Here is a 506,522-nt window from a genome sequence, read left to right on the forward strand (position 1 = left end):
AGCCCCTGTGCGTTTTTCAATGTTTTGTTTACCAGTCCTCGAAAATTATTAACGGTAATAAACTTGAAAGTGAATTAATCGGAAAGAAATGTAATTGCCAGTACCCAAATAAAATGTAACTTATTTCTTAGTAACGGTGTCAGCATACATACTACTACGAGTACTGCCGTGCATATAAAATCACGCGATCTTATTACTAAACCACAAAAACTGATAACGGTCGTAAATGGGTGAGTCGATTCGTTTAATTTCAATTCTAATTTAAAAACGTGTCTATTAAAAAATATAAACTTACAAAGAATTCATAGATACGGTTATAATAATAATAATAATAATAATAATAATAATAATAATAATAAATAAAAATAATAATAAAACTAAAACTACTAGCGAAATAACCATGCAATTCAACCAATCCACGAAAATTGATAACGCCACCAATAATAATAACGAGGACTTTGTACAGCGCCTAATCTTCAGAAACTCTAAGCGCTTTACAACATTAGACAACACCGATAAGATAAGAAACATAATAATATTATTACAAAAACAAACAACATGAAATTAGAAAAGCATTAAAAAATAAATAAAAAAACATGCTGAGAATCTTTCAGGTCGGAAACATTGTTAGGTCTTTAAGTTTGTTCTTGCAGTCGAAATAAGTGAGTTTTGAGAGCCCTCTTGAATGTGATCACTGTGTCTTTGTGTCTAAGTTCAGTGGGCAATTAATTCCACGTTGCTGGGCCCTGGTATGCAAAAGAACGCTGTCCATATGACTTTGTTTTCATAGTGGGAATAATGAGTATACGATTGTCAGAAGAGGAGCGTAAGTATCTTGCTGGTGTGTACATTCGGTGAGGTCAGATAGGTATGTTGGACTAGAGTCCGACAGTGAAACGTAGCACAGAGAACAAATTTTGTGTTTGATTCTGGATCGAATGGATAGCCAGTGTAGGGTACAGCGCAGCGGGGAGGTGTGCTCTGATCGTGGTACTCTAAGTATGATCCGAGCAGCTGTATTTTGAACTTTTTGAAGTTTCTGGAGTAGATATTGAGATGAACCAGACAGAATTGAGTTACAATAGTCCAGTCTTGAAAGTACTAATGAACACACAAGTGTTTCAGTGGCATCAACTGACAGATATTTGCGAATGGAGCTGATGCGTCTCAAGATATGCAGCCTTGCATATGTTCATGACATGTTGGTGCAATGTGAGAGTACTGTCCAGAGTAACACCTAGGTTTCGTACTGATTGTGTGAATTTAATGTTGGCGTTGCTGATATTTATTGTTTGAGGTAAAGGATGTGAATGAGAAAGTCTTTGTGTTGTGATCAGAATGGCCTCAGTTTTATCATCATTCATCTGCAGCTTGTTACAAGTCATCCATGATTTCACATCAGAAATGCACCTCTCTACACCTTGGATGGTAGCATCAACTTCAGTTCGGTGGCTAGATTTGTAAATTTGGGTGTCATCAGCGTACAATCGGTGAGACACTGGATGATGATTTTTGACACTTGAGAGCGAATGAGTGTACAGAATGAAGAGAACAGGTCCAAGAACAGACCCCTGTGGAACACCACAACATAGATCAACTGGGCTGGAGTGTATTCCATTTGCAAATACAAGTTATGTCCTGTTGACCAAGTAGGACTTGAACCACAGTAAGGCTGTATCATGTATGCTAAATACATGCTGGAGACGGTGAAGTAATATATCATGGTATATTGTGTCAAATGCTGCAGACAAGTCAAGGAGGGTGAGGACTGTAATCTTTTCGCTATACAACGCAGAGAGAATGTCATTAACTACTTTTAGAAGAGTAGTTTCAGTTCTGTGGCAAGGGCGATATGCAGATTGTACATTGCTAAAAAGACTATTTGAATTTAGATGAGATACAAGCTGGGATAGAACAACCTTTTCTAAGATTTTTTAAATGAATGTGAGATTAGAAACTGGGCGGTAGTTCTTTAAATCGTTATGGTCTAGTGTTGGTTTCTTCAGCAGAGGCTTTACAATGGCAGTTTTGAAAAATGATGGGAATTCCCCAGATGAGAGAGAGGTATTAATAACATCAGTTAGTGAAGGCAATACTGGATCTAAGCACTCAAGCAGCAGTGATGTTGGAATTGGATTTAGTTCACATGACTTTGGTATACTCTTCATCACGATTGTACGTACGAAATCCATAAAGACCGGTTCAAATGCTGCTAATGGTTGCCGCTCAAATTATGTTTCCCAATTGTATGGTGACGACGAGTCAATTGAAATTGTGGTGTCAAGCTTATCTCTAATGGTTTGTACTTTGTCATGGAAGAAATTTGCAAACATGTCCGGAAGATCGACTGGAGAGAAGGTAGTTGGAAGTGGTGTTGATTTGTTCCTTGACATTAGCTTGTTAGTAATCTCGAAGAGCTCTTTGCAGCTGAAACTTTCCATGATCTTAGTAGTGTAGTGGGCTGATTTCGCTGCATGGACTATATTTGTGACATTCTTCTTAGCGACTTCATAGATTTGCTTATGAATAGTGAGTCTGGTGGAAAGCCAGAGCCTCTCAACTTTACGGCAGTCTCTTTTAGCAGTGGGAAGCTGGTCCCTAACACTGCTATACCATGGAGAACACTTTTGAATTGATACTCTGCACTTGGTAGCTGGGGCATGTTTGTCAAGTAATGAACGCAAACAGTTATCGAGTTGTTCTGCGATAGAGGTAAGCAAGTTGTTAGGTTAGCTTGGATGTCGTGCATTAGTTCGGTTCTATTTATCATACGGAGGTTTCTCTTAGTAGCAGATAAAGGTGGAGGGTTAGGGACTGATACGTCAAGATGGCATATAATGCAGAGGTGATCTGATGCAAGGTCATGGGATACCAGGGAGGACCGTAGAATGTTATCATCAGGTCTATGAAGAATCCAGTCTAAAACGTGACCATGTTTATGGGTGGGTTGGTTATCTTACTGTTTGAGGTTGAAAACATTAATGAGGCCTGGTCAGCATGCCGCCAGAAAGTACGAACGAACAACGACGTTGAAGGTAAGCAAAGCCAAACTAAGAATATCAGTATATAGTACTAATACCCTTAGTATAGTACCCTTACTCCTACGTCGTGGACACAACCACAACAAATCAAGTTGAGGCTTCGCCATCGTAGCTAATCAGTATAAAGTCATTAGTCTATTAATATGCATGACATAATTATCAGTATCATATTAATATTTATACATGTTGATATATGTAAAACATTATTACGTTTACAATTCAATTGTTCGTTATCTGTTATACATTTTCGGGCTGGCACCATCGTCTAAATTCAAGGGCAGTATACATGGGGCTAGGCTTCTATTAGTTAGTGCCACTGCTGCGGAGGGAGACTGATCTCGTGCACCTAGCTGTCCAGTGTAATGACCTAGGACACGAGAAACGAAGCTACAGATTTTAAAATTTATTAAATACACCAGTACATGCAACACAAGATCAAAACCTCTAAGTTTTTGTTAACTCCGTCGGCGAGCTGTATTGTCTCAGAGTGTAAGTATAAACACTTTAGCAACAACAGTACTATATCCCTCTGTCATTCTAGGATTGCATCCTATATTGTAATATTAACGTCAGCAGCCATTGTGTGCAATTTTGTTAAGTTTTTTTTATTATATTGAAACGTGAATATTTATGTATGCATGCTTTTATAGTTCGATGATTATTTGTTGTAGAATTGTTTACTATATTTTGCTGTTAAATTTATTTGACAGCCATTATTAGTAATATTGTTATAGTATTTGATATTAGATTTCAATATTCACATATTAGCAACAATGTTTGTTATTATTAACAAATATATAAATCTGAAATGGCATTAGCGTTTTGTCTTTTTTGTGCTTATACTAGTTAGACATGATATCTTTTCTTCTTTTTCTCTTTCTAACCTATCATACAAATTTATGTTGTTAGTTTTCTTATATATAAATAACCTCTTAATTCTTTTCCAATTGTGAATTGACTTTCATTGCAACCACAACGCAATAACGGTGCCTACAAGGCACAGAATATAACAAATGTCTGTTGAAAGCATACATTATAATCAACGCAAATAAACTATGTATGCACATGTTGTTGTTGGGTTTAACACCTTTTTTCGGCACACATATTTTTCAGGCTATACATGGCGGCCAATGTTATTGGTGGAGGAAGAACACGAGAAAACCCCGGAAAGAACCACTGACCCACGAGAAGCTACTGGCAAGCTCTCTGACATACCCACATTGGCGGAATCCGAGATTCGAACCCACGCAGACAGATGTGAGATGGCAGTGATCCGTAACGGAGAGCGCTTTAGAACACCCACCACTCGGGGCACCCGTAAACACATGCATTAACGATATTGAATGTATGTGAAATAGAAGAGTCAATAGTCTTCGCAAATGATAATATTTATCCATCATTAATGAAATCATTAATACTTGATTAAGGCATTACCATGACAAAGTTGGCATGTACAAACCACATGTGGGTGACACTAACTCGTATTCCGTCTTGATATGTTATAACAAAGATATTAGTGATTCGCTTTACATACACTGTTTTCCTACAGAATTATTATTTGCCTACTTTGTTGATTTCACACAGAACACATGGCAGCGTGTCTCAATTATTTTTATGATCACATGACGTACGAATGTGACATACGGCACAATGATTCTCTACTGCACATTATTTATAGACACTTCACAATAAAACAAGGATTTGATATTACGTATTCGTTTCTTTTATTAGACATGATAGTAGTAATTGGTAATTGATACTTAAATGGGCCTTTTTGGGTCGGGTCTTTTCGGACCTGGACTTTTAAGCACTAATCTGTTTTGGTCGTGGGCCTTTTTGGTACCGTTCCGTTTTGACCCTGATTCCCCCCCCCCCAGAGGCGTAGTTAGAGGGGGGCAGGGGGGGTACATATGTCCCCGGGCGCCAAGGTACAGGGGCGCCAAAATGAGGCTTACAACGTAACATTATAATAAGTAAACAAGGGTAATATTCAAAAATGTGATTAAACGGGGAGGGGGCTGGGGCGCCAATTTTATAGTTCGTCCCCGGGCGCAAAATATCATAGCTACGCCTCTGCCCCCCCCTCCCCCCGTCTAGTTCTCCCCGAGTGGCCGAGTGGTCTAAAGCGCTCTTCGTTACGGATCACTGCCATCTCACCTCTGTCTGCGGCGGTTCGAGTCTAAGATTCAGCCAATGTGGGCATGTGAGAAAGCTTGCCAGTAGCTTCTCGTGGGTCGGTGGTTCTTTCCGGGGTTTTCCGGGTTCTTCCTCCACCATTAATACTGGCCGCCATGTATAGCCTATCGTGTTGAAAAATGGCGTTAAACCCCACAACAACAACAACAACCGTCTAGTTCCAGCAGTCATCTCTCTTTAAATGCAGTGGAGTAACTGGTCTTGTCCTTGTCAAATTGACAATCTAGTATTGTTCTATATGACAGTGTGTGACATGCATGTTGAGGTAGGATAGAAAGTATATTTATTTCACAAAACATTAGCATTGAGGTATATTGAAAAACAATTTGTACCATAATACGTTTACATTAGTTACTCGGTCGTACTTGATTCGATAACTTTTACCTTGTTGTTTCATCTTTATTTACTTTCAAATATATAAGTATATGATATTTCCACAGACATTACATATTTTGGATTCTCACAATTATAATCTCAGTCTAATATTTTAAGTTCTGACTAATAGATTTATCATACCTATCCAAACTTATAAAATTAAGTATGACCGACTGACGTCTATACATGGATTGTGCCTGAAATTGGTAAAAAGTAAATATAATTTGTATCAAAATCGCTTAAATCGAACTTTTCTTTGATTATTATTATTATTATTATTATTATTATTATTATTATTATCAAGACAAATACGAATAATTTCAGTTGTACCAATATATACACCTAGAAGATATAAATAATTGTGCATTTTGGTGTTGTGTTTCGGTACATGTACGAATGTTTGGTTGTACCAAATGTTTGAATGTGTTGTCCAACTGAAAACTGGTTCCAAAAAAATCACAACCGAGAGTGAAAAATAAAACGATTAGTTGAAGGTATGTTGACATTTATGCATGACACGGTGTTATGTGCACACAACAAAAAAACCCCACAAAAAAACAAGATTGTATTATATCCTGTTCAATTTTATGACAGTATCTTGCAAATAAAAATCTTTACCGGTATTTGTCGTTATTTGAAAATACATTCACATAAGTGCAAATTACAATCTTTTCGTTAGCATGGGTTACAAAAATTATTATTAAGCAAGTTATTGCTGTGTATACTAGTTACCCACAGATATCAATGCCCGTTTGTATTAATTATGACTATAGATGCCAAGCAAATAGAAGCCCGGTTGGTGAATAAACACAGCTGGCAGCGAACAGTAAACTCATTGTTTGAACTTGCAGACAGGATATCAAAGACAAAGATTATTTTTTTTATTGCAAAGCAAGCTGATATTGGAAGCCAACTTTGGATACTTTTAAGCCGATTATTTTTTAAAGGGTATAAATATATAAAAAAAAATTCTTCAAAGCAAGCCAACATTGGAAGCTGACTTTTGGATTCTTTTAAGTGTGCTGATTTTTTAAATTATATATATATATATACAATAAAGTCGGTCCACATTGTGAAGTTTCTTTGCTTCCTTTTGATCAGTATTCACAGGAATTTTGGAAATAAATCGAAACAATGAAACAATTTTTAAATTGACACAATATAGTACTTCATGCATAGACATCGATGACTCAGGGTCACCTAGAAGATTTGGAGACAATAAAATCATTTGATGAATTTTTTTGAAGACCAGAAGTATCTTCTGATGATTTTGCAGACAATATGATCATTAACATGGATGAAATTCCAATGTGCTTTGATCTCATTCCTGGTTGGAGTGCATTTTCTGACATGTAATTTTCAAATGATTTAAAACGTGCCCACAGCTTAACACTGGAAAAGAAACTATGTCCCAGAACATACAGTGCACAAAAATTTACATTCAGAATTGATTTGTGGTGTCCCAACATATATAGTAAGTACGGTATATATAACATTTTATGAATAACAAACTGTTGATTGAGTTGCTTAGATAAATGTAAGGGAAACTGCTATAATGCTTCCATGCTCTTACACACAAATATTAATACTATAGTCAGTGTATGAATTGTTTACTTATGATTAAAGAGTGATATAGTTATTTCATGAACATTATATTATTATGGTAATAACCCAAGAGTGGAGAATGCAATTTTGAATGCGCTTTTTACAGCAATATGTTTCTCAGGAGCCCGAAGACTGGTACATGGTTCATGAAATTTGTTTAAGTGGTTTGGGAGAAATTCGGATTCTTGTGCTTTCTCATAAGTGTATCATAGGTTAGGGTTAGGGTTACAGTTATTTGTTAATAGACTACGAACGGATGGGGCGATCTGGATGCAGTTTTCACTACATGTCTCATGGAGCCCGATCGATAGGTAGTTACTTCATGAAAATCAGTCCAGATTTTGCATAGGAAAATGAATTTTGTCATTTAGATTTAGGGTTAGGATTATCTGTGAAGTAAAATCAATATTTCAGAAACTCATGGGAATTTTGTCATGTCATTTGCTTTGCTAGATCAGCCTTGGCGAGGCCTAATTAAAAACGGGTCGTCTATATGTCTGTACAGCGCCCCCTATAATGTGAAATGAGTGTTTGGTACTATATTGAGCGGACAGACGATCGGAGTTCTACGATACATATGTCCCTTTTGTCGAAATAGGTTCCTATGCTGGATAAAGGTAAAAAATAGTTAATCATATGAAACTAACTTTTACCCCTCATACTGGTGACAAGTCAAGTACTAGTCTTGCTTCTACTTGGTGTTCAAGCCAGTTACACGAATGCATAGTTTTTGTTTTATAAAATTTCAGTTAATCTGCAGTTGCTAATTCCAACGGAAATGTAATGGTTAATGCCTATTGAAATAAATGTAATATTCAGGTAATGCCCATTAAATGTTGTCTTCTGCTAATATCTTCAACACTCCCAGGCTCAGCAATACGTTGTTGTCAAGAAAATTCTTGTACCGGTTACTTTTTTATATATATATATATATATATATATATATATATATATATATATATATATATATATATATATATATATATATGTGTGTGTGTGTGTGTGTGTGTGTGTGTGTGTGTGAAGAATTATAAAATTATTGATCGGATGTTTATTGTATCGATATTGTGATAAAATATAATTATTTTATTGAATAAATGTAAATAATTACTTATTGAATTCGTAAATCCTTCGTGTACAAGGGGTTTAGATCTTGAGATTACCCGTCTGTTAGATTAAAAACTGTTCTTTGACACCATGCGGCTAGAAAAGTATGACGGGGTGGGGGGTTGTTGAAGTCGCTATCGAAGGATATGAGTACATGTAACATGATAGTCATTTTCTGAACGTATGTGCTTGCAGTGTTTGTTTGTGCATCCTATCATTTGGAAGGTATGAACTGGTCTTTACCTAGGTGCAACGCAATTAGTGTAGAGTTTGTGTCAATTAATAGGTGTTTTTCTGGGTCATACGGATAAAAAAAAACACCAATGTGCACATACACTAGAACTAACAGGACACAACATACAGTACATAGACTCTCAAGCGTAGTCAACAGAAGAGCAAAGAGAGACAGATTGAGCGAGAGACTCTGTGTGTGTGTGTGTGTGAGAGAGAGAGAGAGAGAGAGAGAGAGAGAGAGAGAGAGAGAGAGCGAATGGATAGTCATTGTGCTTATCATGAAACTAAACAGAATGGTCAAGATCAACTTGAACAAAATAACTAATATGATCTGGTATAGTTTTATCAGTTTCATAAAAGAAACTGTTTTCACTAATCCACCTAAACTGACCAACTGGCATATTAAACGAAGAAAAGTGTTGGAAGTTTTGGAAATCAAGGTTACTTAAATGTAATGATCCGTGGAACTAACAGTGATTACGTTAGATATTCCTCACACTGGCTTGTATTTGAAATTTTTAATGTTTTGATTCCTGATGGATTAGTTGTGGATAATAAAAACGGCATTAAAAAATACTTGACAACCTTAACCCTGTGTCACAACAAGAAAAAGTTCGTCGAGGTAAGGGAGGTAAGATTAATTTTCAACAACCTGCTAAGTCTGTTGTAGCAACTAACTATATTACAAGTGAAGAAACAGCATTTTCATCCATCTCATCATCAGCAAAATATTCAACATTTGTGTAGCATCAATCAGATTTGTTGCAAATGGCATCACTAAATCTGCCACGTTAAAACGAGCAGGATATAAAATTGTCTTTCGATATGAATCATCTGCTATTTTAAATATTTTCTACCTCGCTATTTGTCGAGCAGTAATTGAGATATTTGTTTAAGGTTTCCTTGTCGTATTTGACTAGGATCTTTCCGTATTTCAGCATGTGATCAAGTTCTGTGCATCTTAGACAAAATCAAATTATGTTTCCTACCTGAAATATTCTCAGCATGCTTTTCATTTTTTAATGTTTTTCTAATTTCATGTTGTTTGTTTTTGTAATAATATGTTTATGTTTCTTATCTTATAGGTGTTGTCTAATGTTGCAAAGCGCTTAGAGCTTCTAAACATTAGGCGCTATACAAAGTCCTCATCATTATTATTATTATTATTATTATTCCTACTTTAAAGCGAGCTGAAACGTTAACATCACTGCGAAACATATTTCCTACAGCTCGAGTAACAAATCTATCCATTATTTGATAATTAACACAAAATTGCACTCCATTTACAGATCAGTTTTCAGAATCGATCTTCCCTTGTCAAACAGTAGCTAGCCCATTTCACGTTTGTGTCCCTGTCATATCTAACACATATTTTTAAAGGTTCTGATACCTCGGAATCTGACAGTAACACATAAAACGCCGAAAAAAGATCGTATTCAACGAGAAAATTCCGATACTTTTTTCTGTTGTTTTTTTTTTCTTTTTGATTACTCATAAACAGCTTGACAGTGTCGAATAAAGAAGTTCACATATGAGATTTTAGCTCTGACGAATCTTTCTATTTCGTCCGGCATTTTATTATATTAATTTAGATAAAAGTCTTATGTATAAGATATCTCAAACAAATTTCTTGTTTGCGAAAAGACTTAGAATTTTACACTGATATCGATCGTGATACAATGAATCAGCCAGCGCATAGGGAGTCTTCGAATTCCAGTACTGACAGTCATGTAAAACATCTCAAAATTAATGTAGAGACAAATGTATTCCGTGTCGTTCAGGATAAATTTGCAGATGAGCCAGGTATAGTTCAAGAAGATGAACTTGTTTATGTAGCAGCAAAATTTTGGTACAATGTGAAATATCACCTCGCTAAGAAGATAAGAAAGTTTAATTTGACTGTCTCTGAGAATCAGATATTTTGGGAGATGTTAAAGCCATGTTTGAACCACGGACAGTTAGACGTTTATGACAATCGAAAAAATATAAAATTTGACTTTCTAGTTTTAAGATTTTTAACTTAATGGGAGAGTGCGCAGTAACAACAACATGAAGACGATATTTGATATTATTGTGCCTGCCAGTGAAATGTAAGTGTGTCCTTTTGAAATACAAAAAGATTTACAATGACTGGATCGAATCGCTAGCGATTTAATCAATGATTTTTTTATTTCACTAGTTAGTATCCAGTTATTAAAACTGTCGCCGTTTCCTTCGATTTAACCAAACTTCTAATACCTTTCCTTGTTATCACTTGCTCGATGATAAATATACCCTGCTCTGTCCGCTGAAGCTCCTGTTCATAGAAACTTCCAATAATTTCTTCTCCTGCTGAGTCTTTCAGCTTATACGTCACAGGTATTGTTGTTAAAATTGTATCCACAACGAATACTTCCTCAGACCAATTCGGAGTGAATCCTTTATAGAAGGCTTTTTTGCTAGTGAAATTCTAACTCTATCACCCACGCTAAATTTATGTCGTCGGTACATATTCACATTCGCCAGTATTGGGTTATTTACAGCTTCATTTTGGTGACATTCCAAGTGTTTTATGTTTTGTGTTATTGTAATCTGATATAATCTTTAGCAGATCGTCAACATACCTGTTAGTGTTTTTGGCTGTAAGTTGCTTGCAGATCTTAAATATCCCGACGAAGACTTCTTTCCCTTCATTTCCCGTGATGTATTTGGTAATGTTATTTTCTTCAAGAAGCGGCTCGCATTGCTTATTAAAAACTCTGCTACGTGACCGGTCCATACCATATTCGGTTTTCTTTCTGTGTTGATTATAATACCTCGCATCGCATCAGTTATAGTTTTTCCCATTTTATTTGTAACAGGTACACTAAACGCATGTTTACTAAAAATATCAACTACATTCTTCAGGTACCTTTTATTAGCATTGTGCTTCGCAACGTGTGACATATCATCTAGAGCTATTGTACATATATCATCAATCGAGTTTCGACAACTTTTCGTCGAGGAAATTTTTTAGGTCCATAACGTTCATGTGCGAGACCGCTCTGTGGTCCAGAGCTCTGCGGTCCACTGTCATAAAGTACATTTTTGGCAAGTGGTATCATTCCGATGCTAAGTTTATATTTCGTTCCAATGATACCTTGGACTAGCTTACGATCAATTCGCTTTCTTATTCCCTTCCTTCTCATATCGCTTAGCTCATGAAACATAATACAGTTGCAACCAGATTTATCGTTTTCTTTGTCAACATATGTCATGTCATATGACATATCTCATGTAACATATGTCATGACGCATTGCAATTTCATCGACCTGATTCTCTACGCTCCCTCCTCCGGGATGGGGTATCATTTTCATCAAGTTGTGTTTCGAATGGATTCCATGGCCTGGTATAACGATGCGAGGCAAGGTCCATCCATATTTGGGTTTCGGAGATTTGGCAATTAACTTGTGAATATTTAAGCCGGATCCAATTACAGCTCGTTGATTACAACATGACAATAAGTCACTATTTTATCTTGCTCTATACAGAGATCGTGGTCAGCTTCACATGTACACGCTTTGCCTTGCATTTTTTAAATATATTAATCGTCGACCAAAATAGTATTAGGAATTATTGGTATTCCCTGGTCTCCAGGTAATAGTGACTTACGTTTAAGAAACGTGCTCTATTTCTTGCCAAAGGCAGCACAACTACTTCTTCAGCATTAGTCGGTTATTTTTAGTACTTTCCATAGTTTCGTCTGTATTTTTCGTTCTGCTTCTGTACTTCAAGCAATACATGGTCATTTTTATATGTGCTTGTTTGATAAAGTTGCAATTATATCGTTCTCCAAGCTTGGTTTAGGTGTGAATTTTAATATAAATTTCAGAAAATCACCCGGTCCGCCAGCTGACTGGGTCATATGTTTGGTAACATAACGCAGTCATAACCACAAGCTGCAGTTCCAATTGGCCCTAGTTGATTTGACAAATAAATAAACTTTTTACACTTTTGTGACGATCGCGCGTACTGTTTGATAATATCACTCAGATGCAGACCAAACGAATCAAAAATAGTTGTTTTTATAAAGCGCTACCCAATGCGTACCAGATCCGTCGTTGAAATTTTGGATATTTATTACACAGTTTTGATTTGTCGGTAGAGAGATTCACTCTCCTGGTCGAAGTGATAACTCATCTTTAGAAATAACTCCTTGAAATCCGCTGACATCTTTCAGTTTATCTAAGATCTCAAAGTTGTTTAGTGGACGAACCGCAGAGTGATCTATCTCCTGGTACCAGTTTGCATTAGTCCTCTCCCATGCCCTATTCCCAGCAGATTGGTATTCCTGCTAGCAACGACCCTATGAATCCACTTTGGACTGCTTTCCGGATCGTCGTTAGCACCAGCAACCAGTGCCGTAGCAACTCTCAGTAAACCAGTCACAGAAGCTGTGCCAAGTCCAGTATCTTTAAAACAAAATATATTTCTTGCAACAGGTTGTGAGTAGTCGTCGCTGAAAGAAACTATGTCAAGAATAGTACTTGCAATCGGTAGGTGCATATGAATATGTTCTACAGCCGGATTGATTGAAATGGAAAATTGTCATTCAAATTAGTTCTTATATTTGCTGTTGAGAGACAAGCAGTACCTGATACTAATCCTATTTCGTATTACGTCGGGCACGTTTGCAGCTCGATTGATGGATGATAAATAACAGAGAAGTTTCCAGTCTCCATCATAGTCTGTGATGAATCAATCAGTACTGTAGTTAATAACATTTCTATTTTATCTGATAGATAAAACTGAACTGCAGGCAGTTTGTGCTTTGCGGTTAGCGAATCAGATCGTTGTGAAAAATGTACTATTTGTCAGATGTTAAATAACCGTTTAATCTGAGATTATCTAAAATTCAACAATTTCGATGTCGATTTATGTGCTCGTATTTCCGGCTTCCTTTGATACTATTACTATAATCAGTCGAGCTGAAGATCTTAAGACCATGCACTATTTTATTTTTTACTCTTTCGTCATCAAGTCTTTTAGCTAAGACTTATAATAACCCTGTTTTGTAATTGAAATGTTTTGTTTTTGTTTTATTTTATCAAGTATTATATCATAAAAATCAGCAAAAATACCTTCTCTGTGCATTTAAAATATTTTCGTGCGTCATCGTAATTAGTAGATTCTTTGAGCTTATCAAAAGCCACTTCATTATTTTTCTCACAGTTCTTAGTTGTTCACTGTAATTATCTATTTTATTATACCCATTTTGCATCAACAACTGTCATTTTGTTTTTTGCTCAAAAAATCTCCTCAAAATTTCTTAACTCGGCATTATCTATTTGATATTTAGCTTCCCTTGTTAAATTATTAATCGTTTCATGCATCAAGACCACATATTCTTCATTACCCTTAACCTGCTCTTCAATTTTTTGTGTGTAATACTACAGATTGTCGTGCAACTGTGTCTCCTATTTGCTCAATAAGATGTTCTGCAACATTTTTGTTCCTCTTCAAGAATACCTCGTAGTCCTTTCTCATAACTTTTTAAGATCTTCTTGTGATGCCGCAGAAATATCTGGTTGTTTGCCAACGACAGCTTCGGTCACTGGTTTATAAAGTCTAGCAGTTTCTTTTACAGTTTGCTGTATTCCCTGACGTTCCTGATCATCCTCCCTCTTGAACGCGGCTCTGTTTGCAACAAGTTTCTTTATAACCTCTATTCCTTTTACTTCCATTTTTTCGTTTTATTTCTTTTTGTTAAACTAATTTTAAATTTTGACCGTAAGACCAATTTTTAGATGTTTACCGTTTGATTAATTTTCAAAGTACAAAAACCTATATATTCCACATCTGAACATACGATTTCGATCTCTTACTAGCTTATCAAACAAGAAAAAGTTGTGTCTGCCATTACCAATAGCGTCATGATAAAGTTCGGCAAATTTGTCTTTTAATACTCCCCCGCTCTGTTCTCGGGCTATGTTTTGTACGTCGATATTGCCTAGTCTAACGAATATTATATATTTTAAAAACCGTATTTCGTCTGATAAATTGATACACGTTATAAAATCCTTGAGCTAGGTAAATTGCATTACATTTGCTGTTGCGTGATAATGAAAAATAAGATTTTATCTTATTCATCTCTTCATTACATAGCGGAATGTCATTGAAGACAATAATTCTTTGCTCGTTAGAATCTAGCTCAGCAATAGGAATTAAACCTTTACGTTGTTTTATGATCAATTTATCATCGCCTTCGCCAAATTCATTTGTCAAAATTTCGTTGTATTCGCTAAGCAGCTCATACTTATAGTGCTATGGATTGATCGTGTAGATATAAACTCGATCGTAGTTGAAGAAGTCGTTAAGTGATAAATTCATCAGAAAATTTGTTTTGCCCGATCCAGTTCGTCCTCTTGTCAGATAATTACAATCTGGTAGGTTGTGGTTGTGTTGATGTTTTATTAATAGCTCCGTGTCACAGTTGATTATGCTCATTCAATACCAGGTATTCACAACATTTCAATAATAAGAATGAGGTATTACACAAAATTTGGTACAGAAAAAACCGCTTCAACTATGACCACCACGGTTGGTGTAGATTTAACAAATTATATCAAAATATCTGGAGATAAAATGACAGGTAACTTAAATAGGTCATGTCAGCGAGTGCTAGACCTTGAGACAACATAACCACCTATCGGCGCAGATAACTCGCAGGCAGTTCGTTTTGCACAAATTAATACGGTCAGTAATGGTAACTTATCAATAACGCGTGGAAAGATGACCGATAACTTAAGTATGTCAGGTCAGCGTATGCTAGACCTTGAGACAACATATCCACCTATTGACGCAGATAACTCACAAGCACTAAGTTTTGCCCAACATAACGCGGTCAGTAATGGTAAATTGTCAATAACTGGTGTAAAGATGACTGGAAATATCAATATAAGTAGAAACAAATTGTAAATCTTGAGACTAAATACCCCCTGCTAACATAAATAACTCACAAGTGGTAAGTTACGCACAACTTAGTGCGGGAGATAATAATACGTTATCAATAAATTGTGGGTTGATGGCTGGACGTATAGATATGGGCGGGAAATGGATATTTAAGACTCATCTTGATAACACAACTTTGACCAATAACGATTCTATATTAAATGTAAAGTTTTTCAAGGATAACTTTGCAATAAAATCCGGTGAGGCTATAGTGGGAAATCTAGACATGGGATCGAATAAGATATCAACTACGGCAATTCCATCAGCGGTATCAGATTTAACAAATAAAAATTACGTCGACGATAAGATAACAGGGAATATTGTATCACGATTAGCAAAATCCGGTGATACGATGATACGTATGTTAAGCATGGGCTCGAATAAAATAACAACGGTTTATAATCCAGTAACCCCATTTGATCTTATAAATAAATTTTATGTTAACTCTGAAATAAGTGCAGGATCAGCGTGTGCAGTTGCTTCGACATATACCAATTATCTTAAAACATCTGGAGGCACAGATACATGTGCGATCGACATGGCTGCCAACAACATAACTTATACGTATGTGCCTGTTTCTAGATTTGATTTTGTCAATAAACAGTACGTGGATAGTGTTACACAATCGCTTGCAGTTGATGGTAGTACAAAACGAGTTAAAAATAGAATTGGTTATATTCCGTATCTCGCTGATACCTAAAATCGATTGGATTTTGGTACATATGCGTCAGTTTATTATCAAGGCAATTATCCTCATTATGCATATGCGTTTAACAGTCCCATATCTTACGGGTTAGAGTGGACCACAAACGGAGAATTAAGTAACTTTTGGATTCAAATAAAGTGTCCAGAAGAAGTAGCAATATGGAGATTTCACTTGCGAGGTAAATCAGATATTTCACTTTGAAATAATTATAACTGGAAATTAGAAGGATCTAACAATAATACAACATGGACTACGCTATATGCAAACTGAAATTATCTTATTACTTTTCCTGAGCAATTTACACTTGACCCTGATGTAATCAAAAACAAGTTTTCCAGATTTATGCTCTCAACGCGAGGGTTATTTTCGTTTCAGATATATACACTTGATGATTTAATGTGATTGTAATCTATAAGTATATTAATCCTCCATAGATCAGAGTCGCAAAGAGTTTTATAATTCTATTATAAGCCAGAAAATGGAGATAGAAATAGCTGATGTTGATTCGCTATTCTCATAGAGTGCGGAAGAGGCAAGAGCGATAAATATAATTGCTCGAATGAAAAAAAGTAACTTTAGAATCACCGGGTTTAACTGAGAACAGTGGCTACTTTGCTAGAGTTTCAGGAATGAGAGGCCCTCAACTAAGGTACGCAGTCAGAGACTTTGTAATAATTAGTAAATACTGTCCTGTAATTGAGTGCGAGGAAAGACGATTAAAGGTTAACAAATATTTGATAAATACACTGCTCGAGCTAAATAAAGAAAATGTTTTGACGATCGATAAATCTATCCTTATAAAAAGAAAATTTCATCGTGATAAGAAACCAGAGCAAGAGTAACTGAGAATATTCACGACGAACTTGACAAACTAGCTGAAACAAGGAAACACAAGTTTCGAGGACACATTTGTTAAACGTCTAGTATTTCGTGTGTCAGGTATGGACTATTATAATAAAATGACGCTGTTAGAGATAGTAGATGATTGCGTTGATACTAACCTGCTAACAACAGCATATTTATTTCTAATAGACTCTCTCACTGGCGATAAAGAAAAGTATGACATATATCATATTAATGCGGCACTAAACGCAATATCAGAAACTGAGACCAAGGTTTGGGTTATATGATGGTGCCGAACGAGATATAATGTGTCAAGAGCTCGACGAAATTACAACTGTAAAACGTATTATTGATAAAGATTATGAAATACATAATAGTTCTAAAAAAATTGCGTTGAAACACTATTAAATAAAGAAGGTGGAAAGTTACTGACAGAAGAAAAATACAAAAATATCAAAGAGCTGATTACTGGATATCTAAACCTACTCGCCATTAGTATACAGCAAGCAGATATTCGCGGTCTGTTAAATATTGCAACATCATATGAAATTCTCATGCAGTATCTAGTACTTAAAACTTTTAAGCTGAGACAGTTATCTTTTTAGTTATATCGATGAAACAGAAGATATATATCATGACAGTCAATGATATTAATAAAACACCAACACATTTTGACCCTTCATTTTCATCCTCAGTTTTAACAGATTTCAGATATGATCATATTTCATCTGAAGTATATAAGTACATAGTGTGTCTTGCCGATCCTGTCAATAAAACATTTAGTGTACTGATCGATAAAACATCAGCTGAAAATATTTTCACAACGACAATTGAAATATTTACTGAAACAGTTTCATAATGACGAAAACAGAAATAACCAACTTCAACCAGATATCATCTGGTCTCCAAGACAACGATAGACACGATCTAATCAAATGCTATAAATATTACCATAACAAAACTTCGTTGTGTCAGACAAGCTATACAATTTTATAGTAAAATGATAATCTTGCTGAATTATATTCCTGTGATATTAACAACGAGTGGAGTTATTTCAGTGGGAGGAACATTCAATCCATTATTGTTGATAGTGCCAGGGGTAAGTATTGTGTTATCAGCGGTGAATAAAAAGATCAGGACAAAATACGAGACCAAAAATATGTCTTGTAAAAAAGCACAAGCGACTTATAATAAAACTTTTAATCAACTTCGAGCTTATCTGCGAGGTGAGATGATTATAGTGTTGGATCTGATGCAGGAACTGCGAGTCAGAGACGATTTGCTTGTTGATATGATACCGAATAGAGTTGCAAAATACAAAAAGCGATACCCAGTAAATTTTATGTAATATCGCTGGCTATTTCATTTAAAAAATATAGTAAGAATTTGTCTAAAAATGTAGATAGTAAAATTTGGTGTGAAAATGAAAAATAATGGAAGATATTACAGTAGAGGATACTACATTAAAGATGAAAATAATTCTTTTCCAAGGTAAGCGTATGACGATTATGCTTGACAATGAAAAGCTTCGCACGTTTTTCAAAAACATACATAAGATAAAATTGTCTCTGGTTCGCAAGAAGAATTCAAATTATTTTAGTAAGCTTACTTGGGTTACAGACTCACTTTCTAATGCTATTGATAACATTTGCAATCCAATAACACAGAATAAATACACTAAGATCACAGTCGACGACGAACTGAAGAAATGTTATGTCGATAAATCAATAGTCTCACAAGGAAATTTTATCAAAATGCTAGAACCTGGCCCTCCTACCAGTGATAAGATTAATCTATTCTTGTTTTGTCATGACGATGAGAATTTTATAATAGCAAAAGCTGAGACTATAAATATATATCAGCAAGTGGCTGTGTAAATTATCGATTTTTTATTACCTAAAAAATCTCAGCGAGTTATTAATAGCGCATTAATAGCAGTCAGACATGTGACATGTGGAAAAACCCTGCGAGTTAGGAATAGGAATTTTGTGTTAAATATAAATATAAATCGCTAGCGATTTCAAGTTTAAAAAAACCCGCAGTAGTTAGCTTAAAGGGGGCTTATCTAAGCCAAACCCTATTTTGTATGACGACGATGATATTTCAGTGATGGATCCTTGACAGGTAACCAATAATGAAATCGACGTTGTTGCCTCAACAAAGTTGTTTTCGTATTTTGTTTAGACTAACATGGGGGACCATGGAGGGGGGTAATCATGCTGTTGTCGTAATACAAAATAGGGGTTTGGCTTAGAGACCCTCTTTAAGCTGACTAGTATTGTTTCCACCTCATATGATGCACTAGACATTAAAGGACAGAATGCGTGTGTGTGTGTGTGTGTGTGTGTGTGCTATTCTATGGCATATATTTGTTAAATATTTGTATTTAAAATATATTTTTAATAAGCAAGAAAACCTTTATGTAACATTATATTTAAATTTGATTTATTTTAATTATTCTCTAAGCATTTATTGATTTAATGATTTTTTTATTCAATTACACAGAGTTGTATGTAACCATTAATAGTATTTGCATTGTATTGTAATTGTGTGGTTCCGAGTATATTGTTGGAGCAGACTGAATCAAAACAGTTTGTTAAAGAATTTTGCACAGAATTACTTGTGAAAACGGGTAAGAGCTTATTGATGGCAGTGACATATTTCAGAGTAATATTTTCCTAGCTCTTTAATGATGCCTGTTGGGAATTTTCAGAATTTAATTTTCAGAAAATATTTTGACGGTGTGAATGATCTAAGGGGATTGTTGCTACCAGTATCGTACATTTCAGCCATATTTCACAGTTACGATGATAATTTCTAATTTTTTGCATGCCATTTTTGGTAATTTTGAAGATATATTGTGTCGATCTCTTTCTTTCCTTTTTATTAATTTCTTCAGTTGCCCTATTTTTAATTATCCAGATCTCCAAAGGATATTAAGAAGTTAGGAAAGGTGTACAGTGTACATATATTTTGTTTCATCAGTCTGTAGATTCAAATTTCACATTTATGAAGCCTTGTCCATGATGTTCCATGCATACTATTTTTAGCAATTTTGGCATCAAGAGAATATTTGGAAGATATTCAAGATTCAAAGAGAACATGACTGTTTCTCTCTCTCTCTCTGTCTGTCTGTCTGTCTCTCTCTCTCTCTCTCTCTACTCTTCCCACCCACCCACCCCAAGCCATACATTGCATGATTTGAAATGCATAAGTATATCATAATGGTAGTAAACGGTATGATTACTATTTCTATAAAAGGTTTTAGAAAAATGTTTTAAAAGAAATTTTACACTGGATTAAAAGTAGGTGTTGTCATTTAATGTGATACAAATGATAAAACAAAAACTAGTTGATGATTTTATAATTTATTCATGTTCATATGTACAGTTCAACAAACCAAAAAATATACACAAGGATCTGAATATGTGTATGTACCTGTGCTGAACGATGACTTCAGTCCCAAGGTGGGAGATGCTTCCGAAAATCTGCTAGTATGTATATCATACCTTGAAGTTATTGAAGAAAAACAATTATTTTATAAAACTAGAGAAGGTGATGTAAGGTGTCCATGTGCTTTATTCAGTATCAAACAAAACACAGATTCCCTTATTTATAACACTGGCTACATGCATGGTTCATAAGAAAAAACGTCGTCATTAGATTCCTCGATACAAGACTCTCTTATTTTATAGGGGCCCCTGGTGGCAGAGTGGGGTAAACTTATTCGTCTTTACAGACCACTCACATTTCCCCTCTGTACATGTGAGTGGGAGTCTTGGCTAGGCCTACGTGGGTATTATAAAAAGCTTGCCAGTAGCTTCCTGGGGTCTTGCTCCACCAGATAATATATTGGCTGCCATGTATAGCCTATCATGTGCTGAAAATGGTGTTAAACCCACGAAAAGCAACAAACAAAAAAACAAAAAATCTTATTTATAATACAGTCTATTTGTATGGCTTCCACGAACAACGTTATAAAGAGGAATACTTGATGCCTACTCTCATCTTATACACGTGTAGAGAAATTGGTACAAATTGACCTACTTTCAACTACAGTCACATGGCTTCTACATGTAGTTAGAAAATAAATCTTTGTTATAATGAGTATATCAATGGGAAGTATTTTGAAAGATCGTGTGCAAAATGTTGAATATCAGCTTATGCGGGAGAACAAATTTTTCTGATCAAGGACCCATGTGTTGCTTTATTTGCAAGCATTAGACAAATTTATGATCCACTGAAAGCATAATTGTGCTACCGTTGAGCTGACTTTTGCTTTTTCAAAACATTTTTGTTTATCTTGGATGTATTACTGTACATACAAATGATGCAAGTGAACAATATGGAGCAATTTTACAGCCCTGTAGTGTAACAACAACATGTTTAAAAGTCGACTTATATATATATATATATATATATATATATATATATATATATATATATATATATATATATATATATATATATATATATATATATATATATATATATATATATATATATATATATATATAACGGTTTTTAACAAATCAGGGGAGATTTATATATTTTGATTGAAAAACACTCTTGCTATATTAACTGCAGCAGCAGAGAGGGCGAACAGACCCAAGAATTCCGACAAAAAAATAAAACAAAAAAAAAAATAAAATCATCTCGTAGAAAGGTCCAGATTTTAATTCAATAAAATATCAAAACCAGTAAATCAGTAAAACATTACATATTTTTGAGCTAATTTTACTGATATTTGAGCTAATTTTACTGATATTTGAGCTGATTTTACTGATTTTTTGTAATTTTTACTGGTTTTGGTATTTTATTCAATTAAAATCAATTAGAGAATCAGGCAACTTTACCCGACGATCTAATAGGCAATTCAGAAAATAAAATAAAATATTCAGAATAAATAAATCTGAGTACCAACTAACCCATCAGAGTTATAAATTTGATTGGTTTGTATGATTCTGAGTACCAACTAACCCATCAAATTCAGAAGAAATAAATAATAATTCAGAAAAAATAACAATAATTCAGAAAAAATAAATAATAATTCAGAAAAAATAATAATAATTCAGAATAAATATAATAATTCAGAAAAAATAATAAATCTGAGTACCAATTAATCCATCAAAATTGCAAATTTGATCATTTCACATAATTTTGAGTACCAACTAACCCATCAAAATTGCAAATTGATCATTTTACATAATTCTGAGTACCAACTAACCCATCAGAGTTATAAATTTGATCATTTCACATAATTCTGGTACCAACTAACCCATCAAAATTATGAATTTAATCATTTCACATAATTCTGAGTACCAACTAGCCCATCAATTTCAGAAAAAATAAATAATAATTCAGAATAAATAAATAATAATTCAGAATAAATAAATAAATAATAATTCAGAATAAATAAATAATAATTCAGAAAAAATAAATAATAATGCAGAAAAAATAAATAAATAATAATTCAGAATAAATTAATAATATTTCAGAAAAAATAAATAATACTTCAGAAAAATAAATAAATGATAATTCAAAAAAATTAATAATAATTCAGAAAAAATAAATAATAATTCAGAATAAATAAATAAAATAATTCAGAAAAAATAAATAATAATTCAGAAAAAATAAATAATAATTTAGAATAAATAAATAAAATAATTCAGAATAAATAAATAATAATTCAGAAAAAATAAATAAATAAAATATTTCAGAAAAAATAAAATATTTCAGAATAAATATAATCTCAGAATAAATAAAATATTTCAGAATAAATAAAATATTTCAGAAATATAATAATTCAGACAGGGTTGCTTTGGTCGTTACTTGTTGACATAATTTTTCTTAAGCATCTTATGCGGGTACTGATTGTTTTTTTTTCGTTTCGTACTCGCTGGATAATCCCGATCTGACCTTTTCTACTGCGACAGAAAGAGGAATAAATTCATTTACTTGATCATCGTCCACCATAGCTAGTGACTGAAACATAGCTGCCTGAATCCGCTTTATGAACTTATATTGAGATGATAGAACATACTTATTTTCATTCTTAAGTTCTTCTAACGTTTCAAAATCAGATATTATTTTTTCAGGATTTAGTTCATCAGATATATTAATTCCGTTTTCTTCTAGTTTTTTGATAGCAGAAATATAATCTTTGATATTTTCATGGTTCATTATATAATATATAAATATTTAAAATAAAAAAATTATCCATATAGAACCCCTATCGAGTGGTTAGCGAGTTCGTCGGGATGTTTCAAGGACGGCACAACATATACAATGAATGAAGAGCCCCTATCGAGTGTCTTAGCGAGCTCAGATTATGAATGACGAGCCCCAGTCGAAAGTATTAGTGAGCTCAGATTATGCATGGGACGGCACAACATATATTATGAAATGAATATATACAATGAATGAAGGACATTACAAACATATAATAAATAAAGGACAGTACAAACATATACGCTCAGCAAAACCCCACCCACAATAATCAAACCCGTGAGTGATACGAAAATATGTATCAACCACCGGTTGATATGTGGTTGAGTTTTGCTGAGCGGGGGGGGGGGGGTTGCGATTGCCCCCAATTATTATAAAAATCGCAATTATGCGCACACCACCGACCAGTTGTCAGCCATCGGGATTCGATCCGGGACCGCGAGCGTCACAGTCCAATACGATACCGGTTGAGCTATCGAAACTTGTTACAAACATATGCTTTGGAAGTTAATATATAGCTAATAATCATTGAAAAGGAACTAATTTCAAATATATTTACACTAAAACAACGGTTTCTGAATAATAATAGTTTCTGCATTAAAATAACTGTTTCTGTATTATAACAACGGTTTCTGAATATATAAACAGACTGCGAAATCAATAACGGATTGTGAAATACACCTGTGCACCATAACAGCGGTTTCTAAGCTGATTGTAAATGCAGCATATACAGCTACCTGCGGATCAATAACAGCGGTTGTAAAATTGCCCTGATTTCTCGTAATGGATCCGCTATGTTGTATGATGGGAAAATACGTTTATATATTTAAAAACCATAAATATACTTCTACGAGTAATTAATTACGACGTAATTAGTTAAACTGACTAATTACGAGCATAAAAAATCAGAAATCTACGAAGAAAACTATATATTACAAGTAATCTCCCTTTCGTATAATCAAAAATTCAGTAGTATACGATTATACAGTACTGGGTCTCCTCAGATAATAAATGGTTATTAAATATAATTTAAGGTAGTGATGATAGTTAACAATACTGAAAGGTGATTTTCTGTTTATATTTTTTGAGAAAGTAGTTTTATATATATTTTCTGCTACTTTTTGTACTGAATATGGGTGAATATCAAAATATTTCGCAGCAGAACATATCGAACGAAATATAATTTCTTCGCCAGTTTCTGTGTTTTTAGCCTTGATCACCCTTCTAGAAACTGTCTTACATCTTCCAGTATTACCACGCATACTATTCTCACTCTGTGAGATAGCTTGTAAATTGGATAGGGAGTTATTTTGAGGATCCCCGTCAATATGATCAATAACAAGATCATCTTTGATCACTCCGAAGAAACACTCGTACGTAAATCTATGACAAAGATATCTTTTCTTCACAACAGTAAATCTAAGATAACCAGTATTATCAACATTACCAACCGGTCTTTTTAACATACTATTTTTGATGACACCATTACGATCTGATTCATAGTTTGTTATTGTGGGATGTGGGACAAATTTATTTTGCTCCATTTATGCAATAATATTTTTTGTTTAAATCATTGTTTTTCTGAAATCTTGATATATAATCCTCCACGGATTTTATAGCGTTTTCACTATTATTATTTTTTTGTCATAATAACTTTTAAGTTCTCTGAATCGTTTTTCGGCGCAATTTGCACATAATTTTGTTTTACCTCGCACCCCAACACCACATCGCAGACACGGTATTGGTCCTAGACTTCCTCGTCGTATACTTTGTAAGTGCATCCAGCAAAATTCCTTTCTGCAGGATTTACTGCATCGATTTACTGAACCGATCATGAGCCATCTGCATTGAGACATTGTATATATAATATTTTTTATTTAAATATTTGTTTTAATTATATGAACGAATTCGAGAGATTATCCCAAGCTAGGCCTTCTAAATATAAATTTAATCTCGACAGATTATCTTCTGACTTACCAGTGCGAGATCTGGTTGATCCGAAAAATAAAAGTTTGATCAGTAAAATTCACGATGCCAAGAAAGAATTTTACACAGATGGTGCATCTCATATATGGTCAACGTTCAAGATTATACGCAATACTGTCAATGACGCCACAATGAATGACAAGCGAGCGGCAACTATCATTAACTACATCACTGAATACGAGGGTAATCAAAAATATTTCTTCAGAGTAAAATTTATTGTACTAACAGAAACAGGTAGTTGGATTATCCGTGACAAATATGATTCTGTCCTTGATAATAATAAAATTGCCATATTAAGTAAAAATTCCAGACCGGGTCTATTGACGGGTATTGACAAACCGTATTATGAGCGAGCGTATCCTGTAACAGCAGTTATTTATGGAATCTATGAGATAAATAAAAAAACCAACGTTGATAAACTGACACCCATGAAATTTTCAAGGTTAAACTGTGTAGCCGAAAGAGTAATAGAACACTTTACAAACGCGATGCGTGGAAATGGATTAACTGATTTAAGACGTGAAAAAATAAACTCGTGGGCTGATTCAGTTAAGGATACCGGTGCTACAATAAAAGATGTTGCTGAATTAGGAAAAATATTAAAATTTCCAACAGCAGTATCAACAATAACGGGAGAAGTACTGTACGAATCAAAATATAAATCGAAAGGAGCTCCAATAAATATTATTGATCATAACGCGCACGCATGGACCAGCGCAGTAACAATATTTCCACGTGATCGAACTGTTAGATTTTATCCCTCAGATATGGGGGGAGGCATGTTTGATTTTATTAACGAAATAAGTAAAAATGATCCTGTATCAGTATGGTTATTTAAAAGTAATGAGGAAGGTGGATTTGATCAGTTTGTTAGACCGAATGGTGAAATATATCGAACAGAATCTCTCCATGACGAGATGAAAAATCTTGCGGAGAAGTTTTTAGAGTGCAAGCACGCGGAAAATACTGACAAATTACTAACTAATTGCTTTACCGTTCCATCTGTTGCGGCTCATTTTGCCAGAGAAAAAAAATTCATGGAAACCAATACGATTTGATTTACTCGAGGACGTACGCGCAAGTTGCGTCGAATACGGACACGGCGGATTATGGAATACCAAGTATAATTACAATGATGTTATTTCGGTTGATATGGTTGCATGTTATCCAGGAAGTTTTCTAGGATACGGAGATTGGTCTGTGTACTTTAAAAGATTTGGTCACCCTACAAACGAGATGACGCGAGTGGCAATTAATGGACCATTACCTGATTTTGATCTGACTGGATTCGCTTGTATTGAATCATTCGAGTTTAACGAAAATCTTCATAAGATTTGTTATGTTTGGTTTGGCAGACATTTTTGTGAAAAACGTTGGGTGCCCATAGTTTTAATACGATATATGCTAGATTATGCGATACTGACATCGTTGGTGGTTAGTGAGGCAATTATATCATATCACAAACAGACCGAAGTTTGGTTGCCTATGCCAGATTCTATCAGTCTCGATGAAGTTATTAAGGAATTTAAGGAAAAATGCCCTGGTGTTTCCGAAGATGATGTTATCAAAGAAGCTCCTAAAATTCTCGAGATTAACCTTAAAACCGCAAAAGATCTAGGTAGAAAAATTATAGGTAAATTTACTCATGGTGGTGCATATGATCATAAAAGACATCACGCACGATTAATTCTAGATGATGCCGAATACGATTTTATAATTGCTGATACAACAGCGAGAAATATATTTGTAAATCGAGAAAGTGTTTATTTATCCGACGGAACAAAATTGGGTACGATCGTTAGTTACATAAATGATGTCTCCCCACAGTATACTCATCTAAGATCTTCTATGTTGGCTTATGTTTCTATAAATTTATTATCGATGATTAATAGATTTCCTGAGACCGCAGTCAGAGTCGCAACAGATTCGTTTTATATTTCGAGTAAATATTTAGAATCTGTTATGAAATTTACAAGTAATGATGAACGATGGGGTTCGTGGAGAATAAAAAAGAAATATTACACAATTATACAGAATCAGCAGATGTTCCGATGAGAAATTTTTAACGTCAGTGTAATAAAATATCAGAAATGTCGAAAGCGCCTCCGGTGAGTGATCCAATAACTAGATATAAGACAGTATATCTCAATGGACCTGGTGGATGTGGCAAAACGACTCGAGCAATTAATGTTTTTAGAAATTCAGATATGATCGTGCTGACACCCACAGATAGACCAGCACGCGAGATGAAACAACGGCAAGTACAATCGTGCACGTATCATAGTTTCTTTCGGTGGCGCGGGGATACATGGACTCCTGAACGAATGGGAGAAAATTACATACCTAAGACAATTATTTGGGACGAGATATGTACGGTGTCATTGGTTACATTAAAAACGTTTCTTGATTGGTTGCTGACGAAAAATACCGCTATAATAATGTGTGGCGATCATGGTCAACCGCCGGCTTTTGTTGGACCATCTCCACATGATTGGTTAAAAAATTTCGTTGATTATTACGAAGAAATAGATGATGATCATAGAGCTCTCGATGCAAATTTAAAGGAGTTTAAAAAATTAATCGGATTACAATCAAACAAAATTCAGTGTGAAATAATACGTGGAGTGATCTCAGAGACCTCAATGAGTGATTTTTTAAATTTATGGAGACCCACCGATTTGATAGTAGCAAGCAGAAAAATAATCAGAGACGCTTTACAACAGCAGTTATTTCAACTACATAAAGAAAAATATTCAGAATTACCCGTACCGTTATGTTATAGACCATCAGATACACGAAAACAGAATATTAATGTTGATATTCCAGGACAGACTGAAAAACAGAATCTCGTATTAAATGATATTGTCGCCGTTGATATCAGTGTTGTCGAAGATGCATTACGCGCTGACAAATCTCCATGGGTGTTGGGACGAACCACTCGTCTCAGGGATTAACTATTTCTGATACACGAGTTTGGATTGTAGACGATCGCATCGAGTGGTCAAATTTAGTTTATTTATCGGTATCGAGGGTTAGAAAAATATCTCAATTACGGAGAATTATAATTCCTGAAATCGTTAATAAATTTAACATCATCGATGATGATATAATAAGAAAAAAATTAATCGGATACAAACAATCTGATAAAAAAAATAAACGCGCCTTTGATCTTGATGTTGAATTTATTATTGAGTTAAAACAACAGCAAAACAATCATTGTGCAAGTTGCAATTGTATAATGTTATGGCGGTATTCGAATAATGATTCAAGATAATTTACCGTAGACAGAAAAGATAATAGTCGCGGTCATACACGAGAAAATGTGATGTTGACCTGTCTCGAATGTAATCGACGTCGGGGTGCTGGCACCCTTGGCGCTAGTTAAGTGATCGCGGTGGTAGTTGTGTATCCTCTGGAATTATTTGTAGTTGTTCACGTGTAAATCCACGTTGAGGAGCAGCCGAATCTAGTCTGTAGATTGCAGGTCTACCTGAGGATATTGTCACAGTGGATATTTTGTGTGTGGTAACACTCCAAATAGGATCAGTCGCTCTTTTTTTTTACCACCTTCAAGTTCACCCGGTTCATATAAATATCTAACTGTAACATCACCCAGTATTTTTTTGTTTTTCAATATCTTTTCGTTGTGTTGGTATATTTTTTTTGTAATGGCATTAATGGGTTTCATGTTGGTTGTTCGTGTAATCTCATTATTTAATGCAGCTATCACGCTTGGTAATCTTGCAACCCATTCGCGAGATCTTTTATCTTGAATAAATTCCTTCGCGTATTGATATCCAAATAACCGCTCAGCGAGTGTTCGATTAAATCGCTCAACAATTGCCTGATCACGATGAATTGCAGTATGACCTCGTCGTATTTTGGTATTATGTTGTTTCATCAACGATGATACTGGACCAAGAAATTCCTTACCAGGATCAACCTGTAATAATTGTGGCCATCGCAATGGTCATTGTTGATAAATTCGTTCAAACGCATCGGCTACTTTAGATGCTGTTTTCGTTGATAGCGGTTCTGCCTCTTTATATCTACTTGCAACATCAACTACAGTTAACGCGTACTTGTACGTTTTTCTACGTACAGTATCATATGGTAAAAACAGAATATCAGCTTGATGAACTTCATTAGGAACACTAACATCGAAATACGCGTACTGAATTCGTTTCGGTGGTGGTAGATAAATTTGCCATATTGCTTGTTTGGATAACCAGGTCTTAGCAGTAGAATGTTTAACCGCTGCTGCATCAGCAAGTTTACTAATTGCTGCTCTGCCTCTCCAGTATCCTCTTGGTGAATAATAAATTAATTCCATTATATATTACCAGACCCTAATACGAGTTTACTAACCAATTAGCTATTTTTCTTTGATATTTTTATTTTTTATAGAATCTAGCGCATGAATTAATTTCACATCTGCAATGTGTCTGTCTTGTAGATTTTTACTTTTATAAGCTACATCATGAGCGTGACAAGCTCGATCAATAGCGTTTACTGGTTCCTCGCCTGGTTTTGGTTGATCTTAATTATCAAGTCTGATATCAAGTCTGGTACCAGGACCGCAATAATTATGTCCTGGTATATGTTTTTCTCCTGAGTATTTAGCCATTTTAGCAATATCACCATCACGCTTATTAGGTAAAAACGAAAATTTCTTTCTACCGCACACAGAACATTTTCCACCATACGCTATTATTTTATTTTTTGTTTTAACCGTAGCTAAATCAGTAGTTGGAGTTTTAACTCTACAGCGTAAACAATATAAATTCATGTTATAAAATATATGGATATAATTCATTTCTCAGCAACTCGGCGACGAGAGCCAGTTAAACACCACCCTGCGTTACCAAATTCCATCAGAATGATTATCATAGGACCATCTGGATCGGGTAAGACGCAATTATTACTTAATCCGATAATGAGATGGTTGAAATGGAATAAATTATATTTGGTAGCACCATCCGTTGATGATCAGAGGTGTTATGATGTACTTAAAGATTTCAATGAAAACGCAAGATTACTGGACGAAGATAATGATGTTATAGAGTTTATAACCGATATTGATGAAGCACCATCCGTAGATGTTTTAGACGGATTTATTAATAATTTAGTTGTATACGACGATGTGATGATAGATAAACAATCAAATCCAGCCAGAATATTTTCTCGCTGCAGACATAAAAATACAGGTGTGATCTATGTTACTCAACGGTATACACAAATTCCGAAAGTGATCAGAGACAACTGCAATATTTTAGTTGTGTTTAATGGTGTAGACACACACACACTTAGAAATATTCATCAAACTTGGTGTGGTGGTGACATGGATTATAATAAATTCAGAAATTTCTTCTCACGAGCGCAAGCTACTCAGCATGGATTTATAACAATAAATTTACATGATCCAAGAACAAGATATCGTGTAGGTCTTGATAAAATATTTGGATAAATTAATAAATTTAATTAAACAGATATCATTAATATAATGAACAATTGTACGTGGTTAGTTCAAGGAACAACAAATAAATGCAACAAAAGGTGCCGTGGAGAATATTGCAGAAGACACAATTACATCTTATCAAAAAATCCTCGTGCTGGTTCACGAAGTTGTGTTGGTTGTAACAATGGCGTTAGAGGATTATATCAGATCTGCAGAAATTGCGGTGGAGATCGATAAAGAAGTTTGATGATATATTACAGAAAAAGAAAAAACATAAATCCAAAAATAGAAAAACCACCATCAGAACTTGAATATTACTTGAAGAACAAAACAAATAAAGATGAAACAGATGAGGAGAAACGACAGCGAGAACGTGTTGAGAAATATTCATCAAACTTGGTGTGGCGGTGAGCAGCAGAGAGGGCGCCTACCAACGTTGGTCGTCCGTGGAAATTAAACAAAAAGTAAATAAACACGTAGAGTACTTTATTTTTCAGCTACCTTTTCGAACTAAGGTTTTATTGATGGGGTTGGTTTCAACAAAAATAAAATCATCTCAAGGAAACGTTTATTTGTAAAAATCTGGACCTTTCTACGAGATGATTGTATTTTTTTTTCTGTTTTATTTTTTTGTCGGAATTCTTGGGTCTGTTCGCCCTCTCTGCTGCTAATGCAACTACGATAACTTTGATACTGACTGTTCTGTATATAAAGCCCATTTTGGTTATTAGAGGTTGGTTCTCTACGGGCATATTATAAAAGGTACACAAGAGATGTTAACATATAAATATTATCAATATTAGTATTAGCTATGTTACAATGTAATTTCTTGAGATTGTTAAAATGTAATGATTTCAGGATGACTGTTAGAATTCTTGTATTGTGTGATTCTGCTATGGTGCCTTAATAAAGTCTATGAGTGTTTCAGCTGTATTATTGTAAAACAACAGCTGTATCTTGTAAAACAAATCTTCAGCATTCTTAGACATTGACTAAAACTAGATGGATGTAGTAACTGGGATACACACAATCCTATTATTGTACTCGTTAACCAGACATGTGTGTTTATTTGTGGTACATGTTTGATTGTGCTTATAGCTTTGCATACATTCTTGTTCTATTCCACCATCATTTGTATTCATGTTTTCTTTCTATTCGGAAAAAAAGAACTGAAAAAATATAAACAAAAATCATATTTTCTTCCCTGTATTGTGTCTATCATTTATTTGCGATTAAAGCTTTTCGAGTTATTTCTGTGTATGCTTAATCGGGTATAGTAACTAATTCCAGCTTGTAGTCTTCTTTTTCATTGTTTTATGTAGCGTGTCTACTATTGTTGATAGCCTTGTTTCTCTCACGATCATTTCTGTCTTCTATAAAGCCTAGTTCTTCTTCAACTTGTGTTTGAGCCATTCAGTTAATGTAGAATGCAAAACTCTGTGAATTTGATGATCATGTTTTTGAACTAATAGATTTTGATGACCTCTACAATCATAATATAATACATGAAAATCCTTCTAAAGGAAATTTATCTAACGGGATATTTTACACTCCTCGACACACTCCTTTGTCTGTAGTATAATGGATCAGTACAAAGAGCTCATAAAACATGATTTAGGCATGGATAAAACATACTATAAATTGTGTAGTCCTCAATTAAAAAAGAAACAAGTAATATTGTATTACCAAGATATGTGCAAAGATCCTGTAAAACGTTTCTACAAAGAATAAACCAAATTAGATTATATCAGCTAACTGTGTAGCTATAATAAGTGGGAGTGACTTTCTCGAATGTTTGGTTGGACAAATCAGGTATGTAAAGAGAAACAACCAAATGATAAACTTACATCTATACCTTTACAACAAACTTCTGCGCCTGCTTTACAACAAAGGCAACAAATACAAGTTCCAGAGGAAATAAAAATGCAGTTAATTAACACAAAATGGGTCTATTGGACAGCAACTAAGAGAAATACAGACTTGCAAAAGACGAATATTGTTGTTTTTTGGGGTTTAATACCATTTCTGACCACATGATAGGCTATACATGGTGGTCAGTATAACTGGTGGAGGTAGAACTCGGGAAAGCCTTGATACGAACCACTGACCCATGGGAAACCACTGGCAAGCTTTCTCACATTCATTATTGGTCAAGCCGGAGACTCAGACCCATGCGGACATAGCCGAGAGCAATGATCGGTAAAGGCTGGCGCTTGAGATCACTTGGTCACCTAATAGATAAATATCGTAAAGAACTATTCATGGACTTTCTTCTAGATGATATACTCTGTAAAAAGAAGGATAATACACTCGGCAGCAAATAAAAAAGGGGAAAAAAGTATTAAGTATACCACCTCCTGAAATAATTCTCATAAGCATAAATGTTAAAATGTTTCTTTGTTTCATGAACCATTTTTTTTAAATCTCGTGCATGTTTTGTTGTATGAATTGCCATTTGTATACATTTGCCTATAGAACCCTTCCTGACATGATCTTCTTTTCTATCAGTTAATTTGCGATCTGTCTTTTGACGAAGGTTAATCAGACTTTTTATTAGCTGCCGGTGTTCCATTTTTTTTACTACCACTCCAGTACATGCATTTATAGCAGTGTTTATTCCTGGACTAAATGTATTGGATGATTTTTATAAATTGTTATTGTAACCTACTTTGTTTCCTATTCTCGTCACCATATCACTTGATAAACAGAATCCAGCATCACTACCAATAACATAGTATAACTTTTAAATCTGAAATATATTGCTGAAATTACATTGAAACGTTTTCATTTGAGTCTCAATCTTATTCATCCAAATTAAAATTTCTATAAAATTTTTGCACGTCTTGCACATTTGAAACAGACTGCGTAATAATATTCTGTTTTGTATTTGTACACACACACACACACACACACACACACACACTGATTTAATATAGATATTCTTTCTTTCTGTTAGTCCATTGTTGTCCGGTAGAAAGAAATAAGTCCAGCCTGTTTTTTCCTAGATGTTAACATCAAATTGATGTATTTTTCTCAAGTATTCAACTGCCATAGTTCCTTAATTATATTTAATTTTGTACAGGATCTTGTGTATGTTTTCCAAAGAACCTGGTGTACAGTACTGTGTTATTCAAAACCATTTTCAAAAAAGATATTTATTTTCTCCAATAATATATCAGGAATAACCACAAGAAGAAATATTAAAGTCATTGCAAATTATGGTATGTTTTTGTAATTATATGCCGTTTTTTGTTGAATCAAAAGATTGATCATTAGATAATGTCATTTTGCATTCAGTAGACATTTGTGTGTTGTATTTGAAAGCATATGTGGAACCTATACATTGATTTCACTATTTAAGGCAAGCCAGTATCAGTTGGATCAGCTAAATATGCCACATTCTGAAGGTGCTATCCATACTGTACAGATGAATTGATTTTCTCAACCTTTCATGTCACACATACATGTTCATTGAATTGCCAATGTCAAATTTTAAATGTGTAACTGTCTAACATGTTAATTGTTTTCTGTGTAAAACATTTTTTATCATCTCTTTATATATGCTTGCAATTTCTTCATAAAATGGATTACTAAATTGAACTTCAGGATACGGATAATGTCCTCTGCTTGTTCGTGTTTCGAATCTGAAGTCCAATATTTATATATTTAAAATTGTAAATGTGAAAGTATAGAATGATTGCTAACTGAATATTTTAATTTTTGCCAAATGAGTTTTCACTGGATAAGGATCTAGGATAATGAGCTAAAGGCATTTGCATAAGTCCTTTGCTTATATCAAACGGAAGTGCTATGGCTAATGATTTATGTAGTAAACAGAAGTTACAACCTCAGGGACTTACAAAAGATATTCAATGTTAGTCAGATTTAAAAGAAAACAAACAAAACAACAAATTCTGTAATGGATCCATTGGTACCAGGTGACTTGACATTTGTTTCATTGTCTGTATGGTTTTAAAAATGCATGTGTGATTTTTCCTTCAAGTAGACTTGAATCAGTATTATCAACTTTTGATAAATTAGAACTATTTATGAAACAATTAAGGTCTACGTCCTCGAACATATTATTTCTACTTTCATAAAGTGTCTCATAAAAATAACTTTCTTTCCAAAATTTGCAGTTACTCAGTAACCGTATGACCTAAATCATTATTCTCTCTTGCTACTGTTTTATTAACATAATTTTTCTTTTCGAAACAACACACGTTGTTGGTTTCTCTTCCTCTTCGATCCATCTAACTTTTGATTGTAAAACATACCGTTTCAATTTTCTTTTCCTTGTCCTTTCTAACTCTTTTTTTAAAAAAATCAATTCTTAAAAGTTTAACATATTGACTTAGTGAGTCAGCTGTGAAAGTTCAAGAAGAAATTATATTTTAATCAATGTTCTTTTATTTTTTAACTTTCTTGTTCAGTTAAAGACTAGATACTTACAGCCATGCTTTTCATATCCAAAAAGGATTTATATATATATATATATATAAAAAACAGACAGACAAACAATTCATCAGATACTAAACTAATCATTCAGCTCCATTGTTATATAATGATCTTATAGTTTTTCAATTGCAGGTTAAGAGTTGTATTGTTTTATTTAAGCATAAACGAAACTTCTTTCATTTTTATTCCACATTCAGGATCTTTAAACAATAAATTAATACATTTCGAGAAGTCGTAATCCCTCTAGCAATAAGTAAATTCGAATTCAAGCTAAACAAACGAATGACATATTCAGGAATAATCAGAGACATTAAGAGTAAAGTACTAAAAGGACGGGGGTGGGGCAGGATGGCTGCCACAGACGCCAGAGGTCTTGGGGTGCCCAAAAGAGGTAAAACAATTTTTTTTAAATAGAAAATGACCAACATTATATGTCTTTATATTTGTTGCTCTTCAATTTTAATAACAATACACCAACAAGTAGGTCTCCTCTTTTTTTCTGACATTTCTGCTACCAGTAATGTCAGACAAAAAAAATAGGAGACCTACTTGTAGATCTACTGCCAGCGTGTGCTTCGTGAAAAAACTGATACTCTATCCATCGGCGCCCCAGAACACCATGCTAATCCTCTTTCACATCACGGCAAGTGAGAGGGTTCCAAACAGTCCGTAAATAAATCGATTTTGTTAAAATTTATGGTTTCTGTACATGCCTAACATTAATATGTTTGATGTAAAATTAATGGGCCTGATGTGGAAATGACAGATAAAATGGCGTTTGATTGTCTTGTGTGAATGACAGAATTTAGATACCAGGAAAAGCTACCTAACGGCATTCGGTGTCAGGAAAATCGTTTGCAGCAAGGGCTCCACCCCATGCCCAGCTGGGGGAGCTCATGGTGTTCCCCCAAACCTCTTAGCTTGTGGGACGGGGTTAGTCTTAAGGACCCTAACCTGGATTGTGTGCCTCGTATACTGGCCCTTTGGACCATCAACACCATTTATACCAATGGTCCCCTATTCCATATATATTTGGTACGCCACTGGATATTAACATTTTTCTTGTATAAAAAATAAGTCGAAACTTTCTTTTTCCTGTTTGTTTATTATTTTATATATACAGAATGGGGTATATCTTTTTAAATTGGGATTATAAATTCTCCAGGGATCTTGGGAGTTAGTTTTTAAACACTTTTATAGTACTAGGGTTATTTATAATCTGTTAGTTATTCTATTCCAGCCTTCATCTTGTACCAAATTCCAGTTACCAAATCACCACAAATTTGAAGAATGTAATCATTGCTATCATAAATCAATTTGTTTATTAATGCATACACTTGGGTTTATGATGATCCCGCCCATTTATACTTACTAAAGTTACTGTAAATTGTTTTGCCAGTTTCTATGTCTACTCTTTCTTTCAACATCGTGAATTCAACATGATTATTAAAAAGTACAGCAAATCCTCGGCTTTTCTTTCAAAACGATGAATTCAACATTTTTTAAAAAAATACAGCAACTCCTCAGGATGCTCATTATGCCAGTATTGCCATTCTGCAGGTTTTCGTAACAGATAAACAAACAATATAAGCCTTTGAGCTGCATATTCATCCTTGCTAATCCTTAAAGAAAGGGTGGTTGACCGTTGTAGAGGTGAACAAACAACATACTTGTTCAAACTAAATGCAAAACTGACAGCAAAAGTTTGGATATATGAAGTAAATTGTAAAGTATGCTTTCGTCGGAAGCATATGTATGCCACACACTTTGCAACATAATACGTCCAGAGTTGAAATTTTGTAAAGAACATCTAAATTGCATGAAAGTCATTCTTGTACAAACATGAACACCAAATTTTAAGTATTTTTGCAGAATAATGTTAACGAGGATTGTACACAAATAACTGATATAAAAAAAACAGTTATAAATTTATAAACAACATAAAAAGATTACTTTAATGGCAAGAAAATCTACTTTGTTCAGGTGGATATTCCTACCAAATTTTGCTTGCCTCAAGTAGTTTTTGCACAATTGTGTCCTACCAATTTTTTCTTGCGTATAACATCAAGTAGTTTTTGCACAATTGTGTAAACTAACTTCGAGGAACATATGAACGTACAGGAGCAAATCAAGCTGCCCCCACAGTAGGGGCATAAAATTAAGCCAAAATGTGCCACAGGTAGATTGAGTGATCAATTTAATCTGCAAATCTCTCTTTCCATATATCGAAGAAAACTTAAAGTTTATCTTTCTCAGGACAGTAAGAAAATCTTTGGGAAGAAAAAAAATAAAACATTGAATACAACCCTGTCTTTCTGACTCTCTCTTTCTCTCTTCACCTTTACCTTTTAGATTACACAATCAATTGTCTTCTTTTCTACTGAATATATAAGTCAATCACAAACTTTGAAGAAGGTATATGTAAATGGTTGATAACTGTAAGGTACATGTAAATGGTTGATAACTGTAAGGTACATATAAATGGCTGATAACTGCAAGGTACATGTAAAATGGTTGATAACTGTAAGGTACATGTAAATGGTTGATAACTGAATTTTTTGTACAGAAACCATGACTTGTTCCTGTCAACAACGTTTACCTTTGATCTTTTTACCTCCAAAGTTACAGGCTTCTTCCTTATCCTTTGTGCAGAACGTCTCAGTTTTCTCCTTTCAACTTCCACTCTTGTCTCATATTTTGCAGAGGCAAATTTATAAATATATGGTGAATCCTTAATTTGAACAATGGCATCACACGTTTTAACATGGACTCCAGAAATGCTTTGGTTGGCATGAATTGTTTTGTTTAAGCAATTAATATATGGCAGATGCTGCAGATATCTACTTCATTGTGATTACCAGTGTTGTAATGTGAAACCAAGTATTCATTATGATTATCACAGAGATGTAATGTGAAACCATGTATTCATTGTGATTATCACAAAGATCTAATGTGAAACCATGTATTCATTGTGATTATCACAGAGTTGTAATGTGAAACCATGTATTCATTATGACTATCACACGGTTATATTGTGAAACAATGTGTTCATTATGATTATCACAAGAGTTGTAATGTGAAACCATGTGCTCAATATTGTTACCACAGGGTTATAATATAAAACTGTGTGCTCAGTATGATTAGCATATGAATATAACGTGAAACTATTTGCTCAGTATGATTGTCACATTGTTATAATGTGAAACTATGTGCTCAGTAAAATTACCACATGGTTATAATGTAAAACTGTGCTAATTATGATTATCACAGGGTTATGATGCAAAACTGTGCTCAGAATGATTACCAAAGGGTTATAATGTCAAACTATGTGCTCAATATGACTACCATAGGGTTCTAGTGTGAAATTATGTACTCAGTATGATTACCATGGGTTCTAATGTGAATGTTGCTTTATATTTTTACCCATCAAAAATGGTAGGTTTCTTGTTTATCACAAATCAAGCCATCCAAAAAGTATGACAACTGAAAATCATGGAATACTCAAGTTGTTATGCTGAACCATTTTGTCTTCCTTCAGTGACCTTTACCTTTTTACTTCAAGTGCAAGCCCTCAGTAAACTTTGGTAATTTGATGGTAAACAACTCTATTCTGCAGATGCAAAATAGATAAGACATAACAAGATATGAAAAGATACTATATATATTCACTTATAAGACAAAACCAACTGCAAACTGCACAGATCCATATCTGCCACTGCATAATGCACTGGCAGATCTTGGTCAGTGCAGTAAAGCAAACAAATAGACCCTGATCTGCAGGCACATTATGTGATAGCAAATCAAGATCTTTGTTGTTGGCAGTTTGACACGACTTATAAATGAGTATATATGGTAAGGTAATCTGCCTTATTGCAGGCATATAAAAACTGGAAGATAATCTTTTTCTTTGTCGAATATTTGAAGAATTTATACCATATATAGCGGCTTTTAAGATGAAACCAACTGCAAACTGCACAGACCAGATCTGCCATCACATAATGCATCTGCAGATCTGGGTCTGTGCAGTTTCTTAGGAGTAATCATAACAACAAACCACATTGACCCCAGACCTGCCAACTACAAGGATACTCACTGAGGGAGATTTTGACAATGTTCAGGGAGATTTAATTATTTCAGGGATGATCAAGGCACCACCATTGGCAACACTGAAACTTGAATTGCACATCTTGCAAAATGCTGTATATGAATCACTTCGATAAGTCAGGCATGGAAACTCCAGGCTATATGAAGCTTGGAAACAAGTTTTATATTTTGTTGAATTTCCAATTTGATCCGAATCTCTTTCTTTTAGACACTATAGAATATATCACCAAACAAAAGGATTCAAATTTGCAACAACTTTAATGTGCTTTTAAAAAACTTCTGTGCACTTCTGGTCTTACTAGGGAGTTTCAAATTGTTCTTTCTTTAAATGAAAAATTTATCTCCTGTTTTTCTTGCAGAAACAATTTTTCTTCCCCAGGACAAAAAATAAAGATGCAGAAGTACAGGGGGAACAGTCAGATTTTGGGGTCTCCTGCAAAAAAACTGGATGGATGGCAGGTCTGTAGACTCTGATCTGCATTTGCTACAGCAGATCTGGATCTGTTTTTTTTTTGCAGTCTAACTCAACTTATAAGTGAGAATATGCAGCATATCATAATTTCATGCATCATGAGAATCATAAAGAAATTTAAATGCGCAAGGTTGTGTGAATTATGCTGGTGTTTTCTTTAATAGAATTTACCATATCTGGATGTTGACCAAGAGGTATTTGTCTTGATTAATGGTTTAAAAAAATGTTTTTCAGTGAGTTAATGGTAAAAAAAAAATTCAGGGTGAATTGTTGGTTTTCAAAATTTGTAATGCAATCACCTATAAAGTACAACCCTAGCATGAAAATCTGGTGTAACTTCATTTGTTCTATGAGAGGATATACAGTCTACTGTGTTTGCATTTAAATATTTCAAAGCATCATTTGAAAGATCTTGAATTATACATATCCAAATCACATATTGGTACAAGCAGACTTTGCATAATACTTCCTTGAAAATAAAATGTTTAAAGATATTTAGAGAGAGAGAGAGAGAGAGAGAGGGAGAGAGGGGGCAGGAGAGAATACAAAACATGTTGAACTATAATGGCAACTGTTTATTGTCATGCATGGTAAATGAACTGAAATTCAAAGCTACAACAGAATGTATATCTATCATAATTCAGCAAAAGGAAAAACAAATTAACAAAAATCTACGGGTGAAGATATGGTGATCTTTCTTTGTTAATAACTTAATTTGTACCTGATAATGAATTAATAACTTAACTGGGTATAAACAAATGCAGGCAAGCTAAACAGTTAATAGTAGTCGATACAAATACATTCTGTTATTAATATGCTCAATAAACTTCAGAAGAAGAAGAAAAAAAACCAACAGAATATAACAAAACTCCCATGAGAAAACTAGACTAGAAAAGCATTATTTTAGACATACTCTTTGTTACCTCCCTTACATTTTTACACTAATAATAAAAAGGTTGCTATAATGAACTTAGATTCAATTAAATTCCATTAAAAGTTTTCTGACCTAGAGGTCTAGAAACTCTTTTTGCATAACAATACCTTGATATATCACAACACAATTTTCTTTGATCTATCACAAAAGATAGAGGTTAAATTTGTACCTAAAATGTGCAGTCTAAAATGCTAGCTCGTTTATAAAAATAAAGACGTAAACTGTTGTGCTCTCTTGGTTTCTTTATATGCAGTGATGCAAACATTAATACAGGTGGACACAGTTTCTTTCACTTTGCATGGAGTATATTTTGTCATATTTTAACAAAATTCATAATATTGACTAAAACTTTATCAATCGTTAGAAAACAAAAACATTTATCCATAATACAAATGCATATCTGCTAGTGTCATTAACTATCCCATATATTTTAAATCTCCAAAAGACACAACAATCACGTCATTCAGCAAAATAACAAGCAGTTTGCTTAAAACAGAAATATACAGATGTATCTAAAAAATTCTATTTGCATAGTTAATTTAATTCGTGTGAATAGTTTTATTTAAATCAACAATTTCCTGTCAACTAGATACATCTAATAACTAAAAAAAACATAAATCATTTTTGACACACAAACTGCATAGTGTTTTCTCAAAAGACACGAAAGTAAATCACGTACAGTTTGCAAAACATAAAATTAACTTAAGTCAATAATGAACTTCATTGTAAAAATTGAGAAATACAATATTCTAGGGATGCATAAGACTGATATTTACAGTAAAATAAAATACTGCTTTAATCTGGATTTGTCAAATTCAAGCTGAAGATAAAAATGGAGATGAAGTCTCTGAAACTAACTTTCTTCTTCAAAGAGAAATATCAGAGAGATGGACAGTATTCAGTGTAACCCAAAAATATTTCATATATATCCATCAACCAAGAAATGAAACTTGTTTCAACACAAATTTGTTTTTTCTCCCTCATTTTCTGGTATTTGCGTTGTTCATCCTGTAACAAGGAAGTTAGTAAGGGACATAACTCTAATGTGTAAGGGACATAACTCTCATACAGATTATATGGAATTACCTATCAGGAATATTAATAAAATACAAAAAAGTAGTAATTGTAAAATCCTTCTAAGCTCCAGAGTAAATTGTTTCCGCTGATAAAAATATTAAAAATATAGATACTTTACACTTCCAAATATACTGGGAATAAGAACTATAATATCCTCTATGGAGCATAGTGTTTTACATATAAGAACATAGTCTCTTTGCATATTGTGCCATACATGCAATTACATACAATCAGTAACATATCTTAATTTATATTCTGACTTTCAATAAATAAATACAACATAACTGTTTTTAAAATTCCATCTGGCAGTTCACTTTTACCTGGTAACCTCTTCAAAACTTTAAAAATAATCTACAAATCAGCATAAGGACCTGTACAAGATCGAGCAGAACTGATTTTTTTCAAATAAAAAGTTATTTTATATGAATGCTGTTATTACAACAATTACTATGAAATTATGGGTTCACATTTTTCCCAACAAAGGCCCAATATTTCACATTATTTAATACAACAAATAAAGTAATCTTGATATACATTTTATTTGTCAAGTCTATGTGCCATATGCACTCGCTTACAAGTTTAGTCCAACTGCTAACAGACCATGTCTACTGTCACATAAGCACTGGTAGATCAGGGTCTATGTTGGCTTGTTCTACTGATTGCTTTAAAAAATCTACACAGACCAAAATCTGCCAGCATATTAAGTGATGGCAGGTTTGGGTCTGTGCAGTTTGTATTTTGGAACTGACTTACAAGAGAGCCTATTCAGTAATATTTTTACAATCAGATATATAGACTATTTTGTTTCAAACGTCATACATTAAACCTTCACTGATGTCAGGGAAATATAATCACTACAAAGAAACTAGAAAATATGGGTGTAAATCTTTAGATTTTTGCTGAGTTATAAAATAATTTTTTTTCAGTACATCATGGAACAACTTTTACAAGGACCAGGAAAAAAGTATATTCTGTACCCATATGAGATGCAATTTTACTCCACCAGTGTATTCTTTTGCAGCATGCTTGTTTTCATAAGTACAGTGAATAGTTCTGTCCCCTTGATCTGCCAGTGAATTATGTGAAAGAAAATCATGACCTGTGCTCTTTGCATTTGGATATGCATAACACATGAGCAAATAAACCAATTTTAATAATTAAAATGAATCTTCTACAAACATCAATGTTTAAAAAATGTTTGCATGTGTTGAAAACTTGTATGCGGGTCTAGAAACGATCTCAATGTATCAATTCTAAAAGTTCAAACCAAGACCAAGAAACTCAATATCCTTTATTAGAACCGCTAAAATCAGTCCTTAATGCAAAAAATGTCTTTGGTTTCCTCTGTGATCTTGATCAATTTATCTGAAACATCTACAACCAACTGTATGGAAACATTTTACTACCTGTGGCGAAGTATTTCCCTGTGAACCAAGGGTAGTACTCATCTTGAATTACAAGTTGTCAAAAGGGTTGGGAAAAAGCATCTTTTCGTAAAATTAATATTTTCATACTGCAGAACAAAAAATCTGAGTTTTATGTATGAACACAAATATGCCAATCAAATTTAACTGTCTCCATAATGAGCTATTTGTTTAAATATGCTAAAATGATTTGTTCAATAAAGTTCAAGTAGAAAAATTTTAAAAACATGTAAAAAGTGGAAAAATTGGCATTGTTGCCTGGAAATCTAATGAAGGTATATCTATATATGCACACAAATATACCTGCTAAACTTCATTCAAGTAGCTTTTGTGTTAATTCTGCTAACATGTTTCTTGGGACACATGTACAGAAAAGACCAAATCAAGAACTTCCATCTGTAAGCAGTCAGGAACATAAAACAACACTGTGACTATGAGGTTTCAAACTAATGCCTGCAGTGTATGAACCTTGTTCCTTAGACCTCTTCATTTTAAGCACTCGCTCTTACCTTGAGTATAAAGTTGGATTGTACTAAGTAAATACAGCATTATCTTTTTGGACTGCTAAGTAAACACAGCATTATCCTCTGTTAGGATAGAAGAGAAATATGCTACCCTAAATGGCCTGTTCTATCAATTTTAAACAGGAAGAGCAAATGCTTGTATTGATTTTTAAAATGAGCCCTTCCTATATTAATAAACATTATTTGCATTAAATAGATGACTATCAAATAGGTCTAAATACCTGTCAGGCAAGCATTAAAGGCAAATTAACCACATATCTAGGTGCCACTAGCATCTGTTTACAAACTCACTTGATAAGTTATTCTGTCAAAGAAAACATGAATACACTGCAGATGGCAATCGATCTCCTGGCTGCTTTTGTTGTGCCACTCATTAACAGCCTGTGCAATAGGATTATGTGTATAGTGATATCTAACACAACACTAAGAAACAAAGACCAGTCTGCATTTTAAATCTGATTTCCCTTACAATTATTCTTTATTTACGTTCCTGATACACAAGCCACTAAGACTGGCTGAGAAATCATCCTACTTATGTGCCTTGGGGATCAGAGTACCTTCTTGAATTCTGGGAAAAAAGACAGAACTCTAGCTCATGACCTTTAACCTAATCAAACAAGAGAAGCTGTGAAACAACCTACAATATATGATACTAGCTTAATATATGAAACAACTCAAAAGCTTATACTGTCACAACACATAAGAAAATGATTGTACAAAAAAAGAAAGAAGACACTAAGCCAATACATGACAAAGCTGACAGAGTTGGGACAAATCATTAGCTTGCTTTATTTTTGCAAACATTCTTATTTGTACATTTGCTTTACTGGTTTGTGTACTGCTTGATTGCCTTTTCAAGTTTTGGAGACAATTCCTGATCCTTAAGGTAACTGTAGTCATTCATGTTTAATTAAGTACAACTAAATGCCTTCATCATATTAAAAGCAAGATTAAGAATATTGCCCTGTAGCCATTAATTGTACCATGAACAATCTCAGATACATGAATTCTCCGCACAGCTGTAATATTCGAAGGCTGATAAGATTCTGTTTTTATCTCTCAAATAATAGTCTGCAGACATGAAAACAATACCATTAGATAAGTTATACTCTATGAATCAAGATTAGCAACAATCAATCAAACAAATAATTCCACTTTTAGACTCAGCTTTTCTACATGAATAACATTCTGCAAAATTCAAACCACTAAAAGATTTTAATCAAATCAAATCAATTCAATTCTGAACCTACAAAATTAAACGAACTTAAAAATTAATTGGCTTGAGCCAATCTAAATGTAGAAAATCTATAAATGAAACTATTTTAGCTAAAGAAATATTGGTAAATGAAAAATATGAAGAATAATACATAAAAAAGAACTTCACAGCAAAAATGTACCAAGTTTCAATAGTTATTCGAGGCATACCAGAGATTCTTACTTTGGCTTACATATTAACACCTGAGCTGGTATGCATTAGGTATTTGGGTAAATCTTTGTAGGATATATATTTTTGGAAAGAAATGATGTCGTCTGTGTTTGTTCTAACCATGTGCAACATGCATCTAAGTCTGAACAGCACAGACCCAGACCTAGTCAGATAATGTGCCAGCAAATCTGTGTCTATGTTGTATGTTATAAATGAACAGAATCTACATCACAATAATTAAATTTAACATAACCATATATTCCCACATACAAAATAAGATCAAACTGCAATCTGTGGAGACCCTGACTTGTTGTCACATAATGTGCCATTCAACAGGGGTCTATACAGTTTGTTTGGATTAATCAGTTGAACAAACAACATGGATCCTGATCTGCTGGTTATGTTATGATGTGATGGCAGATCTGAAACAGTGATGTCTGCAAAATGGATTTTACTTGTGCACAATTATACAGGTGATAAAAATGTCTGCCAATAAAAAAGTCGGAGTAAACCCCCTCAGTACATACCTAGTGATAAATTAGATTTTAATGTATTTACTCGCTTATAAGTTGAGTTCAACTGCAAACTGCACAGACCCAGATCTGCTGTCACATAATGCATTGGCAGATCTGAGCATGTGCAGTTTGATGGGAGTAATCAGTAGAACAAAACAACATAGACCCTGATCTGAAGGTGCATTATGCTACAGCAGATGAAGTTCTTTGTTGTTTGCAGTTTGACTCACTTATAAACGAGTATATATGGTAAATCTTTGCCAATTCTCTGTTCTACAATTGTCAATTTAAAGTGATGTTTACCCGTATGTAGTTAGAAGCAAAATTGCAATGAAAATAGTACATTAAAATTTAAAAGCTCTCACTAACAATATATTTTATTTAAAAAATCGTTTCTTTGTAACCCATATGTCTACTTTGAATAGAATACTAAAGTCGTCAAATGTAAGAAAATTAACTGCTCCATAACCGCAGAAAACAGAAAACAACAGTAGGTTTTAATTATCTTTTTCCAACACTCTGGGTGTTTTAAGCAATGATGTGCTTAAAATATAGTACTGGAACTTCACTGACACGAAAACCCACCTTTTTCAAGCCAGTCTTTCATTTAGCTAAATAACAAAAAAAAACCAAACCTTTAACACTGAGGTTAAACAAGTGTGTGGGCAGGTTTTGGACAGACATGCACATAAATGCAATGTCAGGCTTTCACTAAGGTAGGTCCAACAGAAATTATTCAAAAGGCACACAGTGTTGTAGGACTAGATCAAAATTTTGTGAAAATCTGACAAATAGGCATACCTAAAAAATTTACATAATGACATTCACCATTAATGAGTGATACAATAATAATATAGTACTTCAAATATCTGAATCCACTAGAAGGTGCTTACAGCAAACCTACTTAATTTATTTATCATACATGTTTGCTTATAAGTTGGGTCCAATTTCAAACAACACAGACCCTGATCAAACGATGTATAAAGCACTGACAGATTAGGGTCAACACTGTTTGTTCTACTGATTAGTCCTAGAAAACTGCATAGACCCATGTCTGCTAGTGTATAAGGCACAGGTAGATCAGGGTCTATATTGTATGAAGCTGGATCAGACTTATAAGTGTGTATATACGGTATGTGTAAGTCATAATGCTGCACCAAGTTATCTCCACTGATTTTAAAGCCTTATATATAAAAAATTCTATTTTTTAGATAATTCTTTCCCTCTAGGGTTTAATATTTAGGTGTAAACATCATGAAAAGATTTTAAATAAATAATCCTGTATTTAATTGTATTAAGTTTTTTTCTCCTCCAGCATTAACAAATTTGTGTGCACATTCCCTTGGCCAACAAAAATAAAGCAACCAAAGCAGGTTTATTACAAATACTTTTAAGTCTTCTGATATATTATATTTTAAAAAATATAAAGCACTCCCTTAACTTAAGACTCTATGTTATAACACATCTGTTATTAGGCAGGTATTGTAATACATCCAGTTTCATAACTAGCAGCGAAATAATATGCATCATGTACTTCGTTATAACATGGTTTCATTTTAAAGCATTACAATCTATGACTGCCATGGACAGTGATACAGCGAGGAGTACAGGGTAGCCTCACTACAAGACTGTACTCAATAGTTTCGATGGATAATATTATAACGAGAGAGCACTAAAAAGAAAGTGGAAACTAGATTTTTTAATCCCCAGATCTGTACTTCAAATATTAAAAAACGATCCAGTATTAAATGATGAATAAAATTCTTTTCATATCCTAAACTCTGGCTAATACATAATCCTATAATTGTTACATCTAAAACAACACAAGAAATGTTTGTCTGTACGATAAATTTCTGTATAAATCACTGATAAAAAGTTATAACACTGATATCTGAATGACATCTTCAAGGTTTGGAAATGCTAATATGAAAACATTTCTATTAAATGCATGTGTTGTGCCAACTCTGGAAGTGAACACAATTTACTAACAACTCAGTACAATTCACCAAAACATGCCCCAAATAACTGATATCTCCATGTCTGCTTACAGTATACCAGCATACCACAGAAATCAAAGACATTCAACTGTTTAAAATGAAAATAAAATCAAAAAAGTCTTTCATGCAGATGTAAACATTAATTACAATGCTTTTGAAAACAAAGTAGTTAAGACAATAATGATACAGTGTTTAAGTTACATGTTACTAACAACTACCACTGTCCATGAAGATTACCATTCCTTATACTATGGCCTGTCCAATATCTTTACTTTCAGTTGGTAACAGGTTTTCTTTACTCTCTGACTTTTTCTAAACTAAACTTACTATATTCCAGAGAGACTTTCAAAATTGGCAACATGGTCTTCATCTTTTCTTGTTCAGTTCTGTAAATTAGGATGATTGGTTTGTAACTGGCTCTGTGCTTTATTTCAGGCTGTATTTCACTATGCACAATACATAACACACAGCTAATATACATTAATACACTCATGAATGTTCTGTACACTGGGTCTGTACAATAACTGTGCATAATGCTGTACTACTACTCACACCTTGGCAATGCTCTTCTGTATTTCTACCTGGAAATGAATACAACAATACAGTGTGCAGTTGTACATTTGTATGAAGATCTCATTAGCAACAACTGAGTGTACAGTGCAGTTGTTGCTGTATATCACATAATCTGTCTTTTTTGTAGAATGTACAGTAGTCATTGCTTCAAAATGAGGCTAGGCTGTTTAACTTTGAAAATGTGCAGAGTTGATTGATCACTGTACAGAAGAGTATTACCAGGGTTTATAGACTGTAGATTCAATACTCCATGGCGCTCACAGGGAACCTAAGTTCTGAAAATAAGAAAAGAAACATGAAATAGAAGTCAATAGTGACAATGATGCCCCAATGAAAAGTAAACGGACATACTATAATTACTACATATACAATCATAATATCAGACAATTATTTGCAAATCATTACATGACAGAAAGATGATGATCACAGTTAATGACAAATATAAGTTTCTTGAAAATTGTGAATTAATTTCGTTCTGTGGTATCAATTTTAAGTATTCTTTTAAGGATGACATTTCTGCTTGTACCTAAGGGAAAATGATGTGTTTGAGCACAAATGCATAATGAGGAATTACATCCTTGTGATATGTAGCTGAAAAAGAGTTTCTCAACATCAGAACTCTGATACTGTCTACTACCTTGCAGATAAACAATGAAGGAAATGTCAATAAGCGCTGAACAGCCACTGAATATGTGCAGTCTAGTGTAATAACACAATACAATAACCCTGAATACTTCAAACTTTGCCTGAAATCCAAATTAATCATTTTTGTGTCAGTTGTTACTCATTTACAAAACTTTTTAGCTGAGAAAAACATCTGCAAAATAATTATATTCCTAGTGTTCCAAATAATTTTTCCACATCTTCTAGAACCTCTTAATGTTCAGAACTTTGACAGAGAAAAAAAGTATTAATGGAACAACTTTTGCCAAACAAATTCAACCTCATTAGGTGGTGTATACCTTACTAAAATGTTTTTCCTTCTGATGAGTGGCCACTTGCCATTTACTGCCAGATTCTCTCTGCATCAGTAATTTTATGATCCAAATTATCCATCTTGGATGGCTACCCCTCTAACATGGCTAGCATATTAGTGCAAAAGATGTCAAATTACCCCTCATAAGCTGACATATATTACAGTTTACAGATGGTAATTTCAAGAATACCTTTTGATTTCTAAGCTGACAATTAACTGTGTTACCTCATGCTTATAAAGTACTAAACTTCAATATGTACAAAGAGGCAAGGTCTTATTTGGATTGTCCTTACTGCTAAACATTTCTCTGCTGTCAAATCTGTCACGTCGATAATTACTAGGTATTATTACTGACAACAATATATCAAGACGATATAAGCTAACAGTGGAGAAGCCCAGAACTGTTCAACTCAGGTCGGTGTGATGTCAGGTTGCCTCAAAGTAAACTGGTATGATAACCTTGGATTCTACTGCACAAATTATGAAATACTATGGAGAAGGTACCAGACTACAACCAATAAATCACATGGCAAGCTTACGTCATTTGTAAACAGCATTTTCCGGCAACAGATGCAAATCAGTCAACAGTAACATAGCTGCCAATCAAGGAGTAAGTTGTGAAATGTGAAAAATGTTATAGATTAATATAAAAAATTTAAGTATTTTTCCAATTTTCATGAGGAAAAAAACAAAAACATTTGTGAGAAAATTCTGCATGGTAAGAAAGCTGTTTTAAATTCTCTTTTAATGTTAAGTATCTTATGGTCTGTTTGTAACTTTATGCTAAAGGTTGATATTCTTGTCAGTCTGAAAAGTATTGATTAACTTTAACTTCAAGATCATGGAAAGAGGTATTAAGTTTTATTCATGTAAGTATTTACTGTGTCTTTAAATTTCTGTTAAATTCAAGAACAGGGACATGTTTATGGGGTCTTGAAATTGGTGGTTTGCATCAACTATTTGATTCACAAATTCTAGAACGCAATCCATGAGTGAACCTGAAGTAATAAAGTTCAATAACTTCATCAGGAATTGATGAGTAGCTGATATTCATAAACAAAATATAGATAGCAATCATAAAAAATATGATTATAAAAGTTGTGGATGACTGCAACACTTACATGGAATATGCCCGTGTTGTAACTGAAAGATGGTAGTGTTTCTAAATGTAATTTTAACAAATTTAGCGAAATTTGTGTTTCCAAGATGCAGGTGGCTCAAAAGACAGAGAATTCACATATTTTACTTTCTCCTATAAATTACTGTATATCCTCATTTATAAACTGAATCCTTCTGCAAACATCATAGACCCTGATCGGGCCCACATCTTCTACTGATTACTCCTAACAAACTGCATAGACCCAGATCTACTGATGCATTATGATCTGGGTTTGTGCAGTCTGATATTGACATGTCTTAACAATCAGTATAACGGGTACCTGCTCAAGGTGTTGGTCGAGATACTTACAATCAAGGTGTTGGTCGAGATACTTACAATGTCATTGTATTTTTTGCACATAATTTCCTGGGAAAGTGCCGAACATTCCTGTCCTAAGTGAAGTTCCCACATACCAGCCATCATCACACTTTTCCATTACATATACTTCATCATCCTCTAATAACTCTAATTCGTCTTCATTTTGAGGCCTGTAGGCATAAACTGCTCTGTACCTGAAATGGATTGATAGTAACAATACACAATACAGATTGACCAATGATTACGTTATGTGCCTACTTATAAGTTGGTCCAACAAACAACAACACACTGATCTGCCATCCCATAATTCAGGCTCTGTCTTGTATTTTACTGATTAATCCTAACAAGCTGTATAAACCCAGATCCGCCATAACATAATCAGCAGATTAGGGTCTATTTCATTTGTTATACTGCTCATTCCTAACAATCTCCATACACCCAAATCTGTTACTTCATAATCTGCCAGATCAAGTTCTATCTTGTTTGTTCTAACAATTAGTCCTAACAGTGCATAAACCCAGATCTGCAATCAGATCAGGGTCTATGTTGTTTGTTCTCCTGATTAGTCCTAATAAACTCCATAGTGTATTATTTGACAGCAGAACTGGGTTTACACTCCACAGACTTGAAGGTACAAACACATAATGTGCTGGCAGAGCAGAATCTATGTTGTCTGTTTAAGTGATTAGTCAAAACAAACTTCACAGACTCATATCTGCCAGTGTATAATCAGACTCAATGACCTTGACCTTTAACATCTATTTATCCTAGAACTCATTAGTACCTTTCTTGTCTCAAATGCAAGACATCAACTAAGTTTGGTCATGGTTTGCTGCATAGGATTTTAGTATTTTGGAAATGGTTTTCCTTCCTGGAGTCCCTGACCTTGACCTTTAACCATTTAACCCCCAAATCAACAGGGTCTTCTGTGTCACAAATGCATCACTTTGACAAAGTAAAGCTGGTATCATCGGTCATGTTGTATCATACAATTATCTTCAACACAATATGTATCACAACAGTATTGCACACATGGATGGAAAAAGATACAAGTGTGTCCATGTTTGCTAACTAAACATTGCTTGTACCTTTGCAAATATAATTTGTACAATAAGCTGAATTCCATAAATGAATAAAAACAAAGTGTTTTCTCTTCTTTCTATCTAATGCTTACTAAACATTACTGAGATACATTATTTAAAAACACATTATTGTCTTCTGCCAAAATAGGCACACATGGCACTGGACAGGAAGGAAGGATGTTGCCCCTATTTAAGACGCTAAGAACCAAAGTATTATGTTCTTCTGAAGTTCACTTTTAGGTACATTGACTGTACAGTTCTCACTTGTTTGTGTGATTCACTCCAGACAAAACAGAAATATCACTTAGGCTCTAGGAACTAAACATAGTGTTTTATGTTATCATTTTCCAGCCAAAATATACATGTGTATTGAGTTGAATAACAAAAAGGCCAAGTTAAGGTAATGGTGCCTCAAGTTATTTTTTTTTTTAAGTTTTGAATTTGTTGGTCATTTGATATTGTGTGTGAAAGTGGACTTCATTTAAATTTTGTTTTTTGACTAAATTCTTTTAGTGAGATATACCTAAGACAAAAGTAGACACTGGCTTCTATCAATGTGTGTGGTATATATGATACACACTTTTAGGAAGTCACATTAATAATCAATATAATGTATGGGCCAAGCATATAAATGCAATAAAATATTTAGGTGGAATAAACATTTACCATAATGAATCACAACATACACAATATATTATTGTAAAAAATGTCTGGGATTATTAATTGTGATCTGATAATAGACTAAAATTATTGAATTTTAAAACATTGTGTAGCAGTAAATTAGCTAGATACAGTACCAAGAGAATGAATACATGTTGTAAGTGACCTTGACATTTACTTGATTCATATGATACAGATGACAAGAACATCTGCTAATGGGACAGTCTGCATCATTTATTTCTTTTTTCATTTTCTTACTGTTCTGTATCAATTGCTTGACAATGATACACTATTGCCAAAGTAAATATCATTGACACATTGAAGACAAACCCATCTCTGTTATGTTTCATCAGAGCAAAACTTGCATACTAATGTGGCAGTCATTTTTCCTTCTTTCAGTCCTTTGACTTTTGACCCTAACATGAATCTTCCTTGTCTCAAGTGCAAGCCATTTAAAAAGTTTGGTTAAAGTAGATGATAATGATCTAATTAGTTGTGTCAAAACAATTTTTATCCTCAAGTCACTGTGACCCTGAACTGTGACCTTTTAATCCCAAAATCAATAGGTGTCTTTCTTATCCCAAAATGCATGCCATTTACAAAGTTTAGTCAAAATATATGCTACAAAAATCATAACTGTGCAGATTTTGAGCCAGAAGTCAACAGAGTTCTTCCTACTCCAGATGAAAGCTTCTTTACTGTGCAGATTCTGAGTTAGAAGTTGACAGATTTCTTCCCTGCCACAACAGCACGTTACTTGCAAAGTTTGGTAAAATTAGATGGTGCAGACCTCGTTTATGTTGAGAAATAAAATAAGCAGATGTATAGATGGACAGACAGACATCATAACATGTGGCTGGCATGCAACAATAAATGATATGTATATTTTGAAGGTTTGTTTTCCAAACAGAAGGTATTAGACAAGAATGTCGATCAGCTCATTTGCATTCCATTGCTTTAAAGTAATTGTTTTTCCTTCTGAAAAGTGACAGAAACAAGATTTGTAAGCATACTGTAAATTTTCGTAAAAACTGGATGAGAAAATGTCCCAGTTATAGAGTAACATCTATATATAATGCATAGTAAATTCTCTCTATCTACCCTACTTAGACAAGTTTTTACATAGTAAATCCTCTTTATCTGTCCTACTTAGACAAGTTTTTACATAGTAAATCCTCTATCTGTCCTACTTAGACAAGTTTTTTCGATAGTAAATCCTCTCTATCTGTCCTACTTAGACAAGTTTTTACACAGTAAATCCTCTCTATCTGTCCTACTTAGACAAGTTTTTACAAAGTAATTCCTCTCTATCTGTCCTATTTGGACAAGTTTTTACAAGGTAGGTCCTCTCTATCTGTCCTACTTAGACAAGTGTTTACATAGTAAATCCTCTCTTTATGTCCTACATGGTTAGACAAGTTATGACAGTAAATCCTTTCTATCTGTCCTACTTGGTAAGACAAGTTTTTACATAGTAAATGCTATCTGTCCTACTTGGTTAGGCAAGTTTTTACATACCAAATCCTCTCTGTGTTCTACTTGGTTAGACAAGTTTTTCTTTGGCCCCTAATTATGCCATGATTTACACATTGCTTGTAACTGAACTGGTTAGTGGTTCATCAGAACCTATGTTATACTTGCCTTCAAGTCCAAATGCGTAGACTCTGATGCACTGTCACATAATGCATTGGTAGATATGAGTCAATGTTATTTGCTCTACTGATTACTCCTAACAAAATGCATGCACCCAGATCTACCAGCCCATTATACAGTAGCAGATATTGGTCTTCTGTGCAGTATTCATTTGGACTTGACAGCACAGACAGTATTTGATAAATGATTTAAATGTGCCTTTCATGATGGAGGGACCCCAATTTTTCAAAATACTCAGTTCACTGGGACCCCAATTTTTAAATGTTAGAGTGAGTGATCTGGTAGACAGCTACTTATTGTGGGTATTATTAAGTGAAGAATTCAATCAAAAAAAGGAAACTGGTTCTTGCTAGAAAAAGCACAAAAAAAAGCACAATCTTGACTTACCTCGATGTTGCTAAATCATCATCTGGGGCTTTAGGTTTGGTAACTGGATAGTCTGGGTAGCTCCTACTCATGTTAATATTTGGGACTGATGTTGACTTAGCAGTGATACTCAAAGCAGGGGTTGTGTCTTTAAGCACACTGCTAGAGCTTGGCTTGGCTCCAAGTGATGATGTTGATGTATCTACTTTTGCAGGCAGATGATGTGTGCTACCATTCATTAACTTTGACATTGAATCATACTGTCTTTGACTTTGAATTCCATTGAATCTTTGTGGAGAAACATGATCCTGTCGACCACTGGAGTAATATCCATCAGAAGGAGGGGAAAACTGACCATGTGGAGCCCCTCTTCCTGGACTACTACTGTAACGGCCCTGATGGCCATAGGCCATTTCTGGGGCTCTTGATGGGTAGGCACTTGGTGATGGCTGAGGTGGAGGTGTTGGAGCTTCATAATTCACTGGGGACAACATTTCTGGTGTACCTGGAAAAGTTCATTTTGTTTTTAAAAAAGGCTCAAAATCAGTCTCTATTCCAAGTTTTATCAATTCTAATTTTTCAAAAAACAGTTACATTTTCTTAAATCTAATTTCACTTCAAAGATTCAAATCCTATGAATTCTTGTACTTCACAAGGAAAGCTAAAACTATTGTTTTCATTTGTAAAACATGCAAGACCCTATATCAGACCAAAGAGTACAAGTCCAAAATGTGACACAAAAATTTAACTAAAAAAAAAAAGAATAATTTCTATGATGGCAAGAATATTTTCTAAGTTTATCTCTATATGTATACAAACATGCCTACCAATTATTATTTGTCTATAATTAATCAAGTGGTTTCATTTGTTATCCATGCTAATAAGGTTGTTGTAAAATAAATATGTGCTCCAAACAATCAAAACCCTGAACAAAAGGGTCTGACACTCTAAAGATCAAAAAAGAATTTCCAGGAATCCATGACTGTCTCTTTCTTTCCATAGTGCTTTAGCTAACCCTATGTTGATAAGACCATCCATTACAGAGAATTAGCCATTAAAAGAGTTTCAAGATGGCCACCAAAGCAGCCATCATGTTTGATCAGCAACATTTTAATAAAGAAACAATTAGAAATTACATGAAAGACTTCTTATTGGTATGACCATCTGTTCAAAGTAACTAATAACATTGTTTTGCAATGGTCACAGTGGTGGTCATGTTGAGAAGTCAGACTGGCAACATTTTATTTTGGGACCAACTACTTATTGAGAAATGTTTAAGTGAAATTTCCATGTTAAAATGGTCATCTTTTCAAAAGAGTAGTGTTATAAAGTATTTAAGTAAAACTCCCATGTTGATATGCTCATCTGTTCAAGATTTTCAACAGTGGCCATGTTGGAGGTCTGATTGGTACCATTTTCATTTAGAACTAACTAGTAGATATCGTAACATTATTGTTTTTGTGTTTTCAGCTGGTCCACACAAAAAAAATTATGTTCAAAAACATGTTAAACACTTAATTTAGAGCCTGGAAACAAACAGAAGAAAAGAAAATCACCTCATTAACGAAATTAGCACCTGACAGTGTGCTATCCTTGAAGTAAACATGAGTACAGTGAATGGCACACTGTATGCCAAAACCCATGCTTTCATTTCTTCAATGTAGGTAACTGCAAATTTTGTGCAAAAACCATCCTTTTCTTCTGTCTTTGACACTAATCTTTTATCTTCTAACCCCAAAATCAATTGGCTTCCTTTCTACCCCACATTTAAGCCATACACAGAGTCTGATCCATGTCTGTTATTGTGCGGAAACCATTTTCTTTCTTGCAGCCACTGTGACTTTGAATTTTTAAACCCAAAATTTACAGAGTTTTTTCCTTACCCTAAACTATCCATGATCCAGGCATAATATGTAGGATAAATGTTATTGTGCAGAAACAATTATTTGTATTATTTCAGTCAGTAATTGTGACCTTTCACATTTATACCCTGAAATCAATTGGTTTCTTCCTTACCCCAAGTGCAACAAAGTTTGATCACTGTAATGGTAGACAACTTGAATTATTGTACAGAAACCATTTTTCTCCTTTCAGCCAGTGACCTAGACCTTGGACCTTTTGACCCCAAAAATGTATAGGGTTCTTCCTTTCCCCACATGCAAACAGTCCGCAATGTTTTATTACTGTCAATCATGGACAACTAAAGTTCTTGTTTGTGGAAATGAAATTTGCAACTGACAGGTGTACGAAGAATGGATGGACATCATAATACAAGAGTCCCTTGAAAAGACTGATGCTCTACTTGGTGAAAGGAATTTCCAGGAGTTCAAGAAAAAAAAATCTTCCTTTTAACTGTAAAGTGCTGCACTCATCTCTGATATTCTTCAGCTATAATAAGAGTTTCAAATTAGCTCCTGTGGTATGCATGCTGGATGACAGCTTGACACCATTTTCATTTACAACAAAGTGGACATAATTAGCAGTCTTTTGATGAAAATCCCATATCATAATGACCCCCTCCCACCCACTGAAAGGGAATATCAACAAAAAACATTTTAAGACAACTGTCATGGCAGTGGTAACGAATGTAAGACTAGCATCGATTTTCCTTAGGGCCAACCACGTATCATAAAAAGTCTATTGCTGAAAACCCTATTTATAGAGGAGCAGAGATAAACCTTTTTTTAAGATAGGACCATCCATCAATCCAGGTGTAGCAATAACAAGATTTACATGATGTGGCAGCCATACAGTATAACAGTACCAATTGTACAACCCCAGCCGGGCCAAGCTTAAGGTATAGGGAACATTGTATTCAGAAATAAACAACAAAAATAGCTGTGATAGGTACATTATGTAAGAGCTGAAATTTGTTAGGCTTAAAAATAAGTTGAGCCTCTTAGCAACATGTGAAATATGTTAATTCCTATCTAGATCATATTTTTATGATTTTCATTAAAATGTGGTACACATGACTGACAATGTCTCTTGTGACTAGATAACTCTTATCACTGTCTATTTCCAGCAGAGTTATCTCTCTTAAATACAATGGAGTACCTGGTTCTGTCCTTATCAAATTGACAATCTAACATTATTCTCTATGAGTGTGTGACATGCATGCTGAGGTAGGATAGAAAGTATTTTTATTTCACAAAACATTAGCATTGAGATCTATGGGAAAACAATTGGTACTGTGATAACATATTGGACATCAGATCGGCACCATTTTCATTTACGACCAACTGGACATTATAAGAAATCTTCTGGTCAAAACCCCACATCAATATGACTTTGTATTTAAGTCAAGGTGTGAGAACACAAGTTTAAGAAGGCTGCCATAGTAGCCATACTAGATGTTAGATTGGCAAAAGTTTTATTTAGGACCAGTAGACATCAAAAGTAGTCTTTTAGTGAAAACCTGAAGCTGATATGACCATTCACTGAGAAGGACTAGTGACTACAACATTTTCAGTATGTTTGCCATAATGGCCATATCAGATAACACAGATTGAAACTATTTTTTATTTAGGACCAACAAGACATCACAAGAAGTCCTACAGGGAAAACCCAATATTGTTATGACCATCCATGTAGGAGTACTAGCGATAACAAGCTTTTCAAGATGGCTGCTAAGGTGGTCATCAAGTGTTGCCATTATCAATGAACCCCAACGTTAATGACAAAAGCATTAACAAGAAAACAGAGATTTTTAGTTGAGATATGAAACAAACTATCAGGCTGTCATCTGAAAAAATATGTTTGAACTTAACTTTGCATGTGAGAGAAACAGAATATTTGTTTCTTAAAATTACTTCCTATCTAAAGACACCTTATTATATTTTTTTATTTCATTTTCAACTGATTTCATTGTAAACTAATTCCTATGCAAAACAATACGAAAAGTTCAAAATTCATTTCAAGCCAAAACTTTTCATGCATCTGTTAGTATACATACTGTGCAATACAGCTTTAAGTTTTCTTGATGAGTTATCTCCCATCATTCAAAGGTTATGAAAAAAGCCTTTTCCAGCATACAAACTTCCCAATGGCATGTGAAACTTAACCCTTTACCTCATACAACCATCTTTGGACGCCTCTACAAAAGTCGCATCGAAGCGACTTTTGACGCTTCTACAAAAGTCCCATAGAAGCACCTTTTGACGTCTGCTGTAAACATCAGCCATTTTAAGCCGGTTTTCGTAGCGCCACCTTCGGGGAAAACCCCTTATTAGATACTACATTCATTTCTGTGAATGACAATTACGTCAGATCACGTGGTCACTGTTTATGTACTGGTCGATATCTGCTATTTAAAGTAACTGGGTCGTAATCTCCACTCTCCAAAATGGCGGTCGCGGATTTCATTCAGTACTTACGAAGTTTTCATGATTAGAATCACAACTATGAAAGATTCAATAACCTAGGTAAAGGCTCTGATATTGATATAGGCTGCAATTAGTTTTTATAAATTATCAAATTTAGATGACTTAGTGATGTAGACACAGATGAAAAACTTGTAAATTTCGAGTATGAGAAATGGCAGCTCTACGGTTGGTCACACGGCCTCACTGACATGACGGTGAATGAATTCTCTTCAGATTTTAAAGCACATAACAAATTCTTCCATGATAAATAATTACACAGCTATAACAATCGGACTTTACTCTTAAATTGTTCCACATGTAATAGAAGTGTACAAAAAATGTAAAATGGTTAAAATTGCTGTTAAATGTAACATACACTACATTGCTTAATAGTTCACAGGCAAGCTATGCGTATGCGGTCGACTAGGTAACCTGTGTTCTATGTATAGCGAGCTGCACTTTGTCACTATGCTCTATGAGGTAAAGGGTTAAGTAGCATTCTTTCATTCTATGAATAAATGGTACATCAAATACTTACATCAAACTCATCTTGTATTACCTTACTTTATTACCTTTATAATTTTTAAAGGTAAAACTTCAAGTTAATACACTTATTTACAACAAAATCTGGCTTTGGTTTTGTAGGTTTAATGCAATTTTTCAGCACATGATAGGCTATATAAGATGGCCAGTATATCTGGTGGAATGAAGAACCTGTGAAAACCCCATGAAGAACTAATGACCCACACTCACATAGCTATACTGGTCTATCCTGAGACCTGATGGATAGAGGGAAGATGTCACTGTCTGCCTTAGACAACTTGATCCCTTGGGACCCCACCCCAAGTTTTTTTTATAGAACTAATTAAAGTTTTAAAATTATGAAAATTGGCTACCATTTTAATCGCTTATAAGTCTAGTAAAACTGCAAACTGCACAGACCCAGATCTGCCACCATATAATGTGCTGGCAGATCTGGATCTATGCAGTTTGTTAGGAGTAAACAGCAGTGCAAACAAACATAGACTCTATTCTAATGGTGCATTATGCAATGGTAGATCAGAGTCTATGTTCTTTCCTGTTGGGACAGACTTAAAAGCAAGTACATATTGTAATCTCTTTCAAAAACTTTGAATTGTTATTATTACATTTTTATTTCCTTTTTTGTTTTTGGTCAAATTATTAAACAGTGAAGTCGTCATTTTTTGCATACTGACAACTTTACACACAACGCAAAAAGTAGATAGGGACAGTGATACATTACCTCTACCTGTCATGGGAGTTGTAATTACAGAGGGCGCTGGTGTAACAAGTGGGGTGGATGGCTCTTGTATAACTTCTATATATATGATAGGGAAAATTCCTTGCCGGTTTCCTATTCTTCCCTCATACCAGTTTTCATCCACTCTTCTTAAAAGTGTAACAAATTCACCCTGAAAACAGTAACAATTTTCAGTATTTCATGTCCATTAAAAAAAGCCTTAAGAAATTTGAGAATAATCATAATATTCTTGATAATAAATAGTTTATTTTTACCACATAGTTTTAATAATTAAACTTTATCTTCATATTCAAACATGAAATTCAAATGCTGATAGCTGTCAGAGAAGTGTTTTAAAACAGCAAACGTTATTGCTCTGTCAGAAAATATTCTGGCTATTTCGACACAAATATACCTAAAATCCGTATGAGAAAGAACACCTGATTGACCAAAGGGGCATTTTATTTTATACCAATGCAGTTCTAAATTACTATGTCATATTGGTGAAGGTGGATTATGTTGGCATTTGACTGTAACAGTTTCAGTTAGCTAAGGTGTCAGTGGCATACCAGTGCAGAATTAAATTGTTACATAATACGCGGCTTCTAGGTTACAGCCCTATGTTTTAAACAATGTAGCAGAAAGAAAGTGAAGCCAACAATATTAGTAACATTCAACAAACAATTTATTTCTCTAAATTACAAAGTGAAAATTTGAGAGATATTTACAGTATTGTGAATTAAATCCCAAATAATCTTAAATGTCCTAACACGTCTAAAAGAATAGAATGTTCTGAATTAATTTCAATAATCTTGAATGTCTTGATGAACCAAAATTATGTAATCTAGAATGTCTGTAAATGAGTTCTCATTAATCCCAACAAAGTAGTGTTTTAGTCCAAAAAGTCAATAAGCACTTTGTAATTCCAATGAATAATTTAAATAAATAATTCCTCCCAAATTATATCTGAACACAACAAAAGTGATTCCACAAACTGATCATAAAACAGGAATGAAATGTTTACCAAATTAGCTGTATATACAAATATCACTGGATCTGCAACATATGGAAAAACCCATTTACTTTTAAACAAGGTCAGGTCTTGAATTCAAATTCAAGTAAACATTTTGTTTAATTCTTAGAACCATGACAAAAAAATCAGGTAGGCATTAATTCCACAACCCTTCTGTATGGCATGATTCAACAGGAGATCTGGGTCTGTGCAGTTTGCAGTTGGATTGAACTTAAAGCAAATACAGTAGTCTTATAAAAGCAAAATTCCACACAAGCTCAATCAAGTACAAGAATTTTCCAGTATTAATTCAATTATCAGATCTACTTATCCAATTACTTTTTGTTTCTTCTTTTTCAAGCCAACAAGGAATTTGATATAGTAAAGATGTCATGCTTTTTGGAAAGCTAAAATTTTTGCATAATAATTTTATGTAAATAGTATTGTCTAGCAGTAATACTATCTTCTTTTACACAAGAAAAAGATCAGACAAAAGTAATTTCTATTAAGCGTTCAGACAGAAGACAACATGTAAAAATGATTCTTTTTATATAAAAAACAACTAAAATCAGTTTCTGACAACAATAGGATAGTTGGAAACTAAAGTGTACATATAGATTTTGCATACAACAGACTGCAGAAAAATACACGTTTATTACCTTTTTAAGACTAAGCTCCACAGATGTTTGAGCATTAAAATTGTATTTGGCTCTGGCCTGGCCTTCTGCTTGCATGGCTGCCGACTGTGCAGCTTCTATTGAGGTTATCACCTGGAAACACAAGGCAGAAATAAAAGACTGGTTCCAAATCTTTGATTCTGTGAAGACTATCAAAATTAGTTTACCTTATATACTCAATTGGAAGACAAGTCTAACTGCAAACAGCAAAGACCCATAATACATAAAGCACCAGAAGAACATGGTCTGTGCAGTTTCTTACATTATGTTACAGCAGATCAGGATCTTTGTTGTTCGCAGTTTGACATGGCTTATAAGTGAGTATACAATACACTGAACAAATCTTTAAAAAGATGCAAGAGATGTGCTTTAACCAGTCAACGACAACTATCTGTGTAGATGAAACATTTCATCTCAATATCACAGAAAAATGTTACATTACCTCATATCTAATGCCAATCAAATCACATTTCAAGTTCTCTGGTGTCAATAAAAAGATTTTGTGTTATAGCCAGACCCATTGTTTGGTGGAGATCTAATAGAACCAAGCAAGAGTCTAGCTGAACGAGATAAGATGAAACTGAATGCAGATATAGTGAAGCTGTCTCAAGCAGCAACAGACTGGATGACTGACTCAATCATACAGTAAAAATGTAAGTTAAAAGAGAATAATTTTAAAAATTGTTTTCTGGTAAGGCATGTGTAATAAAAAAAATGTGACAGTCATTGCAAAAACTCTGTGATATTGTGATCTAGCTGTGACTAATATTTAGTGCTGCTATGCTAACAAGAAAACCTCCAATGATAGTATGACAGTATTGCCAGGCTTTATTTTGTCAAGAGGTGTAGTACTTCTTATGAAGCATTCTTGCATCAAGTTAAACCACTATGCAGCAATGGTGTCTTAGAAACTGGGCTAAATGTCAAGATCACTTAAGATTAAAATATAAGTTACTGTGACTAAGTTTTTACTTAAGTAAATCTTATGAAGCATTAACATACTAAGTTACATGACTGCAACAATAGTCTAAAGATATGAGCTAAGCACAATGATTAATACAGCTCAGAGTGGTTAGAAAATATAGGTCACAGTGGTTTCATTTTGGCTCAGAGTGGTGGGGAAAATATAGGTCACAGTGACTAAGCTTTGACTGAAGGGTGAAGTACTCGTTCTGATGCATATTTAAAGCATGGCTCTGCAACCAAGTTCCAAAATAAGGGGCTAAATACAAATTTTAACCTAGACACAATAAACTTAATGCAAAGGTGATTAAAAATCATTAAACCATGAATGTAGGTTACATCGTTCTAGTTTCACTGATGGCTGAAGAACTCCTCATGAAACACTTGCATATCATACCATGTGACTCTGCAATTAACAGTGTCTGAGAAAATTACCTGATTGCAACTTCTGACCTTATGGGTGGACAGACATTCAATCCAAAATCTACAATTGTTGTGTTATCCATCCAAAAATTATATTTATTTTCATTGCATAACAATTTATTCATCGAAGTTGATTAAGTTCAGCTTTTGAAACTAAAAATCTCACTAGTTTACCTCAATATAGTTGACTGGGAAGATGCCAAGCCTGCCGTGTCTTTCCCCCTCAAACCAATTTTTGTCAATCTGCCGTGTCAGGTAGATAATATCGCCCTTCTTGAATGACAGCTCTCTGCAATCAAATAAGATCTGATTAACAAGATGCAATTATACACTAGTCCCTTATTATAACAATTCTGTGGACATAAAAACTTTCTTATAATAAATAATTCCTTCTAGTGAAGAATTATCCTGATATGTAAGTGCCCTCTGTGCTTCAATGTGGAAGATAACTAAACAAAATAATTCATCATATTGATATTTGCAATTGTGAGGGTCTCCTGTAACAGTATAAAAATTTAAAGTACATATTTTCAGTAAAAATAAAATGCCCCAAAAAATATTCAGAATTTTTCAAACAACCCTTGTATTCAGTAAGGCTCTTGGACAATACAGTATGTATTGAGTTTCTTTTCTAAAATGCTAGAATTCAATTTATGCCTGTGTAAGCAGATGATGGTCCTGAATCCACGAAAGATGACCTACTTAAAAGTAAAAATTTTCAGCAAAAATAAAATACCCCAACAATTTTCTTCATTATTCATCTCCAACCACCTCATCCCCAGTACCAGCCTATTCTTTTGCCTCCTTGGCCTGAAACCCTCATCTCATTAGGACAAGTTTAACTCAAATATTGTGGGAGGAGTTATGGTAAATGGTACTGCATACAGACAGGCAGTATCCAATATATGTGGAATATATCATCTCCCCTATGAATGGCATTATGGCACTGCCATCATCTGCTGACACAGGCAAAATGGGAATTCTAGCATTTCAGGAAACAAACTCTATACATACTATATTGTCCAAGTCTCGTTGAATACAAAGGTTGTTTGAAAAGTTCTGAATATTTTGTTGCAATTTTTTTGTTTCTTTGAACATGTTAATAAATTTCATGCCAACAAATAAAAATAAAAAAAATGAAAACGGTGACATAAAAATGTCAGAGGAGAAAACAATTCTGTTACTGAGTAAAGACCATAATACAAAATCTGTGCACTCTCTGACCGAAATCAATCCTGACTTTGATGAAGTCTACAAATCTGATGTGGTTTCACTGACTTAAGAGATGGTCCTGAATCGATGGAAGATGACCTACATTCTGGAAGACCACTGTCCATTATTGGTGAGCAGTGTAAGTGGCTGATCTGATGAAAATAACTGATAATGTTCTGTAATCATTGGCATTAATTTGTCAGCTGTTTTTAACATCCTGAAGAATCATTTCATGCTTAAAAAGTTTTGTGCAAAAATGACTCCTGAATTTGTTGACAGACGAATAAAAACAGACTTGGGTTGAAATTGCCAGACAGCTCCTTGTCAAATACAAAAAAAAAGAGTGACTAGAGACGTTTGAACAAGATTGTCACAGGTGATGAAGCATGGATTTGCTTTTCTGAACCTTGTAATGAACAAGATACAATGTAAAAAAGCATGATTGTTAACAGGAAATGGCTCATTGAGTTGAAAATTAAATATACCATAATACAGATTAAATTTACTACAGTGCACATTATTTCTTTAAATTTCCTGTTTTAACTTGAAAATTCCCTTGTAATGAATGTAGCTGTGATGAGAATCCACTGTAACCAAATTTTATTATTTGAAAGTAGAAATATGTTCAAGCAACACAAATGCCCCACTAGTGCCTGAAAAACTGACCAAAATGCAAAACTTTTACCAGCCAGATGACCCAACTACACTCAAAAACTAAACATTTACACAGCCAGATGGACACATATGACCCAACTACATTCAAGAACTAAACAGATTTTTTATTAATAAAACAAAATTTATAAATGGGAAAACAGATGTCAGAATAAAGCTGAAGAAAAATGAAATATGAAAACTACTAAACATGAGAGATTATTATAAGATTTAAGTGAAATGCAATTGGAATTTTTCCGACTTTTATGTTTCATGTTTAAGAAAACAAGAAATGCTGCTGTTGAAAAACAATAAAGGTCACAAAACATATCTAAGTAGACAAGAGGCTCATTCTGTCAACATTCACAGTAATCAATGATCATAATGATATACATGGTAGATATAAAACACTGTGACTTACTTTTGACATTGTGGTGTAATACATATCAGGATGCATGCACATCAAGTTTCATGAATGTAAAAGCAACCATAGAAATGTACATGCTGTACATGATTATCAGAAAGGAGGTCAAAATGATCTTGGGAAATTACTACATGAACATGTATGTCAACTTTCATGACTGTCCCAGAAACAGTGAATAAGACAAAGAGCTATGCATTAAAAAAAATACTCATTTGTTAGTGTCAATGATAGTGATGATGCAGACGAAAGATAACAGCTGTTGTTTTTTTTAAAAATCAAAATGTAGGCCCTTACAACAGCCATTACTATTGTGACTACTGACACAGTGAAATGGATTATCTCCCTTACACAAACCAGCTATAACAATAATGTTGTTGATGCTAACTGAAGAGCTGGGAAGCCATGATGATTTTTAATGATTCATGATTTGCACTGTGGAATGCTGATTAGAAATATTCAGATGGATTCTAACCTTGGATTCTGTGCTGTAAAGTTGTAGAGTGCCTTGGCTTTTCCTTGAATTTGGAAGCCACGCCTTCTCTCGGGTGGAACACCATAGTTACCCAAAGGTTCATCGAAACGATCCTGTGGGATTGGGGATTTCTGGGATGGCCTGTAAGAAGGGTGAAATAAAAAGAAACATTTGAACCAAACTTCTTGAAGCCTTTGCATATACTTTTCTTCAAATATGTAATCCTCCAAGAAATTTATATAAAGTCTACTTTCATTATTCCTATGCAAGTTGTTGCTATTTATGGTAGAAAAATAACTAATACATACCATACAGCCGGTATTTTACACAGATGTCAAATTTGGTGAATTTTTTTAAAAAAAAAAAATTTTTTGAAGCTAGTTAAATATTTGTGACCACAGATCTTGAGTCTGTAATATTAAGATTATAAATGCTGATGGGATTTATTTCAGCAATCATTCTCTAGGATTGCTAAAATGTCTACTCAGCTAAAAATTCCTGCTATACAGTTTACCACCAGTTTACAGAAGGTTTTGACATGAACAAAATGGACAATTTTTTGGTTATCTTCCAGTTATCAACAGAAAATAATTATTAAGAGAAAGAAATCTTTATTAAAGGCATTTTTAGGCTAATGTCATTTTGTGACATTCTATAAATAGTCTATAGTTATGTCATTTTGTGACATTCTACAAATAGTCAATAGTAAATGTCATTTTGTAACATTCAATAGACAAAAATAGTCAATAGTTAATGTCATTTTGTGACATTTGATAAATAGTCAATAGTGTCATTTTGTGACATCCTATAAATAGTCAATAGTTAATGTCATTTTGTGACATTATATATAATAGTCAATAATTACTGTCATTTTGTGACATTTGATAAATAGTCAATAGTGTCATTTTGTGACATTCTATAAATAGTCAATAGGAAATGTCATTTTGTGACATTCTATAAATAGTCTATAGTTAATGTTATTTTGTGACATTCAATAGTCTATAGTTAATGTCAGTTTGTGACAATCTATAAATAGTCAATAGTTAATGTCATTTTGTGACATTATATAAATAGTCAATAGTTAATGTCATTTTGTGACATTATATACAATAGTCAATAGTTAATGTCATTTTGTGATCTTCTATAAATAGTCTATAGCTAATGTCATTTTGTGACAATCTATAAATAGTCAATAGTTAATGTCATTTTGTGACATTATATACAATAGTCTATAGCTAATGTCATTTTGTGACAATCTATAAATAGTCAATAGTTAATGTCATTTTGTGACATTATATACAATAGTCTATAGCTAATGTCATTTTGTGACAATCTATAAATAGTCAATAGTTAGTGTCATATTTGTGACATTATATACAATAGTCAAAAGTTAAACTGATGTTCAGACTAAACACTGTATAAAAATGTTGATAATGATTTGTAAAAGCTAATGTCATTTGAAAGATTTTGCCAGGGCACTTTAAAAATCAGGATGTAATAAATGGATTAAATATTTTAAAAAATTGTTCTCTTCTACAATTTCTATGCACTTTTTCAAACTAACAATAATACTGACTGAATCTTATGCATCAAATATTAGGATTTAAAAAAACAAAGAAAAAATAAACAACTCTTAGATTTTCCAAAGTTTTGACATCATAAAACACTACAATAGGATGAAAATAGTTTGCATTATGGAAACCACTAGAATAACCCAGGTCTAGATAGTGACATGTGAAATCCCTCACCTCTACCTGTTAAGATATTTGAAAAATCACTACCCATAATGCATTGCCAAGGTGCATACAGTACTACTGAGCAACATGCAGATAGAATGAAAATAATTTCTTAAAGCTGCTAACCATTGGAATCTTATAAAACTGCTTACAAGAAAACAATGTAACAAAGGATAGATCCTTTCACAAAGGAATATTTTTGTTCAAGAAACTTTAACTAAGCTGATATGTGAATATGTAATGTGAATTTACATTTTGCTGTGTAAATGCTCTGATGGCTTAGCGGTTAGAATGTCTGCCTTGGCTGTGGGAGGTTATGGGTTCGAACCCTGGTTGAGTCATATGAAAGACTTATAAAAATGGTACTAACAGCTGCCTAACTTGACACTCAGCATTAAGAGGTTAGTGTTAGGAATGGTTGGCCTGGTGTCAGGATAATATGACTGGGTGGGACATGATGCTACATGTCTGCGGCATGATGCCCCAGAGCTAGACAACACTATAAACTGTCACACTGCAGATATCATAGAGTTATGACTGAAAAATTGTTAAAGCTACGTTAAAAATCCAAAACACACATACACACATATTTTGCTGTGTACAAATTTAAAAAAAAAAACTTTTGGGGTGGTGGTGGTGCTATGAACAACAAATTTAAAGACCAAATGAACTTGATCCATTGCACACAAAGATCCATGCCCAAACTGACAAATTTTGGTACCGATGAAAAGGTAATGTCTTGAAAAACTTCAAAAACTGATACTTTTTACTAAATTAAATTAACTGAAAGTTCCATCAATACTTGCTTATAAGTCAAGTCCAACTGCAAACAACACAGACCCTGGTCTGCCATCCCATAATGCACTGGCAGATCAGGGTCTATGCTGCTTGTTCCAATAATTACTTTAAACAAACTGCATAGACCCAGATCTGCCGTCACATTATGTAATGGCATTTGGGTGTGTGCAGTTTGCAGTTGGTCTCAACTTAAAAGCAAGTATATACTCTACGTTGCTCGCTTAACCTTCCCTTGTTACCTTTGAAATGGTCTTCCATTTTAACTGGGTCAATATAACAAATTATGAATTCATCCCAGTAGTATATGGGGGCCCCCATATACAACTCATCCCTAACTATAAATGGTCCAGCAAGAAAATGTGTTCATGTTTGCAATAAAAAGTCCCTGTCAGTAAAAAATACCTGCATATAAGAATCATTACTCCTATCAATTTGAATCCATGTCCTAATAATATGCATTCAACAAAACTTAAGATACAAAAATGAATTCTTTTTAAAGTTCATAATTGATAATATTTGTCTTACGGTTACTAAATTAAACATGCAAATCCTAATAACATACTACATATATACCTGCTTACAAGTCCAACAGCAAACTGCACAGAACAAGATCTGTCCTTGCATAATGTGTTGACAGATCTGGGTCTGTGCAGTTATGTAAGGAGTAATCAGTAGAACAAACAACACAGACCCTGATCTGCATGCTCATTATGCTAGGGGAGATCACGATCTTTGTTTTTTGCAATCTGACTCAACTTGTAAGCGAGTACATATGTTACACTCAAAGGAAGCAAATTGTAAATTTAAGAGTCAGAAATTAATTTTTATAAGAACACTCACACTTTCACCCCAGTTAATTGTGGCAGCTTAAACAAAATTAAGATGATGGAAGGACAAATTCTTGAGTAAATTGTAAATGCAAATTAGTGAATACTGAAAATATCAGTATGATTACATGTTGCTTTTGAGGTATACATCTGTAAAGCCAAGTCAATTTTCTGCCTTTTGTTTCAAATGTTTCCTGAATACAGACCCAAACAGCTTTGCCATCTGGATCATTGGAAACAGAAATGCCTGAAATGGGTCGAACTGTAACCACAATCTATTCCTTCTTAGAATATTTAACTTGTTTACAAAATGATCATTATAAATGCATGGATTCACAAGCACTAGAAGCTGATGCAATTTTTATGATGCCTGGATAATTATATCTTCATGCTAAATATCTCATCTATGGCTCCATTTCTTGTTGGAGCTGAGAAACACCTCTTCAAAAGATGATCAAACTACTTCATTCTACTGAATGCTTACTCCATACACATGCTAATTATATTTATCTATTTTTTCTTCACATTCTCCTATAAAGAATCTATTTCAAGCAACACAAAGCCAGATGAGACCAGACAATGCAAGATTGGTTCCTACATTCTCCAAATGTCAATTTTTCCAAACTACATCGCTACATTTCACATTCTAATGAGGCTTTTCATACTTAACAATTACCAATAACACTTAGTCACACACACACACACACACCACATAGTTTATTCAAACTGCAGTTGACTCTTCCAATAAAGCATCTCTTTTTTTAAATGGGAGTGCAATAAATGGAGATAAATAAAATCACAAGACCAAACCTTACACCAAATACACGTTTTGTACACCTCTTATGAACTGCTATCCTGTACCACCTATACTCGCTTATAAGTGAATCCAACTGCAAACAACACAGACCTTGATCTGCTGTCACGTGTTGGCAGACCAGGGTCTTTGTTATTTGTTGTACTATTTACTCCTGGTAAACTGCAGAGACCCAGATCTGCATAATGTGAAGGCAGATCTGGTTCTCTGCAAATTACATTTGGACTCAACTTATAAGCAAGTTTATATGGAACTGAACTTAAGCCTGGACTTTAAACTTGGGTCTGAAATTCTTTGATCTCATTGGATGTAATTTTAATAAAGTCTTACTTGAATTGGAAGTATAGACTTTGAAATTGGACACAGAGAGGGTGAACTAATCATGTACTTCTAGGTGTAAGATTTAGCTCAGAGTTCACATGTATACGATGATCATCTTTGTTATTTACCATCCCAACATGATAATATCCATATTTAACAAATGAATAGATTGTGACATGACTGCATGGAAGATTTACTACATAACACATTTGGGAAAATGTAGATTCATAAAGTGTTCAACTGATGAATCCCGAAGTTCCACCCACCTATCAATTGTATAGTTCAACATTCCAATGGATTGCTGTCAACTCTCAAGCCAGACTGCTGAATTTGTACATATTGCCAGGAATGCTACGTTAGAGGGACTTTAAAGTAGCCTGGTCATCACCTTGACCAGTCCAACTAATAACATGAATAAATTCAAACTTTTACTGTCACCACTTTTCATGAAATAAAAATAAACTTTGTATTTCAGCGGTTGTATTTTCACAATATTAACGACACTGATCTGTTAATTAGTAAATGTTATCTGTGATTTGGGGATTCATCAATTTCGAGCTGGGATGACCAATAACACAAGAACTAAAACGTGTAACTGCAAAAGTCTTTAGCCAGTGTTGACTGAGAATACACAAATCATACGATGCTTGCTGTTCATAAAGTAAATGTAGCTGTGTATTGACTCTTAAAAATATTTAAGAGAATAGCAATTTTTGGTACTTCCCATGATAAATCGGAGGCTCCAGATGACCAGGTTCTTCAAATATTTTAACATAAATAGTTTGACTAAAATAGAATATATTTTTTTGTTAATGTTTACAAAGTATACAAAACAGTTTAATTGTAAGAATTGTTTAGAATAAGGTTGCCAGCATATTGCCCCGTCATAAGCACTGTTTTATTATGGTCTATTCAATCATGTGACTGATACAAGATCTGTGGAGGTTTCCGGCATGTTTAAAATAATAGTACTTGATCTGTGTGAGAACACATAAAAATAGCCATAAAATAAAGTACACTTGAGTTAGTCATAGCTACTATCACAATTGGTTATGACAAATGTCTTGATTATGACTCAGTCAGACAATGCATGTTGTCACATACAGTGCGCACAAAATATATTACTGAAAGTTCAACAAAAAAATTGTTTCTAATACAAGGAGTGTAATACCCAATTTATTAAAACCTAGTCTATTAATCTGAGTAAATATTCTCAACCAAATTTTATTAATTATACTTGGAAATTTAGGATCACAATATTTCTTAAAACAATTGCCTGATAATTCTAATACGTACATTTTACATCCTAGTTCTTAACTTGACTTAGACACCATTTCCAGTTAAATAATAAAAAAAAATTTTTTATTTTTATTTGTAACAAAATTCCTAATTAAAAGATTAAATTCATGTATATTTATGAGACAGTAATCACAATGTTGTTTTATGTTCAATCTCTCTCAGAGTTTGTAATGCTACAATACACCAAGGTAAAACGTGACATTACATTCATGTCATAATGTAATGATCATGTCTGCACAGGAAGTACTTTTTTCACAAAAGAGGACCACCTCAATAAGTACTGTATGTACGTGCTTACAAGTCAAGTCCAATGGTAAATAACATAGATCCTAATTTATCATCACATAATACACTGGCAGATCAGGATCTATATTGTGTAATCTAATGATAACTCATTACAAACTTCATGACCCAGATCTGCTTTCGTATTACGAGACAGAAGATCTGGCTCGGTGCAGTATGCAGAAGGACTAGAAGGACTTGACTTCTAAGTGAGTGTATACCGTACATGGGAACTGAAATTGTGAAACAATATACATGTATCATGATCAAATGAGGTTTTCCAAGATGTATTCAATACTGAAAGTATAAAATTTGACACTTCACTTAATTTTACACTTCACTGAATGAACAGCAATCATCACATACATTTTTCAGAAACATAATCATAAGGCTCCCAAGTAAATCACCTCAAATAAAACAAGATTCTCATAAACAATAACAAGACATGGGTTAGTGTTACAGCCGGTCTGAAAGAGATTAGTTCTTTATGGTAGTAAGAGTTATTCCCCTTTGCCCAAGTGACAAAGGTGCAAGCACCCTTGGTGAACTACTCACACATCCGAACGACTGCTTGGAGAAGTTGGAGAGCTGGGAAGGGGGAAACGGGTAAATAAGCATAAATTGAAGAAAAAAACATCAAAATTATTCAACTGAATGTGTTCAAATTACAAACATTCTGATTAGACTAGCTGAAATAAAATCTCCAAAAATTTTGAATTATGCCAAGTAACAAGTTACTTTCCAGTTGTATGGCTGACATGGAGTTGTACTATTCCATCCCAGCTTTATTTTAAGATTTGCATAAGTAATGTAAGTAATGTAAAGTAATATTATTTACATTATTTTGAGGCATATATTATTGTTTTCATTATTCATATGAGAGCAAACAAGCATCTCTGGAAAGTTTTACTCAAACAAGCTCAAGGTGGGTTACCCAAGGCACAGGTCAAATACTGTATATACACACTTTTTAAGTCAGGTCTAATTGCAAGTTACAGTGACCCAGATCTGCTATTGTATAATGTGCCAGCAGATCTGGGTCTGTACAGTTTGTCAGGAGTAAAGAGTAGAACAAACACTGAGATGGCAGATCCGAATCTATGTTGTTTGCAGTCAGACATGATTTATAAGTGAGTATATACGGTATATAGATTTCCACAGGAAAAAAAATATCTGCATGGGTTTTTTAATCTAGAATTACTGGTACTGTTTAAGAAATTAACTTGTCACTGTTATTAACTTGTCACAACCTTCGTCTCAACTGTCAATGACACTGAATTCTTAACTCTATTGAAGAATGGAAATGAGACTGAAACAAGCCTACATAAGAAATAACCAAAAATGTAACTTGTTACTGGGGTCATTCACATGTGTTGGACTGGGTTGCAGAAGTTTATATATATATATATATATATATATATATATATATATATATATATATATATATATATTCATAGATTACAAGCCTGTCTTAAGAATTATGGTGACTAACAGCAAAGTACACAGGTTTCTTTTAAATATAAATTTCAGGAATCAGAATTTTCATTGAAATGTTCACCACATTTTATCTTATGTACACAAAATTTATTATTAAAAGGTCAAGTTTATTTTTAAAATAAAGTATTATGCATAGTGTATTCTGCAAATGCATTTATTTTCATAGTTATCAATAGTTATCAATTTTCATGCATTTATTTTTGAATTCATGCTTTCAGGAAGGATTCCTGTTGTCTTGAGACACGGATCATTGATTATGGAACCTTTTTTAAATCTGTGGTTTACTACAACCATACTCCCATAGAAATTGGCATCCCCATGAAAACTGGTACCCCTATGAAAATTGTCATCCCCATGAAAACTGGTACCCTTTAGAAAATTGTCATTTTCATGACAACTGGTATGGTGAAATTTGGCATCCCCATGAAAACTGGTGCCCCCATGAAAATTTGCATCCCTATGAAAACTGATACCATGAAAATTGGTATCCCCATAAAAACTGGTACCCCCCATGAAAATTGGCATCCCCATGAAAACTGGTATCTTGATGAAATTTGGTATCCCCATAAAAACTAGTACCCCAATGAAAACTGGTATACCCCCCCACCCCCATGAAAATTGGCATCCCCATGAAAACTGGTACCCTGTGAAAACTGGTATCATCATGATTGTAGGTGAGTTTTACTTGTATAAAGTAATTTCATTCAAATGTTCAAGGGTTTTTCCCCATAGTGCACAGTATTTTTTTTAAAATGGGGATTTTCAAATTTAAAGCATCTAACAATAAAAATATTAGTAATGACTTGTTTATCTGGTGGAATTTTTTTCCATAAAAATTACAGCAATCCTGTTTAACTACTGCAACCTATTTACAATCAAACATGAATGTTTAAAAAAAATCAGCATAATAGAGAGTGTTTTTCATGTTTTCAACTAGAAACATAATAGAAAAAAAATACAGCAAAAGTTTATTGTATATAATCATTTGATCGAACTGCAAACTTCACAGAACCATATCTGTTATTGCATAATGTGCTGGTAGACCTAGGTCTATGCAGTTTATCAGAAATAAGCAACAGCACAAACTACATAAACTCTGATATGCTGGAACATTATGTGATGGCAGATTAGGGTCTATGTTGTTTTCAGTTGTACATGACAGTGAGGCCTATGGTATATAAGCAACTAGAATGTAAAATCAACAGTACCATATAAAGGTAGTCAACTCCTGGGCATAAAATTAACATTAAATTGTTACTGAATGAAGCTGAGGACACTTTGTATCTAGACTTCTTGACACAAATATGCAAATATATATGGACATGGTAACATTAAATGCCCCCTGAAACTGTCATTGGCAGGGCGTAACAAGTTCATCCATTTGAATGGAGTAATGAGTGCAGATTGTGTACATTCATTCTAACAAGTAATAATAGACTAAATTCCAGATTTTATTCATATTTCTGAACATTGATACTGAATGTCTGAAAGGCAAAGCATGAGCTGCATTTTTATTAAACATTAATTATAACGATCAATTTTCTGCTAAAATTATTCTCTCAAGCAAAGAGCAATTAACAAAAAAATTGCAAAACTTCTGAGATTTATATCATACACATTAAAAAATTTAATTTAAATTGTATATTTTGACATCCAAATTTCAAAGCACAAGCATTTTAAAATCAAACTCCAGGTACAAATTATTTATACAGCTTGTCTCTCTGTTAGCAACATCTGATAGAAGCCAGTATATAAACATTTTTCTGAAATCACCAAGAGCATGGAAAACTGCCAAGATAGTGTGGAATACTGGGTATTATAATAATCTGATTACACTGAAAACAAAGAGATAAGGCAGTTAAAGCTCATATGAAAGAGTCTATTTTATAACAGTAAGTACAGTACATATGCTGATTCTACTGCATTTCTCATTTCCAATTAAGCCTTATCCATCTGCATAAGCAAGTGCTATCAACATAATAAGCTTACTGCAAATTTGTCTATAAAACGGAGCACAGCAAACCTGTCTTACTGGACACCTCCATATTAATGACAGGTACTTGAAAGAAAACATTTATATACCTTTTTTCTTAATTACTTGTTTCACCTGTGCATACTGGTCATATTTCGTAAAGGTAAAACTTATGCAGTTTCTTGAGTGGATCTTACTGACAGGATTCACGGTAATTCTGTGGCTGATTAAGCCATTCTAGTGGAGGTCATTTTAGACCAGAACGCTGATCTTTCACTTCGTGATTTGGGTCTTCGACATTAGCGCTAAGGACCAAAAACTTGAGATACTATGCAGGATTCCAAGAGGGCCTGGAGCTGGCTGTTACTGACAGCACTAATATAACACATACCACCTCGAAATTTCAACATTATGTTTCCCATTCATTTTTCAGCACGTTCAACAAACAAGGAGGCTTGGGAGAAACATTTTTTTTTTATCCTATGAGATTTAAATTTGCATGGTGTGTACAAATACAAAATTTAAAAATGGAGTAAATAATGCTTGAATCACCGATTTAATCAGCTGCTCAGTTGCAAATAATGAAAAAATGATGTCTCTACACCACATTTGTGCTGAGACATGGTTGTAGAGCATACATGAGACGCTTCTTAGTGATACGTTATTTTAGCAAGTCATTATCACAAACCGCCAGATCTGAGCAATTTGAGAATTCTTTCTGATTTATAATGTCATAGACCTTAGCATTAAAATCAAATGTCAAAATAAAAAAGCCTTAGAACTGTAAAGTGCAAAGGCATCGTAAACGTACACAATTTAAAATATCAACCCCCAAATGGATGAACTTAATGTACACCTGAATGAATATGGAAGTCTCATCATTTGACCATCAAACTTGCAATCAATCTATGGTCAGATGGAGAAGGAAAGGTAAGTTGTGTCCTCCTTTGCATAGATGTTTCCAAACATGCAAAATTACATGACTTACAAGAAGAAATCAGAGTGTTTGCGAGCCTGGTAGTCGGCCTCTTGCTGTGACATCTTCCTGTTTCTCTCATCTTCATACAACTGTTCCTAAAAAAATAAACAAATCCAATTAGATTTAATTCAACTTCAGAATTAATACAGACATAATCTAATCACGTTTGTCTTGCATAATTCTTTCCTCTGCACACATGTTGATTCATACTGATGCTGCCACAGCGATGGATTGGTTATGTTGGTATCCTTGAACCTGTTTACACATCAGAAATAGTCCGCACAAAAGATCTGATACACAAAGTTACATTTTGTTCCTGTTGGGTCATCCAAACTGTTCACACTAAAAGAAACCCCCAAAACAGTGGACCATACTACCATAAAAAGAATTTCTATAACTTTACTGCAGAAAGAAGTTTAAAGCAGGGTCCAACAAATTTCAAAATAGTAACCCAGTGGTTTACCAGGAAATGAACCTAGTAGCCCAACTTAATTTCAGAAGCCCATAAATATGAACTTATTGGCTTTAAGACTTCCTTTGTTCTTAGACACATTTTAAATGATGAACTAACAGAGCGGTTTCATTACAAGACTGGTGTCAGTGTCAGTGGAAACAAGCAATCACTGCCAAATGTGTTTATATTTCTAAATAGGTCCGGATCTAAAAGCGAACCAAGATAAGGTCAGGATTTCTTTTTTAAAATGGAGCCAATATCACTATGAACAAACATTTGAATTGGTCTGAAAATACTCAGAATACACAGTTCAAATGTTTGTCTAAAATCAAACAGAGATGATCAAACATTTTAAGTTACCTAATAAAAAGAGCCTCTACAGATGGACACAGATTGAGGCAAATAAAAATGAAACACTTACTAGTCTCTTTCGTCTATATGCTTCCTCTTCCTCTTTCCTCCTTCTCTCTTTTTCTGGACTTAGGGGTGTTCTGGGGACATCTGAGGTTTGGTGGCGGAAAGCTAAAAAGGCACACAAATTCAATATATTTGTCTAAAAGGTTCATAAAATCTTATAACCAATAGATGCTAACAATTGCAATGCAATATTACATTATCGACTCTGTCAATGGCATGTAACATTTTATATATCAGGCCAAAGGAATCCTAAAATCTAAAAATCAATAGCTAACAATTTAACTTGAACAGGTAAATGGAGTGTATGCAACATTGAGGGGGTTTCCACTAGTATATTTTTCAAAGGGTCAGAGAAGGAATGAAGAGGACAAAGAAGCTGCTTCTGAAAGAAATATTTCCTTATCCAATAATATTAGCAAAAAGACAATTGATTAATTATTTTTGTCTGATATATTCAATTATTTCTTCTGGATTTTGCTCTCATGTCATGAATTTACATACTTCATTCATGTAATGAATTTACACACTTCATTCATGTAATGAATTTACACACTTCATTCATGTAATGAATTTACACACTTCATTCATGTAATGAATTTACACACTTCATTTATTTTCTTTTATAATTAACCTCATTGCCATTTTTGCTTTTTTCTTAAAACTCCATGTATATATGTAGTTTGTTTGATTGATGCTAAACTGTGAAATTGCTGACACTACTTTCTACAAAAACTCAGACACCTCTAGCAGCAATACAACCCTGAATATACATTATATTGACTATAGACGCTGGAATGTTAGGCACTGCTGTGAACAGAAAAAGACATGAAATATTCAACTACCAGCTTTGTTGTTTTTAATGAAAATGTCATCTAAAAATTTAATTAGCTTTTGATTATTTTAGCGACTGTTTGCATTTATAGAGCACTGGCCAGTCTCTGAAATTTAGTGCAATTATCATACACATCGCAATAAACATGTAAGTAACCATTTCTTTGACTCTAGATAGGCAAAATTTCAATTTTCATTACATGTATTAGAAATCCATGTAACACCTTTCTTTACTGCTTATTTTACGTTGTTTATTTGAAAAGGATAATGTCTGGCAATGGAAGCAGTGCCTACTTATGGCACTAATGGTGCCAAATTCATTTGTACAACAGCCAATGCAAATGCATTTGAGGTCAACAAGGGAAATGAATCTGCACATAGTCTACTAAAGAATGGAATCTGCTAATTACCGTAAATGAGGATTAATGACAAAATGTGGCACCTATGGGAAGATAAGCCTCATCTGACCCCTGGCCAAAAGGGTCCAGTGCAGCTGTAATTTGATAAAATCAATCTCTGTTGTCCTACATGAAGATCTGACAATGACCGTAAAATGGATGCTGTGACATTTATTTAGAGGGCCAACTTGTCTGAAAGGTGCCATTTATGGCATTACAGTGCATACATGAAAGCTTTGATTAATAATCCTGTAATTTACATTAATTAGAAGAAGAAAAAAAAGTACAATTTTGGTATGAAGTCAGTGCCTAGTCCATCACTGAATCACTGTCAACGAATTTATGAATGATACTGTTGTTACTTTAAAGTAATGGTTCTTAACCAATGGCTTATGTCACAAAACTGCGTAGCCATGCTGTTTCAAGTGGGTTGCCAAGGTCAACGTTAATAATTTTAAATTTCCTACCCAGCAGGTTATCTACCATTTGATGGGTGGTAAGGCGAACACCAGAAATGTAATTTGGGTCGCTGCTCAAACCATAATAAAGAAACACTTATCAAACAATGACAATGACACTGCAAAATTACCAAGGAACAAACAGCAGCCCACCCACCCCAAATTTGCATGTGCTGTAAAATTGATGTAGCCTATATATGAAAATTAACAAGCCGTCAAGTTGTGCCCACTACGCTGAAAAAAACTTGAAATGACATCCCTGCTATTATTATCTCTCTAATCTGTTATTTGCATGAATAAGTTTTGCCCTCCCCCTGCCCCCGAAAAAAGTTGAAATGACATCCCTGCCTGGAGGCAATAAAAGTCATTTAAATCTTTGAAAATTAAAGTGATTAATCATATCCCAACCAATAAACTGTGAATAAATAAGGTGATCAATGAAACCAGAAACTTAAATTGCCATATATATATATATATATATATATATATATATATATATATATATATATATATATACACACACACACACACACACACACACACATACACATACACACTCTTGTTTATAAACAGAGTGCAAAGCTGTACCATCACATAATGCGCTGGCAGATCTGAATCTATACAGTCTCTAATCAATAGAACAAAACACTGATCTGCTGGTACAATGGAGAACAAGTCATAATTATTCCTTAAAAAGGTTTTATTTGGTTATTTCGTAGTCCTACATGTAAGACCTGATGCTGACATTTATGTTTTGGACATCAGCACTGTTTAGCACCTAAACAAAATCAAGATGTGCTATGTCTTACATGTAGGACTAGGTTATTTCCATGATGTATGATGTGATGTTGGGCATGTTTAAGGATATGACAGGGCTCCATTTAAATTTATAGAATCCGTTTTTGGGGGTGATTTTTAAGTAACTAAATTGATAAATTATATGCTCGTTTACGATAGTGTAGTGAAAAACTTTACCTCCATGGTCATGTCTTCCCCACCAAGATTTTGCTGGAATTATGTGATCCATTTCCTTGTGTATATCAACATATTCCATCAATCATGTGTGTTTAAACTATTTCCCCTTCATCAACGAATACTGGATAATGTATAAACTGATGTCTGATTCCACGAACATTTATCCATATTGAAAAAAACTAGTCATTTGTTTCTACAAAGAAATGGGATGACTGATTCAAGAGTTTTCTGACAAGAAAAAATCTCCAGTGAATACAGTGTTATAGCTCTGTAAATATTTCCCTAAAGAAACACTGACATGAAATACATGTACAAACAGCCAGTCATAGTTCATTTCAGAATGTAAATATATATAAATTCACAAAGGACAGACAGCAAACAGACATCAGTTTCACACATCATGTATATTTCATCCAATGCCAGATCAAATGGCTCTGTTTATGTTAATGTGAGAAAATTACACAGCTTTGATTACCACTGAGCCCAATAATGATGCCCTACTCCGAATATCATATTACATTCACATGTTATTTGAAGATGGAAATCAATCGAATGATTTCCACTTTATTTTTTATATACATGTACTTTCTTACATATGTGAAAGTCATGGTCCACATTAGCTGTATTTTAATATTACATTCAAATTTTGTTTTCATCTACTGCATGAAAAAATGTCTGTAAAATATACACTAAAACATAACATTATCTTTTATACATAAATAATGTGGCAATGTTTTGTCATCAACATGTTACCATCTGATGTTTGTCATTCTAATGTCAATAGCTGATAAATAGAACATAATTTTACATTTCAAACCTAATTTGGTCATAAAATCACTTACAAGTTACAAACTATACCTACTATACCTACAAACAATGCTTGCTTGCCTGTATGCCACATCCAACTGCACCCACCCACATATACCATTACATAATGTACTGGCAGATCTGGGTCTATGCAGTTTGTTAGGACTATAGTCTGAATATACCTCCCGTTTGTTTGTACCCCTCCCCACCGATTTAAAAATAGAAAAACACAAATGAGATCAGGGTCTATGAGCTTGATAAAACAGTCCTTGTACTATACCCAATAAATTCACTTGTCAGTTTTGGTCTAGATTTGTTTTTTATATTATAAAAAAAAATCTGGATTGTTACCTTATATCAGCTGTTACAGAACTGTTATCAGCAAGCAAGTCTGTCAGTTTAGGCTGGCCCCCCACCCAACTCCAATGCATCTGAACGGATGGAAATAATGCATACAGTATGTTGTCCCTATGTAAAACTTGGAACATTCTTTAGAAATTTTAAATCTTATCTGCTTGCAAATGCACAGGTTAAAAACTTGAAGCAACCAGAACTCTTAGTGACAAGGGCATCACAATGGGTCCTGCTCGCTACCATTTGCTATACAGCCCTTTGAACAGAGGAACTACTATTAGGTACTATACAGCCCTATGAACAGAGGAACTACTATTAGGTACTATACAGCCCTATGAACAGAGGAACTACTATTAGGTACTATACAGCCCTATGAACAGAGGAACTACTATTAGGTACTATACAGCCCTTTGAACAGAGCAACTACTATTAGGTACTATACAGCCCTATGAACAGAGGAACTACTATTAGGTACTATACAGCCCTATGAACAGAGGAACTACTATTAGGTACTATACAGCCCTATGAACAGAGGAACTACTATTAGGTACTATACAGCCCTTTGAACAGAGCAACTACTATTAGGTACTATACAGCCCTATGAACAGAGGAACTACTATTAGGTACTATACAGCCCTATGAACAGAGGAACTACTATTAGGTGCTATACAGCCCTATGAACAGAGGAACTACTATTAGGTGCTATACAACACCTTTAAACAAAGGAAAGTCTACTGGGAAAGAAACTTAGAAGTGTGCGTGTGTGTGTGTGTGTGTGATTTGGATTTTAACGTAGCTTTAACAATTTTTCAGTCATATCGCTACGATGTCTGCAGTGTGACAGCTTATAGTAATGTCTAGCACTGGGGCATCATGCCGCAGACATGTAGCATGATGTCCCACCCAGTCACATTATCCTGACACCAGGCCGACCAGTCCTAAGGCTGACCTCTTAATGCTGAGCACCAAGCGAAGCAGCTGTTAGTATCATTTTTGTAAGTCTTTGGTATGACTCGACTGTGGATCGAACTCACGACCTCCCGCATCCGAGGAAGACGCTCTAACCACTAGGTCACCGGAGCAGACAACTTTGGAGAAGGAACAATCAGTTGCCACAACTCCATTAAATGATTTTGTGGAATGCTAGAAATATGATGTTTCATGATCTCACCAATATAAAAGTGTTTGATAAATCTTGCTGAAATCCACCATTTTCTTAGTAAATGTACGCTGTAAAAACCTGGGGGCAATCAGGGGTCATAACCCTTCTAAATGATTATGCTGAACACTGGAAATCAAACTTGTCCAAGGTTTCATCCGTATAAAATTTCATGCCAAACTTGGTTGAAATCCAATTCATTCGGAAATAAATATGGCAGGAAATACAGTGAAAAGGATTGACGATCATGCAGGTCATAATTCCTATAAATGACATCATGGAATGCTGGAAGTCAAGCCCAGTTACGAGAAACCTTGAGGAAAAAGTAGTTTCAGCCTCTTTTAAGAGTATGATAATTTGGATGCAGAAAATGACAGCATCATTTTCCTACTTCTGGGATTAGAAGATAAAATTCTGGCCCATTCTTTGTCAGAAAATTTATAGATATGCAATAAAATTTGGACTGGAAACTAAACAACCATGACCTTGGTAAAGTCATAATGTGGAAGCCAAAGCAAGGAGGACAGGAAACCACGAGTATCTGTTATCATGGAAACTTGTTCAACTTCTTGTCAATATAAAAACCCAGACCAAATCTGGTTTAAATCCAGCTAGCCTTGGTTGAGACATACTGCAGAGAACAAAATCAGGATAATCAAGGGGGCATACCTCATGCAAATGACATTGTGAAATGTTTGAAATCAAACAAAATCAGGCTTATAAAGCTGCATAATAAACTGAAAATCTGTCACAATGATCATTCATTCAGGGGAAGTAATAACAACAAGATTTTTAAGACCATCATCATGGCAGCCATATAGGATGTATGACTGGCACCATTTTCATTTAGGACCAACATGGTATCATAAGGGATCTATTGGCAAAAACTCCATGTTGATATTGCCATCCATTTGGAGAGGAGTATAGATAACAATATTTTCAAGATATGACTTTCCATTCAAGAAGAGTAGCAATAACAAGACTTTTTGGATGGCTGCTGTGTTGACCACATTAGAGAGACCAATTGGACAATATAAGAAGTCTTTTTGCATAAAATCCATGTAAATATGGTTTTTCTTCATGTAAAGTTGTGATAAGATTTTGAAGATGGCTGCTATGGTGGCCTTACTGTATTTCAGATCAGTACCACTCTTATTTCAAACCAGCTAGATATCATAAGACTTAAAGTGAAAATCCCATGATGATATGACAACCCTTTCAGAAGGAGTAGCATTAACAAGGTATTCAAGATGGCCACTTTGGTGGCCATATTGGACCATTTTATTTAGCACCAACTAGATGTCATACACAGCCTTTTAGTGAAAACCCCACATTGATATGATCATCTGTTCAGATTGTCAAGACAGCTGCCATGGTGGCCATACTGAATTTTAGATCAGCACCATTTTAATTTTGGACCAACTAGATATCTCAGGAAGTTCCATCCTGACATAACCATCCATTCAGCAGGGATAGCAACAGAAAGATTTTCAAGATGCCTTTTGTGGTGTCCCTATTGGTTGTCAGGTTTTCATTTAACCAACTACATGTAGCAAACATAAGCAGTCTTTTGGTCTTTTAGAAAAAACTTAGTTTTGATGAGGCCATCAATTTATTAGGAGTGGTGATTACAAAATGTATAAGAAGGCTGTCATGGTGACCATACTGAACATTAGACCGGCACCATTTTCATTTAACAATCACGACATCATATGAAGTCTTTTACTGAAAATTCCATGTTGATATGATGATCCAATCAGGAGCAGCCATAAGATTTTCAAGATGGCTGCCATGAGTGGCCATACTGGATGTCAGATCAACACACTTTCCATTATAGATCATCGGGGCATTCTCAGGTTTTCTAAGTAAAAATCCCATGTTACTATGACCATCCATCGATGAGTAGCGATAGAATTTTCATGAGGGCTGTGGTGTCCTTACTGGATGTGTGAGTAGCACGATTTTCATTTAGGACTAACAAGACCATGGGATGAATGTGCGTGTAAAGTTTCGATGTAATGCTCCAACTAGTTTACAAGGAGTAGCAATATCTGGCGCTAATGGAGAGGCTGAGAATAGGAATCCGAGCAGAAAGGGGAAAAATGACATAATATAAAATTAAAGTTAAAATTTAATTTATTACATCTCAAAATGTTCAGCCCTGGCATTTTACAAATACGTTATTACCTTAATAGCTCTCCAGCACTATTAAATTGTGTGTATTTATTGCTGCAGTTTGGAGATTGATTTAGCTCGGTAAATAGGGGTGAAATTTAAATATTGTAATTCAAAACTGAAAATTTTGCCATTATTTTTTTTTTCCTGACAAAATCTGTTCACTTCTTAATAGAAATGAGCTGCAAATCGCTTAATTTACACCTTTTTGTCAGTAGATCTTTGCACCCAACTGACAAACATGATATTTGAGCTCAGACTAACATGTAGGGTCCCCGTAATAAACACACTTGCCAGTCTTACCTGTTGCAAGTGGTACAGTCCTATAGCCGTTTCTAAAGACAAGCTCAACAAGATCAAGCAGAACGTTAATAGGGAATGTAATAAGCCTTCATGTATATTTGCCTCAACCCATGAACTATGTGGCATAACTTAATAGCCATCAGCATGGTTCCATTACTAACAGTATCCATATCAAGGTTACATGCAATACAAGTTTCACTTTTGTAATGGAAGCTGGTGTTAATCGACCTCAACACACTTTGGGCCATGGATATGATCTTATGTAGTGAAGATTACTTATTTCCATGCATACTGCAGGAATAATGATTTTGTATGAAACCTGATGACTTCTGATATGGGTATGGCTGTGTTTTAGATGGGAAAGCAAGGCTGCAACATGCAAAGCTTGTAAGCATGAAAAGTGGTGAGGTAACAAATTGTCAGAAATGGGAAATTTTGGGGCAAATGATATAAATAATTTGTGCACCAAGCATAACATGCAATGTTCCTACATATAAAAGGGCAGAAGCATAATGTGCAGTGTTTCGACGTATAAATGGGCACCAGTATCACATGCGGTGTTCCTATATATAAACTGGCAAAAGCACAATATATTCTCCTGTGTATAAACACACTGAACTGCACATAGAACAGATCCAGATCTGCGATCGTATACAATATTTTCAAATAATAAAAGCATAGGGCTATCCTAATGAATTAGTCAAGAAGTAGGAGGAAGACTGGCAGATCTGGATCTATGTCATTTACAGTTAGATATCTTATATATGAGCATACGATTATTAAATCTTGAAAATGAGTATTGCTAGTTCTAATGTACCAATTAATCTAATGTACCAATTAATCAATCTAATGTACCAATTAATCAATCTAATGTACAATTAATTAATTTAATGTACCAATTAATTAATCTTATGTACAAATTAATTAATCTAATGTACCAATTAATCAAAATGAGTATTGCTAGTTATAATGTACCAATTAATCAAATTGAGTATTGCTAGTTCTAATGTACCAATTAATCAAAATGAGTATTGCTAGTTCTAATGGACCAATTAATCAAAATGAGTATTGCTAGTTCTAATGTACCAATTAATCAAAATGAGTATTGCTAGTTCTAATGTACCAATTAATCAAAATGAGTATTCCTAGTTCTAATGGACCAATTAATCAAAATGAGTATTGCTAGTTCTAATGTACCAATTAATCAAAATGAGTATTGCTAGTTCTAATGTACCAATTAATCAAGATGAGTATTGCTAGTTATAATGGACCAATTAATCAAATTGAGTATTGCTAGTTCTAATGTACCAATTAATCAAAATGAGTATTCCTAGTTCTAATGGACCAATTAATCAAAATGAGTATTGCTAGTTCTAATGTACCAATTAATCAAATTGAGTATTGCTAGTTCTAATGTACCAATTAATCAAATTGAGTATTGCTAGTTCTAATGTACCAATTAATCAAATTGAGTATTGCTAGTTCTAATGGACCAATTAATCAAATTGAGTATTGCTAGTTCTAATGTACCAATTAATCAAAATGAGTATTGCTAGTTCTAATGTACCAATATAATCAATCTTGGCATATAACATTTTATCCCATAACCTAGCTAATAGGGCTATCAGCTGGTGAGAGTATTTACATACACTGTAATATTAATGTACTATAAATGATAGCTTTCTAATAATAGGACTAGAGGTCTGCACCATGGAACTAATTACAGCAGGAGTGATGTACTCTTGATTCTGTATAGCACATTTTGAACTGGCAGACAAAACTTGTAACAAGCAATGAAAGGTACATCTTGAACTGGCAGAAGAAAACAATACCAGAAATTGTAAGGTAAATTTTTGTCTCTGCAAGTATTTGGTAATAAAATTACTGCACAGAATCAAGAATAAGTAATAATGATGAAATAACTGGTTCCATGCAGCAAGTGGTGCAGACGAAACACTTCTCAAGCATCTGTAATGTTTCTTACACTTTTCACATTCATTTTCTGGCAACACATGCATACTGTGTCATTCCAATGCTTGGTAAATGAGAGTTTATTAGGTTATTATTGTTAGATATGGTAGTTTGTTGTAACTATACACTTTAGTGTTGAATCAATCATTCCATTACATCATGTCATCCGTCATTTACATGCTGATTATGAGTAACGGTTACATATATTTTAATAGATGTGTAATTGGCCGTATTATTAGTGCATTTCAGATGTCATATGCTATCCATTATTTACATCAATTCTTTCAGTGCCAAGAACAAGTTCTTTATCAGTGCATTTTACAGTTACTGTCAAACCACACACCAGTCAAATTTCCCCTTGCATTTCCCACCCCATTTTAGCTATTCAGACATTTATGTTAATAAAGGTGGGTAGTCAGAGTGCATTGTCTAAGGAAGAATAAAATTTGATGAAACCATTCACTTTAAACATGGGCTTGCAAAAAGAAACACTATATCAAACCCTAGCCTCCTGAAACCATTAATTAGAATTTTCAGATATATTACCAAATTACCTGTCATTAACACTAAATGCCAAAATATGAGCTGATTATCCAGTATTTATGAACAGGCTGCTCCCATGCAGCATTACTTTGTCACGTGACTGCCAATTCTCATGGCATCAAAATTTGATCATACTCTGCTTTTATCCTACAAAGATTGTTTGTACCAAATGATCCTTTGACCTCTGATGTCAAAGAAAATTTAGAATCTGAGATACTGCAAAGTATGGTGTCCAGTTTCTAAATACTGTCAATTTTATTCATGAGTCAGCTTATTAAAAAAAAATGAATAAAGTTATAATTGTTTTGAAAGTGTGGATACATATTCTATTTATCTACATTTGAAACAATGACGCTTAATTGTAAAGCAACTACCCTATGACAATATCATATAGTCACAGGGGATTCCATTTTTCTATAGAAAATGTACTCTGAACCTCCATTATAAAACAACTGACCAAAAATACAGAATGGAAAGGAAAAGATAGGAGGAAACCCTAACTGGTTTACTTTTCAAACCATTACATAAATTTAATCTAATTTTAATTAAAAAATGTCATCTGTAAACATGGTAATTACAACTTTTATTGGGTACAGTGCTTCACCAAGTACAATGAAAACTATGTCCTCATCAGAGAGTAGCCCTCTTTTGATGTGTAATAATGGAACATTCTACCATATACACTTGCTTATCAGGAGTCCAACTGCAAGAAACATTGACCATGGTCTGCCGATGTGTAATGCACTGGCAGATCAGGGTCTATATTGGTGTTCCACTGGGATAATAAATGTGTTCTTGGCACTCAAAGAGTTAAGCTATATCATGCTTTATATTTCCTAAAGATATCCTAGTAAGTATACTCACCAAAGTCATCATGTTCAACATCATAAACTGTTTAAATGTTTAAGAATGATTTTACAATTTACAACATGAACACATTTCTTAGTCCAAAAATATTCTGTAGTACTCAGTATTATCTTTTAAAGTGTTGGTTCCTTAACATGTTAAGTAATTACATTGTCAATGTTTCAATAAAGCTGAAGAAAATTCGATTCACTTCATGTTTGGGAATGGCCATTTTAACTTTTCATGCAAGACACAAGCAATATATTTGGTGGCTCACACACGTAAACACACACACACGTAAAAAAGACAAGAATACTATAACGCTGATGTATGATGTCTGATCAAAATATAGCTGTAAGTGATGAACGATGAAATTTAGTATGAGAGACTAAATATGCTGCTTAAATTGCTCAAGGTTATTAATAAAACCACATCCATGTTCTGAACTATATAAGTTTCAATTAGAATATCCCATTTCACTGTATATTGAAAGTTAAATGCATTTAATGCAAATATTAGTTCCCAGAAGTTTAAAATCATATTTATTAGGTTAGTATTGTAAATAATGTATATACATTCAATTGGCATGTTGTTAACAAAACATATTTCATTTGTTATACATGCCATATCAGGAGTATTTAGCATAAACAATGATATAATTTAATACCAATTCAGTGTACTACTATCCAAACATTACTAGTAATAGGCATTTTGATTTCAATATCAATACCATTGGCGTCTGAATATTATAATCACAAATGATTATGGTTAGTGAAAACTCCAACCAAAGCAGGTGAAGATTAGTGCCCTGAACCAGTGTGCTACAAATACCTGTGATGGTTACTACATTAGCAGAGTCTCTATATATGCAATTAGAGCAACAAATTTGCAGCACAAAACTGAGTAAATACCTCCATTGGATTTGATTGGTGGAGGGCTTTTTACTCCTAGTTGCTCTGCAGCAGACAGTCTACTACGTGGCCGAAGATATTTCGGAGAGGGTAAAGCAGGCACCTTAGGAAGGTCTCGAGGTTGGGGACTATGAATTGGGATTGGTCCATTTCTATATTCAGGCTGGGAGTTCTGAACATTTGTCTCAAACTTACTGACTGGCTGTTCATTGAACTTATTAAATCTTGTATCAGCTGTTTGGATTGGTTGGTGATTTATCTCAAACATTTTGATTGGTTGATAGGGTGATGTGGTTTGGGGTGATGGTGATGCCTGCTCGTCTTGTTTTTCTACAACATGCAAAGGGAGACAAAAACAACAATAAATAAAACTGAATACAAGAAAACCTGACATGCAGAAAAGAAACACTGCAAATATAATAACATATAGCTGTATACAGTAAAAAAATCTAGAATTTAACATAAATTTTGTGTAGCCAGAAGGACTGGTAGACAGAAATGAACAGCTGCTGAATCTTCACTTGTCTTTCCCACAAATGCAGACTGCACCCACTGAAACTTTAATAGCCCTCGGGCTACGAAAATTGTGAAAACTGCTAATCCAATAGGAAATTTACTAGCCTTTCCACCCTGAAATTCACAATCATTATTTGTATCAAGACAAAATGTCAAATTAACTTTACTGAAATCAAGTCCAAGAATTTTAAAAATTAAAACCATTCTCCATGCCATTCTGTTTCTGTACTCAACAAATGCCTTCATTTCAAGATTAAAGCTTGAACCATACAGCAAGCAGTATACAGTCATATTAGACTGATGTTGGGCTTGCATTAATGTTAATCAAACGTTACCAGGAGTCTAAATTTACTAATAAAATATCTAAATAAAAAGACAGTTAAATGATTTTATCGTTCTCAAGTCAAAATTTCATTTACTACTGGCAACCTACTTGTTCTTATCAGCAACCAGTTTCTAAATATAGTCTTAAAAAAGCACAGATTCTGAAATTTGATGTGTTCTATTTGGCTTAAGTCGCTTTCATAGTAAGTCTGAAGAGAAACAATCAACATCAACTTGTAAACACATTTATTACCAACCCCACCCCCCGAAATATGTGTTTCTGGTCAGCTGACTGCCCCTGTTATTCACTGCCATCCTAGCACTCCTCCTTCCACCCACCCCTGCAATTTTTTAAAATAAAAATGCCTGAAATTGATTTGTGTGCCTAATTCAGCCCAGTACTTCATATTTAAATTAATTATGCAGAACAACATCTACTGATGTATTATGTAAAAACAGGACTCATAGTCTACAAACTTTTCTTGACAGAAACCCATGCTTCACATCTGAAATCTTAAACATTCTGTAACTTTAACAAGAATGAAGATAGATTCATAGAACTTTCAGGAAATTCTCAACTTAATTTCTAACTGTATTTATTTACTTGTTGTACCTCATTTTGGGCTTTTCAGCAGGAGTTTTTTGCTCAGAGTTTCAAGAATATGGGATCAGATCTGGGTCTGTCTGAAGTTGGAGGCATGTGATATATAAAAAGGTAATGTCATGAAGAATTGGCTCTTTTCATACCCTATATACTCAATTTTAAGTCAAAAGCTGCAAACAACAAAGATCCTGATTTGCCACAGCATAATGCACATGCAGATCAGGGTCAATGCTGTCTGTTCTGCTGATTACTCCTAACAAACTGCGCAGACCCAAATGTGCATGGTGCATTATGCGATGACAGATCTTGATATGTGCAGTTTGCATTTAAACTCATAAGTGAGTACATACAGATTATATGTCTTACATTAACGCTGGTTTAAACAAAACATGTCCATGCTTTATAACAGTTACACAAAATAAATGGTAAAGCAGACAGACAGACACACAAGCATGGAAATAAAGATTTCATTCACAAGGTATAATCCGACTGGGTAACATGATCAACCACATATGCTCACGTACAAGCCCAACTGCAAACAACACAGATCATGATCTGCCATCACATAATGAGCCAGCAGATCTGGATCAATACAGTTTGCAATTGGATCTGATTTAAGTGTGAGTAAACTTGGAGACACATTTTCAAGGTCAAATTTAATACCAGATGATAAATTTGAAGGACTAATTTAGGCCATGGTAATGTGAAGGATCTGTATTGTTATGAACCCGACATATAAAAATTATTTTCTGAAGTAGTTACGTTGACTATGCAAGACACTCAAGTGACCACAAAATTGTGTACCCTGATTAACAGGTGTCTTTAACACAGGGTTTAAACATAAACTGGAAAATAAAGAAAGGGGTTCTCAAATGTTGTCATCTTCTCAAGAAATGGTTGCAGTAAATGTTTATGAATGTAAGTCTTTATCCGTCATGAAAACCCTTTCTTCAATTTTTTTCACACTGGTTTTATTCAATTCACATAATTGCTTTCACTTGATCACAAGATTTGGTAGTTCACAATGTTTGACTTTCTTGTCATAAGATCTGAAACACATTTAATTACTGAACAAATTAATTAATTTACAAGTAATTACTGCTATACTTTCTTGTATAACAGTGAGACCTTTATTTGCAAATACATGTTATTATACATGTTATTATATAAAGGAAAATGTTTCAGTTGAAAGAAGTGAGCATGTTTATGCAGACATTGCAATTCTCCACCAGAAATTAGGGTCAATGGTGTTTCTTTGCAGATTTATTTTAGTAGCATGTGCAAGTAGTGTAGAGATACATATTCAAAGGTCCCTCACTGTAAAGTCCTTGAATATACCGCTATACATCATTTAATGCATGTATCGTTATAGATTGCATTATATCGTTGCAGTTTTCCTGTTACTTATGCATTTTATTTAGTTTTATGAGCCACAGTGTCTCATTGGTTAAAGTCACAATGCTGCTGTTTATCATAAATCTCACCATTCTTCCTATCTAACTAAAGTTTTGAAGAAAATAAATGATTTGTTAAAAATGCTATAGGACATGAACCGTTCTTTGAAATAATCAAGATGTTATGTTTGAATGACTTTCAAATATTCATTTTAGAATCAAAAGGTACCACCCCTTAATTTAGAAAATGAAGCTGCTCATAATTACCATTTTTTCCAGAGTGCTTAAAAATTAGTGATGTGATACATTTGACAAATTCTGTAAAAACTAACCTAAATAACATCTGCACGTGGCACACATTCAATTTACAGTAAATAAAGAAAGGCATGTCTGCCTTTTTGTGTGGATCTAAGAAGAAAAAGTGTGCATTAGATAAAAATAACACTTGGGTCAATATTGGTGATAAGCCGGGGCGCTGGAATATACACTAAAGGGCTAACATGGGCTGAAGACAATTCGATATAGTGTGGTGTTATCTTTTTGTGTTACAATGGTGACATCACCACATCTTGTGTTGCAGCTTTGGACTAAAATCAATTCACCTATCAACACTGGATTACTTCAAACACGTGAAAAATGGCTGCGTTTCTGTTCGAGAGAGAAATTACATGGCTCATAATGTGGAGAAATGTTGATATCATCTATTTTTAATGGAACCAAGCAATGTTAATGGCCAATATCTTTCAAGGTTCATTATTATTTAGATGATTTGGCATATACAACAGTCTTCAGTATGGAAAGTGTGTTCACTTGACAATGATAATAAGACAGTTTTCAGTACTGGAAACAATGAAAATAAGACTGTCTTCAGTATGGAAAGTGATGATAATGAGAGTTTTCGGTACAGGAAACGATGATGAAACCATTTTCACAAAAGGAACAATGAAAATGAGACAGTTTTCAGTACAGAAAGTGATGACAATAAAATACATTTCAGTACAGAAAGTGATGACAATAAAATACATTTCAGTACAGAAAGTGATGACAATAAACTACATTTCAGTACAGAAAGTGATGACAATGAAATACATTCAGTACAGAAAGTGATGATAGTATGTTTTCAAACCTGAGTATTCCAAATAGGATGTTTTTATTGGAAATTTATTTTTGAGTTTTTTTCTTTCTTATTTCTATGATGGTTGGGAAGAGAAACCTTGGCCAATCATTTCAGGGAACAAAATTAGAAACAATGAGAGGAAAACTTTCATGGGTTAAAACAGGGAAATCAGAATGACTTCTTTATTTTTTGTTGTTATACAGGTCTCCCTTAGAGCCCCTAAGAAGGGGCCACTAGGACATACTGCAAACAATAACGATCTGTTTGCTTCATTTATGGACTTTTGTGTATACTAAGTTGAAGATGTAATGAGGCCTATCAAAGATTTCTTGAGTTAAAATGTTTCAGCTATATTTTTTCATTCTTAATTTAACTGTATCAGTACTAATTCAATTAAATATCTGGTGTAAGAAATTTGTTGTGAAGAGATAGTTGGCTCGAACTGCAGCGGTTTTCCACTTTCTCTACCACTTTTTGTCAGGCATGTGCATCAACAAATTTGAAATATTCTTTACCAAACTGCTTCTCTGGTGGTGCTCTGGCTTCTCTCAAACTGCCACTGCCACCAAAAATTTACATTAGCCATTTTCTTGTGGAAACAACTGCTCATTCATTTTTCAAGGGATTTGCAAAATGTGCAAGGAAGTGGAGAACTTTTAGGCCTTTGACCAGCATCTCCAGTACTGTTATTCACTTTTAAACTTCTTTTCACTAAAAGTCAACATAATAATAACTGAAATGACAACTCAAAACAAGGACGACCCCATGGTCTAATAGCCTGTACTGGTAGTGGCATTGTTTACCTATGTCACTGGAGAGCAGTTTGTTCTTAACTTTAAATCTTTTAAACAATAGTACTCTGAATGGCAAAAAACATGCTTGTACCAATTTGCTTGGCCTATTTTAAATAGTCCTCAATGCTGGCATCTTAAAGTTTTGTCCAGAAATCACTCTTCTTTCAGTGACCTTGACTTCTGACCCGAAAATAAAAAGGTGTATTTCCTTATCCCAAAGTGTAAGCCATCCACAAAGTTTGAACTAGGTCTATGACAAAGAACAAATTTATATTTTTACAATAAGTGTACGCAATCTACAAAGTTTGATCTAGGTCTATGATAAAGAACAAATGATATCCTTACAATAAGTGTACGCAATCTACAAAGTTTGGTCCAGGTCTGTGACACAACTAATGTTTTTGTGTAAAAACCATTTTTCTTCTTTAGGTCACAGTGACCTTGACTCTTGAAACCAAAATTAACAGGGTTCTTCCTTAAACTTTTGCAAGTCATTCTCAAAGTTTTTCAACTCTACATTGTGAACTACTAGAATCATTGTGCAGAAACAATTTTCATTCTCTCAATGACTTTGAACACTGACCTTTAGAACCCCAAATTGATAGGGTTCTTCCATACCCAAAGCAAACCATCCAAAATTATGTTAATTGTAGATAATGGACAACTAGATTTACTCTGCAAAAAACAAAATTATTGACAGATGGATGACCAGCTGGACAACATGAAAACATAATATGATCTACCTGGCAATCATATAAAAAGTGTATTTTCGGTCATTTGTGTTTTTCCATGCACAAAAATAAATTTAAAAATAATCTGGGGTACACGAGTGTCTGTTTGGTATTCCCTAGGTGGTGGATTGAATTTATCTGGATCACTATTATACAATGTAATATTTGTAATTGTCACACATTTTTTAAATATTGACAAGTGAATTGTAATTTTCAACCATGTACAAAGCATAAAAATCTAAACATTCTGATATTTTATACTGTGCACATGAAGATTTCAGAAGAGATAACTTTAGTACAAGAAATAATGATTTTCATGGATCAATGGTATAAAATGGGTATGAAAAATTATGGTCAATTGGCAAACTAGTGCATATTCGACTGAATCAAATATAACAAAGCGGTCATATTTTGCTATAACCCAATATACCTGAATGAATGCCCCCCTGATATCTGCGTGTTGTACGTGGTGATTTTGGGGGTCGCTGATCAGAAATTTTTGCAGCACTAGTTCGGGACTCTCCCTTTGTGCTTGAAGGCTTCCTGATGATATGTTTTCTTTTGGCCCAAGGCAGCGTCAAGTACTTTTTGAAATAAGAGTTCTCAGGGTACGGTGGTACATCTGGGGGTATGTGGTTCTCTGTTTGGTACTCTCTAGGTGGTGGAATAATCGTTTCACGTGAATCACTATCTTTCCTGTATCTAAACTTTTCATCATTCCTTTGCATGGAATGTGGAATGACTGAATCACTTATCCCATCTTCTGATTTATCCTGTTCACTTCCAACACCACGCATATATTCCAATGACATTTTACCAACAATGGATGAGGATTTTTCCTTCAAACTGGGAATTTCATGTCTATAGGTATCACCAGAACAAGTTCCATCCTTAAAGATATGCTTTTGAGGAATGTAAGCATCAGAACTGTCTGAATCTCCTTCTTTATATTTATAGTACACAGCATCACTCTCCTCCGACACTTCTATTCCAGACCTGTCATCCTCATCATTGTACTCCTCTTTGATGTGTGTTTCATGATCAAGAATTCTCTGACTAAACTGTCTTTCTTCTCCATATTGTCTAAAAATATCATTCAAACTTCCAGAAACAGTTCTGGGAATGGAATGACTTTGAACTTGAAGATCTGGTGATGCTCCAAGTAGATTCATGTGCGACTTGGCAGACCTGGGGCGACTTGGTTCAGAAATGTCTTCTACTAAGTCTGGTGCAGATCTTGATTTCTCAAAGGAGTTGTGGCTTCCTGTCCAATACTTTGGTCTGGATTTCCATCGTCCAGGTGACCCGGGGAAGCTATCCTCATCACTACTTTTTACTATGAAAGTTTCAGTACTGCTGTTACTACTTCTCACTGACACTGAGTCTGAGGGGTTAACATCATCCCTTTTCCACTCTTGCTGAGATCCCTTGGGGCTTGTGGTAACTTCACTATCCTCAGAATCATCAGCCCATGTATCCTTTCTTATTTCTAGTGAAGGTGATGAGAATGACCTCTTTGGAAATAACCAGGGGTCATATACATAGTTTGTCGTTTGCTCCTTCACATCTATAGTATCCTGAACTATTGGCTCTAACTTTCTCCACTGAGTCTTTTGTGCATCATCTACGCTGGTATAAAACCTCCCCTGACTAAATTCATTTCCTTGAGCTAACTCTCTAAGATTTCGAATTTTAAATTTGGGAATCTTTTCATTCTGACAAACAGAACTGTTTTTGGAACTGGTTTTGGCAGCTGACTGCGTCGTGATTACACTATACTGTAATCTGAGTGACTCATCCTTTACTGTTTGTGGTGCACTTGGATTAGTTTTATCACACTCTGAATCAAAAATAAATTTCTTTGAATAATTCTTCTCTCCTGATTTATCTGAGACTTTTATGTGTGATGTGGGCTCAAAATAGCTACCTGCTTCTCTGCTTTCATTCCTGCATCCAGGATGGCTGGGTAATATTTGGCTCTCATTCATAAAATGTAAGTCAGACCTGACACAGCTACTATTTTTATCATTTACATCAATGATCCCTACTGAACTTGACATTTCTGGTTTCTGTTCAACCTCCATTTGCTCAAACATTGATATTGTACTTCTAATGTCTGCTATGTTGGATTGGTCTACCCCATATCTGAACCCATGCCTAACTCTTGGTCCAGACTCATGGACATTTACAGGCCTTCCTTCAGCACTTAGAGCATCTTTACATGATTCTGGGTGCTTAACCTCATTTTCTCTCAATTCTCTATTAGCAAATGGAATGACATTAATATTACCTGACAGTACAGTGCTATCACATGAAAACCCATCATGTGGTTGATCTTCAATATTCCTTCCACTGTTGGCAGTACGAATTAGAGCATTAATGCTTGGCTTCTGAGTAGTCACAGATGAGATTGGATCAGGTGTCTGTAGAAAAATGTTGGTAGTATTTGTTAATGGTGCCATATTTGAATCATTACCATATGACTCCACTGCTGCATCTACTCTACAAGGCTGCTTTTGTTGCAATGACTTCTTCATATAAATACTGGAATGTACAGGTGGCTGCAAGGTTGCAGATGATGCAGATACATACTGTGATTTAGAATTTACTTTAGATAAAGTTGGTGTGAGGGAGGGTGAAGAGGAAACAATTGCGTCTAGGTAGCCAGGGCTTGCAAATCCCTCTGTACCTGTAAATGATTTTATGCTATTTCTAGTCTGTAGACTACTTCCTGTAACAAATCTTGCATCACTTCCTGTCTGTTGTCCAGTTCCTATGTTACAGCTGATGTCATTTTCTGACTGATAACTGGCTCTTTTACTAGTGCTCAAATCAGTTTCTGTCCCTAGTCTGGCTCCTTGGTGAGTGCTTAAGACACTTCCTGCCTGTGGACTTGTTCTTTGAATAGGACTTTCTTCAGCTACAGTGGGCTTTCCATTATCCTGTTTACATGTGGACCAATCTCTGCTAAATTTAGATCCCTTGGAAGAATCACTGCGCTTGTGATTTAAAGAAAGTGACTTCTCAAAAGGTTCCAAATATGGTGCTGATATGGATCGAATATGCAATGCTGGTTCTGAATTCTCTTTGTTCTGCTCTTCAGTTTTACTTTCCACATATATTTCATAGATATTATTTGGCTTTGGAATGTTGGTTACATAAATATCTCTCACTGGTACACTATAATCTTCGATACTATTAGCCATTCTTGGAGTTTCACTTTTGCTTCCGAATACAAGACCATCATGCAATGAAGAATGTCCAATTCCTGAATCTGCCAAATCATCCTCATCGTCTTCATGCTCATATACTTGTCTCAGATCTCCCAGTGATTTCTGTTTATACAGGAGACCGTAATCTCTCTCTGGCTTCCATTGGAAAGCAACCAACTTTTTTAAATCATACAGAAATTCGTCATTCTTTTGGGCCTCATTTAGCTCCTGATACAACCACTGAAGTTCCTCTAAATTCTGAATATCATATTTGGCAAAATATTCTTGTGCTACACCGGTATCCAATGTTGTTTTGGATATTCCAGTCTTTTTTTCGATGTCTGCTATGCGTTCCAGGACTGAAAAGTATTTTTGCAGCCTTAGAAATCTTTCCGACTTTCCACTTGAGTGTAGAATTCCTGCAGTATATGACTGGTATGTCTTTGGATCCAGACGGGACCGCTCGCTGTTTACAGAACTGAGAGATGACATTGGGTTAAGGGGTTTAAAATGGTTGGAAAGTGAATGAAAATCTTCATCAGTTCTGTTATACTTAACTCCAGGTTCACTAGCTTCTGTCTTTCCATTATACCCATCATCACTGCTTACATCGGAATCATTCTGTGGTACTGGGGATGCATTTGGCCACCCAGAATTGGAGATTACCTCCTCAGTAAGCTTGGCTTTCTCCTTAGCAGCAACTCTTTCTTTATACAGTTTCATTTTTTCTACATATGCATCTCTGCCTTGAGTATTAATGTCATTCCCCCCTGCGGACATTCCACCAAGCCATATATTCATGCTCTTTCCAACAGCCATTTCTCCCCTCTCATAAGCTATCTGTCTCTGATGATTCTCCATTTTAGAGTTATTTCCCTTTAAATGCTTCACTCTCAATTTCTCTGCACCAATATCACCATCATTTTTCCTACACCTTTTGTAATATCAACATTACCTGGAGGATTTCATTTATGCGAGAATTTCCCAAAACAAACTGTAACTCCCAAAATACTTTTGATAAAAAGAACCACAAGACTAAGTAAACTCTGCTTTAGCTTGACAAGTATACATATACAGAACACTAATCTACCTTGTACAGCAGTTCTCTACTTCCATCCTGTGACTTCTGTCTCTCATGGGACTTTGGTCAGTGTTGACTTATCCACATTGTTGAATCAATCCCAGTATGATAGATAGCACTCCAATATCTAATCCTTGATGAACTTTCTACCCCTTTTTGCCCTCATAAATCCTCATTGTTAGTATTTATGTATCTAACTCCTTGTTCAGCCTTGGCAAATGCATTACTGAGCAAGATTGCACTGACTCTTCCCAGTTAAATGAAAGCAATGCTTTTCCACTCTTATTTCTTTTTCTGCTCTTCTTTATCAAAGAGCTCCATTCATGTTCTGAATCCACAAACCAGGTCCTTTTTTGAAGATGGTAATGAAGCCTCATTAAAATAATTATCCCTGCTTACTGTCCCTTGTGTAGGTGAGATTTTTGTGGAATCTGACCCAGATTTGGCATATCAGAACTTGATTTGTCATTGTTCCATGCACCTGTAATGACTGGGAGGCTGGGTTCCCATACCACTCCCATCCTAACAAGGACCAGTTTCCCAGCTTCACTTATCAATTTGACTGGCTGTTTAATGTCAAAGGCAGCATATGGGCTACATGGTTCTCTGTTTATAGCTGTTTCAATTTTCAATTAGTGTACATCTGTGAAATATTGATTTTGGGGTATCTTAATGCAGCAGTCAATGGTAACAACTGCTATACAAGTCAGACATCAATGATGGACAGAATAATATTTATAGCTGCAAGGTAATTCAACACTGGCTGGTCAGTTTGTCCATTATTAATTATGTTATCCTTAATTTATCACCAGACAGTTGCTATTCACATGAGATGGTGTATCAGTTGATGAAGTTTAAACAACACCAAATACCTAAAAATTGTTTTTCCATATCTCAACACAATTTCCAGTTTTACATTGAATAAGCTGAATGATGTCAAAGAATTTTATAAAATATGATCTAGTCACAAGCAACAACACACCCCCTCCACACATCTCAGAATATTTTCAGAAAACTTCTCCACATGTCTCCAGCTGTTTGCAACTGTCTCAAATTTTTTAAAATTACTGTTTTCACACTGAAAAACTAATCCTTTTTCCTATTTGTGTACATCCATGCTTATCAATATTATAGTGACAAACAATCCCTGTATAACTGACAAATTTTGCTTCCTGTATTGGCAATAGACAGGAAATTAATTATTGTTCAAACTGATAGTTTCTGTGGTCCAGCAATCCTTCAGTTCTTACTTATGGGTCATGATGAAGGGTCAAACAGGAGTAGAGTGTTATGCACACTATCTTTTATTGCTCTTTCATGTCACAGGAAAATATTAATAGTGCTTCACTGACATGATTGTCAAGAGTTATTGTTGTTATTTTCTGACTGTACATACACACATATTAATCAATGATATTAAACAGCCATGTGGTCAAGGGAACAATAATATATGCATAACAACCTTCTTGGAAGTGCAGAGCTTCTGTTATTCATAAAATGCTACAGATATTAACAGAAGTATTTCAATATTTTTTGTAGTTTTCTCTCCATTCTAAAAATTCTTCAGTTGTATTATTTGTATTTCCTCATTTTCTGAATAGATGACGATACTGAAGTTCTGTTTTTGTTCATTACTTTCCTTCAGTTCTGAACAGTAATCTTCCAGATTATGATGCCTAATTCATGTGTTTCTAGGATTCTGCAACATTCTGCATGGATGTTTTTCAGAAAACTCACTTTATGCTAGCAGACATGGCAAAAGTTCACATCTGCATCTGAACAGAATCATACAACAGGTCCAACCAGTAAACTCTTGCTTGTCTTGTATCATAAACAGATTATGTCTAATATACAGTTTGCCTTGTATCATAAACAGATTATGTCTAATATACAGTTTGCCTTGTATCATAAACAGATTATGTCTAATATACAGCTATCTTTCATCATAAATGCTGCATAGCATACTTAATCAATTTCATTATTAGTCATTCACAGCAGTAATCAATTTCATATTGACATCTTGTAATCCAGGTGGGTTATGGGAGCTGGTAATGTGCTTTACAACAAAGCTTCCCACACATTATGCTTGATTCAATGGCATGCACGGATTTATGAAATCAGATGTTGTCTGCTCAAAACAATCAATCTCTGATAGAAAAAAGCTAAAGGCATATGAACACAAAGGAAAATTTTACAAATGGGGGAAAAAAATGAAATATCTGAGTTTTCCATGGTGGCTTAAACAGGAAGGAAAAAAACATCTCTTAGCAATTTAAAATCTTCTAGAGTGGAGGTGTGGGCAAGCATCACTCTACACTTTTCTCCATTGCCTTAAACCAGGAACTTGTGCGGGTAACCAGTCAGCAAAATATGGGCATTTAAGGACCATGACTACTGTAATAATCTTCATCTTAAAAAGATATGAAGCTGCCTGACAAGGGCCTTAACTCTGTCAAAATTGGAACCAATGAGACAAATCCAATAAGAGTCATCAAGGGCTATGAAATGTTCATATCAAAATGCATTAGAATATGTTGAATGGTTAATGACCTATACTAATAGCCAGCAAAATCTCACATAATGATATAAAGCTGATTGACATGGGCCATAAATCTGTACAAAATAATGTAGATGGGACAAAACTATAAAGGTAAATTTTGGTGTAAGGAACAATGTTCAAGCCAAATACCACTGCAACATGTTCAGTGGTTCTTGAGTAATGTCAACTGCAAGCAACATTACAATTTTCCATGTGAAGAAAAGAATCTGCATGACATGGGGAACAACTGTCCAAAACTGAGTAGAAAGGGCTCAAAAACCGATTAAAATAAATGCATAAATGTCACTGAGACAATGTTCATACCAAATTGTATCTGAAAATGTGTAAACAGCTTTTGAGGTATGATGTTTACAAGCAACAGCCCATGTGAAAATATGAAGTTAATTGTCAAGGCTGATAACTCTATTGAAAAGTTGCAGAGACAAAACCCATAAAAAGCACATCTAGGTCATTGAGATGATGTGCACATCAATTTGCATTAGAATATACTGATACATGTAGTTCCTAAGCCATGCTGGTTACAAGGATCAGCTGCAGCGGCGATTTAAAACTGATGGAAAAGGGGCAAAAATTCTCCCAAAATTAGACTTGAAAAGATCTGACAGCAATAAGCAATTCAACTACCTAATGGCATCAGATTATGTGTAAGGACTGCAGAGCTTCGGTGGTTACAAGAAGTGTGAATGGATTTACAGACAGATGGATGAAAAGACAGGTGGACAGAAATAGTGATTACTGACGTGAAACCCAAACAAACTGAGAAAAAAAATGTTAAAAAGGAGAAGGCCAAGCAGTTGCGAGTTCTATTTAGTTCTATTCTAGAACTGGCAAATAAATAAGCAAAAACAAATTTAAAGGAAAGCTCTAAAACAAGACACAGGTCACTATTTAAGACCTGAAAAAATCATTTCTACTGGTGCCATCTGCTTGGTTTGTACAATATTAATATTTAAAAAAAGGGTTTTAATTTTCACATTTTTAAGATAACCGTTTAGTCTGTAAAAGTAGTTTATACCTGTAATGTAAAACGTATGCAAGGACCAAGTTCCAGACAATTTAAAACTTGCTATAATAAAAATGTGAATGTAATACTGAGTTGGCCATTACATGGACGTTCATTTTGCATGGAAAGCATTGTGTGGGGTCTTGACGAGTTGTCTGTTAAAGCAGGTTTGAATACATGGTAATTTAAGACAACATCCCATAAAGAGTGACAGTAGATAGAGTAATCATGACAGCGGATAGAGTGATCATGACAGTGGATAGAGTAATCATGACAGTAGATAGAGTAATCATGACAGTGGATAGAGTAATCATGACAGTGGATAGAGTAATCATAAGACTTTTACTACATACATTTTTTTCCTGAAGAGCTAAAGTCAAGTAGAAACACTTGTTTCCTGTAAATGGATGGACCCTTCGAACATCATATTGACATTTTCTTCTAAACTCTTTCTATAAATTTTCACAATACTTGGTAGTTCTTTTGTTTGACAATCAGAAATTATCAGATGATTGAAAACATATGGTCATATAATCAACAAAATTAAAGAAAAAGACCCCCCCCACTCAACTTTGTTAAAGCACATCACAAATATTATAAATACATCAGATTACTAATTTGCTCTTATTGTTGTTTATATTTTTGTTTATATTCATATAATGGCATGAGGACTCATAACGTAATCAACTTAGCAATCTCATCTATAAAACAGTTGTATTTCTTGTGAATTGTTATATGCAGATTTTCCTGTGCTAATCATTCCTATGTTGAGTGACAATGTGTCAGTCTTCATGGTTACATTTTATTTTGGTTTGTTGTTTTGACATGGAGCCAAATTATTGCCTTTTCCTTCATGTTTGTTTATTCAAGCAGCAGCTAGCAAAACACAAAAATGTACTTTTAGTGCATGAAACAAAGTATAAAATGGTGTACTAATTGCACGAGACAAGTATAAAATACTGTATAATATTCCATGATGTCAGTATAATATACTGTATAATATTTCGTGAGTATAAAATACTGTATAACATTTTATGAGATGACTATAAAATACACAAATTCTTTACAGTACTAAAGCAAACACTGCTTCAACTTCTGTAATGTTAGGTTTTTATGAGTCTTTGATATGACTCTACTAGGGTTTTAACCTACGACCTCTTGCATCCGAGGTGGATGCTCTAACCACTTAGACCACCAGAGTGGTCGATTAAATGATATAACACACTAAAATAACCAATAGGTGAAATTACACTTGTGACATTTGTATTAATGTTTTCATACAAAAAGTTAAATTTCTGTGGAAAGAGTTATCATCATTGGATTACCAAATATACTTGCTGACAAGTTGAGTCCAACTGCAAATGAAATAGACCCTGATAAGTTGAGTCCAACTGCAAATGAAATAGACCCTGATAAGCAATTGCAGATCTGCTGGAGCATTATGCAACAGCAGGTCTGGCTCAGCACAGTTTGAAGTTTGTCTTGACATATGAGTACAACAGGTAACTTGAGTCTGGTGAAAGAAATATTCCCTAAAGTAACCAAATAAGCATAACTAATTTTCCATCAGATTAAATGTTGAATAGGATTAGGAAAACTTGATAATACATATTTATCCTTCACATTACCATTGGCTTAATACACAATTGTAAACTTGCACATACACGGTATTCAACATGCTACAAACAACTCACTGTATCATTCTCAGTGAGAAATAAAATACAACACACACAGGAACAGTATAACACTGCTAATAAAGTATGCTGTAACTTTTATCTTATCAAGATCTCTCAAAAATGACATTTTCAAAGACAGCATGTACTCTTTCCTGAAATGAAGAAAACTGCTCCATTTTTATTTCCCTATCCCTTTCTGTCTAAATACCTATTCTGTATCTTTCTGAATACCCATGTCTATATCTTTCTGAATACCCATGTATATATCTTTCTGAATACCCATGTCTATATCTTTCTGAATACCTAAGTCTATATCTTTCTGAATACCCATGTCCATATCTTTCTGAATACTCATGTCTATATCTTTCTGAATACCCATGTCTATATCTTTCTGAATACCCATGTCTATATCTTTCTGAATACCCATGTCTATACCTTTCTGAATACCCATGTCTATATCTTTCTGAATACCCATGTCTATACCTTTCCGAATACCCATGTCTATATCTTTCTGAATACCCATGTCTATATCTTTCTAAATAAAACACTGCAAAAAGTGCCCAAATTGAGTATTTTTGCTGCTGAAATTAGCAGCTTAAATTACATCAGCCAATCGATAAAAAAAATCAATTAAAGAATATTTAAATCTCACGATGGTTAAAACTGGCATATTCTATGAGATGATTTTTTTCACATAGAAAAGAATAATTTATAGCAATAAAATGGCATTTGAAACCATGAAACATGGCATATTATAACATTTGGATAAAACAAAATAAAATAACATATTTGATGTTTTTCTGTTTCTCTTGAAGTTTATGTTTTGTATATATTAATGACAGTGTCTGAAAATAAAAGTGTCAAATGAAAACAATAGATGCAAGATGGATGACTATACAAAAGCGGACTGATTTTGCTTTTTTTTTAAACTTGTTGCATGTGAGACTAACAGGAATGAATATATTGAGCATTATTTCTTTGACAAGTGAGACACAAATGTTGATAAGTGAGTCACCAATGTTGAATCATAATGAAAAAAAAGAAATAATCTGTCAAAAAACAAGGCAAAAAAGCATGCTCTACGAAAATAAAATAAAGCATATACATTAAACTGTACAGGTTGTAAATAACTAAAGTAAGTTAAAAATGTTACGTCTGATTTTTGTATGGTTGCTTTGGGACTGATATTTTATCTTTCTGGACTGAGCATTAGCTCATTTTCATTTAGGACCAACTAGACATCATAAGAAATCTTGTAATGAAAAACCGTAACCATCCATTCTGGAGGTTTAGAGATACAAAAATTTTCAAGCTGGCCACTATGGTGGCCATATTAGTCATCAGACTGGCACTATCTACATTTAGGACTAACCAAACATCATAAGAAATATTCTGGTGAAAACCCTGTGTCAATATGACTTTCCATTTAGGAGAAACAGTGATAACAATATTTTCAAGATGACTGTTGTGGTGGCCATATTGGATGTCACATTGGCACTATTCTAATTTAGGACCAACCAGATATTACAATTAGTTTCTCTATGAAAATCCGATGCTGATATGACTATCCATTCAGCTGTAGTAGAGATATAAAAAAAATTCAAAATTGCCACTGTGATGGTCATATAGGATGTACGAGTGGCACTATTTTCATCAAGGGCCAACTAGACCATGGGATGAATGTGTGTGTAAAGTTTCATGGCAACCATCTAAGTAATTTAGGAGGAGAAGTGATAACAAACTTCTGCTAACAGGCAGACAGACGAATGCTGGATATCATCTCAATAGTTCTTCTGGTCTATGACCATTACAGCTAAAAAAATCTGAGTGAGCAAAATGATTTCTTGATATGCACATCTCCAGATGAAGTCCATAACATTCATCAAGTTTGATGACAGTCAATTAAGGTGAGATTTGCTGCTGGCTAAGCCTGCCTTTCATTTAATTCGACTGTAAAATGATAACACTTGAAACAATGACCATAATCTAGCATGTGGATGAACGGACGGGTATACAGATGGACAGACTTACACATCAACGGAAAAGTGATTGCTATTTTCAGCTCCACCAAGGTGGGTTACAAAATATTACCCTGTATGTAATGGGTTTATTTACAGAGTCTCATCTGACAGGCCAATGTTAATGCATGTGATAGTTGCCAAAGAAACCAAACAAACATCAGACAAAACTGATAGACTTAATCTAGATTTTAAAAAAAAACAATATTTCCAATCTGGTTCCTCAGAATGCCAAAGTCCTGTTGAAAATGTCAAAATAGCAGTGTTTAATGATAATGAATGACAGTTAAGTCAGTGGTACTTACTTTGGGGTTTTTCTGGAGCAGGTTTCTGCAGACCCCTTATAGGGATATCTGCTCCTTTTTGAACTTGTTTATAAACTGTGGTACTATCTACCTCATCCTCATCTTTACTTAAATTCAACTGCGAAACTGGCTTCTTGCCTTCGGTGCTAGAAGAAAAAGATACTTTGTTAAAATTTCATACACCATGTGATATTAAATGCATGTGCAGCCAATGACCAGCAATACACATTCATGGGATTTCTGACACATCTGAATCCATAATTTCACAATGACATCACCATTTGGATTCAACCAATCATTAATTGGCCAATCAGAGTTTCAGATTGATGGATTGTCCACAGGCACATGCTTCTGTAAGTGAAATGGGGATAACTTCTAATTTGAAGGAGGAGAGTGGGTGTTTTCCTTGTGTGTTCCCATACAGATACAAGTGCCTGTGGTACCTTATATATTTGCTTATAAGTTGAGTCTAACTGCAAACTGCACAGACCAGTTCTGCCAGTAGATAATGTACCAGCAGATCTGGGTCTCTGCAGTTTGTTAGGAGTAATCAGTAGAACAAACAAAACACCCTGATCTGCAGGTGCAATATGTTATGACAAATAAGGATCCTTGTTGTTTGTAACTTGATTTGACTTATAAGCAAGTATATATGGTATGCCTGTGTCATTGACATATTATGTTCTGCAAGGTGTACATGTTTCTACTAAGGAGCTTCCTGGCACAGCATGGATTTCTTCCTTCTACCCATCAAGTTTCCGAGTCAATCACTATTTTAATAAATAACCAAGACTTCTCACAATTTCACTGATTTCAGACATCTTACTGGTATGGCCAAAAGATTATAAATTTTACACTATTGAAATAGCATATTCCCTAGCCTTGGCTACCTAGACAATTTGTGTCTAACATTTCAAAATGTTTTTAACAAATGTTTTTGTGACCAAGGCTAGGATGTCCCACCACTGAGCTTTTCTTCATATGGTGCATAGAGCAAGATTGTTCAATAATAATAACTAATTGCTAATCTCCATTAATACAAAACTCTGATTCTGAAACTGCAATGCATTATATATGTCAGACTGGTATAACTACAGGTCAGTGGGTCATTTTCTTTTCAGCCCATGCTCATACAAAAAATATGATCTATAATTATAGCATAATTACTATATGGCCCATGAACTTTCCATTATTGGTCCACAGCCCGCAGTGTTGAAGATTTGAAGATGTTAGTACACCCTGGTATATGTCATGGATAATACAGCTACCAAAATAACATTCTGTTACCATTTTTCCATACAAATGTACACAAATTCCAACCTGAAATTACTATCTGGCCCATGATTCTGAAAGTCAGCCGCCAATTTTTCATGTTGATGGGCCATCTTAAGCACTGACCCAAGTGTTTACTGGGATCATTCACCTGGCTGACATCTGCCTAATTATCAAATCTATGAGCAGTTAGAAAAGAATTTGGTTCAGTAGGATGCCTTCTGCAGAAATTTCTTCCAATTCTGTAAATCGCTGAATGTTACCCCCCCCCCCCATATTTTGAGATATTCTATTTTTGCAAAAATCTTCATCCACAGTGATGGCACATTATGTTTTCAATATTGAAAGGACTTCATGCTTGGATGCTGTCACAATTTATCCAATTCCACCGAGAAGCTTTTTAAGTTACCATACGTACTCGCTTACAAGTCCAGAAAAACTGCAAACAACAAAGCTTCTGATCTGCTGTAGCATAATGCACAAGCAGATCAGGGTCTATGTTGTTTGTACTATTCATTATGCATAACAAATTGCACAGACTCAGATCTGCCATCGCATTATGCGCTGGCAGATCTGGGTCTGTGCAGTTTGCAGTTGGACTATTCCTATAAGTGAGTACAGATGGTAAAGCTGTTGACATTCTTAGTATATTCTATGTTATGGCAGCCATATTGGAGATGGCAGATCAGCATCATTTATATAAATTGAATGCCCTTCATACTGTGAAGAATTAAATCAAATTTGGACAAATTCTGAGTGCTTTTAGAAAGGTTATTCTATTGTTGGTAAAGGTGACCATATTCGAAGGAAGATCAACATTCTGTGTAAAAATCTGAAAGCCCCTCATGTAAGGATGCTTTCTGTCAAATAAGCTGATATCAGCTGAGTGATTTTTAGAAAAGCTGTTTAAAGGTGTTTCAATGTATAGTAATGGAGTCATATTTGATTACAGATTTGCATCATTGATATAAAATTTAAGCCAATCATGCCAAGATAACTTCATTTAAATTTGGACCTATATCACTTTTTAAAAAGAACTTGCTTCACTGTTTTTCTGATTTTAGTAACAGAGGCCACAAATGATGATTCATTAATATCATTTGTATAATTTGAAGGCCATTCATGCTGATACAATTCTGCTGAGCAGTTTTAAGCTTTTGTTAATTGGTTTTTCTATTTTTAGTAATGGTTTCCATATGTGATAGTGAATCCACATAATTTTTAGAAATCTTAAGTGCTTCCAATTATGGTTCCCTTCTATTAAATTTGGTCAAAATCCAATGAGTGTTTTCTTAAAACAAGAAGTAATTTAAACATTTATCTATAACAAGTAATGGTGACCCTATGTGATGTCAAATCAGCATCATCTGAATAAAATTCAAAAGCCTTTCATGACAGGATACTTTCTCTCAAATTTGGTCAAAATTCTTCAGGCAGTTTTTGATTAAAAGCTGTTAAATAGATTTTCTGTTTTTAGTAATGGTGGCCATATTTGATGGATTGGTACCATTTGAACAAATATGAAAGGTTTTGATGCCAGAAAGTTCCAAGTACAATCATGTACAAATTGATCATGTACGTTTTAAGATGCAATACAATTGTGTAATTATCAGCACATGATAGAAGAAGGGCCATACTAAGCATTCACTACTATAATTATTATGTGGAAACCATTATTTTCCCCTTCAGATTTAAAGACTCTGAACCATGACCTTTTGACTCAAAACTGATAGGCTTTTTTCTTAGCTTAAGTACAATACATCCACAAACATTGGTTCAGGCAAGTGACCAAGAGCTAAAGTTATTAGACAGAAACCAAATTGTTTTCATTCAGTCACAGTAACCTTTGATCTTTTTGCCCTCCCCCCACCCACTTTTTACTTAAAATCCACAAACTTTGATCCAGTTCTGTGATGTAGAACCAATGTTATTCTTAGGAAACCATTTTTTTTTGTCAAAGACTGCTCAGATGGCCTAGTGGTTAGAGCATCCACATCGGATGCAGGAGGATGTGGGTGCGATCCCTGGCCAAGTCATATGAAAGACTTACAAAAGTGGTGCTAACAGCTGTCTCACTTGGTGCTCAGCATTAAGAGGTTAGTGTTAGGACTGGTCAGCCTGGTGTGGGGATAATGTGACTGGGTGGGACATCATGCTACATGTCTGTGGCATGATGCCCCAGTGCTAGGCATCACTATTGTTACATATATCTGATTTAATTCATATTTATTTTAATTTCATTGTTTGTCAGTTTTAAATTTATTATTCTATTACATGCTATTATAAAATGTAAATATATTCAATGGAGATGATATTTTTCCAGAAAATCAGTTGCCCTGAATCATTCTTTTTGTAAACACCAGATGTTGATCTAAATTCTGACCTTGTTTCAGAATCTGTAGACACCTTGTAAACAAGTTCTATTTGATTTTAAAATGATTGGTTTTCATCAGGGTCATTTTTGGTGTATGTAACATAAACAGTTTTTTCATTACTGCGCATTTGTTAGTTTTAACAGAGATGCGTAGAGAGAGATTTCTCAGTTTTGGGCTTTTTGCACTGATGTCAAGTTATTTTGTTGTAGCCAGATTTTGAGTTATAATTTTCTTCAGATCCATTGGATTTTAAAAGGATTAATTCTTTTTTTTCTGGAAATATTTTGAGGAGTGCTCACACATAAATTTTGGAAAGACATTGCTTACAAATTTAATTTGGATTTCTGACACCAGAGTGTCATTATTTGTATATCTACAAGGAACTGTAGATAAGCACAGTACTGAATACAGCATACGTCATCGTCATCCATCTTGGATTTTCCATCAGGATTTGAACTTGAAATTATTAGAATATTTATTACTAGGACTTTTGCAATTTAATTCATGAATTATTCTTAGATTATGTTTGGATTTGATTCTTGAAACCGTAAGTTCTTCTCCTTTTTCATTTTGACAGAATTTTTCCAGGGAAATAAATGTTAAATTTTAAAAAGCTTGTTGTTTTCACTCTTTCTGTGTTACTGGTTTTTTGAGCCTAAACATGTAACACTATAAACTGTATATGAAACTAGTTCAAAATATTAGTAAGAAGGTTTAAATCTACCATCTGAACTGCTCAGGTTGACCAATATGGTATGTCCTTTTGGGCATTGTGCTATACTCAAATTTTCTTACCACTAAATTGCCTACTTGTATTGCTGTGTGATGTAAAACATTAAACACCAAAATACTGATAACAATTTGTTCCAAACATCAAAGATATTTCTCTGAAATATTTTTTATGCCATAAGTTACACCAGTGTAGATAGATATTCTTTATTATTACAGCTGATACATCTGTATATGTGTATTATCATTACAGCTATGATGCCATCTGATACACCTGTATATATGTATTATCATTACAGCTATGATGCCATCTGATACACCTGTATATGTGTATTATCATTACAGCTATGATGCCATCTGATACACCTGTATATATGTATTATCATTACAGCTATGATGCCATCTGATACACCTGTATATATGTATTATCATTACAGCTATGATGCCATCTGATACACCTGTATATGTGTATTATCATTACAGCTATGATGCCATCTGATACACCTGTATATGTGTATTATCATTACAGCTATGATGCCATCTGATACACCTGTACATGTGTATTATCATTACAGCTATGATGCCATCTGATACACCTGTGTATATGTATTATCATTACAGCTATGATGCCTTCTGATACACCTGTGTATATGTATTATCATTACAGCTATGATGCCATCTGATACACCTGTATATGTGTATTATCATTACAGCTATGATGCCATCTGATACACCTGTGTATATGTGTATTATCATTACAGCTATGATGCCATCTGATACACCTGTATATGTGTATTATCATTACAGCTATGATGCCATCTGATACACCTGTATATGTGTATTATCATTACAGCTATGATGCCATCTGATACACCTGTATATGTGTATTATCATTACAGCTATGATGCCATCTGATACACCTGTATATGTGTATTGTCATTACAGCTATGATGCCATCTGATACACCTGTGTATATGTGTATTATCATAACAGCTATGATGCCATCTGATACACCTGTATATATGTATTATCATTACAGCTATGATGCCATCTGATACACCTGTATATGTGTATTATCATTACAGCTATGATGCCATCTGATACACCTGTGTATGTGTGTTATCATTACAGCTATGATGCCATCTGATACACCTGTGTATATGTATTATCATTACAGCTATGATGCCATCTGATACACTTCATTTCCTGGTTTTTACATGTTGCATGCTTTTACAACTTCGGCTTCATTAATATGGGTTTTAAAAATGCTATTGTGACTATCGATGTCAAAATAAAATGCACTCTCAGGATCAACCTCTACCTGAACACAGAACATTTCTGATCTTGGTGAGAAAATATTCTACTGACCACATCATTTTAATTGCCTTGAATTTATTTCTACTACCAAAGTTTTATTACTGTTTTATTTACAACATATTTCTTTTTTAAAAATTATTATATGACAAAGGAAACAAATAAGAAATTTGTCTTTGGTACGAGACATACAAAAAAGGAAATTAATTAGTTATAACTTGATGCCAGGTGGGAACCAATATTCTGAAATATTGTCATCACCATCCTGTACTATCATTTTCATTGATTAAAACCCAGACCCCCTACAGGCCCACAAGAAAAAATAAACTCAGCTTGTACACAATAGAAACTTTTATAGAGTACTGGGTTAAGGTTATACATTTAAAGCACCCCCCCCCCAATCTATGTATCTATTTGCCATGAAATAAGGTACAAAGGTACATGACACTTGTCACAAGGGTGCATTCATTCAAGGATGGTATTTTTAACCACTGTTCAATACATTTTTCTTGTAAAATCTTGAATGGCTCAAACTAGATAAAACTGAGGGCAGGAATCATGGCAGTTTGAGATTATACTGTGCAGTGGAAATAAAATTTAGGTCTCAAACTGTTACCTTACTTTAATGGATTCTGAAATATTACCTAAAATCAGGCATATAATGCTGGAACCCCAACAGACTTTGTTTGAGCCCCAGTGGCATTATGTACTGCATCCCCAAATAAGGGGGGGGGGGGAGGAGAGAGACATAATAAACTCTCTGTCCTTCTGAACGAAAGATAATGCATCTGAGGGGAGGGAGCACTTTGCCCATTATTCTAGTGGGAAAGAGAGGTTGCTACTCCTTTCTCACTCTCTGCCCTCCTAAAGAGGAAGGTGTTGCTGAACTCACCCACCACCCATTTATCAACTCCCTTGGGAAGGGGGCGAAGTAACCATAAAAGTCTCCAAAGACACTATGGTAGTCTATCCCTGAGACCCATAGAAGGAAAACTCCTCCTTTAAATATGGCTAAGTTTGGCAAGGTCCCGGACTTCACCTGACCAGATGTAGGCAAGCGATGTAGGCATCCCAGAGGGCTTTCCAGTAGTTACACTCACCCACACTGTACTTAGCCACTGCTAAAAGAGAATACTGTTAAAAAGGATTTATTAAAAACTTCTATATAAGTAATATATAAATGAATCTGCTAGGACAAAGTATGCACTAAAATGATGAGAGCAAGAACTTGCCTTTCCTAGGTATTTTCTCTGGGAATTAAAACCACTTTTTAATTACTGATGTTTAAAGTGAAAAGTATGCTTGCCCGAGCACTTGTGTGCAACCTGCCTCTCCAGATATCAATAGCGCACAGCACATTAATAGAGATGTGATGATGATTTGTTACTGTAAAAAACAGAATCAACATGAGTTCAAAGATAGAAGGACATGTATCTGAAGCCAAACTTGTCTGCACAGACTTGTCAACCTTGACAAAAAACAGTTCAATCAAATATTGTTTGGAGTATTCACAATAAATATTACTGTCAAAACTTGCTTATAGGATGAATCCAACTGCAAAATGCACAGACCCAGATCTGCCAAGATGCACTGGCAGAGCTGGGTCTGTGCAGTTTGTTAGGAGTAATCATTAGTTATCTGGAGAACAAACAACATAGATCCTGATCTGCAAGAGCATTATGCTATGGCAGAATGGGATCTTTGTTGTTTTGCAGTTTGACTTGTAAGTGAGTATAGATGGTATTCATTATTTAGTTATTTAAACATGTTGCTAATGCATAAAAATGACAACTTGTGAAACGTTCTGTAACTATTCTGGTAAGTGTGCATATTTATCAACATTCCTAATGATGTTTGTGTGTATTTTGAATATGCAATATAGGTTTATGTATACTGTGTAAGAAGCCTCAAGCAATAACGATACTGGAGTCAAATTTTCTATTTAATTTGATAAAGTCATAAAGTCTAATGCAGATTTCCCCATACAAGCAATCTAAGTCTAGTGCGAGGGCGTAAAATGCATGCTCTTCATCTTCACAGCTTGAAAATTACTTTGTTATTGTACAACTTGAAATTAATCTGTGAGCAATTTTATGCTATATTATTTCCTGTTACATTATCATATATACTTGCTTATAAGTCGAGTCAAACTGCAAATAACAAAGATCCTGATCTGTTGTAGCCAGTGCATTATCAGACCCTGATCCGCCAGTTCCTTAAAAAATGGCACATCTGGGTCTGTGCAGTTTGCAGTTATCCTCTATTAAGATTTGAACCTGGGTCTCCAGGTTATGGCATCCAAAGCCTTGCCTATACATACCAACCCCAATATCCTCTGGACTAAGCACACACTGAGAAATATGGATGGAACATAGTCATGGACATAGGATTTCATGTGTACCTGACACATTTGCAAGACGACCCAGTAACTCTCATCGAATTACATTTTGGATTCCTCTGACAGAAATCAAAGCATGTAGAGGTTAACAAAGTTACCAAATATACACCAAATGGTGGGCATATAAAAAAGATAAAAATTATTGTGCAGAATATATTGTCATTATTATTTCTATTTTCATTCATAAAAAAATATCAAAAGCTTCTTTTTGCCAAAATGTGAGTTTTCTGGCATTTGCAAAAAATTACTGCATTGTCTCTAATTTACAGTCACTCATATTTTGGCCTAATTTTTCATACACTTTAATTTTTCGTACATTTTATTTTATTCCTAATTTTTTTATACACAAAATTTTCTATATATCATCAATCAATCAAAAATACAATTATTTCTTTTGTTCTATAATTTTTAGTACATAAAACTATTATTAAATCCCCACCCCAATCACCAGCACATCTTTTTTTCTAGTTGAGCATGTCTTTTATTTCGTTCAGAAAAACTTGCCATAATCTCGGATATAGATGGATATAAATACAGGACACACATGGGAAAGTGATTGTTACAAGTACACTGACAACTAAAATAAAAATTATATGAAAAATTACAGGCAACACAATCTCTAAAATGACATTCCCTCTCATCTGACACATTTCTGTGGCTAGATGGTTAGGTAAAGAAATTTTTATAACAATTCTGCAAAGTCAGCAATTACAATTGTATTGCAGATTTGCTTATTACACATTCCTGAAGATGGGATCTTGGTGACTCTTAATACATGTTAATACATTAAAAACCAAGAACTGTTTCTCTTCTTGCCCTTCCATCACATGGACACCATGTCTAAAAAAAATAAAACTTTACCAAAATAGGATTAAGGAGGCACCAGTGTCAAGTTGTTTTGTATGGGCATCTTTATCCTTGAAAACATCTATCGTTTTAGGTTTGACCAGTTATGGGTTTAGCAAAAACCTCTTATACTGCTATCACTGTGTAAATATTAGCATTCTTCTATAATCTTGACTCCCTCTTGACCTATCAATTTAATATGTACATATGAGGGACATGAAATCCTCATCAGTGGGTGGGCAGCAAATATTTATCATAGAAAATTACCATGTGTATGTCCTTATCAGATACATGCATATAAAAACTAGAAATTTGCCAGCAAGCAATATCTCCCATACACTTTTCTTGGTTGCTGTTTTCAAACACTTACACTAACCACTCTATTATCTAACTCCACCCTCACACTCTGATGAGAAGTGGGTTTAGTTACTATCAACCTTTTGTGTTGTTCTGCAGACAGAAAAATACCCCAATATACATTAATTGCCATATATTGTCATAATGGAACTATTATTAATTACCATATTAAATGTATTAGTAATCACCATAGTGGAACTATTAGTAACCAACATATTGGAACTATTATTAATTGCCATAGTGGAACTATTAGTAACCAACATATTGGAACTATTAGTAATCACCATATTGGAACTGTTAGTAATCACCATATTGAAACTGGTAGTAATTGCCATGTTGGAACTATTAGTAATCACCATACTGAAACTATTAGTAATCTCCATATTGGGAAAATCAGTAATCACCATATTGGAACTATTGGTAATCAACATAATGGAGCTATTAATAATCACCATATTGAAACTATTAGTAATCACCTTATTGGGAAAATTAGTAATCACCATATTGGAACTATTAGTAATCACCATACTGGAACTAGTAATCAACATTTTGGAAATACTGGTAATTGCCATGTTGGAACTAGTAGTAAACACCATACTGAAACTATTAGTAATCACCATATTGAAACTATTATTAAGTGCCATGTTGGAACTATTAGTAATCAATATAATGGAACTATTAGTAATCACCATATTGGGACTAACAGTAATCACCATATTAAAACTATTATTAATTGCCAGGTTGGAACTATTAATATTCACCATATTGGGACTATTAGTAATCACCATATTGGGACTATTAGTAATCACCATATTGAAACTATTAGTAATTGCCATACTGGGACTATTAGAAATCACCATATTGGAACTATTAGTAATCACCATATTGGAACTAATAGGAATCGCAATATTTAAACTACCTGGTATTAGTAATCACCATACTGGGACTATTAGAAATCACCATACTGGGACTATTTGAAATCACCATACTGAAACTATTAGTAATCACCATGTTGGAACCATTAGAAATCAACATATTGAAATTATTAGTAATTGCCATGTTAGAACTATTAGTAATCACCATATTGAAACTAATAGTAATCACCATATTGGAACTATTAGTAACACCATATTGGGACTATTAGAAATCACCATATTAAAATTATTAGTGATTGCCATGTTAGAACTATTAGTAATCACCCTATTGGGACTATTAGAAATCACCATTTTGGAACCATTAGTTATCACCATATTGCGACTATTAGTAATCACCATATTAGGGCTATCTGAAATCACCATATTGTGACTATCTGAAATCACCATATTGGAACTATTTGAAATCACCATATTTGAACTATCAGTAATCACCATATTGGGACTATTAGTAATCACCATATTGGAACTATTAGTAATCACCATATTGGGACTATCAGAAATCACCATATTGGAACTATTAGTAATCACAATATTGGGACTGTTAGAAATCACCATATTGGAACTATTAGTAATCACCATATTGGGACTATTAGAAATCACCATATTGGAACTATTAGTAGTCGCCATATTAGGACTATTAGTAATCACAATATTGGGACTATTAGTAATCACCATATTGGGACTATTAGAAATCACCATATTGGAACTATTAGTAATCACCATATCAGGACTATTAGTAATCACAATATTGGGACTATTAGTAATCACCATATTGGAACTATTAAAATCATATGATTACAGAAGGGTTACACTCTAAGATGCCATATTATTGATTTGCATTGCTACTGGTGTTCCCAAGATGTTACGATTTTGATTACTTGATTAAATGGCCAGACCTAAGGCAAATATACAAAATTTACCAGATCTATCTGCTGTATTGCATTTGTGTGTATCTGGAGTTTTGTACTTTTGGACAGATCCAAAAGGTTGCCATTTGGGAAGGTAGTGGGAGGAGGGAACATCAATAATTAACTAAAATGCAGTGACAAATGCAGCTTCAATCAATGCACAGATTTGTCTGCTACTTCTGATACAAGTGATATGCAAGGAAATGAGGTTAAAAAACTGGAAAATTCTGTGACAAGCACCAACAATGGTTGTGTAAGCAGTTCCACACTTGCATGTGTACAATATATGCTTTGAACATAGAACTTTCTACCTCAGTCAATCAGGGAATTAGAATCATTGTTTAACTGGCTTGCTTCCTTTTGTGGGTAAAGGGAATTTTGGAAAATGATTGGCTGGCCATGATCTCCCCAGTCCCTCCAGTTCCAAACTGCAGTGGCAAAGCTACAAGCATGCCAGATTTGCAGCAATCGAAGAATGCAGGTTCATGTCCAGAAAAGACTTTGTTTGCAGCCATCTCTAACGATATTTTCAATACGTAACCTCTGGTCACTTATTTTCTTCATTTTCCAAATTTTCTAGATTTTGTTTGTTTTTGAGCATCTACTAATAACAACAAATGTCTTACTATCAAAGTCTCAAGCAAGCATTCACAATCTTTAGGAAGTGATGGATCACGGGTCTTGGTAATGAGCATAATTTTACTGCCATCTTCATACAACGAAGAAGAAAAACAGAACTAGAAAAGATATTTTGTCGCAGTCAATTTACATTGACCATTTAGATCTCAACAAATATTACCTACAGCTAACCTCTCAACAGTAATGTACGAATTAAAACATTATGACTGTCAATAGTCGTTATCTCTTGTACCAATCCACTGTTGATGCATTTCTTACTGGATTATTTACCAAAGATCTGATTTTTATCTTGCTGTACAATGTTTACAAGTGGAACAATGACAATAGATTACTTGTAATGGATGCCATGCCACATCAATGGACAATGCTCAGCTATGTTTGAGTGGCTAGTTACCTCAGGTCAGCCATTCATGACAACGTGCTATGTCAATCTGGAGTGGGAATTAGCATCATAGTTGTACAGGAACAAGATTTATGGATACAATACTTACTGCAATATCAAGATAGCTTTGTCAAGGTGAAAGGTTACCTTTGTTGTACCCTCCTCAACTTACAAATGTGTTCTGAATCTTGCAATCACTGGTCACAAAGTCTTAAATATCGTAGTCAACCTTAATCACTAACCACAAAGCCGGCTGTATTACCGGTATAGCCAACATTAATCACTGACCACAAAGTCTGTTGTATTACTGGTAATGCCAACAATAACTCATTAACCCATGGAGGTTTTTGTTGTTTTCACCTGAAATGCAAGTAGGAAACACATTTTGGGGGCTATTTCTGAATACATCCTAATACACTGACTTCCAAGAGATTTTCCATTAGCCTAATGCCTAGTTGTATTAGAAACATCATTTTCCATTGGTTATTTTGCTCACACATGAGCAGAAGGGTAAAAGTTACGAGTTCTTTTTTTTGTTTGCTAAACAAAACCATTCTTTATTCCAAATGCCCACCTTATCCTACTTTTTGCAAAGGTTCACCTGTCTGTATGCAGTTCAGACTGGTCTGCCTTGAACACAAAATTAGATTCCGACCATGGGCGAATTTTGGGTGAAAAAAATATGGGACCAAAACATTAGGTTTTTCTCTCTGTATTTTGTAGTGCAACAATAATGTCCAGATTATTTGGTATCATTGTAGAGCTACATCTGTCTACCTTTCTATAATACCACCCACTTTAGTGTATCATACATGACCTTGATGCTACAGAGATCGGCAGTAGGCTACTACTTCCTGCCATGTAAAATTGGCCCAAGGGTTAATGAGTTAACAAGGATTTTGGAGAAAAAAATTACAAATTGTCAAGGAATGGCTACATTTGTAATTTATGTGCAATGTCGATGCACAAGTGATTAAATACACAAGGATTATTCAAATTTGGTGATGTCATCAAAATGCACCCATTAATCACTGACCACAAAGTCTTGTATCTCTAGCCAACCTTACTCTCTGACCATAAAGTCTGTTGTATCTCTAGCCAACCTTAATCACTGACCACAAAGCCTGTTGTATCATAGCCAACCTTGATCACAACTACAAAGTCTGTTGTATCTCCAGCCAACTGTACTCTGACCATAAAATCTGTTGTATCATAGCCAACTTTTAATCACTGAGCACAAAAGCTTTTGTATCTCTAGCTGACCTTAATGTGACTGACCTTACAGTTTTAGAGTTGCATATATTAATAATATACCAAACAATCTGATGAAATATAACAAACTTCAAGACATCTTATCAATGATCATCAGTCTGTATACAAAGATCAGAGTATGTACATCTAGCCACTCTAAAATGCAAACTCGTGGCCAAATAAAACCTGGGAATAAGTTAAATTTACCATAAAACGTGAATATATATACTTTTTCTTTTCCTGTAAGGTTGGAAATATCTCAGTTTGGGATATGTAGAAAATTTCTTGATTTTGTTTTCCATCTTTGCTATTAAAACTGACCTTATCTTCAGTTCCTTTGGTTACATAAATAACAAACTTTTGTCCCTTTCTGAATGCATGTCGAACAAACTTTAATTGAATTCCAAGAAAAAATGGTTTCTTTAATAAAACAATTAGTGGCTTAAGTTTTACAGATAAGGCAGTTTAGAACTGAATAAAGCTGTAGTTACTCCATGGTTATTTTAAGCTGTAGTTACTGCATGGTTAAATTAAAGCTGTAGTTACTCCATGGTTAAATTAAAGATTGTAAACTTGTGCTAGAAGGTAAAACATCTTATGGTATATTGCATATGGGGTAAATAATCCATTTCTAGGTAGAGAGTTTAAGAAAAATAATTGGTCCCAGTGCCTGTTCTGTCAACTGTTTGAGGACAAGAGGGACTTCACATATACTTAATAATCACAAATCTGATAACAATTATCCTTTTCATTACATACAGCTCCGAATAATAAGTACCATATCAGTTGAATTCAAACAACACACACCCTGATCTGCAGTTGCATAATGTGACAGCAGATCCAAGTTTATGTTTACTGTTTTATTGCTTTTGCCTAACAAACTGCATAGATCCAAATCTGCCCATGTAGCATGCATCAGGGTCAGTTCAGTTTGCAGATGGAATCAACTTATAAGCTGGTATATACAGTGGGGCATTTAATTTTAGACCTGTCACCAGCTGTCATTCAGCCAAAATATAGTCTGTTTCAGCACAGGTGGTTTTTTGAATTTCCCTTTATGATAGTCACCCCTGCACAACTGAATGGTCATCAAAATTCTATAGAGAGCAATAATGTTCTGTTCCCCCTTACTGGCTATATTTTCTTTCAAATAGTATCCTGGCATCCAAGTCATACAATTATATGAACACATGTTTGTGCATACTGTCATGTAAGGGACTGACCATTTATTTTCTGAGGAGGAAGAGGTGTGCCCGGTAATTTTTAAAAAATATTTCTGATCCCCTAATAACTGGACAAAAAATTGTTCCCAATTTATTTCAGAAAAACTAACTTAATATATCAATTGTATGTGTTGAAATAATAAAAATATCAGGAAACTGAAGGGGGTAAAAAATTACTTTTTTGAATGACAATCCCAGCCCCCCCCCCCCCCCCCAAATAAAACCCACAGAGGTCAAAAGAGCCCTCTAAGTCAGGTTTCTAATTTTGAGGATATTGATTGGAATTCAATTTCTGTACTCAACCAGTCACAGTTTACATTTGGGTCAGATTGCGATTAAATTATTTAATAAAATCTCGCCAGTTCTATATCATCTGTATATAAAATAAATCGAACTAGTAATTTTGATATAAAAAAGAATTACGGTTTATTCACAGACTGGTGTTCATGTACACATATCAGTTTGGTTGGGTAAAAAGGGGGAATATTATGACTAGCTTCTATCCCCAAGTTTATCACATTGCTGAATAATTAAAAGAGAGAACAGGTCTATATACAAATCATCTGTACACAAGTTAACATCAGAAATTTAGTTGAAATGGATGATATGGTTTTCTCCAGAAGTTAAAGACAGAAATAACAAGAACAGGGTTCATACAGAATTCTGAATGAAAAATTCAAAGACTTTTCCCAAACTTTCAAAGACCACAAACACAGATTTCCAAGGCTTATTTTTGCTAACATTTTGTATACAGGTTACATGAGAAAACAACGAATGCAAAATACTACAATATTGTTTAATGATGAAATTCAAACTATAATTAATTTCCTAAAATTGCTTTATAATGATCTGGAAGATAGGTTAACATTCATCGTTATTTCAGAAATATTTAACTTATGCATCAGATTTAATACAAAATATATTGTTCACTTAACAGACATCAGCAATGCTTTAAATGCATTGTTATAGTTGCTGTTTTTCTCTTCAATCTTTTGGAAAGAGAAGCCACTGCTGTGATTATGGAAAGAAATTAAAATGTTTGGGTTCATTTTGATTTTTAGACTTTTAAGGACCTCAGGGTAATCTGCTCAATTTTCCCAAACTTTCAAGGCCTTGAAAATGCTACCTCATTTTTCCCAAACTGTCAAAGACCTTCAAAGACCGTTAAGAACCCTGAAGAAACTTTCCAAATGTTTTACCAATAGTAAACAGCAATTAGGATGTGTGGACGGTTGCAACTTAATCTGGGCAATTCATTGCTCAAAGAAGTTTATGGTTATGAAATAAAATAATTAAATTAATAAGTTACAAATGGATGACTGAAAGGATGTTGAGGCACACCCTCCCATCTGCTGGGTGGGGGGGGGGTCTAGTCAGCCTTGGACCCTGACTGGTTTCATTACTACTGTAACTCATCAGAAGGAATTGATGTGGTTGATACATTTGTTCAACTAATCCAACTTTGCACTAGCAGACATTTCTGTCTCCAACTAAGCTGTAAGCAAAACTAATATTTTGAGGACAAAGTCCTTGCTGAATCAACAGTAAAACTGAGGACATATTCCTTGCTGAATCACCAATAAAACTGAGGACATAGGCCTTGCTGAATCACCAATAAAACTGAAGGAAAAAATTGTTCAACTCATAAAAATGGAGGAGGAGTAAAACTGTTGGTAACTGTTGTCTATCATATAAATCTATGAATTAGGGTACATGTATAACATAATGACAGGAAACTTTTAGTTTTGGAAGAAAAGATAAATTTCACAGACGATGATGAAGAATTCATATTTTTTTGTTGTTGGAAAGATGGGACATTCCAAAGACTATTAATACTGTTATTGTCCTGGTATAACTATTTTTTTTTACCTCTGTTAGATATCCAGATGGAAGAAAACGACATCACAACATCTTTTCCTAATTTGTCTAATGGACAAGGTGAAGGCTGAGCTATCCTTGTTTAAAAAAAATATAACCCTATTGCTTCACACTGTAAAGACAGTTTTGGAGGGGGGCTCCCTTGATGACATCATGATCACCAATGCACATTTGATTGCAAGAGACAAGTTCATGTGTAATGAAAGCATGTATATTATCTTGATTAGCTAGTCATCATTTCATGCAATTGAACCCATGACCTCCTGCATCTGAGGTGGTCACTCTAACCACTAGGCCACCAGAGTGGCATGATTAAGTGCTTGCAGTGCATCCTGGGCCTTCAGGTGCTCAGCTTTAATCCTCAGTTTTTGTACGTGCGTCCTATGGCCTTCAAAAACTAACCCTGAATGTCCAATTTTCTCGCACTGCATGTTGTGGACTCTCAATAACTTGACAATCACCCAAAGTTAATGCACATTTCTCCAATAGGTTTTGGTTAAAAGGAAAAAAAGCCCAAGTTGACAAGATCTGTAATTTACTGCACACAGAACAGAAATAAAGAACTGTTGTATTTAAAACTGATGTAGTTCTACAAAGTAAAAATTTACTGATTTGCTTGAAAATAATGATTTAACTCCCACTGATGAACTCACTTTAATCTTACCAGGACCCCCAGTTTTCCTCCCACTGATGGACTCACTTTAATCTTACCAGGACCCACAGTTTTCCTATTAGGACTGTCAATATCTCTAGACTAAGGGTTCAGGACTCCCGAAGTAAAAAGCCCATAGAGATATAAAGATCCTGCTCAGTGAGCCAATGACGTCAAACTAACTTACTTTATACATTAATAAGATTTGCGGTATTGTTGATTGTTTAATGTAAAATAGTACATATCAAAATTAAATATACATAACTTACATAAAGTAATTTTATATCAGGGTTCAATCCAGCTTAAATGCATGCATTTAAAAATAAATACAAAACATCCTAAATGTATTGTCTTTTTTCAAGTAACTGTTGCTGTAGGGGTTTGTTATAAATCTAACGGAAAGAAAATGCTGAAATAAGTGCCAAAATCCATTAAATAATATTTTTGTATGAAGGCTCTTGTCACTTGAAAAATTTGTCAGCTTCAAGTACCAGATGTACTCGCTTAGCAGCATGTTCCAACTGCATGGACCCAGAACTGCCACTGTATGTGCTGGCAGATCTGGGTCTATGTAGTTTATTTGGAGCCATCAGTGGAACAAACAATACAGACTCTATCTGCCTGCACATTATGTAGCCGCATATCAGGGTCTAAGATGGCTGCAGTTCTTATAAATTAACAAACATGGTATTGTCAAGTACTAATGTATGTTTTCTCCTTTATGATGACCTCATCCAATACATGTACTGTGTAAGGCCGTCTTGCACCATGAATGAGACAGAAAATTTAGTCATTACACCTAATTAAATTCTCAAGCTTGTTTTGAAATTTTTTGATAAAAAAAACAACCTTAAATAATACATTGATAAACTGAATGACATGTACAATATAATGCAAAAAAAGTCAGGACTGTATGAAAGATATAAACCAAGTTTCCACCTCTGCTGAACTGAGGGATAACTTCAGATTACCCAGTTGTATAAACTCCTCCATTTTATGTTTAATAAAATATAAAAAAGTCTGTAAAATGAAATATAGTGAACAAGTTTTTATTGTATAGAAACACTTACCGATAAAGCCTGTCAATTAACTGCATCATTGTGGAATGACTTTTGCTATTCCATTATTTTATTTCCATGAATTTATATCATCACATCCAGAATAAACAAATTTCACATCACATAAAGGTGTATGAAGTCCTAAAACTGTTACATCCAACAACTGCAAGCCACAAATCACTCATGTAGAACTGATGTCATTAAGTAAGGTAAGAACTGCTGTAACTTAACTCTATTGATCCTTCTCACCTCTGTGACAGTTGAAATAACTGGTAATCTGGTCAATGCCTGTCAATCAGAGATCACAAATCTCCCCAATACCACACAACACACTATTTAATTACAGTCTTAAAATCCATTAATATAGGACTCCCTGAACAGTGGATCTAGTCCCAAGGTACGAGATAAAATAAGCAAGGAATGACCATTATCGCCCTGACTTTGTGACCTTTGGAAAAGGTAAAATTTGGAAGACTGAAATATCCTGAAAATACCACACGACATATAACATGGATTTTGATCGTAATTCAGCCAAAAAGGTGGTCAGAATACTGGATTTTTCCCCAATAAAAACACTATTTACGCTGTATTCAAAAGTAATGTTGGACAAAAATGATACATTTTTTTTCCCAAACAAAAAAAGCCAGGCAAGTCCACATTTATGCAGAAAGTGTGTTAAGCATTGCCAGGCAAACAGGTAAATACACAATTACTTGGTTGCCCAACCAACCACTTGCTACTGTTAGGTCTGGTCTTTAAACAGAGCTATAACTTGCACATGTTGCAATATCAAGAGCATAACTCAATACAAAAAGATTCTTTATGTGCACTTCAGTATCTTGCTATTTCCAACTTCCAATATGCGTACAAGAATTAGTGTTACACAGCATTAAGTAACTCTCCTAAGATGGTTTGAGACTCAACTATGGATTATGAATATATTTCGTTGTATATACAGAGGTCACTTTATACAAGGCCAAGCTGCAAGCAGACAGGGTTTTCCCCCTTTTTTTCCTGCAGAGATTACTGATTAATTCTATTAATTCCACTGATTGCTTATGTATGGCTTTTCTTTCTCAGAAGTAACAGCTCACAAGATGAGAACTAGCTCCAGTGCTGTCAGCTGATAATTAAGCAAATGCATTCTATCAGGCATGGTTGGCTCACCAACTGCCACCCAATTATGCAGGTAATATTACACTAGATTAATGCTCCCTGAACTAAACATGTACGCCTGTCACAAATTTGATATGCTACCACCCTTTAATCTGAATATTTATCATTATCTTATAATTCCACCATAATTGTACATTATTAGGTCAAAATGTATGATGTGCTACATATACAGGGACACTAATATCACAGGTATATGTAAAAGTCCTTCTGATATGTTAGTATTTATTTGCCCAATACTCTCACATATAATATATGTTAAAAATCAGTGTAAATAACAACAATTTAACCTACAATCCCTGAATAATTGTTACATACCACCTTCAATGTACAATACAAAAATTAATCAGCCAAGAAATCAAGACACAATCATTCAAAATTTCCCAAAGTCATCCTTTGAACAGTAAAAGTTGTATTCTTGTGCGTCTATTAATATTCATCTTGCTTACTAAGCTGTCAAGACAAAAATAAGCACACAGTACATCAGCCAGTTAAGATGTTATATTACTAGAAGTCATAAGAGATATACAATTTCCAGCCTTTAATGTGCTACTCTGTAACTAGAGTTTATGTGTTCTTCTATCAGTAGACTTCTGAAATAAATATGCACCTGACTCGCCAATATGGCCCCTGAAATTAACAATCGACCAAATGTCAATCACATCCACAAACAAGGAATCCAGCTCACTATTCCCTTGATATGAAATGTTGCTACATAAAGTAGTTCCTATCCATCAAGGTAAATCATTAAACATTTTCACCTGTCCAATTGTCCCAGGTGTTCCTTTTTATCATTACCCTCACAAAACGAACAGAAAAAAAACTCTAGATACCTTGCTGAGGATCCATGAATGATGAAAATGATGAGTGAATTAAAATAATACAATGCCTGTGTGTCAAGGTTGTTCAAGGACAGTCCACTACTGTTTGGAATGAATGGTCACAAGAAGATGCAAAATGAAATATACCATATATGCTCCCATGTAAGTAGAAATCAACTGCAAACAACACTGACCATGATCTGCCATCATATAATGTGCCGGTGTATCAATGTCTTTGTTGTTTGTTCTACTGATTACTCTTAACAAACTGCTACTGAATAACGCAGCAGATCTGGGTCTCTGCAGTTTGCAGCTGGACTCAACTTAAGAGCAAATATATACAGTGGTAATAATACAACCACCTCTTCAACTGCTGTTTGTTCTGCTTAAAGGGCCAGTGCATGGTATAAAATTGCTTCAGAAGTGTTGTATACATCAAACTAATAGTCCTCCTGTGTGCTATATGTTGAAAGGGTGTTTATGTACCATATATACTTGCTCACAAGTTGGATCAACTGTAAACTTCACAGACCAAGACCTACCGCCACATTTTGTAATGGAAGATCTAGGTTTATGCATTTCTTGTTAAGATTAATCAGTAGAATAAACAATATAGGAACTGATCTGCCAGTGCAGAATGCCATGGTAGATCAAGGTCTGTGTTGTATGCAGCTGGACCTGACTTGTAAGCAAGTACATATGGTATGTAAAATTTAAAAAAAAAAGAGAATAAATTGGTACTGTGGCCAAAGTGGGGGGGGCTGCATGTTTAAACCCCAGCCAAGTCATACCACAGATGTATAAAAATGGTTTGGGCAGCTGTCTCACTAGGTGCTCAGCATTAAGAGGTTAGCTTTAGGACTGGTTGGACTAGTGTTAGGATAATGTGACTGGGTGGGACATGATGCTACATGTCTGCAGCATGATGTCCCAGTGCTAGACATCATTATAAACTGCCACACTGCAGAAATCGTTGTTGTTGTTGTTCTAGGATTTAACACCATTTTTCAGCACACGATAGGCTATACATGGCAGCCAGTATAACTGGTGGAAGAAGAACCCTTGAAAAACCAGGGAAGAACCACCAACCCACGAGAAGCTACTGGCAGGCTTTTCCACATACCCACACTAGCCGAGCCTTGGACTCGAACCCATGCAGACAGAGGTGAGATGGCAGTGATCCAAAACAGTGAGCGCTTTAGACCACTCAGCCACTCAGGGTCCCCCAGAAATCGTAGCAATGTGACTAAAATTATTAAGAGCTACATTAAAAATCTAAATCACGCAGACAAACACACTAAGTTATTTTTCAAATAAAAATTTGTATTTTTTTTTAATGAATGTGGATTAAATGACCATGATAATCTTTTGACAAAGGACAATGAGGATTAAATGTTACATTCAAGGAGCATATACTTTGTGGTCCTAAGTTACCATCAGTTAGAACAGGGTGAACTCTATCCTCTAGGTAAGAGAGGTTAGAACATAGAACTTTTGTGCAAACAGAAATTACCAAGTTGCCAAGTGATGAATCTCCCAACCTCCATCTAGCTACTGTCAGCTGCCTGTCAAAGGTTATTTTACATTCCAATGGCCCCTGACCAATTCAAGTTCCAGAGCCCCCTCTGTTATACTCAAGCTTCAGGCCCCCCCCACCTCATACTCATGCTTCAGGGTCCCTCTGCCATATTCAAGCTTCAGGACTCCCCCTGCCCAAACTCAAGCTTCAGACCCCCCACTCCATACTCATGCTTCATAACCCCCTGCCCATAATGAAGCTTCAGGGCCCCCACTACCCATACTGAGGTTTCAAGGCCCCCTGCCCATACTCAAGCTTAAGTGCCCCCTGTCCATATTCAAGCTTAAGGGCTCCCCTGTCCATACTCAAGCTTCAGGGTCCCCCCTGCCCATCCTCAAGCTTCAGGGCTGTGTTTAATTTATTACATAACATCCGACTATAAAGGGCCTTGTTAACTGATGGTCTGCCACCTTGACCTCTTTTAATAATCAAAATTCCATACAATAAAACAGTTTATCAAATTTGTTTGAAACAAGAAATATTTGAAAAGCTTATATTGGTTAATTATGTCCAATTATGTCCCACTCGCTAAATACTGAGTTAGTTTTCAACCTAAATCTTAGGATATGAAAATATCCCATTTCAACATAATACCTGGACATGCCTTAATAAGCCCATATCCCTGTTTTCATCAAATCTCGCTGAAGAGTTCCATACTAAGTTCATATTTCTTGATCCTGGCATGCTTTGTAGGAGGGAAGCAGCTACTCAAAACATGCCTGGAATATCATGATTCTTTTTGGAATTGATGACTGCATGCCTGATGTCTCCTTAAGGCTTAGCATAATGGGTATAAGGACTATCAAATACAAATCACATATCCTTTATTCCGTGCAACCATTTTGGGAGACTCAATGCACCTCCAATATGGAGAGCTCCCAAGCATAGGCAAAGGGAGATAACTCTTTAAGTATGTACATACATGTGCCCAAATAATAATTTCTGATGTTCTGAGTATTCAGTGAATATGGTGGTCTAACATCAACCTACCAACTGAAGTATGTACATGGTAAGAAATGCCAGTTCTAATGAGAGAAGAATATAGCATCATAACAATGGCCTACCCTTGAGGATCATCATATGATCACTTAGAATCCCTTCTTCAAACCATATATACTTGCTTGTAAGTCAAATCCAACTGAAAACTGCACAGGCCCTAATCTGCCATCACACACTGTGCCAGCAGATCTGGACTGTGCAGCTTGTTAGGAGTAATCAGCAGACCAAAAAATACAGACCCTGTTCTGCTTGCACATTATGCTATGGCAGATCAGGATCTTTGGTTTTTGCAGTTTGACTTATAAGCAAGTACAGATGGTATGTATTCTGTACATTGTATGTATAACCTCATCTTAAAATGAACAACATAAACACTTATCTATTAGTAGATAATGTGCTGGCAGAACAAGTCCAATGCTACTGGCTTGGAATAAAAAGGAGAATGAACAACAGTGACCCAGATCTGTCAGCACACTATGTGACAGCAGATATAGGACTAAGCTATTCAACTGGACTTTTAACACATTAACCCCTGGAGGTTTTTGTCATTTTCGTCTGAAATTTGAGGGAGAAACAAATTTTGAAAGCTATTTCTGAATACATCTGAAAACACCAACTTCCAGGTGATCTTCCAATAACATACTACTTAGTTGTGTTAGAAACATCGTTTTTCATTGGCTATTTGGCTCACGCATGAGCAGAAGGGTAAAAGTTGGAGTTCCCCCTTTTTTTTTTGCTTAACTGACTCATTATTTTTGTATTGAGACCACTCTTTATTCCAAATGCCCATCTTATCCTACTTTTTGAAAAGGTTCATCTGTCTGTTTGCAGTTCATACTTGTTTGCCTTAGATCCAAGACCAAAAAGTCTAAAATCCGGACACAAAATTGGATTCGGACCACGGGCCAATTTTGGGTAGAAGAAAGTCGGGTCCAAAAAATGAGGTTTTTCCCTCTGTATTTTGTAGTGCAACTAGAAATTCTAGATTATTTGGTATCATTGTAGAGCTATATTTGTCTACCTTTCTATAATACCACCCACTTTAGTGTATCATACATAACCTTGACGCTACAGAGCTCAGCAGTAGGCTACTACCTCCTGCCACTTAAACTCATCACCAGGGGTTAATGTGTTAGGTCGTGTTATATCCAACTGCTTAGACCTTGGATCTGCTGGCATGCTATATTCTGCAGTTGACAAGTACAATAGGGCAGTGTCAAAAGTAATACACAATCCCTTTTTATCTCTTAAGAACCTTTGTCCTTTTCAAATATGTCCCTCTTCAATGGCCAAGGAAACTTTCAAGTTGGACAAAGTATCAAAACAGGACATGCCTAATTACACCATCAGTCTGTGTAATAATGAAAACTATTTTGCCAACAAGAGTTCCCTTATAGCAGAAACTATTGTACTGCTGATATCTAATTTGTTCAAATTAACCTGAAATGTATATGTACAGATGGGAACATCAAAGAATGTTGAAATCTTTTATGTACTCCTGTTGAAAAGTCTAATAGGTGATAAGCCTGAGGCTAAGTATTTGATCAATAACTATCTTGCTTGGCGCCAGGATTGAGATGGAAACATGAAAACAAAGTCCACAATTCTAAATAAAGGTGGAAGATATGAAAATGTTCGCCACTATCTGAGTGGCTGCCATCAAATTTTACAAGGCACAGCCACTGTCATCAATTCTCTGACCTTTCTCAGTTTAAATGTTCTATTCTAAATTTCATCTATTTTAAAAAATTAATCCATACTAAATATTACAATATCTAATTCATTTCAGTGCCTATATACTGAATTTAGTACAGACTAGCGATTGTAATAGCAGTGCCTACTGTACGTACTGAATTTAGTACAGACTAGTGATTGTAACAGCAGTGCCAACATACTGAATTTAGTACAGACTAGTGATTGTAACAGCAGTGCCAACATAATGAATTTAGTACAGACTAGTGATTGTAACAGCAGTGCCAACATAATGAATTTAGTACAGACTAGTGATTGTAACAGCAGTGCCAACATACTGAATTTAGTGCAGACTAGCAATTGTAATAGCAGTGCCTACTGTACATACTGAATTTAGTACAGACTAGTGATTGTAACAGCAGTGCCAACATAGTGAATTTAGTACAGACTAGTGAATGTAATAGCAGTGTCACCATACTGAATTTAGTACAAACTAGTGATTGTAATAGCAATGTCTACATACTGTATTTAGTACAGACGAGTGATTGTAACAGCAGTGTCAACATAGTAAATTTAGTACAGACGTGATTGTAACAGCAGTGTCAACATACTGAATTTAGTACAGACCAGTGATTGTAACAGCAGTGCCAACATACTGAATTTAGTAGACTAGTGATTGTAACAGCAGTGCCAACATAATGAATTTAGTACAGACTAGTGATTATAACAGCAGTGCCAACATACTGAATTTAGTACAGACTAGTGATTGTAACAGCAGTGCCAACATACTGAATTTAGTACAGATAAGTGATTGTAACAGCAGTGCCAACATACTGAATTTAGTACAGACGAGTCATTGTAACAGCAGTGCCAACATAATGAATTTAGTACAGACTAGTGATTATAACAGCAGTGCCAACATACTGAATTTAGTACAGACTAGTGAATGTAATAGCAGTGTCACCATACTGAATTAGTACAAACTAGTGATTGTAATAGCAGTGTCTACATACTGTATTTAGTACAGACGAGTGATTGTAACAGCAGTGTCAACATAGTGAATTTAGTACAGACTAGTGATTGTAACAGCAGTGTCAACATACTGAATTTAGTACAGACTAGTGATTGTAACAGCAGTGCCAACATACTGAATTTAGTACAGACTAGTGATTGTAACAGCAGTGCCAACATAATGAATTTAGTACAGACTAGTGATTATAACAGCAGTGCCAACATACTGAATTTAGTACAGACTAGTGATTATAACAGCAGTGCCAACATACTGTATTTAGTACAGACGAGTGATTGTAACAGCAGTGTCAACATAGTGAATTTAGTACAGACTAGTGATTGTAACTGCAGTGTCAACATAGTGAATTTAGTACAGACTAGTGATTGTAACAGCAGTGCCAACATACTGAATTTAGTACAGACTAGTGATTATAACAGCAGTGCCAACATACTGAATTTAGTACAGACTAGTGATTGTAACAGCAGTGCCAACATACTGAATTTAGTACAGATTAGTGATTGTAACAGCAGTGTCAACATACTGAATTTGGTACAGGCTAGTGAATGTAATAGCAGTGAGTGTTTCAACACCTAGTCTATCAGGGCAAATTATGATGTTTAAACAAAAATCTACCCATGCTAAAATATCCCTTACTTCTCTCCTCAAACAAGAAATTATGAATAAGTAACACTGGACAACAAATTTTTACAAAAGTCATGTTACTGAAATAAAATTAGTCAATTCTTATCAATTTTTATGTGCTGAACACGAATATGACAGTCAAATTGCAAAATTGGCTCTAGTTTTTTTGTAATCTGCAAGAAATTAATGTTTACATAACGAAATGCATTCCAATAGTAAAAGGTCAACTGTAATAGCCTACCTATAAAAAATCAAGTCATTGACTACATCTTAGATTTCTTCGCCTGTCTCTTGTACAGCTGTTCGGGAGCATCTCTGAGGAGTGTCCAGCAGTAGTCAGCCAGCATTGTAGTGGACCATTTTCCCTGATATCTTTGTTCCATTGTTGCGATATCTTGATGAAAACGTTCGCCGTGTTCATCACTAACAATACCACAGTTGCTAGGAAAGAAATCCAAATGGGAATGAAGGAAGTGAATCTTTAGAGACATATTGCAGTCAAGTTTCTTATACTTCATCAACATGTCTTCTACTAGTTCCTTATAGTTTTCTGCCCTAACATTTCCGAGGAAGTTTGTAGAAACTAGGCGAAAAGCATTCCATGCTTGTTTCGCGTCACCTTCCAGCAAGTTGTTGAACCGGTCATCTTTGAAAAGCTCTCGAATCTGAGGACCCACAAAAACTCCCTCTTTAATCTTTGCTTCGCTGAGTCGAGGGAATTTTTCATGCAGGTATCGGAATGCTGGCAAAGTCCGGTCAATGGCTTTCACGAAGTTCTTCATCAAACCTAGTTTGATGTGAAGGGGTGGTAGCAAGATTTTCTGAGCCTCAACCAGAGCTGGGTGTTGGATATTCTTCTCTCCAATGGCTACATTCTGCCTGTGAGTCCATTCCTTCCTCATGTAGTGCATTTCCCTTGCTCGGCTATCCCACTCGCATAAGAAACACATGTATTTTGTATATCCTTGCTGCAGTCCCATTAAAAGGGCAACTACCTTCAAATCACCACAGAGGTGCCAGCTGTACTTGTTATACTCAATGGAATTCAGTAGCTGCCTTAAGTTATCGTATGTCTCTTTCATGTGGACAGCATACGCTACTGGAATAGATGGAAGAATGTTTCCATTGTGCAAAAGCACAGCCTTGAGACTCAGTTTCGAAGAGTCCACAAATAGTCTCCATTCTTGTGGGTCATGAGTGATTTTTAAAGCATTCATGAGGCCCTCAATATCGGAACAGAATATCAGATTACTTTCCTTTCTGAAGAAAGGCTCCAATTGCTGGTGGCGCTTTCGATATGCAGTAATTGTGACATCTTCTTCTAGAAGATTCCATTGTTGGAGTCTTGATCCTAGCGATTCTGCCTTGTTCTTTGATAAGTCCAAATCACGAATCAGGTCATTTAGTTCTTCCTGTGTTATTCTGTGTGGGGTTGATGATGCACCACAGTGAAAATCTGGATCACTGCATGCTGATGGACCAGGAGAAGAACAGGTCGACTCACCTTTGTCTTCGTCAGATGAATCAAGAGAATATTCTGCTGGAGGTTCTGGAATAGGAAGTCCCTCACCATGTGGAACTGGTCTCAATGCAGACGGAATGTTTGGGTAGACTATTCTCGACTTCTTTCGTTTCGTTATTCCGCCGGAAAGAGGAGGAACCAAGCAGAAGTAACAGTCATTTAGGTGGTTGCTTGGCTCTCTCCACACCATTGGGACTGCAAACGGCATTGATGACCTTTTGCAATTCAACCACTGTGAAAGCTGTGTTGTACATGTAGCACAGCATATATGCGGAGCCCAAGGCTTGTCTTGGTCACCAACCTTGCATCCGAAGTAAAGATGATATGCCTTCTTCACTTGAGAATTGATACTTTTCTTCTGGTTGGCAAATGTCACTTCCCCACAAATATAGCAAAAATTGTCCGCGGTATTAACACACTTTCGAGGCATTACTGTTCTTTATTGTACGTAAATGGATAAAATAATAAGTTTTATGTAACAGTAGCTTGAACTGTCTCGCACAACGTCTAAAATATTTTAAATGCTGAACCTATCTGATTGGGCTTTATATAGTACACTGCTTACGTCAGCTTCAGCAGCCGCCTGGCATTAGTATAATAGGCCTACACATGTATAGTACACTGCTGACGTCAACTTACTTCAGCAGCCGCATGGCATTAGTATTGCATTGCATCAGAAAATGATGCAATCAACTGTGGATGATGTGAGCATGATGGTATTATGCAATGTTACATCATTATTCCGGATGTTGCTGCAGTCCTACTGGAGAAATTTACACAGTGAAACATAGAAAATGAGGTATATGAATATCTTCAAAACGAGAGCCAATACAAATTTTTCACGGTTATATTCGTGTTCGGCACACCAAAATACTACAGATTAGGGCCTTTTCAAGTCAGTAATGATTTCACTGTTGACCAGTGTAATTATACTAGAGTACTCAAAATGATAGTGCTGATTATTATTTTAAAAAAATAAAAAAAATAAAATATGGTAACACAATCCCAATAAAATATTGCAAACAAAAAGGAACCAAACTCTTACCTTAGGAATAAGACGCATAATTGATAAATAATACAGAACAACTCAACACATGTTTCATATTTTGTTAAGTTATACAAAACTAAAAGACACAACACTGACATGAGGCAATGAATAAATTGACCAAATCACACAAATGATTAATTTCAAACTAACCAAAAGAATGAGAGAATCATGAAATTAAGTCAGCCAAGTTTAACAGTTTTTTTGCATTGTATTATACCTTTACCCTGCACAACTTGAATCATACAAGACCCAAAGACTGAAATAAAATCAGGACTAAATCAAGCCAGTCTCAAGAAAATAACAATAACATTTCCCTTAAATCCTTGGGCAGTATTCCAGTAGTACTTAGAAATCCAATTATCCATAAACTTTTTATGATACAATCACAGCAGATCTTTTACACCAACAATAAAGAGTTCCCTTGAACATTTGCTTCAAAGAAGCAACCCTACATGTGTTAGTAAGAATGTTTCTGAAAAACAGAATGCACCAGAAACCATAAAGAATGCTTTAGAAGCAAAATTTCATATAACCGAAGCATTCTAAATCCAAAGAATAGTTTAATTTTTTCTCTCTCTCTCCTCTCTCTCTCAGATCAAAATCTTTCAAGGTCACAAAAAGGTCAAAGCAGATTAATTCCTTAGGCTCAAACTCTTTCAAGGTTACAAAAGGTCAAAGCAAATTATTACATTCAGATCAGCCTCTTCCAAGGTCATAAAAAGGTCAAATCAGAAGAGGACAGCCATGGTAGCTCAGTTAGCAAAGCAGAAAACATGCAATCCCCTGGTTATCGGGTTGATACCTGCCCAGAAATGACTGGATGGCTGCCTGTGTGTGTCCTTCAAAATGGCACTTTGCTACCATTTGCCATGCATGATATAGTCAAAAAAACCGTTATGGCAGGACCAATTTTTAAGTTTTGATTTGGCTACATGTATCAAATCGTTCATATAAGCTATGTTTATCTTCTATATTTTGGCAGTCTTGAAAAAAGAAATTGTTTATTTGTGACTTGCAAATGGTCCGTCACAATTTTATATAAATACAATGTAAAAGAATTCTGGAGTACCATATGATTCTGCTACAAGCCTCTGTTTGATGCATGTATGAAATTCAACAAGAGTACCACACACACATCATACCCTGCCAACATAAGGTCAGTTGCTTAAATGTATTTTTGTAGTATAATTTGAATACACATGAAAGGACATGTATAAGCATGATTCCCACTGTAGACTAATATACATGCATCAATCTTTACCAAGTTTGGAATTTGTTCCTGGCAAAAGAATTGCAATGTTTTCTATCCAGTATGCAGCCATATCTGTATGACAAATGATGAGAAGCAAAGACATGTGACCTACTTATTTGTGAAAAAAGGATTTGAAGATTCACATGAGAATACTAAGATTTTCTGAAAACAGAACTCAAGAGTGAACTTGACCTTTAACATGCACCTTCACACCACACCATAAATGAAATGGAATGGCCAAATGCATTTTCAGTGACAACAACTCTGACCCTGGAACTGCTGATCTGCCAAGTCAGTTCTTCCTTGGGCTAAGGGGAACACATGTACAAAGTTACAGGCTCAGCCAGTGTGGTACGTGAGAAAGCTTGCCAGTAGCTTTTCAATGGTCGGTGGTTCTTTCTGGGGTTTTCTCGGGTTCTTCCTCTACCATTTATACTGGCTGCCATGTATAGCATATCTTGTGCTGAAAAATGGCTTTGAACCCTACAACAACAACAAAACATAATGACCGTAAACTAAACATGGAAATCAGAGTTTACTGTCAACACTCATAACTTAACACATTAACCCTAGAGACAACTTAACGGGGCAGGAGGTAGTAGCCTACTGCTGAGCTCTGTAGGGTCATGGTCATGCATGATACACTTAAGTGGGTGGTATTATAGAAAGGTAGACAGATGTAGCTCTACAATGATACCAAATAATCTGGAATATCTAGTTGCACTACAAAATACAGATATAAAAAACTCATTTTCTGGATCTGACTTTTTTCACCCAAATTGGCCCGTGGTCGGAATCCGATTTTGTGTCCAGATTTGAGACTTTTTGGTCTCAGATCTAAGACAAACCGATATGAACTGCAAACAGACAGATGAGCGTTTGCAAAAAGTAGGATAAGACGGGCATTTGGAATAAAGAGTGGTCTCTATACAAAAATAATGGCTCCGTTTAGCAAAAAATAAAAAATAAAACTAAAAAAAAAATCCAACTTTTATCCTTCTGCTCATGCGTGAGTCAAATAGCCAATGAGAAACAATGTTTCTAGTACAACTAGGCAGTATGTTATTGAAAGATGACCGGGGATTTGGTGTTTTCGAGTCTATTCAGAAATAGCTTTCAAAATGTGTTTCCTACTTGATTTTCAGGCCAAAATGACAAAAATGTGTGTGTGTGTGTGTGTGTGTGTATGTGTGTGTGTGTGTGTGCTTGTTACTTCTGTATTTATTTTACTTGTATCATAATAGAGTGCAACCACCTAGATGGAAGGTTTCATAGTGGAGAAAACTGGTATACTGATCACAAAATTATGACATGCCACAGATAATTAGTATATTTGTATTAGATCATGTGTTTCTATATTATTTGCAAATTTTCCAAGTCTAGTAATTTCCACAAGTCTCCAGCTATTTGAATCACACTTCGATGAGCAAATTACCAATTGACATTATGCAAAAGTGAAAAAATGCAAACAAGTTGAGATACAGCACAAATGTTAACAATAAAACAAATATTTCTGAACTTCTGAGTTTATGGTTGGAGGGGAGTAAACCATAGCTTCTGTCACTGGACATGAAAGGAACCAAAATTTAAGACAGAATTTGGCACAAAGTTAAATGCTTACAACAAATCTAATTCTGTAAAAAGTGTATAAAGTATACTCAATGCACCAAAAATTTCTGTCCTTTGTTCAACTACTAAAGGGAACTTATAGGTTTATAAATGGTGCCCATATGAGGAAGTACCTTTATAATAAAATGTCTGTTACGGCAAGTTTCACTTTATAAAAAGGGTGAGATTGGCTAAATTTTGCAGCTGCAATTGAAAGGACTTAGAAAAGCTCAATTTGACAGGTTATTCTCTATATTCCCAAGAGTCATTACTTTCTTAAATACAAGCATGTTCAAAACAATTTTTGGAAAAATATACAAAGTTAAATAACTGGTTGGTTGAATGAAGTTCAATTATACAAAAGCACATGAAAAACTATCAAGTGCAAAGGCACTGGGAGTGTAGTCTGAGCAGGATGTGAACCTGCAACCCAATGAATGTACACCTTTTATGTTAAACTACAACCCACTGAATGTACACCTTGTATGTTAACCTGCAACCCAATGAATATAAACCTTGTATGTTAACCTGCAACCCAATGAATATAAACCTTGTATGTTAACCTGCAACCCATTGAATGTAAACCATGTATGTTAAACTGCTACCCACTAAAGGTAAACAACCTAATATGTTAACCTGCAACCCACTGAATGTAAACTTTCTATGTTAAACTGCTACCCACTAAAGGTAAACAACCTAATATGTTAACCTGCAACCCACTGAATGTAAACAATCTGATATGTTAACCTGCAACCCACTGAATATAAACCTTCTATGTTAACCTGCAAACCAATGAATGTAAACGTGGAATGTTTACCTGCAACCCACTGAATGTAAACCTTCTATGTTACACTGCAACCCATTGAATGTAAACCTTAAACTGCAACCCCATTGAATGTAAACCTTCTATGTCAAACTGCAACCCAGTGAATGTATGCAACCTAATATGTTAACCTGCAACCCACTGAATGTAAACCTTCTATGTTAAACTGCAACCCACTGAATGTTAACAACTTGGTATGTTAACCTGCAACTCACTGAATATTTACCTAGCATGTTAGCCTGCAACCCACTGAATGTAAACTTTCTATGTTAAACTGCAACCCACTGAATGTAAACAATCTGATATGTTAACCTGCAACCCACTGAATATAAACCTTCTATGTTAACCTGCAACCCAATGAATGTAAACCTTAAACTGCAACCCCATTGAATGTAAACCTTCTATGTCAAACTGCAACCCAGTGAATGTATGCAACCTAATATGTTAACCTGCAACCCACTGAATGTAAACTTTCTATGTCAAACTGCAACCCACTGAATGTAAACAATCTGATATGTTAACCTGCAACCCACTGAATATAAACCTTCTATGTTAACCTGCAACCCAATGAATGTAAACCTGGTATATTAAACAGTAACCAACTGAAAATAAATCTGGTTCTGTTGACCTGCAACCTACTGAATGTAAACCTGCAACTCTATGAATACAAACCTGCAAAACCTGTAACTCTATGAATGTAAACCTATTATGGTAATTGGAACATTTGCCTGTGTTCAATTCACTGATCATATAGAACATCAATTTAGAAAAATGAGATATATTAAGACTTTCTCAGAAGATCTATTCTTACTATATACACTGGCATGTAAGTCAGGTCCAACTGGAAACAAGATATAACTTGATCGGCAGGCACATTATGCATTGGAAGATCAAGGTCTATGTTGTTTGTTCTACTGATTAGTCCTAACAAAATGCACAGACCCAGATCTGCCAGTGCATTATATGATGGCAGGTCTGGGTCTATGCAGTTGGCAGTTAATCATACCATTATACAATGGTATATACAGTAATGGTTTCAAAAACACAGGTGTACTACCAATTTCTGGGGTAGTGACTTCAGTATCCAACAGGAATTGACTAAAAGAATTGCCAGTTAGCAATATTTGCTTTTATTAAGTATGGGGCATTTTGAATACAAAGCTAAAAGAGGCGAATACAAGTAAACTGCATCCTCAAAGAATTCTCTACACATTTAAGCTGATTGTTATATCATACAATTGTGCAGCAAACATTCTGAAACTTTTACAACAATAACTATTTTTCATTGTGCATTGCAGTTTATGCCACTATTAGTGATACATTTAAATTCAACAACAAAATATTTCCAACAATAAACAAATATTATGTAATTATCTGTTACTGTGGAAACAGGTGTCATTACTTCTTATAATGAGAAATTTTAAAACTTTCATTTGTTTCAAAATCATTAAAGTAATAAGTAATTCTCATTGCTTTTCATGTAGGTTTTAGGCCATGAATGGTCGAATAGTCTAAAGCACTCACCATTTTGGATCACTGCCATCTCACCTTTGAGTGGATTCGAGTCTCAGGCTGATGTGGGTATGTGAGAAAGCCTGCCAGCAGCTTCTTGTTGGTTGATGGTTCTTCCTGGGGTTTGCCAGGGTACTTCCTCCACCAGTTATACTGGCTGCCATGTATAGCCTATCTTGTGCTGAAAAATGGCGTTAAACCCCACAACAACAACAACATCTACAACATGTAGGTTTTACTGTATTGGTTTTTAACAGCACCATTATCACATTATTGGCTCTGCCCAGGCAGCTGATCAAGCCTGGCCTGAGTGGGTATCAAGCCCACAACCCTTGCATTACAAGTCTTATGCTCTGCCAAATTAGCTATAAGCTTTTTCATGTAGGAACATGAATATATGGTCATTGATTTCCATTATTACTATGAAACCAGACTACAGCATAAAAGGATTAGTGGTTTTCTGAGTGAAATACAGGGCAAACCATGATGTAACTGTCTGGGACTCTGAGAGCTTTAATTTAACCTTTTATGCTATATACAGTTACGAACTGCAAACAATATAGACCCTGATCTGCCATCACATTATCTTGGTCTATGTGCACTGAAGTTGGATCCGACTTATAAGTAAGTACATACAGCGTATCAATCTGATCATCATAAGAACATCATTTCTAATGTATATACATGAGCCAAAATTAGGCATTCAATAAAAACAGTAAAACTTCATAAATATAACTATCAACATTTCTTATCCATTCCCAAGAACCATTAGGTCTTTGCTGTTCTGCTCAAGTTAACTGAACCAAGCATACTGCAGCTAGTTCTATTATTCTAACACATCAATAAAATCAATGATTATCAATCCAAAGACTGGTGATACGTACTATCTATACTTGCTTACAAGTCCAGTTATAAACTATACAGATCCGGAGTTGATACTGCATAATGCACTGGCAGATCTTGGTCTATGTTGTTTATCAGGAGTGATCAGTAAAATGTACGGTAGTTGTGGTGGCTCAGTGGTAAAGGCACCGAACTGATGACCACATGGGTTCAGGTTGGATCAACCTGGATTGGAGCTACTGAGTTTCTCAGAACCTTTTAGGGTAAGACAATTGGTTTCTTTGCAGAAATTAAATTTGGATGTGTTTCTGGAGAAAGGAATATTAAGTTAATTTTTAATCCTCTTATTGAAGCTAAAAATACAAAATATAAATTTAAAATCATTTGTGTCTAAGGCATTAAATACATGTATGTGCAATAACATATAACAATGCAAATATATTTACATTTAATAATATTTAAAAATATACCAGACACTTTAATATGCAATACCATTTTCAGGTGTCTAGTTGCTTGATCTAGTCTTTGTTGGATAAATAAAGTAATGATCGGTTGCATCAGTGTGCATCAGAAATGCCTGGCATCATTTTGATGTAGTTGGGCTTAGGCATGTATGGCATCATTTTGGTGTGGTTGGGCTCAGGCATGAATGGCATCATTTTGGTGTGGTTGGGCTTAGGCATGTATGGCATCATTTTGGTGTGGTTGGGCTTAGGCATGTATGGCATCATTTTGGTATGGTTGGGCTTAGGCATGTATGGCATCATTTTGGTGTGGCTGGGCTTAGGCAAGTATGGCATCATTTTGGTGTGGTTGGGCTTAGGCATGTATGGCATCATTTTGGTGTGGTTGGGCTTAGGCATGTATGGCATCATTTTGGTGTGGCTGGGCTTAGGCAAGTATGGCATCATTTTATTGTGGTTGGGCTTAGGCATGTATGGCATCATTTTTGTGTGGTTGGGATAAGACATTTTAAGAAGCTTTTCAACAAGAGGCTTTCAATTAGTTTTGTTTGGCAATAATAGCAAAGTGTATTGCCTATGAAAATGGCACAGCATCTAAACTGGTCTGGCCTGGGAATCAGCCCAGGTAATAGCAGTAAAGCCAGGATTATGCAGTACAGAAAATGTTTTGCAGCACTGCACATACTACATTGTTTTTCCAAACTCAACTTACCCACAAGTTATTTCTACCAACTTAAAGTATTACTTGTTATATTTTATTTTATATTTTTGTTCATATTTAAATAAGAGATTGTTCAATTTAATCATTAAGATGTATTATTATGCTAATTTAATTTAAACTGAGTTAGTGAAATTTAAGCATTTTGTATCCTAATTTTTTTAAAAACTGAATTTTTTTTACAATGGGGAAATTGCTGCATAACCCAAAAGCTGTGTTTTTCAATAACCTTTGTCATAGGTTCATTCCCCTGGCCACTGACATGTACAGGATACTATCTACTGAGCTAGCAAAACTATATTAAATCATTTATATAAATGCAAAAGGTCTTCATGCTAGGATGCTTTCTGTTAAATGGTCAAATGATGCTTAGCACTTATTGATAAGATATAATTGAATGATTTTTCTTTTATTAGCAACAGTGGCCATAATTCATGGTGGAACATCATCACCTGAACAAAGTTGAAAGATCTTCATGCCATGATGATTTCTGTCACATTTTGTCAAATCCTGTTTATTTTTAAGTCATCTTAAGTATTTTGCTAATTTTAGTAATGGTACCTATTTTTGGTGGTTTTTGAGAAGAAGTTAAAAAGATTTTGCTTTGGCCATTAATGATGGCAATATTCTATTGCAAATCAAGACCATTATAAGAAATTTCAAAAAGCTTCATGCCAGGATGACTATATAAAATTGGAAAAAATTCTGTTGAGCAGCTTTCAAGAATAAGTTATTAATAACAATGTTAAATTGATAAACGACACAAGAAGGACCACACCATAAGCTATCAATTCTCTAAAATGTTATTTCACTAATATGCTATGATTAGAGAGTTACTCCAATTTAACAACCTTAAAATATTGTTTTTTATAGTCACCTAGAGCTTAATAATCTAATATATGCTTTATGGAACCGATATCTAAAGATAATGACCAACTAGCCGCCAGATCCTCGTCATGTACATGTACACATACACATTAAGACCTGTTCACTTAACCCCTTAGCTACCATCATTGTACATTTTTTGAACTTAGTCATTATTTCTGGCCATTACAGGGTAATGTCTGGTCACCACTAGTTAACTAATTGATGAGAGGATCCATAATAAATCTGTATAGGTGCAAATGTTCAGACTTACACTATCATTAACATTGTTTGACCAGTGTCTGTGCTGCCATACTCTCATTACCTGGGTATATTACAACATAAATGGTTCTCCAAACTTAACATTTACCATATATTATATTTATAAGCCAAGTTCAACTACAAACTGCACTAATCAAAATCTGCCATCACATGATGTGCCAGCAGATCTGGGTTCATGCAGTTTATTAGAAACAACACAGACCCTGATTTGTAGGCGTATCATACTATGGCAGATCAGGATCTAGTTGTTTGGAGTTTGCCTTGATTTATAAGTGAGTAAATAACATACCTTCTTCTGTTAATTGTACATTAAACATCCAATGCCTGGATTCATAGCCACCAAGATATCTGACATCATTATATCTTGAAGAAAATGTGGGTCTATACTTTGCAACACCATCTTTCCGTGCATATGTGTTAATAATAGTAAGTACATAGAAGTCAAGTCCAACTGCAAAAAAAAGTAGACCCTGATCTGCTGTCATATATAGTGCTTGCAGACAAGGGATACATTGTTTGTTTTAATGATTATTCCTAACAAACTGCATTACGTGATTCCAGATCTGGGTCTATGCAGTCTGCAATTGGACCTGACTTATAAATGAGTGAATATGGTAACCTGCACAAGACCTAATAACACCCAGTAATTTTAACATCATGCACTTCAAACATACATCAGCATTTTTTAAAACCAAAAGTGCATATTTTTTTAGATGTTCATTTATCTGTACATATGGATCTTTTATCTGTAATAGGGCAGACATTTCCAAAAAACCTGTCCTGCCAACATTTTGTGTAGTTCCCATCATAGCCGCTGGGAAGACCTAGGTTAAACTAAAACATATCCCAGATTGCCTCCTTTTCATGTAACTTAACAGATTACATGCAAGTTTTTCTTTTCTGTACTGGGAACCAAAAAAGTATCTAAAGCACATTCACACGAACTCCTCTTAACATAACACTAGCAATTTCCACACAATCCTAGCAATTTTATCACATTATTTTCATTTCACACTACTAATATTCACTATAAATTTGAATTACTTACACCATCATTTCAATGATTTTTTTAAGATACCTTACAGCCAGCATATGACTACAGTGAATCACTTGTTACTGATAATTTGGGGCAAAAACCAACAACCATGGTGTAGAGATTTAATGCTGTAGAAAGTAAACAGGTATCAGGAAAGAGTGCTTAAATTTTTTAAATGACTAATGGTTGAGAGTTATTGTGCTTGTGGGTAAAATCTGTGACAAAATGACCTCTAAAGACTGGTATTTGCTTAAGAGATGTTCACTTTTACAGCAAGTTGGTTCATGGGGTTTTGAAACATTGGACTGCTCAAGTCAGCTTATTTCTTAACACAGGTTGGCTTTTGAATACAGATCTGACTGCAAATCATGAACCATTTCTCTCATCACCGATCTTGTATCAAAACAACAGACAAGATATATGGAAGTTAGAAACTGAGCTATACTCTATATAAATTTATACTAGAAATGAATGTATACTGGAAATGAATGTATAAAGGATAGGACTGTATACCAGATTTGAATATATACAAGAGATGAATGTATACTGGAAATGAATGTACATGTATACAAATGTCAATTCCTGGACTGCTGATGCAGAGCAAGACTTTACTTTGAACAACACAAGCATGGCAATACCACAGTGCAACTGAGTCAGAGGAAGGTCAAAAGGTCATAACCCCATCAGCATTTACTAAAGAACTGTGAAAACATTGGATGGGATCAGCTACATTCTGAAATAAATTTAGTAAAAATCAACCTCAACATTTATTAATTGGGGCCTAATCTTTCTAGTGACTCTTTCCTATGTGCATCATTTGCTGTAGTGGTTTGGAAATGAACAGTCAAATAGCTGCAAAGCTCTGTGAATTAATTAATATACAGTATAATTGTAAATTAACCATCACATTGTCTGCATAAAATTTATCAAATTTTTTTCTGGAATTGTACTTCAGACAAAAGGTAATACTGATTCCATAACATTTAAGAATGTCAAGTATTGAAGGGCTTCACAACTTGTATAGGGTTTTGAATTAAATGAGAGATTCAGCTCACAAGTGACTTGTACCAATCTGTCTCTTACTGAACATCCTCCCCAACAGAGTCAATTATTCCTTTCAATGATCAATCCATGCACATAAAAAATCACTACTTACTATTGGCTGAGAAGTCCTGGCCGATCTATTGGAGGGTTATAGAGCCCAGACTGAAATACAGACAACAGGCAAAAATTAGTGACATCTGAATACATTAATCCACATTTCTGTATGTCCAATAATAATAATAATAATAACTCTCCTTCATTTCAACATCTCCTCACTGGTAGTATTTTCACACAGTAGCAGATTCATTTTTAGGTACTAAATAAATGTGAACCCATGCAAAAGTCATCAAATATTAACATATCTGATAAGAAATTATATTACTAGAAATAAAAACACCAATATATGTTGCATGAAGAGTTTCTGTTTTCATTTGTTTTGGTAGAATAGTTGACATGCAGTCTGTTGGTAACCACTTGACAAGAATGGCAAACATGCTTAATAAACAATGTTAATTCAAAATGGCCAGATCATGAAGGTGAAAGAAGTACAAACGGTTATCATTTCATTAGGAACAGTATTTTGTTGTTGATAAGTCAAGTCAAACAGCAAACAACAAAGATCCTGATTCGCTATATCATAATGCACCTGCAGATTAAAGTCTGTTTGTTCTACTGATTATTCCTAACAAACTGCACAGACTTAGATCTGCCAGCACATCATGTGATGGCATGTCTGGGTCTGTGCAGTTTGCAGTTTGACTAGTCTTATAAGTGAGTACATATGGTATCTCATTACACTGTCTTCTTTGCATGCTGAATGTAAGCTAAAGAATGCATTCTGATTTATCTATGACTTTGGGCTGCACTATGCTGTTTTCAGTTGGATTCAACTAGAAAAATGAGTATGTACAGTGCATGTACTTGGATTCCTATTATTCTAATGTACAGAGAAGAACTTCATTTTACAAATATACAGGAGTAAGTGTTTCTCGAAATAAATTACTTCAGTGCCACCATACTGGCAGCCCCCCCTCCCACTGAGCTGTTTATAGTACTGATAAATAATGCTAAAAAATGTAATTATTGTAAATACCACCTGTACTCACTTATAAGTCAAGGTAAACTGCAAAGAACAAAGATCAGGGTCTATGCTATTTGTTCTACTGATTACTCCTAACAAACTGCACAGACCCAGATCTGCTGGTGCATGTTGTGATGGCAGATCTCAGTCTGTGCAGTTTGCAGTTGGACTGGACTTATAAGCAAGTACATACAACATTCACTCAAGTCCAACTGCAAACAACATAGACCCTGAACTGCCACTGCATAACACACTAGCAGATCTGGGTATATGTTGTTTTTCTTCATGTAGAAATATTCAGTATAATAATAATAAATCAATCGTCATAGCATCTGTTCAATACTATATGTGTATTTCATAATAATGTAATATAATTCAGCCATTGGTGCAACAGCATAAAATGGAGTAAAAACTTTTGGCAAAAAGACTTAACGAGTAAAATGTGCAAAAACTGAATGCAAAACCAAACAATACAAATCAAATAGAATGGCGGCTGTTTGGGTGAATATTACTAAATTTAGAGACATGATGTTTTAAGAAAAGGTGAGATCAGACCTCAAACTACACAACATGCCATTAAAGGTTTTATTATACAATCCAAAGAAATGGATAGCTTAGTAGTTTATCATGACTTCCTTGGAACTCCAAGGTACCAAGTTCAATTTTCACATGCTCTGTCTTTTAACAGCTGTTATTGTTTTCCATGTGTGTGGTCTTCCTCCCCCTTCACCATGCAACAAGTTGATGAGTTAACCTGACTCATACATATGCCCAAAAATGTCAAAATAGGAGATTTACAAAATATGATAAGATTCAACCTAAAATCAGGCAAATTATCATTCATCCTTAAATTTTAGGGTTGTAAAAGATGCAAAAACTGAAACAAATTTCAACATATTTGTATTTACAAGAATGAACATAACTCAAGAGTCCTGTAAAACCATCACAGCTGTCTATGCACAGAATAGTTTGCAAACACCATTTTATATATATATATATATATATATATATATATATATATATATATATATATATATATATATATATATATTAGATGTGCATGGTATTACCAGTATAGTGGTTTACAGTGGTATTTTTCCGGTGGTATGTATCACAGTACTTCTTCACTGTTCTGGCAATTCAGTTCTTTCCATCAGTAAGGAATGTACAAAATTTTTAGTAATCTTGTTAGGAATTTAATATTAAGAGCACATTTTCATTTCTCATAACAAATTATTTTAAAAAAATATCTATAGTGTTGTTTCTTTTACAAAACAGTTTGCATTTGTCACAAATTTGTGTAGCCTGCAATAAATCTTTTATGTCAGGAATGAAAGAAACATCCTATCTTGATAACCAAGACAGTGGAAATCTGAGATAAAAATGAAAGCAATCTGGGATTTTTTTTAAATAAGATGGTGTTTGATATTTTAAAATTTAATCAAATTAAGTCAGAATTTCATGACATGCCAGGGAGAACCCAGACCGTAAAACTAGGTTTGCCAAATGGAATAAAAGTATTGTCGACATTGTATTAAATGACTACCTTATGATTAATGATTTCTGTATGATCTAGTATGACATATTTGACACCTGTGATTATAAAACAACAGGTCTGAATGAAATTGGCCTCTGATCAAGGTATGTGGTCTCGAACTAAACTTAATTCATGGAAACCATGATTTTCTTTATCTGACTCAACAAAACCTTGATAGGTGACCTTAAGGTCATACAATCTTAATTAAATGGAGCCAATGGAAAAAGTAATAATGTCTTAATTAAGCAGGCCAACATTTTACAGATAAGTACATTTTTCTGATAACGTTTGAAATTAAGGATAAATTTAAGTTAAATAATCTAACCTACTTTTGAAGATAGATCCATTTAATTAATAAGTCATTTAATTGTGAGTTAATCTAACCTACTTTTGAAGATAGATCCATTTAATTAATAAGTCATTTAATTGTGAGTGGTTCCCATGTAATGGAGTTCAGTGAATTGTAGGCAGCACATCAAATTAATGTTTTTTTAAGAGACTGTAGTTAAATTAGTCTCAAACATCGGCAGAACATTTTTCTGCAATAAAGGCCTGACAATTGTAAGTTCTGTTTCCAACACGACATCATGCAATAAACTGAACAAGAATCCCTCAATGGGACAGATGATCTATGGAGTGAAAAGAATTTCAAGGAATTGAAGGTAATACCATTTCTTCCTTTCAACTGTCGAGTGCCAAAACCGTCTCCTATACTGTTCGGTGATAACAAGGTTTTCAGAAATTAGCTGCAGTGGTACACATATTGGACGTCAGCTTGGCACCATTTTCAGTTAGGACAAAGTAGACATCATTAGCAGTCTTTTTGGTGAGAAATCTGTGTCATAATGATATCCATTTAATGGAAGCAGTGACAAGATTTTTAAGACAGTCATCATGGCAGCCATACTGGATGTATGACTGGCACCATTTTCATTTAGGACCAACTAGGTATCATAAGACATCTATTGGCAAAAACTCCATGTTGATATACCATCCATTTGGGAGGTATAGAGATTAAAATATTTGCAAGATATAACTTGCCATTCGGGAGGAGTAGCAATAACAGTAATTTCAAGATACCTGCTGTGGCATCCATATTGGATGTCAGATCTGCACCATTTTCATTCAGTAACAACTAGACTTCATAAGAAGACTTTTTTCAATCTTCCTATCTACCCTAACTTTTAAAACAAAGGTAATAGGAAACATACATATTTTTGGGCCTACTGGCAAAATCGGGCATTTTCATATGACACTTGTTCAGACTTAATTTTTTTTCTCATCTCCAGTTATCTTAGTGAATGTATAAAAATGTTGTTTTTTTTTAAAAAATCCAGTGAATATTAGAATCTTATGCTTCCATTCAGAAACTGTGACTGACACAAGCAAGAAGGGCCCTACTAAAGTATAAACCCAAGCTTGTAGTTTACAAGGGTCATAACTCTGTAAAAGAATGATGCAATCAAATCAAGGGAAATAACGAAATGCACGGTACAGCTATCAAATAGGTTTTATGGGAAAATATATGACTATGGATGGTTTTACTAGAATAATCAAAGGTAAAAAGTGTATCTATATTTAAAAATTTCAAGATGATGGGCCACGTATCTCCATAGGTTAAGAAAAGTGACAAATTTTTAAAGGCAAAGTTACATTTCTTTGGAGTTTACAAACCATATTGCATCATATTACAAACAGTACTGCATCATATTACAAACTATACAGAGTCAAAAATACCTTCAGTGGTACTGAGCAAAGCTAACTGAAGAAATCAAGGATATATGAAAAATAAAATATTTGACAGTTAGGAATGGAACAACTCCCAAGAAACTTCACAAACAGAAGTAGTCTCCAAAAATGGCACCTCATTCTTCTTCCACAAGTTTGTTTACACATTGGGAATACACCCATATGTTTCATGACAACTACATAATGTTGTTTATATACAAATGTCAGTCTGAAAATCACAAAATGCCAAAAAATGGCCATCAATCTCTCAGTAAAGAATTTTTTAAAATGTACATCTTTATGTAATAAACAGCTTAACATACTGTGTGGCCTTAAAACTTGGCTATGGTTGGTAGGCTATACATGTTACAAGTGTCAAAATAAAAAGGGCCTTGATCTACCTTAGAAGCCCTCATAAAGGATAAATGCACTGTTTGAGGTAAATCAATACTTTTAGCTGAGTTTTGTGCAAAAATTCATGGCATTTCATGGTTTGAAGAGGATGACTATAAGCAAAAATCTTCTGATTGGATGGCATAATGACATACACGGCATAATGACATAAACACGGAATTAACCTGGATAGCCATGTAGTCAGATGCTTGCTTGGAACCATTGTGGTCCTAGGTTCTAACCTATGTGATCAAATGAAAGCAAGCATGTAAAGATAAACACGCAATAATTTACAAGCTTTCTTCAAGTGTTTCTTTCTAAAACTAAGTGTCACTAATGTATATACTCACTTATAAGTTGAGTCAAACTGCTCCCCAAAAAACCCAAGATCCTGATCTGCCATAGCATAATGCACCTGCAGACTAGGGTCTATGTTGTTTGTTCTACTGATTACTCCTACCAAACTACTGCAAAGACCCAAATCTGCTAGTGCATACTGCACTGGAAGATCTGGGTGTAACCAGTTTGCAGTTGGACTTGTCTTATAAGTGAGTATATATGGTACTACTGCTACTCTGAAAATACTGAAAACAAGACAAAGACCAAAGACCATAAAAAAGCTGAAAATGAAGAATATGGTATATGATGCAAGTGAAAAAGACATAGTCAAATTAAGACTGCCAAGCATTACCATACATTATATTGATACTGAGAATGATCATATATACACAGCACACTTCCTAATCAATAGTATATATACAAATTCAGAGCCATTTAAAAAAAAAAACTGTGCTAACAAACCAGATAAGACATACTCAAGTGGAACTTACAACCATGTATCTTTGTAATGTTTTTCAAAATTAAACATAAATATATGTCCCTTACTTCCCCAAAAAACCAGAATGAATATGGTTTACATAATTTCATTATTTGAGGTCTCTGATATTGTTCAGTGATAACAAGATTTTCATGTTAGCTGTTGTGATACACATATTGATAGATTTCTTTTCCAATATGAAAGTCAAATATATAGATCCAGTAAAGAAATCCAGTACATAGGTCCAATATACAAGGCCAATACAAAGGTCCAAGGGGGCCCCAAGTGGCTGAGTGGTCTAAAGCACTCACCGTTACGGATCACTGCCATCTCACCTCTATCTGTGTGGGTTTGAATCTCAGATTTGGCTAATGTGATTATGTGAGAAAGCTTGTGAGTAGCTTTTCATGGGTCAGTGGTTCTTTCCAGGGTTTTCCTGGGTTCTTCCTCCACCATTTACACTGACTGCCATGTATAGCCTATCTTGTACTGAAAAATGGCGTTAAACTCTACAACAACAAAAACAACAACAACAAAGGTCCAATATGGAATGTAAAGAGATAAATGAAAGCCACTGGTGTACATGTACCAAAGCATTGACATTGTCTGATATGAAATCTTCTGATTCTTTCTCAGAACTTTTCGTTCTTCTTTCTTGTCTTCCTTATCTACTTTTTGTCTGACTGAACAATAATAGTTTGCAGTGGGGACTTTGCAAAGCAGGATTTCTGCATTTGTTGAAATTAGAATCCCAAATGCCAAGTCTAAATTATGGGACTGAACTCCTTAACAATTTTATCTACATTGTGCAACTTACCAAGGTCATGACCTCTGACCATTAAACTCAAGAATAAATACCTTTCTTTAATACCCTAATTGCGAATCACCCTAAAAGTATGGTCAATGGTCTAACTCAATTTAAAATATTACTTTACAAAATCAAAATTTTCTTTGAGCACACCGACCTTGACCTTGACCTTTAACCCCGAAACCAATGGTCCTCTTCCATACTGTCAGTGCAAGCTCTTTACAAATGTTGGTGATGATGATCCACAATATTAAAGTTATCAAGCAAAAATCAGTTTCCAACTTTTAGTCAAACTGGCCTTGACATTTTTAATCTAAAATGGACAGATTTCTTTCTTGGCCAACATATAAGTTATCCACAAACTCTGGCATGGGTTGAGAACCAAATTTTTTGTGCAGAAACCATTTTTTCTTTTCTCAGTCACAGTGATTTTGCCCTTTTGATCCCAAAAACTGACAGACTCCTTTCTTGTCCGAAGTGCAAGCCATCAAATAATTTTGGTCCAGATCTCTGATTTTTGTGCAGAAACCATTTTTCTTTTTTCAGACACAGATGCCTGGACCTTTGTCATTTTGAATCCAAAATTGATGAGCGTCTTCTTTACTCCAAGTGCAAGCCATGCACATAGTTTTGGTGAATGCAGTTGTTGAAGAATTTAAGTTTGTGCAGAAATGAAATCAGTAACAGACATATAGATAGAGGGATGGATGGATATCATCATTATGTAACATGCACCACCTTTTTAAAAAAAGCATGGTCACAAAGTCTGTAAAAAAGGGTGATTTAATCCACATCCCTAATTTTATCATGAAAACAATAAGAACAAGTTTTAAAAAAGATACTCTTTCCCAAAGTTTATCCTGATCTTAAAAAAAAGTTGATATGGTTCAAGATAAGATGAGACAAGTTTCCTAATGACTACATGGGGATTCATTGTAAAATTGGCAAGAAAGGAACAGTTAAATTGTACAATGATTTGTTAAAGAGAGAAAGCTATTTTGTTTTTACAATGTCAATATCAATCCAGAGAGTAAACAATAAAAATGCCAAAGATTTTAAAGCCACCAACATATTAATCAAAGTATTAAGACTAATGTAAATTTGAAAGTTCAAGGAATACTGACATATACTCAGAAAAAGGAAAACAACTCCTAATGGCCCTTTTCACTATGATAAACATTGTCTAAATAATCTGCAAAATATATATTTAAATTTCATTTTCTGTATATGTAACTGGAGAATTTATATCAATATCTAAAACATTAATTTAAAAATTATAGTAATTTCTTTTGAAAAGCATATTCTGCTATTGTTTCAAGTATTAGCTTCAGTAAAACAATATGCAAGGGATATAACTACTACCAGGTATAAGAAATGACTAAATTTGTTTTAGTCCCTTGACATATAAAATTGATGTGAAAGAGTAATGGAATAATACTTTGTTACTAATTTTAGCAAGACCATGATGTTGCTTCTATTATTAGTAATGCAAACTACATTTTTGGTAAAAGAGAATGAACACTATGCCATATGGCATGGAGGGATTGAAATCACTCTGAACCAATAAAACTAATTAAAAAGTCAATAAATTTTAGCTTAAATGTTTGCATGTATACATTATTAATTTTTTTTGTACAAATGAAGAAGAATAATTTAGTAATTTGCAAACATTTGCTTATACTTGTACATGACTTTATAATTAAAGCAGATTCTTGGAAGATAATGTCCAAAAATTTGGAGAGTTTGTACCTATCATTAAAAATAATTATTGTGTCCCATTATAAACACAAAAATAAAATCAATTATTTTAAACAAAAGGCCATTAAGCTTTTATACAGCAGTAATATGAATTATTCCATTCCTCCAAGGTAGCATCAAGAAAACCTTGTACAACAAAACTAGTGTTTGGTGAATGTTGATAGGGTTTAATCTCTCCACCACCAACAATTAGTGCTTGATTTAAATTAATGTTATCAAATAGCAAAAGAAATGAATGTAATAACCAGCTTAAAAAGAGATTTCCATATTTGCAGGTGTATCAAATTAGGACTGGGCTGTCAAATTAAAATGGAAAGTACCAAGATGTCTGTATCAATAAGCATGTTAGCTAACATAAATAAGGTACGATTTGAATTCACCTTAAATACCGGGGATATTTATGTTGTGGTTGTTCCAAATCACATGAAGGACCCAATGAACAAAGATCTTTCTGTGGAGAAAACAAAACCTGTCTCCCCCTTCATGTCTAATAAATGAATTAAGTGCGAAACATTTTGCTGGATTGGAAAACTAAAAATTTATGTAAATGAATTCAATGTATTTTACAAAATGTTTCTCATACTTGTTTAGGTATATTTTATTATACTGTTAAATAAATAAGTGTTATTCAATATACAACAATTAGTGTATAGGTAAAAGAAACCACATAGCAAAAAAATAATAAGTCTTGAATAGCTTAGAAGGTTTTTATACATAGAAGTAACATGTATCTAAATTTTAATAAACTTATCAATAAATGAGTGGTGTGCCCTTTGCTTTCAGAATAGAGAATCTAAACATTTTGCAGCAACACACTAATCTACACATAAGCAAGGTTGTAAGGAGCCAATAAAAAAATTACAAAATTCACTCAGGCTTGCAAAATATGCTAAAATGACTCACCAGTATAATTTTGTCGATTTAAGTGTTTTATCACATCTGAACCCAGTCTTACAAGCATAGTGTAAAATATGGTTGCTATATAGTGAGTAAGAAAATTTAGCTTGCAGATGAAGCCAGTAGCATTAAAACTCCTTCATCACTGCAGTGCAATACAAACATGGCTACCTTGCTGTTGATCTTTTTCTTTTGTTTCTCCGACATGGATATGTCTGTGAAAGACTTGGCCCTTGCCCTCATATGCTGACACAGAGACAAAAACATGCAATGACAATTGTCAACATAAAAAGTCACCACAATATCACAAACATTAATCAGGTTGGTCATATATATTGACATAGGAGGCCATCAGACTGGTGTGCTAGGTAAATATGCCATATATACTCACTTATAAGACAAGTCCAACTGCAAACTGTACAGACCTAGATCTGCTGGCATATATATGCTGGCAGATATGGTTCTGTACAGTTTGTTAGGAATAATCATTACAACAAACAATACAGGCCCTGATCTGCAGATGCATTATGATACGGCAGATCGGGATCATTGTTGTTTGCAGTTTGACTCAACTTGTAAGTGCGTATATACAGTACTTCAAGGACTCTATTTGTAAATCTAGTAACATTAGTAAAATAAAATATTTCCTATAATACTGTTGTTAAAGAACATATGCACAGGGTGGGTAAAGATTCTTTTTGATTGATACTGAATCAGACTAGTCTCCAAATGTAAGGAGTACATTGCTGTCCAATGGATTGGTTTATTTTATTATGGTGGGTTTTTAAATAACCAAAGTGAAACCAATAACATCATTTAATGGACACCTCCTTATTGGGCATCATTATATCCAGAGTTTTATATATATATATATATATATATATATATATATATATATATATATATATATATATATATATATATATATATATATAAGGTTTTTCAGTATGATGTTATAGTCATGTTTATAAGGTAACCATGGTCATGGATTTCTGTATTTTTGGATTATATTCGTACACTATTTGTTAGCAGATACCAAAAGTTTTTGGGCCAAAATAACATTTTTGTGCCTTGTAAGTTTTGGGCATAATTTTAAAACAATTTTATTTATGGACTGATGCCTTTGGACACAAACGTAGATCTACAGTGATAAGACAAGACTGACAGACAGACAAATATGACTTTCAGAAAGTTGTGAATAGCTGACATGTTATTGGAAATAGCTTTGACGGGTGTTAAAGATAAGGAGACAATGGTTACCTGACAATGATAAAAAGAATACTACAACTATTTAAATTTTTTAAACTCGGCTTTAGATACATAAATCATAATCACCATAAAGGTATTAGAAGACGATAACATCTTTATTAAAAAAACAAAACCATTATAATTAAAGTTTTCATCTAAAAAAAAAACTGCTTACACGTTTTACTGCACATCAGTTTGGAAGCTGAACTGTCCAATTTACACAGGATTTATCTGTTATGTCATCTTTTTAAAAAATGGCTACATATTCTTCTTTGGTTTTTACCCGAGATGTTCTACCCACAAGGAAGTAATATAGCTTAAAACAAATGTTATTAGTCACATAAGTGACAGTGAGCTAAATAATAGTTGAACATGGTAATCCCATCTTTGGACAATATGCAAATTTGTCATCCGTTTGTTTACAGCAAAGATTGAAAATATTTTGGAATATTTACTGGAAGAGAAAAAAATTATTTTTTTGCCAGCTAAAAACATCTATAAAACATAGAAGTTGCATTTTTCTGTAAGTAAAAAAAAATTCCATTTTACAAAACTGTGTACTAGCAATATATAGCTCATTCATCCAATCTCCACATTATCCCAAAAGTTTTGTGTACACAAGACATTTAGACAAACAAGGTTCCACTGTAATAAATTTGCAGGGAATAAATTAAATAAATGCACTACCGTAACAATGTACATGTTTTAACTTTGTCAGATTATCAGAATCTTTACCTTTTTATGCAAGCAAGTTTCCATGATATACTTTAATTCTGATAAAATCAATATTGTCCAATAAATGACTAATTCTTGACATTAATTGATGCTGCTGTTGATAACTCAAGTAGCAGACTGAAACTGATGTTCATCGACAGGTGTGCTACCTAATTTACAGGTAGACAACCCAAGAGGTTGGTGGAATGATAATGTATGTATGTAGTAGGGTTTTACATCACCTCAGTACAAATGTGAATATATATTACCATTTAAAAGGTTATATTCCAAAAATGTAAAAATGAGTTGCACAAAAATTAGGAAGGTAAAGCATTCCAAATAAATGTATAGATAAGCACAACAGGATACAATATGAAACATAAAGAAATACAAATTCTGTATAATGTATATAAAGTAACAGATAAAGGTAATGCATTATAAGGCATTAAAATGTGATACAAATCCCATAGCCTGACATCCAGGACAAGCAAAAATATCAGGTCAGACAAGTGATGATGCTCTCAATCTGATTCAATCTGAATTCAACAACATGTTGGAAATCTGACACACACCAATGAAAATTTATGTTCAGGTGACATTTCAAATTCCTGGTCAACTTGTTTTTAGTACCCTAGTTTGCTTGTTTTTTAATTGTCTCATCTACTTGATTGTAGTAGCCCGGTCTACTTGTTTTTAGCAGCCTGTTCTACTTGATTTATTAGCCTGATCTACTTGTTTTTTGTGGCCCGGCCTACTTGTTTTTAGTAGCCTGGTCTATTTGTTTGTAGTAGCCTGGTCTACTTGTTTTTAGTAGCCTGGTCTATTTGTTTTTAGCGGCCTGTTCTACTTGATTTATTAGCCTGATCTACTTGTTTTTTGTGGCCCGGCCTACTTGTTTTTAGTAGCCTGGTCTACTTGTTTTTAGTAGCCTGGTCTATTTGTTTGTAGTAGCCTGGTCTACTTGTTTTTAGTAGCCTGGTCTATTTGTTTGTAGTAGCCTGGTTAATTTGTTTACAGGAACCTGGTCTAATTATTTTTAGTAGCCTGTTCTGCTTGTTTATTGTAACCTGGTCTACTTGATTTAGTAGCCTGATCTGCTTGTTTTTTGTGGCCCAGCCTACTTATTTGTTGTGGCCCAGCCTATTTATTTTCAGTAGCCTGGTCTACTTATTTTAAGTAGCCTGACCTACTTATTTTTAGTAGCCTATCTGACAAAGCATTGCATTTCATGTTAGGGAGAGTTAAAGTTAAATAGTTAGAACATGTTCCAGATGTCCCTTTTCATTTTCAGTAGTTTTACAGCTGTCATTTATCTGTCAATCAAAAGGTCAATAGAACTTGACCTTGTATTGGTGCCCATGATCTAGTTATCACAATAAGATCTCAATTTTAATCAGACTGATAATATTCTATGGTACTTGTCCAGGACAAGTCAATTTTCCTCATTATGAAAATGTCAAATAGCTGCAGATTTCACACTGATTTAAAACAGAATGTAAAAAAATTTCCCTCTCAAATAAATTGTTTTCACAACTAAATTACTTAAGCAAATTTATTTCACTTGAAGTTAACAGCAGGCCTATTTAGTGCCACTAGCACTTAAAATAATCCATGATTGTGCAACTTATATTTTATTTTTGAATTTATTAAAAATACATTCTAATAAAAGTCTATATTTATACAAACTGCACAGACCTGAATCTGCCAGCACATGACAACAGATCTGGGTCTGTGCAGTTTGCAGTAGGACTCGACTTATAAGCAAATACATAGAGTACCTGTTTTGGAAGTAACTGTGGCTTTTTTTTAACATTGTAATAGGGTTTTTGAGAACACCATGTACAACTCAGACTGACCCTTGTTGAGTTTGAATTATCATGACATTTATCACAGCTATGAAAATGCATAAAATGGCTTTCACTGGCTTGCAAGAACATTGTATGTACATTTGGAAAAAATGTTGACGTATGTCTGAATTGCTTTTACATAAAATATTCAAACAAGAGATGTCTGCTGAAAAGAGACAAGTATTAACTGATGCAACTAAGAGAATAAAGTAATTAAAGGTCCAGTTGTGATTGACAAATGGACAAAATCTTGTTTCATTTCCCTGAAAAACAGCATAGAAAAAATATATAATTTTTGTGAGCTATCATTCTGCTTACCGATTTTGTTTCTCTAAATGCCAGTGATGAGAATCCAGGTTCATAATCCACTATACTTCTTGGCTGGTTTCTATAGATCTCGACCTTTGACCTTACTGATGGTGGTTCCCATTCACTGGAAAAAGAAAAGGTTGACACTGACAACAGGGAAATTAAGTCCATCTAGATTAAACTTCAAAATTTTAGTACTCAACTTTTAATTCTGGGTGTAAAAGTTGTAAAACTTTCAAATACATATTCCAGAAATTAGAATTTTTAATCACTGGAAAATGACAAAACAAAGTTAACTGCAATATTTGTGTTGAACACAGAACTTACATCTAAAACACCAAAATAATCTACAAGGTGTGTCAATACATTTGAACTAGTGTAAAAAGTCAGTTGAGAAAAATATTCATTAACATAACTCCTTCAAAGAGAACGATGCTCCAATGGCAAAAACAGATTTCCAGGAATTCAAGATAAGACCATTTTTTAACTGCTGAGTGTTGAAATAATACCTTAATTTTTAGCAATATCAAGATTTAAAATTACCCACCATGGCAGCCATATTGGATGTAAGACTGGCACCAATTTCATTTATGACCATAAGAAATCTTCTAGGGAAAAATCACGTCAAGATAACTTTGTTTCATCTTTTAAGATGGTCACAATGGCAGCCATATCAAACATCAGATCAGCACCACTTTCAAGTAAAATGAATCATAGGAAGTCTTTTAGTGATACTGAAATGAACACTCATTCTGGCGAACTAGCTGTAACAAGATTTTCAAGATGGTCACTGTGGGGCCAGATGGGAAGTCTAAGCAGCAGCATCAATTTCATTTAAGGCCAACCTTGGGATGAATGTGTGGGTAAAGTTTCTTCGTAATCCACCCAGTAGTTAAGGACGAGCAGCAATAACAAACTTGCACAGATGGAGGGATGATGGCCAAAAGAGAGACAACAAATCATCCCATAAACTCTTCCACTCTACGACTAGCAGAGCTAAAATTGAGCCTACTACCAATAGGCCTAACAAGCATGTCATGGAGCAGGGAACATTTTGCCACATATTTTGAAATTTTTTACATTCTATTTTTATTTATTCACCCATTTAAACATTTCTATTACACTGTATTGTATAAATTCAGCCTGGTTGACATTCATTTCAGGATATGTAGACACAGAACAGCCAAATTAGGCACATGAATGACCAGCATGTGATAAATCTGTTGGTCAGCAATCAGTGAGCAAAGGTCAACACAGTTGACCAGATTAGGTCAGATAAATCTGCATACAGGTTGAAATACCTGCATTAGTCAATTTATAGAACACTGGTTGATGTATGTATTTTGTGTCTATAAACCCTGCAATGCATCTGTTGGTTGTCTACCATATAATATAGGTAATGAAATTGTTTAAAACTGATGACTGCATAAAAAACAGGAAAATAAGTCACAAAGTGGCAACAAGTTGCAGGTTTAGTAGTGCTTGTTAGTCACACTGGTTGATGAATGATTTTAATTAATATTTTTCTTCTATCTCAACTTTTTTGCAACAGTGGTCATATTTGATGGCAGAATGGCATTATATGCATGAACTTAAAAGCCCTTCAAGCCATAATGCTGTCTGTAAAACTGAGTACAATTCTGCTAAATAGTTTTGAGAAGTTTCAAGGATTTTCCATTTTTAGTAACAGCAACCATATCTGAAGAGTAACTGACAATACTGGTGCAAATCTGAGAGCTTTCTGTCAAATTTATTAAAAAAATCAGTTGTGCAGTTTCAAAAACATATTTGAAGTTGTTCCTATTTTCGCAACAGTGGTCATATTTAATGGCAGATTGATTTCATTTGATAAAAATTCAAAGGTTTTGTGCCAGGATGCTTTCATTCAAGTTTGGTCAAATTCAATTCAGCAGTTGTGTAGAAATTTAAAAGTTTATATTTTTGGCTACATTAGTTAAGTTTGATGCTGGACTGATATCATTTGCAGAAATCTTAAAGGTCTTCTGGACATTCTGTCAAATGTGATCAAATTCTGTTCAGCAATTTTGGTCAAAAAGTTGTTGGGGTCCCAAGTGGCCAAATGGTCTAAAGCGCTCTCTGTTATGGATCACTACCATCTCACCTCTGTCTGCGTGGGTTCGAATCTTGGATTTGGCCAATGTGAGAAAGCTTGCTAGTAGCTTCTCGTGGGTTGGTGGTTCTTTCTAGGGTTTTCCTGGGTTCTTCCTCCACTATTAATATTGGCCACCATCTATAGCCTATCGTGTGCTAAAAAATGGCATTAAAACCCACAACAACAACAACAACAACAGAAAGTTTTTATGGCTATTATTACATATTCTTAGTAATGGCAGCCATATTGTTGTTATGGAAGATCAATATCATTTACATAACCATGATATGCCTTCATGCCAGGATGCTCCATATGTTTGGCTGAAACAGTTCTTGTTGATTGATGTCAGATAAACTAAATATAAGCCTTGCTTCAAATTCTGCTCTGCAGTAAGGGCACCATTTCATTGCAATATCACAAAGAAAGAACTACCGTATATACTCACATAAAAGTTCAGTCAAACTGCAAACAACAAAGATCCTGATCTGCAGGGTCTATGGTGTTTGTTCTACTGATTACCCATAATAACCTGCACAGAACCAGATCTATCAGCACATGTGATGGCTGATCTGGGTCTGTGCAGTTTGCAGTTGGACTCAACTTATAAGCAAGTATATAAAAGTAACATTTACAGGTTGCACAACACAGATCATGCATTTCAAATACAATAATCCATCAAGAAAACATGAACGTTTCAATGCAATATATGTAAAATAGAAACAGTACGAGAACAAGTGACAATATAAGATAAAGTGTACACAGTGTATAAATGTATTGAAATTGAAAAGAAAAACAAAGTATCCACACATAAACATGAATTCCCTTGCCAGTAGAAGCATTTAGAGTATCTCGCAGTATACAGACTGAAGAACCGATGCCAGTGCAATCAGAGTTAAGAGCTTTGCAAAATGAGGTGCCAAGGTAGCCAATTCAGGCTGGCCTTGGCAGGATTCAAACCTATTAACCACTTGTTGCAAGTCAAAACAACTGACTAAACCACTCTGTTCAAGAGAAAATATTACTGTAATAATATATTTTGATGCTCTGGGATATCAAGTTCCATCAATGTTGGGTTGAAACAAAGTCTGATTGGTCGAAATGAAATTAAGGTTCAAGATATAGAGGATGTAACAAAACTAATGGCTAAATTTAAAAAGAACTCAAGTGTGGAAATTATGTCACCTAAATTGGTATAGCCAAGTTACTCTCCTTGATATGCATCAACCTATCAATTTTCATGTTTAGGTAAAATAGGGTTCAATATATTAAGGGTGTAATGAATGAATAGCATAAAATATAGGTTACAATGATCTAGTTTTGGAATAGCTGAACAACACAGGGATGCATCCACATGTCTAGGTGAAACTGGGTCCAAGATTATCGAGGACATAAGAATTAAATAATCATGAAAATGAGGTCAGAAACAAAGAAAGAAAGAAAGAAAGAAAGAAAGAAAGAAAGAAAGAAAGAAAGAAAGAAAGAAGGAAAGAACGAAAGATTTTCCATGTTAACCTTCTGAGACAAACATTATATACATATTATTAAGTCTTTCCTTATAATTTCTTTCATTTATAACTTACAAATGCCGGACAACAAGTTTGTATTGTAGAAAGAAAAAAACTTTTTAAAAATCCAAGAAAAAATGAAATCTAAATTTCCAACATCATGTTTGATGAGTCATCCCCAGAATCATCATTACCAATGCATACAGTTAATCAATGAAATGAGACGCTAAAGCGCAAAGGGAGTTTGTAAATGAAGTACCTGCAAATCTCCATATCCAGAATTATATTTTAAAGCTCAACAGGTAGTCAGCAAAAGTTAAAAGTCACACATTACTCCAAACACCGCATATTAAAAAAATGTAATTTGAACCTTGCCTGGAAACTATCCATAACTGAATTTAACACCCTAACTTCACATTTGACTGCATGAATAACACAGATCACCTGAACGGTGATGTGCATACATGCTACGTTTTGATACCTGCTGATGCAAAATAATTGTCAATCTTAATTTACATAAAAATAATTAACTTTCATCATAAATAAATGTTGACACTGCAGCTGTTTTAAAACCTTCTGAGACTGAATTGATTTCATTGAATTAGTAGCTGAACACCAAAACAAAGGCTGACAGAATCTGTAGTATGCAATGTATTGCCCATCATTAAAAAATAGCCAATCAGATCACTGACTTGTACATACGTAACTTCTCATATGATATAATAAATAATACTGGGCAGAATTGAAATTATATATAACCTGCTGAGCAAAGATAGAACATCTGAAGTATGAACCCCTGGACAATTTAAAATGCCTGATTTGGGGAACAAAGAGGGGTTTATACAAACTATCTTCATGCCTACCATCAATGCAAGTATTAAACTTGAAAACACAAGTGGTGAATGATATTTTGTGCAAAAAGGTTGTGGTGCTGGGTTAATGCAGAAATAAACTGTTCAAACATTTTGATATCAGCCAAATTTCATATTTGTTGACATTGATGCAATTTTCATTTGTTTCAGTAAACTGCTAAATCTAGAAGAAATCTGAGTTTCATAACGAATTCAGCAAATGAAAAAATGTGCAGATTTTATGTTTGTCTATGTTTTGCTGATATTTAGGTAAGAAAGCAGAGTAAAACCCAGGCCTGCCATTACTGTAATCTGTTCAGCCTTCTATTGTCAAGGAAGACATGCTTAATTGTTTAGTTGTTGCAGTGTCAAATAAAAACAGACTGTGTAACAATATCCATTGGAATCAATTAATTAACTTCATCATTAGCAGAATAAACACAAAAGTAACACAAAGTGTACTGGCTATGTTCACCAATGGCTGGAATAACTTGCTTGGTGACTTTCAGGTTTTTTTTAGTGGCCGAGTGTAGTGGGTGACACATTGCTTGTTTTATGAAATATGGGTAAATCCCATTGTCTCCAGTATATCTTTTTTTCTGTATAATGTTAATGCAACTCTTTACATAATCTGAAAGCTTTCTGTTTCTGAAATTAAATAAAGAAATTTAAAGTCTATTGAAGGTACTGCTTTACATAATATTACTTTTGTTGGCATTACTACAAGACAGCTATGGACTGTTGTACAGGCTAATTACAAGACATGAAAACTCCATGAGTTGCAACAATATGTCTGTTCCCTTTGAACATACAAAAGAATATCCCTGTATTGATTTGCCAAATTGGGAACAACGTTACTTGTATTCAGTAATATTAAAGCCAAAACAGAAAATAAAATGTTTACTGAGTTTAACTAATTTGCTTTGAACAAGATATCCATCCTGGTCAGGTCAGAGGCACTAAAATTCAAATGAAACTGTTATTAGAAAATTAAAAAACTGGGGTACAAATATTGATATTTTTATATGTTGTGTCAAAATTAATGCTTGATATAAGTGTGTGTTGTATGAAAGTTAGTGCCTGATATAAGTATATGCTGTGTCCAAGTTTGAGCCCTACATAAGTAATGTAGTCTTAGAGCATTTGGACTCGAACTAATGCACTGGATTTCATAAAAAATGTAGTAAAAAAATGAAAGGAACATAATGAGTGTAATGATGACCATACTGGTGACAATTTTTTAAATTAAAGTCATGTGCAGCCATTCAACCATATCATGTGGGTGTCCACGGCAAGTTGGTGCTTTTCTTCATACTTCACACAGTGCATCAATTACCTTTACAACTCCGATAATGCCACTACCATTGTACACTGAAATCTGCTAAAAACTTGCAGAGTGGCGTTTTCTCAATTTAAAAATGTTTTCAAAAGAATTTCCCAATACTAATGCATACATGCCAACCTTGAGTGAAGTATAAGCATAATTTTTGCTAATATAAGTGGCAAACATGCGTAATCTGAGCATAAAAAGTTTAATCTATATATTACATGCTATAATTACAGTACACTATATGAAAACTGTTCATTTATATTTACTACTAACCTGGATCTGCAGGTCAAAATTCTTGACACAAATGGGCAAAATCCACAAAGATTAGAACCAGAATACAAACACAAAACACACTGAGAAATTGTTTATATTCAACACTCACTTTTTTAAGTAGTCTACATATGTAACTTTAGCCGAATGATCGTGAAGTCCATAAATTCTGCAGTGAGCATGACAATGTCCTCAATCTCATAATCTTTATTTCAAATTCGTAAAGCAGTTTTGATGTCTTTTTTCTGACTGGACATGTTTTGAAGTTTAAAAAGACCCATCTGCTAATCTACAAGTCAAACCGTAAAAGCCTGTTTCACTTCCCATCTGGCGCAATTTTCTTTGAAAGTACAAAGTGTTCCACTAACTAACTTGATTAGCAATATCATGAATCTGCAAGATGAACTTTCAAAAAAAAGAAATCTATCTCTTTTCTTGTCAATGAGTCATATTCAGTTGCTATAAATAGAAAATCAGGAAAGTACATGTAGATCTAGAATGGACAAATTAACTTTTATGCTATTCTTATGCATTAGTCTTTCTTTTTAAAGATTATTTTCAAATTTTTATGCTGAGTTGAATTAAAGAAAAAAAGACAAACACTACTTTTTATTCAGCTATTTTTATTTTATACTATAATGAACCAGAAAAGCATAATCTACACACAGGCAAGTGTAAGACATAATTAAGTGAAGAAAAAAAAAGCGTAATGATTACTCCAAAAGTGTAATGGTTGGCATGTATGGTAATAAATGAAGGAAAAATTTAAACCTTAAGTTAGCAGATCTAGTTATACAGATCTTACTGTCAAAAATTCACCACTAATGGAACATAAATGATGTTTCCAAATGAGGCTGACTCTGTGGTCAAATGGTTTGTACAGGCAGTGGCATTGTTTATGATGTCATATGGGGATCACTTTGGGTTTCCTTTAGTTCTCCAGTTTCCTTCATCATTAGAACAATCTCACATCAGCCTATCCACTATAAAAAGTACTATAACAAAATATCATAAAGTGTTGTGCAACTGATGCACAGTAAATAATGGCAAACATTTTGTTGAAGTAATGTCAAACAAATACAATAAAACATGACAAAACTAGCACACACTGATGAACACAAACATGAGAAAGAATTTATATATAAAAATACACATACCACTTAATCAGGTTTCTGTCCCAAGGCAAGGTTGCAAGAATAAGTCAATGGTGTAATGAATCATGTCTGGCATGTGAGAAATCTTGGAAATTGTAGGTACAGAATAAAGAAAAAGGATACCATGAAAGAGCATGAGGCTTTCAAAAGAAGGTCCACATGTGAAATAAAACAACTTTTTATCAGCCAATACAAGAGCTCAGGGTAATGGATCTGTGTTTTTCCATTTCTGATGAAAAATGGGGGAAAAAAAACAGTTAAAGACCCAAAATGACCCTTCAGCAAATAGGAGGCAATCATGCCCACATTATTTCACATAAACATTTTCTGGCAACTATACACCCCACCCCCCAAGGCAATTATGGCCCCAACTTGCTGTAGACATAGGGAAAAGTTTAACTTGCACTATATTTTTGTGTTTTATTCAGAATCTTGTATACCTGTTGTATACAGCCAATAACTGGACTTAGTGTATATCATTCATACATGAATTTGGTGCATGTAGCTTATTCATGGATTAAGTGTATGCCAGGTATAATCAATTTAGTGTATCTAACCCAAACATGGATTTTGTGTAAAAACCCATTCATGAATCTAGTGTACATAACCCATAGATAGATCTAGTGTATACAACCCATACATGGATCTAGTGTAAATAACCCATAGATAGATCTAGTGTATACAACCCATACATTGATTTAATGTATACATAACCCATACACAGATCTAGTGTATACAACCCATACATGGATCTAGTGTAAATAACCCATAGATAGATCTAGTGTATACAACCCATACATGGATTTAATGTATACATAACCCATACACAGATCTAGTGTATACAACCCATACATGGATCTAGTGTATACAACCCATACATGGATCTAGTGTATACAACCCATACATGGATCTAGTGTATACAACCCATACATGGATTTAATATACATATAATCAATACATGGATCTAGTGTTATGTAACCCATAAATGAATCTCGTGTATACAACCCATACATGGATTTAATGTATATATAACCTAAACACAGATCTTGTGTTATGTAGCCCATACATGAATCCAATGTATACAACAAATACATGGATTTAGTGTATATAACTCGTACAGATTTATTATATGTAACATGGATCTTGTGCATATAACCAAAACATGGATTTAGTGTATATAACATGGATTTAGTGTACATAACCCACTGATGGATTTAGTGTACCAGTATATAACCCACAGATGGATTTAGTGTATGAATTTAGTGTACATAACCCAGCCATGGATCTAGTTCAATAAATGCTGTTGTTAAGCAACTCTGGACAAAACAATCTGATTTGCTGGTTCCATCCTAAAGCCAGTTTTCTGCATTCTCTATCTGTGTCAATTACCAGCTTGCTGAAGGGTCAGCTCCCATAAAGTAAAACATCCACAATTGGTTTCACATGTAAATTCATGGGATAATAACCTTTCCTCACACCAATACAATGATGGAAACAATGACATAAAGAATAATGATGAGAGACATAAAAAAGAAGATCCCACTGAAGGGACTGACACTCTGGAGTGTTGAAACCATCTGTGATATTCTTCAGCAATAACATGATTTTTCAAATCAGCTGTTTTGGTGGACATGCTGGATGTCAACTTAGCACTATTTCTAGGACCAACAAGACATCGAAATAAATCTTCTGGGGGAAATCCCGTTCTGACTTTCCATTCTGGAGGAGATGTGATAACCAGATTTTCAAGATGGATGCCATGCTGGCCATATTTGATATCAGACTGGCACCATTCCATTTTTATGACCAACTAGACATCATAATAAGTCTTTCAGTGAAAATCCCATGCTAATAATAGCATAGATTCAGGATAAATACTGGTTTACAAGATTTACAAGATGGCCACTGTGGCAGTCATACTGAATGAACGGCACCAGTAGGACCAACTAGACACTATAAGAAATTGTTTAGTAATCCATGTTAATATAACTATCCATTAAGGTAGAGTAGTGACAACAATATTTTCAAGCTGGCCACTGTGGTAGCCATATTGGATATCTGATTGACACAATTTGCATTTAGGACCAACTAGATATAAGAGGTCTCCTGGTGATAACCCCATGGCAATATCACTTTCCATTCAGGAAGATTGTCAATAACAAGATTTATAAGATGGCCACTGTTATCCGATAAGAGACTAGCACCATTTTGATTCAGGAACCATTAGATATCTAAGAAGTCTTTTGGTGAAAACCAATATTACACAATTTGTCCAGGAGACGAAGCGATAACATTTTCAAGATGGCCACTTAGGTGGCCATGTTGTAAATCAAGTTGGCACCGTTTTATACCAACTAGACATCATCAAAACTCTTTCAGTGCAAACCCCATGTTGATATAACTTTCTTTTCAGAAGTAGTTATAAGATTTTCAAGATAGTCATTGTGGTGACCATATTGGACTCAAACAGGCACCATTGTCATTTATGACCAAATAGACATAACAAGTCTTCTGGTGAAAATCCCATGCCCATATGACCATCCCTTCAGGAGGAGTAGTGATTAGATTTTCAAGATGGCCACTCTGGTTGCCATACTGGATGTCTGAGCCAGATCATTTTCTTTAGGTCCAAATAGACCATGGGATGGATGTGTGTGTGTGTGTGTGTGTGTGTGTGTGTGTGTGTGTGTATGTGTGTGTGTGTGTGTGTGTGTGTGCGTGTGTAAAGTTTCATGGCAATCCTCCAAGTAGTTTAGAAACAGTAGCAATAACAAACTAATGCTAATGGACAGATAGACGACAGATGATGAATGCACAATGAACAACTGACCACCCCATAAGCTATGACCAGTTGAGCTAATACAAACAAAAATCGCTAAACTTTGGTATATTTCTGACCATGTATTTGTCAATATTTTGTACACAGTTGTCAGCACTAAACCCTTTTATCTTATTCTTTCATATTTCCAAATATGGACCTAGATAATGCAGTGATAATATGTTTTCTCTGCACCACTGCAGTCAAGGGTTCAAGTCCAAGTTTAGGCAAATGTACCGGTAAGTGAATACCCATTCAGGGCTAACTGTAACCTCAGTGATCTTTTCTCAACTTTAAATACTGTGTGCCAATATTTGAGCCATTAAAAACATGTACATGTAAAAATATGTATGTTGCAAATGACCTAAATAAGGAAGTTTAAACACAGAATTATAAAGAAAGGAGAACTCATTTGGCAGGAAAACTACCAGACTTGATGCATTTGGTATAGACACTATCAGACTGGTATACAAACTGGTAGAGAATCTATCAGACGGCTATAGAATCTATTAGACTTAATTCATTTGCCAAGGATACTATCAGACTGGTACCTCACTGGTACAGAATTGATCAAACAGGTATAGAAACAGTCAGACTGGATTCAAGACAAATGTGATATGTATGAAGTAAAACCTACTCAAGATACTTGATGAACTCTTCAAGGTCAGTGGGCAGAGGGTCAACATTTCTGCAAGTGCAAGAACATGGCAGTCAAACATCAATAAATCTCAATAAACATAAATTCCCTTGTAATATTGCATGCACCAACTTTAATTTATGCACTTTTCATAATGCTTTACACTGAACAAGAACCATTTGATGTACATTTACATAACCCGATTATTTTGATTTTTTAAAAAAAAGTGAAATGTCCTTACGTTTCAAAGAATTATGTTAAAATATAAGTTACTTAAACAAGAAATTTGACTAATAAGGTATAATTCAATTAATAAGGTACAATCTGATTGACTAGGAAAGTGAATTTTAAAGATTTACTCTAAATAGAGTTCCCATTTTTGAGGGCTGACAAGTAAAATATTGTGAAATGAACTTTTTGTAAAACTTTTAATTAACTAGAAATAATAAATCATATTTCTAAATAATAAACACAATTAATTAATCAATTGATATCTATGCAGTTTGTTATAACTGCTTAGTAGAAGAAACAACAGGGACCCTAATCCCTAATACGTTATGTTACAGTAGATTTGGGTCTAAAATTGTGCTGCTGGATCCAATTTATGCAAGTATATATTTATTAAAATTATTCCTGTTGTTGTTCTCATATAATATGAATATCAAATATAATTAAATATCAATTAATTAATGAAAGGTCAGCAGAATTTTTAGTTATGAAAATCATTCCAATATAAATGTAATAGTATCAAAACATGCTAGGAAAATACACTGCCATGCAAAGTGAAATTCCCGGAAATGAAAATAGGGATAAGGGACAAAGAAAAGAGATGACCATGTACTGAAAGAAATTGAAAACATGTAGATGTTTGTAAGGAAAGGATAATAAAAGATATAGATATGTGAAAATGACAAAACCAGGCATGATCAATGATTATGTACAAAAAGTGGAAACATACAGATGAGTGGAAGATAAATAAATACACAGAAATGAAACAATTGATAAACAGTGAACAAAAATACAAATGCTGACTTGCACATAAACATGTAAAAAAACATGTGTAGCAAAACATACTTCATTGAAAACAGCGTTTTTCCTACTTCACTACTACTGTCATTATTTTACAGCATTATGTTTCAAACTGATTTGAAGACATTTTCTCCCTGTGTACACTCTACTATATGACTTATTAATTTAAGATTTACATTAAAATTGGATTCATTCCATTGGTCTAGATAAAAATGGACCCTGAGAACAAATAGGACTCAAGAAAGCCTTTAAAAGTTAGTTTGGGTTTTATCTCCTTAATTTGCTTAAGAGATGATATCCATTATAATTGGGAACCTTTTTAGCCCTTAAACCTGCCACAATATTTCTCTTATTCCAAAAAGGGCACCACACTTTTACAGCTTTAACAATTTGATAGTATACAACTTCATGTAATGCATTTAACTTACTGGACTGATATTTAAGAAATAATTATTGATTTGAATTGCTATTCACTTCTTCTTGGCCATTAGTCTCTCAAAGTTTCTGTTATATCGCAAGGGATGTAACACTCGTACTTGGGTCAAAAGGCCAAAACTATATTTCTTGCTATTGATCTTTCCTGAAAATTCTTCATTTCCGATGTCTACATTACACATGTTAAGTGAAAGGTGCTACCTAATTTCAGTAGTTATAATGACTGCTGTACATAAACTTTTCTGCTATAATTACAAAAATTTTAAACATTCTGTGCAGCTGATGTATAATACTGGAAACAGTTTAGGCTAAATGGCTTTATCTCTCCTGGTTTACACTGTATAAATCATAATACCACTGGAAATTGCATAGACCCTGATCTGCTAGCACATAATGTAATGGCAGACCAGAGCCTATTGTGTCTGCAGTTTGACCTGACTTATAAAGGAGCAAATATGGTGTACATAACAGGTATCATGCAATACATTGTCATACAGCTCAACAAACTAAGAGCTGATAAAATCATGAAATATGCATGGAATATATTGGACCAATGATCATTAAATATAAGTATAAATGTCAGCAATGCATCAGTCATGCTTGGTGTCCGGACACTTAAAATACAGGCACTGCCTACAACAATAATGGAACATGCTATCCTACCTTGAAGGAATATTAGGGTCAGACCTTCATGATGCACAAGAGATCAAGAGTTATTTCCCATGATGCACAATAGTGCTTACACAGTAATGTCCCCTTGGCAGTCTTAAATCAAGCAGGACAAATAAAACTTATACTTACCTATAGATTTCTTAATGCAATGGACTAAACAGAATTGTACAAGATCCTACAAACTTTAATACTGAATCCCTGGCATGGATCCTGACATCCATTTGTTCATTTATTGTGTTCAATTTTTTTGCAATTTGGGATAACCTTGTTCAAAATCTTGAATATTCAAATAAGATGCCCCATTAATGTATTTATCAAATCTTAAGTGGCAAATCAGGAAAGAATAACCTTCAGTCCCAATTTGAGTTGTTGAAAATCTGTGTCATGGTGTGATATTTTACAAAGTCATGTTATAAGTATTACATCTAAATATGTCCACACTTCACATGAAATTTATTAAATTTATTAATCTCCTGAAAGAATTTAACTGATATGCGTACCATGGATCACAAAATGCAGAAATTACACATTTTTTAATGTAAATATTTAGAATGACATCAATGCAATATCCTATGTTTATATGCACAGCTGAAATGAAATTCCTCAAATAATTTATTATGTTTAAAGATTTCAGTATGATCAGGTGTTAAGTTGTATTCCATTTATATGCAATGACACTCATGCAATGTTTGGTTATTCTGGTTAACAGGTCAATGATCTTTCATCTCACACTTGTCATAGTGTATTAATCTACTTACATAATGATCAGTGACAAGGCCATTATTATAGTGTATTACATCTATTTACATAATTATCACTGGCAAGAAGGCCATTATTATAGTGTATTACATCAATATTATATAATGATCACTGAAAAGACCATTATTATACTGTTTAAACATCTAGTTACATAACGATTGACTGCTTTGGCGGCCTAAGTGGTAAGAGTGTCTGCCTCGGATGCAGGGGGTCACGGGTTCAAACCCCTGCCAAGTCATACCAAAAATGGTACTAGTACCTGCTTCGCTTGGTGCTCAGCATAAGGAAGCTAGTGTTAGGACTGGTCGGTCTGGTGTCAGGATAATGTGAATGGGTGCTAAATGTCTGCAGCATGATGCCCCAGTGCTAGACATTACTAGAAACTGCCACACTGCAAACATTGTAGCAATGACTGGAAAATTGGTAAAGCTATGTTAAAAATCCAAATTATACACACACAAAAAATGATCACTGACACAAAGACCATTATTATAGTGTATTACATGTATTTACATTATGATCACTGACAAGGCCATTATTATAGTGTATTACGTGTATTTATAGTACGATCAATGACAAGGCCATTATTATAGTGTATTACATGTATTAATATTATGATCACTGACAAGGCCATTATTATAGTGTATTACATGTATTTATAGTATGATCAATGACAAGGCCATTATCACAGGCCTTTGAAATTTATCAACAATGAATAAATACATGTTATATCACTGGCCTATGAAATTTATCAACAATGAATAAATACATATTATATCACTGGCCTATGAAATTTTATCAACAATGAATAAATACATATTATATCACTGGCCTATGAAATTTTATCAACAATGAATAAATACATATTATATCACTGGCCTATGAAATTTTATCAACAATGAATAAATACATATTATATCACTGGCCTATGAAATTTTATCAACAGGTAATAGGCATATATTATATCACATGCTGTTGAAATTTTATCAGTGAAGTTGAACATGTATAGTATTTCAGAAGAATGAACAGCAAAATGAAAAACCCTGCAAAGGATACAAATCATCATAGTCTGTTGATAAAATTTGACTGGCCTATACAAGTAGATACATTTAATAAACATTCATGGTACCATATATACTCGCTTATAAGAGGAGTCCAACTGCAAACTGCACAGACCCTGACCTGCCATCATATAATGCGCTGGAAGATCTAGGTCTATGTAGTTTGTTAGAAGTTGTTGTTGTTTTAGGGTTTAACGCCATTTTTCAGCATAAGATAGGCTATACATGGCAGCCAGTATAATTGGTAGAGGAAGAACCCTGGAAAACCCTGGGAAGAATCACCGACCCACGAGAAGCTACTGGCAGGCTTTCTCATACCAACGTTAGCTGAGTCTCAGAGACTTGAACTCACACAGACTGAGGTGAGATGGCAGTGATCCGTAACGGAGAGCGCTTTAGACCACTCGGCCACTCAGGGCCCCTTGTTAGATGTAATTAGTAGAACAAACAACACTGACCCTGATCTGCAGGTGCATTATGCTATGGCAGATCAGGCTCTTTGCTGCTTGCAGTTTGACTTGACTTATAAGTGAATATATACGGTACTAATGCAAAGGTCACATAATTGGTCATATAAAGTACTGACACTTATGCCCTTGATTATTTACCTAACTTAAAATATACAGTACAGTTTCTTGTATAGACAGTGTCAAAAATGTCACTCTTTAGTGTTGGTATATTCTCTCATTTGTAAACTGCCATCTTTTTAAGGTGAGATGAAAGATAAAATACACATGAATTAGACTTCATGCAAGGTGGGGTAATATTACTCACAAACTCTTTGTTACATTGCTAAAGTGTTGTATTTAATAAATTGAAATCTGTCAAACTCGTAAGAGAAGCCTTATATATAATGTAGTGCTTTGACTTAAACACTAATTTCCCCATGTTTCATGAAAGCTGCATACAACATTTAGCTTCTGACATTTAATTTTCACATACTAACATTAATCTTGCCAAAAATATATTCTCTTAACAGCATGAATCTAGAAGCCACAACTAATGATGCTAATTATAGAATATTTATGAAATCAGACATGTGATATCTATGATATTCGATACAAATTTTAAAAAGCAGTACATCCATAAGGCTTCTTAAACAAGTTCAAAAGAACGAAACTGATATAAATTATATGCCGTTTGTTAACACACATTTGGGGGGGGGGGATGAGTTAGTTTAAAGTATGAATGCATGTGAATAACTCAAAATTTCCAAGAAATCATCATTCACACAATCAGTAGAATTTGAAACAAAAAAACTTACAGGGTGGGATGTGGGGTTCCAGTTGAAAATTAAAAAGCTCCTTAAAGATTACTTTATCATAAAAATTATTTTAAAGCTATAAAAGAAACCCTGTTGATTTTTTGTTTTGTTTACTTCTTGGTCAGGAAAAATATCTAAATGTACCATTAGATGAAGTGATGATGGTGAATGATGATGACAGATTATTGATTCGTTCCTTAATTTTCTTCAGTCATACTACATCAACTTGTGATGAAGTCATCTGTATGTATACAGTCATTCACTCTTCCTCATCATCATTTCCTGAACGGATGGGAATTATGGGATCACTGACAAGAACATTAGGTTAAAAATGACAGTAAATATACTTACAACGCTTTTCCTGCCCTGTTAACTGAAGACGATGAGGCACTTTTACTTCGCTGTTTCGATCTATAACGGTACTCTGGTTCAGATCTGTACCCTGCATCTATGTCAGCTGAAGAAAAAAAAGAATAAAGGAAAAAAATACAAAAGTAAAAAAAATTGTCTACAAGGTAAAAAATGTACAAAGTCTGCCTAGTAAGAAACAAACAATGACAAGGTCTGGATTAAAACTACAGGTCTGAATCTTGGTCCAGACTCTTGTAATCTGATTGCCTGAAATTTAAGGCCAAGTTTAAATGGATGAATCAATGTGTATAGTCTAAGTGTATATTTAAGACTTTCCCCAGCCAATTGTGTCAGTATCCTCAAGGCGGAGACAGATCCACATGTAATAGAATTAAGTAAATATCTGAGAAAATTTGAGGAAAAACAGCAAATGAATTGCCAAGTTACAGATGTGAGATATCAAATTTAACAGATAGCAATCATGTTACCTCTTAAGCGATCAGACGATTTCTTGGTAGATGAACCCAGATTGTCAAATTAGGGAAAATACAATACATTTCAGACAGATTTTAGTTTAAAATCTGTACTTATTTTTCTCTAACATTTATTTATTGCCTTTATTATTTTCATCAAAGTTCTACTTTGCATTGTTACTCATAAATTTATATACCCAAATTATGATACCTTTTGGGTGAAAAGCCTTATTATTAGCACTTCTAATCAAATATGCAGTATAAAATATACCACCACACAAAGGTAGATTATGTAATGCATACAATAATTTCTTGTCTGTGACTTAAAAGTTTGATTCAATTCAATTGGTATAGTTTTGTTTTATTATCGTTGCTTCTTGTACTTCACTAAACAAGGAAAAATCATGATACCATTTCACATCCCAGAATACCCTGTTTGTAATCACAGGTGACTATAATAGCTCCCATGAACTGTGTCATAAAGTGCCAGAAATATTTTGCACTAATTTTTGCAAATACTGCCTTGCATAATCCAGCCTAGGACAACTGAGGTGCAAGGCAAGTGTATAATTACTAAACTATCCAGGATGAAGCATGACCCAGTTTCTACACTCCTTATTTAACAGACCTGTCTGACATGCAAGATGACATACTTATCTGATCACAAAGGAGAGGGCTATCATCTTATGCCCGCTGAATCAAGTTACTTAATGTGGGAAATATACAGCAACCTGAGTTTTGCTCAAAAACTACCGCTGTGATTTTGCTTCAAATTTAAATATTGTCTTTCATTTCATTCAGTTGATGTGTCTGAAAATTTTATATTTTTTATCCATTCAAAAGAATGTTCTTATATAAACGTGTATATGCAGATCTGTGGGCAAAGGTTAGTGTCAATTTGGGAACGTTCCAATGGCTTAATTAACATAAACTTTCAAGCATTCCTAAGGATATGTGCAAATGCAATTTGCCATATGTACCTCTTTATAAGCTGATAAAGCGGAGTCCAACTGCAAACTGCACAGACCCAAATCTGTCATCGCTTAATGCACCAGCAGATCTGGATCTGTGTAGTTTGTGAAGAGTAATCAGTAGGACAATGACATAGATCCCGATCTATTGGTGCATTATGCAACAGCAGATCAGAATTTGTGCAGTCTGGCTTGACTTATAAGCAAATACATACAGTAAGAACAGGTCAAAGACCTAGAACAATCCCTGGTAAACTGTGAAACAACTACCTTATCTTTTTACTTTTAAGCTAAAGGAGAATTAAACTGTCTAACAATCATCTGAGAAAACTAGATGGAAGAATTAAATTGTCTAACATACCTTTGGCAGAACTAGATGGAAGAATGAAATTTTCTAACATACCTTTGACAGAACTAGATGGAAGAATGAAATTTTCTAACATACCTTTGACAGATATAGATGGAAGAATTTAATATTTTAACATACCTTTGACAGAACTAGATGGAAGAATTAAATTTTCTAACATAACTTTCACAGAACTAGATGAAAGAATTAAATTGTCTAACATACCTTTCACAGAACTAGATGGAAGAATTGAATTGTCTAACATACCTTTCACAGAACTAGAAGGAAGCTCCCAGCTAGGTTTGTATGGTTTAATATCTGAAACAACACAAGAATACATTCTGATGTTCCAATGCATTCATGACTGATAAAGCCTAACACAATGCAGTTGAAATGTAGAGGGATACATGTATACATGCACATAAATTTTATCTTTCTATCTTGAATAGTTCACAGACTGGAATACATGTACATAAATCTTATCTTTCTATCTTGAGTTGTTTCCAAAAGGTTTCAAAATGGGCAATACAAAAAATCATTACAAAGTTTAACATACATTTCAACAAAGAATAATTTAGTAAACATGTGTACAGACAACCTGAAAAGAAAGATTCTGTCATACTCGTTGTGGAGCTGTCCCTGTTTTAAATACCATATATATTTGTGTACAAGATGAATTCAACTTCAAACAGCACAGACCAGGTCTGCTGTCCCACAATGTAGTATGCAGTGTCAGGACTAAACAGTAGAACAGTACAGACCAGATGCACCATCACATAATGTACTATGCAGTGTGCCATGACTAATCTGCAGATCAGCATAGTCCAGATCCACCATTACATAATATACTATGCAGTGTGCCATGACTAATCTGCAGATCAGCATAGTCCAGATCCACCATTACATAATATACTATGCAGTGTACCATGACTAATCTGCATATCAGCATAGTCCAGATCCACCATTACATAATATACTATGCAGTGTGCCGTGACTAATTTGCAGATCAGCATGGTCCAGATCCACCATTACATAATATACTATGCAGTGTACCATGACTAATCTGCATATCAGCATAGTCCAGATCCACCATTACATAATATACTATGCAGTGTACCATGACTAATCACTAGAACAAACAGCAAGATCTGGTTCTGCAGGTGCATGATGGCAAATCAGTCCATCTTTGCAGTTGGATTCAACTTGTGTTTGATTCTCTGAATAATGCAGCAGACAAGTGCTCCATGTAAAGATGTGGACAAGCTGTCAATTCCCATAGTCGGTTGAGCAGAGCAGATAGCCAGAGAAGGCTGAGCAGTAGGTTCTCACAGTATGTTGAGCAGAGCAGATAGCCAGAGAAGGCTGAGCAGTAGGTTCTCACAGTATGTTGAGCAGAGCAGATAGCCAGAGAAGGCTGAGTAGTAGGTTCTCACAGTATGTTGAGCAGAGCAGATAGCCAGAGAAGGCTGAGCAGTAGGTTCTCACAGTATGTTGAGCAGAGCAGATAGCCAGAGAAGGCTGAGCAGTAGGTTCTCACAGTATGTTGAGCAGAGCAGATAGCCAGAGAAGGCTGAGTAGTAGGTTCTCACAGTATGACGAATAGAGAAGATTGCCAGAGAAGGCTGAGTAGTAGGTTGTCATAGTATGTTGAGCAGAGTAGATTGCCAGAGAAGGCTGAGCAGTAGCTTCTCATAATATGTTGAATACAGTAGATAACCAGAAGGCTGAGCAGTAGCTTCTCATAGTATGTTTAGCACAGTAGATTGCCAGAAAAGGCTGAGCAGTAGGTTCTCGTAGTATGTTGAGCACAGTAGATTGCCAGAAAAGGCTGAGCAGTAGGTTCTCATAGTATGTTAAGCACAGTAGATTGCCAGAAAAGGCTGACCAGTAGGTTCTCATAGTATGTTGAGCACAGTAGATTGCCAGAAAAGGCTGAGCAGTAGGTTCTCATAGTATGTTGAGCACAGTAGATTGCCAGAAAAGGCTGAGCAGTAGGTTCTCATAGTATGTTAAATACAGCAGATAACCAGAGAAGGCTGAGCAGTAGGTTCTAATAGTATGTTGAGCAGAGAAGATTGCCAGGAGCTTGAACAGTTTATCTCATAGTAGGCTGAGCAGAGAGGATAGCCAGAAAAGGCTAAACAGTAAGTTCTAGCAGTTGGCTGCATAAATTTATCTTATGATTTTAATTTATCTTCATTATTTACTATACAGTAAAACTCTCCAGTTTCTATTCATTCAAGGCGCATACGAGTTCATTCAGAAAAATCAGCTTTACAGGAAGGGCAGAATACATATTCATTTTCCTTTGACCTGCTTTTGGTATGATTGACCTACTTTTCAGAGATATATCCACACACTAATTTAGAGTTGCTGAAATGGGGTCCAAAACACTGACCACATAATGAATGATAAAAAGCAAATAACCAGCCAAAACACAAACCAACTTCATTGGCATGAGGATAAATCAGTCGGCTGAGCTACATATGGCAAGTACTTCACCGTGAACTACATTTACAAGGTTTATATGAGTTGTTTAAATGAGCATATTTATCATGTTTGATGACCCATATCTGCAAAAGAGAAATAAGCAAGTCTTGAATTTTAAATTAAATGAAAGATATTTTACTGTGACCCACTTCTGTTTATAGGGAGCAGTACTCCTAAAAACACAATTATTCAATGCATTTCATAAACATGAAACAGTTTTTGAAACAGGGAAGCAAATGGAAAAAAGTGTCAGGGTCAATGTGTATGGAAAATGTGATGACAAGAACAATGCATTTGGAAAAGCAGTACTGGTCTATGTTTTGAAGGCAAGACACACAAAAAAAGCATTCCTATAACATAACTATAAATTACTACAACAGTTAGGAAGCAGGTATTTCATAACTTACTTTTTTTATCAGGGGATTTGCTGGTGGTGGTCACTACAAATAAATACAGGACATAAATACACAACTAGCTCTAAACAAAGGTTACATGCATTACAATGACAGAGTTCTGGCCCCTGTCTCACGAAATAAATTCATGCCCAATATTTTAGGATTGTGAATAAAAATATACCTTCAGTGACATATCAATTCTTTTTCCTTCCCCAAATATGTACAATCAATTTTTGTTTAAATGGTGGTACAATTAAAGATAGGGCCTGAACTCTGACCTTTTACACAAATATAATCAGGACATTAAATCTTTTACTATAATTAACAAGGACAAAAAGAAATATGTGTTTCCTATTGCACTTTTAGGTAGGTATTATTTTTTGTTTTGCTTTTTTATATAAACATTATATATATTAAAATGTTATGATTAGTATATATATATATATATATATATATATATATATATATATATATATATATATATATATAATGTACTAAGCACTTCAGGTACTTTTCTAAACCAGCTCAATTAGATGCACAAATCAATTTCAGGAATTTTTTATACCCTAGGGGAAAAACTGTGCTAGGGTCAGCAACAAAAACTGGGCTGGCTGGCTGACCATAAACACACATATTTCTTTTTTTTTGCCTAAACAGATTTTTTTTTACATCCACCTACCTGCATACTTACACTTGACACACCCCCACCCCCAAATTCTTTAGAATAGCCTATATTTAATCCACGCAGAAACGATCCAGGATTAATAATATTAACATGTTTAATAAAACAGATAGACTACCAACGTCGAATGTCTGGCTGCATCAAAGAAATAAGCTGCATAACTTTAAAAAGTTTGTCTAGTGTCTGCTAAAATTTAAACACTGACTGAACCCAGTCAAACGTGTTACATTAGACAAATTATTATTGAGGTTTCACCCCTCCTCCCATTTCCCATGTGTATGTGCATTATCAGTAGACCCACCCATACACAAGCATATGCATTTGGTTTTTTTAAAAACTCCCCCTCCATGCGTATGTTCTGAATGGATGGCCCCTAACTCCCAACTTCAAGAAACATTAGGTGTTAAGCCCACTTCACACAAAAATAATTTGTTTGGCATCCTGGCCTTAGAATAAATATTGCACACTGTATCAACAAAGGCTTTCTAATTTCATGCTATATTATTTTCATGCTTAAATTGTCAGATATGTGTTATAATGTCTGCACATCAAAATCAACTATCTGATATGTACAACATGCATGGTTATATACTTGAGACATTCAAACAAATATCTTATCTGAGTTGTTTTGTTGGGGGGGGGGGAGAGAGAGAGAGAGAGAGAGAGCATACCATCTACGGACTTTGTTTCAGTTTGATCATCTTCTGGGAATTGATAAGTAGGTTTATAGGTGTTTGCTTCTGAAAGAAAGTAAATTAAATAAGGATCACTATTTTTACATATCTTTTATACAGGTGCTTCTTATAGACTTTATTTGCATACCTTCTAAATATTCTGTACACAAAAAAATCATAAAAATGCTAATTTTTTATTCCTTACTTTTCCATGCTGGGAATACTGTCTTTTATTTTTGTGCTAGCTTGTGAAATAGTGTATTTTTCAATAGAAGTAATTTGATAATTTACTGGAGTGAGTTATGAAAAATACTGTTTTTTTTTTTTACTGCACTTAACAGATATTGTGACCAAATCCCATGTTTATTTTGTTTTTGTTTTCTGGGAGGGTTGTTATTTGAATTAGGAAACAGAATTATGTTACTACCGACATTTTACATGGGTATACTTGTATATGCAAAACACAGCAGAACATAACACCTAAACAGCTGGCAATATCCCATGGGATACAGTACCAAATCTGCTACTACAATTTGTTAAACATATTTCTAGCTGATATGTATAAGCATAAAATACAATGAAACTTCCTTGTTATGAGTGAATTGAAGATTTATTTCATCTTGTGGGTGAAATAAAGCGTTTTCACTTATGGCTTCACCACTTACTCCATGACATATATCCATTATTCACTTGATACAGGCAAATATCCTCTATTTAGTGCATACTGATTTGTAAATATTTGTACATCAAAATTTGTTGAAATTTGAAAATTGTATTATTTACCTATAATTGTATGTTATCTGCACCAAAATAAGAATGAGTTCATAAATTATGTGATATAAATGGTACATTATGAACAAAATTATACTTAAAATATATCTACATAGATACTCAAATTATTAAGAAATTTTTTTTAAAAAATCACATATTTTATTAATAAGAAAAAGGTGAACCTGTATTGTGGTTTAATTATTCCTAAAATTTGTCAATTCATGATGCTTCCCTAGAAAGGATTTCAACAGCACAGTTAACAGTTTTAAGGAAAGATAATGATCGATTCCAAAGATGACTTGAGAAAGCAACAGTATGAGTATTCTCCCTTTTGAACAATTGCCTACAGCAACTACAAGATTGAACACAGCTTCCAGCATCTACGATAATGTCTGCCATTTTCATATAATCTACATTTCAGATCACCATCAATCTAAATCAAACTCTTTCAAGAACTTGATGATAAAAGCAAATAACTGAGGTCAGATAAAAAGTATTTTTTAAAATATGATTTCCTGAGTGGAGACAAAAAGCAGCCATTCAGATGAAAGAGTATATCATCACACTCATCCAAAATCTTCAAGATCTCAGCCCATATTCCAAGTATGATCGAAATCAGATCAGAAATATAGCTTATAGTGTGGTAACAAGCTCAGCCAATCAGATGCAAGATCACATCATCACCATTACAAGTTTCATCAATTCATATCAGAAATATGGCCACCAAGGTAGTAACATAATCAGCCAATGAGAATCAGGATCACTCATTAATATGCATGAATCTTGCTCATTATTAAATTCATCCAAGCTCTTAATGATACTTGCTCACATTTCAAGTTTGATCATAATAAGATCAGAAATATAGCCTCCATGTTGGTAACAAGATCAGCCAATTAGAAGCATGGCCACCTCAATAATAAGGATGGATCTCACTCATCATCGAACTTGAATAAAATTTTGATGCTACAAACCAATATTGCTAGCTTGACTGAAACTGGATCTGAAATATGGGCTCCAAAGGGGTATCAAGCAATTGTCAATGGATGGATGACACTACAACCAACACAAACTGATGATGCACAAATAACAAAGGGGGGAGTAACATATTTTTAAAGTCTGGTAACATAATTTTGTGGCAAAATATTGACTTAATACAATAGTTCCTCAAAGGAAGCGATGCTCTACTAATTGAAATGAATTTCTAGGAAGTCAAGACAAGATAATTCCTTCCTTTACTGTCAAGTGTTAAAACAATTCCTGATATTGTTAAGCAATAATAAGATTTTCAAATTAGTTTACTGTGGCACATATAGTGGCTGTCAGTTTGGCACCATTTTCATTTTGGACAAAGTAGACATCAGTAGAAGTCTTTTGGTGAAAACCCCATACAGGGTTAGCAGTGACAACAAGATTTATACAAAATACTTTGTGACAGCCATACTGGATGTACCACTAGCAGCATTTTCATTTAGAACTCTATGAAAACTCTGTCATGATAACATCCATTCACTGAGAGTACTGATAACAAGATTTTAAAAACAGTTTCTCTGACAGCCATATTGGTTGTACATCTGGCATAATTTTCATTTAGGACCAGCTAAGTATCATAAGAAGTCTATTGGTGAAAACTCAATGTTGATAGAGCCATCCATTTGGAGAGTAGAGATAGCAAGAGCAGCAATAACAAAATTATAAAGATGACTGCTGTGGTGGCCATATATGAAGTCATATCTGCACGATTTTCCTTTAGCACCAACAAGATATCAAAAGAAGTCTTTTAGTGAAATCCCATTCATTCTTGAGTAGTAATAACAATATTTTCAAGATGGCTGCCATCATGGCCAAACTGGACATCAGATTGGAACCATTTTCAATTCCGTCCAACTAGACATCAAAAGTCTTCAAATGAAAACCCCATGTTGATATACTATCCATTCCTGACGAGTAACGATAACAACATTTTCAACACAGTCTCTGCGGTGGCCATATTTTGGATGTCTGAGAAGCAGCATTTTGGTTGAGGACCAACTAGACCATGGGATGAAGGTGTTTGTGTCAAGTTTCTAGAGAATCCTCCTTATAGTTAAGGGGTGTAACAAAAACAAAATTGTGCTAATGTACGGGCGGACAATAGACAGACAACAGACAATGAACAACAGACCATCCCATAAACTTTTCTGGTCCATGAAAATTTGAGATACAATCTAGCAGAAATAATACGAGAGAAAAATCATTAACATGGTTTTGACTCAAAACTCTGTTTAGATATACTGTTTTCTGCTTTTGAGAATATTATTATGGATTATTCATTGTCCTAAAAAATATATATTTTTATACAAGACCATTATAGATTCTTTTATACAATTCTCCCTATCTTTAAACCTGGTATTTCATACACAGCACGCATAGTGGATCACTTCTCCAAAATGGCTGATTTTATGCTGTCCAAGATTGTCTAATTCAATTCACAGTCAAGGTGGATAATAAACAATAAGTAATATTTCATATATCTATATAAAATGCATGAATTACAATACTGTCACTGGAGGATGTTGCTGCAACATATGTAACAAGATTATAATTCTTTTTTATTTGTTTCAAATCATGCACTGTACTAATTAGCAGCAGTGGGGGATAGATTATAAATTGTACCAATTAGTGGCAGTGGGGGATAGATTATACACTACCAACTGGCGGCAGTGGGAGATTATACACTGTACTAATTAGTGGCAGTAGGGGTGGATTATACACTGTATCAATTAGTGACAGTGAGGTATAGATTATACTCTGTACCAATTAGTGGCAGTGGGGGGGGAGAGATTATACACTGTACCAATTAGTGGCAGTGAGGGATAGATTATACATTTAGTCAACAGGATTGCAGAGCATTTCACATAAAGACAATTAATTATAAGTATGTACTACTTGAAAAAAATTGATGTACCAGCAATTGTTTTAAGAAAGTTTGCCAAACAATGTCATGGCAACTTTTTTAAATCAATAAATCAGTAATCAGTAAAGAGATCAGTCAATGAACCTAAATGGATAGGAGACAGCATTCATGTTTTTTTATTGAAGGTACATGGTGTTAACATGCCATTTTGGTCAAGCTACATAACACAAAATATTTTATGGGAAAGGCATTGAGAATTTAACCATATCTAAAGCATGCAACACAATGCAGAAATAACCACCTGCTTCTCTGTATATCTTATCCATTAGCTGTGTTATGCCAAGTATATCTGCAACAGGAAAAGTAATCACAACAAAAATATTCACACAAACACAAGGACAAACAAGATTATACATGATTTAATACAAGATGAAATCAAGCTGAAGAAAAATCTAGTTAAATTTCAATCTCTAGTATCCCCGTGTAAGAGATATAAACCATCCACACTACCAATTTTAAAAAAAAATAGAAGTGGAGGTGGGGTTCCCAAATTTATTAGAAACCACCAAAATGCTGTAACAAAAACAGAAATAGCATTTTGTGGCTAAAACTTTTGGTAATCACTAGCCTTCCCTTTACCCATTGGGCAAATTGTATAATGTCTTTGATAAAAATCCATTATCAATTATGTTATATTTTAATTCCATACTGGATAATGTCTATTGTACCCCTTTAAGGGACAGCAATGGTTCGACTCTATAGTCATGTGCATTGTACCCTTTTAAGGGACAGCAATGGTTCAACTCTATAGTCATATGCATTGTGCCCCTTTAAGGGACAGCAATGGTTCAACTCTATAGTCATGTGTATTGTGCCCCTTTAAGGGACAGCAATGGTTCAACTCTATAGTCATGTGCATTGTGCCCCTTTAAGGGACAGCAATGGTTCAACTCTATAGTCATGTGCATTGTGCCCCTTTAAGGGACAGCAATGGTTCAACTCTATAGTCATGTGCATTGTGCCCCTTTAAGGGACAGCAATGGTTCAACTCTATAGTCATGTGCATTGTGCCCCTTTAAGGGACAGCAATGGTTCAACTCTATAGTCATGTGCATTGTGCCCCTTTAAGGGACAGCAATGGTTCAACTCTATAGTCATGTGCATTGTGCCCCTTTAAGGGACAGCAATGGTTCAACTCTATAGTCATGTGCATTGTGCCCCTTTAAGGGACAGCAATGGTTCAACTCTATAGTCATGTGCATTGTGCCCCTTTAAGGGACAGCAATGGTTCAACTCTATAGTCATGTGCATTGTGCCCCTTCAAGGGACAGCAATGGTTCAACTCTATAGTCATGTGCATTGTGCCCCTTTAAGGGACAGCAATGGTTCAACTCTATAGTCATGTGGATTGTGCCCCTTTAAGGGACAGCAATGGTTCAACTCTATAGTCATGTGCATTGTGCCCCTTTAAGGGACAGCAATGGTTCAACTCTATAGTCATATGCATTGTGCCCCTTTAAGGGACAGCAATGGTTCAACTCTATAGTCATGTGTATTGTGCCCCTTTAAGGGACAGCAATGGTTCAACTCTATAGTCATGTGTATTGTACCCCAGATGGACAGCGTGGTTAAGTTTTATAATCATATCACTTGCACTCCATAGGGACACAGAAGTTAACTATAATTCTACTGCACCTAACTGGGACAGCATTGGTTAAGCCCTATATTCATGTCAAATGTACCACGTAGGATCAGCAGCACTTAGGATATACAATGGTTACTGCACCCATAGAGATAACAGTGGTTAAGTGTTATAATCTTGTCTATTGCTCTCCACAGGAATAGCAACCATTAAGCTTTATGTCTATTGCACCCCACTGGGACAGCAGTGGTTAAGATCTATAACTGTGTCTATTGCACCCCACTGGGACAGCAGTAATTAAACTCTATAGCCATGTGTCTATTGTACCCCACTGGGATAGCAGTAGTTAAACTCTATAGCCATGTGTCTATTGCACCCCACTGGGATAGCAGTAGTTAAACTCTATAGTCACATGTCTATTGCACCCCACTGGGACAGCAGTAGTTAAACTCTATAGTCACATGTACTGCACCCTATTCAGCAGCATTACGATCTGTAATTATGTCTATTTCACCCTATTGGGACAGCAGTGGTTAGGCTATATAGTCATATTTACTGCACCCCATACAGCAGTGTATTACGTCTATTGCACCCCAGTGGGGCAGCAGTAGTTAAACTCTACAGTCATCTCTACTGCAAATATGGAGGTTGCATCATCCTAAACATTTGCATGTACATCTGTCCATCCCTGCATCCATCACTTAATATTGCTGTGCATCTCCTACAAGATATCTACTCGAAACTTTGGTATATGATTGGGGTGGTCTTTATATGAACACAATTGTTTTAGAATCTTTTATGATCTCTGAGTGGGACTGGGTGGTGGTGGTGGAAATGGTATAAAATCTCAATTTATTTCTTAAGAATTGAAGTTGGAAATCTCAAAGTTGACACATATTATTGTCATGTCTAGGGATGTAACATACCATATATAATGGCTTATAAGTCAATTCAAACTGCAAACAGCAAAGATCCTGATCTGCCATAGTATAAAGTGCCTGCAGATCAGGGTCCAAGCTATTTGTTCAGCTGATTACTCCAAACAAACTGCACAGACCCAGATCTGCTGGTGCATAATGCACCGGCAGATCTGGATCTGCACAGTTTGCAGTTGGACTCACTTATAAGCGAGTACATATGGTACATAATGGGGTTTTGGATTACACTATCGCCAAGTCACAGCATGGAAACTGTCAAGATCCCCACCCTTAAGTTGCAATTATAGAGAAAAATTTCAAAACAAGAAGAAGAAAAAACAAAACACATCAGTTTTAAAGAAGCAGGTATAACTAATAATATGGTGAAGCATTAAATGCTTTTCTGCCTGAAGTTTGTCACCTCTGAAACTAACCAGACAAGTTTTACCCATCTGGATTTCATGGAACAGATGAAGTAAGTTTAAATATTTTATTTTCATATAGAATGCACACACAACACAAACAGTGAACACAAATAAAGCAGATGGCATGCCTGCCTCTTGTGTGTGACCAATAAAAGCTATATTGATGCTGGTGTCAAGACAAGGAAACCCAAGGTGACTGGTTACATTACTGTCTTTTGTTTGATATATTGTGCAAAAGACAAATAAAATGTAAGTTTGAAACTGGGATATGTTTTTCTTTATGCAGACAACTACATTATTTTTCTCACCTGACTGATTTTCAAATATACAAAAATAATTATCCATTTTTAGTCTATTAAATCAATGACCTGATTTACTTGCAGACAATGAAGTCATGTTTAGCACTATCGTGCTATTGAAATATATCACACTATATTATGACATCATGAAACTATCATGTGGCAACACAATGCAACCAACATGAGACAACATGACAAGAAATGTAAGGCTCACAAATCTGAGATTTCTCTGCCATAAAAGTGAGGATAAACAATCTACAAGGAAAACCAAAACGTGTACCAGTAAATTGTGTCACAACGGAATCTGGGTTTATATATACACCTTTACCTGTGTACCAGTAAATTGTGTCACAAAGGAATTTGGGTTTATATATACACCTTTACCTGTGTACCAGTAAATTGTGTCACAACGGAATTTGGGTTTATATATACACCTTTACCTGTGTACCAGTAAATTGTGTCACAATGGAATTTGGGTTATATATATATATATATATATATATATATATATATATATATATATATATATATATATATATATACACATACATACATATACACCTGTACATGTGTACCAGTAAACTGTGTCACAACGGAATTTGGGTTTATATATATACACCTGTACATGTGTACTTTATTTTTACCAACTGTAATTTAATTTAAAACTTTATGTAATGTGGTTTTGAAAATAAAAATTATATTATCTGTAAGGACCTAATTAGTACTTAATTAAATTTCTCAAATTTTTCAAGCATATTATGAGAAAACATTTCAATTGTTTTAACAAACAGCAGCTGAGGGGTCAAGCCACTTGATCACTCAAAACTTAACTTTGAATCTTATAATAAAGATACGAAATGATATTCTGATTTCAGTTTAAGATAGTGATCCATGGTAAATCAGTAGGTAGATCACTGGACTCCAAATTGAAGGGTTGTTGGTTTGATACCCATCCAGGCCAGCCAGGATCAGCTGCCATGATGTGTCCTTGGAAAATCAACTGGCCCCTATTTCCACTGCATGATATCATGATATAGCCAATAAAAATACTGAAATTGCCATAAAGAACCAACCAACCAATCGACCAACCAACTAGCCAACAAAAAGTTTATGAGAAGCATTGTTACTCCATCAATATATTTATTAATACACAGCACACCCTTAACAACAAACAAGTACTTTCTGATCTGCACTGCACAATACACCAGCCAAAGTCTAAATGGTTTGTACAGCCCCAAAAAACAAGAACATTTTCAAGCAGTTTTCAATGAATTCCAAAAATTGTTGAAGCATTTTTCTTACCAAATTCAAACTTTCCCCACATGTGACTTTGCTTATCACTGCATAAATAGGTACAACAGTAGACCACATAGCTATTTAGCAAGTAATTACAATAAAGGGATGTTACTCTTTCTGGAAATAACCTGTCATGTGGCATCTGATCCAAACAGTTGTATCCCATCTCATTTATTTAGTTTTGAAAATTCAGTCAAACCATTCCAAACAGGCACCTTTATATTGCAGTCACCTAATCCCACTCAACATCCACTCTAATATCCATTCCACCCCACCCATCCCAGGCAAACTCTCAAAATGAAAGTTATCTATATAACAGTGACCTGCTTTCCAGCATCCAGAGCCGGGTGTTTCCTAACCAAATAATGGTTTTTCACTGTGTTCAACATTTATTGAAGCATAGTCTATGTGACTGCTCACTGAATATAAAATTAAAATTCTGCTTGATGAGGAAGGCATTGTTTAGATCAAGGCATATCATGTGACTCAATCTGTAAACATTTCTGATCTTTCACTTTGGAACAACTGGACATCTCCTGGCTAAACCACCAGGTTAACATGACATTCTGTTTAAGATGAATTGTGATAAGATTTTCAAGATGGCTTGCACAGCAACCATATTAGATTGCATTTATAATGAACCAGACACCATAATAAGTCTTGCAGTGAGAACCTCATGTTGATATGACCATCCAATCAGAAGGACTAGCAATAACCTGATTGTCAAAGTGGCCCATGTGGCAGCCATACTGGACGAATGAGCAGCCCCACTTTCATTTTGGAACAAATAGACAATAGGATAGATATCTGTGTTAAAGTTTCAAGGCAATCCTCCAACTCCTTTAGAAAGAGTGATAAGAGACAGACAGACAGATGGACAACAGTCCATCCCATAAGCTCTTCTGGTACATAACCAGGAGAGCTCAAATTTGTTAATAAAGGCAGGCAATGTTTTGGCTGATGTTTTACTAAAAATAGCCACATAGGGCTTCTTTTGGTTCCTTATTTATCATAAACTTCTCACATAAGCGAATTGTTCTTTCATCCTAGTGAGTCAAACAGCTCAATTGTGTCTGCATTCCTAACATTGTCTGGAGTATAAAGGCCATTTCTAACCCTATGCATACAATCTGGCTGAACAAAGAGTCAGTCCCCATTATTTATACAGATACACATAAGCTGTCTCTTTATAGTGAAATTGTTTATTGTCAAGGTGCACAAAACAAAACAAGATCAGTGATTTTTAATAGTGATTTTTTTTAAAGAATCAGTGGTGATTTAATTCATAAGATTGGCTAAAGTGAGCAGGATACAGTGATTTTAAAACATACTTTTTTGAGGGAACAACATATTTTACAGTTTTGCTGAATAGTATACTAAATTAAATCTGTTAATATTAATAATAATGATAATAATAATAATAATAATAATAATAATAATAATAATAATAATAATAATAATAACAATGGTATTCAGTGCAAGGTATCTGTTAACCAACCAAGTCTAAAAGGTGAAACCTGCATCTGATATCAACTGTGTACAAAGGCCATTTTTTTTCTCCCTCATTCAGTCTCTGCTACTGACAGCATGTAAATTTAAAAATTTCTGAATTTAACAAGTGATTTATTTTATTCATTCCCTGTGATAAATTCAAGGAGTTTTTAGGACAACTCAAGTTTGTCAACAACTTCTAGGATATTTCAAGGTAAAAAAAAAAGGTTTTCAAATTCAAAGAATTTTCATGGCAACCCCTCAATTCCAAAGATTTTCTCAGGTTGTACAAAACCAGGGTACACTGGTTTTTTTTTTTATATGTTTCATCTCGGATTTCAAGTGAACAAACAGAATCTGGCCCATTAGTGCAGCTGGGTCTACTGTGCTTACAGGTGGGTGAGTATTACATATGCAAAGATATGGTACAGCTCACTTGCACCTCACCCCCATCCATCCCGAATAATAAGCAGTTCTGAAGGATGATTTTCTTTTTGGAAAATTCTTTCTCTCCCTCCCTCCCTCCCTCTCTCTCTCTCTCTCTCTCTCTCTCTCTATATATATATATATATATATATATATATATATATATATATATATATATATATATATATATATATATATATATATATATATATATATATATATATATATATATATAGACAAAACAGTTCCGTAAGAGACAATTACCACACACTACTCCTTAAAAGCTCTTATTCCATTTTTTTAAACTATTTTTTTCTTGTTGTCAGTAACAAATGTAGATACTGGCATGTAAAGAATGTCTGACTTCTGGCAAAATGGCCAAGAGCAAACTGATAATGATTGAAGAAGTGTTAAAGAAATCAATGTCTACAGGACTGAGACTTGCATGAAATGAACCATGGAACTTGACACTTCCAAGGGCAGCAAAATGAGAAAACAATGGAATTATTATCTGTCTGTAATAAGTGTGTTGTGACTGGGGAAGGAAATAACTGCAACCCATGGAACTCTGTACTTAAGCTCAATATTCACAAGTCAAAAAGACCTCAAAGAATCATTTATTTGCCATTCAAGCAGATTAGCCCAAGTACAAGTGAACTACCATCTATATGTCTTATAAATTCAGTCCATCTGTAAGCTGCATAGTCCCAGTTCTGCTGGTGCATTATGCACTGGCAGATCTGGGTCTGTGCAATTATCTAGGACTAATCAGTAGAACAAACAACACAGACTCTGATCTACCAGCACATTATGCAATGGTAGATCAGGGTATACGCTGCTTGCATTGGACCCAACTTATAAGCAGCTATATAATGTACTATACCAATTGATGAGAGGGTGCAGGAAGACCTTGAACCTAAGTATTTTGATCCTAACCTTCAGTGGAGAAGTTTAAGTTTGTTGATGAAATACAGTGCACGTTTAATGCTGTGTTGCTTAAAGATGAAATGGTTTGAACGGATTTGGATTTTCAATGTAGCTTTAACAATTTTTCAGTCATATCGCTACGATGTCTGCAGTGTGATAGTTTATAGTGATGTCTAGCACTGGGGCATCATGCTGCAAACATGTAGCAGGATGTCCCACCCAGTCACATTATCCTGACACCAGGCCAACCAGTCCTAACACTAACCTCTTAATGCTGAGCACCAAGCGAGGCAGTTGTTAGTACCATTTTTGTAAGTCTTTGGTATGACTCGACCGGGAATTGAACCCATGACCTCCCGCATTCGAGGTGGATGCTCTAACCACTAGGCCACTGGAGCGGACAAGATGATATGGAAATAAGTGAATGGAATATGGTCATTTGTTTCTTCTTCATTTGTATTGGAAGATTTATATATCTAAAATGGAATTAAGCTAATAAAATAAACTAATACAGACAAGAAATTTCTTCTACTGCAAATAAAATGAAAGAATGGCAAGGTTAAGCCAATGAAAATTGCCATGAATTACTGCAAGGAAATCAGGTCTCATTTGGACTCCTATTTTATGGGGGGGGGCTGGGACTCCGGTTAAGCCAAAGAAAATTGCTATTGCTGTAACATCATGATCTCATTTAACACCATTCTCAAATGCCTGATATTTTTATTCTCTTTTAATAATACTAAATATCACACAATGAGTATTAACAATCTAATGACAGTTATACTGGTAACACAGCAATGCACAGTGCCCTGAATTACTGCAAGGAAATCAGGTCTCATTTGGACTCCTATTTTTTGTGCTAGGACTCCATCTTTTAGAGGAAGGATTTTCCAAGTTAAACTTTTGAAATGCTTTGCAGAACCATAGATTGTTACTGCAACTATTTTAAGTTACAAGAATTGTCCATGTTTATTATTTATAGATATTTTACATCCAATACCTCTCTGAGTTCTAAGCACTATAAAAAAAACACCCTTAGATGATGTCATATCGATGACATCATAATGAAATGACCACCTGATTTATACCTGTGCTATAATCATTGATTTTACAAAATCTGTCATCTCTAAGTAATAAGAGTGGGACAAAAATACTTATTCTTCTCTGAAAAATATTCCATTATAATATACCATAAAGATAAGGTGAGACAAATTGTCAATCAATTACTTGGGATTATGGCCTCACTGAAGCTTACCTGGATATTAACCACCAGACTGTACCTGTCAATAATCTAGCTTCCCATAATATACCGTACATACCTGCTTATAAGTTGAGCCAAACTACAAACAACAAAGATCCTAATCTGCCATATCATAATGAGCTGGCAGATTAGGGTCTATGTTGTTCATTCATTTGACTGCTTCTATCAAACTGCACAGACCCAGATTGGCTGGCACATTATGCAACAGCATATCTGGGTCTGTGCAATATGTAGCTGGACTTGAATTATAAGTGAGCATATACGGTATCAATTATAAGACCACAAAGAGACTAAAGCACTGCTATATTCTGAATAAGCCATGAGTCCCAAAATTAGAGGACTTTGATTATAGATCAATCAAATAAAATCTAATACAGCTGGTAATCAAAAAGGGCCTTACTAACGACATATTAAACAAATCTATTGATCTGATATCAGATAAGGTATATGCCTTTCAGTTTCATAATCACTGTAGAAAACATGATGTACTACTTCACTAGGAGTATCACACACACACACACACAGCTAAATACAAAGGTTAATGCAAATCAATCAAGCATAAAATTCAGGCCATATTGACCTAGATTTTACTGAAGGGTGTAGCATTCTGCATGATGCTATGCCTAATCTAGATCATTTTTGATCACTGTGCCATAGACACATTAAAAAACATAGTGTTCTTCATGATGCATCTAAATGCCAAATTATATGACTGTAGGCAGTAGTGTTTAAGAAACAGTGCAAAATACAAAAGCTGACACCCAGGTAATTGTGGTGGGAATCATGTCACAATGACCTGGGTTTTAACTAAAAGGTGTGGGCAGTAATCCTCATGATGCATTTTTATACCTTGCTAAATTACTTTGCAAGCAACAGTATCAAAAACTTAGTTAAATTTAAACCCTAACCAAGGGTTCATGCCATCTTCACTAGCCAAGGTTCCAATATGATAACACTATCTACACCTTGGTGGATAGAACAGATGTTTTAGTGCTTTGTCCAAGCGACATCTATTGGATTTCATGAGTTGCCTCCCTTAGAATATACTGCCAACTAACCAGACAAATACATCAGTGACATACGGATGGATGGACAGTCAGACACAGAGACATCAACAATGAGATACAGATGGATGGACAGTCTGACACATATATATCAATGAAATACAGATGGATGGACAGTCTGATGCATAGATATCAATGAGATACAGATGGATGGACAGTCTGACACATAGATATCAATGAGATACAGATGGATGGACAGTCTGACACATAGATATCAATGAGATACAGATGGATGGACAGTCTGACACATAGATATCAATGAGATACAGATGGATGGACATTCTGACACATAGATATCAATGAGATACAGATGGATGGACAGTCTGACACATAGATATCAATGAGATACAGATGGATGGACAGTCTGACACATAGATATCAATGAGATACAGGTAGATGGACTGTCTCAAATCAATTCTCTGTCCCTCTGCCTTTCTTAACTCAAATTCTACCCTTGTCATGTAAATATATGCCCAATTAAACCTTCCTTGTACATCATGTTCTAAGTCAATTCATTAGTGCTGTACACCCTAAGGATATAACAAAATAAACAAGAATTTATATACCATATATTCTTGCCTATAAGATCAGTGCAACTACAAAATGCACAGACCAAGATCTGATGTCGCATAATGTGCTTGCAGATCTCCTTATGTGCAGTGTGTTAGGAGCAATCAGTAGAACAAGCAACAACGACCCTTATCTTCAGGCATATTATGATACAGCAGGTCAGGATCTTTATTGTTTGCAATTTGAATCAACTTATAAGTGAGTATATATGGTAAATTGATAATGAGGAATTCAATCCAAGTCAATACCTGTAACTTGACTGACAAAAGAGTTCAGGTCTCTTTTTGATGTCTCAATTAAAGGTAGGGCATTAGTTTTCACATCAAATTCCAGCCAAATGAAATTATTGCCATTATACAATTTGGCAGTGTTAATTACACTGATGCACTGTTATTACATGACACCTATAAGAAATGTTTTAAATTGATATGACCATTATTCTAAACCTTCTAAAGTCATTACCTTATGAAATTACAGAACTGTCAAAACAAATTAAAACTGGTTGAACATGCTGAAATAGTGTTGTGAACGGATAGATTATGTGTGCTTATTAGTGCACAAAACATTGAAAAATGCAAAAGCATCAAATTTCTTTTGTATCAGTTACCAGGTAGTCGAATTAGGACTGCTTTCCTCTTACTTTTGATTCAATGACCCTGATGGCAATGTTTTCCTATTTTTGTATTATGATACTATGAAATGTTTTTCTTGCAGTTCTGTTTACAATGTGTATGTGTTAGGAGGGGGGTAGATTTTCAAAATATAATATTGTTTGACACTGTATGCATGCAAACTTTAAGTTAATTTATTTTCTAATTAGGACCTTCAAATTATGTGAAAGATTTTATTTCGTACATCACGTGATATACATCTCTATAAATTAAAGCCGATCAATAAAACGGTTCATTTTCCATGTCAGCTGAATAAACTCACCCTCTTTCTTCTTGGTTTTATGTAAACTTTTGTACATCTGTTTATACCATTCCCGTTGATTCTGCTCATCAACGTTCTGAAATAGAAACATGTCAACCATTTATTCACTGGTTATGATGGTGAAAGATAGATGTGTTAAAGAACTTGTGGTGCAAGACAGTCAGTCCAATTACCCAGACAGTCCAATCCAATTACCCAGACCTTATGGGTTCATCTAGCTGATAAAATGGCAAGACATTTTTAAACAAAGAGTCTTTAAGTTTACCTATTCTTTTGAAAAGGGTCCTTGAAGAAATATTGTTGTCATGGTTGGCAGTTTTATTCTTAAAAGGAAAACCTTTGTAAACATGGGAAATTATTTTAACAGTTGAAAGGATGGAAGTTAAACCAAATTCTGTGAATTTTTGTCCCCTTCCAACAGTGGTGAGGTCATCAAAAATAAATAGTAATGATACTGGGTTATCTTTTTATTTGTGGAATTTTTTACTTTAATTTGCATTATGTAGCCATGACCATGCTGATGTGCCACTGAACTCTAATACATTAACACTGGCTGTGACCCTATTGACAGAGCTGATGTGCCACTGAACTCTAATACATAAATACTGGATGTGACCCTATTGACAGAGCTGATGTGCCACTAAACTCTAATACATTTAACACTGGCTGTGACCCTATTGACAGAGCTGATGTGCCACTAAACTCTAATACATTTAACACTGGCTGTGACCCTATTGACAGAGCTGATGTGCCACTAAACTCTAATACATTTAACACTGGCTGTGACCCTATTGACAGAGCTGATGTGCCACTGAACTCTAATACATAAATACTGGATGTGACCCTATTGACAGAGCTGATGTGCCACTAAACTCTAATACATTTAACACTAGCTGTGACCCTATTGACAGAGCTGATGTGCCACTAAACTCTAATACATAAACACTGGCTGTGACCCTATTGACAGAGCTGATGTGCCACTGAACTCTAATACATAAACACTGGCTGTGACCCTATTGACAGAGCTGATGTGCCACTGAACTCTAATACATAAACACTGGCTGTGACCCTACTGAATGAGGTGATGTGCCACTGAACTCTTAATACATAAACACTGGCTGTGACCCTATTGACAGAGCTAATGTGCCACTGAACTCTAATACATTAACATTGGCTGTGACCCTATTGACAGAGCTGATGTGCCACTTAACTCTAATACATAAACACTGGCTGTGACCCCAGTGAATGAGGTGATGTGCCACTGAACTCTTAATACATAAACACTGGCTGTGACCCTATTGACAGAGCTAATGTGCCACTGAACTCTAATACATTAACACTGGCTGTGACCCTATTGACAGAGCTGATGTGCCACTGAACTCTAATACATTAACACTGGCTGTGACCCTATTGACAGAGTTAATGTGCCAAGGAACTGACCAGTTATCCTAACCTAAAGACGAAACCTTGATCGTGACACATAATATACCATTAGGTATAGAGTGTGGAGGTGGGTTCAAGGGGTTATTTTTAATGTAGCTTTAACAATTTTAGTTATATTGCTATGATGTCTGCAGTGTGGTATTTTATAGTGATGTCTAGCACTAGGGCTCCATGCCACAGACATGTAGCATCATGTACCAGCAAGTCACATTATCCTGATACCAGACTTACCAGTCCTAACACTAACCTCTTAATGCTGAGCACCAAGTGAGGAAGCTGCTGGTACCATTTTTGTAAGTCTTTGGTATGACTCAGCTGGGGCTCAAACCTGTGACCTTGTGCATCCGAGGTGGATGCTCCCATTAAATATAGAAAATGTTTGTGCTAAGGTTCATCCCTGAACCTCAAACAGCTTTTAAGATCTATTACAAAAAGAAAATCAACCGTATAGCCTATTGTGTGCTGAAAAATGGCGTTAAACCATACAACAACAATAAGAAAAACCAGAATACCCTATTATACATAACGCTAAAAAAAAATAACCTGCGAATTTCAGGTGAAAGTAAAATAGAATTTAAAGCAATAAAACTTTGAAAGATTGATCTGCAATAAAATTCACTGCAAAAATCATTATAGTTCAGCAACATTACATTTTTGCCAATCCAGTCAAAAGGGCATACAGGTGCAAGAAATTATTCTTAGTTACCGATGCTTTTATGTTTTTCTGATCATTTCGCAGAAAAAATATTTTCCTTGCCTCATTCAAATTTTGTGATGATAAAAGTGTGATTTAAAGAATGTCAGCCAATTAATTTGGCTTAAATATTTTAATTACTGTTACCATATATATATATATATATATATATATATATATATATATATATATATATATATATATATATATATATATATATATATATATATATCACTTATGAGTCCAGCTGCAAACTGCACAGATCCAGATCTGCTGTTGCATGTGCCAGCAGATCTGGGTCTGTGCACTTTGTTATGAGTAATCAGTAACAAACAACATAGACCCTGATCTGCAGGTGCATATGCTATGTCGCATCAGGATCTTTGTTTGCAGTTTGACTTCACTTATAAGCGAATACATATGGTAATCAAATGTACCTTTCTAAATGAAAGTGGCATTCCAGAGTCATCATCAACTGGACCTATTCCATCATATTTTTTCTGCCCCTGTTCAATGACTTTTGTTGTTGTAGTTTTCTCTTCTGTGGGTACAGCATAGTAAGTATCTGTGTGTTTAACATCTCCCTCAACCATCGTGGATTTCCCCAGGTATATTGCACCTTTTGGGATTCTCCCTTCTAAAAACAGAAATAATGAGGGTATGATCATACATTAAAGATAAAGACACAACAAAAAATTTCATCAATTCAATAATATGTAAGCTGAGGACATTAAATATTAAAAAAAAATTTACCCTCTTGCAGGTATTGTCTCTTATTTATTCCATTTTTTATGCCCATAAATTAAAATACTATCCTAACATGGGTTATCTAACATAGCTAAGTTATTTTAACATCCAAATAATTTGGGGCAAATATAATGGGCACTGTAATAAATTCAATAAAGTTTAGAATTACTATATTTACTTATTTACAAGTAGGATCCATGTGTAAACAACATAGATCCTGATCTACCATCACATACTGTACACTCATACCAGCATCTATGTTCAGTGTTCTATTGATTTGTCCTGAATAGACCCAGATATCCTGGTGTAGTATGTGATAGCAGATTTAGGTCTATGCAGATCCAGGGTATGTGCTGTTTGTTCCTCTCTAGGTCATACAAAAACAGTTATTGTGATTATCTAACGGCAAATCTAGGTCTGTGTTAACAATATTTTAGTTGCTTGTTAAATATTTATATCATATATACTCGCTTATAAGTCCAACTGCAAATAACAAAGATACTGATCTACCATAACATAATGTGCCTGAAGACCTGTTTGTATGTTGTTTGTTTACTGATTAATCCTAACAAAGTGCACAGACCCAGATCTGCCATCACATAAGCAACCACAGATCTGGGTCTGTGCAGTCTGCACTTTGACTTGACTTCTAAGCATGTATATATGGCAGGTGTATTCAACTGGTAATTTATTAAGAATTAAATGTCAGTTTATTGGCCAATACAGTGCAGGAACTGCTTGTTCAGTCTGTTTCCACTCTAATGAAGATTTATTGATCCATCATCAAAAAACTTGGCATAAGTATTGTGTTAGAAAAAAAAAGCTTGCAGTTTCCAAAATTCTGGGAGAGAAAAAAATGGAGTAAAACAAACAAACAAACAAACAAACAAAACAAACAAATAAAATAAATAAATGTTTCTTGTTTTTGCCAAAAGGAAAGGCCTATACTGAAAGGTGGAAAACCTGCAAAAAGTATTTTGTAATTTCAGAAGTATGTAAATAATACTCAGGCATGTTAATAACATGTCATATACCATTAAGTTACAATCTGAGCATACATGCATGACTTCCTTGGCATAAAAGTAAGCTGCATATTTACAGGAGTATTGGTATGCAAAATTTCCAGACTGGAAAATGAACTTATTGCAGTAAGCGCAAGACAAATGACTGACATTACCCAAATATAGGTAAACTGCCTTTTCTTGGCAAAAAACAAACATGTGTTTGGTATCAAAGCAAAAGTTAGACATGAAAAACACAAATTTAAACAAAAAGCATCATTAAATGCACTGATACTGGCATCTATGGTGCATAAATCTATGTTACTTCATCTTAAAGAATTTAATTTGTAGATTAAATTCTCCATATTTGACATAATTACTAATTTATGGGTAATCTGAAAATTTATGACTTACAAAATATTTACATTAATCTAGCACTCCAAGTTATGTACAACAAACTGAATGAGGCACAGTGTAATATTGACATTTTGTATATTTACTCTGTATTCACATACCATTCTTAAGTCGGGTACAATGTGTACCCGTTTGCACAAAAAAATGCAGACCCTATTTTGCCTTTGCACAATACATCGGCAGTTCAGGGTCCATGGCTTGCGTGAAATTATTAATAGATCCACATTGCCCATGGTAATATGTGATGGCACAACCGAGTCTCAAGTTGTTATTCTCAATTAGAAAAGTGTTATACATGAAAAATTACAGTCCTTTAAGGTTGTCCAATGTAAAGCAGCATGTAAAATTTCAAAATGCCAAAGTCTTATCTGTGGCAACCACTTCAAGTTGTGATTTGTCAGCACATTTCAGGTTAATGAGGACATTGTTAAGGGGTTGTACATTGCATTTACAAGATCTTGGATCAGACCCATCTGTGACCTCTAATTATTCATTAAGTAAAAGACAAATATATTATGTCATTCATGTCTGTATGTTATCCACTGAAATTGCTACACATGGTACACCGTATATACTCATTTATAACTTGGGTACAACTGCAAACAACAGAGATCCTGATTTGCTGATCAGGTTCTATTTTTGTTCTGATTAATCTTAACCAACTCCATAGATCCAGATCTGCCAGCACATTATGCAACAGACGATCTGGTTCTATACAGTTTGCAGATGGATTTGATTTATATCCAGGAATATACAGTAACTGTAACTAATGCAAGTAAAAGTTTCACAGCTGAGCTGTTCTTGAGCATTTTTGTGTAACCCTAATGTAAATTTTTGGCATCAGCCTATAATCTCAAGGCAATCAAACCTATTGCGGCAGATTAAATATCCATTACATCACCCTCAGGGTCCATGTGGGTTTGAGTCTCAGGCTGGTCCAAAGTGAGAAAGCTTGCTAGGGGTCAGTTGTTCTTAATGGGGTTTTCCAGATGGGGTTCTTCCTCCTCCATTATACTGGCTGTCTCATATTGCCCATCTTGGGCTGAGAAATCCAGTTAAACCCTAAATCAACAACAACAATAATCACTCAGGGAGTGACAATTCTGATTCTGACCTAGGCCAGCATGATTAATGTAGAGAAAATGATGTCAAAGTTCAATTGTATTATTTTTCTTTATATACAAATTTGGTCTGGTTATATGAAATTTGATTTTAACTGTCCTGCCTAGCTTGGTTAAAAATTGTTGTCTTCTGACTGATAGAGTGTGTCCAGGTTTGTTTTTGTGCTATGCTTTTTGTTTTGTTGAGAAAGTGTTTTTATTACTTATTTCCATTTTTAATAAACTGTTTAATATTTAGTCTATTTTAGTATCTACATCAAACAGACCTAATGACTATCTGATCTCAACAATCTGTGTGCCTACTATTCCATGAATAGTCAGACCCATGGAAAATATTTGATACCATATATTTCCTCATCTAAGCCCCCCCCCCTTAATTAATGCCTCATCTTCTTTTTTAAGAACAGAAAATTTAAAAGATGGAGTGCAAGTCCTGTGCTTTTCAATACCTGCCTCTTTCAGATCCATGATGACAACAAAATACTGCAGCAGTTTCAGTTGATCACACTGTTACAATGTGTATATCAATGTATAAATTACTGAAGTTACAGGTTGCAATGTATATATCGACATATAAATTACTAAAGTCACAGGTACACATGTAGTGTTTAATGATGCAATAGCTGGCTGGCAAATTCAAAGGCTTACAATTCCTACTTCTACATGCGGCTGAGTGCAAAATGTGCTCGTATTTACAGTGACTGAATTCAGTGGCAGAAAGACCACAGGTGTACATGAAATAATTATAAGAGTACATCAAATGAACAACTTTCATTATTGTGCTCTAATCAACACACCCATCTGGAAAATGTAACCTTACCCACCCACCCCAAAGTGTTAATTAGGGAATATACCTTAACTATACAGAAAGTTTCTACTCAATGGGAGACATGGAATCTCAGCTGGTAGAGTGCTGGATTTGTAATCCAAGGATCGTAGGTTCAATATCCCCTGCCTCCAGGCTAGCCTGTGTTAGTTGCCTCTGTGTGTAGTTGAGAAAGGCTCTTAACTCATTTGGCTCCAATCCTGCCTTTAGGTGTGATGAGGCTGTACCCTATTTCTGAGCTCTGCAGCATCAAGGTCATTTAAGATACACCAAAGTGGGTGGTATTACAAAAAAGCAGACAGATACAGCTCTACAATGATACCAAAAAATCTGGAAGTTCTTGTTGCACTACAAAATACAGAGGGAAAAACCTCCATTTTGGACCCGTTTTTTTTTTTCTCACCCAAAATTTACTCTTGGTCGGGATGTGATTTTGTGTCTGGATCTTAGACCTTTTGGCCTCAGATCTAAGGCAGACCGGTCTGAACTGCACACAGACAGGTGAACCTTTGCAAAAACTAGGATATGATGGACATTTGGAATAAAGAGTGGTCTCCATATCAAAATGATGGGAACATTAAGCAAAAACAGCCCCCCCCCAACAAAAAAAACCCAACAATTTTTACCTTCTGCTCATTCGCAAGCAAAATAACCAATGAAAAACGATGTTTCTAATACAACTAGCACTAGTCTCATGGAAAATCTGTTGAAAGCTGATGTGTTACGATGTATTCAGAAATAGCCCCCAAAATGTCTTTCCTACTCGCATTTCAGGCAAAAACCTCTGGGGCCAAATGAATTAGCTCCTATTTTCACATGATACAGCCAATATTGTGTTAAAAGCATTGTTAAAACCAACATACAATCTATTTTTACCAAATTCAGAACACTTAATATTTTCCACTTTTAATTTATGTAAGAAAATTATTAACAGAATATTAATTACAATAATTTTAATAATTAAATTTAGAAGTGTCTATCCATGTACTGCCAGACCTACAAGTCATCCCACCCAACACACCTCACTATCCACCCCTATAGTAGCACATCTCCCACATCATCCACTATCCACCCCTTACTGTACCACACTATTTCCCCCAACACCACCCCTATCCAACCCCACACAGACAGCTCCGGTGGTCTTGTGGTTAGAGCATCCGCCGTGCATGCGGGAGGTCTTGGGTTCGAACCCTGTCCAATTCATACCAAAGACTTTTTAAAATGAAACTATCAGCTGCCTCACTTGGCGCTCAGCATTAAGAGGTTAGTGTTAGGACTGGTTGGCCTGGTGTCCGGATAATGTGACTGGGTGGGACATCATGCTACATGTCTGTGGCATGATGCCCCAGTGCTAGACATCACTTTAAACTGCCACACTGTGGACATTGTAGCAATATGACTGGAAATGTGTTAAAGCTACATAAAAAATCTAAATCACACACACACACCCAATCCCACAAAGCTACACTCATTACCCCACTGTAGCTATACTCGCAGAGTGCCAGACTCATAATCAAAGGTTTGCAAGTTCGATACCATCCCAAGCCAGCCAATGTCATCTGCCCGAAGTATATCCATGGGAAAAGTAATTAGTTCCAATTTCTTTGGCATGATAAAGTTAATAATAATACTGACAGTACCCTTAAAACCAAGTAGTACAATATAAATCTTTCCTTGCAAAAATATTGGATCTTTGAAAATTAAGCTATACAGACCATAACTTCCTCCCAAAGTCTGATGATAGCCTTAATTATAGAATCCTTCTTTAGCAGTTTCCAAGAAGCTTTCACAAAAATGCACACATCAATACATTGTAATTCTCCCGTGGTGGAGTATTCCCATGGTGGAGTATTATGACTTTTCTATTTATACCCATGGTGGAGTATTATGGCTTACTCTATTTATACCCATGGTGGAGTATTATGATGCATTCTATTTATACCACTGGTGGAGTATTATGGCTTACTCTATGTATTTTCATACATTTAATTTATACCCATGGTAAAGTATTATGATGCATTCCATTTCTATCCATTGTGATGTATTATGATGCATTCTATTTATACCCATGGTGATGTATTATGATGCATTCTATTTCTATCCAAGGTGGAGTATTAAGATGCATTCATTTATACCCATGGTCATACATTATGGTGCATTCTATTTATACCCATGGCTATGTATTATATTGTATTCTGTTTATACCTTTGGTAAAGTATTTGCATGATGTATTCTATTTATACCCATGGCTATGTATTACAATTGTTACTGCAAACTATGCAAGTTATTTACTCGATGGTCTTGCTCCAGTTAAATACATTTTACAATCAGTAATCATTCATACAAGTACAGATAAAGGGGAAAATGAAAGAGCAAATAATGCATGCACAACATGCTATGCTTACAAATACAAACATGCCCTATACTACTTTACGATGCACATGTGTGTAGTATATATGGTGGTTTAGACAGTTTGATTGTATCATGGTTGTTGTTGTTGTTGTTGTTGTTGTTGGAGGGTTTAATGCCATTTTCAGCACAAGATAGGCTTTACATGGCGGCCAGTACAAATGGTGGAGGAAGAACCCGGGAAACCCCCGGAAAGAACCACCAACACACAAGAAGCTACTGGCAAGCTTTCTCACATAACCACATTAGTCGAATCCGAAACTCGAACTCATGCAGACAGAGGTGAGATGGCAGTGATCCGTAACGGTGAGTGCTTTAGACCACTTGGCCACTCAAGGCCCCAATTGTATCATGGACAGTTCTCTAACTTTTTACTGGATGACTAGGCAATGAGTATTTGCAAAGAAAAAAGTATCTATACATTTTGTTTTATTTTATCTGCCCCTAGTGCATCCATACTTAGCATAAAAATATATTGCATGAATAAGATGCTTTGAATACTTTCCAAGTATAAAACTCGAAATATAGCTATAAAAAAACTAATGGTATACACTGTGTTTACCAAACTTTTAAAATATGTATGAAACTGAAATGATGCCATTTAATCAGAACAATTAGAAGCTATCCACCCATCAGGTTTGATGCACAGCTGACAGCTGAAGCTGTGTATGCTGTACCTTGCTGAAGTTGCAATTGTTTCATTTGTCGTATTTCTGTTACCCATTATTTTGACAGGATTTAATTTCTTTGTTTGGTTTGGCTTGGTACTTCATGGCACAGCAGCACATGTAGGTCATTTAGTGGCAAGGCAATTGGCGTGAAGTGCCTTGCCCAAGGACATGCCACAGTATCTAACCCAGGCTGGTCCCAATAGTAGGATTCCAACTCGCACCCTTTCAATCATGGGCCTGGCATGCTAACCACTAAGCCAAAGCAGCTTCCCTGATTTGGTTTGTAAGACACATAATCTTTAAGAAAAATATAAAACAAACAAAATCTGACCTACCAGCTGTCTTAAGAATAATTTTGTTGAAATACATAGTTCCTGTGACACTGATAATCATGTACACATTTGTTTACATCTTTACCGAAAGAGAATCCATGATGACCTGACCTGCACCCATCAGGAATAACTGATAATGTGTAAATAAACCAGGGTTATTTCTGGTATGTTGCTCTACACCAATATGAAAAAACAACAAATAAAAATGCTAACCTGATATATGAAACTGACATAGCCCACCTGCTGAAAACTCAAAGGCTGTTAAATCCAAGTTTACAGCATGTGCTCTCACTGACCCGTTATCACTACCAAACAATTTATGCTCAATTTAAAACTTTTTTATATCAAAAAGTATATTTAGCACAATAAAAATAAAAATAATCATCACAACCAGTATATTAGAACCTGCAAAAAGAAGTCAAGTTTTTAATTCTTCATATTACAGATTATGCCAACACTGACACGACCATTCATTCAGGAGGAGTATCAATCACAACATTATGCCAACACTGACATGACCATTCATTCAGGAGGAGTATTAATAACAACATTATGCCAACACTGACATGACCATTCGTTCAGGAGGAGTATCAATCACAACATTATGCCAACACTGACATGACCATTCATTCAGAAGAAGTATCAATAACAACATTATGCCAACACTGACATGACCATTCATTCAGGAGGAGTATCAATAACAACATTTTCAAGATTGCCACTGCAGTGGCCAAACTGGTCATCAGAGAAACACCGTTTTCATAAGGAGCAACAAGACATTGTAAGAAGTCTTACTGTGTAAACCCCATGTTGATATGACAATGCATACAAAAGGAGTAGCAAGACCGAGATTTTCAAAATGTGGTGGCTGTAGTGGATCTCCAAACATCATTTTATAAAGGACCAACTAGAGCATGAGATCTAACCACTAGGCCATAAAGGACCAACTCGACCATGAGACCTAACCACTAGGCCATAAAGAACCAACTAGACCATGAGATCAAACAACTAGACCATAAAGGACCAACTAGACCATGAGATCTAACCACTAGGCCATAAAGGACCAACAAGACCATGAGATCCAACCACTAGGTCATAAAGGACCAACTAGACCATGAGATCTAACTACTAGGCCATAAAGGACCAACTAGACCATGAGATCTAACCACTAGACCATAAAGGACCAACTAGACCATGAGATCTAACCACTAGGCCATAAAGGACCAACTAGACCATGAGATCTAACTACTAGGCCATAAAGGACCAACTAGACCATGAGATCTAACCACTAGACCATAAAGGACCAACTAGACCATGAGATCTAACCATTAGGCCATAAAGGACCAACTAGACCATGAGATGAATGTGTTTGCAAAGTTTCAAGACGATTCTGCAAATAATTCAGCTGGTTTAACAATAACAGACAGAATTGAATGACACACAACAGACCATCTCAAAAGTCCTTCTGGTCTATGATCAAAAGTGCAAAATAATAATAATAATAACAATAATAATAATAATACTAATAATAACAACAACAAAAACAATAAATTACCCTACCTACAACCGTAACCACCAAAAGAAGGCTGCTAGCATTCATAAAGTAATGTGTGTGCATGTGTGATTTGGATTATTAATGTAGTCTGAACAATTTTTCAGTCATAATGTAATGAATACATGTAATTAGTCAAGCAAAGGAGACTACTGGTAATTACTATCATTGTTCCAAACTCTGACCTGTTTGGTCTCTTGATATTTCCAATGGAGCTTATGATATCTTCATACAATCTTGCACCAAGGAAACACAGAATGTACATGTACCAAAATAATGAATGAGATGACATTGTTAAATATTGATTACGCAATGGTAAGAAAACACAAGTTATAAATTACGCAATTATTGTTCTCACAACTTTAATAACATGTATACTTGTGGATCATAGGTAATAAAGTTTGATATTCTAATTCAGTGCCCCCCAAAACTGTACATTTACAATTATTCCATCTAGTCACTGATCCATCTACAATGAAACCCATCTAATAAGGACAATTGAGGGACCAGAAAACATTTTTATGTACCAGTGTCCTCAATACTGAAATTAAATATGCCAGTGAAATCAAGAAATGGAGTCCACAAATGTCCTTTAGTACCTGAGGTGTCCAGTATGTAGAAATGTCCATTAAGATTTGCTGTACTTCAAACTTACAATTAAGGCAGTCTGCTTTTGTAAACTCAATACTTACTATACAATTCAGAATGATGTCATAATTATCTTATGTTGTCATTCATATGACACGACATTTTACCTAAGGTGTATTATAGCCCGATAAACTCTGGGGGATACTGAACAAATATTAACGTCATATATGGCTAATTAAAAAAAATTAAAAACAATTTTTTAATCATTTTTATTAATCATATCAACAGTCATGTAAAAGTAAATGATAAAGTCAATCAAAAGTATATGATCTGTTCTGAAATATTTTGTGATTTACCAATATGATGTACCATAAATTGGCTGTGCAGGCTTTCTTACACGGAAAACTGATCTGATCTTAATAATCGTGTCATATTGAAAAAATTCACTCACTAACAAACATTTTCTTTGTTTCTATGATGAGATATGATTTTTAAACCTGTGAGAAATTGATAAATTTTGAAATACTAATTGACCTACGGGGTCAATTAGTATCATAGTACTTTTCTATGTGATATCCCTACTTGGGATAGATATTCAACTAAATGTATATCAACCTAAAGTGTTTTTAGCAATTTTGGACTGTCTGGACCGTTACATATGTAAAAATATCAACTTGTTTAAAATGTTAAATATCTGAACACTGTATAAATAATTTGTTTTCAAGCTGAACTTGGGACCCATTAACCTTCATGATCTGCAAACAAGTTTCCTCAAATTCATATGCAGCATATAAATAATGAAGAAGAATCAAAGAAATATCAAACCATGATTACTGAGGTGCCCGCATAATTATTGGGGGGGGGACCATGTAGTGGTCAGCTATCGAGTTTTACATATGTAAACGTGAAATGAGTGGGGGTCTTTGCCCCTATAAGTTGTTTTAAAAAAAATCATGCAACAAGAATAATCTTCAGAGTCACCGTATAATGTTACTCTTGCAAATTCATGTACTCTATTTACGTTATATGTACAAGTATTATCATTTAATGAAATGTCAGCATAGTAATGTACCATTTAATGGCATGTAAGCAATGGTAACAGCATGTAAGCATAGTAATGCCTTGTCAGCATAGTAATGCACCATTTAATGGCATGTCAGCAATAGTAATAGCATGTAAGCATAGTAATGCCTTGTCAGCATAGTAATGTACCATTTAATGGCATGTTAGCATTGTAATGTATTATTTACTGACATGTCAGCAATAGTAATCATATGTCAGCATAGTAATGTTTCATTTAATGCCATGTCAGCATAGTAAGGTACCATCTAATGACATTTCAGCAATGGTAACATGTCAGCACAGTAATGTACCATTTAATGCTATGTCAGCATAGTAATGGCATGTCAGCATAGTAATGTACCATTTAATGTCATGTCAGCACAGTAATGTCATGTCAGCACAGTAATATACCATTTAATGGCATGTAAGCATATAGTAATGTACCATTTAACAGCATGTCAGCGTAGTAATGACTATAAAGATCCAATTAAAGAAAGTACTGCACTAAAAATGTACATATAAAGAACTGGACAAAAAAAAAACTGGAGGAAGATACATCTTTCAAAAAAAAACTTAACATAAACATGAAGTACAACTAGATCAAAGATCAAAGGTAAAACTATAAATAAAAAGAAGTTCAAAAAGCTTCAGGAAGATAAACCCTTCCATACAAATTTATACATGAAACACTACAACAACCAACAACAGATAACAGGAAAAAAATAAGTTTAAAATGTCTTCCTTTTAAAAATAAAAAAATCAAGGTAAAACTAGTTTTAAAAAAATCATTAAAACAGAGGGTCAAAATTTGTTATCTAAACCAAACACATCAAAAAAGTCAAAGATTTTCACTGATGTAACACTGTATTAAAGTTTGTCAGTTGAAATCACATTAAAAATATGTCTGTCTCAAAGGGTGGAAAAGTCCATAAACTATACTGGTTGTACTATTAAAAATAACCTCAAGTTGACCTGAAACACTGTTTACATTTTTAAAAGCTAGCCAAAAAATATGACCACTGATCCTGTATCAGACATATGGTATCATTACTGTCTGTTCCACTGATATCCAAGTTTTGTCAGGAGAGATGAATTAGATTTATTAAGAAAATAGCCAGAAGCCAGTCTATAAGCTTGTCTGACATCCTGGAATTGAGTCTTAACACATTAACCCTTGGAGGTGTTAGTCATTTTCATCTGAAATTCGAGGAGGAAACACATTTTGAAAGATATTTCTGAATACATCCAAAAACACCAACTTAATAATATACTGCCTAGTTGTGTTAGAAACATCATTTTTCATTGGCTATTTTGCTCGCGCATTAGCAGAAGGGTAAAAGTTTGATTTTTTAATATTGAAACCACTCTTTATTCCAAATGCCCGTCTTATCCTACTTTTTACAAAGGTTCATCTGTCTGTTTGCAGTTCATATTGGTCTGCCTTAGATCAGAGACCAAAAAGTCTAAAATCCCGACACAAAATCGGATTCCGACCAAGGCCGAATTTTGGGAAGAAAAAAATCGGGTCCAATTTTTTTTTTCCATCTGTATTTTGCAGTGCAACTAGAAATTCCAGATCTTTTGGTATCATTGTAGAGCTACATATGTCTACCTTTCTATAATACCACCCACTTTAGTGTATCATACATAACCTTGACGCTATAGAGCTGGGCAGTAGGCTACTACTTCCTGCCACTTAAACTCATCACCAGGGGTTAATGTGTTAAAAGCATGGTGTGCAAACAATGGTGTTGAGGGTAGTTTTATAAACCAGTAGTTTAATATGGAGTTTGTTAGACAGTACCCTTTTCTAAACTGATTTTTTATTTTACAAGATAATTACCCTGCAACCTTTTAAGGAAGCAATGTATTAATTTTGTGTACAAATTGTCTTCCATTAATGAATGTACATGTGTATTGTGTCCTCAATTAATGAATGTACATGTGTATTGTCCTCAATTAATGAATGTACATGTGTATTGTCCTCAATTAATGAATGTAAATGTTTACTGTAGTGGGATGAGAATAACTCACAAAAAACAAAGACTTGTCGGAACAAGTCAAACAACCAAGAATCTGATTATGATTCTCAATGTTTCATTTTAAACTAATGAAGTTTGTATTTTCTGAAAATTTAACTTTTACACCTTTAATTTTAACATATTTAGTGTACTGCAACCCCAAAGACCATTTCAGACACATTCTGAATGTATTCGCTTATAAATGAGTCGACTTCAAAATGCATAGAATCTGATCACCCGTAGCATAATGCACCTACAGATCAAGGTCTATGTTGTTTCTTCTACTGACTGCTGCTAACAAATATGTACACACTCAGATCTGCCAGTGAATTATCTGGGTCTGTGCAGTTTGTCTTTTAAATGAGTATATATAATAGTCTTTGTGCTTGTTAATTTACCTTCATCAGCCATTCATGAGTTTTAGTAATATATCCTGGTAAAAGGGACAGTAGACAACAATCCAAGATTCTAAAACTACATGTACTTTTGCTATCACTGATGCAACAATGAATTACAATATTTTCTCTGGTGAAGGTAAGTCTGATTAAAATCAGATCTCCACTGTCCTAGGTGAAAATCTGACAGCAACCAACCTTTAGGGGTCACATTCTGGTGACTTATGTTGTTACCACTGATTTTATCAATCAATTTGATGAAGTCTTAAACCTTGGCAGCCTAAGTAGTATGACAGAAGAGGATCAGTGTGTGACAAATGATTTGGTTCACTCTGAAATGTTTGAAAGCTGCATTTCCATTGGCTAATTTAAAGGTCACCAGAACATGACCCCTAAGTGGTCACAGTCAGATCTTCATGTAGGACAGTGGAGATCTGATTTTAATTAGATTGTGGTGATAGTGTATCTTAACAGAATACAGACACAAACTGCTGTACAGGATGAAAGCTGACTAAAACTAAATGAAATGCAATTAAAACTAAATCAAATGCAAAAAATGGCATTTTCAAATAATACCAACTGTATATTTTGATCTGTTTCATTAAACATTTTTTTTCATATGCATACACCAGATTTATCACTAATCTAATCTGCTAAAAGTGCATAATTAAACGTTATCGCAAATCATGAACAAAAATTTAAAGAATGGGGGGAAAAAATTATTTTGATTTCTTCCAGAAATTCAGTCAATCCTACCATATATTAATACAATGATAAAATATGATGTTTGTTTTGCAAACATGGATTCACCTGTATATTGTACAGCATACTGATGTATTCAAAAGTGTCAAAATACAAACAGTATCAAAGATAATCAATCATTCAATACACGTTTTGTGATAAAACATAACTGGCAGTATCCAGCTCAAGTAAAAAATTATACCTTTCTTAAAAAATCAACAACATATATTAAATGGTCAATACAGTATGCAAACAAAACTGCGGGCTAGTGACACCAATTATTCACAATAAAAGGATACATTATATTCAAGCAAAATATATTTGAAAATGAGATGCATTAGACCTAATTACCTCAGCCCAAACGACAATTCATCATTATATTATGACCACCTACATAATAAGAACAATTAGACCATTCCCAAACTACAATAATATTTGGGTTTTCCTGTTTACTATGTAATAAAAAAAATTGTCCTTTGAAATGAGAACACTTACCAATTAAGACCACTTTTCCCTGTCTCATAACTGCTTACAGGAGTGAGGTTGTGATGTACTTTTAAGTTGGTATTATGTTATATAGGTACAGAGTGTTCAAGAACATTTAAGCTCAACCTTCTTGAAGGGTATGTCATGTTTCCAACCTTTTTACCTAAGTTTTTGGTATGCACTGGCTTACACGCTTACAAACTTATTACCAAAGGTTTTTTGGTTTGCAATGTTTTTGGTGTTTTACAGCAGAGCAACAAATGTACATAATTTAGTGCCAGACACAATTCAAGTCAAGTGCCTATTGCCCAAGAGCACAGCACATTAACTCTCCTAAGCAGGATTCAAACCTGCACCCTGGTATCAGGTCAAGAGTCCAGTTTATTGACCACTGACCCAGCATGGCCACACAAAAAAAATGTTGCTCCACATTACAAATATAATGTTATGATCAATACAGGAATCTATAAACTTGTACATGAGTTAGACAAGAAAATGCAACAGAAACGAAACTTTGGTGTCCATTACATAATTGTAGGTATATGGAATATATGACACTTGAAAAAATGTAACAAGTATGCTATAAACAGAACATTATGTTCCCACCCTCAGATTAATATCACTTTATGTAGATAACTGACATTTCTCAGCAGAAACCACTTTTCTTTTTGCAGCGATAGTGACCTTCACTTTTAACCCCGAAATACATAGTGTTCTTCCTTATCCAAATGCATGCCAGAACTGTATATGGTAGACAACTTGAGTTACAATGTCGAAATAAAATGTGTAACAGATGTAAAGATGGATGGATGGATGGAAAGATGGAGGACATCATAACACATAATACATTCTGCCTTATGGTGGGTATATAAAAAAGAACAACTCTGAAGGCTAATAAAGAAAAAATACAAAGAAAATATCATGCAAGACGAATTATTCAAAACTAATAAAAACCATATACAATACCATGTGAGATGAAGTTTTCAAAAGTACTGAAAACCACACAAAGCTGTGAAAAATGCAGAAAATGCAGGTTAAAAAAGGCAGACAAAAAGACATAAAATAGCTAATTAAGAAAGTGAAATCCATAAGTGCATGCAAATACAAGACTAGTTCATATGATAACATATGCCCAATTTCAAACATGGAATACCCAACCTGTTTTAGTGTGATATTCTGGCACATCAGGGTCTATGATGTCCACAGTAAATTATATGTTAAACCAACTACATAGATCCTGATTTGCTGGACCATTTTCGTGTTAACAGGTAGGTACCATATATACTCACTTATAAGTCAAGCTGCAAAACAACAAAGATCCTGATCTGCCATAGCATAATGCACATGCGTTGCAGATCAGGGTCTATCTTGTTTGGTCTACTGATTACTCCTAATGAACTGCACAGACCCAGATCTGCCTGTGCTTTATGCAATGGCAGATCTGGGTATGTGCAGTTTGCTGTTGGACTCGTCTTATAAGCAAGTACATATGGTACACACTATATATGGATAAGTATTGAAACTGCAGTTTAAATAAAGCAAAGCCGCCAAAAGTAGACCCAGTGCAAACCAGGAAAATAACTTCTCATGCTTACCCTCTGTCACCATGACTGGGTTTCCAATAAATTCAATATCCTTGGGAAATCCATTCTCTGAAAACACATGCATTAAACTGAATATACACGCACAGAGAAGTCACCAAAATAAGATTGAAAATGGAATTAAATCCACAGTGCTGAGAATCTGGGCAAAACAAAATGGAGAGATGACATACACACAGTAAAATGACAGTCTAATACTATCCTGGTACAATTCATGCAGGACTGTTAATATTTGTTATGCATCACATACGCTGCCAAATGTCAACATATTCAGTCCAGGTGAAAGCCAAGTCTATACAACCTTGAGTGGCTGTACCACAAAGATACATATCAATATAAAATTTACCAGTGCTTGGGCAATAAGAGGCCTGGGTTTACCTGCAGATTTTCCTGTAGTTTACCTGTTTGTTTTAGCCCCAAGTTCAATTTATAAATCACCTGAGCAATATATAACGAATTTCAAGGTAGAGTAATTATTCTTTAGGCGATTAGTGGGAACTACCTGCCTTTCTTTCTTATCTTGCCTCCTGCCTTGAATAAGTACAATACTATCAAGTAAACTCTTTATATTTTGATTGTGATGTATGCTATGGACTCCAGCTGGTCATTCAAACACAGTAAACTAAGCTAAGTAAACAATACCCATGTATTTGCAAGGCTATGTGTATGTGCCTTGGCGTTTGCATGCGTGAACAGAAGCAACAACAACAACAAAAATTGTACCCCGCATTCATATTGCTAAATCTGATAAAGCTAGAATTATATCATATAGAAAGAACAATGGTAACTACTGCATGTATGAAAATAATAACAGACCCACAAAAATAAGAATGAGAATTCTCTTTGAACTGGCTGGGTATGTAGATATACATCATCACCTTAATGAATGCAGTTAAGTTTTCCCAACTGAATGTACTACTGAATGTCAGGTGCATTTTGAATCGTATCTCTTATTCAACAGATATCATCTATGTAATCATCCTCAACCTACGTAACCATCCTCAACCTATGTAACCATCCTCAACCTACGTAGCCATCCTCAACCTACATAACATCCTCAACCTATGTAACCATCCTCAACCTATGTAGCCATCCTCAACCTACGTAACCATCCTCAACCTATGTAACCATCCTCAACCTACGTAGCCATCCTCAACCTACGTAGCCATCCTCAACCTACGTAACCATCCTCAACCTATGTAACCATCCTCAACCTATGTAACCATCCTCAACCTACGTAATCATCCTCAACCTATGTAACCATCCTCAACCATCGTAACCATCCTCAACCTACGTAAACATCCTCAACCTATGTAATCATCCTCAACTTATGTAACCATCCTCAACCTACGTAATCATCCTCAACCTACATAACCATCCTCAACTTATGTAACCATCCTCAACCTATGCAATCATCCTCAACCTACATAACCATTCTCAACCTATGTAACCATCCTCAACCTATGTAACCATCCTCAACCTACGCAATCATCCTCAACCTGCATAACCATCCTCAACCTATGTAACCATCCTCAACCTACGCAATCATCCTCAACCTGCATAACCATTCTCAACCTATGTAACCATCCTCAACCTATGTAGCCATCCTCAACCTACATAACCATCCTCAACCTATGTAACCATCCTCAACCTATGTAACCATCCTCAACCTACGTAGCCATCCTCAACCTACGTAGCCATCCTCAACCTACGTAACCATCCTCAACCTATGTAACCATCCTCAACCTATGTAACCATCCTCAACCTACGTAATCATCCTCAACCTATGTAACCATCCTCAACCATCGTAACCATCCTCAACCTACGTAAACATCCTCAACCTATGTAATCATCCTCAACTTATGTAACCATCCTCAACCTACGTAATCATCCTCAACCTACATAACCATCCTCAACTTATGTAACCATCCTCAACCTATGCAATCATCCTCAACCTACATAACCATTCTCAACCTATGTAACCATCCTCAACCTATGTAACCATCCTCAACCTACGCAATCATCCTCAACCTGCATAACCATTCTCAACCTATGTAACCATCCTCAACCTGCATAACCATCCTCAACCTATGTAACCATCCTCAACCTACGCAATCATCCTCAACCTACATAACCATTCTCAACCTATGTAATCATCCTCAACCTACGTAATCATCCTCAACCTACATAACCATCCTCAACGTACATAACCATCCTCAACCTACATAACCATCCTCAACCTATCTGATTTTTATGTTTCATCACCTTATAATAATGACCAAAACTAACTATTATCTGACAATAAAGAGAATATACCAACGCTATCAATTTTTATACAAAGCAAAATAATGCATTCTACACTAAAGTGATTTCATTCATATTTATCATATTTGTTCATCTTAACAAGATAAATGTACATTCATCTGGTTTATTGTTATATTGAAACTGACAAGTCTCTTGGAGATTTCCAGCTATATTTCTCTGAATCAAATACTAAATAAATACTGATCTAGAACAACAAATTAACTTTATTTTTAAAAAAACTGGATTATTTCTCTTAGAAAGTGATAAAATTACAACCTGCATGGTAAATTCAACATCCGCTCTTGGTTTTATAGTGTAGAAAAATCAGGTAGTGTCATCAGAATGGTTGCCAGACAAAACTCGACCTGGAGTTGTTAATAAGTGAGAGGTGGCTTATTTTTACCTGTTGATGAACAGCTTAACAGAAGAAGTACATGTCCCATAAAAAGTCAATGACACCCATTAAATGCCCTTACAAAATCAATATATCAACCTAACTGTATTAGCTTCTTTCAACAAACAGAATTGTATTTGTACAAATGGCCACAGTCAATTGTCCAAAACAGTTCAATGTTCTGTACTTAACTTTTAGTGAAGAAAATTTTCAACATAAAAAGAGAAAACTGTATGTATGTATGTATGTATGTATGTATGTGTGCATGCATGCATGTACATTTGTATGTATGTATGTACGTACGTACATATACATACGTACGTACGTACGTACGTACGTACGTACGTATGTATGTATGTATGTATGTATGTATGTATGTATGTATGTATGTATGTATGTATGTATGTAGTGTTCAATGTGTACCTCACCACAACTGTGACTATATGATGCCAACTAGAAGTGAAACTTGAAAAATGTAACAATGTGGAACCACACAAAAACCTTGGGATTTAGTTCTATATACATTATTTACATGCATTACCTACACTATTACACTTATTTTTATTATATTATTATTACAAATATTTTAAGACATGAACCATATTAAACTGAGTATAACATGTTCAACAATGAACAGTAGTGGTAGATCAAGATGAAAACCATTAACTTGGGACAAAATGTTGAAAGGAGAACACAGTTCATCAATCTAGGGTTCAATCCAGGGTTCAATCCTGGGTTCAATCCAGGGTCATGGGACATAGTGCCAGTGGCCCTTTTATATTTTCTAAAAGAAATCAGATCAGACTGTGATGGATGATTATTTTATGTTGCTTTTATAAAAAAAATATGCCTTTGTTTTCTGGTAATTTTTTTCCCTATGTAAATTACAATATTGAATGTTGTTGTTGTTGTTGTTGTTCTAGGGTTTAACACCATTTTTTAACACATGATAGGCTATACATGGTGGCCAGTATAACTGGTGGAGGAAGAACCTTGGAAAACCCAGGGAAGAACCACCAACCCACGAGAAGCTACTGTCAGGCTTTCCCACATATCCACGCTAGCCGAGCCTTGGACTCGAACCCATGCAGACAGAGGTGAGATGGCAGTGATCCGGAACGGTAAGCACTTTAGACCACTCGGCCACTCGGGGCCCCAATACTGAATGTAAATAGAGTGACATCAAAACCTTGTTTTCTTCAACTATGTCATGTCATTGTATTGTAACAACTGCACTTTTCCCACATGCAACAGAAAGAACTATCCAACATTTAATCCCCAACATACTTAGATTTTTATGAATGACTGACTGCATGTTAAAGATGGTCAGGCCCAATGTAGTGAAGATAATCAGGCCTAATGTAGTTAATAGACCTAATGTAGTTAAGATAATCAGGCCTAATGTAGTTAATAGACCTAATGTAGTGAAGATAATCAGGCCTAATGTAGTTAATAGACCTAATGTAGTTAAGATAATCAGGCCTAATGTAGTTAATAGACCTAATGTAGTTAAGATAATCAGGCCTAATGTAGTTAATAGACCTAATATGTGATTAAGATAGTCAGGCCTAATGCAGTCAAGGTAATCAGGTCTAATGTTGTCAAGATAATCAGACCTAATGTAAAGGTAATCAGGCCTAATGTGGTTGAGACAGTCAGGCCTAATGTACTCAAGACAATCAGGCCTAATGTGGTTAAGATTGTCAGGTCCAATGTAGTCAAGTCAAAGGTTCCTTAAATTTTGTACAATAAATTAGATTTACTAAAGGCACTTTACCCATGTGCCAGCCAGTAATTAGTGTGTATGGTCATTATCGCTGTTCTTTTCACTACTAAAAAATCTTCTTGACAGCAACCTGAATCCATTTTAAAAAGCAAAGACCTAACAACATATCAACAATAATCACTGTACATGTATCTATCTATAATGTGATCATTTAAAAATGACCAGTACTATGTTGTACTATCTTTGTCCTATACAAAAATTAGAGATACATTTTTTACTTTGACAACATTCTTTCCATGGTTACTTCAAGACAGGATAACCTTATCACTACTGCTGACTTTAAACCACTCTTAACACCACATCACTGTGCATACGGTGTGACTGGTTATTGTTATCTGTTCTGTTAAATATAAATTTATGGCATAAGGCAATGTAGCCAGTCTACCTAAACCCACAGTCTCAGACAGTTAAATGGTCATCTACATACTGCATATCACAGGTACAAAGCTGAATGCACAACCTGGAGCAAGACAAGTGTATAAACTAATACTGGTACTTATTAAATGAAGTCTGGACTGAAACCTATGTTGAGTTTTGCGGTCTGCTGGAGCATTATGTAATTACAGATCTTACCTGCATGAAATCTACAGCTTGGTGAATGCTACAGTACACCCTGATTATAACATTATCTATAAAAGTACAATTAACAATATGCAGTCATACATGTATATAGGTCAATTTCAATCATACGTAGTACACAACAACCTATTTTACCCAATGCAAGCTGATCAAATCAATGTAAGAACAAGACAATTGAACACCAACTACTGCAGACTAGTGAGCATGATTTTAATGCTGTTTTGATGGGACATAATTTCATGTATACCTGAGTCTTTGAGCTATTAAAATAACCAATATGACATGCCAGTAGATTGAAGTAATTCAAAAGACTGGGTCACCTGTACTAATTCGATTTCCATCACTATGCAATGGAAGGTCAAACCAGGGTCAAGATTAAAGAACATGGAAGTGGACATGAATGCAAACTGCTAACCGACTTTCTCAATGACACACTGAAGTAGCAGACCAGTCTGGCTGGTGGTGGGGGTGTATCGAACACACAACCTCCTTAAGGCTTATCCAACTAAGCTAATACGGCTCCCCAGCATCATTTAAAAATTGATAGACCCTAATGTCATTTCTTTCTGTCATATTTTGGCCAATCCTGTTAAGCAGTTTTCATGAAAAAGTGAAAAAACAATTCTGCACAGTACTGAATATCGCCAAAACATGAAGTTTTCCAGGAGCAGATATTGGAAGCGACCATAATTTATTAATGACAATGTTTCGCCTCCACCTGAAAATGATCAAAAAGCCTAACCAACCAAGAAGGAGATTTGACCTTGAAAAAAATGAAAGATCCAAAAGTCACAAAAGCCTTCCAAGCAATGATAGGTGGTGAATTTGCACCTTTGATAACCCTGGACAGCTAAGAGCCCAACCTAGAGTCCTTAATAACCACGTTCAACACAGCTGTGACTAGCACAGCTAGTGAGATCATTGGCAGATATTGTCAAAAAAAGAAAGCTTGGGTCACAACAGATGTCCTTGAACTATGTGACAAAAGAAGAGAACTGAAAAAGGGAAAAAGAGATGATGAAGAAGCTAGAAAATACAGAGAGATAAACAACATGATCAGGAAAAGCATGAAAAAGACAAAGGAATCCTGGATAGAAAGACAATGCTTAAAATCAAAGACTAAATCCTCAAGCAGAATTATTGCTGAAGAGCAGGAAGGCTTCCAGACAGAGAGGAGCACCACAGAACAAATCTTCAATCTCAGACTCCTTTGTGAGAAATACCTTCAGCATCAGCAGAATCTATACCATGTCTTTATAGATTTCAAAAAGGCCTTTGATAGGGTATGCCATATGGCCTTATGGGCAACTATGAGAAAGTACACCAACATTTAAAACCTGGTGCAGGTTGTTGAGCACCTCAATGACAAAGCCACCAGTGCTGTCCTCATCAATGGCAGTAGAAGAGATTGGTTTTGAACAAAAGTTAGAGTCAGACAAGGATGTATACTGTCACCTACACTATTCAACATTTTCCTGGAAAGGATCATGGAGGATGCCTTGCATGACCAAAAGGGCACTGTCAGCACTGGAGGAAGAACAATCACCAACCTTCGCTTTGCCGATGATATTGATGGTTTAGTAGATAAAAAAGAACTGGCTGACTTGGTTGAGCACCTTGACACAACCTCCACAGCATATGGTATGGAGATTAGTGCAAACAAAAACTTCTATAGACAAACAACACCAGTGACATCAGTGCAGAAATAAAGGTCAGTGAACAGAAGCTGGAAAGTGTCACAAGCTTCAAGTACTTGGGATTAATCATTACAGATGAGGACTCCAAACCAGAACTACTTTGCAGGATTGCCGAGACACCAGCAGCAATAACAAGGTTCAGACCAATATGGAAAGATACCAACAGTGCTTTTGGTTCCAAAATAAGGCTGATGCACTCAATTGTCAGATCCATCTTTCTGTATGCTTGTGAAACATAGGCGCTCACATCAGATCAAGAAAGAATGATTCAAACATTCGAATTGAGATACTACCGTAAGATCTTGGGCATCTCATACATTGACCATGTAACCAATGAAGAAGTCCACAACAGGATCTAACAAGCCATCGAATCCTATGAAGACCTCTTGATCACTGTAAAAAAGTGCAAACTGAAGTGGTACAGTCATGTCTCAAGATCATCTGGACTGGCAAAAACAATCTTGCAAGGCACAGTGCGATGGTGCAGAAGAAGAGGCAGACAGAAAAAGAGGTGGGAAGACAACAATAAAGAGTGGACAGGCATGGGATTTTGGAGATTTTCAAAGGGCAGAAGAGAACAGGGAAATATGGCAAGAATTGTTGTGAAGTCAACTGTGGTGCCCCAGCGACCTTAAGGGTTAAGGGATTGACGATGACGATGACAATGAACTTAAATCTTTTTCTATTTTTAGTAACAGCAGCATATTTCATGGTAGATTGGCTGCATTTGAAAGACATTCATGCCAGGATGTTTTTTGTCACAATTGGTCCAATTCTGTAAAGCAGTTTTTGAGCCAAAGTAACTTAAAGATTTGTATAATTTTAGTAACTTTTACCATACTGGATGTCAAATCAGCATTGTTTGAACAGATTCAAAAAGCATCAAGCCAGGATCCTTTCTTTTATAATTGGCAAAATTCTGTCAAGTGACTTTTGAGAAAAGTTGTAAATAACAATTATAAATGAATGACCATTGACACACAAAGGACAAAGGACTATATCATAAGTTCACATTGCTTGAGAGTCAGTTAACAAATGTCATTTCCGACATCATGTAAAAAGTCAAGTCATAATCTCAGTAATGTGAACAATTCAAGGAATGGAATCAAACTTATCTGTTTCATTGTAAATAATCCAAAAGGGGGCATGGTGTTTATTGTAACTCCCACCCCAAGGCTGATATCTGCAAAATCACGTCAATATATTCAGTAATGTGTACTAAAGCCGTTTGTAAGCCAGGTAATTTCATTTTACATAATGTGTACTCATATCCAATATATTGCAGTATATTAAAATTCATGAACTGGTGAGGAGGAGGAGGAGGAGAAGAAGAAGGAGGAGGATAATAATAGTTTAGATTGAGATAATCCTAACACAAGAAACAACTGCAATGAAATTGGCAATAACAGTAATGAAAATTGGATATCTATTATCATGTTACATTTCAAAAATCCAGTTTGGACAGAAGATTTAGCAACAATGAAATTAAAAATCATGAAAGTCCTTACACAATATTTATCAAACACAAAACCAGAATAGATTCTTAACACCAAAATGTCAATCACCAAGATAAAAAAGATAATACTTGTACATGAAACTGTTAGTACAATTACCATTATAACTTTAAAACCTAAATATGACTTAGTTTTACATCATTAGTAACAGCTTTTTGTTAAATACAAGGCATGCTTAGATGAGTCAGCAATTACAGTTAAGATAGTTTCAATTACTTAACAGTTTTGAAAATGGCACAGGTAGCGATTTTTTTATGTGCAAGATACCTACAGCTTTAAAAGCTTCACAGCCAATGCATCAAAAGCAAGATTCCAAAGAAAGATTCTCAATACATAATTCAGGCAGCATTTTCTAATAAAATCAAAAATTGATGTGGAGCTACAGCATTTCCAGGAAAGAACTATGATAAAAAGCTGTATATTAGTAAGTTATTTCTATTAAGAAAGATTCACTATGTTTTGATCTATGTCTACCAGACTGGTGCTGTAAATTATAGTATGTAAATGCTTACCTCTTTTGATATATCCTACATCATTTTCATCATCTACAGTCAGAAAGGTATCTTATTATTCCCTAATTATAACTACATGTGTGTGTGTGTGTGTGTGTGTGTGTGCACGCGTGCGCGTGCATGGGTGCATGCAGTTGCATGTGTATGTGTCATGAGAATATACTATTGCTCTCCCTCAGTATACACATTGGGTCCTAATATTAGTGCTGACCAGGCTTTTACACAACTGCCCCACAACACATGAGCTTAAAAACAGGATATATTGGATTTGTGTCTATATAAGTGTTGGAGAGTGGGTGAAGGGAGATAGAAGAGTGGGGGAGAGACACCTGTAAGGAAAAATCTAATCCAACATTGATGCTTTTAACAAAAAATTCTTATTGTAAGCGTGGGCTTAAACTTGACAAGAAATTACATTTTTAAAGAATGAAGAAATCCTACTAAAAATGGTGTATATTGCATCATGATGATTATCGCATCTAGTATGCTTAAATGTTCATTCATCATCTAATTCTCACAGCTAAATGCATTTTTGGAGTCAATATTCTTTTCTAAAACATCCTTTCCATGCATCAACAATTGTGTTTAAACCCTGAAGGACTCGATTACCATATATTCCCTACATGTATTGTGCCAAATGTAGGGGTAAATGCAAAAACTATAAGGATTTTATTTCCTGGAGTTAAAGGTAGATATTGTTTGTTCTAAAGTGAAATAGATTAACATTAAACACTTACAACCAATCAAAACTGAATATAGCATTTCACTGTGTGACATACAGAAGCGGATGCCTGTTTTCTATGTGACATAATAAAGTGGATGCCTGTTTTCTGTGTGACATGATAAAGTGGATGCCTGTTTTCTGTGTGACATAATAAAGCGGATGCCTGTTTTCTGTGGCCAAGCAGAAAATACATGTACCTAATAAACTGGACAAACCTTTAATAACAGAAGTAATTAACGATCATTAAGGTACATAAATCATAAATGAAGAAATAGTGGAGAGTGTAGCTTTTCCATCCATATAGGTTTTGTTCCACTGAAAGCACTATTGCTATTAGAAAATACCCCAGGAGTTCCAAATTAGTGTGAAGTCAAAATTCATTGGGGAGGGAGAGTGGAAGACAACTGCTTTCAATTTTAGATATCATTATGGACTGAGAAATGCACTTGTACTGAGTAGTGGCTGAGTAAAAAATAATGGCTAATTAAAACAAACTGAAGTGTTGGCAATCTTCAACTTGAAGACAGTGATTATGTAGATGGATATTGGAAATAATGTATATGTATGTTAATTTAAATGTTTTAATGGAATCCATAGTTTGGCAGAATTATATACAGAAATGTGCTATAATGAAGAGTGCTTTAACAAAGGACATTCTATGTGCATATATAGATATAGATACATACATGTCTCTCTGTCTCTCTCTCTCTCTCTATATATATATATATGCACACACATTATTTTAACTTATTCTCTGTCTTGAAAGATATTTTATTTACAATATTGGAAGTTCACATAATTCTTTTTGATAATTGCTTGACAGGTTAAGACAAGTTAAAAACATTTCTCAACTTTATAAAACACGATCTCCTGCATTTCTTTTGGAAGTGTATTTACATATACCGCTGTGAAACTTGAACTCAATAAACCAAGAATGCAAATACAAAAACTATACTTCAAAACCACAGCAATTAAAAAAAATGGAGGCACACACTTATAATTCAAAGAAGGTTCTGTTTCACTCATTCATATTTATAAAAATGATAAAAAGTCATGATGCTAAAATCATGACAAGTTACAAAAGGTAAACAGCAATGGATTCCAAATGACATACGCAACTCACTCCAAACAACAAATTAGGCAAATGCATAATATACACTCTCAGAAAGAAGCCGTCATCAAGATACATTTACCGTAGAGGCCATAAAGTGACCATTGATACAAGTAAAGTCCAACTGCAAACAACACAGACCCTGATATGCCATTGTATAATGCACTGGCAGATCGAGGTCTATGTTTGTTATGCTGATTACTAATTTTAAAAGGCTAAGATATGCTGGCACAATATGCAATAGCAGATCTGGGTCTGTGCAGTCTGCAGTTGGAATCCACTTATAAGTGAGTATATATGGTAGGTTCAATTCTCATAACCTGGATTTATTTAAAGAGTTAAATTAAAATAAAGAACAAAAATAATTTTTTCCTCACAGGTACATTCATTACTGCCATCAAATGCTTTTGCATCTGACCAATTTGTTTAATATTTGATGACTCTTCAACACATGAAAGGTTATATCATAACATGGCAATTCAAGTGAAATATCTTGCCAAAGATGGCAGCCTACCTAGCCTTGTCTGGAGGGGATTCAAATCCACACCCTATTTTTCCCAACATAAGTGCAATTTAAACATGTTTACCATATATACTCGCCTTTAAGAAAAGTCAAACTGCAAACAAGATCTTGATCTGCAATAGCATAATGTGCCTGCATATCAGGGTCTATGTTGTTTGTTCTAATGATTGCTCCCAACAAACTGCACGGACCCAGATCTGCCTGCACATTATGCAATGGCAGATCTGAATCTGTGCAGTTTGCAGTTGCATTCAACTTATAAGCGATTATATATGGTATGCATTTATTTTTCAAATATTTCCTAAAAGGTTTCATGCCTGGAGACTTGCAGGATATGACAGTTTAGACAAGATAGCAATCTCTAATGAATGAAGAACACAAAACATCATTTCTGAGAGCATCTGAAAATATATAGGTGTTGGATTGTCTGGTAGGGGAGAGAAAGGGGTGCTCCTTTATCTGAAACAAGTACATGCATAAGTAATGGTATTCTGTTAGGGATTTCTCACATATATATATATGTATGTATATATATATATATGTATGTATGTGTGTATATATATATATATATATATATATATATATATATATATATATATATATATATATATACACACACACACACACACACACACACGAAAACATACCTCTACTCTTCTGCAGAAGAGTTATAAAGGGACTCTGGGTCGGAGGCAGTCTGCTTGGCTCATCTTTGAAACTATACTTGAATGAAGGTCCAAGAGATGAGTCCTCACCACTCACACCATTCACCAGTGGTTGACCAGTCACACCAGTTGGTTGTGAAACAGAAGAAGTGGGTTCCATAATCCTGCCGTCCCCAGCTTTTAATGGGATATATTTGAATGAGCTGGTCGGATGTTCACTGGGCTTGTCTGATGCCCCATCTGGGGCATCACGATCTTGTTTCCACAAGTAACTGTCATCTGCTTTTGTCTCAAATGGTGACAGTTTCTGAAAATATTATGTGAAGCAACAATCCTTACTGACAGACCAAAATCATCGTTATGAATTTTCAGTTAATGAACAGTTTCCAAATCAAAGTAAATAGACTATTACAAAACTTCAAGTTTCTAGCAAAATTATTATCATAATCATATGCATTATCGAAGTTCAGAGTTCAAATATACATGTTAAATGTTATGAAGTTTTGTGTTTGAAGAATTTAAATCTGTTACTCTGATATCATTTATCTAAAGCATAGTTATCTCCCTTGACTTAAAGATAAAATACAGCAAAGCTTTCCTAAACCAGCTATTTAACCCGACTTTATCTGGTTGTCCTGAAACCTATGTATAATGGCCACCAGTATAAAATGATCAAAACAGCATCCAATTTAGGGATTTTTACTAAAAATGACAGGTGAGTTATTTTAATAATCAGCATTCCCTCTTTATAACACTGTTCATTTAAGCTCAATCAAATTTCCTCTCTATAACATTGTCCATTTGGAGCTAAACCAATGTTTCCTCTTTATAATGTTGTAAATGGCAGCTAAAATGTTCCCTCTTTACAATAATGTTCACAGGAACTAAAAGTATACTGTTCTAACACTGTCCATAGGAGCTAAAAATGTTCCCTCTCTACAATACTGTCAGTAGGAGCTAAAATTATTCCCTCTATAAAACACTGTTCACAAAAGTCGAGTGTTCCCTCTTTATAACACTATCAATGGGATCTAAAACAGTTTTACTTCTTTATAATGCTGTCGATGGAGGCCAAAAACATTTGTGAGGGAGCCTGACAGTGAGGGATGTTTCAATGAGGCTGTGTCCTAATACTGCATTACAACTCGAAAATGTATGATATGAAATCATAATATGAATTGTTCAAGAACTAGAGAACATAAAAGCAAAAATCCAGGTAGTACAGTGGTCCCCTTCTGAGAAGGCCACTTATGCAGCAGGAAAGTGGCCTCATTTCATTTCTAATGGGGGCTTGGTCATAGAGATTTTAGCAATAAATACATTATAAACCAAAAATGTCTAAATTTGTTTAGTTTATATTTTCATTTGAAAATCACAACTTACTGAATCAATGAGATGAAACTTATATTACTATAATTTAAGACAATAATGAATATTCACGAACCACATAAAAAATTATTTGAAAACCTAGTCAATAAAATCAGGTTATGAACGTTTGGTTGGTTGTAACTGCCATTCTCTGTCCATTCTATTTTCCAACGACTACAATATGTACAACTGACAATGTCTGGCTTAATCATTCTGACATCCGATTTCTCAGCAGTTATCAAAAGATTCTACCTCTTTTTATTTAGTCAAATTTGCTTTTACCTTTCCTTTGCACTGGCATCAACCACTTGTAAGACAATGGAATTTCAGTTTTCTATCTTCACTGCCCAAGATTTCTGGTACACAATGTAAGCAAGTAAATGTAGGACTTGTGTATTTACCTTCTTTGGTTTTTCTTTCAACTTTGCCTCTGGAGTTACGGGTTTGACTGGCCTATACTCTTTCTTGGAGATAACAGATCCTCCCCCTGGGATCCAGACTGGGGCCAAATCTTTTAAATTTGGAGATTCTCTTCCTGAGCGAATTGATGAAGGTGTTGGTGGTGAATGTTGCATCCCAGGGCTCCAGATCCCTGAAATGTATGAAGTGTACAAGTCTCATCCCTGTAAAATATTCCCCATCCTGTGGTTAACTAGGTACAACCTGACTGGTCATGTAATATTATGTAGTACTCACACCCCACCCCTTGTCAATCCCCAGCTAGCGCTACTGATCTTACTATTATGGACACTGATTATTATTTATTTTAATGTGGCTTGCAAGTGTCAATGAAATGTTATGAAACTATTTCAGTAAAATATAAAAATTCTGAAAGCCTTGGCCAAAAAATAAGAAAACCATGTTTAACAAGAGTTCTGAAATTCCACTGAAATAAGCTAAAAAGATACAAAACCATAATGGCATATCTCCTCACAAATGAATCCACTTACCAACAGGATCATATCTGGAGTGGCCAATAATACTCAAGTCTGCAAATTAGGTTACAGTTACATGGACCTAGTTTTGGTGTGGCTTTAGTCACACTTTATCTACATGCCTATATTCAAGAGCTTAGATGAAACTGGGTCCACATTATTGAGGGTATATTGAATTAATAGCTGAAAATAGAAAATAAGTCGCTCATGCCACAGTGACCTAGTTTTACTATAGGTGAGTTACTAACGTCCAGAGGTATCTACATGCCAATTTTCATGAGTACAAGAGAAATAGTCCAAGATACTGAGGGTGTAATGAACAAAGTCACTCAAGTCCTCAAATCCAGTCCTGTGACCAAGTCTTTATATGGCTGACTTACTCTTCCTGGAATGTAGCCAAATGCTAACTGTAATAAAATTGGGTGAAATAGGGTTTGAGATATTGACATTGTACTGAAATGTTGAGGTGGTAAAAAAAAAATGAACACACAATTGATAGGCACCATACACCACCTTTAACTTCACTGTCAGAGAAATAATAATACTACACAAAAAAATTAACAATGTTTTCAATACACTAAAAAAAGTGTACTTGACTGACTTAACACACTGTAGTGGGTACATGTATTATTGTTGTTGCAACAACTGTGTAATCTCAGCCATGTAATCTCAATTGTGTAATCTCTTTTAATCCTTCAGAAGTTTGAAGAATACTCTTAAGTGACAAAGGTCACATTATACAATAGTTCAAACAGATGAAATTCTCTTTCAACTGTAAGAGATATCTGACCCTGCAAGGTTAAAAGTAAATGTCTGTTTAATATTATACAATGTCAACCTGGAATACAAATAGCTATCAAAGGTAAGCACTGACTTGTGCCAGCCAGCACTCACCTGTAACTTACAAATGATTAAGGAATGAGTAGATTTATTTACCTTTACTATTATTTATTATAAAAATGGTCATGCTATTCTCATTCAATACTATAGACCATCTTGAGGTATATCGTTAAGTTCTCTAAGCCAATGTGTGAATTCTTCAAGAAATCTTGAAGCTCAAATGCACAATGACAATATAATCAGCAACAAGACTGACTATAAAACATGCCTATACAATATAATATATAATATATAATATAATATAATATAATATAATATAATATAATATAATATAATATAATATAATATAATATAATATAATATAATTTAAGCAAAAGGAGCTGTAATCTTGCAGCATTCAAAAGAAAATAAAATCACGGTTCAGCATTAAATTACAGAAAGATGAGCCAGCTTAACTATTTCGGCATACCAAAGTGGTATGACCTAAAATTGATAAAGAAATCAAAACTCCACAGTATACCTACCTATCTCAAATACTTAAAGGGCCTAAAACCAGTTTCATTCAATTATAATTATTTGCAGACAAAATGGTCAGGGCTTGCACATCAAGCCTATGATCAAAGAATTGCTGTAAAAGACACGACTTTTAACTCCCATGTCAAAAGTGTTGGCAAGCATCAGATAATGAGTTGTCTTACAACAAATGCATCAGTATGAACGAAATCTATTAAGGGGTTAAAGATACATAAGCAAATGGAAACTTCTTTCATCAAAACCTGATCACAAATTTTCTATGACTGTCACCTTGTCCCCAAAGACCCCAAGGTCAAAGAAGTAGGCAAATGTGCTAAGTTACTGTACAGAAACTAAATCAGTATAGATGGACAGATGCTTTAACAATGTCATGTCATATCCCACCTTGTGGCAAGCATATATAAAGTATAAAAATGAACAAGTAAAAACAATCAACATTTTCATTTCAAAGAAAAATAATCTTTGTCTAACCTTCATTATGGAAGTAGAAAAGAATATTTACCAAGGAGTTGGTCTGATCTCTCTTTTGTGAAGGAAGAATTTCCAGGCAATTACTGGAATTAGTACATGTTTCCTCAAATGACTCTAATTACCACTTGAACAAACACAAACTACCGGTACCCTCCTTTATGAGAATCCATGTAAATTACACTCCACATGCCAATAACAGAATCACATTGTATTCCTCTCTTTTGTCCCATTTTTATGTAACTGTATTTTATCTAAAGTGTTTTATTTTTAAAAAATGGCAATAAGAATCATATAAACAGAAATACATAAACATATCCTTTGTGTATCACTGGTCTTTATCTGTATACTTCAAAATCCAAATTTTCATTGAATATACGCAGATAATGAAATTGATGACCTTCAGTCCTGTTAAGCAATCATACCTGCTCCTAATAGTTATGAAATTTATATTTTTGAATAAATCCTAGTTTTCTGAATATGCATCCTTTTTTGTGACAGAACTCCTACAATAGATTTGTTGTAAGATTTCTTTTAAACAGCTGACACATCATTTATTTTTTAAATAGCTGACACTTCATATTTTTAAATAGCTGACACATCATTTTTTTAAATAGCTGATACATCATTGACATTCCTTCAGAGGACATGAAAGCATCTATTAACATTTACTACCATGAATTCCATCTGGACATTTCTGCCATTTCAACCATAATTTCATCAATAATGAATATCCCTGAATTCACAATTTCATTACAAAATCCCCTTGCTGAGCTAAAGGCATTAGAATGGAACATAATGACAACTGTACCTCTCTGATCCAAACACAGTGAAATATCATGAAAAAAGTACCTCTCTAATTAAAAACACAGTGAAATATCATGACAAAAGTACCTCTCTGATCCAAACACAGTGAAATATCATGACAAAAGTACCTCTCTGATCTGGACACGGTGAAACATCATGACAAAAGTACCTCTCTCATCCAGACACTGTGAAACATAATGACAATAGTACTTGTCTGATCCAGAACACAGTTAAAACTATCGGGGAAAATATTCCCATGCATACCTATGACTTTTCTAATGGCTCCAGAAAATGACAAAAAATCCAAATATAGATTCTGAACTAAAACAGATATATCCAGTGATAAAATCTGAATCTCAGTCAAACAATTTTACACTTGTATAGCACATAAACTTGTCAAATTTTTTATGTACTGTGTTTGTAATCTTAGCAGCCTACGAGGGGAATAAGTTTTATTCCTTTTCCTTATTAGTACAGTACAAGATACCCAGCCTTTGTTTTCCCAAGGAAATATTCAGTTTTGGTTGAGTAAGAAACACCCAGTTTTGAAACTGCATATTTATCACATGGTATACACGTCAAGGTTTATCCTTCCCCAAAACTTGGTGATACATTTTGTAAGATCATACACTCTGGTCAATGTAATATGAGACCATTCTATAAGAATATACACTCTTGTCAATGTAATATGAGGACATTATGTAAGATCATACACCTGGTCAATGTAATATGAGGACATTATGTAAGATCATACACTCTGGTCAATGTAATATGAGACCATTCTATAAGAATATACACTCTTGTCAATGTAATATGAGGACATTTTGTAAGATCATACACTCTGGTCAATGTAATATGAGGACATTCTATAAGAATATACACTCTTGTCAATGTAATATGAGGACATTATGTAAGATCATACACCTGGTCAATGTAATATGAGACCATTCTGTCGGATCATACACCTGGTCAATGTAATATGAGACCATTCTGTCGGATCATACACTATGGTCAATGTAAAATGAGACCATCTATAAGATAATACACTCTGGTCAATGTAATATGAGGCCATTTTATAAGAATATACACTCTGGTCAATGTAATATGAGGCCGTTATGTAAGATCATATACTCATGTCAATGTAATATGAGGTCATTCTGTAAGAACATACACAGGTCACTGTAATACAAGGTCATTCTGAAAGAACACACACTCTGGACAATGTAATATGAGACCGTTCTGTAAGAACAGTGACTCTGGTCAATGTACTACGAGGCCATTCTGTAAGAACAGTGACTCTGGTCAATGTAATACAAGGCCATTCTGTAAGAATATGCACTCTAGTCAATGTAATATGAGGACATTCTGTAAGAACAGTGACTCTGGTCAATGTAATATGAGGCCATTCTGTAAGAATATACACTAGTCATGTAATATGAGGCCATTCTGTAAGACCAGTGACCCTGGTCAATGTAATAATGAGGCCATTCTGTAAGAATATACACTCTAGTCAATGTAATATGAGACCATTCTGTAAGAATATGCACTCTAGTCAATGTAATATGAGTACGTTCTGTAAGAACAGTGACTCTGGTCAATGTAATACGAGGCCATTCTGTAAGAATATGCACTCTAGTCAATGTAATATGAGGACATTCTGTAAGACCAGTGACTCTGGTCAATGTAATATGAGGCCATTCTGTAAGAATATACACTATACTCAATGTAATACGAGGCCATTCTGTAAGAATATAAACTCTAGCCAATGTAATATGAGGACATTCTGTAAGAATATACACTCTAATCAATGTAATATGAGGCCATTCTGTAAGAATATGCACTCTAGTCAATGTAATATGAGGACGTTCTGTAAGAACAGTGACTCTGGTCAATGTAATATGAGGCCATTTTATAAGAATATACACTCTGGTCAATGTAATATGAGGCCATTATGTAAGATCATATACTCATGTCAATGTAATATGAGGTCATTCTGTAAGAACATACACAGGTCAATGTAATACAAGGTCATTCTGAAAGAACACACAGTCTGGACAATGTAATAAGAGACCGTTCTGTAAGAACAGTGACTCTGATCAATGTACTACGAGGCCATTCTGTAAGAACAGTGACTCTGGTCAATGTAATACGATGCCATTCTGTAAGAATATGCACTCTAGTCAATGTAATATGAGGACGTTCTGTAAGAACAGTGACTCTGGTCAATGTAATATGAGGCCATTCTGTAAGAATATGCACTCTAGTCAATGTACTATGAGGCCATTCTGTAAGAACAGTGACTCTGGTCAATGTAATACGATGCCATTCTGTAAGAATATACACTCTAGTCAATGTAATATGAGGACATTCTGTAAGAACAGTGACTCTGATCAATGTACTACGAGGCCATTCTGTAAGAACAGTGACTCTGGTCAATGTAATACAAGGCCATTCTGTAAGAATATGCACTCTAGTCAATGTACTACGAGGCCATTCTGTAAGAACAGTGACTCTGGTCAATGTAATACGATGCCATTCTGTAAGAATATGCACTCTAGTCAATGTAATATGAGGACGTTCTGTAAGAACAGTGACTCTGATCAATGTACTACGAGGCCATTCTGTAAGAACAGTGACTCTGGTCAATGTAATACGATGCCATTCTGTAAGAATATGCACTCTAGTCAATGTAATATGAGGACATTCTGTAAGAACAGTGACTCTGGTCAATGTAATACAAGGCTATTCTGTAAGAATATACACTCAAGTCAATGCAATATGAGGACATTCTGTAAGACCAGTGACTCTGGTCAATGTAATATGAGGACATTCTGTAAGAACAGTGACTCTGGTCAATGTAATACAAGGCTATTCTGTAAGAATATACACTCCAGTCAATGTAATACGATGCCATTCTGTAAGAATATGCACTCTAGTCAATGTAATATGAGGACGTTCTGTAAGAACAGTGACTCTGATCAATGTACTACGAGGCCATTCTGTAAGAACAGTGACTCTGGTCAATGTAATACGATGCCATTCTGTAAGAATATGCACTCTAGTCAATGTAATATGAGGACGTTCTGTAAGCACAGTGACTCTGGTCAATGTAATACAAGGCTATTCTGTAAGAATATACATTCTAGTCAATGTAATATGAGGCCATTCTGTAAGACCAGTGACTCTGGTCAATGTAATATGAGGCCATTCTGTAAGAATATACACTCTACTCAATGTAATATGAGGCCATTCTGTAAGACCAGTGACTCTGGTCAATGTAATATGATACCATTCTGTAAGAATATACACTCTAGTCAATGTAGTATGAGGCCATTCTGTAAGAATATCACTCTAGTCAATGTAATATGAGGCCATTCTGTAAGAATATCACTCTAGTCAATGTAATATGAGGCCATTCTGTAAGACCAGTGACCCTGGTCAATGTAATATGAGACCATTCTGTCAGATCATACACTCTGGTCAATGTAATACAATGCCATTCTGTAAGAATATGCACCCCAGTCAATGTAATATGAGGACTTTCTGTAAGACCAGTGACTCTGGTCAATGTAATGAGGCCATTCTGTAAGAATATTCACTCTCTCAATGTAATATGAGGCCATTCTGTAAGACCAGTGACTCTGGTCAATGTAATACGAGACCGTTCTAGTTGTGCTATATAACTTGCTAATTATTTTTATGTTGACTCATTGCAACAACCTTAACATTTGATCTAGAATGAACAGATTTTGGTATTTTTGTAGATTCTATGAAATGTCGTGATTATGGACTGGATTTATCTTTGCCAATTCTACATGAAATACATCAGATTGAAGCAACAAGGGAGAAGCATCTTAACATCTGCAAGTGTGTTTTTGTTATGTCATTGGTTGTTTGAAATCATAATGTGGGAAAAATATGAAGTCTTTCAATTGCAATTATCAAAAAGATGCTATGGAATTTAATGTTTATTTCATTTTGAGTGCAGTAAAGAGAATGTAACTGCACTTGGAATATAGTAAAAATTACAGTACAATTTTGAAATGTGTTATCAAGCTTGAGAACCCATGACATGGCTCATGTAATTTGTATTTGCAGAACTTTGTGTGTGTGTGTGTGTGTGTGTGATTTGGACTTTTAATGTAGCTTTTTTTTAAAAATTCAGTCATATCGCTACGATGTCTGCAGTGTGACGGTTTATAGTGATGTTTAGCACTGGGGCATCATGCTGCAGACATGTAGCATCATGCCTCACCCAGTCAGGTTATCCTGACATCAGGCCGATTAGTCCTAACACTAATCTCTTGATGCTGAGCGCCAAGCGAGACAGCAGTTAGTACCATTTTTGTAAGTCTTTGGTATGACTCATCCAGGGATCAAACCCATGACCTCCTGCGTCTGAGGCAGACGCTCTAACCACTAGGCCACTGGAACGGTGTAATTTGCAGAACTAAGAAAATACATTTTGAGAAAATTCAGGATGTAAAACTGTAAGTATATTTTTTGCCATTCTTATTACCAGCTAAAGAAGACAATTTATGCCTTGTCACTTGCATGTTATTTGTAAGGACCCTGTCTAGCATCTATAGCTAGCCAAAATCCGAAACACTGTATCAAAAAAGTTAACATGGAATGTGCCAAAGCAGCTGATACATGGCAGTCCATGAAACATCTTGTTTAGTTCATTCAGAAACAAATTTAATCAACCAAAACGTAAAGCAACTACTACAAGTGTACATGATTTGTTTACAAAGTAGTTCCTAATACACTATTGAGCACACAGTTCAATATGAAGTTATGAGCAAATGCAATATCGTAAAATAATGAATGATTCTGACAAAGTAATGTTAACAGAGAAAAAAATGAGCATATAATAATCAATCATGATATAACTGCGTGTATTAACATCACAGTCATGTTATAACAATTGTAAATGACAAATTACTAAATTAGTGATGTCACTTATCATATACACTCACATACAAGTCAGGTTCAACTGCAAGCAAAACTGACTCTGATCTGCCATCAAACAATGTACTGGCAGATCAGGGTCTACACTATTTGTGCAAATGATTGATCCTGACAAACAGCATAAACCCAGATCTTCCAGTGCATTATGCAACTGTAGATCTGGGTCTGTGCAGTTTGCAGTTGGATCAGACTTACACACAATTATATACGGTAGTCAGCTTCATTAGTAGAAATAGTTTCCAGATTTCAGGGTAATCCTAAAATCAATCAAACTCATTGAATGATAAAGTTCACATTTGCCACAAGTGGTCTGTAACATATATGATACATTTGTTTTGTCGATTTCAAACTTGCAGAACTCTCAAGTAAAGTTCTCTAAATATGCCAGTTACTCAGGGTCTATTGTTGAACATACAATAACATGCCACATACCCAGGGTATATTGTTGAACATACAATAGCATGTCATATACCCAGGGTATATTCTTGAACATACAATAGCATGCCACATACCCAGAGTCTATTCTTGAACATACAATAGCATGCCACATACCCAGGGTATATTGTTGAACATACAATAGCACAATTCATGTTATGTCAAACAGTCAACTGAATGCACTAAAATAGCACATCATTTCTGCAAGCCCTGCCTCATTCCCCTATTTGTAAAAAAATTCTCTTTCGTTATTTGTTCTACTGATTATTCTTAACAAACTACACAATGATCTGCTGACACATAATGTTCCAGCAGATCTGGATCTGTACAATCTGAAGTTGGTATTGACTTAATGGTGAGTAAACACAGTACCATTTAAATTGGCTTGAGATTTAATGGATTAATTCCAGCAGTGTAGATGGTGTCTGAAATCAACTTTCAGATTCTTTCTGACTTTAAGACAGCAAATATATCAAAATAACAAACACTCCTTATAAAGTTAACGTTCATTATGAAAATATCAGGTTTTGGCCAATGAACAAGCAAAAATTTGGAATACTGAATGTAATGCAGTAAAATCTGTGTGCTGACAGCATGTTGCTTAAATTACTATGAAAGTCTTTAGAAAAACTTTCCAGTAATTTTAATTCAAAATAATGAAATTCATCTCGTCAGGCCCAAGTTGCTGCTTTAGTTGTTGTTGTTGTAGGGTTTAACAATATTTTTCAGCACAAGATAGGCTATATATGGTGGCCAGTATAAATGGTGCACGAAAAACCCAGGAAAACCCTGGAAAGAAACACTTACCCATAAGAAGCTACTGGCAGGCTTTCTCACATACCCATATTGGCTGAGCCCAAGACTTGAACCCAGGTAGACAGGTAAGATGGCAGTGATCTGTAACAGTGAGCGTTTTAGACCACTCGCCCACTCGGGGCACCTGCTGCTTTAGTAAAGATCTTACCAACTCCTTACAGTACCACAAAACAATAACTCCTAACAGAACCACATAGTATTAACTCCGTACAGTACAACACAGCATTAACTCCTTACAGTACCACATAGCATTCACTCCTTACAGTACCACACAGCATTAACTCCTCACAGTACCACGTAGCATTAGCTAGCTCCTCACAGTACCACACAGCATTAGCTCCTTACAGTAAAACACAGCATTAACTCCTCACAGTACCACATACATTTAACTCCTTACAGTGTCACACAGCATTAACTCCTAACAGTACAATATGGCATTAACTCCTCACAGTACCACATACATTTAACTCCTTACAATACCACACATGGCATTAATTCCCACAGTACAACATGGCATTAACTCCTACAGTACAACATGGCATTAACTCCCACAGTACAACACATTAACTCCCACAGTACAACATGATATAACTCCTACAATACAACATGGCATTAATTTCCACAGTACAACATGGCATTAACTCCTACAGTACAACATGGCATTAACTCTTACAGTACAACATGGCATTAATTCCCACAGTACAACATGGCATTAACTCCTACAGTACAACATGGCATTAACTCCCACAGTACAACACGACATTAACTCCCACAGTACAACATGATATTAACTCCTACAATACAACATGGCATTAACTCCCACCGTACAACACATTAACTCCCACAGTACAACATGATATTAACTCCTACAGTACAACATGGCATTAACTCCCACAGTACAACACATTAACTCCCACAGTACAACATGACATTAACTCCTACAATACAACATGGCATTAATTTCCACAGTACAACATGGCATTAACTCCTACAGTACAACATGGCATTAACTCTTACAGTACAACATGGCATTAATTCCCACAGTACAACATGGCATTAACTCCTACAGTACAACATGGCATTAACTCCCACAGTACAACACGACATTAACTCCCACAGTACAACATGATATTAACTCCTACAATACAACATGGCATTAATTTCCACAGTACAACATGGCATTAACTCCTACAGTACAACATGGCATTAACTCTTACAGTACAACATGGCATTAACTCCTACAGTACAACATGACATTAACTCTCACAGTACAACATGGCATTAACTCCTACAATATACAACATGGCATTAACTCCCCCAGTACAGCACGACATTAACTCCCACAGTACAACATGGCATTAACTCCTACAATACAACATGGCATTAATTTCCACAGTACAACTTGGCATTAACTCCTACAGTACAACGTGACATTAACTCCCACAGTACAACATGACATTAACTCCTACAATACAACATGGCATTAGTTCCCACAGTACAACATGGTATTAACTCCTACAGTACAATACAGCATTAACTCCTTACAGTACCACAGAGCTTTCAACTATTGATCAGAGCACTTCTGCCAGCCTCTCTAGGGAATCTTATTATATACATTAGACTTATTGATGTGACTTCATTTTATCCAATTTCATTTTTCTCCTGATGTATTATGAAATCTGTAATGCTTTCATGGTGTGAATCATGTATTACTGGTACACTGATTCAGATCTAAACTCCGATTCATGAATAACTTGTGGAGAAGTAATTATATGCAACCAACAAAAACAAGTCAATGATTCCAAATAAGAACTGTGATAATATATCTCTTGATAGCTATTTCTAAAAGCCTGTTGTTTGCAGTTGGACTTGACTTGTAACAGCCTATCTTGATTGTCCCCAGCACAGACTTGTAACAGCCTATCTTGATTGTCCCCAGCACAGACTTGTAACAGCCTATCTTGATTGTCCCCAGCACAGACATGTAATAGTCTATCTTGATTGTCCCCAGCACAGACTTGTAACAGCCTATCATGATTGTCCCCAGCACAGACTTGTAACAGCCTATCTTCACTGTCCCCAGCACAGACTTGTAAAAGCCTATCTTGATTGTCCCCAGCACAGACTAGGGATCTCAACTGGGAATGGAGAAGCAGATGGAAGCTGTTTTTTGCTGAAATACATGCTTGGCAAATTAGAAAAACCACCCATAATTCCCACTGAACCTGATCCAGCCCTGCTTTATGGAGAGGGCATAATGCTCACTAAAAGAGGAATGTTTTGAGGGTAAAGTTCTTGACGGAAACTTCATCTAAAGGCTCATATAAGTTTTTATTAAAAGACAGCAGGACACAAAAAATTTCATTTGGTCATTAGAGAGTGAGACACTGGTCTTTGGTGCTCAAAATACCTGATCATGTCTGATAAGTGGAAATCTGTCCAATGGAAGGGCCATTCAAAATTTGATTGCTGTAATAGGCTGCAAGATAGCCCTTAACAGTAGAAACCAAGCACTGTTTCTGTTCTAAATGAGACAGCTATGGACTGACATGTTTTTCTACTACACCAATCACAAAAGATTCACCATCTGGCATCATACACCTCACGCACAGATTTTCTCATGGATTGAATGATGTACATGTACTTGGCAACACTGAACAAAAACTTTTCTTGGTGATGAGATCAATTGAGATGAACCAAGCATGGTGATGGAGAATCTGTGGGCTGATGTTAAAGGTCAGCCCCTGTGTTATCCTAAGAGGTCCATTCTCTGAGACAGGGTCATGGGATGCTTCACCAGCAGATAGTTTGGGGGTGGGGTGGGGGTGAGACTCCACCCAGTTACCTATCCCTGCACAGTAGAGCTCCAATGACCAATACCTAGAATCCACAACTGGGCACCTGGTCATTGGGCACAGATTTGTTATGTGACTCATATCTGTAGGAAGACCCTTTCCCAGATTTGATAAACTTAGATCTGAGCACTCTAATTCTAGGGTGTCTTGATACCATTGCCAACAAGGGTCCATGACACTTGAAAGGTGTCTGATGTTTTGATTAGAACCATTTTCATCAAAACCAGTTAAACAGTCATCATTTGGTGTCCTTTAGTGAAGCCCCATGTTGATATGATCATCCATTCAGGAGAACTAGTGATACCAATATTTTCCAAGATGGCCACTGTGGTTTTTGTATTGGATGTCCAAGCAAAACCCTATTTTTTTATGCTTAGGACGAACCAGACATCACAAGCATTCTTGTGAAAATCCCATGCTAATATGACCTTCCATTCATGAGGCATAGTGACAACATGATTTTCAAGATGGCTGCCAAAGTGGCCATATTGGACACCATATCAGCACCATTTCATTTAGGACCAAATAGAGATCATAAGAAATCTTTTTAATAAATACCCCATGTTGATACGACCAAGAGAAGTAGCAACAAGAAGCCTTTCAAGATGGCTGTTATGGTGGCTGTATTGAATGTCTGAGCAACACCATTTTCATAAAGGACCAGCTAGATAATGGGATGAATGTGTGTGTAATGTATCACAGGAATCCTTAAAGTAGTTTTAAAAAAAGCATGATGACAAACATTATGCAAACAGATGGACAGACAGCAGAAATAGGACAACAGATGACTAATGACAGACGACAAACCAATCCATAAGCCCTTCTAAACTGTGACCAGTAGAGCTAAAAAGTAGTGTATTTATGTTGTTGTTGTTGTTGTTGTTCCAGGGTTTAACGCCATTTTTCAGCTCAGTATGGGCTATACATGGCAGACAGTATAGCTGGTTGAGGAAGAACCCTGGAAAATCCAGTGAAGAACCACCTACCCACGAGAAGCTACTGGCAGGCTTTCCCACATACCTATGCTAGCCCGAGCCTGAGACTTGAACCAACGCAGAGAGAGGTGAGATGGCAGTGATTTGGAACAGTGAGCACTTTAGACCACTCGGCCACTTGGGGCCCCAGTATATTCATGAATAATAAAACTATAGAAACAGGCATCATAATTTATATTTGTAAGCAAATTTATCAATTGATCAGAACATGTAACAGAATTTAGGTCTTTAAACATAAAAAATAAATGTGCAGAAATGAATCCTGCGACAGCTTCAAGAGCAAGATATCCCAAAGTTGCTATATCAAAAGACACGCTGACGAAACAGACTGCATTTTCCTGATCTTAAAATAACCCGGAGATATTCTTCACACAGTATTAAGATATCAGTACTCAAGATTTGTAAAATTTCATCAGTAAACTCTAAGGATGACATTTTGATGGCCATTAAATCAATGAGTCTCCTGTTCTCTACAGATGTGGCCTACAGTTTGCTCATATCAATCATGCTATCTTCTCTGCCCATGCTGACAGGAATATACTCTCTGTACTTGCTAACAAGTCAGGTCAAACTGCAAACACAAAGATCCCGATCTGCCATAGCATAAGGCACCTACAGATCCAGGTCTATGTTGTTCTACTGATTACGCCTACCAAACTGCACAGATCCAGATCTACGTCACATTATGTGATGGCATATTTGGGTCTGTGCAGTTTGTAGTTGGACTTGACTTATAACCTGGTACTCAGCTATGTTTGTAAACAAAGACATTAAAATAGCTCTTAACCATTACATGGAGTCCTGAGCTTTGTAAATACTGCCCAACCTGATGTAGTGGATTTTAAAGATAAATTTTTGGATGAAATCTCTGCATCTGTCCTTAAAGGATACCAGAAATAAAGCTTTTCCTTTTATGAATGTAATTCTCAACAAATTTTATTAGGCTAATGTTTATAAATTAAATATTGTTGGCAGATAGTGATTATATTGCACAGAAGATACCACAATTCTGTAAATTGCAGAGTTTATCAGAGTTTTGATGAGACGACTGATCAAGTGGTCCCATGACGCAATACTAGACAGTCCACAAATACAAGACAGTCCACAAATACAAACAGAAACATGGCGAGCAAGACAGACAAGAAGAGACCAGATTTGGGTTGCACATTCAAAAGCTGAATCTGCTTCCAAGATATGCTCATAACTATATCTGTTGAATTGTGTGTTAACAATTTGTGTAAGACATGACAGAAGAAAAGTACAACAGTAAGAAGGTGCTCATATTTCATATTTTGGAATTTTAAAAAAAGCAATGTAATTTTTTTAAAAATATGTATACATGTGCAAAAATGTGATAAGGATTAAGTGATGGTGCCCAATGTAAAAATAAAAAATTTAGAACAGTGCAATAAATTCACTTAAGAAGGATGAGGTTCAATTGTATTATATGTAAATGACATATTTTTTACCTACCCCCAACACACACACACACATACACAGCACCTAAGGACTGATATCTTGAAAATATACATCCAACGCTGGAATGCTGAGAGATAAAACTGAATTCTGGGCGAAGAGACTAGAACAGGGACCGACTTGTGTATGAAACAATATCCATTACTGGGGAGGTGTAAAAGGCATTGAGAACGTTTTTCATCAGTCGTAACTTAAGCATTAGTTTTTCACACACACAAAAAAAAATCAAAAAAATCTGCAAAGCAGAAATCATAAGTAATTAATTTAAACTTTAAGAAGCTTCCTTCTTATGATTCAATCACAGTGTATTTAATATGCAGGCTACAGATAGTGTATTGACAAATCTGATAGTATATACATGTCTGGTATAAATAGTTCATGTACTGTACTGGTCAGTGCTTAAATGAAATTTTTTTAGGCACAGTCTCCTTCCGGTGACTTAAATAAACTCATAGGCCCTGACTGAAATTCCACAAGCCCAGACAATTCATACCTGTCAACTCTCAAGCCAGGAGAAAAACCTCCCGATTTTGGGGTTATTTCCTCACCTACCTCCAGATCTCGTACTATCTCCTGAGTTTTCGCAGAGAACTCCCTATTATTACATTATGTATGTCAATTTTCATTTCTCAGAAGAAGAAAAACAAGCCATACATACATAGATATAATGTATGCAATCCACAGATGCCATATTCTATTTTATCACTTGTGAATATTGTAGTGACCAAATAATATTACGCGGCAATTTTTTTCTTCAGCAAATAGAATGTTAAAATTAAACATTATTCATGTAAATTTCAGATTTTTTTTAACCAGTACAACAGTACAGTAGTAAAAAATAAAATGAATAAAATTGTCACCAATTAGCTTAAATCCCATGAATGATCACTGTAAATGCTGCTTATATTTCTCTGCAAATAAAATCACAACTCCATTTCCGCCAAAGAAACTCGGCCAGTTAACACCGGACATTCTTCTACCGTATATGTAAAGTTTAATTACCATGATTAAATTAAAAGAAGGAATTAAAAAATATACACGCAGCATATGTACCCCCAAAGAACTAATTTCAGAATAAATATTTTATTCAGTAAACAGTGTTACATGCCTTAAGACTTAAACCTAATGAAATAAAGTGGGACATAAAATGTGGGAAAAACAGTTGCCACATGTACGGTAACTTGCAACTGCAGATTTGAACTGTTAAAATGAAGTCCTAGGCATCGTAAGTTTACAACAAAATAGAACATTGTTTTCTTGCCAATCAACAGCCCATTTCATGCAGACTTCGGTGAACTTCGTAATTTGCTCGGAATTTTGATCACGTGGTGGGTGGTCAGCTGACCGTAATAGTGACTCGATAGGTGGTGGGCAAAATATGGCTAACGCTTCAGCATCACCATAAACTTCTGTAACTACTTCAACATCGTTTATCGAGTTGAAAAATGCATATTCAACAGCGATGCTGCTGCAGATATTGACGAAATTTAATATTGGAACCATCCTGTCTTATTTTCTGGAAAGCAGGGCAGATTTCAAACCCATACAAGAGAGTAGCTTTGAGCTGTTTACATCTGGACATGTACATGTAAGGTAAGGAAACGGTGTTGAAGTAAATTTAATCCTGACACTCAAAGAGCAAGTTGTTCAAACTATTTCTGTGCATCCGAAACGTCACTATAATAAAATGTGTTTCATATGAGTTCATCAGATTTGTTTTTGAAAGTCTGTGGATAATTTACATATAAATTTCAATCATTTAATTAATTTTATTTCTGAAATATTTCTAAACAACAATGGACGCCATTTTGTTATGTACATGTACCCACCAGTGTTTGATTGGCTGGAGTATAAAGTAACTTGGGAGGTTATTCGGATAATTACGGAGCAACCTGGTTAAATTCTGTATGAAATGGGCTATTGCTGTAGAACATGGTTTCTTTGAAGTATGTCCGAAGGGCAGTCCTTTTCACAAGATAAATGCATTGATAAGGATTAACTGTTAATTAGTCACACTGGCCTTTTGCTTGTGTACTCAAGTCTAACCTTTAGCTATTATGCAGCTGACCAGAATATGAAAAAAGTGTCTTGTCCTGGGGGATAATAAGGCGTATCACAGGGAGAAATGGTGCATCCCATGGATGCTTGCACATTGGGGCAAGGGAGTGGGATCAATAGTTGCCTCCCTAAAAGATTTATTGTCAGCCAGTTAATGTGAAACTTTGATCTTATACCAAACCTCTTTTCTTTTAGTCCCTGCTATTTAAACATCCCAAGGGATAGTTTTATATCAGTTCCAACATTACAGATTACTGTTTATATAATCTACGTGTAACAGGCATAGACTGAAAAGGAATTGTTGTTAATTTTTAATTTATTTAAGATTACTGAAAATTGTGTTTTCTAGAAACATGACCATGTCAGGAGTTTAGAATCTTATTTTTAGCAAAGCTTCCATTTGATTAAAATCAGATCTCAATTTCACCTAGGACAGAGGTGATTCGATTTAGATTGTGCCATGTTAAGGCATGTAAGTCAACATCTTGAAAGTACGTTTACTCATTTCATCAGCGCGATCAAAGTTTCCTTAGGCAAACAATTATTTTTCAACAGTCCCGATGGGCACCTCACTTTGAATACAGGATGGGCCTGAACTAAAATTAGAGGGGCCCCGGGTGTCGGGCTGTCAGATTTTTGTAGCACTGCTGGTGAAGATAAAAGCTCTGAATTGATTGTTGCATTTTCTGGTCACTTACTGGCTTTCTGCCTATTTTCTTAACTCACGTTTAATACTACTTTTCCCATGATTGAAAATATCCAATGGTACGTCTGTAACAGCGCCAACTTTTAGTCTAGGCCTAGCATTTGCGTATCCTAGAGCTGCCATTTTTTCAGGTTCTCTCTAATAACATTCAATTGTGAAATGTAATGAGCACTGAGTGCTTTATTGTGTTGCTTTGAAATCGACTCGCTTGTAATAATGTATCCATACTTTCTTCATGCCTTTATCTTTTGGAAAAGAATACAAAATGTTGTCCACAGCCTTTTCTTAATGAGCTATTACACTCGTAAGCAATGCAAAACGACATTGTCTTTTACTCTGGCAATTGCCAGGCGGGATGCTGGAGTCGCTGCTATGACATCACATCACAAAAGTAAACGAACAGGCGCGGAAATTTTGTACATGAGGTCATGGAAATTCAGCTCCTAGAAGAGATGCCAATATTTAAATATTGGCATTACGGTCACAGATGATACATCATAATATGGATTTCTTCTATAGTGCTTTTATTATTATTCAATATTTCCATTGGTTTCTGGTCTCCTTTAAGCCCTGATCAGAATCTATGGAATAAACTACACAGACCTCCATCTACGATTGTATGTACAAACACCAGCATGGCTACACAAGTAACTTTCATAATGTATATTTTAATGATTTAACAAAAGACTATGAAAAGCTCTATGGCTCAAAACTTCATGACAACTTAATTCATAAATTAAGTCAAAAGAATGGAGCATTATTCATATTTAAATTAATTAATTAGACAAACTGAGTGAGTCATGTCTTACATACCTTGTTTTGGACTAGTCTTTAAAGAACTTGGCTGAGGGCTTGTGTCCCCATTTACTTGAGAGGGTTTATCTACAAAGAATAAAATTATACAGCTGTACAGGTAAAGGTGTAAAACCCTTCCGCACTACATTCTGCCTGGAGAAAAACACATTGTAATGAATGGCTCAATGCAACATCATGTATCTAAAGTTATCTAGTGAACCTGTATAAACAGGGTATATTAGCTTGCTAACCCCTTGAGTTCCAAAGAAATGTATTTCAACATAAAATGAAATACACCTGAAGCTTTTGAATTGTCTTCATTCCTTAATTAAAGCATATTTGATTGACAACATGTCAAAGAAGTGTTAATTGCTATACTTGAATTGAGTTGTTTACTATCTGGCTTTGTCTTTCACCTACAAACCGCAAGGTTCATGGTAAAGCGTAGTAGACTTTTGATTTGTTTGTCAATAAATGATTATAAAAAATGAAGAGGCCAGAGTGTCTCGGAAGACTGTCAATATAAGTGTCACAACACAGGTATTGGTTACAATACCAAAGTACCTGAAGAAATCTATGCCGCAACATTAACAAAGAAAATGAGCAACTGCAACGACTCACCATCACAAATCCCCATGCATTTTAATGCATATACCAAGCCCATTACACTTTTCTCCCACCCCAAAGTGACCCAGAGGTCACAATGCAAACCCCTTTCATTCATCTCCATCTCCAGACAGTGATCCCCTGCCACTCATCTCCAACCTCATTCAGTAACCCTGGGATTATATTCCAAGACCCTTCCAATCATTTCCAACCCTAGACAGTGATCCACAGGTTATAATGTTAGTCCCTGCCACTTATCTCCAACCTCATTCAGTAACACTGGCATTATATTTCAAGTCCCTTCCAATCACCTCCAAGCACTGACAGTGACCCTGGAGTCAAAATACAAGCCCAATACCCCAACCATTCATCTCCAGCCAGTGACAATGACCCTGAGGTCATAATGCACAAGCCTTCCACTTATCTCCAATCCCAAGCAACGACCCAGAGGTCATATTCCAAGCTCATTCCACTCATCTCCAACCCTAAACAGTGACCCAGGGGTTATATTCCATGCCCCTTCCACTCATCTCCAACCCTAAACAGTGACCCAGGAGTTATATTCCAAGCCCCTTCCACTTATCTCCAATCCCATACAATGACTGCAATCATGATACAAAATCCATGACTTGTATGATGCATTTCCTAGCTAGGACCCTAGATAAGAAGCATGGTCAGAAAATAACTGGACAATGTCAATGTAATTGCAATTTCTGTATGTTTGACCTCTGACCCTCTCCCAGAAACCCAAGGGGCAGAGGCCAATGATGATATTCCTTTCACATATGTTGATTATACCAACAATATAACTACAAAGTGTCACAAAATTCAACCCTGCAGTTTAAAAGATGTGGTAAAAGACAAACAGATGGATGGATCATATCACACTATCCCCGTTTTAATAAAATAGGGACAAAAGGTGAAAATTATTTGTAGTATGTTTCACTGAATAAAAAAGTTTCACAGAACAGTGCTTTGAATCTATTCAAAATTTTCTATTAAAAGGTAGGAGGCCATTAAATAAAGCCAAGCATATTTTAATGATTGCATAGAAATGAAATTAATTTGCATATTTCCTTCATTTAAATCTTAACCTGCTGGCTACACCCTCTGATGCCAACAATACCACGACCATAGCATACCATATATACCCAATTATAAGTTGAGTCAAACTGCAAGCAACAAAGATCCTGATCTGCCTAGCTTAATGCACTTTCACATCAGGGTCTATGATTTTTGTTCTGCTGACTACTATGAACAAACTGCACAGATCCAAATCTGCCAGTGCATTATGGGATGTCAGTTCTGGGTCTGTGCAGTTTGCAGTATGTAGGGTAAGCGAGTATATACGACAAGCTCTCTTGTACTTTGTACGCAAGCTAAAAATGAAGACTTCTCTGACTAAACTGACAAATTGCAATGCAATGTGCAACTGCATCCATAATGATTTAGTTCTCTAGTTCAAATGTACCTGGTATTCAAATTTCGCGTTACAACAGCTGTGTTTGATACAATATTGCCCGATTAATCTGTTTCTCTACCGCATACACATGTTCAAGTAACTGTATACCCATTATTCACACACAACCATACTATCAATATTAACATTGCTGGTTTTACTTTTAAGACATTGCTGAATATATAATAACCCATTTGTTCAAAATCCCAGTATCGGCATGGATGGTGCAGCTGTCATGCGGATTAATCTCTGGTATGAATCATCAATGCATGAATTTAACAATGACCATAAATCAGAAAGTTTGAGAGCTTCTGGACTGTTGTTTTGTTTGATTTAATCCAGTTCCGTAAATATGGAAACCAGTCATCATCAACACAAACATACATGGAGCACCCACTTATAATGGACTCCATCATGAACCCCTTTACTTAATTTTGTTTGCGTATCTCTCTTACAAACATGTATAACGACAGCTGTCCTTATATAGCAATAATTTTTTAAGTCCTGCAATTGTTCAACATGTTTACTACATCTATATTAACATTTAAAATCTTCCAGGAAACTTTATTGGTATACCATATATACTTGCTTATAAGTCGAGGAAAACAGCAAGCAGCACAGATCCAGATCTGCCATCGCATTATTCACTTGCAGATCTGGGTCTATGCAGTTTGTCTGGAGTAATCTATTGATCAAACAACACAGACCCTAAACTGCTGACATTGTTTGCAGTTGGGCTGAACTTATAAGCAAGTGCATATGGTAGGTCAGATCGAATGGGATCAAAAAAGTATTGCCAAGAGCATGGTCTCTCTCTCTCTCTCTCTCTCTCTCTATATATATATATATATATATATATATATATATATATATATATATCCATATATTTTTTGTTCAAGTCTTTATATATGTGGTTACATTTTTATAATCTCACTTTTAATTGGTACCATATAGTACACATTTTACTGACTTGCTGTTCAATCTAATCATTCATACAAACGTACTCTATCACACACCTATGCATACAACTGATCGATGGTCTTAATTTTACTGTAACAGTCGAAACTGAATAAATACTTACCAAGGAAGACGGAGCTTGAAACAGAGTCTTTACTCTCATCTAAACTGTCTCCAACTGTAAAGATTTTATGAAAAAAGAACTTAAATAAGTTTAAATGTAAATAATGAAAAATCTGAAAATTATTTTATTTCAGCAAAAATGAACAAGGAGCTTAATTAACCTTAAGTGAGTAAGAAGCTTCATTTAGTGTAATTTTCTAAATCCTGTATAAATGGCATGGTCTGAACCACTAGCTTTACAACTCAGTAGTTCAGTGTCTGATCACTGGAGATGCTTCTGTAATTTTCTAAATCCTGTATAAATGGCACGGTCTGAACAGTGAACCACTAGCTTTACAACTCAGTAGTCCAGTGTCTGATCACTGGAGATGCTTCTGTAATTTTCAGCATTCTGTATATTTTAGAATACAATAATTTTTTCCAATGCAAAACTATTTAAATTTAACGTAGCATTCATTTACAGCATTCATTTATTCATTTCCTAAATAACTAAGCAAACAAGGTCTATTTTGCAGTTAATAAACTTTGGTTTTTAATTATATTCATGTAGGACTTGAAAAAGTAACAAAATTAGTGGTAAACAGGTTCTAAGAAACATTTTTGCAGCTTACAATGCATGCATTTATTAGTTATTGTATTTCTATGACTGAAATAATGTTTAAGGGACCGACCATTTAGTTTTCTGAGTGGGGTGCCTTTTATGTTTGAAAATAAATATCTGGACCCTAAATTGCCCCCCAAATTATTCTTGTACTTTATTTATTTTTAGAAAAATAATTTGTTTATACTCATTATATTAACAGAAAAAAAATATTTTGTTGAGGTAAACCAAAAAAAAAACTCCCAGCTAGGAACAAATATCCCAGGACCCCTCCCTCTGAAGATTAAATTGGTGGTCCATAAAATATGCTTGATTCAGGTCACACTACGCTGAGAAAAAATCAGTAGAATTAAAAAGCATTATATACCACAATTTACAATGTCTATTCTTCATGTTTCACTAGGTATAATGTATTCAGGGGTTTAAAAAAATCAGATTATCATAGTACACGTGCAAATCTGAATATTTTCATTATCAGCTACTCCACATGAAAATTGATAAAATTTGTCTACAATTTTAAAAAAGTAATCTAAACCACTCAGAGAATAGTCACATTACAACTCAGTTTCATTGTGTATTGTTATAGCTCTATTGCAAAAGAATAAAATACAAATGTCAATAAACTGACTGAAAACTTGTCTTATCCCAAAAATTCCAACAGTTGAATAGTGCAGGATGTCGAAGATCTAAGTAGGCCAACACTGTAATAAATCCAGCGATACATATTTCATAAAAGGCTGCCTAATTTCAACTCAAGATGAGGTAAGGCAGAAAGATAAGATAAATACTGCCAAAATTTCATGACTTATAGGCTTTCATTGACATCAACTTCCTGATGGAAGGAAACGGAACAAGAATCTGAATGATTCATGGGCATTTGGTTGGTTGGAGAGAACTCAACCAGCATGCCAAATTAAATTAAAACATCATATCCTTGAAGCACCTTCTGATGAAGTGTTTGACCGAACTATGGCATTTTGTCTGCATCCACTTGTTTGAAACAAATTATAAATCCAAAATATCAAAAAGAACTGTATTCCATCCACTCCAAAACTATATACATGCAGAACATGTGTTCTTTTTAAAGAAACCTAAAAACAAATATCCATGAAGATTGAAATATACAATTATTGTCCAAATTTAGTGTGTTGTTGTTGTTGTTGCTGTTGATGTTGTTGTCCATATCCAAAGCTATGATTGAAAGACTCAAAATTTAGGAACAAAAATCATGTCAAACTCATTAAAAAATGTAAAGCTACAAAGCTAGCTATCAACAAGGAAAAATTCTGAAGACTTACTGTCTACACTGATTTATTAGTTAGATCCAATAGCAAACAAAACAGACCCTGCCCTACCATCATATAATGCGACAGTAGATCAGGGTCAATGTCGCTTGTTCTCTTTACAAACTGCATTGACCCAAATCTGACAGTGCATTATGTGATGTCAGATATGGGTCTATGCAGTGTGCAGTTAGCCTCAATGTATAAGCAAGTGGACATGCTACCCAATCTGATTAAAACTGATGCCCTACATGAAGATCTGACAGTGACCGCTTAGGGGTCATCTTCTGGTGACATGTTATTACCATAATTGCTTATTTTATCAATCAGTTAAAGTCTTATACCTTCATGTCTGGGAGTCTGGCTGAAGAGCATCAATGTGTGCCGAGCAATTTACTTCACATTCAAATATCTGAAAGCTACATTTCCATTGGCTAATTCAAAGGTCACCAGAACATGACCCTAAGCCATGGCTATCAGATCTTCATGTAGGACAGTGGGGATCTTATTTTAATCAGATTGACATGGTACCCTGCTGATATTTAAAGCATGAAGTTCTAGGCGCTATATGGCAATCCCTTGTTTTGAAAGGTTGTTCATTTGCTCTGATGCATAGACCATTCAAGCAAACAAAACAACAGCAATTGAAGTGTGATTATAACTGCTCCCAGAAAGCCACATCTCTTAGATGCATACACATAAATATCCTAAAGAATATGGTGAATGGTTCCTGAGCTGTGGTATGCCAGGGTTCTGCTGCATGAGATCATTAAACTTGACCTAAAAAAGGGCAATAACTCTATCAAACTTTGACCTAAAATGATGCTTTTAAAACACAGATACAGATGCAATAAATTCATCCACCAAATGACAGCCAGTTATGCAGAAGGATTGGAGAACTATGGTGGTTACAAAAAGTGTGAATGGACAGACATACAAACAGCCACTGGTTGGGCTCTAGAACTTCTTACCATTTATATCTGCAATTTTCTGTCTAAGAAATTCAGGAAAATCTACTTTCATGTTTAATCTTTCCAAAAAATTCACAGAGACTACCAAGAGACTTAAATTCAGACACACAAACACTGTATTTCCTCCACTCAGGCATATAAATTCTGTCTGTATTTCCTCATGGTATATTACAGCATGTTGATTTTATATACTTATTTGCATAATCATCAGACTGACCAGTGGGCAGAATTGGTCATGTTACATATCAGACTGATTAGGGTCAGCTGACTAAGGGTAACTGACCACTCAATAGTTGAAACATTTCAATTCTTATCCAAAACAGTTTACTTCAATATATACTTGCTTACAACTCAAGTCCAACATAAAACTGCCTTAGATCTGCCATCACATAATGCACCATACAATTTGGATCTATGCAGTTTGTTTTGTTTGTTGTGTGTACATACAGTACATGAAACCCAATGCATGTATAGGGTAGAGATAAAAATGACCAGTCCTGAGAATAAATTGGCTGCTACTGTCAAACTGTTGAGTGTAATATATTCCAGACTCTCCAAATATCTGTACAAGTTGAATTCTCAAGGCCTCATTTTGTGAAATTCCATTGTGTAAGTTGAATTCTCAAGGCCTCATTTTGTGAAATTCCATTGTGTAAGTTGAATTCTCAAGGCCTCATTTTGTGAAATTCCATTGTGTAAGTTGAATTCTCAAGGCCTCATTTTGTGAAATTCCATTGTATAAGTTGAATTCTCAAGGCCTCATTTTGTGAAATTCCATTGTGTACGTTGAATTCTCAAGGCCTCATTTTGTGAAATTCCATTTGTGTAAGTTGAATTCTCAAGGCCTCTTTTTGCAAAGTTCCAGTGCCTGCAATGGTAATCATCAAGGCCTCATTGTGTGAAGTTCAGTGTGTGACAGAAATTCTCAAGGCCTCATTGTGTTAAGTTCTGGTGTGTATGATTGCAAATTCTCAAGGCCCCACTGTGTAAAGTTCCAGTGTGTGTACTGTGAACCATAGTCCCCATTTTTAAGTTATACATGGTCTGGGATATGGTGGAAGCATTAATGCAAGCAGTATGTATATTAAAATTGGATGGACACCTGATTGTTAAGCTGTGTGATGACTTTCTCTTTATTAGAAAGACTGATTTGTACTATGCTTTTGGTTTTGTTGGTTTTAAGGCACTTTTATTGGCTATATAATAGCCATGGAAATGGGAATTAAAGGACTCCCCCTCCCCACCAGAGGACATGCTGAGGTAGCTGACCTGGATTGACGTGGGTGAGTATGGAACCCACAACCCTTGGATTACATGTCTGATGCTCTATCAGATGGGTTATTATGGCTGCCTTAATTTGCATGAAATGGGTTATTATGGCTACCTTAATTTGCATGAAATGGGTTATTATCACTACCTTAATTTCATGAAATGGGTTACTATGGCTACCTTAATTTGCATGAAATGGGTTATTATGGCTACCTTAATTTGCATGAAATTGGTTATTATGGCTACCTTAATTTGCATGAAATGGGTTATTATGGCTACCTTAATTTGCATGAAATGGGTTATTATGGCTACCTTAATGTGCATGAAGATAACCCTTGTGAGACTGAATTCCTCCTCTGATGCTATAGCATGAAACTACCACTACCTGACAGGATGACACAGACAGCAAGAATTTAAATCAAAATACAGACATAAATAGATTATTAATGTTGGATTTTATTCATTCTGTCTCTTTGTTCCTTGACTTTTACATTATATGGACTAGTATTTTATGATGATGTTGGTTACATATTATTTTATCTTAAATGTATGTACATACACCTTTATTTTATTTTAGGGCCTCAAGGTAAACTATGTTTTAGCATACTGTGTAACTCTCTTTAAAGAATTATTATTATTATTATTATTATTAGTAGTAGTAGTAGTAGTAGTAGTAGTAGTAGTAGTAGTAGTAGTAGTAGTGAAATCAAGAATAATTTTTTTTTTAAAGTTCCATTCACAGATTAAACTAAAGACACTATTTAATTTTCATTTGATATCATCCCAATAATAATAATAATAATAATAATAATAATAATAATAATAATAATAATATTATTATTATTATTATTTCTGTATGAAATAATTATGTTAAGTGCCAGTTAAAACATGACTGGATTATAAATCAATTTAATTTGGTAATAATTGGTTTTCTTACACTTTCTTAAAATTAACAATTTCTTACCTAACTAATAATATCTACCATTATGCATGACCACAAATATGGATTTTTGTGCTCAATGTACTGATTACTAAAAGGCAAAGGAAAACTTAAATTCACATTAAGAGATTAACAACCAATTTACTGCCACCTGAACTTTGGCCAAATATACATGTTTGTTGGCAATAACTTTTGTAAGCCTGTAAGAGTGCAATTGACAGAGAGTATTCATCCCCATTTTTTAATGTAGGACCGACTAGACAACACAAGCAGGCTATTTGTGAAAACCTCATGTTGATATAACCATCCATTCCAGAGGCTCAGATGTGAGAGGTCACAGTTTTGATCCCCACTGAGTCATACCAAGGACTTATAAAAATGGACCTAACAGCTACCTGGCATGGAACTCATCATTATGATGTTAGTGTTAGGAATGGTCGGCCTGGTGTCAGGATAATGTGACTGGGTGGGACATGATGCTACATGTCTATGGCATGATGCCCTATTGCTACATGTCACTATAAACTGCCATACTGCAGACATTATAGCAACAGAACCAAAATTGTTAAAGCTACATTAAAAATAAATTTAAAAAAGAAACAGCACACAATCTGGAGTGTGCGTATGTGTGTGTGATTTGGATTTTTAACATAGCTTTAACAATTTTTCAGTCATATCACTATGATATCTGCAGTGTGACAGTTTATAGTGATGTCTCGCACTGGGGCATCATGCCGTATCCATTATCCTGACACCAGGCTCACCAGTTCTAACACTAACCTCTTAATGCTGAGTGCCAAGCAGGGCAGCTGTTAGTACCATTATTGTAAGTCTTCGGAATGACTTGGCCAGAGATCGAACCCACGACCTCCCACATCCAATGTTGATGCTCTAACCACTAGGCCACCAGAGCCGCCCATCTGGAGGAGTAGCAAAAACAGCATGGTCACTGCGATGACCATACTGGATACCCTAGTGACCCCATTTTCATTCAATACGAACTAGAACTTGCAATGAGTGTGGGTGTAATGTTTCATGGCAATCCTCCAGGTAGTTTAGAAGTAGTGATAACAAACTTGTGCTAATGAACAGACATACAACAGATGATAAACAACAGGTTATCCTCTTCTTATCAGTCACCAGTAGAATTAATTAAAACAGAACTCTCAGAATGCAGTTCAGACATGCCTTATTTTTTCCCTACACTGGACTCAATATCTAATAATGATATCAAAACATTGCAAACTTGAAAGAGATACCTCAAGGGGCTAAGAAGATATTAAATAAAGAAAAGTGTGATGGTCAGACATGCTGCCTCAAATATACTCCCCCCACCACCAAAAAAACTTTGCAGTAAGTATAATCAGTTTTTGTATGGAATGAAGATGGGTGGGGTCTGACAGCCAAGGACTATAACTCTGCTAAGTGATGATGCAGATTGCTGATAATACAATTAACCCAAGGGTTCAGCAATATCAAATGTGTGCCATTTTATATTATACCATATGTACTTGCTTACAGGTCGAGAACAAACTGAAAAACAACAGAGATTCTGATTTGATGTAGCATAAAACGCTGGCACATCAAGGTCTATGCTGTTTATTCTACTGATTACTCCTAACAAACTGCACAGACCCAGATCTGCCAATGCATTATGCAACAGCAGATCTGGGTCTTTGCAGTTTGCAGTTGGACCCATCTTATAAGCAAAGATAGTATACAATAATAATTTTTAATAACTATTGTGCAGAAATTAAAAGTGGGACAGAATTTTGTACACAAATTGGGAGAAAAATTAACGAGAGTTATTTGCGATGCGTACACGATGATGGAGCAACATCCTAAACAGGGCAACAAATCCAACCAATGTTCAGGACCTGATAAGATGAAGTCCTAATAGCACATCTACGTGAACCTGTAATAGGGCAATACATCTAACAAAATGGCATCCAATTATGGGTAAGGGTTGCGAGCCAAAGTTGTTACAAGAAGAAGGAATGGACACAAGGATGAGTTGATCAGAAAAGGCAATTACTGAGTGTACTTGCTTATAAGTCGAGTCCAAATGCACACTGCGGACCAAAATCTGCCATTGCATAATGCACTAGTAGATCTGGATCTGTGCAGTTTGTTAATGGTAATCAGTAGAACAAACAATATAGACCCTGATCTGCAGGTGCATTATGTTAAGGCAAATTAAGATCCTTGTTCTTTGCAGTATGATTTGACTTATAAGGGAGTATATATGGTACTCACATCTGCATCTGAATGTAGGGCCCCAAATATGCAAATTACTGATCTACAACATACTGGTATTTCCTGCTGATTATACTGAACCAGTACTTCTGGGTGACCAAAAAAAAAGGGATTTTTATTTTTATCTGTCAAATAAACTGCCCGACTTTCCATAAAAGGTGATGTAAATGCAAGTGACAATGTCTGGTCATGTTCAATACTGAACAATAGAAAGAATGAAGAAGGAGCTCCCATAAGTGGAAGGGCAGCGACAATCAAAAAGTACCATCAGTTCACTTCGCAAACACTTAAAAGGTCAACACCAGATGGAAAAAAATAACTTCAAAGGTGAACACCAGATGGAAAATGAAACTTCCTCCTGAAATGACAACAAGCTGTCTGTCATGTGTCAAATATCATTTAGCATATGGAATCAAACACACATCAGGTTTTCTTTATCTGTTTCCCACAATATCTTTCAAAAATACACTCTCCAGTGAGGTACAAAAATATTTCGGGTGTTCAGATGCAAAGCCATCATAAATAACTATGCCTCTCACTCATTATCAAACTTTTCAAATATCTTGTAGACAAGGTGATAACAAGTCCAGCCAATCATAAGCAAGATCGCCTCATTAATATGCATGGATCTTGCTCATTTGTAAGCTCATGCAAAATCCTAATGAAACCAGCATATTTATTCTTAGTTCGATGAAACTCCAAAGAGGTTAACAAGCCCAGCCAATCATATGCAAGTTCATCTCATCCATAAGCCTGTATTTTGTTCATTGGTAAATGTGAAATCTTGACAGTCTGAGCTTTTCAAGTAAATGCTCAACCAATAAGATTTAAGATCACCTCATTAACATGCATGGATATCACTCATTATCAACGTTGTCTGCGGTTTAGATAACATATGTCCATAATCTAAAATAGGAACTCCAGAATGGCTACACCGCAGATGCAAGGCCACACCACAACCTCACTTGGCCTTGTGACTAGATGAGCTAATTGGGTAAGTTGTTGTTGTTGTTGTTGTTGTAGGATTTAACGCCATTTTTCAGCACAAGATAGGCTATGCATGGCAGCCAATATTAATGGTGGAGGAAGAATCCGGGAAAACCCCGGAAAGAACCACTGACCCACGAGAAGCTACTGGCAAGCTTTCTCACATACCCACATTAGCCGAATCCGAGATCTGAAACCATGTAGACATTTGTGAGATGGCAGTGATCCGTAACGGAGAGCGCTTTAGACCACTCAGCTACTCGGGGCCCCCTAATTGGGTAAGTGTTTTAAGAAATTGGACTTGCTCACACAGCAAAATTAGCTTCAGTGTCTCTGATGTGTGACCATTTTTTTAAATACTAAATACAGTAAACCTACATGCAGAAACTGCCACCTTGAAAAACATGCTTTTCTTCATGGTACATTTTTGCTTCTAATTTTGCTATCAGCAATTTTTTTGCAAAAAGCAAGTAGTGCAACAAAGTAGCAGCTAATTACTTCAACTGGTTTTCTTGTCTGATCAGCTCTGATTTTTTCCAACACTTTGGCCAAGTTTTTCTCTCTGCATCAAGGAGGTGAAATTTAAAGCTAATGAAGGAAAGTCCTAAGTGATCAACAACAAAAAAACCAGTTACTTCAAATCTTGAAATAGTAAACATTTACCAGTACAGTCAGTTCTTCAAACTTAAAGCTTGTTGATGGAAAACGTTCACTGTAGATCTGTACAGATTGCAAAAGATATACTGGTAGTAATTACCCATGACCATGCTGGATCTGTAGCATTTTGCCCAAGAACATCAATTTCAAATACATTATGGATGACTATATGCCCTGCTGAGTACTTTATACTGCATTTCAACTGAACATAGTCTTGATTTCTAAACATTCTTTTTGTATAAATTTGCTGGACATTCTACAACAAGCGAATAAATGACAATCTCTGAAATTCAATAAAAATCTAACAATGAGGTCAATTCTTACTGGCTGCAACAGAATTAAGAACACTCGATAAACAAGTGCCATTTTGTAGAAATGTAATTTTGGTGAAACATCTGTAATCTTTGTTGTATGATCTGATACATGTACAAATAATTATCTATAAAACTTGCACCTCAATCTGACTTGAATGCAAAATACTCATTTACTGAAAATGATGACAGCCAAGCAGTGCCAGATGACCAAATAGGCAGAATAGGCACCTGCCTATGGGCCGGCCCCACGCCTTTTAGTGGCCCCACAACAATAATTATTTAATAATTTTTGTTTAATAACATAAAATTTTAATTTGTTAAATAACATTAATAATTGTTAATACTTGTTTTGTTTAATAAAATTGGTTTATTAAAATTGTTGGCTGGTAAAATTAAAAACATATTAGGAGATGATTTGCAAGGGGGGGGGGGCCAAGATTTTGTCTGCCTAAGGGACTCCACAGGGTTTAATCTGGCACTGCAGCCAACAACATGAGAAAAACTTCATTATTAGAGCAGAATAAATATACAGAAACTGCTAAATCATTCTCTCATCATAATGCTGTGCATACCATCTAAAAATGAGACTACTATATAACGAATATAATTTCATGACCACTTAACGAAATGGGATCCAAGACCATACAAAACATATAACAATTATGGTATTATAATGAAAGGCCTTAGAGTTAGGGAGTGCTGAATGTTGAAAACACAGAAAAGATATACTGTTATTGCACATTTAATTGTTACTTATTATCTATCAGTATTTTTATTTTTACACAGTCAAAAAAAGACCTCTTAACACATGTGCAATCAAATATACAATTTATAAAGCAAACAGAATAAAATATACAAGGATTGCAAACCATCCTTAACTTTTGCACTTTATAAATTGTTCATGTCAAAGCACTTGAAAGCATACCCCAGTTTGAATCAGTCCTCATACAAGTGAACCAATTTCATAAAACTTAAAAGGCCAACAATTTCTCATGCATATAATAAACATTCTTTTATAAATAAAACTCCTGCAGCCAATATCAATACAACCCCCCCCCCACTGGTATTTTGATGAAAATTGATTTTTTTTGTGTTAATTTTTGGATTCAACCCAAACAGATGCCACAAGGCTGAATCATCTGAAAACTCATCTATCCTAATAACCACCATCAAAATCAGACCATCGTACTTCAAAGAAATGGAGAAGATATTTACTGTTCTGTAAAATAAATTCAATTAAAGATACATTAGTCAAATTAACCTGACCTAGTTTTAAACAACTGATAGTACAAAGCAACTTCAAAATGACATTTTTCCATTGCTAAAACATCATAATAACTTTAGTACTAATATTTTCACCACTACCATGTATCATAATAAATTTAGCATAGTAAACGTTTATGCCACTACCATCTATCATAAAGAATATGGCATACTAAAAATCTGCATGTGTAATATGAATCAGGCATACTGGAAATATCTTTTAAAAAAGGAGAACTCCATATATGTATTAATACATCAATGTTTTCAAAGGAAACAGAGGCAAATGAAAGCTGAAGACTGATGAAATCATATCTTTATGAATCTGTTAAGTTTAGTCAATTAACCAGACATGTATTCATGGAACATAAACTTTCCTCCAGTGACCTAACAACAAAGCTTATTGGACAGATGACCTTAACACAAATCTTAGCTGGACAGATGGCCTCAAAACAAAGCTTAATTGGACAGATGACCTTAACAGAAAGCTTACTTCGAAAGATGACCCCAACACAAAGATTAATTAGACAGATGAAGGGCAACAGTAAGGCCCCATGGACAATCATGAGGAGGCATATAAACCTTACATAATCATGAGGAGGCATATAAACCTTACATAATCATAAGGAGGCATATAAACCTTACATAATCATGAGGAGGCATATAAACCTTACACAATCATGAGGAGGCATATAAACCTTACATAATCATGAGGAGGCATATAAACCTTACATAATCATGAGGAGGCATATAAACCTTACATAATCATGAGGAGGCATATAAACCTTACATAATCATGAGGAGGCATATAAACCTTACATAATTCACACATACTGGCATCACCCGTTTTGAGATGCAAAATAGTAAAAAACAATGTCCAAAAACTTGGGGGGAAAAGGACAGTAATTTCCAACAAAACTGTGGAAAAACTTAGGCTTAGATTGGGAGTGAGGCAAGATTTTCATTTTGGACTAAGATGAGTAATGACTGAATTGACAATGGAAATAATATTGAAATCAAAATTATCTTAGTCTTTATATTTTGTTTTTGACAATCTTTATGTAAATGCCATTATTTCCAAAGAAGAAAATGACTACACTGAAACTGCAGTCTGTCAATGTCAATTAAGTTCAAGTCATGAAAAATCATTTCCCCAGATTTATGATGCAACTATTTTAGTGGAAGTGGTTGATTGAACACAGCTGTCAAAAACTACCTTCATTCCAAGAATCTGAGAAAAATGTACTATTTTCTTTCAAAATCTCCCCATTACAATGCCATGTATGGCCCACAATGTTGTGTACCACCAGGTTTATACTACTGAAACAATTAACAAATCAGGATTTGTACAGTCACAGACTATTGATAATGTATTAAAAAAATTCAATGTTGAGATGGACTGCTCCAGTGGCCTAGTGGTTAGTGCATCCACCTCAGATGTGGGAGGTCATGGGTTCGATCCCCGGCCGAGTCATACCAAAGAGTTATAAAAAAATGGCGCTCAGCATTAAGAGGTTAATGTTAGGACTGGTCAGCCTGGTGGCAGGATAATGTGACTGGGTGGGACATCATGATACATGTCTGTGACATGATGCTCCAGTGCTAGACATCACTATAAATTGCCACACTGTAGATGTCGTAGCAATATGACTGAAAAATTGTCAAAGCTACATTAAAAATCCAAATCACACACACAATGTTGAGATGCAAGTATCGTTGCCTGCATTACTGTTACTATTCAAACTTCATGCTGACTTCTAAATGAGTTGGTCTGTATTCAGCAGGCTGAACATTAATATTGCTGACATCTGTACAAGTTGGTCTATATTTTTAACTGGGTGAACAATAATTGTGTTTGAGCATCATGCTAAATATTTTTCGCTCGCTCCTTGCTTGAATTTTAAAGAAAAGAAAGCTTTCAATAAATATTTTTAAAATATTTACTATAGGATTGTCATTATTTACCTAAGTGGCATGGTAATGTATTCATTTGATCAAGTAAAATCCAATTTAAAAATTCTAGATATTAGGCTAATCTAAGGGTAAACATTATCAGAATAAGTAAGCCACTAAACAAAGATTTTATTTCTTCTACTGACTCACATTATGCCTCTTTGATCTTTGGTTTGCTTTGGTTTGCTTTGGTTTGGTTTAGGTTTTTTATGGCACATAAACACAAGTAGATAATATAGGGCCAAAGAAATTGCAATAAAGTGTCTTGCATCGAGACATACCATGGTGGTCTACCAAGGATGATATTAAAATAGGATTCAAATCTGCACCCATTCAGCAACAAGTTATGCAAGCTAACCTGTGGAGCTAGATAAAGCAGTAAATATATTCAGTATATTCTTTTTTTAAGAAATTTTATGATTGGGTAGGTTTCAAAATAATCTTGTAAGAGATAAATGTATGAAACAGTGACAATACAGCTAACAGATGATACATTCCCATTATTTTCAACATTTAATTTGGTATTCGGAATACAAGTTTATGCATGCCGATTTTATTAATTTTATCTTTCTTTTTAGGTGAGTTTGTTTTTTATATCTCCAGAAACATAATTTCAAAACTAAAAACTCTTCCCAATAGAAATTTCTCTTTAACCATTCCTACTGATCAATGCTAACTTACAACTATACAACAAAAAACTTCAGAAATATTGATTCTCAGACAATTTTACACAAATTATTAATGTACAATATGGCTGAAAATCAAAAAATGGTAATTGCTTAATCTTTTAATCGACAGCATATGCAAAAATTGGCAATTCTTGACTGTCTTTTATTGGCAGCATACATCAACATTAATTCTTCTCATTTCTGAAATAACGACAATGTAGTAAGTTAAATTACCTTCTGTAACTTAATAAAAACTGACTGTCTTATTTAGTATTTAATAAATTAGGGTTAAAAATTTATTGTACCAATCAAGACTATCCGGGTGCATTTTTAAAAAAATTGGAAAAAGAAATTTATGGGTTTTCCAAAGCCTTAGGGAAAAGACACCGGCAATACAGTATTTCTTCTATGATAAGACCTGGGGACTAGCCTAATAAATGTCAAAATGTAGGTGGTGGACTTAGTAGCAGAAAAAGATACCTTGTATATATATTTATTACTATGCAAAAATAAGTTGTGGTCTTTATCCCTAAGCATGGGCTTATCACCGGATAAATATGGTATATAAATGACATCAATGGAACAAAAGAAGGACTCAACAGAATAATGAACTATCATAGTTTTATCATAATTTTCTTTGCATTTATGTCTTTTTTACAATTAGAAAATCATTCTTACAGAACCAAATAATATTCTAAACATCTACGGTGTCAATGACAAAGATGCAAAATAGTTAAAGTACTTAATGTATCTATCTTTTTAAAGGTTAATTCCAACAAATTTCAGTCATCTAAATATTCCCACAACAGCATACAAACAACCAAATTAAAAATTTCACACATGCTATTGGTCTGAAGCTCAAGGAAACACATCCTGACTCTACATGTTACCATCCCCCACCCATTCACCTTAAGCATGTTAAATCCATTGCCATGGATTTCACACACAATGTCAAAGAGATGGGTTCAGCTCAAATCATACCCTTCTATTTACCTTATTAGTGTATATAATTAATGACCTACATTAATGAATTTCCCTTAGAAAGCTACTGACAGTAGTAATTTGGGACATTTATCTCATCCCTAGTGCTACCTTTAAGTCCCTCTTCCACTTCCCCTCTACTTGCCTGACCTTGGTGCAAATTTCACTATGTCAAGGAAGAGCAGAAACAGACATACTCCTATCAGAATCCAACACTCCAATAGATGCTTGTTATGTGCAAGTGTTCTATAAAACTGGTTATATCACTACAGAACTATTGATTCTTTGGCCTATTCCAGGAATATACAAACAGCAGTGGGAGTTGACATCAGCAGCCAGACTGCCAGCTATCCAAACCACACTACCCTCTACTCTCTTGAACTGTTGTATATTAAAAATTACAAAATACAGCCACTTTGAGCATCTCTGATCATTGTCTTTCTATCATTTAAATTATTACTTATCTTTTTTGGGTGGGGTATAGACAACAAGTTCAAGTTAACTTCAATTTTTACTTCAAACTTGCAGTAATAATGTGGTTCATGTCAGACATATAATATCTCAGTGTGTAGAGAAAAATTTTGAACCGTCTAAAAGTCACAATACCCAAGTTTAATTTCTCACAGATTCTTTCTTGCAAGTGTTTCCATAACAAGCTATAGTTTTACTAACCCTGTAGATGGAATGTAACAACCATGATTTCTGTCATGACTGTATAGTACACACAATCTACTACTGTCTGTACACAGTTATAAGTTGAGTCAAACTGCAAACAACAAAGACCATGATCTGACATAGCATAATGCGCCTGCAGATCAGGGTCTATGTTGTTGATTCCACTGATCACCCCTATCAAACTGCACAGACCCAGATCTGCTAGTGAATTATGTGATGGCAGGTCTGGGTCTGTGCAGTTTTCATTTGAACTTGTCTTATAAGCGAGTACATACAGTTGTTACTAATGTACAGCTAAATCAAGATCCCAAGGATAGTTTGTCTGTATTGCAAATCAGAGCATGGAGATGACACTGGAAACATGGCAGTCTGCATGAATGACTTGCAAGCTGTAGCTTCATCGTATACTGGATAACTAATACCCCACCCCTTCTTTTCTCCCTCCAAAATGGAGTTATATTATCCTAATCCTATTGCAGATATCGATATAATGTTATTGTAAATGTGTTATGTGTATTATGTTATATTAAAAGTAAAAGTGTGGGACAAAGATAGGCTTCGATAATGATCAAAAACAATAAATTATTACTTGTAACTGAGATAAAGTGTTTATTTATATTATTATGAAAAGAAACACTAAGTGTAGTTGAAAATAAAGCAAATTTTTAAAATAAATTGTTATAAAGTTGTAAATGGTAGGACATTCTTAAAGAAATCACAAATGTATTAATGTCAGGTTCAGATGCAAATTGCATTTTGTGAATCAGACTTCTGTGATTCTATTGTCTGGTCCTCAAAAATAAAGAATACTGCCAAATGTTGAATTTTGGGCAAGGTTTATGTTCAAAACTTACTGGTCCTCAAATATAGAGACTAAATGTTGAATTTGGGCAAAGTTTATGTTCAAAACTTACTGGTCCTCAAATATAGAGAATAAATGTTGAATTTGGGCAAGGTTTATGTTCAAAACTGACAACATTTCATCATGATATCTTGATCTTTAAATACCCTGATGCTGGAATACAGAGAAATGAGAATTCCATGGTGACCAATACCGCTTGATCTCCTGATTTAGGATTTGAACTACAGCCTTCATAATAAACTAAAGATTAAACTGGTCAATGCTAAATTATGCTACCAAGTTACTCAATTCCAAAAATTTTATGCTATTTTTGCATTTCTTTTATTTAAAAACTTTTAAGTTTGAATTAAATTTGTATCATCAATGTTTTTGAAATTAATTTATTTACTTATTCATTATTTATTTTCTTGTCTGAATGCCCTCCTTCTCATTCTTGGATCTACCCCTGTATCAACCTAATCTGACATGAGTGTGGCTGGGACAGGGTCAGGAAGATCCATTGTTGGTCCATTCCCACCTATGACAAATTTACTGCAGATAAATCATCCTGTGATTTTGTCAACAATAACATTTTCCCTTCTTCAGACATGCACCCAACACTGGCACTTCTTTGATTTTACTTTTGGGTGGGGGTTGTTGTTGTTGGTTTTGGAAATGGAATCCAAAATACACCCATATTCACAATCTAAATATTGACTACTGCTTTTGCAATGGCCAAAGCAACAATGTCTTGTAGCACCACCATTTTTTTGTTTGTTTTTCAAGTGCCGATCCAATCTCCTCAACATGTTCTGCAATACTTATGTTGTAACAAAGCTGATCAGTATTTGTCCTACATCTTTCGACTACCAAGTCTGCAAGCTATAAACAGGATTGCTATTTGTAGCACTTGTCATTATAGATCGATCTCTGTTATTTAAAATTTCAGTTTTATTTTTTATTTCTACTATTTTTCCTGGTAATGGTGGTGCTTGTATCAAGCTTCTGAAATAGGCTGAAGACCCCTCCTAGTTGCTCTTTGGCATATTTAGTAGTTCAATATAAATTCAATCAATTTTACAGAATAATTGTTAAGTTTGGTCAAGTAATGATCCATTTGTATCAATATGATTATCAACTGACCCCTTGGACAAGGATAACATTTGTCAATCATCCATCAAATAACAGATGCCCATGGACAGCTAACCAGTTTGACTTCCAGCTAGGCATGAATAGCTACAAAATCAGATGGCTGGACCAAAGCTTGCCCAACCGAGGGGGGAGGGGGGCAGGAAAACTAGCACAACTGAGCAGGAGAATTTATTTTTAAAAAAGCCTGCCCAGCTGAGTAAGGCAAATAAACAAGAGGTCCTGGTGTGCCTGATATCACTCATCTATCTTACATAACTGAAAAGTAACCATTAAGTAACCATTTCTCTAAGCAGGCTCAAACTTTATAATAAGATCATTTTACCTATTTTACTATATCATGATATAAAATTCTTTCTAAAGATCATGGCATAATTAATATGCACTGTCTTTTGATCAAAGTTATCCAGGATCTTGATGATAAAAAACCAAAATGTAAAAAATATTACTGAGTTGTAACAGGGTTAGCCAATCACATGCAAGATCATCTTATTAATATGCATGAATCCTGCTTACTTTCAAAATTGCACATGATCATGATGATATAAGCTGTTTCCAGAGTGGCACTGAATTCAGCCAATCACAGCAGACCAGAGTCTGTACAGTTGCAGCTGGACTCATAAGCAAGTATAGACTGTATCATGAAGACAATCTATTTACCCAGTTTATGAGGTTTGGTCATGGACAGATATATGGATGGAGAATATCCCCTATGTAATACAGGAAATCCTTTTCAATGATCTACAAGCTCAACAGGGTCATATCATTGACATGATTTAATTTCACTCATAATCATGCTCATCGAAGGTCTTGATAAGGCCTATTTACCGAGTTGGATCAAAATCCTATCAAAAACAAAAATCCCAAGATTGCTCACCAAAATGACATCTGCCTGATTGCCAAATGCAAGAGCAGTTTGCCAAGAAAATGCTTTCAATTGAAATGTCTCAATTACCGCTGATTCCATATTTTATGTAAGCAATTATTATAAAGTTTCTCTATTTTTAATCTTCATCAAATTTTGATGCATATCATTTGTCCAATATTTAAATGTCCCTATACAGCTGTACCAGGATATTTTGCATCACAGTTGGTCCAACTGATCAGTATTCTGATCTTATAAGTCATGTAATGCTTTTCTTCATTCAGTAATGGCAGCCATGCCTGATGGCAGAGCAGCATCTTTTGTATCAATGTGAGAATTGTTTAAAGTAAACACTTTCTATTATTTGATCAAATTCTCTTCAACAGTTATTTAGAAGTACAAGATTTTCTGTATTTTGTAACAACAGCCACATCTGATAGCCTATTGGCATTATTTATACAAATATGAAGAGTCTTTATGCCAAAATGTGTTTTTGTAAAGTTTTGTCAAATTCTATTCAGTAGTTTTGGAGATGAAGTTGTTTCAAGGTTTTCCTATTTTTGTAACAATGGCAGTAAAATATGCATCATATTATTAAAAAAATCTCAAAGGTTTTCCTGCCAAGATGCTCTGTCAGTTTGGTCAAATTCTATGATTAATGGGGTTTTCTTATATTTTTAGTAACAGCAGCCATTTTCAATGGCTGATTGGAATCATTTGGCATAAGTTTGAACGTTTTTCATGCAAAGATTCTTTCTGTTTAGTTTAGTCAGCATCATTTGCATAAACTTCAATAACTTGGCTTACATCCAGGTGAACTGAAAATGAATGCACAATATATGCAGTCTTTAAAAAATCTAAATGACCAACAATGTGAAGCAAGTTAATTTGGAACTTGATGGGTCAGTGGATAATACTGTCTAGTGTATAAAGCAGAAAAATGTAGAAACTGAAATCCAGGTCCACGTAATTCTCACAGATATTTGGCAGGGAATATAATCAAGTTACCTCCCAGAAAACCAGATCCAATGACCCACTAGCATGGTAAATCTGCCAATTTGTACTGAATTTATTTGAGAATATTAATATTTTAATCAATGAGTACAAAAAAATTAACTATATATTAATGCGTCCATTTCACACACACACAAAACACAAACACACACATACACAGACCACTGGATTGCTTTTAAATTCCAGAATTCAAGCATATATGTCCAGTAGTAATCTGGGACTAATTTTCAACTCTCTTTGATCATAGGTGAATATGAAATGATGGTTAACATCTTTGTTCATTTTTTCCTTCAAAATTGGGGTGAAAAACTAGTATTAATTGAACATCAAGTGCAAGATCATTTCTTTGAAAGTGATTATGCCAAAAAGTGCATAAGGCAATTGGCTGTTTTTATTTGCATATATCGTTCTAAACTTGCATATATTTTTCAAAAGTCATACAGTTAGCAATATGAAATGAGCCAGTCAAAAAAGTCCTTGAATCTATTTAGAAGAAGTACAAAACAGCTGTCATATATACTTGCATATATGTCGAGTCCAACTGCAAACAACATAAACCTTGATCTACCATCACATAATGCACCAACATATCAGGATCGATGTCATTTGTTCAACTGATTATTCCTAACACAATGCATAGACCCAGATCTGCCAGCACATTATCTGACAACATATATGGGTCTGTCCAGTTAGACTTGACTTATAAGCGAGTAAAGATGGTAACAAAAATTGGATCCTGTTCAAGATTATAAAGTAATGTCCAGAAGACATTGACAGCTGCATAATATATACACAAAAAATTTGGCAGTGATTATCTGCCAGCTATATGGCAAAACTTATTGATGTGAAATACTGCACCAACCTGACTAATAACAGCAATTTCCGCAATGTCAACATTGTGATCTGACCACCTCCATCGCTGAAACATTAACCCATATTGGCAACAATACTAATGTAAGTGACAACGCCATTTGTCCAAATATCAGCACTACATCTCAACTGGACATTATTGATTTTTTTTCTGCCTCTCAGGTTTACTCTAGTGAACAATAGGATGGTCTAGCTAAAGGGAAGGATTTCATAAACCCATTAAATGAAAGTCCAAACAATAATTTCCACTGAAATTGTACAAGGTTATGTAGTAATCAACTTTTGACAGCTGACAGAGCTTAGTCAAGGACACAATTAAATAGAATGACAGAAAAATAACATATGGAATAACCATAAACTTTTAAGTTGAAAGAATTTTTTTCTTCAAATTACTGCAATTTTATTTAAGGCTGCAGAGTAGAAAAAAAATCCTGAATTAGCAAAAATAATTTTGAAGGTTAATCATTCCATGAGATACTAATAACTTTTGTTATCAACCAATATGAAATCAATTAGTCTAATTAATTAGCACTGAAATTTAGTTTTCCACTTCAGTAAATTCTAATCTGAATGGAGCCAATTTATTAACATTGGCAAATAAAATGGCAAAGTTGACTTGAATCAGAATTAAAACAGTATCTTTCATCGAATTATATTCACAGATCTGTTTTATTTGTTCATTTAATAATTTGTTTATTTAATATTTAACTACTGCTGAACGTATCTTAGTTTAGTGGACCCTCACTATAAAAAACCTTCATTACACTGCTGCCCTATTTATAATGCTGGTATGGTAATGTATCCAATTAAATTGGTCAAATTTTGTTTATCAATGCAAGTTATTTCACTTTAGCCTTTGATCTGGGATCATAAGAACCAATTACAATGTAATTTCATAAAAGGAAATATTCTATTTTTGTGTTCTAATACACTATCCGGACACAGCCGAATTTGAACATCCTTTGAAATATAAGTGATATTTACTCAGCTAATACCTTTATCTCAATCATATCAAACTAGCCTTAGAAATGGGTGCCACAAAATTATGGAAGAAAACATTCCTTGTGTATGAGCTCACAGTGAATAAGTCAACCATGGATTAAAAGTGGGGCAAGAAGAAAAACCCAGCTGTAGCACAGATGGTTCAAATGTGTCAAGGCTTCAAATTTGTCAAATGTTTGAATGAAATACAAGGCCATTAAAATAAAAGACCAGAAAATGTGTCAGAAGGCTTAGGGCACCTACATCTATGACATGCAAACAAGATTTTGAGCAAACCCAAACAAGTTCATCAGGGACAGAAGGCGGGATAAGACAAATGTTTATTCCTTGAAAAAAGACACTTTATTGAGACAGTATGAACAATGCAGATATCCTCAACAAACAATCTGCATCAGTCTTTACCAAGGAAGACACCTGGTTTTTTGAAGAGCAAGAAGCCATCAATGTCAAAAATTACTGTCACTAAACAAATTGTCAACAAGCTTTTTTATAATATAAAATAAAGCAAGCAGCCATAACCAAATTCCTGATAAATTGCTGACATTGCAGATACTCCGGCTCTTTTAATCTTCTGGATAACAGAAAAATCCCAGACAATTGGAAAACAGCCCTAGTTGCACAGTCTTCAAAATGGGAAACAGTTCAACAACTGCAAACTCCCAGCCATTATCTCTCTAAGATGTTGTGTGTAAAATGCAACAACTCCATCAATTCACACTTAGAATATTACAAGATACTACTTATACTAACCATTCAAAATCTTGCATAAAGCTTACACAACAAAACAGCAAAAATTGGTGCAGTCCTTTAAAAAAAAAGCTCTCATAAAGCCACCATCAAAGTCTCATCACTACATTATACAAAAGAACACATGTTGGATTTTAGACTTTCTCCTGAGTGATGCAGAGTCTTCATCTATCCTGGTAACATCTGGTATCCTTCAAGGTACAGTCCAATGGGTCTATACTGTACACTCCATTCACAATGTATAAATGATCAACCTGAAAAATGCCTCGGCCTGAATTAGACTTGTCTTGATGACCATCCATAATACAGATTCAACCATTCTACCAATGAATATACCATCCAACCAAAATATCTGGACAATCTTCATCACTAGAACAAGTGACAGACAGCTTTAGTCGAGACATATGTACAAAGTAATAAGTACCCCAAAAGAAGCACAAAACCACTTATAACCAATGACACCATCCATGGCCAAACACTACCAACCACAAACTGTACAAAATATATATTGGTGGCACCAACATGTGATTTGTCCTGGAGTAAATATGTTGACAACATCAAAAAAAAAGTGCCAATTCCACCGTGACTTACCTGTGGCATAATATTAGATCCATTCCAGTCATCAGCATGCTAATATTCCTAAATGTGATTATGACCATGCTTTCTCAAGGAGTATTAATAACAACACTGCCAAGATGTCCACAGTGGTGGGCATACTGGATGTAACATTGGCACCATTTCATTTAAGACCAATCAGATATGGAAAGAAGTCTTCCAGTGTAAACCCAGTGTTGAAATACCATTCAAGAGTGGTAGCAATAACAAGATTTTCAAGATGGCTGCTGTGGTGGCCATACTGGATGTCAAATTGGTATTATTTTCATTAAAACAAAAAGACACAATAAGAAACATTTCAGTGGAAATCTCATGTTGATATGACTTTCCATTCTGGAGGAGGAGCAATAACAAGATGGCTGATCTGCAGTCATACTGGATGTCATTTAAGACCAACTAGACATCATACAAAGTCTTGTGATGAAACCCCACGCTGATGTGACTATGCATTCATGAAAAGTAGCAAGTAGCAAGTACGGGGCCTCGAGTGGCCGAGTGGTCTAAAGCGCTCTCAGTTATGGATCACTGCCATCTCACCTCTGTCTGCATGGGTTTGAGTCTAGGATTCGGCTAATGTGGGTATGTGAGAAAGCTTGCCAGTAGTTTCTCATGGGTCAACCTGTGGGTATGTGAGAAAGCTTGCCAGTAGCTTCTCATGGGTCGGTGGTGGTTCTTCCCAGGGTTTTCCTGGGTTCTTCCTCCACCATTAATACTGGCCGCCATGCATAGCCTATCGTGTGCTGAAAAATGGCGTTAAACCCCACAACAACAGCAAGTAGCAAGTACAAGATTTTCAAGACGGTTGCCATTGTGGTCATATTGGATGTCAGATGACCACCATTTTCATTAAGAATCCACATTACCATCCATTCAGGAAGGTATAACAACAAGAAAAGTTTTAAGATAACCACTGTTATCTCCATATTGATGCCCAAGTGACACCATTTTCACTTAGGACAACTTAAGAAGTCTTCTGGTGAAAACCGATTGTTCACATGACTTTCCTTTCTGCAGAAGTAGCAACAAGGTATTCAAGATGGCCACTATGGATGCTGGATGCATGTGCGAAACCATTTTCATTTAGGATAAACTAGACCATGGAATGAATGTGCATGTAAAGTGTCATGGTAATTCTCCAAGTATTTTAATAGGAGTAGTGATAACAAACTTGTGCTAACAGACAGATGGATAATGGATGATAAACAACAGGCCATCCCATAAGCTCTTGTGGTCTATGACCAGCTGAGCTAAAAATTATACATTCTGTATAGTGAGGTGGGTACAAACTGAAAAGCAAGTCATAATGATTTCTGTTGATGTACAATTTCTTTCTGATTCTAGTGATAGTCAATCTATGTAGTGGGAAACCATACTCATACTATGCATAATTGGGGTGAGGGATACAGCACTTGAATTGGTAACTACTGGTATATACCATATATACTCACTTATAAGACCAGTCCAACATCAAACTGCACACAGCCAGATCTGCCATCACATAATGTGCCAGCAGATCTGGGTCTGTGCAGTTTGTTAGGAATAAGCAGTAGAACAAACAAACATGACCCTGATCTGCAGGCGCTTTATGCTACAGAAGATCAGGATCTATGTTGTTGAGTTATAAGTGAGTATATACAGTTTTCAAGCAATAAGGATAAGCAAAATTCAATGCATGTATGACTATCTGTGTTATCTAACGATAGGGTGTCTTAAGTCTACATATTAATTCATTCAAATGGAACTTACTTTCTACAGCTACACATCCTAAGGTTATATAACAGCAACTACGTCTACCGAATTAGCTACTGATGCTGTAATTCGTAGGACTTCATGATAGTATTATGTTATTAATGGACAATGCCATCATAGAAAATTTAAAATAAGCTACACATGCTTATCATCATGGTACATCCATGGTTTCTAATAAAAAGTTTGATGGGGAAAAATAACAGTCAAGTGCATGCCACTGTTGGGAATGAACCACTGCTGCTTCCATGCTGGCATTCAATAATAATATAGTCATTAAAGGGTTAAACTCCATGCTTTTTACAGCTATCTGTGATTGGTGAAATGTATTCATAAACATTTTTATAAAAAAGGCATTCCAGAAAATCTTTGATCATGTACATGCTGTCGTTGTGCTCCATGCTACAGGTATCAAGCATGATGCATCAAGTTATGTTACCTGACTGTGACTCCCCCGTTTCCTCATGGAACACCTTGACAGGGATAAAACCAAACTGCTGAAGTTCTGGCTTGGTATCATTTAGTTCTGATTCCTTCTGCTGAGGATGGACTTTTAGTCCAGGCTTTTGTGTTGGAGAGAAAGGTTGGTGATGGATTGGGAAAGAAGGCTGCTGTGTTGGAGAGAAAGGCTGTTGTGTAGGAGACAATGACTGTTGTTTTGGGAAGAAATCCTTTGAACCAAATTTTCTCTCAGTTGCAGGTGAACTGGAAGGCGTCCAACATTTTGGCTGTAGTTTAGGTGACAAGACGGGCTTCCAAGCTTGAAAAATCGGCTGCTCTGTATGTGTGCTTGGCTGCCATGTGGCTTTTTGACCTTCTGTTTGACCTTCTGTATATGTGCTTGGCTGCCATGTAGCTTTTTGACCTTCTGTATATGTGCTTGGCTGCCATGTGGCTTTTTTACCTTCTGTTTGACCTTCTGTATATGTGCTTGGCTGCCATGTGGCTTTTTGACCTTCTGTATATGTGCTTGGCTGCCATGTGGCTTTTTGACCTTCTGTTTGGTCTTCTGATAATTCTCGCAACAAATCACTCTGACTCTGACTCCAATTTGGCTGTCTTTGACTTGGATCTGTCTTTGACGGTATTCTAGAAGATTTAGGTAGAGTTGAATATGAGTTTGGTGTATAATCATTTATCACAGACCCAACCATATGTCTCTCAGGTAAGCCATCAGCTGATTTTTTTGCTGGTAAAGTTGCAAAAGAGCCAGGTGCAAAACTACCTGATGCCTGTATTTCTCTCTTCCATGGTGGTATTTCCTGTGTGGTGATTGTTTGCTTTGGTGCCTCTGAGGCAGTTTTACCACCAAATTCAACAGGTATCTGCCTAACTGGTTTACTGCTCCAGCCTTTGTAGGGAATTTCTTCTGAAGGTTGCTCCAATTCATTTTGATCCTTACTCTTTTCCCCCTCAACAGGAACTTGCTTGGCTGAAGAACTTTTCCAGTCTATAAAATGACCGTCATCAGCTGCCTTATCGGTTGGTTTCTTATCTATGTAACTTTTTGCAAATTCGATGGGAATTTCCTTTACTGGTTCACTCTTCCAACCTTCGAAACTCTGAGCAGATGTCTGTTGTGGTGAGCCAATATTGGTTGGCAACATTTCCCTCTGAACTGGAATTTGCCTCACAGACGAGGGCTCACCTTTCAACTGCCCATGCTCCCGATGAATGGGTATTTGATGGGAGTGACTGTCATCCACGCTAATGGACCGTGTGACTGGGATCTCAGTACTGTGAGCTTTGGACTCTACTCTAATCGGTAATGACCAGCCTAATTGATCAATGCTCATGCTACGCTGTGGAGGAGGATCATATCCAGTTTGTGGGGGACTCTGGAACGTTTGCCAAATATTTCTCTGTAGATTTGAGTCATCTGCTCTGCCAGCTGGTAAAAGCAACAAAGAAACAAAATTACCAGATCAATTCTGAAGACAACAATGTTGGAACAAATATCAAGTGACACTGACAAATCCAAGTCTGGATCATCTCTGAATTCATGCTTGGAAATTCGGATATGCAACAAATCAAGTCATCAATTCCACATCATCATATTTTCTATGCGTTTAAACAAAACAAAGCACTTGTGATGGTCTTGTAGCTATGCCTATACCATTCAGATTGAAACAAAAAATAGAACTTAGGAAAAACAATCATTAATCCATAAAATCATCAAAACAGCAAACAAGTAAATCATGAATAAGAAAAGAGAGAATGCCAAAAGTTCAGGGCTTATAAATGGAAACAACAATACATGAAACTGAAGCACTAAAACAAACAAAATCATTAACTCTCTGCAACTAAAAACAAGCAAACTGCAAATTGGAGTTTCAAACATGCAGATGACATCAAGCATGCAGGTGACCAAAAAATATCTAACTACCTGGGACACCAAGCTCAGCAAGCTTAGCCTGTTGCTGCCTGTACAGGTCTACACCTTTTAATCTGTGGCGGCGTGCTTGAACATCTGCATAAAATATCTCTGGACAGCTAGCAGGGGATGAATCACGGGAAGTTGGTTGGCTGGTAGAATATGACCGTGATTGGAATTTTCTGACCATGGGTGGAGTTCTAAAAGCACGAGGCAACAATGGCAGCCGGGGGCGACTTGGTGGAGATGAGGGGCAGGAAGAGGGGGGAGATGACCATAGGCTTGTGGTAGGTTCATCAGTTGTAACACTTGTGTTTGAGTTTTTCCGAAATTTGGAGACTAAGGAGAGTAAAACATGATTACAGCATACAGCGGTACTATAATACAATAGAAAGAAGCAGGAAAAGCTTTACAAATACAACAAGTGGTATATCGCATGCTAAACTCTAGCATTTAAAACTAGCTATTATATCCTTTATAAATATAAACTGAATGGTGCCTCAATGTGATGCTGAAACAAAACATTAAATTACAAATTGAAACAGAACAGCAACAAGAATAACTCAAACGACTGACAGGCAAAGCAAAGAGTCAACTAATTTATGTAAACATTCAGGTATAACAACAATAACAGGAACAAAATTTCACTGAAATAAAGGAAAGCTAAAGAAAGGAAAGTAACATAGGTTTAAATGAAAGAGCTAAAATTAAAAGCTATCTAAAATATGATAACCCAATTTTTAAAAAAAGGTCAGCGGACAGGCTTCCATAAACTGACACATGGCTCAGCATACAAGAATACAATCTCATGATAATTCTGTGCTTATTTCTATTCAACAAATTTGTTGAAAAAGAATTAATTTCCCTTTTCAGTTGAAATTTGTCTTTATCATAATTAATAATAAAACTAACAATCTGCAGTAAAACATCATAATTCCCACACTTTTCTTAGTTACAATTACTCCTGAAATCACACATCTACACAAGTGAACCCACCCCACCCCATTCTCCCCAACCAATCAAATCAGATCTAAATTTCTAAAGCCTCCATGCACATGTGTGCACCACAACCTCAAATTTTCAAATCTAAAGTCTTTATTGCTGGTTTAAAAAATTCCCACCTTTTTGTTTAAAAATATGATGATAAATTGATATAAAAAAACAGCAATTTATGATCATATGTCTCGTGAATACAACATTAAACTGGAGTTGCAGTACTGGAATTGTTCATCACTGCAAATCCCCATGCTTTTCTTGGCATATTCCAGTATCTAATGTTTCAAGCGTTACCTCCAGGGTCCCCAGAGATGGGAACCAAGGATGATCCCCCTCTTAGAGATGACTAACCCAAGGGCAACAAATACAAATAGCAACTTTTGTGAATTCCCACCCATCGTTTTAGATGTGATAATAGACAGACAGATGGACATACAGGAGAATGGTGTCACAAAACCACGTTCCAAAAAGTAAGTACAAGATTTTAACTATTAAATTATCTTTTAAATAGAAACAAGGAGATAAGACTGCTGATGGGTATCCATAAATGCCATGAAAATATATCAAAAGGAAATGATGGATATTTAAAAGGTCCTAAATATGATGGATATTTAAAAAGTCCTTAATATGATGGATGATTAGAAAGTCCTTAATATGATGGATATTTAAAACATCCTCTATATGATGGATATTTAGAAAGTCCTTAATATGATGGATATTTAGAAAGTCCTTAATATGATGGATATTTAAAATGTCCTTAATATGATGGATATTTAAGAAGTCCTTAATATGAGGGATATTTAAAAAGTCCTTAATATGATGGATATTTAAAAAGTCCTTAATATGATGGATATTTAAAACGTCCTTAATATGATGGATATTTAAAAAGTCCTTAATATGAGTGTGCTGTGCAAGAGAGTTCATTCTTAGTGAACAAATACATCAGTACATCCCTTTCAAGTTTTCCCCAGGCACCTCTACACAGTTTTTCTGATTATCCAATTATTAAATGCCATTTCATATTCATATTTTGCTGTTTTCTTCATACACTGGAATAGTGCACTTTCCAGCTCAAGTGGCTTTCAAATCATCTGTCCATCAGCAAAAATTTGATGATGAGATCTAGATAAAAGTTACCTGCAGCTAAATCAGAGATGTATGGAGGATGTGGTAAAGTCTGGATGTTTTGCTCCTTTAAAAAGTCTGTCATGATAGCAGATTTATGTCCCAGTGCTCTGTCAGGCAGTTGGTGGATACCTCCACAATGAAAGTGACCTCAACATTTTAGCTCTTACATTGATAGGGTTCTTCCAAAACCCCAAGTGCAAGCTATCCACAAAGTCTGGTAACAGTTGATGGTGGACAACCTGAGTTACTGTGCAGAAACTTCCTACCAGACACAAGACAGATGGAGAACACCTTAATATAATATGGCGGACCTATACAAATGTAACGAGGCCAGACCCTTAAAATTTTCATCATGCTTATAAATAACTGCCATAGTGTAAATCTATACACAACACACACTGAAATCCGTAAGCCAATATTTCATAATTAACATGCAAATGAATGAAAAGGATGCAAGAAGGACTTTGAAATAAGGTAACCATTGTAATTTGAAGTAAGAGACGGAACTGTTTATTGAACGATGATCTAATATCTGAAGTAGCTGGGGTTTGTCAACTTCATTTCAGACAATCCAGACACAATAAGGTCTAATGTTTAAAAACTCCATCAAAAAGACTTTCCATTTGTGAGTAATGATAGGAAGATTTCAAAGACTGAAGACATGGTAGCCATACTGGATGTCAGATCAGTACCATTTTCATTAAAGACCAACAAGACGTAATAAGAAGTATTCTGATGAAAACTTCATGTTGATATAACTTGCCCTTGTTTCAGATGAGTAATAATAGATTTTCCAAATCGGTGTCATAGTGGCCATACTGGACATCAGGTTGGCACCATTTCCATTTAGGACCAAATAAACATCATAAGACATCTTGTGATGGCCATATTGGAGGTAATATCACCATCATTTTCATTTGGGACCAAATATACATCATAAAACATCGTTCTATGAAAACCCCATGTTAATATGAATATTCAGGAGAAGTGCTGGCAAGATTTTAGAAATGGCCTTTGTAGTGGCAGTAATAAATATCTGAGCAGCACCATTTTCATTTAGGACCTAACAGACTTCATAAAACGTTTTTTAGTATAAACTTTACATTCATATGACCATAAATTAAGAAACAGTAGTGATATTAAGATCTTAAAAATGATGTGGTCATACTGGATGTGAGAGAACCATTTTCATATAGGACTAACTAGACACCATACATCTGTTAGTGAAAACCCAATAATGATATGTCCAACCTGTCAGACAGCATGAATAAGATTTTCAGGATGGCCACTGTGGTAACCATAGTAAGCATCGTTTTTATGCTGGTCCAACCTGACATCATAAGAGGTCTCCTGGTGAAAACCCCATGTCAATGAATTTGCCTTCAGGTTTAGAAGCAATAGCAAGATTCTCAAGATGGGGGCCATATTGGATTTCTAATTGGCAATGTTTTCATTTAGGGCTAACTTGACATCAAAGGAAGTCTTTAGTGAAAACTCCATGTTGATATGACCATTAATTCAGGATGAGTAGCAACAGCAAGATTTTCAAGATGGCTGCATTGGTAGCCATAATGGATGTTCAACTAGCATCATGTTCTTTTAGGACCAACTAGACCATAGATGAATATGAGTGTAAAGTTTCATGGCATTCCTCTGAGTAGTGATAACAAACTTGTTCAAACAGATGGACGGATGGACAACAGAGTCAATTTTAAAAAAGTCAAACTGATGATGACAAAGTTTGAAAATAAGCAAACTGTTTTTTTTTCCGGCTCTACAAATTCATGATTATTAACATATATCTTGCCTATATTATTATTCCATTCTATTTCTCAAGCTTCCTTACAATCTCGATACATGCAACATTATCCAATAGTAATTTCAATCCAGGTCAGAGGCATGCAAGTGAAAAAATGTTCCAGCATATCTGAAGACAAACAGGAAATAAGTATAATTTCCTCTTTGGCAAAAGCACAAAAGCTGGATAAAATGAGTGTTAACATTCATAAGCTTAAAAACAAAATCTATGAAAATTTGTCAAAAAACTATACATTGTTTTCTTAAATGATTTAAATAAGATATACTGATATGGTGGGTGCAAAAAGATATCAAACTTAGTTCCCACAAACTTGAGCAAGGAAGGTCAATGGCAAATTTCTTATTTTGGATTTTACAAACTCAATATTTGAAAAGCTCTTGACAAGGTATATATCTGTGTATTTTACACAAACAAATCAACTAACAACACAAACTTTTTAATGCATTCAAATCATGAAAAAAATTATTTTAAGATGTTTATTTATTGCCGTAAGCAAAGTCCCTGCTGTACAATGGTACATACTATTCACTTAATGTTATTGGTGCACATTCCAGATGTATTTGAACAGATAGTACATGATTCCTATGAAAACACTCTCTCAAAACAGCCACACAAAAAAATAGACCCTGAACCAGTCTTGGTCACTGAGCCATTTGACACACTCTAAGAAGCATGATTAGTGTCATGATGATTTAGACTCAGACTGGTGGTGCAAGTATACACAAAATACTTGATCAAAGTTTTAAAAAAAGGCAATTAGTCCCACACCAGAGAGTAAATTACTCAGTTTATTCAATTCTTATCTAGAGCTCTGTAATAATGTGTTAAGAAAAAACATGTAGATAATGTATGGATTTGTGCCTGCAACTTTTACAGTATTGGAACCTGTGTACTTGGGTTTTTTATTTGACTGCTTTCAAAGTGTTAAGACAATCTGTCACAAAGTCAGATAAAATTAACAAAAACAGGACAAATCTGTCACATGATGTACCAAAACAAGACAAATCTGTCATATGATGTACCAAAACAAGACAAATCTGTCATACGTTGTACCAAAACAAGACAAATCTGTCACATGATGTACCAAGACAAGACAAATCTGTCACATGATGTACCAAAACAAGACAAAATCTGTTGCAAAGATTAACAGTGCTATCAGTGAACAGATTACTGTGGTCCCACTCTTATAAATATAAACTTCCCAGCCAAGAGGGTTCTCCTCCTGAGATAAAGGCATATCTCCTGTCACTGCCATCACTCCCTGAAATCTCTAAAGTATGCAAAATTATTACTGAAAATATCTTTTTTCCCCAATTTTTCACACCTTGCATCTAGAGTAGTAAATTTACGGTAATACTGCCTGTGATGAAATAGTTTAAGAAGAGCAAGACAGTTTAGTTGCAAATTTCAAGTAGCATAAAGCAATTAACATCTCTTTGATTCTGTCAGCAGGGTCAGTTGGCTGCAATGTTTGAAGTTTGTCATAGATTGATTATACTATGTGTGATCAGAAGAAATTCTGAAAGGACCAAAGATACAAATTCACTGTAGCTGGATTACTGAAGAACTCAATCAACATAAAACAATTAACATTACTTGGATTCTCTCTGTAGGGTAGTTCTACTTCAGAACTTAAAGTTGTCGAGATGGATTACAGTTTATACTACGTGTAATCCAAGGTAATTCAAACAAATTTAAGACATTAATTAAAATATGTGTATTATTTTATTTTTAAATAGTTTTAACAAAATCTGACTCATATCGCTATGATACCTGCAGTATGGCAGTTTATAGTGTGTGTGTGTGTGTGTGTGTGTGATTAGGATTTTTAACGTAGCTTTTACAAAAATTCGGTCATATCACTACGATGTCTGCAGTGTGGCAGTTTGGTGATGTCTAGCACTGGGACATCATGCTGCAGACTTGAAGCATGATGTCCCACCTAGTCACATTATCCTGATACCAGACCGACCAGTCCTTACACTAACCTCTTAATGCTGAGTGCCTAGTGAGGCAGCTGTAGGTACCATTTTTCTAAGTCTTTGGTATGTCTCGGCCAGGGTTTGAACCCACGACCTCCCACTTCTGAGACAGACGCTCTAATCACTAGGCCACCAAAGTGGTTTATAGTGACATCTAACACTGTGGCATCATGACATAGACATGTGGCATCATATCCCACCCAAACACATTATCCTAACACCAGGCTGACCAGTACGAAATCTAACCTCTTATGCTAAGCATCAAGTGAGGCCACTACAAGTACCATTTCTGTAAGCCTTTGGTGTGACTTGGTCAAGATTTAAACCGGTGACCCCCCACCCCACATTCAAAGCAGACGCTTTAACCACTTAGGCCACTGGAGTGGTCAATTAGATATAGTTGGAATACCAAGAGTTCAAGTGGCAGAAAACAGGGTTGGTTTGGCTTCAGTGTTCAAAGTTTGTTGAGATGTCTAATCATGTTATTTCCCAATGCTAAAATACCAAAATCAAAGCAACCAGAATTTTACACAAAATTCAGAGCTGCCAACCCTAACAAGATCTTCTCAGTGAGACTATCAATTTATTTCCATAATCTGAACCAGTTTTCAGCATGGTGTAACAAAATATCTTCTATTGCTATTGTCCACATGGAAAATGCATTCAAAAGTTCTAAAGTGTGATTCATGACTGATACAGTGATGATAAGAATTGTATTCCACACCAAAGTTTGTAAAGCTTACCTGAGCCATTAATACCTCCAATACAGTTTCACAAAATGCAATTCCAAACAACATGGAGCCTAATGACTTCTTGATTCCTCAATACTTAACGTAATCCTATTTTAAAAAATTCACATGGGTCTGATGACAACCATCTTTCCCACCATGTGACATACTCAAATCAACATAATAGTTGCCCTTCATGACTTTTTTCAAGAATCTGAATATTCCCATTTATTCTTCTGTACTATGAAATGTTTTAAGAGATTCATTGTCTCTTTCATTCTGACATATGTCAATTGTTGGATGCCATTTTTTAACAATAAGCAACAGCTTGATCATGCAGATGTTTTGCATCACAAAATATGCACTGTTTAAAGCATCTTAGCTATTTCAGTAAAGTGAATCTCATTCCCTGACCAATTCTGCTGAATCTAACATGAAATCTGGATCTGTATCAAACAAGGACAAGCCATTATCTGGATTTTAAAATCATATTTCTGTAATTGTTATTGTATTCCTTAAATCTGTTATTTCAAGGTCATTTCTATAAGACTTGTGGCAAGTCATAAGGGTTGGCATGTCTGAAAATTCACTGATGGATAGAAACTGGAATTTCAGTGGCTGGCATCAAATTCAAAGAATATGAATATACATTCTGCCCTTCTCGTAAAGCTGATTTTAAAATCTGCAATTGTGGAAAGAATGACATTACACATCATGCAGAAATCCAATCTAATGAAAGCATATTAAACAAGACAACAAATATGTCATCACTGAAATCATGTCTGCCAAATCTGTATCAAATGTGGATCAAGGTGCAAGTGCCATGATACTGTTTTCCATCTTTATAGCCTATCATGATCTCTTGTTTATGGCAGCAGACAATTATTCAGATCCAGTCAAAACAATGTTACCTGACTCAGAAATCACACAAAAGTTCTCACAAAAATGTTGTGACCCAAGTTCTGGATCTCCAAAGGGATAAGAAAATTGAAGCCGTGCTACCTCGAAAAATTCAACATTCTTATTGAAAATCCTCTCTCTTGTGAAGTAAAAGTTTCTTGACCAAATTCTGCTACCAGTTTGTCCCAAGCTGACTTCTCTGTTCTGTCACATGTATGCATTCTTGAATGCACTTTTTATGCCCAGAATCCTCAGCACCTATGAGTCTATGTCCATAAGTACCCCTCCGAGATTGGCAATCCTCTAACGTGTCCAGTTGATGGAATATTAGTACAAAAACAGTCAAATTTACCCCTCACAAGCAGTCATACAATTGGTTTCACATATCAAAATCCACAAATATTTGTTGATTTCTAAACTCATCACAGTTACATTTTTTTTCCCCAACATGCTGATAAAGTGCCTAATTTTCAACCATACAAAGAGGTAATTAATCCAATTATCCTTACTTTTGTGTGTTCCATAGACACAACATTTTGTCACTTTGATAATTACTGGCTATTATTATCACCAATAATAATCAAGATGACAAAAGATAACTGTTGAGAACCACAATATTGTTCAGCTCATGTCAGCACCACATCTGTTCACCATGAAGTTAGTAGCCATGGCTTCTCCTACATGACTATGAAATGTATCTTTAAGTGTACCAAACTGAAACCAGTCAATCCTGTGACAATCTCACTTCCTTTGTAAACACAGCATTTTATATAATAACTGCAAGTTGTGAAAGAACCAGTAAGTTGTTTCAAAAATGTTATCACACATTCTTGGTTTAGATTGTTATCACACATTCTTGGTTTATAAAGAAAAGTGAAAACAATTTGATTAAACAAACATCATGAAGTGTCAGCTTAAGGTTAGTTTTCCAAACAGAGAGATGTCTGTGCCATGATTTCATTGAAATGATAGTTTTGCGCCATGATTGTTCATTATTCACGATTATTTTAAATAATATTAATTGCAGTGTTATCACACTGATTGCATAACATGCCCATGATTTTTCAATACAAATATTAATATTTAAAAATTAGTTATGTCTTTCAAGCAATATATGTAATTATTACTCACACAGGTGTGATCCCCCTCAAGAAAGGTAACCCCTCTCAAAAGGCCACTTTTCTTCTGCAGAATGGGTTTCCTTATAAGAGGGGATCATTGTACCCAAAAAAAATGACACAGGCACCCAGGTTCCAATACTGTGACTTCGTGTTTTATGGGTGAGTTATTTAGACCAATAAGCTTGGAGTTCACAGAATTTAAACATAAATTTAAAAAATAACAATAAAAAAACTAATGGCTGCAGGTGCTACATAATGTACGTGAATTGATATGGCGAAGTCACATCCTAGAATGAGAATCTAGTAGTATACAGTATCAAAATCTAATAGTATAACACCGAATATAATTGCTTACAAGTTGAGTCCAACTGCAAACTGCACAGACCAAGATATGCCATTGCATACTGTGCCAGCAAATCTGGATCTGTTCAGTTTATTAGCCATAATCAGTAGAATAAAAAATCTGCAGGCACATTATGCTATGGCAGATCATAATCTTTTTTGCTTGCATTTTGACTCGACTTATAAGCCAGTATATATGGTAGGTTGACGATAGTACATTAAATAAAAAAAGCGAAATGCAGCATGTTAATAATACACTGACACATGCATTATATGCATCCAACATGTACAAGTCATTAATAAGCACACAAAAAATGATTATTAGGGCAAGTCATCTTAAAATAATGAATAAAGAAAAACCATGTTTTAAGACATAAGATTCCCACTAGTCAGCAAACAGCATGTCCCAAAGAAGATGGAAAACATAACATGGAAACACAAAATGTCATGGCATAGTTATTTTTGTTAATTCAAAGTTTGTGAACCATCACAAAGTCACAGTCATTCACAATATCATAACTAGCACATTCGGAAACCATTTACCCAGAGTCCTACACAAAGACTTAGGTGAGAGGGGTGGGATTTTCAACCTGGACTGAAAAGTGGGACTGTAAGGGACTTGCTCCATCCGAGCATCTGAAGTTCAAAATTCAAATTATGCAAAAGAAATATATAAACACTTGTGAAACACAGCATGTACACAATTACAAGACAATGAAGCATTATTTTCTGCACAATTACTTATTTCTTACAAGACGTAACACAACATAATCTTCTTTCAAAGATTCAAAATACTGTAATAATGCTGAAGGATTTATTTCATGTGAAAATCAAAGAAATATACAATCAACCAAAAGATATACACTAGGATTAAAAGCTTTAACAAATCAAATCAAAAGATTAAAGACTGAAGGAAATCTAATGTAAGCATGCCTGACTTGTGGGTTTCCTTCACAGGAACCACAAACTATATACATTTAAATTCATTTTACAAAAATGCCATGGAACACATCTGGTTTGCACATTAAATATTTCATCTCTTTTTTAAGCAAATATCCCACAAAATTTACTTGGTTTTGATTTTCTAAAATGTTTGCTGGTTGAATCTAAAATGGAACGACTGGCATGTCATAAAAATATGCTTTATGCACTAGAGACCATACCTTTCTGTGGGCTAATAGTGACTGGCATTGGTTGAGATTCAGAAGATGTCACACTACTAGGACTGGTGGCTCCACCTGGCAGTTTGCTTGATGGCTGACTAGTCCAGCTAGAATCCAATGAAACAGGCTTGTATGGCTGACTAGATTTAAGCCCTGAAATATAAAAAACCGAACATAGTATGTGTATTTTACAGACACGCTGATACCAATAGTCAGACTCAGAACCTCCAAGATGCAAAGCAAATACTTTAAAATGGTGCCATTCATAAGTCCATGGAACTGGTAATAATAACAGAGACATAATAATAATTTACCAAAGCATATCTTAAGATTTCAAATCTTTTAAACAATGTGCAGAACTGCTCAGTTGGTACAGTGTCAGATTCATAAAGGGATGGACCACTTTGGTAGCCCAAATGGTTAGCTCATCTGCCTCGGATGATAGAGGTTGCTGGATTGAACACCGGCTGAGTCATACCAAAGATTTATAAAAATGGTACAAGCAGCTGCCTCACTTGTCACTCAGCATTAAGAGGTTGGTGTTAGGACTGGTCATCCTGGTGTGCGAAAATAATGTGACTGGGTGGGACATGATGCCACATGTCCGTGGCATGATGCTCCAGTGCTAGACATCACTATAAACTGCCACACAGCAAACGTCATTGCAGTATAACTAAAATTGTTAAAGCTACATTAAAAATCCAAAAGTACACACATACAATCACACACATATAAAGGGATGCAAGTTCAATACCCACCCAGGCCACCTCAGCTGTCTCAGCGTTAGGACAGAGACTTAACTCCCATTTCCCTACAGGTAACGTTTGTAACATAGATGAATGGATGTATGACCATATTGACAGAGAGACTTGAAGACTTGTATCTTGCTTTTGCTGTTGTTGTTGTTGTTGTTATGGGCCTTAACACAATTTTTCAGCACATGATAGGCTATGCATGGCGGCCAGTATGGTGGAGGAAGAACCCAGGAAAACCCCGGGTAGAATCACCGACCCACAAGAAGCTACTGGCAAGCTTTCTCACGTACCCACATTGGCAGAATCCTAGACTCGAACCCATGCAGACAGAGGTGAGATGGCAGTGATCCATAACATACAGCACTTTAGACCACTCGGCCACTCAGGGCCCCTCTTACTTTTGCAACATTAATTACAGGTGAAAGTATTGGATACCTAATTTCAGTAGACATCAAAGAGAAAAACTGATGACAAGTCCACGTACAGTTTCACATGGTACACTTTGAAAATAGAGATTTTAATTTTTCAGCTCTAATTCCACTTCAATAGACAATTGAATTTAAAAATCAGTTTGACTGCTTCATTGTTGTTATATCTCTAACCAATGCAGCTGATCGGCATTAATTTGGACAAATAAGGATGACAGTCTGCTGATAAGCATCTATGACGATAAACTGCAGTGTGTGTGTGCATGGGAGGGATAACATGTCTGGTGGATGATGGTAAATGAACCTACAGTACCATGTAGGTAACTCAACAAAACTTCCTTTGTTTTCCATATCAGACTAACATTGAAGAAAGCAGAAGCAACACTGGCTATGAGTCATAAAATACGCAATTAAAGGTCTTACAGCCCCTGATAATTTATGAGTCATCAAAAACTCTCTAAGACAAAAATAGTACACTTAACACCCATTACTTGAAAACCTATAATCTCCTTATCTACCTAAATTATACTGCTTCTTGTTCTTTGCCTGTATCTCATGTACTGTACTTTATTTGTAAATGACTCTCACTAAGCAATGTTCTATTCTGGCATGAACACAAAATAGTATTCTGGTAAACTGTTACAATTTGGACTATAGCACATTATTAGGATCCACTGGTCATGGTTGTTGTTGTTGTATGTTTTAACGCCAATTGTCAGCACAAGATAGGCTATACATGGCGGCCAGTATTAATGGTGGAGGAAGAACCCAGGAAATCCCCGGCAAGAACCACCGACCCTCGAGAAGCTACTGGCAAGCTTTCTCACATACTCACATTGGCCGAATCCGAGACTCGAACCTACGCAGACAGAGGCGAGATGGCAGTGATCCGTAACGGAGAGCGCTTTAGACCACTTGGCCACTCGGGGCCCCCACTGGTCATGGTGATGTTACATTGTGACTAGAGTTGCCTGGTTATGTTACAATCTGCCTAAAGTTGTATGGTGGTGTTACATTGTGCCTGAAGTTGCATGGTGATAGCGCCACTTCATTATGACATCACTGCAATAAAAACACCATGTCTGCACTACTTCAAGTCAATAAAATTGGTAACAAGTCACTCTTCACAAGGGCACTAAAGATACCTTATATACTTGCTTATAAGTCGAGTCCAACTGCACACAACATAGATCCTGATCTGCTGTAGGATAATGTGCCTGCAGGTCTAAGTTGTTTGTTTTACTGATTACCCTCTACAAACTGCACAGATCCAGATCTGCTGGTGCATTATGTGATGGCAGATCTGGATCTGTCCAGTTTCTAGTTGGACTCGTACACGTGTATATTAAGTGTCTAGCTAAAGGTAAATGTCAAAGTTACAGCTCACAGAAAATAACAATTTTCCAGTAGTTTTTGCTTATAAAATGTTGGTATTTTTATCTGACAAACACTTAGACTGAATGGTACAAACACCAAGGCCAAGGCTGATTAAGGCAAACATGACACTCTATCAATGATCCATAAGACATGGAAACAAATTTAAATATCCATGGAAATTTGGCATATCTCAAATATATGACATCACTGATCTATATTATTTGCAAATATCATCATGGTACCTAATTTCACATCAACACATCACAATGGTGCTACATAATAACATCAGTAGTTCTGACAAAATATTATTTATTCTGGAAAAATAGTCATCTAACAATGCTTTTATCAATTAGGGACTCCAAATTTTGGGGGACATGTTGGGGGTCCATGTGTCTGAAAAACCTGGATGATCAGTTTGCTACTGAGAAAAGTAAAGTTACCATACACACTTGATATTAAGACAAGAAAAACTGCAAACAACTAAGATCCCCATATGACATAACACAATGCACCTGCGGATCAGGGTCTACACTGTCTGATCTACTGAGTACTACTAACAAACTGTACAGATCCTAATCTGATGGTGCATAATGCGCTGGCAGATCTAGGTCTGTGCAGTTTGCTGTTGGACTTGTCTTATAAGCAAGTATATGTGGTAAGTGCTGAAATTTACCTGTATCATTAACATTTGACTGAATTTTATCCTATTCAAAACAAAAAGAAAAAATATCACCCTTTACATGACCATCATAGTCAACCCGTATCTGAAGAATTACAGGCAGCCATGGAAACTCAGTTAGTACAGCAACAAACTCATAATCCAAGGGTTCTGGGCTTGATACCTGCCCATGCCAGTCTGGTCCAGTTGCCTCTGTGTTTCCTTGGGAAAGACACTTATCTCCAATCTCTTCAGCATGATATACTTAATAATATGTTCAAAATGTCATTAAAACCAACAACAAAAAAAGAAATAAAAGTGATGAATTATAATGTACCTTTACATATATCTACACAGTTTTTACAGACAGCACATTCATCATCTCCCAGCAATTAAACAGAACTGCATTCCATGCAATAGAATACAACTTCCTTGAATTTTATCATATCAAGTTTGTTTTAAGGCTGATTATATTCTTACAGGTATTCAATCAAGTTGCAGCATTCCAGAGAGATGGCATAGTTACATGTATCCTTTCTCTTCCCAGTGTATCACTTGCCTCTAAGTCCACAATCATAGCAGTGAATAATATAGACAAGTAAAGTACCTGTGACAGGTAGATAAACACAAATAAATTCTTTCCCATTCAACAACTCAATACCACTTCAAATAAACCAAGTGGCCCACTAATGGCTTCATGAAGCTAACCATACCAAAGTTTGCACTGACAGTTGGTAGTCATATTTAAATATTTATGAGGTCTCTTCATGTACTGAGGTAAATAATTCTAAAATTCTAAAATTAACAAACATATTCATAGATACCTATACTGTACTCATTTAGAACCCAAACAGTTAATATACAGAGTAAATTTACAACATTTTTGTGTGAGAAACATCACAATCTAATCAATGGCTTAGTAAAGTGATGAGGGCAGAGTGAGTGCACATCCCTATCAAAATATGTGCAAATATCAGTCCTCAGCCCCCAATGGGACTGTCCATGGACTTCAAATGGGGCCCAGGCAGCAAGTAATTCATAACCTCCTGAAAAATCAAATTACATTATCCCTCCTTTTTCCTCACCTACTCCCCCTCCTCCCCTTTACCAGCCTTGATCTGCCTAATGGGGAACAATTCATATGGCTTTTAAACAAAAACTGTTTATTAGGGCTAAGGATTACATAATCATTTACCATATACACTCATGCTCAAGTCCAACTGCAAACAACACAGACCCTGATCTGTCGTTGCATAATGAGATGATAGATCAGGGCCTATATTGTTTGTTTTACTGAATACTCCAAACAAACTGTGTAGACCCAGACCTGCCACTGCATTATGTGATCACATATCTGAGACAAAGCAGTTTGTAATTGGACCTGACCTCTTCTGGGTTTATATGTACCATTTAGCTGGCTCACTTAAGATACTTTTTCAACACAATCATTGCTATAATTATAGTACATTCAATTTTGTGTCAACAGGCAAAAAGACTTATAACAGAAAATCCAATCTCTTCCATTAGCTGAATTTCTGGTTAATCCAAATCAACACCATGCTTCCCAGTATCAGAGTTCTAGATACATAACAAAAAAATATGGTTTATGCACACCTTCTACATGTACACACAAACTGACAAACAAGAGTCCCTCGAAGGGACTGATGCTCTTGTGGCTTAAAAGAATTTCCAGGACTCCAAGACAAGATGGAGTCACAGTTTCCCAAATCCATAATGAATCATGGTTTTCAATATCATAGATTCTGTGAATGATTTTTAACTACCCTGAAGCATTCCTTTCATTCCTCACCTCCCTTTCTAGCATATCACTTAACAGAATGTCAAAGACCCTAATGCAGCAAATAATGCAGACAGGCAGACAAGCACAGCAAATTCTCTCATCATACAACTCAAAAACTACCTCAAGTAAAAGAAACTAGTCCAGAGCAAAAGAGTCTAAGATTGCATCCATAAAGAATGATGAAAATCTGTTAAATCACAATATTGATACTATAAATTTAAGTTGCTGTATACCCTGTGTCCACAGTCACTGTAACACAACACAGTTCAAAATACTATACTTTGAACCACTGATGTGACTCAACCTGTGTATGGAGAATCCAGAAAAATGTAGGATAATGTTTTAACAAAGCTGGTGGGTTAAAGGACAGTATCTAACACCATCAGCCTTCATTCCAGCTGTCTAAAGCCATTTTCTGCTCAATTAAGTCTTCTGTTAGGACCTCTCCCCACCTTATTACTAGCTTATACTGCCCTAGATAACAATGAAAGGAAAGCACTAAACATTTGCAGCCATAGGATTGGAAGCGAGACAAAAAAAATGACATCTATACCAGAATTGCTAATAAAAATAGAGAAAATAAACTACCCTATCCACAATTATAACTATTTGTTCCTGGAATTGTCTTGTTTCATCTTTGTCAAACTCTGCACAGACAATTTAGAACATGAACAAAGGAGTACCATACTCAGTTGCTTGAAGGTGCTTCCACAAGATAACCCTAGACTGGCCTTTCATTCCGATAATGAAGTCGATAGTTGTTTTTGTTGGCACTGGTTATGGTGGTGTTCGTGTGGCATAGTAGGTACATTTAGTTCCAAATAAAAGTAAGAAAATGTTTTGATCAAATTCAGCAAGAGAAGCATTTTCCAATTATAAAGTTTTTTTACAATATTTTAAAATCATGCATATGCATAAACATATTACTTGAATGTCTGAGAAAACTTTGGCAAATTAAAACTATGAATGAAACATGCATCCAAAGTGAAATGCAATAAGCATTGGTTGAATTATTGCTCAATCAAAAGCCAAAATAAACCAATGACCTCTACAGCGAGTCTGGTATATCCTAGTGGTAACATATTTTGCATCTTTGTGGTCACTAGTGCAATCCCAGAAGCACAGCCAAGTCATAAGGCCATAAATTACTCCCGATTTCCTGGTTTCTTCCACCATGTTGGAGCACATCTCAATGTAACTTCTTGTGCAATCGACATAACTGAGCAATAATACAAGTTGTTCAAACTAATGTGCAATCAAATGTGTGGATTTTACACCACCAGTCAAATGTATGGCAATAATTTTATTACCAATCAATTTGCATAACAATCACTATCGTGTTTTAATATGTTTGTCAGGCTCCCTGTAAGGTGGATGAATGGTCTTGTGGTCAGCCGGTTCCCTGATTCAGCCTTCATCTTTATGATGGAAGGCAAAATCTCATCACAACTTAAATGGTGAATGGTCTTGTGGTCAGCCGGTTCCCTGATTTAGCCTTCATCTTTATGATGGAAGGCAAAATCTCATCACAACTTAAAATTTGTCTCTGAAACGTGTAGTTTAAGTCGTTGTGGGGGGATTAATGATGTAATATTTGCCTGTTGCTACTGCTGGTATTATTCCTTGAGAAGAAAAAACAACTGTCTAATGAAAATGTTGTACCCCCCCCTTAAGGTGAACAAGATTCCAGAACACTGGAAAGCCACTGTCGGACACCCTGCACATATTGGCTATACATACTGCCACTCTCCATTCTTTTGGAAGGAGCAGTCAAACTAAGAGGGACACCAGTGCAGGAGGAGGCAATCTGGCAATAGCAACAGGTAAGAATTACATCAATAAAATTAGTTTCGCTGTCCTAATAATATCGTTAATACCATATCTGTTACTGCTGCACATCTGAATTTATCAGTTTGGTGGCATGTTGATGATCCCACAAATGGCAAATAAAAAACAAACACAGGAACACCCACCCACATTATAGAACAGGAGACAACTGTGGGATAGAATCAACATGGGAAACTTTCCAAGTGAGAATGGTTGGGCCAAGTGAAAAAATCCTTTCAATTTTGCAGGTTAACAAACAATGGTACAAGGAGGACAAAGTTATGCTCAAACTGCATGGACTTTTTATTTTCATGATAGGCATGTCCTTATTGGTATGGGACTCACAGGCTCCCCTGACAGTTCATGACAGGCATGTCCTTATTGGTATCGGACTCACAGGCTCCCTTGATAGTTCATGACAAGCATGTCCTTATTGGTAAGGGACTCACAGGCTCCCTTGATAGTTCATGCAGGCATGTCCTTATTGGTATCGGACTCACAGGCTCCCTTGATAGTTCATGACAGGCATGTCCTTATTGGTATAGGACTCACAGGCTCCCTTGATAGTTCATGACAGGCATGTCCTTATTGGTATAGGACTCACAGGCTCCCTTGATAGTTCATGACAGACACGTCCTTATTGATATGGGACTCACAGGCTCCCTTGATAGTTCATGACAAGCATGTCCTTATTGGTATAGGACTCACAGACTCCCTTGATAGTTCATGACAGGCATGTCCTTATTGGTATAGGACTCACAGGCTCCCTTGATAGTTCATGACAGACACGTCCTTATTGATATGGGACTCACAGGCTCCCTTGATAATTCATGACAAGCATGTCCTTATTGGTATAGGACTCACAGACTCCCTTGATAGTTCATGACAGGCATGTCCTTATTGGTATAGGACTCACAGGCTCCCTTGATAGTTCATGACAGGCATGTCCTTATTGATATGGGCTCACAGGCTCCCTTGATAGTTCATGCAATCAACCCAGAAAAGAAGTATTCTAAACCCATAGAAACTACTGCAAGGAAGAGTAATACTCCTATAGCACCTCCCAAAACTTCAGTAACCCAAAGAGTCAACATAAGTAGGAATTTTGAAAATTCAAATAAGAACCAAAAGGATGAACTGCGAAAAAACTTGACTCCCCAGGGCACAACAAAGAAGACATACGCAGAAGCCGTAAAACGGGGGGAATCAGAAACAGTGACCATGAGAAAGACACTGACAAACCTGGTAAAGATTTTGCAAGGTTTTATAGAGTCAACATCACAAGACAAAATAATAGGAGGTTCCACAGATTCAAAAGTAGAAGAGAGTGGAAAAAAGAAACAAAGCGAAGAAAACAAATTAAGAGAGGTAAAGAAACAGTCTTAAACCTCTCACGTAGAATATTAACTGATAATGGCTATATTCTGTTAGGCAAAGGGCTAAAATTTTGTCCCATACCAAAATGTCACAATAAAATTAAATTAACTGAAGAAATTTTTAATTTCTCTAGACGCTTAAAATTAAAAGAATTTTTTTATGATAAAGCATACAAGAATTCAGAGAGTAAATTAATTTCTTTACATTCTAAAAAAATGGGTTATTTTAACACAATTAAATCATCTTTTACACCAGCTAGTGGACGTGATTCATATTTAGATTTTTATATTGACGCGATCACAAAAGAAATATTAACTGATAATCATAAAAAGCAATTTCATAGTAATATTTCTAAGGACGAAATTAAGTCTTTATATAATCTAATGAATGATGACAGTATAGTTATTAAAAAGGCTGATAAATCAAACACTATTATTATTATGAATCAAGATAATTAAAGAAGTTGAACATCAATTAAATGATGAAAAATACTACAAACATATTGACAAAAACCCGTCAATAGAAATTAAATCAAATATTTCAACATGCGTTAATGAGATTGCTAAAAATAATAATTCCATAATTGAGGAATTTGATACTTTCCCTCTTAACATACGTACACCTCAATTTTACATATTACCCAAAACTCATAAAAATCCTGACCATAATTTACCTTTAAATTATCCAGGATGACCAATTATATCAGGTTAGAATTCATATACTGAAAACCTATCCAAATTTATTGATAGGGTTTTACAACCTTTAATGAAATCACTTCTTTCATACATTAAAGATACCACTGATTTCATTAAAAAGTTGAAGTCTATTCCACAGCTATCTGATAACCCAATCCTTGTATCATTAGACGTAACATCACTATATACCAACATTCCAAATGCAGATGGTATTGAAGCATGTAAATATTTTATTGATAACAATCTTAATAATAGCACACTACCTAGTGAAGATATATGTAAAATAATAAAACTTATCTTGGAAAACAATTATTTTCAATTCAATAATATGAATTACATACAAATAATGGGTACAGCAATGGGTAGTCCCATGGCTCCTTCATACGCTTCCCTTTTCATGGGTAAATTAGAAAAAGATTTTCTTCAAAACGAAAAGTTTAATCCATCTGTTTGGTTTAGATTTTTAGATGATGTGATTTTGATCTGGAACCATTCAAATAAAGAACTGAAAAAATTTATTGATCGCCTGAATCATTTTCATCCAACTATTAAATTTACTTATACTGCATCAAGTACACATGTTTCATTTTTAGATGTAAATGTAATAAAAAATATTGATAACACTATCTCTACAAATATTCATATCAAAGAAACTAATATCCACCAATATGTAGAATATTCTTCATGTCATCCCATGTCATGTAAAAACGGTATACCATATAGCCAGGCCAAAAGATACCGACGCATTATTTCAGATGATTGTCAATTACAAAATCCTTTGAATAAATTACGAACTTATTTCCAAAATAGAAATTATCCTACATACATAATTGATTCTGCACTGAACAAAGCCTTTAATCTTACTCAACATGAGGCTTTAAACACAGCAGAATGTAAAATAGAGAGAGATGTAATTCCTTTCACAATACAATATAATCCTTCATTACCTAATATAGGTCGTGAAATTAATAAATATTATAGTCTCATAAATTTATCCATTAAAACTAGAGTCAAATCACTTTCAAAATTAAACCAGTTCTCGCTTATAGAAGACCCAAGAATTTGCAAGATTTTTTAATCAGAACTAAACAGACAGAAAATAAAAAAAAAACACTTTTCGTCATCTAAATGTAACAGACACTGGTGTTCTCAATGTGCAAACATAAGAGAAAGTACTTCTTTCAGTAGTGCTAATACAAAAGAGGTATTTTCTCTACGCGATAACACTAACTGCATATCAACTGTTGTGATTTATTTAATAACCTGTAAAAAATGTAGCATGCAATATGTTGGACAAACACTACAACAAGTTTCTAAGAGAATGAATAATCATCGCTTTCATAAAAAAAATTATAGAGATCCTCAGTTTTCCTCTAATGTTTCAACACACTTTAACACCAATAATCACTCTCTACTTGATTTTTCTTTCATGCCAATAGATATTGTGCATGGTGACATGAATAGACTCAAAAAAGAAACTTATTGGATTCATAAGTTAGATACTCTGTATCCTAATGGACTTAATGCTAATGCACTATATAAAATTGTATAATTTAAATTGATATATTGTATATCCTTTATAACAATATAATTATATGTATGACTGTTTGTCTCTAGTTTATTTTAATATTTTATGCAATCAACCCAGAAATTGTGGAAGCTGAAAAATCAGCTGAACCTTCAATGGGGAGAAAAAGATGTTTTCTACACTTCTGTCTCTCTTTAGGGGTTGTCAAGTAATAATTGAGTGCCCTAACTGGACACAAAGGTATATCCTGATCATCCCCACACACAGATGCACTGAGACTGGGGATCTCAGTCAGGAATAATGTAATCGATGGAAGCTGGCTTGTTTTTTTTGTTAGCTTGAAAAAACCTGGTTGCCAAAGAAGAGAAACTTACTTCCATTTCCACTGAACCTGATACAGCCCTGCTTTAATGATAGGGAGTGAAGCTCACTCCTTCATCTAGCAGATGCTGAGACAAGGAAGAAAACCATCCTGAGGGTAAGATTATCAAAGGATACTACACCCAAAGGTTCATATAGGGGTTTATTAAAAGCCAACATGATACAAGAAAGATAACATTTAGGCATTCAAGTGAGACACTGGTTTTTGCAGCTTGATATACCTCACCGTGTATGCTAAGTGTGAATCTGTCCTGATGGCCGTGCCTTTTGAAAAAATTGAAGTTGTTAGAATGGGCTGCATGATAATCTTTAATAGTTAAAACAGAACATTGATTCTCTTCAAAAAATAAGAGAAGAAAATAAGCCACAGCACTCACAGAGGGACAACTAGACTTGACATGTTTTCTACTGTGCCAATTACAAAAGATTCTCAGTTTTTGTATCATACACCTTTAGATGTCAGTGAAACATCCCATGGCAATTTTACTTTTCATTTAAGAGAATTAGTGATCAAAAGATTTTCAATATGACCACTGTGGGAGATATAATGGACATCAGATCAGCACCAATTTCCTTTTGGACCAACTAGACATCGTAAAAAGTACTAGCAGCTGCCTTGCTTGGCGCTCAGCATTAAGAGGTTAGTGTTAGGACTGGTCAGCCTGGTGTCAGGATAATATGACTGGGTGGGACATCATGCTACATGTCTGTGGAATGATGCCCCAGTGCTAGACATCACTATAAACTGCCACACTGCAGACATCGTAATGATATGACTGATTTTTTTTTAAAAACTATGTTAAAAATCCAAATCATACACACACATACTCACACTTTCTTTTCAGAGGGAGTAGCATATAATATCAAGATTTTTCTAGACAGCTACTGTGGTGGCCATACAGAATATGTGAGTGGAAACAGTTTCATTTTCGACCAGCTAGACCATGGGATGAATGTTTGTGTAGTGGTATAAATTTACATGATAATCCTCCAAGTAGTTTATGAGGAGCATCAATAACAAACAGATGCCAGCAACAGATGGATAACAGAACAACCTATAAGCTCTTCTGGTCTATGACCAGTATAGTTAATAAAAATGACAAGAATTTTATCTTTGCTGTATAGATGCAATGGCTTATGAATCCTTATGAAAGTACAATCAATCTAAACTTCTTTCCTACATCTGCTGTCTATTTCAATGCATATTAAGAATGGGGAAAAATGGAGTTATTTTCAAGGGGCAATAAAACTCTTTCTTTTCATTCTAGAGTGGAAAAGTATCACTGTTCTGTGTTAATTTTCACATACTAATTTTACTTTTCACTTGAAAGTTTAAATTCCCTTGGATGAGTCTCCCTGACTTGATCACATGTTAATGTACTGATACATGTAGATGGATTTTTCTATTTTAGGAATGTAACATCTTTTTGCTAAAAGGTATACAAGCATTGTATTTACCTAATTGTTGTTGTTCTTTTTGCTGGAATAAATATGGCAGTCTACCAGTCTAATGGTTGCTGGCTTTTGTTTTATCTTACCATCTTCCAGAAACCAGCATCTTTAGTTTTGTCAAAAACTAACCCCTTACGACTGTGAGCCACCTCCACATAGTATGTAACTGACAAGTAACCACTGCCCCCTTATGACTGTCCAGGTAAGTACCACTGCTTATAAGCCGAGTCCAACTGCAAACTGCACAGACCAACCAAGAAGTGAGACTGTGGCGCTAGTCCTTGTGTACCCCTGGCTTTCCCTGTGCCATCACATAATGTGTCTGCAGATCTGAGTCTGTGTAGATTGTTAGGAGTAATCAGCAGAACAAACAACATAGACCCTGATCTGCAGGTGCCTTATACAGATCAAGACCTTTCTTGCTTGCAGTTTGGTTCAACTTATAAGTGAGCAAATATGGTAACTGACAAGTAACCAGTACAAGATACTTCTAATAGTTGATAATTAGTCTGATCTGGGACTAACCTGCCAGGTGTATGTCATTTAAGGCCAAAGAATTTTAAGTAAGGTACTTAAAATATTTTTCTTTCTATCCATGACTGATTTGACTAAATTTAAGATCATGAAATTACATGTTAAGCAATTAAGCCAATGAATTTTATCTTAAACCCTACTTGCGTGTGCAATCAGGATCAACCAGAGGTGTTCAAGAAGCTGTCAATTTTCTGCACAAATGATTAGCAATTTCACTGCCATCCCTACTCCTCTTAAAAACTGACTGCTTATAACATAAGAAATTTATTTTATTGTCAAATAAATTACTTTAATAGTTTACTCAATATTTCATAATGAACCATAATACGACTCAGTACAAGTACTGAAAAAATACATTTATGTTATACTTCAATTAATTTCTTCAGCAATAATAATACATTATGTTCCTTTAACTACATCTTTGGTTCATTTATGTTCAGTTTTGGATGCAATTTGTTTATTTTTGGTTCTTTTAAATTCATTTAAATTTTTTTTTACTCCTTCCCACAATTCATTTTTTTTATTATATTAAATTAATTCATGATTATTTTTGTATTTTTCACTTGCTGTTTGCTCATTTTTGTTCATACTGGGCATGTACCATCTAGCAATTCCTTTAAGAAGCTCCCACACCATGTCCTAACAGTCTTGCAAGAAACTTAGTACAATAACAGAAATAAACTGGTATGCCTTTATTTTAATGTGCCTCAAAAAAAAGTCATAACAAGTGTTCAAACTTAGTAGTACTGACACTGCCAACTGTGACAAGAACTGAAAGAGTAAATTCACCCACAATTTCTAAACCTGACTGCAACAGTTGTGTGCTGGCACTCTGCCTCCTCTCCTCCCCACTTAATAATACTGATGTGTATGTATGAATCTGTTAATTCTCATAAGTGGTCAATGACCTGGGACTTGGGGGCCAAACCCACATGCCAGTATTGTTACCTTGTCTAAGTACCAAAATAAGGCTTATTAAGCCATTCCCTAAATTAATCAGTGTAGAAAGATCCATCCTGATAATCAGTGTTCTATCAGAGATCTGACATTCCAAATTACTCCTCCCTCTCTCAATTAAGTACCTAACAATTCATAACAAAAAGCCTTGAACATAGCTAATGTGTATGAAGCCACACTATCCCAAAGACCGACAGTCTCTTCCTAGATAAATCTCCCTTAATTTCCCATAGGAAGCCAATCTCCCTTAATTTCCCATACTAAGTCAATCTCCTTTAATTTCCCATACAAAGCCAATCTTGCTTAATTTCCCATACCAAGTCAAGCTGGACTTAATTTCCCATACCAAGTCAATCTCCTTAATTTCCCATACTATGTCAATCACCCTTGATTTCCCATACTTAGTCAATCTCCATTAATTTCCCATATGAAGTCAATCACTCTTAATTTCCCATACCAAGTTAATATCCCTTAATTTTCCATACCAAGTTAATATTCCTTAATTTTCCATACTAAGCCAATCTCCCTTAATTTCCCATACTAAACCACCACACCCATTTTTCCACACAAAAACTTTATAGAGTTTAAACGAATTCAGTAGCTGAATTTGTTTACTTAAACCTCAAATATCCCATCCACCCAAACATGTCCTCTGAGTTCATCTGCATGTCCACTGTTTATCTGCATTTCATTTTGAGTTTATCCGCATGTCCCCTGAGTTTAACATACCTACTGGTAGGTTGACAACATCTGCATATTTAAATGCCCACATATCAGAATTAAGTAAGTGTCCTCTGGGCAGTTTAATAAACAGACTACATGAATTTTACCTTAAAATCTTGTGGAAAAACCTGGTAGTAATTTGAACATTCCTCTATGAATTCTGAACCTTGTGCTCACAGTACTGATTTACTCTCAACACAACCGATGTATATAACTATACAACTCCTTCTCTTAACAGCTAGTACCAATTATCTATACTGTGTGTACATGAGGCAGTTGTTAATTATACAGGTAATTACAGCATGGTAATGAAAAAAACTGGCCTTAAAGTCATTACATACCTGGAGTCACCTGTGTACATTCAAATACCTATAATTAGACCAAACATTACAAAATGATCCTGATGAAAAACTGAAGTCTGACCTCGGGTTAAATATAATTTCTTTTTCTTGTATGAATAATTTTGCCCACAAAAATGACTGTTGTATATAAAAGGTAAATACAGTTCAAAATACAAATACATGTGCTATTTATACAGGAATCTGAAATGAATCCAATCCTAACAAGGTGAATAAGTTGACTGAATATCTTCAGCACCCTTAACACAGGTGGCAAATTTATGTTTATAATCCCATACAGGGGACAAAAGTTTAACATCTCTAGAATAACTGTTTTGTTTATAATTCAACCAAGGGACAACAGTTTAATATCTCTAGGACACATGACAGCCACCACACAATGGACACGGCTTAAAATCCCTAGGAGACATTAAGGCCCTCACACACTGGACACAGCTTAAAATCCCAAGGAGACAACTTGACAGCCCTCACACAATGGACACAGCTTAATATCCCTAGGAGACATGACAGTCCTCACACAGTGGATGCAGCTTAATATCCCTAGGAGACATGACAGTCCTCACACAGTGGATGCAGCTTAATATCCCTAGGAGACATGATAGCAACAACACAATGGACACACACAGCTTAAAATCCCTAGGAGACATGACAGCCCTCACACAGTGGATGCAGCTTAATATCCCTAGGAGGCATGACAGTCCTCACACAGTGGATACAGCTTAATATCCCTAGGAGACATGATAGCAACAACACAATGGACACACACAGCTTAAAACCCCTAGGAGACATGACAGCCCTCACACAATGGACATGGCTTAAAATCCATAGAAGACATGACAGCCCTCATACAATTGATGCAGCTTAAAATCCCCAGAAGACATGGAGTTTGTCCAGATCAATGCTCTTTTATTGTTTGGTTTTTAATGGCACTTTCTACATATTTTTGGCTATATCATGTAGAGGGAAGTGCCTTTCTCCATGATATATAGATATCCTGTAGAGGGGAGTGCTTTTCTTCATGATATATAGATGAAGCCAACCTAGACTGGCTATATCATGTAGAGGGAAGTGCCTTTCTCCATGATATATAGATGAAGCCAACCTAGGCTGGCTATATCATGTAGAGGGAAGTGCCTTTCTCCATGATATATAGATGAAGCCAACCTAGACTGGCTATATCATGTAGAGGGAAGTGCCTTTCTCCATGATATATAGATATCATGTAGAGGGAAATTCCTTTCTCCATGATATGCAGATATCATGTAGAGGGAAGTGTCTTTCTCCACGATATATAGATATCATGTAGAAGAAAGTGCCTTTCTCCATGAAATATAGATATCATGTAGAGGGAAGTGCCTTTCTCCATGATATATAGATATAATGTAGAGGGAAATGCCTTTCTCCATGATATGCAGATATCATGTAAAGGGAAGTGCCTTTTTCCATGATATATAGATATCATGTAGAGGGAAATTCCTTTCTCCATGACATGCAGATATCATGTAGAGGGAAGTGTCTTTCTCCACGATATATAGATATCATGTAGAAGAAAGTGCCTTTCTCCATGAAATATAGATATCATGTAGAGGGAAGTGCCTTTCTCCATGATATATAGATATCATGTAGAGGGAAATGCCTTTCTCCATGATATGCAGATATCATGTAGAGGGAAGTGCCTTTTTCCATGATATATAGATATCATGTACAGGGGAGTGCCTTTCTCCATGATATATAGATATCATGTAGAGGGGAGTGCCTTTCTCCATGATATATAGATAAAGCCAACCTAGACTGGCTATATCATGTAGAGGGAAGTGCCTTTCTCCATGATATATAGATATCATGTAGAGGGAAGTGCTTTTCTCCATGATATATAGATGAAGCCAATCTAGACTGGCTATATCATGTAGAGGGAAGTGCCTTTCTCGATGAAATATAGATATCATGTACAGGGGAGTGCCTTTCTCCATGATATATAGATATCATGTAGAGGGGAGTGCCTTTCTCCATGATATATAGATGAAGCCAACCTAGACTGGCTATATCATGTAGACGGAAGTGCCTTTCTCCATGATATATAGATATCATGTAGAGGGCAGTGCCTTTCTCCATGATATATAGATATCATGTTGAGGTAAGTGCTTTACTCCATGATATATAGATGAAGCCAATCTAGACTGGCTATATCATGTAGAGGGAAGTGCCTTTCTCCATGAAATATAGATATCATGTAAAGGAAAATGACTTTCTCCACGATATATAGATGAAGCCAACCTAGACTGGCTATATAATGTAAAGGAAAGTGCCTTTCTCCATCATATATAGATGAAACCAACCTAGACAGGCTCGGATATGTATCCAATCTGTGAAAGTTGAATTATGAGTCCAAAATATGACCATCTTAACACATTAACCCCTGGTGACGAGTTAAGTGGCAGGAGGCAGTAGCCTACTGCCGAGCTCTCTAGCGTCAAGGTCATGTATGATACACTAAAGTGGGTGGTATTATAGAAAGGTAGACAGATGCAGCTCTACAATGATATCAAATAATCTGGAATTTCAAGTTGTACTACAAAATACAGAGGAAAAAACCTCATTTTTGGACCCTATTTTTTTCCACTCAAAATTCGCCCGTGGTTGGAATCTGATTTTGTGTCTGGATTTTTTACTTTTTGGTCTCAGATCTAAGCAAACTAGTATGAACTGCAAACAGACAGATGAACCTTTGCAAAAAGTAGGATAAGATGGGCATTTGGAATAAAGAGTGGTCTCGATACGAAAATAATGGGTCCGTTAAGCCAAAAAAAAAAAAATCTTACCTTCTACTCATGCACGAGCCAAATAGCCAATAAAAAACGATGTTTCTAACACAACTAGGCAGTATGTTATTGGAAGATCACCTGGAAGTTGGTATTTTCAGATGTATTCAGAAATAGCTTTCAAAATGTGTTTCCTCTCGAATTTCAGACAAAAACGACAAAGACCTTCAGGGGTTAATGTGCTAACGCTTATGACTGAGATAAATGATAATGATTCTAAATACAGAACAGATGAAGAATCCAGATGACATTTCCACTGGTCCAGTAGAGGAAAGGTTTTGGATAACTGCTGTGTATATAATCAATGAATAATTGATACAGGATTATTATATAATCAATGTTACAAATCATATATATGCTTTCAACTGAAAGTGAAACCTAAATTCAGAAACATTTACCTGAATTATTTCATTTTCATGTGTGTGTGTGTGTGTGTGTGTGTGTGTGTGTGTGTGTGCGTGCGTGCGTGCGTGCATGTGTGTATGTATGGTTTAGTTTACATTGCATGTTTTTTCCACTACAACTGCTACAATATATTTGCCTGACTGTCTTCAAATCAAATTTACACCCCAATATCTTTGTTTCTTATTTTACTATAAAAAAAACCCTCTCTCTCTCTCTCCCCCCCCACCGATATTTTGCTGATATAGCATCTAAAATCCTTATTATGTAAATCATGATATCATATTACAATACATTAATGACCTGGTTCAATCTGAATCAAACTCTCTTCCACCTCTTGTAATTGCTGGATAATAAAGCATACATTCAAATTAAGGTATTCTAATTATGTTCAATTTTTGCTTACAAAAGACATATCTGTAGCACAGTATGTATTATAACTATTCAAAGAACAACAGCAATTACCAAAACTTTCCCAATACCGAGGATGGTAGCACCCATCTACAAACACCAACGTTGCTGAATGCCAATGAAAACAGAAATATCCAGGTCTCTGTATAGCTCTATCAATTCTTCCAATAAGATGTAGTATTAGATTGAAGTTTCAATTGTTGTACCTGTATCGATAGAAAGAGGGGGAGAGGGGAGGAGAGAGAAAGGAAGAGAGAATGGGAAGAAAGGGAGCGGGAGGGAAAGAGAAAGGGAGAGAGAGAGCAACAGAACTCAACAAAAGATGGCAATAAGGAAAGAATGAGACAGAACTTAACTGAACCAACTGACAAGGCACAAGATAGAGACATGGAGATATGGATGTATTTTACATTGCAAATTTGAAAACAATTTCTGTAAGTGCAAAATCCTCCAAAAGACCCCAGAATGTGTATGTACAAAATGAAATGAACAAAACTGTGTGCCACAAAAAACTGTAATAATGATATAAGCATGTCCTTTAAAATGCAATTACATGTATGAAAAAATGTGCAGAAAGTTGCCTACAAAATGTAAAATATACATTCAAAGGTAAAGAAATGTACAAAAAGGTGCCATAATTACCTAAAATACCTGCCAGTACATCCAAAATAATCTTTCCCAAATAATTTACACAGCTGTTCTATGGAAGGAGCAGCTTCTGAAGCAGGCAAAGCACTGGTTGACCTTAACAAAAGTCATTCCCCTAATATCTGTAATAAGCCCTAGCTGTCAGTTTCTGCAGCTATGAAACATTACTAATTATAGATTTTTGGGTGGAAGTAGGAACCATCAACTGTACATGAATTCCAGTTCAGAGAAACTTTCAGATAACTTAATGTAACATGAACCTTTTTTAAGAATTTAATTCTGTTGGTTGGTTGGCTGGATCTGAGTGCCACTTTCAGCACTTTTTACTGGCTTCTTTCGGCCAAGCCAAGGAAATCGATCAAAGTGCATTTCCCAAGGTCATGACAATGCAGCCAATCCAGGCTGGTCTTGGTGAGCATTAAATCTGCAACCTATGAATTATGAATCCAGTACTTTACAAACCTGGCTACCATGGCTTTCTCTTGCAGGGTCCACACTAATATGTGGGCAAAGTGATTTTTCTCTGCAGACAAAATTGGGCAAAATTCCAAATTTAGAACATTTAAAATAGTCACTTTGAATATGTTTTTGCATTGTTATGTATATTTGATTTAATTTATATTTTATTTAATTTAACTGTTTGTTTGTTTGTTAGTTTTTAATTTTCTTTTTATTCCATTACATGCTATTGTAATGTAACTTTATTTACTGGATTTGACATTGTCTAGAAATTCATTCCAGTACCATTTGACCTGTTATTTGTAAACAACTAATAATAGTAACTTTGTCTCTAATGATGACCTACTTCCTGACCTTTATTTAAAACCAGTAAGAGTTGAAGTAAATAACTTTTTTAAAATTCTTTCTCAGAGTAGTTGTTGTTGTTGTTGTTGTTGTAGTAGGGTTTAACGCCATTTTTCACCACATGATACATGGTGGCAAGTATTAATGGTGGAGGAACAACCCGGGAAAATCCCGGAAAGAACCACCGCCCCACAAGAAGCTACTGGCAAGCTTTCTCACATACCTACAATGGCCGAATCGGGGACTCAAACCAACGCATACAGAGGTGAGAAGGCAGTGATCTGTAACAGAGAGCACTTTAGACCACTCGGCCACTCAGGGCCCATGTTGAAAATGTTTAAATCCCGAGTATTATTTTACATTTTAGAAATCGGGGTCCCAAGTTATTTGAGCAGTTTTTTGATAGATGGTGCCAAGAAAGTTAATCAAGATTATGAAAGTCTTAGCATACAATACTTGAAGAGTTCAAGGACTGTGTCCATACTGACATAAATCCTTATCTTCATGAGAATAAGGTCGAAACCTTGGAAGATGCTGCTTGTGCTGTTGACGAGCATTCCTTAGCTCAGAAAGTTTCTTTTGTAAATAAGACTTCCACTCAGCAGTCTTCTGGCAGAAAAGTATTTCAGCCTAATACAAGCCCTTCTAAATCTCAATATGGCATAACTTTTAAAAATCAAGCTGGATCAAAAATCCTTGTCTCTTCCTGCATGTACCTATTCCAAGAAGAAAGAATACGTTATTTCTGATTGTTACAAATTGAAATATAAGCATCATAATCACGACAGACCTATTCAAAATGCTCTGATTTCTAAGAGGTCATGGTTATGGTCATGTATTGAAAGCAATACATTTGTTGGGTCTAATAAACCCCAGTCTGATTTTATTATGGAGGATTATGAACCATTCATGTCGAAGGGTTCTATATCACTCTTGGATCATTCAGCCAATCCTATCCATATTAAAATTTTAAGGGACACAGGAGCTTCTCAGAGTCTTTTATTATCAGGTACTTTGCCTTTCTCTGAGAAGTCTTCTTCTATTGGGACTGCTCCAGTGGCCTAGTGGTTAGTGTCTGCCTTGGATGCGGGAGGTAGTGGGTTCGATCTCCAGCTGAGTCACATCAAAGACTAGCAAAAATGGTACTAACAGCTGCCTCACTTGGCACTCAGCAAGAGGTTAGTGTTAGGACTGGTCGGCCTGGTGTCAGGATAATGTAACTGGGTGGGACATCATGCTACATGCAGCATGATGCCCCAGTGGTAGACATCACTATAAACTGTCAGACTGCAAACATCATAGTGACTTGACTGAAAAATTGTTAAAGCTATGTTATAAATCCACATCACACACACACACACACACACACACTTTTTCTTCTGAGAGTGTTCTTATTCAGGGAGTAGAGTGAGGCTTTGTTAATGTTCCTCTCCACTGTGTAAATTTGTTATCAGACTTAGTCTTAGGACCTCTGACAGTCAAAACAGTGTCTGCTTTGCCCATTGAGGGCATTCATTTATTACTAGGCAACGACCTAGCTGGAGACAAGGTTGTGGTTAATCCACTTGTAACTGACAAGCCTTGCTTGGATCAGAAAGTCAATCCAATTGAAAAAGAATTCCCTGATTTATTCCAAGCTGTGCAGTTACTAGAGCTATGGCAAAGAAAGCTCTTGAGAATGATGTTGATCAGGAAAGTATTCCTTTACATGACACATGTATTGGTCAGGCTTTTGATGAGGTCACTTTCACTCCTTATTTGGATCAATCAGATGGTACTGATCACAGTGATCCTCTTTTAACTACTCATTCTCTTTATTCTAATCAGGGTGACAAATGACAATCACGTGTCGTTGAACAGGAAAAAGATCCTGAGAGATCCTGTTTGTTTCAAAAGGCCATTAGTGAAACTGAAGCCACTGAAGTACCTGTCTGTTATTTCATTAAAAATGGAATTCTTATGAGAAAATGGTTACCTCCCAAAGTACCTGCTAGTGACGAGTGGTCAGTAAACTATCAAATTGTAGTTGCAAAATCATACTGACAGGAAATTCTTAGTCTGGCCCATGAAACTCCTTTGGCTGGTCATTTAGGGATAAATAAGACTTATCACAAGATCTTACTCACTTTTATTGGCCAAAAATCAAAAGTGATGTTTGTAAATACTGCAGATCTTGTCATACTTGTCAAATGGTAGGAAAACCCACTCAGAGGATACTTAGCTAAGGCTTGTCTGCAACCTATTCCTGCATTTGACAAACCATTTAGCAGAATAATAGAAGATTATGTTGGTCCCTTACCAAAGGCCAAGTCAGGTAACCATTACTTGTTGACCATAATTTGTGCATCTACAAGAATTTTATAGGCAATTTCTTTGAGGAATATTAAATCTAAAACAATAGGAAAAGCTTTAATAAAGTTTTTTGGCTCAATTTGGCCTTCCCAAATCTGTTCAATCAAGGGTCATATTTCATGTCTGGAATTTTCTTTTTCTCATTTTTACCTTGTTTTTCTAGGGAAATAAATTATTTGTTAAATTTTACAAAGCTTGTTGTCTTGAATCTTTTCGTGTTACTGTTTGAAAAAGCCTAAACACGTAACAGCATGTATTCAATTCTGATTAAATACTTTTGTATCTGTATAAAAATGTGAAAATTTTTCTCATTCTGTTTCACCACATTTGTTCTGTAACAGCTACTGAATAAAATAGCAACCACAAAATTAGGTTACAGTCAAAAATTGGCGACTGTTTCCATTGTGAAAGTCTTTTCTTCACAACATTATAAGAAGAAATATTGGATAAAATTATTGATTTTTATTATTACTGAACTTTGATACATCCTGTGAGTTATAATTTGCTTCTAACTGGGCTGAACAATTTAATTTTACTCATGTTTGCATGCACGTTAGTGTGAATTTTTCCTGAGAATTCTAGAGGGAAATGTTAGTGACTTTCTTGGGAACTACAACTAAATGCAAAAAGTAGTCATCTTAACAATGTTATCAACAAATACATACACAAATATTGTCCAATAAAGATACACATGGGAATGTAGACATTCCTGAAACTTGTGTGCAACTTCTGCCCTCCCTCCCCTCAATTTAATCAGATTAATGTGTATTTCTTTACCTGTCCCAGCTATCAGTTTCGAATTAATCCTGTAATTTTGCCTTTAATTTATTTTTTAATTACTTTATTTACATATTTGCTCTTAATTTACATATTTGCTCTTAATTTCTACCAGATCAATAAAGGCCTCCAATTAGAAGATTTTCCCAGTTTGTCAGTATCATAATTTCATTACAAAAAGGGGATTCCACAAGTTCAAAGGACCTCTGGCTGGATCCTTGGCTGCAGTTAGACTTTGAGGACCTTTGGTTGAATCCATGGCTGCAGTTACACTTTTGAGGACCATAATGGTTGGATCTGTGGCTGCAGTTACACTCTGAGGACCTTTGGTTGGATCCGTGGCTGCAGTTACACTCTGAGGACCTTTGGTTGGATCCGTGGCTGCAGTTACACTCTGAGGACCTTTGGTTGAATCCTTGGCTGCAGGTATACTTTGTTTCCATTACTCTTACAATGATCTTCCTAAATGTTGTATTTAAGACAGGTATGACTGTCACACATGCATGCCAAAACATACACCCAACACAAAATAACCTTTGAAATAAATGAACACTATAATAGGTCTATGACTCATGGCCAGCCTGTACAACTCTGAAATAAATGAACACTAGTTTAAGGTCTGCAACTCATGGCCAGTCTGTACAACTCTGATATAAATGAACACAGTTTAAGGTTTACAACTCACGGCCAGTCTGTACAACTCTGATATAAATGAACACAGTTTAAGGTTTACAACTCACGTCCAGCCATTATAGCTTTGAAATAAATGAAAATTAGTTGAGGTCTGTGACTTATGGCCAGCTTTTACAATTTTAAAATAAATGAACACTAGTTTAGTTCTATGACTCATGGCCAGCCTGTACAACTTTGAAATAAATGAACACTAATTTAATATCTGTGACTGGTGTACAGTCAGTACAACTTTCAGCAAAAGATTTACAAGCTATTGTCTGTGTATGAACCAAACCAGATATATTTGCTAAAAGTTACAAAAATCTTCTAAGCACACATGACACACAGTAACATGGCAATGGATCATGCAACCCTCACCAACTGCAGGGAGGGAACCAAATTCCCATCAATTTTTCTTTTCAATCTGAAGTGGGAACCAGAATTAAGTTTGAGGGGGGTGGCAGAATTTATTGGTATGAGACTGATGGCACATAAACAAAACTGAGCAATCAAAGTTTTATCAGATCTGCATCCTTTCTAAAGAAGCAGATACTCTGAGTAAAATGCAGTTTGACGGTCCTTGACTTCCTAGAAAAAGAAAGGATTATCACAAAGTCCTTATATTTTCTGTATAAAAACCCCACAGAGTTAACTAAGACATCTCACATATTCCTCCAGGATCCCTTTTGCTCTGTCTGACAGCATAATGTAAATAACTCACCTGCATTCATATCGTCCAATTCATGTTCAATGTGGTTGTGTATATCTCCATTTATTCCACCATTTACTGTACTTCCAGACCTGTAATGGATGGAATGTATTGCTTACATATTAGCTATCACACACAGAAACACTGTGGTTTATAACTGCTATCTCAACTCTATGCATGTGGGTTCAAGTCCTGGCCTCAGCCAATGTCGGTATGTGAGAAAGTTTGCAAGTAGCTTCATCATGGGTCAGTGGATTTTACCTGGGTTTTCACCAGTTCTTCCTCGACCTTATATATTGGCCACCATGACATAGTAAGTAGATCATGTGCTAAAAAATGGCATTAAAACCCCAAACTACTACAGCAACATCAATCATGATTTACTTACATCACTTTTTGAATATTATGATTGTGGGGAAGGGGGGTTCAGAATAGGACCTAGATCTATCATTTTGAGGACAGGATTTCAGCAAAATGTTATGTTTCACCTGCTCCACCCTGGCATGATCAAACAAACAACCCAAATAGATTTTATATTGCTCACATGACATATACTGGTCAAAAAAAGAAATGCTGTTGTTATGGGTTTAACACTGTTTTTCAGCACATGATAGGCTACATGATACATGGCAGCCAGTATATCCAGTGAAGGAAGATCCTGGTAAAACCCTGGGAAGAAACACCAACCCATGAAAAGCTACTGGCAAGCTTTCTCACATATTCATGTTCGGTGAGTCAGAGACTTGAACCCAATCAGAGGTGAGATGTCAGTGACTTGAACCCACTCTGACTGAAGTGAGATGTCAGTGACTTGAACCCACTAAGACAGAGGTGAGATGTTAGTGATCTGTAAAAGATACAGCAGACCATTCTTGGTCCCTTAAAAAAAAAAACCAATGTAATACAGAAAATGCATCTCAGAAGACCACACCTTTTTCCAAAAGATCATGGTTTCCAAAGACAGGTGGTCTCTCAAGACAAGTCATAGCAATTCACGAACTGAAAATCTGGTCTCTCAAGACAGGTGGTCTCTGGTATCAGAAGTGTTTGAAACCAGGTATTGCTTCTGTAACAATGGCAGGTAACATGGTTTGAAAGACACTTATGTAAAGACAATAGCTAGCTATTTGATAGAAATAGGTGGTAATGACATATTGTTTATCAGTGTTTCTATCCTGTAACTTCAGCTAGAGTAAATGGCCTATTTGCAATTTCGGTTGTATGAATGTATGTTTGTGCATGTGTGCATGATTGTGCATGTGTGCAGTAACAACGGCACCATGTAAATATCATTTGTATGTTTTCTACCTAGTTGCTATGGAAAAACACAATTCTGTTACAGCATATCGTCTGTAAACATTTCTGTCACATTTAATCACAACTGACTGATCCATGCTGAAGCACAAGTCAAAATTACCTTTCTACTTACCACATATACTCCCTTAAAACATTAGCCCAACTGTAAACGGCACAGACTCAGACCTGCTGGTTCATAATGCACCATCATATCTGGGTCTGTGCAGTTTGTTAGAAGTAATAGTATAACAAATAAAATATACCCTGATCGGCAGGTACATTATATTACAGCAGATTGTGATCTTTATTGTTTGCAGTTTGACTCAACTTATAAGAGAGCATATATGGTACTTGCTACGGAAGCCACACCATTACTACTGGTTCTAAACCAAAATATCCTGGGAATCATTCCAACCAGGTCTGATCAAACTGACTCAATCATTATGGAGAAGAAACTGAAAATAGATATTTTAACTATTTGTAGTTCAAGGAACCACACAAAACATAATGCTGGTAGAACATATCATTTGGAAAAGTCAAAAAATGTTTACAGAAAATTGGCTCTGGCATTCTGGAGAAGAAACTGAAGATATGATCTTCACCTACTTGCTGTGGAAGTAACACTTTTGCAAGGAACCACCTTAGAAGCAATTTTGGTAGGATATGATAGAAAAACCATTCCTGCAAAGTCAAATTAAAAATGTCCAAGCACATTCTTGAAAAGTTGAAAAAAGATTTTCCACATGGCTGTTATGACAGTTACCACCTTACCAAAGAGTCGGTAGATAGAATAAAACAGGTTTACCATTCCTAGGCAAGCTGCCCCAATAACAGTTTTGATAAAGCATGTCCTAAGAAACGTTCGTTAAAATTGGATTAAGCTGGTGCAGCCATTCATTAGAAGCATTTGGTTGCTATGGAAGCACCAACACTGCTATGTTGCTAAGGGAGCCACCATGGACACAGTTTTGACACAACATGTCCTATAAACAATTTCTACCAAATTTTATTGAAATTAGTTATGTCATTCTAGAAAAAAAGTCAAAGATATACTACAATCACATTCATTCTATGACTATGAGCAAATATCACATCTCTTGAAGCTTTTAATACGAATTTCAAATACTGGTGTCCTTTCTTCTTTTACCTTTAACAATTAATAACATTTTTTATATAAAATAACTTTTATGGGTATTTTTCATTGAAATGATTTTACACAGAAGCTGTAAAAAAGCAATGTCAAGGGAGTTAACCACTGAGTATAATAATTTCCACATAGGATTAATATTATGTCCCCCTTACATACCTATCCTCCTTTTTTCCAGAGAGGACAATAGTCTAGAGCTAGCTATAAAAAAAGGGCCAATTATTAGAAATACAAACTAAATTAATAACTGGAAGAAAACACCATGCTATAGGTTTGTTATGCATAAATTCCTCCAAGCAAAAAAAAACAATCCACAGAGTTTCAAAGTGAAATATCTTTGACAAACAAATAAAATATAAATGCTTCAAATCTATACTTGATTTCTTAAAAATTTCAAAATTTCTAAACCAAACACATAACTATTTCAGAACGGCTTAATGCTTTGGAACTGCATTCTTAAGGGAATAAAATAAACTCGTCCATCTCCATATTTCAAACAAATGTTATTATATAGATGAAATGGTAATTCATAAATGTAGCTAAATCTGCCATCATCCCTAATGTATTTTAGTGATGTCTATGACCCTTTTTGTATTAATTACTTGTTTTTAAAATTTCTAGTAAATATTATTATTATTATTATTATTATTATTATTATTGTTATTCAGTGAGAGAGTGAGGACAATCAGAATACATTACTTTTCTATGGGCAATATTACCTTGTAAATTTTGTAAACAGTAGACAGCCTTAAGGGTGATCAGTTGTACTCAACCTAGTCACCCCATGTAAGGACAGTCAGCTGTACTCAACCTACTTACCCCATGTAAGGGCAATCAGTTGTATTCATTCTAGTTACCCCTTTTAAGGACAATCAATTGTACTCAACCTAGTTACCCCCTGTAAGGGCAATCAGTTGTACTCAACCTAGTTACCCCCTGTAAGGGCAATCAGTTGTACTCAACCTAGTTATCCCCTGTAAGGGCAATCAGTTGTACTCAACCTAGTTACCCCCTGTAAGGGCAATCAGCTGTACTCTAGCTACCATGTGAAAAAACATACATCATTTTTATTAAAATTATACAAGTTAGCATGCGCAAATGTTGAAAAAAATGTACTACTATCTCACCCAGATATGACTTGTTCATATTTCACAAATGTACTAATGACTTTTGGTTCTTTGTTTCAAATATTTGCAAGGTTTATGAATTATGATAATGATTAATAACTGCTATATCAAGTAAAACAATCTCAAAATACTGCCTGACCACTCACCTACTGAGCTCCAGAATAAGCTGGTCAGTTGCAGCTTTGATTAGTCTCTGAGCATCCTGGTGTTGTAGTCCTTCTGTTTTCTGACCATTTATTTTATGGACATAGTCCCCTACCTGGATCCCTTCATTGTAGGCTTTACTATTTGGGTTGATCTAAAAAGAAAACAAAAACATAAATGACAGTGATAATATCAACACAACACCTGGAAGCCATCAATCAAAAATAATAATACCAACACAACACCTGTAAGCCATCTTATTTTGAAACTCTACATTTGTCAGTTTATATGTACATGTATCTTGTTTGGGCACAAATAAATAATTATATACGAATATTACTTTCCCAAATATCCATAAATAAACCTACTGGATGATACAGTGTTGTACCCCTATCCTTGGAATAAGAAGGACACACAAAACTTCAAAGACAATTACTAGATAGTAAATAATGTACTAGTTTTTGAACAAAATAGAGATAATCTTATTTGTTTTTAAAGTTTTCCCACCATAATATTGTCATTTGCACTGCACTGTCATATTTTCCTTCGACTTTTATATTACTTTTACAAAAAAAATTATCAAGTGTTCAAATAACCCATACAAAGATTTACATGTACATGTTTGAATTTCAGGTTCACCAGAAATAAGCTGCACTACGGAATATTCCATTCCAGATATAATAATGCACCTTTTTTTTTCTTAATGCCAAACTTTGTATTTCTACAAGCTCATCACCCTCCAAAATTAGTGTCTGTGGTCATTAATTCAGTGTCTTCGGTCTTAGTTCATTAATTCAGTGTCTTCGGTCTTAGTGTCTTTGGTCATTAATTCAGTGTCTTCAGTCTTAGTGTCTTCGGTTTTAGTGTCTTTGGTCATTAATTCAGTGTCTTCAGTCTTAGTGTCTTCGGTCATTAATTCACTGTCTTCAGTCTAGTGTCTTCGGTCATTAATTCACTGTCTTCAGTCTTAGTGTCTTCAGTCTTAGTGTCTTCGGTCATTAATTCACTGTCTTCAGTCTTAGTGTCTTCGGTCATTAATTCACTGTCTTCAGTCTTAGTGTCTTCGGTCATTAATTCACTGTCTTCAGTCTTAGTGTCTTCGGTCATTAATTCAGTGTCTTCAGTCTTAGTGTCTTCAGTCTTAGTGTCTTCGGTCATTAATTCAGTGTCTTCAGTCTTAGCGTCTTCGGTCTTAGTGTCTTTGGTCATTAATTCAGTGTCTTCAGTCTTAGTGTCTTCGGTCATTAATTCAGTGTCTTCAGTCTTAGTGTCTTCGGTCTTAGTGTCTTTGGTTATTAATTCACTGTCTTCAGTCTTAGTGTCTTTGGTCATTAATTCAGTGTCTTCAGTCTTAGTGTCTTCGGTCATTAATTCAGTGTCTTCAGTCTAAGTGTCTTCGGTCTTAGTGTCTTCGGTCATTAATTCAGTGTCTTCAGTCTTAGTGTCTTCGGTCTTAGTGTCTTCGGTCATTAATTCAGTGTCTTCGGTCTTAGTTTCTTCGGTCATTAATTCAGCATCAAAAATATGCTACAGATATGGCTCTCAGTGACTGCCATTCAACAGACTATTAGAAACCTTCAATGTTGTGATTGCCAAAAAGTATCATTTTCAAATGGAAATTAACTGCCATTTGAAAGTTTTGATTGGTTTTAGCAACTTTTGGCCATTGCTAGAGCCAACAAAGCCATGAACAGACATGCACTTGAAAAAAAATATTAGATTGCAATGATTTTACTCCTGATGAAAAAGCTTGCCCAAAGGGTGCAAACACAGAGTACAAATTGCAGAAAAACCATGATCACATGCTGAAAGTGCAGCAGAGATGATGGTCACTCTAATACAAGTACGAGCAAGAAGTGTATTTCACACAATTTCAAACAAGGCAATGGATAATAATGAAACCATTACATATTGTCTTTTGGCAATAATTGTTGCACATACTATAAGAATCAAGACCATGAGTTTGGGATCAGTTAAATTTTAAAACTAAAATCAAAACCATTAAATATGTACAGTGAATCAATTATTCATCTTAAAAGCATGTTCTTCAGGTATCGCTAAATCAAGAGGCACAAAATGACCAAATATCACTCACAAGCTCAGATCTGCCTAACTGCCAAATGCAAGAGCAGTTGGGCATGAAATGAGTGTCAAAATAATGTTTCCTCTAGTCCATTTTTAAGGCTTACAACTGAGGATAACAATCAATGCTCAAAATACTAATGAATTTCTTATAAAAGATTTATTTTCCATTTGAATTCATGAAGGTAATTGGGATATACAGTGAGGATTTCTTGAAAAGAAAACAGTTAACAAGAGTACTGTAAGCATTACATTATATACCCATGCTATGTTTAAAGAGTACTATACACAGTACATTATATACCCACCCTGTGTCTACAAAGTAATGTGCACAGTACATTATATACCCACCTTGTGTTTAAAGAGGACCGTACACAGTACATTATACACCCACCCTGTGTCTATGAAGTACTGTACACAATACATTATATACCACACTCTATTTAAAGAATTCTGTACACAGTACATTATATACCCACCCTGTCTCTACAAAGTACTGTAAACAGTACCTTATATACCCACCCTGTGTTTAAAGAGTACTATACACAGTACATTAGATACCACCTTGTTTGTAACAGTCCATCATTCATATATACTAGCCTTAAGAACTACATAGGGACTGATGTTCTGATACCATAAAACCTGTCTACTAGAGTACTCCTTCTGCAAAAGAAAGTGGTCTCAAGATGGTTGGTGTCTCACAGCAGGTCTGTGCAGAAAGACCAGTTTTCAAAATTGAAATTCAACTAAGTTTAACAATAAAAAATTGCCCACAATGACTGCACATTTATTTTATTTTTATTCAGAGTTCTTGCAAACTTTTTACATGCATTCATCTAAAACTAATTTTCTATTGCTTTATACACCTATAATAAAACAATCACGTTTTATTTATGTGAAGACATTATCATCTCCATCAACAGTTATATATATATATATATACACACACACACACACACACACACACACATATATATATATACACACACACACACAAACATACACATTATATTAAAATACATAATTCAATCTTTCTGAAACCAAACATGTTTTTGAGAGACAAAAGCACAAGACTTATTTCACCTAAAACATAAAATAGTACATGTGTGCATTGCTGCTGATATACCATTGTATTAGTTTGGATTGTACGTATCAAGGTAATTTTTCAATGTACTGGTACTTCACTAGTTTCTGTTGGCAAGGAATATACAAAAATTCCAGAGTAATCTTATTATGAATTGAGTTATATTGCCACTACATTGTAATTTTTCATGATAAAATAATATAAAAAATAATATTTTTGCAAACATCTGCATTTGTCACAAATTAATTTTAAATGTCATAAATATAATTATGTTTATTATCCTTTAATCACGTGTTTGACACATGACCTGTATGCAAACATTGTGGCCAAATGGGATATTGTGAAGTAGTCAGGCCATTTCCCAATGTATGGACCAATTACAGAGTTTGTAAAGATTTCATTATTTTAGTTATTACTAGTATATGTACATATTCCATTGATTTTCTGGAGTGCAGGTGTTTTCTGTTTGAATTTTACACAATTTCTTAAGTCAAGTAAATATTTTCTCCTTTGGTGAGTAAGTGTGTTTTTATGTTTACTGACCCTCTGATAAATATCTTGCCAGGTGTTCCCCCCCCCCCACATACACTCTAATATTAGTGTCTTTCACAGTATGAGCCATAGCGTAAGCTCTACAATTTTTAGATTACAGCTTATTCAACAATTATTATGTAAATTCATCTGCTATGTAATACTTGATGGGGTGGGGCCTGCAATGTTCTTTTCAGCCAAGATATTTTATTTTATTTTATCTCAAGGTAATTCATTTCTTTCCACCAATAATATAATGGATATAATATGGGTTTTGTAACTATAAATCAGTGTGAGTTATTTTTCCACTTATTGACATTTGGAAATTTAAAAGTGTCAGGTCCTCATAATGAACTAAAAAACCCAACCAACATATAAACATTTGAACTACTGATACGTATTTCAATGACAGCATCTTTTTTAAAGGAATGGTTAATGATAATGGAAATTTACACAACTTTCACAACTTTGGCACTACAATGGCAGTTAGTGATATGTCCTTTAATCACGTCTGCCATCTGTAATGCACAGTGCTGTAAGCAAATATAAGGAAACCAGTAGCAATACTAAACTACATTTTTTTAATTTTTTTCTTCTTTCTTCTTTCTTGGTTCACTACAATCTGTCTCCAGTTGCAAACATTCCTCAATGATCATAGTCATTCATTGTACATATTATGTCTAAAAGTTCATGGTCACTGGTTACATTCGGCAGATGGCCGATCAGAACAGTGCATTTATGCCATGAATTGATCCATACATCTGCGTTTGACTGTAAATGAACTGCTCATACCAGTGGCTGCTTGAATCAAGCTTTACTCTCTTTGTATTTCTGATCCAAGTGAAAGGAGCTTGGTTGGAACTTCTAGTTCCAAATGAAATGGGACTGAAAAGGGACATTAGTAGCAGTGAATCCTTTGGGTCACAGTAGGCAATGGTAAGGCATAGGTGACTTTGGAGACCATTGAACGAAAGGTCTCAACCATCTCAATGACCTTTGCTCAAGTCATGCAGTCTGGAACAAAACTTGCTGTAGAGAATTCATTATGGTCATCCTATTACAGCTCTGACCCCAAATTCTAGGTTTCTGTCTCATTCAGAAGTGCAAGTAATTATGAGTGTCTGGTCAGAGAACGTGTTTAAGAACATATATAACCGTGCAAATTTATTTTTCTTTGAATCATTATGACGTTTGTCCTTCAGACCTCCTTAATCAATAGGTGTCTACCTTAAGTGCAAGCCCTCCACAAACTTAGATCACGTTATGTGGTCTAGATGTGTGTGTGCAAGTGTGTGACTTGGCTTTTTAATGTAGCATCATGTCGAAACCTGTCACATTATCCAGACACCAGGTCAACCAGTCCTTACAATAACCTCTTAATGCTGAGCACCAAGCAAGGCAGTTGCAAGTACCATTTTTAGAAGTCTTTGGTATGACTCAAACCCACAACCTTTTGCAAATGAGGCAGATGCTCTAACCACTTAGTCTACCAGTGCAGTCAATATGTAAAGTTATGATAAAACTATTGTTCTTCTTCTAGTGGCAATGACCTTTTGACCCCAAATTCAACAGGTTTTTATCCCAAAGTTTACGGGTAATCCATCCACAAATGGTTCAAGTACTAGACAGAGAATTCTGCTTTTGTACCAAAACCATTCTTCAATTTTTAGTCACTATTACCTAGACTGTCGACGTTTTCAGTTATTCCAAATAAGCGCCATCCACAAAGTTCAGTCCATGTCTGAGATGAAGAATTGAAGTGCAGAAGCCATTTTTCTTTTTTTCATCACAATGACAATTTGCTCCAGAGCAGGGAGTCAAATACACATTCAATTAAAATCTCATCTAAAACTGAGTTATACAAATTATTTTAAAACTTATATGTGTATATTTGTACAAGAAAGAAGCAAAATACCCGCAAATAATTTGATTAAATTACTAAAATTTGTATTCATTTTCTTTAAAGCATAGATGGAGTAAATTTCTCTCACTAGTAATTAAAAATAAGAAAATTATTTAGCTCCAGAAACATGTCAAAAATACAAAAACTTGTTCTATCCACATGAATAATACAAGACCAAAAAAACTATGAGTGTTTCCTAGTGCACTTGTTTTCAAACTAGGGTAGGTAGGAGGGATTTCAACAGTATATATATATATATATATATATATATATATATATATATATATATATATATATATATATATATATTATAATGATTAGTATATATAATGTACTAAGCACTTCAAGTACTGGGCAAAACCAGTTATGTTAGATGCACAAATCAATTTTTTAAATTTTTTTTATCTTTTTACTTTTTTAAGCAGGGGGTAATGTGTTAGGATCAGCATGAAAAACAGCTGACTGGAATCACGTGTGTGTGTGGCTAAGAGCATTTTTTAATATATGGCTTCAAGTTAAGGAACAAAGTTAAAAACCCCTTTCATGAGAAGTCCTTTAAGGGTCCATGGTACTAATGATGCCTCTCTAAAAATGGACGTACATTAAAAAAAAATGGATATTGGAATTGGGGAGGATCAGAATGACTGATAATGAGAAGTTAAAATAAAATATTCTTTTCAATGTTGATCCTATCATGAAATGAAACGAGATGGAGAAAATGTTCTATTCCTATGATGTCAATTTATTTACCAGCATAGCATAGCAACCCAAATAATGAAACTAGAGGTTTAATCTTGAGGTAAGGAATAGATGACTCAAGCTTCAAGGTGACAAAGGCTTCAAGATGACACAAACTTCAAGATGAAACGAGCTTCAAGGTGACACAAACTTCAAGGTGACACAAGCTTCAAGGTGATACAAACTTCAAGATGACTCAGACTTCACGGGGACACAAGTTTCAAGGTGACTCAAGCTTCAAAGTGAGCAAGTCTTCAAGTTACACAAACTTGTATGTGATTCATGCTTCAAAGTGACATGCTTCAGGTAACTCAAGCTTTATGGTAACTCAAGCTTTAAGGTGACTCAAGCTTAATGTACATGTAGTTTTAAAATAGCATTGCCATTCATACAGTTGTCTCAGTACAGAAATGTACATCTACAATAGTTCTATCCTTTTAGATATAGGTTTGAACTTGAGCATTTAGTGTCAAAATTGAAGTATCTGGAATTTTCAATATTATAATGTTTCCACAGGTTTATCTTGAACCTATAGAAATGGTTCACAGTGTACAGAAATTAACAAGGAAGGATATGGAAAGAATTTAACAGTTTCATCCCTACTGACAATGACAAGACCTTAAGAGGTCACATTTGTATTGACCATAGGTGACAAAAGCACTTTGCAGGTTAGTTGGTGACTACGGAAAATGTGCCAGGTCATAGCTACTGGGGGAAAAAAGATTTGTAAATTAAAAGCACAAGCTCAAAGGTGAATAGCAAATTAACTTTTTGTGAGAGCAGCAAGGGAAAGTTATCAATGAATTAATGGCATGGACAGGAGAAATGCATTAGACAGTTCCTAACCACAGGAATTTGTCAGTAAAACTCCAGAATTTGTTTCCTTAAGTCCCTCATTTTGATTGAAATCTTCACCTAATTATCCAGCAATCTGAAACTTATCTCCTTGGAGCTTTTTCCTTTATGCACCAATAAGAGTGTCTGCTAAGTTTCTTTTTTTGGCCAATTTTGACTTCTTGTGGTAGCAATAAAATATGGAACCAGACAGCAGATTTAATCTCCACACCAGCTATTCCTTGAACCAAAGAATCTGAAAGTGATTCCAAGCCAAATAAAGCTGTAGGCTTCTGCATGTGATAAAAGCTGATGTACAATCCAAGTACAATGGAGAGCTGTTGAATCTTCAAGTAGATTTAATTGAGCAGGTTCATGTTTATGTATGTAACAGTAGATTTAATTGAGCAGGTTCATGTCTATGTATGTTACAGTAGATTTAATTGTACAGGTTCATGTTGATGTATGTAACAGTAAATTTAATTGAGCAGGTTCATGTCTATGTATGTAACAGTAGATTTAATTGAGCAGGTCATATTTATGTATGTAACAATAGATTTAACTGAGCAGGTCATATTTATGTATTTATGTATGTAACAGTAGATTTAATTGAGCAGGTTCATGTCTATGTATGTAACAGCAGATTTAATTAAGCAGGTTCATGTCTATGTACGTAACAGTAGATTTAATTGTGCAGGTTCATGTCGATGTATGTAACAGTCGATTTAATTGAGCAGGTTTATGTCTATGTATGTAACAGTAGATTTAATTGAGCAGGTCAGATTTATGTATGTAACAGAAGATTTAACTGAGCAGGTCATATTTATGTATGTAACAGTAGATTTAAGTGAGCAGGTTCATGTCTATGTATGTAACAGTAGATTTAATTGTGCAGGTTCATGTCTATGTATGTAACAGTAGATTTAATTGAGCAGGTTCATGTCTATGTATGTAACAGCAGATTTAATTGAGCAGATTCATGTCTATGTATGTAACAGTAGATTTAATTGAGCAGGTTCATGTCTATGTATGTAACAGCAGATTGGGCAGGTTCATGTCAATGTATGTAACAGTAGATTTAATTGAGCAGGTACATGTCTATGTATGTAACAGCAGATTTAACTGAGCAGGTCATATTTATGTATGTAACAGCAGATTTAACTGAGCAGGTCATATTTATGTATGTAACAGCAGATTTAACTAAGCAGGTCATATTTATGCATGTAACAGTAGATTTAACTGAGCAGGTCATATTTATGTATGTAACAGTAGATTTAATTGAGCAGGTTCATGTATATGTATGTAACAGTAGATTTAATTGTGCAGGTTCATGTCTATGTATGCAACAGTAGATTTCATTGAGCAGGTTCATGTCTATGTATATATGTAACAGTAGATTTAATTGAGCAGGTTCATGTCTATGTATGTAACAGCAGATTGAGCAGGTTCATGTCTATGTATGTAAAAGCAGATTTCATTGAGCAGATCCATGTCTATGTAAATAAAGCAGATTTAATTTAACAAGTTCATGTCTATGTATGTAAAAGTAGATTTAATTGAGCAGGTTCGTGTCTATGTATGTAACAGTAGATTAGGCAGGTTCATGTCTATGTATGTAAAAGCAGATTTAATTGAGCAGATCCATGTCTATGTAAATAAAGTAGATTTAATTTAATAAGTTCATGTCTATGTATGTAAAAGTAAATTTAATTGAGCAGGTTCATGTATAGAATGTAAAAGCTTTTGTTGTTACTTTGAAATGGGCTTGCATGAATGGTTCATGGGACAGGCAAAACCATGCTTGCAAGCAAATGACATCACACAGCCATTACACTGCTGGGTAAAAACACAATTTGATCACAGCAATTATAAATAATGACTAAGAAATGGTACAATTATTTTTGTACACAATTTGGATCATAATCCTTCAATTTTAAAATAAGAAACTTTAATTATAAAGTTTCATTAGTTATTGTGCAGAATTAATTTATAAATATATTCAACATTATTTAAATGTTTCTCTGCCCACCTGTTATACCGACCTATTACAAACTCACATAAATGCTTCAGATATGGCCTATGACTATTCTAGCAGGCCTAAAAGCCTTTGTATAAAATTATGCTAACTTATAATCAGACTTTTTTCAGTGCATGATCATTGCATTACCGTAAATGCCCTAAAATTAAAATGACATTAGCGACATAGGTTGGCTCTGGCAGTGCACTAACTACTTGCTCTTTAGAAGGATGGGCAAGGGGAGCAACTCTTGCAACTTTTCTTTAACCAGAGAGGAACTACTTGAACCAAGGGACATTTATGAAAACTAAGGACTTATTCCTTGTAAGAAATTTTGAAACTGATCTATTTCGGAAACAAAAACAGACAAAAGCACCTTCATATATTTATCCTGTAACAAACATGTGCAATATATACAAAATAGAACTATTTTAAATTGAGAAGTGTGGTATATACTCGCTTATAAGTCAAGTCCAACTGCAACTACACAGACCCAGATCTGCCATCGCATAATGAACCAACAGATCTGGCTCTGTGCATTTTGTTATGAGTAATCAGTAGAACAAACAACATAGATTCTGATCTGCACATGCATCTTTGCAGTTTGTTTGCAGTTGACTCAACTTATATGCAAGTATATATGATATTTTATCAAGCTAAAGGAACAATCCTAGAAGGGTACTGGGGAAAGCATTTGGAGGCTGGGGATCACCTCTATTTATATCTAGCTCTGGTACACTCTTCTACAGTTTATACAGCATTTATATCTTGAAAAATGAAAAAAGAATAGAAACTTAAGTGGATTCAGACACCAGAGAAGGAAATGCATGAATATATTCAGAAGACTCCCTAACCAGCCGACAAGCAACACATCCTCTCCCTGATTCTCCAGCTGTGATACCGGATTTAGACCATGAAGTGAGATACAAGTACTGTGATACCGGATTTAGACCATGAAGTGAGATACAAGTACTGTGATACCGGATTTAGACCATGAAGTGAGATACAAGTACTGTGATACCGGATTTAGACCATGAAGTGAGATACAAGTACTGTGATACCGGATTTAGACCATGAAGTGAGATACAAGTACTGCAGGTTATAACTAAGGAGATATAAATTATTTGTAAAATGTTCAATCCTTAACGGCGTGACTCAAGACCCAATATTTCTGTCAGACTGGATTTACAGAAGTATCAGCTGATGAAGAAAGAACTAAGAACCCAAAATTCAGTTTGCTCAAAAACTGTTTTTTTTTTGTGATGGAGGTCTGGGATACTGATCCTAATCAGACTTTTCCACTATTACATTTTCATCAATCCGACACATTCATCCCATCATGAAACATTTTCACCGTTCAGTTATAAAACTGAATGCATAATCTGTAAATCCTTTTGGGCTTTATTATGAATTTCTTCCTCAATTTTAAAATAAAATTCTGTACTTCTGTACATTTTTCCATCCCAGCCTGCTAGTGTCGCCTATAAATTTAAGAAATTCCAATAAGCTGATCATTATAGGGAGAGAGAGGTACGTAAAATGTCCCTTTGACAAATCAACCAAAGTGCAACACTGTTTCCATAAAGCAATCCATCAAACCATAACATACAAGATATTTATTACAGAAATATTCTGATAGTTGCCTACTAAAAAATATCCAAAGTAGCTGAAAGTACTGTATGTACTCACTTATAAGTCAAGTCAAGCTGCAAAGAACTAAGATCCTGATCGGCTGTTATACAAAATGCACGATCAGGGTCCATGTTGTTTTTTCTACGGATTACTCCTAACAAACTGCACAGACCCAGATCTGCAGGCGCATAATGTGCCATCAGATCTGGGTTTGTGCAGTTTGCAGTTGGACTAGACTTAAAAGTGAGTATATACGAAAGTGTATTTCATACACTGAAGCTAATTTGAAAGTTGAGCATTTGCATACCTAGGTCTGGTAGTACTGCTGAGTAGTAAACAGATATACATGATCTTGTTTCTTTACTTTCAAAACATACATACCAAATTATTTATTAACACATTAACCCCTGGAAGTTTTTCTCGTTTTGGTCTGAAATTCGAGCAGGAAACACATTTTGAAAGCTATTTCTGAATAAATCCTAAAATACCAACTTCCAGGTGATCTTTCAATAACATACTGCCTAGATGTGTTAGAAACATCATTTTTCATTGGCTATTTGGCTCACACATGAGCAAAAGGGTAAAAGTTTGAGTTCTTCTTTTTTTTTGCTTAATGGACCCATTATTTTCATATCAAGACCAATCTTTATTCCAAATGCCCATCTTATCCTACTTTTTGCAAAGGTTCATCTGTCTATTTGCAGTTCATACCAGTCTGCCTTAGATCTGAGACCAAAAAGTCTAAAATCCAGACACAAAATCGGATTCTGACCATGGGGCAAATTTTGGGTAGAAAAAAATCGGGTCCAAATAAGGAGGTTTTTCCCTCTGTATTTTTTTGTGCAACTAGAAATTCCAGATTTTTTGGTAACGTTGTAGAGCTACATCTGTCTACCTTTCTATAATACCACCCACCTTAGTATATCACACATAACCTTGACGCTACAGAGCTCGGCAGTAGCCTACTACCTCAAGCCATGTAAACTCGTCACCAGGGGTTAATGTTAAAGCAATCATTTCTCAAATCTCCCCAAACATCCTGCAAGTGAGATAACTGATAAACTGAACTGAAACGACTGGCAAATTTGAATCCTACATGACCCAAGATAAAAATGGCTTTCAAATTCTGAGAAGGTTTACATTAAGGTATATTAATATACTATATGCAATCGCTTACAAGTCGAGTCAGACAGCAAACAATAAAGATCCTTATTCGTAATAGCATAATGGACCTGCAGATCAGGGTCTATGTTGTTTGTTCTACTGATTACTTTTAACAAACTGCACAGACCCAGATCTATTTGTGTATTACGTGATGGAAGATTTGGGACTATGCAGTTTGCAGTTGGACTCATCTTACAAAAGACAGAGTAATTACCATATTAATCTAGCATTAATGAGTATATTCACATATTAATCTAGCTTTAATGAGTAATATTCCCATATTAATTAAGTATTAATGAGTAATATTCCATTATTGATCTAGCGTTAATGAGTAATATTCCCATATTAATCTAGCATTAGTGAGTAATATTCCCATATTAATCTAGCATTAATGACTACTATTCCGTAGATCATCCACCTCAAATGCGGGTGGTCATGGGTTTGATGCAAGGCTGAGTCATACCAAAGACTTACAAAATTGGTATTAACATCTGCCTCGCTTGGCGCTCAGCATTAAGAGGTTAATGTTAGGACTGGTCGGCCTTGTGTCAGGATAATGTGACTGGGTGGGACATCAAACTACATGTCTGTGGCATGATGCCCCAGTGCAAAACATCACTATAAACTGTCACATTGCAGACATCGTAGCGATATAACTAAAAAATTGTTAAAGCTACGTTAAAAATCCAAATCACTTACACACAGTACTATTCCTATATTAATCAAAAAGTTACTTCCTTTTAATAAAGCAACACAGGTTGCTAGTAACTATATATTCTGGTTTACTAAGTAGGTGCTGGAATGTACATTTCAACATAAATGGAATGGGTATGCAGTTATGTCAAGCATGAGAGAAGCAATACTACAACCTTATGAATGGTACAAAATATTTCCATTATATTTTATGAGGATTTGTTCCAGGATTCAATCCAGGATTATATGATATGGGGTCAAATACTTCTAGATTTGTTCCAGGATTCAGTCCAGGATTATTTGATATGGGGTCAATACTTCTAGATTTGTTCCTGGATTCAGTCCAGGATTATATGATATGGGGTCAGTACTTCTAGATTTGTTCCTGGATTCAGTCCAGGGTTATTTGATATGGGGTCAATACTTCTAGATTTGTTCCAGGATTCAGTCCAGGATTATATGATATGGGGTCAATACTTCTAGATTTGTTCCTGAATTCAGTCCAGGATTATATGATATGGGGTCAATATTTCTAGATTTGTTCCATGATTCAGTCCAGGATTATATGATATGGGGTCAATACTTCTAGATTTGTTCCAGGATTCAGTCCAGGATTATATGACATGGGGTCAATACTTCTAGATTTGTTCCTGGATTCAGTCCAGGATTATATGATATGGGGTCAATACTTCTAGATTTGTTCCTGGATTCAGTCCAGGATTATATGATATGGGGTCAATACTTCTAGATTTGTTCCAGGATTCAGTCCAGGATTATATGATATAGGGTCAATAATTCTAGATTTGTTCCTGAATTCAGTCCAGGATTATATGATATAGGGTCAATACTTCTAGATTTGTTCCAGGATTCAGTCCAGGATTATATGATATGGGGTCAATACTTCTAGATTTGTTCCTCAGTTTAATCTAGGATTATATGATATAGGGTCAATACTTCTAGATTTGTTCCATGATTCAGTCCAGGATTATATGATATAGGGTCAATACTTCTAGATTTGTTCCAGGATTCAGTCCAGGATTATATGATATGGGGTCAATACTTCTAGATTTGTTCCTGAATTCAGTCCAGGATTATATGATATGGGGTCAATATTTCTAGATTTGTTCCATGATTCAGTCCAGGATTATATGATATGGGGTCAATACTTCTAGATTTGTTCCAGGATTCAGTCCAGGATTATATGACATGGGGTCAATACTTCTAGATTTGTTCCTGGATTCAGTCCAGGATTATTTGATATGGGGTCAATACTTCTAGATTTGTTCCTGGATTCAGTCCAGGATTATATGATATGGGGTCAATACTTCTAGATTTGTTCCAGGATTCAGTCCAGGATTATATGATATAGGGTCAATAATTCTAGATTTGTTCCATGATTCAGTCCAGGATTATATGATATAGGGTCAATACTTCTAGATTTGTTCCTGGATTCAGTCCAGGATTATTTGATATGGGGTCAATACTTCTAGATTTGTTCCTGGATTCAGTCCAGGATTATATGATATGGGGTCAGTACTTCTAGATTTGTTCCTGGATTCAGTCCAGGGTTATTTGATATGGGGTCAATACTTCTAGATTTGTTCCAGGATTCAGTCCAGGATTATATGATATGGGGTCAATACTTCTAGATTTGTTCCTGAATTCAGTCCAGGATTATATGATATGGGGTCAATATTTCTAGATTTGTTCCATGATTCAGTCCAGGATTATATGATATGGGGTCAATACTTCTAGATTTGTTCCAGGATTCAGTCCAGGATTATATGACATGGGGTCAATACTTCTAGATTTGTTCCTGGATTCAGTCCAGGATTATTTGATATGGGGTCAATACTTCTAGATTTGTTCCTGGATTCAGTCCAGGATTATATGATATGGGGTCAATACTTCTAGATTTGTTCCAGGATTCAGTCCAGGATTATATGATATAGGGTCAATAATTCTAGATTTGTTCCATGATTCAGTCCAGGATTATATGATATAGGGTCAATACTTCTAGATTTGTTCCAGGATTCAGTCCAGGATTATATGATATGGGGTCAATACTTCTAGATTTGTTCCTCAGTTTAATCTAGGATTATATGATATAGGGTCAATACTTCTAGATTTGTTCCATGATTCAGTCCAGGATTATATGATATAGGGTCAATACTTCTAGATTTGTTCCAGGATTCAGTCCAGGATTATATGATATGGGGTCAATACTTCTAGATTTGTTCCTGAATTCAGTCCAGGATTATATGATATGGGGTCAATATTTCTAGATTTGTTCCATGATTCAGTCCAGGATTATATGATATGGGGTCAATACTTCTAGATTTGTTCCAGGATTCAGTCCAGGATTATATGACATGGGGTCAATACTTCTAGATTTGTTCCTGGATTCAGTCCAGGATTATTTGATATGGGGTCAATACTTCTAGATTTGTTCCTGGATTCAGTCCAGGATTATTTGATATGGGGTCAATACTTCTAGATTTGTTCCAGGATTCAGTCCAGGATTATATGATATAGGGTCAATAATTCTAGATTTGTTCCATGATTCAGTCCAGGATTATATGATATAGGGTCAATACTTCTAGATTTGTTCCAGGATTCAGTCCAGGATTATATGATATGGGGTCAATACTTCTAGATTTGTTCCTCAGTTTAATCTAGGATTATATGATATAGGGTCAATACTTCTAGATTTGTTCCATGATTCAGTCCAGGATTATATGATATAGGGTCAATACTTCTAGATTTGTTCCAGGATTCAGTCCAGGATTATATGATATGGGGTCAATACTTCTAGATTTGTTCCTCAGTTTAATCTAGGATTATATGATATGGGGTCAATACTTCTAGATTTGTTCCTGTATTCAGTCCAGGATTATATGATATGGGGTCAATACTTCTAGATTTGTTCCTCAGTTTAATCTAGGATTATGGGTTATGTGGCCAATGGTTCTTTGATACTATTTATTCAAGTGGCAAAATCCGAGTTTTATGGGCCAATACCTCATGCAGTATCTACTGTATATACTAGCTTACAAATCGAGTCAAACTGCAAAAAACAAAGATCCTGATCTGCCATAGCATAATGAGCCTGCAGATCAGGGTCAATGTTGCTTGCTCTACTGATTACTCCTAACAAAATGCACAGACCCAGCTCTGCCAGGGCATTGTTAGATGGCAGATCTGGGTCAGTGCATTTTGCAGATGGAATCATCTTATAAGCAAACACATATGGTACTTTTTTAATGGACAAATATTCTTTTCATTCTCAACACCATCATCTTTATAATACTGAATGTAAATAAATTAACAATAAAGTCTTTCTTCATTACATCTGATAAAGGGCGTTAGTTATTTACCATTTACCAATTTACCAAATATACTCACTTATAAGTCAAGTCAAACTGCAAACAATAAAGATACTGATTGGCCACAGCATAATGAGCCTGCCAATCAGGGTCTATGTTGTCTGCCCTACTGAGTACACCTAACAAACTTACAGATCCAGATCTGCTGGCACATTATACAATGGCAGATCGGGGTCTATGCAGTCTGCAGTTGGACTCGACTTATAAGTGGGTAATGGTATATGCATCATAGCCCACACTTGATGATAAGCCCACCCATCACAGTTACAAAACTGGCAAATATTTAGTAAGGTTATCTTTTGTTTGACAATAAACCCATGCCCTATTTTTTGACAAATTTATTAATTTGAACCATGGTCTTATTATGAGAGAAATACTGTAATTCACTGCAAAGTTATATCTTTATGAATGGTTTTCTGTCAGGCCAAATGTGGAGAAGTCAAAAGTTTGGTTCTACTTAGACAAAGTGTTTGAAATAGTAACCTGAACTGAGTACTGGTTGTCGATCCATAGGTCTAAAATCAGAAAATCAAAAATTGAGTGACATATGGCATTACATTAATTTTTTGTCCCAATTGCAAAAAAATGCATTATACAAAAACCACTTTTATCTTCCTTTTTTGTTTCTGTTTACAGCCCTCCCTCTTTGCATCTTCCCATAGTGATCAATTTTCTTCTTTCTGTAATACATGTAGTAATCTTAGTGTTTGACCATTTGACCATTTGACCGCAAAATAGACAAGCTTTTTCCTTAACCCAAAAGGAAGCTTTTTCCTTGACCCAAAATCAAGCTATTTACAAAGTCTGGTAATGATAGATGGCTAGGAATGTTTTAGTTATTATACAGAAAAAAAAACAAATCAGGAACAGATCTCGGGCAGACCGACATCATATCATGGCATGTTCTGCCTTATTGCAGGCACATAAAAATGTAACATCTTTAAGAGGTCTCTTTGACATTAAACTGAAATAAAATGATGCAAAAAGGTAATTCAAAAACTACATGTAATTATTTTTTTTATTAATCTTTTAAGTTTTTCTAGCACCCATGTTTCTTTGTGTGTCATGTCAATACAAGTCATAAGAGACCCAAATGGGTTGTATTAGAAACAAAAATGCAATAGAAAAAAGTGAAATTTTTCAGAAGGGGGGGGGGGGCAAAAAAATTTGCCAGTTCTGGAACCAGTCCTTCAGTCTCTTATACCTCCTCTCACTAGATCTACAACAAACTGATCCAAACACCACATGGATATATAGATTATTTTACAGAAATTAGCATAAATTTGAAATTTCGGAAAGAGGACCTGGGGGCAAAAATCATGGATCCTGTAAGAAAATAAGACTGTATCATTTTTAATCCTCTGCTCATGCATAGGTGAAATAGCTGATTCAAAACATCTAGCTATGTAACCATATGGTGGTAAGTAAATCTCTCTGAATTGAGACTTGCTTGAATTCAGTCAGAAGTAACAGGGAAACTTTGTCCTGTACATTCATCTGTGGTGAAAATGAAACTCTTCCACCCTTCAAAAGTCAATATAAACTTGTGGATGTGGTTTTAGCATCAACTGCCCAAGAGTTTCACATTATGTAAGATGGCCTTGAATTTTCCCAACTTTTCGTTGAATCATGTTACATGCAAAAATATGCCAATGTTGTATAGTGTCAACTTTCAACAACCTTTTATGATTCCTTTACGTCTCATAAGACTTTTAGCCATGAAAATTACTTGATCTTTCTTGTGTTCAAAAATCCTATGGGACCTAACGGAATTTTGGGATCAATGATGCAAGTCTGATTTTGTATGTAAGTACAGGACATAGTGGCACATCACCACAATCGAGCCTTAAGCGCTGGTAGCAAAAACAGTAAAGTCAAAAACATTTTTGAAAATCCGCCTGAAGACAAACCCTCATACCAATGGCAAAGTTTCCACCATGAGAGACAAAAGACAATAGGCAGATGTTGGAAAAAAACCTCCCCAAAAAAAAAGACAAAGAAAAGATGAAAGTAAAATAAATCCACTCTTTTAAAAAGTGCAATACCTTTTCAACTGGAACATTATCCAAAAATTCATCCAATGGCAAACAGAACGCCTCTTATAACACACAGGACATCACATCGGGAATATTTTAGATCCCCAAGATCACACACACAGATGAATAATAACTGCTCTTACCTTAACCATCTTCCTTTGATGTCTGTATCTATTCTACATGTATTTCCTTTACGACTCCAAGTACAAATCTAAATGAATTCTAACACTCAATATGATCCAACCAAAAGATGACTCAACTTTCAAGTTAAAAATGTTATGGATAAAAAAGCCTCCCAATGAGATAGATCTTCTCAAGTTTTATGAGATCTGTACATACATCATGAAGCTGCATACTCCAACAGTTCTGGGATCCATCCCTTCTTTTGGAGGCACATTCATTATCTTGGCTTTTTATTAAGATTCAAGGCAAACACACTCCACTTATCTGATTCCTTCACAAGGAGCCAATCAGGAAGTTTAATATAACTAAAACCCTACAAACTTTATGAATGAATCGAATTCTTGTTCCTGAGAGTCTAGAAACAGTATGGACTCAGATCCATTACTGCATAACGTGCCAGCAGATCAGGATAGACTACTCTGTTTATCAATGATTTCAGGTGAACAGTGAGTGTACACCTTGATCTGACAGTACATTAGGGATGGCAGATCTTGATCCCAAGTGCTATGTTCACTGCACAGCAATAAATAGGGTACCATATATGCTCCCTTATAAGTTTAGTCAAACAGTAAAGAGCAAAGATCCTGATCTGCCATACCATAATGTACCTGCAGATCAGGGTCTATGCTGTTTGTTCTAATGATTAGTCCTAGCAAACTGCACATATCTAGGTCTGCTGGCACATTATCATATGGCAGATCTGCAGTTTGCAATTGGACCCTACATACCTTACTATAGTCCTACGAACAGTAGGACTAGGGGACTAGTGTTTATATCCCCATTCACCCTACAGCCCTTTCATCTGTAAAAAACAATCTCAAGGGTACTTCAACAGATAGTCCAGTTAAGAACCAACCATTTAATTGGGATTTTCTTTGAAGCCAGGATATTTTGTGTTCTGTTACCTCAAGATATATTTTTTGAATATAATTGATATAAAAGGTCCGTTTTTTCTATCTATATGAGCAAGAAAAGTTTTTCAATCCACTTGAAGGCCAAACATTTTTTTTAAATCCCAGGCACCCCACCCCTTACTCCATCATTTATCTAATCCTGCTAACAAAATTCCCAATTTCACAAGATAGGGTTAGGCAATCATTTTTTTGTGCATGTGGGGAAGGACTCTCCATGAGTTTGGCTAAATGGTCATGAGCCACACATTTCAACTGAATTAATGGAAATTACAGCACAATCTATTGTCTAAAGATCCCAATTATGCCTTTTCCACAGCAATGTAATACACCTAATAACACTGGTCAACAGTGAAATCATTACTGACTTGAAAAGGCCCTAATCTGTAGTATTTTGGTGTGCCGAACACGAATATAACCGTGAAAAATTTGTATTGGCTCTCGTTTTGAAGATATTCATATACCTCATTTTCTATGTTTCACTGTGTAAATTTCTCCAGTAGGACTGCAGCAACATCCGGAATAATGATGTAACATTGCATAATACCATCATGCTCACATCATCCACAGTTGATTGCATCATTTTCTGATGCAATGCAATACTAATGCCATGCGGCTGCTGAAGTAAGTTGACGTCAGCAGTGTACTATACATGTGTAGGCCTATTATACTAATGCCAGGCGGCTGCTGAAGCTGACGTAAGCAGTGTACTATATAAAGCCCAATCAGATAGGTTCAGCATTTAAAATATTTTAGACGTTGTGCGAGACAGTTCAAGCTACTGTTACATAAAACTTATTATTTTATCCATTTACGTACAATAAAGAACAGTAATGCCTCGAAAGTGTGTTAATACCGCGGACAATTTTTGCTATATTTGTGGGGAAGTGACATTTGCCAACCAGAAGAAAAGTATCAATTCTCAAGTGAAGAAGGCATATCATCTTTACTTCGGATGCAAGGTTGGTGACCAAGACAAGCCTTGGGCTCCGCATATATGCTGTGCTACATGTACAACACAGCTTTCACAGTGGTTGAATTGCAAAAGGTCATCAATGCCATTTGCAGTCCCAATGGTGTGGAGAGAGCCAAGCAACCACCTAAATGACTGTTACTTCTGCTTGGTTTCTCCTCTTTCCGGCGGAATAACGAAGCGAAAGAAGTCGAGAATAGTCTACCCAAACATTCCGTCTGCATTGAGACCAGTTCCACATGGTGAGGGACTTCCTATTCCAGAACCTCCAGCAGAATATTCTCTTGATTCATCTGACGAAGACAAAGGTGAGTCGACCTGTTCTTCTCCTGGTCCATCAGCATGCAGTGATCCAGATTTTCACTGTGGTGCATCATCAACCCCACACAGAATAACACAGGAAGAACTAAATGACCTGATTCGTGATTTGGACTTATCAAAGAACAAGGCAGAATTGCTAGGATCAAGACTCCAACAATGGAATCTTCTAGAAGAAGATGTCACAATTACTGCATATCGAAAGCGCCACCAGCAATTGGAGCCTTTCTTCAGAAAGGAAAGTAATCTGATATTCTGTTCCGATATTGAGGGCCTCATGAATGCTTTAAAAATCACTCATGACCCACAAGAATGGAGACTATTTGTGGACTCTTCGAAACTGAGTCTCAAGGCTGTGCTTTTGCACAATGGAAACATTCTTCCATCTATTCCAGTAGCGTATGCTGTCCACATGAAAGAGACATACGATAACTTAAGGCAGCTACTGAATTCCATTGAGTATAACAAGTACAGCTGGCACCTCTGTGGTGATTTGAAGGTAGTTGCCCTTTTAATGGGACTGCAGCAAGGATATACAAAATACATGTGTTTCTTATGCGAGTGGGATAGCCGAGCAAGGGAAATGCACTACATGAGGAAGGAATGGACTCACAGGCAGAATGTAGCTATTGGAGAGAAGAATATCCAACACCCAGCTCTGGTTGAGGCTCAGAAAATCTTGCTACCACCCCTTCACATCAAACTAGGTTTGATGAAGAACTTCGTGAAAGCCATTGACCGGACTTTGCCAGCATTCCGATACCTGCATGAAAAATTCCCTCGACTCAGCGAAGCAAAGATTAAAGAGGGAGTTTTTGTGGGTCCTCAGATTCGAGAGCTTTTCAAAGATGACCGGTTCAACAACTTGCTGGAAGGTGACGCGAAACAAGCATGGAATGCTTTTCGCCTAGTTTCTACAAACTTCCTCGGAAATGTTAGGGCAGAAAACTATAAGGAACTAGTAGAAGACAAGTTGATGAAGTATAAGAAACTTGGCTGCAATATGTCTCTAAAGATTCACCTCCTTCATTCCCATTTGGATTTCTTTCCTAGCAACTGTGGTATTGTTAGTGATGAACACGGCGAACGTTTTCATCAAGATATCGCAACAATGGAACAAAGATACCAGGGAAAATGGTCCACTACAATGCTGGCTGACTACTGCTGGACACTCCTCAGAGATGCTCCCGAACAGCTGTACAAGAGACAGGCGAAGAAATCTAAGATGTAGTCAATGACTTGATTTTTTATAGGTAGGCTATTACAGTTGACCTTTTACTATTGGAATGCATTTCGTTATGTAAACATTAATTTCTTGCAGATTACAAAAAAACTAGAGCCAATTTTGCAATTTGACTGTCATATTCGTGTTCAGCACATAAAAATTGATAAGAATTGACTAATTTTATTTCAGTAACATGACTTTTGTAAAAATTTGTTGTCCAGTGTAACAATCAGCTGAATACACATTTATCCAAAGCTTATGTTAGTTTTATTAGATGAAGATTCTAGTAGTTTCTTCAAATGCAAGGAGTCAGTGGGCTGGATACAACGTTACATGTACCAGATGCTACCTGCTTGCCATATTTTCCTCACCTGTGTGCTACAATGTTGGTCTTGAGGTGGGTTTGGGGGGAGAGTTGGTTTACTTTTTTTTTTTACCGTAACCTCAATTCCATAAGCAACACCAAATTTTTATCTGCAACAGGACTGTTATTATCACCTAGTAATTATAATCATCGTACCTGAATATGCATTAAAAACATTCCCTAAAAAGGTCATATTGCAATCACAGTTGATAGGAATGTTGATGTCAATTACAGGTACACACACAAGCCATTACCCCATCAAGATTTACACTTAGTGGCAACCAACTGTGTCACATTACTGCAGTGGTGACCCAGATCATAATGACCATGCTCAGATGGTTTACATGATAATATGAGCCTGCCCAGGCCCAGGCCCAGCCCTAGGGCAAGGTGAATGAGGCAACCGCCTTGGGCTCTGTGATTTCAGGAAATCAACTCCGCAATGCAATTGTTTTGCTTGGGGCCCCACACTCATCGCTTGCTGCCTTGAGCCCTGCATGATACCTTGGGCCCTGAACATCCTAGGGTCAGGCCTGTGCCTGCCAAATAGTGTCAGGAAGATATTTTACAGCAAAAGTGAATGACAATGCTGCTATTGATGTGACTTAATCCTGTGTTAATTCATCAAGCTTTATCTAAACATCTAATTATCTATAGCAAAATACAAACACTGAGAGGGGAGAAAACAAAGGTGTATGAAAACAAATTGCCAACATTACAAAGAGATGAACTATATGTGACAAATTACACTGCTATTACCTACAACATGACAATTTTAAACAGCTACTACATACAACATGACATTTTTCTTCTTGGGGTCAAGATCTGCCTGATTGTCTACCAACAAGATAACCTGAGATCACTGATAGCTTGTAACAATAATGGGTCCTCCACTCTCAGTCATCAGTTTGACAACGGTGAAAATTACTGGTAAATAATGGGAGAACAGTTTAACCTTCCCTGTCTCAAACACACCTGGGACTCTTTGCAATCTTGTTGTGCAGTTAAATAGCTCACCTGTGAATTATCAAAGGCTTTGAAACCTGGATAGTCATCAAGTAAAACTGATAATGCCATAATGCCCGCACACACTCACATATACATCCCTGTGTATGCATTCAAAATTGAAATAAACTAGCAGTATAAATCCAACTATATAATAAATACAGATATATTCCAAGTGGTACATAATGTAGACATAAAGTACATTTCAATTTATAAATAGTAAATAGAGACAGATAATATAGTATACTCTGATACATAATAGACATATAATATGTTGTTTATTTTATAATTTAATCTTCTGGCACCAACCATTTTCTGCGCTGAGGTGAGGTGGGGGGAGTCAAGACCTCAGTCACCAACCAGTTAATTGTTTGGGGTGGAGGGAGTCCCAGACCTCAAGCACCAATAATTTACTATGTCAGGTGGGAGGAGTCCCAGAACTCTGACACCAACCATTTAATTTGTTGGGGTGGGTGAAATCATTCCTCCCCAGAAGATACAATGAATGGTGCCTTACCTAGAAGAAAACAAAAAAAAACAAAGGGATTGATGGACACCTCAATCACCTCAGTTTTTTCCTTTAACAGAAGTCTTTTGAAGGGACTGACACTACTGTCAATAAAGAATTTTCATGAATGCAAAATAAGACAGTTCCTTCTTTTTAATTTTTAATTTTTGAGGGTTGAAATCTGAATTTCTAGTGATACGATTTACAGATTAACCAATGTGGCAGCCATAATTAATGTAAAATCAGCAAGATTTTCATTTTGGGCAAACTAGCCACCATTCAAAGACAATTGGTGAAAATCCCATGTTGACAATGCCATGTGTTCAATATGTTAATTGTGGTGGCCATAAGTGCAGTCAGATCAGCTTTAATTCAGAACAACCGGATATCATAATAATTCTTCCAGGGGAAAAACCCCATGTCAATATGACATTTCATTCAGGACATGTGGCAATAACAAGATTTTAAGATGGCTGCCATGATAATCCAACTGGATGTCATTTTCATTTTCTACCAATTATGGCATCACAAGCCTTCTGGTAAGACTCCCATACTGATATGATCTTCCATCTAGGAGGAGTAGCAATAAGTTTTTTAAGATGGCTCTTGTGGTGGACTTAATGGATATCAGATTGGCATAATTTTTATGTAAGATTAACTAGATATGATGTGAAATCTTCCATTGAAAACCCCATGCTAATATGACTTCCCTTTCAGGGCTTACAATAACAAAATTTTCTACATGCTTGCTGTGGTGGACATAGTGGATGACAGATTGGCACCATTTTCATTTAGGACCAACTAGACAGTACAAAAAGTCTTTTACTGAAAACCCCATGCTGTTATGACCAACTATTCAGAAGGAAGAACAATAACAAGATTTTTAACATGGCCACTGTGGTAGCCATATTGGAGTTTCAAGTGGAAACAGTTTCATTCAGGACCAGGATATCACAATTCTGGTGAAAACCCAAATGATGATATGATTTTCCTTTCAGAAGGAGAAGCCATAACAAGATTTTCAGGCTGGCTTCCATGACAGCCATATCTGATGAGCATCAATTTCATTTAAGACCTGGCAGACAACATAAGAAGTCGATATGATCCATCAGGAGAACAAATGACAACAATATTTTCAAGATGGCAAATACAGTAGCCATAACAAATATCCAAGCTGAACCATTTATGACAAACTAGACATGTTCAGTAGTTTACTGGTGAAAACTCCATGTCAATGTGACTTTTTCACCAGGAGGAGTTGCAAGAAGATTTACCAGATGGCGGCCATATTCAACACCAGATCGGCACCATTTTTGTTTCGGATCAATGGGATATCATAAGTTTGTTAGCGAAAATCTCACATTGATGTGACCATCCATTCAGGAGGAGTACCAAAAACAAAACTTTCAAGATGGCCACTACAGTAGTTGTAATGCATGTCCATGTAAAACCATTTTCATTCCAGATCCAACTAGACATGATCAGATGTATTCTGGTAAAAAGCCAAGGTTCAATGACTTTCCATTCAGGAGGAGTAGCAACATGAAGATTTCAATGTGACTGCCATGGTGGCCATGATGGTTGTCAAATAGGCACCAGTTTCAATTAGGATCAAGTCAACATCTAGAGAAAATGTTTGGTGAAAAGCCATGGCCGCTGTGTGGCCATATTGGATATGTGTGCAGTACCATTTTCAATTAAGACTAACTAGACCTGGGGGATCAGTGTGCCTGTATAGTTTCATGGCAATCCTCCAAGTAGTTTTGGGCAAGAGATAACAAACTTTTCCTAATTGGACAGGTCATTGTCTGGTGTCAGAAAATCAAGGATAGACAAAGCCATCCCAAAAGCTCTCCTGGCCTATCATCAGTAGAGTTTTTTTAAAAACCTTTTAAAAAAAGGGTCTGATGTCCATTTCTGTCATTGTATCTGCTGAGTGTTGAAACCATCTCTGACATATTTTAGCAATAACAAGATTTAAAATTAGCCACTGTGTAAGCCACACTGGATGTAAGATTGGTACCATTTTCATTTAGCAAAATCCTCTAAATAAATATGTTGTTTTTGTTGTAGTAGAGTTTAACACCATTTTTCAGCACACAATAGGCTATAAATGGCGGCCAGTATTAATGGTGGAGAAAGAACCCAGAAAATCCCTGGAAAGAACCACCGACCCTCGAGAAGCTACTGGCAAGCTTTCTCACATACCCACATTGGCCGAATCTGAGACTCGAACCCATGCAGACATAGGTAAGATGGCAGTGATCCATAACGGAGAGCGCTTTAGACCACTCGGCCACTCGGGGCCCACTAAATAAATATGAACATATTTTGAAAAAGAAGCAGCGATAAAAAGATACTGAAGATGTCAGATCAGCATCACTTTCAACTAGACACTAAAATAGGTCTTCTGGTGAAAAGACTTTTAATTTAGGATGAGTAGTGATAAACAGGTTTTAAAGATGGCTGCCATGGTGTCATACTGAATGTCAGATCAGCGGTATTTTGGTTTAGGTCATAATGGACTTAAATTGGAACCATTTTCATTTAAGACCAACCAGACAACATAAACGTGTTTTTTAATAGTAAATATGTTAATATAAACATCCATTCAAGAGGAGTAGTGACAAGATTTTCAAGATGGCCATGCTGGATGCCATATCAACACCATCTTTATTTCGGACAAAGCAGACAAGTCTAAACAAAAAAATCTTTTTGTAAAACCTACCATCAGTTCTGGAGAAGCAGGATTTTCCTGATGACTACTGTAGTGGCTATATTGTATGTTCTTCCCACACCATTTTCATTGAGGACTTGCTAGACAGTAATAACAATTTTGTGCTGACGGACAGATGATCAACAAAACATTCCACAAGCTCTACTGTTCTATGACCAGAAGAGCTCAAAATAATCACATCCAAGGGTTGGGTGATTTCAGAAATTGGAAAATCTATAAAAAATTGTAATTCTAACTGCATCCTTGTAGTTAACATAAATAAAATTAAATCACTGAAAATGTCTACAGCTATCAGTATTTTATGATACACCATTGATAACCTTTAAGAACAGGACATATTTATTGCATATTAATGTGCCTGTTGTACTTATTCATTAATCGTATTGATTTATAAAAGCCGATTGTTTGCTCAATTTGTCTATTTAAAGTTAACCACAACCACAATAAATCTCACAACATAAAATATGTCAGGCTGCTACAAAAAAAGAAGTACCAAAGGGGAATGTGATCTGGATAATCCGGTAATCCATTTCCTTCAACTGGTGAAATAGATCCTTTTTTATCCCTGAAATTTATATCACTTGGTGAAGATTTATCCATTATTTCAATTGGGACTGGTTATTTCCTAACATTGTTATCTCTTAGAGGTATTTTTGGAATTCAGAGATTTTAACTTTTCATTTAGGCGATTAAGTCTCTCCCCCCGCCCCCCCCCATATATATGTATGTGTGTGTGTATGTGTTTGTATGTATATATGTGTGTGTGTATGTATGTGTTTGTGTGTGTGTGTATGTATATATATATATATATATATATATATATATATATATATATGAGATTCTGAACTTCTAATGAATCTTGCTCAACATTTTTGCACAACTATTAATGTCACTGACGTTTATCTGTCAAATTTCTTATATTAACATGGTGCCCATATATTTCTGAAATTTACTATATAAGCATTCAAAGAAGATGCAAGTTGTCACAAAAAGAAAGTACAGTATCATCTGTTCCTTCTTTAAGTATAAGTACTATCTTTCCAGGAGTAACTGGTTTCCTCTCAAATTAATTATTTATATTTAAAGAAATCATTTTTTTCTTTCTGAAAACTATACAAGAGAATTTCCCATAATAATAGTATTTTATTCCACTCTATTGTTTTTTTAAAACTTATTTATTATTTGACAAGAAAATTAATTACTACCTCGAAAATAAATAATACATAATTAATGGGCATTTGTCGGAAAATCTGATGGTGATGTTTTATTTGATCAGGTTCCCAAGTAAGTCTTATGGGATGATAATAAGCACCAGCTGTTATTGCTACTATCTTAAATTTCCTTATTAAGACTTAGTTCCATATATTTTGTTCTAAAGATTCATGTGTGCTGACACCACACCAGAAACCACATGGTTTCAGGGACTCGTGTAAAGTCTATAGTACTGACTCTGAGGTGAGTGTTCATTTATAGCAGGTGTCTCAATCTAAACTCATCACAAGGTCCACATGAGGACTAGTACATTGGCCAGAGGGCCACATCACTGAAACCTTACCAAACAGCAAAAGCGACGCAAAAGCGACTCAAATAAAAGGTAGCCAGTTGAAATGTTGTTACAAGAAGTAAACCAAGTAACAAAATTTTTTTTTATCAAAACTTGCCAGCTGTAAAGAAAAACTAAGCATTATTAATTATTTTAAAAATTCTGGATGTCGTTGTGGGTCACAGGCCACATGTTTGAGACCCAAGAATGATAAGGTTTTTCATAACACCTGACAATAAGCTTTGCATCTCTTTTGTCATTTGTTATGTGGCTGTACAGTATTTAACTGATTGAGAAAATGTAATAACAAACTTAGTAGGCAACACATCTACTAATTGTCTGCCACATCTTTATTAGACCTAGTGACCATTTAATTTTATTCCATTAAGGTGTTTATTTGGCAGTTTAAGGATAAGCAAATCAAAGTTTATCTAATGTTATTTGTGAACTCCTATCAGGTTGCTCAAAGTGTGTGCCAGTCAAAACATTTGAGCTGTCAAACATGTCTGACAAATATAGGGATTTCAGGATCTATGATATTCAGTATGTGTAACTAACTGAATCTTGCAATCCAGTTTTATCTCTTGCATTTGATGAAATCTCAACCATCAAATTGTTTTGTCATTTGTGAAGATGACAATAAAATTATTAGCATTGTATCAAGAGGAATTAAAGGAAATTTTCACTGGAAATAAAGAAATTTTTGTTTACTTGTTATGTCCAGAAACAAAATGAACTTAGTTTCAGAGACAACCCACCACCACTACCATTAGCATAGTCCCAGATTTTTATTTTAAAAAGCAGCAAAAACTCAGTTAAAGCAGGTGCCCTTCCTATGGGATCTACAAGTATCTGCTGTACATATATTTGGAATGATATATAGCTGACATGTAAGTAGTGAGCAGTTACAAACCAAAGACTTTCAGGACAGTGATTTTAATTTCAAAACCTACTTTTGCCCTTCCTCCAGAAATTATAAATTTATTATCTTCCATTCTGATTCCAATATAACATGTACAGTGTAAATTTACAAACAAGCATGTTCTTCCAATATGGTACACTACTTAGAAGACAAACATTTCTTGTGTACATGATTGTACAGTACATGTTCATAGGGGCAACCACCATCAAGTCAGGAGTTGCCAATTTACCATGTGCCCACTATGCTTATCTTGCTTCTATCATTCCCTATTTACTCCAGTGGAATTCTCTGGGCCAATTAACCAATCCAACACAGCAGCAGAACATATGCTGTTTTTTATATGCCCATCATAAAACTCATTGCCAATTCACCAGAATTCTAATGCTAATTGGCAAAACCATCTACAGGTACTTGACACTGATATAAGCACACAGAGAACAGAAAGTTCAAACACATTTATTTCATTGTCAGGAAATTGATTCTTCACTGAAGATGATTTTTATACTCATTCTTCATATAAAATATTTGTTAATCTGAACAGACAGAACATTCCCGTTTCATTTAAGTTGTACATAAACAGACTAGAATTATTAGTGACAGATGATGAGTTCTATTTTCCTTCCTGGAATGAAGTTTCTAAAGGTAAAATAAAATCTGCTTCCTAATGGTATGCATTACTTGAAGTTGAGGGTAGGAAGACATAATCTATGTTTGACATATGTATTGATTATCATGCTTGCCAAGATTTTTTATTTGGTTTTCATTTGGAAGCTTGAACATAACAATGGTATGGAACACTGCCTGGAACATAACAATGGTATGGAACACTGCCTGGAACATAACAATGGTATGGAACACTGCCTGGAACATAACAATGGTATGGAACACTGCCTGGAACATATCAATGGTATGGAACACTGCCTGGAACATAACAATGGTATGGAACACTGCCTGGAACATATCAATGGTATGGAACACTGCCTAGAACATATCAATGGTATGGAACACTGCCTGGAACATATCAATGGTATGGAATACTGCCTGGAACATAACAATGGTATGGAATACTGCCTGGAACATAACAATGGTATGGAACACTGCCTGGAACATAACAATGGTATGGAACACTGCCTGGAAAGTTTCCTCACTCGTCATTTCACTATACATGCTTACAATACAAGTCCAACTGCAAACTGCACAGACCCAGATTTGGTATAGGCAGATCTAGGTCTGTGCAGTTTGTTAGAAGTAATCAGAGCAAATAAAGACCCCAATCTGAAGGTGCATTATGCTATGGCAGATCAGGTTGCTTGTTGTTTGCAGTTTGATGTGACTTATTATAAATGAATACATACAATAACAAACAGAACCACATTTCTGTCCACTTTACTATTTAGAACTCCCAATATGGTCCTAATCCTTGACAAAAAATTTCATAAATAAAACTATCAGGGTGAAAAATCAAATGAAAAATGCATATGAGCAATAAAATATTACAGCTACACAGTGACACTTTTAACTACAGAAAAAATAATATACATACCAACCACCTATATCCATATATAAACTAAAGGTTAACAACAGTAGATCCTTCCTATAAATGAGATTCATTGATCTCTATATCAAGACCGGGGCCCAGAGTGGCCGAGTGGTATAAAGCGCTCTCCGTTATGGATCACTGCCAACTCACCTCTGTCTGCGTGGGTTCGAGTCTTGGAATCGGCCAATGTGGGTATGTGAGAAAGCTTGCTAGTAGCTTCTCGAGGGACGGTGGTTCCTTCCAGGGATGTTCTGGGTTCTTCCTCCACCATCAATACTGGCCACTATGTATAGCCTAACGTGTGCTGAAAAATGGCGTTAAACCCTACAACAACAACAACATATCAAGACCCAACTTGTAAAGACTAAAGGTGCATGGTATTTCTGATACATGGTTTGCAATGGTATTTTTGTGACGTGGTACAGACCACAGTACTTTTTTCACAGCACCAATACTCAGTAGTTTCTATCAATAACGTATCTATGGAAATAGCCAAGGATTCTTATTTGGACTTTAATGATCATAATTCATGACACAATAGTTCAAGGAAATTAACTTTTGTTTACTAAATGGTAGTATCTGTCACAAATTAATGGTGAATATTTTAAATATAATGCAATGTATGATCCTTTCATTGCATGATGGACACGTCATGTATGCCAATACAGTGGCAAAATGGAATGCTGTAAAAATTTTGGAAAAATTTCAGATTAAAACAAAGTAAAAGACACACATGTCATGTTTTAGTTACTTATATTTTTTTGTTTGCTATGTGTGTTGAATGTTTACTGGTCCTCTATGATAAGTAACTTTTTTTCTTCATTTTCTTCTTCATTTTTATCTTTTTAATTATCTCTTCAATAAGTTGCCCAGTCAGTCAGGAAACAAGCATGTATTATTCAATCTGGTGCACAAATTAGATTGACAAATACAAATATACAGCATCTAGGTGACAAAGACTTTGTGATAGTATATTATTTTGTTCCTGTTTGCCATCAAATCAGACACAAATAAATACTGAATTTGTTGTACCTGTTAACTTACATTACAAACACATACAGTATGACATGATGTTTTTTAAGTTATGACACAGCTTTCTTAGTTACTGGAGGAATAATTGTTACCACCATTCCCAAAATCAACATAAATGTTTCTTTTTTTTGCAGATTTGATTGCAATATATTTTTTCAAATTATTGTGGTCCATAAGATAAACTTTCAACCTATCTAGGGAAATCCATTTCATTCAACATATAACAGTGTAGTATTTGGCTACAAGAAAACAAAACAAAAAAACGAGTATTCCAACTTGGCTTGTATCTTCCAATAAAGCCGTTTTTGCAATTCGCACAGTATCAGTTTTAGGCGTGCATATTACCAGTATATTTGTTACTACAGTATTTTGTCTTGTGGTATGTACCACAGTATTTTTCCACTATACCAGTATGCTGGTAGTTTTTGTCGGTAATGAAGGTACAGAAATTTCTGAGGACTCTCATAATTTTATTGATATTAAAAGTGTTGTTTTCATTATTCATGACAAAAATAGTTTTAAAAATTATCTTTTTTCACAAAACAATTGTGCCTGTCACAAACTAATGACAAATATTATAAATATAATTATATTTATGATCCTTTAATCACATGTTTGAAATGTGTCACATATGCCAACATTGCAGCCAAATGGAATGTTCAGAAACATATTTAGTCCAAATCAAACATTCATAAGAATTTCTGTTAAAAAGAAATTTATATATAAAAATCAAACAAAACGTAAAGTTTTAGCTATATACCAGCAAATATGAACATGTCAAATAAATATATATATATATATATATATATCTTTTTCTGTCTAACTTTACCTAAGTTGTGATAGCCACTAATTATTTTCTTGTTTGGTGAATAAGAGTGTTTCATGTTTACTGTCCCTCTCTGATGAATATATTTTCTGGGTATTGGCACCCCACTCAAAGTTTCCTAGCCTATTATATCAATAGTGTAGCTAGAATATTGAAGGCTTTCAGTATCAAACCTTCCTATTTTATCAACTAAAAGCTCTCTAAGACCAGCATGTCTTTCACTATATTAGATATAGTGTATATTTAATCTTTAGATCGCAAAATGTACAACAAATAACAAAAGTGACTGGTAATAGTTTTTACATCCTTTATTGTTATAAAATACAATTTCTACATGGAATGATATGAGTGGTCTGAATGGTGTCAGTACATCCAACTGCAACTTTTTACATAAAAACTTTACACACCAAATTATACCATGAAAGGCACTGAGATTCATATTGAGACCATATCAAAATCAGTAATAGTTTATTGATCTGTAAGCACATCACTAATACAGATTACATTATGTTCAAATAATTCCCTAACTGACACCTTATTCAATCATTAACTTGTTTTAGATCTTCTCCTATCCAGGGTACATGTTTTTCTATTATTTCCATGCTAATAAAACATACCAAAAAGTATATTTTTTGTCTTTCTCTGAATAGTGCAATGTTAATCATCCCACTTCAGCTACAGCTTTTAGAGCACAGCTTATACAACAATTAACACACACATAGCAAATTCATCTACTGCAGGGTACATGCCATATAATAGGGGTAGGCAGTGATTTTCTTTTGAGCTGAAATATTTTCTGTCATCTCAATATAACTAACATTTTCTATCAAATAATATCATGGATATAATATGGTGTTATTTTGCTAATCATGGAAAGATATTTTTCCAGCTACTGACAGATGCAAAATAAACCAAAAATGTACCATGAACTTACACCAGAACACTGAATTGTTGGTCAATAATATACCTGCAGTGTAACATGTACATTCAGAAATACTGCTGTATAAAGTTTTCTATGGTAGCCAACTCTAATAAAGACCAACTGTAAGGTCAAGTTTGGTCATGCAGACAGAACATACAGTAACTAACTCTTTTAAACACATCCTGATCTGACACACTTTACTAACAAAATGTATGCCTATGATATTTTTTTTTGGGGGGGGGACCATAACAATAATTTAAACAGACTGCAACAACTATTAAAAGCAATTTTTTCTTCTACACAAATGCATGTCACAAGTCCCCAATATTAGGTATTCTGTATGTAAACACTACAGTATGATCTTCTACACAACTGCATGTCAAAAGTCCCCAATATTAGGCATTTTGTATGTAAACACTACAGGATGATCTTCTACACAACTGCATGTCACATGTCCCCAATATTAGGCATTTTGTATGTAAACACTACATGATGATCTTCTACACAACTGCATGTCACATGTCCCCAATATTAGGCATTTTGTATGTAAACACTACAGGATAATCTTCTACACAACTGCATGTCACAAGTCCCCAATATTAGGCATTTTGTATGTAAACACTACAGGATGATCTTCTACACAACTGCATGTCTCAAGTCCCCAATATTTGGTATTTTGTATGTAAACACTACATGATGATCTTCTACACAACTGCATGTCACATGTCCCCAATATTAGGCATTTTGTATGTAAACACTACAGGATGATCTTCTACACAAATGCATGTCACAAGTCCCCAATATTTGGCATTTTGTATGTAAACACTACAGGATGATCCTCTACACAACTGCATGTCACAAGTCCCCAATATTAGGCATTTTGTATGTAAACACTACAGGATGATCTGATCATTTAATTAATACTCTTTTAAAAAATTAAAGCAAAAATTAGCATGCTGGTAAATCTTGCTTTATACACAGTATGTTCCATCTGCAAATAAATAGCTTCAAGTACAAAAGGTTGTTGTTGTTGTTGTTGTTGTGGGGTTTAACGCCATTTTTCAGCACGATAGGCTATACATGGCGGCCAGTATTAATGGTGGAGGAAGAACCCGGAAAACCCCGGAAAGAACCACCGACCCACGAGAAGCTACTGGCAGGCTTTCTCACATGCCCACATTGGCTGAATCTTAGACTCGAACCGCCGCAGACAGAGGTGAGATGGCAGTGATCCGTAACGAAGAGCGCTTTAGACCACTCGGCCACTCGGGGCCCCCAGTACAAAAGGTACTAAAGGCGTTTCAATCAATCCATGAGTATAACATTGAAAATGGGGTATGTTATGATACAAAATGTACAAAGCACACAACTGCTTTTAAAAGAAATATGTTTATGTAAGGTAAATCTATACTGACACATGAGTGCTTCTGTTGGACAAATAAAGCAAAATAATCTTTTTTAATACAACTTGATCCACAAGACAATGACAAATTCTTTACTACACTCAGGTTACAATACACAGCATATGAGGCAAAATCTTAGTATCTCACTTTGCATGTGTAAACATCAGCTGCTGATATATATAAAAATTCATTAATTGAAAAGTAAAAACTTATCACAGAATACACATGAAATACACGTTTGCACATTCATATACATCTGTTAATAATCACCTTCATTCATCAAAACCAGTCTAGGCCAATGTCATATCTCAAACATACCATGAATGAACCAGATGATAGGCAGTCTGTGAATGCTAGTTATTTGACCTCTGACCCTAAACCAGTCTTGAGGTAAAAGCAGCAATGACTGTATCACGGACTACCTTACTGTTTAACTGTTGTAAAACAATAATGATGATTGCAAGATATTTTTGTATAATAAATTAGTAAACAAAATGAATGATAGAAAGAAAGTCCAAATGACTAACAAATATATCAGCAAACAATCTCAGTGATACATATAGAAAGAAATCATACAGAGTAATAAATACATTAATAAACAAACTCAATGACAGAAAGAAAAATAATAAAATGTCTATTAAAAAATATATTAGTTTTTAGGATTTTTGTTTCTATTATTTTCTTTTGCTTTTACAACTGTAAAACATTATGGTGGTCTATGAAAATTGCAGGTACCATATGTACTCACTTATAAGTTGGATCCAACAGCAAACTGCATAGACACAGATCTGTTATTGCATAATACACCAGCTGATCTGGGTCTGTGCAGTTTGTTAGGAGTAATCAATAGAACAAACAACACAGATCCTGATCTGCCAGCACATTATGCTTACAGGAGATTAGGGTCAATGTTGTTTCCTGTTAAACCTGATTTATAACAAATATATACAGTACTCTAAGGTTCCCCATATGAACATGGCTATTCACACATAATGTCCAGGTTGTCTTGTAAGTCAGTTGTTGTCATGGAGATTTTAACAAAATCAAGCTTACCCTTACTGCTACAGGTTTAGCTCTCTCAACCCATGCTCCATGTGTAAACATTCTCTTCTCTCTGCATGTTCCTACCACCTTAAACTGTGAAGTACTGGCTAAGATGTCTTCAGTAGCTTCTGAATGCATTACCTTGAACAAGCGTCTGCCTTTCCCAATCAGGATGACAATAAATACATTTGTTGAAAATACTATCAAACTCATTTAAACAATGTCTAATAATATTTCTGCTTCCAATCTATTTCTAATTTTTTTAAATGACCTCTCAAAATCTGAGATCATATCAATCTGTCTCATAAAACTTTCTTATCTTTTTAATAACAAGGTCCACCATGCTCATTCTCCACTGCCTCAAATGTCAGATCCATTTCACAGTAGGGCAGTTCTTGGACTTAACTGACCAACTGGCTAAGGGGAAGGGGGATGGTATCAGCTATCAATCAGCTGTTGCATAACAGAGATTCCAATGGATCCCAAATCCATTTGGTATTCAGAGAGGTGTGAATACACTGGATGCCCTTACCCCAACCCCCCCAACCAAACAAGCTGACACATTCAACTATCACATTGCAGAGATTCCAATGGACCCATAACTAATTCCAACTCCTGGCTAATTGCATTGTTGCATAACTGCATTATCCCATAGCCAGAGAGAACTTTCAAATGAGTAGGGCAAAGGGTTAATTCTTTTGGTTTTAACCACATTTTTAACAAATAAATCACAATATCATGCTGAGGAAAAGGAAGCCAAGTGGTTTTCCCCCAAGGACACACTAAGGCAGTGGATGCCAGCTGGCCTGAGTGGCATCTTCACAAGCCAAGGTTAGGATATGTTAACCATATCTACACCTTAGAATCAAGTAGATATTTTACTGCTTTGTCCTAGCAACATCTATTCGATTTCAAGAGCTGCCTCCCTTAGTATTCAATGCCAACTCACCAATAGTGTGTAACTGTGGTGCATTGCACATCAGCTGAAAATGCTGGAGGCTATTGACTTCAAAGGGATACTTTGTAAGTTTAACATCGAAAGTATGACTACGTACCAGACAGAAGCCTTTATAGGTGTATTTTCGTGAAAGGTATTTGTATTAACACATATTGGCAGTGGAAAATTGCTTATTTATGAAACCATTCAAGTCGTATGCTTCCCTTGTCTCAAATGTGAAGGAACAGTGTTCTGAACAACTAATTTTTAGTGAATACGTTGGCCTGCCAACACATCCAATGAAATTCACATATCCAAAGCACAGAAATATCTGCTCAATCCGCCAAGGTGTAGACAGGGTTAACGTATCGGAACCTTGGCTAGCGAAGATGGCCCAAGTGGGTACTGAACCTGTGACCCTTGACTTGCAAGTCCAACATTCTATTAACTGCCCTACTGAATCTCCATTGCAATGGAGAAAATTTAATGCATAACAAATTAACTCTTCATAACTGAAACATGTTTCATTTCTTGAATTCTTCACAGTATACTTTTGAATCTAACTTTAATTATACTCAGATTTTTTCCAAAAAAAATGCCTGTTAACCAAATGAGTAGAAGCCTTAATGTTGTTTTCTCAAATGTCAATTAGTGAAATGAGTAAGAAGGCCATCAACATGTACATTCATAATTTCCCAACACCGACTCAGATACGGATGCCTCAGTCACCTTGGGTTCAACACCCGGACTTTCTTGAACAAAAGTCACTTGAGGGAACTGACATTCTACAGTTTATAAATAATTATCAGAAATTTAAGATAAGACCATTTCTGTTTTTGTAATTGCTGAGTGTTAAAACCATCAGTGATATTCCAGAGTGACAAATTTTCAAATCAGCCATTGTGGCAGCCATACAGCCATAAGATCAGCACCATTTTCATTTAGGAGAAAGAAAACAATATTATTATACTTTTGGTAAAAAAATCCCTGTTGATATTGCCATCAATTCAAGAAAGTAACAAGATTTTCAATATGTTGATCATGGCAGCCACATCTGAGGACAGATCAGAACCATTTCCATGCAGGGCCAATTAGAGATCATAGTTTGTCTTCTGCCATTTAGGAGTAGCAATAAGATTTTCAAGATGGCTGTAATAGTGGCCATTTTGGATGTCAAATCATCACCATTTTTATTTAGGAGCAACTAAACATCATAAGGAGTCTTTCAGTGAAAACAGCAAGTTGATATATCTATTCATTCAGAAGAATTAGCATTGAGAAGATTTTCAAGATGGCTGCTATGCTGGCCATTTAAGATGTCACAATTTTTGAGAAGTCACCTGGGTAATCATCGATCCTAATGATCTGTTATCCAGGTACCCAATAAAATGGAAATTATATGTGAACCTGAACTGCTTTGTTGTAAGTTCATATATGTCGACCCCCAAGAAATATAAGCATGATTATAACTAATACGAGTGGCAAGAAAGTGCAATCTGAGCATAAAAAGAGTAATTTATATATTAGATCCTATAATTACAGAAAACCATATAAAAAAACATACATTTATTTTTGCTATTTACCTGAATCTTCAGTTAGTTATATCGGCTAAATCGATATGATTAGTACGAGAATACAGGCACAAAACAAAATAAATTATTTATAAAAACATTCACTTTAACTAGGGTATATCACATGTTTACTTTCGCTGAAAGGTCATCAAGTCAAGTCCACAAATTCTGAATGCTGTATTACATCACCGTCATATTCCTCTTTCGAAATTTGTAAAGCACCTGATTTGTCATTTTCCTGATTCCGGATTCCACATATTCTTCAGTTTAACAAAATCCCTCTCCTTCAACATTTTTAGTCATATAGCATCAACGAGTCACATTGATAAAGCTCTTTCAGTTAATATTTAGCGCCATGTTTTTTTCAATGTAGACTAGTCTGCTATGTAATTGTGTATCAAACAATAACGAATCTGTGAAACATGGTTTAAAATTCTAAAAAACCCTTTGGTTTCTTGGAAACATATCATGTACAGTTACTATAAACAGAAAATAAGGAATGTGTTCAACATACATAGCTAAACAGTCGCATGCGTCGAAAATATAAGATCAGTAGATGGAGGTCTAAAATGGATCAATGTCACATGACACAAGCCTCAAACTATACTAATTATTGTGTCTTGCTTGATCCTGACATCACCAGATATAATCTTTGACCTGAACTTGGAAACTCTTTTTCTAAACATGGACTAAACGGGTACCCTATAGCTAACTTTTTTTATTCGGGTAATTATGAATGGGTGGGAACCCGAGTACCTGTTGACACCTTTAGTGGCCATACTGGATGTCAGAGCAGCACCATTTTCATTTAGGGCCAGCTAAGCCTTCAGATGAATGTGTGTGTAAAGGTTCGTGGCAATCTCCTAGGAGTACAGGAGGAGTGGTAGTAACAATATTGTGGTATTGAATGAGAGACGACAGATGATTGACAATAAGCTATCCCACAAGCTCTTCTCATCTATGACCAGTAGAGCTAATGAATAATGCATCTGTTGGGACTGAATGACCAACCTTTCTGATGATAGCATAAAGCTTGTAACAAGTGCCAACAAATGTACACGTCAGTTTAAAAATGCTGGCTATTCTATAGTGAAAAATAGAAACTTACTTTAGCCAGTCCAAGTAGCATTTGCAGACCTATTAATCATGTGGTATCTGAACCTGGTTTGATTCCAGGTAGTAATAGCTCTGCTTTGTATCCCTTTTTGTTACATTTGGGGTCTCATTCAAGTGTAAGTAACCTGATCTCTATTTCATTAGCCTTTCTTTTACATTTGGGGGATAATTCAAGTAGCCTAATCTCTAATTCATTGGCAGTTTTGTTACATTTGGAGGTCCATTCAAGTTCAAGTAGCCTGATCTCTATTTCATTAGCCTTTTTGTTATATTTGGGGGCCCATTCAAGTTCAAGTAGCCTGATCTCTATTTCATTAGCCTTTTTGTTATATTTGGGGGCTCATTCAAGTTCAAGTAGTCTGATCTCTATTTCATTAGCCTTTTTGTTATATTTGGGGGCTCATTCAAGTTCAAGTAGTCTGATCTCTATTTCATTAGCCTTTTTTGTTATATTTGGGGGGCTCATTCAAGTTCAAGTAGTCTGATCTCTATCTAATTACCTGATAACACTGATTTCTTTAATAAAAATAACTGATCAATGTGCTAATATAAAACAACTCAAAGAAATAAATATTGCCCATTTACTTCCTGACATAAATAATTCCCATTGAGACAAAGTAATACACATTACCTACAGAAATGCATGGGGACTGACTTAAGTGCATGTATTCAGCAAGTGCTATAAAATGACACTGTTGTCAAAATAAAAAGATTAGTGGCATTCAGAATTTCTAATTATCGGTAGGTTGGTATAAAACAAATGCAAAAAATAAAAAGGAGGTTCTTGACCAAATACAGCAAAGACACATTATAAATAATGACTCCTCTGATCATTTACTAAACACCAGTCTTCCTGTTTAAGTGGATACCTTCATATAAGGCCCCTCCAAAAGAAGTGACCACCTGGCTTAAAAATGTCAAGGTGGTGCAATTTTACCATTTCGTCCCAACCAAGAGAGACCACCCTCTTATCAGGCCATCTTTTCTTCACATAAGACAGAAACAAGCTAGTCTCGCACAAAGAAAACAACCGTCCTAAGCAGGCCCCCTTAACCTCAGCATTCTTATACCTTTGGTCTGTTGAACGGTTCCAAGTGTAACTTATATTTTGTTGAGTGAAGTCAGATGTTTGAACAGTCATGGAGATCTCAGGTGTAATGCCAATCTGCTTGCATACAAAATAATTAATACATTTTGGGTACACCAGAACAAATACATCTTGCTTCCCCACATCTTTCCTGAGCAAGGAAATGCCAAATGATATATAGTACACCTGCTGGCTGTCTTATTTAATTGGTTATAGTGACTAGGACCTTGTTACTTTAATCTTTACCATATCAACTCTCTTGTAAGTCAAGTCAAACTGCAAATAAAAAAGTTCCAGATCTGCCATTGCATAATGCACCTGCAGATCAGGGTTTATGCAGTTTTTCTACTGATTACTCCTAACAAACTGCATAGACCCAGATCTGATGGCACATGATATGCCAGCAGATCTGGGTCTATGCAGTTTTCAGTTGGACTCATCTTATAAGTGAGTACATATGGTAAATCATCAAGCTTCTTTGTCTCATCAAGGGCAACCTACCAGAAGTTTAGTGAAGATACATTCGGTAGAAATCAAGTTATTATGCAAAATGTTATTTTCCTTTGTCAGATCATACTGACCATCACCTTTGACCTTCGGGGCCTCAAGTGACCGAGTGGTCTAAAGCACTCTCCGTAATGGATCACTGCCATCTCACCTCTGTCTGCATGGGTTTGAGTCTCCAATTCGGCCAATGTGGGTATTTGAGAAAGCTTGCCAGTAGCTACTCATGGGTCAGTGGTTCTTTCCGGGGTTTTCCCGGGTTCTTCCTCCACCATTAATACTGGCCGCCATATATAGCCTATCATGTGCTGAAAAATGGCATCAAACCCTACAACAACAACAACAACATCCTTTAACCTTCAACAGATTTCTTGGTATCATGAAAGGCAACTTATCTATACATTTTAGTGATGGCACAAGTACTGTGCATCGAAACAATACTACTTTCTTAGATTAATGTGACCTTGAAATTCAACCATCTGGCCAACCAATCAACAGGCTTCTTATTTTGTAACACTTTAACCCCTGAAGGTTTTTGTCATTTTTGCCTGAAATTCGAGTAGGAAACACATTTTGAAAGCTATTTCTGAATAAATCAAAATAAATCAACTTCCCAGTGATTTTCCAATAACATAATGCCTAGTTGTGTTAGAAACATCGTTTTTCATTGGCTATTTGGCTCATGCATGAGCAGAAGGGTAAAAAGTTGGAGTTGTTGTGTTTTTTGGGGGTTTTTTTGCTTAACGGACCCTTTATTTTCATATCAAGACCACTCTTTATTCCAAATGCCCATCTTATCCTACTTTTTCCAAAGGTTCATCTGTCTGTTTGCAGTTCATATGAGTCTGCCTTAGATCTGAGACCAAAAATTCTAAAATCCAGACACAAAATCGGATTCTGACCACGGGCAAATTTTGGGTGGAAAACACTCATGTCCAGGTTTTTCCCTCTGTATTTTGTAGTGCAATTAGAACTTCCAGATTATTTGGTATCATTGTAGAGCTACATCTGTCTACCTTTCTATAATACCACCCACTTTAGTGTATCATACATGACCTTGACACTATAAAGCTAGGCTGTAGGCTACTACCTCCTGCCACGTAAACTCGTCACCAGGGGTTAATGTGTAAAGTGGAAAAAATCCCAAAATGCTTCTTTCTATATTACAGAGCAACTGTAAAGTGTTGTGATTAGAACTTGAGTTACTGTAAGGAAACCATAACATAATATAACCACCTATATACATGCATAAATGATTACATTAACAATCCCTTCAAACTCTGACCACCAATTCAACAGGATTATTGTCCACCATAGGAAAACCCATCTGCAAAGTTTGGTGAAGGCACGATGAAGCAGAATTCATGTTACTGCATAAAAACCATGTGGATATGGATGGATAACAAGGACTCCTCTACACAAATCTGGAGGTGTGTCAATTTATCAATCTCTGATTGGTCAAATTGCAGTAGTACATTAAAGTCATAAACTGATCATGTGACCATGAACCGAGAAAAACTTCAAGTACCATGACTGTATTTTAACCAGTGATTGCATAAGCAATGTATGTTTTTCTACTCACCAAAGAAGTGTTATTAATTAAATAAACACACTGGGATCAAAATGTCCACACTTCTGACACAAGATATGGTTAATAAACTGAGAGTGCCATTAAGTCTCTTTGTTGTTTACAAGCTGTATGTAACAATCAGTTTGTTGATGGCTGTACAAATAAAGTTGATTGATTAAGTTTGGACAGTGAAGGGTTTCATTTGAGAATAAAAAGCCATGTCAATTGTCTGCTCATGAGTATCTGTAACTGTTGCAAAACAATACTTATAAAATTACTACATTTTATTAGTTTACCATAACACATTCAACTGCAAGATATCAGTTTGCATTCATTATACTTTTTACATTATTATGCCGCAACAAAAAGCTAACAGACAGGTAGAAATGCCAGCTAGCATAAAACAATTTGCCTGCACAAAGACTATCACTCAAAAGCTATAATTCAAGATATCTGCTGCCATATTATATCCATATTTCAGCCATTATTGAATAATACAGTACATGTACAGTTAGTAAATACATGTACATGTACAGTACATGTATACAGTATGATGTAATAAAATAAAATGTGCATGATTCAGTTATATGGAAAGCTCATGAATCCAGACATATTCACTGGAAACGAAGTAGTCCTGATTTACGAGGTTCCACTGTACTGCTGTTGTTGTTGTTGTTGTAGGGTTTAACGCCATTTTTCAGCACAAAATAGGCTATACATATACAGTATTAATGGTGGAGGAAGAACCCAGGAAAACCCCAGAAAAAACCACTGACCCACAAGAAGTTACTAGCAAGCTTTCTCACATACCTACACTGGCTGAGCTGAGACTCAAACACATGCTGACTGAGATGAGATGGCAGTGATCCGTAACAGTGAGTGCTTTAGACCACTCTGGGCTCCTCCACTGTACTGTAGATAACACAAACCCTATACTGATATCAGTAATCACAAATTAGCCAGAAAAAGATAAAAAAAGTGATTGATCTTTTTATGTCACAAAATGGGTACACTATAAAAAATACCCACATAGCATGTGAGGTGGCAATAGTTCAAAAGAATACTGACAAAATACCTGAAACACCACATGTCAGTAATATCAATGAGACACACTACCAAGAGTCCCTTGAAAGGACTGACACTCTACTAGGTTAAATTAATTTCCAAGAATTCTAGATGACCATTACTTCCTTTTAACTGCTGAGTGTTGAAATCATATCAGATATTCCTCAACAACAACATTTTAATTCATATTAGAAGTCAGATTTTTCATTTAGGAAAAAGCAGACATCATTAAAAGTATTTTGGTGGTGCCCCAACCCCACATGTAAAAATGATCATCTCATTCAGGGGAAGTTGGGGACAAGATTTTCAAGACCGCTGTCATGGCAGCCATACTGGATGTACAAATGGCTCCATTTTTATATAGGAAAAACCAGGTATCATACGAAGTCTACTGGTGAAAACCCCATACTGATATAGCCATCAAGTTGGATGAAGTAGAAACAACATTATCAAGATGGCCACCATACTGAGGGTCAATTTGTATCTTTTTCATTCAGGACCAACTGGACACCACTGGCCCTCTTCTGATGTAAACCTAAAATTTAAGAGCAGCAATAACAAGATTTTCATATGGAACATCAGATCAGCACCATTTTACTTTAGGATCAAAAAAGACATAAGATGTCTTCTTGTAAAGCACATGATTTCCATTTAGGACCAGCCAGGCATCTTAAGAAGTCTTCAAGTGAAGCACACCATTTCCATTTAAGAGTGTGCGTGTGATTTGGATTTTGAACGTAACTTTAAAATTTTAAAAAATTTCAGATGTATCGCCATGATGTCTGCAGTGTGGCAGTTTATAGTGATGTCTAGCACTGAGGCATCATGCTGCAGACATGTAGCATGATGTCCCACCCAGTCATATTATCCTGACACCAGGCCGACCTGTCCTAACACTGACCTCATAATGCTGAGTGCCTAGCACGGCAGCTGCCAGTACCATTTTTATAAATCTTTGGTATGACTCGGTTAGGTAAATCCATGACCTCCTGCATTTGAGGCAGATGACCATCTAGGCATCAATAGAAGTCTTCAAGCAAAAGAACACCATTTCCATTTAGGACCAACTAGGCATCATAAGAAGTCTTAAAAGTGAAAGCACAATGTTGATATGAACAGCCATCTAGAAATAATTTTACTTTCCAGATAGCCATTGTGGCAGCCATAATGGAGGTCAAACTGACACCATTATCATGTATGAAGAGCAAGAAATTTTTCAGGGAAAACCCCATACTAAAACATGTATAATCATTTATTCCAGAAAGGTACCAGTAATGAAAAAAGAATTTCATGATGGCCATTGTGGTGGTCAATATCTTAGAACAGCATTTTCATCGAGGACCAACAAGACAATCATAAAAAGTCTGCTAGTAAAAAGCCCATGTTGATACAAGCATCCATTAAGAAGCAGTAGCTATACAAAGTTTCTCAACAAGGCAGTAATGGCAGCCTGAATTGGATGTGCAAGCAGGACTATTTTCATTTAGGACCAACCTGACATCATAAGAACTCTTCTGGTGGAAACCCCATGTCAATAAGACTTTTAATTTTATTCAGAAGGAGTAACAATATCATGACTTTCAAGATGGCTGCTCTGGTAGCCATATTGGATATCAAATCAGCACTATATTCATTTAAGGCCAACTAGATAACATAAGAAGTCTTTCAGTGAAAACCCCATGCCAATATATATCAACCATCCATTCACAAGTAAAGTTTATTAAGATTTTCAAGTACCACCATTTTAATTTAGGACTAACAAGACCATGGGATGAAGATGACTGCAACGTTTCATGTTAATACTCCATGTAGTTTAGGAAGAGTAACAATAACATTTCTAATCAATGGATTGACAAAAGATGACAGACAATGGACAGTGGACAGATGAAAGATTGTCCCACAAGGTTTTCTGACCTATGACCAGCAGAGCTAAAGACTGGTATGCTACATTATGGAAGACAATAAACTTGACAAGAATGTTCCACTGTCAGGGTACGCACTCGGACTGAGGCTCGCTGGAGTCAAATATCATACAGTGTTTCCGATATTTGATAACACAATACCACCTCCTCTCTGAGATTTGTGATACATGATAACACAATACCACCTCCTGAGATTTGTGATGCTTGATAATACCACCTCCTCTATGAGATTTGTGATACTTGATACCGGTAACACAATACCACCTCCTCTCTGAGATTTGTGATACTTGATAACACAATACCACCTCCTCTCTGAGATTTGTGATACTTGATAACACAATACCACCTCCTCTGAGATTTGTGATACTTGATAACACAATACCACCTCCTCTCTGAGATTTGTGATACTTGATAACACAATACCACCTCCTCTCTGAGATTTGTGATACCTGATAACACAATACTACCTCTTCTCTGAGATTTGTGATACTTGATAACACAATACCACCTCCTCTCTGAGATCTGTGATACTTGATAACACAATACTACCTCTTCTCTGAGATTTGTGATACTTGATAACACAATACCACCTCCTCTCTGAGATTTGTGATACTTGATAACACAATACCACCTCCTCTCTGAGATTTGTGATACTTGATAACACAATACCACCTCCTCTGAGATTTGTGATACTTGATAACACAATACCACCTCCTCTCTGAGATTTGTGATACTTGATAACACAATACCACCTCCTCTCTGAGATTTGTAATACCTGATAACACAATACTACCTCTTCTCTGAGATTTGTGATACTTGATAACACAATACCACCTCCTCTCTGAGATCTGTGATACTTGATAACACAATACTACCTCTTCTCTGAGATTTGTGATACTTGATAACACAATACCACCTCCTCTCTGAGATCTGTGATACTTGATAACACAATACTACCTCTTCTCTGAGATTTGTGATACCTGATAACACAATACTACCTCTTCTCTGAGATTTGTGATACTTGATAACACAATACCACCTCCTCTCAAAGATTTGTGATACCTGATAACACAATACCACCTCCTCTCTGAGATTTGTGATACTTGATAACACAATACCACCTCTTCTCTGAGATTTGTGATACTTGATAACACAATACCACCTCCTCTCTGAGATTTGTGATACTTGATAACACAATACCACCTCCTCTGAGATTTGTGATACTTGATAACACAATACCACCTCCTCTCTGAGATTTGTGATACTTGATAACACAATACCACCTCCTCTCTGAGATTTGTGATACTTGATAACACAATACCACCTCCTCTCTGAGATTTGTGATACTTGATAACACAATACCACCTCCTCTCTGAGACTTGTGATACCTGATAACACAATACTACCTCTTCTCTGAGATTTGTGATACTTGATAACACAATACCACCTCCTCTCTGAGATCTGTGATACTTGATAACACAATACTACCTCTTCTCTGAGATTTGTGATACTTGATAACACAATACCACCTCCTCTCTGAGATCTGTGATACTTGATAACACAATACTACCTCTTCTCTGAGATTTGTGATACTTGATAACACAATACCACCTCCTCTCAAAGATTTGTGATACTTGATAACACAACACCACCTCTTCTCTGAGATTTGTGATACCTGATAACACAATACTACCTCTTCTCTGAGATTTGTTCACTACATGAGATGCTATTCTCCTATGATGTGTTTAATGTTCCAAAGCTTGTCTGTGGAGTTTTCAATGGCACACATTTAGCCAGGTATATGGAAAATGGTGATTTACGGTATATGGAGGCTCATTCTACTTCATTCATGCAAGTTCAATATAATATACACCAGAGTAGGGTGCTGCTACTGAGACTGATAACCACTGTAAAACATAGATCATATTATGCCTTTCATGCCATGATAAGAATATCAAGCCAACTTACCTCTTATCTCAGCCAACAGCAGTCAAGCCCCTCTGGCCCCAGTCTCCAAATTCCCCTCAGAATAGAACACACTCACCACAACTGTATGATTTCACAATCACTATAAAACAACAACCAGACAAGGGGAAGATTTCAGGTATGGGTCACATGACCCCATGCAACTCATCTTCAGTTCATTACCATGACACCAGCTGCAGAATTTGGAACACCTCTAGCCAGATGCTGATTACAGCAAGAGCTTTGAAATATATGACAGCCTGCATCCAATGAAGATAAGAAATATATCTCAATTTTCAAATAGCTAATATGGGTCTAAACAGCATAAAATACTCAACTCCACATTTGCTTTCTGTTCTGTTTTATCTCAGTAATAGTAGGGCAGTACCAGTAGGTAGTGCCAAATCATAACTCAACCTTACAGATTACAACTGCAAGGCAGATGGCCTAAGAGGTATTCCACTCAATTTGAGGTTCTTTATATGAATGAGTTGGAAGATAAAAAGGCACTACTGAATTGTAAGAGAATGGCTGTTCTATAAAGCTACCTCTGGGTCTCCATTAACACAGCATTTCTTCAGAAAATACCTAACTGAATTCATAGTCATGTTGTCATTAGTGTTTACTTGCTTTTTATAGTCATATTGCTTCTGAAATTCCATCAGGACTTTCCTACATGGTCACTTCTTAGTGACCAGATAGCCTATTTATTGTCTGCAAATATGAGAACTATGTACGTTACAGTGAATTGTTTTTTGTGGGGTTTTTTAAGGTGGTGTAGTGTTACTCAAGCCCTAAGTAGAACTTCTCAAGTCAATTCTATTAAAAAAAATTGACACTCTGTCAAGAAAAGATAGTTTTAGTGACCTAGTTTTGATGTGGTAGCACTGTCATTCTTGGCATAAAAAAATAATCTGAAAAGGATGCTGACAAACTATCAATACAAACTAAGGGAAGATAACTATTCAGGGGCCATAACACATCTATGTGATGATGCTTGAAATATAACTCCTTCCTGGACTCATCAATACATCACATACGAAGATATGAACTAAACAAGAAGAAAAATAATGAAAAGGAATGTAATTCTGTCCAAAATGGAGCAGACAAGACAAAACCCGCAAAATACATTGCATCAAAAAATGTTGAATGATTCTTGGGCTATGATGATTACGAGCAAATTTCCAAATTTTGATGCAAAGACAAGAATTTACCAGACAAGTAGCATAGATCTGTCCAAAAATGGAACAGATGAGTCAAAACCCATTAAAAGGCATATGTATGCATACAAGACAATGTTCACACCAGAACATGCTGAATGGTTCTTGAGCTGTTACAAGCAATATCACATGCTAAGATACAAAATGGTTCTAACTGCATATAAGTTTTAAATCATGTCAAGAGTTACCTCAAGAGTGTCACATTTATGTAATGAAGCCAATGTATCTTGATAATCTTCATGTTTTGCCTACCCTTAATCATTGTGGACTGTCACACTGATTAAACGTTATCATAAGACATAAATATAAACAAATACCTGATGAACAAGCAAATGGTTGTTGTTCTTGTTGTTCTTGTTGTTGTTGTTGTTATGGAGTTAAATGCCATTTTTCAGCGCAAGATAGGCTATACGTGGCAGCCAGTATAACCGGTGGAGGAAGAACAAGGGAAACCCTGAGAAGAACCACTGACCCATGAAAAGCTATTGGCAAGCTTCTTCATGTACCCACACTGGCCAAGCCTGAGACTCAAACAAACAGGTGAAATGGCAGTGATCTCTAACGGTGTTTGCTTTAGACCACTCTGCTGCTCAGGGCCCTATGAGCAATGGTCAATAAATAGAAACGTCTTGTAACAAAAATTGCTACAAAAAAGAAAGTTACATTCAAAATCAAACATACAATTGTCTATGTATTTTTTTGCCTAAAAATGTTAATGCCTATATTAATGCCTCATTCCTATCATTTTCAGCAAATATTTATGGCTTTTGCAACTTGCAAATCTGGTTTGGTTTTGTGGTATTAAATGACGTTTTTCCACACATTATAGGCTATACATGACAGCCAGTATATTTTTTAGAGAAGAACCTGAGAAAACCCTGGAAAGAACCACCAATCCACAGGAAGTTACCAAAAAGCTTTAGCACACACCCATGTTTGTTGAGCCAAAACTTTAATTGACATGGACAGAGGTGAGACCTGAGGGATGTTACAGTGAATGCCTTAAACCACTCAGCCACTTGCAAATTTGGCAAGTGATAGTGAAAACACGTTGGGCTATTCACCTCAAGATGCATCCATATCCGCTATAGTGACTGTAGGTTAAATTGCATCCAGGATATTGAAGGTGCAATGAAAAGTTAGCTGAAAATACAAGTCACTCAAGTATGAAAATCATACCATAGAGCCCTTCTTCCAGAATGGCAAAGTTGCTCACTTTGAGATGCATCAACAAACTAATTTTCAACATGCTGAGAGCATAGATTGAGGCATTTTACATTTAATTACAAGAAGACACATTGCATTTAAAAGGAACTAATGGATAGAACCAGAACACAAATTTCAATTGATAAAAAAAAATATTTAATTTGTATTTATTTATTAAAGTACTGCCTCCACTCAGCGTAAGTGACATTTTGATTGATCGAAATTTCCATACATATCGTTAATTGAGGTGTACTAGGAATGTTGTTTGGAAAGAAATTGTAAAAAAAATGTATGACTTATTTTTAAATTTGATATTTCATAATGTTGATTAAAATTTCCAGGTCCTATCTACCTTTTTCGACAATAAAATGAGTGACAAAGTTTCTGTTACCAATTTTGACCACAATTTTCTTCAAGTTCAACAAATAGGGATCAATTTTTGGGGTATTTTCTGGTTTAAAAAATGGGATCCACGCCTGACCCCACGTTATAAGCAGGTTCGCGAGTTATCAGGGTGCGAGTTATTAAAGGAGTGGTGTATGCAGTTGTTTCCAGCATACAATTGAAAGGTCATTAATCAAATGTCTGGGGTCCCTTTTTACACCGAATAACAGTAATTTTCTTCCTTAAAATATTTTTTTTACATGTAACCCATATATTCTACTTCATTTTTACTGATCACCAAATGCTGGCACTAACATGGATACTGTCCTCCAACCCAACCCCCACTAAACAGCTGAAGGACTGAGATAGGTGGAAACCATTTCTATGTCCCCTCACCTGAGAAGTGAAGGACAAGAAATGCACTGAATATTTGTGTGTGTGTCATTGGGTGTGGATTTTAATGAAGCTTTAACAATTTGAGTCATATTGCTACGATGTCTGCAGAACTTCCTGGTGCTCTGTTACTTCCATAAAACTGCTAGTGTACATTATTATTCAACTTAAGTTAATAATTGTTTGGTTTTCTTTTACAAAATTAAATTTAAAGTCATTATATTAATGTTTAGCCCCCATGTAGGGTACTGACCAATTAATTTTCTGGGAAGAGGAAAGGCTTGAGAATTGCCCTGATTTATAGAAAAAAGATGTAATTATTTTCACTATAGTAGTTGAAAATAATAAATTATCTTTAGGTAAAAAAAAATCTCAGGACAAAAGAAAATCCCCCTCCCCCCCGCATATTAAATGATCCACCCCTAACCAGTTTGTTTCCAAATGAAGGTTCAATGCAATTACCCAATTGTTGTTTACAAAAATAATGTGTTCATATGTAGTTACGTTTGACTTGCATCTCAGCACATTAATGGCTATATGGTAGTGTGCAAAAACAAACTTAACAGTCACTTGCATAAAGTAATCACCTGTATTAAACAGCCACTTTTTGAAGGTCAAATAAACTAATTTTTACCACAGAATTGAGCCTCTGTTATGCATGCACTTATCTTCAAAGGCCACTTTTCTCAGGTCCCAAACATGGCTGCTAAAGACAGGCTTGAATGTAACAAACATGCAAAATATGAGTGGCGTTTTTGCATATATTTAATGCAAGTGGGACCTGGTCTTGGTTTTAACATCATACAGTTGAAGCAAGGTGAAATAACCCATAATATTCTGCATGAATAGGAATTACAAGGCAGGAAAAGCCTGAATCAGCAAGCACCTGATGCTGAAAATAGACCCCCAGATGTATGCCTCTAAAAATAGCAAATAGTTTTGGCAATGGAGTATTGAGCTCCAGTCTGGAATGCTACTGAACTTCAAGGATTTATTCCCATTTCCTAACTAGCATTGAAAATCAAAACGTGGAACACTCCCACCTGACTCATTCCTGTCTGGAACAGTATAGCAGACCTTGGAGTAAGAGTGCTTCAGTCGGCTACCTATGTTACAAGATTCTGCACTCATTCCAAGTTGCATACAAAAGTACCAGTAATTTACAAATACACAAATTTACACTGAAAATCTTGATGTTTGCCTCATTAAAATATCATGCATTCAGTAAACATCCACAACATTTTATGTAATTTGCTGATCTGCGAATGTGTGTATTGTGGAAAACATTGCTACAAAATTAGCTTTCAACTTCTGATGAATTTTAAAATATTTTTCTGCATACGAAAATTGTGTGGTTATTATGCTCCTCAAAATGACCATACTTAATACATGTGTATTCTCCCATGAAAATGCACTCTGATTTTAAAATCTGTAAATGATGTCTGAAATTTCACCAAGATCTTATATTTGATATCTCGGCATGATATCCTTGAAGATCCATCTACACAAGAAGTGTTATGACCATACTGTACAGAATTTAGGTTAACTTTCAGCTTTCCTTTCAGTCATAGGGTAACCATTTGTAGTTGTGTGCTGACCAGGTAAACACTGACTGAGATGAGTAAAACTTGACTTTTTCCTTTGTACACATGAAAATCAGATGCCAATTTAAACCAAGAGAATATATCCAAGTGCATTTTCTACTCTTAGCATAAATCTGAGTGCATTTTCTACTCTTATCATAAATCTGAGTGCATTTTCTACTCTTAACAAGTGCTCAAGTTCAACATTATTCAAAATTCAACGTGTGTCAGTTATGGATTACTTCCTACCTGCTGTCAGTCTAGAATATGTCAAACAGGAAGCCTGTTTCATATGTTTATGCAGGTACAGTATATGGTACAAACCTGCCACTAAAATAGATAAAAATAATGAAAATATCACGCTGGAGTTTTCGACATTGTTCATATTTACAGGGACTCTTTTAGTATTCTAGGCATTAATTTTATGTCAAGAATTTTCCCTTTCAATAAGCTTACATGTATCATTCGGAGTGGGACCTCTGAGAAGTTTGGTGGTGAGTGTCATAATTTTGATTTTTTTTATCTTGTCAGACAGTAGTAGACCTTCCACTGGTCACCAATCTTTTAAAGACTAAAATGCTATGCAATGCATTGCGTCAAGCTGAAGTGAAGATGCCAGCAAATATTTAGATGTGTATGTAATTACCTTTTACAAGGAAAATGTCAGTAACTTACAAATGAAAAAAGTACTTGAATACAACTGAATCCCAACATTTACATAATCCACGGCATCCATTGCAACCTATTTATAGACCACACAATGCATGGCATCCATTGCAACCTATTTATAGACCACACAATGAATGGCATCCATTGCAATCTATAGAACATGCAATGCATGGCATCCATTGCAACCTATATATAGACCACACAATGTATGGCATCCATTGCAATCTATTTATAGAACATGCAATGCATGGCATCCATTGCAATCTATTTACAGAGCACACAATGCATGGCATCCATTGCAATCTATTTACAGAGTACACAATGCATGACATCCATTGCAATCTATTTACAAAGCACACAATGCATGGCATCCACTGCAATCTATTTACAGAGCACACAATGCATGGCATCCATTGCAATCTATTTACAGAGTACACAATGCATGACATCCATTGCAATCTATTTACAAAGCACACAATGCATGGCATCCACTGCAATCTATTTACAGAGCACACAATGCATGGCATCCATTGCAATCTATTTACAGAGCACACAATGCATGGCATCCACTGCAATCTATTTACAGAGCACACAATGCATGGCATCCATTGCAATCTATTTAAAGAGCATGCAATGCATGGCATCCACTACAATCTATTTACAGAGCACACAATGCATGGCATCCATTGCTTTCTATTTACAGACCACACAATGCATGACATCCAATGCAATCTATTTAAAAAGCATGCAATGCATTGCATCCATTGCAATCTATTTACAGAGCACACAATGCATGGTATCCATTGCAATCTATTTAAAAAGCATACAATGCTTGGCATCTACTGCAATCTATTTAAAGAGCACACAATGCATGGCATCCATTGCAATCTATTTACAGAGTACTCAATGCATGTAGTTCACTGCAATCTATTTACAGAGTACACAAAGCATGGCATCCATTGCAATCTATTTACAGAGTACACAATGCATGGCATCCATTGCAATCTATTTAAAGAGCACACAATGCATGACATCCACTGCAATCTATTTACAGAGCACACAATGCAAGGCATCCATTGCAATCTGTTTAAAGAGCAAACAATGCATTGTATCCAATGCAATCTATTTACAGAGCACATAATGGCATGGCATTCACTGCAATCTATTTACAGACTACACAATGCATGGCATCCATTGCAACTATTTAAAGAGTACACAATGTATGGCATCCATTGCAATCTATTTACAGAGTACACAATGCATTGCATCCATTGCAGTCTATTTACAGAGCACACAACGCATGGTATCCATTGCAGTCTATTTACAGAGCACATAATCCATGGCATCCATTGCAATCTATTTACAGAGCACACAATGCATGACATCCAATGCAATCTATTTACAGAGCACATAATGGCATGGCATTCACTGCAATCTATTTACAGACTACACAATGCATGGCATCCATTGCAACTATTTAAAGAGTACACAATCCATGGCATCCATTGCAATCTATTTACAGAGTACACAATGCATTGCATCCATTGCAATCTATTTACAGAGCACACAATGCATGGCATCCATTGCAATCTATTTACAAAATACACAATGCATGGCATCCATTGCAATCTATTTATAGAGCACAGAATAAATGGCATCCATTGCAATCTATTCATAGAGGCACATTATATGACATTCACCGCAATCTATTTATAAAGCACACAATGCATGGCATCCACTGCAATTTATTTACAGAGTACACAATGCATTGCATCCATTGCAGTCTATTTACAGCGCACACAATGCATGGTATCCATTGCAGTCTATTTACAGAGCACATAATCCATGGCATCCATTGCAATCTATTTATACACCACACAATGCATGGCATCCATTGCAATCTATTTACAAAATACACAATGCATGGCATCCATTGCAATCTATTTACAAAATACACAATGCATGGCATCCATTGAAATCTACTTACAAAATACACAACGCACGGCATCCATTGCAATCTATTTTACAGACCACACAATGCATGACATCCATCGCAATCTAATTACAGAGCACAGAATAAATGGCATCCATTGAAATCTATTTACAAAATACACAATGCATGGCATCCATTGAAATCAATTTACAAAATACACAATGCATGGCATCCATTGCAATCTATTAACAAAATACACAATGCATGACATCCATTGCAATCTATTTACCGAGGCACAATATATGACATTCACTGCAATCTATTTATAACTCGCACACTGCATGACAAGCATTGCAATCTTTTCAGAGAGCACACAATGTAAAGACAACAGCTAACTAGTAGAAATGTAAATGGAGTCATTATGCAGAAACATTCTAGTTCTTCTGGTTAATCAGCAATGTTTTCCTTTATGACACCCTTAAGTTGCTCTCTAAAAACTGACATTTGACTCAAATGGACTATTTAGCATCAAAATACTGTAACAACATAAACAAAATCTGTGAATTCTTCTCAAGAATTCTTTCAAAAATAGAAGTCAATAACATTTACCTTGCATCAAAGTACATGTCTGGACTTGTAGATACCATCAATAATAACACAAGAAATGACATTATTAATTACAAAAAGATACAATGTCACAAGACCAGATATTTTACAAATAGAATGTTGTTTTTTTTCTTTTTTTTTTCTTTCTCTTTTACTTTCATTTTTATTTTATCTTTTTGCCAAAAAATCTATTGTTGTGAAATTAGACATTCATATCAATCACTGTCTTAAACTGTGAAACCAGACTTAAATATCAATCACTGTCTGAAACTGTGAAACCAGACTTAAATATCAATCACTGTCTGAAACTGTGAAACCAGACTTAAATATCAATCACTGTCTGAAAACTATGAAATCAGACTTGCTTCTCAAGCAGTCTGAAAACAGTGAAGCCAGACTTGTTTATCAAGCACAATTCAACTACTTTCAGGTTTACAAAAGTTGTTGCCCTTGTATTGGACATAGTCCTTAAGTAGTTGCCTCCCTTGCACCAATGGAAGCCCTCTTAGTGGAATCGGGGTCACAATTAATACTTCCAGTTCAGTACCCACGAATGTAGTTCTAGTCTATTTTTAGAACATTTTTTCCTCTCTCATTTTGGTGGTGATAGAAGAGTTTTATTTATGCATTTTTGGAAGGAATTTAAAGGTAACTGTTTATTCTTGATAATATGAGCTCAGGGTGTTGTTGTCTGTGTATTTTGGCGACAGTGCACTGAGTAAAAAGGCCTTGGTGATGATCCGGACGTGAAATCTGTGTTCTGTTTACATGCTGCTATGTTGACAGTCCAGCATCTCAAAAACGAGCAGGTCAACCTTTGACAAGACCTTCACCATGAAGTCATCTTTGAAGGTATTTTAGATTAACATATGATTTGCATTGATTGTCACATGGTGGAAAGGTCAGTACTGAGAAACAAATGTAGAGAACATATAGTAAAATTAATTGTGTTTTATGTCCTAGTGTAAAAGATTACACTGATCATGTTAAGCAAGCCTCCAAAGAAGTTAAGCAAGCTTCCAAAGGATTTAATCAAACTTAATTCCTATTTAATTTCTGAGCCCACAAACAAATAGACCATGCTGTACTAAAAGCTTCAAGGAAACATTAAGAAATATTATTGATTTTGTCAATATTTTACTAAATGTATTTTGCACAGGGGCATCTTTAAATCCTTTAAGCCCAACATTTTGACCTAAATGGTCACTGACTAAACTCGCTTATAAGTCAAGTCCAAATGGCAATTACCTGATGAATCAGCAAACAAAATGATTCAAGTTATTGAAGAAATACGCATCACACAGACAATAAACAACACAAGGAAAGTCGTTATTACTTCAATGTCTTCAGTGCACTGCTTCCTTCTAATGCAAGACTGTTTAAAATAAAAGTACCTCGAACAATTTTCTTTGAATTGGATGCCATCATCTTGAAAAATAGTGGTGCAATGATATACCGCTTTACCAGTATATTGCATTTTTCCTGTTCTGGCAATAGATATGGCAATATGATTATCAGTACATTTACAATGAGACATTTAAAACAATGCTCCTGTAAAGTTTAAATTAAAACACAGATTAAAAATGTAACTGAGATTTTTATTTGCTGATAATTTGAGTGCTTTCAGGTGTTTGTAGACTTGATTCATTTTTAGGTGAATTTTATATGTTCAGTTGACTACCATCTTACAAAGTCTTATAAATGACATCATTTGGAATGTATTTTTCAACTGGTAAATGTTATAGTGATTATTTTTTTCATAAAATGTTACAACAGTAATGGGGTTTTTATATTGCAATATAAAGCAATATGGTTCTGGGCATACCATTACACCCCTATCACCACTCTGGTGGCCTAGTGGTTAGAGCGTCCGCCTCGGATGCAGGAGGTCATGGGTTCGATCCCTGCTGAGTCATACCAAAGACTTATAAAAATGGTACTAACAGCTGCCTTGCTTGGTGCTCAGCATTAAGAGGTTAGTGTTCGGACTGGTCGGCCTGCTGTCAGAATAATGTGACTGGGTGGGACATCATGCTAAATGTCTGCAGCATGATGCCCCAGTGCTAGACATCACTATAAACTGTCACACTGCAGACATCATAGTGATATGACTGAAAATTTTTTAAAGCTATGTTAAAAATCCAAATCACACACACCTATCAAACAATATGTTTGATTCAAGGCAAGGTCTGTCTATAATTTTTCTAAAACAAAGTTTTGTGGAAACAACATAGCATGTCAAGGACAATGTAAAAACCAATGATAATAAAGTAGCAACAACTTATTAATGCCAAATTTCATATCTGAGTAGCTAGTTTCAAACCTTCAGCCTACTGTATCAATCAGCTGAGATCTAAAGCTAATACAGAAAAGTCCAAAGTGATCCAAATGTCTATGATGCAGGATGGTGAGACTGTTCAGTGTTGGCACCATATCTAGATCTCCTGCATGTAGAGTACACTCATGATAATCATTGCAGAAGTTTTGTTTAGATTTCAGATCTAAACTATTACTGAGTACTGCTGGGCATGTTCTGGTCTTATAATGAAAAACTGCAGACAGAACACACATAGAACAGACTTACTTGTAAGTCAAGACCAACTCTGTGTGTGTGTGTGTGTGTGTATATATATATATATATATATGGTAAATGGTGAGAACATTCACAGCAGCCTTACTTTGATATCACTGTGATGAACAACAGATGTATTTTTTAAAAATATTTATCATAATTCATATTGTGAAAGCATTAAACAGAGCCCCCTCTTTACAATACTGTGCATGGAAACCATCAAAATTACTCATGTTATAAGCAAGGGGGGCGTTTCATAATGATGGAATTTTCTGCAAGTGTGTCAGAACAGTGCACATGAATACCAGCATAAGGTATTCAGTGATAGGAAATCATTTAATTATTTCTAACTAGCCAAGAACTAGAATTTCATTACCCAGTACATAATTCAAGCAGCAGTGATAAACTAAATTAAAACAATAAGATGGGGTCCATGACCACTACTGTATATACTCACTTATGAATCAAGTCTAAATGCAAACTGCATAGACCCAGATCTGCCATTGCATAATGTGCAGACAGATCTGGATCTGTGCAGTTTGTTAGGATTAATCAGTAAAACAAACAACACAGACCCTGATATGCAGGTGCATTATGTGACAACAGAATAGGATCTTTCTTGCTTGCAGTTTGACTCAACTTATAAACGAATACATACGGTATGTTACAAGAGGGAAGCAATATAATGAAGTTTTTTTTTTATAGTGAGGGACCACTATTCTTAAGGTAAAATGTTTCAATAGCTGCCATATGCTTTCCTTTTTCTTGCAAACACGAAATAACCTTTTGCAGTACACGATATAATGGGTGCATCTAACTCATTCAAGCACCAGGTATGCACACAAAATCAACCTATATTGTAAAATTCAAAATGTAAACAGACTTTACTGGCACATACACATGCAGCTGTTATCTAATCACACTGTAGTACATGTAGGGGTGCTTAAGCACCTATGATACTTAATAACAAGTCATAGAAGTAAAATGAGTGGATATACATGACAAATTTGGAACACCCTAACTATATCCAGGTATAAATGTCTTTGTGTGTTGCGATATTTTTTCAGTATGGCTTTGATTTATCTGCAAAGTCCTCATTGTAAACAGCCTTGTACCAGAATTTATTACACTCAAAAACCATTTGATGACTTTTACTGCAGGTGAAGCAAAGTGCATGCCTGTGTTTGCCACCATTAACAAAAATAGCACAGAAATTATGCCTCAATTTTCGAGATAATCACCACAATGCATTATATGAATCGAGCACTTGTGTAACATTTTTTTTTGCAACAATAAATAAAAGATTTTTTGGGGCAATAAAAAGTAGTAGGCATTAAATAATAAAACCATAATAAATCTCTGCCTGATAAAGAAAACCTGAAGTATACATTAAACAGATGGAGACAAGATCAAATTTCTCATGAAGTGTTTTTACTAGGAATTGCTAACTATATATCCCTGCCTTGCTTTCATCACAAGTGATCCTTCGTTAATCAAAATAATAATTAATTTATCAATCTTTAAACTAATCAATCAAGCAATAATAAATCAATCTGGTATAAATTCAATTGCTAAATTTACATAATTCCTTGAAAAATGAAAAATGAAAAAAGAAAAAAAGAACAACATAGCAATCACTTTTCATAATAATATACTGCTCTGGAGCAATTACCATTAATCCTCACTTATAGGTCATCCAACTGCAAACTGCACAGACCTAGATATACCATCAGGATCTTTATTGTTTGCAGTTTGACTTGACTTATAAGCAAGTATATATGGTAATGGTTATGTAATTTATAGTTTGTGCAGACCTTTTAGACTCTTTCTATGTGCCAAACTGTGATGTGAGAGGACCAGGTTTAATCACCACCACCACCACCACTGCTTTATACCAACTAAGATCCTGTGGACCCATATGGCTGAGTCAACAAAGGCACTTGCCTATAGAGATTACTCACACATCTGACCTCTGTCACACAAGTTTGAGTCTCAGCTGGACCAATGTGGATATGTGAGAAAGTTTGTGAGTAGCTATCTATCTATGGGTCCTTGTTTCTACCAGGGGTTTCCCCAGGTTTTTCCTCTGCCAAATATACTGGCTGCAATGTATCAATGTATAGCCTTTAATGTGCTAAAAAGATTCAGCTCAAGCAACAATTTATATATAAATAACCTAACTTCTGAATTCTATAAAAAAAGGTATATATATATATTAATATATATATATATATATATATATATATATATATATATATATATATATATATATATATATATATATATACACACACACACCACATTCATAAAATATAACATGGCATTTAAAGTGTTGGTATAAAGCAATTCAATATACCAATACTATTGGTATATCAAATTGTGATCTGCCCATGGCTCATAACACGCATACATAAACATTCTAGCGAACATCTGCAGCTGATTCTAAATCAATTATGAGTTTTCACACATTTATCATTAGCGACATATGAAAAAAACGATAAAAAGTATTAATAATCCTTATTTTCTGAATGAATTTAATATGGTACACATTTTCGTCACAATCCTTTCTGATTTCTGTTCCCCTCTCCCCTCTAATGCATAATGGACAAACTACGCAGAAATGTGGAGTGAGAGAGAAAATAAATATAGGCTGGACTTAAACCTTGAAACAGAATTTACACCAAGTAACCTACAAGAATATGGTTCTTCGTAACGATATGTGTGCACTTTCCTTGGGATTTGGCTACAGTGTTTAACAAAGATACAAAGCTGCAAACCACATCAACATTATACAGTAAATTCATCAGTTACTCTGTATAGACTGTGATGTATTTAATGCCTTGTTTTTGTTTTTGTTTCTATCTCTTAAACATACTACATGTATAATGTTCTAAAAATCGATTATTATTACTTAAATATAAAAATGTCCAAAGGCCTTTCTCCATCTCTCTCTCTCAATCAATCAACTATCGTAGCAAGATACAGGCTAAAATCTATGAAATGATGAATGTAGGGGATTTAGTTTGTGTCATCCCATGATATCTCTGGACTTATGAATGACAGTAAAAGTTAAGTCAAACTGACCAAAGGATGAGAGAGAGAGAGAGAGAGAGAAAGAAAGAGCAAGAGAGAGAGAGAGAGAGTTTTAAAGTCAAACCTACCACAGAGAGAGAAAGAGTTTTATAAGTCTGAAGTCAAACTAAACAGAGAGAGATAGAGAGAGTGAGAGAGATTTTATGGTCAGTCTGGTGATGTTACTAAAGCAGAATAATGACTTAGAACAACTGTAAATATATTAAAATATTTTAATTACCTCTTGTTGGTTCCTCATTTCGATTAGTTTCTATTCCACATTAATTTCCATGAGCAGGTAGGTGAATGGCTTAGCCTTCATGTGAATGATGTAGCTAACCAAGTGCCTGTAGTACTATACTTTAATTATTAAAACCATGTTTCATGTTTAAATCATAAGTGTGTATTATACTGACTTAATCAATGTGAAGAACAATAGAAACTAAAAAAAGAAAACAATCAACTTATTAATATGCAAAGGTGATTGTGAACAGCCACAAAAGGCACAGAACTACATTTTGTAGCAGACACTCGGGTATGTGAGGAGTTCATTCACTATGTCCATACACAGCTGCCTGTAGTAAATCTTAACTCCATTCAAAGGGCAAATATATGTATTTGTATGTGATATAAATCAAATATACGTACAGTATGTACACTGTATCAATGATATACCACTCACTGTATAAATTTTTCATTAAAAGGAAACTCGGCAAGCCTTGTTTCCTTTTAATGAAAAATGTATACATCTCGTGGTATCTCATTGATACAGCTACATACTATATACACAAATCATATACACAAGTATCTGTACAAGTAATTGTAGAAAGCCTCACCGAAGATTGCTTCTGTAACCAAACTAAGCCTCTTTAAATTGTCGTCATCAACATTATTATTATTATTATTATTATTATTATTATTATTATTATTTGTCCTTTCATATCAGGCTTGAAGAGTGCAAGATGAAACCACAAGAATTTTCTACCAGGTGTCGGCTGTGCCTTTATACGAACTGTCAAAATACAAAATGAGAAAGTCATAATGATTTAAATTAATGTAGTTGGAATACTGGACAATATGTAAGCTAAACACCCTGACAAGAGGAAGTTACTTGACCCATATATTGTAATATAGCAGATCACAGTGACCTCCATTTGGCATATTGTTAGAAACAGACCACTGCTATCTCATAATGTCACACCTAATAAATAACGCAGTTGAGCCATATCTTTTTTGAATCCTTAACTACCAAAAGTACACCCAAGTGTTAATCTTGGATAATTAACTCAATTCAAGCAGTAGGACTTCATCCACCCTGTAAAATTATATACAAAATCAAATTATCCCTTTCTAAACCTCACAACCCTAAATAAAAAAAACTCCAGAATGTCCTCACAACAATGATTTGAGTCGTGACCGGGGGGTTGGGAACAACTGAGATGGGGAAAATACTGTATAACACCCATGATCTACACACATGGGAAACATGGATATGTATGGCTAATTGATTTTCTGGATGATTAGTTTACTTTATCTGCCAGGACCCAAGCTAGCCACAGTTTTTTTTCTGTATGACCTTGTTTAAATTGCTCTAAATTTCATAAATACCTTGTCTATTTAATTTATCTGAATTCTGGTGATGTAAGCCACATGTATATTCACAAAGTGATTACAATGTATTTCAATGTACTGAGACTTGCTTTGACAAATGTGCAAACCCAGCTTTTCCCTAGCACACATTTTGTCTCAATTAATTAAAACTGTTGTGTAATCTCCTTAACTGCGATAATAACAAGTGAATAATCAGCCAACAGCTTAATTAAAACTTTATCACTTTAGGAGCACAAAACAAGAAATATGCTCACAGAATAAAGATAGCCTGCCAATCCTCTTAATGTACAACTCTCAAGCCAAACAAGCACAAGAGGCAGACCTATAGATAAACATAACTAAAGGCACCAAAGTATGGAATGCCAGAGCTGTCTTAAGATAATAATTTTTATTATATGATGTGCTTTTGTACTTATATGATGTGGAAACCTCTTTATATGCGGTGCTTTTGCACTTACATGATGTGGAAACCTCTTTATATGATGTGCTTTTGTAATTACATGGTGTGGAAACCTTTATATGACGTGCTTTTGTAATTATATGATGTGCAAATACACCAGTGTGATCTTTTTTTCATAATATAAAATTGTACAAGGTTGGTCAGACCCCCCAAAATTTGAAGAAATGTTAGGTACGTAGGTTGGTATAAAAACTCTTCGGGAGGGGGGGATTTAGGTAGAGATATGTCCAGATGGATTTAAATCAAGTATAAACTAGGAAATGAGTCAAAACTTATTTTTATGTGTACATATGTGTTGGATGAAGAGAAGGGTATAACTATTTATATGTAAATATTATTGGCATATTCAGAGAGGAACTTGAGGTAGATTAGTTTTGACACACTCTAAATAAAGACAATTTTATTACTATTATTATTATCATTATTATTATTATTATCAAAAACTGACCTAAATGCAAAACTTAACCCAATTTATTGGTCCATGAAGTAAGGGTCAAAGTGACCTAATTATGGAAGGGTGAGACTGTACACTTGAAGACAAATCCATGTGCAAAGATGAATGCCTCTGTACTTAAGAAATTCATGTAACTGCAAAACTTTATTGAAGTCACTTTATGGTAAAGTAACCTACTTTTAGTTGCGTCGTGCTTGAATCATCAAGATGCATTCATTTTAAAAATTACATTATACCAAGCCAAAGAAGGAATTGTTTAAAAAAAGTTTTCAAAATACTGATCCACTGGTATTGAACAACATTCCTTGTGACATAAGGTAGGCTCCTAGCATTTCTTCTTTTCATAATGGATGTCTCAAATAGATGAAGCCTTAAGACATATATACAGTTCTAGTAATATAAATACCACCTGATTTTTTTGTACTATTGCATCATTTTGACATTTGAATTTTTCACTACAGCATGATATTTTATATATTTTTTTGTGTTCACAGATGCCTATGCGTATGTTCCAGGCTTGACACTTTGAATTTTAGTGTAAATAATTTTTTAGTGTTAACCCAAATTGATCAAAGTCTGTTGTATATATTGTACAGAACACCTAGAAGGCATAGAAGGTAGATTAGTTCTTTAACTGATTTATATTCTCTAAATAAAGTCTTTATTATTATTGTTATTATTATTATTATTATTATTACAAAGCAGCATGATTCCATCAATCTCAGTGCTAAATAAACTGACCCAGATACAAAACTTAAAGTCTATGAAACAATGATATGCTGCTATTATCATCAATTTATAATGTCTAACCAGCTGTAGCCAGAGTCCCTAATGCTGGCAACTTGACAGCATTTCAAACCAAATGGAAGCTCTTGACTTAAAGAAGCAGACAGATTGCTTGCTGTCCTTTTCTAGTTTCAAGAACAGTCCATTTCTGCGAGTGTGTCATCTGCATCTAATATTTGCAATGTCTAATTTTAAAATTTCAAATAAAAAAGTGAACAAATAAAAAGGATGAACATTTATTTATATACACATGTTTGAAGAGATGTAACTCCTATATTTACGGAATTATTGTGATTATCAAAAATGGTGAACCACACCACGTTTCTTGAAAATGTAGACTTGCCAATGCAAATATGACAGCCATGCTACTAAAGAAACTCCCAACTGATTCAAAATGCCAACAAGATGACAACGTTAGGGACCCCCATGTGACAAATCATGTTAGAAATTACAAACAACTGAATGAAAGTTATTTTTGTGCATTTTTTATATACTTGATGCTTTCTTTTTCTAAAATGGGGGGGGTGTAATACAACTGGGAGGGTGTGCAAATACTATACCACAAACATTTTACACGGACACACCCCACATATTGGGACAAACTCTCGTAACAATTTCGATCATAAAATCACTTCTTAATCCTGGCATGTGACAAGGTGTGTTCGGGAAGCAGATGTTACAACCTGCCTAGAACACTGCCATCACACACATTTAATGTATCACATGAACAAATATATAACAACCGATACAAGAAATAATGAAACTTTATCATTTTTTATATATATAATTAAACAGCAAAGAAAATAAATATCTAGTGATAGGACTAGAGACTGCTAGGAGACACCTTGGAGACCTGAAGCATGAACTGAAAAGGAAAACTTGAACTTGTGAACAACGCAGCATGCAGACGCTTCATCATAAGGTGGTCTATTTTATACGGTGCATATGGTTATGAATCCCATTTTATCCCAAATCGGAGAACCAGTCACTCGGTACAGTATCGAATTCAAGGGTCACAGACTCAAAAGTGCTATTAACCAACCAAACCACAAGCTATCCCATATGCACAAAGTGTAAATGAACTTTAAGAAGGAAACTGTATTAAGGTAAGTATTTCACAGAACCCAGCAGCTTGCTTATTATCTGCATGCTGATGTACCTGACTTGCAGGGGCCCTGAGTGGCCAAGTGGTCTAAAGCGCTCTCCGTTATGGATCACTGCCATCTCACCTCTGTCTGCGCCGCTTCAAGTCTTGGATTCAGCCAATGTGGGTATGTGAGAAAGCTTGCCAGTAGCTTCTCGTGGGTCGGTGGTTCTTTCCGGGGTTTTCCCGGGTTCTTCCTCCACCATTAATACTGGCCGCCATGTATAGCCTATCGTGTGCTGAAAAATGGCGTTAAACCCCACAACAACAACAACAAAAACAACCTGACTTGCAAAAACACTAATGTAAAGTTTTAATGTTGACATCAATACTGCCATTACTGGAACAAAAGTTACACCTGTGTCTTGCCATGTTATGCAGAAGAGAGGAGAAAATCATACTCATGGAAAAAACAGTGATGCAACATACAGATAATAATACAATCAATAATTCACAAAAAAAAATTACATTTCAAACACAATGAATGCATTAGATTATAATACTTGCCATGTTTAACATGCACCAAACTGCATTGAAGCCTACAGCCAGATCTGCAGTCGCACGACAGCAAACCAGTTATGTGAACTTTCCTTTAACCTTCAGCAGAATACATGCTGTAGAAACTTTTATGCTAATAATTTCATTTTATTATGCATTCAGGTACCATATATATTCTTTTATAAGTAAAGCTGCAAAGAACAAAGACCCTGATCTGCCATAGCATAACGCACCTGCAGATCAGGGTCTATGTTTTTTGTTTTGTTTTACTGATTACTCCTCACCAACTGCAGAGACCAAGATCTACCACTGCATAATGCACCCACAGATTTGTGTCTGTGCAGTGGACTCGTCTTATACGTGAGTACAGATGGTATACATGTACTTAACCAAGTCTCTGTGGTGAAGAAGCTCGTCTCACGATTTCTGTTCAATTAAACACCAATGTATCTGCCTAGCTTGGCTAACCTTGTGTCTTTGGGAAAGACATATTTCTTTCCCATGCAAAAAAGATCCATCAAACTGTTTCCGCATCCTAACATGGCAAAAGAAAAACAAATCAAGCAATACATGTACTTGATAACCACCTGATTCTTGAGGGAGTCAGGCATTACATGCAGACAGGAAGTTGCAACATGTATTTGCCAATTTTCACCTAAGCTAAAGAAATCATCAGACAAAAGGTGCTCCAGAAAAAAGCAACAGTCAGCCGTAACTAAGCTAGAAATCAATTCTGCCAACAGATCAAATATATGCAACAAACTATTTGCTCAACATTCAAACCTAATGTCCGATTTCTTTAGAAAACAAAGATGTGTTGGTAAGGAGTACATTGGCATATTGTTTAGCAGACAAAGTAGTGTTGGTAAGGAGTACCTTGGAATGTTGTTTAGCAGACAGGTGTTGGTAAGGAGTACTTTGGAATGTTGTTTAGCAGACAAAGCAGTGTTGGTAAGGAGTACCTTGGAATGTTGTTTAGCAGACAGGTCTTGGTAAGGAGTACTTTGGAATGTTGTTTAGCAGACAAAGTAGTGTTGGTAAGGAGTACCTTGGAATGTTGTTTAGCAGACAGGTCTTGGTAAGGAGTGCTTTGGAATGTTGTTTAGCAGACAAAGTAGTGTTGGTAAGGAGTACCTTGGAATGTTGTTTAGCAGACAGGTCTTGGTAAGGAGTACTTTGGAATGTTGTTTAGCAGACAAAGTAGTGTTGGTAAGGAGTTCCTTGGCATGTTCTTTAGCAGAAAAAGTAGTATTGGTAATGAGTACCTTAGAATGTTGTTTAGCAGACAGAGGTGTTGGAAAGGAATACCATGGCATGTTGTTTAGCAGACAAAGCAGTGTTGGTAAGGAGTACCTTGGCATGTTCTTTAGCAGACGGAGGTGTTGGTAACAAGTACCTTGGCATATCATTATACAAGCATGTTAACGCTGAATCTTCACATGAAGAACAAGAATATATTCACCCATGTATAACCTACTGCATACAACACAGACCCAGATATAACCTACTGCTTACAACATAGACCCAGATATAACCTACTGCATACAACATAGACCCAGATATCACCTACTGCACACAACAAAGACCCAGATATAATCTAATGCACACAACACATACCCTGATATAACCTACTGCACACAGCATAGACCCAGATATAACCTGGGCACACAACATAGACCCGGATCTACTGTCACATAATTCAAGACGATAAATGAATACCAAACATGGGGGGGGGGGGGCCATTCTTCACTCACACTATAAAAACAGAACAAAAAAAACACTTCTTACTCAGTAATACAATAATCCTACAGAATTAGGATTTAGTTAAGTTTCACAAAGTTATTGTTTAGCAGTAAATTTATTTGAAAAGTTAAAATTAAGAATCATTACTGATTTATAAAAGAAATTTTCATATAGAAAATTCAGTACTGCACAAAATAGTTTACATACATGTAAACTAAGCAAGACACAAAAGATACAATCTACACTGTAAGCAAGACACCAAAGATACTATATATACTGTCAGCAAGACACTAAAGATACTATCTACACTGTAAGCAAGACACTAAAGATACTATCTACACTGTAAGCAAGACTCTAAAGATACTGTCTACACTGTAAGCAAGACACTAAAGATACTATCTACACTGTAAGCAAGACTCTAAAGACACTGTCTACACTGTTAAGCAAGACACTAAAGATACTGTCTACACTGTAAGCAAGACACTAAAGATACTATTTACACTGTAAGCAAGATTCTAAAGATACTGTCTACACTGTTAAGCAAGACACTGAAGATAATGTCTACACTGTAAGCAAGACACTAAAGATACTATCTACACTGTAAGCAAGACACTAAAGATACTATCTACACTGTAAGTAAGACACTAAAAATACTATTTACACTGTAAGCAAGACTCTACAGATACTGTCTACACTGTTAAGCAAGACACTAAAGATATTGTCTACACTGTAAGTAAGACACTAAAGATACTGTCTACACTGTTAAGCAAGACACTAAAAATACTGTCTACACTGTAAGCAAGACACTAAAGATACTGTCTACACTGTTAACACATTATCCTCTGGAGGTTTTTGTCGTTTTTGTCTGAAACTCGAGTAGGAAACACATTTTGAAAGCTATTTCTGAATACATCCAAATACGTCAACTTCCAGGTGATCTTCCAATTACATAATGCTTAGTTGTGTTAGAAACATCATTTTTCATTGGCTATTTGGCTTGCACATGAGCAGAAGGGTAAAAGTTGGGAGTTCTTTTTTTTTTCTTTTTTTGCTTAACAATCCATTATTTTCGTATCAAGACCACTCTTTATTCCAAATGCCCATCTTATCCTACTTTTTGCAATGGTTCATCTGTCTGTTTGCAGTTCATACCGGTCTGCCTTAGATCTGAGACCAAAAAGTCTAAAATCCGTACACAAATCAGATTCCGACCATGGGCGAATTTTGGGTAGAAAAAAAATCGGGTCCAAAAATTGAGGTTTTTCCCTCTGTATTTTGTAGTGCAACTAGAAATTCCAGATTATTTGGTTTCATTGTAGAGCTACATGTGTCTACCTTTCTATAATACCACCCATTTTAGTGTACCATACATGACCTTGACACTACAGAGCTCGGCAGTAGGTTACTACCTCCTGCCACATAAACTCGTCACCAGGGGTTAATGTGTTAAGCAAGACTCTAATGATACACTGTCTATGCTATTTCAGCAAGATATGTGTTGTTCCTAAATATTTAAAACAAAAACAATATTTTGAACCAAGTCTTTCAAAGAATGAGAACAGGTGGAGGTCATTGGACAGTTGTCATGTTTGAAAAGTAAAGTAGAATTAAAAAAAACAAAGGTACTGTATACAATTTACTTTTAAGGAGTCTGAATGTGTACAAAGGCAGAGAAATGGCAATCAGTAAAATTTTATTAGCTCCATGTGTGTGTGTGTGTGTGTGTGTGTGTGTGTGTGTGTGTGATTTGAATTTTTAACATAGCTTTTACAATTTTCCAGTGATATCGCTACAATGTCTGCAGTGTGGCAGTTTATAGTGGTCTAGCACTGGGGCATCAAGCCGCAAACATATTGCATTATGTCCCACCCAGTCACATTATCCTGATACGAGTCCTAACACTAACCTCTTAATGCTGAGCACCAAGCAGTAGCTGCAAGTACCATTTTATAAGCTTCTGGTATGACTGCCGGGGGTCAAACCCACAACCTCCTGCATCCGAGAAGCTCCTTGTGCATTTTTGTAAATATTTCTTTATTTGAAACAGTAACACCAAAACACCAACAACTATATATTCTGCCATTCTACAAGATCAACTTAGGAACAAATTATCAGACTAAAAGGCATCATTTAATCTCGTTAACACTGAAGCATATGATTCATGTTATACATGCATTTACATTTGTATCTGTATCTAATGTTTATCCCTGATGTCTGACTGCCTGCTATGAAAAATAAATAAATAAATAAATAAATAAATAAATAAATTCTTTATCACATCTGACCACCTCTTCTGAGGTTTCTGCATTTTTTCAAGATTATGCATAAATCTGCATAACCAATCACTGTTCATGCAGTTAATATTTCTCACCGGTGTGACCCAGAATGACCTTTCATGCTGTTTGAATGAGCCAATCATTGTTTTTCTTCCAAGCATAGTGACTGACTGATTGATAAAACAGGCACTTTCATTGATGTTTATGTAGTTCATTGTTACATTACAACGTTGATGACATAGTTTTTATTTATGCATAATCATGAAAAACAAGGACATCTCAGCACAGGTAGCCATGGTTGTTTTTATTATGCATACTCACGAAAAACAAGGAAATCTCAGCACAGGTAGCTATGGCTGATAAATGAGCACAAAAGATTGCTGATCATCAATTTGCAAGGATGTAAAGCAATAAATAAGTATAAAAAATGTCCTCTTGCCAGAAAACAAGTGCTTTTGGGTGGAATCAGGGATTCACTGATATATCTTCCATGCTGAGAACTTGTAATATAGGAGATCCAGGCCAGTTATTTTTTTACAGTGCAAAATAAAACATAGTGGCTTCTGTTGTCATAATGGGTAATCACTGAAATGTCCAATTATGACAACATATGGCATTGATTACATTATTGCAACTTACATAATGATAACAATCTAGATGCAACTTTCACCTTTTAACTTCCAGGGTGTTATGTATTGTTACTGTTTTTGATCAGCATATGTTATTAAAAATGAAGTGTCAAAATGCAGAGAGGATATTTGGAGATGGAATGATGCAATTTAGAATGTTTATGCAATGCTAAATATATGCATAAAGAATCACTCACACAGAATTTGAAGATATGAAACTGCAGTATTCTGTTATAAACGTCCAATTTGGAAGGAAATATTATGAGTAATCAAGATGCAACCCAGATTATACTGTACATCCTGCACATACAGAAAATGCATATATTGAATAATAGATATATAATAAAATCACATACAAACAGAATTATGGCTGTGACTCCCCTCAATATAAAACCACCCCTAAGCGAGTCCACTCACCAATTGTGACCACTTTTTCACAGTTATAGGGATACAATACATGGAGTCATAAAAGTGTACTGTGTTATAGTCATGATATCCTTATATTAGGGTACATTACATGGAGTCATAAAAGTGTACTGTGTTTTAGTCATGATATCCTTACATTAGGGTACATTACATGGAGTCATAAAAGTGTACTGTATTATATACAAGATATCCTTACATTAGGGTAAATTACATGGAGTATCAAAAGTGTACTATGTTGTAGTCATCATATCCTTATATTAAAGTACATTACATGGAGTCATAAAAGTATACTGTGTTATAGTCATGGTATCTTATATTAAAGTACATTACATGGAGTCATAAAATGGTACTATGTTACAGTCATGATATCCTTATATTAAAGTATATTACATAGAGTCAAAAAAGTGTACTGTGTTATAGTCATGATATCCTTATATTAAGGTACATTACATGGAGTCATAAAAGTCTACTGTGTTATAGCCATGATATCCTTATATTAAAGTATATTACATGGAGTCATAAAAGTGTACTGTGTTATAGGCATATCCTTATATTAAAGTACATTACATGGAGTCATAAAAGGGTACTGTGTTATAGGTATGATATCCTTATAGTAAAAAGTACATTACATGGAGTCATAAAAGGGTACTGTGTTATATGTAAGATATCCTTATATTAAGGTACATTGCATGGAGTCATAAAAGTATACTCTGATATAGTCATGATTGCCTCATATTAAGGTAAATTACATGGAGAAATTGAATTCAACAAGGAGAAATGGATCTATGACAATACACAGGTTATATCAGGGACAGTGTTATAGTGAAGTACTTTATAGTGAGGGGCTAATGTAATTTGAATAGATGGAGATGAGTCAAGATATGAGTGCTTGATGATCTAAACAATATGTACACTTTAAAATGGTTATTAGAGTCCATATGTTGACCACCTCAAGCCAGAAGTATTAAAGGAATTATTACCTTACTAAAAGCCAAAGTTCAAACCAGATGGTCTCTTGTAGGGGGTAGGGATCATGTGCTACCTTGTAATTATGATTGACTGACATGGTAGGACTTTGTTATCTAACCACAGATATCCAAGGTGTTAAAAAGAAAACACCTGTTGGTCCATCGCAAGGTGTAGTTAATATGGTCAGTAAGTGTTCAGTTTCACCTTTCAATCACTTCAGCTGGTTTCCCAATATTTTACAGCCAGTTTGATGGTTTGGAAAAGTTTTTCTCAATTAAAGCCAAATTTCGACTGAAGGAAATGTGCAAACCACTTTTTTTTATAGCAGTGCCCTGACCTCTATGAATCTGACACAAAACATTCTATGCAAAACATTTTCACTATGAATAGATCTGATAAAGAACTTTATGTTAACTATACAGGTGTTAAGTAAACCATGGCAAAGATACTGCACTGAGAAAATGAAAAATGTACTTCTGATTTCTAAAATTAACCAAAACCAGTCTCTAATGTAAATTATGATGCATGCATATTAGCTGTGGAGCTCTCTGTATGAAATTAACTGGACCATGCTGCATGTGCAGCCTTGAGATTCAAGCATTTACTTGTAAGGCTGTAATGTTTGCATGTGTAAACAGTCTACTTTACTATACAGTACTCGGTCATTTAAAAATACTCCAACCAATAACAAACCTGCACGTGGTACATCTGGCAAATGACCATGTCCAGGTCATATGTCCAGGTCCATGATTAATGTTTCCTTGGGAACATGTATGTAGCAGTAGGAAACAATATCATCACGATACTAAAGATGTTTTACTAAACCATCAGAAACTGTATGGTCAACAGATATCTAAACGGCAAAAGATGTACCAAAAACGCAATGCTAACAAGCTGAGGAAGGTGCATTATGCACATTATCAATGGCTTACATATAAACAACTATCAGCATGAGGTTTAGGTGTTATTGTTGTTGTTGTTGTTGTAGGGTTTAATGTCATTTATCAACACAAAATAGGCTATACATAGTAGTCAGTATAATGGTGGAGGAACAACCCTGGAAAACCCCGGGAAGAACCACCGACCCACAAGAAGCTACTGGCAAGCTTTCTCATGTACCCATGATTGCCAAGCCTGAGACTAAAACCCACACAGACTGAGGTGAGATGGCAGTGATCTGGAACAGTGAGCGCTTTAGACCACTCGGCCACTCTGGGCCCTGAGGTTGAGGTGTGAATCAGACTGAATGGCATTGTCTTGGCTATTGTATGCCATGTACACATTTACACAGTTTGGTAAATGTTGCAGCCTTATTTATCTGTATTTTATTTGTACCTCTAATGGTAAAATACCCAACCAAATTAATCTTTTCCAGGTAATAATATCAGTCAACATGATTCCAATTTACTGTCATCATAAATACACATGTTGGTTTCTTGATTTTTCTCTAACTGGACCCAGGGCATCCATGTAAACACAATCATTTACATCCAGTATATGTCAGAATAGTAATACAATGTAAGATGTTCACCAAGACAGGCATGATGCATATCAGAATTGATGCATATCTGGGTTGATGTTTTACATTACAGAACTAAGTCCAATGAGGCATATCAGGGTTGACATTTAACATTAAAGAACTAAGTCCAATGATGCACATCAGGGTTGACATTTAACATTAAAGAACTAAGTCCAATCCAATGATGCATATCTAGGTTGATGTTTTACATTACAGAACTAAGTCCAATGAGGCATATCAGGGTTGACATTTAACGTTAAAGAACTTAGTCCAATGAGGCATATCAGGGTTGATATCTTACATTATAGAACAAAGTCCAGGCATAAGCATGTTAACTTTGTTCTTTTTTCAGCACTAGAAATTTGTTAGTGTTCCTTACAAGTGTAAAATTAACATAAAGTCCATAACTTTTATATGATGTATGGAAAGATAGGTAGTTTCGGTCATTTTCTATCCTAAAATTAAGTAAAATATGTAAATAGCCCCTTCAATATTTTTAGGCTAAAGTAAAGATGAAATGAAGTGGTGAAATGTATAAAAGAGAGAAAGACTGAGCGGAGGACATCAACTGTTTATTGTTTAATTTTGTGGTGATGGCTTGGTTTGGTGTCTTATGGCACAGCAAGTCAGCAACACAAGCAGGCTATTTAGTGGTGATGGCTTGGTTTGGTGTCTAATGGCACAGCAAGTCAGCAACACAAGCAGGCTATTTAGTGGTGATGGCTTGGTTTGGTGACTAATGGCACAGCAAGTCAGCAACACAAGCAGGCTGTCTAGTGGTGATGGATTCAATTGCAAGAAAGTTTAGTTCTAGTTTGAGTGCTTTTATTGAACTTTTCTGTAAACAGAGTATACAAAATAAAATGTTATCATTTGAATCCATTTCTTTATCTATTTGTTTCCAATAGTCCATCTGTCTGTCTGTCTATAATGTTTTCTATATTCATATTCTCAATGTTGCTATATTTCCTATACATTTTTTTATTCATATTGTTCTCTTCTTCTTTCTTTCTCTCTTTCTATGTTTCAACACAATCTCCTTTGTACATCTGTGACTGAGTCTAAGCAATGAAAGACAAAACATTGATTTTCAATGGTACATGTATTTCATTCCACATGACCAAACATGGAGGTTTTACTGTAATTAAACAAATTTTATTGGAAAACATGGACAACTTGCTATTAAAAGTGACAAATTCAAACACCATACCAAAACACTACCTTAATGGTATCTACACAAAGCTTCTTATTTTCATGTACATCCCCCTCAGACTCATGTTTTACAAAAACAGATATTAAATGCCATTTTAGCCAGAACCACTTCATATCTACAATGTGACAATTTTAAAATTACCAATACCGTGTTGCACTGTCTTTCTTATGGCATAATGGTACCAACTGCACAAGTCCAGGTGGGTGGAGTTTAAGGTATATTGAGAAATAAAGAACAACACTAGCTGTGTGTGTGCGTGTATGTGTGTGTGATTTAGATTTTTAATGTAGCTTTAAAAAAAATTCAGTCATATTGCTATGATGCCTGCAGTGTGGCAGTTTATAGTGATGTCTAGCACTGGGGCATCATGCCGCAGACACATAGCATGATGTCCCACCCGGTCACATTATCCTGACACCAGGCTGACCAGTCCTAACACTAACCTCTTAATGCTGAGCGCCAAGCAAGGTAGCTGTTAGTACCATTTTTGTATGTCTTTGGTATGACTCGACCGGGGATCGAACCCACTACCTCCCGCTGTGTTTGGTACATTATGCAGTGTTTCCCTGTATGCACAATTGTGCATCAGGGACGCACACTGGAGAAAATTGACACACACACATTTTGTTGCTGTGCGGTTTTTTTTTACGCAAAGGATTTGCATAATGCGATCAGGATTTATTTAATATCCAATGCATTGGACGAGGGATGGCATCGTGTATATTTCGAGCATAGACATTGACTGGTTCCCTGATTTGTTTGCCCCCATGCGTTGCGCTCGTCTATACATATAGCAGAGTGCAATGCAGGGAAGATACGAAACAAGGAACCAGACTGGCATAGGCAATGTTATGACGGAGTAGCTTCCCCATATCCATCGAGCTGAGCAAGATGTCATCTAGATGTTTAACCTCAATGAATGCTGCGCTAGAAAGTGATCTTCAGATTAAATCATTGTGCACTAAGAATCATTAGCAAAGAAAGTGAAAGAAGCAGAACACAAAAGAGTAAATATGGATCTAACTTTAATGGAAAATGGAGAAAATAATTTCCTTGGCTGGAATACGGCAAATCCATTAGGATTACCGGTGTGACTTCTGATTGCGTGATTGCGAGGGCTGCAAAAGTGAATAATCCTTTCGTGACAGGGGTTTATAAATTTTTTTTTAAATCTGCCCTTGTTCGCCACAAGATATCTAGAGAACACATTATAACTCAAGACATTCTTTCACAACAAAGAAATTAGTAAACTTGCCGAGACAAATGCATTACATGGATTACAAAGTCAGCGGGTCATTGCAGATTTTGTTGGTTTTTAACTTTGCTGCAATAAAAGAAAGATCTTAAAGTTCAAGTGTAACTTGTTAGAAAGAAGATCAATCATTAGCCTCCTTGATTTTAGGAAAAATGTGTTCTAGGACGAATTACAATAAAACCGATGATAGTACACATTTTATAACGGGCAGTAAATTAACTGCCATTTGGTTGAAAAGATTTATTAGGTTTTTTGTATTGGATTGTATGTAATGTGTTAGTCTATAATACTGCATCAAAAAGATTATAAGTAGACTGTTAAAAGTACGACTTTAAAAGAAAAATGAACTAATAAAATTATTCTTTCAATGGACAATGCATTTGTTTGTTAATTGTGGATGTTGGTTTATTTGTATGCTGAGAGAGAGAGAGAGAAAGAGAGAGCGAGAGAGTATGTTGTGCAAGTTGCAATATCCTATTTCAAGCTGAAAAAGTACGAGTCAGATGACAATCTGTCAGTACATTTTGACCCCCACATTTTTTATCTGACCCCCAGTTTTGACACCTAGGGTGTTTTTTAACCCTCAATTTTACACCCCTGGGGGATACACTGATTATGTAAGAGTTGTACTTTCTGTTAGGCTTTAAAAAAAGTTGTGCCTCTTGGCAACATGTTAGATTATGTTAATTCATATCTAGATCATATTTTCTATTTTTTATGATTTTTTAAAAATCTGGTACACATGGCTGAAACTGTGTCTGTTGTGGCTAGATAACTCTTACCCCTGTCTAGTTCCAGCAGAGTTATCTCTCTTAAATGCAATGGAGTACCTGGTTTTGTCCTTGTCAAATTGACAATCTAGCATTGTTCTCTATGACAGTGTGTAACATGCATGCTGAGGTAGGATAGAAAGTATATTTATTTCACAAAACATTAGCATTGAGGTATATGGAAAAACAATTGGTACGGTGATATCTTATGTGCAAATCAGTGATACAGATTCTAACTTTGATAAAGTTCTTGCCATATGAACTTGTAACAACTCCAGATGTCTATAGTTCTGACTAATCTATTTATAAAAGTGTTTTAATTGGTTCCAATGGTTGACTGGGTGAAAAGACAGAAGCCTCTTTAGGCAATTTCAGTTAAACAGTGCCATTCTGATTCATTCATTTGGGTGATTTTTCACACAAATTAAGTTAACATAATTGTGAATCAGGGATTCACCTGAATCAATTGTGAATCTGTGAATCACCTCTTCTGAACGGTAGGTCTGCATGTGGTTCAGCCATTTATCATTTACCACTGGTTATGGTAAATATGACCTCTACTCTACAATGTAGTGAAACCAGTCTCTGTCCGTAAAATGCTCTTATGATCTGCATAATGCACATCACATTTAACGGGCCAATGCACAGCCAGAACATGACAAGTGAGAGGTACAAAATTTGCACCAATTATTTTAACACCCTACCATACGGACATGTCTTTCATATTTTTGTGAGCCATGAATTTTTTGTGTGCAAAACTGCAACCTAGATTGAATCCTGTAACAGAATCATCTCCTTACAAAAAATACTTAAAATGTTAACACTGGAGGAAAAAATACAGCTGTAGCTCGAGTTACTTCAGCTACAGTTATATACATTTTCTACTTGTCAGTTCATTTTAAGATGGATGCCACTAGCGAGTCTGTCAAATGATAACATGTATCATACAATAAAGGTATTAATATGGATTTGTGTATACAAAAGTAAAAGAATACAGATTTGGCACACAAAGCATTGTGTACATGATGCAAGATTGCAAACACACATATACACACTTGCACATCCACATCCACACACACACACACACAGAGATATACATACAAAGAGGTAAGCAGCTAGAGACACTTTTATATACCAAAAAAACAACAAAGTTTGCCATAATGTGTTTCTTATATAATTTGGATTGCATCCATTACAAACATCTCAGATGAAAAGGAAGGTGCTGATGATGCTTCTTTAACATCTTTAGGTAGACAGTTCCAAATGATTGGACCAGAAAAAGCCAAACTATTTTTAGACAATTCACTCTCTGTTTTGGCTTACGAACAAGAATGTTATTAGATGACATAGAGCATAGACAAGAATCTGCATTAATTTTGTTCAAACATGCCATTTATATAGTTGGGCACAAAACCCAAAAAGTTTAACATAAATTTAGCTTTTCCTAAACATATTCTGTCATGATCTTGAAGCCAATTGTACAATGAAACCTTACCAACACTGTAACGAAACATAATTCTGACAGCTCAATTTTAAAGTCTTTATACTTTTAACGTTTGTTTAGACGCATTACTCTATGTGATAATGCAGAAACCCAGATGAGGCTGAATATAACATTTGTAAAATATTATCCTGTAGTCAAAGATTTGAAAGTTTTAATTTTATGATAGGTACCATAATTACTCACCTATAAGTCAAGTCAAACTGAAAATATCCTGATCTGCCATAGCATGTGATGGCATATCTGGGTCTGCACAGTTTGCAGTTGGATTAATACAAGGGTGGGCAAACTACGGCCCACCAAGGGCTTTCATGCGGCCCACCAAAGGTTTTCATGTGGCCTAGGAACAAGTCATCATTCTCACTGACTCTGTTTATGTTACTCTGTTTATCAAATAAATGTGCTTCTTTTGAAGTTTAAGTTTTCAAATATTAACAACATATTAACAACTGAAAATTAATTATGATGTTATTTAGAAAAACCTTTTGTTTTTGCTATTTCAAATATTAATTATTTTACTTAATGAACTATGCGGCCCACGACAAGGTGTAAATTTGTGTATGCGGCACTTGCACTGGAAAGTTTGCCCACCTCTGGATTAGTATAAGCAATAAATATAGTAACATGATTGATATGCTCCAACCATACCAGGCTGCTAATTAACTCCTCAAAGTTTATCTTGCATAACAATTTTCAGTTCAACATCATGAACAGAATATCATCTTTAACTCCACAAAGTCCCTCATATGATGTTGTCAGCATTAGTATGTGCCACACTCCCATGAGTTAACCAGAATGCTAAATCTGGGCTTTCACATTGTGAATTCAGGTTGCCCAGTGACATAATGTATGATATGATGCCTGGTTCTAAATCATTTTAAAACAGTTCTTTCAAACAAAATATAAACTAATGATGTTTACGAGAAGAAAGGATAATCTTAAAGCTAAATGTAAAAGCTTTATGTTCATGTGCATTCTTTTGATCGACAGCCATGCTAGCTCAGTTGGTAAAGCACTGGACTCATAATCCAAGGATTGCGTGTTCAATACCCACCCATGCCAACCTGCACCCATTGCCTGTGTCCTTGGTAAAAGCACTTAGCTCCCATTCCTTAGTGTGATAAAGCCAGTAATGTTAAAAGTGCAGTTAAAACCATAAAACAAAATAGCCTTCTGTTGGGTACTTCATCAACACAAGGCTAATTTAGTTTCCTAGTAGCCTACTAGGTCACATGTACTATCAAATTTGTGAAAATCTGTCAGACCTAGCCACAAGCTGAACAATAAGTAGCAATGTTAACTGATCACATCTGACTTCATTTGATAGACCTCACACTGGCTTAAAGGAAACAAGAGAGGAAACTAGGTTGGCTGGTATTTTGTAAACATCTATAGAAATAAACTTTACTGTAAAATCAAAGTCCATTATTTTACCCCTTTGGACCATTTGAAAATCTGATATAGCAACTAACCTACTGACAAATGTCAATCAATTATTGCTTATCAGTGACCCTTGTGGACAATCTGATTAAAATCAGATCTCTACTATCCTATGTGAATATCTGACGAGACCACTTAGGGGTCATGATCTGGTGACCTATGTTATTACAATCAGTGCTAATTTTATCAGCCAATCAGACGACAACCTATATCTTTGCATTTCAGACTCTGTGCAGTATGGCTGAAGAGCATCAATATGTGCCAAACAATTTTATTCATTTTCTAATTTTGAAAGCTGCATTTCCACTGGCTAATTCAAAGGATACCAAAACAAGACCCCTAAGTTGTCACTGTCAGATCTTCATGTTGGACAGTAGAGATCTAATTTTAATCAGAATGTCCTTCTGGATCATTGACCAATCAAATTGTGTGCCACATGCAAATCACTGTACATTCACCCAAACATAATAATTCATCAGACTCCTCTGGAAAAATAACTCACACTTACTAGTGTGTTTTCAATAAATACTATGTACATATAACTTACCCATTTTCATCTCGTGTTGAAATTTTCAACTTGTAATCAACACTTTTAAAGAGGCATGCAAATTTTACAAGAAAATCTTGAAGTTTATAATTAGATTTGCTAATTTAATTTTAATCCTTAAGCATTTTAATTCCCAAGCTTAATCCCAATCCTATAATTTGAATGTTTTAAAAAGAATCTATCTTGCCTTCTACAAGAAGGGCCATTATATGATAATAATAACATGGGGTTCTGGGCAGCAGAGTAGTTGAGGGTGCTTGCCCTTCTAGATCACTCAAACATCTCACCTATGCCTGTCATAGTTCAAGTCTTGGCTCAGCCACTGTGGGTATGTGAAAAAAACTTGCCAGTAACTTCAATGGGTTGGTGGTTCTTCCCACGGTTATCTCACCAAAAATATCTCGACTGTCATTTACAGTCCTATCATGTACTGAAAAATGCCATTAAACCACAAAAAAATTATAAAAATATAAACTATAATAAATAAATGGCTGATTCAAATTACTCCATTTCTTTAGGTACCAGGGTTTGTGTACTAGTCTCATGACTGAAAGTCTGTCTTTCAGATCAGCCTGTGTTGCCTACCATGATGTGTCCTTAGGCAAGGCTTATTACTCCAATTGCCTCAGAATTAAATATAAAACACCTGTCGTTGTGCCATAAAACACCAAACCAAACTTAACATTTTAACCCCAATTCAAAAGATTTCAATATCTTTTGGATGCTGTATCTATCTGAAGCCCTTGACCAGATACATACTAATTAATATGTACTGTATATATTCATTTATAAGTCCAACTGCAAAACAACATACCAGATATGCTTGCTTATAAGTTGAGTCAAATTGTAAACAACTGAGATCCTGATCTGCTGTAGCACAATGCTCCTGCATATCAGGATCTTTTTTGTTTGTCCTACTTATTACTCCAAGCAAACTGCAGAAACCCAGATCTGCCAGCACATTATGCGATGACATGTCTGGGTCTGTGTGCAGTTTGCAGTTGAATTCATCTTATATGCAAGATGATAAGGCAAATCTTAATCTGCCATTGCACAATGTGCAGTCTGCAGTTGGCCTCAACTTGTAAGCAAGTATATACAGTAACCACAGTTAACATAGAGATCTAACAACCTGATAGATTTGATACTCAATGTGTTTAATCAAATGGTATAACTGGATTGAAATATCAACATGAATTAACAGTAAATGTAATTGTCAAGCAGAGCTGGTGTTTTATGGTCCTCAACTACCGCGTATACTCGCTTATGTGTCAGTCCAACTGCAAACTTCATACCCATGTTCTTCCATCAGATGATGCATCAGCAGATCTGGGTCTATCCAGTCTGCTTGGTGTAATCAGTAAAACAAACAACACAGACCCTCATTGCTGGCACATTATGTGACTGCAGACAGGGATCAATACTGTTTGCAACTGGACTTGACTGACAAGCAAGTAACGACAGTATACATCCGGCAATTGATATACCACAGCAAACTGACATTAATACAACAGATAAACAAGTTAAAATACTATCTTCAATTAAAATACTGTATGTAAATTCAATACTACTACTACTGTAGGACTGTAGGATTACCTTTCAGTAGTGTTTTTATAACATATTAACCCCTTTACTGATGTAGTGTAAATATGATCTACTCATGGAATGTTCTGATAATTGCCAGAGAAAGACATGAAAACAAACTGAATTTGTTGAGAGAGAAAGTAGATGGAACAACTTGAGACTACACATATTTCTATGTTAAAACAGAGGATTTATAATTATGCACACATGTCTATGACTTGGAAGATTAATTATTACAGGTAGACAGCCTCATTAGTTTTAGCAAATGCCATCAATCATGTAGTTTTCTCCAACAGAAATCTTCATATTGTTATTAAAATTATAGCTTACCATATGTACATGCTTATAAGTCAAGTCAAACTGCAATAACAAAGATTCCGATCTGTGTTGGCATAATGTACCTGCAGATCAGGGTCTATGCCGTTTATTCTACTGGTTATTCCTAACAAACTATGCAGACCCACCTCTGTTGGCCCATTATGCGATGACAGATCTGGGTCTATGCAGTCTGCAGCTGGAGTTGTACAGAATAGACTTAAAGTGTTTCAAATGAATGCCATGCTGCTGGCTCAGGGATGTAAAATAGGCCAGAAGCATTTTAAATAGGTGCCCACTGCTGGCTCAGGGACTTAGAATAGGAACCTCCTATTAGCTTCAGAACGTAGAAAGGGCCACATGCCCCCTGCATGTCATAAGTTACAACTAATGCAAATTTCATAATTAAGGTTTAATTAGTTTGCTTACTTATATTATTACAAAACTATTTACCTTAGTACCTAAAAGTACACATTATGTTTTTGCAAAAATAAATTTTATTCGTGGTTAATAAATAAAAAGAATGAAAAGTGTGGTGTCACCATTTTCATTTAGTCCTTGGGTGAATTACATATATTATTAGAACCATAATGGTGAATGCATACAGTGACATGTAGTGGCTTGTGACAGGTATATATGAAAAATACTTTTCAATGAAAAGTCTACAGGAGACCCAAAAATTGCCTGGTCAGTGTTTCCTATTGGTCTGACTCTAAAGAAGAAACAAAACTTATTTAAAAAATTGTACAAAAATTACTTCTCTCTCACATTAATATGGAAATTTATTCCTCTGTTCATTTATTTTAAATGAAGGATTTCTACCAAAATTTACCTTGATATACTTTTTAATTTAAACCCCCTACCTTGATTCCTCCTGGTGATCAATCCTGGATCTGAAACTTTCACAGTTCATCAAGTCATCTTCATGACATGTCAAGATAATGATACACAATTACTGATCACTGTGGTAGTGAAAAACAAATCAAAGATCATCACTGTGGGTTGCCAGTTCATAAATCTGTAATGTCACGCCTGTTTTATTACATGATTTTACACAAAATGAACACTGAACATGTTTTAGAGTAGTTTAAATGCCATTTCAGGCATACTACACCTCAAAAAGGTCATTATGTCGCATTAAAGTCAACGATGTCATGACACTGAAATGTGACCAATTAATGCTATCATGTGATATCATCATCCAATGAAAAACATCGCTCACAGGACTCGTGTAATCCATAATTTTACTTTGATTTCATTTCCAGCATTCGGCTGACAAAAATAACACCATCTGCCTCAAATGAGGACATGATTAAATTTTGTTATCTGTTAAGTCCTTTGATTCTGACCGTAAATTTTTTTTTTTCTGGCATGTCGTTTTGTTTTTAATCAAGTATATATTTAATCCCAAGATTCTCCAAGATTATTTTGTGGAAATTCTACCTTAGAAGGGGTCTAGCCCAGCATAGCATGTATATCTATTAAAAAAATTATGAATAACAAAATTATTAACCTCTCTGCAAGATACTGTGTAGGGTTACAAAGAGAACCATCTGATTGATTGATAGATTGATGTACTGTGAAAAAGATGGATGGAAGTATGAACATTTACCAACTACAGCATAGCAATTTCACAAATTACCAGGTAATGACTGCTGTTGTTTTCAACCCTGTATATCTGTGACCTACCAAAACAGAGTATTTTGCTAAAGTACTGGGGTCAGTCCATAAGGTCAACTTGTTGTGCCATTTGTCAACTTGTCAAGCAGATCAGACATGGCAGCAAGCTCAAATATTTGACACTGCTTGTACCTAACTGATGGCTGTTCATCAATCGAAATTCCTGGCAGTTTTGACAGAATTAATTTACCTGCATCTTTCTACTTGACAAACTTATACTAGGTTTAAATATGGGTGGACTGACCTGTAAATGGATGGACACAGGCTGACCACATGTACAGATTTTTCAACCTAATACAGATTTTTGTCATGGCTGGGGATATGCAGCAAAAGTAGCCCCAAATTCCAGATTTTTTTTTCCCACCAAAGTCCAAACTAAATTGTTAACATTATAACTAGATAAAGTAAAATATGGTTGAATTTCATCAAAATACCAAATAAATTTTAAGTATCATATATACTCCCTTATAAGTCCAACTTCAAACAACATAAACCATGTTATGTCACCATATAGTGCACAGTGTTTCATACTGAACAGATTTGTAAAAAAAAAATGCACAGATCCATAACTGCTATTACATTATGCGATGGCAGATCTATGTCTATGTGGTTTGCATTGGACCCAACTTACAAGCAAGTACAACCAGTACTCTGACTTTGTGTTCTGTGTCTACCAATTTCTTAATTTATTTCATGCCATTACTGATTTTCTTTCACAACTAAAGACAACAGTAAGGGATTTTCTTTTGCAAATTCTTTGGACAAGTGAAAGGATGCATTAAATGTTAGGATGGCTGGATAAATAGGTTAAAATTTTAGTAGAAAGATGAGTGGATTGATGTAGATACAGATAGGATAGAATATTAGTCATTGTTTGATTGATGGAGGAAGAAAGATAAGATTTTTAAAAGTGAATGAACAGCATGCAATTTAAGTGCTCAACACTGCATTCAAATTGACAGATCTGTTCTTAATACTTGATTTTGGTCATGGTACCATACATACTCCCTTACAAGTCAAATCAAACTGTAAACAACAAAGATCCAAATCTGACGTAACATAATGCACCTACACATCAAGGGATATCTTGTTTGTTCTAATGATTACTCCTACAAACTGCATAAACCCAGATCTGCCAACACATTATGTGACAGCAAACCTCAATATGTGCAGTTTCCAGTTAGAACTGCCTTATAAGCCAGTACATAAGGTAGTCCATAGTCTGGCAGGATTACCATCACAGACTGCAGTTATCAGAAGCATTATGCTGTACAGCAATGGTATTTGCAAAACCATAACTGATAGGGTACAGTATCTGCACACTTCATCAAGAGTTGGAGTTACCAGGGGGCTTAAAGTTGACAGCTGGAGGTAGTTCTACTCCGCCTCTAGCATCGTTATGATACGTGTAATTAAGATCCTCATTAATATTCTACTACACAAATGTAATGTATCTATGAGTATTACATTACACGTTTATAATTGAAACTTCCTTATAAAACTAAGTTTACTTGATATTGGAATTATGGTGATCAGACAATCTAACAAACAATATATGGTGTGACTGTGAAGGTTCATAACACCGTATATACTCGCTACAGATGAATCCAATTGCAAACTGCACTGACCCAGTTCTGCAATCACATAATGTGCTGGCAGATCTGGTTCTGTGCAGTTTAATCAGTAGAACAAACAACACAGACATTGATCTGCATGAACATTATGATATGGCAGATTAGGATTATTGTAGTTTGCAGTTTTACTCAACTTAAAAGCATGTATATATGGTATATATATTTGAACATAGGCCAAAATACAACCTCATATGCCCCAATTCTTGGCAAATTGGGTCACAATCATTATTTATTTTGAACAAATTATGCAGAATCCCCAAATTTTGCAAGTTTACAAAATTTACTCCTAATGGTGCTTGTACTTCTTACCTCTGAAACGTCACACACAGTGATATCAGTTCTAAAAATAGCCATTTGGACAAGGTAAACCGGCGTAATGGCATTCAGAGATCTTTTTCATGTTATTATTCTTACTGAAAACCATGTACCAGGTGCTAAATTTGTTCATCTGAATATAGATGTGTGTGTGTGTGTGATTTAGATTTAGCTTTAACAATTTTCCAGTCATATCGCTAAGATATCTGCAGTGTGGCAGTTTAAAGTGATGTCTAGCACTGGGGCATCAAGCCGCAGACATTTAGCATGATGTCCCACCTAGTCACATTATCCTGACACCAGGCCAACCAGTCCTAACACCAACCTCTTAATGCTGAGCACCTATCGAGGCAGCTGTTAGCACCATTTTTGTCAGTCTTTGGTATGACTCAGCTGCGTTTTGAACCAATGACCTCCCGCATCCAGGGCGGATGCAAATATAGATGTGCATTCCAATATCTAGTTACAGGTGTAGTTAAGCCTGCACACTGTATAAATCATATATCAAATTTGATGAATCTTTTTAAAACAGTATAATAAACAAATTGCTTGAATTTCATCACCGATATTGAAAGATATAAACAATTACCTTTTGTCAGGAAGTGTAACTGTATACATGTATTGATGGAAACAGCAAACAAAAACTGCTGTCCCTAACAACAAAAGCCACCCATAAAATTATACACATTTTACGCACAAAAACTAATTGAAAAGGAACTAAAATAAATATAAATGAATACTATTGGTTTCAACACATTTATTTGGGACACACACACACACATTATAGTTGAGTATATCAAAATATTACATAGTGAGGGACGCGTAAATAAAAACAACTATTTTTGCAACTATGTCGTTAATTACTAGGTGTTATTAAGCGCCTCTCGGTACTTTGTCCAAAAATGATATGGCAGCAGCCAGGCACACTGACATTATGTCTATTTTTTTAGCACAAAACAGAATTCAGTACAGGGGCCATTTAACAATTCCTGATTAGGTCCAACATTTTGGGAACTAAAAATATGCAGTAGCATACAGTCTCTTCAGAATTCTTCTCAATATAAATCAAGAAATTAGGCAAATATTTCCTCAGCTTCAGTTTCTATTGAGATCTGTGCCCATTTCTAAAATATCACGCAGGAAAAATCAACTGGATGTATAAAACCATCTCTGACATTTTTCTGCAAAAACAGTACACATAATGGATATCATCTTGTCAAAAAAAATTTTGGGACAAAGTGGACATCATTAGAAGTCTTTTGGTTTTAATCTCAAGTAATAAAGATAATCTATTCCAGGGAAATAATGACAAACAGATGTTTAAGAAAGTACTCATGGCAGCCATATTGGATGTATGTCCGGCAGCATTTTTGTTTAAGACCAGCTAGGTATCATAAGTATTTTGTTCATGAAAACCATCCTTTTGGAGAAGAATAGATAACAGTATTTTCAAGGTATGACTTTCCATTTAAGGGTAACATTCAAAATATTTTTTTTAATGGCTGCTGTGGCAGCTGTACTGGAAATCAGATCAGCACCATTTTCATTTAAGACCAAGTGGACATCACATTAAGTCTTCTGGCAAAAAACCCACATCAGTGTGACTTCCTGCTCAAATAGAGTTGTGATAATGATTATTAAGATGGCTGCCATGGTGGCCATATTTTATATCAGACTGGCACCGTTTTCATTTATGACCAACCAGACAGCACAAGAAGTCAAAACCACACGTTCATGTAACCATTCTGGAAGAGCAGTAATAACAAGATGTTCAAGATGGTCACTATGGCTGCCATACTGTATGGCAGAGTAGTATATTTTACTTTTAGACTAACAAAAGCCTATGCTGATATGACCATCTATTTAGGAGGAGTAGCAATAACACAATTTTTAAGAATGCCACTGTGGTGGCCATATTTGATGTCAGATTGGCACCATTTTTACTGATTATCAACTCGACATATATATAATTATTGTAGCAAAAACCCAATGTTTATATAAACATCAATTCATGAGGAGTAGCAATAACAATTTTCAAGATTGCTACATCAGATATATTGGACATTGGATTGGCAGCCCTTTCAATTACAAACAACAAGACATCATGGTAAGCCTTTCAGCAAAAACAAAATGTTAAAATGGCCATCCAGTTAGGAGTCATAGTCATAACAAGATTTTCAAGATGGACACTGCATTGGCCATACTGGATGTCTGAGCAGCACCATTATAATTTAGGACCAAACAGAACATGGGATGAATGTGTATAGCAATCCATCAAGTAATTTAGGAGAAATAGCAAGAACAAATCTGGGCTAATGTAAGGAATCACCATCACATGACAGATTATCCCATAAGCTCTTCTGGTCTGGTACATGACCAGTAAAGCTAACAACTTCTTAACAAAAATCAATCACTTCTCAACCAGGCAAAGACAAAGCTGGAATGTTCTAACGTCAACATGGTGCAAAATTTGTTAATATATTTTCAATACTGAATTTCACATTGAAGCCATAAACAAAGAACACAAATATTGGCAACTGTATATATCAACCCCTTGTTTAATCTTCCACTACTTAGGCACTATAAGCGCATGGTAATTCTGGAGATTACTGACTATCGTGTCACACTGACCTTGAAAATTTGATACGGTATGCAGTCTTAATTAACTTACCGTGAAGCAACCATGCTATTCCTAGACTTACCATAAACCTGACCTCTGACCTTTTGATCCCCAAATCTCTATGTTTTTATCTTATCCTAAGTGCAAGCCATTCACAATGTTTGGCTCTTATTACCAATTTGTCTTAAGAGTCACAATAACCTTGACCTTTGATTTCAAAATTAATAGGCATATTCCTTATCGGAAGAGCAAGTTCTCCACAAACTCCAAACAAAGTACATTGTCTCACAGTAAGGTTATCATGCAAAGATCGTATTTCTTGTTTCTGTCATAATAACCTTGACCTCTGATCTTTTGGGCACATAATCAGTTTGTTTCTTTCCTACCTAATGTATAAGCCATCCACAAAATTTGATGAATGGACATAATCAAAATTTTAAATTTACATGCAGAAAACATTTTTCATTTTTCAATCACACTGATCTTGACCTTAGACCCAGTGACCCCATCCCCAGTTTTCTTGTCTCAAATACAAGCCATCCACAATATGCATGCCATTTAAAAAGTTTTTCTTCTGGTATGTGTTACAAAAATAAATCAGTTTTACAGAAATCCATTCTCCTTCTTGAAGTCTATGTCTCCTTGATCACTGAACTATTTAACTCAAAATGAAAGGTGCCTTCCTTGCCAAAAATCAAACATTCCTTAAGCATGATCAAAGAATACTCAAGAAAACATGCAGAAATCTTTGTTTTCCACATGACCATGTATCTTGACCTTTTGAATCCAGAATCAATATATACTGTTGTCACATCCATTGCAAAATAGTACTTGGTTTGGTCAAGACATCTGGTATACAAATCAAGTTATTATGTGGAAGCAATTTTCTTCTTTCAGTCCCTGCTTCCTTGACCTTTGACCTTTCGAGATACAAAAAAAGGGGGATACAGTTCAATCATCATACTATTTTGGCCCAAGTGTGCCAAATAAAAAATAAAATGCCTTGCAACCAATTCAGCCTTCCCCATCCTATCCCCAAAACAATTTAGAGAAGCCGGTACAGCTGAAGCATGGGACTAACTACCACACAATGCTAACTTCTTGACTCTGTATTGTATATATCAAACATGTGGAGTAAAAAGTCAGCATTTAATATCAGGGTCATTAAGTATATGTAGCTACAAAGAATCAAGAATAAATAATGACCATGCAGTAACTGGTTTCATGCAGCAACTGGTATATAATCCATTCAATTTAGGTTTACTAATAAAAAGCTGAAACCAACTCCAGTGTAACTCCATATATATATGAGTGTATAATCACCCCCAAAAATGCAATTAGCTAAGCTGGTGGATAAAAAATAATTCCCCTAAATCCAGCCTGAAGCATGACTCAGCCCACATGGAAGCCATACATATCATTTCAGCTGTTTTACTGAGCAGACTCCAGTAGCAAAGAATCTGAAAAAGATCTCCTGGATACCAGGAAACTATGATAAGCGAATGATTCACTGACGATAGCTTTTAGTGCATGCATCTATTTAAACCCTTAGCATTTATGCACACAAATGCTCTATGAAAAAGTCAAGACACAAGAGAACTACAAAAGTCATGTTGCAAAATATTATTTTAAAATTAATTTGTTACAAATGCAAATCAAATTACTGTGCAAAGTGATTCTATGCCTTGTTATCTTCTTTGCATTCCCGTTTTAAATTATCATTTTTATGTTTGTATAGGACACAAATATATATAGCTTTATATCCCCATGTGTCTACACGCAACCCACCAACAGCACGCACCCCACCCAAGCTCTGACCCCAAGAATGAATAAAAATTCTTAAACCACAGTGCATACCTACAGACCAAATACCCCCAACCACAGTATGTGGAGTCATTTAGGGTAAGAAAGGTTCAATGAAATTTGAAAACCATACCAGCAGACCAAATACCATCTCACAAGGTTTAAAGTCTCTGTACTGAATGGTATAAGAGCTTTGCAACATTGCCCATGCATGCACATCTGTCTCTATTCTTAAAATGAATACTTTGTGGGGGGGAAGGGAAATTTCCCACTCCAGTTGATTAATTAAAACAAATAATCACAGGGATTCAACAAATATGTTGCATTGTTTTTTGGTTGATTTTTCTGGACAAGATTCAAAAAATCAACATGAATCATGCAATAACATGTCCTAAAAATAGATCCTGTACACATGCATGTGATCTTGTGACTTAAAATAGGCCCTGAACAAAAGCATGTAATCACATGTCCTAAAAAAAGACCCTGCACACATGCATGTAATCACATGTCCTATTATAGACCCAGCACACATGCACTTAATCACATTTCCTAAAATAGACCTTGCACACATACATGTAATCACGTCTTTAAAAAGACCCTGCATTAACATGCATGCAATCACATATCATAAAAATAGACCCTGTACACATACATGTAATCACATATAAAAAAGACTATGTACACATGCATGTAATCACATGTTCTAAAATAGACCCTGCACACATGCATGCAAACACATCCCAAAAACAGACCCTGCATGCATGCATGTAATCACGTCCTAAAAACAGAGCCTTCACATATGCATATTCAGACAGACAGAATGACATAATTTCCAGTTTCATCAAAAATGTTGCAGAAAGGAACAAATACATGTACTGGTATTTCAAACATTAAACCTACAAGATTTAACCAATCACAAAAGTCTAGTATATTAGCATGTGTTCCCGTAATAAACTTCAATAGCTGCATTACTGACTAAAGCATTGTTCCATTTCTCACAAAGAAAGCTTTTTGCAAAGATCCTTCTTCTTCAATGGTCTTTCTTTTTTCCTCTTAATCTGACATTTTAAGTCTAAATTTTTCTTAGTAATTGAAATGTGCACCAAATTTAAAACACAAGTAAACTGCATGCATGTTTGGAATGATCCATCTAAATTATGTCAAAATTATGCATCTAAAAATGAAAATGGCTGAATGTAAAAGTTTTGACTCCAAGTGGTTAATATATCACTGTTAGTAAAATATGTTGATAGATTAATTACATGCAGTCAAAAATGTGCTGATATGCATCGATAACTGACACTGCTGATGCCAAAGGGATGAGGCAACACATGATTCAAACAACTACTCAAAGCTTGTCAGACGTTCAGACCTAATGTCTGTCACCTTGTCAGCTGTGACTATATATCATATAAAAATTAAAATTATCATAACTTGAACATTTTTCATTATATTTTCAACATAAAAAATTAACACTAATTCACATCGGACGGATGTCAAGATTAAATGCGTCGATTTCATATGGTATGCTACGATAAATAAAAAGTGTTATCTTTACTCTGAAGATAGGTCAATATTGACACACTTCTGCTACAGAGGTGTTTTTTTTTGTTTCCTTTAACTGGTTCACTTTATAAATATACAGCCAACTAGTCTTACACCCCCTATATTTACCAATATTAATGGCATCGAATGGTAATTTGTAGGTCAAGGTACTTTCCCCAATCCAGGTGTGTTAAGCAGGGAAACACTTCAGTTATAACTAAGATACTGGTATTTATGTGGCATGCAAAAGCTCCATTCCCATCATCAATCTGTCATCATCATACAACAGCCATTCAGTCAATATTAGAAAATGTTGCCTGGGGTAGGGACACTGTATACATCTCAATGAAGTCAGCCAGTGCTCTTAAGAGCTGTTTCCATTTTAATTGGAGCCTCTGACTATTTGCCATCAATTGTTTTCCATTTTATACACCTGGCATAGATAAACCTACTGCTTACTGGAATATTTCTTTACCAGGACCAGCTAACAATGTCTGTAACATCTGCCCTATGTCTATGTTTGTCTGTGTAGTTCATGTGTGAATTTTTTTGTGTTAACCCTGAATGATGTTAACAGTTCTTTTAGCTTTGTGCAGTCACATCCAAATTTTTCTTTGCATTGTAGATCCAGCATATTTCACTATTTTGACCATGTCTCTGGTCAAAACAAGTCTGGTCATGACATGTCTGGTCATAAATAACATATCTGGTCATAACATGTCTGATCATAACATGTCTGATCATAACATGTCTGGTTCTACTGCTGCATATGCATCTCATCATGTGCATTCCATGTTCAACCCAGTTGTTATCTACCTCAGTACATGCATATACATATATGCACATGTATGAATATAAATCTTAATGACAGCTTGCCTCCACCTTCACAGGCACATCAGACAGTATAGACATACATCCACATTTTGCCACTATCAATGCTTTTCTGGCAGATTCACATAAAGTGTTAAGTTTTTGTTCTTGTCAGTTTTAACTGCACTTTTAATGCATTGTTGGCAATAGTACATGGTATTACTGGTATACTGGTCAAGTGTGATATATTTCCCTGGTGGTACTTGTCACAGTACTTTTTCAGTGTTCCAGTATTTCGGTAGCTCCATCCGTATGGAATGTACATAAATTCCCAAGTAACCTGGTTATGAATACACTGATATTAAGAGCATGCTTTCCTTTTCCATGAAAAAATAATTAAAAATTTATTAGTAATTTTTATGCAAAGCAAATGTATTTGTCACATAATAATTTTTAATATTATAATGTATTTATGATCTTTTAATCACACGTTTGACGTATGTCACATATGCCAGCATGGTGGCCAGATGGATCTTGTGAAAGAAATTCAGGCAAATCCAACTATTGGAAAATATCCAATTTTAAAAGACAAAATGTATATATTCCTTTGTAAGACTGAAAACATCCTAAGGTTTTTAGGAGCGCATTTGTTTTCTGTTTGAATTTTAAGCAATTTCTCAAGAACACTAATCATTCTCTCATTTGCTGAGTATCTGTGTTTTATGTTTACTAACCCTCTCTGATAAATATCTTGCCCTGGTATTGGCATTTCACTCAAAGTACAGTGTATACCTGCCCACTGTATCACTAGTGTATCCAATGAATTGTAGGCTTCAGTGAAAATGCTTCCTTTTTTTATCAACAACCTCTCTGATGTCTGTCACAGGGTGTCACCTATATTTTAGATTTAATCATCCTCCAGTTTATGATTACAACTTATACAACAATGAAAATTAACATTGTACATTTATCTACTATAAGATACTGGCCATTCATGGGGGGGATTGATTTTCTTTTGCACTTAGATATTTTATGTTCTTTAAGCTCAATATCATTTTTTTTTTTATTCAAATAATATTTGGATATAATATGATGTTATTCTGCTGTAAGTCAGAGCAAGATAGTATTTGACAGACAAAATGTTTTTAATAAAGCATGTGACAGGCCCTTGCCCCAGAACATAAATTGTTTGTGCCTTAAATATAATTGTGGTATACCAAGGTACATCACATAGTATCTTCAGAAATATCATGGTATATCACATTATAAAACATTTTGTGGTACCCCAATCTAGTGGGCTAAATCATGCACAGGAAATGGGAGCTAAGCACAGTTCCCTAGGAGAGACCACATCAGCTTATGCAAACTGGCTTGCTCTGGACATGACTAACAAACTGATTCAATTGTCCACTTGGAGCTAATTGTTTTATTGTCTTCCTATTTCAATGGAATACTGTGAAGCTTAATAAGATGACCGTCATAATAATACAGATATCTATCATGCTTTTAAGGATGTGTCAATCTTGTGCCTATGTGTATTTATCAAGCTCATGCCTCTGAGGATGTGTCAATCTTGTGCCTCTAGATTTGTCGAGCTCATGCCTCTGAGGATGTGTCAATCTTGTGCCTCTGGATTTGTCAAGCTCATGCCTCTGAGGATGTGTCGATCTTGTGCCTCTGGATTTGTTAAGCTCATGCACCTGAGGATGTGTCAATCTTTTTCTTGTTGTTGTTCTAGGGTTTAACGCCATTTTTCAGCACATGATAGGCTATACATGGCGGCCAGCATACATGGTGGAGGAAGAACCCTGGAAAACTCAGGGAAGAACCACCGACCCACAAGAAGCTACTGGCAGGCTTTCCCACGTACTCACGCTAGCCAAGCCTTGGACTCGTACCCACGCAGGCAGAGGTGAGATGGCAGTGATCCGGAATGGTGAGCGCTTTAGACCACTCAGCCACTCGAGGCCCCATGTCAATCTTGTGCCTCTGTGGATTTGACAAGCTCATGCCTCTGATGATGAGTCAATCTTGTGCCTCTGTGAATTTGTCAAGCTCATGCGTCCGAGGATGTGTCAAATGGTTTAATAATGAAGACTGGATAAGTATGTACTAATAATTTGGGGCTCCATCTGCTGAAAACTTTCACAGTGATTGAGTACTACCATTTTAAACACAGACAGAACACCCAGAACTTTTCCCACTCACATAATTTATGCTGACAGAACTGGCAGGAAAAATATGCTCGTAACTTTGGACAAAATGCTTGAGTTTAAACTGATCTGAATAAAATATGTGACTACCATGCTAATCTAGAATTCTGTTTTGGCATTGTGAACCTTATTTTTGCTTCAATGGCAGACATTTTCCTATGGTTATTTCAAATTAAACCCATCAATCTGAGAGAAAAAATACATAGCCTGAGATAAGCTTTTAGGAAGACATTGTTAAAAATAATGATTCTGGGATTCCATTTTGAAATTTTTCTACTGAGACAGGGTCCCATTGACTGAAAATGTGGATTCCCCCAGGCCAATTCCCTAAGTGCTGTCAGCACATTCTGATTTTGGTTAGTCTCTCAAACAGAAACTTTTGAGGTTAAAAAGAGATTTGAGTCATCATTATCAAAGATTTCTGATACACCAATCTTGCAGATGTTTTCCTTTCAACAAATGCTCTCATTTTAACACAGACAAGATAAAACAAAGTGCTGTGAAAAAGAACCCACTACCCTGCACTAAATTTAGGTTTCCAATACCCCACACAAAAAGTTAACATGCATATTTATAACAGATCACATCAATGGTTGGTATTTATCAAATCAAAGGCTAAAATTGTGCTTTCACAAATCCAGGCAGGAACATGAGTACTGACAACAGTGTGTTTAAAAATCCTCTAAGTATATAACTGAAATCCTTGTGCAAAAAACCATTTCACTTCTTTCAGTTATAGTGACCCTGAACTTAATAATAATAATAATAATAATAATAAAGTCTTTATTCAGGGTGACACAATTAGTACAAAAAATAATCTCCCTTGTGGAAGTTAATAATTATCTATGTATGCATGATTGAAAACTATTTCACACACACACACATGAACACCCTGAAATCAACAGGCCTCAACCTGACCCTACATGCAAGCCATCCACAAAGTTTAACAATTACAACTTAAGCTGCAGAATTTTATGGATGAGCAACATACCATGTTTTCTGCCTTATGACTAACACAAAATATGTGCAAGTATCAAAATACATGCAATTTTTTTACTAATATCTGAACAGATGATGAAAGTTTTACTAAACCTGAAGGCCAAAATTGGGTCACTCAAGTGTAACATGACAAAACATCCACCCTCAACAACAGCATGGTGAAACACTATCATCGCAAATGGGATAAACCTATATGTCACTTCATAACTGTTTAACATGTTGGTAGATCTCTCTGGGTCTTTGAAAATAATCATCCAACCAAATGTGCCAAGAATAGACCATCAGTTTATAGTGAGGTCTAGCACTGAGGCATCATGCCGCAGACATGTAGCATCATGTCCCACATAGTTACATTATCCTGACACCAGACCAATCAGTCCTAACACTAACCTCTTAATGCTGAGCACCTGGCGAGGCAGCTGTTAGTGCCATTTTTTTTAAGTCACTGGTATGACTCGGACAGGGTTCGAACCCATGACCTCCTGCATCCAAAGTGGACACTCTAGCCACCAGGCCACCAGAGCAGTCCACTAATAAGATACACAAATACCATCTCTCAATTGCTAATGTTGAACAAGTATCACATGACATGGGGCTTTATGTATTTCCCATATTTAAGGATTTTCATACCTTTGTTTGAAAAAGAGCACACAAAAAATGGTACAAGTTGGTCCATTTTCTTTATCAGGAATATATTATGTCCAGCATGGGGGCAATGCAATACAACTTTCCATGATGTTATAACATATCTCTCATGACATGGATCAAACCCTGCCAAATATGTTTGACAGTCCATGGGACTTGAGTCAATTTAATAAATTACAAGTCCATGTGCGATCTAAGCAGTTCTCAAGGACTGGTATCTTGAAGTCTGAGGTAAGCTTCATCACACCAAGGAACCTGTCATTATATCTTTAAATTGACCCTGAATTTAAAATTACCCAAATAAATGCCATGGGGTTTGGGAATTAAAGAGGATAAATTGTAATTCTTCACCGAGTTTAATGACAGAACATCAGATTCCTTGATCACATATGCAAATGCAAAACTAATGGCATCTTGTGGAGGTTGTTGATGTTGTAGGTTCAACACCATTTTTCAGCACATAATAGGCTATACATAACTGGTGAAGGAAGAACCCAGAAAACCCCAGTAAGAACCCCTGATTCAACGGAAACTATTGCAAGCATTCTCATGTGCCAAAATTGGATGATCCTGAGACTTGAAACTACATGTATGTGGACAGAGGTGAACTGGCAGTGATTGGTAAAAGGCAAGCACTTTAGAACACTGCCACCCAATGCCCACCTTGTTAAGGAAGCCATTTCAATACTCAATAGCCAATGGAATCTTGTGTTATTTAGCTATCCTATTAAGATAGTTAACCATCACATTTGTGTGCAATAAGAAACATCTTTCTGACCAGGAATATAGTTGTTGTATCATTGAGTTTAAATTTCATAATTTTAAGTTTCCTAAAATGCATGTTGGAATTTCATTATGTTCAGTTTCCTGTCACATAATGTATTCTATTCTTTCCTTTTGTTTTTTTTATATAAAAATATTTTCTTTCTTTTCTTCCCATGTCCAACTGATTAGCAACAAGCAAACTTCATTAGGACTCCAGCACTGCATGATATAACCAGCCTAAAGAATTTGTCCAAGAATAGCATGGCCCTTTTTATTACACACAGATAGTACAAATCCAAACTTTTGCACATAAAAAAAAGGGGCAGGGGTCACATGGTCTTGCCATCAGTTAAATATGGTAGCTTAAAAATGAAGGAAAATAGAAACTCAGCTTCTGTTCATAGACTATTGATGCTGGGTCATGCATAGTGAAATGGAAACCATCCACAGTGGTAACAACACATACCAGGCAAACTAAACCAGGTCACATTACCTGGTGGGGGTTGCTATTGCATGTAGATGGTTTTCATTTCACCAGATATTTCAACAGGCACACTTACAAATTAGTGGCAAGTGAAGTGGAAAATGTACTCCATTTTGTGACAAACTTAGTACATGATAGTACCACTTTATCAGATCATGATAACAATGATTTCAATGCTGATATATATATATATATATATATATATATATATATATATATATATATATATATATATATATATATATATATATATATATATATATATATGTATATAGACACCCATATACTGTATACACTCGTTTAGGTCATGTCCTACTGCAAAGACCCAGATCTGCCACTGAATAATGTATGTACTGACAGACCTGGGTCTGTGCAGTTTGTTGGGTGTAATCAGTAGAACAAAAAACATACACCCTGATCTGCATGTGCATTATGCTAAGGCCAATCAGGATCTCTGTTGTTTACAATATGACTGGACTTATAAGCAAGAATATATGGTACAAAGTAAAACTGATTGTCATAGATCTCTTGAACTGTATATAGTGATAAGAAAAAAACAGTTGTGTTGCTATAAATTTTAGATGATTCCTTATGTGGAATTTGAATTCTGAGACGATCTTAGCAGTTAGCGCCTCTTCTTAACCCAAGCAAATATTATAAATAACTTTCAAAGAACAGCTGTGATATTATGGTACAGTGCATCTACACAACTCAAGGTTACAGAAAGTGTAAAAATAGATATCATATATTGTATTATTTTTCAGATATCTGTACAAAAACTTGAGAAGTCTGACATAACAGCATTTCTATATATTTTTTGTAATCAAGATGAATTTAATTAAGTAGTTTACTATGTAGAGTAATAAGCTCCTTGCATGATTTTTAAAACAAAAGTCTAGGACCACATTTCTCCAAAGATTGGGAAACCAACTGTAGTACAAAGATAATTTATGTACATCAAGTGTTAGTGCACAGATTGATTCTGTACACCCAATACTAGTGTAAAGATGATTTTTTATGCCCAATACTAGTGTACAGATAATAAATGTACATCCAGCACTAGTGTAAACATAATTACTGTATCCCCAATACCAGTACATGAATACCAATGTACATAATTACTGTAAACCCATAATTTATGTACATCCAATAATAGTGTATAGATGATTATGTACAACCAATACTGGTGTACAGATAATTACTGTACATCCAATACATGTGTACAGATGATTACTTTACACCCAGTATTTATGATGGAAGTCCACAATCAGACAACTGAAGGTCATAGAAGCAGGGTCACTAATTACTAGACCTGTGTGGTGCCTTCCAACTAACCAACCATCTAAGGAAAATAGAACAGAACTAACTTATCACTGTACACATGACCTAGACAAACTGTTGACCATTAAGAACTCTCTATATACTAAAATGTAATGAAATGAAAATAATAACTTTATAATATGCATTTAAACTGACAAATCTTGAGCTCAAAAGCCAGGGACAACCAAACTGCAAGTTCTAGTCTATGGAGTGCTACCATAAAATGTATGTTTTCATTAGCCCTTTAGCAAACAAAAGGTATGTCAGGTATAATGAAATGTGAAGTACTTGTTTAACATCAATGTCGCACAATGAAGACTATTTAAAACTAACAAGAAATGAGGAGAGAAAGTAATAAAGTTTACAGTTCTGCATAAAGTGCACAGCAACACACGTTAGTTATTTTGTACCTAGACATTGGAATTAATGTGCCATACCCAAGGACAGATAATGGTAGTCAACCTGGAATGATCCAATGGTAGGATTCAAACCTGCACAATTCTGCTTCTGAGTTCATCACATTAGCCAGAATCACTGTGATTCTTGACTCTGTTAGTCACCTCTTTTTCCAACATCCAAGACAGTGCATCCAAACTATTCCTGCATTCATAAGTCTAGATATCTACTTTATAGAACCAACTTATTCTTTTTCTAGCGGTCCATCATTTTATATATACATTGTATATCAGTTTCAAAATCTGTCAAAACTTCTACTATTGTGATTTTTTCACTTTCTGTATAAATATTAAATGTATCAATCTGATCGATCTGTTACTGTATCTTTCTGCACAAATACTAATGTATTAATCTGTCAGATCTGTTATATCAATTATCAAGTCTTTTCTTGCTTATTTCATACTGGAAGTATAGTTAATTGTGTTCCTGCACTTTCAGGTCTGACAGGTATTTTCAACACATCACACAGTTTGGATTGGTACACACCATCTTTATCTTCCACCACCACACCTATGCATTACTGTTAAACCCTGATTTACCGCCAGACAGGTTTTCTTTGATTTTTATAGCAAAGTGAACTGATAAGAATTTTTAAAGAAAGTTCCCTTACTGTGAGATTCCATGATTGACCAGAAGATTTTGAAAATTAATCAATAAGTGAGATCAGAAATATCCTGCATACATGGACACTGCTAAGAAATTAGGCCTTTAATGAACATGGTAGGTCACTAATAATGACAAATCTGATAAGTAAAAGCGAGCGAGGATATGAAGGATACATTCAGACTACTTTGTTTATTTTGACATCCAGGTAAAATAAATGTGGCTATGAATAAAACAGTGGAAGGGACAACATTTAGGGTGTTTCAGTTACAAGCTCCCAGGCCTCCATGGGTTCTAAAACAAATGATCAAGTCTTGATGATAAATATATGCGTCCTGCATGCAAAACTAAATCAAAATATATTTTAAAAATTACTCCTTTGGAATCAAAAGAATTCTAAATTGAGGTACTCCATGGGGGCAACTGCATAAGAAATGTAAATCTGAGCATTTGTATAACTTGCAAAATACACCTTTTGTACTGCATTGATTGCTCAGAGAAAAGTAATCAAAAGATTTTGAAAGTAAATACAATCCATGTTTATATTTCCGCCAATACCTTTTATGATTAAAATGAATATTATGGCTTTTGTATCATTTCATTTACTGTTTCATGGCAGAGCAACATGTGAAGTGTATTACGTACAGTGGCAAATGGAGTCCAGAAAATGCCTTGCCCTAGAACTCACCAAAATAGCCAACCTGGCATAATCTGATGACCACATGCTTTAGGTCAGGAGTCCAGCATTGTAAACACTCAGCCACAATGGCTTCTCACTGATAATAATGGATTAAGTAATGGTCTAAGGCTGCAATGTTTACATATGTGTATGGCAGCATAATTTAGCTTGCTGCCTATAAACATTTACAAAATTAATAACTGTAAACAAACATGCATCAGGTACATTTTGTATTAGCAGATGCACATGTCCACGTATTGTTTTGCTGCATTATTAGTTTTGTGTCTGTTGCGGGGTTGGGTAGATTTTTAATGTAGCTTTAGTGTGGCAGTTTATAGTGATGTCCTGCACTGGGGCATCATGCCCCAGACATGTAGAATTATGTCCCCCACCATCACATTATTCTGACACCAGGCTGACCAGTCCTAACGCTCACCTCCTAATGCTGAGTGCCAAGTGAGGCAGCTGCAAGTACCATTTTTATAACTCTTAGGTACAACTCAGCCAGTGTTCAAACCCACAAACTCCCGCATACAATCAAGTGGTGGATCAAGTGGTGGGGTGCATGCCACATGCACATATGTGTTTGTATGTGTAGCAATACAAGCAATACAAAACATTATCCTATGTGCAAGCTATCCATAATGTTTGAGCCAGGTCTGACATGTAAAACTAATGTTATTATGCAGAAAAGACTTTTCCCCCTTCATTCTGTGACATTCACCTTTGACCTTTTAACCTCCAAATCAACAGACTATTTAGACTCACAAGCTCAAGCTATCCACACAGTTCAGTTAGATACATCATGCAGAACTAATGTTACTGTTTGGAAACCAATTTTCTCCTTTCTGTCATAGTGACCTTAACTTTTGATCTTTTGACTTACAAATTGAAAGGTTTCTTCCCTGAACAAATGCAAGCTATCAACAAAAGTTGGTAACAAAAGTTCATGAAGAACTAAAGTTATTATGCAGAAATAGTTGTTCTCTCATTTGCTGTGACCTTGTCATTGGACCTTTTAGGACCCAGGTGCAAGCAATCCATACATTTTAGTAACTTAAGATGTTGGAAAACTTGAGTTGTGTTGAAACCATTTTGTTTCTATCATTCGCTATGACTTTGATGTTTAAACCTTTGGAGCCTGAAATTGATAGGATTCTTCCCACCAGCCCCCCATGCAAGCCATCCATAAAGTGTACTAACTGTAGATACTGGAGAAGTTACTGTTTTAAAACCATTTTTCTTCTTGCTGCTTGTAACCTTACCCTTTCACCCTGAAATCAGCATGGTTCTTCCTTAACCCATGCACAAGTTAGGCCAAAGTTGGGCAACTGCAGATATTGAAAAATTCAAGCTATTGTGTGAAGACCATTTTCCTTCTTTCAATAAGTGACCTTGACCTTTTGAGCTTTAGAGTATAAGAAACACAGGTGTCCTGCTAAGGCCAAGTTCAAGCCATCCACAAAGTTTGGTACCTGTAACATGTTGACAACTAAAATTATTGTGCAGAAACCAAATTGGACAGACAGACAGATGGACAGACATCATAACATGATATAAGCTCCAACTTATGGATGGCATATAAAAATGCAAGATAAATCTTCAATAAATATGTCCATATATTTTTTTACATGAACTTGATACACTGGTCCACTTCATGAAATTGTATTAAAGGAATACTGAAAAGTTTTAGATATACCATTTCTGATTAAAAAGATGGGATTGTATAAAAGTCAAGCAGTAATATTCCAAAGTCTGAAGGCAAAAACAACTGCTGGGGGCAAGTTGCCCAAACATGAGGCTACAAATTGAGCTGGACAAGTTGTTGTTGTTGTTGTTGTTGTGGGGTTTAACGCCATTTTTCAGCACACGATAGGCTATACATGGCAGCCAGTATTAATGGTGGAGGAAGAACCCGGGAAAACCCCGGAAAGAACCACCGACCCACGAGAAGCTACTGGCAAGCTTTCTCACATACCCACATTGGCTGAATCTTAGACTCGAACTGCCGCAGACAGAGGTGAGATGGCAGTGATCCGTAACGAAGAGCGCTTTAGACCACTCGGCCACTCGGGGCCCCGAGCTGGACAAGTAAAATTATATATAAATTGAGCTGGGCAAGTAAAATTATATATAAATTGAGCTGGGCAAATAATCTTGTATGTTACTTGCCAAGTACATGAATATACCTTATATGAAATAAAAACGACAAATTTTGATTTTCATCAGTTTCTTTACACCTCGATTCCAGGTAAGCAAATAATTTTGAGATTTGCCCAACCATAGTTCCTGCAAGCAGACAGGTCTATGCTCTAAGTTAATATATGACCACAAATATACTGTCCTTCCAAATACATGTACATGATATATCTCCCTGATTCTGTGCTAACATTTGCCTAATTTTTATGAAACAAGCTACCATATATACTCACTTATAATATCAATCCAATTGCACACTGCAGGGACCCAGATCTACCATCGCTATGTCAGCAGATCTGGGTCTATGCAGTTAATTAGGAGTAATCAGTAAAACAAACAACATAGACCCTGATATACATGTGCATTTTATAATGCTATGGCAGATCTGGCTCTTTGTTGTTTGCAGTGTGACATGACTTATAAGCAGTTACATAAGGTACAAGACTTAAGGCAGGTCCTTATTATGGTATTTTTGCAAAATCTCCCTACTGTATCACAGGCATGATTTCACAAAAACAATAATAAACAGAAAAAAGATATCATCAATCAGGAACTAAATACATAGTATCTCAGCATGTCAGAACAATAACAAGACAATGCAGATGATCGTATCAACATTAATATTTCTATTTGTATTACAAAGTGGCTGCATTGCACTATAAATTGAAGCTCATTGTCGAGGTTACATTTCAGACTTTATGATCAGGACAAATAAGAAAATATGTGCGATTCTGGTTACACTGGGGACAAAAAAATTGGGTAGGTAGGTCAGTAAAATGTTTTCATTTTGTTTTTTTATTTGGTCTGGTGGGATTTAAGTGAAGCTTAAAATAGGAAATAAGCATCATTCACATCCTAAAATGAACTTTGATCTTAGTCATAAAATCATTTTTTTACAAAATTTTTTACCCCCTCCCCTAAAGAAGGGTTGGCAGGTAAAAATAGGGTCAGTCAGGTAACCAGAACCACATATACTTTTTTATTTGGCCTCATACTAAATGATCAGAAAATGATATTCTGGATAAGCTTTTAAACCTAATAATTATGCAACAATGGATCAATTCAAAAACATAATTAATTATGGAACACTGGATTTAAGCTCGAAAACCTAATTAATTATGCAACAGGATAAAAACAAACTTTCTCTTGACGTACATGTGCACATTATTTGTACAGCCATTTTACATACTGCCAAAATTAGTTGTCATCAATTATTTGGGCCATCTGGTATAATTTTTAAGTCATCATTGGCTATGCTACCAATTATAGAAACAAAACTTATTTACAGTAATCCAACTTGCAAAATTAAATAATGGGTGAAATTACAGCAAAGATATAGTCATTTGTCTAGAACATTTTCTTTATAATAATAAAAATATACATCATGTACCAACTTTTTGGGCCATTGGTTTTTAAATGCATATTGTGAAGGAAACTATCTAGAGCTCAAAGACCTGCTGTCAATACTTTCTTATAAGTCCAACTGCAAACAACATAGATCCTGATCTGTTCTTGCATAACATAGTGTCAGATCTGGGTCTCTTGTTTACTGATTACTCCTAACGAACAGCATAGACCCAAATGTGGCAGCTGAACTGGGTCTATGCAACTTGTAGATGGACTTGACTTATAAGTGATTATATATGGTATCAATCTTCAGTAGTCACTGGGAAACTTGTCATTGTTTTCTCCAGGACACGCAATTGCATGAATCCCCCTTATGAAATTTAATGCCCCCACCCTTAAAAAAAATGAGGGAATGACAATTTTGCACAGTTGTTTTGCCATACATAACAAACCATGTAATGTTCACAATGATCATATCTACAGTTGATTTCTACATTAACCACTACAATTAAGCACTTACTAAATGTAACTGACGTTTGCTATTTCGCAGAAAGTTGCTCTAATTGATTATCTAGTTACAAGAAGGATTTTATCAGCTGTATCTTGTAAGCTTATACAAAGGAGGACATCATGATCATTGCTGCTGTGCCGATTATTAAGATAAAGAAAAACTTGTATCTGTATGCATTTAAAGTTATTTATCAAACATATCTGCTGAAGTATTAAAAAAATGAGTGCTCTATTCACAGATCCTGTTTTCATAAACAAAATTTCCATCTTAAAACTAAAACATATTCTTATGAAAATGCCTTAAGGGAATGTGTGAAAATCCAACAGAAATCACTGCCTTCTTTAAAATAAAGTGGCCATTACAAAATTTAGGCCAGGAAGCACTACAAAATTGGTTGCCTAAGCCATTGAGAACAAAAATCTGTTTAGTAGGGATTTAATGGAACATGACAAAATGTGAAGGTTTTATGTTAAGGCAAATTAAAAACAATAATTATTAAAAAGCACAATCAAATGTTAATTGTGGTACATACCATATATATTCACTTATAAGTCAACTCAAACTGTAAACAACAAAGATCCTGATCTGCCATAGCATAATGTGCCTGCAGATCAGAATCTAAGTTGTTTGTTCAACTGGTTACTCCGAACAAACTGCACAGACCTACATCTGTCGGCACATTATGCGAATGGAGATCTGGTCTGTGCAGTTTGCAGATGGACTCAACTTATGAATGAGTAAAGACGGTAGCATTAACGACTAATATTTCCATATTAATCTAGCATTAATGAGTAATATTCCCATATTCATCTAGCATTAATGAGTAATATTCCATTATTAATCTAGCATTAATGAGTAATATTCCATTATTAACCTAGCATTAATGAGTAATATTCCATTATTAATCTAGCATTAATGAGTAATATTCCATTATTAATCTAGCATTAATAAGTAATATTCCCACATTAATCTAGCATTAATGAGTAATATATAATCCCATATTAATCTAGCATTAATGAGTAATATTTCCACATTAATCTAGCATTAGTGAGTAATATTCCCATATTAATCTAGCATTAATGAATAATATTCCCATATTAATCTAGCATTAATGAGTAATATATATTTCCATATTAATCTAGCATTAATGAATAATATTCTCATATTAATCTAGCATTAATGAGTAATATTCCCACATTAGTCTAGCATTAATGAGTAATATATATTCCCATATTAATCTAGCATTAATGAGTAATATTTCCATATTAATCTAGCATTAATGAGTAATATTCCATTATTAATCTAGCATTAATGAGTAATATTTCCATATTAATCTAGCATTAATGAGTAATATTCCCATATTAATCTAGCATTAATGAGTAATATTCCCATATTAATCTAGCATTAATGAGTAATATTCCCACATTAATCTAGCATTAATGAGTATTATATATTCCCATATTAATCTAGCATTAATGAGTAATATTTCCATACTAATCTAGCATTAATGAGTAATATTCCCATATTAATCTAGCATTATTAAATAATATTCCCATATTAATCTAGCATTAATGAATACTATTTCCATATTAATCTAGCATTAATGAGTAATATTCCCACATTAATGAGTAATATTCCCATATTAATCTAGCATTAATGTGTAATATTCCCATATTAATCTAGCAATAATGAGTAATATTCCCATATTAATCTAGCATTAATGAGTAATATTCCCATATTAACCTAGCATTAATGAGTAATATTCCCATATTAATCTAGCATTAATGAGTAATATTCCCATATTAATGTAGCATTAATGAGTAATATTCCCATATTAACCTAGTATTAATCAGAAAGTGACTTCCTTTTAATAAAGCAAGTATATGTGGTACATGAAATTACAAAATGTTTATATGTCATATCTGGGGTAAAATGTGATATGGTATGTGCTTGCAATTAAACAAAATGATGTTTTTGTTCAGTTGCTGCATCATAATTCTAAAGGTCACCAAATTACACTGACTTTTCTCAATCTGATGTCACAAATTCAATCACTTTAATGGCATCTTGGAGCTTCACTTTCAAGTCTGAACAAAAAATAAAGTGTTTTACTTTAAGTTCATTTCTAAATAATATCCATTTCTGACATGAATTTTTTTGTTGTATTACAATAGATATGTATAGCTGGTACACACAGGCACAAGAAAATCATGACTTCTTCTTGATATTAAATCAAGAGTTTCTTAAATATGGCTTAGCAAGAATATAAATCATCGCATAACAAGGCTTCCAACTTAGTGTAGTCCAACATGTTCAACACTATGGGCCACATGTAAAGTTTGTGGGCCATACATGATAGGCCATACATGATATGTTACAGTGATTATACTATGATTATAGAACTGACCTTTTGAACAGGTTTTAAAAAAATGACCCCCGAACTGTTCCAACTTACTCTCCCATGTAGCTAAAATCATGCCAAATGAAATGGTTACCATGTGCTGCATATACCCCTGTGTATTTTAAACTCATTTAAATCTCAACATAAGATGAAAGCCGATGAATTTATATGAAACAAAGCCCTAATTTTAAAACTAGAATCTGGCATATTTGATCAAGTTCAAATACATTATCTGTGTATACGTAAAGTTGGAAACGTGTAGCTATTTATCAATATGGATCTATATGGTGTTCAGCAAGGAACTAGTCTAAGAGTAACTCAGGCTGACACTGATGAGCCAATGATATCAAAAAATTGGAAAGGAATGTGGAGCACACTAGATAGTGCCAAATCATGTATAGGCAGGTGTGCACCAATGCATGTGCTTTTACATAAAGACATAACAATATTATCAATGATTAGAAGTGCACAGTTTTACCAGTATAGTGGTGTAGCACAATTTCTACTGTACTGGTACATTGGTATTTTCCATCAATAAGAGATGTACAGGAATTCCCAAGGAATCTTGTTACAACTTTAATGATATTTTAACATCATGTTTTCATTATTCATGACAAAACAGTAAACTAATTAACTTTCTATTTACAAAATGGTTGTCCACAATTAATGGCAAATGTTACAAACATAAGTTTATTACATATTCCATTTAATCTTATATGGCTGGTCTGATGTTCAATCTGTGATTCTGTATCTCTCACGAAAAAGTTCTGTATCGCACACAGCCAGGAACTACTTTTACAACTTGAAATATTAAATAAATGTCCACTTAAAAACATCTGGAATGATTTATGGCTATACATTTTAAATGCCAAAACACGTTTGTAACTTTAAGAAATGCAGTCATATTTGGTGAAAATGGCTGCTTTTGTCACTGGGGATAATGGGAGATTACCGTAAGTAGCGACAAGCAGGTTACGTGCATTTCATGGTATCAAGAAATTAGGGCTAGCTGAGATGGACAACAATATCATCGACATAATGTTTAACAATGAGTTTCAAATGAAGCTGGTGAGCAAAGTGACATCACACATGAGAGAGAGAGAGACAGCCAGAGAGATCATGTACTTTGCTGCTGAAATCTTGTATTGGAATTTTTAAAAATCCAGAAAAAGTGAGAAAGACTCAAGTACCTCTGCGATCAGAGAAAATTTTACCCCTGTTTAATTAGACAGTTAATTTGGTGTACATCTGATTACATTAATTAAACAAGGTGGTTGTACTTACGACCAGATACATGTACATTAAAATAGTTCCAACAAAGCAATATATAGATAATTAAGGGGCAGTAACTACAGCTACAGCATCTGATGTTTAGACAATTATGATAACTGCCACAATGTGTTGAATTCTGGATGCAATGACCATGCCACAATGTGTTGAATTCTGGATGCAATGACCATGCCACAATGTGTTGAATTCTGGATGCAATGACCACAAAAAGGTTCAAGAAATTTGGGTAAAAAATTTAACCATGCACCGTGCACCAGTTTTATGTCATTCCCAGCACTGATGACACAGAGATGAAACTTTCCCCAACGTAAATCATCTAAAAATCAAAACACCACCTAAAAATCATTTCATATATATAAGGAACAAGTTTAAGCTGAGGAGCTTTCAGTTTGTCTATTAATATTACCGTGAATCAAATTTGTTTAGCAAGTCTGAAGATAAAACTGACAAACATTAGCAACATAAAGTTAGACGTATCACAGAGAGCAGCGGCCGTTTTGAATATGACACAAACTTTGAAGCATTACATCATGTTACAATATTGTTCTTGAGATTTTTTCATTACTGGGACACATGCTGGGAACTGTATGTTTATTTACATTTTACATTCTTGCTACGGTTCAAATATAAAATAAAAAGAATAAAACAGAACAATATTATTTAGAATTTTATTGTTAAAAATATCCAGCTGATTCCTGAAATCAAGTCCACATGTTAGAAAGCGATCGAATGTCTGCTTAAATTATCACCTTTAAGTTTAATGCATCATTAACGTCTTGTAATGAAAATGTAAAAATAGAAAGCTTGAAAGTACTGTAAAATAATGAGCTTTCTGTATAAAATTTAATTTTTTAAATACCGTTATTTTGTGAAATTTGTCCTGACATTTGCTTGGAAGTAAAGTGTGTGTATTCTGTATGTATTGTGCATGAAGATAGAGTCCTAAACCTTTGGTCCCATAGAGAAGTAAGGAAACATCCACTTGCCTGTGATTCTGTTTAAATCAATTCATATATCCAATACAACATTTTTTCAACGTTCAAAGCTAATGAGTAAATCGGGGCCCCGAGTGGTCTAAAGCGCTCACCATTACCGATCACTACCATCTCACCTCTGTCTGCGTGGGCTCGAGTCTCGGGTTCAGCCAATGTGGGTATGCGAGAAAGCTTGCCAGTAGCTTCTCGAGGGTCGGTGGTTCTTTCCCAGGTTCTTCCTCTACCATTAATACTGGCAGCTATGTAAAGCCTATCTTGTGCTGAAAAATGGTGTTAAACCCCAGAACAACAACAACAACTAATGAGTAAATCACCATTGCCATAATGCAGACTGATTGATGACACAATATCTAGACCTAGCCCCGGTTACCGACATCACATGGGATATATTCTCCGCTGTTGAGTAAGTGTGTTTTAAGTTTACTGGATTCTCCCTATTATACCAAAGTGTTTTAAGGTTACTGGATTCTCCCTATTATACCAAAGTGTTTTAAGGTTACTGGATTCTCCCTATTTTACCAAAGTGTTTTAAGGTTACTGGATTCTCCCTATTATACCAAAGTGTTTTAAGGTTACTGGATTCTCCCTATTATACCAAAGTGTAAGTACATGTAGTAGAGAGTTGGTTTCAGTATCAACACTTTTGATTTTTATATATAGGCTCCAAAATGTCAGTACGATGTCTCTAACAGTTTAAGCAGCGAGTACAGTGTAAGTTAAATCCCCCTACTTAAGTTACAACTTTTAGATTGCAACTTATACAACAGTTAACATACATATAGCAAATTCATCTATGATACGGTGTTGTCCATTTAATTTTCAGGGTTGGAGGAGGGACCATGATTTTCTTTTGAGCTGAAATATTGTCTTTTCTCTCAAGATAATTAATAGTTTCCAAATAATATGGTGTTACTTTGCAATAAATCAGGGCAAAATATTTTCCCACCTACTGTCAGACAGGGATAAAACAAAAAAGTGTCAGGTCTTAATATAATTGCAGTATGAATTGCTGTATGTTCAGAAATACCACGGTATACCATTTTTCACAGTACCCAGTTCTATCAATGATTACATACTTTACCAAGCTTTTAAAAGTCTCCAATAGTTTCTGTAAACATTAATTATCATGCAAAAAATAATTTCAGACTAAAGTGATGCTGACCCATGAAATGAAGGGTTCCACATTTAACTGCTCTAGTTACGCCAGGATGTGAAAAATCTTGGCAGAAATAATTATGTTTGTAAAGCTTCAAATGTTAGTCACAATGACCTTCTTTGCTTGTAAGGGTGTGGTACTAAAAGAGATGCAACCAATAATTAAGGTTCTCAATTCAAACATGAAATGCACCAAAGAATTAAAAAAAAGATGGTTATAAAAAAGATGCAGTCATCAAATCTGATGATTGAGCAGAAAAAGTTTATTGGGAAATAAACTTAAAGCACAAAATGTAACTGTATAGGGTGAAGTACTCATCAAAATGGATCACTCACCAGGTATCATAACTCAGGTATCAAACATCCGTATAACAAAAATTTGTCTACCTATAGACATGACCTAATTACAAAAGCTTCGCATAAGCCAGCAAAGGCCACACACAAAAAATGTATGTGTGTTTCCTATTGCACAGGTTTTAAAATTAGGATAGGTAAGTATTTTTGTTTTTTAAACATTGTAAATATTATAATGATAAGTATATAAAATGTACTAAGCACTTCAAGTACTGGGTAAAACCGGCTTATTTAGATGTACAAATCAACTTCAGGTGTTTTTGACAATTTTTTTTAATTTTGTTTACATTTGTAAACATAAGTAATATATATATATATATATATATATATATATATATATATATATATATATATATATATATATATATATTACTAAGTGTTTCAAGTACTGGCATAAACCAGCTCAGATGTACAAATCAATTTTTGGAAAAAACTTTTAACTTTTCTTTTATACCCAGGGAGAAAAAAAGAATAGAGTAAGCAACAGAAAACAGGGATAGTTGGCCAACTGTAAACACACAACGTTTGGGGTGGGTGGGGTGGGGGCCTAATAGAGCTGCATATTACCATTCAGTTTGGTAATACTAACATGAACAGTACTTGAAGAATAAACTTAACGCACAACAGTTTAACTAAAGTCAGCAAAGCATAAAGGATAGCAGGGCAATCTGTTTTCAAGATGAGGATGTTACAGTCATTAAAATGCATCCCCTGATCGAGTTTTACGATTTCAGGTACAACAGCATGTATACAGGGTTAAAATAAAACTTGTGTAATAATAATAATAATAATAATAATAACAACTTTATTTAAAGAGGGTAATTGTGATCAAAAGTTAAATGCAAAAACATTGATCAAAAAAGTAAAAATAATGCACATGTGTAACAAAAATTAATCCCTTTAAACCCCTCCCTTGGGGGTAGGTGCTATAAAATCCACTCCAAACTTGTGCCTAGAATCAAATAAGAGTAAAAACAGCTGAGATGCAGCAAGTCAGTACATACTTGTATCCTTTGAGATATGCAGACACAGATGTGATGTAAGGGGTATAAAAATGGCTCTCTTCTGCTTCATAAAGGCAAGACAAATTTATTTTATGCAAAAGCCATCAATGTCATGAAGAAATGAACAAGGATTTAAAAACTAAAAAATGTCTGGACAATTTTGCCAGTTGATGTCTTTGTCTTTTCTGACCCACACAACCTTCTAAAGTACAGGAAAATTAGTCCATGAAATGTATAGAAAATATCCTCAACCAACTGCCACACTGACTCGCTTATAAGAAGAGTCCAACTGCAAACTGCACAGACCAATATCTGTCATCACATAACATGCTGACAGATCTGGGTCTGTGCAGTTTGTTAGGGGTAATCAGTAGAACAAGCAATACAGACCCTGACTGACAGGCGCATTATGATGGCAGATCAAGATTTTTGTTGCTTGCAGTTGCACTTGACTTACAAACAAGTATATACAATAACATGAATAAATGATTGGTTCTTACCAGCAAATCCTCTTTCTTTAAATATCACAAAGCATGAAAGGCTCAGTGGTTGGTGTGCTGGACTTGAGATCAGATTAGTCAGGGTACAAATCTTACAATCAGGTGAGCCAGTGTCCCTGAGTTAGGCTGTTTACTTGCCTTGACACAATATAACCTTCACAGGTGGATGTGTCAACACCAAAAACTAAATCTTTCAATGTCAACCAATTCCCAATTCATCAGTATACAGCACTGACTTCAATGTGTTGTTGCAAAGTGCATTGACAGATAAAAGTCCATGCCTTTTCTTCTACTTGCAATTTACACAAACTGCATCAACAACAATGACATTTCATAGTGTACTGGCAATCTGATTAAAATCACATCTCCACTGTCCTACAGTAAGATTTGACAGCGACTGCTTAGGGGTCATTTTCTGATGCCCTTTGAAAAGGCAGCTTTCAGAAATATGAAAGTGAATCAAATTGATCATACAATGATGCTCTTCAGCAATACTACTCTGTCTCCCAAACGTGAAGGTATAAGACTTCATCTGATTGGCTGATAAAATTAGTGATTATGGTAATAACATAGGTCACCAGAACATGACCCCTATGCGGTCGCTGTCAGATTTTAATCAGATTGAGTGCAAAGGCAGATAAAGGTCTAGCCTTTCTTTCTGCTTTTTAGTGTATGCTAATGCAAACAGCATCAACTCCAATCACATTGCATAGTGTACTGGCAGATACGGATCTAGTCCTTTTCTAATACTTGCGATTGTACTCAAATTGCATAAACCGTGGTATGCCACTGCAACATTTACCAACTTTTTCCAAACATGTAGATGGTTTACAATAACCACAATAATGATGATTAGAAGCGATTAAAACCTGAACCTTTCTCCTTAGCACCCGTTACTGAGTGGCGGAGTTATTGTAATGGGAATATACTCTGTACCTTGCTATTTTTTTCTGTACTCGTAAGTCAAGATACAACTGCAAACTGTATAGACCCAGATCTGCCACCACACAATGTGCTGGCAGATATGGGACTATGTTATTTGTATGGATCTATCAACAGAACAAACAACAACAACCCTGATCTGCCAATGCATTATGCAACAACAGATCAGGAACTATCTTGTCTGCAGTTGGACCCAACTTGTACATAGCTATATTGGTCTTTCACTGCTTATTCTGACAGGATTTAGTCTAAACAACATGTCTTTGTTGAATATATCCAACAATTTCACTAGAAAATCTCAAACATGACCCTAATATTGTTTCTAACTGCAATGTTTATGTACCGGTGCATGATGAAAAATTTGATAATGCAACAAGACGTACTGTCTGGACACAAGCAAATGATGTTTTTATGGAATCTTCAATGGATAAGTTTGCATGCAGTGGCTTTCAAACCAGAAACATTGTTTCTCTACAACAAATGTTACTAATCAAAGGTTATGCTAACAAGCATGTGTTTGAAAGGTTAATAACGTAGATTTAAGGAATTTGCTATTAGAATTATTAGTACACTAACCTGATGTATAATGTGTAATGTTATGTAATTTGCTCTACAACCTCTTCATGTCAGCTAGTGCTTTTCCTAACCATGCCATATTCAATGTGAAAGTCATATACAGCATAAGAAAGAAGTAACAAAAACATTAAAGTCTTCAAAGGAAGAGATGTAGAAATGTATTGTTGAATTGGGACATGTAGTTTCTGTATCAATAATAACTATATCCATGTTCATTGTCACTTTTACCAATTTTGCAAATGTTTAAAACGCAGCTTTATCGCAGAGTGTGCTGGCAGAAAATGGTCCCGGTCTTTTATTCCATTCCATGTGGTTTTATGACAACAGCAATGACTCTAACCTGTCACTGCAATGTGCACTGGCATATAAGGGTCAAAGTTTTTTGTTTTATGTGTCCTTTTATACAAACTGCAAGGACTGAAAATCTGTCATTGTGGAATGTGCTAATCTTTCTGCTCTATTTGTGATGTATGCAACATCCCTCTGTTCTGTTTGAAAATAAAAATATGAGTCTCTACTGTCCACATTTCAAGGTTTGTTATATTTAGACGTATGCAGGAATAGGATGAGAAAGTGAGTTTCAAAGGCAGATAAACAGATAGGCAGACACTGGGATCAGTATATTTGTATGTGTGACCTACATACAGTAAAACCTCTCCTTGCAACAACCCTGACATGAGACCACTTCAATTACAGCCACACCCTGCCAGTCCCATTTCTATTGTGGAACAATACATTTACTCTCTGAAATCATAGAACAATCTTAGACTACTTTTCCTCAGCCCAATTGTTGGTCTTTATTGGAATGTTTCAATATACATATGTACATCGTAAATGAGGTATACTATAATTATGTTGGCCAGCTACCACGTCTACTATGTAAATCAGAGCAAAGCTCTAAACATATGAGACAGATAATGAGGAGTTCCATGCTGCTAGGGTCCTATCTGAATCAGGAAGCTAAATAACAATGAAGGGCAAAGAAAAGGGACAGGGCTATTTTTATCCAAGGTCTCTGTTTTACAACTACAGTCTAATAAGGAATATACCAGTATGTCTCTTCGAAATAATTTTTTTTAAGTCCTAAAATGTATTGTCACCTTATTGAAAATAACAAAAAGTGACCTTTTCAAACAGTGGTGTAAAGACTCCAAGAATAACTGAAACCAAATGCACTAAATCAGGGGTGCACAACCCTCAGCCCGTGAGTGTGTTTTGTCCAGCCTTCAGGGCAAATTAAAACAACACATAAATCTGGCCCATGAATAGTAATTATATTAAAAAGGTTGTGCAGCCCGGCACTAAATGAAAGAGTATTTTTCTTAGAAGCAATAAAGTGACACTATTTCACCACAAACTCGGCTTAATACCAAAATGTTTTTATTAAAAACAAGGTTTAAAATTAGAACAGTGTATCTATGCAGAAATGTTTGTTAAAAAAATAAGTAAACATGCACATTGCTGTATTTCATATTCCATGTAAGAAATGTTACAAATTTATATTACATTAGATAAATGATATATTTTGATCTTTTTAATTAAAGGAAAATTTTCTCCGTTCAAATAGAGAGTTGGTAAAGACAAACACGTTAATATTACGCTACAATAAAATATTGCGCCGCAAAATAAAATACATATACATTTTTAATTACGCTTGTATCTTTCTAAAGTAAAACTGAGAAAGAGAGAGAAACGCCCGAACGATGAATCTGCTTTACGTCAAAAAGTTCAGCATGGGAACTTTTATAACGCAGCCTACAAGTATTATTTTATTCTGAAACACAATTTTCCGCCTTTTGTATATTTTATGACAGCAAATGGGTTTTGGTGCGTTTGATTATTTGTTTTTCACACATTTCCCCTCGTGGAGCCTCATAACATGCTCAGCAACATTTACAACTTCAGAAACTTTCCTTGATAATAAAATCTGTGTAAAAAGAATATTAAAAAAATAATAAGTGGACTCTATCCATGAACATATCCAAACCAAAAAGGGGTTCCTTTAAAGCATTCGCGGAATTACCGACCAAATATCGGGTATGAACTTAACATTACAGGTAGACTATTAGGAGCAAATGTACATTGGGGCAACATGGCTTTAATCGTTCCGCCAACGCGATTTTTGCCGACTTAATGACAAGTTGTAAAAATATGTAAAAAAAAGTGACCTACCTTTGCTATTCTAACTGGTTCATTAAAATCGCACCCACCCTGAAGTCTAAATCCCCAAGGTGTGCCACCCTTTAACACCACCGTTAAAGCCATCCTTTTTGATAGAAACCGCCATGAAGTTATGGTTCTCTTCAAAGGGATACGCAGAATCTGTACCAGATTCTGCTATTGCCACGTGAGAACATTTATATTATTTAGTGGACGCGTCTTAAATAAAACTAAATAAATTGATTAATTCTTAAAATATCATTCAAGGAAAAACTTTATTTATAAAATGCGGATGTTATTAACACTGCTGATATTGAATCGGAATTGAATCTTTATCCCTTTCCATTTAAACAAAATAGTACCAGTAGCGAAAACATGTAACACCACTGTATAGGAAACTGTACGCAAATATCAATTTCTTGAAGAAAACGTCAAGTCATATGCTAACATAGAAAACGCATTCGATTTCTGCAAAATTGCAAACATAACTAATGCCGCATTTAGATGAAAAAACTCTTTAGATTTGGACTGAAGACTTTCTTCCCTGCATAGATAAGCAAGCGGAATATTAGTCGACAACTCCGAATTGTTTAACAAATTATGGCACGAATACTTGAGATTCATTTTTTGTGTCTAAAACTGTCCAAAAGAACAGGATTTTTTTTGTCATACGATATAATTCTCTATCAATTTTTTAAAGTAAGACTTCTTCTGCGCGCGTTAAACCAAGCTTGTGAACTTGAAAACTTAGCAAAAAAAATTGTTTAAATTCGGTTTTGTAATGGTGCAAAATGTTTGTGGCCGTTTTGTCGCAGCACATTTTGTCGTGGTCAGTGTGAAACGTAACAATTAATTTTTACATATGGTCTAGGTTCGCAGTAAATTGTTGCCTGCGAAGGATGATATATGCTCTGTTTGTGGACGTGATTTGATTTTAATTAGGACAAGTTAGGATAACGATCTGACAGAGATGGTAACTTAGGGCCAAGTTGAGGAGCACGACAAACAGAGACAAGTGGGAACTTTTTTGTTGCGTTTTGGAAATAAGTGTCATCAAATTAGATTTTCTATAAATAATTATCAATATTACCGGAACAGAGAAAATTCTTTTAGATTCGACGGGCGTGTTAAATTTTTGGCAGTCAGAGAAAGGTAATCCTGATTGGCTAAGCTAAACAAGGTCGTGTGTTTCCCAGACGAAATTAAATGTTTGAAGTAATTTCTCTGGCGAAATTCGTCAGACCAAGTTTGTTTTTTTTTTTCTGCTGAAAAAGGAAGTCTGAGGGACTTCTAGGAAATTAACAAGAATTTCTCTCGTTAAGTAATTCACCCATGGGCGAGGGGTCTGGAATAATTTGAGCGACCTGGAGAGAGAGAGAGAGAGAGAGAGAGAGAGATTCAGCTACACAGAAAGAACGAGCCTCCAAAAGGCACAGAAGTATGGTATCAATCACATACAATATGTTAATTTATATAAACTTGTAATTATTTGTTGACTTGTTCGTTTTAAATTCATACATCCATTTTGCGTGAGTTCGGAAGCAAGGAGCATGCATGCATTTGTCTCGAATGTTGTACGACTCATGTATTATATGAGATTGTTCGAAATGGGATGAATTTGTTCCAATTACCTCGTTCAGATGTAATAGGAATCGTGTATCCTAAGAATTTCATGTATTACTTCTGGTACAAACTGCGGGTATATATTAATGTATCTGTCTGAAATTATATGTATTGCGTATGCTAAGAATTTAATTTTCTGTGTCCGGAAATGTATTTCAAGGAATCCCAAGTTAACAAAGTAATGTAGTTAATACAGGAGATGAAATCCATTTGTTCATTTGTGTAATTAAGTTGCGTATTCTCTTAACTGAGAAATCGACCGGTGTCGACCGATATAATTCATCTTAAGACCAATGGGATGGAATAGTTTATCTAAGAGATCAAGATATGTTGTGATTCCAGTTAGGAATGAGAGTAGCCGCTAAAGAGACATTTAAAAAAAAAATAATAGTGATGTGCGTATCCGGCTTTGCGAACTGACCACATTAGCTTAGTTATGTTGAATTACGATAAGACGATATTTGACGAAAAAAGAAATACAGCAACACTGACCTGTCACCAAAGTTATTTGGTGATGTGATGTGATGTGATTTTGATTTTTAACGTAGCTTTAACAATTTTTCAGTCATATCGCTACGATGTCTGCAATGTGGCAGTTTATAGTGATGTCTAGCACTGGGGCATCATGCCGCAGACATGTAGCATGATGTCCCACCCAGCCACATTATCCTGACACCGGGCCGACCAGTCCTAACACTAACCTCTTAATGCTGAGCGCCAAGCGAAGCAGCTGTTAGTACCATTTTTGTAAGTCTTTGGTATGACTCGGCCGGGGATCGAACCCACGACCTCCCGCATCCGAGGCGGACGCTCTAACCACTAGGCCACAGGAGCGGTCAAAATTATTTGGAAAGAACCGGAAGCAACCAGGTTATGCTGACATGCCGGCAACTTAAGCTCTATCATTCACTCATTCCTATGATGAAAATAGTTTTATTGGTATAACAAAACGACACCTTGTATTTCGCACAATTTTTAAACTTCTGCTTCTAAGAGAAAGCGTGTCATTCAAACGTCTTGTTCAATTTCATTTTGTTTATGTCATTGATTCAATTGTTATATTTTACATATTGGGGCTAGTGTTGTTTTGTTCTATATCTTTGCTCAGATCTCTGTTATTCTATCAATTAACTTCATATTTTATATTATTAATTATTTGATCCAGGCAATAACACCGTGGTCGATCACCTCCTAGATAATGATAACCAAAGCACCATAACAAGTAGGCAATCGTGCAACTCTCACTCGGGTTTAATTGCAATGTCCCTGTTCTGAGGAACACTCAGATGGAAATTGAGGTATCTTAAGTTTACTTTTTCAGACCCGGACTTACAGTTTGCGAAGCCCAAGTCGCCAGTTACGGTAGTATGACTATTTTTGAGTCAATTGGAGCGCAGGGATAAATGCAACCGCCCTGCTCGCCTTGCCCTGATGCTGGTCTTGTGCCTTTTCAGTGCAAAATTTTAAGAAAATCTGACAAGAAAAACTGTTTTGATCTCAACAGAATTTGATATCTTTTTCGCTCTCCAAACTAAGTGTATAGTCTTTCATTCGAACCATATCGTTGTCACACCAAGCTAGATACCCGCAGTATTTGGTAATAAGGAATGCTAAGATCAAAATGATTCATGACAACATAAGCATTCTTTAAGTATTTATTATATGACATATGATCTCAAATGGTGAAAAGTTCTTCAAACATTTTACATTATACTTAATACGACGCCGGAGCAGAACATGTAGGATAATTTTACATCAGAAGGTTTAGACAGAATACATGATTCAGCTGAGGTGAAAATTCTGTCTTTATTTGCACTGACATCGTCATCAGATTTAGAAATGTGTTATGCAGTATTAATTCCGTAGCATCATAACATCCCACTTACGCTGATCTTTCGAAGTCTTGGTGTCCAACAGAAAACACGAACAGAGTCATTTAAAACTTGAAATTAACACCATCGGTGATGTTTAGAACCAACTGTCAAAATTATACATTTTTAACATTAGGATATACAATATGCAGCATAATTTGGGTCCAAAGTGAAACGCAGTTGTGTTTGTATCTTTTATTCAACACCATTTCGTCTGAGTGACCATCTTTAAATTTGTTATCTTATTTTGTTTGAAAATACTTGTACGATCCACCTGCGTATTTCAGACGATTGTTTTCACTGGATTTTAATTTATGTAACAAACATTTTATAGCTGGAACTGAATTTTTTTTTATATATATAAAATTAGGGTTTAACAAATTATCTTTAGATGTTTTAGATTTGTTATGGTGCGAGGTCAGAGCACATCCCCACTGAAAAGCTGGAATTCTTCCAAACCGCCCTGTACAAAACAGGGTTTCCTTGTGTTTCCTACTGAGCAAAGATAAGCGAACTGACATGGTCTCAACCTATATGAAACTGTAGAAGGACGCCGACACCCTGGCGAAAAATAAAGTATTTACAACCTGGACCTCGCACTTAGTCATATTTCACACTGCTTGCTCACATAATCCCAAATCTCACGGACCACGTTTTCTGTTAACCCAGACCCTTCAAAACAACGTTGTCTCTTCCACTTACGAATCGAATAATTTCGACTCTGAGAGAGAATCTAGCGTAATGTAAATTATTCTTTCCAGATTGTCAAGGTTTTGGCCAATGCACATGCAGTTATATGTACAAAAAACTGCGTATGTACTCGCTTATAAAACGAGTGCACCATATATATATATATATATATATATATATATATATATATATATATATATATATATGTGTGTGTGTGTGTGTGTATATACACATACATACATACATACGGTTTATGATATATCACAAGACGGAATTGTCATTTTATAAATAGTCCTAAACTAATTCATATATATAAAAAAAACTTTCAATTATAAATCGATTATTTTTCACGAATCTGCTCAACACATGCCTTGTAAAATGTCATGAAAGTGTATAAATTTAGTTATACAATGTAATAAAGTCGTCCCTTGGAATTTTTGAAAAGACTTAATGACTTTATATTTTGCGTGATGAAACTGTAGTTGTTCTTCGGTACAAAGTATGAAGTATACATATAAATTATGCAAATTACAACAGTGTATAAGTAATTAAAATTATTGGGTTGGTGTTAGTTCAGTGATTTGAGTACATATTTATCTCTGAAGATTTTTTTTTTATAGTTGAAACTTCACATAAACGAAACCCGTTTCTAATGTATATCTTACGTACTTCTGTAAATTTGACAAAAGTCTCTACGCACTGTTTTTCCCCCTATAATGGCACAGCTATATGATTCCGACTAGTTATTTTCCAGTAAAGTCTACATACGCATTTTCACTATCTGATACATGTTTTAATTTCCATGATAAATAGTTCAAACTATTCATGTCTGACAGTAGAGAGTGAATGAAATAAAGTTTCTTTTCTTGTCTTAAATATATGTTAATGAAACTTTTTTCTTTCTTTCCTAACACAATTCATTCACATAGACGAAGTATAAGTCGGATTATCATATTCGTACCATGACGTAACCCCGAGGCCTGCGTTCGGTGAAATCTTGATTGATGAGCAACGATTCTAACGATCGGTGTATGCGTTGTAAGATTCGTTTTGAGCGACATCTTCGCTAGCCAAGGTTCCGATAACCCTATCTACACCTTGGCGTAACGATCAGACATTTATAATCTTCGGGTTTGTGAAGCCACCGCATCCAATCAAAATTAAGATATTCAAAAATGTAACACTTTCTTTATGACTGAGACAACGGGTGTACACAACCTGAATGGACTGATAAATAAGCAATTTTCCAGTGCCGGTCCGTGTTTGCACAAATACCTTTCACTCAAATACATATAATAATAATAATAATAATAATAATAATAATGAGGACTTTGTATAGCGCCTAATCTTTAAAAGCTCCAAGCGCTTTACAACATTAGACATCACCTATAAGATAAGAAACATAATAATATTATTACAAAAACAAACACCATGAAATTAGAAAAACATTAAAAAAAAAATAAAAAGACATGCTGAGAATATTTAAGGTAGGAAGCATTATTAGGTCTTTAAATTTGTTCTTGCAGTCGAAATAAGTGAGTTTTGAGAGCCTTCTTGAATGTGATCACTGTGTCTTTGTGTCTAAGTTCAGTGGGCAATTCATTCCACGTTGCTGGGCCCTGGTATGTAAAAGAACGCTGTCCATATGACTTTGTTTTCATAGTGGGAATAATGAGTATACGATTGTCAGAAGAGGAGCGTAAGTATCTTGCTGGTGTGTACACATGGGTGAGGTCAAATAGGTATGTTAGACTAGAGTCTGACAGTGAAATGTAGCACAGAGAACAAATTTTGTGTTTGATTCTGGATCAAATGGATAGACAGCGTAGGGTACAGAGCAGCGGGGAGGTGTGCTCTGATCGTGGTACTCTTAGTATGATCCGAGCAGCTGTGTTTTGAACTTTTTGAAGTTTCTGGAGTACATGTAGATATTGAGATGAACCAGACAGAATTGAGTTACAATAGTCCAGTCTTGAAAGTACAAATGAACACACAAGTGTTTTAGTGACATCAACTGAAAGATATTTGCGAATTGAGCTGATGCGTCTCAGATCAAGATATGCAGCCTTGCATATGCTCATGACATGTTGGTGCAATGTGAGAGTACTGTCCAGAGCAACACCCAGGCCTTGCACCGACTTTGTGAATTTAATGTTGGCGTTGCTAACACCTATTGTCTGAGGCAAAGGATGCGAACGAGAAAGTCTTTGTGTTCTGATCAGAATGGACTCAGCTTTATCATCATTTATCTGCAGCTTGTCACAAGTCATCCATGATTTCACATCAGAAATGCACCTCTCTACACCCTGGATGGCAGTATCAACTTCAGTTGGGTGGCTAGATTTGCATACTTGGGTGTCATATGTCATATGGGTGTCATATGTAATGGCTTCCCTCTGGTACATAGTCATAGCTAAGATGTTAAACTTACAAAGTATCCCTTTTAGGTCAATTGCCCATACCGTTTTCGACCGATGTACAATGCATCACGCCATTGGTTAGTTGGCATTACATCCTAAGGGAGGGAACTAATTAAATCCAATAGATGTCGCTAAGACAAAGCACCAATATAAATGTTCGATCCACCTAGGTGTAGATAAGGTTATCGGAACCTTGGCTAGCGAAGATGTTTGAGCGAGGCAATGAGTGTAATGTCGATAGTACTGTCGATGCTCGACGGAAACATCTGAATAATCATCGAATAAAACAAATATTTTGTTGTTCATGTCTTAAATGATGAAGCCTGCGGCTGCGTTCACAAAGGAATTTATTGTAATTTAGTTATAAAGTGCTTGTTAACTGTACCCATACACTAAGGGCTCCTTTCAAGATAATAGATCGCTCCGCCAATCAAATTATGTCATATGACGACCTGATAACTTCCGACAAATATTCAGTACTGGGCAAAGAAATAGTTTTCGGCTTCACTGACAGGTTTATTAAAAGTTATTTTGTACAATTTATTCTTACAAATGTAAAATTACAAATTTACGTAATTATATTGCAGCAGACAATGTTTATATTTGTATTTAAAGTTCGTAATAAATGAGAAAATATATTAAAACGGCTTCAGAACACATTCATGTAAAAAGAATTTCACTCCAAAAGATATTAATGTATTTAATATACAATCTGATCTTTATTAATTTTGACTGACTTTATTTATCCTGCCTACGAGGTAAGTGATTTAAATATATTTTTAAAAAATCGTAAATAGTTACTGTTTTAAAATATACTTTTGTATTTAATAATTTAAAACCTCTACTCTGTTTGTAAGATGAAATTTTAACGAATCACTGATGTTGACGAAAACATGTAAATAGAAGCTTGTTATATCGGAAGATATACAAAAAATAACCGAAACAGTTAATTTTGTTTTTCTTTATTATTAATACAAATTTCATCCCATGCATCTTTCAGCTCGATTGCAGAAAGTAAAGAGTCACTCAGATGTTGAAAAATATAGACAAAGACTATTATTTTTTGGGATAAACAGACCTTAAAGAGTAAATTATCAAATTTTTTAACAAAAATGCAATCTTGCATTCAGTGCTTCGTACAGAAGAAACAAAGAAATACACACAACAAATCCCGAAGTTAGGGGATTCTCCACCCATATTATTGACAAGTTTATTGTTACATAATTTTTCAATTTCTATTTTCTTATCGTTTTTCTTCAAATTATCGACGGGACATCCTTTTCTACATACGTTTGTGCAAACGAATACGTGGTATTCGCCTTAAATTGTGTCCATATCCAGCGACGGTAGTCTTTATCCATCCAAGTTTCGTCTAGGTTTCGGGAAAGGAATAAGTATATTCTCCTGCCTTTAGACGAACTATATATTTGACTGTTAGAATTAAAAATGGTGGATTATTTCCTTGTTATGGTGTCCAGGGAATGATCGACCACAAAGCTGTAGTCTGGATCGAACAAATATTAAAATATTAAATCAATTAATAGAATAAATCGACATATGAGCAGAGATATAGATTAGAACAAAACGAGATCCCTGTATATAGCACGTAACACTTTAATTAAAATAAAGTTGTACAAGGCCAATTGGAGCATGCACCTCTTCCAGAAAATATAATAGAACTAAAAGTTTTAACATGCAATTAACAGTTCCGTTTACATAGATACGGTAAGTGTCATCACGATATAAAATGTTTCGAACTTAAATTGACCGGTATGTCTTTAAAACCGGATAACTGACTGCTGGCTAGATTCCACAATTAACATATTCTGTCAGTTAAACTCGACATGCACAGAAATACTCTTGTTCCCTCTGGTCTTCACTTGCGTCGCCGCCTTTAGTGACCTCTCTTAGCGTTCAGTCTATTATCCTGTTCGTTCGCTCTTATGTTCCGTCGTTCAGTCGTGGAAGCTATTTTCCTTTTAAAGATAAAATAAATGCGACCTAAATCTCTGTTCGTTGTTTTAGTTTCTGAACATAACATACGTTCTGCTCTCTGACACTCAGAATGCCAATATCTCATTTCACAATAGACCGTTATTGCTAGTTGGTTTCAGGTCTTAAATTTGCATTCAACACAGCTGTGCCATATTTGTTTGCACACACTTGATTTCTCTCTTTCCGTGGACAATTAACTTAAACTCTCAAAACACCAGTTTTCTCAGTTCTTTCGATTTCGGTTCGTGAGGAATGCCAGAAGAATTAAAACTACTGGGCATCATGAAACCGGATGTATGAAGCGGACTGATTGCCGCCTTTTGGGGTTTAAAGAAAAAAATTAAGCCGCACAAAAGGCTTGCTCAACAAAGTAGCACAGGCTATGTTCTGCTTTCTAAACACAAATGGACTCGATAACAGGTCAACAGTATAGATAAAATGAGGACACATTGTGACTTTCATTTTGGATTTGTTTGAACAATAAAGGTTTGAAAAACATCGGCAAACTGATTTGAATGTCCTTTAAGTCTAGAATTTCCCCAACTAACACCTATGTAAGGTCTACTCGCTTTTGCCGTGGTTGTATAGCACCCCTGTAATGTAAGTAAATTTCAGTTGTCATAGTTTCGTAATTGTCATTGTCCAAGACATTACTGGTAATGAGTTTATAATGGAAAAGAATGATGAATAATTCTATCATAAAACTATATATATATATATATATATATATATATATATATATATATATATATATATATATATATATATATACATACATACATACATACATACATACATACATATATATATATATATATATATATATATATATATATATATATATATATATATATATATATATATACATACATACATATATATATACATATATATATATATATATATATATATATATATATATATATATATATATATATATATATATATATATATATATATATATATATATCAGAAACTGACTTCAATGAACATCGGTATAAATGGATTCAGAAGTCAAACAAGGGTGATCAAACGGTGGCAAACAGGAAAGTGCAATCATATTTATTTGATTTAGGTTTTGTCTAGATAAAATTTGTTGGTGTCTTTCATGTTTATTAGTCAAAATCGGTACAAAACCAAATGACATTCAACCAATGCGAACTGATGCTGATATTATATTACTAACCTCTGTCGCTCAAATTACTTCCATCATAATAAGGACAGGCACGAGAAAACAAGTCATGCTAGAAATTTATTTATGTTATGATTCGATCATTTTTCAACTAAGCAAAGGGAGAGGGATACAAAATGTCAATTATATAAAAACGAATCACGCCAGGGTGGTGTAGTTATTTTGTAATAATGCTTTGTTTGAATTTGAAATTACTTGAAATATCACAATTTGATTTCTTTGCCCTTGCCCCTCCCCCATGAAATGTTAATAGTTTCTATCATAGGGAGTCATGCATGCGGGGTTTATTTCAAGTTGGTCTTGAACTGCGAGATAAGTTTGCATGACAATCGAACAGGCGGGGACGATTATACAAAGTCTTTTGTGTATTTCTGTTTTGTTTTATTCTTTTCTTTTACGTGTTGAGATGACTGTGCAAAGTCAGCTTTAACTGGCAACAAGGTCTTTATTTAAGTGTTAAATATTAACGGAACTATAACAACAACCGACGTGCTCAAATTGTCCAATAAAGTGTGAATAGGACTTTTTTTTATATCTTAACAAGGCAGTTCCTAACAAACAGACTTATGGTTTAACTTAGTAATCGATTTTAAGAAAATGTACAGTATGACTGAATGCGTAAAAGGTGCACATAAACATGTATCTGACAGGTACATTGCTACGGTTATATAATAACGAGCGACAGACAATACGGGTCTATTAGCTATGGAAACCTAACTGTTTATTCTGCGACGCACATTTTATAATGTTCAATATGTATTAGACATAAACAAAAGACACATACTATTTGTTATTCATTAAAAGTATGTTGTATCCATATTACAAATAAGAAACATTAGCAACTGTGTGTGTAAGTGTGAGAGAGAGAGAGTGCGTGTGTGTTTTGTTTTAACAACTGCAAAAATTGCATTACGATTAACTGTAACATCACTCCATGATATCATTAAAACATATTTTTTAAAATGGCACTAATTTAGCAATTAGTAGCTGGACTAAAACTACTATAAAACAATCTGATTTCAATTCCAAAGTACGTAAAGAATATATATATATATATATATATATATATATATATATATATATATATATATATATATATATATATATATATATATATATGGCACACTTATACATTTCACACGAGAGGTAAATATTTCTAACAAATCGAGATCTATGTACGATGAAAATATGTTGCAAGAAACATAATTAATATTTTTATCAGAAGGGAGTTAATTATATCCCCGGGAAGACAATCGAAACTGTAACTGTACGTCCAAGATCACTACTCTTCATTGAACTAAATACTCGCTACGACCTAAACTAAACAAGTCAGTATAACGTATGTGTATTTAAAAAAGAAGAAGGGAAAAAATAATAAAAACCTTCGATTTTATGTTGCACATAGCAGAACCGCGAAAAGTGTCTTATTAAACAGACAAAAACGACATACGAGTAATTATAAGAAGAGGATAATGGAAGATAAATATTAAAAGAAAACACGACATATTCTTCTAATTCAATACCAGTATTTATCAGACTCGATTTTCATGAACAGTACGGTAATCTTGATTTCTAATCTGGATTGCGAAATGATCATATTAAGTTAATGTATGGCAGAGAGAGAGAGAGAGAGAGAAAACACAAGTCCGACCCCATTCAAGGCTTTCATTAATAATTTCTTGCGTAAAAGTAGTAATATAATAAAAGCTTGAACTAATAAAATGTCCCATTAAATATGGCTTTATTCGTCATTGAAAAGTTTTACTGGGGGTGAGGAATTGCAAAAGAATATAATGCACATGTAGTATAAATACAAATTTTAAAAAGGGAGTCCTTTTGGAAGTATAAAACACGAGCAAAGAAACAAAACTGGCAGATTCATTTTCAATAAATCTGATCTGGGAAGGTAATGACACTTGCAATGACAACCACGCCCCTTAACAGTGCCTTAATAGTAGTGAATAGGGGCGATTCAGCGACAATGGGAAGTAGCATTAAAAACCACCCTGGGCCTGTTTAGCGACAATGGGAAATTTAACATTACGAAAATCCTTGGGCCTGTTTAGCGACAAGGGAAATTAACATGGGAAAAATCGTGGGCCTGTTTAGCGACAAGGGAAATTGAACATGGAAATAAATCGTGGGCCTGTTTGGCGACAAGGGGAATCGAACATGGGAATAAATCGTGGGCCTGTTTAGCGTCAAGGGGAAATGGAACAGGGTCGGGACCATATTTAAATACGGTCCCGACCTTATGGGTCTATGGAAATGGAACATGGGAAATTTAAACAGGGAGGGGTCTCTATTTTTAACCAAAAAAAATGGGGTAGGCAATGAAAGTCAAGATCTTTTCGAGACCTATGAGTGGCCCTGAAAAGGGCCTTTGGTTTTCTTCTTCTTCTGCTTCTATTTCCTCCATTTTTTCCACCATCCCCTTATCTTTCGCAAAATTCCTTTCTTCTTCCTCTTTTCAGTCTCTGTCATCCAGTCAGGATGACCCATCTCTCTGAATTTCTGTTGGATCTTCATCCAGTTATTATTCAATCTTTCAAATTCTAATTTCTTCTTCTTATTCTCTTCTTCCTTTCTCTCTTTACTCCATTTTTCTTTTATCTTTATCACTTCTACTTTCATTACCTCTCTAATTAGTTCTTCTGCTTTTATCAACTGGTTAAAACCCCACTTTACGTACCACCAGTCAGTCCAATAAAAGCTATTTTCTAGGAAGCTCCTGACTTCTATGGCATGATCCAAGGCTTCCTTTAAACTACCTACTCTCACGTAAGGTGGGTCAATGAATCCTCTGATTCTTTCTACTTCTTCCTCAATCATTCCCCCTATTAGGTCTTTTGCTACTCCAAGACTCTTCACATTGTTCAGTCTACCTTCAAATCTTCCTTCCTTATTCAGTCTTTCTACTACATAAGTCCCATCCATATCCAAAAATAGCTATGTCTCAAATCGTTAAATAAACTTGTCACTGTTGCCATGTTCTTCTTTCCGTTATTCCGTGGAATGGTGCGAACCACGAACACTATGAGTTCTTATAGGAAAAGCGCGGACGTGAAGGAAAACATCCCCCTAAGACCCAAAACGTATATTACCTAGATCATCACTTAAAACGCGCGGACGTGAAGGAAAACATTCCCTACTTTTCTCATCTTATATTATCTACTATCCACATACGCTAAGCAGCAATAAACAAACCCAAAATATACCATCCACACACGCCAATGAGCAAAAAAATCAAACCCAATAATCTACTATCCACACAAACGTACGTGAGTGATTACAAAACCCAATAATCTACTATTCGCAATAACCTACGTGAACGCTTACAAACACAATCATGTACATACACACATACAATCTTAACAGGAAAGGAGTGAGTGTTTATAAATACACTACTTCACATACACACATTGGCAAATCGATTACTATTTCTTTTCTAGAGGTTGGGGTAGCCCTGAAAACGGCTGTTTTTTTTTCCAACTCCACAGACACCTGTTAGTGGTTGCACCTCCCCGGCCTGGCACCGCAAACGCATCTTCTACTCCAGTTTCCTTTCACTCTTTTCGCTGGGAGTGCAGAGGCGGGATGAGTGGCTTCAGAATCCCAATCTTCTGTCTCTGGGATTCTGAAATTTCCTTGTTGTGATTGTGGTACAGCCATTCCTCTCTCCTTTTCCTCCTCTTCTTTTTTTCTTCTCTCCTCCTCTTTCATCCTTCCTTCTTCCACTATAGCTTCTGCGGCCAGTTCATTCAGTATGAGCCTGGCATATTCCAGGTGCACATGAAGTTCAAACAGTTTAGCTAGTCTGGTGTACATTCTCTAGTGTTGATCAATCAACAAGGGTAGTTAGACTGCCTAGCGATTTTCAATTTATACGAAAAGCGCGGACGCGAAGGAAAACATCCCCATAAACCCAAAACTTATATTACCTAGATCATGACCAAACAACGGGCGGACCTAAAAGAAACACTCACTCACTTTTTTTACTACCCATTACTAATTTAAAAAATTTCATTAGATAAATAATATACTATCCATATACGTAAAGCAGTCAAATCAAACCCAGATCTACTATTCCCACACTTATTATAGGCAATCGATTGTTATTTCTTTTCTAGAGGTTGGGGTTGCCCTGAAAAGGGCTGTTTTTTTGTTTGCTATGGCAATCTTTTTTAGGTTCTAAGATTGCGGCCTCCTTTGACGACAGGCTTTCTCCCAGGATAAGGCCTGCTTCTTCGGAAAGAGAAGAAGAACTCTTTGGCGTCGATACGACAGTCGACAAAGCCTCTGTCAGGTTCAGGTTGCTGTTGCTGCTGCTGCTGTTCCTGCTCTCTCTGCTGTTTTTGAAGTCTGTACTTCTCTGTCCATTCTTCTTTCTCCCTGTTAATTTCTTCTCTGAAGAGCTTTTCTATCAGGTCTTCAGTGACTTTTAACATTCTCACATTCTCTGTCTCTTCTGGCTTCGGTATCAGACTGTGTCTGACCCTATGCAAATTCACGTAGGCTTCGTTTAGCTTAGCTAGTCTGGAGCACATCTTCGTAGAAGGATAAGTCGACAATGGATTGTTAGACTGGATACTGCCCCCGGTTTTATGGTCAAAGCGCGGACGTGAAGGAAAACATCCTACACGGTTTTCGAGTCGGAACGTTCATTGAGTGTCATGAGTGGGATAGTAAGAAGTCAAAGAGCATGAATCAGGATTCCTATAGCAAAACAAACCACAAAGACATTTTTTTTCAAAACACATTTTTTTATTCAAAATCACTTACACTAACAAACAACTATAACATTTTTAACAATAACCATTCAATATAACATCAAACATTTTTTCAAATCACAAACATTTTTTTTTCAACTAACACATTATTTTGGACAGGGCTGGCAACGTTGTGAATGAAATTGTGATTTCCACTGTTGGAAGTCATTAGGCCATTGATGGACACTACGTTTCCTAGCTTGAGACAAAAGATAAGCATAATGGTCACAAAACCATCGATCTACTTTCACATCGTTTCTAGAAGAAGAACGAGGATCAAAATGAGTCACTAAATGTTCTAAGGAATAGCCCAGGCTACGATGATGCAGAAAATACACACAATATTGTCCACACACCATGGAATCTGTGCCTTGTAATTTCACATTATTGAATCGTGTGGTCTGAGCATTTCTTCTCATAAAGTCAATGATATCGTCTTCCAAAGGGTGCAATCCATACGAATCGAAATATTCCACACATCCTTCTTGAGGAAAGTAGACGGCTACCCAGTGGGTTCCTGGGAGATGACTGTCGTCCGTGTTGATCACATAAGCTTGATTGGCTTGAGGTTTGCGATGAGGGAGTTCATCTTTAGCACAGACGACAGGATTCCAAGAAGCCGTGTACGAACTGTGGTTCAAAGGTAATAAAGTTCACAGGTGTGGTTTTTTTCTTCTTCTTCACAGGTAATGATAAGTGATCAATTCGATCCTGACTTTTTGCTTGAAAATGTCTGACAAGTAAAAGGCGTTTAGCTCCGACTTCCTATTCTGGTCAAAGAGAGATTCCATGCGACGGATCTCCAGAGGCGTTAATGGAGGACAAGAATGTTCACGCAAGCCTTTATACCACTGATGCAACACGACTTCTTTCGAGATGAGACCCCAAGCTTCGTCCAGATACTCGTCCAATTTTTCTTCTTGACTCAGCATCAGACATTTATCGTGTTGAATTTGACTGGGATGATCGTTTTGACATCCATAACACTCTTCCTTGATTAATTCCTTCATTTGTTCTGCCAGGACTGTACAGGAGACTAAATGCGCTTCTTGTTCTGGCCATCTCGATTTCATCATAACTTCGTCGTCTTTGTCTTGGGATTCTCCTTCCACGGTCTCCTCACATTCCATGTCCAAAGTTTCTCCACTAGGTAAAGAGGGATAACAGTCTTCCATGGTTTCTAATAGTCCAGAATGACTACTCTCTCAAACTGTTGATTTCTATCGTATTATCAAATTCTGCATACAGGATGACGGTCACCGTCTCTGTTAGATTTGAAGCAAACTGAAGTTCCACACGACTCTGGTCTGATTTTATAGGGTGGAAATGTCCCTCGTTGCTGCCTTGGTCTGGAGTGAAATCAAAAGCCCACAAAGCATAGCCTCCTGCATAATCTTCGTATGTAATGCCATGACTGGTGTTGGTTCCTAATTGACCGGTGGCTTCGTACAGGGACAAGTACGACCTCAAGTAATTCTTCTGGGTAAAGTCAGGTTCGAAAGGTCGGGTACACAAGGACTTGTCATCGCGACTGACTTCAATCTTGGACACGTTGTAATGTTTGAACTCAAAAGGATTTTGATCATGGACTCCGTTGAAGGCTCTATTCTCGACCATACCAAGGATTAAACGTTTGGGTAACTGCCCTTGGAACAGATGATCTTCGATCATGGATCGCTGTCCAGCAGGAATGGTGAAGGTTTTCACTTCCACGCGTCGTATTGGATACTTGGCGGTCGTTCTGCTCAACGTCTGACTGATTTCGTTTCCCACTTTAGGTAACACTTCCACATGTCGTACGTAGAGTTTGGCTTCTTCGATTTTGGTTTTGTAATCGGCACTATCAGCCACTAAATGGAAAGCGGTACTGCTGCGATTCAGTCTCAGGCGGACATTTACCCCGTTCAGCAAATACTTCTCTTGTAACCACATGTCCAAATGCAAGCGATCCATCAGTTCTAAACTCTGTCCATTTTTAATTTTGTCTCTTCGTTCTACAAATCCCTCATTGTGTGCTTTGGTTGTATCCGTTTCGGTTATGTCAAACTGGCCCGCATCGTCAGCTTCCCATACCACACAAGCATTGAGATGAGTGTTCTTGGCGTCTATTCCGTACGTCAAGAGATTTTCCAGGTAGGCACGATAAGGGTAAGTATCCATGCTGCTACTGACTAGTTTGTTATTCAAGTACAAGTCCACTCCACTAAACAAGGAATGCATGAAATTGTTGACGGGAGCTACTGCTTCAGTGTCTATAAGACCTCTAGTCTTATCTAGAACTTTGACTTTCAGGTACAAGTAGCTGCTATTCAGATCGATGTAATCTTCGGGCTGTTCTTTGATTTCAAACTCGATGACAGCGGAATCCGTCAAGGAGGTGACAGGGTGAAATTCCACGCACTGAGATTCTTGCATGGTCATCATGGTGGGTGGCATGGCAAACAGATCCAGTTCCGACTTGGAACAGGCGCAAGACTCTTCGTGCATCATTTTTCTGTTTCTCAATATTTTAATAATCAAAAACGTCTAAGTCTCGAACGGTTCTTCATTTCTTTGTCTTTCTAGCTTTAGAAGTGTGAAGTCTGGTAAAAGGCTGTTTTCTTCGTCGTCTCTTTCTGCCTTGTCCTTGCTGTCTCGTCAGGGAAGTTGGAATGCCTGACTCAGTAGGGTTCAGGGCATTTATAGGAGTTTCTCGTCGACCCAAAATATTTTTGCCCGTTTGCAACAAGACATTTTTTGCCTGCCCTCAAGGAGGCTTCTTTAGGGTTTTGTTTGTCGATGATGACATTTTGGAGAAATTCTTTACCGTGTGTCAATGCCGCATCTTTCAAAGCGTGCAACCCGCGTGTCACCATCGGTTTCAACACCGGGGCCACCGAACGAAAGGCTGATTTTAACATATCTCCTAAACCGTGTCCTCGCTGTCGAGCAACCCCTCGGTACACTGGATACATGACTTACGAGTCGTTAGAGAACCGTTTTCGAAAATGGAGTTTCACCGTGACTTTCCCTTTGGTGAATGCAATATTTTGTCCCAGATCTCCTTTTATAGCAATGTTGACCGTCTCCAAATAAGACTAGCTGACAGGTAAATAATGAGGATGTACAAATTCACGGTGAACGTGATAAGTGTTTCCACCTTCCTCGTCAGCGGCAGTGGCAGAAACCACTTTGAAAGGAATGAGACGCAGTAACGGAACGGAGGTGTGTCCCACTACGTTATACTCCACCACATCAGAGTACACAAAGATCAAATACAGTCCTTGGTTCAATTCTACCGGGGCACGAAAAAACTTGGCAAAAGAATCGTTGTCGGAAATGACTGGTAATTCGTCTTTCTTTTGTTCTACCATCTTCCTCAGCTCCATGTCCCAGCCCAACATGGCAAACAATTCAGGACAAAATAAAATAGACAACAATTTACAACCCTCAGGAAATTTCATCAGGAAGCGACGAGGTACTTTATGGTACTCCAGGGTGACACTTTTTCTGACACTCTCCAAAGCTTTAAGAAACACAACATTAAACCTGGAGGCTATGGTGCTGACCAAATGTTGACCACTAAAATAATAGCCTGGGGGAACGAACAAGTGATAGGTGGTCCACTTTTGATTTTTTGTGCCAAGGGTTTTCTTATCATATTTGACGTGGGTATCCAAGTAATGTTGCATTTGCTCGTCATGAACTTCCACCTCAAAAAAATTTTGATTGGTAAGGACACTGAGGAATTGGGTCGGGTGAATAATTTCTACCAAAGCCACTTCCCAATGAGCTTCGTGATCTAATTGGATGGCCTGAGGTAATTTGGCCGTGTAACAGCACAAATTGTTATGGGGAAACACCTCCATAGAACTGTCACTGGGTAAGGTTAAGTAAAATTGGTTTTGGTGACTCATAATTCCAGAGTTCTGTGGCTGTCCGAGGGGTTACTGGAAGTCAGAGGAGTGTCTCCGCCCAAAATGGGGTTATTGTTGTTGTTGGAGTGGTGACTGACACTGGCACTGGACACAAGGTTCCCGCTGTTCCCATTCGAAGAGAATTTCAGGGAGGGATTGGGAATCAGGTAACCGATGCAACTGCTCAATAAAATGGTCGACAATTGTTTGTCTCCTTGTTGCAAACTCAAATTGGCGATGGCTGCCCCGATGACACAATACACCACGATTTGGCAAAAAAAGACGATTTGCGTTTTAAGCACACGTTCTCCACACCACACCCACAAGGGTTGTTTCTGTAAATCTTGCAGAGAAGAACTGGGTGAAGGAGTGGTCGCAGTAGCTGCGTCTGTGTGAAAGGGCATGATGGTCACTTCTTTTTATAGTCGATGACTTGCGAAGCGTCGATCCAAGAATCAAAACTGGGTGGATATCCTTTCCAACGTACTTTGACTTCTTTGACACGTCGTTTGCCCACTTTACGGGTTCTGCGTTCGAGAATGCTTTCGATGTCGTACACGTCGTCTTCTTTTTTGGTGACACGTTGTAACTCGGGCAAATAAAACGTTCCTTTGAGCACTTCTCCGTTCATGTCTTCCAATTTATAGACGGTAGGATGACGGCCATGCACTCGTCCAGTGACACGAAACAATTCGGTCGTCCAGTTAGGTAAGTAACCTTTGTCGAAAGTGCGTTCGGTTTTGCCAATGCGTACCCAACGTCCAACACTCCACTTTTCTTAGGGACAGCCCTCGTCGGGGACGTACCAAACAGGCGATCAGACACCAGCACTTCGTTCTCGCGAGTCACTTCTTGCGGGGCACGTCCAATGCTTCGATGGTAAGATTGGTTGTACGCTTGCACCAGGTGCGGTAAGATGTCGATGTACTTCAGAGTGTGGTGATGCGTAAAATATTTCCACATGCGTTCTTTCAAAGTGCGTTGAAAACGTTCCACGATGCTGGCTTTGGTTTCGGGATTCTCGGTGGTAAAAAAATGAATGTCACGTTTCTTTAATTCTTTTTGGAAAGCTTGGTTCAGAAATTCGGTACCTTTGTCCGTTTGCCATCGAAGAGGGTGACGACCGCTTTGTTTCAACACCCGTTGCAGGGCTCGCACTAACTCGTAGCTCGATTTGGAAATCATGGGCACAACCCAGGCAAATCTGGAAAAGACGTCGATGACACAAAACAAATATTTGTTGCCGCGATTGTAGCTGGACATCGGCTAAATCGGCTTGCCATTGATGATCGATGCCTTCCACTCGGGTGCGACTTCTGGAAAACTTGCGTCGAATGGGTTTGTGTAAAGTGTAAGTAGCTTGTTCTTGTAACCATCGTTGCACTTGAGGTAAACGGAGACTTTTTGGTTGTGTTTTGGCAGCACGATACAATTTTTGAACTCCTGCGTAACCTACAGGATGGGAGGGATCGTAGTAAATGCTGGCTAACACTTTTCCATCTTTTTTTTTGTTTGTTTGTTAATAAGACACCCACTTTTGGAGGATGCTACTTTTTTTCTCATTTGGGTATTTTCTTGGATTGCAATGCTTTGCGTGTGCGACTAGCAATAGGTGTCGCAGAGGAGGATGTCTGAACAGGGGATATCTTTTCTTGTTTCACTTCTGTCTTCACCTTCTTTTTCTCTTCTGATGAAGAAGGGGTGGTCATCATCTTTTTAATCCATCCAATTTTAGAGGTAGGTGGTGTTGTTAACTTGCGTACTTTTTCTGGTGGAGTTTGAAACCCTTCTTCTTCTTCTTTTTCTGTCCTGGTCACTGGTAGTGGTGGTGGTAGTAGTGATGGTTCTGGACTTTTCATCGAGGTCTTAAAATCTTTCAGAGTGGGAAGAGCTGTTTCGTCTGAGGCTTTCTGGTGAAAGAGTTTCAGTCGTTGCAAGAGTTGACCGTACTTTTGCGATTTTTCTGTTTCGGACAAATCTTGGCGATCCATTAAGGACTGCAATTCGTGTTGTAACGGGGACATCTCGCTCAAATTGGGATTGGGAGGTAAATGCGGGGTGCGTTGTTCTTGCCAACCATGGTATTCCATCCATCGTTTGTAAGGCACTAAAGCTAGTTTTCGTCCTTCCATGGGATGTCAGGGGTCGATTCTGAGATCTTGGGACTCCAGAGGGCCTTTTTATCTTGCTCCCATCAGTCCTCCCAACACGGTTCCCAAGACTCCTTTCAGTAATGGGCCTAGCAAGAGGGGTAAAATTCTTCCACGTTGGACCAACATCATTTTTTGACGAATGGGAATTTTCTTTTGAACCATTTGGCGAAGAACGTGACGATGTTTGCCTAAGCATTGTTTCTGGTGTTTAGACAAAGGGATCGTGCCTTTCAAGACGTTCAAACAACATTCGCACACGGTATCGATGACCTCTTTGGAGGCCGTTTAAATGAGTTTTTTTTCGCAGGGGTGGAGAAGCTTTGGACAGGACAGATAACATGTCCCCATGTTTGACTAAACGTGGAGGCAGTCCTTTCCGTTTCTTTCCTTGGAGTTTAGAAGAGGAATGTTTTCTGGAGGGTGACATCTTTGCTTATGGGTTCCGGGCCATTCACCAAACATACACTAACGTCGATGACTTAACACACGCCCTTTTATCTTTTTTTTTTGGGACTACCGCTTTGTCATAAAGGTGACAATGTTTTTTCCAAAATCGCCAAGGAATCCTCCCCTTCGTTGACGCCTCTTTTTCTTTGAACGACTGTATCTTTTCTTAGGGTAACGTCGATGCTTGGCTAAGCGCTTTGTCGGATGACGAGTCTGCCTTTGTCTCTTTCTTTTTTGACGATAGTGACGGTGTGCACTTCTTTGAGGTGACATCTTTTGGAAGTTCACTGATACCCCTACTTTGTCGCAGGCCTTTTTTATACTGGAACGCGTCGCCACTGATTGTCTTTACGGCGTATCAACTTGAGGACAGGCATGACACGTCGTGCAGGGGTAAGCAACGGACTAAATTAAGCCAGTTCTTGCTTGGAAAAATCCAGTAAACTTTGTAACATGCCCGATCTTTCTTGAACTTTGATTTTGGGAGCAGGTACTTTGTGAGCAGCGGGCACTTCCGCTAAATTGGAGGGTGCTGAGACTGGGGAAGTTCTTGGGGTCATTAACGGAGAAGTTCTTGGTGTGATCAACGTCTCCAAGTACTTTTCAGTTCTTGGTGTCATCAACGGAGAAGTGAATGAACCTGAGGCTACCGGAGACGCGGTCTTCGTCGTTACAGGTCGTGGTTTGCGAGTGTAAGGTTGCGTCCTGGCCGAAGTGCCTCTCTTGCGACTAGTTTTCTGTGGGCTTTTCTTTTTCTGTGGACTTTTTCTCTGCTTCTTTTTATGGGGACTTTTCTTTTTCCGGGGTGGTGGCTGTTAAGAGGAGGGTCCCGCCAGTGGAGACGTTCTTGGAGACACTGGTCTCCTTGGGGACCTGGTCTTGACACCGTGGCTCTCTTTCTTCTCCTTGGAGCTTCGTATGGCTTCTTTTTTCTTGGGGAGAACTTTGGGAGCATTAGATCCCATCTTAAGAGAGAGCGAATGATGACACCTCCTAGAGTACCGCTCCCTCCAGGTTTCAAAATGATTTGTTTTTTGGTTTGAGTGTCGATGCGGAGATCGGCCAGTTGGGTCAAAGCGACTTTGTTTCGATCAAAAAAGCGTTTGGTTTGATGAGGAATCTGAATGATCCCTTGCAGTAATTGACGTGCAGTCACCGTGAACCATCGTAAGACTTCTTTGAGACTAGCTTCTAAGACACGAGCCCGTATTTGTGGATTTTTTTCTCGACTGATGCCATACAAAGCACGAATCAATTTGACTGGAAGATGCGACTGAAGGGACGTCATGTTTAAACTGTGTGAGACAGATGAAAAGTGTCTGAGGTTTTTATAGATTTCTTTTGTAGGGGTTAAGTCGAGGACGGAGACGTATACAGGACACCAGTGGTGAAACAATTGGGTACGAAATCTCAAGTTATTGGGGGTAGTAGGTTTCAAATCGACGAGTAAATAGGCGTGTGGAGTTTGAGTGGCATCGTCGTACACCTGAGTCAGCCAAGGCGTTCCTAATTGTTTGGCTAAGACTTGCACTTGCGATTTATCTCGAGGGCTTTTAAATAAGACCACGTAATGCGCATTGAGACTGATGGTGCGATGGGCTTTACTTTGTTGAAACAAATTTTGAGTGATGTAAACGACACTGGCATTACGATGATGCCCTTTGCGCGTAAACCAGAGTTTAATTTCTTCTTCGTCTTCTCCTAACATGTTGTCGAAAATGACCAAATAGATTTGACGGGAGTCAGACACGATTCAGTCGTCTTCTTTAGGAATGCCTTCCACAAACACGATTAAATCGCCTTGACTTTCTCGCAAGAGGCTGTACGCCGATTGCCACTCTTTGTAACACCACACGATGAGCTAAGGTGGTCGATCGATCAAATGATGTTTATGTTCGATCAAACGTTTGACGAATTCGGTTTTGACTGAACCACTAGGGCCGACAATGAGCATGTTAAAGGGATGGCGAAGATACAAAGCCTCCCAACTGGTACGATCTAAGTGTTCGTCAATGACTTTGACAGTGGAGGAAGAGGAAGCAGAGACAGCAGAGGTAGCCATAGTGTTAGGAATGTCACTTGTGACACGAAAACAGAAAAGACAAGAGTTTTTATACTTTTTTCAGAACACGTTTATTGAATGCTTTAAACAGGAACACGAAAGACAAAAATACATAAAAGATAAAGGCTTAAGTACAACGATAAAAGGCACATGAAAACCATCAACGTGGAATAGAAACAAGTGTCTGTACAACATGTTTTGGGCAATGTTCTGACCAGTTCTATAGGGGGTAAGGTCACACAAGTGTCCTCCCGAAAGGGTCTTTCAGGCATGTCCACGACAGTCCTGTCCTGAGTGACGAGTTCTTGTTCTTCTGGTACCGTCACTAACACAGGTTGAAAAGTGACTTTTTTCGTTGGACGTTGAAAGGAAGGATCACAACTCTCGAGCATACTGGGCCACTTCTTGGGTCCAAGCCTCAAAATCCAATTTTTTCCAGGCACGGACATCTGTCCAATGGGGGTGTAAGTCACAAGCTACACACACATCGTCATACACGTCTTGGGTAGCTAAAAGTTGACGAATCTTTTTTTCCCGTAGAGGTCGAGAAGTATCCGCGAAAACGTAAGGCTTTGAGCAAAAGGAGTCTCTCGTGAACATTTAAAGGCACCACTTTCATGTTGAATGGGGTGGTAAATACTGTTCGTAAAGAGTCCACAAGGAATCGGCTGGTAAACGAAATCCCAGAAAATAAGTCACTAAGACACACACTATGCGTCGTCCTAAATTGATTGGATACAGTTCTTGTAATAATTGATGGTAATGATCCACGGTTTGAATATGGTCATTGAGTTCCTTCCACGGAATCTGTTCAATCACTTGTGACATAAGCCGTGGAATGGAATCCTGTTTTTATACCCTCTTTATTTCGGAAGCAATAAAGGTACTTTCTAACTAGATATCTTCGTTCTCCAGTTGGGAATCTAAATCTTGCATACTGTAACCTACACTTCACATTTCGTTTTAAAGTTTCCTCTTTCGCTAAGCAGATTCCACGTAAAATATGTTGGTAATCCTTTAACTCGTCTTCCTCAGTGCGTTGCTCTAGGTGAATCTCGAAGTAACCAAAATGATGAACATTTCGTTCATTCACTAACTCAAAGTGTTGAACAAGGTCTGCCCACTGAAACAATTTCTGACGAATCAGTTCTCTTATACCATTCAGATACCAGTGGTTAAACATCTGGTGACGTAACGGATGCAACTGTTCTTTACGTTTCACTTGTATTTTGACCAGTTCTCAGTAAATGCGTTCTCTCAACTCCACAGGCAAAGCACGAATGTTCTTTTGTAAAGTATCCATGAATAGGTCAGTCCGTACAATTCACAATCTTCTCCTAGACCAAAAGTAATCCACACAGTGAGCAATTTCTGACCACTGCCATTCAGGGTAACGTCCAAGAATCTCATTGAACTCTTTTGATGTAAACGGTCTAGAGTGATATAATAGGATGAATGCACACTTGACCCAGAGAAATCTAACACACTGGTTCACTTTTTTCACTTTCCTCTTGTGAATTTCTCGGCACAAAAGTTATACAGTTACCCATTGAGATTTCACTCTGGCAAGTCCCTGCCAAACTTCCTTGTAAATCTTCTCTTGCAGTTCCTTATGTAATGATTCAATATCGTTTTTGAAATGAAGTTTAAATACTGGTCTCGGTGATGTCCAACATTTGACTCCTAGCCAATCTGGTTTCTTCTTCTTCAACGACATGGTAAGTTACTTCAATGTCTCGGTCCCACTAAGGGTAAGTAATGACAATTCGGTGACCATCGAGCATGTTCTAGGTAGGCCGAATCTTGCGGTTCCCAGTGGTGAAGTGACACACCGCAACTGAAGCACTTGACTTTATCCCCTTCGCCCAAGTAGAAAAATCCGGCTCTGGCTAATTCTTCGGGGGTCGGTCCTCCCAGACACTTAGGCCATTTTCCTTTGAACGATTGAAGACGATTTTCAAAGTCGCAGTATTCAGACAAACGCACAGGGAACGAATATTCGTCTTTCACAGGTTCGTTTCGATGAGGGAAGGGTGACATGGACAGGAGTTTACTCAGGGCTGGATGACATCCGTAGGGGGTAGACTTGAAGGTTGACATCCACCTTTAAAATAAAACCCAATAAAGTGTCCACTATGACCAGGGACATCGCTTTCGCATCCCTCAGGTTTGACACGCACAGCATCACTTTCCATGATAGGGGTAGTGAGAACAAAGTTCCCATGATGCTTTACGGCATCGCTAAGGTCACAACGTACAGCATCGTTCCCATCGCAAGGCTCACAATCGCACTCGTCTGCAAACTCCGTTACGCAATTACAATGGTAACCGCATGGACACTTGCAGTTTCCTTCCGGACATTTTCCGTCGCAATGCATGGGTCTTATCCATCCAATATTAGTCACACTAGGGGAAGGTAAAACTTTTGTACAATCCCCAAACTGAAATGTTGTCTCTTTCAAAGGATTCATCTTTTTCGCTTAGTCTTGGTAGTCACAATGAACTATCGATCTTGGACATTGTCCCTTTTTATACTAGTCGCAATGAAGTCTCAAGCTTGTACATCGTTCCTTTTTTATGTCTTGTTTTGGAAGGTACCGTCTCTAAGGTGCCGTTATAATTGTACCGTAGTGTAATGAGTGGAAAGGCCATAGAAAGGTAAGGGCAGTGCGGAGACCATCGAGTATGTTCCAGAATAGCTGAATCTTTATAGATACATAGATCCATTCGTAACTTCAGGCCACAACTGAAACACTGTACTTCGTATCCCAATCCAGCCTCAGGTCCCAAGTAGACAAATCCTGTTCTAGCTAAAACATGCGAAGTAGGTAATGCTTCCCTATCCGTAGGACAGTTTTGAAACGTGTCCAATCGACGGGCACAATCACAATAGTCAGGTAAGATGACAGGAAAATGATGGGGTTTGAACTTGGAGTTCTCATTGGGTTTCTCACTCGATTCTTGTTGTGGCGAAGTCATCCTTCTGGTGAATGGCTATCCACTTACAACCAATGTTTTATACCAACATGTCCATACGGTAAAGTGAAGTGATTGGGAAGTCGCACTCGCTTCTGGTACACGATTTGATAGACTTTTTCCAAGGGTCGACTGACGATGTGGTGAGTGGGTAAACGTACAATCTTGTTGGGTTGATAGGTGGTCAGTTTAAAGTGGTCATCTTTTCCAGAGTGTAAGGCTTCTTTCAATACCCCAAAGTTCACCACTCGACTGGTACGATAATTCAGAGTCAATCCTTTCACTTTACACTTCGTGTGCACTTCTCCTTGTTTGTCCCGGTATTCGTAACCGTAATTTTTAGGACCGCCACTGGCGAAACTTAGAATCTTGTCGTCGGGGTGCTCGTTTGTACAGGCTCCTAAACGGTTTCCTTGGATGTCAGGTGCTGTTGACTCGGGTGATGGATGTAAATGCAACTGTCCGTGTCAAAGTACAGGACACGTTCCCCTAACAGTTCTAAAGCTTCGTACAATTTTAAGCGAGTATGAGCTGTCACATAAGCCGCAATGATGACATTTCCAAAGGGATCGGCTTCTACAAAGTCCAGATCTTCTTCGTAATTGACTAAGATCAAATCCTCACGAACGACGTCCACGTGTTTCATGAATTTGGTTTTGTCGTGAATCATCTGAAAGTAGCGGGAAGGTTCTGTCAAATATTCGGTCTTGGGTAAACACGGTCGTTGTGCCATTTTACCCCACAAGCAATTTAACATCACTTTGGCAAATGATCGCCTGCCTTCGTTTTTCTCGATGTGATCTAAAGTAATGCCTTATTGTGCCCAGTATTTCTCTTTGAATGTCTTTTGGTCTTCGGGAGTGTGACACCAGGAAGGATAGCCACTGGCTTCTTGCTTAAGTTTCAAAAAGGCATCCACGTAGTCGGCGAAAATGCCTTTCTGCGTGGGATCACCCTTGTTGTATTGTTGTGTCTTGGGAAAGTGACAAATTTCGTACACTTCTAACAGTTGGTATCCCATGTCCAGAGCTTTGAACAATTCTACGCTGACCCACGTCCCCGTCAAGGCGCGTTCTTCCTGGGTGTGCTGACAAGGCTGGTCTTGGTTGCACGTTTCGGCACAAGTACGGCACAAAGGAAACATCAGTTTGTCTTGACAGTGGTGAGGTAGCACGGGATGGTACAAGTTGGTGGGAGGCAAAACTTTGCACTTGATCAAGCCTTCGTAGTGTCGAATGTTTTTTAGGTCGATGTGTTCCGTTAACAATTATGGGTGCCCTGCAGGAAAGCGACAATATTTGCACACGTAGGGATACAGCGAACACATGTCCAAGTATTTGATTTCTTCTCCTTTATCTTCGTCGGCTTGGTACAGCAAAAAGGTGGCATTGGTCCTTCCTCCATACAAACTATCCCTCGGGTTCAGGGGGTCCATGAACTGGCAGCTTTCCACGGTGCGTTTAAATTTGGGATCGGTTTTCAAACGGTGATCGTATTCGTGTTCCCACACCTCCACCGCTTGGTATCCTTGCTGTTCTAACTTTAGGCGTCGCTGACAAGTGGCCTGGTACAAGTCTTCCATGGTTCGATGTAAAAACTGATTTTTAGTGCCACGGTCAGGGTAACAGACGGGACATCCGTGAAATAAGCAACCGTTAAACTCGTACACGATCTTGGGGTTTTCCAAGTCCCAACCATCGACCGAATGCGTTCCGATGGTCTTTTCGCCCCCTCCGTTGCGGGCATGCTGAATCCATTTATCTTCTTTGTCGCACAAGTAATGTAACCAGCGTAGGGCTTTGACCGAGTATTGACGTTTGACAAAGTTGGTTGATTGAGGACTGATGACAGCCACGGTGTTTTCAGGCATGAATCGTTGTCAGTACACTAAGGAACACACTTTGGCAACGGTGCAAGCCTCTTTCAAAGGATCGACCCCTCCGTGTTCCATGAACAGTTCTCGAAATTTTCCACAGCAACGCCGTAAAATATCCACATCGGAACGACAATACTTTAGCATTTCTTCCTGAAAGTCGAAAGGGTTTGAGGCATGAGCCTGGTACCAAGCGTAGAAAGCTTCTCGTTGTTCGGAACGCATGTTGTTGGGGTCGTAAGAGCCTCAGGCAAATGGGGTAGAACGGTATGTTGATTGGCTTCGGGATTGAAAAAGTGTGGAAAATACCCTTTAGCCATTTCTGTCATTCCAAACGTTTTAGGCATTCGACTCAAAGGCATGGCCAAGTAACTCATCGAATCTTTAAACTGCACTTGTCCCATTTGCTCCGTGACTTTAGGACGCTCGGTGCCATGTTGCGTATAGTATCTGAGAAGAAACTGTCCATCGTATCCGGAGAATTTGTGAGCCATCACTGTGACATGACGATGACAATCTCCGTAACGTTCGATGTCCTCTTGGCTCCACGTCTTGTCAATGGGGTCTAAGACCCATCGAACGAAATCGTCTAGCGTCTTGGGTCCCCGAAAGATTTTTTCACGTCCTCCAGGAATCTTACTGCAGTGACGGCAATGACTCACGATAGGTTCTTGAATGCACTTTTCCCACGCTCGATGAGCCACGCAGAAATTAGGAATGTGAATGCCGGTCTCTTGCATGCATTCAAAATCGATAAAGATGAAATTGCCTTTCTTCTTGTGACCATCCTCTTTTTCTGGTTGGGGTTGGTATTTTTGCATGTAGCATTCGTGTTCCAAGTCCACGATGTGGTGACAAATGTGACATTCTTTCTTTCCTCGACATACGTGTGCCTTGGCAGTATTGGTACATATGCCTTGTCCACACGTAGGGCACAATCTCAAGAGTTGACAAGCACATTTCTGCTGTGAACCTTGCGTCTTCAAATGTTGTTGGTAACAGGTAGGGCGGACAAACGTGCGCAGACAAGCAGAACAATGCACTCGTTCTTGCCCTTCGTTCAGACAGGGTTGAGAGGACAAACATCCTGAGCATTTCGATCCGCAATGCTTGTGTTGCTCTCGATTGTTATAGCTATAGTCACATTTCTCACAGTAATAACTGTATCCCAGGAATGCGGTAATACTGGTAATGGCATCGAAATGTTCATCGTGATGATAGAGGTGAATGTATTTTCCGTCCTTAAAGTCTTTCCCTCGAAACAACAGAGACCCGCGCACTTCTTGAGGGTGCACTTTCAAGGTGTAGCGTGGAGCTAGGATATCTTGCAATTTTTGCATCTCAGGAATGCCACAGGGTGTGTCTCTGGACAGACCAGCTTGTTGCAACAGGAGTTCTGCTTCACTTCGTTGTTTGGCTCGGTTCGATTTTTGAATAGTTTTCCAGGCTCTTTTCCATTCTGCCGTGTCGTTCTTGTTGGCATAGGTTCGTCACACCACGATGGCTCGGGCTAAGTACATCTGGTCTTGAGGGTTGTTAATTTGGACGAGACTCTTTTTTGGTGTTACGAAGACCGTTCACCAATAAGACCTTTTTGCGCTGTCCGGTCCCTTGAGGAGAAGAAACGTGGGTCATGTCCAGTGTGGCTTTTCCATCGGTGATGTCAAACTGGTCATTGGATTGTTGTACGTGTTGAATCTTGTCCATGACTTTGGAAGCGGTCAATTCTGCAGGGCTGCTAAACTCGATCCAAACAGGGGATTTCAAGCCGTCGTGTTGTATGGAAAGTCTCAAGCGATCGTCTTCTTTGGGTTGACATTGTCGCTTGAGTGTAGTGAGCAAAGAATCCCACATCTCGGTGATGAACCCTTCTGCTTTCTCTAACGGTACTTCGGACTTGAAATCTTTAAACTTCACTGTGTATTTGTAAGCCGTGGTTCTAAATTTTCTAGAGGGACGCTTTTCGGTCTCTTGAATGGAATAGTACTTTTCAGGGTTGACTAAGGATGGTGAACTTTGTTTAGAGGAAAACCCTCTGGGTTTGGATTCTGGTTCACTCATGTCCTCTTCAAAATCACTGGCATGAATTTGTGCCAAGACTTCAGCCCTGGTACGAGGCGATATATCACGTTTCTGCCTCTTAATCTCTTCTTCTTCTTTCTTCTCGAATGAATTGGATTGTTTCATCTTGACTGAAAAAAGTCAAATGACTAAAATTTAAACACCATGAGTTATTTTATAGTCTAAATAGACCAGCGTATATAAAGGGTGTGTGTCTTGTCCTTCCACTATTCATTTCACTCTCAAACCGAGTACAACGATGGACGAGACTATACAGATCGAACGTTTCATAAGAGCTTTGCGAGGGATCATCCGAAAATTTTCTTCAGACCAGCCGAGGGACTACTCACCCTCCTATCAAGATAAAAGTCAAATACTTGCTATATCTGTCAGAAGAAAGGGCATTGGTCTTCAGAGTGTCCAGACCGTAAAAAAGCAAAACAGGGGTAAAAGAGACAAAAGTCAAGATACCTGTTATCATTGTCAAGAAAAAGGACACTGGTCTCCAGATTGCCCTAAGAAACAACAGGAGCAGCAGAAGAGGGGAGTGATGGAGAGGAAGAAGAGGAAGAAAGCAGACAGGTGAAGAAACAGAAACAGGAGAAAAAAAGGAGGGAAGAAAGTGAGGATGAAGAGGAGGAAAAGACTGTGACGGTGAAGAAATTCAAAAAACAGAGAGAGTGAACAAAAAGACATAAAAAGTCTATGAACTTTTGAAAGTGTTATGTTGTGAATTGTGATTTGGATTGTAAATATTTATAAAAGAATAAATTAGGTATAAAAGGTAAGTGTCTTTGGGTTTTGATTTTAAAATAAGAACCTACACTCACGCACTCATACACAGGCACGTACTATAGGGGTAAAATGGGTTTGGGTTTTTTTTAGTTTGAATGGATGTTGGCAATTGAAAAACTATCTCTTTTCGAGAGATATGGATGGCCCTGAAAAGGGCCTTTTTTGGTGTATGGGTGAGTTTAAACAATCAACTTTAACTGCCTTAAGCCTTTGCCACGGCCGAGGCCTACTTCTGGACTGCGTACTGTTGATGATGATGATGATTGGGTTGAAATCACTAAGGGTGGTACGGTAGGCTTAGTCACAGAGTTTGAGTATTTAGCTCGGGAAGGTCGTATTCTCTTCGGTCGTAATAAAGAAGTCTGATACATTTGTTTCAGACTTCTTAACTCTGCTAAAATGTCTAACAGCACCGTGACCGTTTGACTTTCACACCCTTGTTTCTTTGCTGCTGCTGCTTCTTCTTGTTGTTGTTTTTTTCTTACCTCTTCTTCTTGCTGCTGTTGCTGTAGGAGAAAAGCTTGTTCTGCTTCCTTTTGCTGTTGTATACATTTCTCCAATTCTTCTTTCTGTCTCTGTCTAAAATTCTCCACGTGCGGTAATGAAGGAGAAGGTGACGAAGAAAATCCACAAAATCCCAATTCACCTCTTCTGAAAGTAAGTCCGGGTTCCCTTGGGTAGTCTCCACGCATGGTGCACCCCAATTTATCGTTTTCTGTGTTTCCGTCATATTGAAAACCTGTCTCATGAATTGACTGCGCACAGGCGCTAGCGAATCTGTATAGGACATGTGACGTCACAGACTGCTCTCTTTGGATTGGACGTGGGCTGACTGAATTTTGTAACGCGTGTTTGGATTGGTCAATGAACTCAATCCGTTTCAATCCTTCCTCTCCCTATAAATAAGCGCAGTTCACTGCATTCCTTCACCTGTTCTCGGCACCCCCAACATGTGGACCCACGTGCAATCATCAACTCTTGTATCTTCCATTATGTTCCGGACGGACATACCGATGTATGTCCGATCCAAGTGGACAGTTGGCCACAGGACAGACTCCAGCCTGTGGATACGAAGGATATATGTGGAGAGGCAAGGATGCCTAAAGAGAGTATTACTATATGGCCCTGCAGTCAGGCGCAGCTTGAGAGGAAGAAGATCTCACAGATGCCCTTTATGTTAATATTAAGGGTATATTAACATAAAACCAACGGCCCTTTTCAGGGCCCCTTCATAGGTCTCGAAAAGACCTTGACTTTCATTGCCTACCCCTTTTTAAAAAAATGTCTGTTGTCTATATTGTGTGTGTGTGTGTGTGAGTGTGTGTGTGTGTGTGTGTGTGTGTATTCTATCCCTCTCCCTGTTTAAATTTCCCATGTTCCATTTCCATAGACCCATAAGGTTGGGACCATATTAAAATAGGGTCCCGACCCTGTTCCATTTCCCCTTGACGCTAAACAGGCCCACGATTTATTCCCATGTTCAATTCCCTTTGTCGCTAAACAGGCCCACGATTTATTCCCATGTTCAATTTCCCTTGTCGCTAAACAGGCCCACGATTTTTTCCCATGTTAATTTCCCTTGTCGCTAAACAGGCACAGGGGTTTTCGTAATGTTAAATTTCCCATTGTCGCTAAACAGGCCCAGGGTGGTTTTTAATGCTAATTCCCACTGTCGCTGAATCGCCCCTATTCACTACTCTTAATGGTAATGACACTTGCAATGACAACCACGCCCCTTAACAGCGCTTTAATAGTAACTCCTTTTTCAGATGAAGTGGGCTCAATAATCACAAAAGACTAGCAAATATAGCAACAAATTAACAAAATACAATAACTTAAAAGTATCCACGATTTCTGGCAGGGATGAAGCTGAGGAAGGTGTGACTGATAAGATGTCCCAGGCTCGTGTTTCATGCTGACAAATTGGTTAACTAGAGATGCTTCCAACGATAGTCGGTTGCATGTGTCGAATTTTTCCTGTTCAGTCAAGCACACTGGCTTGTAGCGTGCATCCACGCAGAAACTCCTGTTCTTCCTATACGTAACAAAATATATCTCGATATAAATGCTTAACTAAATTAATTCTTGTCGCATTCAACATGAAAATATAAAACAAATTATTAGAATACCTTGCAGACACTATCAACTTGCTAAGCCGCCTGTGTCAAGGTAATAGTTATGGATTTGTAAACTTGTAAGCAAAAACTTAACATTCTGTGACAATAAACGGACGGAATAGCAACATTGTTGAGTCGTGACTATTTCTTGCTTGACAAAAATACAGCGCAAATAATTTGAATCACTTTATATAAAATTGTGCATGTATTACTATCTTTATACTTTTATTCCGTTTATGACTTCAGCTTTATATGTAGTAGAATATTTAGATCAATTAAAATGTCAAAGTGATTATAGTTATTTTTGTACACTTAACCGATAGACAAATTAGAAAAAAATAGCCTTTATCATTTATCTGACATTATCAAAGTCATCTTCCTGGGCAGCTTATGTAACGGACGAGAGCTTTTTTTCTGGAATGGAAGTAAGTGTGATACCGTAGGTGTCTTTTTCTAGGCCATAGTTTTCATAATTTCTCGAAGTAGAATCATCAATTCACAATGTCCTCTGCAAGAGGAACGTATTCCTCCGAGATTGAACCTATGGCACTAGCGTTGCTTCTCGCTTCCTTCGTAACTAAAGCAGCATAAATAGCTGGGCTGCAATTCCAACAACCTAACAATCATGTTTACAGCGGAGTTCCACCTGATGCACCTGATGAACACGTCTTGAATAGGTTTTATGTTTTTAGGTAAGAGAAATTTAGTGTTGCCTTTGATTACAGCAGCAACTGTATTGCTCCTTTGAAACAATGATACAATTTTTCTGATACGGCCAAGAATTCTTGACACGTTGATATTTAACGCTTTGCGCACTGCTAGGTTTTCACTTGTCACCATGATCGAAGCCACTGGATGACTCAGTTGCTGATTGTGTCATCCCTGTCATCTTGTGGTATCGAGTTAGACGGAAACAATTTGACACCCAGCAAGAATTAAAAGGAAGATTAATACACATACATGTAAACAACATACACATCATGAACGTTTACATGCCATCTAAATATGAAAAAAGAAAGCTTTTTGCCACAAACTTACACGATACTTACAAACACATAATAAAGATAACACACTTGTAATAGGAGATTTTAACTCAGTAACTGAGGACATATATAGAACAAAAGGACTTAGCGTCGGTGATAAGAAAATTATAAGTCATATAAAAGGCCTGATCCAGAGTAATAACTTAATTGACACTTATAGAATAAAAATCCCGGGGAAAAAAGAATATACTTCCACCTACGGGAATGAAAAATCTAGACTTGATAAGTCATATATCAACACTCGGTTCAAGGATAATATAATTAGCAGCAAAATACAATAAGAAAAAATATCTGATCATAAACCAATAGAAATAGTACATAAATTCCACAAACAGGATAGATGTGGAAAAGGGAACTGGAAAATTAATAGCTTGATTCTAAACATACCCGAGTACCAAAATGAAATTATAGACTTACAAACAAAATGTCGAACCCGAATATGCTTACTACTAGTGGGAAGAAATCAAAAAAAAAAAAAAAAAAAGAAATAGCAGAAATAACTAAAAATATTCTAGAATGGCAGCAAAAATAATCACAAATTAATTGCAGATGAATGTAAAAAATAATCAATAACTCGGATATACAAGAAGAACAAAGGAATACTGCGAAAAACATATTAAATAATATAAATGATTTAAAACTCGACGGAGCCAAGCTAAGAGCAGGGAAATTTGATGACATTTACAAAATAGGGAAAAATATTTATAACAAAGAGGAAATAAGAAAAGGAGCTGAAAGAAGTATTACTAAATTATATATGAATGGAAAAATGAATGAAGGAAAAAAAGAAATTCAAGGATATATTGAAGAATATTTTACACATTTATATACATCACAAAATATAAATGAGGACATAATACAAAACTATGTAAATAAATTAAAGCTCCTAAACATAACGGAAGAACAAAGAGAGGAATGTGACGGAATAATAACAGAATTTGAAATAATAGAGGCAATAGACCAAATAACAAAACAGAAAGCGCCGGGATCGGACGGCTTGATACCGGAGCTGTATAAAAAAATTCAAACACATCTTAACTCCAATACTGAAAAACGTGTATAACACTGCCCATCAAAACAAAGAAATGACAGAAAGCATGAAAATGGGAACAATTACACTAATATTTAAAAAATAAAGGAGAGGCAACGGACATTAAGAAATGGAGGCCGATCTCATTATTACACGATGATTACAAAATACTCAGTAAAATATTAGCGAATACGGTTAAAAGAAACAATGGAGGGAATACTAAACAAAAACCAAACGTGTGAGGGGCGAGAGAAAAGAAACATACAAAATAACACGCTGTCAATAAAGACAATCATAGAGTAAATGGAAGAGGCTAAAACTGACAGAGCACTGATACTTTTCGATCAAGAAAAGGCATCTGACACGACTGAAATCAACTATATCCTAAATATTTTAAGAAAATTTGGCTTCGGAAATGGTTTCATTGACTGGATTAAGACACTATATAAAGACATCAAATCAAGGGTCCAAACAAATGGGGCAAAAACAAAACCCTTTACGATAAATAGATCAGTTAAGTAAGGATGTCAAATCTCAATGCTGCTATATGTATTAGGAATCGAGGCACTTCAAAACGCTAATCAACATGACCCAAAAATAAAAGGGATTAAAACACCCAATATAAACGAAGAATGTGAAACTTTCCAACACGCAGACGACTGCTCTAACTTCGTAACAACAAAAGAATCATATTACACTTATTAGAACAATACAAACGTTTTGATGAAGCGTCAGGCTCAAAAATAAACTCAGCCAAAAGGGAAATACTACCAATAGGAAAATGGAGAGAAAACAATGCAGGTTTACCGAATGAACTAATCCGATCACAAGTCAAGGCACTCGAGATCAATTTAGGTAAAGACAGCAAACTTTTGAACATTTTACAAATAAAAAGAAACTCGACAAACACATAGGCATATGCCTATCAGACATAGGCAAATGAATCTTGCACAAAAAATTCAAATTGCAAAAACATGCTTATACAACTCGTTCTGGTATGAATTCGATATATCGGACTTTGAAAACATATACATCGACAAAATCGAATCAATCATTATGAAATTCTTCTGGATTAAAGTATATACATTATCTAAGCAAACATTCCAAAAAGACAAAAAAGAAGGACAAGGTTCACCCGACCTGAGAATAAAACAACAAACAAATATAATGTTTAGGCTAAATAATATTACAGACGAACTGGAATACCAATGGCAAGGGATATATCTATATTGGTTTGGGTATCTGCTATCCAATAAAAAAGATACATAAAAAACAACAAAATAACCAAACTGTCAACGCCACCAAAGAAATGTATAGAATCACACAAACAAACAAAAAAAAAAAAATACAAAACAACCATGGAATTATGGCAAATTTTAAATAAAGAAAAACTAGAACAAAAATAAAAACCTACATACACCACCAAAAACACCAACTAGAGTCAACAAGGCTGGCAACAACTGCCAACAAATAAGACCCAACAAACAGAATAGCGAAAATGTAACTAAACCAAACATGGATAAAGAGGCTAACAAAAAGGAAAACAATACAAATCAACCAAATAAAAAAACTAATAAACACCCCGCTGAGTTGACCCTCTTCGTCAAGGGAGTGAACTCCAAAAGTGATGAAATTATCATACAGGACCATAGTAAGGGAACTGAACGAACATCACCAAGGACATTTCTGTCTGAAAAGTACCAGAGACAACATTCTTATAATTAAATGTTCCACATAACGGCAAATGGCAAAATTCATGGAAATTGAAAGACTAGGCCCAATAAAAGTTCAGATTACCAGGCACTACAAAGCAAAACAACACGTGACCTCAAATTTAAAAAAACCCACACAACAAAGGAGTCATATACACCCCAACTAAAAACAAAATTAATGAAATGATAGATAATATAAGAAGCAAAGGCCAGGAAATAGAAAAAGCGGTCCGCCTAAAAACAAAAACGGGGGAAGGATAGTACCGTGGTGGTACTGTTCTTCAATGTTGAAACCCCAAAATCTATCCAGATAGCTGAAAGACTCGAAACAAATAAAATCTATCCTTTCAAAATTAAACCCCGTGTCTGTGGAAATTGTAAAAACTGGGGTCACTATTCCAACAGTTGCGGAAATCTATTCCGGTGCAACCAATGTGGCATTCACCACCCAGACCGGAAATCATGCAGCACCACACAGCAGCACTGTGCAAACTGCAATGTCAAACAAAAACCAAACAACCCAGAATGCTCCAGGTCTCTTAGAGAAGCCCTAATAATCGAACATATGGTCTCCCTTGAGATAAATTACAGACAGGCTAAATAAAAAACCAGGATAACAAAAATAAAATAAATAAATCAACACCCCCCACTGGGAGTAACTATAAATGATAGGAAATAACAGTAAATAACATAAATATAAATAAAATCATACTAGAAATGGAAACTAGAGCAGAAATTAAAATATGGCAATGGAACGCGCGAGGCCTAAGGGCCCACGCCGACCAGTAAATATCAAGATAAGTGAATTAGTAAGAAAACCAGATGTAATATGCATTCAGGAAGCCCACCTAAATGACACCACACGTATCGCAAACATCGTAGGATACGACACAAAATACCTGAAACACCGATCACCTACAGCAAGAGGAAGGGGAGGGGGTTTAGCAATTTTTGTTAGAGATGGAATTACATCAGAACTACATAGCTTACCAGATATTAGACCGCCCAATGATCTAGAAATCCAGGCAGTTAAAATACACGCCCAAAATAAATAGGTAATGATCATCAACCTTTATGAAACAAATGAACAGCGCAATTTAGACACAGGAAACAACTGATTAAGGGCTGTGGTGAATGGGTAATAATATGCGGGGACTTCAATGCTCACAACGAACGATGGGGGAGTCAAAAGACGGACATTAAAGGCAAACTCGTAGAAAAATGGCCACAAAAATGTAACTTATTCTTCCTCAATAACGGGTCCCACACCCGGATAGATGACAGAACAGGCCACACACTAGCAATAGATTTATCTCTATGTCCCCCAAGATTAGCAGGCATTTCTGATTGGCAAGTCGACGAAAGTGACTTTATGGGGAGCGACCACTGCCCTATAAACACAGAATTACAAATTAGAATTCCTCAAATTAATACGTCATTTCCACCAAGGTGGAAATACGAACAAGCCAACTGGATCAGATTTAAACAGTTAGGTGAATCAATCGACCCAGCAACCATATATCACCATAACATTGATACCCTTAATGACAACTTAATAGAAACTATTAACACAATTGCACAAACAATAATTCCTAAAACTATAGGTGGAATAATGAGTGTAAGATGGCTGTCAAGGAAAAGAAAATAGCTATAAACAAATTCAAAAGAACTAAAAAAAAAATAGGGATTTTATACATTACGATGAAAAGGACAACGCAGCCAAACAAATTATTATGACAGCTAAACAAAACTCTTAGAGAGAGTTCTGCTCAAAACTAGATATTAACACACAATCGAAGGAAGTGTGGCAAAGAATTAAGAAAATGAGAGGCAAAAACAAATCAATAACCCCAATGTACCTGGACAAAATCAACAAAATTAAAGCAGAACTATTTTAAAATTATTTCGACAGCATTAGCAGCAATACCAACTTTAATAATAATTTTAAAGATCATAAAGGAAAACAATTTGAAGAAAGCAACTCTGACAACATAAAAGAAGCTGGGAACAACAACGGCCCACTAAACGTTCCATTTATAGAAGCCGAATGGACCAAGACCCTCGTCGGCAAAAAAAAACCAAAACAACAAAAAACAAAAAAAAACAACACATCCCCCGGAGAAGATACGTTGGGGTATGCAATTTACAAGAATCTACCCAAAAAACTTGTCACAATTATAGTTACCCTCATTCATAAAATATGGGAAATGGGTACAATAGTAGTGAAAAGCGTCAATGGGAATTACCATTAAAAACACCCCTTGGTCACTCTAGCGTCAAGGGAAATTTAACATGGGGAAAAATCGTGGGTCACTCTAGCGTCAATGGAAATTTAACATGGGAAAAGGTCTTGGGTCACTCTAGTGTCGAGGGAAATTGAACATGGGGAATAGAGTTTGGGTCTGTCTAGGGACAAGGGGAATTTAACATGTTTTTTTTTTGTTTTTTTAAAAAATAAAAAAAAATAAAAAATGGGGTAGGCAATTGAAAGTCTATCTCTTTTCGAGAGATTGGAGTGGCCCTGAAAAGGGCCTTTGGATTTATGTTAATATGCCCTTAACATAAAGGGCATCTGTGGCATCTTCTTGTCCTCAAGCTGCGTCTTACTGCAGGGCCATAAATCAGAGTCCTCTTGAGGCAACCTTGTCTTTCCACATACACTCTTCGTATCCACAGACTGGTGTCTGACCTGTGGACAACTGTCCACTTGGATCGGACATACATTAGTATGTCCGTCCTGAACATCACTGAAGAAACATGGGTTGATGATTCGACTGTGGTCCACATCTTGAGGCAACGAGAACAGGTGAATCAATGCAGTGAACTGCGCTTATTTATAGGTAGAGGAAGGACTGAAACGGATTGAGTTCATTGACCAATCCAAACACGCATTACAAAATTCAGTCAGTCCGCATCCAATCCGAAGAGAACAGTCTGTGACGTCACGTGGTCTATATAGATTCGCTAGCGCCTGTGCGCTGTCAATCCATGCGACAGTTATTCAACATGACGGAAACTCAGGAAACGATCCATTGGGGTGCACCAGCAGTGGAGACCGCCCAAGGTAACCCGGACTTACTTTCAGAAGAGGTAAATTGGGATTGTGTGGATTTTCTTACCTCGCAAGAATTTGTTCCGGAACCTTCGTCACCTTCTTCATTACCACACGTGGAGAATTTTAGACAGAGACAGAAAGAAGAATTGGAGAAATTTATACAGCGGCACAAGGAAGCAGAACAAGCTTTTCTCCTACAGCAACAGCAACAAGAAGAAGAGGTAAGAAAAAAACAAGAAGAAGAATCAGCAAAGAAACAAGAGGGTGAAAGTCAAATCGTCACGGTACTGTTGTACATTTTAGCGGAGTTAAGAAGTCTGAAACAAATGTATCAGACTTCTTTATCACGACCGAAGAGAATACGACCTTCCCGAGCTAAACACGCCAATCCTGTGACTAAGCCTACCGTACCACCCTTAGTGATTTCAACCAAATCATCATCAACAGTACGCAGTCCAGAAGTAGGCCTTGGCCGTGGCAAAGGCTTAAGACAGTTAAAGTTGACTGCTTAAACTCACCTCTACACCAAGAAAAAAAGGCCCTTTTGAGGGCCACCCACGTCTCTCGAAAAGAGATAGACTTTCAATTGCCAATAACTAAAAAAAAACATTTTACCCCTATATACATGTGTATGAATGTGTGAGCGTACGTTCTTGTTTTAAAATCAAAACTCAAAGACACTTACCTTATATAATTAATGTATTCTTTTATCAATATTTACAATCCAATTCAGAATTAACAACCTAAAACTCTAAAAAGTTCATAGACTTCTTCTGTTTCTTTGTTTACTCTCTCTGTTTTTTGAATTTCTTCACCGTCATAGTCTTTTCCTCTTCTTCCTCCTCACTTTCTTCCCTACTTCTTTTCTTCTCCTGTTTCTTTTTCTTCACCTGTCTGCTTTCTTCCTACTCTTCTTCCTCTTCTTCTTTCTCTGAAGAATCCCTCTCTTCTTCTGACTCCTCTTGTTTCTTTTTTGGGCAATCTGGAGACCAATGTCCTTTTTCTTGACAATAATAACAGGTATCATGACTTTTGTCTCTTTTAACCCCTGTTTTTCTTTTTTGACGGTCTGGACACTCTGAAGACCAATGCCCTTTCTTCTGACAGATATAGCAAGTATCTTGACTTTTATCTCGAAAGGAAGGAGAATAGTCCGTAGGCTGGTCTGAAGAGAATTTTCGGATGACCCCTCGCAAAGCTCTGATGAAACGTTCGATCTCTCTAGTCTCTTCCATCGTTGTGCTCGGTTTGAGAGTGAAATGAATAGTGAAAGGACAAGACACACACCCTTTTATATACGCTGGTCTGCCATGACTATAAATTAGTCCATGGTGTTTAAACTTTAGTCATTTGACGTTTTTCACTCAAGATGAAACGATCCAATTCATTTGAGAAGAAAGAAGAAGAAAGTAAGAGGCAGAAACGTGATCTATCGCCTCGTACCAGGGCTGAAGTCTTGGCACAAATTCATGCCAGTGATTTTGAAGAGGACATGAGTGAACCAGAATCCAAACCCTCTAAACAAAGTTCACCACCCTTAGTCAACCCTGAAAAGTACTATGACATTCGAGAGACGGAAAAGCGTCCCTCTAAAAAATTTAGAACCACGGCTTACAAATACACGGTGAAGTTTAAAGATTTCAAGTCCGACGTACCGTTGGAGAAAGCAGAAGGGTTCATCACCGAGGTGTGGGACTCTTTGCTCACCACACTAAAGAGACAATGTCAACCCAAAGAATACGATCGTTTGAGACTTTCCATAGAACACGACGGTTTGAACTCCCCTGTTTGGATCGAGTTTAGCAGCCCTGCAGAATTGACCCCTTCCAAAGTCATGGACAAGATTCAACACGTGCAACAATCCAATGACCAGTTTGACATCACCGATGGAAAAGCAACACTGTCCATGACCCACGTCTCTCCTCCTCAAGGGACTGGACGCAAAAAGGTCTTATTGGTGGACGACCTTCGCAACACCAAAACAAGTCTCGTCCGAATTAACAACCCTGAAGACCAGATGTGTTTAGTCCGTGCCATCGTGGTGGGACGAACCTATGCCAACAAGAACGACACGGTGGAATGGAAAAGAACCTGGAAAACTGTTCAACAAACCGACCGAGCCAAACAACGAAACGAAGCAGAACTCCTGTAACAACAAGCCGCACTGTCCAAAGACACACCCTGTGGCATTCCTGAGATGCAAAAATTGCAAGATATCCTAGCTCCACGCTACACCTTGAAAGTGCACCCTCAAGAAGTACGCGGGCCTCTGTTGTTTCGAGGCCAAGATTTTAAGGATGGAAAATACATTCATGTCTATTATCACGATGAACATTTCGATACCATTACCAGTATCACCGGATTCCTGGGATATGTTTATTATTGTGAGAAATGTGACCATGGTTATAATAATCGAGAGCAACACAAAAATTGCGGATTGAAATGCTCAGGATGTTTGGCCTCTCAACCCTGTCTGAGCGAAGGGCAAGAACCAGTGCATTGTTCAACTTGTCTGCGCACGTTTGTCAGCCCTGCCTGTTACCAACATCTGAAGACGCAAGGTTTACAGCAGAAATGTGCTTGTCAACTCCTGAGATTGTGCCCTACGTGTGGACAAGGCATATGTACCAACAGTGCCAAGGCACACGTATGTTCAGGAAAGAAAGAATGTCACATTTGTCACCACATCGTGGACTTGGAACACCAATGCTACGTGCAAAAATACCAATCCCAACCAGAGAAAGAGGATGGACACAAGAAGAAAGGCAATTTCATCTTTTTCGATTTCGAATGCATGCAAGAGACCGGCATTCACATTCCTAATTTCTGCGTGGCTCATCGAGCGTGCGAAAAGTGCATTCAAGAACCTATTTTCAGTCATTGCCCTCACTGCAGTAAGATTCCTGGAGGGCGTGAAAAAATCTTTCGAGGACCGAACACGTTAGCCGATTTCGCCCGATGGGTCTTAGACCCCATAGACAAGACGTGGAGCCAAGAGGACATCGAACGTTACGGAGATTGTCATCGTCATGCCACGGTGATGGCTCACAATTTCTCCGGATACGATGGACAGTTTCTTCTCAGATACTATACGGAACATGGCACCGAGCGTCCTAAAGTCACTTTGAACGGAGCCAAAATCATTTTCATGCAAGTGGGACAAGTACAGTTTAAAGATTCGATGAGCTATTTGGCCATGCCTTTGAGTCAAATGCCTAAAACGTTTGGAATGACAGAAATGGCTAAAGGGTACTTTCCACACTTTTTCAATACGGAAGCCAATCAACACGCCGTTCTACCCCATTTGCCTGAGGCTCACTATTACGACCCCGACAACATGCGTACCGAACAACGAGAAGCTTTCTACGCTTGGTACCAGGCTCACGCCTCTGACCCTTTCGACTTTCAGGAAGAAATGCTAAAGTATTGTCGTTCCGACGTGGACATTTTACAGAGATGCTGTGGAAAATTTCGAGAACTGTTCATGAACACGGGGGGGGGGGGGTCGATCCTTTGAAGGAAGCTTGCACCATTGCCAAAGCGTGTTCCTTAGTGTACCGGCAACGGTTCATGCCTGAAAACACCGTGGCTGTCATCAGTCCTCAAACGACCAACTATGTCAAACGTCAATACTCGGTCAAAGCCCTACGCTGGTTACATTACTTGTGTGACAAGGAAGACAAATGGATTCAGCATGACCGCAACGGAGGAGGCGAAAAGACCATCGGAACGCATTTGGTCGATGGCTGGGACATAGAAAACCCCAAGATCGTGTACGAGTTTAACGGTTGCTTATTTCACGGATGTCCCGTCTGTTACCCTGACCTTGGCACTAAAAATCAGTTTTTACAACGAACCATGGAAGACTTGTACCAGGCCACTTGTCAGCGACGCCTAAAGTTAGAACAGGAAGGATACCAAGTGGTGGAAATGTGGGAACACGAATACGATCACCGTTTGAAAACCGATCCCGAATTTAAACGCCTCGTGGAAAGTTACCAGTTCATGGACCCGCTGAACCCGAGGGATAGTTTGTACGGAGGAAGGACCAATGCCACCTGTTTGCTGTACCAAGCCGACGAAGAGAACGGAGAAGAAATCAAATACTTGGACGCGTGTTCGCTGTATCCCTACGTATGCAGATATTGTCGCTTTCCTGCAGGGCACCTACAATTGCTGACGGAACACATCGACCTGAAAAACATTCGACAATACGAAGGCTTGATCAAGTGCAAAGTTTTGCCTCCCAAGGACTTGTACCATCCCGTCTTATCTCACCATTGCCAAGGCAAACTGATGTTTCCTTTGTGCCGTACTTGCGCCGAAACGTGCAACCAAGATCAACCTTGCCAGCACACCCAGGAAGAACGCGCCTTGACGGAAACCTGGGTCAGCGTAGAATTGTTCAAAGCTCTGGACATGGGATACCAACTGTTAGAAGTGTACGAAATTTGTCACTTTCCCAAGACAGAACAATAACACAAGGGTGATCCCACTCAGAAAGGCATTTTCGCAGACTACGTGGATGCCTTTTTGAAACTGAAACAAGAAGGCAGTGGCTATCCTTCCTAGTGTCACACTCTCGAAGACCAAAAGACATTCAAAGAGAAATACTGGGCACAAGAAGGCATTACTTTAGATCACATCGAGAAAAACGAAGGTAGGCGATCATTTGCCAAAGTGATGTTAAATTGTTTGTGGGGTAAAATGGCACAACGTCCGTGTTTACCCAAGACGGAGTATTTGACAGAACCTTCCCGCTACTTTCAGATGATTCACGACAAAACCAAATTCATAAAACACGTGGACGTAGTTCGCGAGGATTTGATCTTGGTCAATTACGAAGAAGATCTGGACTTTGCACAAGACGACCCTTTAGGAAATGTCATCATTGCGGCTTACGTGACAGCTCATGCTCGCTTAAAATTGAACGAAGCTTTAGAACTGTTAGGGGAACGTGTCCTGTACTTTGATACGGACAGCTGCATTTACATCGATCACCCGAGTCAACAGCACCCTGACATCGAAGGAGACCGTTTAGGAGCCTGGACAGACGAGCACCCCGACGACAAGATTCTAAGTTTCGCCAGTGGTGGTCCTAAAAATTACGGTTACGAATACCGGGACAAACAAGGAGAAGTGCACACGACGTGTAAAGTGAAAGGATTGACTCTGAATTATCGTACCAGTCGTGTGGTCAACTTTGGCGTTTTGAAAGAAGCTTTGCAGTCTGGAGAGGATGAACACTTTAAAGTGACCACCTATCAACCCAACAAGATTGTACGTTTACCCACTCACCACATCGTCAGTCGACCCTTAGAAAAAGTCTATCAAATTGTGTACCAGAAGCGAGTGCGACTTCCCAGTCATTTTACCTTACCGTATTGACACGTTGGTATTGGTCTGTATATAAAGAGGAACCGTAGGCAAGATCGATAGTTCATTGTGACTACGAAGACCAAGCGAACAAGATGAATACTTTCAGAGAAACACAAAACAAGTTTAGAAAGGCACAATTCAAGTTTGAGGCTTCTGAAGTGGAATGCGATTGTGAGCCTTGCGATGGGAACGATGCTGTACGCTGTGACCTTAGCGATGCCGTAAAGCATCATGGGAACTTTGTTCCCACTACCCGTCATGGAAAGTGATGCTGTGCGTGTCAAACCTGAGGGATGCGTAATCGATGCTGCTCGTCCTCTTGGATATTTTACTGGGTTTCGTTTTAAAGGTGAATGTCCACCTTCACGTCTACCTCCCTATGGATGTCATCCAGCCCTGAGCAAACTCCTGTCCATGTCACCCAACCCTCATCGAAACGAACCTGTGAAAGACGAATATTCGTTCCCTGTGCGTTTGTCGGAATACTGCGACTTTGAAAATCGTCTTCAATCGTTCAAAGGAAAATGGCCTAAGTATCTGGGAGGACCAACCCCCGAAGAATTAGCCAGAGCCGGATTTTACTACTTGGGTGAAGGGGATAAAGTCAAGTGCTTCAGTTGCGGTGTGTCACTTCACCACTGGGAACCGCAAGATTCGGCCTACCTAGAACATGCTCGTTGGTCACCGAATTGTCATTACTTACCCTTAGTGGGACCGAGACATTGAAGTAACTTACCATGTCGTTGAAGAAGAAACCAGATTGGCTAGGAGTCAAATGTTGGACATCACCGAGACCAGTATTTAAACTTCATTTCAAAAACGATATTGAATCATTACCTAAAGAACTGCAAGAGAAGATTTACAAGGAAGTTTGGCAGGGACTTGCCAGAGTGAAATCTCAATGGGTAACTGTATAACTTTTGTGCCGAGAAATTCACAAGAGGAAAGTGAAAAAAGTGAACCAGTGTGTTAGATTTCTCTGGGTCAAGTGTGCATTCGTCCTATTATATCACTCAAGGCCGTTTACATCAAAAGAGTTCAGTGAGATTCTTGGACGTTACCCTGAATGGCAGTGGTAAGAAATTACCCACTATGTGGATTACTTTTGCTCTAGGAGAAGATTGTGAATTGTACGGACTGACCTATTCATGGATACTTTACAAGAGAACATTCGTGCTTTGCCTGTGGAGTTGAGAGAACGCATTTACCGAGAGCCGGTCAAAATACAAGTGAAACGTAAAGAACAGTTGCATCCGTTACGTCACCAGATCTTTAACCACTGGTACCTGAATGGCATAAGAGAACTGATTCGTCAGAAATTGTTTCAGTGGTCAGACCTTGTTCAATACTTCCAGGGCCCCGATGATCCACGTGTTGATCATTTTGGTTACTTCGAGATTCACCTAGTGCAACGCATTGACGAAGACAAGTTAAAGGATTACCAACATATTTTACGTGGAATCTACTTAGTGGAAGAGGAAACTTCTAAACAAACTCTGACATTTAGGTTACAGTATGCAAGATTTAGATTCCCTACTGCAGAACGAAGATCTCTGGCTAGAAAGTACGTGTATTGTTTCCGACACAAAGAGACTATAAAAACAGGCTACCATGCCACGACTTATGTCACATGTAATTGAACAGATTCCGTGGAAAGAACTCAATGGCCATATTCAAACCGTGGATCATTACCATCGATTATTACAAGAACTGTATCCATTCAATTTGGGTCGACAAGTGGTGTGTGTCTTAGTGACTTGTTTTCTGGGATTTCGTTTACCAGCCGATTCTTTGTGGACTCTTTACGATCAGTACTTACCACCCCAATGGCCTTAAATGGTCACGAAAGACTCCTTTTGCTCAAAGCTTTGCGTTTTCATCTGGATACTTCTCGACCTCTACGGGAAAAAAAGATTCGTCAACTTTTAGCTACCCAAGACGTGTATGACGAAGTGTGTGTAGCTTGTGACTTACACCCCCAGTGGACAGATGTCCGTGCCTGGAAAGAATGGGATTTTGAGGCTTGGACCCAAGAAGTGGCCCAGTATGCACGAGAGTTGTTCCAGGAAAAATGTCACTTTTCAACCTGTGTTAGTGACGGTGCCAGAAGAAGCCGTCACCCAGGACAGGAAGGTCGTGGACATGCCTGAAAAGTCATTCCGGAAGGACACTTGTGTGACCTTACCCCCATAGAACTGGTCAGAACTTTACCCAAAACATGTTGTAGAGACACTTGTTTTTATTCCACGTTAATGATTTTCATGTGCCTTTTATCTTTGTACTTAAGCCTTTGGCTTCTATGTATTTTTGTCTTTCGTATTCATGTTTAAAACATTCAATAAACGTGTTCTGAAAAAAATATATAAACTCTTGTCTTTTCTGTTTTCGTGTCACAAGTGACATTCCTGACACTATGGCTACTTCTGCTGTCTCTGCTCCCTCTTCCTCCACTGTCAAAGTAATCGACGAACACTTAGATCGTGCCAGTTGGGAGGCCTTGTTTCTTCGCCATTCCTTTAACATGCTCATTGCTGGACCTAGCGGTTCAGGCAAAACCGAATTCGTCAAACGTTTGTTCGAACATAAACATCATTTGATCGATCGTCCACCTCAACGCATCGTGTGGTGTTACAAAGAGTGGCAATCGGCGTACAGCCTCTTGCGAGAAAGTCAAGGCGATTCCGTCGTGTTTGTGGAAGGCATTCCTAAAGAAGACGACGGCATCGTCTCTGACTCCCGTCAAACCCATTTGGTCATTTTTGACATGTTAGGAGAAGACGAAGAAGAAATTAAACTGTGGTTCACGCGCAAAGGGCATCACCGTAATGCCAGTGTCGTTTACATCACTCAAAATTTGTTTCAACAAAGTAAAGCCCATCGCACCATCAGTCTCAATGCGCATTATGTGGTCTTGTTTAAAAGCCCTCGAGATAAATCGCAAGTGCAAGTCTTAGCCAAACAGTTAGGGACGCCTTGGCTGACTCAGGCGTACGACGATGCCACTCAAACTCCACACGCCTATTTATTCGTCGATTTGAAACCTACGACCCCCGATGATTTGCGATTTCGTACCCACTTGTTTCACCACTGGTGCCAAGACGGAGGGCCTGTCCTGTACACGTCTCCGTCCTCGACTTAACTTCACTCCACAAAACAATCTATAAAAACCTCAGACACTTTTCATCTGTCTCACACACAGTTTGAACATGACGTCCCTTCAGTCGCATCTTCCCGTCAAATTGATTCGTGCCTTGTATGGCATCAGTCGAGAAAAAAAATCCACAAATACGGGCTCGTGTCTTAGAAGCTAGTCTCAAAGAAGTCTTACGATGGCTCACGGTGACGGCACGTCAATTACTGCAAGGAATCATTCAGTTTCCTCATCAAATCAAACGCTTTTTTGACCGAAACAAAGTCGCTTTGACCCAACTGGCCGATCCCTGCATCGACACTCAAACCAAAAAACAAATCATTTTGAAACCTGGAGGGAGCGGTACTCTAGGAGGGGTCATCATTCGCTCTCTCTTAAGATGGGATCCTAATGCCCCCAAAGTTCTCCACAAGAAAAAAGTCAAACGAAGATCCAAGAAGAAAAAGAGCCACGGTGTCAAGACCAGATCCCCAAGGAGACCCGTGTCTCCAAGAACTTCTCCAGTGGCGGGACCCTCCTCTTACCAGACACCACCCCGGAAAAAGAAAAGAAACCCCCAGAAAAAGGAACAGATAAAAAGTCCCCAGAAAAAGAAAACTAGTCGCAAGAGAGGCACTTCGGTCAGGACGCAACCGTACACTCGCAAACCACGACCTGCAAAGGCAGTGACCGCGTCTCCGGTAGCCTCAGGTTCATTCACTTCTCCGTTGATGTCACCAAGAACTGAAGAGTACTTGGAGACGTTGATCACACCAAGAACATCTCCGTTGATGACCCCAAGAAGAACTTCCCCAGTGGCAGGACCCTCCAATTTAGTGGCAGTGGCTGCTGCTCACAAAAGTACCTTCTCCCAAAATCAAAGTTCAAGAAAGATCGGGCATGTTACAAAGTTTACTGGATTTTTCCAAGCAAGAACTGGCTCGATTTAGTCCGTTGCGTACCCCTGCACGACGTGTCATGCCTGTCCTCAAGTTGATACGCCGTAAAGACAATCAGTGGCGACGCGTTCCAGTATAAAAAAGGCCTGTGACTAAGTAGGGGTATCAGTGTTTTTGGTGCTCCTGAAGACTCAAAGATGTCACCCTCCAGAAAACACCCCTCTTCTAAACAACCCCAAGGAAAGAAAAGGAAAGGACTGCCACCACGTTTCGTCAAACATGGGGACATGTTATCTGTCCTGTCCAAAGCTTCTCCACCCCTACGAAAAAAACTCATTCAATCAGCCTCCAAAGAGGTCATCGATACCGTGTGCGAATGTTGTTTGAACGTCTTGAAAGGTACGATCCCATTGTCCAAACACCAGAAACAATGCTTAGGCAAACATCGTCACGTTCTTCGCCAAATGGTTCAAAAGAAAATTCCCATTCGTCAAAAGAAGAAGATGTTGGTCCAACGTGGAGGAATTTTACCCCTCTTGTTAGGTCCATTGCTGAAAGGAGTCTAGGGAACCATGTTGGGAGGACTGGTGGGAGCAAGATAAAAAGGCCCTCTAAAGTCCCAAGATCTCAGAATCGACCCCTGACAACCCCATGGAAGGACCAAAACTAGCTTTAGTACCTTACAAACGATGGATGGAATACCATCGTTGGCAAGAACAACACACCCCACATTTACCTCCCAATCCCAATTTGAGCGAGATGTCCCATTTACAACACGAATTGCAGTCCTTGACTGATCGCCAAGATTTGTCCGAAACAGAAAAATCGCAAAAGTACGGTCAACTCTTGCAACGACTGCAACTCTTTCACCAGAAAGCTTTAGACGAAACAGCTCTACCCACTCTGAAAGATTTTAAGACCTTGATGAAAAGTCCAGCACCATCATCACTACCACCACCACCACTACTACCATCCTCAGGGGTCACCAGAGATGCTACCCCACGAAAACCTGAGGACGAAGAAATGCGAGAAGTGTTTCAAACACCGTCAGCAGCTCCCATTTCAAGTAAGATTGAAGCATCCTTATTGACCCCGTCCCCCACACCCCAACGAGAAGAAATGAAAGCTTGGGTTAGAAAGATGATGTCCACTCCTCCTTCGACAGAAGTGAAAAAGAAAGAGGTGAATCCAGAAGTGAAAAAAGAAAAGAAGACCAAAGCCATTCGATTGCCACCTCCACCACCACTACCTTCGACTTCTACTCCCGTAGCCCATCGGACACGTAAATCCGTTTCTAAACCACCCTTTCGTCCCGCCCAATGTAGCATCACCGAAGAGTGGGTGACTTATTAACACACCATTTACTACGATCCCTCCCATCCTGCAGGTTACGCAGGAGTTCAAAAATTGTATCGTGCTGCCAAAACTCGACTAAAAAGTCTCCGTTTACCTCAAGTGCAACGATGGTTACAAGAACAAGCTACCTACACATTACACAAACCCATTCGACGCAAGTTTTCAAGAAGTCGCACCCGAGTGGAAGGCATCGATCATCAATGGCAAGCCGATTTAGCCGATGTCTCTCATTTGGCCAGCTACAATCGTGGCTACAAATATTTGTTTTGTGCCATCGACGTCTTTTCCAAATTTGCCTGGGTCGTGCCCTTGACTTCCAAATCGAGCAGCGAGGTAGTGCGAGCCCTGCAACGGGTGTTGAAACAAAGCGGTCGTCACCCTCTTCGATGGCAAACGGACAAAGGTACCGAATTTCTGAACCAAGCTTTCCAAAAAGAATTAAAGAAACGTGACATTCATTTTTTTACCACCGAGAATCCCGAAACCAAAGCCAGCATCGTGGAACGTTTTCAATGCACTCTGAAAGAACGCATGTGGAAATATTTTGCGCATCACCACACTCTGAAGTACATCGACATCTTACCGCACCTGGTGCAAGCGTACAACCAATCTTACCATCGAAGCATTGGACGTGCCCCGCAAGAAGTGACTCCCGACAACGAAGAGCTGGTGTTTGAGCGCCTGTTTGGTACGTCCCCGACGAGGGCTGTCCCCAAGAAAAGTGGAGAGTTGGCCGTAGGAGATTGGGTGCGCATTGGCAAAACCAAACGCACTTTCGACAAAGGTTACTTACCTAACTGGACGACCGAATTGTTTCGTGTCACTGGACGAGTGCATGGCCGTCATCCTACCGTCTATAAATTGGAAGACATGAACGGAGAAGTGCTCAAAGGAACGTTTTATTTGCCCGAGTTACAACGTGTCACCAAAAAAGAAGACGACGTGTTCGACATCGAAAGCATTCTCGAACGCAGAACCCGTAAAGTGGGCAAACGACGTGTCAAAGAAGTCAAAGTACGTTGGAAAGGATATCCACCCAGTTTTGATTCTTGGATCAACGCTTCGCAAGTCATCGACTATAAAAAGAAGTGACCATCATGCCCTTTCACACAGACGCAGCTACGTTGACCACTCCTTCACCCAGTTCTTCTCTGCAAGATTTACAAAAACAACCCTTGTGGGTGTGGTGTGGAGAACGTGTGCCTAAAACGCAAATCGTCTTTTTCTGCCAAATCTTCGTGATGTATTGTGTCATCGGGGCAGCCATAGCCAATTTGAGTTTGCAACAAGGAGACAAACAATTGTGGACCATTTTATTGAGCAGTTGCATCGGTTACCTGCTTCCCAATCCCTCCCTGAAATTCTCCTCGAACGGGAACAACGGGAACCTTGTGTCCAGTGCCAGTGCCAGTCACCACTCCAACAACAACCACAACCAGAACCCCATTTTGGACGGAGACACGCCTCTGACGTCCAGTAACCCCTCGGACAGCCACAGAACTCTGGAATTATGAGTCACCAAAACCAATTTTACTTAACCTTACCCAGTGACAGTTCCATGGAGGTGTTTCCCCACAACACGTTGTGCTGTTACACGGCCAAATTACCTCAGGCCATCCCATTAGATGACGAAGCCCATTGGGAAGTGGCTTTGGTAGAAATGATGTATCCAACACAAATCAAAAACATCACTGAAACTCAAAACACTTTTGACGTCGAAATTCTGGACCAAACAGTGCAGCAAACCATGATGACCACTAATCAACATAAATCATTTCTTGCGAAGGACCCATTACTCCGCAGGGGCAGTGACACTTCTCCTCCTTTTTACGTTTATCACTTTAAAATTAACTCAGGCCATTATTTTAGTGGTCAACATCTGGTGGAGCCAATCGCTGACAAATTCTATGCAACATTTGACAAAGTTCTGACCGGACTAAAAAAACGTGTCACCATTGAGTACCACAAACTGTCTCATCGTCTACTCATTATATTTGAAAGTGAGGAAAAAAGTATACTTATTAAATTTTGCCCTCAATTGTATGACATTTTGGGTGGAGACCTCAATATGGTCACGGAAAAGCAGACCAAAAGGATTCACATCGCAGACATTGACAACAACGGGCATTTTGCGAGGTATTTTCGTTTCCCGGTAGAACTGAACCGATGTGGTGGAGTACAACGTGGTGGGACACACCTCCGTGCCGTTACTGCGTGTCATTCCTTTCAAAGTGAATTCTGCCACGAACACTGACGAGGAAGGTGGAAACACTTATTACGTTCACCGCGAATTTGTACATCCTCATTATTTACCTGTCAGCAAGTCTTATTTGGAGACGGTCAACATTGCTAGAAAAGGAGATCTGGGACAAAATATTTCATTCACCAAAGGAAAAGTCACGGTGAAACCCCATTTTCGAAAACGGTTCTCTCACGACTCGTAAGTAAGTCATGTATCCACTGTACCGAGGGGTTGGTCGACAGCGAGGACACGGTTTAGGAGATATGTTGAAATCAGCCTTTCGTTCGGTGGCTCCGGTGTTGAAACCGATGGTGACACGCGGATTGCATGCCTTGAAAGATGCCGCACTGACGCAAGGCAAAGAATTTCTCCAAAATGTCATCATCGACAAACAAAACCCGAAAGAAGCCTTCTTGAGGGCAGGTAAAAATGTCTTGCTGCAAACGGGTAAAGACCTTTTGGGCCGACGAGAAACACGTAAAAATGCCCTGCACGCTACCGAGTCAAGCATTCAGCAAGGACAAGGCAGAAAGAGACGACGAAGAAAACACCCTTTCACCAGACTTCACACGTCTAAAGCTAGAAAGACAAAGAAAAGAAGAACTGTTCGAGACTTAGACGTTTTCGATTATTGAGAAACAGCAAGCAAAAATTATGCACCGAGAGTCATGCGCTTGTTCCAAGTCGGAACTGGATCTGTTTGCCATGCCACCCACCATGATGACGATGCAAGAGTCCCAATGGGTGGAATTTCACCCTGTCTCCTCATTGACAGATTCCGCTCCCATCGAGTTTGAAATCAAGGGACAGCCCGAAGATTACATCGATCTGAATAGCAGTTACTTGTACTTGAAAGTCAAAGTTTTTGATAAGAATGATAGTGGAGTAGAAGACACTGAGAATATAGCTCCCGTCAACAATTTCATGCATTCCTTGTTCAGCTCAGTGGACTTGTACTTGAATAACAAACTGGTCAGCAGCAGCATGGATACTTACCCTTACCGTGCCTACCTGGAAAATCTCTTGACGTACGGAATAGACGCCAAAAATACTCATCTCAATGCCTGTGTGTTATGGGAACCTGACGAAGCGACCAAGTTTGACACATTAGATAAAAGCAATGACGGCTTTGAGGAAAGACGAAGCAAAATCTTAAATAAGAAGAGTTTAGAACTGATGGATCGTTTGCATTTGGACATGTGGTTGCAAGAGAAATATTTGCTGAACGGAGTAAATGTCCGCTTGAGACTGAATCGCAGCAGTACCGCTTTCCATTTGTTGGCTGATGCTGATGCTAATAAGACTGGCAATCCTAAAAGCAAAATCGAGGAGGCCAAACTCTACGTACGACGCGTGGAAGTGTTACCTAAAGTGGGGAATGACATCAGTCAAACGTTGAGCAGAAATACCGCCAAGTATGCCATCATACGCGTGGAAGTGGAAACATTCACTATTACCCGTAACCATCAATCCATAATCGAAGATCATCTGTTCCAAGGACAGTTACCCAAGCGTTTAATCCTTGGTATGGTCCTGAATTCAGCCTTCAACGGAGACTTCAATGAAAATCCTTTTAGGTTTCAACACTTCAACGTGAAGAAAATCGAAGTCAGTCGCGATGGCAAAACCTTGTGTACCCGACCCTTTGAGCCTAACTTTACCCAGAACAATTACTTGAGATCGTACTTGTCCCTGTACGAAGCCACCGGTCAGTTAGGAACCAACACCAGTCACGGTATGACGTACGAAGATTACGCAGGAGGCTACGCTTTGTGGGCTTTTGATTTCACCCCTGACCAGGGCAGTGACGAGGGACATTTCCACCCTATAAAATCCGGCCAGATTCGTGTGGAACTTCAGTTTGCAGACCCAGCCCCTGATGTAACGGTGAAGGTCATCCTGTATGCAGAATTCGATAATACCATAGAAATAAACAGTTTGAGAGAAGTCATTCTAGATTATTAGAAGCCATGGAAGACTGTTATCCCTCTTTACCTAGTGGAGAAACTTTGGATATGGAATGTGAGGAAACCGTGGAAGAAGAATCCCAAGACAAAGACGAAGAAGTTGTCATGATGAAGTCGAGATGGCCAGAACAAGAAGCCCATTTAGTCTCCTGTTTTGCCAAACACTCGGTCGAAAAAATGACGGAACTGATCAAGAAAGATTGCTATGGATGTCAAAACGATCATCCCAGTCAAATTCAACACGATAAATGCCTGATGCTGAGTCAAGAAGAAAAATTGGACGAGTATCTGGACGAAGCTTGCAGTCCCATCTCGGACGAAGTCGTGTTGCACCAGTGGTATAAAGACTTGCGTGAACATTCTTGTCCACCATTAACCACTCAAGAGATCCATCGTATCGAAGCTCTCCTGAATCAGAGTGGGGAGACGAAGCGAAGAAACGGTTTTTTGTCAGACATTTTCAAGCAAAAAGTCAGGATCGAATTGATGACTTATTATTACCTGTGAAGAAAAAAAAAACACACAAAGCATGGATACCTGGGAACTTTATTACCTTTTGAACCACAGTTCGTACACGGCTTCTTGGAATCCTGTCGTCTGTGCTAAAGATGAACTCCCTCATCGCAAACCTCAAGACCATCAAGCTTATGTGATCAACACGGACGACAGTCATCTCCCAGGAACCCACTGGGTAGCCGTTTACTTTCCTCAAGAAGGATGTGTGGGATATTTCGATTCGTACGGATTGCCCCCTTTGGAAGACGATATCATTGACTTTATGAGAAGAAATGCACAGACCACCCGATTCAATAATGTGAAATTACAAGGCACAGATTCCTTGGTGTGTGGACAATATTGTATGTATTTTCTGCATCATCGCAGCCTGGGCTATTCCTTAGAACATTTGGTGACTCATTTTGATCCTCGTTCTTCTTCTAGAAACGATGTGAAAGTAGATCAATGGTTTTGTGACCATTATGCTTATCTTTTGTCTCAAGCTAGGAAACGTAGTGTCCATCAATGGTCTAATGACTTCCAACAGTGGAAATCACAATTTCATTCACAACGTTGTCAGCCCTGTTTAAAGTAAAGTTTTAATTGAAAAAAAATGTTTGTGATTTGAAAAAAATGTTCGATGTTATATTGTTAAAAATGTTGTAGTTGTTTGTTAGTGTTAAGTGATTTTGAATAAAAAATGTTGTGTTTTGAAAAAAAAAATGCCTTTGTCTTTTGTTTGGCTATAAGAATTTTGATTCATGCTCTTTGACTTCTTACTATCCCTCTCATGACACTCATTGAACGTTGCGGCTCGAAAACCGTGGAGAGATGTTTTCCTTCACGTCCGCGCTTTGACTTTAAAGCCGGGGCAGCCTCCAGTCAAACCATCCATTGTCGACTGATCCTCCTACGAAGATGTGCTCCAAACTAGCTAAGCTAAACGAAGCCTACGTGAATTTGCATAGGGTCAGACACAGTCTGATACCGAAGCCAGAAGAGATAGAGAATGTGAGAATGTTAAAAGTCACTGAAGACCTGATAGAAGAGCTCTTCAGAGAAGAAATGAACAGGGAGAAAGAAGAATGGACAGAGAAGTACAGACTTCAGAAACAACAGAGAGCAGCAACAGCAGCAGCAGGAACATGAACCTGACAGAGGCTTTGTTGATTGTCGTATCGACACCAAAGAGTTCTTCTTCTCTTTCCGAAGAAGCAGACCTATCGTCAGAAAGTCTATCATCAGAGGACGTCGCATTCTTAGAAACTAAAAGATCGCCCTAGCTTCAACTTCACACAAGCAAAAAAAAAACAGCCCTTTTCAGGGCTACCCAATACTCTAGAAAAGAAATAGTAATCGATTTGCCAATGCGTGTATGTAGAGTAGTGTGAATATAAACACTAACTCTTTTCTGGTGTGATTGTATGTGTTTGTGTGGATAGTAGATAATGATCATATTTTTTTGATGTTTGACGTGGGTGGAGAGTAGATTTGGGGTTTGATTTTATTGCTTTGGGTATGTGAATAGTATATTGAAGTGATTAATGAAAATTTATAGAATAGTGATGGGTAGTATAAAAAGTGAGTGAGTGTTTCTTTTAGGTCCGCGCGTTGCTTGGTCATAATCTAGGTAATATAAATTTTGTTTTAGGGGGATGTTTTCCTTCACGTCCGCGCTTTCATTATAAATTGAAAATCGCTCGGCAGTCTAGCTACCTTTGTTGATTGATCAAGAGAATTAACACCAGACTAGCAAAACTGCTTGAACTTCATATACACCTGGAATATGCCAGGCGTATAGTGAATGAGCTGGCTGCAGAGGCCATAGTAGAAGAGGGAAGAATGAAAGAGGAGGAGAGAAGAAACAAAGAAGAGGAGGAGAGAAGAAACAATGAAGAGGAAGAAAAGGAAAGAGGAAATTTCAGAATCCCAGAGACAGAAGATTGGGATTCTGAAGCCACTTATCCCGCCTCTGCTCTCCCCCTAAAAAGAGTGAAAGGAGACTGGGGAAGAAGATGTGTGTGTGGTGCCAGGCCTGGAAGGTACCATCATTAACCAGGTGTCATGGAGTTCAAAAAACAAACAGCCCTTTTCAGGGCTACCCAATACTCTAGAAACGAAATAGTATTCGATTTGCCAATGTGTGTATGTAGAGTAGTGTGAATATAAACACTGACTCTTATGTGGTGTGAGTGTATGTGTTTGTAAGAGCTGACGTACGTTTGTGTGGATAGTAGATTATTGGGCTTTGTAAGTGATCACGTATGTTTGTGTGAATAGTAAATTTGGGGTTTGATTTTAATGCTTTACGTGTGTGGATAGTAGATTTTGGGTTTGTTTTTTGTTGCTTCAGGTATGTGGATAGTAGATCATATGAAATTAGAAAAGTAGGGGATGTTTTCCTTCACGTCCGCACGTTTTAAGTGATGATCTAGGTAATATAACTTTTGGGCTTTAGGGGGATGTTTTCCATCTCGTCCGCGCTTTTCGTATAAGACCCCACAGTATTCGTCGTTCAAATCATTCTACAGAGAATAAAAAAAGAAGATGGCTTCAAACCAACTTGATAAAATGAAAACATTGCAAGACGTCCTGGACAATTTGGGTATGATGGAGCAAATGTTAGTGAGGCTAAACGAGGATCACTATTCTTATAGTCCCCATCGAGTGAAGATGGAGATCAACAATTTAAGAAAAGTAAAGAACATGATCAGTGCTCTGACGAAAGAAATACAGGAGAAGGAGGATGAAGAGGAAAGGATAAGGATGAGAGAATGGAATGAAAAAATTGAAAAAGAAGAAGAAAATGAGAAGAGGAAGAAAGAAGAGGATGAGAAGCAGAAAGAAGAGAAAAAGCAGAAAAAGGAGGAAGAAAAGAAGAGAAAAAGTGTTGGACAGAAAATAAGAAGCTGGTGGAGAAATAGAAGAAATTAGAAGAAGAAAACAAAAAGGCCCTTTTCAGGGCCACTCCAATCTCTCGAAAAGAGATAGAATTTCAATTGCCTACCCCATTTTTTATTTTTTTTATTTTTTAAAATAACAAAAAAAAACCATGTTAAATTCCCCTTGTCCCTAGACAGACCCAAACTCTATTCCCCATGTTCAATTTAACTTGACGCTAGAGTGACCCAAGACCTTTACCCCATGTTAAATTTCCATTGACGCTAGAGTGACCCATGTTTTTTCCCCATGTTAAATTTCCCTTGACGCTAGAGTGACCAAGGGGTGTTTTTAATGGTAATTCCCATTGACGCTAGGGTGACCCTATTCACTACTTACAATACCTAAAAGATGGATAAAAGCAGTAGTGATCCTGATTCCTAAAGTCGCAAAACCCACAAACGATGAAAAATCATACAGGCCCATATCACTAACGTGCAATATATGTAAAGTAATGCAAACGATGGTCAATAAGAGACTGAAATACCACTTAGAAAGCAAAGGACTACTAGCCGATACACAGAGCGGTTTCCGCAACAACCGAATCACCTTTGATCAACTAATCAGATTAGAAACCGCTGTTAAACTAGCCTCTAGAGAAAAATATACGAAAATCAAGATATGTTACAGACATTTTTTTCAGACATGGAAAAAGAGTACGATCTGATGTGGACTAACGGTCTGATATATAAACTAAAAAACTACGGAATAACTGGCAATATATACAAATTTATTGCTAACTTCCTAACCGATAGGAAGATACAAGTCAGAATAGGATAAGACTACTCCGAACAATACATGCTGGAAAATGGCACGCCACAGGGAAGCGTAATCAGTCCAACATTATTTAATATAATGATAAACGACCTGGAAACACCTGTCAACCCCACCACCTTGACCTATCTCAATTCGCTGATGATAGCGCCATATGGAAAACTGGCAACCCATCAAGCAGAGAAACGACCATGCAACTGCAAAAATGGTTAAATGATTTAGGAAACTGGGCAGATAAATGGGGATTTAAGTTGTCACCTCTAACAACAGTAATCATAATCTTCAATCCGGGAGGTGGCCAAATCCCACCACCTCCCAAATTATCTCTAAAGGGGGTACCCATAAAATTCGAAAAACAAGCAACTTTCCTGGGCATGGTATTCGATCACGAACTCACATTGGCAGCCCATATTCAAGAACTCAACAAAGTGAAACCTAGACATCAACCTCGTCCGAAACGTCAGAGGTGTGAACTGGGGGGCTGACCAAAAACACTAACTCTTTACAGAGCGCTCATAAGGGCTAAACTGGATTACAACTGCCAGGTCTACAGATCGGCGAGTGCCACATTACTCCGGAAACTGGACACAGTCCAGTCAAAAGCTCTAAGGTCTCACTGGACAGTTTATATGGTGAATTTTCATCCGAGAATGACCTATTGCAGAAAAACGAGAATAATTTTACACTAAAGACACAAATAAAAATAAACTAATGATTTTTGTTGAAAGCATACATGTGAGATTTTGACTGCGGCAATCAGGTTAATTCCTAATGCAACTGGTGACTTTATACTGAACTAACACTGCCACCAACCCCTCTTTTTTACATTAATTTTTGACAGGAAAGAGCTATTTTGAATACTTTCCTGTGACAAGGCAGCTAAAAGAATCAGTATGTGCCTTATGCATGAATCAAGTTCACTAGTATTATAACAAATAAGCATACTTTTCATCACCCCTCAACCATCTAGATTTTTAGATATTTACCTCTGTAGCAGACACATGTAAATACGTAAGCCAAGTCGGCTGCTCATTTGCAGCCCAAGTTACGCATTTGATCTCCAATGCTCGTCTAACTGTGACAGGCAATCACCAACAAGTCAACCCATTTCCAAGCCTTACTCAAATTAAATCTCAACCACATTACAGATTTAGCTTATGTCTGAATTTATAAATGCTAGGCTTGTGATAATTAGGTTCATGCCTTCTACCTTAAAAATTAGGGGGGTGGGGTGTCAAAATACGCAACTATCCAGTGAGACCTAAGGGCATGCACCGGAGTCCTAAATAATACACTCCCCCACAAGATATCTTTATAATAACAGAAGAACCCCCGCTAGAACTGAGGTGGAAGGAATTCATGCTGAGATACTCGACCCGAATATCAATACACCAATCCAACCATCTTACGGTCGAAGCCCTCGCAGCATGTGACAAACCATTAGACACAAAAGGGAAAAAAAAAAAAAAATACCTAGTGGAAAAATAATTATAGCCCTAAAAAGAAAAGTTCAAATCTCGAATATCAACCCAGAAAAAATACTGTACTACCCAGATCCCCCGTGGACCTGCCCCACACCACAAATCGACCATATCCTATTTAAATTAGGAAACAAACAAAACGACCCGATAGGAATAAGGGCATCAATACTAACGTACATAGACAACAAATACGAGACATACACGCAAATTTTCACAGATGAATCAAAAACCAAAAATCCAAATCAAACGGCAGCAGAGATAGTGATTCCAAAATTAGATATCACATTTGGAAAAAGACTACCAGACCAGTGGGCAATTTACACTGTAGAATTCATGGCAATACTAATGGCACTAACCTACGTAAAAACATATCCAACTACTAAAACGGTCATTCTAAGCGACTCGTACAGTGTACTACAATCTTTGGCAACGGACCAATCCAAGAGTAGACCTAACAGCATTAACCATGCAAGATCTCTTCTCAAAGAAATTGGAAAAAAAACAACAAACATGTTGAATTCGTATGGATCCCCTCCCACATCCAAATTCCGGGCAATGACAAAGCAGACGCAGAAGCAAAAAAACTCCACAAATGAACCCATGGCCAAAAACAAAGCCTACAGCGTCAATAAAATCAATAGTATTATCCTAAACAAGATCAATGCCATGTGGCAAGAACAATGGGACAAATTGGACATTAGTAGCCAAATACACAAAATAGAGAAAAAATTAAGTAGAAAAGTCAAGTATCCGACCTTCAAAAACACATACGACATAACAATAATAAATCGAATAAGAGCAGGTAAAACCCCATTGGCAGGATGCGCAGGGAAACACATCAAAATGGGATTAACCTCAAACCGCCCCTACTGCCCAACTCCAGAAACAATCGATCATCTGCTAAATATATACCCCAACTACAACCAGGAAATGGCCGAACTAAAAACCCAACAGGAACTAATAGAAGAACGGTGCACGTACCCGGAGTTACTAGTGGCAAAAAACAATAACATAGGAAAGACCTATAACAACATCATGGCATTCATTAACAAAATAAGCAAAAGGGGACACATTTAGCTTAAGGTAGTGCTAAAAAGTAAAGATATGTCTTGTACAAAGTTGAAACCAATATAAATAAAAATTGAACTAAAAAACATAATCAACTTTATACATGAATCTGACCCGCTAAATAAATACCATTCAATTATTTATAACTAGGACACAGGCTAACAAACTAAATGCAAGGAACAATAAGATCAGATGTTTTTGACATGTCTTATCGACTCGAGTATTCGGCAAAGATTTCTATCTTATCAAAATAGATTTAGCCTGAAAATAACATCACATAAATAACTCTATTCACAAGCTAGGAAAGAATCAAAACAAAATATGCCCAAATGTACCATAAATAGCAGACAGGCTAACAAACTTAAAATTAGGGAATATATAAGATCAGATGTCTTTGACATGTCTTAGCGACCCGAGTAATTGGCAAAGATATATGTCTTAACAAAACAGACTTAGCCTGTGAAAAAAATAACAAAACAAAAAACAATAGAAACAAAATTAAACAAAATAACATTTAACTAGCCATGTGGTCAAGAGGTAAAAGCAAACAACCCCCGTCCTAGAAGCTGACATCTCATAGCAAGCGTAACAGTATTTAAGAAGATCAGGAGACAAGAAGAAGACCAAAAACGTCAACGGGCACGGAAAAAGAATAAAAGAGCTGAAATAAAGAAGAGCAGGAAAAGGCACAGCAAGAAGTAAAAAGGAAGACCTAAAGGAAGAGAAGAAAGAACAGACCATCTGACAAAAACCTCCTGAAGAGTTGAGGGGAAGGAAAGAATAATCGAAAATATTTTGCCACAAAATAATAAAAAATATATACCCGCCTAGTCTGAAAAGAATTGCCATCCCAAAAGAAAAACAAGACCAATAAAACACCCTCCCCCCCCCCCCTCAACACAACCCACACATGTATGCGAGAAAGTGTGCGTGAATGTGTGTTGTCGGAATATATGTAAAAACTAACAGAAACACGAACAGAAATATATATAGCCTCCACACAAAATAACACACACAGACCTACCCATTCATCACAGTATTACTTGGGCATTTGGGGGCCCCGAGTGGCCGAGTGGTCTAAATCGCTCTCCGTTACGGATCACTGCCATCTCACCTCTGTCTGCGTGGGTTCGAGCCTATGATTCGGCCAATGTGGTTATGTGAGAAAGCTTGCCAGTAGCTTCTCGTGGATCGGTGGTTCTTCCCGGGGTTTTCCCAGGTTCTTCCTCCACCATTAATACTGGCCGCCATGCATAACCTATCTTGTGCTGAAAAATGGCGTTAAAACATACAACATCAACATCACCCCCCAATTTTTTTTTAAATTTGTGTTTTATAGCACACACGCAAGTTTACCACATAGGGCTTTCGTTTCGACCCAAGAAAGATCTCTTTCGACCAACAACCTGCTGGTCCTGAAAACACTGACTGGTTTAAATTCCCACTTGAGAAATATTTACCGCACAGTACACGAAATTAAAAGAACTAACATAAGATAGGAAAATTCACAACTCAGAAATATCTGAATCGAATGTGACAATCACATGTTTGGCAAAATAGTATAGGAACAGCCCAATAAAAATAAGGAACTGGGCATTGATTTGAAACATGCATTTTAAAAAACCACTGCTGCTAGTAGTATACTTGGTGACAGCCTGGAATGAGTGAGGACGGGGATGCAGACCACCACCGGAAGACAACGATGGAGGATGTCGCTGTGACGGGGGCCTTGGCGGGGCCTTTGGGGCTGCTCTGCTTCCGGTTGCTTGCTTGGGAGGCATTGTACTAATAGCGGTGAATCGCAGAAATCAAATAGTACACAAACGTGTACAAATTAACCAGTCGCACATATCAAATGGTGCACGCGACTTTAATCCAAAAGTAGTAGTAGTAGGCGCATTCAATTAAAACTTAAATAAAATTTACACTGAGTTGGTGAGAAATAGAGATCTAAAATCGTGTAACGCTAAGACGTAATAAGGATACAAACCATATTAAATCTTAAGATGCTAAAGCATATAGTTTAACTACAACACAAGGAATACATGCACGTCATGTACTCAACAACATAAACACAAGCATGTAGACACTATTCTTTTCAACACTAAATATTTCCTCTTTAGGCTTAAATGGGGTATTTAAAAAAAAAAAATTGAACATGATATGCTTTAGACAGGAGACAACTACCAAACAAATTTGATCTAGATAGAGCTGTCCTCACATAAAAATGGGTACACAGACAACACTACAATCACAATCGCGCAACAAGAGGGACACATTGACTCTGGCAGAGTCATAGTACTAATATTAGTACCCTTACTCGTACCTCGTGGACAGGGTACTAACATGAGCATATACGTGTTAATGGAGCAAGCCGGGTGTGATTCACACCCGGCGCTCTCTTAGCCTAATAATAACACTTTAAACATATTCCTTGCATATAATCCAATAAATTGAGTAGTCCTCTTATTTAATACCGGAAATATCGAAAATCATTGAAGAAATAGTTGAAAGATCTCGTTTACCTTTTCTAGCCGATATTTTCGTTTAGATCGTCCGCCATATTATTTCAAATAATGATTACTTCCGTTCTCAGCCTCGTTTGTTTGTGTGCCATATAAGGACATTGACGCCTTATTTGGAAATGTAAACAAATCGTAGTAAAAATTTGGCGCCGTTTGGGTCAGAAATTTTGCGCAATAAAAGTAAATACGGTTTATCGGCAACTTTGAAATTCACCAAGAAGCGATTATTCGTACTTGATTGATAATAATATAGCGTAGAATATCCAAAATATGGTCTGGCAAGCCTTACGTAGAAAAGGGGTCACGGCGAGAGTCTCGCGTTATCTGTCATGGCGGACAGTATAAGGTTAGAGTAACCATGCCAATTTATTTTATCGTATAAGGGCTTAATAAATTCAAAATAAGCCAAACTTCTTTCACAGCATGATTATACTTATGTAGTTGATTTCTACACTTTGTTTTTCTGACTTTAGTGATGATATTTTTTGCTCCATTACATGATATGGGATCAGTTCGTAGCCTCAACCACAACAAAATCAAGTTGAGGCTACGACATCGTAGCTAGCAGAGTCACTACCTAAAAGGAAAATAACATTGGGGTAAAGGAATGGAACCCAGCCCAGAGACTTCTTAGACTCATGGGGTGGTAGTACAATCTGAAGTTCCAAGCAAGGATGATGGAAATCAGGCCCACTGCCAGCCGAGGCAAAGGGAAGACAGTACATCAACTGAGCTTCATTTTGGGATAAATCAATATCAAAGACTTGATGAACAAAACATAGAGCGACCCTGATTAAATAAAATTTTATTGACATTATTGTTTTTTGAACAAGAAAATTACAACACTGATGGGATGGTCAGGGGAAACCCTCACCAAAAACACACTTTTAGAAAACCAGGGTGTCACTTCTAAGTTCTGACCAGCAAGATATGCTGGGATGGAGCTAATGAGTGTCAACAAGAGTTAGACGGGTACTTAAATTGCACGTTCCACCGCTATAACGTACCTCAGTACTGCGCTTCCTGCATACGTTAATACCTTCTTCAAAATCCTCACTACTCGTCCTTTTCTTTGAGCCGAAAAGTTCCTACACTTCACCTTTTTGGGGGGTGGGTGGGTGGTGGGTGGGAATAATTTCAAAATACAATTTTTGATTAAAAAAATTCTCTACAAGCTTGTTAATTAACTTGAAAAATGAGACGACGTTAATATATATTTGGAGACAAGAAAAGGAAGCAGGCACTTTGATCTGACCGACCATGTATTGCACACGAAAAAATGACGCGGTTGCTGTTTGTTTAAATGTTTTGTTGTCTGGTGTTCATTAAAGCTAAAATATCAATTAAAATAGCAGATGCTGCGTGTTTTGTTGTATGTTCCGGGCATTGGAGAGAAAAATTAATTTTTGTAGAGAAATTTTTATATTTACTATCAAAAACTCTCGAGTATTGTTCATGTAATGTCAGTACGAACAAGACATAAATAGCTGAATCAAAGTGAAGTTTATAAATTATTATTTATAATGACTAGAAAAATATTCCCTGGCATTGGCTTGCCACACCTACCCTTAAATAAACTTTGCCGAATAATGGAACTGTACATCTTGTTTTACATGCTCTCGCAACCTCGTGCTAAGTGTGCATCTAGGAAAAGAAGAACATGCGGTTCTTGAATTAAATTGGAAAAATTATGCGGTATATAAAGATTTTTTTTTGTAATGAAAGCAAGACCGTGAAAAAAATAGAGGTACAGGAAACCGTATCGCTGTAATGTATTGCCAGGACAGCAAACCACAATATAGCGGTATACCCGTATATCGTTCCACCCATACTTCTATAGCGCATGCAAAAGCAGACTTATCCAGCACATGTACAAGCAAGGACTTTCTTTGACACATTTAGAAGCATAGACTCTTGCAGTAAAATTATAATCACAGTCCTTTATAGCACACGTATAAGCAAAACTCTATAGCACGTGTATAAGCAAAGACTTCTGTGGCAGGAGTATAAGCAAAGACTCTTTCCTTTGCAAGCAATTCTTCATAGGAGCAGTGTAGTCGACATAGATTAAACGTAAAACTTGTAATTGTATTTTTTTTCTACCCTAGGAGTATTCTGCTTGTTACAAAATTCTGTATTAGTAAGCATTAGTTAAAGCTGCAAAGAATAGATGAGAGCAAGTTCAAGTGATTTATCATTTAGATGTACTATATATAACACAATCATCTGATTCAAGTTTTTCCATATATTTTCACTTATGTGATCACCCAGTTTCGTCAGGAAATGTGTGAACAACTCCAAGCATATGGACAGTGTCGTCGTCACAGTCGATCGGATCCCCCCCTCCCCCGCCGGACAAAGACGAGCAACTACCATGCATCTTGTGCAAAATGCAGCTATCCTGACATTTGACTGGGTTGGCAATCATTTCATTCCGGGCAAAACTAGTTGGCCATGGATTCACTCCCTTGCTGCAGCACATTCTTAGTACGTGATTTCTGCCTGTATACGAGATAGGGTCTGCAGTCTTGGCTGTTTGACAAAATTAAATATATCATTTAGGAAGATATTAAATAGTAAAGGCTTAATAATAGATCCTTAGGAACTCTCTTCCTTATGTCTAATGAGTCGCTTTGAAAGGTACGGAGTTTTTTTTTTTTATATAACTGTTTTTGTTTTGACAGGTAGTTTCAAATTAGATTACAGGCTTGATTACCTACCCCATAAACAGACATGTTTTCGAATTAGAAGCTCTCTGGGCAGACATTCAAATGCCTTAGATAAATCACTAGGATTGACGCATCGCACTCGTTTCCATCAAAGTTGAAGGCTACATGAAAAGGAACCCTATTTATATCATCAACGAAACAGAATCTAAACTTTTCTGACTTAGAAAAAGAGTATTGCAGTAATTTGAAGTAATGTAATGGAAATGGTTAGGAATGATGGTGATGTAATAACCATGAATTCATATTACATACAATGAACCGTCAAGAAAGACAAAAACAAAACACAAAAAAAAATACAGACAAGAGCATATTGTGACTAGATGTTATGGACATTGCGATCACACAGCTATGACTCACTCATCATTTTGTTTGGTATCGGCACTTAGCTACAGCGGGGGGTGGGGTGGACTTGAAGTGGTCAGCTATTAAGTTTTACGGGTGTAGACCATAAACATCTTTTGAGGTGAAATCCCTTTGCCCTTATGTGCGGGCGCCCATGGTTACACATAACGAATGCTCGATAGTGAACAACAGAACATGACTAGATAATGTGCACACTGCAAGTCCTACAGTCATAACTCAAATGTCTGTTGGTATATCACTGCTCGACTGGTCTGTCTTTTGTTATATCACCGCTCGAACTACACCACGAAACCGTCAGGTACTTTACTCGGACTCTCGTTTTACGGGCTCTCGTGTCACCAAAAAGCCAACGATCATATATATATATATATATATATATATATATATATATATATATATATATATATATATATATATATATCACGTTAGGAAGTAACTGAGGGTAACCTGATATTTAATCTCCGGAATTAGTTTTATGTTTTAACAATATTTGAGTTACATGTAACTTTCAAAGGTCGGGAAGGGAACACATTATTTAAATATGCACACTTAACTACTGCTGACCACCAGAAGAAATCGTCTATATTACTGATCACGTTGTTGGAAACTATCTATCATAAGCCAATATTGACCAGGAGATTTCTCTACCTGATTCTAGTTCTAAGATACTTTTTAAAGAAAAGGGTTTATATAGAGTAAATCTCAATATCTGGCACGTACACACAAAACTAGATGAACTGTGACATAATGTGTTAAATAACCCTTAGACTGACATTCTGGGACTATGAGATAAATTTCTTGATGATAATACTAATGATCTCTCAGTGTCCATCGACGGTTTTTAACTGGAACGGAAGAAAAGAGCAAAAGAAGGAGGCGGTCTGTTTATATATATATATATATATAATCGTTGGATATAAAAGAAGAATAGATATGGAGCTGGAAATAACACTTGGATTGAACTGAAATAACAATCGTCGAAGACCACCTTTCTATCGTCCTCTAAATTTGTCATCGTCTTTATTTGAGGCATTTTGAACACGACTATTCTACAGCTTCTAATTCTATCTCGTGGCTTTTCTTAAGTTAAAGTGTGATCTCAAAACTGATTTAATGAATAACCGGCAAAGGAATTCGAATGATATTCTACAAACATATTATGTCACTCAAATAATACGATCCCCTACATATTATGTCACTCAAATAATACGATCCCCTACTAAAGTTACTGACAAGTCGATAACGTTGAACAATCTTGTTTTTTGATGCATCCTGAATTGATGGTAACGCATTAGTCTCTATAAACCAGCCAGAAAGGTCCATAACTCAAGTACCGGTCTTATAGGACTCACGGTACTAATTCAGTTCCCATAGTTAACCTATGCAAACACCATGATATTAAAAATTCAATAACTTTAAATTCTTGAGTGCTCACGATCAAACCTATAATTGTCAGTATAGATGAAACCTGGATGTCAGCTTCTGTGTAGAGGAAAGGATATGAACCGCGGCATTTTCTGGACCTGCATGTGTTTGAAACATATTCTTTCCATTCCGTACCAAAGAGTCAGGTGCTAATTTTAGTAACGAGTGTTCCAAACTCAAGACTGTTAAAAGACTGAAATTCCATCAATAAAACAATGTCTCTAAAAAAATATCACTTACAACTAGGATAAGCTCTCAAAAAATGCGTTTTCCTACAACATAACTTACATTATTAACAAAAACTGTCAGCCAAAGCCATATATACTCTATTTTAGGTTCACCCATTTCCAGGCTGTTTCCCATTTTTACATACCATTAGTACCGTGTGTCCTATAACCGTTTCCACAAGAATAACTTTTTGACCGACTTGAAATATACTCTAAGTAACTGGCAATCTAATTTTATAAATACAGACTCTGATGCTCAAAGCAGGACTGCACGACATCTTATAGTCTTAAATCGACATACTCCATTTTAAATGCAAAATGGTCAAGAGAGTTACGCAACATGACTGGTTTAATTATAATATAAGGGAAGCCATGAAACTGCTCGATATTTGTCCCAAACAGCATGTGAAATGAAGTTTAAAAAATACAAAAATAAAAATTAGCAAAACTTTTAACCGTTAAGGCGTAAAAGGATAATTTTCAAGATTAGAATTAATTTAGAATTTAAGTGACTGCAGAAAAAGATACAAACGTTTTTGTAATTTTCATTCAAGCGCAAAAGTTTCATTAAAAAAACAACACAAAAAACGGTGTTCATCCTAGTACAAAGCCATTCAATGTTGCTACTTACACACCCTCTTATCATTAACTTCAATACTTAGAAAAAATTCTTTCACATCACAAAAGTTTTCACGCCTTAAAGAGATTTTCGGTCGAAAGTCCCAACTAATACATCATTCCAGACGTGTTACATTTTTACATGTGTGTTCAGCATGTTATAGATAATTTAGAAAGACTTGGTGGCAACAAAGCAATTGGACTTGATGAAATCTCACCAAATATACTCACACTATCAGCTAAGCTTGTTACCCCTTCAATTGCTAGCCTGAGAAATGAGAATATTGATACGGGAATCTCTCCAACTAGTGTACAATTTGACAACGTCTCCAACAAGTGTACAATTTGACAACGTCTCCAACTAGTGTACAATTTGACAACGTATTCACATTGTTTAGGAAGAGTGATAGATCTCAACAAACAAGTATCGAACTTTAGTATGTATTTCATATGAAATATCGAAATATATAAAGGGTGGGGGGTTAAATGGCCCCAGTGGTGATTCCACTTTTAGTGGCGATATCACTTCTGGAGCTTCTTTCTTTTTCCGTCTGCTCTTAAGTGTGTTATTCAGACCCGTATTTCCATATTTATGTCTATTTTATTTGTCTTCTTCTGCTCCTTTCTCCCTCATATCTCTCCCTCCCCTCTCTCTTTCCACATTAGGATGTACAGATCTTAAATGTGTCAACTGTAGACGCTTTCAGTGTACATTCATACAGTCAGTGAGGTGCCATCAATAAATGCCTAACACAGACTCCAAACAGCGAAAATCGAAACTTCAAGCATGAACTTTTTGTATAATTAATTTCCTACATGAATCATGGAAACTGTCAGCGACTGAACTTAAACCTGTTGTCATGTGTAATCCATACAGCTTCTGGTACCGAGCTAGACTGCAAACTGGCCAAGGTAACAACAAAAGTAGTAAAAGAGGGCTGTATAGCGACAATGGAAAACCCAGTCGAAAAAGGTCATGGGCACATATGGCGACAAGGTTTTTATAGACCCCCTGGACACGTATAGCGACAAGGGGAATTTAACATGGGGAGTATTGGGCCTGTATAGCGACAAGCAAAAGTGGAGTTGTTGTATTGGGATAATAGGAATGGAACAGGTGATGTGAAGTCACGGTACTGAAGATTGGTAACAATGTAGCAAGAGCTGACCTCAATCGGACCAAACAGAGAAAAAAAAAAGAACGCTTGGCGGGACATAGACATATATAATACATACAACATACATACATAGATTGATCAACATCAAGCACAAATATGCCAAAGAGAATAAATATCTTTTAGAGGCATATGAGTGGCCCTGAAAAGGGCATTTGGGTTTCTTCTTCTTGTTCTTCTAGTTTCTTCATTTCCTTCACCATCTTCTGAGTTGTGTTATCGGTGTTGTCGTCTTCTTTTCATTTTTTCCTCCTGTTTCTCCTTCTCCTCTTCCTTCATCTTCTCATTCTCCTCTTACTTTTATTTTTTTCATTCCATTCTCTCGTTTGTTTTATGCTATCTTCATCCTCCTTCTCCTCATTTTCTTCTTCAAGGAGATCTCTTATCATTTCCTTTGACTTTCTTAAGTTGCTTATTTCCATCTTCACTCGATGGGGCTTATACGAATGAAAGTCGTGATCCAGTTTAACCAACATCTCCTCTGTCATCCCCAAATTGTCGAGGTCTTCTTGTAACTTCTTCATCTTGCCAAGGCGGTTTGGAGCCATCATGGTTTATTCAATGTTGAATGGCGCGAATGATGAACGTTTCACTTTATATACTTCAAGCACGGATGTGAAGGAAAACATCCCTTACAATAATTTCACATATTATTTACTATCCACACAGAAGGGAAAGGTAAAATTCCACAATATCTAGTATTAAAAAAAATAATATATACTATCCACACAACGTACGCGCACTCATACAAACACAATATCTACTATCCACACAAACGTCCGTAAACGTATACAAACCCCAATAATACTATCAGCACAGAAGAGAGAGAAAACAAACCCAAAATATGTTATCCACACACGTGAATGAGAATAAACAAACGCCAATTATACGATCAACACAGAACGGATGGAAAACAAACCCCAATATCTGCTATCCAAACAAACGTACTCGTACTTATACAGACACAGTATCTACTATCCACACAAACGTATGACAACTCATACACACACACACACACACACACACACACACACACACACACACACACACAATCGCATCAGGAAATAGTGAGTGTTTATAGTCACACTACTCCACATTCACACAAATTGGCATCTTAAATAGTCTCTTTTCAAGAGTATTGAGGTAACCCTGAGAAGGGCTGTTGTTTTGAACTCCAGATGCACCTAGTAAATGGTGACACTTTCCAGTCCTGGTACCGCAGATACATCAACGGCTCAAATCGTTGTTCCAGTTGATTTTAGTGGTTGGAAGCTCAGAAGGGGGAGTAGTATCCTCATCATTACAGTTTTCACTTTGAGGGATAGTGAAGATTCCCTCCTTCTTCTATTCTGCATCCGTGGATGAGGTTGTGGTGATGGTAGTGGATGCGGTGATGGTACTAGTTGTAGTGGTTGTTGTGCCTGTTGTGGCTGTTATGGCTCTGGCTGTAGCCGACGTCGTACTGGTTGTGGAGGTGTCGTCACTTCAGGCTTGACCGCACAGAGAGGCCATAGCATGTGGTGGGGCAGGATTCTTTCTTCCTTCTCTTTCTTCTTTTTCCTCTCCTCCTCCTCCTTCTCTTCAATTTTCCCACTTTCCTGGATTGCTCCATGGCCAGCTCCTGCAGGAGACGCCTGTCATATTCCAGGTGCACTTGGAGTTCAAGAAGCTTGGTGAGTCTGCTAATCTTCTTTCATTTGATGAATCAACGACGGGTAGCCAGACTGACGAACGCTTTCGTTTGTATTTGTCAAGCGCGGACCTGAAGGAAAACATCCTATGTTACCAAAACGTACAAGACCCATATTATAAAAAAAAACAAAACATGAAACACAAAAACATACAATTTTTAGACAAGCCACGGAAACGAAACGCTTATAGACACACTTCTTTTTTTTGAAACTTAAAACAAATAAAGGAAATGCCTATAGACACACAGAATAATATGATTGGCAACTGAATTAGTATGTCTTTTCTAGTGTATTGTGGTGGCCCTGAAAAGGGTTGTTTATTTGTGGACGGGAGTTAGGGCAATCTTTTATCGTTGAAGATTGCGTCCCCATCTGGAGGAAGGATTTTCCAAGGATAGGGCTTGCTTCTTCGGAAAGAGAAGGAGAACTTTTCGTGTCTACACTGCAGTCGACAAATCATGTCTGGTTCCTGCTGTTGCTGCTGCTGTTCTCTCTGTTCTCTCTGCTTCTTAAGTCTGTGCTTCTCCGTCCGCTCTTCGTGCTCCTTCTTGATTTCCGCTCTGAAGAGCTCTTATATCAGGTCTTCGGTTACTTTCAACATCATGACATTCCCTATCTCTTCAGGCTTGGGTATATGGCTTTGCCTGACACGATGTAAATTCACGTAAGCTTCATTCAGCTTGGCTAGTCTAGAACACATCTTCATAGGATGATGAGTTAACAAAGGATGGTCAGACTGGTGACTGCCTCGCTTTATATGGTTCAAGCGCGGGCACGATAGAAAACATCCCTACGATTTTTTGTTGGGACGGAACACTATGATAATTTAATTTGAGGGTGAGGGAGAGAGAGAAATCAAAGAGCATATATAATGATAAAATCGAAAACAAACAACAGGCACAATTTCTTTTCAGAACATAACATTATTATTAAAATAACATGGGCTGTATAGTGACTGCGAAGATGCATCTGACACTTCATAGCATTGGGTGGGGGTTTGTGCTGATGGTGGTTGAACTTTAAAACCGATTTGTGGACATTTTCATTTCGACTGTTAGCAAAGGTTAGGGGCGACTTGTGAGCATTTCTGAGTTTTCAAACACAATGTAGTTAGATTATTAAGCAATAATAATTGCTTTGGCAGAGTATGCAAGAAACGCATAGGTACGCCAATACGCAAGAAATTGCACTGTATTCCACGTGAGAAATAGTAAATGACTAATCAACCCTATCGAGTTATTGCTAAATAATGCGTTCTCCTTTAAGGGTACCGCTATCGATACAAGTAGGTTACAATGACCTACAATTCAAGGAAAGTGAGCACAGTCACTTTTATGTATACTTTAAACAAATTTGTTGGGTGTGTTTAACTTTAAAATTTCCACAGCCAGAAACATTTTCTCTGGCAAGTAGCTGTGGAACGAAGTGAATCAACGAGGCTTGGCTAGCGAAGACGAGGCAGAAGGTACATGCAGGTAGGAGTGACATACATGTACTTTTCACGCCCAATTGAATATTATAATTTATCCATTTAAATGTAGCTCAATTTCTTTATTCTAAGACATTGTTGCATGGTTGTGAAATCTAATGTATGGACTCACCTTTATCACATGTTAGCACCATTAAAAGTCAATTGCATTTGCATTGACATACTTTTCCTGATAACCTGGCTCTGCTAAGTTTCTGGATTATGTGCTGTACCAGCGAAGCAGGCGAGACAGTACTATATAGAATTTCCTGTTGGTTCATTCTGAGCCCAGACCTTGTAAGGTAAATATGGTGGTATTCGATAAGGCTAGCGTAGAAAGAACAGTGTACACGACCAGTAACTACTTTTATCATGTCCTTTTTCAGTTTTCTGTAGATACATAGTCAGTGAGAGGGGAGGGTGGGGTTAGGGAGGGATGAACGGCCTAATGGCCCAGAACAGAAGTTTTAAATAAAATGTGTTATCTTAAAAGAATATTGGTGTAATCTGCTTCAAATCATTTATATGGTCTGCTCCTTGGACATCCTTCTTTAAGTCAGATAACATGAGTTATCTAGTGACTGAACATACCTCTTAAGTCAGGTAACACGGGTTGTATAGTGGCTGGACATACTTCTTAAGTCAGGTAACACGGGTTGTATATTGACTGGACATACTTAAGTTACATAACACGGGTTGTATAGCGAATGTACATACTTCTTAAGTTAGATAACACGGGTTGTATAGTGACTGGACATACTTCTTAAATTAGATAACACGGGTTGTATTGTGACTTGACACACTTCTTAAGTTAGATAACACGGGCTGTATAATGACTGGACATACTTCTTAAGGTAGATAACACGGGTTATATAGTGAATGGACATAGTCTTAAGTTAGATAACACGGGTTGTATAGTGATCGCGCAGATGCACCGGGCGCTTTATGTTTGACTTAACGGTTGCTGGTGGTGGTATTTTCAACTGAAATACCGATCTGTGGAAATTTTCGTTATGACTGTTGCAGCTAAAATTAGTTATGTTGGCACCCCATGACTCCCTTCCAGCAGATGCTGGTAAAGAGTTGGAGGTGTCACCCTGTTTTTCGTTTATAAAGGTCATGGTTTGTGACTTTTGTATACCCAGTCCTCCCAATCGTGGATTTCATGTGTGATTTTGTTTTATTTGTATTCATTTTTTTAGGGGCGATACACGAGCAAATAGCGTTGTCAAACTGTACTCCAGCGATCTTAGCTGCACTGGCCAAGTAGGTATAACGGTACCAATTGCGCAAGTCCAGGTGGGCGGAGCTTAAGGTGTATGGAACATTGTATTCAGAATTAAAGAACAACTCTAGCTGTGATTGGTGCATTATGTAAGAGTTGTACTTTCTGTTTGGCTTAAAAAAAAATGTTGAGCCTCTTGGCAACATGTGAGTTTGTGTTAATTTCTATCTAGATCATATTTTGTATTTTTTATGATTTTTTTAAATATGGTACACATGGCTGAAAATGTGCTTGTTGTGACTAGATAACTCTAACCACTGTCTAGTTCCAGTAGAGTTATCTCTCTTAAATGCAATGGAGTACCTGGTTATGTCATTGTCAAATTAACAATCTAGCATTGTTCTATATGGCAGTGTGTGACATGCATGCCCAAGTAGGACAGAAAGTATACTTATTTCACAGAACATTAGCATTGAGGTATATGGAGAAACAATTGGTACCGTGATACCAGTACGTTCTTAGGCACAGGCATTTTGTACATCCAGTAATGAAATTTGATGGATGTGTTAAACTGTTGAAATTACCGTGAGCGGAAGGAAGATGTAGGTAGAAGCGACAGATATGTACGTTTCATGTTCTGTTTGATATTGTTAGTCTTTGAATGTACACGACGCACAGATTCAATAACACTGTTGCACGTATGGTCATGAAACGTGTTGCGTGCAGTCACCTTTATTATCACCTATAAAAGGAAAAATGTGACGTAATCGAAACCATTTACTGCTTAAACCGTTAATGTTAAATTCTGGAATTTGTATCAGCAATGGCCAGACAAAGTTGTTGTTCTTGTTGTATGGTTTAACGCCATTTTTCAGCACACGATAGGCTATACATGGCGGCCAGTATTAATGGTGGAGGAAGAACCCGGGAAAACCCCGGAAAGAACCACCGACCCACGAGAAGCTACTAGCAAGCTTTCTCACATACCCACATTAGCCGAAGCCAGACATAGCATCTTCATAAATAGAAACGAGTTAAGCGTGATGTAGAATATATAAATATTTTATTTGGATTGTTCCCATGACTAGGAGATACAGTAACAACTCTGTTTTTATGCGATATCGCGTTTTATCGCGGTACCGGATCGCTCAGCTGGCCTAGTGGTTAGAGCGTCTGCCTCGGATGCGGGAAATCGCGGGTTCGAACCCAGGCCGAGTAATACCAGAGGCTTAAAAAAAAAAATGGATTTACAGTTGCTTCGTTAGGCGCTCAGCACTAAAAGGTTAGTGTTAGGACTGGTCGGCCTAGCAGAAACAGACCTAGGATGTGCGGGGGCCCATGTCAGCAAGCGATGCGCGGGGCCTCAAGCAAAAATAAACTGCATTGCGGAGTTGATTTCCGACAGGGCGGTGGTTGCCTCGTTCGCCTTGCCCTAAGGCCGGGCCTGCGGCCTAGTGTCAGGATAATGTGGCTGGGCGGGACATTATGCTACATGTTTGCGGCATGCTGCCCCAATGCTAGACATCACTATAAACTGCCACGCTGTAGACATCGTAGAGATATGACTGAAAAACTGTTAAAGCTACGTTAAAAATCCATCTCTCTCTCTCTCTCTCTCTCTCTCTCAGCACCAATTTTTTAAGCTACAAATTCTTTATCTTGCATTGTTCGTAGTTAAAGAAATACAAGTATACAGTACCACGATGCTATTTAGCTATATGTTTTTATGTCATGAAATTTAATGACAGACTTTTAAAATTTAAGTTCTTACGCACTAGATGTAAAGCTCGAGGAACCTTACACTCCATCATTAACTTCTGTGCAAAGCCGTGATATGTGTATTGTACCGCTCCGGTGGTCTAGTGGTTAGAGCGTTCGCCTCGGATGCGGGAGGTCGCGGGTTCGATCCCCGACCGAGTCATACCAAAGACTTACAAAAATGGTACTAACAGCTGCCTCGCTTGGCGCTCAACATTAAGAGGTTAGTGTTAGGACTGGTAGGCCTGGTGGCAGGATAATTTTACTGGTTGGGGCATAATGCTACATGTCTGCGGCATGATGCCCCAGTGCTAGACATCACTATAGCGATAAGACTGAATTTTTGTAAAGCTACGTTAAAAATCC

General features: G+C 36.0%; 1 protein-coding gene across 18 annotated transcripts; it reads right to left on the minus strand.

The window, feature by feature from the left end:
* Positions 1-40,343: 40,343 nt before the first annotated feature.
* On the minus strand, positions 40,344-429,571 carry LOC149802934 (uncharacterized). Of its 18 annotated transcripts, none has more exons than XM_089952430.1 (35): positions 429,454-429,571; positions 313,368-313,519; positions 309,664-309,743; positions 285,206-285,358; positions 284,586-284,678; positions 273,092-274,543; positions 248,990-249,043; positions 245,862-245,930; positions 227,554-227,744; positions 225,767-226,091; positions 213,970-214,026; positions 198,446-198,645; positions 195,872-195,947; positions 184,922-184,969; positions 180,954-181,022; positions 179,613-179,645; positions 176,983-177,033; positions 174,926-175,031; positions 169,355-169,405; positions 158,686-158,800; positions 154,730-154,804; positions 145,652-145,701; positions 106,389-106,534; positions 89,054-89,383; positions 88,161-88,187; positions 77,327-77,427; positions 76,461-76,546; positions 72,559-72,591; positions 65,927-66,067; positions 63,342-63,456; positions 61,764-61,874; positions 60,096-60,264; positions 54,489-54,972; positions 50,725-50,900; positions 40,344-48,528 (listed from the first exon to the last, which is right to left on the minus strand). In XM_089952430.1, exons 1-34 carry the CDS (start codon positions 429,544-429,546, stop codon positions 50,729-50,731), a joined length of 5,508 nt encoding a protein of 1,835 aa, XP_089808556.1. In that variant the 5' UTR covers positions 429,547-429,571; the 3' UTR covers positions 40,344-48,528; positions 50,725-50,728. The 18 variants fall into 18 exon arrangements, with proteins under 18 accessions (XP_089808556.1, XP_089808557.1, XP_089808574.1 ...); XM_089952431.1 differs by lacking the exon at positions 213,970-214,026 and adding an exon at positions 222,762-222,794; XM_089952448.1 differs by lacking the exon at positions 273,092-274,543 and adding an exon at positions 275,039-275,365.
* Positions 429,572-506,522: the final 76,951 nt, after the last annotated feature.

Source organism: Sinohyriopsis cumingii, chromosome 3, assembly GCF_028554795.1.
Source record: "Sinohyriopsis cumingii isolate HCF-2022 chromosome 3, ASM2855479v2, whole genome shotgun sequence".
Taxonomy (NCBI): Eukaryota; Metazoa; Mollusca; class Bivalvia; order Unionida; family Unionidae; genus Sinohyriopsis; species Sinohyriopsis cumingii.

Bases quoted from the DNA above. Each gene is read 5' to 3' on its own strand.
- LOC149802934 (XM_089952430.1), bottom strand. From the start codon at position 429,546: ATGGCTTTAACGGTGGTGTTAAAGGGTGGCACACCTTGGGGATTTAGA. The intron at 181,023-184,921 runs GTGGTTATTTCT...ACTTTCTTTCAG, and splicing joins TAAGATATACAGAGAAGCAG to AAGCAAACACCTATAAACCT. The intron at 50,901-54,488 runs GTAAGTCAAGAT...AATCCATTTCAG, and splicing joins GATGATTTAGCAACATCGAG to GTACAGAGCAGTTTATGCCT.